Below are 576716 nucleotides of genomic sequence, written 5' to 3'. Positions count from 1 at the left end.
CTGTAGCAGGGCTTTTTCCTTAATGTCCAAAAGAATTCCACGCCTACACAAGTAACTGAAAATTCATAGGTTTTCCAAAAGGGGTTTGTGGGGTACCAATTAAAATTTGTCACTGGACTCCAAGGGTTTACTTAAGATTGGCTTTTAAGTTAGACATTTGTTCTAAAACCCAGAAAGGATATACTAAAAGCATCAAAGGAGAGTCAAGTTTTCTGATGTATTTTTAGTACAGGTGCAACCCTTTCAAGATGGAAGCTCTTGAGAGTTCTCCAAACTTCAGCATAATTTAGCAAACCACTCAACGATAACGCCCTTTCAGGTTTGAGAATTCCTATCACTCAAGGCAACCCGTAATCTTGAGTACCACAGAGCCCCTGTCTTTTCCTTCTCTTCCTAAGTAAATTGCTGGAAGATTCAAATTATAATAGAACTAATGCACATGAAAACTGTGGGTGGTGTGGAAACGTTTGGCCCTGCCTCAAACCCACAAAAACTCCAGAAGGAAGGCAGCACCCAAGGGTGTGCATACGACATCACAGAAAAGGACAGACCTTGAGATCCTGAATGATTTCCTATGTTTCCTGTGTGTTCCATAGCACAGAAATGTTTCTAATAAGATGATTCTCAATAAGAATCAAACACTTCTTCAAGTCTTGCCATGAATGTATTTGAAAACAATAGCCACATGAATAGAAATCAGATCTGGAAAGATCTACCCAGGTTGATTTAAGGGCATCCAAGCTAGGGAGTTTAAGAAAGTTTAGACCTTTCAACATTTTCAAAGCAGTATTAGGCAGCACCCAATTGCTAGTCGAGACCCACAGCAGGGGGATGGAGGTCCTGCATTGAAACTCTCAGACTTAGGGGCCATTTTCAGCCTCTGGGTGAAAATCCAGAGCTGGATCTTTGGGTGGTAACTGCCTCCCAATCCTCTCTGCTGATGTGGGTTGGCAGCCCCACAGAGCAAGCACACATGGAGCCAGCTAGTTAAATTTTGGGCAAATAGTAACCTTAAAGAGGGCACTTTCAGGATCTGGGTATGAACATGTAATTATTTCTTTTAAAGATTTCAAACCTGCAGGATATTGAATAAACAGGTAGTTAAGAAGGTTGGGGAAAAGCCAATCTGAATGCAAACCTCAACTTCAGAGACACTCAGTACATTCATTTGTGAGAATGCTGTGCTCGCTGTGATACAAAACAAGATGGTTATGTACAGAGACTACTAGTCTTTCATTTTAATTCTAATTATTTGCAACTTTTCTTATTGCAACAGGAATACATGAACGTAATATAAAATCTTAGAATATATATATGCAAAAAGGAGAAAATTGGTGTCATCTCTGATCTTAGCCCACAGAGGTAACCAATGTTAGAATTCTGGTGTATGTCACTCATTCCTTTACTCCTTTGTTACTCAGTTCTTTATTTAGCACCAATTAAGGGCCAGGACTACATATATTCTTTCTGTTCTTTATCTATAGATAAATATGCATATATTTAAAACATGGAAATATTTTCTACATAGGACTTTAAGCTGATATATACTAATATATTAAAAACATTTTATATCACCTACTGTATACCATATTAATAGCTATATAATATTCCATTAAATGTATTGATGGACCATTATTTAAACAAACTATGATTGCTAAGCATATGCCTTTTATGTAATTAAAAGTACTATGCTAAATGGAAGCTGTACACACATCGATGACGGTTTCATGATCGTAAGTTCTTATAGGTAAGCTTACTATATCAAAGAACACGTTTTTTAAAGGATTTTCCAAACTTATTACCAAATTATCCAATACTTATATTTTATATTCCCACCAACAGTATGTGATTTCTGTTCCAAAAATTGATCCTTTTTTCAAATTTTACCAATTTGCTAGGTAAAAATGACACATCATTTTGACCTGCAGTGTTTTCAATTATTAGGGAAATTGAGCTTTTTCTCATTTGGCTAGCTTGTTCCTTCAATCAACAATAAAAGGCACTTATTGAGTACCTATTATGTTACAGATCAGTTCTAGGCTCTGGGGAAGATTAGTGCTTTGCAAATCATGTGAAGAATAATGAAATACTAGGAGACATAACACAAAGCAAATAAGACTTAGAAGGGACAGTCATTTCAAGAGCTACAGTATGAAAAGGAAATTGGATCAGATGCATTTTTTTCTTCTTGTAATCTCTTTTTAAACTTTTTGTTTTGTACATATACTACATACAACAAAATACATACAAGTTAACATTTTAAAGAACTATAATTTGAAAATAAATGAACCAAATGCCCACACACCTATCACCCAGCTTAAGCAACAAACACAGCTGACTACCCTGAAGCCCTCCTATGATGCCTCCACCTGCCCCTCCTTCCTTCCAAGAGGTTAGCTGCTGCATCTTATATAAGCCACTCCTTGATTTTCTTTCTAAATTTTCCCAGATGTGAGGGTATCCCTGAATAACATACTGTTGAGTTTCGCCTGGCTTTGAATTGTGTGTAAGTTCTTCCGCAAATTAGTATTTTGTTTGTTTTGTTCTATTTGGCTTTTGCATACACTGTGTTTTTACCTGATCTGTGTTGACTACAGATTCATCATTTCCACTGATCTAAAGTCTTCCATTGCATAACACACCCCAATATGCATATCCATCGTGCTGTCAGTGGACACAGAGATTTAGGGCATTTTCTCTTCAGAGCTGCCACAAGCAATACGGCTGTGAATAATCCTCCACGTGCCTCCCAATCAAACAGTGCGAGAGATCCCCTAGGATATCGCTTAGATCTGCCCACATGAAATGATCATTTTTGAACGTTAAAAGTGGTTGAGTGATTAGCTTGTAGGATATACATGTGTTAGACCTAACTCCTAATAAATTGTTTCCTAAATTGGTTTCATCAACTCACTCAGGAACAGCAGTGTTTGAAAGCTCCTTTTGTTCCAAACAACACTTGCCATTGTGAGACACTTTAATTGGGGCCAGTGGAGGGTGTACAGTGACATCTCATTGCCGACTGTCCTGATAACTAGTGAGGCCAAGCACTTTTCACGTGTTCAATAGTTCCTCATTCCTCTTCTGTGTCTTCCCTCTTCATAGTTTCTGTCTCTGTTTTAAGTGGGGTATTCATCGTTTCCCTATTAATTTGTAAGCATTTGTATGTATCTTCAGAATACTAATCCTTTGCCAGGTATGTGTTGAAATATCCCAGATTGTGATTTGCTTTTTCACTCTCTCACTGGTGCTTTTTGAAGGCCAGAGGGTCTTAACTGTACTGTGGTTTAATTTATCCACTTTTCCTTTATGGTTCCTGCCTTTTGTACTTGATAAGAAATCCTGCTCTAGTCCCAAAGTCGTAAAGATATTCTTCTATGTTTTCTTCTAAGTATGTTAAAGTTTTGCCTTTCACATTTTGGATTTTAATCCACCTTGCCCTCTGGCTTCAGGATTGTCATTTGAATCTGGACTATGAGATAGCTTTTATGATTTTCCCATATACATAACAGACCCCAGCACCACTTGTCCAATAACCCATCATTTCCATGTGGACCTGCAATTGTGAGCTCTGCTATTTATGAGATTTCTGTTTTACAGGCATATTTCTGGGTTCTCTATTCTATTCCTCTGGTCTCATTGTGCTGATTGTGTCTTAACTGCTAAAACTTTATAAAAAGACTTGTTATCTTATAGAGTTATATGTTCTGCCTGGATCTTCTTAAGACTGCCTTGGTTATTTTCATCAATTTACCCTTCTATTTAAATTTTAGAATCTGCTAGTCAAGTCCCACAAAAAATATCCTGTTGGAATTTTTATTAAATGGCTTTCAGCCTCTAATCAGAGATCGAGAATTGACAGAATTTGCGTCAATTGAGAATTTAATAATCAGTGGTAGAGAACTGACATGTTTGTGATAAGTCTTCCTACCATGAATATGGTTCTTTCTCCATTTACTTAGTTTCCTTTATTGTGGTTGAATACAACTGTATGTGTCTACATTAAAGGACCTGCAGGGCATTTGTTAAATGTGTGATGGGCATTCTCCCTTTGCCCTCGAAAGTGCCCTTCACCATTCCCATCATGCCCTGTGCCCAGGAGATGAACTCTGTAGATGCTACATCAGGAAGTCCCTGCATCCTGACTCCCAAGAGGGATGGAAATAAGCAATGGCCAGGAGATCACAGGAAGAGAGTAAGCCTAGGCGTTGTCCTCCTGCCCCCTCTCTTCAGGCAACTGGTCAGAAGGGCTGTGCTCTTCTACTGAAACACTCACCTCCCACTTTCAGTAGTTGCCTAAAGCTGCAGCTCCCCCTCCAGATTCTGTTAGCCACTCCCCACGCTCACCCACCGAAGATCTGAGGGTCCTCTGGTGTTACTTACCCTGGGGGTTTGGCCATCTTTGTTGGTGTCCCTTCACCCAGCCTGCATCTTTCTAGTCATCAAACTCTACCTTGAGAATGCTACCTATTCCCTATGGAGACTGTGACTAGATACAACAGTGTGTGTGTGTGTGTGTGCGTGCGTGTGTGTGTGTGCGTGTGTGTGTGTGTGTGTGTATGCTCTCTAATCCAGCAATTTCACTTCTAGGAATAAATTCTAAGGAAATAATCAAATAAGTATAAAAAATGTATATACGCCCCAAACATTTAACATAGTATTGTTTATACTACATTGGAAACAAATGTACATAAATAGGGGACTGGTTAAATAAATTCCAATACTTTTTGAATTAATGAAAAACTATACAGCTACTAAGAATAACATTTACTGAAAGGAAAGATAGCCATACTATAAATAATATTAACAAGTTAACAATATTAAAGTGACTAAAAATCAGGCTGTTAAACAACTTGTAGAGCAGGATCCCTTTTATGTTAAAATATAGATAGGAAGGTAGATAGACAGACAGGTAGGTATGTAGATAGACGATAGATTACCTAATAAAGAAAAATCCACACTGGTAGATAAAAAGGCAATAATGGTTGTCTGTGGGGGATGAGGTTGTATTCAGTCTTTCACTTCTTGGTAAATGCAAGTAAGGTTTTAACATTTCATAATATAATATGTATAACATAATATAACATTAAGTTATACATTTTATGGTCTGATGGTTTTACAAACATTTTTTCTTCGATACAACAGAAACAGTACAAGCCCTTTAAATTGTACATAAGATCTCCTAGCCCCTCCAAAAAAAGATAATGGCCTATTTAATTCTCTGTGTTTAAATCATTCACTATAAAGGAAGGTTCAAAGGAAAGGTGGCCACACGTGCTGGGTGTCCCATGCTGGTCCTGGGTTGCACACACTGTCCTGCCATAGTTATTAAAACTGTCCACTTCCACTCTCAAAGTTTCCTGGTTGGGGGATAAACTATAAGATCACGCCACTCAAAGATGAAATCTACAAATGTAACACTGCTAAATTTTATCCTAATACACAGTTTGGCCAGTCTCCCAGAAGTTCTGTTTGCATCCTCCAGGCCCCTCAGCCTTTGCTGTCTAATCATTTCATGTATTATTTATAGACAGAGACCAACCTAAAATATCCTGCCCTTTGATTCCCTCTAGCCAACAGCTGAAGGAATTTACCTTTGCCTTCACTGAAGACTAAATTGTCTCATTAAGGCTTCCATCTAAACCTTGTTATTTTGACTTTTTGACTTGCTTTGCACTCTCTGACATATAAAGTAGCAACAATTTCTACAATGAACAAGTGTATTTGTCCACCAGAAATTCTTTCTGTCCCTCAGCTTCCTAATGGTTATGTATCTGATAATCTGAAAAATTGCCTCTCACGGTTTAACGAGAGCATTTAAACAGACTTTCCCTACAAAGCTTATCAGGTAGTTACTTAACCTGTATGAATAGGTTAAATATTTTCCATAGTATTTATACAAATATGATACCTGGTATCATGTTCAACCTAATAAAAAGGAAGTTATTCTTTCCTTAAATTACTCCCGTTTCTTTCATTTTTTTCTTTCCCTTCTTTACAACCACTTGACTAACAGAAATGCACAGGGCAGATGTGGAAATGTCGCTTTATAAATACAAGATGCAGCCAGTATACTGTTGTTGTCCTTGTTTTGGGGAAAGAAAAGATAACTATTCCTCCAGGATGTACGCTTTGGCCATGAAACTGAGGTCTAAAATCAAGTCAAAGGACTATGTCAAGTTAAAAACAACAACAACCTGGAAATGAAACAATCTATGTGCTGCATCCAGAGTGGTGATGCAGAGGCTAGTGTGATACACAGAAAGTATCCCAGCACGTTCTGGGTGCTTAACAAAGCGCTCCTTGTTTCTGTTATTTCCCAAAGGCTCCAAGCACACATACGCTGCAAATTCTCTGCCAGTGGAGAAACGCTCTGCTAACGGCTTCATTCATTCCCACAAGCTATATTTATTCATTCTTCAACCAAAGTGGCATATTGAACATGTATTCCTGGAAATTCCTGAAATCCATTCATTAGGCTTTCAGCTAGCTTCTCATGCACCTCCACATGCCAGGAGCCAACCCTAGCAAACCCAAGTCCCAGATGCTCCATGGTCAAATGCCTTCATATCCAGCGCCAGGCAAGGAAAAGGCCTTTAGGCCAAGACTGCATGATGGTGAGTGATCAGCTAGCCCTGCATGTAGCCTTTTAACTCATAGTAAACCCAACCCCCTATGACACCACCCAAAATATTGCCTTCCGTTGCAGGTCCTATGCCTTCTGCCTTCTGTTTGTTTCCCTAAACTCAGAATAGAAGCAGATTAGACCAGCAGATGGCTGACACGCTCTTGTGATCTGGGACAGCCCTTGAAAGTAGGAAGCTGGGAGGGAACAGCTTCAGACCAGCAGGTCGCCCACTGGCAACCTCACCTCGATCATTCCGTGCAGCCCAAGAGACAGCATGTCATTCAGAGGGTAGACAGCGAAGACCCTGACAGCTACAGCTCGAGGACCATCGTGCCCCCAGCACAATTTACATTTCTCAGTAAACAGGGAAAGAAAGCCCCCTGGAAACACATGTGAAATTGGGCAGTTTCTAACAGAACTAGAACTAAAATGTAAACCTTTTTTAAATTACATTTTCCCATTGTAAAAATTTCTAATTCGGAAAGACTATGGTTCTAGTGCTTCAGTTTACCTATAAAACCAGAAACACCGCTAAATACAGCTAATGACAAGTGACCTCACAAAGCTGTCACAGCTGATGTCTGGAACAGCAATAGGATATAGGGGATAGTCCCCCAAAAAAGTTTAGAGACAAATGAATTATTCCATGAACAAAAAGAGGGGCCAATCTAAACATCAGTATATGAGACAAATACTACATGGTATCACTTACATATGCAATGTAAAAAATACAACTAGTGAATATAACAAAAACACAGACTCACAGATACAAAGAACAAACTAGTGGTAACCGATGGGGAGAGGAAAGGCGGAAGGGAAATACAGGGGTAGGGGACTAAGAGGTACAAACTATTAGATATAAAATAAGCTACAAGGATATATGGTACACCATGGGAATAGAGGCCAATATTTTAAAATAACTATAAATGGCATATAACCTTTAAAAACTGTTAATAACTATAGTGTACACCTATAACTTATATAATACTGTACAGCAACTATGCTTCAATAAAAAAATAATAATTTAAAAAAACCAAAGTATAAACATGCTATATGAATGCCTCCATGAGAAAAACACTAGGTTGGGAGTTAGGAGACCTAGGTTTCAAGTCCTGCTCTGGGGGTCATCCAACATATGACCTCAAACAACTTAATCCCTCTGGGTTTCTATTTCCACATCTATGAAACAGACATTAGATTTGATGATCTCTAAAATCCCCTTTCTGCTTGAAATGCATATCGTCCTGTAAGGGACTGGATTTTCAATTTAAACCCCTGCAGCCCTGCAGAGAGTTCTGAAGCTACAAAGCCCCGGGATACCTTTTCCCTGTCTTATAAGCAGCCCACAGGCTGTGTCTCAGATTCCCACACTGGGTGCCCAGGGGCTCAGCTGTCCTGGGGAACGCCTGAAATTTAGGCAGGGGCCGCTCTGGGGCTGAGGGAGCAAAGGGTGCAAATACTAAGATGAAATGCTGTGATTTTCACTGAAAAGTACCATATCCAAGCAAAGCTAGTGTTCACACTTTCTCCTTAGCTTAGAGGTCTTTCCTGGAAAAGAAAAATCACCAGCAAAACCACAGTCCCTAATCAGTAGGCCCCAAACCCAATCTTTCAGCAGGACGAGAAAGGTTCAGGGAAAGCCAGAGCTGTACTTCCCGGCCCACAGCCCACCATGATCCAGCCCAGCATCAGCTCCAAAGGTTGGGAGGGGAGAGGCAGGCCGCTTGCAGCCTCCTCCTGCCTGACCCAGCTTCACATGGATGGAGAAAGAGAACCCGCTTCTGGATTCTCAGCCTGCACAAGCCACAGCTCCTCTGATTCTATCCCTTAAATCCAGTCTCCATCAGGAAGCAACCAAGAAAATGTGTTCTGTCCCGAGGCTGATTCTGGAACAGGGGAGATAGGTGACCTCCAAAGAATCCAGAACAGGGGAATGTCTTCAGCTACAACAGAGGGCACTTGCGCTAGATCTAACAGCTCTGCTTCATGAGTTTAATAATAATAAAGAAAAGCCCAGAGATCAGAGCCACTGACTAAGGCAGCTGTGCAAAAGGAGAAGACATCCTCTGTGGAAACATTGCTCAGTGATCTATCAGTGAGGGTACTTATGCTCAAAACTAAGTTACATAAACAAGGGCCAGAGTCAATACAATGAGGCCTGCACCCCTACCAAGCACCACTGAAGGGAAGCCGCTTGTAGCTCCAAAGTCAACGGCAAAGTTTTATCAAGTAAAATAGCAGAAAAGGGGAAAGCAAAAACGTAACCTGTTGTCACAGATATTTGAAGTATTTGAAAACAAATCCGACCAGAATGAGCAACTCACCATTCAAAACGTAATTCAAGAAATTGCAAGAAAGTATTTGAGAAGGAAACACAAGTAAAAAGGGCAAGAGTTCTACCCTGGGTACAGCAAGAAAATCTGGAAACAACGTGTTCGTGTCCTGGGGAGAGAAAGCTAACCCTGAAGAGATGAAAGAGGCACTCACAGAGAAAGGAGGACTAGCAGATAAGGGGAGGCGAGATGGGGCCTGGGATAAAAGGGACCCACGTCAGTGAGGAGCTTCAGAAATCTAAGTGACAAAAAACATGCAAAGACCACGTACACAAATTGTCTGCTGGGAGGCAGCCCAGTTCCCACAAGGAGGGCCATTGTCATCGGCACCGAGTGAAAGGGTAAGACGTGATTCCACCCTGCCCGGGGTCCCTCTGCCCTAGTCCTATCTTTTAAACCTGAAACAGGAAACTCTTCTTGGAAGTAAACAGAAGAAGCGGGGTGAAAAGTGTCAGGCTTGAGCTGCCTGGCACTGAGGGCAATTAGAATAAAGTGGAGGTGGCACATACAGTGAGATATTCTGGGGAAATGCTTATTTTCAAGAGAAAAATGAGACTCTGGTCTCAAAGAAGAGGAGACTAGGCATAGCCCAGTGTGAAGCCTGAGGAGGGGCAGGAGGGATGGGAGCTGCCCTCCTACGGCTGCCACCAGCTGGAGGGAGAACCTGGCATGTGGGGTCCACAGGGAAGGGATGGGCTCTGTCTTCCAGGGTGAAGCTGTGCCCCAGGATGAAGCTGTGCCTGGACACAGCAGGACTTAAGCTAAGGTATCCTTCCTCTGCTTGTCACTCACACCCTAGGTGGACAAGAAGATGTCTCCTGGAGTTGGGAAGGAGGAAGACAGAAAGGTAGCACTACGACATGCCCGTTCACTCCTGCATGTGTGATTCAGCCCAGCTATGAAGAAGTCACTGGCATCACTGCCACCACCCTGGTCCTGGCCCTCATTATTTCTCCCTGGACCATCATGATTAGAGTCTTCCACACATCTCTTCTGACCTAACTCTCCCTACACCTCAGCCCCACCAAATCTCTGCCACACTGCTTGCCAGCAGAGTACGCTTTCCAATGCACAAATCTGATAACGTCCTTTCCTGCTTAAATGTCTACAATGCCTCCCACTCTCTACAGCGGTCAGCAAGCTGACCTGTGGACCAAATCTAGCCTGCAAGTGACAAATGGGTTTAATGTGTTTAAAGAGCTGTAATAATAATAATAATAATAATACTGGAATACTACTCAGCCATAAAAAAGAAGGAAATAATGCCATCTGCAGCAACATAGATGGGCCCAGAGATTATCTATACTAAGTGAAGTAAGTCAAAGAAAAATATATGCTATCACTTATATATGGAATCTAAAATATGACAAGTGAACTTATTTATAAAACAGAAACAGGCTCACAGACATAGAAAACAAACTTATGGTTACCAAAGGGGAAAGGGAGAAATAAATTAGCAGTTCGGGATTTGCAGATACAAACTACTATATATAAAATAGATAAGCAGCAAGGTCCACTGCAGAGCAAGGGTACTATATTCAAAATCTTATAATAAACCATAATGGAAAAAAATATATATATCCGAATCACTATGCTGTACACTAGAAATTAACACAACACTGTAAATCAACTCTACTTCAATTAAAGAAAGAACTGTAAAAAAATAAAAAAGGAATATTTGACAGAGATGTATGTTCCCTGCCAGGTCTGAAATATTTACTATCTGGCCCTTTTCAGAAAGTTTGTCACCCCTCATAACTTTGGCAAAGAGCAAAGCAGCCAAGTATACAGCAGATCTTTCATGATCCTGCCCGGCTGCTCCTCAGCCCCCTCCGCCCGGCTCTCCCGGCTCTGAGCCCCCCGGCGACGGAACCATACCTGGCCCTGGTTCTCACGGTGCTCTGTCCCGTCGTCCCTCCGGGAAGGCCAGCTCCTGGCGACGATCGCTGACTCAGGCTTCCTAGGGAACTGCACCTCCGGAAACAGGGCACTTCGGCCGCCCCTCGCAAGTCTTTCCTTTCTTTACACCCATCGGGCCATTAATTCACAGGGGTGGGTTTCCGCGGGGCTTCTGCGAGGCTTCCGCGGGGCTGGCTCCTTCCCCTCGGCTCTCACGCCGCCTGCCTCTGGCCCGGGGCAGGCTGCCGCCTCACTGGAGCCCTCTCCGGCTTCCCTCTTTCTCCGACCACTCCGCCGACACGAGTCAGGAAGCGCTTCCGCTCCGCGCGACGGGAACCGGGCCCTCGTTCGTTCACAGCGATGCCAGCAGCGCGCTGGGTACCGCCGCCGCCGCTTCGTGGTGCCGTTCGCGGGGCCTGCCTTTTCCAACAGTACCTATGCCCTCGAAGGCTCCAAGGCCCCTTTTCTTGTAACTCCGCGTGTATGGGGCCCCAGGAGCCACTCCACGCTTGCTAAAATGCCTGGAGAACACACAGCGCGCACCGCTCCGCTTCCCCTCGGTGTAGGTCCCTTCTGGAAGCCGCTGGAACAAGGCGGGGCGGGGGCGGGGGCGGGGGCGGGGCCCGCCCCGGAAGAGGGCGTGGCCACAGGGCCCGCCCAAAAGAAGGGGGCGTGGCCACGGCGCCCGCTCCAAGGACCCCGGGTCAGGCTGCCCTCCGCGCCGCCTGAGGAAACGCAGCCACCCGGCGCTGAGGGCGTTCCTCTAGAAAAGAAGTTTGAATCCAATGATTTTTAAACCATCATAGCTCTGAAATGATACTCCATGAGAAACAGATTTTATATTTTGGGGTTGTTGTTAACGGAGTTCCTGGGGATTGAACCCAGGACCTCGTGCATGCCAAGCATGCGCTCTGCCACTGAGCTTTACCCTCCCCGAGAAATCGGTTTTAAACTGCAATGTAAACTAGAAAAAAAAGTCTTGCCTGTGTCTCCTCAAAGAATTTTAGAAATAGTGCTAGCTCAGCTCTCAGGAAATAGTTTTCTTTGCTTTCTCTCTCTTGGTCTGTGTGTTCTTTGCAGAGCATTCTTAAAGAACTGGACATATTGCTCCAATAGAGTCTGGTACATCGTACACACTTGATAGTTTTTAAATTTATGAATGAAGATAGGTGCTGAAAAGGCAACAATCTTCACAGTTTTCTACTCTAAAAGGGTCTTGTTTTATATACTGAGCCCTCCCGCCAGATTTTGTAATCACACCCACTTTTAACAAACTTCTCATCAGCTCACTAATCTTCCTTTGCCTTTCAGTTAGAAGCAGACATTGCCCAACTAATCTCTAGGTAAGTAGTAAGATAATTAAACTGAAAAACTAATGCAGTCACATTGTGCTTCATATGGTAGCAATTAATTACTCTCAGGAATAACTCTGGGCTCTATTTTGTGTGATATACTTAAAATAACGTTATTATGTGCTTTTAGGTTTGAAAGTGATGATGTGAATGATCTTTAGTTACATATCTATAACTGAGGACTTATTATTAATGCCTGCACTGAATAACTTGAAAGAAAGATGACTATTCCAAGAAAGTCTGGTTGCCAAAAAATAGTTTAGAAAGCCTGACTATCTAGTACTGAGTCATGGGAAGTGGGAACAAGTAAATTGATTTCACTGGAAAACATTCCACATGTAACACATGGTACATTTCAAATGACTGTCAAGGTCATATATATTTTTATTACATTTTGTTTTCCTACCCATTATTTGACAGGACCTAAAAAGTTAGCCAGCCATACATAATAAACTGTACTCGAAGCATGTGCGGTCTTCGCATAAGAATATATTTTAAGTAGTATATCTGCCAGTTGGTAAGAGCACATGCATTTTTGCATTTAAAATGTGATTCCACAATTTGTTTCCATTTGATGGCTAATTTGGGAAGATCTGCATGTGTGTTGGCCATTTAAAAATATTTTTGGTACAAAGAATATTTTGGCAATTAATTTGTCTTTATTACTAACTTGTACTGCTAAGACTATTAACAGGGTTGCAACTGCCCATCTATCCTCATAGATAAATAGCTCTGAATTCTTTGTGCAGGGGCTGCTGAAGCTGGGCCACTGCCCCTTTGCCCACTCAGTGCCACCAAGAAACCTAGGGAAAGGATACAAAGGATGTGTGCTCTCTGTATTCACATACATAATAAAGAGGTGGTACTGTATAGCAAGTGTTATTCTATCAATCAATCTGCTTCAGCTGTCCTTTTCTTTATATTATGACAAAATAGGGGCAGCCTACCTGACTGTGTAGGGCTAGTTAGTGTGCAGAAAGCTAGAACTTCCATTCAGGAATAAGTTTTTAAAGCCTGATTAAAGCAGGGGATACCATCATTTATCACCCCTCCCACCACACTTCCAGATTTCCCAGGACACCAATCAAGAGGTGTATCATAGAGGTAAGAAAAGCTTCCATCATCACCTGTGTTTTTGGAAGGAGCAATAATAATACTGATGGAAGAATCTGTGGTAGAAAAAAAGCCTTTTAAACTTTACAAAGATTGCTCTTATACATTATCTTATTGAAGAGAAAATTATTCTCATTGTACAGATAAATTACTGTGGCTTAGAGAAGTTAAGTAATATGTTCAAGATTACACATTTAGTAAATGGCAGACCTTTTGGCTATAAATCCTATGCTCTATAAACTAATCACTTTTAGATTAAAGAAGAAAAATAGACCTGTTAATGTATCATTTCAAGTTTCCAGTGATTATTTCTTTAAAGATGATTCTTAGAAAGAAGTCTGAATGCAGAGTACATTTTGATCCTTACAATTAATCCCAGTCATTTATACCCCACAGCTAATATTATACTCAACTGTGAAAAAAGAATTTCTGCTAAGACTAGGAGCAAGCCAAGGATGCTCACTATCCCAATTTATGTATTGGAAGTACTAGCCACAGTGATCAGACAAGAAAAAGAAAAAAATGAATTCAAATTGGAAAGGAAAAAGTAAAACTGTCACTGTTTGCAGATGGCATGATAAATACACACAGAAAATCCTACAGATGCCACCAAAAAAAACCATTAAAACTCATCAATAAATTCAGTAAAGTTGCAGGATACAAAATTAATATATAGAAATCCATTGCATTTCTATACCCTAACAACGAACTACCAGAAAGAGAAGTTAAGAAGACAATCTAATTTACAATCACATCATAAAGAATAAAATACCTGGGAATAAATGTAAATAAGGAGGTGAAAAACCTCTACTTGGAAAACTGTAAGGTACTGATGAAAGAAACTGAAGATGATGGAAACAGATGAAAAGATATACCATATTCATGGACTGGAAATATTAATAGTTTTAAATGACCATAATATGCAAGACAACCTACAGATTTAATGTAATATCTATCAAATTACCAAGGGCATTATTCAGAACAAATAATTCTAAAATTTATATGGAAACAAAGACCCTCAATAGCCAAAACAATCTTGAGAAAGAAGAAGAAAGCTGAGGGTATCATGCACCCTGATTTCAAACTACATCACAAAGGTATAGTTATCAAAACAGTATGGTACTGGCACAAAAACAGATGCAGAGATCAATGGAACAGAACAGAGAGCCCAGAAATAAGCTCACACTTACATGGGCAATAAATCTACAACAAAGGAGGCAAGAATATACAATGGGGAAAAGATAGCCTCTTCAATAAATGGTGCTGGGAACTTTGAGAAAACTGGACAGCTACATGCAAAAGAACCAAATTGGATTCTCTCACTCCATTAAGAAAAATATATTAAAAATGGATAAAAAACTTAAATGTAAGACCTGAAACCATACAACTTCTAGAAAAAATCATAGGCTGTGTGCTCTTTTACTTTGATCTTAGTAATATTTTTGGATATGTTTACTTAGCCAAGGGAAACAAAAGTAAAAATTAAAAAATGGGACTGCACAAGGCTTCTGCACAGCAAAGGAAATGATCAGCCACAATTTCCAGTTCCGGTTTCTTTAAAGTGGATTCTTAGAAAGAACTCTGAATGCAGAAAATATTTTGATACTTACAATCTATCCCAGTTACATAATTTGGTAAATTATTTATCATTGGCAGCTCTTTTGTTTCAGCATTTTGAACATGTTATTTATCTGCCTTTGGTTTCCACCACTGCTGATGGGAAACCGCCTGTTTATCTTATTGAGCATCCCTTATATATGATTAGTCGCTTCTATCTAGTTGCAGTCAAGGCTGTTTCTTGATTATTTCATGCAGAAATCTGAGTTTTGTCTATGTGGAGTTCACTGAACATCTTGGATGAGTAGTCTAATATTTTTTATTACATTTGAGAAGTGTTCAGCCATTAGTTTTTCAAATTATTCTTCTTTCCTTAAAGGCCTGGAATCAGTAAGCACCCACACTCTATTCTCTGGGGCTCTATGTGGCCGTTGAGGCATACCCACAACCCTGCCTTAGCCTTCCTCTCCTGCCTGTGTAGAGTCTTAAGGTCAGCCAGGGGTAAGAGCATAGGCCCTTCTTACATCATTCTCAGCACACGCAGCGCCAGGGATGAATGTACAGACATATGCATGTGCATAGCCCACTAGTTTCCCAGGAATCTGCTGGAGTTTTTCACACAGTCTCTGGACATCTCATTCCGCATCTTTTACTTTGAAGCTTGTTGCTTAGCATAAAGGTTTATATGTTATCCAATGCTTTAAGCACCATTTTAAAAAAAATTCTTTCTGACATACACCCTTGCATAGGTAAAGGGATTTTCACACTGGAAAATTCCTAGTTGATAACTTTTGAAAGAGTAATTGTTATGAAACCTTCATTTTGTTAATAGAAAGATATTCTACCTCATTAACCAAGTAAAAATGTATACTACATTTATTACAATGTCAAGGTGATTATAGGACCAAATATATTCCCCCTTGGGGGATCCCATGGTAAAGCAAGTGGTAGATAAATGTTTTTAATTGATGACTGGAAGAGGGTAGGTATTCAGATAGTTAAAACATAGAATGTGAGGTTTGAGCATAAAATAGTGGATTGATGCATGACTGAAAGATGCAATATATATATATTAAATCATTACATAAATTACGATAATTTATTACATATTATTTAGAAATTAGGATAAATGGATATCTATATATTATAACACAAATTAAGATAAACTTACATCAATATAATCATTAGAATCTAATAGGCTAAAACACCAGCTTTCCTTTTATAAATAAAGAAGACTGTTTCTACTATGATTGTGACTGTACTTAACTGTCCTTTTAAACAGGAAGAACATTTACTACAATGAGTTATTTATCATTATAACAGGAAAAACCATATTCATCATACAGAACATACAGAACAACTGATTTTCAATAGTCAATTTGAAGTAAAATGTAACCTGAAAATGGCATTTGTCAGTTTTTTGTGTCTATTTCAAAGTAAAAATCGATCATTTAGTAATAACATGAAATACAGATATGTATGTAATTTCAAATGTTTTAGCTTATAATACTATTTTTACATGTATTTGCTTTTTAGTTGATTTTGAAGAAAGAAAAGATAAGATTCTATACGTTGTCGAGTAATAGAAAACATACCAAAAAAAAAAAAAAAACCTTAAAATATTGAAACCAGTTGAGAAACTACAAGTATTCAAATGCAGGAAATCATGATTTTATAACATTTTAATGTGATCTACACTTGGGAAACAAAGTTAACCAGACCTTATTTCTGTACAGGAAATATTCCAGCATAGAGTTGTAATACATTGTGGTGAAGGCTTACAGCTTCATATTTTTCACCTGCACTACCCCACTGGTATTGTGGCTTACTGAATTGCATCAAGACTGCCTTCCTTTCTGGAAGACCCTCTAAGAACAAACAAGCCCCTAAGTGTAGATTTTATTTTCCCTTGGTATCAGATTATGATAATTTAAGAGTCCTGAGAAATACTTTTTTAGCCTAAAAAAGGAAATGCGTAACATTCTTATATTAGGATCATGTTTTGGTTGGTTTTTCAAAAATCTTAACATGTGACAAAGTTATCATATCAATTTATCAGACTACCAAGTTTCAGGCAAATGCAGGTGTGTAATATGATGTCTATGTAGATAATATTTCACATAAAGTCAAATAATATAAATATATTAAGAACTTCTGAGTCAAAACAAACTTACAGCAGGGGAAACTGTTCTATTTTATGGTTACTTTTAATGAAAAACAAACCCTAAATTCAATAGTGTGCTCAAGTCTCAGCTCTAACTACTCAAGCATTTTACTCATCTGTATGGAATAGTCAGATTTACACGGTCAACTGTGAAGAACGCTAACTAGGAATCAGGGGAGCTTAACTCCAATCTCAAATTAGTTGCCCACTATTTTTTAAAATTGACTTGAAAACAATGACCCAAATAGAGCCTCACACTTCCTAACTATGAAAAAAGTCAGATGATGGAATAAGACAACTCCAGCTCTTTAAAACTTTAAAGTGATAAAGATAGACATAAATATTATATATATAATATATATACATACACACATATATATATATTACATAGATACACACACACACACACACAAACACACACACTAGCCTCCTCCTACACCTCAATTAAGTAGGTAGAGAGACACACTAATCTCCTCCTCCATTAGATAATAGATAGACAAACTGAATACACTCTTTCTCCTCCTCCATTAGATAGATGGAAAGTGAGATTGACCGATACACACAGTAGCCACTACCTTCTCCTGTTAGAGATACTGAGAGATAGCCAGACACATGGGAATACTTCTTCTTCTCCATTTGATATAGATAGAGACACACTCACAGACACACAGACAAACACACTACTCTTCTCCTGCTCTGACAGACACAGAGGTAGACACTCTAGCCTCCTCCTTCTTCTCAAAAAGATACAGGTGCATAGACAGATATCTCATATATAGACAGACAGAGAGACATACTAGCTTACTCCTCCTCCATTAGATGCACACATAGACTGATAGACAGACAAAGTAGCATCTTCCCGCTTTAGTTACAGATACTTTGATAGACAGACCCGCACGCACACACACACACACATACACACACACTAGCCTCCTCCTCTTCCTCAAATAGGTAGATAGACACACTAACCTCCTCCTCCAACAGACAAATAAAAAGACACACTTGCCTACTGCTATGCCTGCACTAGATAGGTAGATTGTTAGATAGATAGATAGGTAGATAGATAGATAGATAGATAGATAGATAGATAGATAGGCAGGCAAATAGACATAACTGCCGCATCCTCCTCCTTTAGATATACAGACAGACACACACATAGACTAGCCTCTCCCATCCTCCAATAGATAGGCATTCAGCCAGGCAGTCACTCAGACAGACACACCAGAGGCAGGGTGCGGTCTTGGGACGGGGTTCAGCGGAGGCGACAGGGGACAGGAGTGCCACTGGCAAGCCATAGGATTTCATCACAGGTCCCTAGCTGCCTTGTCTGGGGGCGGCCTCCACTCCCCCAAATTCGACGGACTGAAGATTTGAAGTTAGCCTGCACGTGGGAGCAGGCGTGATAAGGAAAGTGGAAGAGGTAAGTGGCAGATATGGAGGTGGCACAGCAGCTAAGGAGGATGCCTCAGCGAATAGGTCGTATTCTTACCATCTCCCCCTCTCCTGGCCTCGGGGCGGCCTTTGCTATGCCAGGTGTGCGGGATTTAGTTGTCCTTGTCAGTCAGGTCCTGGGAGGCTGTCGAGGTGAGTTCAGGGGACAGGGATGTCGCTTCGAGAGGACTGCCTCGGGTGAGCAGATCAGTTTGCTCCCATCTGCACAAGGGCCTGGCCTGGGGGTGGCCTCTCCTGCCCGAGGCTCACAGTATGCATGTTTCCAGGTCAGCCTGTGTCCCAGAGGCAGGCACGGTGTTCTTAGGGGCTGCATTGAGGAGGCGGGGCTGCTCCACCGAGCCCGTGTATTTGCTCAGATCTCCCCCTTGACCCGCCCTAGGGTTGGTCTCTGCTACCCTAGGTACATGAGGTACACATCTCTGTGTTTTACAGCTCCCAGGAGGCGCGTACGGGGTGGTCAGGGTGCTGGGTGGGGGCAGGGTGGTATCACCTACAGAGAGGGCGGAAGAGGGATGCACAGGCTGCCCAGGGAAGCCTGTGGATTTCCAACCAGTGTCCCACTCAGCGTGCAATGAGGGCACCCTCTGCTGCTTCAGGGTGGGAATTCGCATCCCTCCAGGTGGGTCTATTAATGGGAGGCTTCCTCCATTAGAGAGAGAGACAAATATATAGACAGACAGACACTTTAGCCTCTTCTTCCATTTAGAAACACCCATATATCTTAACCTTCTCTTCCTCATCCATCATATAGGTAGACAGATACATACATAGACAGACAGACAGACAGACACACACACACACACACACTTGCCTCCTACCAATCCTCAATTAAGTAGGTAGAGAGACACACTAATCACCTCCTCCATTAGATAATAAATAGACAAACTTTATAGACTTTTTCTACTCCTCCTTTAGATAAATGGAAAGTGAGACTGACGGATTCACACACTAGCCTCTACCTTCTCCTGTTAGAGAGACAGACAGATAGCCAGACACATGGAAATCCTCCTTCTTCCCCATTAGATATAGATAGAGAGAACTCTAAGACACACAGAGAGACAGACACTAGTCTTCTCTTCTGACAGACAGAGGGATAGATAATCTAGCCTCCTCATTCTTTTCCATTAGATATAGGTACATACATAGATATCTGATGATAGACAGACAGACAGACATACTAGCCTACTCCTCCTCCATCAGATACATACATAGACTGATAGACAGATACAGTAGCCTCCTCCCCCTTTAGATACAGATACATAGACAGATCCCCACGCATGCGCGCACACACACACATGTGCACACACACACACACTAGCCTTCTCCTCTTCCTCAAAGGAGAACAGACCTGCAGCCACTCACAATGGTGCACCCTAAGGGGACTCAGAATAAGAAAGGACAGGATGCTGGCCCTAGATATCTAGGCATTTGTCAAAGGAATGAATTCAATGAACCCAAATATTTGCTTCCTCCCATACATAGAAAGGCACTAAATTCTTTAACTTGAGATGCCTGGTTTTCTTTGGATAACAAGTAATCTTATAACGTCCCATCTACCTGGTCTTTGTTGTAAAGCTCATATATATCCTGGCTCCTCCCCTACCTCTTCAGAGCAGTCCCTCATAGCCATCTGAGAGGCTGTCATCCCGGGCTTGAAGTGGTTCAAGTCCTCAGAAATACCCACCAAATAAAACATAACTCTCAACTTTAAGGTTGTGCATATATTTCCACTTTAAATATTAGTGTAGACATTATATAGAACATAGCACTGTCTTCCCCTCTTTTTCTAATAAGTAACTGTTCTTCAAATATTCCTCATAAAAAATATTTTACAGGAATGTTAGGGTATCTCATTTCATGGTTTAAAAAATAAAGTATGCATTGCAGTTTTCTCTTTAATCCAATACACCATGCCTGCAAATCAAAAAGAATTATTTCAAATTTCAGTGTGAAATTGATAAAAATGTAAAATAAGAAACTGAAAAAGAAAAGAGGGAAAAATAGGCAAAAAACAAAATCGAAGGAATCCTATGAGGTTCTTTTTTTAACTCGTGTACCTAGAAATTTTATTCCCTAGCATCGATCTTATAACTGTGGGGTCCTTGCCATGAATTTAGTGCTCCTTTACCCCCTCAAGTTTAAAGAATAGAAAATGAAGTGCTTCCTGTGGATTTCAGGCTGTAGTTTCCATTGAACTTGCTGAAGTCATACATTGCAAGCGGGAACAGAAAGATGAAATTACAACCTTTCTAATACGCCACCAGGTACGCTTTATTTTTGAATAATGGATGTTTCTGCCAGCTCCACCAACACCAAATTTGCACAAAATTTCCATTAAAAATAACTTTTTCTCCTTTTATGTAAAGAAAAAGGCAAGAGCAACCACTGAGTTTAAAACTGTTGCCACTTGCAATAAATTGTTTCAGACACAAGTTATTTTTCAGCAATTAAAATAAAAAAGAAATCAACAAATAAAAGATGACCACTGAAAGAAAGAGCTCTTCATTATCCACACTTGAGATGGTCTAAGTAGATGTTTATTAATGTTTTGCTTCAGGGGAATCCTTTATAAGTGACAGTGTAGAATAAAATAAGCAGATAGCAAATGTAAAGAGTTTCAAAGTATATTTTAAAATAAACTAATTTTAAAAATAAATAAATAACTTCATTATAGAACTGATAATATTATTTACTCCCTAAAGATGATAATACATTTTACATTATGATTGTACAAAATCTTGATACAGCACTAAATCAATATTCTGTCACCCAAAATGTTATGCTTTACTTAATATTGTATTAAATATTTCCCCAAACTGAACTATGTGGGTAGCAAACAAACGAGATTAAAAATGAAGATACTTAAGTCACTCAAGTAAACATTACAGTTAAACTTTGAGAGTGGATAAGCTGATTAAAGCACACATTATATTTTAAAAATGATGAGAAAAGGACATTAGAGAGTGTTCATAGTTAAGGGGCTGTCATAAATAGAAACGGACCCAATATAATCATACCAAAACAGAGTATAATGCATAACACAGGAATGGGATATGCAGAGTTTTGTTGGGGTTCACGGGTATCCACCCAAAAGAAATAAAAGCATGTATCACAAAGTTTTGTATATGAAAGTTCACACCAGTATTCATATTAGCAATAAAAGTGTCATGTCCACCTATCAGGGAATGGATGAACACAATGGTGTGTCCGTACAACGGAATCCTATTCAGTAATAAAAAGAACAGAGCCCTGAGCATGCTCCTACTTGAATAAAACTCCCGCCCAAAATACATAATTGGAAAAACTCAGCTGTAAAAAGACAATTTACTATATAAATCAATTTATATAAAATATTCAGAAAAGGTAAGTGAATATAAAGAGAAAGCAGACTGGTGGTTGCCTATGTCTGGGGTGGGAACAAAGAGTGGGTGTTAATGATTTCCTTTTGGAGCAATAGAAATGCTCTAAATCTGGATTGTGGTGTTGCTTGGCAACACTCTGAACTTCTTAAAAATCACTGAATTGTACACAGAATAAGTTGGTATTGTAATATGCATGTTATAATCAATAAAGTGGAAATACATTTGGTCAGGACTCAGAGCAAGATTAGTTGTAGTTACAGGATGACCTCAAATTTCAGATATATTTTAAAGCTTAGATGTGACTTCATTTTACTTATTTACTTATCATACCTGTCTACTTATAAAAAGAATAAACGTAGCATCAATATACATGATATTTGATATTAATACAATATGAAAGATAAACATCTAATCATAGGGGATGAGGCAAATAAAAAGTACTGGAAAATATCTAAGTTTCAGTTACAAAGCTTTGCCTTGGATAGTAAAACACTCAGCATGACGTGAGACATCACAAAGTTATATTACCCTCATTATTTAAGCCAGGCAGGACTTGGATCTGTGAAGTTCACTTACACAAGTGGACGGAAGTGTGGGATCGGGACATCTGAGTAAGAGCAGAGAAGCTAAAATTTGTCAGCATAGAAGGAACAGCTCATTTTCAGCCACCAGGTTTCACTGAGCTCTTATGCTTTATCCCCCAAGCTAAATGCTTTCTGTGTTGTAACTCATTTAATCCCCATAACAATGCTATTAGTTCTATACTATCATCACATTCATTTTACAAATGAAGAAACTAATGCAACACCCATTAACGTAGCTTCAAAATTTGCAGAAACATGGATGTGTGAGAGCTGAGATTTAAACCCAGGCAGACACTCCAGTACTACACACCTACCTATTCAATAGCAATGCTCCGTGCATTTGATTCATCAGGATGTTCTTTCAAATTTGAGGTTAAGACCATCTCCAACATGATTTCTTCTGCCTTACAGAGGCAGATTTCATTGATCACCTCTATATTGTCTTCATGGGCCTCTCATGATTTTCAACATTTTTCTACATTGACCCCCGTCATCCAGAATCCCCACTCTTTACTGCCAGCCTTTTCTCAACTCAGCTTGTGGTCCAGTCCCAAACCACCTCCTGGCCATAGTCCAATCACTGGCATCTGCTTAACTAGTTTGTGGAAAGTAGTTCATGGTATAAACAGGAGTTTGCCTGTCAGGAACAATCCCCAACATACATAATTGGTTTAGATGCATTCTTTTTACATTTTAACCTGGATTCTATGAAACTTAGAAATGAAATTTGACATTGTGAAGAGTTTAACCAACAGTGGTTCTGCCCTTTATATGCTGCTTTCAAATAGTGCCATTATAGGACTTTAAGCTAGCCATGTTAATAGGGCCATTCATCCCAAACCCCAAATCAGCACATGAATCTGCTCTTTTCTGGTGCAGGAGCATTACAAGAGATGTGGGTGGCATTTCTGTTTTGTTTTGTTTTTTTTTCCCCTAATTTCATGGGGAATGGCATTTTGAAAGAGAAATAAAATAGGACAGATTAAACATAGTTGATACATAGTTGATTATCTTGGCTCCTCTGAGAAACTCCCCTAAATAAAAAAAATATAAAAAAAGGAAAATGTAAATGCACAAACATACAAGCCAAAAGACAATATAAAATGTGACAACAGTAAATAAGAGGCATCAACAATTTTCTGAGGATGGAAATCAAATGCAGGAATAATGTTATTTGACTTAATAAAGAAGAGGAAATTGAAATCAATGTGGGCAGAAACATGTTGACTCACAGAATCAGAGGAAATTTATGGACTTTGAAGACCCAGGACAAGCAACTATGGAAGTGACTCATTGAAAACAAAGGAACAAGTTCAAAGACATGCAGCGATCGATCTATCCCTTGACTCCCACCCAACACTCAAAAACTCCAGAAATTAAATGGATGCTTCTTGCCCACTGTAGAAGGATAACAGAAGTCTTTTTCTGCAGAGAAATCAAACCTAACAGTGTAGGTACTTGGGGTCACCTGACATAACAGACCAGTGAGATCAAACCAGAAAAAAAGAAAGGGGTGAGGGGGTTGAATGAGTCAGCATCCTGAATGGCAAGTTATTTTCCCAATGTCTTCCCTCATTCAGATAACTCCAGGCAGATTACAGAAACATTTCCCTCTGGGGGAAAAAAAAAATGGAAAAGCCTCCAAGAAAAAGCAAAACAAGATGCTAAACTTTTGAGAGATTTGCAAAGTACATAAGAGTTTATATGTGGATCATCTCGCAGTGAAGGAAACATGCTTTCACATAAATATCAATCCAGGAGCTTTTTAGTGATTCCCTCTTAAATACAATGGATAGGTAAACATCATTACTCATTTGAAGGAACCATCCAAGCTGACAGAGATACAAATAAGTAGAAAAGATTCAGGGACACCACAGGAAGCAGAAGAAAGCTTTTAACGATATATCATCGATACTCTCAAAGCAGTACTATTGCAATAACAAAAACAATTCTTATAAATCACAGCATTATAATTTTTTTAAAAAATCCCCTATAAACTAATACCAAAAGCAGAGCCAATAGGAGATAAAGTTTTAATAATTGGAAGAACCATGAAGAAAGTTTAATGTATAAGTAACAGGAATTTTAATAAATCAAACCAGTAATTTCTAAAGCTTGAAGGACAAAAATCTCTAAATGGTAAAGACCCACCAAATGTTTAGCACAATGAATGAAGAAGGTCTCTCACAGAGGTATTATCCTGTGAAATGTAAGAACATTAAAAATTATTTTAAAATGATACCAAAGGCTTCAAGTGTGAGAGATGGATTAGGAATGTCTTGTAAAAAGTACTGCAGTTCAGAATGGCATCCAACTTCTCAAGAACAAGACTGGAAACCACAAAGTAGTAGACTGAATTCCTTTAAAATTCAGAAGGGAGATGATATATCTCGCTAAACCATGACTAAAGCATGAGAACAAAAACATTTCTTTAAATTTTCCCCCAGTGATTTGTCTTTTCTTAGAAAGCTACTCGAGGTTCTGATTCTGAAAAGTGAAATGAACAAGAAGATACATGATCCAGGGAACACAACGCCATACAGGAGATTGCTGCTGAAATAGCCAGTTGAGCTGTTGTGCACTTTAACCAGTAAACACTCAAGTTAGACTGGAGGAGAATCAGTTACTAAGGAGGGAGACCTCCCAGTAAAAGGGACGGAGGGAGGGAGGGAGAGAGGGGATGGGTGTGTGCGTGTGAGAGAGAGAGAGAGAGAGAGAGAGAGAGAGAAAGGAAAACTTGGAGATGGAGATTTTCAGAACTGTCCTTGAATATGTAGAGAAATAATTGTTGGATGACAATAATAATCATTAATAATAACAATAATAGTATAAACACTGACTACCAACTTAACCAAGTATTGTAATAGGAATATAATGTGAGAATATAGAGAGAGGAAGTAGTCCATTTGGTGGAGCAAGTGTCAGAGAGCTGAATTAACAACTACCAAAAAGGAAATCAGTAGAAAATGTCCAAAGTTGACAAATCAAGAATTAGCAATAAAGGCATCTATTTAAAGGTATGGAAGTGAGGAGCAGAAGAGCATATTTAAAGGAGTTGAAAGTCATTTTTGGGGAACTGAATTTGGATAACAGGGAGGACTGAGCATTTGTAAGAGTTATTTTAATATATAAATGATAGCTAATGTTACTTTAACATATGTAATTTTATTTCATGTAAATACAAATTAATTATAAGGAATAAGAAATGCAGTATGAGAAATCTCAACTTTGTCGAGTATACTGCGGGCAAAAGATGCATTGGCAGTATCGATCAGCTGTTTTTCTGACTATTTTGTAGAAAAACTCCCAAGCCAATGCCAACAATGAGAAATTACCAAAGGGGAAATTAGTTTACCGCTACAAGAATTAATGGTGTTTCATTCTAATAAGCGGGAAAATGTAGGGTGAATTAGAATGAATACCACTATGCTTTCATGATGCAGAATATATTCTCAATAATGAAATGATTTTAAAGTGTAAGGCTTAGAGGGGAGAGGCTGGTGGGGTTAGGCAAAATAGGTGAGGCAGATTAAGAGGAACAAATCTTCAGTTATAAAATAAATAAACCACTGGGATTAAATATACAGCAAAGGAGACATGGTCAAAAATATTTAGTAACTTTATATGGGGACAGACAGTTACTAGACTTATTATAGTGATCATTTCATAATATATGCAAATGTCAAGTCACTACATAGCACACCTGAAACTAACATGATGCTGTACATCAACTCTATTTCAATAAAATAAAATTAAATAAGGGTTTTCAGTTAAAAAACAAAGGCAACATGCCATAGATTTATCATGATACCACGAAGGACACAAAGATTCAGTTCAGAGAGGCTGAGGGTCCTATCAAATGTAGCCAAATGGGCAGTACATAAATCAGTAGTTTATCCAGGTTTTGCTACAGATACCAAGTCCACTGACCTTACATCATAAACTCAAATGAAAGAAATGGATTTATTCATGCAATAAATGTTAAAAAAATTTTTTGAAAGAGAAAATGGTTAAACACAAAGGATGTGGTATTACTTGCTCTGAAATTATTAGATTTTCATCTAATGGTGTAATAGAAACCTGGTGCATAGAGAATCTCGGGCTTTTCTTATGCTGATGCTACAAACTTAGATACAAATACAGACGTTTTATATTATCAACTTTACATTACTTATTATTACTAAGAAGCATCCTTTTATATTTTATTTATGTCATATAGTCACATTTAATAAATGTTAAAGATATATAGGAATAAAGTTTTTGTGATGGATATAATTGATTTTATGTTTGTTTTGTTATGGAAAAGTAGTCTTCATACTTTAAAAAACTGTAGGACAGCTCTTTACCCTCTTCCACATCTCTCTTCTGAAAACCTAAACCATTACAATTCTTGACTAATATGTGTTACACACACACATACACATGCACACCCACACGTCTCCCAATATTTCAGTTACAGATTAACGCAAGGAGAAAAGACAAAAACCTCACTGTTTTCCATCCTTTATACTACAACATTCAATGATATGCTCCATATTTTTCTGTGTGCTGGTGTGTCTCAAAAAGCTTAGTTAACATATTTGTTATATAAACCTATTCCTGACAAATTAAACAATTTTTATAAATATTGGGGATGATACATAATAAATTTATTTAAGGGAGAAATAGGTGATGGTTATGCATAACATATAAAACAAAAATTTAACACTGTTATCCTATGGCATATCTGTATCTATAGTATACCTATATATGTTTATATAGAGAGACATTTTGATAAATATATATATATACACACACATATATACTTGATATGTTTGTTCTGTGCATCTTAATTGTGTATATCTTCCTTTTCCTAGGAAAATTTTAATTTTAAGAAACAGTGTCTTAGCATTTGATTCTGAATATTTCAACTGCTTCAGAACAAAATTAAGAATTTAGCTAATAGGCAAACTTAAAAACATTAAGATTATTACCTAGAACTATAATAGTATTAGTAAATAGTGATAGTAACACAAAGGTTTTAATTGAGCATTTATTAAATGTCAAGGATTATCTGAGTTCCTAAGAGGCATCCATGCTTTATCACTTTATGGGATTATTACTATTTTTATCCTCATTTCATAAATAAGGATCACAGTATCACACATAGTAAATTCCAGAGTTGGAATTTGGATCTGATTCACAAAATGCTCCAGTATCTGATCAAAATATGAATATACTAAGATGATTTTTGTTCTAAATAATAAAATTAAACACAGCAAATAAAGTCATATTTCTAAGATGTACATTTCTCACCAAATCTAAACTTTCAAAGACACACATTGCCTTATTGTCAGGATTCATACCGACAATCTTTTCACACTGAAAATTCTGTTTCATACCAGGGACTTAATCATATCAAAATAAACAAAAGAAAATTAATCTTTTATTAAAAGCAGATTCATGCACCTAGCCAATAGATATTTTAATTCAAAGGGGAAATTGTTATTTTATACTATTTGTATTGTCTCTGAAAGCAAACACAAATATTGTTACCATAACAACATCCATGCTTCTGATTTATTTATTATTTACTTTTTAGTAAACACTGTAAAATGAGTGCAGTGGTTGGATTTCTATCTCCAAAGAATAATAAACAGGAGACAATTAACTGGTAATTATTTCCACCTGCTGAACTCTATTTTGAGGTGATTTGATTAATTAACAGCAGAGATCTGTCATCATTAGTTCCAGAGTCTTTTTTTTTTTTCTTTTCCAAAACATCAAAATACTCTTAACATCAGCTTGGAACAGATTCTACTGTCCATTTGCTGGGTCACTGCTCCTGAACTCATTACCCCCGTAAGTGGAAAATATGGCTACTGTTCATCAATGTGAAAATGTGATTTCCCTTTAAAAAGTTAATAGTAATTTTGAAAAATGGAAAACTATATTCAAAATAAAGAGAAAAATTGCATCCTGGATGATTGTACCGAATGTTTAACTTCAAGGATAGGAATACTTTTATTAAAATCAACTCTATTTTTTAAATTTTTTGGAAAGGAACTTAGTAACTAACGGATGGATTGACTTGTGTCCTGCAAGGATTTTAATCTTGTTTCTTTTATTACAAGGCAGGTACAAGGCTGTCTTTTAGGTCAAATGGATCTGGAATTCTTCCTGATGTAAGATTGTCTAGAAATGAGAAGTTCTGTCTCTTGGCCCTCCTTTCTCTCCTCTCAGATTAATGCATTGCAATACTGTGTGAGCATTCTAATCAGCGTGGACCACTGGGGCACTTCCCATTTTTAATCTTCATTATGTATGTTAGGCAATAAAGAAAGGCCAGCATGAGTGTTGAAGCAAAAATGCAAAGGATTATTTTTTCCTTAAAAAATTCAAGAACGTGCTGGCACAGTAGCCCAACTGTGTTAGGAAATTTCATAAATTTCATAAATCCAAGTTGACAAGTTCAATCTCATAAATGCTGTGCGAATCCAGCTAAAGAAATTTGTTGTACTTTCCATCTCATTTGAAGAAAAAGAATATGATGTCCTGAAAAAGCAGAAAGTATAAAATATTGAGCATGTACATTTCTGAAAGCTTAATTTCTGCACTTCTGGATTCGGAGCATAAAATTGGCCTTGGTCATTATGAATGCTGTCTAGAGGAGAGGAGACAGACTTCTCCAATTCTTTTTACCATTTATTTGCTTTGTTTTATCAGAAGTCTTGCTCTGTGTGTCATAAGTAAGCCATTATGACATGTATTTAGGTAGCCTCAGGGAGGTTCAGTTTGGGAGATAGAAAAGTAAAGCATAGTTCAGGCTTGTTTCTAATGCAACCTCAAACAAACATGAGACCATTTTTCAAAGAGATTAAAAATATAAACAAGCCCATTCATACACAGATGACATCCTCCTTAATAATCTCTTTCCTGTGCAAGAGTCTTATTTACCTCACCTCTAGTTTTAGTTTTTATCATGCTAAGCATTTTTAAGTGTACAGTTTAGTGGTGTTAAGTATATTCACATTATTATGAAATGGAGCCCCAGACATTTTCATCGTACACATATAAAGTTACATCCAATAAACCACTCCTCTTCCTCTCCTCCCCTCAGCTTCTAGTAACCACCATTCTACTTTCTGTTTCTGTGAATTTGGCCACTGTAAAAATCTCACATAAATGGAATCAGACACGCTTTATCTTCTTGTGACTAGTTTATTTCACATAAAATAATGTCTCAAGAGCCATCCATATTTGTAGCTTGTGACAAGATTTATCTCCTTTTTAAGTCTGAAAAATATTCCATTGTGTGTATACACCACATTTTGCTTATTAATTCATCCATCAGTGGACATTTGGGTTGTATCCACTTCTTAGCATCTGTGACTAGTTCTGCTATGAACATGGGAGTACAAATGTCACTCTGCCATTTTTAATTAAAACATGACGATTTATGCCATCTCCAGGTAATATCATACCTTTATTTTCATTCTTTCCCAAATGAGGAATGGTCAGAATTGAGTAAATATTTAGATTTAATGTGATTATCCCTCAATAAAGGAGGTTATAGCATTGTTATCCATATTTGTAACATGTATACATAAACATTTAAAGTCACAGCTTAAAGAGAAGGGGACAAGTGATAAGCTTAGATGTTCCTAGATTGCACAGGTCTATGGTTGGAAACCTTACCTGAAGCTCCCAAACAATTCCTGAATCAAAAATAAATACTCATTCATTTATTTCAGTCACTGAATTACTAAGACCGATTTGTGCCTCTCTGAAATTTTAGTTCCTCCTCTCTCCCTTCAATCTCTTGTCTCAGTTACCATCCTAACTCCAAAATAAAGTATTGTTAATTTTTTTCAGTCATGTCATTCAAGATTTAAATGATGTCGTCTTCATCATTTCAATGATGTCATATTTAAGAATATTTTAGAATTTCAATTTATTATATGGGAAGAAATAGAAGGAGATATGAAAGAGGAAAAAGAGATGGAAAGAAGAAAAGGAAGAACATAGGTAATTTATAAGCAATGTGGCTTTTAGTGTTTAAAAATATGGGATTTGCAGTCTGACCACCTGAGTTTGAATCCAGGTGCTGCTAGTTTAGAGATGCCTGAGTTTGGGAAAATTACTTATTTAAGTTTGTGGCTCAGTTTCCCCAAAAAGAAGCAAAAAAAAAAAGCTTTTGAGCTTTTTATGAAAATTATATGGATTATTTCCATGCAATTTTCTTAGCACAGAGTCTGGTATGTAATAAACTCTCAGTACATAGCTCTTAGCTCTTAAATAGTAATAATCTATGGTCCTTATGACTAACCTGGTCAGGTTTAAATCTAAACCAAACCCAATTCAAAACTTCGCTTATTCCATAAGAAAACAAACCATCTAATGTAATACACTTTGTTCCTCTGGAATTTGGACTCAGGATGAAGTTATTTTAATTTAGGGAGTCACATTTTAAACTCATAACTTAGTTTAAATTCAGTTCTCAAGGAGCCTTGATGACACATCTGGAAAAAATGGAATTCTTTGGCAGAGAAACCATTTCACATACAGAAATGTCTGCTTTGTGATACTGTTGGCCTCACCGTTGATCATGTGATAGAAGAATCCAGATGTGCAACAAGCCCTATGTCCAACGTGGTCTTGCTAGTGCGTACAGTGACGGAGCAAGTCCTGGTGATGTTACTGATAACCAGAGCAGAAGAATGATGCAATGATGCTGATGGGTCATATGATATGTTCACAGCGTAAAAATGACCACAGAACATGTGTGCTTCACAATTGTGTTCTATGGACATTTGATAATATTTTAACAAGGTCTGAGTGAAGAATTTGAGCAGCAGTCATCCATATCTACCAGGTGCACCTATATCTGAGATTAAAAATTGAATCTTAACAGGGAAATATTTTCAGTGGGAAAATGCCAGTGGGGCTTTTGGAGCAGGTTAAATGGGAGACATCACTGGATCTGCCTAACTAAGTTCCAAAAGTCCTAATGAAGGACATTTGATGTCCTACCTCAAAGTCCAGCCTTGCCACTTACAGAGTGTGCGAGCTTGGGAAAGTTCCTGAAATTCTCCATGTCTCAGTTTTTGCATTTGTAGAAAGGAGATGATATCAATAATCCTCTTTTAGGGATATTGTGAGAATTTAATGAGTCCATCTATGTAAACTACTTAGAATAATGCCTGGTGCATAATAAACCCTGAGTTGATCACCAGAGCAGATAGGGAAACCTACAAAGTGTATAGACATTAGGAAGGCAGGAAAAATAAGGCCTATCCTCTAGTGTGTACCAACTGCTTGGCATCCTATAAGATAGGATTTTGTCTAACTCCCTGTTTCCGAGTCCCTTCCCACCAAATCAGTGCTATATAATGACTTCCATGGGCCCCTTTCATAAAAAATATTTAAAAGTATACTTTATAATTCTATTGGTATAAAGACAAATATATTAATATATATTAAATATTTTTGACCTGAAAGTTCAAAGTTTTTTTTTTCTCATTTTAAAAGAAATTATAACATGTTCATTGGCCCTAGAAATACCTTGGGCCATAGGCACTGCACCTGATGGAGAAGTCAGTCCTACACCAAAGACCATTATTTCCAGCTAATTGTTGAAAGTCAGAAAGTTTAAGAAACTGAATGCAGATTCACATAGTTAATATACATCAGAGCAGGGATTTAAACTCAAATTTAACACCAAAGTTCATGTTCCTCTTGCTTTCTCCCAGAGCACTTCTCAAGGGGGAATTACACCAGGAATGGTCCAAGTTTTCCTTTGGTTCTGTCCCTCCTCCCTCATCCAGGGCCACCTTATCCCTGTTCATGTTCTTCACTGGCATCCCCCTTCCTCTTCTTTCTTTCTGATTTCTTCCTCTAACAACTCCCAAGAATTTTCTCTTTTTTTTTTTTTGTAGTATCAAAATATTCATTCCCTTCAAGTTATTAATCATATTAGAAACAATCTAAGGGACTAACTTTCACAAAGATATTAATGACTGATGATGGCACATGTTCCCCATGTTCCCCCATTTGAACAAAAGAATCCTGAAGTTGAAGGTCTTTTATGTAAAAGCTTGCCATACTCGTCATTAATCCATACTTCGTCATTTCCATAATCCTCACATTTACACCTCAACCCAGACACCTCAGCTCTCACACCACAGACTCCTTAAGAGTGGCTTTGATTGCTGCTTTTCTTAGTGCTGAGGAATAGAGATGTTTAAAAAATAAATAAATAAAACATAGGGGGGGGCAGGAAAATATTGTTTCTTACAGACTAAAATGCAAAGACTTGAAGTCTTTAAGGAAATGATAATGAAAAAGGATGCCTGCTCTTCCTGTATGTAAGGCCTGTCCTAAAATAGTCATAGAATTGACCCTGGTCCAAGCCCACCCCGGTGAACCCTACACGGTGCTCATTTGCTCTCTATTCTTCTGTGTTCTCATCTTCTTCCAATTCATCTTGGGAGCCTGTGGAACCTGACTCCTGCAGTCTCTCAGTCAGCTTGACGAATGGCTTTCCAAATATTTCCATAACACTCCCTCTACATCAGTTTTCAGGTCAGCAAGCTCTGCAGATGGTTTGTTTTGATCAATCGTATCAACGTAAAAGTGCATTTGATAAAGGAAACTGTGAATTTAAAGTTCCTGAAAATTGTCATACTTTTCATTGGTGGTATTCATTGACAAAATGCAAATGTCAGAAAAATTAATTCTTTCTGTTTGTCTCTACAGGGTTTATCTATCCAAATTTCTGGAAGGAACTTCAGCCCTCAGTCATTTCACTCAACCAGTATTGATTGAGCCATGCTTGCTACGTGTCTTTGATGTGTTGACAAGCAAACCAAAGATATAAGCCATATTTGCATTCAAAGGAGCTTTGAGTCTGACTGAGGAAATAACAATAGCAAATAAAATCGTTTGTATTAAACATGCTACTGATTCAACAACCTGCATATACTCAGAGAAAGCTTCATGAAGGAGGAAGGGTCAGAGAAGAGGCAGATGAAATGACATATTAAAATGGATAGAAAAGACTACGGGGAGAGAATTACAAATCCGAGTTGGGAAGTGGGAATCAGACCAAAGATGCAAAAATGAGACTAGGCATATAAATAATATATGTATAATGATGCAAGTAACAACAATGATGATCGAGACTTTTAGGAATGCCCACCTTGTGCTAAACAGTCTACAAGGCATTTTGCATATGTTATAGATCAGCCAGATAGGTTTTATTGTCCATCTATTTTCCATAATAAAATAGCTATTTTTTTCTTAAATGTAAATAATAAAGTTCATTGTAAAAGAAATTTGCCTATGTAAAAATATATGTGTATGCACATATACAAATATACATTATTATTATAATGTATTATGTTATATTAATAGTCATATAAAATCATCTAAAGTCTCACTCTTGAGATAATTACTTAGCATTTTCACAGTCATTTTTTTTTCATGCATCTCTTATATGTATTTATATACAACATACAAAATATTCTACCAAGTACTCTGGCAGTATCTGTGTGTGTGTGTCTTTTGCGTAAAGCACTTCCTTCGGAGGGAAGCTTTTCCAAAGCTAGTCCATCAGTTTTTGGTTGTTCAGTCATTGCTTTTGTCATTATTTGGGGGACATTAGTGCTGGACCTCCGAGTCTTTCTCTTGCTCATGTCACCTGCAGTCTTCTTTTCAAAGCAAACCTTCTTTCTCTTTAATAGAAGAGTATTCTTATTTATGCCAAATATGATGTGCTTTTATGTTTATCTTAGTTTATATTTGTTCACATTTCTTTTGCCCTAATTTTTACTTATTTTCTTTTGCTCATTATTGTTGATTCAAACAAGTTACTCTTCAATCTAGTTTTTCCCTCCTAAATGTAGACACTCTATTGCCTTTCAAATGACCAGTATTTACATTACCTTTAAAACTCTTGATCATGCCTGAGCAAACATATCATGTACTGTTATATGAAAAACATACTCAGTGTTTTCCCTACCAATTAACTACATTTCCTCACTAATCTTGTATTTAGCTCAAGAGGATGTAACCTTTAGAATTATTTGACCACTGTGTTAACATCGGGACTTTTAGAATATTATACTCATCTATATTCATTAAAATTTGTTCTCATCGCTTAGTGAGCGGGGATCCAGTTATAAATCTTTAAATATCTTATATAAACAAATGAAAAAGGACTCATGAAACCATGAAGGAGGAGATAAAAGAACCAAATAGAAGTGGTTATGATCAAATGTGTAAGTTTATTTTTAAAAATAGAAGAAAATAAAAAAATTCAGGGGACTGTAGCATTAAACAGTAATTCATTCAATGTATTAAGATCTGAATAACACAGATAAAACAAGCAAGTATTATTTGTAACATTAAAAATGTGGCTATAGATATACAAATATGTCTTTATCAAGTTGGACCATTTAACTGTGTTACTTAATTATTTCACCAACTTAAAGTGCAAATAAGTAAAGATAATCTCATAATTCTGGTTAGAATCCTAGTCCTAACCATACAAACTATCCAACAATTCATAATCTCATGTTGTGGCTTTGTTCCACAACCCGGCCTTGAGTTCATCTCATCATCCACATTTTTTTAAGAACTCTAGAAACTTACTCAGGCCTGTCTCCAATTTCCAGGGGCTGTGATAAACGGAAAGTCTGATGAGTTCACTCTTGGTTTCCCCTCTGTTCTTACCTTTCCAGTTTTTCTGTTGAGAAACCATCATGTCTTGCATGAAGGGCATCTTCAGAAGGGGGATTTATTGATTCTAATCCTGAACAGGCTAAGATGAGAATCTCCTCCCATCATGTGCGTGCGTCTTTCACTCCACACTGACGTGCTTGGTCACTGTTTTGAAAAAACACCCACCATTTCAAAGTGGTCAAACTGAAAATAATTCTGCTCTGAACTGGTGCAGACACCAGCACACACATCCTCACTGTCCAAAAGTACCTGTTATTGTAATCCTTCCTCCGACTGCCCCTTCTCAGAGTCCTCCAACCCCAGACTTTCTACAGTCAAACATTTTCAGTTCCTATCACAAATTCAGACAGCATTCTCTGAGCAAACTTTCTCCACTTTTTTTTTTAAATTCTTCCCTATGAAAAAGCCTCATAAAGTATCATTCCAATTCATAAGAAAGATTTGAATACTGAACCTCAAAAGGAAAATGACCAGAGACATCATCTTTTGCCTCCCAAGAGGCTAACTGAACATCATGCAAATCCACCTGTGTCCTCCTCAGGGATCAGCTTTGCTGTCAAAGGTCTTTCTTCATTAGACCATTAAGTGTCTCCAGTAGAATGTCTACCCATCTTACATTTGTGTAATCTTAAAGAGCCACTTAAATGTTCCAGAAAGAGGAAAAAGAATTCTAGCTAGGCACACTCTGAATTCTTTTTTTAAAAACTTTTTTTTATTGAGTTATAGTCATTTTACAATGTTGTGTCAAATTCCAGTGTAGACCACAATTTTTCAGTTATACATGAACATACATATATTCATTGTCACTTTTTTTTCACTGTGAGCTACCACAAGATCTTGTATATATTTCTCTGTGCTGTACAGTATAACCTTGTTTATCTGTTCTACATATCTTGTAAGTATCTACAAATTTTGAACTCCCAGTCTACTCCCAGTCTATCCTTTCCCACCCCCACACTTGGCAACCATAAGTTTGTATTCCATGTCTATGAGTCTGTTTCTGTTTTTTTGTATTTATGTTTTTATGGGTTTTTTTTTGTTGTTTTGTTGTTTTTTTTTTTAGATTCCACATATGAGTGATCTCATATGGTATTTTTCTTTCTCTTGCTGGCTTACTTCACTTAGAATGACATTCTCCAGGAACATCCATGTTGCTGCAGATGGCATTATGTTATCATTTTTATGGCTGAATAGTATTCCGTTGTATAAATATACCACATCTTCTTTATCCAGTCATCTGTTGATGGACATTTAGGCTATTTCCATGTCTTGGCTATTGTAAATTGTGCTGCTATGAGCATTGGGGTGCAGGTGTCTTTTTGAAGTAGGGTTCCTTCTGGGTATATGCCCAGGAGCGGAATTACTGGGTCATATGGTAACATTTGAATTCTTAACTAAAGCATTTGCTGTCTTCTCAAGCTGCCACATTTTAAATTCTACCCCGCCAGGTTAGCTGCTTAGGACGAGCTGTCTTCAGAATTCTTACAAGGATCCACATTTATGAAAGCATGCCATAAACCATTTGTAAGCAGCAGTAGCAGATAGGAACAGTTATTAGACTGATTTTAAGGATGCAGCCCACAAAAACCAGAAATGAATTATAATCCCTAATATGTGGGATTTAGTTATCTAATTTTAATTGGTGATATTTGATAATATAGATTTTTTTATCAAAGAAAAAAATATAAATGTTTCTTTCTCCAAGTCATTTCTGAATAAGTGGCTGAATGAAGTCAAACAACATAATTAATTTTGGGATACATTCCCAGAGTAATTTGGGGTTATATTTTGTTGCTTAGAAGTGAACTTGTTTCTAGAAGCCCTTTAGATAATAGGGTTTGAAAATAACTAAGAAATCAAATATGAGACTTATCTATGCATGTCTTTCATGGCCGTTAGGAAAAATAAGCTCTTGGGATTTTATCTGGGGGCCACTCACCTCCAGTTCTTAGAGGAAGATAATTAGATATTCAGGGAATTAATGAATACTCAAATGGTACCTACAATCAGACAGAACATTCTTTAGAGATATATGAAATAAATACAAAATATTTAGCCCCATGACCTCCAGGTTCATCAGTTCCTGGAAATAAGGTCCATTAGCATGAGTCTGCTTTTCCTATTTTTTCTGAATGTTATAAGGTGCTTTCGAGAAGAGCATGGATTTCTAGGTAGACAATTCTGGATTCAAAAGCTGTGAAAGCCACTTAAAATCTCTAAGCCTCTGTTTTCTCTTTTGAAACATAGGGATTATAATCTTATATGCTGTGTGATTGTGAAGGTTAAATTAAACTGATTGTGTACTAGTATTCAACATACTCCCTGTCACAAAGCTGATGTTTGAAAAATTATTTCCTCAACATTCTTTCTTGCCATTAATTATCTGATTTCAAAAATCCAAGAGCCTAATGAGCTGTCTCATATTTTCACTTTAAATGTAAACAGATTCCCCTGAAAGGATTAAAAAAATTTGGTTTGCTTGGCTATTGTCTTAGCCAAGAATTAGTCATGAGAAGGAAGATAAACCAATTTCAAAATAGTTTAAGACAAAAACAGGAGTTTATTGAAAGTTCACAGAGCTTTTGCAAGGACAGAAAATGTGGTCAAGCCTGAGAAGGGCTGTTCACAGCAGCTGGCCTGTCATTGGCCATGGAAGTATTGTTATTTATTCGCACCATCTTCAGACCAGTGTGCTCAGCTCCCTTATGGCCTGACCTGGCTGCCCCAGTTAGTTTCATTTCCCAATGCCCCAAACCACGTGGACAGGCTGATCCAGAGTCCGCAGCTAACTTAACAGGTTGCTTCTGGTCCAAATTGTCAACCTGTTCAGACTCTGGATTAAAAGTCCATGTCTGTTCCACATTTCCTGGGCAAACTGGGCAGATGGGGAGAAGAGAGGAGAATTAGGTAGGACAGGGTCAAAGACTTCTGTCTCCAAGACTGTGAGTCAGACAAGTTCTCTATGAAGGGGATTTGGGACAAGAAGAAAATGTTGACCATTTCACATACATTAACCTTCTATGAGGGTGAGACGTACATAAAAGGGCTGCTAACACAACCACTGACTTACTGTTCCAGGAGAAATAACACAGTTACCACTTCACATGACAAATCACTAAGCTTGTGATCTCAGGGTGTGGTGCCCACAAGATGATGAGAGATCCTCGGAGGTGGTTGTCAAGGCCGCATCTTAGTCATACGTCATCTTTCTCTCACTGATTCTTTTTATCCAAGTCATGTAAAAGTTCCAAGACAATTTAATTCTTCCTTTCTTCCTTTGATAATTAGTAAATGCAAAACATAAAAGTCATGGTTGGTAAAATTCACCTGAGCCCAGTTATCTATCTGGAGAATAACTAACAAAATAGAAATTCACTCTTATAATACTAAACCACCTTTCTCCCCCTAAAAAATAATTTAAAATATCCTATGTCTATTTATATTTAAATCAGGGTATATTAAAATGCATGTTTTGATGTGGGATAACCAGGACACCCTCAACTGCACACATCAGACATTTCTGATGTCATTCCAAGTATATTAACTCAAAATCTAACAAAATACTTTTTTTTCCTCTTGTACCTCAGTGAAGAGCTGATCTATTAAAAAAAAAAAAAGGTGCAGCATCTGCTAGAGCTATAAAACAAATGAAAAATTAATTAGGTATTTGAAGGTGTCCCTTTGAGACAATGGAGTTTCGTCGAGTCTTAAATCCTCTTACAGCTTAAACTGTGTGTTTAGTCTGGAAAGGATCTTTCCTTGTTTCCTGATCATTGTGTTTTCAGATCATTTTCTTCTTCTCGGCTGGACTGGGAGTTTTGGTTGAAGGAGCTGCAATGTCCTTCATTAAGTTACAAATGCTTCCTCAGCATCCAGAAAGCCAGCTAAGAACATATTCACATCTTCAATAACTTTTTTTTTTTGTTCTTATGTCTTGCAAACCGCTAAAACAGTTTGTGAAAATATTTTTTAAACATATCCAGTAACATTTTGGTCAACATCTCTTTTGTACTTAACTTTACTTTTTAAACTTTCTCTTGCTTTTCTGTTGGTTCTCTTAATTCTAATGCATCACACTTCAAGATACTTCCTAAAGCATGAGCAGTTTTCAAAATACACGTACTAAATATTTTTAAGCACCAGAGAATATGCTAGGTGCCAGAATTACACAAATTAAAAACGAATGCAAACAGCACAATTTCTGCCTTCTAGAAAGTTTGCACTAGAAAATTTAATATGAAAGCGTAGTGTGTTGAACAAGTTTGATAGAAGTTTGTTATGGTGTGTGGAGGATTTTTATCTCCAAGGTCATTGAACTCGTTGGTGGGATTTAGGGATGATTTCTAAAAGGAACAGACTCCTGGTGTGTGTTTGGAAGGTGAGGAGAAGTTAACTTAACCAGACTGGATGAGATATAAAAGAACACGGATAAATAACTGTGTTGTGAATGACAAGATGCATTTGGAACATCAAATTATTTTAAATATTTGGAGCATAAGAGTTGCTGTCATACAGTGATTTCACACACACATACACACACAGACACACACACACACACTAAGCAAGAGCAATGGAGAAAAAAAAGCATCTAAATTTTATAGTGACAGAATTTGTCAAAATATATTTAAAAGCTGGGAGAAGGAGAATTTAGTTTCCCTGACAAACGCCTACTAAGAAAGGACTCTTTCCATTCAGGAATTAGAAGCTGTGGTCCTCAAACACTATGACCCTTTTTTTCTTGCCACAGTTATCCTCACAATGGAACTTATCTCAGGGGCAGCCTCCAAAACATCACTGGACCGTCCAAGGTCTGGAGTGGTCAAACCAAGAACCGCACAAGCCTTCATCCTGGGCAAATAATAAGAGAAATGGCATGCAGTGGAGTAGCTGTCTACAGTTTTCAGGTCATAATTCAAAACAAACAAACAAAAACACTCTCTGATTTAATTGCATTCCTTGAGCCCATATTCTGTGGCTGGGCCTCATGGAAGGGTATCTGGTCAAATCACTCAAAAGCTATCACAGAATTCACTTTTGTTTCCTGCTCTTTGTACACCGAGTAACCCCCAAATGGTAATCTTCAAGTTAGTTCTGAAACCCCTTTGTCCCTATATTTTATCAGAAAGGGAGTAATGAAAAGACGTATGTAAGTTGGCAGCTATTTCTTTTCAACAGGCTGGGCACGTGAGACAGAGATCTTAACGTTTTCAGCACCCATTCCTGAATGAAAGTCCTTAGCCCTCATGTCTCATACTTCTTGCCAGGCCCAGAATGTTTTTAAGATCTAGGTATGTACATTTGATATTTGAAAAACATTCTCTCATAAAATCATATGATCTCATAATAGAAATTGTAGGTATTATAAAAAAGTACATAGAAGCAAACATAAATTAGGCATCTACATACAACCCCACGGTGTTTAACTACTCTGGTCCTTTGCAACTATTTTTGCTGATGTTTTATCTATGTTTTAGTTTGCTCAAACTGTTGTAACAAGGTGCATGCATACCCTGGAGGCACTGTGGGTTCGGTTCCAGAGAGGTAGAGCAAAGCAAATGTCCCAATAAAGTGAGTGACATGAATTCTTTGTTTCCTAATGCAAATAAAAGTTATATTTACACTCTACTGCAGTCTATTAGGTTTGCAATAGTATTATGTCTGAAAAATGTACATACCTTGAATAAAAATATGTATCACTAAAACATGCAAGCCATCATCTGAGCTTTTAGTGAGCTGTTATCCTTTTGCTGGTAGAGGTCTTACCTCGATTGGTACTGATGGCTGCTGACTGATCAGGGTGGTGGCTGTGGAAGGTTGGGGTGGCTGTGGCAATTTTTAAAATAGAGCAGCAATGAAGTTTGCCACATCAATTGACTCCTCCTTTCACTTAGACGCTACCTTAGAGCTGTTAATAGCCAAATGTCTATATGGTTATGTCACAGGGACTAGGGAGGCCCTAGGAGAGGGAGAGAGAGACAGGAAAACAGCCGGTGGGTGGAGGAGTCAGAACACACACAACGTTTGTTGATAAAGTCGAGCATCTTTATGTGGGCACAGTTCATGGCACCTGGAAACAATTAAAATAGTAACATCAAAGATCACTGATCACAGATCACTACAACACATAGAATAATAAAACATTGAAATATTGTGGGAATTACAAAAATGTGACACAGAAACATGAATTGAGAGAGTGCTATTGGGAAAATGGTGTCAACAGACTTGCTCAATGCAGCGTTGACATAAACCTCCAATTTGTACAAAATGCAGTATCTTCAAAGAATAATAAAAAGAAGCACAAAAAATGAAGCGTGTGTGTACTACAAATAGGTGGTTTGAACAACAGAAATGTTGTTCAACAACAGAACAACAGAAATGCCTGAAAAGTCTGAGATCAAAATGTTGGCAGAATTGGTTCCTTCTGATGACTATGAGGAAAAAGCATCTTTTTCTGGCCTCCTTCCTTGGCTGGTAGATGGAGACATCTTCTCCCAGTGTCTTTAAATCATCTTTCTTCTGTGCTATCTCTGTGTCCAAATTTCCCATTTCTATAAGGACACCAGTCATTTTAGATCAGAGCCTGCCCTAATGCTCTCACTTTAGCTTCATTACCTCTATTATAGACAGTATCTTCAAATAAGGCTGCATCCTGAAATAATGAAGGTTAGGACTTCAACATACAAATTTGAAGAGGACACAGTTCAACACATAACAACCTAATTGAGGTCAAAAGGCAGTTTAAAATTTTATTGAGCCTTATAATGAGAGTTTTTTTTTTCATATTATTAACAGATCTCCAAAAGAAGAAATTTTAAAATACGTTCAAGATAGTTTGTGATGAATTAAATGAAAGAAACATTATAAAACAACTTTATAAATATATTTATGTATACACATGCTTTTTAAAGTTGTATGAATGTGTACATGTGGAGAAATATGGTGGAACAGGCAGCTCGGGTAGAACAGGGTATAGGCATTTGTGTGACTCTAGTGCTGGATGATTTAGAGGGCAGGTCCCATCAAGCAGGCAGGAGGAATTGTATTTTTCTGGTTTGTTTATTTCTCACATCCAATAAGAAATCCAAGGGGCATGGAAGGTGACAAAATGAGTTAAAGGATCTTCCTGGTACCTTTTCTGAGATTGTCTATGTTGTTTTGTTTGGGAAAGTTGAAGGATGACCAATGGATTGAGAACAAAATCCATCTTCAATACTCATGAACCGTTTCCTTGACAGAGTGTTTTTAACCAAAGTTTAATTTATAGGCCTTTTATCAGTTTTTTCCCCATTTTAATGAGTATACTGTTCAGCTTTCTTTAGGTAATGCTGAAGTGGCAAAACAACCCCAAATTTTAGTGACTACAGTGTGATGGTTTATACACCACATCTGTTACATATTCTTCATTTTCCTGTGATTTAAATCCATATTTTCTTCATTCAGAGAGCTAGGCTAAAGAAGCAGTCTTATCTGAACATGCCATTCTTGTAGAAGATGGGAGAGAGAGAACACAAGAGAACCTTGTGATCTTAAAGGTCCTATAGTTCTGCTCAATCACTGGTCACTTCCACTTACCAAAATTTATGGCCAAGGCTGATGTCAAATGGTGTAGAAATATAATCATCTTACAGGGAGATACTGAAATCCCCATGATCTTGGGTGAGGATATATCAATTAAACTCTCACAGAAATGGCAGAAAGTAATTAGAAATGATAATTATAATGCCATCTACTGCAGCCCACCTTTTTTTAATCACAAAGATTCCTTTCCTTCTGGACATAAGATATATTAATTTATTCTCAATGTAAAGTATCCCAAAGATCATCATCCAATCATAGCATTAGGTTCAAAGTCTAGAACCTTGTGGCAGTTTCTACATGACATGCTAAGGCTCCTGTTGACACAGAAATTGAACCCTAAAGATAAATTATCTATTCCCGCCCCTAAGACACACTCAGTATAGAGTAGTAAATAAAAGGCAGAATAAACACAGCTAACATTCCTATTTAGAAAGCTGGATAGTGGGAGGCATACTGCATCCCGTGGTCTAAAGCAATTCGGAAAGCCTGTGCAGATATTTGAAAGATTTCCAATCCTAAAAGTGGGGGCTGTTCCTTAGATCAGTTCCATTCACCTCCCTAGAAATGGCAGCTTACATTCTTCAGTTGAAGAGATAAGAGAGAAATGGCAGAACCGCAAAACTGCTGTGTGCGTACATGGTCACCTTGTTCCCATTACATTGGCCAAAGCAAGTCACATGGACAAGCCTGGCATTAATGGGACAAAAAGTGTGCTCCTTCACAGGAATTTCTGCCAGTCACATGGCAGTAGTTTGGATGCAAGATCCTCTGGGAGGGAGTTGGGGAGGGGAGGAAAGAAAATACTTGGAAACAATCATGGAATCTTTGCCAATGGATATTTTATTACAGTGTCAATTACAACTTGGTCTCATTCAATGAGTCAAAAATATGAAATCGTTAATCGTTAAAACATCAGAGTGGAATGATCATCTATGGGGTAGGGAAATAGAGAAAAGTCTCTTATTGCTGAGCAGTTAATGCCAAACTTTGACGTCTTTCCTCGCGTAGATCAAAAATCCTAGTGAAAAGTTTACAGTAGTGGAAGGAATGCCCATTAAAAGGTAAGCTAGGTCTACTTTCACTTTTACTGTTGATGCCAGTTCGCTGTTGCAAGTCTGACAGTGCTGAGTGAGAATTCATGCAACTAGATTTCATACAGCTTAAACAGTAGCTAACAATAAAAGGATTTTAAAGAAAAAGCGAAGAGGTGTTTCCAAACATTGCCAGTCCACCTGTCTTTCGTGAGGGTCACTCCTGTGCTCCTGTAATAAGAAGTCATTTTATTAGTTGTGTCCCCAGAAGATTACAGTTATTTCTTCCTGTTCCAATTTTGTTTTCAAAATCTAAGAAGGAAATCCAGAAGGTTTCTGTTGTCTGTGTCTTCAAAATCTATGGCCTTACACTCCATTTTATTTTATTGTTATTCTGAAAGAGACAGCGGGGTCAATAAAGAACTAGAGAAAACTGAATTTGGTGGAAGACTCTGTACCAAGGACACAAAGCTGTGCTGACTCAGAGGATACTAGTTTTAAAACTATAGAGACTGCTGTTGGTCAGCAATAAAACTCAGAGGAATTTGGGGTCAGAAGGAAAGAAACAGAAAAGAAACTCTTATCTGATAGTATAAAACATAATCCCTCAAACGATAGCATTGGTATAAGCCAATGATAAAATCTGTCATGTTCTGAATGGGAAGAAATAGCCTTTACCTCAGTATCTGCTAACCCTTCCACTGATGTCTGTCTCTGCAGTAAAAGTTATAAAATACAGACCCACCTCCCCACATGTCTGCCTGCTTCTTTAACGTGAATTGTTCCGAAATTTTATGATGGGGACTTTTGAAAAAGCCGTGACAGAGCGAAATGATGCCTCACTTACTAAGGTGAATCTAACAGTTAATTAGAAAAATGGAAAAAATGGATACATCCCTAGATTCATTTAGTGTGAAGCTTAACTGGGAAGAATGGATACAGCCAAAGAAATCTTTGCTGCTACAAATGTCCCAAGTTACGTCTGCACTGTGCTATCCGCATTTAAAAAATTTTAAAAGTTGAGATGTCATTCCCATACCTTAAAATTTACCCACTTACTGTGTACAACTTTTAGTATATTTACAGAGTTGTGCAAACATCATTACAATCTAATTTTTAAATATTTTTATCACTTCTAAAAAGAAACTCTGTACCCATTAGCAGGCAGAGCCCCACCCCCAGCCATAGTCAATAATAAATCTATTTTTGGTGTCTATATATTTACATACTTCGGATATCTCACATACATCGAATAATACAATGTGCATCCTTCTGTGCTGGCATCTTTCACTTAGCATTATGTTTTCAAGGTCCATCTATGTTGTAGCAGGTATCAATACCTTCTCCCTTTTTATTGCCCAATAACCGTCCTTGGAATGAATATGCCACATTTGTTTACCTTTTCCTCAGTTGATAGGCATTTGAATATTGTTTCTACTTTTTGGCTATTGTAAATATTTCTGCCCTCCATTTTTGTGAGGACATGTTTTTATTGCTCCTGTATAAATGTCTAACAGAGGAACTGCTGGGTCATAGAGAAACTCTATACTTTGTCTTCTGAGGAACTAACAAATTGTTTTCCGAGTGGCTGCAGCATTCCTGCTATCCACATTTTGCATCAACGTATTAAACTCTTTGCTTTTATAATTCTAACTTATAGCAGGTGTGCTGGGATAGCAATGAGCTACCTACAGATAAGGGTCAAAATGTGGTCGACGATGTAATAAAGTGAAGGTCAAATTAAATTAGCCCTGAAATCCCATAAGCCTCTTTTGAAAGTGTCAGTAAATAGTCTTCACAATTTCCATCATAACAGTAAGCTGTGTAATTATATGCTGATGTCCAAAGAGATCCTGGCTCTCATTAATACTTACAAACCCCCTGGGATCCAGGGAGGCAGGCTACACAATTTTAATTACAGCCGAACAAAGTAGATGAGTTGGTGTGGTCCAGAATCTATTGCTGGAAAAGAAGAAAAGGGATTCCCAGAGCATCAACAGACCTGTGCAGGGAAGGGAGTTGCTCTGAGTAGCTGAAAGTCCTTTCCTTAACACAATTAAAAGGAAAAACACTTTTCTTTTAAGAATGTGATAGTATAATAAGAAGGGAATCTCTTACCACAGGGTTTACTTACCATAAAACACTAGTTGCTCATTTCACTTTTAAAGATGGATCTAAAGTTTTGGGGTGTTGATTTATCTAGCTGAAAATGTAAAAGGAATACCTCAACCGGAAATTAATTGGCATTATTAAATAAATGCAATAAGCAGTAGAAATACTAGTCTTTTGAATATCACAACTGTCTTCACAAATCAAGTAACGTTAGGAGTTGTCCCAGTTAGTTGCATAAAGTTTTTGCCCAGAAGCTCTTTAGTAGCTGAAATAGTAAGACAAGGCAGGGCTGGAATTCGGAGGGTACGCACTATCCAGTGAATTTTCAATAGCTCGTCCTGAAGCTACAAACTCTTGACCCTCCCACTCTGCCCTGTAAGACTGTATACATTCTATTCATCACATGAAGTTGCTGAAACTGATCCCGATGATTTGTATCAAATTTTATAAAACCTTTTTTTGATCCCCTACCCTTAATTTAATGTTTTTGCTCTTTATTATTTGACTGATCTGTATTTTTATCTTATCCCCCTCCACCATTTATCATCCCATCCCGTTGGATTTCTTCCTCAGACTTACACAAAGTTAATGGGAAATGTACTCACCACAGCTTTCTATGTGGCACCCCTGAAATGAAATGGCTATGCTTAGCACAGCTAACCCGACGGCAGGTGTCTCACCTACGTCTTCACACTGCAAGTCTTTACTAGAGCTCTTTCTACTCTTCTACTTTCCTGCATAGGTCATATTCCTTAAGGTATGAATTTCACCCTGCCCATCCTCAAAACAATGGGTAAACACCAGAATTGTTCTTCATAATTAGCCATTAAAATGTATCCGTTTTAGTCTCCTGGCAGTTAACACTTTCTCTCATATTTTAACAGAAATTGGAGTACATGCTTTCCCTATCGGATGGCTAGAGCTGGTGTTTTATGAAGAAAGTATCCCTTTACATTCATTTTACCCTAGCGGTTATAGTAGAAACTCAAAAGTTTTGTATACATGACTGAATTACAATCCCATTTATTTTATCTATAACCACACCACAATCCAGAGACAACTGGAGGTAATGATTCAGTAATGAATGCTGTTTGAAAATGGAATATAATTACCACTGGCTCCTGCTTTAACCATCTGCAACCTACCTAGTGGACAATGTTCTGTATTCTGTGTCCAAGTCTGCCAATATCGTTTTAGGTGTCTTAACCAAAGAGCTGTGCAGAACTGTAGAACTTGGGTTTGTGGTCAGCAGAGGTCTCTTATACCCCAGTTCTGCCACTAATTTATAAAGAAAACTGAGGCATCTACCATAATAATGATATGCCCCAGTTTTCGGGTTTTCAAATGGACAGGATAATTAATGACTGCCCTGCCAATAGTGCAAGATAATTATGAGCCTTCCATGCACTATCTGGCCCAAGTGTGAGTGTGTGTTCTGGATCGCCAAGGATACCAAAGCATTTCGGTTCTTAGGGTGGGATTCCACACCAGGCTTCTTGGTCTTCTTTGCCTGTGAAATTGATGAGAGGATAAAACCAAATCTCTTTAAGTTGACATTATTTAAAGAATATTTTTGAGAGTTTAACGTGAAATATATGTAGAAGAGAATATATTAATCGTATGTGTATTTTTGAATACATTAAAATGCATAAATTGACCTGCCTAACACCCAGCTTGAAAAATAGATAATTATGAAGGACTCAGAAGCATTCTGTGTGACCTCCTTGGAATTTCTGTTAGTAATTTTCTTATTTTTATTTATAGTGCTACCATTCATGTATGTGTCATTTGCTTTAGTGATTTATTTCATTTGATGAACTATTAACATTTGTATTATTCTGTGACTTGCTTCTTTTGAACAATAGGTACTTTGAGTTTACACATGTTGACATGTACAACTACAGTGCGTTCACAACTGTCACCTTGAATATACCACATGTGTTCATTTTTTCTGTCATTCATGAGCAATTGGATCTTTCCAGGTTTAATTATGCAAACATTTCAGTCTCTTAGTATATGTTATCAAATGCATACATACAAGGGTTTCTTTAGGGTATGTATATCATACTCCATCTAGCCTAAGATGCCATCAGTAGTAGTAAGATATAGACCATTGCTTGGCACAACTAAGAAAGAAAAAGTTTCAATTAAACTGTATTATAATTTTTTATTGACTTTAACGATACATTTTTAGTTTCAGAACTATTAAACTTAAAAAGTATGCTTTAAAATCCATGAAATAGAATACCTTGGAATGGAATTTGCTGGACCGCAGAGAATGTGTACTTTCACATTTACTAGGAAGCAATCCTGTGGTCCGCGGAAGCGGTTGTAGGAATTTACAGATCCGTCCGCAGAGTACCAGGGTCCTAGCCACTTTACATCTTCTAGCTTCCACTTTGTTTTTGTCCATCGCCTCTTTTGCCAGGACAGTAATGCATTTTAATATGTATTTTAAACTTGACCGGTGTTTTCGTGCTTCACTGAGAAGTATCTAATCTTTAATATTGCTAGAAAGAGAAGCCTCAATGGTAATCTTCCTTGGGAATCATATCCTTTTGAGCATCTGATGAAATCCTGTTTAATTTACTTTCACTCCTCAGGTTTTCTCTATTTTTACCACATGGTCAAATCTTTGTAATTTTATGATAAGGCTCAAACTTCATCTCCTCTATGCTTCCATTCCAGGTGCTCCCTGGAAGGGTCAGGCACTAACTCCTCTAGTTTCAGGAAACCTCTTTACCTCATCGAATGGCACTGATTTGTTTACATATTTGTTGTGTCCATAGAATGCAGCTTTTGTCTGTGTGATTACCATTTTAGTATGTACTATCTACCTGTATATTAGCACATATGAGTTTAAAATGCAAAGCTATATTTCCTTCTCCAGGAAGGCTAGTGGTCATGACTGTAACAGCTACCTGACTGTCCTGTTTATTTTCTGGCTCCAAGGCTTGCTTAGATTGTAACTTCTCTTCTCCAGGCACTTCCAGGTTCAAGAAACTGCAGCCGTGGCATTTACCTGCTGCAGGAATGCACAAACCGATAATTATGTTTGTTGGTGATAAAAGAGTAGATATCACTGTATGTGAAAAAGAAACACTCATCTCCATCATGCAATAAATTATAGATTTTGCCTCCTTGAATGTTACTCAAATTTGTACCATCCCTGCCATTGTGTTAGTTTAAAACCCCATGGATTTCTCTTCAGTGACTGCAACAGCTCTAAACCAGAGGTAGATTTTCTTAAAATTTTCACTTCTATGGGTTCTCCTAAGGCCCTGGGAAGGACCATTGTAGATACATTTATGTAAAATCTGCAAAAATAGCTATGTGAACCATAACCTGTGTAAAGTATTGTCTTTTTCTCCTTCAATTCCTCCACCACACTTCTGAATGACTTGGTTGGAGGCACTGATGGACATTTTGGGAAGCTAGCCAGAAGGAGGTTAACGCCAAACACCAGTATCAGTGATGATAACATAAAACACAAAACAGAACACGATGGCAGAGCCATCAAGGACAAATATTGAGTAACAATAATCTAAGTAGTATTTAACTTCATACACTGCACAGGAAAACTTACAACACTAGGAAATCTTAGAACTCACGTATGAAAAAAAAATTGACCAAGATTTCACTAAATTTTAAATCAAACCTAAAATATTTATATGGCATTACCAGTAATGAGTTACTAAGCTTAAAGTAACTTTTCTGGATTATCAATTTAAAAAGAAAACAAGTCAAATTTCTATCATGCTAGAGGAAAGACTAAAGCATCTTTCTCTTTTCTCTATAGAAAAATGTCATGTGAAGAGTCACTCAGAGAATTTAGTCAGATTGAAACAAAAAGGTATTACAGTGGATATCAGTGAATTAATTCATATAAATAGTATGCTATTTTTAATAAATTGTATGATGTTTGCATATAATATGTAAACTTAAAAAATTGTAATATGTTGCAATTGTGATTTCTTTTCATAGTGGAAATAAACGTTTACTTATGGACTTGATTTTGCATTTATTTTCTTAAAAAGTCCCTTCCTGTAAACTGACTATAACTGAAAAAAAAAGTCCCTCCCCATCACTTATAAAAGCTTCAGGCTCCACACAACTTGGAGGTAATCTTGGTAATCTTGGTATCCTTGTGTTTCTGATTTCTCTTCCCATATTTCCAGTGTTTTCACTGCATTCTCCATGTGTTCCGCTGACAAACTGTGTAAGGTCCAATCTCTCCTGTATGTGATGAGATGGTAGGAAAGTTAGGAAATATTTTTGGAATGAAGGAATGGATTACTTAATTAGTCAAACTATACATCATTTTTCAAACATTGACTTTTGACCTTCCCCTATTACATTGGTTGCCTGCTAAGGGTTTTTGCAAAAAAAAGAAAAAAAATGTTAATATACCTTACCTGTAGTAGACGCTTAATAAGTATTGGATGAATTAATAAATCAATTAATGGATTAATAAATCCATAAATCATTGACAAATCTATAGTCATAGCTCCATGTCCTGGTTGCTTCATTTATAATTTCCCCTCTCATATTATAATTTTTCAGTCTAGGATATCTGCAGAAATTTTTTTCCTCACTGTTACTGTTTTTACTCTTAATAAAGTTTAAAATGTTACTTGGCACTGCTAAACAACTTACTCCTGATCAACTAAATAACCAAATAAAACAAAAGGCAAAATTAAGAGGAAGCCCTCTCCACCTTGTATTTTTCCCCTGTAGCAAAAGGACAGTGGAGTCATCTTTCCTTCCCTTTACTAAAGACAATTTCTTTCACTTGCAAGAAGTCATAAAATTATTTAAGAGCCAAACATTATCTATTTTCCTGGGTAAAGAAAGGTAAAAACTCAGTTCAAAACTGTTGCTCAGACTGTTCCTTGATACGAGAGAATAAGATAAAAGATGGCCAGTAATGATGAAACCACGGACCCCTAGTGTATAAAGGTTCTGATGCCAGTAGGTGGATTTAACAGCTATTGTATATTGAGAGGGAGAATGAAAAGAACTTGAATTCTGTTTTTAGAAAATTTTGTTTCTCAGGAAGCTTTTTCTTCAAAGAAGTCACTCAAAGGTACAGTGTGAGACCTAAAGGTAAAGAAGAAAAAGAATAATAGTAATAATAAAAATGAGGAACTCTATCCTCACATCTGTTTCTCTTCCTGAGCAACCTAAGGAAAGATCAAGTCTACAGGTCGAATAAATAGAATAAAACTTCTCTTGAGACAAGCTCATTTCAGAATATTTTCTTGGGTATATTCTTGTGGTTAAACCCAGGCATGTATCTCTCTTACAGACATTTTTATTGTAAAATGTTTTAGCAATTATTGCCCTGAATAAATTGGCTTATAAGATCTCACTCCAGTGAATTATAACTCCAGGACATGTTAATATACAACGTGAATGCATTATAGTGAATGTTGATGTAACAAAAAGAGGGAAAGTGCTGAGAGACTGGGAAAGAACAGCTCAAAGTGGAAACTCCTCTGGCTTCACCTCCTAAACACATCCTGGGGGATTCTGAAGACTAGAGTGGAGTCCACTTCTTCCTCTTGGATATGTGGATTAGAACCTTCCGGGAGTCCTTCCCCTCCCTCTTGTTCCCTGCCCCTTCCTTCTCATACATCAGCCCTTTTCTTGCTTCCAGAAATCCAGAGAGTAATTTTAGAAAGGTCTTTGCCATTTTTATAACTTACAAATATTAAGCTTCAAGATGAGGCTGAATATTTCACTTTTCAAAAGTGCTTTTGATCTTAGACAATGAGCAGCCAGCTTTCATAGAAAGACATGAAATTAGGAACTTCCAAGATTAGTACTCATCTCTAATCAGTCTATTTGGAGGGAAAGGCTTCTTATCTTTAAGGGTTTTGCAACTGATATGATATATGTAAAGACAAGCTAATTAAACTCTAGGGGCATGCAAACAGTTATTATTACCACTAACCTGTTTAATTCTTACAAAAAATGGTATGAGAAACCATGACCATTATTGCCGCTTTACCTATGAAAAAGAAATCAGCAGGTCACTCTTACTAAAGTATTGCATTAAAAAACTAGGATAGAATTCAAAATCTCTTTCTAATAAGTTAACCCATACAAAAACCCTGGTTGAGAACAAATTCAAAGAAAAGAGATATTTCCCTTGATAAAGACATTGATATATTAAAAGAGCACCTCATGTATTTCCTTCTGTTTAAGGGATGATGGTTCCAACTTCACTACCACTGTACTGTTCGTTGTTGCTTTGCTTTGTTTTCTTATGGTAATGCATATATATTTTACTTCACCCCTAGTTGAGACTATTTCTTTAAAGAGCGATGCCGTTGATTTTTTTTTTCCTTTGGGAGTAATGCCCTTTCATTTTGTCATCTTGTCTTCCTTTAATAATCAGTGGGGAGTTGATAAAACAGTGAAACACATTCTCACTTTTTTCCCCCTTATTCAGTGTTTATAATGCACACTTGACAAATGCCTGCCTTTGGATTAGTTTAAAAAAATAGAAGAAAAGGGGAAACTTGAGTGCACTGTTCATCTTTTAGCTTGCCATTTCACCAGGGAGGCTATCATACTGGTGTTGGTTTCCTTGAAAGAGTCTTCCTGCTGCAAGATTGTTGTCCCAGTATGTTTCATACAGTGACCCAAAAGGCCCATGGGAATTTGGGAAGGTACACCAAGGAAAAGTTCAATTGTCTGAAAGACAATTTTGTCTTTCTTAGATTCTATTTTGCCCACAAGATATTCACAAACTACTTTGGCATCAAATATAACTCTGCCCAGCAATAGTATCCCCAAACTCATTTTCAGACAGAGGTAACTCTGATGAACCCAACCATGGAAGAAGAATGGCCCCATAGCACAGTCTTGTAAACTGAAAGGAAGTGTATAGTAAATGGAGAAAACAAAATAAAAACCAAAGTACAGGAAAAGTTTGACTCCCTAATTCTGCACATACTTGTGAGAGTGGTGGTGGTGAAGGCTGACTGAGAAGCTAAATGAATTTGAGTCACTTAAATTTATGGAGACAAGAAAAAAAGAAGTATATTTTGAGAGTAAGACATTCTCAAATCTTTCATCTGTCCTTGTGTACTGACCTAGTATTGGTGATAAAAGTAGTACAACTAATTATTCTCATAAAACAGTTTCTGATTTATGGAGATAGTTCATACTCATTTGTGCATAAGTATTCAAAATAGACACTAACACACATGTGCCTAAGGTTTTCCTATGCTTATACATAGAAAGAAACTTCCCAGGAAGAATTAAATTAATTAATGCACATTATGCTTGATTTATTCTATGTAATACCATAATACAATTCTATATCAAAGAGTGGGCATCATATTTTTTACTCAAATAAAATAGCAAAAGGAAAGAAAATATATCAAATATTTGTTACCAAATAATCAAAACTCTACTGCATTTTTTCTCAAATTTTACTTGCTACAATTCCATGATTCTGGGGAAAAAAGTACAAAATAGTGGATGGTAGTGCAAAGTAGGTTTTCTACTTTTTTTGAGTCATGAGTCAGAATAAGAAATTTCCAAGGAAAGAACATCTCAGTTGTTTTGTTACTCTATCCCATACGTACTCTTTGTCTCAAGTGAGACGGTAGGTCAATCAAAAAAAGAAAAGAAAAATGGTGCTTCTATAGAGGACTTTTATTCACGTGAGGGACTGAAGAAGAAATAAAGATATTGAGAAAGCTAGCTTTTGAAGATTTGTAACCAATTCGATCTTTCAAAATATTTCACTCAATATTATACTATGATTTTAAATATTTCCCAGGCTGTCTCATAAGCAACAACAACAACAACAACAACAACAACAACAACAACAACAACAACAGGGAACTGATCTCAATAGGCAAATGTTCCTTGTCTGAAGCTGAAAGTTGTGAAAAACATGGATGGAATAGTTGAGATCATTTTTCTTTTAAATGAATGCCTACTATATGCCAAGCATTACTACTGAACGAAACATGCAGTGGTATTTACAGTATAAGGTTTCCCTTCTAGTTTTTCATTCTGAGACTATCTTTTTTCTGCTTTATAATTTTCATTCTTTTCCTGATGCTTTAAGAGCATAGGTATCAAGAAAACTTAATTCAGAAAAGCCCTTGAGTTGAGTTAATCAGATCATGAATAGATTATCTAGATTGCTGGGAAAGTAGGCTTTACATTAGAGTAAACAATGTTAGCTGCATCTAAAAAGAAACCCCACAATCTCAATGATATAACACAAAACTGCATTTTTTGCTCACATGGTAATTGAATGTGAGTTGGTGGTTCTCTTCATCTTGTAGCTCTACAGTCTGAACGTGTGGCTTCTAAGATTGTCTCAGAAGGACAAAATAGGACTGTAGGATCACATTTAATGTTTTTAATGGCCAACACTGAAAGTGCCTGGCATTACCTCCATACGTATCCCTTTGGCTAAAATGTGTGACCTGGTGCCCGTCTAACTGTGAAGGAGGCTGGGAAACATACAGATTTTTGATGAGTAGTAAAATTAAATTCTGTCACGGTGTATATATTTTGTTCCTTGCCTCTTCTGCCCAAAGTTCCATCCATCCACTGCCTCCAGCTCAAGGTCATGTCTCTCTGGGTGAAACACGGTCTTCTCCTGATTTGCATGTGGTTCTTTTTGGTGCAATGAATTACTGGCTAAAAAAACTGATAGGTTATCCACACATTTCTTGTACACACACAGACATTGAGTGGTGGAGTAGGAACAGGATAACTACAATGACATCACAAAATTAGATCTAGGAAGAAAAACAGGCACATAATAGTCTTTGCATCATGGTTATGTAAAAAACATATAGGGCAGAAACATACAGAATGGTTTTCATCCAGACCAGTGGGGTAAGCTTTGTTATGGTTTGATTCTTTCAGTGATAACCTCTTTGAACGTGCTCCCAGGTACCTTCCTTCATGTGACATAGTGTTGTTTCTATTGCAGATGCCTTTTTGCTCAAGAAAGATATTTCTCCCTAACCAGTTATATGACATATATTGAATGACCAAGCTTCATAGTTAGTGTAAATAAAGATGGCTTCCAAAAAGTAGGGTGCCTCTTCCATTCTTAAAAGCCCCTTACTTAATAATGGGCAGGGAGAATTATTCTGCTTTCAAGGATTTGAGGAATCACCTGATTGCCTTCTGAATAAAGGATTCCAGAACCATCCCATTCATAACGTATTCACCTCTGAACAAGTTCTCTACCGGACACTCTCCAACACAGGATGCAACTTCATTTTTTTTGAGTTTTATTCCCATGGTCTATCCAACAATGCCTACATCTTTCCTCAGTGTGGTCCAAGGCAATGAAGAACTTGAACAGAAGAGTTGCAACAACTGCCAAGAATGTCACAGAGATTTCGGACGGAGTGAAGTGCAGTCACACTCTACTGGAGATGAGGCATCTGAAGGCAGTGCCAAGACCATCATCGTGTATTGGTGAAATTACTCTTGGAAGGGTGCTTAGAAAATTTTGTTGGAGGCTGACATACTGTCTTTCAATTCAGTAAGACCAATGAAGCAATTTTTTTAAGTTTTGAATTAGACCATTGTTTCATTGGTGTAACAGATGTAGTTGGTTGATTAAAATTAGGGTATGTGAAAAAAAAATACGTATCTTTAAACACTAGAAGCCTATTAAGGCAGTTAAGATTCTATCCCTGTGAATGTGAGAAAACTGAAGTGAATTAAAGGAAGACAAATTGGCACCTTCAACCTAGCCTCACTCAGGGAGAGAGCATGGCTTGCATGATTTAAATTTTTATTTATTTTCTCTCTGTCTCTCTTTGCCAAGCATATATAGTTGACTTCATGTAAGTTAAATGCACATAGAATGGAACTTCATCCAGATTAGGCTTCCCTGGAATGATTGGTTACTTAGAGACAATTTTGAAACATACCATATTCCTGTGGACACAAATACCATCCTATACCTTATGTCATCTTGCAGTTGCCTTCTGCACCACTGCAAAATTTCAGGAAATACGTTATATAAGGAATCAAGAAAAATTTATATAACATTATATATATATATATATATATATATATATATATATATATATATATATATATATATATATATATATTCCTATATATATTTAATGCATGCATGTATACTGCTCACTATGTTTAACCATAAGCACAACTGAATTGGAAAATGAGGATATAATGGCTCCATGGAAGAAAAGTGCTATATAAATCAGAGGCTATAAATGCACTACATATAAAAAGTCCTAGTGCAATTTTAAAATAAATTTGGATGAACCTATGGCAGAAGCAAATGGCAAGTATCATGTGAAAGCATATTTCATACACTCTAACGCGAATATTTTATACCCTTTTATTCGGCGCTTACTGGGCTCTCAGAAAGTAACCCATTATTGGCCCATCTCTTTTCATAAAAGCAATGGTCAGTGTGAAATTTACCTTCGTGCAGCTTTGTAGGGTTGTGTTTTTCCTGCTCTTTGATGATGCCAATCTCTGCCAGTGCCTTCCCCCAGCCTAGTGCTGCTTTTGCTACTCTGGAATATTTGACAATTGTGGGCAATTTTATTTTCAGATCAATTTCCATGTTGATCAGTTTCTTGCCAGCTCATGCACCTGTTCCCATGGAAATGTATCCATCTGAACTTTGGTATAATTTCACTTTGCTCATCAGACTACATACACTATTAGTATATGTTGAGTGTCCACTACTAGAAACCATACTGATAACAAAATTATCCCATTCTGAATTTTCATGACGTTATTCTTTTTCTTGAAATTTACTTATTTACTTGTATTTAATTTTTTTCATTTTTCAGTTTTATTAGACAGAACTGGTACAATTAGACTGCACATATATAATACATTGTATGTAAATACATATATACAATTTATGGCACATATTTTTAAAATTTACATATATGTACTATTCATTATTTCTAAGAAGAGTTTAGAGCTTTAGCGTTTTAAACTTACATAGTTATCAAGGGAATATCAAAGGAATATTTTTCCTGAAATTTAAGCAGAAATGGATATCTTCTTAATCAATACTCATAGCTTTCTGGTAATTCATTAGAACTCTGTTTTGCTTTGTTTTGTGCATTTTAGTTCATTTCACACTAATCAGTCTAATTCCTGTGGCCAGAATGAATGCTGATTGTATACTTTTTTAATCTCATGTATGAAGGGTAAAGATTAAAAATGTATTAGTAACAGAAAAGAAAAGAAAGATTTGTCTTTTGTCTTTCCATATGAACAATAGGAACTTTAATAAAAAGCCTACTTTACAGAGATGTGGATAGCAATAAGAGAGCAAACAAAAGTTGGTGAGGAACCAAGGGATTAGCAACAGAGGGAAGTAATCACTACTCCAAAGCTGAAGAGACAATGGAAGGAAATAGAATTACCAGAATCTGGTGAGAATAGGCCATTTGGAAGATGGAGCTGTAATCATGTGAGAAGGTAGGCTCCTGCCAAAGATGTAACTTTGATGTAAGAAAGGAACAAGGAATAAATACTCTTCCTCTGTCTTTCTTTGCCCTCCTATGTCATACTGATGCTTTTCATTGAAACCAGCCAGCAAGGATATCTGAGGAATGCAATCTACAGGGTTCATCCTCCTATATACTAAACAAGACATAGAACTGGGCAAAAAAGAGGCTTACCTGGCAACAACAGGGACTCCAAGGGTTATCTCTTCATCAGGGGAGTCCTCACATCCACTGTTATTTAGGACCTTTCGCTCCTAGTTGGCCATTATCTGGTGCTCACAAAACCTGAACAACACTACACTTTCTCAGACTGATCCAGGGTTAAAATAAGGCTCATAAAAGTAGACCATTTGTTAGCCCTGTTCAAATAAGAACATTTAATGTGCTTTGCATAAATGAGGCTTAGTCTGGTGATACTCTACTCACCCTATTCCTTTTTGAACATTTACTAATGAAGTGTCCGTTTCAGCCTCTCCCTTGGTAGAGGGTCTACTTCTTCCTGGGTAACATCTCCAAGGCCATCAGTAATAGCCATGGGATGTTCTCATAGGGCCTCTAATCTCTCAAGGATTTTAAGTTCCTCGGATCATTAAAGGTTAGTTCCCACGGCCAGTCAATGATCAGTCATGACACTTCTTGACAATAACTAGCTATGCCACCCCAAGCAAGTATCTCCCTCCCCCAGGGTGAGCCAATGGTCTCTGATCTTTTGACTCACATTCAGAAAGCCACGGTAGGTGCTGCACCAGACCTCATTGTACCAGTGATCAAGCAAACAAAAGTAAATGACCCAACAATGCACACACAAGATCCTCTGCAACAGCTTTTACTGGAGGTGCTACTCAGAGACAAGCAGTCACCGACATTGAGGTTCCCCACTGAAGTTCTGGGAGGCAGCTTACAGGGCTTTAGCAGGGCCAGGCATTAAACTCGAGCTAAGGGTCCTGACGGGTTATTGTACACTTCAGCTCCTTGTTGAGGGGAAGCACCTGCTCTTCCGCTGAAGTGAACAGAACTTGTCAGAGCTTGGGTCTGTACCTCTGTCTTACTCCAATCTTGTCTGATAGAACACTGGCCCTTCTCTGGCATAAACAGAGGTAAATTACAGCTGTACAATATGGCATAATGAGTTGGCACAAGCTACCACCTCATACTTTATCAAAATGAACTAAAGTCAGGTGTAGCCAGTTTCTAAAAAAGCTTTTGAGGAAGTCACTTTCTATACAGTCAATTCTTGGGAAAAGTAACCCTTGACTCTTGTTTCTCTATGCTCTTCTTATTTTTTTGGATGTTTAGATTAACTTTTTTAAAAAGTTTATAATATTTATATTTAAACCAGTCTTATTACTTTATCAATGTTTTATTATAAATGTACAAAGCAATTATATTTATAATGTTATAAAAGATTAAATATTTTGTAATACTACAGTAATTATAAGCTTATAATAATCACATGAGACTACTTATGTACCTTCCACAGATTCATGACTTAAGGATGAATTTTAACTAGTGGCTAAAACTTCTCACAGCAATTAACTGGAAAAATAACTTAGGTCAGCAAAGTTAATATTCTATTGTCATTTACTTCTGGATCATTATTTTCTGTCCGTCAGTAATGGTGTAGCTGAATTGCAACACTGTGTATGTTTTACAGTTGTATTCAATACTTTTATAAATTTACCATCATTCAAAAGGCTAAATATTTCTTAAGAAATTACCCTTTGAAATAGGATTATACATGTAGCTTGAGTGTATGAATGTAATAGTAATTGTTACCCATTTCAGGATACCTCATACATGGCAGTTGGTAGGGATTGTGGAAGTGCCTGTACTTTTTCTTCATATAATTGGATGTGGTTATGTCCATTTATTTCAGGATGACTTTTCCATCCAAAAACTTTAAGTTAAACATTGTATAGTTTTAGGATTTATGCAAAGTGAACACCCATATCTCTGTTTTCATTCTTTCATTCAATAAATATTTATTGAGTTGGTGTGTTTCAATTTGTGTGGACCCCAGAGGTTTTCTGTAACACACAACTTTCAGTCAAACTGGACAAGTTTCAGGCAACCTGGAATGAGCTGGTCACCCTATGCACCTATTATGTGCCAGCTAGAAGAAAAGTCCTATTCTTGAAGGGCCATGTGCTAGTGGAAGGAGACAATAGTATGTTGGATTATGATAGGTGCTAATTAATAATATAATAGTTATGGAAATTTGTTTCCAATTTGAGTTTGGGTGACCAGAAAGATTCATTGAGAAGGAGAAATTAAAGTCAAGTCATTAAGGAAGTGAAATAACATCCTATCTGGGGAAAGAGATAAGATATCAAAGGCACGGTAAGCCTGCATATCTGAGGTGAAGGTATGAATTATGAGTTCTAAGAGCAGCAAAGAAGATAATCTGGCATGACTCAAGTGACTGAGGAGATAAGATCAGAGATGAGGTCACCCAGAGATGAGGTCAGAAAAGTGATGAAGCCAAAAAAGTATTTGAACAAATGGATCACTGTAAGGACTCAGGCTTTGGAAACTTATGAGCAGAGATAATTGTATATTTTCACTTGCATTTAAAAAGTATTGCCCTGTATAATATGGAAAAGGGGCACAAAAATGTTAGGAGACTTCTGCAATAAAGCAAAGAAATAATGACCTGAACCAGAGAGGTAAATGTAGAAGTGATGGAGATTATTAGTCAGATCTTGAACATATCCTAAAAGTAGAGTGGACAGCACCTCCTAATGAACTGCACTTGATCTATGGAGAAAATAGAAGATTGAAACAGGACTCTAATATTTTGACCTAAGCAAATGAAAGAATTGAGTTGCTTGTTTCCAAGTTGGGGAAAACTGATTGGAATTACAGCTACAGGGAGTGAGGGAGATCAGAAGTTCAATTTTGGGCATACTGTATTTGCAATTTCTACTAGACTTCCAAGTGGATATGTTGACTAGGCAGGTGGCTATGCAAGTTTGGAGTTGAGGGTAAAGAGATGAGCTTATTAGTGTTTAAGGCCTTGAGGTCAAGGGAGCACAGACATAAAAGAAAAGAGACACAATGACTGAACCCTGGAGCAATCCAAGTTTTATAGATCTAGGGGAAAAAAAATAGAAAAATAGGAGGAAATCTAGGAGCACATATGGTCCTGGAAGTTAAGGAAGCATTTTAAGGAGGAAAGAGTGGTCAGTTTTATTGCATGCTGCTTATAGGTGGGACAAGGGAAGAACTAAAGATGGCTTCATAATGGGCAGGTCGGCTCAGAGATGAGGAGGTCATTGAGGAATTTGAAAAGAGAAGTTTCAGTGGAAAAGCCTGACTGAAGTGAGTTCAAAAGAGAATAGGGGAGAATATTGAAGAGAGTGAGTATGCATAAAACTCTTAGGGAGTTTTGCTGAAAAAGGAAAGAGACAATGGAGTCAGAAGCTTGATGAAGAAGTATGATGAAGACAGAAGAGTTTTTAAGATGGGAGAAACAATAGCATATATATATATATGTGTGTTTCTTAGAAAGATCAAGAGAAAAGTTGTGGAAGAAGCAAAGAAAAGGGAAAGCCCTAAACAAAATCTTTAAGTAAGACAGAAAGCATAAGAGTCAGGGCAGTATGCTAGTCACTGTTCTTGGAAGCAAATTGCAGAATCTACTCTAGGTTAAGACAAGAGGGATTTACAAGAGATATAAGGACACTCACAGAATCTCTAGGCAGTCTAGTAGAAACAACGCCCAAATTATAACCAAAGACTTCCCTCATTAGATACTCCAATGCCTCTGCTCCAACCACTGTGCTGGGACTTGGATGTGATGTCTGGAAACTTGGCCACTGTCACCTCCAAACTGCCTCTGCCACCACCCTTGTCAGAAGGGAATCTGCAGTGCCTGCTTCACTGTTTGAAGAACAATCTGATTGGGTAAGTTTATGTCACATACAGGTTCAAATAGCTGGAGAAAACGTGAGAGACATGCATTTGTCTTCTGATTTGGAGAGAAGTAAACTACTATGTGGAAAATTCCCCAAATATAGGAAAGATGCTCAAAAATATCAAGTGGTCAAAAAGACATGGCAAATGTCTGTTCTAGTGTGATTCTCATATTTCAAAGCTTAACCATTCCTTGAATTTTTGAATAGGACCAAAAGAGTTTAAAACACATTCATGTAAAACATATACATTCATAAAAATGGATTGGCCAGGATTAGAGATCTTCATTTCACTTTAAGTCGTTAATCTGTCCCTCCTTCCCCTCACTTTACATGTATGTACGTATATATACACGTAGATTTTTTTATATCTATGTCTGTATATGCAAATACAGACATGTATGCACACACATACTTACATATTTCCTTATCTTCATCAGGCATGAAATAGAATCCACACTCATGCATGGATGAATGACAAAGACCTTAGTAAAGTTTGGTGGGATGCCCCATACAAAAGACTGGCATGACCCCCAAGCAGGGCCACTACTCTCCTGCCAGCACCATCGGTTCCCTGGCCCAGCGGCTTTTTCTCACTTTTTGCCTCTGAAACAGCTTACTTCTAGGAAAGTGGAACTTACCCCTAAGATTCTATTGGCTCCCTGAGCTCACTCCTGATTGGTCCATTTTCCTCACTTTTGATTGGTCCATTTCCCTCCCTCCTGATTGGTCCATTTCTACAAAGCTTGTTCCTAATTAGTCAACTTTTGTTATACCTTATTTGCATATGATGTTGCAAAGTGTAAACTGGCAGCCTATAAAAGCCTGTGTAAACCTACAGACGGGGTCCAGAGCTTAAACTGTTAACTCCTCTGGGCCCACTGGCACAATAAACCTGAGTTCTCCAACCCTCCAAGTGCTGCTTGGTCTCTCGCCCAGATCCAGGTTGCTGTCACAACTGAGCTGTAACACTGAGCTGTAACACACTTTTCTACAACAAAGTTATATCTTGTCATTCTACATTAACAGGCTTTTAGGCAATTTTGGTTCAACGTGTACTATGTAAAACATATTTTCAGATTCAATGTTTGTTCTTGTTTGGTTATCTTATCTCTGAATGATGATTCTTATTCCGGAACAATTGGAAGAATCTGTAGTCATGGAAGATGGCTTACAAAACAAAAAAATATATATATTAAAAAGATTTTTTAAGCCTACATTGCAACCTAAGCAATACTAAATAGCTCATTATTTTACTCAGTATTCACTCAACATGAAATTCCTTATTTCAACTTTGTTTCTATTTAAAATCTCCACACCAGCAACTGAATTAATATATTTGCATAACTGAATGTCTCTGTTTGGGATAATAAAACCCTATGTTTTATGTATTCAAACTTTTAAGGAGCCATCTCTTACTTTTTCCCTCCTAACCTAAAATAAAACTAATTAGAATACGAGTGTACTTTTTGGTGGAATATTTAACATGATGTGAGCAGGGGATTTAACAGATTCTCAAATAAAATTTTAAAGAGTCAATACAGTATATCATTCTGGATTCTGACTTCATTGTTAATGACTTTTCTTTTGTGGATAAATTCGCCAAACAGTTTCAATTAATGCAAACATTTCTGCACAGAAGCTTTTGGACATTGCATGATCAAAGGAGTCATGTTAGCTTTGTAAACCCCTTCCATGCACACATTCTGGCATTAAACTCGAGCAAGGTTTAGCTACTCTTATAACCAGTCTCCAGTAAGGTAATCTCTGTGCCCAAAGACAAACCAAAACCCACTGTCCCCCCTCTTCTTGGGGCCCTTACAGTCTACATAGTAGCTATGATTACACCCTGAGCAGGATTAGTGAATTACTCTGGGAAAAAGCCTAGAATAGCAAAGACAACTTGTTACTCCCAAAATTCATTAAGGGAGATAAATCTCCCGAGAACAGTCTCCCAAGTGAGAATTGGTCTAGGATGAATAAATGAATGATAAAATATGGAATTTAGAAAATGAGAAGGTTTCTAGTCTCAGTTGGCAGATAAGGGAAATTAGGAAAGATTAGGAGGGCCAGTAATCACTCAGAACTCTGAAGATTATAGAATCTACAAAATTGTGGAGATACATTTGCCAGATTTTTTTTTCTGTATCAAAGTGATAGAAAGTTTCCTACCATCCCCATTTTTTTTCTAATTCCAGCTTACACACACACACATACACACACACATACAACATACTTCATAGATTTATCCATTGACATATTATCTATAATTATAAATGTGTTCCAAGAGATGTAAAGGACCCAATCATCCAACAGTAAAGGTTGACTACTATTTGGTGTAAGTAGTAAATGATTCTTATCAGATTGCTTTTGTTTGTTCATTTTTACCATATTTATTTCTAATGAAGTTCAGAAAACTGTTAGGGACTTTGTAGGGCCTTAGGAATGCCAAATAAAAAAAAAAAGCTGAGGGCTTTAGGTTCAGAATATTCATGTATGAATTATGAATCCACCAGTTCTTATTTAGGCAAAAACTTAATCTCATGTGTCTGAAATTCCTCATCTGAAAAATTAGGAATAATGATATCTTACCTAAAGAGTGGGCAGAAGATAAAATTAGGTCATGTATGTAAGCAAGGTAACTAGAATGTAATAGAGGCCAAAAAAAGTTAAATAATCTTTCATTCAGTCTGTTCTCCGGATGTGAAAATTGTGGGTATGAGACACATAAAGAAAATATTTAATCACAGTGTGAAAATTTCTAGTATGTTATGGAAGAAGAAAGAATGCACAAAAGTAAGAATGACCATTTTCCCTGGTGAGAACTTTCGACATACAACAAAAGTTCATCTGAAGCTTCTAAATGAAAGATAACCACCTCACTTCTATATTTTTAGTTTCCTTTCAGAGAAAGTTTAGACAGAGTTTGGTGTAGTCAAAGAATAAGACAGGAGAGAGAGTTGTAAGTATAATAGAAATGCTAGGAAATTTAACACACCACTGACATCAATGGACAAATCTTCCAGACAGAAAATCAATAAAGCAATAGAGATCCTAAATGACACAATAGAACAGTAGACTTAATTAATATTTTCAGGATATTACAATCCAAAAAACAAACAAACAAAAAACAGAATACACATTCTTTTCAAGTTCATGTGGAACATTCTCTAGGACTGACCACATACTAGGGCACAAAACAAGCTCAAAAAATTTAAGAGGATAGAAATTATTTCAAGCATCTTTTCTGACCACAACAGCATAAATGCTTAAATCAACCCTAGAAAGATAAACGAGAAAAAAATAATTACATGGAAACTAAACAACATTCTACGAAAAACCAGTGAGTCAACAATGAAATTAGAGAGGAAACTAAAAAGTATCTTGAGACAAATGACAATGAAAACACAATCACACAAGGTCTATAGGATGCAGCAAAAGCAGTGCTGAGAGAAAAGTTCATAGTGATGCAGGCCTTCCTCAGAAAACAAGAGTAATCTCAAATAAACAACCTAATCTACCACTAAAATAATTAGAAAAAGAACAAGCAAAACCTAAAGTCAGTAGAAGGAAGGAAATAATAAAGATCAGAGAGGAAATAAATAAAATAGAGATTAAAAAAAAAAGTAGGAAAAAAAATCACTAACACCAAGAGCTGGTTCTTTGAAAGGGTAAACAAAATCGACAAAGCTCTGGTAAGGTGCACCAAGAGAAAAAAAGGATTCAAATAAAAATAAGAAATGGAAGAGGAGAATTAGCAACCAATACCACAGAAATACAAACAAAAAATGTAATAATAATACTATGAAAAATCATTTGCCAACAAACTGGACAACCAAGAAGAAATTGACATATTTCTAGAAACATACAGCCCACCAAAATTGAATAAAGAAGAAATAGATTATTTGAACAGACTGGTCGCTAGAAGTGAAATAGAATTTTTAATTATAAAAAAACCTCCCTGCAAACAAAACTCCAGAACCAGATGGCTTCAATGAATTCTACCAAACATACAAAAAAGAACTTATATTGATCCTTCTCAAACTCTTACAAAATTGAAGAGGAGGGAATATTCCTAATTTTTTTAATAGACCCAGAGAACACCTGCACACTGTCAGATGAGTCTACCACTTGAAATCCATTAAGCTCAGATCCATTCACCCTTAAACTCTCCTTGATCACTGCCCGTTCAGAAGTGTTCTGCTCTTCTTTTCCATCACTTCCAATCTCCATAGAAACAGAGATCAGGAATGTCTTCCTATGCATGCTCTGAAGAAAAGGTGCTGGGGAAATCACACGAGCCAGCATGCATCAATGCACCACACAGACCCACAGTGAGCTCCTGTTTGATTCATGGAAGGGCATTGTCTATGTAACATAAAGAAAGACCCTGAGTTACTCGGCAATGATGGCAGGTTAACACAGCCCGCTCTTCTGAGAGGCTATAGATAAGCCCTGGGCCAGCAATCACCCAGAAATGAGGATTCTGAAAAGGTGCCTATACCTGGTGAGCGCAGTTCTTTTGAGTAAAATGACCAGTAATTATGCTTGGGGTATGGTTCCAGGAATGGCCACAAATTTCACCACAGTGAACTATTCCTGGAGGACAGAACAGAAGCATCACAGAACATTTAATGGCAACAAAAGGCTGGTTTGCCAATGGAAGCTCTTCTCAGATCCTCTTCAGAACTGTGATACAAATAGTCACTTTTCTCTTTGCAGATGTGCTTCTCCATTTGGAATTCAAAACTGATGCCACCACTTGGGTTCTTGTAAGAGGGATTTGAAGATATTCTCTTGTATTGTAAAAGATCCACCGGAACTGAAGCAATGCCATATAATCCGTCTCTTGGAATTTTGGGAAAGCCTGATGCACTTGCCTAAAAAAGTCAATGAAGTCTGACATTGACAGATAAGGATCACAATAATGAAATTAAAGTCACAAGATGCTAGAAATAACTAGATTTATAAAATTAGATTTCTTGGCATCCACTCTTCAAGTTTCCAGATGAGATAAATAAGGAAAATAAAGTTGGAAAATTAACCTTTTATATAGCATTGTCCATTATATTGCAAGATGATACTGAAACGTGTTAATAGCCCTCTAGAACCAGTTTCAGCCTTCAGGCTTAACCATGTACTAACCCTATGGGGCCCTGGGCATGACTTAATTTATAGAGTTCTGTCAGAAAGAGTCTGCTAACAAGAATATGAACTTCATAGGGTTAATGCAATTATTAAATGAGTGAATGCATACAAATACTTTAAAAATTCCAGGCACATTGAAAAAAAATTCAATAAAACATTTGCTATTAATATTAGAAACATAGCTATAGGAAGTCAAACTGACCCTACTCTGCACTGGATCCAGAGATTAATAAAGATGTGCAGAAAAAAAGCATGGCTTACTGATTCCCTGACCACCTCTAAATGCTTTTCGGCTCCTCATTTAAACATTGCTTATACCTACTTGAATCTTTCCAGAGGATGGCATATTCCTTTTCTCTTAAACTCCCCATCTGATTCTCTGAAGATCTTGAAATTTGTGGAGTTTTCATGAAGTATTAGTCTTTTTGAGGCGATGGAGTCTCGGTTAACAACACAGATTTTGTATTATCCTCTGTACAGCAAACAGCTTTGTGTTAGGATGCTATGAGCTGAATTCATATGATTTTCCTTGTTGAATTTGCTTTTCTCCCCCACTGATTATACAAGAATAGACATATGTTCTCTAAATTGATTTATTAAAGGATATTTTTTGAAAGGAGCTTCTCAACATCAGATGATCACAGGCATGAAAATAGCAAGGTTTTTTTTTTTTTTAATCTTCTTTTCATTGCATTCAGAAAGCAGCAGACTGGGAAAGGGCTGGTGGTGAGGTGGAAGGCAGTCATAGAAGGTAATGAATGCATTGTACAATTTTCAGCTTAGAAAATCTATTTTAAAAGACTTTGTAGAAGGAAACCACACTTGCAGAAAATCAAGAAAATTTCATAGCTTTTCTTCTGTGTTTTGTCATTTGAATACAAATGAGATCAATGAAGTGTTCTTGCCTGAACTAGAAAACTGCAGATCAAACACAGCAATAGCCTGCAGTCCTGGAGTGACAATTTTGAGGAAGGGTTACAGGCTAGGAAACTATCCTGAGAAGCGTAGTGTGGGAAAGAGAGAACAGCCAACATGTTTGTGTGGCTTTAAGATATTAATTAGTTCTCTGACATTACTGAGACCAGGCATTGGTTGACAAATAGAGAAAGTGGAGACAAGAGACATTGATGACTTGCCTGAAGCCTCAATGCTGTTTTATCAATAGAATTAGAACTAAATTCTTTTGATCCATTAACTTAAAATTATCTTTCATGAAATTTGCATTTAATTATTTTCAAAATCATTGCCATTTCTTTATCCCAAGAACTTTTCATTCTTATTTTTTTTTATGTCTACCTCAGCTACCAGGAGACTGTTTTCTAGTGCTATTTTCAAGAACCATAGTGAAATTGTATCATTTCTGAATATTTCTTCCACCTTCTACATGAGAGCCTGTGTATAGATTTATCTTCTGTCTTTCAAAATTCTGTTGACACTACTTCATACATTTGTAGTTTTTAGTTATTCTGAAGATGATTCTTTTGTAGATATGTTTTACTAACTAGATGCTTGAAAAATTAATTTTTTTCTCTACTTTTTTTTTTTCTCCAGACTGAAGATTGAAGGGAATTACTATTGTAGTGATATTTAATGATACTCTATGGCTTTTTAACTTGGAAAGTCAAATTTTTCATCAACTCAGGATTTGAAAAGAGTCTAAATTTTCCTTTACTTCTTTGGAAGCTTTTTTTTCTTTTTTTACTTTTGTCTTTTGTGGTTGTGGGTGAACATAATAAGATGCCACTCTATTTTAATTTCCCTTTCCTTCTTTTCTTAATTCCTTCAAAACAGATTCTCCAGTTTCAACTCTTTGTTTTCTCTTTACAGTTTCTCCAATTGATCATGTTCTACTGCATCATTTTTCAGGATATCAGGCATATATCCTCTCAAATTTTCACCAGCTTCCCTTTAACAAATTACTCTTAATGATAAGGTCTCAGAAAAACATCCTTTAGTGGAAACAGGGACGCTGTTACTCCTTTGTTGCTCACTATCATTTCAAAGACCTAGTGCAGCCTTGTTTTCTGTTTCCTCATCCTCGAATGGCAGGAGGTCTGTTCAGAATTTGGCAGCATATAGGCTGATGGAATGTCTCTAGTTTGTAGTGATTATGTGAAAATTGGCAACTTCATCACCTTCATCTTCTCAGATAAGTCTGCTAAGACTGACAGTCATCTATTCCTGTTAGTTATCTGTTGGATCTTCTCCAATATGAATTTTCCGGTCTTCTGACAATTCCTTGCAGGCACGTGTAGGTTTTCTCTCTCTAATATGAACTTCTATTGTCCCTGTCTCCCTCCTCAAATGTAATGCTTTCATTAGTCCCTAAGCATCATAGAATAGTGTGTTTACATCCATCCCTTTCTAATTCTTAGTCTGTGTTACATATTAAATGCTATAATCCAGGGGAAGAAGGAGGGGGCTAACTTAAGTTTTGCTTCCTTTTGCCCCCCATTGATTTATTCAGTCATTCATATAGTATCGTCTCGATGTTTATTTTATTCTTGGGTTATGTTACAATATTATGTTATTTATTTTGTTGCTCAGAGTGTTCTAGCTTTGTCCATTGGGACTTCTTTCTGATGGTCTCCTGTGTCCCTTTAAAAGTTCCCAACCTTTTGTTTATTTGAGCACTTCTTTACTTTCTGGTGCTACAAGATTCCCAAGGTTCTTTTTTAGGTTTAATCTTTCCTTTAAAAAAAAACATGATCATAAACCGATGCTTACTTTCAGGAATATCTGAAATTCAAGCCAGTTCATACTCATACTTCAATTTGCTTTCATGCTGAGCTAGTCAATATTACGTTCTCATAGAGCAAAAATGATGAAAGATATAGCTTCTAATTCAAGTTTTCCAACAGAATTTGAAATTTCACTATTCCATCTAACTCAGTTTTTAGCATTTCATATCATGAGAATTTTTTTAACAAAATAACAGATTTAAAATGTTAATCCAAACTGAAGTGAAAGGGAGCCTAATTTTTCACTTTAAAAATATAAACCAACGGATGACATAATTTTATTTATGAAATACATGTCTCTAACATATCTTCCTTAGTTTTGAATAAAAAATCAGAAACAGAAGCTTTGAACTGGTAATAGGTTATCATTTGTTTGCTCTTTTTTTTTTTTTTTTCCTTAGTTTTGGCATTGATAGGCTGACAACTATTGCAAAATAAAATAGCACAGCATTTTTGGTATCTCTTACAAAACCAATTAAAAAATAACTAATGGAATTAGACAATATACCATAGACTCTGGAGAAAAGAATTAAAGAAGAATCAATAGAGAAAAAAAAAAACAAGTTTCACATGAACTTTAGAGGAATACACGAAATGAAGTTCTAAGGAAAACCATATTGTGGTTGGAACATGAATATATGGGTTCAATTCTGAATCCAAAGACAGTTGTCTGTAACCTTGGCCCAATTGCTTAATAGATCTGACCTGTACTTTTCTTGTTGAAAACTGAAGAGAATTTCCCAACTCTGCTTCCTTCCCAGCATTCTTGTGAGATCAAATAACATAACACTCATGAGGGCTATTTTTAAATTTAAAATGCTATGCAAATGTAAATTACTTCTATTAGCCTTAATGAATACGCATCATGACATTGTAAATAGGAACTGGCATTCTTGGACTGGAAGGAAAAGTGTAGAGAATAAAGTGATTTTAATGGTATGTCCACGAAACTCACAGCTCATTTGTGTAATCTTAACAGCTAGCCCGGTACAGCATCTACCCCAGTCAATACTTGAATAAAAATGAAGAACATAAAAAAAAAATACTATTTTTCTCTTTCTGTTTCCACTGCCAGTGCCCTCGCTCAGCATGACCTATGCTGGTGACCTTCAAACCAACCAGCTTCTCTTCGTATTCTAACAAAGTAGTCTGAAGAATTCTGCTGGCATTGTCTTTCTAAAGCCCAGTATCACCATGCCATTCCATTGACCCGCAGCAACCAATGTCTCCTCATTGCTATTTTAAAAATTCTAAATTTTTCAACATAATATTAAAATATCCAACTTACCTTTTCTATGTCTATTTGAACTATTCCATCACACAATTTATGCCTCAACTAAAAATGAGTACTACTTTTTTTGATGAATATATCCTACTTTTTCCTTCTTTTACTTAGGACCAATTGGTAATATTTGTCACAAGCAAGTGACAAGTATGTATTTTCCTCTTGCTAAATAGCATTCCATTGATAATCTTACATGAAAGAAAAGAAAAGGCAGTTCAAGTAAATATGTTCAGATAACAAATTCTGTGCTCAGCAGATGAGAACTACTCAGAAGGAACCAAAGACTGTGGGTAATCATTGATAAATTATTGGTCTAGACTGAGAGCATTAATGGGAATTTAAATAAAAAGATTGCTGGGTATTGAGAGGAAGTTTTAGAAAATAAGCAGGATTTGAGATGACTCTTAATTGAAGACAGGATTATATCTGTATGCCATCTTCATTCAAGTGAACATTCTCATCCAGAAGAAAAATTGGAATCTATCTGATGTGCAAAATTATTATGGTGAAAAATATCCCACAATATTAATTGAGCACCTACTATGTGCTAGATACTTTCCTGCCCTCTAGAAATAAAGCAGTAAACAAGTCCCAACTCTCTAAGAACTTCCATTTGAGTGGGGCCAGACTAACCAAAACAAAGGAACGAAAAAGCATAGTATCCCAGGTCGCAGTAAGTGCTATGAAGAAAGATAAAGCTGAGGATGGTTCTGGGGAGCGATGGGGCAGAGTGGTAGCTGTTTTATACAGGGAGATCAGGGAAGAGTGTGTGTCTGAGAGATACCTGTGTCCTGGAGGGAAAGAAGCACGTGCATACCTGGAGGGAAGGCCAGTCTGGAGTTGCCAAAGCCCTGAGGCAGGAGCACACTTGAAGAGTTCAGAGCCAGTCACAGGACTCTGGAGCTGTAGCAAAGGGAGCCAAGGAAAAGAGGGTTAGGAGGTGAGGCTGGAGAGGCAGCGATGAACACAGTCATTGAAGGCGTGAAGGCCAGCAGGTGGACTCGCGATGCTATTCTGGGAAAGACAGGATGTTAGTCATTTGCTATGAGCAGACAAGTAACACGATCTGACCTGAGCTGAAATCAACCCCTCTGGCTGCTGCTGAACATAGACCTTGAGAGGGACAAGGAGGAAGCAGGGAGCAGGGAGGAGAATAGAGTCATATTCAGGTGAGAGAAGCTGGGGTGGCCCGAGGGAGTGGCTGCAGAGACGGTATCCTGCCCATCCCTGGTTTCCTGCTGCCTTTGGGATAGAACAAACCTCCTCCACCTTGCCTAGAGGTGTGATCCCTCTGTGCCACCAGCCACGTCTTCCTGCTCTGTTTCAGTTATTCTTCACACTGCATTTCTTTATCCAAACCACGTGCAGGTTCTTTGTCTAGGTCATTTCCTATGTCATAAATATTCTTCCTCCCTTAGTCACTTGCTTGATTATTCTCATCCTTTAAATTTTAGTTCCTCAGAAAAGTCCTCTTCTGTCTAATGGATTGGGTCAAATTCTCTCAATATAAGCTCTCATCATATGTTGTATTTACACTTCAGAGCAGTGACCAAAATTGTAATTTTACATCTACTTATGTGACTTCTAAATTTTTATCTGTCTGTCTCAGCAGACTGTGAATACAATTAGGGAGGGAACCATATGGTTTCTTTGTTCACCATTAACCAGTTCAATACCTAATGTATTTCATGCTTTTATTTCTTGAGAAAGAGGGAATCAACTTCAAGTAGGTGGTTGAACCAAAGTCTCGTGCGGATAACTGTGTTTAGCATGAGACTACATGGAGTTTTTCATGTTAAAACTGAAGGTTTCTCCATGTATAAAATTCAGAGTTTGGGGATGATTGGGATAATAGTCTTTCTAAGTCTTTCTCAGGCTCTAAGATTTAAGACAAATAAGTAGTATTGCTGACAACATTAATTTCCTCTTTTGATTATAGTATGATAACTCCATAACTCTAAGAAACTGAATAAATAACTGCAATTATTTTGTTTTTAAATTAAGAAGAATTAGTCTAAAAATGTAAGTACACACAACAAAAGCAGAAGAGGTTAATAATTAAACAGGATATAAACTATAAAGAGCAAATTATATAGGAAAGCGTGACAGAAGATGCATTATGCGAAATGTCTGTGGCTCTGCATGCTGGCAGAGGGAACTGGCACCTCTGTGTGCTGACCTGCAGGATGTGCACTCAGGAACCAGGACTCAGTGACCCCAAAACAGCTGTGATTGAACTGAGCCTGAAGAAACTTCATGAGTTAAACGGGTTTCTCAATAGCTGTCCCAAATTAGATATTGGAATACTCTCCTTGTGGCTTATTCGGTCCTCAGACAAGAGATCAGTTTAGGGGCTTAATATCTACCCATTTCTAGAGCAAAAGAGGTGCCCACCTTGTTGTCATTGAACATATAGAAATCATCTCCAAAATATGTGATCAGAGTAAAAACAAGAAGAGGAAAATACACACCACAGATGTTTATCAGATTCATACATGTGAACAGTACACATTGTGTCTGTGTGTGCTTGGGAGTGGGGGTGGTAATACCTAACAGGAGAGCTAGTAAATATGTGCTCTGAACAAAATTTTGATAAGTACCCGGACAATGCAGGAAATAAGAGTAAAAGTACTTGAGATTGCACACAAGCTGATTTTTTTCCTTCTCTCCTATTTAGAAAGTAAAATTTTAATTGTTGCACTAATTAATACTCTAACACAGTTGGATGGAAACAAAGCATTTCTTCTCTTGTGGAGACATGAGAGAATGTCCCATCTTATCAACACCTGTTCCTCCTGAAACTTCCAGAACTCATTGGAAACACCTGGAATATGATACTATGTTCCCTCATTTTCAAACTGTGAGGATGTCTGAGGAAACAAAGACAAGGAAATGGGAACAGAATAGTTAAGATACATGCATATGTATCATGTGTCCCCTTGAGAACTAAGCTGACAATAGGATGTAGAATAAGATACATTTGTGATAGTTTTGTGAGAAGCATCAGAGTTCGCTCTGAGAGTAGGGAAATCTGTGTATGGATGAATGGTGGTAAACAATCTATTTAAATAAAAGCATGTGAAACAAAACTAATAACCACCTATTCTGTTCATCTGCTAGCAGCTTTGAGAAGGCAGATCATGGTCTTACCCTGGGATTTTTGTCATTAGTTGCCCCTGGTTTTAAATAAGCCCCCTCACTCACATGACTTGAATTGCAGTCCTTTTCTCTGTTTGTTTGAACATTCAGCCTTCCTGACAAGGCACTGTTGAAGATTTAATAGCATAAAACTTAGAATCTATCAGTGATGTTATTTAAATCCAGGGAAAAAGAGTTTTCTTTGAATAACACACACACTCTTTGACCTGTTCTCCACTTCCTTTTTTCTTTCTCTTTCAACACATAGAATTTTTTTCAATTCTACCAAATTTCCTGGGAAACAAAAACTCAATGAAGTGCTCCATCTGCAGGATAACACTTTGAACCATCAGGCAATAAACCATCTTTAGTTTCCAGGCATGTGCTCTGTATTCTTGTCATTGATACTTTACTATTGATAATGTAATATTAGCCACATGAAACTTAATATTATCCAGTACAATAAGGCAGAGTAAGAGAAGGAAATGACTTTAGCTAGGGGCCAAAGAGGGCTTCCTGTGTTTCTTTATAACCCAGAATCAAGCACATGGCACACACATTATTGACTCTAACCAAGGAGATATTTGCCTTGATTTTTTACAAAGGTTTTATTTTTATAGAGCAACAGCGCAGTCTTGGATTGTGCAAGTTGAAGGGAAGGTACAGTGATTTTCCATATATCTTTTGCACACCCTCCCACACATAGCACCTCCCAATATCAACATTTCCTTCCGAGTAGTATATTTGTTCATCATTGATGAACCTACATTGTGACGTATCATAATCACCTAAAAGTCTGTAATCTAAATTAAGGTTCAGTCTTGGTATTAAAAATATATTCTATGGGTTTGGACAAATGTATAATGACGTATGTCCATCACTACTGTATACAGAGTATTTTCACTACTTTAAAATCTTCTGTGTTCCACCTATTTATCCCTTCCCCAGCACCAACCCCTGAAAACCACGGATCTTTTTTCTGTCTCTGTGGTTTAGCCTTTTCCAGGACAGTTAAAACTTGGAATCATAAAGTATATTCTTTTCAGAAGTGACTTCTAAGTCAAAAAAGATTTATGTTTTCCCCACGTATTTTTGTATGATCTAAGAACTCATTTCTTTTTAGTGTTGGTATTTTATATTTAAGTCTATGATCCATTTTGAATTGATCTTTGTGAAGTGTGTTCAGTCTCTAACTATATTCTTCTGCATGTAGATGTCCATTCATTTCCAACACCATTTGTTCAAAAGACTCTTTGCTCCATTGTATTTCCTTTGCTCATTTGTCAAAGATCATTGGACTACATTTGTGTGAGTCTATTTCTAGGATGTCTATTTTGTCCCGTGGATATATCTGTTTACTCCTTTGCCAGTACTACATTGTCTTGATTACTTTAGCTTTATAGTAAGTCTTGAAAGCAGTAGTGTCTGTCCTTCAACTTTGTTCTTCTCTTTCAATATTGTGTTGGCCATACAGGATCTTTTGCCTCTCCACATCAACTTTAGAATCAGTTTGCCAATAGCCACAAAGTAACTTGGTACTTTGACTAGAGTTGCATTGAGTCTATAGATCAAGTTGAGAAGAACTGACATTTTGAGAATATTGGGTCTTACTGTATAAGAACTTAGATGATTTCTCCATTCATTTAATTCTTTGATTCTGTTCAGCAGAGTTTTATAGATTTTCTTATATAGCTTTTACACATATTCTCTTAGATTTCAATCTAAGTATTTTATTTTGGGGGCTGCTAATGTAAATATTACAGTGCTTTTAATTTTAAATCCCACTTTCTCATTACTAGTATATATAAGAAGTGACTGTTTTTGCATATTGAACTTGTAGCCTGCAACCTTGCTACAATTGCTTATTTGCCCAAGGTATTTTGTTGTTATTGATTCCTTAGGATTTCTTTGTTTATTTTTAATCTTTAGTTTTGCCTGATTAATGTATTTAAAGCTATTTTCATCTCAGTACTGTTTTACTCATGTGCCTTCTAATTTGCAGTGAAATATCTTTGGTATTGTATTTCTTAATTTACTTTGTAATTTTTTAACTGAACAGTTATTTAGTAATACATAATATTTTTAAATACATGCACCTTTTTTATTATAGTTGTTCTCTAAGTCAGTTACATTTAACAACAGAATATAGTTTATGTGATCTTTTGGGAGTTTTCAAGACTTTCATTATTACTGGATATATAATCTATTTTCGTAAATGGCGGATTGTGGTTAAAAATTAATTCACTTTTTTGTCTGTTGGGTGTAGTTCTCTCAATATATTTAATGGTTCACATTAGTTATTACATTGTTCAGATCCTCAGTATTTCAGCTTTTCTGCTTCAACTATCAGGTTTGAGAATTGTTCAAAAATCAAACTGCAAATAGTTATTTTTTACAACTTCATTCTGCAATTCCATCAGTTGTTTTTTGATATATTTATAGGTTAGGTTTTTAGGTGCCTATATTATGATAACCATATCTTCATGAACTATTGTTTCATTTACCAACATGTAACAACTACCTTTTGTCCTTATATTTTTATTCTTTTAATTCTCTTATGTATGATATAAAATGTTTTTTTTTTTTTGGTTTCTATTTGTCTGAGGTACGTTTTTTCTCTTTCCATTTTTAACCTTTTTTAAAAATTTTCTTTTGTATATACCTCTAGTAGATAATCTGAGAAACTCTCTGTGTTTTAATTGGCCACATTAACACTTTTACATTTATCATAATTAGTTATAATTATTATCATATTAAGACTTATTTTTTCTCCATTTTTTCATATTTTTATGCATTATACTCATTATTTCTTTTATCTTTGTTTTTTTCTTTTGTCCATAGCAAAGGTTAAAATTTAGTATTGGTTTAAAAGTTATGCACTCTTGTGGTTGCCATTATCTTGATACATTTTTTATTAACAATTAATTTCTATTGATTTTTTAAATACTCTCATTAATTAACCCCTATTGATTTCTGCCATGTCTTTAGACCATTTGATCCCCCTTTATTCTGTTTTCTTGCCACCACCTATCATGTGATATGCTAGAACTTTCATTTGGGTTTAAAATTTTCTCCATCTCTATTTCTATTTCCCTCTCTTTTCTCATTCTTTCCATTTTGTCATAACTAGCTTATTTTTTTTTATCCTTGTCATTTATGTTGTCAAAATAAAATTAGTTGCATAAGTTAATTAAGTGCAGTTTATCTCAGAAATTCTAAGGTTTTATGATAGTAAACCGATTTAACCACATTCACATGTTAGAGGGAGAAAGCATGATTATATCAATGAATGCCAAAAATTATATGGTAACATTAAACACTCTTAGAAATCTGAAAATAAAAAAGACATTTAAATCAACAAAATGTTACTTTATTCATTATTTTCTTAAATAATTTGTATAAGATAGAAGCTACTTATTTAAGGAAGAAATAAACTGAATTTTTTCCTTGGATCTTGTGTGTAAATTGCTGACTAGTGATAGAATCTCTTAAATCTTTAAGGTGTATATATTCATGTTTTTAATAATTTTTAGAATTTTATATATGATAATAATATGTATGAAAATAATAAGTATTATGTCTTTGCTTTAGTCTTTCTCTTCCATCATATTTAGATGAATCTTTTATTATTAACAGGGCTAATTTTTAACACTTTTCTAAAATTTGAGGAGTTTGTCTTTGGAATGTCACGGATAATGTATTAGTATTTATTATGCTTAATGAAAAATTTGAATGTTTCCCTCTCTGTTATTTTGTGTTTTATATTTTCCATGTTTTTTTCTTGTATTTGTATTTTTATAATATATTCTTATATTTATACATTACTTAGTTTTGTGCGTATACATATATTTCTTAACAGAATGAATTGATTTACTCAAGATTTATTTGTATCCATGTTAGCTATTTTAGGTATTATAGTTCATGCATTACTGCTCACGTTTAAATGTTTAACAAAGACAAAATTTATTCAGTATCTTTTCTCCTCACCTGAACAAGAATGTGAAGATTGTAGATTGAATTAACCCACTTGAAGTGTCCCATCTTCCTTAATTTTTGATTTGTTTAGAATTTTGTTTACAACATATTTTGACACTTTCCTATATATATATTATTATTAGGGTTATCATCAGTGCTTACTTAGAGTTACCTAAATATTTATCAATATTTTTTTTTTCTCAAAATTGTTGTTTGGACACCAATCCATCCATTCTTTAGTAATTGTTTTAATAAAATTATGAATTGAAAATTCAGGCTTTTTTCTAATTTGTTTTTATTTTGTACTCACAATAATATTTTAAATGGACACAGAACTATTGACAAATAGACATTTTCTCTCAACACTTAAAAATATCATTCAATTATTTCCTGTACTCTGTTATTTTTATGACACCTTTTTCATCCAAATTTTTACAGTATTTATTTGTTTTTAACAGATAAAGTTTTCTCTTTAGATTATTTAATGATTTTTAGTGACTTGGAAGTTCCACATCTCAATAAGATTTGCATAAAAAAGAATGATAATTATTTATCCTGCTTTCTGTTGGTGTGATTCTTTGGTGTGAAAAGTCATGTCTTTCATGATTTCTGGAGTATTTTTTATTGGTTAAAAAATCATTTTTTAAATATTAATGCTTTGCTCTATTGGATCTCTCTGTATTAAATTAGTTTAGGGATATATATTCACTCTTTTAAGTGTATCTTCTACGCCTTGTAATATTTTTTTCTATGTGTCAAAAAAAACTTTGTAACACTGCCCTCCTACATGGGTAATTTCTTCAAATCAATCTTTCAGATTGTCAATTTTGTCAAATGTCTAATTCAGCTATGTCTAATCTTATTTTTAACTCATCTATTGAGTTCACATCTGCTGACTCATCTACATGTACATTATTTACTCATGCTTTTGTTCTTTGATTTTGAGCTCACTTTTTTGTTGTTGTTTTTCTTGAGACATTTTTCTAGGAAGTTCCCATCAACCATGGGTTGTGGAATTATACCTACATAGTAGTTTTGTACATTTTACTTGGATCTAGTGTCATGTTCACATTAGATTTGTGGTTTGGAATTTCCACTCCCTCAGAACAGTATAAACCTAGAACTGACACATTAATATGCAGACCTATATATTTTGTTGTTGCTGTTCTCAATTAGATACTTTTATGTTTCCTTTTTCACCGAGACCTCAAAACAAAATCTTCTAGATTCAATGGCTTAATAGCAAAGTTTTTCTCGCGCTGTTCAATGGAGAGGACAGGAATTCCAAATTTCTAGTTAAGCACAAATATTGTGCAGTTCAGAAGATTCAAACACATAATTCATGTTCCTGATTGAGCTTCAAGATTCAGCTTCAACATTCTCTTAGTTTATCTTATTATCATTTCCTGAGCTTGTTTCTGCGAATTGTGTACCTTCTCTATTACATCTCCTTTGAGTTCTGTTCCTCTGTTTACTGGACGGCTATATATATATATTGTTTAATTTATTGCTCTTTTATCTTATTGAGCTTATCTGTGTTTACAGCAGGAGAAGGTGTCTATGCTTTCTCAGTCCACATGTTGCTAAAATAAGAACTTCAGCTAGAACTGTACCTTGGGGAAGTATTTAACTCCTTTAGTTCTCATTTATCTTATTTATACAGTGAAAGATTTGAATGAGATATGGCTTAAGAGCCTCTCTGCAAAGATATATACATTTATAATTATCTAGTGTATTAATAAACTACTGGAATAAAGAATATATGCCAGAATAGAAACAAAATTATCAGTCATACTCAGTAATTGGGAGCATACTCTAATGTCTCTTGTCCATGGAATATTACATGAGATTTTTGTAGACACATCTACCTATTTTTAATAGGTAGTTCTGACAGAAGAAGTTATCTGAATATATTGAAGCAAAGAAAGAATATGCAGGAAATGCAAATTGATTTATATATTGAAATATACAGCTGACCCTTGAACAATTCAGGTGTTAAGGGCTCAGACCTTCTGTGCAGTCATAAGCCCACACAGACTCTACAGTTGGCCATCCTTATCAGTGGTGCCACATTCATGATTTAATCAGCCATGGATTGTGTGGTACTGTAGTAGATATTTAGTAAAAAATAATGTGTAGAGTTCAAACTTTACGATTCAAGGGTCAACTGTATTTCCATTTATATATGTAACATATGATGTATATTATGGATCTTCTCTCTACCAACCCCCTCTGTGCCAGGTAGTATCTTGCAAGTTTCTGTTCTTTTTAATGTAAGTCGATGAAATTAATACCCGGTGAGGTTGTTCAGTTCTTAAACAAATTACTTGAATGAGACTTTTAAGCAATTTACAGTGATTGCTACCAGGAAGAAGGTTATGTAACCCACATTAGTGACCCATTAAATATTCTTCCAACTTCCTTGTTTTCTGTAGTTCTATAGAAATAAATAAAACCATGGACCTGCACTGTCTAAACTGGTATGAGAATTTTGGCTGAATGTCTACAACTGATTAAAACAATTCAAGGAACAATATATCCATCATCCCTGCCCTTTTGGGGTAGTTGCTATAGACAAAGAGGAAATGGGAGGGTCACAACTCTATGCATTTGAGCCTATCATCAAACAAGTAATGTTTAGATCTCTTGAGCTCCTCAGAGATTTGCATTGTGGGGGCATAGCTGGTGACACCATTGCAATATTGGATATTGCATTTAGTGTACATCATTTGACTGATATCTGTACTTCTTTTGGTAAGTCATTCCTCAATTTGAATATATTACTCAGATATATACTATCCCAGAGAGAGGGAGCAAATCTCAACTTGACAGACATTAAATCAATGATTTAAGATAATTTAAAATATACAAAAAAGAAATAAGCAATAAGGTTGGTAAGGTCTACCATTTGGGGTAGGTTAAAGGTTAGTGGAAAGGAGTGGAAACTTCACTCAACAGACAGTGAAAAGCCTTTGAAGATTTGTTCTACAAATGAACAGTATGACTTCTGCACTGGAAAATTAATCTAATGTCAGTTACAGTCTATGAGAGAGTTCAGTTCCATATTGTCCATAGGGGCATAAAACTAAATATGTCAATTAAAATCATTACTTCAATTAACAGAAACCTTATTAATGAGTATAAAGAACTCAGATGCTTGAGTATATGCTAAATCTAATGCTGTTGAGTATGTAGGTATAACTCAGATTTGATTTTAAATGTAAACTTTTTGTTATTTTTCTTTGTATTCCAAGTGCGGAATTTTAATTTTCCAGCTCCTTTGTTTGTTTTGAAACTTGGTTAGTTTTCTTATCATATATAATTGAAGTGTAAATGTCACAGTATTTCTTTAAAAACAAATGCCAATTAAAGTGAGAGATGTTGGCAACAGGCACAAGCTCACTTCATTTATTATAACATGTTCTGACCTTTTCATTATTTTGGTGGTAATTATTTCATGGTTTTGCAACTAACAAAAAACTCAGATGGATTGTTTGATACAGTTCTCTCATTTGATTCAAAGTTCACACTTTCCTTTTCCTTGTTCTCTGAAGGATGACTGAATTTCTTAGTTATATTTCTAAGGTTTATTTCAGTAATAGTTCATTTATAAGTCTGCTCATTTAACGTTCTGAAAAAAAATTACCAAGTTTAATGGCTTAAGTTCTCTATCTGAATTATGCATTTACTTCTATTAATTCATATTATTACTATTTATATTATTGTACGTTATTGGCGGTTCACTTTTCTTTCTTGTAGCACATGATGAAGAACCCCTTAAGGTTAAGATAGTATCTTATTCATCTTTCTATCTTCAGCATCTGGTACATTCACTAAGACAGATTTTTTTTTTTAATTAATGAACTTGTGCTTATATCTGTAAGCCTCTGTTTAATAGCCTGCATAATGTCACTGGAGGTTTCTTGAATGTAGTCAAGTTTTTCATAGTTTTTGCATTGCCTGCAGCCTTAATGAAGTATTTTGTCTACAGACTTAAGTAAAATAGAATTATTTAAAATACTTTTTGATTTTTCCATTTGTTCTTAGCTGGACAATGGATAGTTATTTTGATGCAGGTTAGTTTGGTTAGAACTAGTCATCATATTATATATTTAAAGCAGCAAGACTCAGCAGAACAAACAAACATAAAACAACTGACCAACAATTTAATTGTTTCTGGGTACAGATAAAAGGTCGCATGGTTTGCTGATTTAAAATTCATTGTCTAACTGTAAGGAACCTTGGAACTAAAATCAGTTCAGATCAAGGATAACAAAAAAAAATTGGTGTAGGTGATTATTACAATTTGCGATTTCTGCATGCACTATTGGGAAAAGACAGCACAGAGATAATCGCCTTTGTGCTAGCTACCCAGAAAATGACAATTTTCTTAAATCAGCTGGGGAGATCAATTTAATTACTATATTCAAAGATGTGTTTAGAAGCACAGATGTGACCTGACAGGACCCAGAGTCCCATTTAACTCTGTGACCACCTGTGGCCAACAGAGTTGGACCTGAGTGAGGCCGGGGCTTCCTCTGGCTCACCTCCACACAGTCCATGGGGAAGCACCTCAGTGTTAGAGGCCTATCACTCTTAGACTAACAGGCATTTTTGTTTCCTTTGTCTTTCATTCTGTCTGGGGCAAATCTCACAGCTCATCAAAGGAAGCCATAGGGATTCAGAGAGGTCCCAGCTGAGCAACAAAACCCAGACACTGAATTTTATTTCTTTGCAGTTTTACATCAGCCGATTCTTAAACTGTGAACAAGTGAACAAAGGAAGTTTCAGTGATTCAGATTTGTCACCATATCTTGGCTCAACTTATAAGAATTTTGACATGGGTCACTTCATGTTCAACACACGATGGTTTCCTTTAAGCCCAAACTTAAAAAGGAGTTAAACATCATGGTGACAATACCAATACCTTATGATAGAGTAGGCAAATGGAATAATGATGCCAATTATTTGCATGATTAAATCATTATCTACATATATTTCTAATTTTCAACCAATAATTTCTAAACAGTTTGACGTGTATAGAACACATATCTCAAAACAGGAGATGGCAAACTCTTTTCTGTAAAGACACAAATAATAAATATTCTGGCTTTGTAGCAATATGATCCCCATGGCAACTACTCAAGCCCACTGTTTTAGTGAAAAAGCAGCTGTAGGCAAAATGTAAATAAATCAGAAGGGTTGTGTTACAGTAAAACTTTATTTACAAAATCAGACGGTGAGCTGTATTTGGCTAAGGGCCATAGTTAGCAAACTCCTGTTTTAAATAATTACTAGAATAAGTCATTTTCACCCACAGTCTTGAAACCTTTTGCATTTCTATGTAAACTGTCACAACACCTCTATGACCTTTTCTGTAAGGCCCTGGCTATTTTTAGGTTAATATCCATTGTCCCAGGGGAAACAAGCATGATCATGGAGGGCTGTCTACTCTAGACCATGTGTGTGTCCACAATTTCCCCATGAGAAGTAGGAGGCAGGGAGGATCCCACTCTAGGTCAAATAAGGAAATAAAAAAGGAGAGGGGACACTGGGATATTAGGGCATGTCCCTATTTCAAATGAAACCTCCTAATTTAAGTGGAAAGGACTGCCTTCACTAGTCATAAATACTAGCACAAATTGCTTTTAAACTTTCCATTTCTCTTTCATTCTTGTAATGTGTTCCGTAACATAGATGTGTCACTCAAATGAATAATGCTTATATAATGTATCATTTTATTAAAAATAAATTAGCCCATCATTAACAAAAGAGATCTAAGGGAAGATGTAGTCTGTATGAATTCTTCTGGTTGATCTATTTGACTGTGTTCATTAACAGAAACATCCTTGAGGAGGATACCCTAATATACATCATTGCATCCAACATGCAGACAGGCACTCTGCTACGTGCTAAGGTCTATATGTCAAACCACATGAAATTGCTGTTTTTAAGTCATAAAGCAACAGATTATCAGCAATTTCATGAGCCTACAAAAAGCAGTGAAGAAGATTGTCATTAGCTCTTTCCCCAGGGAGCATATAGTCTGTCTTTCAACAAGTCATCACAAGTAAAATTAATGTCACCATTAGGGAAATGCAGGATGCACTAGGAGTCTAGAATGATGGGATCTGACCAGTTCAGGCTATGAGGGAAGTCACCCTGGGTAGGGGCCATTTAGGTAGAGACCGACAAGGCCAACAGGATCTGGAAAAACAAAGATGGAGAGGAGGAGACAGGGCAGTTAGGGCTACATCAGATCTCATAAGCCTTGAGAGTCAGTTATCTCCAGGCTCAGAGGCAGGAGAGGGTATGGATATACTTTGGAATGGATAACATGGTTTCAAGGAATTTTGTTTCATATAAACATGTATAATATATATTTTAAAATATATATATATTTACATATATGAAATTAGTTACATATTTTAAATATATATATAATTACAAACATATTTATATACATTACATATACAAATAAGTATACACATATGTATTTGGGGATATATTTTTCCCCCAAATATTCCAGTGTTGATGGAGCCAGGGTTGAAAGGCTGTGCTAAATCTCCAGTGCTATAAGTGTTGGCTAAAAGCAAAAACTCACAGCTCAGTCTGATTAGTCTAGAAATTTCGAACATGAAATGATAGATAAGTCTGCAAGTGAATGCCCCTCCGAGGTACCCTTCAAAATCTCAGTTTCTGGTCAAGAGTTCAATCTCTTCTGCCCTGATCTATTATTGCAATATAATGAGAACTTCCTTCTCTGACATTCCACCAACACCATCTTCACGGCACCACCAATTTACACTGTTCCCCTTCCTGCTTGTGTATAAAGAATATATTTAGATATTCTAGTTTGTAGGTACATCTGAAAATGAAAGTGCATTCAGGACATCCCCTTCCATGGAACACCCATGTCATGAGTCCTTGTTTCCTTCTTTGTGAAGGTCAAACCAACACTGGAGCGTTGAACACAGTGTTAGTTCTCTCCAGGTGTGGGGTCTCCCTCAAGCCTGCAGAGCAGCTCTTATGAACTCATTTCATTGTTCATGATTTCTAATCATTTTCTGAGAGTAAATGCCTGCGTGCATGATGTAGGACTTACATGACTTATAACCTGGTAGTGATTTTGTGGGTGTGGTTAACTAACCCTCTCTCCCACAAAATGTCTGGTAGCTGCCATTTACCAACAGTAATCTAAGGGGTGTGCATAAGCAAATTGAGTTAGGGCCAGCTGAGAACAGTGTTCTGTGTACCAAGAGTTTGGGCGAAGAAGTGTCATACTTCTGTAATCCTCTCAAAAGCAAGCATTACAAAATATTTGAAAAGCATCTTTACTTTGGAGGAATGAATAATAGCAACCTCTCACTTTCAACTTTCCTGTTTACAGCTTCACAAAGCCCTTTCACACACATTCCTCCATTTTATCCTTGCAATGAGGGTTGCCATTATCAAAGACTATGCTGTTTGGTTAAGAAAGAACCATATGTAGAGATGCAGTAATGTGCAGTTAACCCCACAACTCTCCTTGACTTCTACTCCTAGCCACTCCCCCAAAACCTGCATAGGGGTAAGGGCTCGAGGTGACATGCTGCTCTCTTGGCAACAGTACCTAGTGACATTGCATTGCTTTGGGTTAAAGAAGGAAAAAATCCAGAGAGACAAGACAGAATATCTCTCATCACCTTGCTCACTGTTGAAGGAAACTGGTATCTGCTCTAAGGTTAAATCAAGGGCAAAGAATGCCAATTTGTTTTCAAGAAGCTGAGCATTGAGGGAGTTGTTAACATTCTATTCTATTTGAATCAAACACTTTCATTTACTTGCCTTGGATAATGAGGAAAAATGGGGTCTCTTAAATATAGCCCTTTGCTATCAATAGACAATCCGTCTTAAATTTAATTATTGTCATTGTCAAAGTGTCGACTTGGAGAAGCAGAGCCGTGTTGACTGTAGGTAGGCACCTGGTTCCAGCCGCAGCTCTGGTCCTCATTACGTGTGTGGCCCAGGTTGATCTTTTTTTAATTTTTAATTTCGTATCTTCACGCCCCTCTCTTCTCTGGAGCACCCATTGTCTCTCCCTAATGATATTCAGCTCATCTTGTTGTTCCATTCTTACCGAGGCTGCCTCTACTCCAGACCTCATCTTTTCTTATTTGAATTATTATAAGAAGCTTCTATCTGATTGCTATTCTCCCGTCTTCCCTCTTTAAGCATCCGGACCTGTGCTAAATCTATCTTTTGGATCGCTGTCAGCAGCAGCTTATGAAACGTGTATCTCATGCTGTAGCTCTCTCAGTTAAAGTCTCTCAAGGGCCTCCTGTAGTTTTCACATGAAGGTCCAACTCTAGCTTGGCATAAAGGGAACTGCAGGAATGGAGATGCCTATTTATTGCCCATTGTCAGGAATTTTCCTTCAGGCCAATCATTGCAAAACCATTCTATTTTCCTGAATATGCCGGTTCCATTCAGAGCTGGATTTTACACTTTTGTGTGTTACCCTCTGCCCTCCTCCCACTTTTTCTCTTGACTCACTCCTTTATGTCATTTTCCATCAGGCTCAGACATTGACTCCTTCTGGAAGCCTTCCTCACTTCCCCAGATTGGATCTGGATCTGCCTATTTGGAGAGGTCCCACTCTGAGAACTGACCCAGCACAAGGCTACGCAGTGGTCATTGATGGTGACTACTTTCATTTCTGCCTCCAGCCACTCCTAATAAAATGAACTTTCTTTTTTTTTTTTTTTTTTTTTTTTTTTTTTTTTTTAGGAGAAGGTCTGTGCTTTCATCTCTAGTTCTTCTGCAAAGTACTTGATAAATGACTGGTGTGCGATAAATGAAAACAAGATGAATAGATAAGAAAGCTGGATTCTAACAGTCCATCCATTTATGACATTCTGTGAATGTATAATGATTCAAAATCATTTCACATTCTAGAAAGTCACTGGTATGGTGTTTTCTCTTCCCCTCTGATCCCCAAAACAGAAGTGTGAATTAAGTGAATCTTTGCAGAATAGAGAGGAATGCTAAATCCTAAATCTGCCCCTGATACCAAGCAGCAGCCAACACCATTCTCCCCACACTGCCCCTTCAAGCCAGTTAGATTCAACATCCAGAAGAGTCATACTGTACAGGGATGTAGGTTAATAGATGCTGATTGAAGTTCAGTGAAGATAAAAAGTAGAGTAATGAGCTTAAGAGCAAAGGTGAAAATGAGAAACTGATAAATGGAAAATACTTTGGGTTGACTAGAAATTAGATTTATGAAGTACCCATTAAACATTTTTTTTCCAAAGCCAACATCAATTAACAGAAAATTTAAAAAAGAGAGAGAGAGAGACAAAGCATGAAAGATGGTCCTATATTTTAATACAATATTTGGAAAAGGTGGTCCTATATTTTAATACAATATTTGAAAAGCAAAATAAGAGACACTGTAATGTAAATGTGTGATAAGAAATCAAGCACACAGCGGTAAAGAGAAGGGAGTAAGTGATTTGGAAATTAGGCAATATGATTTCTGCTCCTAGATTTACTGGTAACTGCTGTGTGACTCTGTCGATTCCTTGACATCTCTGGGCTTTTGAATTTATTTTTACTTAGCCATGGACTAATGGGGTTAATTTACATAATTCTAATTTTCTGCCAGTTTATCATTCTGTGAACCAGCAAGCACCATGCAGCAGTAAATGATGAATCCAGGCATCTACACAGTGAATGGTTGATTCTCTCTCATGAAAAGAGATGAAAGATTCAGGGAAGGGCTAGTTACCCAAAGGGGTGTTTGGGGAAGAAGAATGAGAATAGAAATTGTAGTTATTTGGAGACACAGACAAACTTCTTATGAAGGAAATCCAGCCAGCTTCCAAATAGAACAGGCTTGGGATTAACAAAGGAAGCCAGGATCAGCAGCAAACCCCATCCTCTTTCTAGCCCCTCAGAAGTCTTGGGACCGTCTAGGAATCATGCCACAAATCCCTATGATTTGTTACCTGGTGGAGACCTTATAGATAATCTGATGCAATTCTCTCGTTTGATTCATCTGAAGCCCAGGAAGGTAAGTGAATGGCACGATCTCAGGAGCAGGCTGGTTTGGTTCTCAGTGGCACCTTTTCTCCCGCCTTCTGCTTGTTCCTACAGGTGGCTATTCTGCCCCACCCCCACCCCATGTCTTCCCACACACCTGTACCTTTCCAATACTCCCTCTGAAAGGGAACGGGATGAGTTCTCTGCCATCTTAGATGATGAATTTAAATCCCATGCCCCTACCTTATCCTATTTAAATTACTTTGATTAACTCTCTGCCCCTTCAAGATAAGAGCCAAATTACACAGTACAGTCTTTATTCAGCATCAACAAGAAATGAATATCTTGCAGAATGAAGCGTCTTATCCTTTTAGTGACCACCATTTTTATATACGGAAACCACTTTTTTTTGCAAGAAAGCAAAGGATAACTTTATTTGAATATGCCAAAAGACTGATTTTCTTATCCCTCAGGATTGGAGAGAAACATTCATTATCATGTGAAGATCTAAATAGAATCCTGGAAACTGCAGTCATAAACTGGATCATATCATTTGAACCTTCACTAAATTACCTGTTTGTGCTCCATTTTCTCTTAAGTACTTTTTTGGTCCACCCTATTGTAAGCTCCTCACTGTCTGTGGTGTGTGCCTCCCTTTGGTGGATGTGCTCTGTCTCCGGTTTCCTGCTTTTAAGTATTTTAATGCTGTAAAAGCAAAAGGATCTGATTTCCCGTCAGTCTATCTTTCTATGAGAAAAGCTATGAACGAGATGCAGGAGCTTTTCTGTGATGTTCCTTTTACTACTAAGAGACATGCTTCCCCATCCCCAATCTTTGACAAAAATTTAAATGAGAATAAATAAATAAATAAATAAATAACATCAAGTTATCAGGCTCTAAGCACATAATTGGAAGAAATGAGTTGGTAACGTGCTCTGTATTGGCCTTACAATAACAAGTAAATGGAAAATGATATCCCAAATTGAAGTCTAACATGAAACAAACAAAATAAAGGTACAAAGGTAATGAAACAAAATAAAGGCATAAAGGTAATGAAACAAGTGCGCAGAAAGTAAAGATGAACATAAATGTGAGTTTAAAAACCTAATTTGATCTTACTGGACAATGTTTGCCCCTTGAATTTGCCTCATTGGATATGTTCCTCCCACACCTACAGCCTGCTTGGGGGGAGCGATGTTTCACATGGGTGAGGAAAGCGAAGTTGCTTTATTGCTATAGCTCCTTATCACAGCTGAGTCCATCTTTAGCTCTGGAGCACTCTCCTGAGTTCAACACTTATGCACCCATGAAGCTAGGACAGATGGTTTGTAATTAAAGACTTAAATATTTTAACAGGCTACCCCCAAATGCTTCCTAACAAGTGTTATTGCAGTGGCATAGTCATGTGTCAGGCTTTTCATTTTTTATTTTTTAAATAAATTAGCATATATTACTTTATGTTATATTGTTAAAGAAGACAGTTTAAGAGTTGAAATTAGATGCTGCAGTCTTGGGATGATTTAAATGTTATTTTAAAACTAACTTTATTGCGTATTTTTACTAGAACTTTGACAGAATTCACTTTTAACTGGTTCTGAGTTATTTTAATAATAAAAATCCTATTTAATTGCAAAGCACAATTTATTTTAAACTTTTCACTGGAGGAAAGAATTCTCAGCTGCCAAATTGATATTGCTATTATGGAGAATTTGCTGAGAAGGACAATGACGTCGAGGTTTGCTCATGGCCTGTGATCACCAAGAAGCTTAATTCTCTGGACGTTACTACTGAAAGCCATCTGACAATTCAGGTTGGGCCCACAGAAAATTCATATTTTTATTCTCTTGGGGTTGCTAAATGAATTGATGACACAATAATGTTGCCAGGGGAACATTAGCACTAAGTTAAAGCAATGATATTGAGGAGTATAATTTACATATAATAGCAGTTCCAAATTCATGTTATCAGCCCACTTTTTAAAGGGACCACCACACATTTGATAGTTTCTGTATGCAATTGGAAGTGAATGGTGAATACACATTATATGCTAGGGATGTTTATGGCAATGTTAGGGAATGAGTCCAGGAACATCTAAATTTAAATCTTGGTTTTTCCAGTTGCAAGTTGTGCTATCTTTGACAAGTTCCTTAACACCTGTAAGTCCCATGTAGCATTTGTAAAATGCGGTCCAGGACAGCTATCTGGCAGAGCTTGTTTGGGAATTAGAGTTAATAAATTTAAGTACATAGAACAGTGCTTGACAGGTAGTAGATATTTAATAAGCCCTGTTTCTTTGACTGTAATTCCTATTGCACTTACTTCAGTGCATCTAAATTAGCTTGATTTACATGCTCATATTTTTGTACTGAATTGTGTCTTTCGGGGGATGGTATATAAAGATGATTTACATTTTTGTATTATTATTCAGCTTACAAAGCGTTTTCACAAACATTTGTGTGAGGAGTATTATATTCGATCACTTCTTACTGCTTATTTTAAAAAACTAAATTTTATATCAGAGGACAGCAAAATGTGAGGGCTTTTTTAATTTTCACAAATTAAAGCAAAGTTACTATAAATGTCATTTACTATATTTATTTTATTGAGAAAAATTACTTCACTTGAATGAAAATATTCACTTATTTATTTTTTTTTTTTAATGTAGGAGAACTTTGACTTGGGCATTGGAGTTTATGCATTTCCTAAGGCAGCCATTCTGTCAGAACTTTTCCTTTAGGATCTAGTGCATAGGTAAGAAACCAGGTCTACCACATAATATAAATTTAATCATTTTAAAAAAGGAATTTTAAAATTAATTCCATATGTGGTGTTGATCATTATTGTATAGACACAAAATTGCTCTAGATTTCTTATTCCAATATTCCCTAAATATTTTCAATTTTTAAATCCTAAAGTCAAGCCCTTTGTACTGATGGGTATAACAGGAAATTTAATTTTATGTTCCTCCTTCACAGGTGGTTTATTTGACTCTCGATATACCCACCAACCATCCCCCATTCCGGATTAATTTTAATCCTAAGCATTCTACACACAAGCATTCACATACACCTCCTCTCTTCACTCAGGAACTACCAACTCCACCATCATTCTCCTTTCAAATCATAATGAAGGAATTGTACACGGCCATACATTTTCAAAAATGGCAACATTGACTTAACATCAACCCGACTTCAAACCAGCCTCTGTCTTCTTTAAACATAGATACTCTCCTCCCTCCAGCCTGGATTTCTAAGCCTTTGTTATTAAGATATTCAGAGCAGAGGCAATTTTGCAGTGGTTTTCAAATTTTGCGGCACTGCTCCTAAGTACCTGGATCAGTGTTATCTGTGATTCACATCTCTTGGTGACACTGCCACAGCCTGCATCAGAATCTCTGATGCAGTTTGAATTTGCACATTTGATAAGCTTCAGTGTATTCATTATGCACACTATCCTTGGGGAACCACTGTGATGAGGGGATGCTTTATAGCCAAGTTCTTATACCAACCACAGAGGAATGCCTTCTCCCATCACAGTCTCCATGAGAAAAATATCAGAAGCCAGGGCTTATGTGAGCATAAATCACAAATGTGTGCAATTCCATACTCCCAGGATAACTGCAAAGTTGATTCTACATGTCATGTTTCATGGTTTTATGTATTAGATTATTATTTCCTCTTCAGGTGGTAAGTTTCTAAAGTCAGGCGTTCTGTTCTCTGTAGCATCGTAGACTCTTCACGTTATCGATACTAACATCACACATACAACCTAGTAGTAACACCATGAAGGCACACATTTACCAACTCTGTTCTGCATGAACTCCTCCTCAAATCCTACTTCGTAGACGTAATCAGATGACAGCTCCAGTCAGCGTAGTTCTGTGTCCATACATTTAGTTTATGTGAATGATGATTGCTAATTTCATCTCTTCCTTGGTATAAATAACCCCGTAATAATAATGACAGTAAAATGAAGGTTGATACACCCAACTCACAAACTGGCAATCCTGGTTAAATGAAATGTCAAGGTAAATGTTGGTAACAAAGTGAACCCTAAGTCAATGGATTCAATATGATTTAATTAGTTGTGTAGTTAATGCTCAAAATCCCACGTGCTTTTTCTCATTTAATTTCTATGTTAATAATATTATATCTAGAGCCATGTTGTTTCAATAGATAATTGATTAAAGTGACTAAGTCATTGGAAATGTATAATTAGGAATAAGATGCAAGCATGAGTGGGTTTAATCCACCTTGATTGTAACTGGTGTACATTTAGGGAAATTTGCCTAAAAGCAGAGCTTTGCTTTATTGATTCAGTTGGAAAGAAACTCTAGAAGTCCAAGGGTGTAGCCTCAGGTCTCCAGACAATCCAAATCACTATCCAAGATAACTGCCAGTCCCAGTGTGAAGACAGTTATTTGATTTGTTCAAGAAAAATAGTTATTAGAAAAAATTTTCAGTACACAATACTTTCTTGTTAAATATAGGTACTATGTTGCACAGATCTGCCCATTGAACAATATATCCCTCCTCCTATCTTCCAAGGTCCATTCTGTTGTTGATGTCTATACCTCTGACTACTTTAGAGGGCTTATTTAAGAGGAATCATGTGATATTTGTCCCTCTGTGACTTAGTTCACTTAGCATAATATCTTCCAGGTCCATTCATGCTATCACAAAACAAAAGATTCTCTTCATTTTTAAGGCTGAATGGCATTCTATCACATGTATATATTACAATTTCTTTATCTGTTCATCCTTTGATTGATATTTGGATTATTTCCATATGTTGGCTATTGAGAAAAATGTTACAGTAAACTTGGGAACTCTTAGAGATTGTGATTTTGATTCTTTTGGATATATATCCAGAAATGGGATTGCTTTATTATGGGGTAGTTCTATTTTTAATTTTTTGAGGAAGCTCCTAGTTGTTTTCCATAGCTACTGCATCAACTTACATTTCTACAAATAGTGCACAAGTTTCTCTACAACCTTGCCAGAACTCGGTATCTTTGGGTTTTTTGGTTATAATCATCCTAACAGGTGTTGAGGTGATATCTTGTGAATTTGATTTGCATTTCTCTGTGATTGATGTTGAGTATCTTTTTGTATACAAGTTGTCCATTTGTACATCCTGGAGAAAGTTCTGTTCAAGTCCTTCACCCATTGTTTAACTGAGTTATTTGTGGGGTGGTTTGTTCTTGTTTTTGTTTTGGCTATTGAGTTACTGCTCTGTTTCCAGAAATAACCCCTTAACTGATGCACAGTTTGCAAATATTTTCTCGCATCCCATAGGTTGTCTTTTCACTTTGTTGATGGTTTTCTTGATTGTGCACAAGCTTTTCAGTGTGATGCAGTTTCCCACGTAAGTATTTACGCTTTTGTTGCCTGTGCTTTGGGTGTGTTATGTTCAAGAAATCATTTATGAAGAGAGTAGATGAGTTAAGTGCTTTTACCACAAAACACACAAAACAACAGTAGTGACAACAAAAACCAAAGTGACAGGAGCAAATGTTGGAGGGATGGATATCTTTAGTACCCAGATTTTGGTGATGGTGACAGGAGCAAATACTTATATCTAAACTCACCAAATTGCATACATTAGTTATGTGCAGTTTTTATATACACTGTAGACCTTAATAGAGAAGCTGGGGAAAAATTAAGAATATAACCATTAGAAAATAGTCACTCTTACATAAAAGTGCTTCTAGTTTTGGCATCCTCCCTTTTTTCTCTACTTAGATAACATCTAACCTGCCAAGTTGCCATTTGAGTCAATTCATTCAACCTGCTCTAGCCAGTCATTATAAGGGAGGAAAAATTTTCTCTTCTTCCATTCTAGGTTCTTTGGCTGGACAAATACATTGACTTAAGACAGAGTAACAGGAAAAAAACAAATTGAATTTCACATATACTTCAAAAATATGAAACAAATGACCAGAGTAGGCAGCTTTTATACTTCTAGACAAAGAAACAATACATATGTGAATTGCCAAGATGAAAGGCTTTGAGCTAGGGGTTAGTAGATTAGCGAGGAAGTAATGAGGTTTGTTTATACAGACTTCTCTGCCCTCAATTCCCTGTCTCTGATGATAAAGTTGCCTTCTACCCTCCCCGATGTGGGGAAGGTAGTTTTCACACAGGAGATCTATTTTCTGTATTCAGTGGGACAAAGAAGAGTGAATGTGTCCATCTTGCACTGGCTGTTTCTTAAGTAACTTTAATTCAAAATAATCAATGTTCCAAAGTGGCAGATTTTCAGGTGGCATATTTTGCTCCCCTTTGTTATATGCACAGCAATAAGAATAAAGGTATGTTGCTGATTGGCATTAAATGACTTAGAAATACCATCAGGATTTAGCCAATAGAATATACATTTAAATTAACCCATCAGATACTTGTCATTGTCAGATACAATGCTTGCATTGATGGCCCCTGTTAATGGCCTAGTTATACTTTTTGTCCTGTCATTTTTGCCCTATAATCCCCTCACTCTGATGCTGACTCAAACATATGATGTGCTTCAGCCAAGGGGATACAAGCAGGCTTGACACAAATAGAGGCTTGAAAAATCTTTTGCACAATTACACTCCTATTTCTTGCTTCTCTGCAGTCACTGTTAGAACAGATTTGAACCAACCTGGGGACAAGTCTGAGCTAGACTGCTGGAGGATGAAAGGGCATATAGAACACAGGCACATCATTTTGGCCTAAGCCTCAGGCACATATGAGAACACAGCCAGGATCAGCAAAACCTCCTATCCAGCCCTCAGCTGATTGTAGACCACAGTTAACATCTTTCGGCCCCAAGGATCATGAGAAATAATCAACTGATCATTTAAGCTGCTGTGTTTTGGGGAGTTAGCAGTAATAACTAACTGATATAAATGGAAGAATATTTTTTGAGGAATATGTGAATTATACCAATTAGACAATCTATCTGTCTTATTTGTGAACATAGATGTGGAGGAGGAAATGCTACAAAACTTGAGATTCCCAGCACCTAAGGGATTGTGAAGGGTTGTAAAGTGTTATAAATCAGAAAAATATCACAGTAACTAAACTGGTAAGACAGATCCCTCCCTGTAGCAGTCATAGACATGTATGGGTTGAATTTACAAGTCAAGTCAGAAAATGATAATTTCATCATCAAATCTGTTCTCAATGAGACAATAATAGCATCAGAATAGATTTTTGTATTACAATTAGCAATAGAAAAATAATTTATGTTCATGCTCTGCATGTAAATGATTTTGCATAATTCTTTCAGCCCCAGTAACAGAAATTATACAAATTTTGAGTGCTCTCTTTTAAAACTTCCTTAGCCCCTGCCCTCTACTGAAAACAGTTATTGGCATTTTTTCATTCTGGTTTTAACCCAAGTTGAAAATAGGTATTTAATTATGCTTCGAGATTTTCTATGTCCTGTGGCCAAATGCAAATATGGCATCGGATTTCTGATGAAGAATTTCAGCCACACCTGGCAGGATTCTCTTTTGCCTCAGTTACGTCTTGATTATAAATTTGTAGAAGAAGACAAGTGTAAAAAGCTGGTTGCAAGCTTTGATAAAGTAAATGATGAGCTGCATGACCTTGGGCAATTAATTTCATTTCTACTTGACTCTGTTCCTCATTAAGAAGATGAGAGAGCAAGAACCAATAATCTTTCATCTCAGTGACTTTAGGAAGCAGATTGTAAATTTAAGAGTATGGGACTTAGAGACAGGCAGACCCTTTTCAAATCCCAGCTTAATCATTTACAATGTGGCACTGATCATTTTAATCATTGAGCTTCTGATTTCTCATTTGTAAGATGAGAATAATTGATGTTTTAAGAACTACTGAATGGATTAAATGGATTAGGACACTCTTGTCTCCAATGTCGTAAACCTGAGCCTTAAAAAGGCCTTCAATGAGTAGCATCTCTCCTCTCTGCTAGGTTCTAAACATTTAGAGAAATAAGAAAAAGAGTAGACATGGAGACCAGAATATCCTTAATGTTGATGGGGAGAAGGTAGCTTTAAGAGAGAGCCAAATTGGTCTCCTAAGTAACGCCCCAAACTGGGTGAAGTTTACTCACCAATTACAGGCAGGATTGGATCAGAGCACAAGTTAACCACAAATGAGAGTTCAGGTAACATTGGTACAAGGTGAAGCAGAAGGAAACTCATGCTTTCTGGGAATAATCTTGCTCTTGCATGAAATAAAGGGCAGACAGAACTGAGCCAAAAATGGATGTTTCACAAATTACTGATGTTACTTTCTCTTCCCTCGGTCAGGATGAGAGAAATAGCAGAAAGGCCAGTGATTGTAATGACTGCATTCTCTCTCCAGAGGAAAGCTGTAGACTGGGTTAGAAGTATGACTAGCCAGTAATAAGCCACCCATATCCAGTAGTTACTGTGAAAACTTTTTGAAATGTTACATTACTTTTTTTTTTTAGATAACTAGAATTTTATTTAGATCGCTTTTATCTAAATTTACTTTCATTTACATATAGACATGATTAGTTGAGATTTGCAGAATTAATTTCTATCATGCTGAAATGTCTTTCTAGACATAGACATAATACTTCTTATAGTTCTGTCCGAGGTACTAACATTTGCCTGATGTACTCCTTCCCTTCCAATTTTAGTTAGAAAAATAGCCATTGTGGGATTATTTTGATAGGCATTATATGTTAGTGCATCTCAAAACATCTACAATGAAAATAGAACCAATGGCAAAGGATTGGGATGGTAATGAAATATGGTCAAGAACAATGAATCCAGACAGGTTAAAAGTTATCAGAATTGAATGTGTTATTCTTGTTTATGAGACCAAGACTTCTGCTTGGATCTCACATTGGATTCCTGTCTTAAATTCTCCTAGTTTCATCTCCCATGAAGTTGAGTAACATCTTCTCTTCCTACTGCAAGAATGAGTCATGAAACAGTGAGAAGTGTTTTAAATAGTACTGGTGCTGACAAATACTTGAAGTTACTTTTGGGTGTGTTTTCAATCTTTTTCTGAATATAAGTCCCAAGTTTCCTGTGTCTTTCACTGACTTTTCCCCTTCATCACTACTTGAGATGATGTGAAGACAGCCTTGCAAATTCACACAAGGTGTGATAGGAAAATTACCTAATATGAATAGTGATGAAGAATTGACATCATACCAGTTAGGAAGGAAAGAACATACAAGGAAGAACTGTTATCTAGTCTGTTGGGCATAGACGTGTGGGGTTGATGGAGCCAGGTGAAGAGATCCTGTACAGTGTCCTAAACACTAACAACACTCAGTGCACTGACGGGTAGAGAACGAATGAGTTAATCACTCTCCAGTGCCCAGGTGAGCTTCTTTCCTGTGAGGATCTGTCAAGATGGAGGAGAATGCAGCCCCACTGTTTCTATATCCAACAAACTTGTCCTCAGATCCTACAAAAACTGCCATAAGAAGAAAGTGAATATTCCAGGTGAAAATAAAATTAAGTTGTCTTAACAAGAACCATTTTAGCAAGAATAGGCCAGGACTTTCCTGTCCCACAGAGCTCCAACAGCCCTTTTACAGCAGAAGAGGGGAGAGGGAAATACAGGTCTCTTCTTCCCTATTCTACCTGAAAGCTACAAAGATGCCTTCTGATAGGACAACACGCTGTAATTTTGTTTTAATGTCTTCAGTAGAATGGTGCCATTTAGTTCAGCTTTTAATGTGGCCTTAAATTGTGGTTTTATTACCCTTGTTGACATTCTGGAAGCATGAAATTAGCAAATCACATTAAAAAAGCAAACAAAAAAAGCAAGAAACCTTAGCCTAGTTAAATAATCCCAGCATAAGCCACATATTTGAATAATGTCCTTACCTTAAAACACTGAGCATATATTTATTTGAGGGTTTCTTTTTCCATAGCCAATGAATTAGTTTTATGAATAATTGCATATTCCATTACATTGCAAAAGCATGCCCTCATGGTGACCTTGAACAATGCTTTCTGCTGTGTAGGAGAAAGAAGAGACTTTGTGATTCTTCTGCTTCCTCCTGAGAAATAAGATTCCTCTTGACTCCACTTGATGAAAGCATCCTGTTCTTAAAACACTTGTCAATACCTCTGCCACTCCACCCAGAAGGAACTTCTTTCTCTTACATTGCAACAGTGATCATTTTATTTCAAACAAAAGCAATTTCACAGTTACAAAGTGAAAACTATTTCAATCAAGATATCTTCATTCTGTTAGAATTCAAAAATATAGGTAATCATGCACTTTTTTTTTTCCTTATCAAACTAAAAGTAATATGAAACACATATTACCTAAAGTGTGTACCTTCTCTGGTCTTATCAAATAAAGCAGACAGTCTCAAATACTTCAGTGGAGTGTGGTGAAGGGCAGGCTTTTTATAGCACACCTTTTAAAAAATGTTTTGGCTCTTTGACATCAATTTCCTCTTTCTAAAAGTGCCTTAATTTCATTATGAGAAATTAGCCCTTCCTCACTGGAAGTAGACTGGTGAGACTGTAATTAAGGTTTCTTCGTTTGCTAACCAAATGGTGGAGAGAAAACTCAAACTAGGCTAATGTGATGACCTTGTCATTCAATCTGAATTTCTAGCAGAAAATCAAAGAGACTGAAAAATCTTGGAATTCTCTTATAACAAGTGGCTTCTGCAGAACATAAAACCCAGCCTTCCTGGGCGTTCATCCTGACTCTGTCACTAAGTGTGTGGTATTGGACAGGTAACTTAACCGCTCTACTTCCGTTTGCTTATTTATTGATGGGGAGAATAACACCAAATTACAGGGCTGTGATGATGATCCAACGAGCTAACAGACAGAAGAAACGCATAGTTGTTTGTGCAAGTTGGCATTAATATCATGTTTGCACATTCCAGTAGTGATTGCCTTGAGTGTTCTGCTTTTCTATGGTACATTGTGTGTGTGTGTGTGTGTGTGTGTGTGTGTGTGTGTGTGTGTGTGTGTGTGTGTCTGTGTGTGTGTGCGCGGCTCCTTCTTCACAGCCTGCACCTCTGCCTTGGTGCTCCTTCCCAAGTTGGTTCTTCATCTTCCTGTTGATTATGAGTCTCTAGTGATAATCTGATAAGTTGCTTCATGTTTAATTTATTCAAAGTAATTTTTTGATCTTCATAACCAGAGACCCTTTCCTGATGCATACTTACATTGAGATGACATAGTTTCTAGAAAAATCCAGAGCAGATTATGAGGTTTTAATGTTAAAAAAAAAAATCAAGCTATGGAACTGGCAGATAAAAAGACTGATACTCAACCCCAAAGAGTAAGAAATATATGAGGTCCAAATGTTAAAAGTTGAAAGGAATCCCTTTGGTTAAATTCTCTGCAAAATGACTCAATTAATTATCAACCACAATCAGCAACATAGTGTGTGTCTTTTCAAAAAGTAAACCTGAGTCCATAAGAGATATAAATATATTACCAGGAACACTCCTGGGAATAGTAATGCAATTAAGGTCATAATTAAAGCATTCTTTCATCTTTTAGGTCTATACTTAAAGCAGAAAATTAAGACTTTAATGAGGGCCCAGTGGAGAATAAACCAAATTATTAAAAATAATGAAGGAATAGATTATATATGAAAAGAGTAGAAGAATTGAAAATTTTCAGAACAGAAAGCCCTGTAAATTGCTAGTTTTAAATGCATGTTGAAGATTACTTTATATGGTGATGCATTTCTCTTTCAGATCTGTATCAAGTAATTTTGCTTGTGACATACAGGCTAGGCAGTAGGAAGATCTTATAGACTCTACATTTTACAAGAAACAGAAACAGTGGATCAAGGACATTTTGGAATATAGTTTTTCTAGAATATCTTGTTGAGATAAAGATCTAACATGATTTGGCCCATATTGACCCAAGACTCATAGCTTTACTACCTCATTCATAAATGAGGCCAATTCCATCAAGGTCCTTCTGCCTCTCCACACCAAACTGTGTTATTTAAGTACCTCTACCAAAAAGTTCAAGGAGTCTTTGAACCAGTGTCACGATCAGCCAGAGAAACTCAAAAGGGCTGTAAGTGTTCATTAACCTCATCCTGGATTTGACCAGAAGGTGGAAAGAAGAACACTCCAGCCGAGGTCCACCTCGCTAGCCACATGGTGATGTTTTGGGCTCAAATACACAGGCCCACAGATTTGGATTCTCATGGACACTCTGAACAGCAAGAGTTTGGGTGTATGAGACAAATTTAGTTTGTTTTAATTTAGAATATTTCTAATTTAGTTTGTTTTATTTATATATTATTGGTATCTTCTCACTGCATAATAAGACTTTCCACTTTTAAGGGAAATACGACAACTTGACAGATTTTTAGTAGAAATTGATAAAAAAAAATAAAGAGAAAGTGGTTATAACTTGTGTTTACTGTTGAAAGATGCTGATGACTTTGGGAATGGTCTGAAGTGTCTATTTCAGCTGCATTCTTTGGGAAATGGAGATAATGATAAAGGCTTTGTCTGCATCACCTTCTTTAAGGAGTTACTGTGAGTAACCAGGGTACTGAGGTGGCCAGATCTTGTAGTCTGTGCAGCACCCAAATATCACAGTAAGATAAACAGGATTCAAAGACTGGTTTTAGAATAGAATTCTCATTTGTGCTCATGAAATATTAAAAAGAAAAATGTGTAGCCTAGAGTGAAGACAATTCTTTTTATAAGTACTTATACAGTATTTCTATTCACCTTAATAATACTTAGCTAATTTAATCATCACAGCAGTCAGTGAGGCAGGCCCTGTTATGATTACCTGCATTTTACAAATAGGGAAATTGAGGCCTAGAACCGTTCAGTAACTTGTCCAGTGATACACAGCTTTAATGAGGTAGAGTCGAGTTTGTACCCAGGAATTCTGTCTACAAAGTCTGTTCTCATAACCACTACATTGTCTGCCTAAGTGCATAGGTAGTGTAACTCCCAAGCAAGGGAAGTTTTAATCCAAAAGGTGTAGTAAATCTTTGACTGAGCGCACATCTTTTCTAGACAACTTCTGAGACATCTTCCAGACTGTAATTTTGTGATGCTCTCCAGTTGACAAAGGAGATGCTTAAAATACTATCAGGGTGACTGATGTGAGCAAATCATGTCCACAAAGCCCTTTGAGGGCTTCTTCCTCCCGACGCTCACAGTGCCACTTGTGATTCTATCTCCTGGAAAATAACAAAGTCAAGACAGTCTGATATTTGCAGATGAGAATTTGAATTGTAAAGTTGCAAGTGACAAAAACAAAAGGTTCTTTCAGGAAGTCTGTTTTACTTTTTGACATTCCAAACCAAAAATCGAGGTTGCTGCCCAAGAATTATTTCAGATGCAAGAACTTGAAATTTTTGAGATCAAATAGGTATGTGTATATTGAAGGTGCAGACATTAACCAAAGAGACGAGAATGGAAACAGGTCTAATGGAAAATACCTATTTCTAGTGCTAGAGTATAGTGATCTTAGGTAAAAATACATGATTAAATAAATTCTAACTGTAGGTGTAGTTAGTTGGGTTAAGTTACAAAGCACTGTTAAGATGTCTTCCCAATTATTAACTGCAAATGCTCTGAAAAAAGTAAATGTATGCCAAGTTCTATCTTATAAAGTTATTTTGTATTACCTTGCTGAGAAGAGTTGAAAAAGGTTAAACTAGGTTATGAATATAGAGTTTTGGAAATCTCCCTATCTCTGAAGAATGAGCACTATTATATGCCAATAAGGTTGGTTCTGCCAACATATTTAGACCACATTATGAACCAGATACTGTTGGGTAATATATCACCCCACCTCCAGTGCCCTTCACTTGGGAATCCCTGAGCAGAGATTATCATCTAAACAGAGGAGATGGTTATTTGAAAGAATGAAAGTTTAAGTGCAAATTTTGAAAACTATTATAAAGGAAAGAATGATATTTTACTGTAAGTTGGAAGCGATGGTGACAGAGGACAGAGAAGGCTTTTTATGAACAAACAACAACTCTCTCTTCTTGAATATTTCCTAGCTCAGGGATGTACCTTTCCAAGAAGTTAGGCAGCACAGTTCCATGGAATACAGGCATTAAAACTGAATAGCCAGAAGTTAAACTCAAACTATATAGGGTTGGGCAAGTTATTTCACCTCTCTGGTTATAAGTTTCCTGGTCATTACTACCTTGAAAGTTTGTTTGGAGAGGTACAATCATTTCAAGCTCCTGATACATAGTAGGGACTCAATAAATTATAGAATTATACCTGCTTTTATTTTTATTACTGTTGATTATAGTGATAAAATATACTTGTTAAGTCTTGGGCTATTTGCTTCTTTAAGAATGTAAACATGTGAATCTTTAAGTTAATATATGGATTTACACTGGAAAATTGTATTTACTGCCAAATTACTGCAGGGGATACACAAATATGGAAGCTGTTATTGGTGTAGTCTGTTCATTGTAAAATATGAAAAAAATCAGGAAGACTGACAGTCTCGTTGGGAAGTCAGAAGACAAAGTAATAAATATGAGTTCAGTGCTTTATTAGTCTCTGTGTTAATTGTCTATGAAAGTGTAGACATGAAAGATAATGTGATTGTCATCACATAAGTCCCCATGTGATTTCATGAAAAATTTCATTGAAATAAAACATTTCAGTCAAGTTTCATGCATTGCTCTGTGCACAGCAGAATTCAATGCAGCTATTCTCTTCCTGAAAATTTCCATCAGAGAAAAAAAATCTGGCAGCTTCTCTGACTAAGCACCATTCAAAGACAAAAATTAAGTTTTTTCTTTAAACCTTCAGTATTTTTAAGGGAGAATCTGTAACTTGCTCTAGTCAAATGTTTACCTTTAGGCTTTAGAAAGTAGCTAAAAGGATTAGAAATTGGAGATCCAAGAGTTTTAAATTAGACTGAAATAGGAACTACCAAATGTCTGATTCCCCTTCCTAGAAGGGACAGAAGATGAAGGATCTGGTTGTAAGTGATCTGGGAACTTGAGCTGGTCATGAAGGTAAGGATCCTGTGGGGCCAATCTTGTTTAAAAAAAAAAAAAAGTCTGGGAACAATTACCAAAGGCTGAATTCTGAGAATTTCCACTTTGCAGGAGGTCTAAGGGGATTTGTCAAAGTCTGGTCCATTATGATCTACTTCAGAATTACTTAGAGTCTCTTAAGAAAAATCCCTGTGCCTCACCAGAAGAACTATGAAATTAGACTCTCAGAGCATAGGTCTCAGAGACTTGCTTTTGTACCACATTCTCCAGGTTATTTGTATGTAAGCAGGACTTCTGGGTTGCACTTAGGTAGATGATCTGGGCCTAGATGACCAAACCATCCTGTGCAATAAAACATGACACACAGGCCATGGAGAGCACATGAGCATCGGTGTTTGGAACAGGTTTTAGGGAAAAGTCTCTCTTTTAGAGAGCCTGGTTAAGATCTTCCTGAACTCAGAACCAAGTAGCTTCCTTCAAAATGTATAATGTTATATGGTCACCATCACACATTGAGTAGTTAAGTTTCAAAGCCTGGAATGACAACAGTAAACTATTTTCTATAGAAGCTGTTCAGCCTTCATCTAAGACATCTTTCCTTGTCCTGCATCTTAAATTCCACTCAAGCAGGATAGCAATGGAGTAAATTGTGCTAGTGATTTTTTTCCTGCTAATGTGTAATTTAAAAATTATCTTGTTTCCTTAAAAAACTAAAGATAGACTTACCATATGATCCAGCAATCCTACTCTGGGGCATATATCCAGAGGGAACTTTAATTCAAAAAGGATACATGCACTCCAATGTCCATAGCAACACTATTTACAATAGCCAAGTTATGGAAGCACCCTAAATGTCCACCGACTGATGACTGAATAAAGAAGTTGTGGTGTATGTATATAATGAGATACTACTCAGCCATAAAAATGAATAAAATAATATCATTTGCTGCAACATGGATGGACCTGAAGATTGTCATTCTAAGTGAGATAAGCCAGAAAGAGAAAGAAAAATATCGTATGATATTACTTACATGTGGAATCTAAAAAAAAACAAGACACAAATAAACTTGTCTATAAAACAGAAACAGGTTCACATACACAGGAAACAAACTTACAGTTACCAGAGTGGGAAGAGGGTGGCAAGGGGTAAACTGGGAATTCGACATTTGCAGATCCTAACTACTATATATAAAATAGATAAACAACAAGTTTATACTGTATAGCACAAGGAACTATATTTAATGTATTGTAGTAACCTCATGAAAAAGAATATGAAAATGAACTCATGTATGTAGATGTATGACTGAAACATTATGCTGCACTCCAGAAATTGACACAACATTGTAAATTGACTATACTTCAATTAAATAAATAAATAAATAAATAAATAAATAAATAAATAAATAAATAAATAAATAAAGTATCTTGTTTAGAAAAATATACATTGTGATTCAATTCTGTGTCTGGCATATCTACGGATCTTAATTTTTTTTTAATTGCAGACATAGGGAAAGGTGCACCTGATATTTGTTTAAAATGGCGAGGAAGACTTCATCCCAATCGACTGCAATGAAGATTGTAAATGCTCGTCTGTGCAAATGAGCAAGTGCTGGATGGCTTTTGAGGAGAGAGTGGCCCAGGTGACTAGGCCATCTGGGTCTGTGGTTGATTGGGATGGAAGTCAGGCTCCTACCCTCCCACGGAGAACAGGAGCCCTGCCTTCCTTGTTGATTACATTTTGGAGGGATGACTTCCACTTCTTTAACCTTGAGGAAGACATTTCTGGATGATCGAAGATTCACATTTCAAACAGGCAGAGAAAGAATTTACAATTTCAAGTTTTCAAATGCCAGTTCTCCCAAAAAAGGGAGGTCAGGGCCCTACAGTCAAGAACCAATGTTTAGTCAGGCTGAAGGGACAAGTTAAGGCTGTCTTGGTCACAGAGTATAGACTAGGAGATGCATTTTTCTTAGAGGCACTTGGAAGTTTTTCTGTTTTTCATATTTTTCTGGAATGATCCTCCTTTCAGATGGTATCCCCCATGTCCCCTCCTGTGTATCTTATACTTATCAGAACAGGCACCCCCCACCTGTGATCACCACAAACTTTCAGAGACATGGGAATACTTACAATTGCTTCTTTGGTCGGTCTGGGCTCAAAATTGTTCAATACAGAGATCAAGCCTGAAATATGAGCCATTTTGATGTTCAAACTAAATGCATATTTAGCTATGTATAGACTAGTGATTAAGGTTGTCCATATTCTTCTGGAAGTTTGGTAGGAAGTGCACACAAGGGATCTTTTCTGTTTGTTTTGATTTGTGGACAATGATATGTCAAAGTAGATTCTTGATATTTGATTATTTTTTGCATCTTAGAGTCTCTAACACTCCATGAGTGTTACTTTTGCCAGAAGAATCCAGCACTGAGTGCAGGTAGGCACGCAACTGATGTTAAGAATTAACGAAAGGGGCACCTTAAACGAAAGTCCATCATACTTCACTAATGTTAAACAAAATATCAGATATTAGTCCCTGCAGGGGTGGGAGTAGCTCAGTGGTAGAACCCATACTTAGCATGCTCAGGGTCCTGGGTTTATCCCCAGTACCTCCAGTAAAACAAACAAACAAACAAACAAATAGCCAACATGAATTTTATATAGATAAGGGTCCCAACAGCATATTTCTCTTTTCCCATGTTTTCTGATCATGTATATTTCACCCATGCCACTGATGAATGTTCTGTCAACGTTTATCTCTTTTTCAAGTGTTTGCATGTTACAACACCCTTGCCACTTAGTGTGAAATGCTGTCAATCCCACCAGGTGCTCTGTGCCTGTTCCAACTTTCCACAACATCCTGCAGAAATCAATACAAAGCCGCCAGTTTGTTAATAAATCTGCAATTAAGACGTAATGAATTTTGAATGAGAAATGATTTCTTTTAAGTGTGACTGGAGACAGTGCATTCATAGTGAAATGAGAGAAGGGCAGTTAAAAATGTGACTTCAAGCTCTAGTTCTTGGCTTTGCCTTGTAGTTTCTGTGATCTTGGAATTTGCAAATATGAATTCTGTACATTTATTTTCCTACCCCTGGTTCAGGTAGGCAAAAAATACTTGGTGGATTAAATGCAACATGCATTTGAGGAAAATTTCTAAAGGTCAAAAAGTGAATTTAAGTATTAAAAAACATCTTGGGATAATTTATAAATCTATTGTATCTCCATCCTAGACAAGCTTCTCTAGTGCTTCCATGATCTGTGTTGACAATTTTAGGTGCTGGGGGTTTATTGTTTTCAGGTGAATCAAGATGTTGCTTGAAAAAGATAATGTCTTTGTCTTTATATGCAGCATGTTTAGTTTCCAAATGTCTTCAAAATTTACTAGGGGCCAAAGAGCTTTTCAATAAAATTTTCTTACATAATACACACTGAGCATGAGGTGCAAATCTATTTCCAAAGGAAGTAAATCCAAAAAACAAATAACTTTCCTCATATTTTCTTCTTAGTGGTTTCTTACTAAATGTTGTTATTTTGTTGGAATTGGACATAAACTTGACCCTGGAAAGCTCACTTCCTGAATTTCTAGAAACGGAAGGCTGCAAGTGCTCATCTTTACTTTGTAATATTCCGACATTTTGATCACTTGATTCAGACACAATTTGATAACAAAAAAGATTCTACTTCTTGTTTAAGTCTTCCTTCTTTCAGCAACAGATCCACAGGCAATGTGTTTGTGGTACAAAACATGGTTAATTTAGAATAAACATTGAGTATCACAAATGTGTTGAAATTATAAGACAGGACACAGAAGATGAGCCATCATCAAAGAGATGATGCCAAGCATCTCATCAGTGACTGTGTTAAGTGCTGCCTGGGCATCAAGGCGCAGGTGGAGCATCGCACACTCGTGTATCAGGTGATCTCTCACTCGACGTCCTGGTGCTCTCAGGCATGGGACACCTTTTCTTAAAGGTAGAGTATCACATAAAAATAAAAGCCATAGCAATGAGTTTGGTAGTCTTAAACTTTTATTTTAAAATAAATTACAAAGGAAAAATTACTGTTAGCATGGATCTTTTTCCCACAACACTTACTAACTTAGACAATATTAATATTCTGCAGAAGACAGTTTGGGAACCATTGGACTAAGAAATAATGAAGAGATTGTAAGTGTATTCTTAAGGAAGGGACTTCAAGGTCCCATGGCAGGGGCTGGCAAACTTTTCCCTAAAGGATCACACAGTAAATATTTTTTACTCTATGGGGCCACACGGTCTGTGTTGCAACCACTCAGTTTTGTAGCTGTGGCAGCAGCCACAGGCAATACGGTAAAGAATGGGCACAGGGGTGTCCCAATGCATCTCTATTTACAAAACCAGGATGGGGCTAAAATTTACCAACTCCTTTCATGGATACAGTATCCTGGAATCTCTTTTAGCTTTCTGCTGCCTGCTGCCATTAGACACACTCGTTGTTGACACCATTATACATCTGAAAGCTGCTTTCAGGGCTAGCGACTATTCTGATGAGCTATGTCAAAAACACACAAACACAGTTCAAGGTTTTGCAAGACACAGAATTCTGCTGTATCCCAAATACTGTGTGTTAACATTGAAAAATAAACTATAAACTGAAAGTTAGTTACTACTTCTCTGGACTTAAAAGTACATAAATATTTACAGAATACAGAATAAGACTCATTAAAAGTACTGTATATATTTTACTGGTTACTCTGCATCCCATTATTTTTTTACTGAAGGCTTAACGAAGACCTAATGAAAACATAATCTCTCATTTTAATAGGCTTATTCCTCATATAATAGCTTTTAAAAAGCATAATTAAATGGAAAGGTAATGCAAGTTTTAGGACCTCTAAAGAATGCTGGCTTTGTAAGTTTAGGCATTCAGATTTAGGGTCTGCCTAAACATAGCTACTTTTGATTTAAGCTTTATGATTTGGCTGCAGAGTGAGCACGGGCTCCTCATGTTAGATCCTGACTCAGAATGGCTTTCCTAGTGACAGCTAGAGAGCAAGGTACCTGGATGAGGAGCCCTTCCTTCTGTAATCACACTCTCTGCCCTAGCAGCTTGAAATGCAGACTCTTTCAAAAAATAAAATTAAGGGATCGGGTGGAAGGGGAGTAACCAAAAGCCTAGAATGAGAAAAAATTAAAATTAGACACTGCAAAAGCAGAACTAACTACAAACCTCTTAGATGACCATTCCTTACAATTTATTTTAGAGCCAGGAAATGCAAATTCTTCTTCACCATAATGTCGATCTTAAGAGTGAAGTAGAAGGTGTCTAGCATAAGAGAAACACTAATATTTTTGTCCTGTTTACTACCCAGGTAATTTCATTGCTTTGAAATGCTCCCCCATCCGCTGACTTCATAGAAAGACATTAAAAACTTTCAGAAATAAATCTAACTTTTTAAAGTACAGCCATACCTTAATGTCTCTAAAATTAAGCATTGAAAGTAATCTAAAATGGAATTATACATAGAAGTGTTACACCATGACTTTTTGCTGTAACGACTCTTGTCTCAATAACCAAGCTCCTAAGGTTACTAATGTTTGAGTGACCATTGTTTACTAAGTGCCAGGAACTGCTAAATCTTTCATAGATTGGCTCATTTAATCCTCAGAACAAACCTGAGAGTCAGAGACTATCATTTATCCACCCCCAACAAGCAGGGATAAAGAAATAGTCACAGAGGTTAAGCCACCTGCTAAGTTAACACATCTGTGAAGAACCAAAAAGCTCACCTACAGAGCCCACGTGCTAGTCAGTGCTGTGTGTCCCTGAACACTCTTAACTTCCCAAGCACTCAGAACACCTGGTACCAGGGGTTGGCTGGTGCAGAGAGAAATGACAAATGATGGGTCACAGATGCCAGGAAGTCAAGGGTCTCAAACTAGAGGAAGCAGCAGCAGCAAGCCCTGCTTCTCCATTGCTGGGAGCAAATGAGACTGTCCTTCCACAGTCCCGAATGGAATTTGGTGACAGAGAACTTTATGGAGCCGTTCGCTGGGTGACCTAAAAGCTTAGGATCCCTCTTCTTTGCTGCCCGAGAAGGACGCAGCAGAGTAGGAAGCTTTGTTATCAGGAAGGGGGGCCTCATCCCCACCTCTTTAGAGGTGCTTCCCCGAATCTCTTGAGGACAGAGATCATCCTCTCTAAAGTTTCTGTTTGACTCCCTAAAAAGGGCAGGGTGGGGGGGGCACTCAACTTTTGTCTCTTCCGGTTAAGCTGACAGGTAGCACAACCCACTCACCCCCACCTCAGGCGGTTCCGGCTTTGAACAACACCCTTGGGGGCAGGAAGGCTGAGGAAGAGCGCAGTCCATTCACAAAGGCAGGATGGGCACGGACACCCCATCCAGCACCTGAATGCTTTTTTCAACAGTCACCTCAACCTGCAGCCTGGGCCAGCTGTCCCTCGGCTTCCCCTTGTCACAGGTGCACGCTGCCCACTGCCCCCGACAGCTTGGAGATGGCTTTCCTTCGGAGTCCACCCTCGCCTGCGGAGCTCCTCTTATGTCCCTGGGCAGTGGTCTCAGCTAACAACCACAGGAAAAGTACACTATCTTTCTCCTTCATCTCCATCAGTGATGGGGAGAACCATGTGGTTGGGCTGTGGAGCCTGCGGCCGCCTTTTCACAGAGCGCAAGGCAGCCTCTCCAGAGGGCACCACTGGGCTGCTGCGGGGCTGCGGTCCCACCCGCATCCACACCCAGGCCTGAGCAGGGTCAACAGCCAGTCCTCGTGGACGGGAGGGGGGAGGAAAGAAGTGGGGAGGGGGAGGCAGGGGAAAAGAGGGAAATGAAAAACAAAACAGAGGAAAGAAAGGAGGATTCGGGACCGGGTGATGCTCTCAGCTCAGAGATATTGCCTGTGCCTTCTCCGCAGACATCCATTCGCGGCTGGTGCAGCCGCTCATCTGAAGACACACTGAGCGCTCTGGGGCACCGAGCTTCCCGTCTTGCACTAGCTTCTTGAACTCGCCAAGTTTCGTGATCCTTGCAGCACTAAGTTCTCACACCTTTAGGGTGAAGTCCTCCTCTTCAGGACTCCTGACAAGGCTGTGACACCAATAATCCCATCCACACTCTCCCCAGAGAAGGGAGAAGAGATGGTTTAAGGACATTTTCCCAAGTGTGCAAACGGTGTTTCCATTTCTATCTCTGGGGGAATTTTTGTCACTTGACCACATACAGAGACCTTCAAAGGAGTCTGGAAATTATGATTTCTTTTTTTAAAACTGAAGTAGAGTTGATTTACAATATTGTGTTAGTTTCAGGCATACAGCATAGTGATTCTGTTTGCTGGGCTTTTTCCTTAGATTATATTTCATTCTGGGTTATTACAAGATATTAGGTATAATTCCCCATGCTGCACAGTAATTTCTCATTGCTTATCCATTTTATGTTTGGTAGTTTGTGTCTGTTAACCCCATATGCCTAATTTGCATCCCCCTTTTTGGTAACCATAAATCTGTTTTCTATGTGAATCTCTTTCTGTTTTGTATATAGTTTCATTTCTATTATTTTTTAGATTCCACATGTAAGTGATATCATATAGTATTTGTCATATAGTGTTTGTCTTTCTCTGTCTTAAACTGGGTGTACTGAGACTTGTATTTGAGATTCAGATTCTAAAGGTGAGGTGAGACTAGTTCAGAAAGCGCAGTCTTAAACACGCCCAGCAAAGAGCATTCCTTACATCATATGTTCTGGTTACCTATGGCTGCGTGCTAAACCATCTCAAAGCAATAATCCTCCCTGTGTTCAGGATCTATGGGTCAGGACTTAGGACTCAACTGAGTGATGCTTCTGCTCCTAGGTTTGACTGGGGTCATGCAGTGGCATTCAGCTGGCAGCAGCCAGTCCCTAGTCTGAGAAGGCTTTTTCCACGTGCCCGAGACTCTGGTGGGCACAATATGAAGGTTGGCTGAGTGGGCGTGCTGTCCCTCCCCACGCATTCTCAGGGCTTCTCCACAGTCTCCCCAGCAGGTAGCTGCTCTCCTACCTTGTGGCTTAGATGCCCAGAGTGGGTGATCCTTGCAAAAGGGGAAACTGTCAGGCTCTTAGCAATCAGACTTTGAAACTGACATGACAAGCCTTCAAATGCAAGAGAGGAGACACGGCATACGGATGCCCTGTCCTGCTGGAGGGATGGCCAGACAACCGTGGCCATCCTAAACCCGCCCTCCAGGTGGGAGGCTTGGCAGGGTCCTTGTGCTCACTCTTATGAAATCTGAATCACAGTGCTCAAACTGTAAAAGTAAATAAATAAAATTTTAAACATCAGGTTTAAGAAATACCCTGGAGAGTTTTCCTAGATACAGATGACTTATAAAAAGCTAAGTTATTGGTTGTATCTACATTGTAGGATTTTTCACAATTTAAATTTTAGGTTCTGGAAGTAATTACCAAAGTTTAAAAATATTTAGTGTCCTTTTGAATACAAATAGGCTGTTATCTTCCTCTTGAGTTAGTCTGAGTGAAAAAAAATCTAGGGTCACACCTTTCAAAATATAGTTTGAATGCCAAGCAACTGGATGTTCGGGGTATATGTTGTGTGTATTTCTAGTTTAGGAAGAGATTAAAAGGACAGGTGAGTTGTCGCATATCAGTGTGCCATTCCTTCTGGGATGAAAATGAAATTTTAGACTTCTAATTTGGTGTTAGATGCAGAAAATAAAATAACCTCAAAATAAACATAGAAGGCTGACCAAGTGTCATCCAAGACCATTACAGCTCCAGAGACACCCCATAAACCATAAAATCTTCTTTAGCTAAATACACACCAAAAGAGTTCGTTCTTTGCTGACTGGACAAGTCTTTTTTTACTTTGTAAGTAATAAAATAAGAAAGAGGCCACTTCTGAAAGTTTTATTTGGAGATCCTGAATTTATTTTAAACTTCCATTCTTAATTAGAGGTCACCTGTACTCTCCATTATTCCACTCCTTAATTTTACTTTGAAATAATTTTAGACTTTCAAGAAGGGTAAAATATTACAAATATTGTCCATATAACCTTTACCCAGCTCCTCCAAAGATGAATGTATTATAAAGTCATAGTGCAGTCATCAAGACCCGGGAAATTAACAGTAACAAGATGTCACTAACTAACCTAGAGGCTTTATTCAAGTTTCACCCTTCATTCTACCAGTGTCCCTTCTCTGGTCCAGGACACACACTGGGTTTAGTCATCAGCTGTCCTCAGTGTCCTCCAATCTGTGGCGGTTCCCAGCCCTCCTGTCCTTCATGAACTTGACACTTTGGAAGAAGAGAGGCCATTTTGTCTATTTTCCCTCATTTGGGTTTGTCTGACTTTTCCTTAGTTTTATGTTTAAATTGCCCCCCCCCCTTTTTTTTTTTTTTTTTTTGCAAAAACACCAGAGAAATGGCTCTGTGCCCTACTCAGTGCCTTATATTGAGGTGTATATGACATTGATATGTCTCATTATTGGTGGTGTTAAATGAAAACTTGACTAAAATTATATCCAGTAGGTTTTTTCACTATAAAATTAGCTTTTCTATTTATAATTATAAAGTATTTTGGGGGGAGACACAAACATGTGCAAATATCCTTTTTCCCATTATACAGAAGTTTTGGCCACAAATTTTGGCATCCATTGATGGTTTTTTTCCTGCAAAAGTTATTACACTGGTATATGCCAAAAAAGATTTTCTACTTCCATTATTTTTATACATGTATTAATTGGAAATATTACTAATTGCTTAAAGGAATTCTGGATTTTATTTCCCACCCTACTGTGGCTTGATGATAACAATGATTAAATATGAAAATAATACTGAGTTTTAGGTTTTGTTTCCCCTCTGTTTTGGGGTAGCTATTATTAGCCTTACTTTGATCTATTTGTTATTAAGGCCATTTTGTAGGGAAGTATTAAGGCTATTCCATCTTCTTTCTACCTGTCTTTTCCTCTTTGTCTCTAAAACTTAATTTTTTAAAACCATACTACCTTTTTATTTTCCACTTTTTTTCTCTATCATCTCTTTCATGTGGGAGATATTAACCATAATGTAGAAGCTTTGGATGTGATATCATTTGAAGAGAAATAAATTAATTAATAGAAGAGAAGAAAACTATTTTATTTTGGTTTCATTTTTTGAGCCAGAAAATTGACACATTAGTGAGATGAGAGAAAGCAGCTTGGCATGACCAGAATGATCAATAACTTCCACAGCCCCTAGGAAACAGGTCGGAGGCAAAATTCAAACAAACCAAGGGGCCAGTAGGAAAGAAATTAAGTACACAAGTTCAAAACAGAATAACTGGCCCCTGGAGGATTTTTAAAACAGTAGAATTTTAACTGAATCTTGAAATGTTTCTGACATTCTTTGAACAAGAGGAGAGGTAGCCCTCAGGACACAGATGGAGTGTTTTGGGGAGACTGGGAGACGTCCATCTGGAATTCCACTGCCAAGAGCAGAGTGAGGCTAGGGTGCTTGTGAAGATGCGGAGCTGGCTTGACTGGGACTCAAAGGATGGTGGTGGAAGAATGGTTTCAATTAAAAGAGGAAAAAGACCTGTAAAGTATGTTTATTTTCATCTGAAGAAGAGTTGAGGACATGTATCTAACTAACTAACTCACTAAATAAATAAATAGAACAACAACAACATCAACAAAAGCTATGAATATATGTATGTTCATGTATAACTGAAAAATTGTGCTCTACCCTGGAAATTGACACAACATTGTAAACTGATTATAACTTAAGAAAAGAAGAAAGAAAGAAAGAAAAGAAGAGATAAAAGACAAGACAGGACGTGTGTCACATGATGGTATCACCAGTCAAGCTCATCTCAAGGGAGAAAACAAACCATTTTGAGGAAGCAGTCCTTCTGTATCATCATTTTTTCATGGGTAGATGGTAGGAATGATTTATTTTATAATCTTTCTGATGAAGGCAAACAGCTCATAAGCTAAGTCATAGCTGAATGTTTGCCCCATTCTTCACCTCGACATACTTCTGGCCATCCATCTGCACAATCTAAAACGCAAATGATTGGCACACAAACTGGCCCCCCTCTGCAAAGAGTTCCAGGCTCCCAGGATAAACTTCAGCCCACACAAGGGTGGTGGGTGCAGGAAGTCTCAGCTCCTGACACCTGCTGCTCCAGTGCCTTCAAACTGTGCAGCTCTCAGTGGACCAGCCCTGCCCCAGCCTTGGGTAGGAGAGACCAGCAAGCTCTGGGAGGAAGAAAGGGGGCTTTGGATCGTGCTCTCAACCATGTGCATTTTATTTTATTTTTGCTAGCATATTCAAAATTAGTGAAACTTCAACTGAGAAGAAATTATATTATATAGTGGTCCATTTTACCATAAATAATGCAAAAATAGACTACAGCACAGAAATGAGATAATTCATGGACAAATTTAAAATGTCTCCTGAGTTCCAACTCAACTTTGTTTGAGTGTGATGCTAAATTTCACATTTATGAAGCAGACATCACTTTCTTCCATAAACTTATCTTCCCTTACCCAATTTCTTATTTTTTATTAATTGTATGGATCTTAAGTTTTAGAGTGTTCTGAGCGTTAGAGTCAACTTCAATTATTCTTTCTCCATGATACTCCACTTTTCATTGGTCACAGAGTTCTGTCAGTTCTTCATTTAAAATATATTTCAGATTATGTTTTATGTAAGATTTCATTGAAAGAAAGTGTTGCTGTTTTTCAATTAGCAATAATCATGCCTTGGATAAACCTCACTGGCTATGATACTGCCACTGTGCAAAGCTTAAGTGTTGCTGTTTTTAAAAGTCTGTAAATGGTGGTATAATAGAAGGGGTGATTGGCTTTGGAGTCAGCCTCCAAGGCACATCATAGCTCTACTACTTTGGACAAATTAATATTTAATGCCTTCATCCTTTAAATGAAGATAACTTCTTTGTAGCATTGTTGTGGATTAAGGTAATTTGCAAATTGAATGGCATTTAGTAGAAGTTCAATATATTTAATTTTTGTTCTGACTTTCCTAAAGAGCACAGACTGGCAAATACTCATTTTTTTCTTCCAGTTTTATTGAGCTATAATTTACACTATATAAGGTTAAGTTGTACAGCATAATGATTTGACTTCAATATATCATGAAGTGATCACCACAGCAAGTTTAGTGAACATGTAATATCTCATATAGATATAAAATTAAAGAAATAGAAAATTTTTTTTTCCTTGTGAGAACTCTTAGGATTTACTCTCTTAACAACTTTTATTATATAACATACAGCAGTGTTAATTATACTTATCATGTTGTACATTACATCCCTAGTACCTATAACTGGACATTTATACCTTTTGAATGCCTTTATCCAATTTCCCCTCTTCCCACTCTCCACCTCTGGTAACCATAAATCTGATCTTTTTTTCTATGAGTTTGTCTTTGAAGTATAATTGACCTACAACACTTTGTGAGTTCCTGTTGCAAAACATAGTGATTCAATATTTCTATATATTTCAAAATGATCACCATGGTAAGTCTGGTTTCAATCTATCACCAAACAAAGGTATCAGCTAATTACTGACCATATTCGCCACACTGTACATTTCATACCCATGACTCATTTATTTTGCAACTGCAAGTTTGTACCTCTTAATCTCCCTCACTTATTTCTCTCCTCCCTTTATCCCCCTCCCTTTTGGTAACCTTCTGTTTGTTCTTTGTATCTATGACTCTGTTACTGTCTTGTTATGTTCATTCATTTGTTTGTTAGATTCCACATGAAAGTAAAATCAAATAGTATTTGTCTTTTTCTCTCTGATGTATTTCACCTAACCTAATACCTTTCAGGTCCGTCCATGTTGTCTCAAATGGCAAGATTTCATTCTTTTTTATAGCTGAGTAGTATTTCATTGCACATATGTGCCACATCTTCTTTATCCATTCATCTATTGATGGCCACTTAGGTTGCTCCCATATCTTGGCTATTATAAATAATGCTGCCATGAATGTTGGGGTGCATGTATCTTTTTGAATTAGTATTTCTGTTTTCTTCAGATAAATACCCAGGAATAGAATTACTGGATCCTATGATAGTTCTTTTTTTAATTTTTGAAGAACCTCCATGTTTTTCTTAGTGACTGCACCAATATACATTCCCACCACTGCTCGAGGGTTCCCTTTCCTCCACATGCTTGCCAACACTTGTTATTTGTTGTCTCTTTGACAACAGCCATTCTGACAGTTGTGAGGTAAATAGCTCATTGTGGTTTTGATTTGCATTTCCCTGATGATTAGTGATATTGGAAGTCTTTTCATGTGATATTGGCCATCTGTATGTTTCCTTGGGAAAAATATCTATTCATATCCTCTGCCCATTTTTAATTGGGTTTTTTTTTGTTTGTTTGTTTTGATGTTAAATTGTGTGAGTTCTTTGTATGTTTTGGATATTAATCTTTAATTGGATATAGCATTTGCAAATGTCTCCTCCCATTTAGTAGGTGTCCTTTTAATTTTGTTGATAGTTTCCTTTGCTGGGCAAAAGCTTTTCAGTTTGATATAATCTCAATTGTTTATTTTTGCTTTTGTTTCCCTTGCCAGGGGAAACATAATCTAGAAAAATATTAATTAGACTAATGTCAAAGAGATACTGCCTATGTTTTCATCTAGAAGTTTTATGATTTCAAGTCTTACATTTAAGTCTTTAAATCATTTTAAATTTATTTTTCTGCATGGCATGAGAAAATAGTCCAGTTTGATTTTTTTTTTTTTTTTTTTTTTTGCACGTAGCTGTCCTGTTTTCCCAGCACCATTTATTGAAGAGGCCGACCATTGCCCAGTGTATATTCTTGCCTCCTTTGTTGTAGACTAATTGCCCATGTAAATGTGGGTTCACTTCTGGGCTTTCTGCTCTGTCCCTTTGATCTGTGTGTCTGTTTGTGGCCAGCACTATGCTGTAGCTTTGTAGTGTGATTTGAAATCAGGGAGCATGATACCTCCAGATTTTTCTTCTTTCTCAACTTTTGGCTACAAAGATCTTTTCTGTTTCCATGCAAATTTTGTAATTTTTGTTCTACTTCTGTGAAAAATGCTATTGGTATTTTGAAAGAGATTGCACTGGATCTGTAGATTACCTTGAGTGGTGTGGGAATATAACAATACTAATTCTTCCAATCCGTGAGTGTGGTACATCTTTCCAACTATTTCTGTTGTCTTCAGGTTCTTTCATATGCGTCTTACACTTTTCTGTGTACAGGTCTTTTACCGCCTTAGTTAGATTTATTCCTGGGTATTCTTTTTGATGCAACTCTAAAGGAGATTGTTTTCTTAATTTCTCTTTCTAATAGTTTGTTGTTAGTGTATAGAAATACAACAGATTTCTATATGTTGATTTTGTATCCTGCAACTTTTCTGAATTCATTGATGAGTTCTGGTAGTTTTCTGTTTGTATTTTTAGGATTTTCTATGTATATATTATGTCATCTGTGAACAGTGACAGTTTTACTTCTTTCTTTCCAATTTGGATTCCTTTTATTCTTTTCCTTGTCTGGTTGCTGTGGCTAGGACTTAAATAGTATGTTAAATAAAAGTAGTGAGATTGGGCATCCTTGTCTTGTTCCTGATCTAAGAGGAAATGCTATTAGCTTTTCACGATTGAGTATGATGCTAGCTGTGGGCTTGTCATAAATGGTCTTTATTATGTTGAGGTGTGTTCCCTCTGTACCCACTTTGTTGAGAGTTTTTATCATAAAAAGGATGTTGAATTTTGTCAAAACCTTTTTCTGCATCTATTGAGATGACTATGTGTTTTTTTCATCAGGTTGTTAATATGGTGTATCACATTGACTGATTTGCAGATATTCAACCATCCTTGCATCCCTGGATAAACCCCACATGATCATGGTGTCTGATCCTTTTACTGTATTTAACATTTTGTTGAGGATTTTTGCATCTGTCTTCATCAGTGATATTGACCTGGGTTTTTTTTTTTTCTGATATTTTCATTGGGTTTTGTGTCAGGGTGATGCTGGCTTCTTAGAATGTGTTCAGAAGTGTTCCTTCCTGTGCAGGTTTTGAAATGGTTTGAAAAGGATAGGTGTTAACCTCTCCAAATATTTGGTAGAATTCACTTGTGAAAGCCTTTTGGTCCTGGACTTTTGTTTGTTAGGAGTTTTTTGCTTTTTAGTTTTTTTTTTAACTAATTCAGTTTCATTAGTTATAATTGATCTGTCCATATTTTTCTCCTGGTTCAGTTTTGGGAGACTGCACATTTCTAGAAATGTTTTCATTTCTTCTAGGTTGTCCATGTTATTGGTATATAGTTGTCGGCAGTAGTTTCTTGTGATCCTTTGTATTTCTGTGGTGTTTGTTGTAATTTCCTTTTCATTTCTTGTTTTATTGATTTGGGCTCCCTCTTTCTTTCTCTCTCTCTCTTTCTTTTTTTGATAAGTCTGGCTAAAGGTTTATCAGTTTTGTTTATCTTCTCAAAGAACCAGCTCTTAGTTTCATTGATTTTTTTCTATTTTTCTAGTCTTTATTTTGTTTCTGCTCTGTAAATACTAATTTTTTTTAATCTCCTCAAGTATATCTTCCCAGCTTTAAGGAGGTGTTAAAATTCAAACTTTGTATTTCTTGCGTACTTATTAATTGACATTCTAATTAAACATTAACAATGCTCTTTGGCTGGTCATTTTTATACTTACCATCAGTTGTATAAGCTGCTTTTATTTCCTAGTTACTACTGAGTCTTCTGCATTTCTCTCCCTGCTCAGAATATCAAAATCACAGGTATCAAAATCTTGGCATATCACTTTCGGAATGTTTTACATTCCTGTTTAGGATATTATTAATACTTTATTTTTAACTTTTTTTATTGAGTTACAGTCATTTTACAATGTTGTGTCAAATTATTAATACTTTAAACAGAAGCTTTTATTGTTTTTATTTTTGTTCTTGGGTCATTTGGTCTCTGTTGCAAAGATTCAGTGTTAGTGGGAAACAGGCATTTCTTCACTATTATAGTCTTCTGTCCCTAGTTTTAATGAACAACCAAAATATTTTATTGGCTAAGATTCAAGAAATGAATATATAACTGAGTTTGCTTGTGAATAAGTCAGTTAAAATATTTGCATTTTTGTTGTTCCACTTCTAAAAATCTGTATAAATATCATTTCCTATTTCAGATGTTTGAAGCAAGACATGGTAGGCAGTTGTTATTTGGAAATTTCAAGAGTAAGCCCTGAAATCATCTCTTTGCAGAAATCTAGAATTGAGAATGTATTTCCCGAATACATGTACTTGTTACTGCCTTGGTTCCTTATTTTGACAACTTTATAGTAGGACTACTGCATTGACCAGAAAAGAATAAGCTGTTTGTTTTGGGGGTTTTCAGGTGAATATACTTCTGCAGTGAATCTGCCTAGAGTAAAAGAATGTATAGGTCTCATTTTATTTACAAAACACTGTTAGGTGTAAATGGGACTTTCCAATTGGTTTGACAGTTGTTCAGAACATAAATATTCAGTGTATATAAATTACTGGTTTAAATATTTGACCTTCAAAGTTGTACTCAAACACCTTGATAAAATATTATTAAATAGCAGTTAAAATCACCTAATTCAGGGATCAACAGACTTCTCCTGTAAAGAATCAGACAGTAAATATTTTAGGTATTGTGGGCCATACGCTCTCTGTTGCAAATACCCAGCTGTGCTATTATAGTGCAAAAGCAGCGAAAGACAGTACATAAACAAATGAGAGTGACACTCAATGGAAGTTTATTTAGAAAAGCAAGCAAGAGACTATAATTTGCCTATGAGTTTCAGTTTTAAAATATACTATATATGGGAACTCTGTACTTTCTGTTCAATTTTTCTGTAAACCTAAAACTACTCAAAAAAAAAAAAGTATTGCTATTTTTAAAAAGTCCCAGAAAATAAAAATAATTGGGAATCAAGATTAAAACTTCCATGGCATTGCTTGGTTTTCACTGAATGATAATCTACTGGATGATTAACTCACAAGTCCTGACTGGCACGTATGCTCTCAGAGGGTCTCATACTATTCTGTTTTACAGGGATCTTTTTTAGGACTTACTTTATTCATTGATTAAAACAAACAAAAAATTGTGACATACTGTTACCTTATGAACCATAGCATCAATGCCCAGAGCACCTTCTTTGATGCGTGGGGGACTTGTTAGAGAAATTGATCATTTAAAATATGTCCTTGGTTGAACAGAAAATCATTCCTGAAGAGTTTTTAATTATACTGCTATTCTCTGGTCATTGATATGTTAATTACTTTGAGTTTCGACCCTACAGTATCTATTTTCTTCTATTCTATGAATATAGCAAGGAGTATGTGTTTCAGTAAGTCAGCTAAAATATTTACAGTCATTGGCTGTAATACCGAGATAACTCATCTGACAATTAATTTGAAAAATTCGTTTAAACTAATGTGTTGTAGCTGAATTAACTTTTGAAACTTAAATGTGACTATAATGTATGTATTTACTTTTAACCTTTCTATTGTGACATACAGCGCATACAGAAATGTGCATGAGACAGAGATGTCCAGTTTAACAAGTTGTCATAAAGCAAACAGTGGAACTAGCAGGCAAGTCAGGATATGGAGCATGGCCACCGTCTCAGAGACCTCTTGTATGCCCCGGTCCAACCATAACTCCTTCCCTAACTCCTAGGGCTAACTACAGTTGTGATTTTTATAGTAGCCCTTTCCTTTTCTTTATATGTGTACAGCTCTAAACAGTGTAGTTTAATTTTGCCTCTTTTTAAATTTTACATTTGGACTCATATAGTATGAATCCTTCAGTTTATGAGTAATCCTTTGTACTGTATTCATTTTAGCTATTCAACAATAAAAATGGCCATGGTAGACTGAAATGATGAAATACTGAGCTATGTTCAAGGCTGTGTTCAGTAGAACTGCTCCCATGAGTGACCTGTCAAATTGTTGGTGTCTCTTCCTGCCCTTTAATTGCATTTTCTACCATGCAGGATGCTGTTGCAGGCACCTAATGGCGACCAGGGTGGGTGGTGAAAGGCACACCTTTCACCTTTTATCACCCTAAGTTTTACGGTGATAGGATTGACTTTGTTGTGTTAAAGACTGGTTATAAAGATCTTAAAAATGTGAATGTTGTATACATATAGTAGATACACATAGCACATGTACAAACTTGTGTTTCTGACTAAAGAAACACTTTAATCACCAAAACATTTGATTTTACATAAAAAATATTTTGTTTTTCAGGTGAAATTTCCACCGATGATGGAAATCATAACTGCTGAGCAACTGATGGAATATTTAGGTTAGTGTTAAAAAGTGAATGATTTTTAGATCTTTTAATATAAAACAAAGTTTTCAAAACTTACAAGTATATTATCAAATTTCACCTTTTGAAGTGCTATTATATGAGCTATTTTTAAATTATAATTTTTAATCTCTTACTTTAAAAAATTTATCAGTATATTACTGTCTTGGATGTTCAAGCCTTCTTTCTGACCAGCATTAAAATTTTGTAATGTAAATATGGAGGCTGGTGACATCTGGAAAGTAACAAGATACGTATTAATTCCAATAAATTGCAGAATGGAAAATGGCACAGAAGCTCTAACACTTCATGCAGAAAGTGTTTAAAAATATTCAGTAGACTTGAATTAAAACCCAGGAAGCACTTTAGAACAGTGCTACCCTGAATATAATTCACTGATCTCTGCCTGTCTATAAAATGCTAGTTACTAGTCTGCAGTGAGACAGAGGCTTGTATTAGAATGTAGAGCATTTAAATTAGTAAGCACACTGTTTAGTCCATCTGAAATTTTTTCAGAGCAAAATTTTCTTGATGAAGGAAACAGTATATTAAATTGCATTCTTACAAAAGCTTCTTATTTCAAAACAGACCAGTAATGCACAGTTTGCAGACCAGCTGCATTGAGTAGAACTTGTTTATGGAGCAGGTAGTTATATATCACACTGAAATATTTTATGATTTAGCAAATAAAAATTTTTATGTTTATACTGTTACCAAATAGGAAATCTTAATCCATATTTACAGCTTTTTTAGTAATTAAATTTTTATTTAAAAAAATCTCTTTAGTTGATTAGTTTGTCTGTGCCATTCCAGACAACTAGCTAACTGATTTTTTGTGAGATGTAGGTCTAGTGAAGTAATTAAGATTGCATCTTTTCGAAGACCTTTTTCTTTATGTAAGTAATATCATTTAATCCCATTCACCAGCCAGGGAAACTCATAGTTAACTGTTGACTACTTTGAATACCTAGATATCTGGAAATAGAATTTCTGTTTATACCCTTTTTAGTCTAGTTTGGTGGTGATTCTTTTTTCTTTCTCCCTTCCTTCCTTCCTTCCTACTTTCCTACCTTCCTTCCTTCTTTCCTTTTTTCTTTTTTCTTTTCTTTTCTTTTTTCCTTTCCTTTCCTTTCCTTTCCTTTCTCTTTCTTTCTTTCTTTCTTTCTTTCTCTCTTTCTTTCTTTCTTTCTTTCTCTCTTTCTTTCTTTCTTTCTTTCTTTCTTTCTTTCTTTCTTTCTTTCTTTCTTTCTTTCTTTCTTTCTTTCTTTCTTTCTTTCTTTCTTTCTTTCTTTTTCTTTCTTCTTTCTTTTTTGCATCTAGCAGAAAACAAATACTTTATTTTTTTGTTTTCAGTTTATAACCTTTAAAGTTTCTTAATTTAACTAGGGCAAACATATTTACATAAAGCCACCAGAACAAGGATCACTTAAAGAGCTGGATGTAAAAAATATGATTGCAGTATACTACAAATATGGAACCTTTTTTATATGAACTACAAAAAGCAGCATTTATGTTTATAGAGTTCAGTGTGATTGTTTACATTAAAAAATCCTATAAATTAAGAAGGCAACAATGTGACAGAAGAAAATACAACCGCTGGACACACAAGCTCCTCTCTGGGGAAGCACGTGGGTGACTCTGTCCTGCAGAGCTTCTATTCATGACACGATCTTCTTTTCTGGGATATGCAGGTGTCTCTTCTGGGGTGACAGACACGAGGACAACAGTGCCAAATGTGTGACTCTTTGTGTGGGAAGTGGATCAAATGACAGCCTGAGTGGCATCTAATTCCAGGTCAGACCCCCTTTCCACCTCACCCTGGATAAATAAGGTCACCAAGGTCAAAGACACTGAGAAGACAGGACAAGACAGACAACCCACCAGCCAGAAAGGAGAAAAATGTTTTAAAATTTATAGCTAGAAGTGCAGAGTATAAAAAGTAGATGGAGGAGGGGAATATTTCAACTTGACAGTTGGGCGGTGTTGCTGCAGAGGGGCGGGTAGCACTTCCTGGTGTGCTGTAGCTTAGGAACACAGGTGAGGGAGGGGCAAACAGAAAAGGGAAAGGGAACAAAATCCCTTTTGGGGATAGCAGTAGATTTTAGAGCAAACCCTTTAGAGTAAACCCAAAGCAAACCTCAAATCTAAAACCACCCCTGCAAGTCATAATTCAATTCTTTGGCTGTCAGACAGCCCATCCCAGCTTTTACTTGCTGGTATTAATGGCTCAACACTCCCAAAGGAAGAGTTATGGGCCACCTTCCCTGGCCCTACCTGGATTTCTATCCCTCAGTTCATGTGCCCTGGCTGGGGTGGTGTTGCAGGTCCTGACCTGAGAAGATGGGGTGAAGCAGTGGGTGAAGGCGGGGGTGGTGGCAGCTGCTGTGGCAGGCCGCGAGGCAAGCAGGGCCGGGTAGAGGGCAGCATGTGGGATGGGGCGGAAGGTGAAAGGCCCAGGATGGACCGCTAAGGCGGGAATGATGTGGATGGGATGGCTAGTGAGAAAGGTGGCAGGGTGGCCAGGGATGATTGCGTGAGTAAGGTGGGACAAGGAAATGAGGATCAGGTGAGGCTGGGGAGTATGATGTACTGGGGCAAGTGCTGGGGTGAGGGTAGGGGTGGATGCCGATGGCGGCGTGATGCTGTAAGACACAGGCTGAGCGGCTGTGCCAGAGGTGGCAGAGGCTGTGGCTGGCTGCTGAGTGTGGACGGGCTGCCGGGCTGGAGCGGCTGGGCCGGGGCAGCAGAGGCTGGGCAGGCCTTTGCTCGCTGGGCCAGCAGCTGCTCTGGGTGTGTGCTGTGTGGCCTGCTAGAGCTTGCTGTGCTTCTCCAGCCCTTGGGGGGGCTGCTAGGGAAGAACCTCGGCCCATCAGCTGAGTCAGTCCTAGGCTTCCCCCCGACCCCGGAGGTGCATAACTGGGGAAGTGCGCCAGGTCTGACGCTGTAGGCAGCAAGCTGGATTCCACAGGGCCTGGTTGGCTGCCACTCTCCCAGGACTTGAGGGTGTCCCCAGCACTGGCGTCAGGGAGCAGTTATGGGTGATGGTTGGGTCCCCAGGATAGCAGAGTGCACTGGGGAGCCTAGCGGAGCCACAGGGTGATTAGCAGTGGCTTCTTCAGACTCTGGCTCTTCTGGGGGCAGGTCTGATAAGGGGCCGGCTGTTTCCTCTGAGGGGAGCTGATGTCCAGATGGGGCATCTCTGCTCCCTGGAGGCCCTTCTCCTGTCTCTGGCTGTTCTTGCTCTCCCCCCTTTCTCAGCCAGACTCTTCACATTTCTTGGTGCTAGGCTTTCGGGAAGCTGGGAGCTTTCCTATCGGTGGAAGAACAGACTTACTGCCAAGAGAAGGTGGGAGCTTGGGCCCAAACTGACCTTGTGGAGGGTCCTTGAGCTTGAGCCAGCTTTACTAGGGGTGGCCAGCATCTCCTCACTCACACTGGGTTTCCTCTCCACTTTCCTCGACTGAATCTTCTCCAGTAGTTTGGCAGTGACAGTTCTTGTCTTCAGGGCTGCAGTCACTTTCTGACCCTCTTCCTGCACCGATGTTGCTGTTCTGGGAAGGTGGGCCTTCCCCTCTGCCATCTTCTTCTTCTCCCCGGGGCCTTCTCCCCACCCCGATAGGAAACAGTGGGGCGACCGGGAGCGGTAGATTTTAGAGCGAATGAAGTCTCGACAATCAGACCGCCTCTCCTCGGGGCTCTCGTGACCCCATGATCCCTTCCTGGAGCCTGGCCTCTGGGAGGGGCTCCAGGTGTGCGGCCGCGGCCCCTGCTGCAGCTCCGGCTCCGCTGCCGGCTGTGGGCTGCGGTGCCGCGGCCCTGGGACCTTGGTCGCCTCCTCGTGTGACTCTGAGCCAGGCGCCGGGACTGGCCGCAGCTGGGGCTGTGGTCATCACCGGAAGATGAGTATTTGTGCGCTTTGGACCGGTGCTTGGAATTGGCGTAGTCTGAGTCATCCGAGTCATGGGAGCTATTGGAGTGCCTTCGTGATCGGTCACTATAGCCACTGTAGCTGTCACCAGAGGAACTGCGCGGCCTACTCTGGCAGCTCTGGTCTGAAGACGCGTCTGAGCTACTTGAGTAAGAAGACCGGGAGGAGCGGCGTGAGGAGTGGCGTCGGCCAGGCCGTGAGCGGCTGCGGGAGTGCTCGCTGCCCGGCTCCTCCACCGCCTCCTTCCCCCTCCTCCCTCCTCCTCACTGTACTGGGGTGGGGACTTCCGGTGCAGCCGGCGTGACGAAGCACCATCACTATCCTCATCTCCTCTGCTGGGTCGACTCCGTTGGCTGGAGCGGCTGCTCCGTTTGGTGCTAGCTCCTCGCTGGCAGGATGAAGCTGGAGGTTCATCTTTGTGTTTCCTCTCACCGTGATCTTGGGAGGTGCCACCGGCCCCACCTTCATCCTTCTTGCCGCTATTTCCTTCTTCAGCTGGAAGGGGTCTCCGCTGGGAACCGTCCTGAGCTCGCGCGTCTTCGTGCTGGTGCAGGGCTACCACTCCCAGCGGTTCTGGTTTGGGCCCCAGCTCAGAAGCTGCTGGGGCTGATGACTTATTTTTCTTTTGTTTTCATTTCTTGCGCTTCTTAGACTGTTCCCCAGACTCTGCCTTAGAGCTTTTCTCTTCTGGGTCAGCTTTGTGTTTCCATTTGTGTTTGCTGGATTTTTTGTGTTGCTTTTTCGTTTTGTGTCTGTGGGACTTACCAGATCATTCTTTCTTGCTAGGAAGGCTTCTCCATGTGTCTTCTGTCTCTGACCCATGGCTGCCTCTGGATTCTTGCTTATTCAGGCTGCTACAGGCAGACCTGAAGCAAGGGCATCCAATCCGCCTCCTGAAGAATGCTCTACATTATCCCCCTCTTCCTTGCTTTTATTTGGCTCACCAGGATCACAGCCTTGGAGACGGTCCTTTGAGGAGCCTCCTATGTCCTTTGGCTTTTCTGTCCCTTTAGCTCTGGCATCGTTGTTCTTTGAAAGCTTAAAGTCAAAGTACAAAGAGTTACAACTGTATGAAATGGAGGGTTCTGCCTTCGTGAAAATTAATAGTTCTGATGGCCAGTGGAGGGCAGTGCTTTCATCTTTGCTCAAAACTGGAAAGAAGGGACCAGTAGGATGTTTAGGCCCCTCCTGGCTTTCTTTCCCTGGTGGAGGGCCCTGAGGGGGTTCTTTAGAAGGTTTAGACTCTCTGAATCCTTCTGACTGACTATCTAAGCTTTGTTCACTTGCATCCGCTCCTGAGGTCGTCTTTGTCTCAGCTTTGCTCCTACACTCTGAGGGCTCAGCCACACTGGTTTCCGTCGGTCTTTTCTAATCCTTGGCTTGCTGCCAGCTTGATGCAGCCCTTAGGCTTGGGAGAACTACTTGTTTTACTCTCTGGGGCATTCTTTGGGTGTGTACTATTATCACCTTCCCTTTGTTCACTGGCTGTCATGAAAGTAGGAAAGGAAGATTAGGTTTTACTTCACACTGTGCTGGGGGGATGTAGTGGTAGTATTCTGGCTTTGCAGCCCCAGCTCCTTCTTCTTACTTCATTCTTTTTAACTTAGATAATGTTGAGACAAGGGACCCTCCATCCTAAGGGTGTTCATCCTCTTTTTTACCATCAAGATTACTGCTACCATCAGAGTCTCCCACCTTCTGAAGTCCTTAGTCAGCAGCCTTCTCATCAGCTTTTGTTCCCTCTTCAGAGGTCCCTTCCTCTGCCTGGTCACTGAAAACTGATGCTATTGATTCAAGTTTGACAGGACCCTTCTTGGCAAAGGAAAATGACAGCCCCAGTTTTTGCAGTGGGGTCCCCAGATTATTCTTAATGCCAAAGCTGATGCCTTGAGAGGCTAGCCAGTGAGCCTGTGCCAGTCCAGTGGTATTAGTGATTTGTATTGCAGTGAAAGGGCCTCCTTTATCTGTGGAGAATTCAGATCCCAGGCTGCAAGTAGTGGGCCACTTCCAGGTGCACATTCAGCTTGTTTTCTTTGCTCTGCCAACTCATGGAGCCACTGTAGGGCTTTCTCCTGTTTCCCCTCATCCTTGCGGGATTTTGAAGATACATTTCAAGCAAACTCTCTCTGCTTAAGATCTTTCCATCTCTGCTTGTGTGCATGACCATAGGAGTTGATATGGTTGTCAAATTCCTGGTGTTTCTGATATTGCTTATCACAGAGTTCACAGTAAAAGCTGGCTCTGAGATCTTCCAATGCTTTGGCAATTGCCTTTTCTTTGTCAACATAATCCCTGTACTTATGTCTCAGTTCTTCTGTGTCTTCTTTTTCCAATTATAAGACACGGCGCCGTACCGTAGCATCTTCAGCATAATCAAGCTCCATTTCCATGCAAACCCATGCCCATGACATCATACTTGACAACAATCAGAATGGGATCAGTTTTCCCCTGAAGAGATTTTCCCCAATGCCTGGCCCAGCTTCCACCCATGTGTCTGGAGTAAGTGATGTCCAATATTCTCCAGTTCTATAGGCTTGTCAAGTGATGCTTGTTCAATTTCCAAATGTCTTTCTTATACTGATCAAGGTGATTACCCTGAAAATCTTGGTCCTTGTTGAAGTGGGAGAAGCAGTCTGCCCTCTTGCCACCTTCACTCCTCTCAGGATGATGCTCTCCGGTTCACTCCTTCCCTCCCATGACACCTGCCCCCTTACTCCCCTCTTGGTGATTCTTAAACTTTGTGATTTCTGAATTACATTTCATGGAGAAGGCTGAAATATGCTTGGTGCTTTTGAGGAACAGCCAGTATGACTGCCAAGGACTATGCCAAGGGAAGGTATTAGGAGATGAGATTAGCGAGGTAATAGTGTAATATCATATAGGGTGCTAGGCTATTGTAGCAACTTTGACTTTTGCTGTGAGTGATCTGGGAAGCCATTCAAGGATTTTGGACAGAGGATTGACATGATCTGACTTTGAGTTTCACTAGAATTCTCTGGCTGTTATGTTGAAAATAGAAGTTGGTAGGGGGTAAAGACAGAAGCAGGGAGATCAGTCAGGAAGCTGTTACACTGGCAAAAAATGGTGGTGTCTTCAAACAGGGTGGTAGAAGTGGAGATTATAAACTGTGCTCAGATTCTGGACACAGGGCTGACGGAATTTGCTGATCAGTTGAATGTGCAGTGTGAGTGAAGTCAAGGGTTAGTTACTCTGTAGTTTTTGGTTTGAACAACCAGAAAGTTGGAGTTAATATCAATTGAAACAGGAAAAAAAAATGGAAGGAACATGTTTAGGGAGGAACCTGAGGAGCTTGGTTTTGAGATGTTTACTGACATCCAAGTGAAGATACCAGGGAGGCAGTGGGGTGTAGAGTTCAGAAAAGAAGTGTAAATCATCACTGTACAATAAGACTTCCTGTGTTGATGGACATGTTCTGTATCTGTGCTCGCCAGTTTTGTAGTGGTAGTTAGACTGAGTGAGATCACGAATAGAATAAATGTAGATAGAGGAGGGAGGAGATGAGTGGACTGAATCTGGGACATGCCAGTGATTAGAAGCTGAAGAAGAGGAAGAATAGGGGTGTTCAGCTCTGTCGAAGACAAACAGGAGACTGATTGCCCAGAATCTAAATGAAGAGTTTCAAAGAAAAGTGAGAGCTTAGCTGAATCAGGCGCTGCTAATAGGTCTTGCAGGATGAAGACTAAAAAAATGACCATTGATCGAGCCGTAGGGAAGTAATCAGTAACCTTGACAAGTACATGGGATGAAAACCTGACTGGAATGGGCACAAGAGAAAATCAGAAGCCCTCGGACATAGCCAGCAGGAATGTAACACTGTGCAGCCACTGTGGGAAATGATTTATCAGTTCCTTAAAAAGATAAATACAGAATTACCATAGGAACCTACAGTTTCACCCAAGAGAAGTAAAAATACATGTCCATACAAAAACCTGTACTGAAATATTCATAGCAACATTATTCATAATAGGCAAAACATAGAAACAGCCCAGCTATCCATGAATTTATGAATGGGTAAGCAAACGTGGTGTAGCCATACACTGAGTCATTATTCAGCCTTAAAAAGGGATGTACTGATACATGCTAAGGTATGGAAAAGCTTTAAAGACATGATAAGTCAAAGAAGCCAAGTCACAGAAGACCACATATTATGTGATTCCATTTATATGAAGTGTCCAGAACGGGCAAATGTATACAGACAGAGAGTAGGTCAGTGGTTGCTTAGAACCGGGGGAGGTAGGAGGGAAGTAGAAACTGACTGCTAATAGGTATAGAATTTCTTTTAGTTGGGGAGACAAAAATTTTTTAAATTAGATCATGTTAACTTCACAATCCTGTTAATATACTTTAAAAACACTGATACTTTAAATGGGTTAATTATATGGTAGTGAATTGTATTTCAATAAAGCTGTTTTTAAAAAGAGAAAGGTAAGGGATTGACAAGAGTACTTGAGACGAATAGAAGAATTAGTCTTAGGTAGTACAGCTAGTTCATCCTTAGCAACAGGAGGGAAGATAAGATGTATTAAAAATAGATGCAGGTAAGTGGGTAGATGGTGGTTGTGGTAGCTTTTTGGAAGGCCTTTTGACTGGTTTTTTTTCTCTCAGTGAAATGGGAAACCAGACCATCAGCTGAGAGTGAGGATGAAGGAGGAGCTGTTGAGGATGGGAAGGAAGGTGTAACACAGACGAGTGAGGAGGGAGGTGCAGGACGATTCCTCAGCATCACCTGTGAGGTTGGTGAGACCAGCCAGCAGGGCTTCTCCAGTCACATTCCGCTGCACAAGGACAGGTCTGAATAGCGGGATTTAACCAGAGCTGGGTTTTTGCCAAGTGAGCATGTTGAAGAGTCTACAAAATTGAAGATATGTGTAGAGAGTGATTATAAACATGAGCCATAGAATTTAAGTTGCATTAAGAGACAATAAGGCTATAAATACGTGGAAGGAAGATGTGATTGGGTTAATGGATGGTAGGCTCTGATAGAGCTGAAGAATTTTTGGAACCTGGTAATAACAAACCCATGTGACCATAAGATCTGAGATAAGGTGAAATAGAAGATTTTTGTTGGAGAAGAGGTCAAGAAACAAAGGCCAGGGTATCAGATGGGTTATCTGTATGAATATTGAAATTACTGAAATTTATGGCAGGGTTTGTGTCAGAAAGAGAGCTGGAAATGAGGAGATTCAGTGAGAACGTCTCAAGACCAGTTAGAAGTTGGTGGAGGACTATAGTCAGGCGGGTGGATAATGGGTAGTATTAGATGATGGCACAGGTATTGCAACTCGGCATTTCAGGGAGAAGAGGGAGAAGGAATGACAATGAGGAGCAATAGATACCTGATCTACCTCCAGGCTCACTGGTAAAAATGTATGAGAGAAAAGAACTTTCACTAGAGAGGGTGGGAGTATCATCAAAGGACAAATTTAATTTAGGCAAGAAGGTAAAGGACAAATTAAGAAAACAAAATGCTTGGAAAATTTTGTTGTTGAGAGACCATGAGTTCCAGGGGACACTGAAATTCAAGATAAGAATTTAGGAGTCATTCGTATAAAAATAGTATTTAAATCTTTGGAAATTGGTGAGATCATGAAGAGAGAAAGTATAGAGAGAGAACAGAAGTGGGTCCAGGATTGTCCCCTGAAGCTTCCCAGCATGCCAAGATTTGGGTAAAGCAGTGTTTCTCACCTTTTTTTTTTTTTTTCCATTGTTCCCCCAAGGAGCCTTTGTAGACATTTGTGTCCCAACCACTCACTCCAGGAAATTTTAACACCACAGATACACTGTTTGTCTCTTCATGTACTGTGACCCTTTGAAGGCCACAAACCATTATAATATCTGAGATAACTTCCCCCCACCTTCCAAGAAGTGTTTTTTGCTCCTTTGGGGGCAAGGTTGCCTCCACTGAACTGCATGGGTCAGAGGATAGAGAAGTGAGGGGAGGAGTAACCACTAAGACAGGAGAAAAGCCAGGAGAAGGTGACATAGTGAAGCCAGGAGAAGGAGCGTGTGAGAAGGGACAAGAAAGGGTCCTGAATACTGGAGAGGACTTTCCACATGATTTGGCAACGTGGAGGTCACTGTGACCGTCACAGAAGCAGCGTCAGTACACTGACAGGCCAGAAATGCAGCGGTGAGCGGAGAGCATCCAAGAGGCGAGCAAATGAAGGCTCAAGTGCAGGCGGCTTCGAGAAGCTTGTCTGCAGAGGAGCATGAGGGGTTGGTGAAGAGCGGGAGGAGGCTTAACGGGGAACACGAGGCTTGCTGTCAGCTGTGTAATATAGTTAGACTCTAAACCCTTACAAAGAAGCAGAAAGAATGTTTTGGTAGGTGGAAATTATTTTAAGCTCAAGCTAGAGGTGAAAACATGTAAGACGTGTTTGGAAGAATGGTGAAGGAGTACAATTTGCCTGTGGTTGGTAACTGTGTGTCACACTGTTTTAGGGATGGAGACTGTATTAGTAGGCTGCAGCTAAGCTCAAGAGTCTTGGGAGCTAAGCAGGACAGTTTGGGTTTACTATGGTAGGCCGCTTAATTTATCTTAGTTTCTTACGTGGAGTAAATAACATGTTAAATGCAATGTTTAGGGTGGTCTGGTTGAGACCAAACAGGAAACAGTAGTTCACATGTAGTCAAATATTAACAGATTTTTGAATGCCTACTATATATAGAAAATGTGTATTTTTGAGCCCAGTTTCCTATTCATCTCTTCCATTATCCAACCACTGTCTGCCCTACTTTTTTTGTTCTCATATCATGACCATAGTCACCTAAACCTGCACTGTCCAGTATAGTAGTCACTAGCCACAGGTGGATATTGAGCACCTGAAATATTGCCAGGGTGAACTGAGATGTTCTCAAAGTGTAAAATATACCCTGGATTTCAAAGATTAAGCCCACACAAAAAAGAATATAAAATATCAATAATTATTTAAAATGATTATGTGTTGAAATTAAATATTTATAATATACTAGGCTAAATAAAATGTTATTTATTAATTTCACCTCTTTCTTTTTACTTTTTTTAATGTGGCTACTAAAAATTTAGTTACACATAGACTCGCATTTGTGGTTTGCATTATATTCCTACTGGACAGTGCTAACCTAAATCGTGCCGCCACGCCACAGCTGCTAACTGCATTCTGGCTCCGCTCTCTGTGCTGTCAGAGGCTGATGCCACCTACCTGCCCTCCTCCCTGCTAGTTAATGCCGTCACTCTACTTGTCTTTGTCTACGCTGCCTGGTGAGAAAATGAGCTCATTTGCTGTTAGTTCCCATAACTAAAGAACACGTAGTGGCAGAGACCCATGAGCAGAGGCAAAGGGCGTCTGAGTGGAGGAACTAATGGTAGAAAAGGGTAGGACTGGAGTGGAAATAAAAGCATTGTCAGTTGTAATGCCTCATCATTTACAGATGAGGTGAGCTCAGAAAGGTGAGATAACGAGCTGTCTCTATCTGGACACCTTCTTGTCAGATTTTTAAAAATCTCAAAAATATATCCCCTTTCCCTCTCCACCCCTCAAAAGTGTTTTTAGTATATTTTAAATTCCTATACTTTTCTTTTTCTTCTCCTCTCCCTTTTTTCTTATCCAGCAAGCACTGACTTATGTACTGCGGACAGCTTATTTGAAGGTGTCAGCAATACAGTCAGTGTGACTACATAAACGTACTTTACAATGAAAACGTTAACATGGTATTTTTCTTGAAAAGAAAGTAACTTGGTATATTAAATTTATCTAGCTAGCAAAGTCCTGAGGAAATAGGACATACGATAGAGAATTTTTTTAATTAGGGAAAAAGAAAAATCGATGAAGACTATCCAGATCCGGGGTACCTAAAGAGGCCTGAACATCCTTAATGAGGGGGCTCAGCTACCAGGGACATCATGAGAGTAGTATGATCCTAATGGGAGGGGGGGAGGAGTGAGCCAGCATGATGTGAGGAAAGAGATTCTGAAAATTCGGCCTCACCAAAAGCGAACTTTATTCAAGGCCAATCCTGCCAGAACAAATGGTTTAATTTTCTAAGCTCTGTGGATTTTCTCCTCTTGAGCTTACTCCAGTTCTCTGGAGAAACCAGAGATACTTTTGCATTAATAAGCAAACAATAGAAGAAAGATTGCAAAAGACTGTAAAATTAATTGCTTCCCTAGCACCTAGCTGAGGAACCACAGGGAATGGGGATTTTGGCTGGCAAAGGTTAGAGGAGGAGTGAATTTTAATTTGGAAATTTCTGTTCCTAGAGTGTTAGAGCAGGGCCAGAGCTGGGCACAGCTTGTTGGAGGCTCTGGCGTGGGGAGAGGAACACTGTGAGCTGGGGTACCTAGGAAGTGCTGGGGGGTCTCAGGAATAAGGTGAGGAGGAGGTGCAGGTGGAAAGCAGAAAACAGGGTAGGAAGACAAAGTAAAAAAGCATAGCACAAACAAGAACATGCAGCATGACTTTAACCGCGCAGGCTAGTCTGTGTGATGGTGAGACTAGCACTGTGTGTCAGTCAGGAAAATAGTTATTGAGATGGTGGTGCTGTCTGACTTTTCAAAAGATAACTTATGTTCATCTTTTAAAAACAAATACAATAAAAGGAGGTCAGTGTGGAAGCATTTTAATTTTGTTCAGAGTTGACTGTGTCTCCTTTTTTCCAAATGCTCACCTGGGGCTTCTGCCAAGCCTTCTCTTCCGTTTTTGGCTTAATGTAGCTAGCTGCAGGTTTTTGTTCCTTGATTTCTCTTTGTCTAGAATATCCCATTAGTAGCAAAGTCTGATGGATCCTTTCTCTGAAATCCTTTCCTCTCTCTGTGTGCTGGTGCTTCACAGCAGGGTTTACTGCAGACTCTTTTGTTTCCTCTCCTCTCCAAATTAGCTTATGTACCATTGTTACCTTCCTAAGCACCAATTTCATCCTTCACTTGTCTGCTTTATTAAAAGCATAAAGATCCCTTATGATTTTTCACAGTCAAACTTATTAATGTATTATTTATGATTTTCTATAATCTGATCAAGTTTGCCCATCAAGCCATATTTCCCACCACTCTACAACATAATCTTATGTATAAACCTTCTTATAATCTGTCCATATGGCACGATGTTTCTTATGTGTGTTTTTTCCATCACTTGTTCTCCCTCAGAGAATGCTGCTTCTCTCACTACCTTGGCAAGTTCTGTCCATTTTTCTGAATCTGGTTTAGATACGATCCTCTCCAAAGGATATTTCTAAGTGCTACAGGCTTTATCAACATCTCTTTTCAAACTCATTTGGTGCTTAAGGCATTTATTACATTTTACACTATATTATATTTTATCATTATCTTAATCTCTGTTTCCTGTATGTTTTTTGCCCAACTGGATTATTAGCTTCTTTAAGGGAACAGGCATTTCCAAACAAGTTATTTGCTTTAACCTGTTACTAAACACAGAATAGATTCTCAATATTTTTGATTGAAATAGTGTTGTTGACCAATTTTGATAGAAAGGTTAGATAAGCGAGATAAAGCAGCATCTGTAAGCAATGATTTACTTAGATATCTGAAGCTGAAAGCTGCTCCCTTAGAAACTCAAACTCAGTCTTGTAAAAAATCTAACTATTATAAGTTTTCCTAAAAATATAGATATCTATTGCTGCATAACATATCAGCTGAAAATTTGGTTGCTTAAAATAATGAACCTTTGTTATCTCATGTAGGTCAGGAAGCTGGGTGCAGGTGAGTGATTCTGGCTTAAGGTCTCTGTCTCTCATGAAGTTGCATTAAATGTGTCAGCTAGGATGCAGTCTCGTCTCCAGCCCAACTCAGGAGGATCTGCTTTCAAGCTTACGTGGTTATTGGCAGGATTCAGCTCCTCACAGGTTGTTGGATTGAGGTCCTCAGTTCCTCACTGTGCCCAGAGGCCTCCTTCAGCTCCTTTCCATGCAGGTCTCTCCAGGACAGCTCAGAATATGGCAGCTGGCATTCCTCAGAGGGAGCAAATGAGGGAGCACTGTGCCCAAAGCCACAATAGTTTGTATTCTTATTTTGGAAGTGGTATCTCATTAATTCTGTCATTTTATTCACTAGAAGGGAGTCCAATCCACACTCAAGGGAAAGGGGTTATAAAAAGGTATGAGTGTCAGGAGATGGGGATGATTGAGGTCTATTGAAGACGCTGCCCCTCTCAACTAGGCTATTCTCTTGTCCATAGAGGTTTTCTGACATCAGAAAAAGAGGAGTTCTTAACTGGATTTTTTTCCAAAATTATTCTATTCTTAGCACTTAAGTTTTTAATCAATGATAGCCTTTCTAGAGTCATTTTAATATTGAATTATATAGTGTTCTGCATCCTGACCCTTCTAAAGTGTTAGGAAAGCATATACTACAGTCTGTTATCAGGATCAATACAGAACTTTAATGAAATACAGGATACAAGTATAGCAAATATGCTCTCAATCATTTGAATAAATAATGTATAAAACTTACTCAAAACATAATTTTCAGTTAAATGAATTAAAACCTCAACATATACATATATAATGTGCCATGTATGATAAGGACACAAACATATTTGTTAAGTGTGTGTGTGTGTGTGTATGTATATCATATATATTTCTATGAATCAATTAGTTTAATGCTTTTAGGGCTATATAATTCTATGAATCAGTTAATTTAATGCTGTTAGGGCTATATATCTCTGTGAATCAATTAATTTAGTGCTTTTAGAGTTCCTGTGCCAATGGTGGAATAAAATTACTACTAGATTTTGCTATCTTAAAGTTCTAATTAAAAGCATAAATAATAATATATTGATGCTCATAGGAATTCTTTCATTATCAGAGTTGGAAAGATTAAGAGAATACTTGATGCAGTCTTTAGAAGTTTATATTAAATTAGAAAATAAAGATTATATTAACAGTTTCATCAACATGTTAGTGACTTGGGAGGCTGGATGAGAAGTTGGTTCCATATGTTACTGTTTATATCAGAATAAATTCCAGGTAAGTTAAAGATTTAAACATTAAAAAAAGCAAACATAAAATTACATGAAGAATGCATTTGGAAATGTTTGTAGACTCTGAAAAGGTGAATATCTTTCTAAACATGACATCCAACCCAGAAGCCATTATAGGAGAACTGACTGTATTAAAACTAATTATTTCTGAATGGTGAAAATAGGCAAAAAATGGGGAAAATAAATATTTACCACACATATAACAGGAAATGTTCTAATTCATCTAGTAGAAAAATAACTTTTATAATTCAATAAGAAAAGAGTAAAACTTGTATAGGTAAGTGATTCAAAGAAAAAAGTATATATAGTTAATACATAATTAAAAAGGCAAAACATAGATTAAAAAGGTACTGCATATATTAAAATAGTGCTACATATGTTTAAAAGGTGCCACATATACTAAAAGTCATATATGTATTAAAAATGTGATCCACAAATGATAAATGCTAGAGAGAATGTGGAGAAAAGGGAACCCTCCTACACTGTTGGTGGGAATGTAGTTTGCTGCTGCCATTATGGAAAACAGTATGGAGATTCCTCAAAAAACTAAACATAGACTTACCCTATGATCCAGCAATCCCACTCAGCATATATCCAGAGGGAACTCTGATTTGAAAAGATATGTGCACCCCAATGTTCATAGCAGCACTATATACAATAGCTAAGACATGGAAACAACTTAAATGTCCATCAACAGATGACTAGAAAAAGAAGCTGTGATGTATTTGTACAATGGAATACTACTCAGCCATAAAAATAATAAAATAATGCAATTTGCAGTATCAGTGGACCTGGAGGTCGTTATTCTAAGTGAAGTAAGCCAGAAAAAGAAAGAAAAATACCATATGATATCACTCATATGTGGAATCTAGAAAAAGAAAAAAGACACAAATGAACTTATTTACAAAACAGAAACAGACTTACAGACATAGATGACAAACTTATGGTTACTGGGGGATAGGAGGTGGGAAGGGATAAATTGGGAGTTTGTGCTTTGGAAGTATTAACTACTATATATAAAATAGATAAACAGGTTTCTTCTGTACAGCACAGGGAACTATATTCAATATCTTGTAGTAATCTATAATGAAAAAAATATGAAAATGAATATATGTATTTATATGTATGACTGGCACATTATGCTATACACCAGAAATTGACACAGTGTAAACTGACTATACTTAAATAAAATTAATTAATTAATTAAAAGGTGATACCAATAAAAGTACATGTATAAAAACTATTAAGCTTTTTGAAGTATAGTTGCTTTACAATATTATATTAGTTTTAGATATACAGTATAGTGATTCAGTATTTTTATAAATTATACTGTTAAAAATTATTACAAGATAATGGTTATAATTCCAAGTGCTATACAGTATATCATTGTTTGTATCTTTCTGTTCCATACTCCTGTGTTGCCCCTCCCCCTTCCCTCTCTCCACAGGTAATCGCTAAGATATCAGTTTTTTTAATGTAAGGAGAAGTTTGTTTATGTCTAAGAATGGCAGACATTTAGAAGAGTGGTAACGCTTGTTCTTGGAAAAGTGTGGAGGTAATAGTTATACTTGTTGATGAAACTTGGTTAAACCTTTTAGAGCTTTATTGTAGTGACATGGCAAGATGCTCAAATATATTGTAAAGGGTAAGAAAAAATTCCAAAGCATTGTAAGATGTACACTGGAAAAATTTATGTGAGACTGTGACTAACAGTTAACATTGATTTTCTCTGAATGGAATTGAGGAGTCACTTTTGTATGTCGCATGTTGCTATAATTTATCATTAAAATATATTACCTTCATAATTAGAAAGAAAACATTTCTAAAAGGCAATTTTACAATTTCTCTTTACAGGAGATTACATGCTTGATACAAAGCCAAAAGAAATGCCAGAAATTCAACATTTAAACTATGACCAGGTAATTGACACAATTTTTGTTATATTAAAATATGTAATTTTAACTTATGGATGTATTCTTTGATCCCTATCAGTGGCTTTTCAGGTATATTCTTTGATTTCTTTATTTTGAACACCCTTTCAAAAATGTAAAAAACATCCTTTTTGTAAATGAGGATAAGGAATTTTTATTATTTTTTAAATGTGATGACGTATGGTGGTTTTATTTTTAAAGCCCTATCATCTAGAGATGTGTACTGAAGTATTTATGGATGATATAAATATGTCTGGGCTTTGCTTCAAAATAATACAGATGAGGGGAAGTGGGTGGGGGTAAGGGTGAGGCGTGCTTAGCCAGGGGTGGGTGGGGCACATGGGATTATTATAATTGTCTACTTTTGTGTCTGCTCAAAATTCCCTACAATAAAAATAATCATAAAAGAAATGCAAATCAGATCAGTCTCTCCCCTCAACAGCTTCCTCAGCTCCACAGTTACTTAGGGTAAAATCCAAATATTTTCCTGTGTGGTTGGGACCCCACCACCTTCTGCAGGCTTCTCTCTGTCCCTCAGAAACCCCAAGCTCCTTCCCACCGCTGGGCATTCGCACCACCTGCCACCTTCCCCCTCTACCTGGAGCCCCCCCCACCACACACACACACCTTATCAACCCTCCCTCACCCCCCAGGTCTCAGCTTAGACATATTTCTTAAGGCACTTTCTCTGATCAACCACCAACCCACAGGGGGCCCCATTAGACTCCCTTGTGGCACGGCATCCTGTGTTCTTCCTTCAGGAGGCTTATCCCAGCTGTGAGGGCAGGAATGTGTTTGGAACTTTCTCCCCACAGGACGGCCAGCTCTGCGAGGGCCTGCCGCCCCCAGGCCTCAGGCAGTGCCTGTCCAGGAATGCCCTCCCCTGCCGGTCATCTACGTCAGGTCCCAGCCTGGCCCTTTGCCCTGGATCTGGAGCCTGACCAAGGAAGGAGAGAAACAGGGAGAAGGTGGGCCAGGGTTGCCCCCAGAACCGAAGGTGGGTTTGCCACCTGCCCAGCCCTCATCCAGACATGAATGTCAAAGCAGCCCAGGAAGTTTCTCCTCTAGAGCATGGGAACGTCATCCCCACAGCCTTCTCCTCCCTCACCCGTGTCTCCCTGAGCCCCCACCTCCTTGCCGATCCCACCCAATCCCAGCTTCCCAGGACCTGAGTGTCTCCCTGGCCCAGACTCAGCCCCACTCCCCCAGCCCTAGCCTGGCTCCAGGCTCCAGGGATGAGGGGACATGATTCTGAACAGGCACTTTAGGGGTGAGGACCACGGCAGAGCCCCCACTGATGCTGAGGATAGGCACAAGGGGCTGGGAGGAGATGACATCCAGGATCTGGGCCACGGCCTCAGTGCCGACGTTGCCCTCAGAGACGATGCCTTGGACGCGGGCAGCGCCCAGCAGCCCGCAGATCTGGGTGAGAAGACTGCTGGGGTTGGTGGTGTTGACCCCCACGGTGAGTGGTTGGATCTCTAGGAGCAGGTCCAGGAAGCTCTGGGGGATGAGGCGGGTATGGGCCTGGGCCTGCAATGGCCCTGAGCTGCCGAACACCATGGCCACCATCACAGCCTGCTCGCCCTGCCCGGGGCCCAGCCCTGCCCAGGCATCGAGGAGTGAGGTGAGCAGCAAGGCCGGCCCCAGAGCCCCCCACCATGTCCACCAGAGGGTCCTGCAGAGAGACCAGGGTAGGCATGGGGAGGGAGGCAGAGGCATGAAGAGAAAAGAGAGACAGAGAGGAGGCGAAGGCCAGCGTCATAGGGGCACACATCCAGAGCATGAAAGAGAAGGGGGGGAGCCTCCTTCCTCAAAGAGAGGCAGAGAGAGAGGGAGACAGACAGACACAGACAAAGAAAAAGAGACAGAGGTTAGCTGAGAATCCAAGCGCAGCCCAGAGGGCGGGGGCTGGGAAGAAGATGCCAGGCTAGGTGCTCATTACTTCCGTTTTATGGTTGAACACCATGCTTGGAAACTCATCCATCTGGGTTCTGCCCCAGGAAGGTACACAGCAAATGCTAATCTGGTGCCAAGTGCATGGATTTGAGTGGAGAGGCTTGAGTTCAAGTCCCAGTTCTGCCACTTACTAATTGTGTGATCCTGGGGAAGTTGCCTAGCCTCTCTGAGCCATGTTTTCTTGCCTGCAACAATCACAGGACCTACTTCACAATGGTGTGAGGGGTGCCCGCTCTTATCAGCATCCTTATCCTACAGGTGACAGCCCCACAGCCAGGGGAAGGCAGGCAGCTCTGTCACTCACTCACACACACACACACACACACACACACACACACACACCATTCTCCATCCTAAACTGGACCTAACATCTCCAAGGAACCTCCTCTGCATAACCCTGCCTGTCTCAGAGCCCCCTCCTCCTGGGCACTGGACATCCCTACCCTCCCCCGTTGCCTCAGTTAGTAGCCACTCTTCCACAGCAGGTGTGTGACCCAGTTGATTTGTTCGGAGCTCAGAGTCACCTGAAACCCTGAGGTATCTCACACATGAGCTGCCTCCCTAGGCCATCACTGACATGAGGGGATTTTTACCATAACCCAAGGGCCTGACGTGTATCCCTGCTAAATGAGCATCATGGCTTTGGACTGGGACCAACAGCCACACTGGTGAGTGGTACCCATGCATGCAGTTCTCCCTCCCAGCCAGCCATCGGCCACAGCTTTACCCCCTCTCCATCTCCATGACATCCCCAAAAAACTTCCGAACAGGGGAGAGTGGAAGGGTGACCAGGCCGGGCCTGGTTGAATTCAGGAGGAGGAGACGGGAGTTTTGGCGGGGGAGGGAATACTGTGCTCACTTTTCTGCCCTTGAAACCCCCTCTGTGTGTGATTTCCTAGTACACTGACTTCCAGTGTCAGCCTAGAGGTGCTTGTGCGTCTTGTGTGCGAGCCTGAGCGTGCTGTGCCCGCAGCTAGCTCCAACCAGAGGTTTCAAATTACACCTGAAAAGGGCACTGCCGTGCTTGTTCCACACTTTGCAAGGCCTCTCTGTGCTCCTCTCTGCCCGTCCCTGTAGGTTCCCCACCCTCTGGGAAGCCCAAAGCTTCCCCCACCTCTGCCGCCCAGCTCTGAGCTCCAGATCTCTGCTGCCCAGCACAGCAGCCTCCAGTCATGTGTGACTATCGGGCACTTAAATGTGTCTCATCGGAATTGCGGCATGTAGTGTGAAATACACACTGGCTATTGAAGACTTAGTGTTCAAAAAGGAAAATATCAATATTTTTATATGGATTACATGACAAAAGAACATTTTAGATACATTGAGTTAAACACAATATAGCCTTAGAATTCATTTCACCTTTCTTTTTACTTTTTCTACTGTGCCTTCGTGAGCTCTCATGTGGTTTCTTTTGGAAAACGTGGCTATAGATGAAGGACCCAGGTCCTCCCTCAGCTCCAAGGGGGCGCTGTCCCCCGAGACTCTCTGATGGGAACGTGTCCTCCAGGACTGGAGTTGAGGAGAGGAAGCTGAGCGAGGTCTTGCCTCTCACAGAAACGGATCTCAGGATGCCTCTGGAGGGAGGGGTCCCAATCAGGCAAGTCTTTGAACTTAAAATAGCAATGGGCAGACTCAAAGAGATGCAGACTCCAGAATCTTAGGACCACATGGCATCCAGCCTCCCGCACAAGGCAGGAGAGGGGGCCCCACTGGCCTGAAACACTCCTCTGGCCACTGCAACCCTCAAACAGCACAGCTGCTCCCTGGTGCCCACAAATTAAGCCCAGACACTGGGTCTCATGGACAGAGCCCCACACACACTGACCCCAACCAACTGTCCACCCCTCCGTGGACCCCACACTCTTGCCACTTAGGGGTGACCCTACTACCCTCGTCTCTTGGCTTTTGCTCCTGTTCCTTCAGGCTAGAATGTCCTCTTCCCACCTCCTCTCTCTTGTCTGCACAACAGATCCCCGAATTTTCAGAGCCCAACCTCAATCCCTCTCCCACAGAGCACCTGCCTTAGTTCATCCAGGCTCTGGAAACATGCGTGAGAAGACAGGGTCTGGGTCTGGCTCTAGGCCGGTTGCCCTTCCCCCCACCCCACACCCCCACTTCTCCTGGGTTGGGGAGCTCCTCTGCCAGGGTTTCCCTTATTTTGCTCCGTGGCAGGTTATTTGCCAGCCCAAGATGCACCCGACCCACACTGGATGATTGTCTTACATACCTCTGCCCACCCACTTGGGGTCCACCCCTTTCACAAATGGGCTGTTAATATTTTATGAACACCCGGGCCCCAAAAAGGGTCCAGGGAGAGGATGGCAATGGTCAGTCTTCCGGGACCCTCAGCATCACCTTGAACCGCCTGAGCATCTCCATGTGCTCGCCCAATCTCAGGCAGGCTCCCACACACGGACATGCACACACACTCACACTCCAGACATCTGATGGCTGCCCCCTCTCCCAGGCCAGGAGCCTCGGTCCCAGGAGTCGGCCAGAATTCCCATTACCTGTTACATGGACACAAATATTTTTAAACGCCTTATTCTGAAAACCAAAGGATCTCATAGCAAACTCATTATGTGCTGAAGAACCCTACCTGTTGACATCCCTGAACAAATGTCTCTTGTTCCTATTTCTTTTTTTTTGATTTGCTTTAATTTTTCCTCAGTGGCAGAAGCCAATGTTTCCTCAAAAGGCAACCTACCTTTGTTTCTTGTTTGACTCTTCAAAGCTACTTCACTAAGAAAATGCAGAAATTATTTTATTTGGGAAAGGAAATGATGAAGTGAGGAAATATAAAAGAAAACACAAGGTGTACAGACCTAGAACTGTCTTGTAATCACACTGGAATTAGTTTAACACCAGCGACAGTTAATTCATTACAGGATGTTTTGTGCTGATGGTTCTGAGGACGGAATTAACTCAGAAATGCTACACAGTGTCATTCTCTGAACTTAGCCCTTCTACAGCAACCTTTCTGAAACTCTGTCTTCCTTGAAGGTCACCACCATGAACTAAGGGATTTATTTTCAAAAAGGACTGCTAACAAGAGAAGGATCAATATGAGCCAATTTAAATTCTGATTTTTCCCCAGGGGCTTGATTTAGGTTCTTCTGTTAGGAGGCACTCTCAGGAACCAATTCACTGGCAGCAAATGCACCAAGTCAAAGAGCCACAGGGACAGAGGGTGACAGTGCATTTAGCAGGGAGTACTAGCTCTTTTCCCATAAATAAAAGGAAAAGTAGGACAATGTGTCTAGTACCTTGGCTCGAAGAATATAATTGTCTTGACTCAGTTGGAATAGTTCCTCCTCCTGCTGTCTCTGTAGTTCCTCCATCTTATCTTCCAGAGCTCTCGCTCTTTTTCTGAGAATGTGACTGTAATCCACTCCCCAAGGGCCTGTGCCCCTCTGCATTTTCCCTCTGCTTCCTGAACTCTTTCAAACATAGTCAGTTTTGCTTCCTTGTTCCCACCACTGTATCCTGAAGAATCCTTTTAAGGAAAAGCATCACTTTGGTGTGGAGTATTATATATTAGATTTGAACACAGTGGTTAGGGAAAAAAAAAAAACACAAATGAAAATGACATGGTTAACAATGTTCTACTACACAAGAAAATCCATAAATGTTCAGTAAGAGTGAGTGAGTGCAGTATCACTCAGTGCAGAAGAAATTTAATTATTTATAATTTAATTTTAACATATAATTATAGACCATACAACCATTATGAATATTACTGTGAAATTCAACATCTAGATTCAGAAACCGAACACAGGCATCAGTTTCTGAGGGGCCCTCAGACTTCTCAGGGAGCCATGCTGCTTTCCCCGTGGGAAGCTGGAGCTGCGGGCTTGGTGACTCCCACTCCAGATATTCCTAAATGTCATAAACAATGGATAAAAGCACCACAAATACAAACTATGCTGAATGTGCATTTGGCAATTATGTAACAAGAAGCACTAACACAACGGGAGCGCTGAGACAAGTGAGGATCTCACAGCAGGCAGCTGCATAACAAGCGCCCTCACACAGCCGTCCCCCGGCACATGGGACCCCTGCCCAGAATCGGCCTCTAATCCATCTGACATGGAGGCCGACTGACCCAAAGCTCATGTCCAATGACACATGGAGCTAAATACATGTGAGGAGAATGTGGATCGGGATAATTTCAGGTTTTGTCACTTTTAAATAAATTACTCTTTTAAATGTTCACAGAAATAACTAAAAATATCTAAAAGAGGAATCAAAGAGCAGCTGATAACTCTATGAAGCATTTTAGTTCAGATTAAGTGGGCTTTAAAGAACATTTTTCTATATAAAGTATATCAAGGTATAATATCACTGGAATAATATAAATTGCATGGAAAGTATAACAACTAGTTTAAGTCTGATTAAAGAAATAAATGATAATCCTGCTCTAATACTGTGATATCATACATCACATTAGAAAAAATGTTATTCATGTATATTTTGGTCAAATTTTTGGCTTTTAAGTTACCTCATAAATCCCCAAACAGCAGAAATAGTTCTAAGGCCAATAATTATTCAGTTAATAATACAAAAATAAAGTTTCAGGGAACTCCCTAGAAGAGATCCGGAGGCCTGTACTCAGACCCTGCAGGTCCTGAACTGACTCCTAGGGAACGTTTCCCTGACTGCCTTCGAGGTAAGTGAAGAATTAAAATTTTATATTTTTAATATAATTTCTTTAGGGTGTTAACTTTTTAAATGCAAAGTTTACTTCTTTCATTAAAAGTGAAATGTGGTTCTTAAAGATTTGGAAACTACAGAAAAGTCAAAAGAAGAAACAAGTCCCCAAAAGTACCTCATCCCAAGATTTCCTTCAAGTCTTTTCCAGGTTTTTTCCTTATAGAGTAGTAATCACATTTAACTGGACAGTTTGATGTAGAAGGTTTTCTGTAGAAACCTCTTAAAGCATTCATAAAGGATTTGTTTGAGTCATTGTAAAATCAGGCCATTAATCCCTCCAAGTCACTGGAGGACCAGTAACATGGCCAGTGAAGGGGTCAGACCCGCCAGCACTGTGATTCTCCCCAGGACGGGGCAGCGGGAGTGTGGCGGGTGGTTCTTGCTCCAGCTGCAGTCAGCCAGTGCTTTTACACCAGAATTCTCCCTTCCTGAGTTCTTCATTTTGATTTCTCGATAAGTTGTTATTTTTCAGTAATAATACATGGACAGTATCTTTTCCTTTTATACAGGAAAGAAAAGTTGCTTAGATAGGAAATTCAAACATGAAAACACTGCAGAATTTGGGACTTCTGAGCCCTTCTTAAAAAAACAATGGATTAAAAAAATTCAGTCAAATTATAAGGCAATCAAAATAATTCCAGAATGGAGGAGCAATGGCTAATGGACTGGTGAAAAGCGTTCTGGCTCTGTAATAACCAGAACCAAGATCCACTTTCAAATGCTTAAGGGAATTACAGCTGCTGGAGAGAATATAATAAATATATTAATTATAAATAATATAATCATATGTAAATATATATAATGATATGACACATACATTATATATAGTATATAAAATAAAGTTATAAATAATATACTTATTAAAAAATAAAACCAACAAAAATGGGTAGGAGTCATGCAAGTTGGGGATGTAAGAGTTTTACTACATATTTAATAGAAGGGAAAATTGATCGTGTATAAAACTGGAAAAAGCAATTAAAAATAACAATACAGCTTTGGCAGTCTTTCACACGTTTTCATAATCTATGTTCGTGAAGGGACCTTTTGGGATGTAACATTTCTCAGGATGAAGTTTCTTTTTCTCTTACAGATTTAAGTAAAATGAAACCTAATGTTTTAATGAAAAGAACTGATAAAGTGTGATCTGTTCTTATAAAATGCTTCTTCCACTTTTCTTTGTCCACGTGCCTGCCTGTCTCCTCCCTTCCAGCTCTCATCCCTGCTTCCTTCCATCTGCAGGACACACACATGAGAGGCATGGAATGAGGCTCACCCACTGTGACACCAGCTGTTTCTGGCTAAATTATTGCTTCCTTTTTACTTTTCTGTATTTTTGAATTTAAATAATGAGCAAATATTCCTTTTGTGACAATAAACATACTAATCTAAAAATAAAAGCACAAGAGTCGACAGTCAAAGAAAATTAATTTAGAATAAAAAGGAAAATCACCACATGGCAGACACTGCTAGCTGCCAACCTCCCCTTCCTCCCCACTAAAATTTTGCCCAGGGTGGCAATGTGCCAGTTAAAAACACCCCTCTCCCTGGACTCCATGCACCTGGGGTTGGGTGGGGGGCAGGGGCACAGGATCAAAGTTCTGACCAGTAAGATGAAAGCAAAAATTCCCAACATGGGGCTTCCAGGACAGCGACTACTTCTCTGATTAAGCTGCTGAGTTAACGGGTGTGCACCTTTTACCCTTCGCCCTCTTCCTCATGACAGGGCTGGAGGTTGTGCAGCCATCTTGTGACAAAGAAGACTGAAGTCACAGACTAGGGATTTTGCAGCAGGAAAGAAGGGGTCTGGTTCCTGGCACAGTTGCACCAGCTCTGAATAAGCTGGCCCAGGCTTCCTGGTTATGTGAAAAAGAGAAGCCTTCGAACTGTGTCAGCCCCAGTAATGAGGGGCTGCTCCCTGGGAACCAGGGCTGATGCCAAGCAGTCTCTAGACTTTTGGTACATGCGCCTCTGGCTCAGAGGCTGCTTCTCTGGCACCCAACCTGTGACAAGTAACAACCACCCCCAAGGAATTCCAGTTCTTTGTAATAAAACTAAAATCACTCTGGCAATTTTCCAACAAAAAGAGAGATTTTTAAAAAAATCATACTTAACAGAGACTCTAATGAGAAAAAGTAGATCAGTACAAAAACAGAAAATCACAGTTTGCCATTGTATTTAAATAAATATGAATTTTAGTGACATGTTTTTATTTATTTTGGCATTAGCAAACACTATGAAATTTTGAAATCAGGGAAAATGTTCATAAAAATATTGTTGCCTTCACCTATCAATCTCTATGCCATCCCCCTCATTTCCATCGACTGTGACCTGACGTCTGGCTTCACTCTTATTAATTTCCAACTGCTCACCAGAGACCCTTCAACTCCTTCCCTGTGCACATCTCTCTGCCCCAGCTGCTCTCTCCCACGGGCTTTCCAGGTCTTTTTCTGTTGCCAGTAACACAACCGTGCCCACATCTCAGTCTTAGGCATTTACCCTCTGGCAGTCCTACCCCCACCAGGCATGCCCCCTGGCACCTGGATGCCCACAGCCCTCGGGCCCCCGGGACTCACTCTGTTGATCCTGCGTGTCTCACACTGTCCACACCCCTGATGTCTCTTCTTCCTTCATGACTCCACTTACATCCCAGACACATGGGCAGCTACTTCCTGCTCCTCTCTCAGTCCGCTGTACTCATTGGGCAAAAACCACTCCTCTTGGTAAATCCAACTACACAACTACCAACACCTGTAGCTGTGTGGGAGAAAGTGGCTGTGCACACATAGATACACACACACCTCTGCCTGCCTGCTCCCAGCTCACATGCACGGTCACCAACCCGGAGCAGACTCCCTGCTGCTGGGAGCCCAGCCCTCCAGGAGAGCCCCCCCACACCTGCTCCCCTCCAGCACCCTGGCCCCATCCTCACTGCTGCCTCATCACAGCACATTTTACTTCTCAGAGGAAGTGGAGGCAACCAGAGGAAATCATCCCCATCTCTCACCACTTCTACCCCTACCAGTACCCACACCCACCCCTCCCCTCCTCCTTTCTGCCTTTCCACAGATGAACTGTCCATGTTCCCACCTGAAGCCAACCCTCCCACTGTGCCCTGGACCCAATTACAGCCCCTCCACTCGAGGACTCTGCTCTACGACTCCTCTCATCATGCACTTCTTCCCAGCTACTGCATCTTTCCAAAAAGCACATTCTATTGTTCATTCATACCACGATTTCTCTCATTAAATTCAAAACAAGGCAAATGAAAAAGCTTCCCAACTCCACCCTCCTGCCAGCTACTGCCCCCCCCACCTTTTACACCCTTTCCTCCAGAGGGTCTACACCTTGAAGTAGCCAATTCCACTTCTCCTGTTCCCACTCAGTTTGCCTTTCACAGCCACAGTTGCCCATGGAAACTGCGTGTCCAATGCAGACAGCCTCCTTCCTGCTAAACTCCAAGGTCAGCTGTCAGTCCTCATTCTCTCTCAGCAGCAGCAGACACAGATCTACTCTCCTCTATATACTCTCTCCACGTGTCTTCAGGAATGCACATGCTCAGGTTGCCTCAACCTTGCTCTGTCCTTGCAGGTTACTCCTCTCCCTCTTTAGGTCAGCATGCCCCAGGCTCAGGCCTTGGGTTTGCTTTTTCTCTCCAGATATGCTCCCTTGATAATCTTTTTTTTTTTTTTTTTTTTTTTTTTTTAGTTTGTTTTGGGAGGGTAGGGAGATAATTAGATATATTTACTTATTTAACTTCTTCTTCTTTTTTTTTTTTTTTAAATGGAGATACTGGGGATTGAACCCAGGATCTCGTGCATGCTAAGCATACACTGTACCATATGAGATATACCCTCCCCACTCCCTTGATAATCTTTGTCAAGTCTCAGAGAATATTACATCTAATGAAGTAAGTCAGATGGAGAAAAACAAATACTATAGATCACTTGCTTGAGGAGTCTCAAAAATAATACAAATGAACATATATGAAAACAGAAAGACTCACAGACAGAAAAGAAACTTGTGGTTAACAAGGGGAGGTGGGGGGAGGACAAATTAAAGGTACAGGATTAATGGACACAAACTACTGTACATAAAATAGTTAAGCGACAAGGACTTACTGTACAGCACAGGGAACTCTACCCAATGTCTTGTAATAACCTGTAACGGAATATAATCTGCAAAAAAACTGATTCATTTTGCTGTACTCCTGAAACTAACCCAATACTGTAAATCCATTACATTGCAATTAAAAAAAATCCCATGGCTTCAAAAATATTCATTTTTAACAACATTTGATACCTACAGTCCACACCTCCCTCTCAACCCTAGACTCCCATCTAACCACCTCCTTGCCATCTCCACTTGCACACAGAATAGGCATCTCAAAGTTAGCATCTCAGCAGCTCAACTCCTGGTCCTCTCTCCACCCCCAAGCCCACTCTGCCTCCCGCTCCATCCCAGCTGGAGAGGAACCGCATTCTTCCAGCTGCTCAAGCCACATACCCTGCCATCACTCATGACGCCTCTCTCACAACGCCAAAGAACTCTTTTAGACTTTTGACTCTATCTTCTAAATACATCCCCATCCAACTGCTTCTCATTACCACCACTGCCACCACCCTGGATCGGGCCCCATCACTCCCAGCCTGGATTCCTCAAATTCCCTTTTAACTGGTCTCTGTGCTTCTTCCTGTGCCCCTATGGTGTGGGTCTATATTTGTGAGCATATGGTCAATGGCATCAGCCTGAGGAATCTGTCTAAAGGATGCATCAGGTGAAGTCACTGCCATGCTCACAACTTCCCAGGCGCTCACCTTTCCACACTGAGTGAAAGCCCAAGGCTGCTTAATGCCCTAGAAAAGCCGACCATGCCTGTCCCTGTGATGCCCGATCTCCCCTCCCCCTCTCCTTTCTGCTCACTCTGCCCCAGCCATGTGGGCTTCTATGTTGACCCCCAAAATGCCAGGCATTCCTCCCTCTTTGGGACTTTTGCACTGACTGTTTCATTTTTCTGGAATATGCTTCCACACACACCCACACAGCCAATCCCAATTCCTCCTACAAGTCTTCATTCAAAGGGCTCTCTCACCGAGGCCAACCCTATCTTATTCCAAGTGGTGACCTGCTGGACTCCACTGACACTCTTGCTCTGCTTTCTATTTCTCCTTAGCATGTAACATCATTTACTGATTTGTATGCTCGTTGTTAAGTGTCTGTCCCTCCTCATCAGATGACAGCTCCATGAGATGGGGGAGGGGAGGTGGCATTGCCTTGTTTACCAACGTACCTGGAGGGCGTCCAACAGTGCTTAGACCCAGGTCGGTGCCCAAAAACACATATGAATCAATTTGGATAAAGTAAACTTCAGAAATGTTGGGAGTTAGTTTATCTAAAATAAATAGAGTAAATAATATTAAAAACAAAATTTCATTCTCTTGCTCTCAAAGGTACAGACAGGACAAATACTCCTAAAACATTAATGAAAAAACCTCCACACTCTTCTTGATGATTCTAAAATTTGGGAAATGGTCTGAGTGTTTTTCTTAACATTAAGCACTAGATCCAGTGGAGGGTTAGTTACTAACATCAGTGACTAGATGACAGCCGCACAAGCAGACGCTCCACAGAAAAGGAAGAGGAAGAGAACACAAGGTGCCTGTTAGGGGAAGGGATCCGAGGTCCCCATGTTAAGAACAGGAGGAAAGGATGCTGCATCAAGCCAGCAGAATCTGATTCCTGTGCACACAGAACAGCCACCACCCCTGCTGCTCTCCTGCACACGGACAGAGAGGAGCCCTACATCTGACACGCACAGGCTGCTGCAGCGGATGCACAGCCACACAGACAGAAGAGGAGAGACTTCACTGCTGAAAGAATTCTAATACAGTCCAAGTGGTCCTGGGATGGATTGCTGCAGGGAAAGGCAGGGGAGGCACTTTAAGTTGGAAGTGAGTTTCCCAGTGAGGCTAGCTCTCCTCCATCACAGCAGGCAGCAGCGATGGGCTTGGCCGCCTATTCAGCTGAACCACAAAGGAAAACACAAAGTGCTTCTGGCTCTACTGCCCTCCCGCCCCACCAGAGTCTAAAGGCAGCAGGAGCACTGGTCTGACTTGAGCATTTCTATTCCTATTAATAGTGCCGTGGGCTTCTACGTAGGAAACCACCCTTTCCTCCCTCCAAAATGGATGACTCCACCAGGAAATAACTGAGAGAGGCACTGGGATGTATAAACGCACACAGGTGATTGATAAAACATCCGGACTCCCCAACACTAGATCAAACTCACATCCAGATATTTCTCTCTGTATCCACCTTCATTTGTATGTTGCCCTTTGCATTCTGAATTTATAGCTCTTTTCTGGTAAACATTTTGGATATTATAAAGCCAACAAGATGAGGAGGGGTTTGACTCTCCAATCTTATATTCACCTCCCATACTTTCTGGGTCTCATTCAGGAAAACCTAGAACTAATGATTAAAAAAAAAAAAAAAAAAAAAAAAAAAAACCTGAACTGAACTGAACTGAATCTATCTTTCAGAGGTGGAATGTAGCACCTTAAGATTAATTTTTTTCTATAAATAAGGAAAGTTCTCAGAAGGAGAGAAGGAAACAGGGAAAATAGAGAATAAGGAAAATGAAATAATACATTATATGTACTAAATTTTATTATGAAAAGTGCATATAATTACCTTTTTTCCCAGCTAGATTTGAGGCAGGGATGGATCTCTAGTTTTTGCTTTTCATAATGTTCTTTGAAGTTCTCTTTTCAAGAGTAGAAAATGTCTTGAATGGTTAACTGGGTTTCACCATAGCCTGAGCTCCTCACTGATGCATAGAATCCACTCTGGGGTGTTCTTTTAAACAAAGGAGGGGCACTTCTGGCCTTCCCATGTGATGGCTGTGTACCAGTCCCAGCCCCTGCTTCTCCAGAACTCAGTCGAGATCTAGAAGTCTGTGCAGAAGTACAAACTCTTCAGTACTTAAACAAACATCAGTGACAGTTGTAAATACGATTTAACAGATGGCAAAACCATAGTGATTACTGAAGAACATGGTTTGTAGAAGGCAAGTAATGACATTCAAGTTCTCCAAGCCTAATTCATCAGAATTTGAGTATTCTGAAGCACATTTTCAAAGTTAGGAGTAAAAAAAAAAAAACAAAATAATAAAACAAAATAGGTTTGCCAGAGAGCAAGACATGTAATTACAAGAATGAACATGGAGGAGAGTGGGGAAGAACACAGTTGAAATGACTTAAAATCTTGTATTTTTTCTTCAGCTTTCTCAAGGTAAAAACTGATTATATATATTAAATATATATTAAATAAACCCTGCCTTATTCCTTAAGGAACTGGAGATAGTTTATGGTTAGTTTATGGTAAACACATAAAACCATAAAATAAAAATGGAATACTGGGGTCACAGAGACTATAAATCAGAATAAATCAAGAATACAGAAACAAGGAACAGTGATGTATAAGTTTCTCAACAGTCGCTAACAGCATTTATACAAAATGCCAACTCACCTTTTGCAGAACACATACTGGTAAGATTGAATAAAAAGCACTAGAATAAACTTAATTTTCTTATGCTACTCAAATTCTGGACTATGTTTATTTAAAAAATAAAAAATGTAAAGAATGGCTTCTAAAAGAAAGTTAATGCTATAGTGGCATTTTTAAACCTGGGGACGACAGGGTGTTGTAACCGCTACTGCTCACAGATACCCAGGATCCATGTAGACGTTACTCTGTCATCAGTCCCACTGGTTCACGAAGTACATACCTGTCAACAGTATTCATGTAACTTCATTTATCACTATGTCAAATCAATATAAACTATAAACACTTACCTTATGTATTTTGTCATCCTGGGGTAATAATCAAGGACCAAGAGATTTTTTTTCTTCAAAATATCAAAGTACATTTAATCTATTTGTTCTTCCACAGTATTTACTCTTGAACAGTTATTTTCTGTGCCTTCATTTGTTGACTATTGTAAAACTGTATGCTCTTCATTTTTGTCCAAAAATTAGTTCACATTTTTTGTTTCTTGAGACATAACATTTGGATTCATCTTAAGGGGTAAAGGGTTAACAAATTCAGTTTCTTTATTCTCAGCCAGTTTCTTATAGCTATAAAACAAAACAGGACACAGAGGATGAACCCTGTATGACTCCTCAAAATTAACATATATGTAGACACATGATATACAAGAAAACACATTAAATTATTAACATATATAATACTATTAAATATATTTAATACCTATAACTGTCAAATTAGGTCATTAATGTTAAATATATTACTTACCGTTCTGGTTAACAGAGTATACTCACATAGTGTCACATAATTTTTTAAATTTCAGATAATAATTTCAATACAGTATAATATTAGGGATTTCATGGTTGACTCAAAGATCTGCTTCAAAGGAAAGATAAACCAAATAAGACTGAGATTGCTTTTGTTTCAGAAAAATAAAAAATGAATCTAAATGGTTCTTTTGTAATATATCTTTTATCCATATTATAAAGTCAACATACATTTGAGGCAGGAAAAACATTTCATACATTTCGAGTAGAAACTAAAGAAGCAACCATAATTTATATCAATGAAGCATAAAATATAAATATTAAAATGCATGAATTTCATCACAGTGTAGGAAAATCTTAAAACAAAATCACTAGGATTTTTAAATGAAATCATTCCTGTGGCCTAAAACACTTAAATGCAATGTAACATTTCAGAACATTACATTTTTAAAATATGAGAAATACCCCTTAAGGAGATGTTATAAATGTGGGTGAACATCAGCATATTATGGGAGCTCCAAAAATACAGATATTGTCATTTTCAAATCACCTTAATCATGGTCATTGAGGTCACTTCATTTTGTAATTTATAAAATAAGATTAAAGAAAAGTTTAAGAGGCTACCGATTCAATGAGGTAGATTGGCTTCTCAACAATTTCTAGAAATAACTGTGAGAAGTAGCTGGGATGCTCAGAAAACCTAAGCATCCTTCCTTCTTCGTGGCGGCAGAACCCGGCCGGCCGCTCACTGCTCCCCATGCATGCTGCACGCCAGCTGAACCGCACTCTGCTCTGCCTCCAGTCTACACGGGACCATCACCAGTTCTGGCCTTTAGAATGTGAGGCGACGGTGACCAGAAGTTAAAATTCGTGTCATGAGCTTAGTGGTTGGGTTCTGGGTGGCAAGGAAACTGATACTAGAGGCTGGAGAGGGGCAAACTCACATTTTATGAAAAGTGACAAAACATTTGCTAAGCTGTCACCTACAGTGGTTTACAAGGCCGACCACTGGCGCCTGGGCCTGGGGTCCTCGGCAGAGTCTGAGAATGGCAGGAGAGGACAGGGAGTGAAGTGCCAGCTACTACTGGCTACTGCTGACAAGATACCACGGGAGAAAGATAAGCTCAAGACAGAATGGGCTGGTCTTTAAAGAAGGAATCCAAGGGAACAGAGTCTAGAAACTCAGGGCCTCTTAGGTTCTCTCTCTGCATCTGGACTCAAATGCTAAGAAAAAGCAAGATTTCATGAGAATTCCTGGTTGAAGAGTGACTCAGTTCCTTGGCAAACATCACATTAGAGGTGTCATCTTCAAACTGAAGATTATTGCTCCTCATAATAACCAGACAGATGCAATTAACCTGAGAAAAAAACCCAACAAAAACTAATGTTCTGTTATTGTAGTTACTGGCACATGGGGCTGAGTGGAACCAAACAGATCAGAAGCCTAAAAACTTTTTGAAGGGGCTGTAATGACAAAGATGACAAAGAAACCACAACTCTACTTAAAAAAAAAAAGCTAGAGACTTGTCTGGCAGCCTTAGAACCACGTACCTGCAGGCAGAAAGCAGGTGGAGAAGAGTGCATTCTCATTGGGCGTCCCCTCCCCCTGAAACCCACATCAGTTGAAGCCAGTGGTGAAGGGACACAAGACCACTGGAACCAGGAGCTCCATGGAACTACATATTTATAAAGCAGTTCCTCCTTAAGAGCAGAATAATGGCCTAATTAAGGAAAATGCCCAACTTGAAGGTAGAGGGTCTTCATAAGGTCTTTCAGTGGCTCTCAAAGCTGTGTTACTGATTGCCATAGCTTCCTCACTCTGCTTTCTGGATAGGAGTGTTCTTACAGATTCACCGTCGTATTGGGTGAGGTGAGGAAGTGACTTGGCTTTCAACTCACTGATTAGTACACAATGAGGAGCTACACTGAAACCTGTCAAAGAGAATCGTGCTTCACCTGGAAACCCTGGCCTGTCAGGTGGATACCATTCTGCATGGGACTCTGGGCTGTTTGCTCTGGGGAGGGGCTGAGTAGGTCTTTGAGGAAGAGTGGATAGGATATTTGGCTGTTAGAAGGGGAGATTCTGGTAGAGACTGGCTAGACACCTACCAAATGCATTTACTTTTCTTTCTGGGCACATAAGCAAATCACACTTCCTAGCCCTCTTGGACCTAGTTTAGCTGGATGTGCTGGTTCTTACCAACACAATGTGGGCTGAAGGGAGGTAACACTCCTGTGATTGGGCAGTTAAAAGGAAGCATGTTAACCATCTATTTCCTTTCCTTATTGACTGATAAGGCCAGGAGGACCTCAAAACCATGTGTTGATGACAGAAAGCCATCTGGGTCCCTAAATGACTATGTGGAGCAGAGTTCCACCCCCAACTCCACTGAGACACGTGGAATTAGGATGTAAGCAAGACAGAAATTGCTGATGATATTAAACTACTGAAATTTCAAGGATTATTTGTTGCAGCAGCTAGGATTACTTATCCTATGGTTTACTAAAGGATTTTTGGATATGTGTACTCAGCTTTCTATTACTGACACTCCTATAATTATTGTTACGCCTTTAATGAAAGTATACTTGTTTTCAGCTTTTAAGCACCAATGTAAACATCTCTATTTAGAACTCACATTACTAAAATGGTGTCAGCTATGCCACCAAAGACATAAGATGTGTAGAAAAGTCCCTTCAGTGACCCAAGTGTAGCCTCAAACAGCAGTGATAAGGGAGCCCAATTAACCCTGTAAAAACACTAACCAGCACCACAGACCAGGGGAGAATGCTAGACTTAGCGGTCAGGTAGACGGGGTTTACGGAAAGCCACAGCACATCACTTTCTCTCAACAAGCACACGCAGTACAAACAAGTCCAGGAAATCACTGCAGGTGGATTTCATGATGAGCATGGAGTCCAAGGAGGGGCTCAAAAACTTGTCTGTTGAAAACACAAATGAACAAATAATACAAGAATGGATGACAGGCTTTTCACAGAAATATTTCATGGAGATCAAAGACCTGACAATCCAAGTGCATTGCTGGGTTATAGCCATGTGATCTTGAACAATTTATTTAACCTCTTTAAGCCTAGGTTTCTTATCTATGAAATGGGGGTGATAATGGAGAATATACCTCATGGGGCTGCTGTAAGAGTAAATGAAATCTAATATGTAAAGAACCTTGCACAATATCAAGCCCACAGTAAGCAGGTGGTAAACATGTTAGCTGTCATCATCTGGTTCTTGTGAGAGCCCTGCCACTAAGTTGGTTCACCTCAGTTTCATGACTTGAATGATGAGGATAAAGATGCCTGACCTACTTATTATAAGGATCTCCTAAGAAAATGGATGTGACACTTGTCTTATGACAAGGTTATTATGTCATGCTACTCTGTGCTGGTGAATGACAGCAAGGCCCCACAAGCTTCCATTAAAAGCTACTGGAGCTGGAACATTTTCACAAAGTCCATTTCTCTTGTGACCAAAGAACTCACCCTAGGAGATGAAAGTATCTATTTTCACCTTTAATAAAAGGTGAAAACACACTTACCCAATAGCTAAGTAACTCCACTTGGAGGTATACAATTAACAGAAAGAAATGTGTGCTATGTGCAGGGAATGCTATGTACAAGATTTACCATAGCAGCACTATTTAAAGAGCCCCAAACTGCACATAACTCAAATGTCCATCAGCAGTAGAACAGAGAAATAAACTGCAGTATATTCTTATGATAGTATCTTAAACTTCAGTGAAAATGAGAAAGCTAATGCCACACACAAAATAGTATACATCTCACAAACACAATGCTGTATGAAAGCACCGGGGGGATGGGAGAGCAGATACATAATCCTGTTTCTATTAAATTCAAAAACAAGACAAACTAACCTCTGATCACAAAGTCAGAACAGTAGTTAACTCTGGGGTGAATAGATTATTTGACTGGGACAGGACACAGGGAAGCTTCAGAGTACTTGATAGGAAGGTTTGGATTTAGGTTATGGTTACATAATTGTGTTCACTTTGTAAAAGTTCATCAATATAGAAAAGTTCATTTCTGGTCAAGATGGTGGAGTAGCAGGACCATGAGCTCACCCCTCCTCACGCCTACAACAAAATCACAACTGACTGCTAAAAAGCCATCGAGAAAAAAGACTGGAGCCTAGCAGAAAAGATCTGCTTCAACTGGAAACAGGGAGCCACAGGAGGACAGCAGGAGGGGTGCGCTTGCAATACAGTCAGGCCCCATACCCGCCTATGTAAGTTTAAAAAGCTAAAGCTCTAAACATTCTTATAAACAATGAACAGTACATATATGTAAATTTTTAAAAATATGTGCAGTATATTGTATATATGGATTTCCATGCAAATTTCTTGTATATGTGCAGTCAAATTATAACATCTACCTAATAAAACTGAAAAACAAAAAAAAAAATAAAGACCTACTGTATAGGACAAGGAACTATATTCAGTTTCTTGTACTAACATATAATGGAAAAGAATCTGAAAAGAAAATGTGTTTATGTATGTATATGTATAACTGAATCACTTTGCTGTACACCCAAAACTAACATTGTAAATCAACTACACTTAAATAAAAAAGTTACAAAAAAAATTTTAAAAAGCAGCAACACAAAAAATTCAACCTTCCAAAACTTGAGGAAACCTGCAACATCCAGGCTGGCTGTTTTCTCTGGCTGGATCCACAGACCGTTGTTCAACTTCAGTGCTAGCACAGACCCTAAAACTCTCACATGTATTTGTTGTTCAAACATAATAATGAGCAATGAATGGGGACTATTCCATGTTCACAAACAAGTCAATGCCAGACATTATGAACTAATAAATTGTGTGAAACCACCAGACTCCAATCCAGTTTTAGAACAAGACTATCCACTCACTGCAGGCAAAGGCATGGTCACTGTTAAACATTATCCAAATTCAAAAAGTACACAAAATATATCAGGAAGTTCTTCCACATAGTCACCCAAAGATATAATAATCCACCAAAACTCAACCTGTCACTAAAGAAGGCAAAGGAACCCAATGACTTTTGCCCCATTTATGCACCAAGAAATGCACTGCTGTCTTTCAGTTCCTCTTTATTTATTACACCCACCATCACTCTAGATTTTCATAAGCAAATCTTTCTTTAAATATCTATATAATAAATCTTATTTATTTAAAATGTAACTTTTTCTCTCCTCCAGTACCTTCTGACCTCCTCAATAAACTAACAATCATGGTGCTGACTTGTTTCCAAACAACCACTCAGATTAGAATCAAACATCATCATTTTAGTCAAAATGGTCTGCATGTCTGATGTTACTGTTTGCATTTAATCAAATGCAAACCATACTCTCTCAGGGCATCTTAGGTCCCCATGTCTAGTCAAGTTCATAGTCAAAGATTCTTTTAGGAGTTCTCGGGCCTGCAGGTATTTCCATGATCATTACAAAAGTACTTCTTTTTTAATTAAAAAGTTGTCTATAACATGCCTTGTAGAGAAATTTTTATTTCAAAACTAAAACTAAACTCTGGGCTTCAATCAAGATGACATATTCCAGGACGTTTCTAATGCCCTGAAGGAAAATAAGGATATTTACTATGTTTGAAAAAGGCTGGACTGGCTGAGTTCAAAGATAATGCTCTACCAAAAATTCCCCTAGGGATCACTCCTCTCTCCCCCACTAAGCAGAGCCCCCTTCCTGCATGCTCAGATTATTTATAATACCTGGAGATAAGAATGACCAATCCCAATGTTCACAGCAGAACTATTCACAATAGTCAAGACACGGAAACAACCTAAATCTCTACTGATAGATGACTGCATAAAGATGTAATGTATTTATACAATGGAATACTACTCAGCCATAAAACAGAATGAAATGACATTTGCAGCAATATGGATGGACCTAGAGATTATCATAATAAGTGAAGGCTGACAGAGAAAAGCAAGTATCATATAATACCACTTATATGGGGAATCTAAAACCATGATACAAATGAACTTATTTACAAAACAGAAACAGACTCACAGGCATAGAAAACAAACATATTTTTCAAAGGGGAAAGTTGGGGAGAGGGATAAAATAGAAATTTGGGATTAACAGATACATACTACTATATATAGAACAGATAAACAACAAGGACCTACTACATAGCACAGGGAACTATATTCAGTATCTCTTAACCTATAATGGAAAAGAATCTGAAAAAGAATATATAACATAATATATATAACCTAATTACTTAACTGTATACATGAAACACTGTAAATCAACTATACTTCAATTTTTAAAATCTACAAGTAAAGAGAGTGAATCGTATAACATCTACCAGGTAGTTACTTGTAAGTCAAATACTGGATTTACATAATAAACATTCTACAGATTAAAAAAAAAAAAAACGACCAACTTGATGTTCAATACTATACTGTCTTTCCTAGGCCAAAATGCATTTCAACTTACTAGGTCTAGATACTTCATGTTAACATCACCAATCCTGTAGGAATAATGATAATTAGAAAAAACGACAAGAAAAGAGATGGCTTTCTTTATCATCTCTGAGAAAGTGAACAATTTCCACAGAAGATGCTTTACATGCTTTACTCATTTTGTTACACTCATTATTAGTCTTCAGCTATGAATTTATAGAAGGTATTTAAATGACTGAGTAAGAATTTCTTATAACTTTAAAAAGAGAAATGCCAGATTCTGCTAACCTCCTTTACCCATTTATGTGTAAGAAGGAGATCTTTGTCACAAGACATTAAAACTTTAGTGAGCACAATCTCTTCTTGAAATCATCCAATCTTCTGGAAGGGTGATTTGCCATTCTAACAGTAAAACAATTTTTACTGGAATCAGCCTGATTCATCTTACATACAGTATCACAGGTAAATAAGAAAAAAATAAGTAACTATAAATCTTGAAACACAAGAAGAAAGAAAAAAGTCTTACTTTGGAAGAAATGTCAGTTTGCCACATTCCAACCAGAAAGTAATTTTCAAACCAAAGATTTCATTTATCTCAGAAAAACACAAATGCATTGCCTAAATTTTAGAAGATATATATTGTTAATCCTATCTTATTCCTTGAAAATTACTGCCTAGTCACACAGAAATATTGCAACACTTTGGCATAAGAAGAAAAGCATCTTACCAGTCTTTATACTTAACAGTTTCATTAGAAGACTATACTTAAATCTCATTTCTAAGAGCTTCAAATGGGCATGGAACACAGACACACACACACACACACACCCCTATATTGTTTATATTAATCAGCTTTTATAAAAAGTGACTCACATCTCAAAGGTTTTTCTTTTTTTAGGGCCTTGTCCAGTTCTTCTGGATGAATATAAGGTACAAATAGGAGACAACGCATAGGAAAAGCCAGACTCAGATTGATTTCCTATAATTTCCTATAATTCTCTGTGCCCACCTCATACCAAATCCTCTGAAGCTTTACAGAACCACTAGAGCAGGGTCACAAACCTCACACAAAATAAGATCTTGCTGGAATCTGTTACTCTGAGAGATCTCTTCTCAGGCAAGTGGGGCTGGACAACCAGCAGTGGGGCTCTGAGTGTGTGCTGCCACCAGGGCTGAGGCAGACATCTACAAAGATGCTCTGTGCTGGTAAGGGCATGAGAAGCAGTCATGGCTGTAGGAGTCCAGCAGGTTTTTATGAAAGAAAAACAGAAAGATAACCGGGGAAAAGGCAAAGCTTTAAACTATGCATATTCTGAAGCTTCAGTTCTACTTCTAGAAACAGAAGGATGTGCCTTAAGACTTGTCTATAAGATTCTCATCACTGATGTTCATAACAGCAGGAAAACGATGTGGGGGGTTACGGGGGAGGTACCAGCTCAACAATCCATCTGTAAATAACCATCTAAGTAAACCACATACTTACTTCATACAATGAAAAACAGTGTCATACAATGAAATATAAGGCCACCATTAAAATGAAGTCATTGGGCATTTATCCCAGAAAAATGAAAACTTATGTTCACACAAAAATATCTACACAATTGTTCATAGCAGCTTTATTCAAAATAGCACAAAACTGGAAATCACCCAAATATCCAATCAACCAATACATCTTTAAATAAAATGTTATAGAGCCATACAATGGAATACTATTAAGCAAGGAAATAGCAACAAACTACTGACAGGTGTATCAACTTGGATGACTCTCCAGGGAACGAGACTGAATGGAAAAAGCCAATCCCAAAAGGTCACATACTATATGATCCTTATGTACAAGGAAATAAGCTTTTAAAGGCTTCTATCTCTGGAGCACCAATTTGTGTTAAGCTGATCCTCCCAGGGAACACACCTAGCTTTTATCAGCAGTCTGTTAAAGTGAACGGCTTAAAAGAACTGCATCCATGACGATGGATATTAATGAAACTTACTGTGGTAATCATTTTGTAAACTATACATATACCAAATCATTATACCTAAAATGAATGAAATATATATATCCATTGTATCTCAATAAGAAAAATAAATAAATAGCTTACCCCTGGAAAGTTCTGAAACAGGAGTATCTAGGGGCAAGCAGTGATCCGCAGCAACTCCATCTCCTGCTTAGAGGGCCGAGAGCGCCAGGTGGGTCTTACAGGGAAGAACCAGCTACCCAACATTTTCTTGCTGGAATGAGGCAGCTGTGTTCCCCGTGCTCAGTGCACCTGCTGCAGTGGCTGGTCCGGGCCTGGGGTCCTGCCCTCCACGAGCCAGCAGCCTGGCCAGGCTGAGTCCTCAAAAAGCAATCCAGAGTCCAGTGCTCCGGCCCTGCCGCAGTGGATCGCCATGGCCCAGCCTTCCCGACCACCGCTGTCCTCCTGGTCCTACTCCTCCCGGATCAGGGGGTCAGTGGCGACATCCCCAAGGTCTTGGCCCGGTTCCCATGGAGATCTGGCCTCACCAGTGACCACCTACAGGAGCACGCTTGGCACTGGGGCTTGAACTCTGGGTCCAGTTCCACTCAGAGCGAAGAGAGCAGGGCCTGGGAGGCCAGCGCCTCTGCCGTCTCCAGCGCTCGCGGGCCCCGTCTTGGGCTCCCGCGCTCTCTCGCGCGCAGGGGCGGGCTGCCGCGGGGGAGGGGTGGGTCTCCGACACCCGCGCTCCTGCCACCGCCTGAGGGAGAAGGGAGGAGAGAGAAGGAGAAATGACCACCCCAGGCTAGATCCCACTCCTCAGTGAGTCCTTGCCCCGCTGCCAACTCTGCCTCCCCGCCCACATACCCGACCACACTGCGCAGGCCTCCCAGAAGCCGGCTGACCTAGGAGTTGCGCCCGCCAACCTGGGGCAGCGGAGGCCGCCCCCAGGCCAGGCCCAGGGGGACATGGGAGAAAATCCACAACTCACCTGGGCAGCCACCCCCACCCCCTGACCTCACTGTGCTTGCCTCCCGGGAGCCGACTGACCTGGAGACGTGCCTCCGGTGAACTTGGGGCAAAAGAGGCTGCCTGGAGGCCAGGTCGTTGTGGATTTGGAAGCAAAATGACCACCTCTCTGGGGCAGCCCCCCTACCCTCAGCGCCGCTGCTGCAGCCACAGCTGCCACCCACCCCCTGAGTGCACCAAGCCCACTCCCCGGAGCAGGCGGACGTAAAGACGTGCGTCTGGCGAAAGTCGGGGGAGCAGAGGCCAGGCCCAAGGAGACATGGGAGAAAATCCGCCGGCTCACCAGGAGCACCTCCCTCCCCACGCCGCCGCCGCCGCCGCCGCCGCCGCCGCCGCCGCCGCCGCCGCCGCCGCCGCCGCCGCCGCCGCCGCCGCCGCCGCCGCCGCCGCCGCCGCCGCCGCCGCGCCCCTCCTCCCACCCCACCGCACGGAGCCCACCTCCCGGGAGCCGACTGCTCTGGAGATGTGGGGTCAGTGAAATTGGGGCAGCAGAGGCCGCCCCCAGGCCAAGCCAAAGGGGGCAAGGGAGAAAATCCTGCGGCTCATACTTTTAAAACTGTTTCTCTTTAATTTTTGTTTTTCGGGTGTAATATAAATTAAAAAATACTATACAAAAAGAAAAACAAAAAGCTCCAAAGTGGACTTGAGAAGTATAAATATCTTGGAGCCTATGTAATAAAACCTATGTTTGATTATAAAGCAAATACTAAATTCATATTAATATAAATTGTCATTGTCCAGCTTGCTATGCTAATGCGTAAGTAAAACTTATAGTATGCAGAAATAAAACATTTAGACTTAAGTAGAAGATGAGTTAAGGAAACTTTTAAGTGTGGAGGGGAAAAAATTGTACATTTTAAACTATCTCATAGGTTGAAAATTCTAAGATGTCCATTTTTGTGTTGATAGTATCAAGATTTAACGATATGTAAGGCCTACAGTATAGTAGGAATACAGCTGTCTGCACATAAATGAATTGGCCTAGTCATTCACTGTGAGTGTTCTCAAAGAAATGTTTGTTTTGTGTTGAAGCAATTCATAGTGTATTCAGAACCGCAAAGCTGCTACTGAAGCTATTAGTTCAGGAAAATACAAAAACAAAATAAAAAATGGGCACATGTGCTCCGGAGCAGTTTTGTCTCCTTTTGAGAGTCCTCAGGCCTTGTGCCTCTTCTCCCAGGAGTAGTGTTTTTCTTCTGTGAAGTGTTTTATCAACTTGGACTGCTGACCTTTGTTTGAAATAATCCATCAAGGCATGAATCCTATTGCATGGTTTTCCACTACAAGAAGATAAAAATCTAAAACATATTTGAATTTCATCTTACTACTACTTTTATTATATAAACGTAGTACTGAAAACTATATTTTATTTGGTTGAGTGCTAAAGCTTTTAAATCAACTAGCTGATTCAGAGAGGAGTAAAATTTATTCTTGCAGAAAAAAATACTAAAAAAATACTAATAAAGGTAATGCTAATGATAATTGTTTGTAATATTGAAAGCTTGTTAAAAATGGAGACCTGAGGCATCTCCCCAAGCCTTCTAAATCAGAGTGTGCATTTTAACAAGATTCACTGTGATTTCTGGGCAAATAAGTGTTAGATAAGCACTTATTCAGTGTCCCTAATTGTCCCCCAGCACTAGGGAAGGAAGAGCCAGACTGAGTCACTGCCAGTCAGCTCTCACAATGATTTGCATAGTAAATACACATAATGGAAGACTTAAATAACTAGTAAACTTTGATTTTCCTTAGCATAGTGAAAAATATTGAATAAAAAAGATAGTGTAAAATTTATTTGTATAAAAACAAACAAGCCTTTTATATAATTGCAAAGCATTTTATTTGGGTAGGCCATCTACTTCTTAGGGCGTCTGGCTGTAGGGCAGGTGGAGACTCAGAGGTTCTGCTGCGTGTATATGAAGATAGTTAGAATCTGGATTCAGTATCAGGCATCAGGACCACTCAGCCAGCGATGTGAGCTGCCCTATGGACGCCTCTCACCCAGGCTCTGTGCTAGTGAAAGATGGTAAGCATCACTCTCCTTCTGCAGACCACCCTTTCACTGAGGGTGGGGCAGAAGGGAGGGGTTGATGTGAGGATTCTAATGAGTATTTTTTCATATCAGTTTTGTAAAAGTGAACTAAACTAAGCATACAATTTTATACGATAAACCTTTGCTCAAATTCTAAAGCATTGTATAGCTTTCAGGATTGAAGTTTAAATTTTTATAAATTAACTATTAATTAGTTTTTTATAGCTAAAATTCATACATATTAAGATTTGAATTTAGTAAAAGACAGTGATTTGAAAAGCATGGGTTTTGTCATTTTCTAAATTTAAAAAAAATTTTGTTTTATTGAGTTATAGTTAGTTTACAATGTTGTGTCAATTTCCAGTCTAAATTTTTAATATAAATTCCTCCTGGCCTTTTCAGTTTTACAAGAGAAAAATCTGAAGAAAATCTTTAAAAAGAAAATTTGTAACCTGTATTAAGAAACAAGTATCCCAGAATTTCCAAGGCATTCGTCAATGCTCTACTACTTCATGATTAATTTACTCTTTTAAGTTTGTTATGTTTCCTAAAGTTATTATATTTTGACATCTGGCAGTACACAGTGATTGATTAATCTACTTTTAGATTCAAATAAACAAGGAAACCATTTTTTGTTACCAAATGTACATTTCTGACCTTAGCAGAGAATTTACATACTGGTTTTAAACAAATTCACAGTGGTTCATAGAGCTTTGCTTTAAGTAGCATAAACTCCTGATTATAAAAGATAGAGTCAAAGTGTTTCCAGGATCAGGGTAATGATTTTGATGCTCCTGAAAATAGGGACAATGTTTTATTTGTCATTAAAGATCAAACGCCAGCACCTAGACATTACCTAAAAAAAAGTTGATATGAATATTACTTTTGGTAGTTTTTTGTTCATTTTATAGAGATTCTGAGTCAATGTGGTCTTTAGAGAAAGTATATTACAACTTATAAAAATGTGATGAATGACTTGCTTTAACAGCATAATAGTCTTTTGTCTTAATTGCACTTCACTTTATAAAATTATAATAGCACATGGTTCAGAGGTTAATTCTACTTCTCTTTCCTGACCTGCTTCTGATCACGGGCATGCACTGTGAATTCAGGCATTCCTATCAGATTTTCATTTATTTGCAAATGAGCCATGATTGCTGAATTCTCTTTCCTTAGGATCCTCTATAAATCAGAGACCATTCCATTCAGAGAAATGACTTTTTCCTTCTCCCCTCAAACATCAAAGTAAACAAAGTGAATCACATCCTTTCACAGGTGGCTCATATTACATTGTAACAGGTTCAGTATGTTCGGTTACCCTTACTTTCTGAAACCCGTCTATAAGGACTACATTTCCTTATTTTTGCAATACTTCTCTTATTAGCTTTGTTTGCACTGATTTTTGTTCTTAAATAATTTACATTTTAATTAAACTTTTCTCTTTTTAGCTGTGTTTTGGGGTGACATTGCCTTACATGATGAAGATTTAAATATCTTTCAAACTGATAGGACAATTGACCTCACACAGGAACCCTTTGGAAAATTTGGACACACCACAGGTGTGGTTGATTATTTGATTCAGTTTGCATTCATCTACAAGTGTTTAAATGCTCTTTGGAGCATTTTTAATGTCTACTCATCAACTCTTGATTCCCTTGATATAGATAAGCCTATATGAAACAGGTTTTGTTCATAGTTTTAATTTTATTAATGTATATAACAAAGCATTTACCTCATACCAGGCCTGATTTAAGTACTTTGCAAGTGTTAACTCTTTGTTTCCTCATAATGACCCCATGAAGGTAGCTGCTAATATTATTGTGATTTTCAAGTGTAGAGAATTACAAGATTATGTAGTTTTCTTATTTTCATGTAGCCAGGAGAAGGCTGAGTGAGGACCAAAACTCAATTCTGAGAAAGACCAAATTTCATCCTCTTGAGCATTATATTCAGTTGCCTCCTATTTGGATGCTGAGTTGCAAAATGTAAATTATTCTTAGAGTAATTATGCACAAGCTTATTTAGAAAAACTTATCTATCTTTATAATTTTTATGAAAACCCAGAAGACAATTTCAATTTAACTGTTCAAACATGTTTGAATTATGCTTATATGAGATTTGTAATATTTAAAAAATTATTTGGGTTCTCATTTTAAAATATTTTAATTAAAATTTTAAAAATTAGGTTATTTTGATATAATTTTTTAATTCTGTATTTTATTTTAGAGGAAAATCGCAAGGTTAAAGATGTAAAACTTCTTTTTGTTGTTATAGCTAAAACATTTATTCAATGTCATGCTTTTTGGTTTTATTGAATCTCTCCTCATGTCCAATGCCAATTTTATTTTCTTCTTGTATTCTATGGAAAATAAGATACATCATCACTTTGTGGTATCTGAGCAGACAAGTACACTTTAGACTTAAGACTTTTTATTGTGAATTAACATCTCTTTGCCTAATTTACTTTTTTTTTTACAACTTTTTGTTATAAGTTTCAAAAGTATGGAAATGTTGATAGGATAATGCAAGCAATACCCATGCACCTCTAAGATTCAACAGTTAAGTTTGCTTTGTTTGCTTTGTGTGTGTGTGTGTGCATGCATACATGCAGAAGGAGGTATAAAATATTTTGAGGTTAATTGTAGACAACATAGCTTTTTTTAACATTTTTTATTGATTTATAATGACAACATAGCTTTTTAATGTTAAATAGGTTAGCATGCAGTTTTTAAGAATAAAGACATTATTGTATATACTTGAAATACAATTATTATGTGTAAGAAATTTAAGATAATAAAACTTGAGAAAATTATTTAAAATAATACATTACTTAAAAATAATATGCTTTAGCCTTAGTTATAGTGAAAAGTATGAGCTGTGAAAGGCTTTTCTAAAACAGAGACCAAATATAGGAGGAAAGCTGCTTTGCAGTGTAATCACAGACAGTGCATTCCTGTAGGATGTGTTTATCGACAGACTCTTCATCTGCTATCTCACACTTAACACTGACACAGAGACAATGGATTTGAGATAACAGAGCAATGATACAACTCAACAAAAGCTTAGACTTACCACGTTCCATTTTCAGTCTTTATTAAAACTTGTCAGAGTCAAGATCTATTCAAGTAATTTCTTTAACTCATTTTCCTCTCTTTGGACTGGGGCATTTATTTTCTGTGATTTAGAATATTTTAGTACTATATAATTTTGTCATTTTGAGATGGGATGGAAGGGGGCAGGGCACAGCCATTCAAGGAATGCTACATCAATTACATCAAAATGGTGAAAGATTCAACCCCCAGTAGGCCTTGATGCTCAGGATGATGGGAGATTTAACTTCTAGCAGATCTTGAGCTTCATTATACACCCATTGTAATAGTAACATGGTGAATAACATGCCCCGAGGCACCATGGCAGTCCCAAGGCTAGCCACAAAAGGTCAAAGTGGGGGGAAATGGCCAACTCCCTGGGAATCCCAGCCCCTTCCCCTTAGGCTGGTCCTTCCACTTAGTAGCATATGAAGCCACCAAGCCCATAAAAACCAGCAACATGCACCTCGAGGCCACCCCTCTCTCTCCCTCCCTCTTTGGAGACTGGCCCACACTCTGTCTATGGAGTGTGTACCTACTTTTAACCTGAGCACCCAACCCCCACACTTCATGGCCTTTCTTTTGCCTTTCAGTGTATCTCTCTGAATAAATCTACCTTCATTCAACTGTGGCTCGCTCTTGAATTCTTTTCTGCATGAAGCCAAGGACCCACAGGGTCTCAACCAAGACCTGGGACATGGCCCTCCTCATGCCCACATCTGTTTACCTGCATCAATTTCACTTATAGTTAAACTCTGAAAGCATATTTGGAAGAAAATACCATTATTTTAGATAAACAGCATAAAATAAGATTACACTATCAATCATTAAAAACATATATTCAAAATATATATGTGAATGTTATGAATTTCAAAGTAATTTGCACTGTTCAGTTGGATTCCAAACATTGTGGAAATAGTCTGTATTTTAGCTTTTCCCTACTCTATCTTTTCCCTTCCTTCTTAGTTTGTGCTGAACTATATTTTTTATTTCAAAATGTGTTGTCTCTCCCATAAATATTCATTTGGTTTGTATATTTTTCATTTTAGAATTTTTAGAATATGTGAGAAATAATCACTTACGAATTTTCTTTTTTTTTCTATTTCAGTGAACTACCTACACAGAATTTTATCTCAATTGCTATAAAAATTATTCAAAATTACAAAAATATTTAAAACATTATTGCCTTTGATAGCCTTAAAATGTTTTCCCCTAGTCTATAATTACTCTTATCCTTATAATCACCTTAATAGTAACTAAGATATTTCTTTTTCCCTCAGGATTAGCCTCATTCTATAGCTATTTATGTGTGTTTTGAGCCTAATTTGCAATATAATTTTTACACAATGGTCATTTCAAATACATTTTTACCATCCTTTAAAAAAGTTTCTTGTAACTGCTTAGGAATGAATACATTTAAGTATTACCTCATCTTTCTAAAATGTTCAATTAAAAAATTTCAGAAATTTTTCTCAAGGGGCACAGCGAAAATGTGACTATGTGATGCACATAATTAAGCAGATTGTTAGTCAGGGAACAAGCACTCTGACTTATTTGCATTCTAAGGATTTAATTGATTTTCCTATGAGGCTTATACAGAACAATTTTTGATATTGTTTTTGTTTTTCATTAGCTTGAATATAGGTAATTAAATTTCAGTCTTAAAGGGGGAAAGGGCATTGGAAGGAAACAGTTCAAAGTGCAGAAGAGTTTGTTGTTTCCATGAATTTCTTGTCCTCTTTCATTGTGTCCACATGCTCATGAACCCCTTGTTCTGATATCATTACTGATCATATTAGTTGTTTGCTCAATGATATGTTTTATTATTTGTCAATCGAAAATTCAAGGAGAAGGCAAAACAGGGGATAAAATTTGAGGTATTTTATTAAAGCCCTGGAATGAGAATTAAAAGAATTGGGTTTTCATCAAATGATCTGCTTTCTAATTATGACTTTGTTCTTAAAATTACAAGAAGACATATTTCCTTATCCCCACTCTTTCCTCTACCTTTTGAGCTATAAAATTCTTTACGTCTTTTAAAATAATTTTTGCAAATTGCATAACATACAGAATGTATTTTGCAGGTGGACATCCTTTTGGAATCTCACCTTGTGACTTTATTCTAATTATATATTATTGGTTTTTATAAATCATAGAAACTAATTTTCAAAATTTATTTGATTATCTTATAAAATATCATATGCTTTTAGAAATCTAAGCTTTGGAGCAAAACTTGCACTATACACTTGCTCTTTTTATTTTCCAGTTTCATTGAAAAATAATTGACATACATCATGCTCTTCTAATGTCTTTATTCCCATTTGCTGACTTGGCATCTGAAAAGTTTTAGTTTGCACTGGGAAAGTAGCTGGAATGCACTCCACAGGGCAGAACAATGTGCTGTCATCCTATACAATACTATGCGATGTCAAGGTCACAGTGAAGAAAAATGTTTCAATTATCAATAGATGACTCAGTTGCCATGATGTCCAAATAAAAGTCAATTGGATTGCTCTCTGGGTCTCTCCTACCCACTTAGTTTTTGTTGCTAAAATTTGTTATTGTAGAATTTTTCCCTCTTCCAATATTTATGGATATTCATAAGACCACATAAAAAGAGATCTCCAGAGAGATCACTGTAGCCTATTCCTATGGCTTATTTAAAAGAAATTTAATTTACAGTGAGTTTAACTTAACCATGTCCTTTATTCTTTTTTTTTGACTGTGTGATTCATGGGTACTTCTATTAGAAAAGAAATTAACCATTCACAGTAGAGACTACAGAAGGAAATTAATCTTGCAATTCTAGGACAGACTTCATAATAAGGGATTCTTAAATTTTAGTAGAATGGGGTGGGGGTGGGAAAGGAGAGAAAGAAAATCATTTAGAACAGTGTTTCCCAAATTTAGCTTGAATATAGGTAATTTGGGAAGGGGGCTTCCATGATAATGTTTAAAATTTTCTGTTTTACTTTTGTTCATAATGTAAACAAATTAATACACACTTGTTCAGGATGCCCTGGACAACCGTCTTACATAACAGTGTTGCCACTTGATCACAGCATCTCCACTTGTACCTCTGATCCTTGTAGCACCAAGTGAGGACCAACATGCTTCACTTCTCATGTGATGTCTCTCAAATTGGGTGCTCAGACCCTTCATGAACTGTTGAATATTTCCTATGACATCTGTGAGTGGTCAAGATTAAAAACGCTAGTTCACAGCAGTGACTCTCAGGGTAGGATGGGGTGGGTGGGGATGGTGACTGGGGAGGCACACGAAGTTCGAGAGAGCACATTCAAAATACCTATTGATTTCATAATACAAACTGTATAAAGTCAAACTCAACAAAATCATTTTCGGGCAGGGACAGAAAACCACCTATAGATTCATCTTAGGTACGGAGTCTAGGATAAACTTGGTTGAGAAACACTGGCAAAGATGCAGATTCCCAGCATATGGAGAATAGTTAGAAAGAAACATGCACCAAAGAGAAGGAACATCTTTTGGATCAGCCAGTAAATCCTAAACCAAAGTTTATGGTCTTTTCAAACCCAAAGGGCCAATGCACAAGAGTCCCAAGACATCCATCAAACTTCTCAGACCTATGGTTTGGGGCAAGCTGGTCCACTTTAAATACTGAGTCAAAAGAAGAATAGGCTGTTTTTGCCCCACCAAAACCCACTCCCTTTTTTTGGTTAACATGTTTCAGAATTTTAATTAAACAGCTGCTGTAGCTGGGTAAAGGCAGCCCCAGATCCATACACCAGCCAAGTGTTGTCATTATCTGCAATGCTGTTCAGCTCTCAAGGGCATATCAGGCTGGGGTCTGCTCTACAATTACTGTAGCGCTCCAATTTGCTTTACCCATGTCAGCAGTTCCCCTCTCTCATGCATATTCATTAATCATTGCATCCACCTATTCACTGTTTACCGATAAAAACCTGAGGTACCATTCTGGCTCCTGTAAGCTGTTGCAAATAGTCTTGAATCTCGTTGGTGTCACCGCTGGCTGTGATATTGACAAATTCCAAAAGCCCTTCTTTGAAGGGCAATTGGCTGAGGAGATCCTGAGTCCTTCTGCAGTAGGGGCAGGTGGGCTTGATGAACATGACCACCTTCCCAGGCTGGCTCTTGCTGTTCACAAATGCTTGGGCCATGCTGACAGGCTGCTGCCTCCCAAGGAGGAAACCTCAATTGTAGGTATTGATCACGTGTCCATTTCCTTTATTCTTTAAGGTGAATTTGGAGATCATGGCATGTCAAAGAAACAAGGGGCCATCTATCAACTTATAAAGAGGATGAGAAGATTTGGCTCCAGTATATCAGTGATTAAAGTTGCAGATACTTGACTTTTTTAAAAAATTGTATTATTTAATTATTTCAATTTGGTGGGGGTGAGGGAGGTAATTAAGTTTATTTATTTTTAGAGGAGGTACTGAGGATTGAACCCAGGACCTCCCATATTCTAAGCACACACTCTACTGCTTGAGCTATACCCTCCCTGCCCTGCAGACACTTGACTTGGTGCATAGTGAATATTACAGCAGTTCAGTTTGCCGTTAAGATGCACAGCATGGAAAGGATATATTCTGAAAGTCCTTTATTCATTTTTATTTTGTTAGTTGCTTTTCAATGTAAGTTTTTTAGAATGTAATTTGGAACATTTGAAATATTTCAACTTATTTTCAGATTCTCCTTTTTAAAAAATTATATTAGGTGTTTACTTTATTGTTGACATTTATTTCCAGTACATTGGTATCACACAGTGATTTTATCAAGCATGGAGCTACATAAATTTTAATCAAATGAAAACATCATGGCTGTTTGTTTTGAAATAAAATCCACTTATTGGCAAACTATTTAATTAGATTAAAAATAGTTGAAAATATTTTTGACCCTTCCAAAGATATATATAAGAAAACATTCAGAGGAATTGCCTTCTGGCTTCATGATTAGTTAATATTTAAAGTATTGAATTTACTAATCACTGTTTGTATATTTTAGAGTTTCTTTTTAAAGTCTTCAGTTCAAAGTTCTAATTCCCTTGCATTGATTATTAATAAAATACTTAAAAATTCCTACTTTCAAGAATTAATTTTCCAAAGCAAAGATGCTTTACTCCAGGATATTAAGAAGATAGAGATGTTAGGGACACATACATAGGGGACATACACTCGATATTTGTTGTCTGAAGTGTATGCAAGTTGTAAGGTATTTGTATCAACAGTCATATATAAATAAGAAAAAATGATCATGCAAATTTAGGAAAAATAAAACAGTAATAATAAAAGTTATGAAATGCAACCAAGAAAAGTTAGTGACTACAGACCTGAACCTGCTCCAGAATGGATTGCATTTTGTGTTGGCCTGTTGACTTTCTGTGCTGAGCTCTAAACAATGCTGTTGGCTGCATGTGAATCCTAAGGAAACTGGTCTCAGAATCTGAGACCATTTCTATCTCATCCTTATTTCATTTACTGTCTCTACAGTGTAATATTCACAATTTTAGGCTGTGCTAGAGAGTATCAATTCTGATTTAAAGAATTAGGGATTTAGCAGGAGTAAGAAGAGTTTTGAACATCAAAGGACTTTAAAAAAATGTCTGTTTTATTCTGGTGGTGAATTTCTTAGTGATCTAATAAGGCAGAATACATAATACAGAATACAAAATACTGGTATTCAGCCAACTGAAAGGAATATAGAATACAATGTTCCCTAAACTTATTTTAAAAAATGAAACACTCATCTCACCCTTTTAATAGTGAAGAATGTATATCAACATCCCAGAACACATTTTGCGAAAGGCTAGCCTGAGAATAAAATCCAGATTCTTTGATATAACATTTAAGGAATGCCATGAGCTTACCACAGCTTCCACCTGCCACTTCTGCTCCCACATGTCTCCACAAATCCCATAATCTAGCCAAGTTACAGTAACAGCAGTTCTCCAAACAATGATGGATACTTTAAAAGATTTTTCATTGTGAAAATTTTCATGCTTTTCTCTCTGTATTTCCAGTTAATTGAAACTCATATTTAAACATTTGAATATTTAAATTTAGCTTCCATTTTTGTTTAGTTTGCTAAGAACATAGGGTGTGCTGTCTACTTTACCCTGCATTACATCAAGGGGTACAAGTGCCTGGACCTACCACTTTAGTGATGCTGTTATGATCAGTGGATTCAGGTGGTGACAGCCAGGTCCCTGCATTGTACAAGTTCTCCTCATTGCAAAGTCATGATTTTCTAATGTTGTTCTTTTCTTTTATTCCTTCTACACTTATTAGCTGAAATTCTTCTATAAAGAGAAATTTTCTCTAATCAGCTATAGATATTTGAATACCTTCTATTACAGTTCATATAGGGAAGTAAAAATAACTGCTTAATTCCTTTGGAGGAAATAGTTCTTGCCCTAGTGACACATATTTTGGTGGTGGGAGAAATATATATTTCACTAGGTGTTGGGAGAATTACAACATCTGGCTTTGTTTCTACCACCTTTTCCCAGAACATTTAACTTAACTTAAAAAGTAATGGCTTTTGTGCTTCCTTCAGAGGCACATATATAAAATTGGAAAGATGCAGATAATTAGCATGGTCCCTGCACAAAGATGACATGCAAATTCCATATTTTTTAATAAATTAGGAGTTTGGGATTTGCAGATACTATTATATATAAAGTAGATAACAGAGTCCTACTGTATAGCACAGGGGACTATATTCAGTACCTTGTAACAGCCTATAATAAAAAGAAAAAGAATATATATGTATAATTGAATCACTATGCGATATACCTGAAACTAACACAACATTGTAAATCAACTAAACTTCAATTTTAAAAGATGGGTTTTAATTTTGGCCCTAAGTGACATTAAGGAAAATTATAGATTATTATTTTTCTATATATTTTTGGATTGTGCCATAATTTTTTAGCTATTACTTATTTAAGCAATGTTTCCTTCTGAATTACTCTAATTTTAGCTTGACAAATTTTGGTTACATTTGAAGTCCCTCCTAGTTCTTTATGTATATTTAGTATTTAAAAGGCCAAATCTAGACTGTCCTTCCTTCCTCTGGTTATCTAGTAGGAGTGGATATAGATCGTCTTACATATTTCTAAATATATAATGTATTCAGATCAATACATCTTTTCTCTTTCCCACCCTTCAATTTTGTAAAACAAATACACCCAAAGTCCCGGCCGCTTATTATTTCATTGCCCAAATTCTGTTTGTAACAAATTCATATGTATACTCATATTCTTTTATTAATTTGGGTCTTTTCAAAGTTTTACATTTCACTTGTTTTATCCTGCTAAACTAGCTTTCTCCATTTACTGTCATATCTTCATGTTTGTTTTTGTGACATTTTCGCTGCTTGAAAGTCTTTCCTTTCTCATCAGTGGAATTCTATCACATATTTTATTCTCATCCATTTCTGAGCTTCCCACAGTGGGACTTTGCTCTGTGACAGCTGTAATAGCTCCATTTCACTGTCAGTTCAAATGTCTGCCTTCGCCATTGATGAGGGCAGGGAGCCTTCCTCTGTGTCCCTTGTGACATTCAGCATACTGCTTTATAAGTAGGTGATCAGGAAGGAATTGACAACTTACACGTCAGCTAATGTATATTGTGTGTAATCCTAAGATAAAATAATGTAAGAATTTAAAGGGGGTTTGAAGAACATGTACTTCACGACTTTAGAGATGTGAAAACTGAAGTTAGAACTTGCCCAAAGATACTGAAATCTGTAGTTGCATTCCTGAAATTAGACTTTTTGAGTATTTGTATGTACATTTGTGACTGTTATAGTAATAATGTTGCATTTTGATTTGTTTTGGTGCTCACTTTTCACGTCAGATTTGCCCTGTGTTATATTTTTCAATGATAAGAAGGATTATGCTTTTTATAGGAATTGACCTTTGGCTCACTAATCATTCCTATCATCTCATGATTTCTAAATTTAATTTGAAATTACCATTATTGGCTACAATTTCATGAAACAATTATTTCATCTTTTTGCTATAATAATGCTGTATTTACACCTCATTAAAATTAATTTAAATTATTAAAGGTTTTGAGTGTTGATATTGCACAAAATACTGAGGGCCATCTAGAATAAGATAGATTTTCTCTTTCCTCAGCTGCCGCCAAGGTGCTCGGTTCTTCCGAGGGAGCTAAGGCCGCGTTGGGGTGAGGCCCTCACTTCATCCGGCGACTAGCACCGCGCCCTGCAGCGCCCGCCTGGAGCTCTCCCGCGCCATGGCCCCGGTCTCCGAGCTCGCCTGCATCTGCTGGCCCTCATCCTGCATGATGAAGAGGCGACCGTCACGGAGGACTAGATCAACGTCCTCATTAAAGCAGCCGAGTGAACTTCGAGCCTTTAAGGCCGGGCTTGTTTGCAAAGGCTCTGGCCAACGTCAGCATCGGGAGCCTCATCTACAACGTGGGGGCCGGTGGGCCCGCCCCCGCCGCCGGGGCTGTCCCGGCAGGAGGAGGAGCCGCCGCCGCCGCCGCCGCCGCCCCAGCTGAGGAGAAAAAAGTGGAAGAAAGAAGAGTCCGAGGAGTCTGATGACGACATGAGCTTTGTTCTTTTTGACTAAACCTCTGTAGGAACACATCCAATAAAAAGCTGAGCTCTTAAAAAAAAAAGAAAGAAAAAAGAATAAGAGATTTTAAGCCACTTAACACTCTATTGGAATTAGTATTCAGTCTTTTTCTTATAAGAGCTGTGGCATATAACGAATCACATTTAACAACACCTAGTGTATCTCTCCACTGAATGTGGAGAAGCGGTAAGATGGTGCCATTGATACGGATGGTGATATTTATCAGTTCTGTTTCTAGCTTTGACCTGGAGGAAAAATGCTTTTACCACTTCCTCTCACTATCGTCAGTTGCATTGAGCTTACCCACTAAGTCAGACAACTTGTAGCTCTTGCCGTTTTTTTTTTTTTTTAAGTAAAAGCTAAAATAATCTCCATACTTATGGGAGGAATTATTAAATATAGAATCATTTCTATTATTCAGAGCATTACATTTCCCACCTTATTTTGCTACAATTTTTATTCAATATATATATTGGGTATTTAATTCCATAGCAGGTTTTTGATAGGTGGGAAAATAATAAAATTTTAAAATGCAAAAAGTAGAATTCAGAACTTTTGGCCATTTAGTTCCACTATATTTCCTGTTTTAAGCCACATTATAACTGTACATTATGTTTGTGTATATGTGTATATATATATTCACATGCATATTTCTAGGTGTGTATATATATATATATATCTTTGATCCATCCATAATGAGACATAGGCTTTAACCCTTTATATTGGCAAAAGGTTTTAACTGAGCTATAACTATTTTTAATGACTATATATTATCTTCAGTGGCATTTATTTATTTTACAAGATTATTAATTATAATTAAACAAGATGTGAGACCATTTTACAATAGGAGTTGTTTGACTTTATTCTTTATAAGTCAGAGAGTTATGTAACTGAATCTTCTACCTTCATCTATTATATGCTCATTTTTAACGATTGCCAAACAAATAAACTTGGAGTTAACTTATTTTCTTGATTTCGTGTGCTTTAATTATATTTAATTTTGGTCAGTTTGATTATTCAGATTATGACAATAGTCACTTATTCATCCCTTCCTATTGAATTTTCATTTTGTGCCACTTAAATGCACTAACTTTAGGGACAATAAAGTTGAATGTGAGTTGTTTTTTCTCTGCAAGGGGGTTATAGTTAGGCAGAGGAAATGTGCTAGCCAGCGTTCTTGTTCTCAAACAACAGGGACAGCTAACTTAAGCAGAAAAAAATAGACTTTTGGAAGGAATTTATAGAATTACACTAATAGAAAAAGTGGAGAGCCAGGCTAAAGGAGGAATCTCAGCAAGAACCTATTGAACCCCTCACCACAAGCATTTCCACCGCTTCTTTGGATGCTTGCCACTTGTTACTGGAGTCTTAGCTGTGTCCTACACTTAGGAACTCCTTTCTTTCTTTCTTTCTTTCTTTCTTTCTTTTTCTTTCTTTCTTTCTTTCTTTCCTTCTATCTTTCCTTCTTTCTTTCTTTCTTTCTCTTTCTCTCTTTCTTTCTCTCTTTCTTTCTTTCTTTCTTTCTTTCTCTCTCTCTTTCTCTCTCTCTTTCTTTCTCTCTCTCTTTCTTTCTTTCCTTTCTCTCCTTTTCTTTCTTTTGGAGGCAAAGCTTACAAGCTGATTTTATTGCTTTAGACACATTGAACAACAGAAGATCCCATCAGCACAGGAATATTAGGATGCCAGAGTGTGTTCCAATCATTTGCAATAGGAAATCACTCTGCAGTGTGAAGATACACCAAACCTTGAGTCAAGGAGTTCTGTTCTTTCAATAAATACTTACTTACTGAATTTTTTGGACTTTTTATTTTTTAAATTCTTTCCCAGTTTTACTTAGATACAATTGACATATAACATTGTACTGTTTTAGGTGTATAACATGATGATTTGAGATTTGTATATATTGTGAAATGATCACCACAATAAGCTTAGTTAGCATCCATCACCATATGTGGTTACACATTTTTATTTTCTTTGATGAGAACTTATAAGATCTGCTCTCTTAGCAACTTTCAAATGTGTGATATGGTATTGTTAACTTACACATTACATCCTCAGAAATTACTTATTGTATAACTAGAAGTCTGTACCTTTTGACCACCTTTGCCCATGTCACCCACCCCTAGCCCTTGCCTCTGGCAACAAGTAATCTGTTCTGTGTATCGAAGGAGCTGTGTTACGTGCCAGGCTATCCTCTAGGAGCTAGAGTTATAGCAGTGAGCAAAACAGGTAATTTTTCTGCATACAAAAAGCCTATATTCTGGGGGGGGGCAACCCCCCCACAGAAATATTGAAATATAAAATGTATTAATAGACAATAAAGTCTAGGGCAAAAAGGAAGATCATGTAAGTGGGATGGAAGGGCATTTGCACAAAACTTGAAAGCAGGAACAAGCCATCTGGATATCTGAGAAACGGAGTTCCTACCAGAGGAAGTAGGCAGTATCTGAGGCAAGAGTATGTCTGCGTGTTCAGAGCACAGCAAGGAAACTTCTTGGCTGGGATGATAATAAGAGATGAGAGCTATATGGTGAGATAAATTTGTATGTGAGGATTGTGTAAGATCTGAATAGTTATTCTATAGATACTTTGGATTTTCCTCTGAGCAAAATAGCCTGTATCAGTCTGCTTTGGTGATTTATGCTGTGGTAACAAACAACTCCCAAATCTTAGTGGCTCGAGCAGCAAACACTCCTTACTCTTACTGCATATCTGTCACTTGTTGGCTGTAGCTCACTCCACAGTCATCACTCTGGTATCCAATCTGATGGAGTAGCCTCTATCTGAAACATTGCAGTTGTAGCAGACAGAAGAGAGACAATATGCCCAACCATATTTGCTCTTACAGATTCCCTCCAGAAATGACACAGTTTGTGCTCACACGGCATTGTCCAGGGCAAGTCACATGACCAAACCTAGTAGGGAAGGGAGATATAATTGTCTCCTAGAGAGTGGTGATGAATATTTTTGAACAAAGACACAGTTTACCACACACTCATCAGAGAATATTGAGCACAGAAGTGGCATCACCTGACTTTACAATTTAGAAATTATCTCTGTGCTGAGAAAAGACTGCTGTGGGGAGGGCAGCTTTATGCTTATAGGCAACTTTCTTTATGTTTACAGGCTTTGATCCACCAATCTGAGGCCAAAGTAGGGAATGACAGGTTATGGATTACTCAGTTACTCTCTGTGGCTTAGGGAGAAGTGAGGCTTCTCTAAAGATGGTGAAAGTTTTTCTTGAGAGGGCAGATTGATCTTATAATGGCCAAGCTTTCAAAGCAACACTCAAATTAGAAACAAAAAATCAAAAGCCATATACACGAAAACAGCATCAAACTGGATGACATTAGAAAGAAACCAAGATAATACCTAGACATGCTTAAGCCATGTTTTTCTAAGTTGTGTGTACTGCCCTGTCACTCCAGATGTAATTGTATGTACGTGTATTTAGTTTTGTAGTCATTTGAGCATCTAGAATTTGTCTGTCCCTAGACCTGAAGTATATCAGAACTCAAACCACCACATTTTTCTTTTTTCACAGGACCATTGTAAAAGTCAGTGTGAGATGTATTTTTGCTTTCCATTATGAAACCCCGTCATTGGAAACTGCTATGGGTAAAATGCTAATGAAAGATGTTTTAGGTTAAATGAACCACCCATATTGCTTGACTATCTCCTGAATTTTACAAAGTACTTTCTTTTTTGCATATAAGCATCAAGAATGACTCAGTGTGGGTCATTCAGTTGCCATATAATCAGGTATTTCAGTTTTATTACTATTGCTTTATGGTAGGAAATATTTCCAATTAAATCTCTCCAAAGTTTGCAAATGTGGGGTTTTGCTGCATCTAATACTTTACTATTTCAGTATGTAATCAGTAACCATGTATGTATACATTAAAATGTGCTATTAAAAAATCTACCTGGGAGCAAAAGTATAATCCCCTATTTTTCCCTACCAGTTACCTCAGTTTTCTTTCTATTATTGATTTATTAAGTTTAATTAACCATTATAATAGATTCATAAATAATAAATCAAATTACTTTTTCAAATTGGCATGGTATAGGTTAAAATGCTTAGGCATTTAAAGCCTAAGGAAATAACTGGAATGACAAATATTTGTATTTGTGAACAATTTGCAGGACTACCCAAATGTGCTTGCTCTGAAAAATGAAATCAGTGAAATTCACTTTAATCATTTGGGCAATTCATTTTGGGCAATTTTCTCTTCCAACTTAGTGCATTAGAAGAGGTGTTTGGTGGCTAATGCCATGATGATTCCCATCTATTCAGGACCAGTTATTTACTGCCCTCTATTGCTGTCTACAGGGGTGGCTTTTAGATAAGCTATTTTAAGGTAAACCCTAATTATTGAAGTTTTAGGCCTAATTTTATTTATAATTGTGATTGTAATTACTATATTATTATACCATTTAAAACTTATTTTAGAGTGAGTGTCCCCATGTGTCCACCCTTGACATGTGTGCACACTCTTGTGCACTGACACATGTGCACACATGCACACAGACACAAAATGAGTAAATGGAACTTCTGTACTGTGCATAGAAAGACATCACTGAGTAAATATAAGTATCAATAAGTGGAGGAAAATTTGCAGGAAGACACTCTGGATGTTTCACATTCTGACAGCCCAAGAGATTCTTGCAGAAGGTGAAATGGACTGTCACACTATCACATTTGCCTGATGATTTGACACAGTCTCATAAGTCTCATAATTCTACCAGTTGTTGATTTTTCTCCACCAACCATTAACCCTAGTTAATTCACCTTTTGAAACTAACTTTCCTTGCTTGACTTCTTTAAAAAGTTTTCTTTAAGGAAATTCTTCCATGAGCAGGAAAAGTAATTCCACTTTTAATTAAGTTAACAACACCTTTTACAAATTTGATTCTGGTTTTCTCAAAGAGGAAAAATAAAGTTTGTGCTTATATTTAATACTGAAATAATGGGTTACTGCCAGGTAACCATACTGACAAATAGTTACCTAAATTATTTACATGGGTTGTGAGAATAAAAACTATATTAGAAATAAATGTTCGTTGATGTCTTGAGTTTAACCATATGTATAGTAGACATTAATTATCGTAAGTATATTATTTTCTGATTTATATTCTGAATACTCCTAAAAATGATTTAAGGCACATCTTCTAATATACAATTAATACAAAAGTACTTCAATTGATCATTCAGAGATTCTTATTGTACATAAATTTACCAGGATTACTAGAAATCAGCTCTATTTATTCATGAAAAACTGTTCTGCCTCTGAATGTGTTGGACTTTATAGTTCATCAGAATTATTTATTAAAGTTTCACCCTATTGTAATTCACTTGGCATCTTCTTGTCCTCCACTATGTGCACTTTCTGCTTTATTCCAGATGCTGCTCCTTTGTAGGTCAGCAGGGAAATGGGCCTCAGGCGATCTCTACTGGTAAGAACTGTGATAAATTAGGAATTGTTGTTCATGAATTGGACCGTGTGATAGGCTTTTTGGCATGAACACACACGGCCAGATCAGGATAACCATGTAACTATCATAAGAGAAAACATCCGGCCAGGTGAGAGACTTCAGAATGTGTTGGGTTTAAGGTTGACTGAATATCTTTTAATAGAATTGCACTATTTATCATTTAACTTCTTCTTTAAAAATATAATCTGATTTTGTTGATATTGCATATTATTTAATTATTTTGTTTTGGCAGAAGCGGGGAGGTAGTTAGGTTTATTTATTTTTAGAGGAGGTACTGGGAATTGAACCCAGAACATCATGCATGCCAGGCATGCACTCTACCACTTAAGCTATACCCTCCCCTTGATTTTGTTGATATTGTAGATCAACATTTTGCTTAGTTAAAAAGTGCCCACTATGGTGTTAACTTTTAATTTTTTCCTGCAGATCAAATAATCTTATACATTTTTTAGACTTCCTTTTTTTCTTAAGATTTAGCTGTTTTATATCTAAGTTTCTGTGCTTTCCAAGAATAGATGTAGGTTATTGAACCATAAATTAATATTATTAAATTTTAAAAAGTATTTTCTATACTTAGTTCTATAATTCATATTGTAGGAATTTAGAAAGGGTCCAGGGTTTGCCACAAAATGTGCTCCCTCCATAGGAATCTATATTATACCAGGAACAATTCTGGAGAAAATTCCATGAGTGAGTGTGTGAGTCATTTCCATGATAATCCAAATATTTTCTCGAGATTTCTCCTTCAACTTTACTACCATAAAAACAAGTTTATAAGAAAAATAAAAAAAGAAAAGTTTGTAAGAATGTTTTCATTTGTTTCAGTAGTTCAGTAAATATATAATTAAAATTTAATTTTCTCTGACAGTTGATGTGTGATAATCACCTCATTTGAAGCTTCTTATTTGCTTTACTTCTCAAAATTTCATAAAGATCAGTACATTTCATTACCAAAAGGAAAATCCTGTAAGGTTGTGCGTATTTCAAGAATACGCAAAGTAGAAATGTGTCCTTATTTCCATATTTATGGCCAGCTTTAAGTTATAAACATTGAATTCCTCAGAATTTTCCTGTGATTAACAGTATCGATCTCTTTATTTGCTCATAACATATTTGTTGCTAATTATTTATTGAGACGTCATTAGATATTGGAGAGACTGTCAATGAAATTACAAAGTTTAGGGCTGGGTTAAGTTCATAGACACAAATGATTGCAAGTGAGTGAGACAGAATGTGCCTTGGTGAGTCAAGGAAGGTGTCACGAAGGAACTGAAATTCAGAATTGAAGGGGTTGCAAGTGCACAGAAGAGTGATGGAATTTCTAAGCTGAAAATAAGGCATGATGGAGGGAGCTGGGAGGGGGCCCCAGAAGGAGTCAGGCGGCTGCTGCTCAAAGGCGGAAAAGCCGCCGGTGCTCCGACGCCTGGTCCCCCAGCAGCTGCGGGGGAGTTTCCCGCAGGCGCGGCAGGAGTCTCTGTCTCAGGGTTGGGTGGCTGGAAGATGCTCCAAAGGGACGAGGCTGCGGTGGAGGAGATGGCGGCGGCCAAATCGGCAGGGCTCTAGGGTGGAGCGAAGGCGACAGCTGCAGCAGGCGGCGACTTGCGGAGCCCAACGGCGTGAACAGCCCTGGAGGCGGCGGAGGCCGCAGCCGGGACCCCGAAGGGGAAGCGGGGCTGAGGCGGGGTCGCGCCTCCGTTGGAAGCCCGGGCTGAGTGCAGCGGGGGGCTCTGTGGCGGGCGCAAGCGGACGCCCCAGACCTCGCCTCCCTCCCTCTCCCGTTTTTCTTTTTCTTTCTTTAATATACAGGGAAGTCCAGATAACGTGAGTATTGTGCTAGTTTACTTTTCAAATGCCCCCAAGGTTTCAGATGAAGCAGTGAGAAAAGGTTCAGAGTTGGATAAATATTTGGAATCACTGCTAGAAGAAGTTATGGAGAAGCCCGATGAGGAAGGAATGCCTGATCTTGCCCTTGTCATGATCATCTTGTCTGCAGAAAATATCCCAAATTTCCTGGGGGAGGTCTTGCTGGCAAGCGGCAGTGTTACTGAAGCTGTTTATAGTAGGCTGAATCCACATAGAGAAAGTGGAAATCTTAGAAGACCCGTGGTAGCTTTATAAACCCTCTAAAATGCTTTTGATTCTGAAAATTGATGGGGGGGCGGACTTTTAATCACAATTTTCTTCAATACAAGGGAAAAATATTCTTGTGGATCCCCAGTGTTTTGTGACATGAGCAGAAAATCACTAGCATTTCCCATCATTTGCTCATATTTGTGTTTTCTGATGATTGCCACTTGTAGCATTGCCTGTACTAGAGTGTTTTTTGCCAGCCTCAGGCATACTGCTTACATCTGTATTGAACTTTTAGCCCTAGAAACCAATGGAATTATTTCACACAAATAACACATGCCTGGGGTGCGTGGGAATATAGTTAGCTGTACTCTGAAGATACATTTTTTTTTTAAAACAAGACACACAACATATAAGCATATAAGGGTAAAGAATTATATGAGATGTTCCTTTTTACAATTTGCCAAGTTGGAAGCCTTTTGTAGCTCTGTGGCTTAAAATTTCATTTGAGCAATTTACTATAGGATTTATATTTATTATTGTTATTTAATTTTTTTCCAATTTTACCTGTATTATCAAACTGGGTTCTCCAATAATGTCCAAATTGTAATGTTGCCTGCTTCAAGGTAAAGTGTATTTGGCAATAATATTCTAAACCTTTACAAATTTTATGCATGTATCTGCTACATCCTTCAACTCTAACTAGAAAAATCTCTTGAAACCAAATGGATTAATTTATAACTATTTATAATTTGTTTTGACCTCTCACTGCTGCAAATTTTTTTAAATGATGAGATTTGCCTTTATAATGTAAATTGTGATTATTTTTTTACAGATGGGTTTCTATAGTTTTAATTTTTCAGCTTTTAAGATAAAATAAGTTTTGTGTAACTCAATATAATTTTAAATTGTTTACATTATTTTAAAAGCTCAGAATATCACACTGAAGTGACTATAAATACATTTAAAATTATATATTTTAGATCTAAGGCAATATTACAGAGATATTTTCATAGGTTCAGTAACCTTTCATTTTATAGCACTGGGCACAGTACAGAGAAGCTGTCACATAAGGTTCTTGAAGACTGTTAGTTTAGTTCTATTTTTACAGTAACATCGAATCTTTGAATTCTTTTGAGTTTTGCATGTATCCAACTATGCTGAGCATGAAGAGTGAAATATTTATCTAAAAGAAGCTATTGGAATAGGAGAAGCAATGAATGCATCCATTTGTACATGGTTTACATGTGGTGGATGCTCTGTAAACACTTTCCTGTCTAAATTGTGTTTCAGCAGGATGTTGCCCTTGTGTGTAGTTAAAATGAGCCATCATCTGATCCTGTGTGAAATAGAATTCATGGTATTTTCTGTACCATTTTCCTGAGGCTGTTTCTGGTGAGCCACACATTTGAATACACCTTTCTTGATCATTTGATTTATTGTGCACCTGATTTTTGGTCTAAAAGAAATTATTGCCACCACATATTTTATTTATTCTTTAGATTTTAGCCCTGTAAGTTAAAAGTGCATTACATGATGATGTTAAAATCTATTTGTCCCTTGACTGGGTTTGGCAGTTTGTTACAGGATAGGGAATGAAGAATGCAAAATGGCTTATTGTTCAAACTGTCCACTCTGATCCAACCCTGTACTGATAGTACCTTTCCAATATGAGATCGTGATGTTTCATACAATGCAATGAACATAGCCAACTTGTTACCTAAATAAAGGATTGATTGAAAAAAAGGCATGATGATCAAATTTACAATTACATTTAATTGGATCATTTTTATTTGCCCATATGGCTGCATGGTAAGTTACAAGTGTGATATTAGTTGGTAGTTACCAAGTGAGATTAGGTCATCGGGATCTTCCATATGAGGCTAGGAATTTAGATTTTATTCTCTAACTACTGGAGAGTAATCAAAGGATTGAAAGCAGAGTGAGTTCAGATTTTAAAAAGCAGAAAAGAATTCAGCTGTAGGGATCATTAACTGAGAATGGGGACATGGGGTGGGGAGGATGAACATGCAGTCAGGGAAACCTCTTAGAAGCTTAAATAAGTAAGTAGCTAATAAGAGGCGACTCATGTTGAACTCTCTAGTGGGCTATAGATTAATAGTTATAAAGTCAGCTCCATACCTTTATGAAAACCTCACCTTAGAATTGCATATGCTAAAATATACTGACCATTTTTTAAGAAGAAGAGTTTTAACAGTTGCTTCTGTCAGAGGTTGAGATAATGTAGGGTATTTTCTGAGAAAAGTTGTGATACAGACAGACAAACCAGAGACTTGTGGAACATAGGTTTCATCATATGGTCTTAGTTCACTGAAAACTGTTTATTGTGTGAATTCATTATAAGGTGGACTAACACACTTAACTCTGGGACTTGGGTTCTGTAACTTCAGGCTGATTGTTTCATCCTTAATGCTCTAAGTGAGTGTATCAGATTTCCTTATCACATGTAGGAAAGATTATACTCTGTGGCATCACTCAGTTTCTTTATTGCCTTTTTGGAAAACTTTTTCCTTGATGTGATATTTTTACATTTGGTAGTAATGTGGCAGTTGGAATAAAATTAAAATAGATAAGTGTTGTAATAGTTCTGTTTTTTCTTAACTCAAATCTTGAATTTGAAATTCTAATAGCTCACCTTTACATTCTGATGTTTCAAAATGAGCTATAAAAGTGGCCATCTTTGGCTGCTGAACTTGTGAAACATGAATCACTGAAACCTAAACTAAACCTCAGGAAACACTCTTGCTTCTGAACCACAGATGTAGATCTATGTACTTAACTATGTTATTTTCAAATTTCAAGAAATAATATTACAATCCAAACACTAATAGGCAGTTGAGAAATCTATTGATACAGTGATATCCAGAAGCTAAAATAACAGTTGTGAAAAGTGAAAAAAAGAAAAATTATTAAGTTCTGAAGCATATTCTTCTTGATCAAAAAAGTCCTCCAGGTAGAGCCTCCTTTTCATCAAAGAGAATCTTGTTTGTTTTGAGTGAACTTGTTGCCGTTATTTTATCTTTTTTTTGCTGTGCTAAGGATGTGTGAATTTTTTTATTTTCTTTTTTAACTTAAAATTTAAAAAAATTTAATATATATTTATTGATGTTATTTTATCTTTAGTGACAAAATCACATAGCAAACGCCTGTAGTGTTGTGTATACATACAAATACTGTTGTTTTGTTTTTCCCAATGTTTCATAGGAAGCATTTTTTTTTCTTTTTTCTTTTTTAGGTCTTGGCAAATGTAGTCAGAAGAGAAAGGTGAGAAACTCATTAGATAAAAATGTAACTTTTTACAGTCATAGTACTGTAAAAAAAAAAACCAACAACATATAAAATTTTAAAGAAACATATTAGGAAAAAGTGAAAGAGTATACAAAGAAAACAAACCCAAAGTATGTCTTTGGCAATCTACCATTTTGCTGAAATTAACTTATTAATGAAATGCAATATTGCTCTTTCAGAATGATACTCATTTGCACACAGTGGCACTGGATGTGCCCTTTTGCATGTGCCTGGATGTTAGTGTGTAAATACAACCACATGAAGGTCAGTGATCAGATACAGATACAGAGCAGATACAGGCCAGGAATGGCTCTTCTGTTCTCTTCTCTGTTAACAGGCTTATGGACAGTTTCCTGCGCCTGATTCTTAGGTCAAGAGTACAATTTTCTGAAGATGGAGCCTGGAGAAGTGAACTCACTTGGAGAACTCACTTTGTCAGTATCATGCCAGGAACACCTTCTCAAGGTTGGATTCTCAGCTTATACCTTTTGAGTTTTAATCCCTATCCTCTGTGTGGCCCCTCACAAAACTAGATTTAACTTTACAACTAGAACCATTTTCAAATATTGCTGCCAGAAAGTACAAAAAATACTGATTGGCATTTATAACCGACACTGGGCTTTTGAGATGTGAAAAACACATTTTCACATTTCATATCAAATAAATAGATTCAAAGTAAAAGTTAAAATGATATGAATTATTTAAATTATTTAATATTCCTAAATCATAAAAAAGTTCAATGAAAATGATTACCAAACCAATCAGAATGTTAAACTGGCAAAGCACTTTTAATGAAATTTAGGCCTTCCAAGTCAAACAGAGAGCTCAGTTGCTGAGTTGGAATGTTATGCTCTTTTTGTGACTTATGTTCTCTACTATGTATTTTCTGTTGCTCAAGTACTAATTATACTCAAAAATTGCTATAGTAGAATAATTCTCAGAGAATGTTATAGGAAGCTATTTTATTTCCTAGAATTTAGAATTTTGCCATTTGTTAACCTTCAACTTATTTCATTAGTGACTGATGTTTATTTTTAAGGGTCTGCAGTGGGGAGGGGGTGTGAAGGGACAGACTGGGAGTTCAAAATTTGTAGATACTGACAGGCATATGTAGAATAGGTAAACAAGATTATACTGTATAGCACAGGAAAATACATCTAATATCTTTCATCGTGGTAGCTCACAGTGAAAAAAAATGTGACAATGAATATAGGCATGTTCATGTATAACTGAAAAATTGTGTTCTACACTGGAAATTGACACAACATTGTAAACTGACTGTAACTCAATAAAATAAAACAAGAGTCTGATAAATTTGGGGTTTCATCTATTTCACTCTAAAGAAGAGATTATCAGGAAGTAGTTCATGGTAAGTAATTTGGAGCTGTTAAAACCATTGAAGTCATCTCTTGTTCCCATTTTATGCCCATTTTATACTTGTATGTCTATTCCACTCACTCTTTTTGATCACTGTGTCCAATTCACAACTCATTAATGTGTGCTTCTAAAGGCAAGATTAGGAAGAAGACTGAAAAAAACAAATTAATTCCCGTCTTTTTTTTTTTTTTTAATTATTGGTAAAAACTAGAGAAGGATATAAACAAACTCTTAATACTTGAATACATTTTAAAATTATGCTTTTTTTAAAGGCCAAACTTTATTATTAAAATAATTGAGTGTAAGTGTATTTGAAAAATCATTTTCTTCTGAAACATATAATATATATTTGTTCAAATATAATAACTATCCAAATATTTACTATCTCTGGAATTGAATTTAAGTTTTAGTAAAAATATATCCATAAATTTGGCCTGAAATTAAAGAGTTGCAAAGCTTTGTTTTTAGGTCAGTGTTTGGAACTGAGTTTTCCTTAGAAACATGTAAAAAATGGGGATTTGGTACCAGTTTAACCAAAGTGCTTTTTAAAAAATACTGTTGAATTATATTAATTAGAAATAAAGTGAGTTTTGATTTTTTGGAACAGAGGAGGTGCTGGAGAGCGGAAGAAGTAATGAGTTCTTTCTTTCCCTGATAGACAGTGAGCCTATAAGAAAGCTTGAAATATATATTGTCCCTTATTCTGTACTCCTTTTATATGTTTAAATTGTTTCTTTTCTATAAACCATGGGGATCTTGCAGTTTATCGCTCCCTATACCTACTTTGGTATTGCTAGTGCCTTTTTTCCTTATTTTTTCAAAATGTTCCTATTCACTTTTCCCAAATAAACTTATATTCCTAGAGTGAAAGTAATTATATCTACCTGTTAAAAGCATTGATCCAATTCACATTATTTTTTGTTCTGCTTTTTAAGGAAAATGTTTACCGGTTCATTCATATGTTTAAATAAATGAATTTTAGGAGAGGAAATATTTGGCACAGTTCTCAGCCCCCACCTCTAAAGTGTTTGAAGTTTTGTTTTGTTTTTTTTTTATTGTGGTAAAGAAACCTCAGTATCACATTTACCAGAGTAACTATTTTTATGTGTACAATTTAGTAGTATTAGGTACATTTGCCTTGTTGTGAAACAGATCCCCAGAAGGCTTTCATCTTGCAAAACTGAAACTCTACCCCCATTACACGGCAACGCTCCACTTTCCCCTCCCCCAGCCTCTGGTAACCACGTTCCACTTTCTGTTTCTATGAATTTGGCTACTTTGGAGACAGTATTTATCTTTTTGTGGCTGGCTTATTTCATCTAGCATAACGTCCTTAAGGCTCATCTATGTCACAGCAGGTAACAGAGTTTCCTTCCTTTCTAACGCTGAATAATATTCCATTGGACATGTGTACGGTATTTTGTTGTTCGTTCATTTATTGATAGACATTTGAGTCACTCTCACCTCTTGGCTACTGTGAATAGTGCTGTCACGAACATGTGTCTGCAAATGTCTCTTCCAGACCCTCTTTTCCTTTTCTTTCTTTTTTTTTTTTTTTTTTTTTTTTGAATATATACACAGCAGTGGGATTGCTGGATTAGGTGGTAGTTCTAGTTTTAATTTTTTGAAGAGCCTCCATAATGTTTTCTTAGGAGCTGCACTATTTTACAGTCCCATCAGCAATACCCAAAGGTTTCAGTTTCTCCATATTTCACGAACATGACTTATTTTCTGTTTTGTTTTTTATTTTTTTGATAGTAGCCTCTCTAATGTGTGTGACATGTTGTCTTGTTTTGGTTTTGATTTTCATTTCTCTGAGATGATTAGTGATCTTTTCCTATATGCTTAGCCATTTGTATATCACCTTTAAAGAAATTCCTATTCAAATCTTCCACCCATTTTTCTGCTGTTGAGTTGTAAGATCTTTATATATTCTGGCCTTTCATCAGATATATATTTTGCAAATATTCTCCCTCTTTTTCACTCTGTTGACTATTTCCTTTGCTCAGCACAAGATTTTTAGTTTGATGTGGTCCCCCTTACCCATTTTTGCTTTTGTTATCTCTGCTTTTGGTGTCATACCCAAGAAATCATTGCCATAGTCAATGTCACAAAGCTTTCCCCTTTGTTTTCTTCTAAGATTTTTATGATTTGGGAATTTTATGTTTAGGTCTTTAATCTATTTTGAGTTATTTTTTGTGAATGGCTTTGATAAAGGTCTAACTTTGTTCTTTTGTACATGGATATCCAGTTTTCCCAACATCATTTGTTGGAAAGATTGTCTTTTCCCCATTGAATAGTCTTGACCCTTTTGTTAAAGGTCTCTTGCTATATACACTAGGATTTATTTCTGGGATTCCTATTCTAGTCCATTGGTCTGTAGATCTGTCTTTATGCCAATACCACACTGTATTAGTAACTTTAGTTTTGTAATATATTTTGAAATCAGGGAGTGTAAGTCCTCCAACTTTGGTTTTTTTAAAAAAAAAAAACTTTTGGCTATTCAAGGTCCTATGAATTTTAGAACTTTTTACATATGAATTTTAGAACTTATTTTCCCCCTATTTTCACAGTAGATGCTGTTGGGGTTTTGGTAGGGATTGTGTTGATCATTTTGTGTGGATATCTTAGCAAATTAAGTCAATCAGTCCATAAATATAGATTGTTTTTCCATTCATTTGTGTCTTTTTAAATTTCTTTCAGTGATGCTTTGTACTTTTCAGTGTATAAGTCTTTGGCCTCCTTGGTTAGGTTTATTCCCAAGTATTTAATTCTTTTTGATTCTATTTTAAATGGAATCGTTGTCTTACTTTCCTTTTCAGATGGTTCACTGTTGCTGTGTAGAAATGTGACTGGTTTTTGAGTGCTGATTTTGTATCCTGCAGTTTTGCTGAATTCCTTTATTAGTTCTGACAGGTTTTTAGTGGACTGTCTAGGATTTTCTACGTATAAGATCATGTCATCTACAGAAATGACTTTCCTTTCCTTTCGATTTGATGCCTTTTGATTCTTTTCTTGCCTAATTGTGCTGACTAGGACTTTCAATACTATACTGAATAGAAACAGTGAGAGCAATTATCCTAACTTAGATGAAAAGCTTTCACTTTTTCACCATTGACTCTGATGTTAACTGTAGGCTTTTCATGCCTGACCTTTTATAATGAGGTAGTTTCCTTCTATTACTAGTTCGTTGAGTGCTTTTATCATGAAAGGATGTTGAATTTTGTCAGATGCTTTTTCTGCATCAATTAGATGAACATGTGGCTTTTGTCCTTCATTCTGTTAATGTATTTGAAGTTTTATAGTTTCTTCTATTCTGAACCAAAATAGTATATAAAACTTTTAGTTGTTTTCATCAGTGTTGACCATGAGCAGATTTAGGTACTTACTGTGAGAAGAACAGGACTGGATACAGGGGGCATTTTATATGTGTAGGTAATTTGTAATGCAGATGCTTGCAAACTGGCACTGCCCATTTCTAATTAATAAAAGAGTTCTAACATTTTTTGAAGTTTCATAAAAAGCATAGTTAATTCATTCTTCTACTGTAGGGAAAACAAATGAAGGTTAGTAAGTGACCCCATCTATGGTCTTTCTCAGAGAATGTTCAGGAAGAGCCTACATTGCTTAATGGCCTGGATGTGGAGGGAGAGACTTCTTAACTTTTTGACCATAAAGAAAGATCAAAAGATTGAGTGATTGACCCCATACAAATGGAAGGCAGTTTATCTCAGTAGACTGAATGAACCAAAATTCATCATTCTATTGTCTGAGTTTGAATATATCTACTTCAAGATGTCCTTGACCCTTTTAAATGGAATCTTTTTTGAAAACTGGAAAAAAAAAACCCAAACTTTTCAAAGATTACAATTATTTTTTTAGAAATAGAAATAGAAAATGGTGAACACTTCATTAATATTGAACTACTGCAGAAGTTGTAACACTCCATTAATGTGAACTTTCCTACTTAATGTACCTGTTGATTTGTGCAGCAGAGGTGAAGGATGGCTTTTCTCAGTGCTCCCCTGTAGCTCACCTTCCCCTTCAGTTGTGTTGGCCTGGCAGGAGCGGCATCTTATTAAGTGTGTGCAAGTTCTCATGTTTGATGGTCAATTCTCATGAATCATTAGTTCCCCCTCCCTCCCTTCATCGCAGTTAGTATACATATGGAGTTGTGTAGAGACTTAGATTTGGTTTTAAAGAATTCCATTCTCTAATTGAGTTATTGGGTTTTGTATAAAGATCACTACCCTTATCTAGAAGCTAGGGTGGTTAGTCATAAATCACTCATAGATCATGTCACACCTCTATTTACCATCCTTCACATATTAAGAGTTTTCCTCAGGAAAGTTAAACTCTCTGTCTGGCACTCAAGCCCTTTACAGGTCCTCCCATCTCAGGCTGTTGTATTTGTTAAAGTCCTTTCTATCCGTGACTCTCTGCTCCCAGTTACCCACATTTCCCTCACCTTCACTTTCTTCATGTTTGGCTAAAATATCAGCTTCCAAGTGAGTTTTTCTTTCATCACTCTATTTACAGGCTGTCCCATCAGTGGATAACCAATATCCATCTTCTCTTTTTTGTGATAGTACCTGTCACTCTCTCAGTTATCAGTCTTTTGTCTAAGGACTTTCTCCCTCTGTTAGAATGTGAAAACCAGAAGGGGGTAATTTTTGTGTCTTTAATTTATTGTTGTAAACCCAGGCCTATAACAATGCTCAGTAAATATTTCTTAAGGGAAGAAGTAAGTAGAACTAAAATGTTGTTCTTTTAATCTGCAGTTTAAGTATAGTTTATTCATTTATAAATTTTTGGAAAAACCTGTCGTCATTCATCTCAATTTAAAAATTAAAAAAAAAAAAGATTTTTAAATAATTGTATCTCTTAATTTAAAACACTTTTATAAAAGGTATTTCTTTTTTGGAAAATTCTGATATACATGCTCCATCCTCACCATTTGGAATAGTCTCCCAGTCCATTTAACTTTAAGCTCAGTATTTTCTTTAGAGTTGTAAATGTAGATATTTATTGCAAAATTAGACTGTATCTTTAGTGGACTAGGTTCAGAATGTTTAGTCATGTATATTAAGAAAATTAGCAAGTTTCTATCACAACCTTGGGTGCAAAACAGTTCAGTATCTGTAGCTTAGAACTGTTAGGGCCTTGTTTAGTTGGTTTTTTTTTTTTTTTTTTTCTTTGCTGATCAATTTTACCATGAAGTTTTTACATTGTATGTATATGTGTGTGTTTGAGTGTGTATATGTGTCACAAAATTATTTTGCTTTAAACTATTCTAAAATTTGACACTTTGTTTTTCCCTGTTCTTTTAACAAATACTATAATAAGTGAACTTCTAAAAATACTTAGGTTAAATTAGTAGTTTAATTTTAAAATATCAATATACATATTTTGTTTGACTTTAACAATTTTAGTAATTTGAAAATATTTATTATAAGCTGTTCTTAAGAAAATAGAACTCGATGAGGAAGAATTGTTTTACAAATTAGTAAGGTAACATTTTTTAGCTCTTGAGAGACCAAAAAACTTGATGGGGGGCTAGCTAGAATTTTAGATTTTTAAAAAACATATAATATACATTTCTAAGAAAGAAGTGAATGCTGTCACTGACTTTATGCTAGGCATACACATTTAACATGCAATATTTTTCTACTTTGATGAAACTGTTTTGAAAGTCTGGCACACTGTTTAAACCTCATCTCTGATATATTTCTCCTTTGATTGACTTGAGTTTGGAAAAAATAACCTATTTGTAAGGAATATATGTGTCAATGTGGTGGCTTATATGTGGCTTGCTTCTGATTTTTTCCAGGGGATGTTTCTGGATGCCATTCTCCACTCTCATGATGATAATGACATATGTCCAGCAATTGGCCAGCAAACGTGTTTAAGCAAAGGAGATACTGCACAGGCAAGGAAGCTGTGCAGATGTCCAGGTATTGCACCATCCAAACTCAGAAACAGAGCTGTGCCTGACTGTGCTCTTCCAGACAAATAAGCCCCAGTTTACTCAGCTGTCTACTTGTCTCCACACTGGTAAGGGACTGACATATTCAGCTCAAAGTAACTAATCATAAAATGAAATAAGAGAGAACTCTGGAACACCTATAGGGATAATTGAAAATAAATTGCTAGAAATCATATTTCAAGCACAAGGAGAGTAAGCTTTACTTATTTTTTTTGCTTTAATGAATAAAAGAGCAAAAAGCATGGTCATTTTATACTTGTTATTAAATAGTTGCATGACTTCATAGTCTAATTGTATTTCTTTGCCAACGCAGAAAAAAATATCCTTTATTTCAACTTCAGAATTGAGTCCTGAATGATTTTTTCTCGCAAGTACTGTCATTAATAGTATATAAATTTAAACTTTATTAGGTGGAATTTATAACTTTGTTGCAAAAAAATTAGTTCTAACCACAGTGTAGTGAACTATTTACTGTATGTTTGCTACCAGATAAAGTTGTGGAAAAAGATTAAAGGAAGGTCTCAATAACAATGTTCTGGGGAACACTAATGCTGTACTAGTCCAAGAAAGAAAAGCATCTGCTTCCAAATTGGAAATCCTGCATACTCTGTGCATCTCCTGTATACTCAAAATACTTTGAAATAGCTTGTATCAAAGATACATGCTTAACTTTGCTTAACACAACTTGTCCTCTATTTTTCTTTTTGTTGACGGAAAACTCTTTTTGCCTGATACTTAACCTGAAGAATTCACTTTTGGAAATGTTGTTCCAGGTACTAAGATCACAAGTGGTAAAATAACTATAAAATTTTAATTGTCTGCAGTTCTAATTCAGAGATATGATGGGTATATTAATCATTGAAGTTTAACATAGTGGGGTTTTTTTTACATCTTTTTTTTTCCACTCTTTTTTTTTTCTTTTTAAAGTTAGCAGTCATGGATAATCATTGCTCATATTCATTAACTCATCAGGGGTTGCAAGTGGTCATCTTTTTTTTTGTTGTTTGTTTGTTTTATGAGGGGGAAGTAATTAGGTTTATTTATTTACATTTGGAGGAGGGACTGGGAATTGAACCCAGGACCTCATGCATGCTGGGCATGTGCTTTACCACATTCTCCCCCCATTTTACATAGATTCTTATGTTTAAAATATATTTCCATACATTTAATTATTGGGAAGTTATATTTAGTTTACTGGGATTATTGGTATCAGTTCAGGAAACTTTCTTTGTAGGGTACAGGAGAGGGCTAGCTAATTGATTAACAAAGACGTAGTATTTGCTCATTGACATATAGTATAAAACACTTTTGTTGAGCAAATTAACACTCAAGTGCAAGCATAAAAAAAGTGAGTTGGTTGAATAAACTCAGAAAATAATTAGGAAGTTGACAGTTCATTATGGGTGATGACATCTGATTCATCGACCTTTGGTCCAGTCATTGATGGATTACCTAGAAAGAGAATCAGAGTTTACAAACCAAGGTCTGGTGTGTTTTGGGTTTAATGCAGAGAGGAGAGGGCTGTGCTGCTGAATACTCCTTTGGAGTCTGGCTTATTTTCTTTTGTTAGAAGTTGCTGGTGAACACAGCCAGCCAGAGGTACTCGGTTACTTTTTACTCCAATATTTTTCTCCATATTGGTTTATGCTTGAAGCTCTATTAAGATCTAATCTGTCCTTTATAAAGCTATTCCTTAGAACTTAATCTTGAAAGGAGTGCTGACCAAGTTCACACTAAGGTATACAATGTTGTGGCTTGTCAAGTGGGACCCTGAGTCCCAAAGGGCAAGTTTCTGAAAGGCAAGTAACAAATAGGAGGCAGACTGCAAATACTGTCACTTCTCTTTTGATGATACAGGAAATGTGTGCTTATCAACTGGAATATGAACAACAATAAAAATGTGTTTGTTTTCAATTCTCTTAAAACAATATAAACAGTTATCTTTGTGGGATTTTGTAGGTGATAAAGAACTTGTAACCCATTATATTTATCTAGTTATATATGCCAAATATATAGATTGGCTTTGTGTGTGAGAACTCAGTTACTTATTGTGCAGTCAGTGTATATGCATCATGAAAACGCCCCACACAGAAATGAAAGTGCTTTTAAGCTCATGGAATGAGGATAAGTTTCTTTCAGTTTAGAATTGTTTGCATTGCCATTTCTCGCTCTTACTTTTAAAAGCAGGCAAGGGAAGTCTCCCTATGCATTGTGATGTGAAGAAAAGATATGATCCTTTACAGCCCTGACACTGTAATGACATAAGACCCAGTCATCCATTGCCAGGACACACACACCCAAAAAGGAACAGGAAGGGAAAGGCAGGAAGGCTGCTTAACCCTGAGATTGACTAGGTGTCTGGACACTGCTATCCAAAGGCCAGTCCCAGGTCCTTCCAAAGGCTTCCAAGGCTTTCTAGCATTAAAGGCATCTGACAGGACACCTGTTAATGCCACTTGTCTTGCATTACAATTCCTTGCACCCACATTCTGTCAGGACATGAAACGTCCACATGGGGCAGAGAATGGTCTTCATCTTTCCTTTATCCCAGTAATCAAGAGTCTGCTGTTGAAAGAGATCCTCTGCAAGGTGTGTGAGCAGTGGTGCACCTTCCTCTCTTCATGAATGATTCATGTGCTCTCTTGTTCTCTCTCTTTTTTGGGGACCTTTTTTTTTTTCCTCATGTTCTAAATGTATGTGCCTCTACTTTGATCTAATTTTAGGAATGCTTTCCCTTTTTATTTCTCAACTGCTTAAATTGAACTCTTCTGATAAAGTCTCTTCTCTTTATTTGCATTTTTTCTTAATATAGTTTTTCTGTAGTCCCATGACATTTTAGCTTATAACAACCTAACACTTATACCAACTTTCAACCAAAATATTCTCTCAGTAAATCTATAATTGAATGTTAAGTAATATAATAAAATTTTAAAAAATGTAAAGTAAATTGGCATCCAAAAATAAAGGGGCTTCTGAGGATTAGAATTTTCCCTATTATATATAAGTGCTTATGTGCTCATAGACGAACACACACACAATCTATGTTCATAAATTTAAAAGCATCATTAAACACACAGTACCTGTAGAGAACACTCATGTACACAGATGCACATCTGTCTGGAGTATGTAGGGATGGAAGGCCAGCTTCAGTGTGCATGGAGTTTGGATACCAGAAACTTTTTAACACTTGTTTCATTAAAGTTACTTTTTAAAAGACTTTTTAGGGTTTTTTTTTTTTGTTTTTTTTTTTGGTTTTTTAAATACTAAATGTGTGTTCCGAGCCTGGAGCACACACTCTGTACTCTCAGCACTTAAAGTTACTTTTTAAATTAATATAAGGTTCTTTTTAGTTACCTAAAATATTAATTGCTTAGTTCCTGCAATAATTCTCTGAGACTCCAACTAGAATATCCTTGCTATATGTGCTTGCATACAATTATTGGCTAAAATATATTGCCAATCTGCACAAAAAAATTTAGCCATTTTCTCCATTTATTCATGGACCTATTTATTCCTCCCATAGAACATCACTTAGTTCAGTTGCTGGTACCACGCACGGGTCATCCGGGAGCCCAAGCAGAACCGTGGAGGGCATTCTCACTTCATCCTCTCTCTGCCTCACTTCCCGCAACCAGTCAGCCTGCTACCTTCTCGGTCTCTCTCGGTGTGTCACATTGTGGAAATGAATCCCCTCGTCCAGGGACCCTGGTCTTTGATGTGGGCTGCTCCAATACCTGCTCATTAGCCTTTCTCTCCAGACTTACATCTCTTTAGTTCTCTGGCCACATTCCTATTCAAGTGACTTTTTAAATATGGAAATCTTACTCTGCTCATTTTGGGATAAAGGTTAATTTCCTTTTCAATGTCTCCTTCAAGATTCCCCACCACCCTCTCCCCATCTCTTCCCTCATCCTCTTCTCTGGGTATCCCTCTGACAGCCAGCTTCTCACCCCTACTTCATTCAGCCCCTGACATCACCGTGTTCTTGCCTTCTGCCTCTTCCTCCAGCCAAAGCACTCACAACTGACTCCTGGCTAAATCCTAACTCCTACTCAGGATTTGACTCTTATGTAACCTCCAACTTAAAAACTCTCTGGACTCCCAGGACTCCCATGGTGGTAAATGCCTTGTTCAGTTCTGGCCTTTGTGTCTGACTCCTATAATCATCACGTCATTTATCAGTTCCCACGTTAGAGTATAAGTTTCTTTAGGACTGGAGTTGGGCTTTTTCCTCATGGTTTTCTGAATTGGATATAAATTAGATGCTTGATAGGTAGTTGCTGTCTGAATGAAGTAGTTACTTTAACGTGTGAAAGGCCCTGCACCAGGTACTGTGGCCACAGAGAAGGAAGCACAGGTCATACACACAAATAGCAATCACCTGCGGGATCACACAGACAGTGTCACTTAGTGAGGAAGTAAGTGTCTTCAGTAAAGGACACTGAAGCAGTTCTGAGCGGGGACCTAACGTGACCTGCACCCGGGATGAGGGAGGCTCCTTGGAGTTGGTGTTCGTGCTTCAGCATAAAGGATGATTCAGACTTGGCCAGGCAGTTACTATTGAAATATATTTTAAAATATTTCAGTAACTAATCTCACCTTTATGGCTTAGACCATTTAGGGTTCCTTTTAGCATCCTTTCCTTTAAAAATCACTTTCAACCTATATTTTATTTATTACATATAAAAGTTTAAGAGAGCCATGGAAGTAAGAAAAAGTTAATTAGGTTGTGCTAAATTGATGATATGTAGTTTTATTTTACCCCTACTTTAGAGTTTATTGAGGTTCTTTGGGAAGAGATTTATTTAGTACAAGTTATTGTATGTTTTCTTTAGAGTTAGCAAAATTATAAGTGTCTTCTTATAGAATATGGATAAAAACCTTTGATATTTGCTGAATGTTGTAGACATTTTCTGGGGAAAATATTTGTAGGTAGAACTACAATCAGCTGTAAATTTAACCATATTATTAAAAACACAGGAATTTGAAATAATTGCTCAGCCATACACAATCCAAGTAGAATTTACATAATTCAAACATGCTTTTCTATCTTGTAAGAAGGAAGATACATGAGAATTATCTGTTGCAAAAGTGAGATGAATCATATGATGAAGTATTTAGAAGTTTAACTCTTTTATTATTAAGTATTTTAAAATTTTGGTGAAACACATAACATATGATCTCTCCTATTAATAAAATTGTAATCACATAGTACAATACTGTTAGCTATATGGACATTTTATACAGAAGATCTTTAAGAAATTTTTCATCTTGCATGACTAACACTGAAACTCTGTCCCCAGTGGACGGTGGTTCCCCACTCCAATCCTCCCAGTCCTTGGCAGCCACCATTTTACTTTCGCTTATAAATTTGACTTTAGAAACCTTATGTAAGTGGAGTCATGTTGTATTTGGCCTTGTGTGTGTGACTGGCTTATTTCACTTAGAATAGTGCCCTCCAGCTTCATTCATGTTGTAGCAGTGACAGATTTCTTTCTGTTTTAAGGCTGAATGATACTCCATTGTATGTATGTACCACATTTTCTTTATTCATTCATCCAATAATGGACACTTAGGTTGTTTCTGTCTCTTGGCTACTCTGAATAATGCTTCAGTGAATATGAGTGTGAATGATTTCTTTAAGATTCTGTTTTCAATTCTTTTGGAACAATAGTCAGAAGTGAAACTGCTGGATCATTTGGTAGTTATATTTATAATTTCTGAGGAAATGCCACACTGTTTTCCACAGTGACTGCACCATTCTACATTCCTACCAACAGTGCCAAATGATTCTAATTTCTCCATATCCTCACCGACACTTGTTCCTTCCAGTGTTTTGGGTTGTTTGTTTGATAATGGCCATCCTAACAGGTATGAAGTGAAATCTCATTGTGGTTTTGATTTACATTTCCCTGATAATTAGTGATGCTGAGCATTTTTTCCATATATTTACTGGCCACTTGTATATTTTCTTTGAAGAAATATCTATTCAAGTCCTTTGCCCATTTTAAAATTTGGTTATTCAGGGTTTTTGTTTGTTTCATTTTTTGCTTTTGTTTCCTATTGAGTTATAGGAGTTCCTTATATATTGCGGATACTAACCCTTTATGAGATGTATGATTTGCAAACGTTTTCTTCTATTCTGAAGATTGCTTTTCACTCTGTTGATGGTTCCCTTTGCTGCACAGAAGCTTTAGAAGTAGGCATCCCACTTGTCTGTTTCTGCTCTTGTTGCCTGTGCTTTTGGTGTCACATCCAAGAACTCACTGCCGAGACTACGGTTGTGAAGCTTTTCACCTGTTTTTTCTTCCAGGGATTTTACAATTTTGGTTCTTTCTTTTAAGCCTTTAATACACTTTGAGTTGGTTTTTGTGTATAGTGAAAGATGAGTCTAATTTTATTCTTTTGTGAGTATATATCTAGTTTCCCCAACACCATTTGTTGAAGAGACTGTCCTTTCCCCACTGTGTCATCTTGGCCCCCTTGTTGAAGATCGCATTTTACCATTTAGGTGTGGGTTTATTCTGGGGCCTTTATTCAGTCCCACTGGTCTATAGGTCTGTCTTATGTCAGTACCATACTCTTGATTACTATAAGTTTGTAATATGAAGAAGTATGAGGCTTCCAGCTTTTTTTCTCAAGATTGTTTTGCCTATTTAGGGTTTGTGGTTCTGTATGTATTGTAAGACTTTTTTCCCCCACTTCTGCAAAAAATGCCATTGGGAATTTGCTAAGGATTGCATTGAATCTGTAGATTGCTTTGGGTAGTACAGATAACATTTTAACAATACTAAGTTTTCCAATCTATGAACATATTAGTTTGTGTCTTTCTTTAAATTCTTTCAGCAACATTTTGTAGTTTTCAGTATACATATCTTCTGCCTCATTAGTTAAGTTTATTCCTAAATATTTTATTCTTTTTTGTGTTCTTGTAAGTGGGATTGTTTTCTTAATTTCCTTTTCATATTGTTTGTTGTTTATAGATATGCAACTGATTTTTGTGTGTTGGTTTTGCATTGTAAAATTTAGTGAATTTTTTATTACTTCTAACAGTATTTTTTTGTGTGTGTGGAATTTTTATGATTTTGTGCATATAAGATCATGCCGTCTGCCTGGAGAGATAGAAGTTTAATGTCAGAGTTGTTTTTTAGAGCAATTTTGATTAGTAGAGTGATGATAATACTTTGCCTTTGTATACAAAATGCCTTTTTTCTCTTAAATATGACTGAGTTTTGTAGCCCAAAGACACATTCCAACAGTTAAGACCACAGCCTTTCTACCTGTGTAAAGAGGTATCTGAGGGTTAAAAAGGGGGCTAAGGACATCACAGTACTTGACCCTCCAAAGCAACTTTATGACATACATGTTAATAAGATAGCCACTTTTCAGAGGAGAAAATTGAAGTTAAACCTTTGAGACTTGCTTGTATGACATAATTAACAAGGAAGTGATGCCGTGATTCAAACTTTGATTTTCACACACACGTCACTTTCTGAGTAAACAGACAGACTATACATTTACCTTGATAGTACCATCTCTTCCTTGCTAATAAAAATTAGCAAGATTCTTTGGTTCTTTTAATAATAAAGTTTAATAATAAAGTTTTCTTTTTATATACAGGCATAAATCAACAAATGGCCAGGAAAAATTGATGAAAATCTTCTGTAATAGGGATCAAGTAGCCTGGAACAGCCACACTTAGTGAGGAAAATGTACAAAGGATTACCACAACTTGAGAACAGGTATTTGCACTTCTTGCATTATAAGTAGGTGCTATATAATAGATTTAATTTTTGAATTATTTTGGGCTTTTTTTCATTTTAAAGAGTCTTTTGTTTCATCTTCTTATCCAAACACTGTTATTTATTTGCATTTGTGGATTAAATATATTTGATTGTTTTAATTCCACTTTTTGGAAATCCAGTACCAGATATTCTGTGTGGCTTAGTGGAGTTTTCAATCACTACCGAATTTATTTTTAAACTGCTGTGAATTTTTTAATTGAAATGCACTCAACTCCCAAATGACTATTTAGCATCTACACTGATCCTAGTTAGAAGCACATTGTTTGCATTAATAAATCTTGACAAACTTTCATTTTTCTAAGGGTTCTTGTAAGGTCACATTTATCAAGTTCCCTTAGATGTTTCATGGAAAGTGCTGGTTGTATATTTTTTACCTTGAGCATTTTTGTTCCATTCTAATGTTGCTTTTATATGCCTATTCATCAGAATAAGCATTGCTTACTTTAAATTTATTTGTTGTGAAAACATATTATCTGTTATTCTATGTAAATATTTTTATCTTATCTGACTATTTTTATAGCTCTACTTTATGTTTTCAAAGTCATTTTTCTATCTTTGTTTCTTCATTTCACTCAAGATAATGGAGAACCATTTATAGTTTACTGATCTGATAAGACAAGAGCTCGCCTGCTGGTAGCTATGGCTCTATCATGCGGTGCTGTATAAGTTTTTATTTCAGTTTCCTTCAGAGGGAAGGAGCTGTGTTTTCAAATTGTTTTATGAAGGTTATAAAGATGGCTGGCTGCAGCAGAGGAATTATCCTTAAATTAAGGACACTAAAACAGTCTAGGTTTATGTGACTCACACCATGTCTTGAAAAAGCAACAAGAAAATCCATTGCAGAATGCTTCTGGCTACAAACCTTAGCTGAAGCTAAGCTAATTACCCTCTGCTTTTGACTTTGTAGAAATGGCCCTAGAGATATCAATTATATGGATCTTGAAGCTGAGCAGCTGATTATTTGCCATTTAAGATGACTGGTAATTATTTTCAAGAAATTAGACAGGCTTAGTAAGAGGAAAAAAATATAATTGTTTTTCCAGCAATTTCTCCTTATGATCAACAAAAAACAGAGGGTAAATAAATGTCTATATCTTGTTGGAAACTTTTAGTCTCCCATGTTTTTATCTTTCAATTTTTTCCAGCTTATCTTGAGAAAAAATTTCATTGTGTATGACATTTTGGCACTAATATAAGTGATTATTAGTTATTATTTAAGATTTCCTTTTTTTCAACTTTGAAATGGTATATTCATTATTAAAATTAGCCTCACTCTACGTCAAATATGTTACTGGAATATAACATGTGGCCTCAGAGACACATCAACTAGGCATCCACTGGCATGAATCTGATAATGGGTGATTTATAAGTAGGCTACTGACTTCTTGGGAATGAATGACATAGGTTTCCAAAAGGAAGAACCTTATAAATGCCAGGTTATTTATCTCATAATCTTGTTTTATAGTTAGTGCTAGTGAGCCCATTAAGTATACTGAAATTTTGGTAAGAAAGACATAGAAAGAAATTACTTAGAAAGGAAAGTCTTTTATAAAATACAAATATATATTCTAACACCTTATCTATCTAATAAAACTCAAGGTTTTATTCATGAAACCAATGTCTTTCATAAAAATTAAAGAATAATCTTTTTCATCTGTTTAAAAAAATCAAAAATGTGTGTTTTTTTCTTTCAGCATGTGGAGAAACCCTACAAGAATCCAATGGCAACATTTTCTCCTCATTTCCAAATGGCTACCCTTCTTATACACACTGCATCTGAAGAGTTTCAGCGACCCCAGGGAGAAGATAGTTTATCCCATCAAGAGTTCTCTTTCAGTTTCATATAAGCAAAGATTCATCATTTTTTCAAATATAATTTACTTTAAAAAATTCTTCTTTGATTTATCAAATAACAGACTAAATAACTCAGAAAGTTTATAATGGAAGTTACTCAAACTCCAGTTTTTTGAAAGATGTAATTTTAAAAGAAATGTTAAATAGCCTAAAAGGGTTGAAATAATACAAATTATGTTTTAAGACACAATGAAATTAAGTTAAAAGTCAGTTTCAGAAAGATAACTAGAAAAATCTCACACATTTTAAAATTTAAAAATATATATCAAACATCCAATTCAGTTAAGAAGAAGTTCTAATGAAAATGAGAAATTATTTTCAGTTATAACAAAAATACTGAGATTACTAAGCCTGTAAGATGCACCTAAAAGCAGTATTTAGAAGGAAATCTATAACCTTAACTGCTCACATTAGGAAATAAGAAATACCCAGAACTAATGAGGTAAACATCCTCATAACAAGGCTATGAAAAGAGCAATAAAATAAATAGAAAAGTACATAGAAGAGGAAGTAATAAATAAAAGATAACATTAAAAACATGAAACATGGCACAAAATATGAAGAAAGTTGCTACTTTGAAACAACTTAGAAAAAAAGAGAAATGGATGAAAAGAGATTAAGAAAGAAGAACAGCACAATTACCTAATATTTAGAATAAAAAGATTATTATAACCATAGATGCTTTAGACACTAAAATAAGAATAAAGAATATTTTGAACATTATGCCATTATAAAAATATAAATGAAATGGCAAATTACTACAAAATATTACTAAATTTTTACTTAAGAAGTAATAAAAAGCCTGAATGCTTCTGTAAGCACTAAAGAAATCAAATTACTATTTGATTGAATTATTAGTCAGTTTTTTCAACAATGAATATTCAGGCTCAGATGGCTTAATCAGTGACTTCTATCCAACAACCAGATAAGAAATAAGTATAATCTTATATAAAGTCTTACAGGAAATTTTTAAAAAAGGATACACTCGCTTATTTACATACATAGCAAAACTTTGATAGTCATCCTGATGACAAGGACAGTATAAGAAAGGAAAATTTTAACCCAGACTCACCATTGAATATATGTGTAAAATCCTTCCCAAATTACCAAACCAAATGCAGGTATATATATGTATGTATGCATCTGTCTATAAATATGTAAATAATACATAAAACATATTATGTATATTTCAAGTACAGCTATAAGTGCATCAAGATGTGTATATATGTATTATATATTATTTATGTGTTTGTGTGTATATGTATGTATGTGTATATATATATATGCACCATTAGATGTATCTCAACTAAATTAAGAAAACAATCTATTAATGATGTAACAACAACAAACCCTGAGCAAACTAGGAATAGAAGAATACTTTCTTAGTTATATAAAAAGAATCAAGAATTAGTACAAATACCATTATTATTATTGGGGAAATTCTTAAATTATTTATTTGACATAGGTAAAAAACCAAGTATAACTACCACTCTCCTTCCTTTTTTTTTTTTTTTATAATGTTTTGGTGGAAATAATAGCACCTTAAGGCAAGAAAATGAGATTATACACATAAGGATTAAAAAGGAAGACATAAAATTCCCTCTATTATATTGTTTGTTTGATTGGTTATAGAATTTAAAATTAAGAAACAAATTTATTAATTTCTGGATTCTGTCGTAAATGCTAACTTTAAAAGTCTCCCCGGACTGAGATTGTCTTGATGTTAATCTTTGGCTTTTAACTAATTGTTAAATGATTTTTTACCTTTGGCAAATTCATCTGGAATGACTCAAATACACTTTGAGTTTTGGTGGGAATGCAAATGCAGCTAAAGAAGGTTTGATCTCTTGATAATTGAGTGTTGTTGTTATTACTGTGGGTATGGAGCTGTCCAGGATGTTGCAATAGTTACAATGAAAGCTAAATGAAACTATTGTGTAGTATCAATAGATTTCACACATAAAAATTGACAACTGGCTTATAATACATTAATGCGTATGTAATTCTTTATATAGTTATTTTTAGTTTAAGAATTATGAGTCTACATTGTAATAGTTACAGGTGCTGATCAATTTCCATTTAGATTCTTTGAACAAACCCCTGAAAATATAACATGAAAATCATAAAAAAAAAGTACTGAAGAGAAAGATATAAAGGATGATAAAGCTTCAGAGAAAGTTTAAAACTATACATAATTTTTGAAAATAAAGCCTTATAGAATATAGAAAGCTTTGGAACATGATTAATCAAGTTAAATCAGCTTGTAAGAGCAAGATGATATATGAAAAAGTTTCTGTTACCTAATTGCAGTACCCGTGCCATTAGCATTCAAAGTTCATCACTTTTCTTGTATGTAGGATTACTAATAAAATGATATTTTCTAAAGTGTTGCAAAAGGGAAGAAATAAACAAATCCCTTAACTTTTCTATCATATTTCTTAACTGTGTACAATGAGGAGCAAATAAATTGTATTACTGTAGGTGGCCAATCAACAATATTAACTGATTTTTCATTCTTATATTTTCATTATTTTCTTTCTTTAATATCTTCTCTTCTTTTTTAGTTCATTGACATATAGTTGATTTACAATTTTATATTAGTTTCAGGTATACAGCATAAGGATTCAGTATTTTTACAGATTATTCTCCATTAAAAACTATTGCAGAATAATAAGTGCTGTACAATCTTATCTTTTTAATTATTTATTTTCTACATAGGAGTTTGTATTTCTTAATCCCATATCCTATTTTGCCCCTTCCCCCTTCTCTTTCTCCTTTGGTAACCACAAGTTTGTTTTCTATATCTCTGAATCTTCTTCAATTTTGTGTATACATTTGTTTGTATTATTTTTTAGATTCCACATGTAACTGATTTTATACAGTATTTGTCTTTCTCTGTCTGATTTCGTTTCAATAAACATAATATTTTCTAGGTCCATCCATGTTGCTGCAAATGATGGAATTTCATTCTTTTTTTATGTCTGAGTAATATCCGTGTGTGTGTGTGTGTGTATGTGTGTATCACATCTTCTTTATCCACTCATCTGTTGATTGGAACTTGGGTTGCTTCCGTATCTTGGCTATTGTAAATAATGCTGCTATGAACATTGGGGTGTATGTATCCTTTAAAATTAGTTTTTTTTTTTCATTTCTTCCCAGATATATACCCAAGAATGAAGTTATTGGATCATATGTTAGTCCTGTTTTTAGTGTTTTAAGGAACTTCCATACTGTCTTCCATAGTGGCTGCGCCAATTTACATTCCCACCAACAGTGTACAAGGGTTCCCTTTTCTCCACATTCTCTCCAACATTTGTTATTTGTAGACTTTTTGATGATAGCCATTCTGACAGGTGTGAGGTGATATCTCATTATGTTTTTTATTTGTATTTCTCTAATAATTAGTGATGTTGAGCATCTTTTCATGTGCCTGTTAGCCATCTATATGTCTTTTTTTTGGAAAAATGTTAAAGTCTTCTGCCCATTTTTCAATTGAATGTTTTTAGTACTGAGTTGTAAGAGCTGTTTACACATTTTAGATATTAACTCCTTGTCATCCATGTCATGTGCAAACATATTCTCCAATTCAGTAGCTTGTCTTTTTGTTTTGTCAGTGGTTTCCTTTCCTGTGCAAAGTCTTTTAAGTTTAATTAGATCCCTTTTGTTTATTTTTGCTTTTATTTCTTTTGCCTTAGGAGACATATCTAAAAAAAGATTGCTACTATTTATGTCAAAGAGTGCTCTGCCTATGTTCTCTTTGAGGAGTTTTATAGTTTCAGGTCTTTCATTTATGTCTTTAATATATTTTGAGTTTATTTTTGTACATGGTGTGAGGAACTGTTGTAATTGCATCCTTTTCCATGCAGCTGTCCAGTTTCCTCAGCACATTTATTGAAAAGGCTATCTTTTCCCCATTGCATATTCTTACCTCCTTTGTTTTAGATTAATTGTCCATAATGTAAGTGTGTGGGTTTATTTCTGGGCCCTCCATTCTGTTCCGTTGTTCTACATGTCTGTTTCTGTGTCAATACCACTATGGATTACTGTAGCTTTGTGGTATAGTCTGAAGTCTGGAAGTGTGGTATCTTCACCTTTCTTCTTTTTTTCTCAGATTTCTTTGGCAATTTGAGGTATTTTATGGTTCTATATAATTTTAGGATTATTTTTTCTAGTTCTGTGAAAAATATCATGGATGTTTTGATAGAGATTGCATTAAATCTGTAGGTTTAATAGGTCTTTTTTACTTCTTCTTTTGCAAGTTTAACTGATTAATTTCAAGTATCTTTTCTTTTCCAATACAAACATTTAAGGCTGTAAGTTTTCTTCTAAGGACTACTCTATCTGAATTTCACCAGCTTGACACGTAGTGTTTTTGTTATTTTTAAATTCTAATTATCTTCTTCATCTTTTATAATTTCTTCTAAGCCTACATATTTTTCAGTGACATAATTTTTATTTCCAAAAATATACTGTTTTCCCAATCTTTCTTTTTTATTAATTTCTCCTTTAGTCACTTTTTTGGACAGAGACTATAGTCTGTATGATGTCAGTCTTTGAAATAACTTGAGGCTGGCACTATGACCTTAGAATTGACCAGTATTCATTAAAAAAAATAATCCTTGCTTTTAAATGTGTCTCGTGCAATGGTTGGGTTCAAAGTTTTCTGTACATGCATTAGTCTTTTTAATTGTGCTGTTTATATATTCTCTATAGTATTGTTTTTGACTGCTTCATCTATCAAATAGTAGAAAGATATGTTATTAACATTAAAATATTATTTGCCACTGTTTGGTAGATTAATTGCTCTTCATAGTTTTAAAATAGTTTTACACTATATTATTATATATTGTATACATATATGTTTATAATATTACATTTTCCCAATAAATTAGACTATTATCATTCTATAGTGTATCTCTATCTCTAGTCATGGTTTACGTTAAAATTTTTTTTCTGATATTAATAGATTATACTTTTTTGATTAATATTTCTGCCTGTATATCTTTATCTTCTTTAGACATTCAGCCATTTGAGATTTTGTGTCTCATGTGTGTCCCTTTTAGATACCAAATACTTTGCTTTTATTTTTTATTGGATTTATGATGGCTAGTGTTGTCTTTAACTAAATTGCTTTTTGGAGTTACATCTGATTACTGATGTATTACTGCATCTTATTTACATTCTATATGTCCCGCTTGGTTTCTTTTGTTCTGTGTTTTGCCTTCTAATGTATTGAATTATGTTTTATTTTCCCTCATTTAATTTTTTTCCCTCTACTGGTTTGAAAATTTTAAGTGTGTATTCTATTTTTTGGTACCTCTTTCTACTAGCTTACTCTCTGCATGGAGTCATATATAATTAATATCTTTACACTCCTACCAAACCATAAAAAGATTCTAAAAAAAGATGATTCACATGCCTTCATCTTATATGATATTGTTTTGTATTGTTTTGTTTTGTTTTCGAGCTTGTTTTCTCTCTGAGACAAATGAGATGTTATTACTGTTTTTTGCACTTAACTGTATGCAGATATTTATGTAACATTTTTATTGTGATAAAAACATACAAAATTGCTATCTTAACCATTTTTAAATACACAATTCAGTCGTGTTAAATAAATGCACACTTTGTGAAACAGATCTCTAGAACTTTTTCATCTTGCAAAACTGAAACTCTCTATTCATTAAACAACTGTCCATTTTCCTCTTCCTCAGTTCCTAGTAAGCACCATTTACCTTCTGTTTTTTTATGAATTGACTACTTTAGTTACCTTATATAAGTGGGGTCACACAGTGTTTGTCTTTATGTAAGTGGCTTACCTTACTTTGTATAATGGCCTAAAGGCTTATCCTTGGTGTAGCATGCATAAATTCTTGGGGATTGTTGGATCATTTGGCAATTTTATTTATAGTTTTTGAGGAACTTTCATACTGTTTTCTGTACTGGCTGCACAATTCTAGAATCTTTCCAGCAATGCACGTGGGGTCCAGTTTCTCCACATCTTTTATAGTCACCATTGTAATGGGTGTGAAGTGATACCTCCTTATGGCTTTAATTTGCATTTCTCTGATGATTAGTGATATTGATCATTTTAAAAATATGTTTGTTGGCTATCTGTACGCCATCTTTGGAGAAATGTTTATTCAAGTTTTTGCTCATTTTTAATTGGATTACTTTATTTTTTTCTTTTTGTGTTATGGGAGATCTTTATATATTCTGGCTATTAACCCCCCATGCGATATAAAGTTGGCAGATATTATCTCCTCTGTAGTTCCCTTTTGACAGCACTGATTGTTTCCCTTGCTTCACAAAAGTTCTTTACTTTGATGTAGTACTAATGATCTAGTGATTTTTTTGCTTTTTTTAATTTTGCTTTTGAGGGACTATCCAAGAAATCATTGCCATATCCAATGAAGCTTCTCCCCTATGTTTTCTCCTAGGCATTTTAGAGTTTTAAGTCTTAAGCTTAGGTCTTTAATTCATTGTCAAGTTAATTTTTGTGTATGGCTTCATTCTCTTGCATGTAGAGATATTTTTCCCAACAACATTTGTTGAAGATATACCAAATATTTTTATTTAGTATTCCTTCTTGTATCTCAGACTTCCATCAAAGCTCATTTTGTCCTGACTATAGTCAATATTTTAGATTAGTTTTTAACTTAGCTTGTTTTGGTGGTATTTTTCCTGTTTGAAATGTGGAATTTTTTTTTATTAAAATATAGTTGATTTTACAATATTGTATTAGTTTCAGGTGTACAACACAGTGATTTAATATTTATATATGTTGTACTTCATTTAAAGTTTTTTTTTTCACCTGAATTCATGATGATATGTTTTCATTGGCTATATATTCAACTTGTTAAAAATCAAAACCTGCAGAAATAGTTTTTCTTAAAGTATTTCTTAATGCAGAATCCTGGAAATTCAAGCTACCAAAACTGATTTAATAAGCATGAGAAGTTCCGTAAGTTAATAACAGTATGAAGTAAGTTGACAAAAAGTTATTTGAAGTCATGCTGCTTGCAGGTGATTTCTCAAGGAATCTTTTTCAAACTAAAAATTCAGATACTTCTCATATAATAAAAATGTATTTCAAGTGCATTTTAGGTTTTATTTATTTTATTTTACTTCTTTTTGAGGGAGAGGTAATTAGGTTTGTTTATATATTTATTTATTTATTTATTTATTTATTTATTTAATTCGGTGGCAGTACCAGGAATTGAACCCAGGATGTTGTGTATGCCAAGCACACATCCTACCACTGAGCTATACCCACCCTCTCAAGTGCATTTTAAAACAATGTGTAGCCTCTTTGTTTATTTTATAAAACTGGTAAAATTCTGATAGGCATACTGCATACAACTCATGTGAAAAAAATACGAAATGCTTTACATACAAATATAAACACGCAGATGTTATGTATATATAATCAAATCAAATCATGTTCTATAATTTATAAATTTGCAAGTGTTTTGATTTGGTAATTTGTGAGTAGTTCAGCATTATAAAATCTGTTAATTTGGAAAATAATAATATCACAATAAAAAAACTTAAAATTTTCTATAAATGCTGTTAATGCTGGAATTCAGTATGTATATTTAATGATAATCTGATGAATTAGGTCTAGAAGATGAATTAGGACTAGATAATCTGATGAATTAGGACTAGATTTAGACAATAAATAGAAGAAACTAATCTTTATTGAGCTTTTTACACTATACCAGATGCTGTACTAAATTTCTCTAATCTATTCACGCACAGCTGAGTTTAATATTACAATTACCTACATTTTACAGATGAAGAAAATTGAACTTAAGAAAGAATTGAGTAATCTGCCTAACATCACACAAATTTCATTTGGCAGAGCTAATCATTACATTTGTTTAGTTATGAAGAATATGTTATTTCCTCCTCAAAAATTCAAAAGAATCAACTAGAAAACAGGACTAGAGGTGATCAAATAAAAACAAATATATTTAAATGTAGTAGATTTTAAAGAACTGAAGACTTTGGAACTAAAACAGATCAATTGACTGCTTTGTAAGACATATAATAAATTGTCAATTTTTCCAAAATTAATGTACAGTTTTAATTAATTCCAAATAAATTTCCAATAGATTTTTGTTCTGTACCCAGACCAAATATTTCTAGAGTTTATTTCTAAAATAAAATGATTGGAAATAACCAAGGCAAGTTTGAAAATAATTAATAAAGGAGAGTGAATTGCATGGTAAGATAGTAGAAAAACAGGAAGTTTCACTAATTCAAATTCTATGATAATGTCACAATAGACTTCTTGATTAGTAGAACAATCTAAAAAGGAGAGAATTATGCCCAAGGGAATGGAAGACTTTAATCATATAAGAAATTATCTACAGAAATGATTTTTCAAATAAATTGTGAAAATAATTTTTCAACAAATAGTAATGAAATCATTTAAAATATTTTTGAAAAAATAAAGCTCTACTTCATACTGCATTATTTTTCTAAAGAAAATATAAGTGATTTGTTTTTTATTCCTAAGATGTCTTGGGTACATAAGCTGAGAATAAAACATGAAATAATTTTTCAGAATTACTTACATAAAATCTCATAAAATGCAAATACACATGTAAAAAATCAAAATGAGTAATATAGCACAAATGAATGAGAAAATTTTGGTATTAATCATATATAAAGAGCTGTTATAAATTAATAAAGATTGACATACAAAAATGACTAAGGAAGCAGAATATTTATTGAAGTATCAGTGCAAATAGATATTTAATCAATATATGAACTTGTTTACTCTCATTCTTTATCAAAGAAATGCTATTTGAACCAACAACAGTGTGTTGTATTTCACCTATCAAATTAGCAAAGAAGGAATAGAATGATAATACCAAATAATTGTGAGGGTGCACAGCTTCTGGAAGTAAACATTGAAATATCTTTTCTGAAGAACTTTGTTGATCTGTGTCACATTTTGCAAAACATGCCTGCACTTTATCCTAGAAACTTATCCTACAGAGATTATCTGGGTATGTGCAAAGATAGTTAGTTATAATAATGAAAAATTGAAATACAATAAATTTTGAAAGCCAAAAGAAAATGTTGATTTTTTTAAGGATTAAATATTCTATTTTACAAAAATATACATAATGGCCAGTGTAAAAGTAAAATGTTTATTTGATAATTTCCTTATCAAATTAGGTTTATCAAGAAGGAATAAAACATGGTGTAAAACAGGATTGTTGCTAAATTTATCTCTCTGAAGATAACCACATGAGTTATTATCGAAACATATCATGGTGCCTTTGTTACAAACATTATTTTTTTTTAAAGGATTATTTCCTGTAACCAAAGTACTATGTTTTCAAACTATTGGTAAACTTAATAAACAGGTTAAAAATCACAGGCATGAAAAGATCTAATTTTTAAATTACATATGTTAGAGGCAAACTTATGAAAGGACATATACCAGCACAACGGTTATTTCTCCCTGGTGGATTTACAAATAGGTTTTTATTTCTTCTTCCTTTTATTTTCTACAATAAACATATACTATGTGATCCAGGAAAAATATTTTTTAAGTAGAAGTGTTGTTGCACAGCAGTGTAAATGTATTTAATGCTACAGAACTGTGTGCTTAAGATGGTTAAAATGTTAAATCGTATGTTCTAACACTACAGTTAAAAAATAAGACTGTCAGTGTACACACATGTCTTCTTATGACTAAGCCTCAAAAGATAAAGACAGAGTCCTGTCCAGTCTCAAACTGTCTTGGATGCTGCACAGCACATGCTGGGAACAGTCTAGAATGTGCCTCTGAGAACATAGTCATGTTCAGCTTATGAAAGCACAAAATATCGATTTTTCCACTCCTTAGAACTGACTGACTTTTAACAAGGGCATATTGCTTATGTTGTGAATAGAGTTAGCTCTATTTTTTTCCAATATAGCCCCAGTGAAAAGCTATCATTTGACCACTTTCATGCTGCAAAAACTTTCTTTTCACATAATCTGATTATTTACACATGTGGGGTCAATTCACAACGGAATATTTATATTGCCAAAGGCCCTGCTTAATTTTAACAGTTACTTTGTAGAAAATCTTTTATTTCGTTAAAATATATGCATCTTTCTGGTGTGTGAAAGAAATCTTTGCCATCAAGAATCTTACAAACATATAGCAAGGGCAAGGCCTAGTAATACAGTAGGCAAACTGAAAACTAACTGAAGAAAACAAGATACATCTTGTCATGGACTTGCAGAGGTAAGAGAGCTCAGATCTTACTGGGTGATCCAAACGTGACTGAAGAAAGGGTAGCATTTAATTCAGAACCTTGAGAGATGTGAAGAGTTTCCAAAACTAGAGAAGGGGAGAGTGGAATCTCAAGTAGAATGATGTGCACCCTGAATACAGGCATCCTGAGACTGGAGCCTTTGTCAGGACACGACAGCAGGCATCCAGGATGAGTGAGACGAAGACTCCGACATAGTGAAAGTGAGGCAGCAAACGGAGGTTCCCATCTAGAATCCGATGCACAGGCTCAGAAATTTATACTGAGTTGGACGTAAATCCACTGACATCATAATGGGACCCCAACTTTAGTGGGATTAAAATGATCATATTGTGGAGGATGAATTGGAGAAGGGCATGACTGAAAACCTAAGCACAGCTTGTGAAGCTGCTGCGTTCATTCAAAGAAGCACGGAGGACTCTGCCAGTGAGAAAGACGCATCTCGGGGGTGCTGCAGAGTACCTGTGGAAACTGGCAACTGGTTAGAGACAGGGGCGGAGTGGGGATTAAAGAAAGGCAGGTAGAAAAAATGTTCCTGTGAATAGTTGGCAATGACAAATCAAAATTTCAAAATCCAAATATTAATATATAAGTTTAAGCAGAAAAATTATTTTCATAACCTAATCCAGTTTCCGGTTTTCACCTGTCAAATCTCTGATGGAATTAAGATCTACCTGAGTCATACAACTAGTCTATTATAAAGCGATGGCTCAACTCGAGGCTCAGGTTTGCCTGTCCATTCTTCTTTAGATTTTAAATTAAGAATACCTTACTTTAACATGTTGATTTTTCTTTGGAACTTTAAAATTAATATTTTTATGTTTCCCAGCATAGTTGGATTAAGTAAATTGGATTAATATTTTTATTCATTTTATAACTGTTCAGGATAATAATATATGAGAATCTTAACAATGTATTTAGGTTACTTTAGTGTTTTTCTACACATTATCCAGTTACATTTTTCTGATTTAACCCTGCCCAGATCAGCCTGAAATAATCATCTCCATTTTATAGCAAGAAAATTCACTCACACTCAGAAACTTTAAGTAAACTAGCAAACTGAGAAGCTAGAACTTGAACCCAGGCTTTCTGACTCCCAGTCACAAACAGCTTCTAGTTGCAGAAGAAAATGTAGGTTTTCCATTTAGTATGATACAATTCAGTGCTGAACAAAACCTTCATTATCAATTATTCCAGAAGTTGTAAATCTTTCTGGAGAGGACATACAGGAAATAGTTTGGCTTTGCCACCTATACAGTTCATTCAGATACTCAATTCTACTGTCGTATCACAAAAGCAGTCACAGACAAAATGTAAAGGAATGTGTCCAACAAAACATTCTTTACAAAAACTGGCTGCAGGCTGGATTTCACCCATGGGGTAGAGTTTACTGATCCCTGACCTAGCCTGTACTCTGATTTCTGAGAAGAAAACTGTTGACTCCCTAGAGACTTTATTAGACTTGTGCAACTACTTCTGGCTGGAGCCCAGAAATCTATTTTATTTTACTGCTTTTGATTCTAATGTCTCTTTCTAAAGAGCTATTTAATAATATCAGCCTAATTGACAAGATTTGTATCTTCCCCATTCTCAGCACTGTAATGTATAAATATTATTCTAATTGGTCTTTTGATGGTGTTCATGGAATTAGTTTAGGTAGTCAGTGATGACTTAATTATGCTAACAAAGTTCACTGACTACATCTTTCTCTGGAGGCTTCCAGACATCTGGTCCCTTGACTGTTGATCTGCCTTTCTTCAAGATTCTTCACTGCAGGATTGTGAAACAAAGTCTTTAATAAGCAGAATCCACAGCAATTGTATCAGTTTAACTTTGCAGAATAGGAACCAAGACTCGTAACAGAGCAGAGGAAATCTTAAAATTCTTTGTCATTCCCTCAATCCCATGTTCCAAGGGAACTATGATTAATTTTCAGTTGATAAATGGTAAATTGACACTTACCATAAGACATAAAACATTTACGTAATTGTGCTAGGTAGTTTTTATTTCATCATTTTTTTTTTGAAAAAAGATGCAACACATTTACATAAAATAGTATAATAGTGCTTTTGATTTGTAATTCAAGTATGGATTCTGCTAGTAACCTTAGTCAAAGGCCAACATTTTTCTTCTCCCTAAGATTTGATTTTAGGAAACCTATCTTTATTACATTTTCTACTTCTAAAGGACTGTTTTATATTAAAGTAGGCCAGTTTTGGTCTCTCACAGTGCTTGGAGTTTAAAATAGAAGATTAAAAACAAGATAGAAAACTGCACTGTTTAGATTTACACCCCTCTCCCAGCTGTGTGTGTGTGTGTTTTGGTGTGTTCCAAGCTTCAAATAATAACTATTTGTTAGCAATGCAGCCACACTGTTTCGATTTTGAATAAATTTTGATGATACACACCCTTCCAGTTTAGCTGGTTTTATCCCCTCATTCAGAAGGAAGTTACTATTATTTAAAAAAAAAAAAAACCTTTAAATCTCAGAGGGAAGTCATAAATGAGCCTTGAGGTCTACTGTTTGTGTCTATATTCTAGTTCTGCCATCTCTGTTATAATAAATGAGTTCCCACATGGTCACTATAGGCAGACTACAAATGCAGACTGAAACTTAATGCCAGACAGTGGTCGTATTCATTATTTGTAGCAGACTTAAAGCAAGTACAAAGTTAAGGGGGAAAGCAGAAAATATTTCCCAGTTACATCCAAAGAATAACTTGATGTTGCATTGGTACTCAGAGATGGAGGAGCAAACATATTGGGAACATCAGGAAAATAGAAGCCATGCGTTTTCATAATCAGTACTGAGGATTATTGGAAAAGATAGAAAAAAAAAGATGAGTCTTTTGTGCTTTGATATTTTGGAAAATTTGTAACACTTTTAGAATATTTAAAATGATAAAATCAGGTGAAGGAAAAGAAAAATGAAGGAACAAGAAAAATGTAAGTAATCTAGATAGATAAATGAAAAGCTTTATTAAACCAAGCCAAATTATGCCATACCTACTGTATTGCATTTTAAAAAGCATGTCTCTATTCTCATATTTTTAATAGACTTAACCCCTTTGTAATCAAGAAAGTACATGTTTAAAGAAACTGATAAATGTTGAATTTAATGGTGAACTGCTAACACCATTATAAAGTACAAGTGAATCTCATTATAGCTAGACAAATTCTTATTTTTATTGGCAATTAAAACCAATGTTGATATACAATTTCATCAATGATAATTGTGGTACTGAGATATAAGATGCCATGATAAATATTGCTATGCTGTATTTTCATTTCAGGAAGAAGTAAGCTAGTTAAGAATTGATTTGCCTTTCTGTTACTACTTACATTTCTATTAAATACTGTGCTGAAGAAATGGGAGAAGTATATGTTTTCTAACACCAAAATGGTAGTACTTTTAGGAAACATGGATTCAAGATTGATTATGTATTTTTTTTGCTTATATTCATTCCTTGAGAATCCTCTAAAATTCAGATTTTTATGTGGCCACAAAGAGATTCTTTAAATAGTGTTACAAACTATAGTTTTATATTAGAAGTATTTCAAATTATCATAATTTGTTGCTTTTGGCCAAAGTCCATTTCTGTTTCTAGAGTAAAGAACAGGTTCACTATATACCTTAAGCATCTTAGATATTTTAAGCAGAATAGAGTTAGAATAATTTTTTGAATACAAAAATATTTTCTGAATGAATTTTACCTCATTAGATACATGCACTTCTTAGTTTGGCTATAGTTTTGGTGTAATTAAGAAAAAAAGTTAATTACTTGAAAAGTTTAGTCTTTTTGTAAAGCAGTAAGAAAATTGCCTTTTCTAATGTTCTTCAATTATTTTAAAAAGTATTATTTCAAAACAAAGTACTGAATAAAGGCTTATGTACAAGATCTTTTAACTTGAAAGGTCTTTAAATATATATTCTTGGATCTACAAAAACATAGTGACATCTGTTTTTGATGACAGTTACAGGGACAAATTTGAATTCTAGATCTGTATTTAAAACATTTCAACATATGCAATGATAACGATCTTCGAAGATGGCACATGGTGGTTATTTTTAGTATGATTAAAGATGTCTGAAATAAATTACTAAAAAGTAGAAAGTCATGGCAAAATCAGAAGTTTTCATGGTTTGATATTTAAGAAAATTCAAAACAAGCTATTGAATAAAGATTTCTGTTTGTTTCATAATTATGCAAATATGCAAATTAACTTTCCAGAAACTTTGGTTTCATTGCTAAAATAATTTAGTTTGCTTATTGACATTGTGCTTCTGTTTTGTTAAACATTCATGTGAATGAGAAAATGGGATTTTTGAGGTGTTTTTTAAGAAGAAATAATAGAGAGATAGTAATACAGGAAGAAAATTAAAAGAATTTGCTGTGAATCTCATTTTCACAGTAGTTCTGGGTTCCTATCCTCTAGGAATAAATCACCCATGTGCAGTTACGGTCATTTTTAATCTGTGTGTGTTTTTTGCTCCATTTTGCAGACAGTTTTAAATTTTACTACAGTGGCCCTATACAAAAGTAGCTTGTGCTGGTGCGACTACACTGAAGTCAGAGATGGGTGCTGGAGAAAACCCCTTCTCCTTGCTAAGAGATGATTTGCCCCTTCTGTGGCTGTGCATATGGTCTGTCCTGTCTGAAGACAGTTCTTTCAAGGGTCATCTCAGAGTTTAAAATGTATGAGACTAACATTCTCATTTGTATTATACCTTTTTCCAACCACAGCAAAAGTACAGATGGATAAATAGATGATTGATTTAAAGTAGCTTTAATTATGAGTTGGTGCTTCTATCTGAACATACTAGTTTAGAATAGTTTTCACATGTATTAAGCTTTTAGTGACTACTCATCACATGTTTCTGTGTTTTTAATTTAAAAATCAGAGTTTTAATGAGAAAACCAGATAAATTGTGTGTGTGTGTGTGTGTGTGTGTGTGTGTGTGTGTGTGTGCTGTTTGCTAAGACAGTAGAGCATGAGCTGTTAGGAACACGTTTGGTCGCTGGCTTCCTAATTCAAGGTGTTGGCTCTTACTGAAGATGCCATGGTGTCGCACGTTTTTTGTGGCTGAGAAACTGTTTGTAGTTTGTGTCATAAGTTATAGCTCAGATTTGGTGCTTACAAAAGTCTGCTGCCAATATGTAACCACAGACCAGACCATTAGCTTGCATGAGGCACTTTACTGTTGCCCTCAGTTTTACTTAAAGGTGAGAGCTGCTATGAGTGTGGGCATGGAAGAAGCTTGGCTCTGGTGCCAGCTTGCTCTCCTCTCTGGCCTCAGTCTACCTATATTTAACATTAAGAGGATTGTTCCATACCAGCATTTTTGAAGCAGCATTCAGTAGAACACCTGGCATGGGAGTTCTTGGAATGCTTTAGAAGAATTCACACACACACACACACACACACACACAGAGAAAATAAGTTGGTGAAATAATTTATTCTGTGTCTTCCTTCTAGAGATTCAGAATAGCATTTGTATACTAAAGGCACTGAGATGTCCTGTACCCAAGGACCCGTTTAACCCATATGACCCAAGAACTCCCTTCAGAATACCCATCATAGTGTTCCATGGAAAATGTCTAGAAATGCTGAATGGAATGAGCTCAGAGGTCTCTTCCAGCTCTGATGCTCTGTGGCTCTAAGTGTCTGTCCATCACGCTGCTGAACTGATCACAGTAAAAACCACTGTAGATAAGGGCCTCAGCCTGCTTCCTGGTGGCCAACGATGCCTGATATCTGCTATTGGATGCTGCAGCTTTAGGGGCCCATGAGAAGGGGAAAGAGAAACAGCCAGGGTGTGACAGGAGGGGGGCTGCACACCCCGCAGGGATCCAGGGCTCCAGGGCTCACCCTCAGTGTTGCCCATCTCCTCCTCCTCCAAGTCAAATCCTGAGGCCCTCTACCCAGGCGATAGAAATAGAAGCAAAAATAAACAAATGGAACCTGATCACATTTATAAGATTTGCAGAACAAAGGAAACCATAAACAAAAAAAAAGACAACCTACAGGATGGGAGAAAATATTTGCAAAAGATGAGACTGACAAGGGCTTAGTTTCCAGAATATATACACACCTCATACAACTTAATAATAAGAAAACAAACAACCCAATCCAAAAATGGGCAGAAGACCTACACAAGCAATTCTCCAATGAAGACACACAAAGGCCAATAGGCTCATGTAAAATGCTCAGTATCGCTAATTATCAGAGAAATGCAAATCAAAACTACAATGAGGTATCACTGCACACCTGGTGTCAGAATGGCCATCATTCAAAAGTCCACAAATGATAAATGCTGGAGAAGGTGTGGAGAGAAAGGAACCTTCCTACACTATTGACGGGAATGTAGTTTGGTGCAGCCACTGTGGAAAACAGTATGGAGATTCCTCAAAGAACTACAAATAGATTTTTCATATGATCCAGCAATCCCCCTCCTGGGCATAGATCTGGAGGGAACTCTAATTCAAAAAGATACATGCACCCCTATGTTCATAGCAGCTCTATTTACAATAGCCAAGACATGGAAGCAGCCTTAATGTCCATTAACAGATGACTGGATGAAGAAGTTGTGGTATATTTATACAATGGAATACTACTCATCCATAAATAATAATACAATAATGCCATTTGAAGCAACATGGTTGGATCTGGAGATTGCCATTCTAAGTGATGTAAGCCAGAAAGAGAAAGAAAAATACCACATGACGTCACGTATATGTGGAATCTAAAAAAAGACAAATGAACTTAATTACAAAATAGAAACAGGCTCACTGAAATAGAAAACAAACTGATGGGTACCAAGAGGGGAAAGGGGTGGGAAGGGATAAATTGGGAGTTCAAGATTTGCAGATACCAACTACTATATATAAAATAGATAAACAACAAGTTTATGCTGTATAGCAGAGGGAACTATATTCAGCATCTTCTAGTAACCTATAATGAAAAAGAATATGAAAACAAATTTGTATATATACGCATGCCTGAACTATTATGTTGTACACTGGAAATTGTACATTTAAACTGACTATATTTCAATTAAAAAGAAAAAGAAAAAGAAAATGGGCTTCAGTCAGTACACACTGGACACTAAATCACCAGGTTTCAATCAAGGTGCCACTGCCACCCAGTGGTAGCCTGTGCAAATGACAGGAAGAGGCACATGGCCGCCTCTTGGAGCTCCTGCCTGGCCAACTTGAATCCAGGAGGTGATGGCAGGAGAAGATACTACTGGGTGACCCCAGTTATCTGCTCTCCTGCTCTTCAAACATTTTTCTGGACACACAGCCGCGTAGCTAAGATGACATCTCCCAGCCTCCTTTGCAGCCAATTGTGACTATGGGTCTTGAGTCCAGCCAACATGAGTGAAAGTGGAATTTGCAGCTTCTCGGTTGGGCATTTAAAGGGAAAGGAGTGTGCCTCCTCTTGTCTTGACAATTCCTGTGCACTGGTGTTGGGATGTGATGGCAAGCCATCTCTAGCCACACAGATGCCAGTAACAAGATGGCAGGGTATTGCTCCCTGACACCATGGAATCACCACACCACCTTCTCCTTGCTTACACCAATCTAACTTACTACAGCAGCTTAGCCTGTGCTCTGACGAACGTGGATGGTAAGCAGTACACCCAACTTGGGACCCAGAAAGGGCCTGTGGGGAGAGTGTGGCTGGATCAGCTCGGCTGAGGAAACGCCACCACAGGCACACGTCCCTCCTGGTCAGCCGGTCAGTCAGGGGGTGCCTTGAGCTCAGTCGGCAGTGTGGAGAAGGGACAAACGAGGACGAGGAGAATTGCTCTTTCTGGAAACCGCCATCTGGCTCAGCAGACAGAACCCACGTGCACACAGTAGGGGAAGAACGTTTCACAGCAACGGTGACCGAGGGGTGTAAAGCAAAGTAGCGTGAGGTGTTAGATAGAAATAGACGTGCAGGTGCTACTGAGAAGTTGTTCCCTTTTGGCCTCTGAGTGCATGTTTCTCTTCTTCCTCAAAGGTCACCTCCTCTGTGAAGCCTTCCCTGACTCCCCCAGGCACTGAATTGCCTTTGTTATCCCACCGCAATGGATCTGCTTACATGTCCATTTTGCATGTCCAGGAAATACCAGGGCAGGTACGGCATCTTATCTTTAGGCTCCCATAGCACCCGGGTTGGTGTCTGATCATATATACTCAAGAGATACTTGTGCGAAAGATGAATGAAGACAAGAGAAAACCAATCCAGGAAAGGGGGACTGGCCCTCCATCCTGGAAAAGGTGAGTCCTGAGCTAGAACTTCAAGGCTGTGAGACAGGCTGCTCCAAGCTCATGTTGACGGAGTAGGGGGCAGGAAAGAAGCTGGACTGGAGGGTCTGATGGGGAGTTGGGGTCACCTCTTCCAGCCTAGTCCCTCCTCGGGCCCCAACCCCGGCCCGAGGCCTCAGCTCTTTCATGGTGTCAATGGCGGCGAAGCACGCGGACTTACAGTCCCACATATTCTCACCCGGCTCCTCCTCCTCCGTCTCTTCTGAGATGCCCTTCTCCTTCTCCTTCTTCTCATCCTCATCAGCCTGAAGGGCTGGCCAGGTCCGGAGTCCTGCATACATCCCCGCACCCTGGCCATTCCCAGAGCCCTGGACCATCTGGGAGTCCCCCATGCATTCTGACCATCTGCTCCCCAGAAGCCCTGGGCTCCAGGAGGCTCTGGGGGGCCCCCAATGTCAAAGGGGCAGGGCCTTGATTTGTGGAAATGGATGCCACGGCCCACAGAGGGTCATGACCTGCCAGCAAGAACCACCAGCCAAGGCAGAACCAGCACCCGGGGGCCCTGCTCCCCAAGCAGCTCTCTCCAGCTGCCTCTCCGGGGCTGCATGCTGGCCGGAGTGCCAGGGGCTGGGGGTGTCTCAGTCCCTGAAGCTGCTCCCCTTGGCCTGATACCTTGCATGGTGTAGGGTCTTCTCTCCCCAGAACCCCCTGTGGTCCCCACACTCACCACGTCCACCGTGGTGGCCGCATCAGAAGTCTGCAGGGGTGAAGCAAGGAGACAGGGACAGGCCTTAGCCACAGGGCTGGATGTGGAGGCAGCGGCCCAGCCAGGGAGGGAGGAGGAGAGGGAGCTGACGCAGGGACGCTCCCTGTGCGCTGCGAGCGCCTGTGCTCACACAGCCAGTTCTGAGGCCGTGAAGGCTCTGCCTCACAGATGTTTCCTCAGACCTTCCAGGGCGGTGGCTGGCAACCCTGGCTGCACATTAGAATCACTGGGGGCTTTCAAAAGTGACCGGTTTCAGGGCTCCACTGAGTCTAAATGGGGGTGCTGGGCCCCGGGATGGCTGCGCATGGCCAGGGGATCCCTGCAGCACGCAGGCCGCGTCAGAAGGGGAGGCTGACAAGGCACGTGGCCGGCGCTCGGTGATGTTGGCTATGGGGGGGTGCAAGGGCCTCAACAGGGAAGTGGACGCTCAGTGACACAGCTGAAGAGGATCCTGGTGACACGGCCCCACAGGAGCCCAGGGCCTGTGGGATGATGGGGAAGTTTGGGCCAGTGCCGTCCTCTGTTCACTGATGGCCTGGACACCCTCAGAGGGAGGTCAGGAGGCTGGGAGCTGAGGGGGGCATGATGTCTCCAGGTGCAGCCCCAGAGCCCTAGCCGTGCCACCCGGGCCTGTGGGCCAGGCCTGGGCCTCAGCTGCTCCCCTTTCCACAGAGCCACACCCGCACTAACTCAGCTGGGACTCTCTGGGGACCAGGATGATGGGGGTAAGGGAAGGTCCTTTCAGACCCAGCTCAGGCTTCAGAAGCTAGGGGACACCCCAGGCTGCATGAAGCACACGATGTGAGGAATGGGGTACAGAGCAAGTGATGGGGTGCTGGGGGAAGGCCCGAATTCTTTCCTCCACACTGTCTGGATTCAGGATGGCCTGTTCCAGACCAGCCTCCATCCTGCCCTCCTCGGCAGAGGCCACCTCCACACCTGAATCCCCAGGTCTCCCTCTGGTAGATAAACAGCCCTAGTCCCAAAGGACGAATAAGGAGCTTCCACCTGGAAATTCGTCCCCAAGCCAGGCATGGGGAGGGTCTTTTGTGAATGGCTGGGAAGGAACCCAGGGACCCTCTGGAAAGAACACTGGTATTCACACAAGGAATCCAGTGCTTATGGTGTTTGTTGGAATAAAAGTAATTGCAGGCTATGACTTCACATGGTCACTGTTCTCCCTGCCTCTCACACATGCGTACCATGCGTTCAGGCATGTGTCCCCAGATGCACGCACACACACACATGCAGAATTGAGTCCTCCCTCCTAGGACAGTCTAGGACAGGTCTCTGTGCACATGCAGTCAGGGGAGGCCCTGTCCCATCACATGCTGAAGGGGAAGTGACTTAATGTACTGTCTCACAGGTGGACTGGCCTGGCTCTGGTAAAGTGTCACATGCAGGTGCATGTCCACAGCCAGCGTGGGACTGACCCCAGGTACCTCACCGCGTCCAGCTTCACCATGGTCTCCAGCTTCTTGATGGGCACCTCTGGCTCCATGTTCACCACGACCTCCCCTGTGGGGTGGGAGGAGGATCCCCCCATTGTACAGCACATGGCAGCCCCGGGGAGTCTGCCTGGACAGAGAGATGGACAGACAGACAGGGAAGAGCAGGAGTAATGGTGAGAGTCAGGGGTGGATGAAATGACCAGAGGTTAAAGCTGATTCTGGAGCTTTCTGAGGGGAGAGGGAGGGAGGCGACAGCTGAGGGAGAAAAGATGGGCACAGGCAGAGGACAAGGTGGCCAGAGAGGAGGGTGGGCTGCGGTGAGTGACACAGTGGAGGCCGGGAGGGGGCCTGGGTCTTCTCCAAGACCTGGCAGAGGAAGCCATCTGCCCTCGGGCATTCTAAGGACACCTGGCCCTGGCCCTTTCTGGCTCGAGAGTGAGGGGCAGCCCGGGGCAGCCTTCCTTGGCCCCTGGGTGGGTCCTCCCTCCTGGCCTCCCTGACTCTGACTAGGGGGTGAGCCCAAGGAAGAAACCCTTGGAGCACCATCCGTGGGCCTTGGGGCATGGCCGTCCCTGCGCTATTCCAGTTGGGGGCCAGTGGTCTGGGGGCCGGGAGAGGAAGCGCAGCAGGGAGCTGACGGCTGGGAGCCCCCCAGGGCGCAGTGGCCAAGGCCCGGCAGCCGTTACGCAGATGTCCGAGGGTGGCTGCAGGGGCTCATTCTCCGGGAGGTCCTGGGGGTGGGGGCTGGCGCGGCCTGGGCCCAGAGAAGGGCCAGAGGCACCCGGCCCTGCCCAGCTGCCCGGCTGCACCCAGCTCTGCCCAGCGACCCCGGGGCCCAGATCTACCACTTCAGATCACTTGAGGGTGCTGAAGTTGGGGTTCTTCCTGTAATTGTGGATCAGGGACGAAGGCACCCCCTTCCCCACACACTCGATGTCCACCGTGGCCGGTCCACCTGGGCCAGGTTCATGTCCTTGAGGTCCCGCAGGCCCCAGAACAGCACTTGCGTGAGTTGGAGGGAGGCGGGGGAAGAGGAGAGCCCCTCAGTCAAGGGCACCAGCTGTGGGTGCCAGGCCACCTGAGGAGGACTTGGCCCCTGGGTGGGCAGTGCGTGGGAGGGGGCCGGGCGCGGACAGCTGACGAGGGGTGGGTGTCCTGAAGGGGCTTCAGGGTGAGGGTGGGTGTTGGAGGCAGATGGAGGGCTGGGATAGGTCCTGGATGGCAGTAGTGTGACAGTGCAGAAGGGGCAGGCACTGGATGGGCAGCAGTCTGGGTCTGCTGCCGGCTCCTTGGTGTGACCTGGGGCCAGTCACTTCCCCTCCTTGGCCTTCATCACCCTTATCTGGAAAATGAGGCATGGCCTGAGGTTGCCGAAGACCACTGGAGTCTGATGCCAACCATATAATATGTGCACAGACCCTTGATAGGGAGAGAGCGAGGAGGCCGGGAAGCCGAGCACATCAGGGCCTGTCGCGGGCAAGGACGGGCAAGGTGTGCAGTCCTCACACACCTCATCTGGTACTTGCTGAGCATGGGCCAGATGCTAACGGGCACAGGCATAATGGGACCTCGGTCCACATCCACTGGACCATTGATGGGCGGCAGGTCAGCCTTCCCTGCTGGTCCAATCTGGGAAATGGGGGACATAGTGTCCTAGCCTGGGGAGAGCTCCCTCTCCTCATGAGTTATTTGCCACGTGACCTGGGGAGACAGGGAAAGCTGAACAGCCTGGGTTCCCAAGAACCACATCCTCAGCTTCCATCACAATGGGCCTCACAGCAGGATGGGGAGGAGGCTGGCCCCGACTCAGTTCCCTCTTCCCTGCAGCCCCACCTGCCAGAGCTCGAAGGTGGCCAGCAGGTCCCCTGCAGTGGTGCTGCCCCGGTAGATCTGGTAGGACTCAAGCGGGGGCGGGAAGCAGGTTGGGCAGTATGCCTCACCGGCCAGCTTTACCACGGGCTTGGCAAAGTTCCGGCCCATGTAGTCAGCTTTGCCCTGACACGACAAACAGCCAGGGTAGCCTCTCAGTGCTTGAATTTACCAAGCATGTTGATATCCTGGATCACATTCAGTCCCCCACAGCATCATGTAGCTGCAGGGGTGATCATCCCATTTTACAGATGGGGAAACCAAGTCTCAGGCTAGCTCAGGCCAGGTAGGTAGTGAACGGCAGATGCAGTACTCAGACTAGAAATGGGTGCGCCTGCCTCTAGTCCAGAGCTCACTCGGGGCACCCCAGTTCTCCACTCCCCCACTCCAGCGCTCCTGTGGAAAGCTGGGCAGCTGACTGTGGTAGGTGTGGGCAGGGGCCAGGGAGTCCCTGGGTTGGGGGAGGCAGGGGACAGCAGGCCTTACTGACACATCTCTTGAAGATTCTGGGCCTGAGTTTGGGCTGTCTGTGCTGGGAGGCAGGATGCCGTGGCCCATCTCCTCCCTGAGGCCAGAGTCCCCGAGCATCAGGAAGGAGTCAGACTGCAGTGACAGGCCAGGGGACACCTGAGGTGTCCTGGAGGGGCTGCCCAACCTTCCAGCTTCCCAGCAAGCACCTGGCTGAGGGGCTCAGGGGAGAACGGGGGAGGGGGCCACCAGTGAGGTTGTAGTGAGGGGACATTGGGGTGGTCCCTGGTGCCGAAGCCCACCTACACCAGTGTCCTGGCCATAGATTTCAATGACAATGATGGGGGGGTCGTCCAGGAACTCGAGCTTCCCCATAGCACTCAAGGGTGTCGAACACCAGCACCTGGTCCCAGGTGGGGCACAGGGTCTCATTCAGCACCTGTAGCTCAGGGCGGGGGGGATGGGTAATCAATGGTGGTGGGTGGGCAGATACCTGAGCAGGAGTCACCCCCAGTCACTGTGGTTTCCAGGGGACTCGGGGGCGGGAGGGACATATTCCCTGACTCTTCTGGGAATCTTAAAATGAAGGTTGATGTGAAGTCTGCTCCTGACCCTGTTCCCTCAGCGCCTGCCAGGTCTTCCCTGTCCTCCATGCAGAATGTAAGTGCATTAAAGCCTCCACCATGTGGCCCGGGTCCCCAGGTATCTGCCAGGCTTCCCTCTGAGGGTCTAGGGTGCTGGCTGATCTGTCTCCCCAGGCCCTAGAAGCTCACAGGCCTCCCCCAGTGCCCACAAAGCCAGTGCCGCTCCCTCCTCCCCCAGCCCTCACTTCCATGCACTGACTCTGGTCGATAAAAAGACTCAGGTGAAGAGTCTGAGAGGCCACTGCAGTCAGCTGCGCAGAGGCTCCGAGCCTGGTACCTGCGGGCAAGGGGCTGGAGGCCTGCTTCTCTGTGGGGAGCACAGGCCGGGAGGCTGGGAACAGGTGGCCCTAGCGCTCTCCCAGGGTGAGGGCTGGAGCCAGGGGCTTCCCTGGGCCTGGCCGCAACCTGCCTCACTCACTGGTTCAGACCAGACTCCTGGGCAGGAGGGAGTGCAGGCCCAAACCCAGGGCCGACTGGACTCCCTCGAAGCCGCAGTGCAGGCCCCACAGGAAGTCCCTGCGCTGCCTGCTGTGGCCCAGCTGCAGGCAGGGCTCCAGCCTGGCTTGAGCTGTCCAGCCCACCGCGCCGAAGCCCCACTTCCCAGGCAGCTGGGGGTGGGCACAGGGTCAGCTGCTGGAGCCTGTGGGGTGAGGAAGGGGCAGGGGGCTGCAGGAGGCCGTGGTCAGAGGGCCTCTGTCCCTTCGCAGCCATTCCACTGGGCTGTGGGTTTGGGAACAGAGTGCCAAGGAGGATGGATGGGATGGGACCCGCTGTCATTTCTGCTCTCTCCACCTCTTCTCTGAGCACCCCATCAGCTCAGGCCAGCTAGACCCGGGGTGGGCATGCTGCTCCCTCCAAGGGGAGACTGACCCCTTGAACGAAGCCCGGACCCCACCACCCTCTAATCTCGCTTCCCTTCTGGCACCTTGAGGAAGAGCGCCTTGATCTGGTGCGGTCCTCACCCAGCTCCTCCCCCACGATGGAGAAGAGCAGGTCCTGGGGGGGCACCAGGCTGAGGCCATGTGCTTGTCGTCGCTCATCATCCATATGAAGACGTCGGGGATGCTGTGTGGGCCTGTGGTGGGCAGGTGAGGGCCCATAAGGGAGAGGTCCTGCCCCTTGGCCAGCCCTGGACCCATGGAGGGAAGGACCCCTGATGCTGGGGTTTCCTTCTCCTCCCACGGATCCAGCAGGAAGAACACCCAACAAGGTGAAAGGCTTGGTCACCCCCGTCCCCTAACGGCTGTCAGAGCAGGAGGGGCCTCCTGGGTGGTCTGGCTCAACGCCTCCTGTGCAGCCCCACTTCTGCCTCGGGTCACTGGGGTTTGGGGCTGGCATCCCCTCTGTGCATGCCTTCAGGGGGCACACCTTGTCTGCCAGGAAGCGCAGCTTCTGCAGGAAGTTCTGGCTTAGCCTCAGCTTGTCCCACACTGTGTGCTGCTTCACCTGTGCCCGCAGGGTCTTTGCCTGTTGCCCCATACTCTCCGGGGTCATGGGGTGTATGTTGGGTTCAGTCCATGACTTGTGATGGAGGCTGGCCCTAGGGGCTGTGACTTCAGAGCAGATGTCCCCCCACTTTGAGTTCCCTTTCCACCTCCAGACCCTGCCCTGTCCCCCATGTGGTCCAGCAGCATCCGCACCAGCTCCCGCACGTGGGACTTGAGGCACTCTCCGTCTAGCCTGGTGTGGGACGAGGAGCCCTGGTGCTTGTCAGCCAGTGAGAGGAAACGGCTGGGACAGAAAGCGGGGAACAGGGCTTAGCAGAGCCCACCTGCCAGCAGGAGGCCTGCAAATGCGTCCTTCTCTGCCAGCCCCCTCTTCTGCGTGCCGCGCCACTCCTGGCCCGTTCAGCAGCCCTGCGGCTCACCAGCAGCCACAGCTCAGCTCCTCCAGGATGCCCCGTTGTCACTCAGGGTAGGACTTGTCCGTTTTGATCATCATCCAGGCCCTCTTCCTGTGAACCAGGAGTGTGAGCCCCAGCCTCCATCAGCTCCCCCAGATGTCTTACCCCGTTCATCACGGGGACAAGGGGCTAGCACCCTAGGACCTCCCATGAGCACTGTCCCTGGAGTGTCCCATCGTCATAGGGAAACCACCAGTTTCTCTGTTTTCAGAGCCTGGAGGCCTTCATGTTCACGGGTCTTCAGTTCCTGAAGGAAGAAGCCACTTCTGGCCTGAGTCTGTGGTCTGGTGGACTCACAGGGGCTGGGCGGGACTCAGGTCTAGATGTGAGCGGTGGAAGGTGTGCAGGCCAGAGACAGAGGGATTGGTCAGCCGCCTCCAGGGATCACAGGGGCTGGGTGGCCCTCAGGCCCTCTTCCACTCTTAGGACTTGGGTGGGGACAGAAACTCCTGCTGGGGCCATTCCTGCAGAACTTCACCCACCCGACAGCAAGCTGCTGGGCAGACAGGCCTCTTGTGTTGCGAGGGAAACTTCCAGGCTGAGGGAGGCCATCCGAAGCAACCCCCTCCCCAGCTTTCCCCTCCCTCCCCGGCCTGGCCACGACCAGCTTGTCTGTGATGTGTCCACGATGCTGGCTCTGCAGAGGCGGTGGCACTGGTCTGGCCATCAGCTTTTGATGCAGATGCAGGGCTTGCACTCCAAGTACGGAGGTGGAAGTAGTTCCTGGGGGGTGGGGAGCAGGTGGGAGGTTGAGGCCTGGGAGCCCAGAGAGGTGGCAAGGGGAGCGGGCCATGAAAAGATTGGGGCAGCGGGCAGGGCCTCCCAGCACCCTCTGTCCCGCTGGCTCGCCTGTCGGTGGTCTGGGTCCGCATGGGTGGGGTGGAGGAGACTGAGGCTAAGTCCCCAGCCTCGTCAGTCTTGTCATCACTGTTGTTCTGGATCAGATCAACCTCCTTCTCGTCCCCTGGATCCTTCTGAGGCCAAGGCCGCTGAGGGCATGACAGGCCATCAGCTTCATTCCCATAGTTGCCTGGAGGCAGAGGAGGGCTTGCGAGTACCTAGGGTCCCCACCCTGCCCTCCAGTCTCAAGCTTTGTGGAAGGGAAGAGGGAAAGTCAGGGAAAGGGGAAGGTGCTGGGGTCAGAGCCAGCACAGACAGGACAGAGCACTAGCCAGAGAAAGAGACCTCCCTGGGGCCCCGATGACCGCTGAACTCAAGGTCCCGCCCGGGAAGTGCCCTGGACTCCCACCCTCTCCTCGCCCACCCGGCAAGGCCTCGCTCCCTTCTGCAGGGGGCTTCTTTCCTGCCCGCGCCCCTCACACAGCCTAGCCCTAGGCGGAGCTAAGGTGCGCCCGGTGGGGCATGTGTGCACTCAGGGACGGATGCTGTGTGCTGTGTGGGCCCCTGAGGACACGTGAGGGAAGTGGTCAAAGTTCCCCTCCCCCCAGGGCTGCAGCGCGGGGCCTGGCGGTGACCACCCAGCACCCCACACCCCAGGCCTGAAGACCCCTCTGTGAGCCCAGCTCTCACCTATGGTGACCTCACAGGTGATGGGCTTGTCTCCATTTTCCCAATCGATCATTGAGGCCTCCAGAAAGGCTCCAAATAGAAAGAATTCTCCCACCTTCCACATGCAGCTCTGTGGAGAAGGTGGTTCAAAGCATCCTGAGAACTTAGCCGGGATGTTGGGCCTGGGGCCAGGCCTCCTCCTACCATCTCACAGACAGGCCCTGGTGGCTAATGGTGGGGGATATGCTACCCAGCTGTGGAGCTGGGAGCCCGGACACTGAAGGTCCAATTCCTTTTGCCTCCCAGCCTGGATGTCCCTGGGGGAAAGGCTGCTCTGTCCAACAAGAGGACATCCACCGCCAGGAACAGGGCAGAGGCAGGGCTCCACCTCAGGACCTCCGGGCAGAGCAATCGCAGGCAGTGGAAGGGGACACTGCTTCCTGGGCAGGGAGGTCTCATCCTGGGGTCCGGCCCCCGAGGCAGGCAGGGTGGCCACAGGCTGAGCCCAGGCCCAGGCTGCTGGGGCAGGAAGGGGACTGAGCAGGGGGCTCTGGAGGACAGCACAGCACCCCCATCCCCCCAAGCAGGGGCCTCACCTCCGAGACAGGCATGGCCTGCTCCCCCTGCATCTCCGAGGGGCCGGTGAGCTCAGGGTTGGAGGTGTCCAGGACTTCCACCCCCGGGCCCCACATGAGGCGGGTAAGAAAGAACACGGCCTCCCCCAGGCCCTCGTTCCGGTCCTGGTGCTCGTCGGGCAGCATGTGGTTGCATATGGAGCTGCACACGCTCACCCAGGAGGGCCCAGCGTGGGCAGCACGCCTGCGGGTGGGGGCAGAGGGTGGAGGGGCTCGCTCGGGGTGGGGGGACCTCTTTGGGGTGCTCCCAGCCTGCACCTCCTGGTTGCTGAGCTGAGGACCTCATGCCTGGCTCAGGGAGTCACCCGAGGCCAGAGAGGGCCTGGGGGGCGGCTTGAGGCTCTCAAGGGGCCGCGGAGAGAGCTCGTGTCTGCTGTGCATGGTGATGGGGTGGCTTTCTCACGCGCATGGGGCACTGTTATGTGTCACCTTATTCCCTGTGGGGCCTGAGCCAGCGATGGCGCCCACGTACACCCACATCCACGTCTGTGCAGCGAAGTCGTGCTGCCCACTGCCTGGTGCCTGCTCCCGGGCCGCCAACAAGCCACTTAAAAGGACGGCTGTGTGCCACCACAGTCTCACCTGCTTCCGCAGACCCCTCCCCTCCTCTCCAAAGGTCCTTCCTCTCTGCCTCTTAAAATTGGCACAGAAAACAAAATGGCTTTGCTCTCCTGGGTGTAGACTCAAGATCCAGCAGCTCTGGGAATCTGCCCCTTTTTTTCCCAAGTTTCTCACAGACAGAAGTCCAGATGTCAAATGATTGTCATTCCTGACTGTCCTCTGTGAACCCTGCCCACCTGGCCTCAGGCCTTTCTGTCCCATGTGGAGAGTCCGTGGACACTGAGGCTGGCTCCTTCCAGGGACAGCTGGGCCGTCTGAGCGTGTGGCTGAGGGACACAGAGGGAGGGCACAGTCTCTGGGCCAGGTCCACCCCGGGCATGCCGGATGATTGTGGCATGGATGCCATCCTCGTCCGTCTCGTTGGCCTCATGGGGCAGCTTGGTGTCGGCCCCCTTGCCCACCACGGCGACGTCACACCTCCCGTGGCCCCTCGGCCCCGCGGGGACATGCACGGGGGCCGGCAGGACGGCCCTCCCGCAGGGCAGCCAGGGCTCTGCGGCGGTGAGCAGGGCCCCGAGCCCGGGCCGCTCCCGCCCTCGGGGCCGCCGCGCAGCCCGGAGTGGAGCACAGTGTTGGTGCATGGAGTCCAGGCTGTCGGGCCCAGTGGCCCTGGGGCCACAGCTCCGCCTGCCTCTGGGCCAGAGGACACATGTTCCCCGAGCCACGGCCCGGTCATGCCCCCGGGGGTGTGGTGTGGCGGAACTGGCGCCTCAGGAGCAGGGGGCTGGGACCTAGGCTGCTCCAGAGCGTCAGGGTCTTGCTGGAACAGATGATTGTGGCACGGATACAGGAACAGGTAGCCAGACGGCTGGGTGGGGAGACGGATACAGGGTGGGTGGGGGGCTGCCAGGCCAGCTGAAAATGTAGACGGATGGATGGGTGGATGGTAGATGGATAAATGGATAGAAGATGGATTAATATGTGGACAGGCGGGTGGGTGGATGAGTGGATACACGGGCAGGTGGACAGGTGTGCACATGGCTGGCTGAACTGGGGGACATTTAGCAAGAAAGGAGAATGAGACTCAGGAAGGACATAAAATCTGCCTTCAAAGGTAAAGGCTATTTGAAGAGGGAATGGGTTTATTCTTTCTGTCCTTTCATAGAGAGATCAGACTAGGTGTTTTTAAGGTCTCTTGAAGTTTCCATGTTCTATGGTTTTGTGATTTTTATGTGTATAATCTTGGGTTTTGAACTTCAGTTTCCTGGCCTGAATGATAGTTATAATGTGCACCAGCCAAGTGTTTGCTAGGGTGAACCTCAAGGAATCGCCAATTTGTTCAACCTAGTAGTTTAGTGGCACCTCCAAGACACAACTTCTCTTGGCCTCATTTACCTCTTCTGTAGAATGGGGAGGAACGCTGATGCCTCCCTCACTGTTTGCTGAGGGTCAGATGTGATAGTCACACATTGTAGTGTCACTGTCAAAGGGCTAACGAGGTCCTTACTGTACCCCCAGTGACAAGTCCACTTGAGGGGCTTGGGTGGAGCCCAATGCCAGCTTGTGTGCCTGTGGTTCCCGGGCTGGCCGTGTGCTTAGCTGTTGTCTGTCAGGCCAAGGGCACTTTCTCTGCCTGGCCCAGCCATCGTCACCAGCCCTCTGGGCCACCCCTCGGAGTTCCTTCACCGACCCCATGGAGGTTTGACCCCAGGTTCCCATAGACACAGCCCCACATGGCTGTTCTCAGGTGGCCTGGGTCCCTTGATGGATGGTCAGTGGAAGTGTTTGAGGGCCCAGCGTCACTGCATCTGGTGCTGAGAACCATGGGGCTTTGTCGGGACTCACAAACCCTAACTTCACCACCGACCAACTGGGTGACTGGGGAAGCCCGGGTGCTGCTCTAAGGTCCAGGCTCCCCAACTGTAAAAGGGGGCAATGCTGCCCACCCCGTGGGTCTCCTGTGAACCCCGCAGACTGGCTGCAGGTAGTCATTGTGTTTGTGTGCAGACAGGGCACCCCATTGCCCTGCACACCCCATGGCTGTGTGTACTTGTGGCCCCACCCGAGTTCACGGTCCTGGCCAGGCTGAGACCAGGGGCTGGCAGGGTGGGAAGGACAGCGTGCCCTGCGCTCCCAGAGCCATGTGCACCCACGCTGACCAGGCCATGCGACTACACACCAGGCTGGCAACACGCGTAACCATCTTGAAGGACCCCACGAGGGTGCCACTGCGCAGCAGGTTCTTGGAGTGAGTCACCTTCCAGGCAGATCCACCAGCCGCCAGTCAGGAGGGATGGGGCTGAGGCTTTCCACGGGGCAAAGAGTTGACTCCCAGTGGTGCCACCTCACTCTTTCTGGGGACCTGAGCTTCACGGAAGCAGGAGGGCATCCGGCAGGGCAGGGGTGGCTCTCTGGGGCTTAGCATCAGGCCGTCCTGCCTTCTGTGTTTTGCGGGCTCCCAGGTACGGGTGAACAGGTTGTACACTCTCCAGAAGCATCTGGCTGATGGAGTGAGTGGGGCCCAAATCCAGCCAGTGCTCGACTTGCTCAGATGTGTGTCTGGGTGCAGGTCTGCTTTTCTGTGGCTGGCCCACCCAGAGGGGGCGCCCTTTGCAAGTCTGCACAAAGGTGCAGTTGGAGCCCTGCCTGCCAGGGAGTGTGCCCCACTCACCAAGGTCTTGATGATCCTATTGAACATGCCATCAGGGGAGATGTGGAAGTCAGAGATGAAGCGCTGGAGGGGGAAGGCCCCAGACCTGGTGTCTCTGGGCCGGCAGAGGCTGAGTGCCGGGCCCCTCCCTCCTGGCAGTGCCTGTCTGCACCCGGGCCATGTCCCGTGAGCCCCAAAATGTGGATGAGCAGGAGGAGGAAGAACCACTGGTCCCCGCTGACCCTGACACAGCTGAGAGCTGTGCGGCCCTGAGCAACACATCCTCTGAACCCCAGCTTCCTGAGCTGTCAAGTGGGGGTAATGACCCACCTTAGAGTCTCGTTACCGGGCTTGATGAGGCACACGAGATGCTGGAAGGTACACTGTGGCTATCAGGGTCCCATGGACATCACCATTAAAGTACAATGCTGCCTGCACGCTGCACCCCAACTTCAGAGGTGTTAACTTTTACAGTAAGCTGAGCCTTAGAACTGAGAACGGATGAACTTACTTGGCTGTCCATGTAAATGCCGTGGCTGTGACCCGTCCTCCCCAGCTGGGAGCTGCCACGCACAGGTGCAGCTCCCCCTGACTTCTCCTGACCTCAGTGTACCAGCGCTGGGAATGAGGGTGTGGGCAGTGAGCAGAGGGCCCACTGCTTTGGTGAACTTGTGGGCAAGAGAAGGAAGAAATGTGGCCCAAGTACTTGGAATAAATGAGGAGAACCTTCTCCCAGCTGCTGGAGGCTCACGCTAGAGCATTGTGGGTAAAAGTGCCAACTTTAGAGCCAAAAAGCCTGAGTTTTGGGGCCAACCACTTCTTTCCTGGGCCTCAGTTTACCCCTCTGTGACATGGGGATTAATGATCCAGAGCCACCCTGGGGAAATGCTCCGGGGCACCATTCACGAGGTTGCTAGGAGGCGTGGTTGTAAATCTAAATGAGATGACCCCAGTAAGCATTCAGCCCAGGTCACGTCAGGGCACAGTGCATGCCAAGTGCTGTGCATAGCAGCTCTCTGCCCAGGTGGTGCTGACCACGGGGGCTGAAGCTCTGGAGAGGCGGGTGGTCCACGCATCTAGAAACACAGACAGTACCTGACCCCTTGGGGAGACACCCCAGGTAGGTAGGTAGGAAATTAGGAAAGAAGGTGGCCCAGGAAAGGGCTCCAAGCAGCAGCAGCACTTGAGCAGTGGGCAGAGGGAGAAAGGCGGTGAGGACAGGAGCTGGTGAGACAGGGGAAAGCAGGAGAGGGCAGGAGAGGTCCCCGGGGTAGGGGGCAGCAAGAGGATGGAAGGACCTGGGCAGTCAAGGGAGAGGGGACGATGGTGGACCCTGAACTTAGGAACAGCCAAGTCCGTGGTGAATTGGCTGTTCCTAGTTTCAGGAAAGCTGGGGGTGGGGTAGACGTGACTGCAGGGAGTAAAGTGAGGGAGGGGTGGTCACTAGGAGGTACGGGGGACTGAGGAAAGGCACAGCTGGACGGATAGACAGACACAGGTGGGCAGGTAGATGGACAGATGACAGGCTTCTAGCTCCTGTCCTCGAGCAGGACAGTTCTCCTCGCTGCGCTTAGACTCTGTGGAGTGAAAGGCCTTGCAGGCCAAGGAGGAGCCAGAAGCAGAGCAAAGGCAGAGCCGGTGACGCAGAGGGGAGGGTGTCGTGCTAGATCCTCTGGGATGTAGAGAGTGATTCTGGACAAAGGGGAGGGGGGGTTCTAGGTAGAAGGAAGATGCCGGTGGGCAGGACTGGATGCACCCACGGAGAAGGGGTCTTGCTCTGGCCTGTGGACGGCCAGGTTGCTCGGAGAGAGTGATGGTTGTGAGCTTCCCTTCTCGAAAGACAGGTCTCCCTTCTCGACAGCCAGGCAGGAGGGTCAAGGCCAGACCGGGTGCCCCAGAGCTGTGCCGGCCCTGGCGGAGGGAGGGGCTCAGCTAGCACTCTGAGCTGTCTGCGCTCATAGTTCTTCTATCTCTGGAGCTGATTTCCCTTTTGTAATTACCTACGTGATGTTGATTATTTTCACCTCCCTCTATCATGTTTAGCGGTGTCAAAGGCAGGTTCCCATCAACTCAGAGAATTAGCAGGAAGCAGTCCACCCCCTGGGACCAGGGGGGATATTATAACAGGAAGAGGAATTTAGCCCAGAAAGAGAAGAAAAGGGAAAGAAAATTCCAGCTTTGGGGCTGGAAGGAATCATGGGAAGATAGTTTAGAGCTCTGGTTCTCAGCTGGGGGCAATTCCAACCCCTAGGGTGCATCTGGAAACCTCTGGACACTTCTTGGTTGCTACCCCTGAGTGGAGGATTGCTACTGGTGTGCAGCGGGTAGAACCAGGGACGCTGCTCAGCATCCTGTGATGCACAGTGCTGAGTGAGAGGAGCTCGGGATGAGAGGAAAGAGAAATTGGACAAATCACTTACTTGGGTTTGTGAAAAGGAACAAAAATGTGATCAGGTATAAATTGAAGATGGTCCAAAGATGAGCAGAATAAATAGTCTTAGTGGATATAAATTCAGAGTTTGGAAAACAGATTCGAGGCTAGAACTAGGAGGTATCCTGTTTGCAGCCCCCGCATAGCCAGGCATGAGCCTGGTCCACAGAAGGTGCCCCGTGGATGTCTGTTTCTTCATTTGGGTAAGTATCCATTTGTCAACGAGTCACCAAAGACCTCCAGGTACATGCCAGTCCCTGGGCTGGGCTACAGCGATGCAGGAGACCAAGAGCCTCCCAGTTTAAGACATGAAGGATCAACTGCAACTCAGCAATGTTACTGTCAGAGAGAGAGGAATGCCCTGATCTCTGACCTAGAGAGTGCACGGAAGGCTGCTCAGTGCAAAGACATTTGAGCTGGGCCCTGCAGGGTGAGTAGGAGTTTGCTGGGGAGCCACAGAGTGGGGAGAACAGCTCTGTGTCCTTGGAAAGGAGGAAGGCATTTGAATGAAACATGAGGTGTGTGGGTCCAGTGCAAGGTGAGTCCTCCAGTCACCCCAACATGCCTCGCCACTATCAGATAACCATGGAAGGCTGTGGGCGCCCGTCTCCATAGCTGTTCGGGAAAATTAGACCTTATCGGGGCTAGAGGCTTTTCCAGTCAGGGATACGTCCTGACATGAGGTCAGAGATGGGAGCCTGAGTTTCCTGGCTCCTGGGAAGGTTGCCACACAGGGCTGAGGGGTGTCCTGAACAGTGAGGTCCCAGTCCTGTGGGAAACCAGATGTAGGAACAGGGCCCATCTGTGGTTGCTTAGGAGACTTCGGCCAGGCCCTGACCGGAGCCCGGGTCCCTGTGAAGGGCAGCTGCATGCTTTCTTCCTGAAGGGGTGCAGCTGGGGGCTCCCACAGCTGCCTAAGAGACGTCCTCTCACACGTGGCAGATGGTGCCTTCTGCCCTCACCGCTCCTCAGGAGACGCTGAGGCACAGGACAAGGATGCCTCACGTGGGCTGGCCTGGCTCCCCTCACTGCCTGGAGCCGCCAGGAGAAGCAGGCGGGAAGCCCCTCCAGAAAAGGGAGGGCCAGGGCCCCCCTGCCAGTGACCTCTGGCTTAGTCCGACGTGCGTCAGGCATCTGCGGGGCTTCCCTCCCCAGTGCTGACTACGATGGGTCCCTCCCTGGAGCCGAGGCACAGTGCTGTCTGGGGTGGCCATCCAGGGTGGCAGGCAGAGAGCTGGGCAGAGGCCAGATGGTCCAGGCCCTCTTCTGTCTATAATGCTCTGCGATCGTGGCACTTCCCAATTGGAGACCTCAGTCTCCGCCCCGCAGAGAGAGGTTCAGGCACCCGTGACGACAGCGGGCAGGGAGCGCATGCACACAGAACCGACTCTGTCACTTAGCACCTGGGCCAGGTCCTTCTCCAGGAGCCTCAATGTCCCTTGTGTAAAATGGGCTTGATGGTGACAACTTCTGACAGTTGCGAGAATCACAAGACATGACGCCCTTAGAAGAGTTTAGGAGATGGCACAGCACATCTCAGGTGCTCGCTATGGTTCCGGGGCCACCACGGGCCGGGGCCCGGGCCTGGGAAGCAGCTGGAAGCAGGGCTCACGGGAGCAGGGCTCCTCACAGGCACTGCTGGGAGCGGCACAGGAGGGCCTGGGGCAGTGTTCCTTTCCCAGGGTGGCTCCTGGTCAGACCAGTGTCAGGCTGGGATCCAGACCAGGGGTTCAGAGGACAGGGCACTGCGCATCAGTGTGCTGGGGGTTGGACCACGGCAGGTCGGGGTCACCCCAGCTGGTAGCCCTTTGTGCCCCATGACTCCCAGCTTCTCCTGTTGGGCACGATGAGCCGGTGCCCAGCCCTGGTCACCCTTTAGAGGCCCCTTCCCCGAGGGCAAGGGCACTGACCTCATTGTAGGAGGGGCAGTTAGCACACTCCTTCATGGATGTGCACTTCTCGTCGTCCCCACCGCCCCGCACTCCACGGGGTCCATGTTCAAGCTCACCAGCTGCCGGGCCTCCATCACGGTGACGCCGACCTGCGCAGGTGAGGGTGAGGGGTGAGAGGGAAAGCCGGTGAGGCTTGGATCTGTTCCCATTGGAGTCAGGGGCTGGGGCAGAGGGCCAGAGGGGGCAGGAAGCTAGCACTGGGCTTGGGTGCCAGTCTGAGCGCTGCCTCGAGCCTGCTGTGATCCTGGGCTCTTTTCCCGCTGAGCTCAGTGTCCTCATTTATAAAGAAGGGGTGTGGGTGGATCACCTCCCAGTCGGGGTGCACTAGAATTACCAAGGGGGAGGGCGTGGTGGTGATTGAAGACCCCGAGGCCCCGACCACACTCCAGACCAACCCGATCCAATCTTGGCCGATGGGGTAGGATGCGTGGGGCCCAGCATCAAAATTTTTAAAGCGCCCAGCGGATTCCAAGTGCTGTGAGTTCTCCCCCGGCATTGACGACCCAGCCTCACAGAGAACTGCAAACTTACGTCCCAGGTTTCACGCGCTCAGGAATGAAGCTTTCTACATTAACATGAATTTCATTTTCTGCTCCAGCATTTCCCATCTGTGTGTGTGTGTGTGTGTGTGACACAACCACTTGAGCTACAGCCTCCCCTCCAGCATTTCTCACCTTAACCCTACCGGCCTCTTTTTCATTCCTGGTATTTATATATATATATATCCAAATGGCCCCCTTTCCACATTCTTAGTTTCCCCTCTTTTGGAGAGTTGGTATTTTATTGTTTAAACTGCTAAATATGATTTTACTACCGAGAATGTCTTTCTCTTTTACATAAAAAAGAATAACCATGAAAATCATCATCTGCTGTGTCCATCAAAGTCTCATAAATATTCTGAAGGCCAAGGAAAATCCACACATCAAAACTAATGATGCTTAAAAAAGAAAAAGAAACATCTACGTCTATAAGAACGTTGTCAAGCAAGTGTATAGAACTGGAAACTGACCATGTACTAATTGAAGTAACCCTTGAGCTGTGAAAGCAAGCGTTTCTGTGTGGAACTTGGCATCCCAAAGGGCATGAAGCTGACCCGGCGCAGTCATCACTGCTCTGTCAGGGAGCTTAGGAGGAGACAGAGCCAGCTCAGAGGAGTTTATTGTGAAGAAAGTAAACAGACACCAGAAGTCCTTCCAGAATATGCTTAGCATAGTACGTGATAGAGTTTTAATCTCTATGAAACTTCTTATACCAAAAGTTTTTAAAAATCTTATTTTTCCCACAATGAACCCATCCACTCCTCTCCCTTAAAAGAAAATCAAAACCAAACAAACAAAAAACTATTTGCAACTTAAGACTGGGAGTCAGACAGACACAGTTGGGCACTATAAGGTGCTAAAAATGTTCCATCAGGAGACTGACCTTCCCAATGTGAGTGGTTGGCTGGTTTTTATGTTTTTCATCCAAAGGCCCAGCAATAATGATAGCCTTTTTGCCCGCAGTCCTTTTCAGGACCCAGCGTTTCCACCTTTCTCCACTGAGCAGAGCCAACAATGGTGGACAACCCAGGCTGGAAGCCCTGAGAGCCAAAGGGTAGGAGGTAGAGAGGGGAGATGGCAGAGGGTTGAAAGGAGAAAAGGGTGGGGTGGGGTGAAGACGCTGCAGTGGGTGATCTTGGCTGGCAGAGAGGTGGCCCTGAGGGGACTCTTGAGGGTGCACACTGGAGGTTGCTGCATGGTATTGGTGGAGGAGGGGAATGCCATTCCTGCCGCCCCTCCCCCACCTGGGGCGCTATGGAGGGGAAACATATAACATGGACTCGAAATTTTTAAAAAATTCTGAGGAAGGGGGTTAACCATCCTTTCCTTCCATTCTTCAGTCATCAGCAGAGGATTTGATCTCTCTAGGATGGAACATGAGGCGGCAAAGAGAGACACAAAAGGACCAAATGACCCACTGACCCAAGAAACTCTTTTGGTAATTGGCTATTCCATCCTCTCCTTCCAAGACATAAGGGACATAAACTCCAGGTGGCTTCATGAATGTCTTCACAGGGAACAATGAGTATAAATCTATACCTCTGTCCTGGGAGAACCCAAGTCGTGGTGCTCTGTGACCAGCCTCTGAAGGAGCTGATCATGCTGCAGGGACATCTCTGGGAGCTGGAGATGAGGGATGGTGGACTAGATAGTACTGCTCTTTTGAAACATCCTTTACCTTCCCCCATCTCCAGGTGACAGGGTTAAGACATGACCAGATTTTCATTTTGAAAAGGCCACTCTAGTGGTGGCATAGAGGATGACACAGAGGCAGCAGCATGAGGGCAGAGAGACCAGATAGGAAGTGGGTGCCATATTGCAGTTGAGTTGGGGTCTAGGGTCAGTGGTGGTGAGATGACATGGAAGTGAAAACTGGAGAGATTTTTGAAGGAAAAAAACAAATATGGTCTTGGTGCCAGGAAGAGAGGGTAGCGACTGGATTCAAGACTCCATGACCCATCAAGAACATCTCGGCCAAACACCAAGCTTTGCCCATCTGATGTTGGAAACTGCATATTCATAGGAGGAAGCTGTGGCTTCTCTTTTTTAAGATGCCAGTAATCAGGAAAGCGTTTCCATATTACATGCATCCTAAACAGATGAAACAAAGGGTACAGGTACACCATGGTCTCTTCACTTCAGGACCTCTTTTCAGTGCCACCCAACCTGTAGGATGGTTCTGAGCTCCGAGGATCCTTCCCGGATCTGGGTGTAGCTAAATTCTCCTCCTTTCATGGGCTGAGGTCTTTCTAACTCAGCAAAGCCAAGTTCTCCAAGACAGTGAATTTCATCTGATAGCTCTTCTTGCTTTATGCATTGTACTCATTGAAAGCAAGAAAGATTCCACATTTGCATCTGCATCACTCTCTCTCCAAGTGTGTTAACACTCGCACTTGAGATATCTACCAACCTGTCTGGGAATATTGTGTTACCAGGTTAAATACAACCGTTTGGTTCAATTCAGAATGTTTACAAAGTCTTTGGAGGGAGACCATTCCAGTTCACTTAATAAAATTGAGGGTGTGGCCCTGCAAAGCTGAGGATCAGGTCCCAAGCTGGGGAGGCTGCACTGGGTCCTGTTGCCCTGGGTGGCCCTCTCCCAGCAGCAACCAGCTGTGCTGGTGCCCGTCCTGCCTGCACAGTGGCCCCACTAACAATCTGACAGTTACAAGTCTCTCCTTTTCTCAGCCATTTGGTCTCCAGTTTTAGAAACATACAAATTAAAAAATTAAGTGTTAATTTTAGAAAATATAGTGAAACAAAAAGAGGAAAAAAAAAGCACCCACATTCTCATCATCTATAACTAGCCAGGACTGACATTATTTCCAACATTAAAGTAATACAAAATGACAATTTGAAAAACACACTAAAAATCTTCTTTTCAGAGGTACTTGTATTCTAACTGCTGGAACGTTTGTGTGCGTGTTCATTGGCCTCTTTATAGATCCCCAGGTCCCTCTCACTGATGCCGCCCATTGCTGGACACAGCACCGTCAGGGGGCCTGTTCTCAGGCTCCTGGCTGGGGTTGTGCTTCTCTACTTACAACACTGCCGTGGGGCCTCCCAGGAGCAAGCTCACCGTGAGAACTTGTATTCAGCGTGTGGTTCTCTGTGATGCCCAGATCCATGCCTCAACATCTAGCCATTACCCCCCACTAGAGCAGAGCTGCAAAGGCACAAGGCATCCAGTTGCCCCACCTAGCTGGTAATCCTTGGGCTGCCCAGCACTTGGCTCCATCTCAATGTCTGGCTTGGATCTATGGAGGAGAATGTCCTGTCAGGCTGGGTGTAAGGGGACTGCTTGCAGGGGAGGAGGAGGGCACTGGCAGTGGTTAGACCCTGGAGAAGGACAGAAGGACAGAATCATGGTCGTCAAATACTCCAGGACTGCCAAACAGAATGGGGATTAGTTGCTCTCAGAGGTTCCAACCAATGGCAGAAGTGACAGGGCGACAGACATTAGGTCAACAGGTTCCAGTGTGGGGCTGGGCAGCTCTGTGATTTCCCTTTGCCTGGAGGTGTTCAATGATCTGGGAACAGGCCCCGGCCTTTGTAGGAAGAGAGATGAGAAAGACTTCCAGGAAAAGAAGAAAGGGGCAGAGTTAGGCAGGAGCTGTCCACGGTGTCTGATTCTACCCCACCCAAACTCCAGAAAGGGCAAGCTGGGTCCTGCCTGACTGGATGAAGGCAACTTCGGCTGGGGGGCTCCTGCCCTCTCGCCGCTGTTGGAAACGTTGTTGGTGAGTGCTGTGATGGCAGCTAGAGACACAGTCAGGATCTGGCCCATCCCCAAGACGCATGGCCAGGCAGTCAAGGTCCTCCCTCTCCAGCACTGCTGGTTCATCTAGGGAAGAAGAAAGGTGGGTTAGGTGGGCTGGATGATGCAATAGTGACAGTCTCTCCCCATTGGCTTTGGCATCCAGAAAGCTGAGAGTCAAATTCCAGGTTTAGTTGGCAGCATCTGCGTAGAATGTTATGATCTTTATATCTGCAGTGTTTCTGACCTAATCTTGATCTTGGATTTTAATTGATATTTGATCTGGTCTTCCTTCTTTATTTTAATTGAATGTATCTCATTCCATATGTAGGCACTGAATATCCTTTGTGGAAGAAGGTAGAGAATAAAGAATTCATACTTACATACCTCTCATATCATTTACTGAGAGGCTACTGTGTGCCAGGCACAATGCCAGGGACTTTCTGCACATATCTCTAGTCCTCACAGTCACATCCTGCCAAAACAGACACTATTCTCATGCCACAGATGAAGAAACTGAGGCTGAGGAAGGAACTCATCCATGTGAAATAGCTGATGGGATTCAGAACCTAACCCTGGACTAATGTATATTAATCCAGTGAGATGAAGAAATGATGATTCTGAGACGGTGGGTTTGGGACTAAGCCAACAGCTCAACCTTCTCCAATGGAGGAAGGAGACCAGCACAGTTGGAATTGGCATGGGGTCAAGAGAGAGGGAGAGAGATTCTGGGACCAGTGGGACACCCAGGGGATGCTGAGGAGGGAAGCCGGGAGCCCTGAGGATGGGCATGTGAGCCACAGACTTGGGTCAGAAAGCTACAGACAGCTCCCCTTTATACTCCTTTTCTTCCCTATCTTCCATCTGTCCTCCTTGGCTTGTCTTAAACTGCTATCTTGCCCCCTCCTGAGCCTCCTGTTCCAGTGGCACCAGTGCCACAGGCCACTGACCCACCCTGCCTCTCTTGCCAGGGCCGTCAGTCAGTCCCTGGAGCTCGATGAGAGGGCACAATGGGGAAGAAGCAGGACCGTGCGTCCCGACAGTGAGCAGGCCGACTCTGGTTTTCCCCCAGAAGGAATCGGCCAAACAACTTTCGTTTTTTGTTTTTCCCTCCTCTGATTGAAAACCTCTAGCTTTCTGTGTGAAGAAGAAAAGTGGGAATAAAGAGGGCAGAAGGAGCCCACCGGGCAGAAGGTTCTGCCCAGTTCTAGACCAGAGGAAATGCGGTTCCCACCTTCAGCCCTCGGAGCTCCCTCTTTCGGAGGACCGCGGTCACAACCTGGCTCCTCAGCCAGCCAATGGGAGGCCAGGCCCCGCCCAGGCGGCCCCGCTGGCAATCGCAGAAGACCCTGTTGGGGCGCTGCCCGCGGAGGGGAGGCCTTTAGTCCCTGTGAAGCGCAGAGAGAGGGCCGGAGGGCCTGGGCTCTGCTGGGGTCAGGGTCGCACCTCGATACCTTGTCTTCGGGGTTCTTCCTTGTGAGGTCGGTTCTTGCCGAGCTTCATGGCAGAGATCACGCTCCTCCCGGCTCTGTGAAGGGGACGCCAGAATGAGGCAGAGGATGGACGACAGGAGGAAGACACACCAACACAGAAGAGCAAAACCCGAGAAAACGCAAAGAGGGAGAGCCCAGCTCGAGCCCCTCACCTACGGGTCCCAAGATATACTGGGGGCCAAACTTCCCACACTGGGAGCCATGAGTGGGACTTAGGGCAGAGGAAACCCCACCACTTCTTCCTTCCCCATGCCTTTCACCAGTGAGGAACAGGTCCGGGCCGGCAACCAGAGAAAGTGGGCTGCAGAAGCGTTTTCACTGGGCTGATCCCAGCCCCTCAGTCCAGTCTTGGAGCTCTGAGCTCTGCCAGTGCCACCAAGCTCATCTTCCCTGTCCGTGCACCCCACCTCAGCTGGGTGGAAGGAAACTCAGACGATCAGACACAAGCCTGAGAACAGAAGGGCAGAAGCAGGACTCAGGGCCAGAGGCTGGTGAGGAGGTGGGATGTGTGTTTGAAACTAGCTGCTTAGTTCTCTGATGGCTCTGGTGCTCAGAGCCTGCCTTGTCTTTCCCAACCTCTCCTTGCGTCTTTCCCAACCTCTCCTTGCCCTGGGATTCTCCTTGGTCCCTAGTGAAGAGGAGGAGATGGGTCCTTTCCCGTCTATCTTTGTTCCTGGCCTTGCTCACTCTGCCTGTCTCTGCAGAACCCCCCTTTCTGCCAACCCCTAGGAACATATGGCAGGTTCCATAGATCCTACCTCTCCTTCTGGTTTGATGTGTCCTTGTGCCCCCAGGGAAAGGGCCTTGCAGTCAGGGGGGTTGAGGTAAGGGGGCAGGGGGTCCTCACTGTCCCTTCAGTGACATCCTCCTGGTAGCCAAGCTTGCAGTCCCTGGTCCAGGAGGGACCAGGAGTAGGATCAGCAGGGGGTGAAGTGCGGTATTCCATTACCGCATCAATATTGCATGAGCTGCACACCAGATTCTCTCCATTTCCCACTCTCTATCCTCCCAGCTCTGGCCTGTCATCCTGCAGGCCAAGGTGGGGTCAGGAGTGGACTCTTAACTGTAAGCTCACCTACAGCAGAACCCACCCATGTCTGGGGTCAGGCATCTCCCATGTGCAGGCTTTGATATGGTTTTCCCAAGGACCCCTGTTCTTTATGCTGGGTCATATGAGATAGGGGAAACTCTTTTTGCCACTGTAGAGATGGCCTAGAAGACTTAGGCCTCTCTACTTAGGGCTAGGGAGCCAGTCTCATCCCCCAAACCTGGCCCCGTCCTAGCTCTAGCCCTTTCCTTTATTCTTTGTATGCCAGATAAGGCACGGAGAGGTGTGTGTCTGTGTCCCGGTGAGAGGTCAACCAAGAACCACCTCTTTCATGCGGCATCAGCTCACAGTTTAGGGAACACTGGCATATTCATGATTTCCAAAACAGTCCCAAGGCAGGTGAAAGAAGGCTGAGGTAGCACTGACCTGTCTGCATTATCTGGCTTCGTATTATCTGGGACAGACCAGTGGGAGGAAGAGGGAAAGAAAGGCACTCTAGCAAGGGGAAATGGATGCCTTTGGAATTATCTTGTTTCTCCCCAAGATGAGACTATATAACCTTTCTCGAGCAACTTATCAGAACCAAAGGCTTTTTCAGATATTTGCACACTTCATCTTCCTAGCAGTTCTGGGAGGGCCATAGGCTTCTCATTCAACCCATGAAACACTTGGGGCTCTGAGATTTGGGATTGAAGCACACAGCTCCCACCTCCCAGGCTGACAACATTCTCACCGTGCCCTCAATGCTGTGGGATCGCACTTCTCTGCGAATGTGATTCCCATCCTGACCACTTGGAACTCTGGCAAAAAGTCTACTCATTCCAGCACTGCTTGCAGACGGGGACGTCATCTGCGAAGAGTCCCATGGACCATGCCTATGTTTACAGAGAGGGACCTCATTTCAAAATAAAGCGTCTATACATTTTGGAAGAAACTTATAAATATTAAATTACTGATGAACTAAAATTGAACAGATCAATGAGCCCATTAGAAACAGCCATGTGGGGGGGGGGCAGGTAGAGCTCAGTTGTGGAGTGTGTGATTAGCATGCACGGGGTACTGGGTTCCATCCCCAGGACCTCCTTCAATCCCCAGGACTTCTGTTTAAAAAAGTAATAAAAAAAAAATGAATAAATAAACCTTATTACCACCACCAACCCCAACAAAAAAGGAAAGAAACAGTCCTGTGGTGATGAGAAAGGAACTATCCCCTGAGATTTCTCCCTCCCTGAAGGGGACAGGTGTCAGCTGTGCTCTGACACTTGCAGCAGGTAGTGGGCCTATTATGGGCCTGCTCTCCACTTCCCATCTCACTAGCAAGACAAATAAAATAATTATAAATTCAGATGGTTACTGTAAGAAAAGAGAGCTCTATGATCATGTAACAGGACTTGGTCTAGATTGGGCCCGGGGAAGATTCCCCAGGGAAGAGATGGTCACACTGAGAATGAAGGATAAGCAGGGAGCAACTAAGCCCAGGAGGAAGCAGCCCACATAGAGCGCGTGCCCGAGGCCTCCCACAGGCGGCTTCCAGCCCAGATGGAGGAACAGGCACTGACGGGCCAGCCTCCCTGAAACAAGCAAAACCAAAACAGACAAAATACATGAAAAAACAATCTTCAAGACAAAGGACTTCAGGCAATGAAGGACAGTGATCCTTAAACACATACAAAGTGAGTCTAACAGACGCCCCAGTGCACGGCCTTGGGAGAATATGCAGGCCGTGACAAAGGGACAGGGAACGGAAGTAGGAGGGTCCACCAGACCCCCTCAGTCGAGGCGACAAAGCAGAGAGTCGGGTGAAACCAACGTGGATAAGAGATCAGAGGAGAGAGGGCTGGAGAGAAGGGAGCAGAACAGAGAAAGGCCCCTGGAGATCCGCAGTGGGGCCCCCTTGAGAATTCAACTGAGTGAAAAACAGGGCATAAAGGGTGAGAAAACACTTGAGATGGGGGGGGTAAATACATTTTAAAATAGGAAACAGTGCATACAGCTCACGCAGTTCAAGGAAGAGAATCCATTCCTATAATTAGGGGTGGCCCGGAATAGACCACGACTGGATCAACTGTTGGTATAAGAAACTGACATATTTCGTATTGCTTACCATACCATTCTTTCTCCTGAAATGTCCCTGCAGCTCTACTTGAAAATATAATAACATTTTAAAGGAAGAAGGGACATGTTTTAAAAGTTAAAGAGATGAATGCAAAAAAAAATAAAAATAAAAAAACAAAAACAAAAGCACTATTCATTTTGATCAAATGTTTTTCTCTAAATCACTGTAAAACTTAACATATCCATTTATACCAAAAACACAACCATGGAAACAGGATGACAAAGAATACATCGGAAATTTGAGAACAAATAGGTTAAGAACCCAAACAGAATCCATAAAAATACAAATCACAGGTTTTTGAGCTATACAGACAGGTTTAATAAATCGAAGGGAAAGAACTAACAAACGGATACAACGCAGTATATAACATTTAACCCCGCCACATGTCATCAAGGATAGGTTTATAAAACACTACAAATATCAAATACACGCTACATAAAAATAAGATAAACATAAAAAATCCTTCATCAAAAGTCATTTTGTCCTGAACAGTTGGTTCCTCGGTAGCACCATCAAGAGCTTCAGTATCATATTCTATTACAGTTTCTGGCTCAGTTGAAACAACTTCCTGTGAAAACAAAACAAAACAAAACAAAAAAACAAACTGCACCTTGAAAAACATCATACTTATTCACCTGGCTATTCACTGCATCAGTCACTGAGACAGAACACATTTGCTGCACCTATCACATCATAGGCACTATCCCGGGAAAAGCTGGCAATGCAAACGAAAGACAGATTCTGCTCTCTATTGTACCAGAAGCCGGGACACGTGAAAACCGATCCGCGCACAAAAGGACCACTCAACAGCTGGACAACTCAACTCAACGGACAGTCAGGGCACAAAGGAGAGAAGATTCTGGTGCATGTCTTGGCTCAGGGAATGTGGGGAAGACCGGACTGTGTCTTCAAAGACAGGCCCAGTGCAGAGGGGGAAGGGAACAGGATTCGAGGAAGGGCAGCTTGAGCAAAAGGACGAGGTGGGAAACAGCGTAAGAAGTCACATGGAAAACTAGAACACACTTAATGGGAACGGAATGGAAAGACCCCATTTGCAAGACTCCATAAGAGACATCATTTGATGGATCAAAAAATGAGGAGTGCAAAAAAAAAAAAAAAAAAAAAAAAAAAAGCCACAACAAAATAGAAGAATCTTCAAAACCTACCAAGCTTGCACAGGGAACTATCTATACATATCCAGTCACTTGTACTAATCTATAACGGAAAAGTATTCCAAGCAAAGAATTTAGATATAGACACTGCTTTCAGTAGGTGAGCATGGAAAATTTAACACAAGTGTACTATGCACTCGCATAACTGAAAGCACAGAAGGACTTTACTAATTGTATATTAAAAAACATAAGTCAAGAACTGAGATGGGAAAATGCAAATGTCAGAACGCAAAGGCAAACGTCCGTCCGCTTATGTTTTAACGACCCTCGATGGTTAGATATTAAAAGAAGAAGAAAAATAACAAAAGAAGACGGTACCTCCTCATCGGGAGACTGTGTGTCTTCCTCTTCTCCCGAGCAGCAGGGTGATGTTTCACCTAGAGAATGGAGTCACATATAGATTAGAGGCAACATCCACCACTGTCCATTGTACACACACACCTAAGTCTATCTCCATTCAAGAATCTTTCCATCAAATAACGGGGCATAAAAGAATTTCACAGGGCTGAAGCATTTTCTTGAAGAAAAACCTGGTCGTGGTTGGGCCATGTAGGAAGACAGTTGGCAAAAGGAAAACAAACAGAACTGGATGCGGTATCTGGATCTACAGCCTTCAGATATTGTGCACTGGAGTTTCATTTCTTCCTTTTAGTGTAGGTCCTGGGGACTGAACCCAGGACCCTGTGCATGGTAAGCATGCACTCTACCACTTGAGCTATACCCTCCCCTCTGTTTTTCTTCTATTTTATAATTTTCCATAATGATTGTGTGTGTCTTATCTCACAGAAATTTAAATTTTACACATAAAGCAAGATTTCATTATCCATATTAAACTGAAAATGCAAATGTAGGTGAAGAAAGCAAAAAACATAGTTTGATTTCAATATAAAAAAGAGAGGTTAACAAGGTGTTAGGCAGAATTTTAAAAAGCAGTCAGTTTAGTTTAGATATAAAGTAGACATTATTTAACATGATTCTGTAATGGATCATAAATTTAGATTCTATAAGAGATTACCATATAGCTTACCTCCTTCAATTGCTTGTTGCCACTAACCACCAACTCAAAAGGTGATCCCACAAAGAAAAAAGCGCTTAATTAATACGCACATGTCAATGGCAAGACAGTCCAATTACACTGTCATTATCAAGTGACTGTAAGCATTACCTTTATATTTTCATCTCTTGTTTTTAGCTGGATGTATGTTTTACTAGGAGCCTTAAACATGCCGTGAACTGCGATGCTATCCACACTATCCAGGAAAGAGGCCTATAACAGAAGACAGGGGAGCCATAAACTTTCATCTTTACAAACCCTTAGAGAAAATGTTACATGCTAAACAATCATGGAAAGGCAAATTCACTTTCACTCTTCTTTCATGCAAGAAAAACACATCCCCCAGACATTGGCTCTTCATCATTTTACAGGTTATACTATAAACAAAGTGAGGGATGTAAACCATGACAGATGGTCTTCATCACCATCAACTAAAAGGCAAAAAACACAGTCCTAACTTATTTCAGAAACAAAGGCTTAGTACCAGGAAGCACACTCTGAGGAGAGAGGACAAAATGAAAAAGGAATCCTTCCTTCTCCCCACAACACGGAGCTCATCTACAAGCAAGAAGTCACACTGGCTCACTCAGTCCTCCACTGGTGAGAGTAAAACTCAAAGCCACAGCTGTGGCAGGTCTGAGTGACCACCAGAAAAGTAGCAGAAATGGTTGGGGAGTCTCAGACCAGCATAGGAGTATAAGCGCCAAAAAAATGTTTTCCCTTTTCATTTCAGCTCCTGCCAAAATACAATTTCAAATGATCAAAAATCACCTAGACTGGGAGTCTGGGGAGCTTCTCCACCCTGTCTTCACATCTCTATTTTACTGGGCTCTTCAAAATGAATTTACAAGGAAGCCTTTGGTCTCACTCTCAGCCACTGTCATTAAATCACTTTTCACCATTTCCCCTGTTCTTTTCAATAAGAGTATGTGTCCACTTCCTGTGCACTTTGACCTCCCAACAGACCGAATGCCTACCACAAGACGACAATTTTAATGCTACTGTTGCAGTAACATAATGATGGGAAACGGATGGCACCTTCAATTGCAGCTCACTGCAATCGTCCAGGATTTGGAACTCAATCTTGAAGATTCCATTTTGTGGGACAATGTGATTTGTGACCTGGACAGTCCCTATTTCCTGATCTGTCCTGTCCCATCTGCTCCAGTATAGTTTCTCAGTATAGTTTCTCTGTGTTGCTGTTATGACTACATGATTGCTTCTTTCTTCAGGAGTCAGTTGATGGCCATCAGAATGGGTTACCTTCACCTAAGGTCAAAAGGAAACATTTTAAAATCATTGGACCCAGTCCCATCTGTGCTGTTCTCATGAAACCGAACTCTCAAAAATCGTTGGTTGCACCCTAACTTCCAGATTAAGTGGTCTCTCTAAGGTAGCATCCAACTCCACTGACCACTCCCTTCTTGATATTATGGCTTCTTTTGCCTTCTATGGCTCCACAATAACCTCCTTCATTTATACCCATCTGTCTACATCCTCATAATGGCTTTCTGGTTCCCCTTTCCTCTCCCTAAATGTGAGAAATTGTCAAGCTTCATTATCAGTTATTCCCAAAGGTCTCAGAACTCCTGACCTGGCTCTGGAGTTGACACTCCACACCTCCAATCCGCTGCAGGAAACTTCTGCTTGTATATCTCTGACATCTCAAATTCAATACATCTGAAACTGAAACCATCTTGCCCTGCCTATCTTCGCTCACACCACAGTTCAGCCAGACTTAACATCTCTGAATTTCCCCTCCCTCTTCCCACTTTTCACATGCAATGAGCACCAAGTCTTGTAGGTCTCTGACATCTTCTCCCCCCACTTCCTCCACCAGGAGGCTCCAGGCTGCCTCATGCCCAGGCTGCTGACATCCTCCCAAACACAGATCCCCCAGTCCCCTCCAGGACACTGCTTCTGTCCCACCCCTCCCACATTCATTAAGGCTCTAGGCTCTTCACTGCCTAGAGCATAAAGCTAAACAACAGGTGAGACCCTGAGGATCCTCTGCAAATTCCCTGAGCTCCACCTCCTGTCTTCCCTCTGACCCCTCCTGGACAGGAAACACCAGCTCTCTCCTGCCACTGTCCTGGCCCAGTCGGTGTCACCTGAATGCACCCTGAACTCGCCAACCAAAGTGCTCACGTCTGTCTCAGCTCATCTTGTTCCCCACCTCCAACTCACACAACCCAACACTGAAAACATGACTGATCTTTTCACAAATAGCCTAAAACTTCCCCTTCCAGAAAGCCTCCCTGAATGACCCCACACCCATCCCAAAGCCAGCCCCCCCTCCCTGAACTCTCATTGTTTCCCTCTCTATTCATTTGGAAATTACCATTTGCAAGCTTGTGTTGTTTTCGTTTTTGTTTTTTTTTAACTTACCTTTCCCAACTGTCTAAATTATAAGAGTATTAAAATCAAGAGCTCTCTAAAACTTTTTTCCCCCTGACTAGATCACTGGTTTATTATAAAAGGATATTGAGCTGAAGGGAAGAGATGCTTAGGGCAAACAAGGTATGAGGAAGGGGAACACAGCTCGCACGCCCTCTCTGAGCACAACCCTGTCCCCAAATCTCCACAGACACACCAACACAGAAACTGTAAACATTCTCTCCATTGATTCAATAAGCAGTGATCCCTCCTTTCTTTAAACTAGGGGTCAGCAAGCTATGCCAGGCAAGGAGGCTGAATCCAGTCTCTTTGTAAAGAAGGTTTGTTGAGAACCAGTCACCCTGACTTGGCTACCAAGCTGCAGGGGCTGCTTCACCCAACAGTGCCAGAGATGCACAGTGGTGACCTAGACCAATGGCCCACAGAGCTAAAAATACTTACATCTTGCCCTTTGCAGGAAAAGTTGGCCAACACCTGTTTTAAATCCCTATAGGAATGTACTCATGATGCGGATCTTTTCCTGCCCTGAGTCACACTTGTGTGTCTATTTTCCCATCACTGTCACAAACACTGTGACTCCAGGGGAGGGACTGGGTCCCTCTTAGGTCTCAGAGCCCCGCCCAGCAGCACGCCCTGCTCACAGTCAGAATTCACTCGGGTAATAAATGGTAATTCAATATTCTCTCAATAAGTGAGAGATGTGCTGATCATTTTTAATGCTACATCTTTGCTAGAAGTAAAATTAGTCATTATAAAAATCAAATTGAAATTTAAAATTTTTGACTAGCATCTAATTCCTTTACAAAACTTCATAGTTGTAATCCAAATCTAACTTTAACTGCTTATTAAATATATTTTGAGGAAAATTTTTTTGGAAACTACTTTTTGGATAAAGTAGATAAGGGTCATTTGGAAACAATTCCACATGCCTCATGTATCTAAAGAGGGAAAGTTATCTACTTTGTGCTTAAACTTTTTGAAAAGCACTGAAAATACCATTTCCCATTCTGTTTCACTAAACTAAACTTACTGCTTTAGACCATTAAGAAATACACCAACTCACAGTGGCTGTGAAGTTGAGATGGCTTCAAGACCGCAGCATAATCAAAAAATTCAATGATGTAATCATGTTGCTTGAAAAATACATTGGAGCTCGCATTTCTTGAGATACCTGTTTGGGAAATTGCATATTTTAGAAACTAAAATGCTTTACAAACAACAACTCCTATCCACCAAATCTCCCCATCTGTGCTACTTCCCAAACTGGTTAGGATATCAAGACACAGGAGCCTCTCTGGCTTGGGCACTAAGAGGACCATCAGGTCTATTCTGTCCTCTGTGGGTCCCTTCTGAGCACCACTACTGACCCCCATCAATGACATGTGCCCCACACATTCAGGCCACTGACACAATCGTCCTTTCGCTCTTTCAGGGATTGGTGAAACCTATTAAAATAGCAACAGAAAGATCCAAGGAATTAGCCTTTATTCTATTACTAAAAGAGAAAATTGGCTAGGAACCAGTGAGATTTCAGAAGATGTTATATAAAAAAGGAAAAGAGGATGGTTAGTCAGCTGAAAATGTACCCTTTCCATGTGGTTTTCAGGTTGGAAAAAAAAAAACTTATAAATACCTATCACACTGAAGTGTGATTCTGTGGCTGAAGTACAGAATTCCAAAGAAAGTAAAGTCTCCCCTTCATTATGAACACATTCTGCAAGTTAGACTAATAGTCATGGCAACATCAGCATTAAACAGCATCCTTAGGCAGCGACGGCCTCACAGGAACGTGCCAGCTACCATGGGGAAGATGATGGAGCAGCAGCACACAATTGTCTCTACCTGCACTTTTCCATGTCTGCAGACCTGTGAATGATTCTGTCACCGTGGCTAAAATTTCTACTGGCCCAGGAGAAGACGGATACACGTGTTCAAGAGGCTCATCCAAAAAATCCATGACCGTTTTCATCTCTTCTTCATTGAAAGAGAAGTTTGCAGATCCATTTATCTGTTTGGTTAAAAAAATTTCAATTGCATTCTTCACTTTAGCAATTCAGATCTGAGAGATAAAACTCAACCTAAGTCACAACAATACAATGGCTCTGTTTCCATTTTCATTATTTTAACAAATGCGTACATTCTCACTTGTCTGATGCTAGAAAGATCTTGAGCTTCTTACACTCAACTTTTCTTAATTCACTACCAAGTCTTTTTTTTCTAGAAAAAGTATACTTCTAGTTTTTCCCCGATTACAAGTTGCAAGACATTCTCGAGTTACCTTAAATGTTTTTGTAATATTTTTTTCACACCCCAAAAGGATAAAGGTTAAAATGTAAGTGTGACATCTCCTTTCACTGGCTTCCTATATGTATACCTGGAAAATGATAAATGGGGCTTAACATGAAATTATATTAAAAACATACTCTTATTACACATTTTTTAAACTGAAAGCAGGGTCAGGAATGTCCTTAATAAATGGCAATCCTTGAAATTAAGTCTCCAAAATGGGAAGATTCTCAATTGCAATATCTCAAAACAGTTCATAACCCACGCTTGACCCAGCCTCTAGAGAGCCCAGAGAAAATCTGATCATAACTAGAAGTGACAGTTTCTTGTTGAAAGATTTTTAAAAGATTATGAAAATCTTTTCTTTCTAGACAACTGGATTGGCCCATTAAGTGCATGCCCAGGAGACTTTGAAGCTTTTGAATGTTTTTTTAATTGAAGTGCAGTTGATTTGCAATGTTGTGCTAATTTCTAGTGTACGGCATAATGATTCACTTACACACATATATATATTTCTTTTCATATTCTTTTTCATTATAGGTTATTACAAGGTATTGAATATATATAGTTCCCTGTGCTATACATTAGGATATTGCTGTTTATCTGTTTTATATACAGTAGTTAATATCTGCAAATCCCAAACTCCCAATTTATCCCTTCCCACCCCCTTTCCCCTCTGGTAACCACAAGTTTGTTTTCTATGTCTGTTAGTCAAAAAGTTGTAAATGTTCTGAAACTGCATTCACCATGGCCACTGCTGCATGTTCCAACATTAACCAGCTGGATTTATTAGACCAAACATGCCAGGGCACCAAACGTGCTAATGGCTATTAAAAATTCACTTTTTGCAGAAAAACTTTAAAAAAGTCATTTTTTTAAGTCTATAGCACCAACATTAACTCCTTGAATCAAATCTCATCTCTGCTGCTTTGCATTCCAGGTATTAGCTTTATCCTTTCTCATGATGGGGCCGTCTTTTTGTGTGAAGGAGAGACAATCTTTGGCAAACTATTTTACTGTCAGAAAGCCTTTTCTCAATGCATTTCCTGGGATCCTTCCATCTCTATTGTGAAATGCTAAGCCAAACGTGGAAGTTGTCTTTACTTTGTGCTCTATAAATCTGACAGTAAACTCCTGCTTCCTGAATCCATTAGTTGAACACAGAAACAGCACCCCCACATCTGGATCAACTCAACTCAAAAACCAATGGTAAAATACAGCATATTCTGAATTAAAAAGAAGAAGACAATCCAGCTTCAAACATACCACCCTTCCAAGTAAAAACAGTAAAGTTAGCAGAAACCCTGGTTAGCAACTTCAGCATCAAATTCATTCATTCAAGAGTCCTCAAAACCTAACTGCCTGTATCTTGTCAAAGGTTAAACAAATGCATAACTAGAACACCAGAACACTATACTTTAACTTATATCACATGATACTGTACTTGAGAGCTTGAAAAACCTATACATAATTTAAAGTATTCTCAGGCAAAAATATTTTTAATTTTCATTAAATGTGAAGCAGATTTTGCTTTCCAAGCCCCAAGCTGGTTATACTAATCAAGAAACAAGGACACTGACCATTATGGTCCAAAATAGAATCTGGAAATTTGGGGGATAAACTAATCATTCAGAAAATAATAGCTCAACAACCTTTAAAAAAGCAAATCAAAGCTATTCTGGGATAGTTTCATTAACACAACAAGGATTTTTTTTATTTTTTCAAAAAACAACCACATCACAATAGGTTTACAAAATAATACCTAAAAAACTTGAACTTATCATTATAATTCATGTTTCTCCTCACCTTTTTTTTGCCATGTCATTTGCAGGATGCAAATGTCTCAGTTCATCAAATAATAAATACATTTAAATAAACCTTAAATTAACTAATTTTTTTAAATTCTGCTGTCCACAGGAGATATGTAAGTAACTAGATGTATGCTACATTATTTTCTTGACAATCCTTTTAACCTACTATGATGAAGGGAAAGAATCCATTATTTAATGAGCTGAGAGTTGTGAGCAGATGTTCACATCAGAGCTAATAAACAAATGTAGGTTTTTATTCATCTCAGCTAAAGATTTCAGAATTAAAAGGACAGTGGTAACCTTTTCTGGGAAATTGCCAGTAACCCTCTGCATATTAACTATGCCTTGATGGGACAGATGGACACCAGCAAAACAGTGACCTAAATTGTTTATCATCCACTCAGAGAGGTGACTGTGACAGCTAATATGAAGTAAATATTTAAAAATTGTATCTATAACTTAATAACAGCCATCCAGGTGGTAAGACAACAGAACTCATCTTTTCAAGTACATCCAGGGAACAACTGGAGTTCAAGTCCTACTCCTCACCCCCTAATTCAGTGACAAGACCAAAACTATTGCCCATACAACTTATTGTGCTTTACTCAAAGTAGCAGGATTTTGACTGGTGATGAAGGCCTTTGTTGTGATACATACAGCTCAAAACTGAACTCAGGCATCATATTGCTTATCCATTCATCTTTTCAATAAGCATTCACTGGAAGCCTACTCCATGCCTGGCACTATACTAGGTACCAACTTGCAGCAGCAACCATGACACACACCCACCCTCAAAGAGGTGGACTAGCTGTGTGTGCTTAGTGCTATGAAAGGCACAGGATAGAAGGGGTTAAGGGCAAGTAGCCAGGCCTTGAAATTGCCTTTGCCAAGGCCCCTTCAGAAAAAGCACTTTGCATTCTTGGAAGCACAGGTAAAATTTGGGAGGAGAGTTTGGGAGGGTAGAGAAGGGGCTGGGAGAGATGTTTCAAAAGACATGAAGTAAGAAAAGAACTCTGAAAGATATACTAAAAGTTCTGAACTTCACTCTCAGAGCAATGGTCTGAAAATGTTCATGCAAAAGAGCCATAAAATTAGATTGGCCTTTTAGTCAAAGAAGAAAAGAAAGAGAGGGGTCGAGGACAAGGACGAGGAGAAAAAAAAAGAAGAAAAAGAGGAAACAAGTCTGGATGCAAAGCAGAGAAAAGATTGAATAGGGTGAAAATGGAGCCAGGAAGAACTTTTAAGAAATCACAACAGCAGTCGAGGAGAGAAAGCTGACATTGGCCTGAATCAAGGAAGTGACAGTGGAGAAAAGAGGATGGAATTGAGAGATATTAAGGAGACAAAGCTGGACGGGATGCTTGCCTGTGCTGGGTGTCGGTTTGCTCTATAGGGGTTGAGGGAGTCGGGTGAGTACAGCTGACTTGGGCAGCTAAAGAGATGGTGGTGCAGGCCGCCAAGAGAGGGATGCAGAGGAAACCAGGTCTGGGGGAAGATGACTGTTTAAAGTCTCTGTGGGAAGTCCAGTGGGTGACGTCCAGTGGGCAGCGAGACATGAGGATCCAATGGGCAAGCTAGAAATGTGGGCTAGTGATATGGAGTCAGGTTTCATCAAATTATATATACAGTAGCAGATTCCCTAGCCACAAAGAAGAAAACTTGGAGACATGTTTAAAAAAAAAAAAAGAAAAGAAAAGGAAAGAAAAAGAGAAGAGAGCTAGAGGTGGAGCTCTAAGGAACAAGAACATTTACAATATGGACAGAAAGGAGTTGCTTGCAAAGATTCTTAAAGGAGTGGCCAAAGCAAAAGAAGGAAAATCAGGAGGAAAGTGGGAGAGGACAGCAATGTCCGATGCTGCAGAGGGGGCAAAAGCTGTAAAAGCCCAAGAAAGGCCCCCACAAGATTAGGCAAGAAGGAGGGCTTTGTGCCCTGGGGACAGCAGTTTTGTTTCAATGGCATGATGAGGGGAAAAGGCAGAACGAGGCAGGGCTAAAGATGGAAGAGATGTGAAGAAGTAGAAAATGCAGCTGCAACTCTGGGAGGAGGGGAGAGACAGGGCAGCGGCTGAAGGAGGCATGAAGATCAAGGAGGGTTGCTTCCTTTAATGATAGAAATGTTGAAACACAGTGAAGCCACACCCAAAGAGCAAAAGGTTAAAAATATCAAATGGAAGCAGCGGAGACACAGGTGAGAGGGAAAGTGGGACTAGGATTCTCCGGACAAGAGACTAAAGCCAAGACCCAAGTGGAAGGATCAGCCTGAAGGGAGGTTAGACACGCTTTCCTTAGACAGACACAAGGCAGTGATGGCCACTGTCATCAGCATCACCTCCATCTTCTCCAGGACGCAGGATTTACAGAATAGGTCTGTGCTGATTCCTAGAGGCTGACAAAAGACCTTGCTAGTGAAAAGATTTCCTGAACCTGTTCTCAAGTTGTAAATTATATCTGCAATCTGAATAAAAGCAAACCCTCCTGAAACTTACTGGTAGGCTCAGAACTCATGAAAGCTGGGGTGGAGGAGGAATGTTTAACCACAGGCCTCTGGGGAAAAGTCCTCGGCTGTGTCGTGTCAGGAGTGACTCACCTAGATACACACACAAGATCTCGCTGCCCTGGGACAGAATCACCTTACTTTGCCACCACTGTGGACGTTATCCCGGTGCAACTGAAGCCTAAAGGAAGGAGCTTTGATAGGAAGGAAGTACTGGGAATGGACTACAGGTCGACCCCGTTGTACTGTGCTTTGCTTTATTGCACTTCACAGACACTTGAGTTTTTTAATCAGTTGAAGATTTGTGGCAACCCTGCAAGGAGGAAGTCTATCAGCATTTGCTTACTTTGCATCTTTGTGATACGTTTTGGTAATTCTCACAATATTTCAAGCTTTTTCATTATTATTATATCTGTTATGGTGATTTGTGATCAGCAAACTTTGGTGTTGCTACTACAAAAAAAATTATGACTCAAACACTCAGAGGATGTTTAGCATTTTTTAGCAATAAAGTGTTTTTTAATCAAGGAAGGGACATTGGGTTTTTTTTTAGACATAATGCTACTGCACACTGAATAGACCACAGTACAGTATACACATAATTTCTACAAGCCCTGGGAAATGAAAAAACTTCATGTGACTCACTTTACTGTGATATTTGCTTTACCGTGGTGGTCTGGAACTCAACCCACGATCTCCAAGGTAGGTTGCATTATCAGAAACTAGCAAGATCTGAGAAATTTAAATGGCAACAAGGAAACTCACTATCTATAGCTGACAAACCAAACACTAAGATGGTCTTCCTGATAAGTCGATTTCACTAAGCTGAAGACCCTAAACACTTAAACACTAATCTAGGTGTTTAGGGGAAGTATTTTATAGATGTGATCAAGCCATACTCAGTAGACTTAAGTCAGGGGGATGATCCTAGATGATCTGACTGACCTGACTGCATCAGTTGAAAGGCCCTAAAAGCGGAGCTGAGACTTCCCTGAACAGGAAGAAACTCTGCTCGTAAACAGTAATATCAGTACCTGATTGTCCCAGCCCGCCTTTCCTGATGACCTGCCCTGCAGATTTTGGACTTGTTAGCCCTCACAATCAAGTCAATTTCTCGCATTAAAGCTCTTAATACATATCTCCTGCTGATTCTACTTCTCTGCTTGAAACTTGACAGATACACATACTAAGGAAAATGATACAAATACAATGTGTTGAGCACTAAAGAAATGCCAGGGGGCCATCACAGTTGGCAAGTCATTCTCAGCCAACAGTATCTCAAAGTATCCCCACAAATGGAAATCAGGATGAAACTACAAGGGTTCCCTGGGCTGGTGGGAGGAAGCTGCCTATGCTGAGGCTGCAGGGGATCCATACCCCCTGAAATTTAGTATATAACAAATTTCCTAGAGAGCTACCAGAATTTAAGGATCACCATTTTAACTGGTTGTATTAAATCCCTGGCCCACTCCAATAACTAAAACAGAAGAAAAGAAGGTATCCACTTTCAGCATTATCCATGCGGACATTGATGGTTTATATGGCTTTGCAGTCACTAAGTTTTATACATGTTAGCCAAAGAACTCAAAATAAAACACAGACAGAATGCTTAACCTTCAGCTAAGATCAAGGGCAGGATAATAATTATGTGGGGGGAAAAAGGCATTTATGTGTTTCTAAACCATAAATCTAGCCACAGTACCCAAATTCACATTGAAAGTAACCTCTTATTTGAATTAACTTGGTATACAAATCGTAGACATGTTTTTGCCTTTGTGTCACAGGGGTTTCACTTTTTTTTTTTTGCTAAATAGAATCTAAAGCAGGCATCTTCAAATGTCCTGGTGTGTGGACTGTTTCTACCAGGAGATGTATTGCCCACCACTGGCCACTGCCACACACCCTCACCAGGAGAGGAATATTGTGATGAGACAGTGGTGGGATGGGGTCCAGTTTTTACCAGCTATTACAAATAAAGTCTGAAACTAAATAAATTTCAGAAACCAAAGCACTGATAATGATACATTAAAAATGTAACACTATATACAATAGTCAAGAAATGGAAGCAGCCTAAATGTCCAATGACAGATGACTGAATAAAGAAGTTGTGGTATATTTATACAATGGAATATTACTCAGTGATAAAAGAAAAGAATAAAATAATGGCAGATGCAGCAACATGGATGGATCTGGGGATTGTCATTCCAAATAAAGTAAGCCAGAAAGAGAAAGAAAAATACCATATGATATCACTCATATATGAAGTCTAAAAAAAGAAAGAAAAGAAAGAGGACACTAATGAGCTCATCTACAAAACAGAAACAGACTTGCAAACATAGTAAACAATCTTATGGTTACCAGGGGAAAGGAGGTGGGAAGGGACAAATTTGGGAGTCTGAGATTTGCAAATGTTAACAACTATATATAAAAATAGATTTTAAAAATTGTTTCTATATAGCACAGGGAACTATAGTCAATATCTTGTAATAACCTTTAATGAAAAAGAATATGAAAATGAATATACATATATATACACACATATGTATATATGCATGACTGGGACATTATGCTGTAAACCAGAAATGACACACTGTTAACTGCCTATACTTCAATTAAAAAATAAAATAAACACCACAAGGCATACCCTTCCTTGGGAGGGAAAAGCAAGCACCTCTCCAAAGGGGCTGCAGAGGGCACCAGGGAGCGTGGTGAGGTCTGCTGGGACCCAGGGCAAGACCTTCTCTGGTCGGGAAGAAGGGGAGGGCCAGATGAGAAGGAAACGTCCCCTCAGAGATGTGGGTCCGCCCCCAGCCTGCAGGCTGCTCTCCTGAGGAGGCTTAGCCACCCAGGCCAACTCCAGCCCACTGACAGGTACACGAGGATGGGCTCGAGTCCTAAGTGTTGACCCAGCCAGGTCCTTCCAAACCCCAAAGGATGGGGAGGGGCAAAAAAATTAATTTTTTATAAATGCTAAAAGAAATCAATCCTGGATTTGAGGACAACCCCACTCTGTTTGGAGAACCACTGATCTGAAACTCTGAGAGTGCTTTTCACCTCAGCAAAACAAAATGCTCTGCTGTTCGAGCCAGTGGATCAAAACCATGAAAGGGACTACACATCGGGGTGGGCTGGAAGTCTCTGTGTAAGGATGCTGAAATGGATGATGAATGTGGATTATTTACTCATCATCTACCTGTAATAAAGCAACAACACTCCTCCCTGAAGATTCAACCTCCATTATTGACAGGGAACAATTAGCATCTAAGAAGTAAATTGCCTTAATCCATGTCAGCTGAATGACGAATAAAGCTACAACTTTCTTTTTAACCTGACACCATCTATACTGTAAATCTTTTGATGACTCTTGGAAAGACACTAGCCTTTTAGGACTGGAGCAGCTTTAGAGCAGAGAAATGAGTGCAAAGATCTACCTAATTATTATAAATATTTGTTTCCCATCCATTGGGGAATTTTAATAAGTGAAACAAGACATTGTGCTAATGTTCTGGAGTAAATAATGAGCTCTTTGTCATTCAGTTTTGTAACAGTTTCTAGTCATAAAAAGAAATAGGATACTTACTTTGCTGTGATGGTACCATTTAAACTCTCAGCATTTAAAGAATAATATAATGGTATCTCCAAAGCAACTTCAAACTTTGGTAACACTAGAAAAGAAAAGCAAGGATATTTTAAACAATCTATTTTCCTATCATTTTCAGCTTAGCAAACTAGAGACTAGAATTGTTCTAAAGCAGTTTATAATTGCGACTGTTTGAACTTAGGCTTTTTAGGCTCCAAATACATGTTAACACATAGACGGAAAGCACTTCATCCCACTCAAAATCAAAAGCCCTACAAGGCTGGTGACTAGACAGTGACAGTAGGGGCCAGTTGCTGTGGACATTTGTGTCAGTGGAAGCTTCCCACTGATAGAACCTAAACTGTGCCCATAACTCTAGATGCAAAACCATCTGAGAGCTGAAAGACAAGGCTTTTTTTTAAAAAAACACCTTTATTATAGATGCACAGTAAACCACATATTTCAGATGTTCAGTTTGATACATTTTGATGGATGTATATACCAATGAAGCCACCACCACAATCAAGATAGCTAACATTTCCATCACTCCCCAAGAGGTCCAAATTTCAAATTCCCAAGTTATCCCTTCCCATCCCTGTTACTCCCTGGTAACTATAAGTTTCAATTGTCACCCATTAGTGTGGACTTACTGCTTGTTAAAATACTTCCACATCACTTGGTAAAGAGCCACTTCTGAGTGGCCCCTTCCCTAACTTTTCTCCAATTTGGTTACTAAAAGCATGTCCTGAGGCCCCCAAACTCTCCTTCTTCTGCATGGGAACAAATTTGCAGTCACAGAGAATCCCTGTCCTCTGAGACTATCAAAGGTCAATCTGGTGACAATCTAACACAATGATAAATGTAGGTTGTTGTTTACAACAATAATAATATGATATTGTTGCTCTGGAACACAGCCCAGTTGCAAACTTAGTAATGTATAATGGGAATCCTACTTTCTTCTCAGCTGGAAAGGAAGCCATCGCAGAGATTCTGATAACCCCGTGCGGCTGGTCCAAAATGCCCAATAAGGTCAGGGAGGGGGCAAACACATGTGACATTTCATACCAAAATCAGGAACAAGAAGGCCCAAGATAGTCCAGATGGTAGCATTAAGGAGGAGGTTGGGTTCAGGCAGTGGCTAAAAAGGTTGACCCCCTGGAGGAATGCCCAGAGATAACCTTGAGAGCATCTGGCAGCTCAGGACCACATCCATGATTTCTAGCCCATCGACAGCCCAAGTTCAACCAGACACTATGGGACACTTAACAAGGGCAGGCAACAGCTCCTCAGTGTCAGCGCATCTTGCAGAAACACCCAGCGTAACACCAAATCATGCAGAGGTAAGAGGACAGACTGATAAGGAAGAAACTGTAAATCCTCTTGATTCGAGAACTTTCTGAAGGGGTTGCTCTCAAACTTGGGTGTGCAGTAGAATGAGCAAGATCCTGAATCTGTGAAGTCAGCAGCCTTAAAGTGGACACCTTTTCTTTATGGCTTAATAAGATCCTCAGATGCTCGGGACACAGACCAAATTTAAGTCACCTCAGCAAGTACTCCCAGAAGGTGGAAGAGCCTAATTTCCCAACATGAGGCCCTTTTAAACTGGAATATTTTCACTGTATCTAAAAAAACTATTCTCTTCATTGAATTTGCATGCTTTTATTAAGGTTAAATATGAACCTGATATAATTATTTAACAGGAAAATTACCAACAGAAAGAAATAACCAACTTTGGAGTATTAAACATGATTTGTGAATTTAAAGCTTTTGTAAACTTGAGTTTTATTAAACTTCTCTATTTAAACTTGTTATAAATACAAGGAAAACCTGTAAATAATCTGGACATGTTGAGAAATAAATGCTTAAATATAATTAGCAGTACTTCTAGTCTGTAATCTGAAATGTAACACATAACTGAAATCTTTCTTAAATGTAACTCCTTATATTGATATAATTAGATAACTATATATATGTAATTAAGTTATAAATAAGAACATATATTTAATCAAATCTTCAAAGCTATTTTTTTAAGGAGAAAGAGGAAGAGGAGGGACTTAGATACCAACCTGGTGCACACATTCAAATCCAAGTGATTGATATCATCTTCATTATCTTTTATAGCAACATCTAAATCAAAGGCTTCTTGATCTTGGATTGATTTTTGGACTCTAGAAGATCCAGACTCTTTCAAATTATAAATAATATTAAGCTGCAATAAATAACAACTTAGTATAAATAATAAACTAGTAGCAATAAACTGCCTTTATCATACATTCTAAATATTAGGTAATGATTCTCTTCGGGACAAACCCAACTAAATTTGTAATCTTCAACCTAGAAAAAATTAGTTTTACTAACTAAGTATCATAATCAACAAATATAATTATGAACGTTTATAAATAATGATTTTTTAAACTGAGAAATTGTTACATAACATTCCAAGTATGCTAGACCATCGTGAATGATATTGATGGTTATTGCTTTTTCAAAGAATGTAAAACATTCCCTTGAGGGTAAAAATGAAACTACTGCCAACTTTCTTGAAAGCATCCACTAATTTCTAAGTTCTCCTGCCCAACTGGAGTCATTTTTCACAAACTGGAACCTTACAAACTATCAGTAAGATAAATCAACATGTCTTCATCCAAGATCCTTGGTTGAACAGAAACTTGTTCAACTGCTAAGGATTCTTTTTGATCATAAACTGCTTTCCAAAGATGATGAAATACATGATGGATTTCAAGTCAACTGGGTCTTTTTCAGCAACACCAATTTGAATGGTGCTGTGGGGACATGTGGGGCAGTGTGAGGGCCAGTGTTTTTCTCAAAGAGATCCTAAGATCAGAAGCTTGGGAGTGTACTCAAAATTCCCTAGGCCTGCCTCATGCCAAGTTGAATCGGAATCTATTTAAATTCTTTACCTCTTCCACTTTCTTTGATACCAAGATTCATAAGCCTTACTATCACTATGTAATACTGTATTTTATTTTACTTATACTTAAATCTGTCTCTTTCTCTCACACATATACCTCAGAACTCAACATTTAGCATCCACTGTGGATTTACATACTTTAAAAACCCCTCTCTCTAAGCCTTCATCTTTCAAACCTAAGAGTTCCAACTTTTGATTGTGCCTCACCTAGATCATACAATCCTTCATTCTCTTCATCATCTGGAATATCTCAGCCTGGACATTCCCCAACTTTTCCTAAACTACAATTAAAATTGTAGGATATTCTTGGAGTATTCTTGGAGTCTCTCATCAAACTGGAAAGACAGCCTCTGTGATTTTCACTGCCCCCTTTCCTGTGATGCGCAATTTTCCTTTAGAGACCAATCTCATCAGGAAATAAACACAACTATGAGGTTTGTCCTCTAGGTCACAATTAATATCCAGCTACAACTAAGTGTTAAGAGTTTATATTTGGCCCATAGTAGAGATCAACTGCTCACACAGAGAACTTCAAGAGATCTTGCAGTTTATTTCCAGTAGATTGCTTTCCATTACCCAAAAGAGGTGAACACTGACTGCAAACCTGAGTTTCTTTGCCCTCCTTTTTCCTAGAGCACTTATAAAAATATCAACTAAAGGAAATGTCAGTACCTATTCCCAGGTGACCAGCATTTTTGCAGTTTTCTTTGCTATTACGAGAAGTGCCTAGTGGTCCCACCCTTTGTCTTCTGCATGTAGGTACAGACATGGGACTGGTGAGTGTGCTGACCAGTAGGTACCATATTTACTGCAATGTCCTTCAAACTTCAAATAAAAATTGTCTGGATTCAGTCATTTATCTACATTTGGCTTATAAGGAATGAATTCCAAGCAATATGGTGGTTTAAGTATATATGATTTTTCAGTTGTATCTAAAAATAACCAATGTGTTTACTTTTGGATTTACTCTTTGCTTTGAAAGACAGCTCAGGAGTGACAGTTTTCACATGGTCTTTGTCAGTAAAGATCAACACAAATTATTCGCTCTTTCTGACCTTTTCATTGAATACTTTGAATACTGTTCCTTTTAACTGGGATTTTTCCTTGATTTTTAAAAGACATTTACTGTGTTTTGAGTATCATACAAAATAATCTTCACATTATTTGGAAGCTTCCAAATTATACCTGACTATGTGCCCTACTTTGCTAAGTGTTTCTGTTCCCCCAACTAGAACAGTTGTACTGGTTTTTGAAAATGTACCTTTTCTCTATAACAGCCTTATTTTTTAAACTTTCTCAGTAAATCTTCCAAGGTTTGTTTGGATTTTTTTCTAACTAAGCAAATGATCTTTTTCAGCACTGTTACATATTATTTTGTGTCCCATGAACATGGTTAAGTCCCTACGATTTTCATGTATTAAGTATAATAACTTCCATTCAGGATTTTACCTACTGCTTCCATTTTATTCCAGCCCAATTACACCATAAAGGGTCAATTTCTTCAGATTTCCTTCCTACACCAGAGCACTGAACACATCATGCTCTACTTGCTTTATTTACTATAATATAAAAATTTACATCAAAGGGGCACATTTCCTATCTTCAAGTCAATTACTTGTAATATGTTAACCTTTATTTTTTTAGATGAACATTAAGAAATTTTAAGTAAAATGCAACTTATCAAGTCACAGTAGAAACTCTACCAAGTGTCACAATTTCTGAGCTGTATTTTAACAAAAAAAAGTGAGATTTCCCAACAATTCACATGAATCATATTGGAAGATTTTAATTCTCACTTCAAAAAGCATATAATACTCAAGAGTAATTTCTTCCAAAGGGTTATCAAACCATATAGTTTCCATCTACTCACTAGCTAGTAATCTCTCTAACTCCTTTTATTAAAGAGAGTGATTTATCTTGCCTAAGTCATAGAAATTAATCATTAAAAATTTTACATTATCTAAGTTAAAGATTGACCAGTGCCCCAAACCAAAGAACTATTACAGCAAGTCATAGTTAACAAACAAACATAAACATAATTACATACCTGACAAATAGCAAATCCAAAACCACTTGCAGAAATATTAACTGCCATTGGCTGCACCACAGCAAGCTGAATGAAGTGGAAAAAAAGTGAGTAAGGCTAACTGTCCATATCGAGGTCCTTCCAACCAGCACAAGAGACCACCGTTACCCCTCCCTGGGAGTCTAAGAAATCGGCACTCTAAAGCTCTAAGAAGTTTACAACGCACCCTCACATGTCAAAACTGATGGGTCAACCAGATAAGGGAAGGGAAGGCCGAGGAAGGACACATTCATGCTGTGGACAGGTCTGCCCTTCTGCAGAGGCCGAAGCAAGAAAGACAAGAAACAGAAGTCATTTCCCTCCTCACGCCTCCCTCAGCATCAAAGTCCCTGGCCTTCCTGAGAATACAGTGGGGCATCATCACTGACTAGTCCAACATTTAGTCCTTCCTTGTCCTTTGCCATCACCCCTCCTCTTTAGTTTCTAGTCCTGAAGTTATCCACTACCTTCAACTTCCTACAAGGTTAACCAAGGGAATAAGTTAGGGTCTAGCATAGTCCTTTATTCCATTTGAAAGAAAGAGTTCCACTACTGGTTTCATCAATTCTCTTAAGAGGACATGTGGTGCAGCCAAAAAGAACGTGGTCTTTGATTTCGTGGGTTAAAATCCTAGTTCTGCTGTGACTAGTAACATGATCTTGAGCAAGTTACTTAAACTCTCTTAACCTTAGTTTTATCAAGTGTACCTTGGGGATAAAAGTACTTACTTCTTAGTCTCAGTTTAAGAAGTAAACGCAATAGTACATGCAAGGAAATCCAGCACAGGGCCTGCCAAGAACAGGAACTCAGCAGGTGTTTGTTCCTTTCCCAATAAGACAAGGCCCATGTTTTCTGCTTTTCCCAATCTTTCCAAAGTTCTCAAACCCTCCTCCCCTCCCCAGCTCAACATATTCAACCAAAGGACATTCCTTCCTCCAGCACAGGGCTGGGAAACAAGCCTTTGTTGTAATCAACAGAATGGAAATAAAGCTCTATTCCAGCAGAAGGAATCATCTACATAGAAATTCAGATAACCAACCACCCCTTGTCCCCACCTCTGCCGTCTGGAGGAGAAAGCGGTTCTGTGTGTCAATCAGAAACTTTACAGGACTTGGTGAGCTGGGCCCCATCACAGTCACTTAGAGGTTTGTCCTTTCTGTGTTCATTAGGGCTACAGGTTCAGACAGGGACTTCAAGGCCACAGTGGTGTCCTGTTGAGAAAAGAAAAAAGCTTGTGCATGTGAGTATCTATCAAGGTCTCCACAGCATGAACTTCAGTTTTGTTTAGGACACCTCTACACACTCATCCACCTTCCTTGGGAGTGAACTCTCCTTGACTCATCTTTGCATCTGCTTGACCTGGAGTACAGGAAAGGCTCAGAAAACATCTGCTGAATGAAACCAAACTCCTTCTGCAACAGGTACCACAAATGAAAAATGGCTAATAAGACAGGCAACCAATTTATCCCAAGTAAATATCAGATATGATGTTTATATCAGTGATGAGAAAAAATTAAAATTAGTAACTTAAACATTTCATTTGTAATATATATATAGTTAGTTAACTAGTTAGCTAATTTTATATATATATATATAGTATATACACATATACATATACATATAGTTAAAGAAATTTAAAGCGATCATCACTCACCTGGGTAGATGTGAAACCTCCCAAGCTATTTCTTTGTGTGCTGAGCCACCTCATAATCGGGATTCCCTTGGCAGCCTGATGCTGCAGGGAAGTGTGACAGCAGAGCATACGCCGCAACTTCAATATCCAGGGAGCTTGGCTGTCAGGATTCAGAAAGTTTGGACAATGATGACACCCAGAATTGCATGCCTCCTGCAAGAGAAAAGTAGTAACAGTCTGACCAATTACAGAAAAATTACATTTTATACCATTAAACACTCCTACACTGGTCCAAGATCTCCTTGACCAGCATAAAAAAATATATACTTCTATATATGTGTATATTTATACCAAGCAAATATATGTATATCCATACACACACCAAAATGTACTTACATGTCCCCTTTTAAACTATTACCAACATACAAATTTTCATCCTTTTCCTATTACTTATATTTGAGGATGTTTTGATGGAAATATTTTCCCAAGAGAAATTCCATATGTTTGGCTAAGACCAAACAACTATAAATTAAAAAAAAAAACAAACTGTATTCCAGACCATCCCAAAATATTTTAGGACATACTGGAAAGAATCCTGTTCTGGGAGTCTGCCGTTAACCAGCTCTAATGTTCTGGGAAAGTCTCTTTTTTTCATTAAATGAAAGTTGGTATTATACATTCAAAATCCAAGACCCCAGGAAAAAAATGAGAACCCTGGACAACTCTATGAGCTTCCTAGACATATTCCCGCTAGCCCCTCGAGGGACATCCCAGTCCGTACACCCTCCTCTCTCTCAAATATTACTACTTAGAAGATGACTACACTTGGGTGGAATGTGAAAAAACTACCACTCGGCCAAGCAGAGAAGCAGAAATGCCAAGGCCTACTTCAGCTTCTGTGCAATCATCTCATCTCCAGCACTGCACTAGGTACTGAGGATTTAATCTAAATTACGACTAATAACAAGGCAATACTTCTTACAGCCTCAGAAGTCTCTAAATATTTTCCAGTTACCCTTTCTTGAATTATAAGAGATGTGAATCGGTCGACATTACCTAAAATTATTTCTGCCCACCCATTCCCCCCTCAACACACACACACACAGACACACACACACACACAACCCGGGATCTCTGACCACAGAGGCCGTTTGGGAAGTAACAACACCTACACTTGTCCTGTTGTAGCCCATAAGCAGTCCCCATCCCAAAACTGTTAAAAAACTATATACCCACCTCACAGCATTTTTTTGGCATTTGCATTTCCATTAATAAAATTAATTAGCATTTGCATTGCATTATTAAAATTAATTAGCATTTTAGTTCACATTTCTGAACACTTGGTATATGGCAGTCCCTGCACATTATCTCATTTCATCCTCACAGCAACCTGAAAATAGGTGTTATTCCCATTTTACAGTTAGGGAAACTGAAGCTCATAAAGCTAAATTACAGAGCCAGAACTTGAGCCCGAGTTTCTCTAAAACCCACAGCCTTAGTGACCGCCGAAGGCCACCAAACCAGAAATGACATCAGACAACTCAGGGTAACTGACATAGGGCAGAAATATCTAAAAGAAAGAAACACCGCAAGACCAAAATTTTCTGGAAAACTCTTGGGGAAAGTAGCAGCAGATGGCTACATCACACCCATTCTGATGTTTCATTTTCAAAAGATGTAAAAAAACCCACTTAGTACGAAATCCGCTTTGTATCTGGTTTACAAAACCTGCTCCCATCACGTACATGTTTCATGACGCGTAACGGGTCACGGCGTTACCTTCTTGTTCCGCTCTCCCTGTCAGCATATTCAAAGCTTCCTTGGCTTTAGGGCTCCTCACAGATGACAGCGCATAAGTTACAAGAGCCAGCATGTAATTGTCTGAAATTCCTCTATCAAATTCAGTTGACAGACTCCTGCACATCAATATTAGGCTGGAAAGAAAAATATATATATATTCTACTATTCAAAATAACCCATTACCACATTTTTAAATAAAAAGCATTTTCAAACATTCATTCAAAAAACAATTTCAATGTCTGTTAAGCACCTGACTTTGTCCTAGGCAATGGGAACCACTGATGATCACAGACATTTAAAGATCTGCCTTGCAATTTGAAAATAACACTGCTTTTCAGGTTTTATAAGCAAATAGGCACTATTCCTTAGAGGGAATAAAAAATATGAAGTATTTGCCAGTATTTCTCCAATTGAGTATCATGAACTAAGACGAGAGCATTCAACACAGCCCGAGAAGGATATTTCTTATATTTGATCTCAGGTGTTGAAGCTCTAAATTCAGCTGGAAGTTTATCTTCTACATGCCCAGTAATAGGCTGGGAAAACAGCAGTAGCTTAATATAGACAACGGCTGTTTTTGATCATTTGCAGTCTGCATGAAACAGTAAAGGCGTCAAAGGACAGCTCTGAGGCAAAATTAAGCTCATTAGCGTAACTTTCCATGCCCACTTGTTTTCACCCAGACATCCATGCCCACTTCAGACACTTTTTAGAGTTTGGGTGTTTTTTTTTTTTTTTTTTTTACTAAATTTGCAGACATTATAACTGCTCCATGATATTTTAGAAATAAAACAATCCTTCACAACCGAAATTTGGAAGAATTTTCTGTCCCCTAAGAAGTTAACTTCCCAATGATAAAATATGTATTGACTTTTCACACTAGTAACATCATTTACATTAGGACATATTTTTAGAATTCTCTCAGTTACTCTGAAAGAGTAGATCAATGTTTTTATTCTTAGATTTTGGAACGTGACCACAAATGCAAAGTGCAAGAGTACTCAAATTCAAGACTTCTAATGTAACGTAAAACCGCAAAACTCTGTTTCTGGATGCATATTTGACCCATCAAGATCTACCTTCCTTGTGATTTTCTACCCATTATTTATTAAATTACAGATTAAATACCTGATACTTTTTATAGCCCAGGAAAGAAGTCACAATATAAGCCGTAAGGGTTACTGGACTATTATTGCCACCTTGAAGTTCACTGTGGATCACTCTTCCAGGTTCGCAAAATTCACCACTCGACTTCTGACGTCCTTTGAGCCAAGTGTATGTTCTGTGTAACACGTTCTGATCAATGTCTATGTAAGGATCAGCTTCAAGGAAACATTGCAAAACAAAAGCTGACAACCTTGGTGAAAAGGGGGGGGGGGATTACATAAAATACGCTTTATAAAGGCCTCCAAATTACACTGAGCAAGAAAACATCAACATAACAAGACATTTTTCCCCATCAGAAGATTGAACAAAGGGCAAATCCCTGAAGAAAGAACAAAGGGAAGACAGACGACAAAGAGACAACAAAGTAAACAACTCAGCTGGGCCAGTGGGTGTGGTTTCCACTTACAATGGCCAGGAAATTCCCCGTCAATTCACAAAATATCAGAGTTGGAAAAGAACGCAGAAACCATCTAAGCCTGCCTCATTATTTTATAGGTTGAGAACTGGATACTCAGAAAGAGTTAAATAAATTGTCCAAGGTTATTTATCTTTGGACTATTCCTGGTATTTACCAAGAAGACCTCATTACATACTTTGTTCAACCCTAAAGCAGTGGATGAAGTATATATAGTTCACAATCAAACTGTTGTACTTTGAAGTAGAGGAAATGGATATTTTTTTCTCCTATAGGACAGGAATCAGCACATTCCAGCCTGTGGGCCAAACACAGCCCACCGTGTGTTTATATGTGACTCCCCCTCCCCAACCCCTAACCCTGCACCCAAGAATGGTTTTCAAAGAGAGAAGGAAAGAGAGAGAGAGTGGAAGGGAGGGGGAAGAATATGCATCAGACTCTATGTGGCCTGCAGTGCCTAACATATTAACTATCTGACATTTACAGAAAAACTGTGCCAATCTCTGCTATGAACACTCAATATTGAACATCACACAATAAAACCCTGAGACCTATTTCTGGATCTATATCCATTCTATTTAAGGATCTATAGCCTGACTCGTGCCAAAAGAAAATGTGAAGCAGATCTGTTTCACACTGTAAAAGACTGAGTGTGGTGAATATTACTAATATGCAACATTATGCAGTTCTCTCCCACTTTGAGTACGCAGAATTTGCTTTCTTGCCCTCTTGAAGTTACACATGGCCATGGGACCAGCTCTGATCATAGTAAAGTGGTAAATATTACATCGAGGCTGAAGCTTCTAATTGTCAGCGCTGGATACACCGGCCTTCTCTGAGATGGTGGCTGAAACAAAGACTGCCATGCCCCCTGCTGACAACACACAATGGAAATGCAGCATGAGCACAAGAGAAACTTGTGGATAATAAACTACTGAGATGTAGAGGGTTGTTGTTATCACCATACACCTTGTCTAACCCTACTGATACAATTAGTCTTTTTCTGAGTGAAAAATGAAACTGAAGATAGTACAAGGAGACTAATCATCCAAAATCAGCCACACAGAGATTTCATGCTGGAGAAAACTCTGGATGTTCATGACTTAATCCCATCACTGTGTTTTTCACAAAAAATAACCTTAAAGAAACTACACTGAATTAACACAAAGTTTGTGTTGACTGTGTCTGATTAAAAAAAGAACTATGTCACAATCACCCTGTATTTCTAACCAATTTTTCTTGCCAGCTGCGCTATCATCATAAAGTATTATATTGCAGCTTTTCCCACCAAAAAAGATTTATGACTTACTTTCTCTAAATAAAAACATCTGATTCATTAGGGTTTTAAAACCATTTTTTAAAAGGAGAATCTCTTTTAAAGCCAGGGTATGGGGAAAAGCAGCTTCCAAGTTGATACACAGACACATCTGTCAATTTCATGGCCATTGTGACCTAGTGAGAGCCCTTTCTGTGAAATGGATCTGTTCCATTAGCAAAAACACTTACCACATGCTCCCAGAAGGGTCACCATCCCCAAAAGCACTGAAAGAGCCATCTTCCCTCTAATAGAGTTCTCTCTGGTAACCTGAAGACATCAAAATAGACAATTAATGTATCAACTTGCAATGAATGGAAGCTTCTAATCATGACTTCATATGGGGAAACATGGGCAGAGAATGGGAAAGAAAAAAGACATCAAATCAACTAATATTGAGTAATTTCTATATTATGTGCTGTGGGAGAGTAAAAACATTAATAAGACTTTTCAAACAGAATGCATAAAGTAAGAACTGCAATATCCCCAAATTAGAATAAATTCAGATGAATACAATATAGACAACTATTCTAGCCATTCCAAAGCAAGTAAATTAAAGGCAGAGTACTTAACTCTGTAAAGCTAACTACAATGGTTTCAAATGCTACCTAAGAAAAATGCTAGCTATAGTATCATAATTAAATTTTAAGGCTAAAACAGGAAGTAAAAATACTTTCTACTCTTAGGAGAGCAATAAAGAGGAGAAAGTTGCTAAATAATCTAAGACAATGGCTCTAGGATTTTTTGGTTATGGCCAACTGAGGTAAACCCAAAAACCAACTCGTCTGCTCAAACATCAACTCTAAGTTCTCACTATAAAAAAAGGAACATGGTGGTGGTAATGAAATCTCACTACAGAACTAAATTGGGGAGGGGGTTAAGGCACTTGTATCTGCTTTAATAAAAGGAGATGCTTCGTATCTGCAAAGATGGTTACAAATAAGCAGATGCTTCATATTTGCAAAGCAATGCATGCAGATCTCAAAGTCCAGTGACTGGGAAGTCACAGGCCAAAGACTGAAAGATTCACCAGACAATCTCAACAAATTAACCTGCTAAAAATGAAATGAAAATAAAATGAAACTAAAATTTAATTTATCATTAAAAAGCAAGCATAAGCAGGAGCAAAAACATTTCCAACTCAAGGCTTTATCAATGATTCTCTGATCACCAAGAATTCTTCCTGCAAACTACAGGATTCCACCACAGGAGGTGAGCGCACACAGAATGCACCCTGCAGCCCAGCCATGGAGCACCTGGCACCATGATTATTTGTAAAATGTTGAATTCAATCCCTAATAAACTCCAGTAACAAAAAAAAATTTACTGTATGAATACCACATTTTAGAGGCATCAATAACTGTAACTAATTATTCATATTTGACTAATAAAACATGAGCATTAATAGTTTAAAATTACAGTCCATCTGCTCTTGCCATGTCCCAAACTTTTCTCCTTCGGCCTTTCCACCAGAAACCGCAGATCTGAATATCTGACTTAAGCTACAATAAGACAAAATGGACAAAAAACAAGACCCTGTTTCATGGTGGATCTTTAAGACTGGTGGTAAAAGAAAATATAAGCAGCATTTAAGTGGTGACAGAATTTTCTTAATTTGAAGAATGGGGTGTTGAGTTACCATCTTTACATTTAAAACTGAAATATCATGGCACAAACTTAAATAGCCAATCTTTATCCAACATTATGTGTCAGGAACTGGTCATAGCCTTTTTCCACTACAAACTCAAGTGACTTTCACAACTCTATGAAGTGGAAGCTATTGTTATTCCCTTTCTAGAGATGAAGAGACTGGAACTCAGAATACACCATGTGCAAGGTCATACGGCTGTTAGGGACTGAAGGTAGGCACCTGCCAAGGCCCACCTGTCTCTTTTAGCAATTAATATGTGAGAAGTCCTTCACTCAGTAACTTTTACACACTCTCAATAAATAATAGGTATCACTCCATAACATGGGTGTAGAAAAAGGGTTTCTAACCATCCAATTTTTAAGAAAAAATATTGACTACATAAATTTTGTTTAAAACTTTTCCATGGCAAAACACTATAAGCAAAGCTGAAAGACAGATGACAGATTAGGAGAAAATATTTGCAACTATGTAAGACAGATAAATGGCTAATCTCCTTAATATTAATATTATGTAGATTTTATGTATATGTTTATATATATATTTTAATACAATGTCTACATATAGATTATATAAAGAATTATTTTTTAATTTAAGGGAAAAGAAAAAATATTATAAAGAGAAACAAATGGACAAAAGACAAGTACAGACATTTCACAAAAAACAAAGACAGAAGACAGACATTAAAGTAGGAGAAAATGTTCAACTTCGTAACAGGTGAAATGCAAATTAAAACTACATATTGAGATACCATTTCTCACCCATCACATTAGCAAAGATTCAAAAGCTTGACCATACACTCTGCTGGGGAGGCTATAAGAAAACCAGTACTTATCCACTGCTAAAGGGAATTCCAAATAGTACAGCTCCTGTGTAGGAAAATGTCTATAACTTTTGACCCAATAATCCCACTTCTAAGGATCTAACCTGAAGATACACCTCCAACATGACAAAAACACATATACATTTGATATACTTCCAACATAACAAAAATGGTGGCAACATTATTCATAACTGCAGAAATAATTTGTAAACTACTTAAATGCCCCTAAATTGGAGACTGGTTGAATAAACTGTGGTACAAGTATACAGTGGAATACTATGCAGCTGTGAAAACAAGAATGAAGATTATCTTTCTGAACTCATACAGAGCCATTTCCTGGATATATCATTAAATGAAAAAGGCAACATCTAAAATAGCACACACAGTATACTATATTTTGTGTACAAAAAAGAGAAAATAAGAAAACACATGTTAATTTCTGCTGAGAGAGGAAGAGAGGGAGAAACTAGAAACTTATGCAGAAAATTACACAAAGGGCACAGAGAAGGGATCTGAGAGGGAGAGATACCCCTTTGCATACACATTTAAGAATAAGCTTGACTTTTGGAAGCATGTTAATGTTCTACAGATTCAAAAAATAAACAAGAGTGGAAAAGAATTAAATGGCAGGCACTATTAACAGGATCTTAGTTCACTCTAACATGTTTTAGTTTTCATATAATCTTAAAAAAACTCAATATATAATCTCTTCCTTTGTCAGAGCTGGTTAAGGATCACAGAAAAGCAGACTAATTTTCTAATGTTCACAAAGGAAATGAGCGAAAGAGTCCAAGATATTTGCCCTTAATTTCCAATTCAGGACTAAATCCACCAAGTAGCAGAGTTTAACCATGAACTCAATCTGATAGAGGCGGGGAGGGGAGGGGAAGGGAATAAAGAGAAGGGAAGTTGTTGAGCTCCAGGGCCCTCCATCCCCAGAGAAGGTGCTTCTGTGGGAAGATGGACCAACCCCGAGGAAATGACCAAGTGCCCCCAAGGCCCTGAATCACATCAACAACTGCAATTCCAAGTGTGAGTTATTGTAAAACCGGTCAGAGAGATGAGATCACAGAGATGAGATCAGTGCTCACAGAAATTACCCCTCAGGTGGCTGACCTCCAACAACCAGCACAGTTCTCCCACCGGGCAGCCAGCCCAGTGGAGGGGGAGGGCTCGCAGACAGTCTCCAGGTATGGAGTGCATTTCTTGAGCTAGTTTAGATAAGACTGAAAATCCCAAGCTCCAGCTCTGCTCTCTGGGCAACACAAGGAGGGACTCAGAACTGAGTGAGGGGCTTATACAACTCTCCCCATGGGTCTCCTGGAAGGCTTCCTTCCTTGTTGTAAGCCAGCCACGCACGTCAGTGACTTGAGAAGGTTTCTAGGAACATGACACACTAGTAAGAGTATCAGGCTGCTTCTGCTACAGTGGAAGGTAGAAGAAGGTTCTCAGAAAAGGTAAAGGACACAAAAGTATTACCACGAATAGAATGAGTATTGCTGTGGGCATCAGGGTTTGGGAAGTAAACACGAACCAAGGTGAGTAAAGGCTCAACCTGACAGAGAGAGAATGGAAAAGCCCGTTGGAAGGCTGTCTAGGAGAGATGATTACACAAGGACAGCTAAATGGGCCACGCGTCTTTTAACACATGCATGACTTCACAAAGTCTTTGGTGTTCTCTTCTTAAATCCGAGGCAGTTAGACTAAACTGTTTCACAGTTAACGTCCAGGTTTTATGTTTCTGATTCAGCGATGCACAAGAGTAAATGAAGAAGATTGGGAGTGGAGACACAGTGTCTGTTTGGACAGAGAGAGGAAAGATGAGGAAGTTTACACCCTATGGCCTTGCTCTAGAGGCCAGCTGCTGCCCGCTGGGGAGGTGGGATTGGAGAATATAAATAATGTATTTATATCTGCCTTTATTTTTAGTAATTCCTTGGCATTCTACCAGGTCTCACTGCTCCAGGCAGTCAAGAGGTCTGGGTTTGAGTTTTAGATGCACAACTGACGTGTTCTCTGTGTGGTTTAGTAAGTTAGTCATATAACCACTTCTGGTCTTCATATTCTAGAAATGAAGGGTAAAACCTCTCAGAGCTGTTGTGAGAAAGAACTTGGTAAAGTGGAACGTACTGTATTAATGTGATCAGTACTCTATCAGAATTTGACCCTCCTGAACTCATAGTAGGAGCAGAAGTGGTGCCAGCGGTGGTACTAGTACTAATTGTAGCTGACATTTACATGGGCCACTGGTGTTCGTGAATTTTAATAGCAGGATTGCCTGAACTGAGAAATAGCAACTCAGTGTTGTGGTACATATGGTCCAGAGTAATAAGCCAACACACTTCTATCTTAAGAGGAGTATCTTGCTTAAATGAAAAATGTTAGTTAAGTTGACAGTTCTCTTTAAATCCAAAGAGAGTGTTTATTTTTTCAGGAACACAAAGAGTGGCAGCTCACATCCTTGCCCTGCGAGGTTTGTAGATCATTTGTGAAAATTATAGCAGAAGTCCTTGGATCTCCTCCAGATTTGGAATTATTGACAATTATCTTCAATTTCCTTTTAGCAGTCCACCCTCCTACTAATACTTACGTTTGTCACAACCCCACAAACTTCTACTTTTCTTTGCACGTAGGTAGGTATAATCATCTTTGCAGATCTTGGCTTTTCCACTTTTTTTTTTCTCTTCCCAATTGATCTCCATTTGTTGGGTATTTATCGAATGGTCTCTGTGCTAGAAATTGCCCTAATTACACAGTGGGATTGGGACAGGGCGGAGAGCTAAAATGAGCCAGACATGAGCTTAAACGCCAAGAGGTGAGGGGAGATGTATACTCAAATAATTATAGGAAGAAATGATATCTGGTAAGTACCTAGTACATGCAAAAGGAGAAGTACTCAGATGTCAGAGGAGTGAGGGCTTCATCAGACAGCTGTGGAGAGAGAAGACTTCATAGATTATGTATCTGACATGGGCACTGAAGACTTTAGGTAAAATTCGATGGGTAGATTGGAGAATTAGCATTCCAGGTGAAGAGAATGACTTAAACGGGAGGAAAAATAGGAAGAAAAAATAAAGAATAATGAACTTTACCTAAGTATAGGGGATTTATAAAGTAGTAGTGAGAAATAATACCATAAATATAGTTTGGGACATTTAATTACTTCCCCCTCAAGGTCATATTAAATGAGTCTTTAACTATAAGGTCAGAGAGTTTGAACTTGTATTCTAGTTAGGGGTAATTGAAGGATTTTGTTTTGTTGTGTTTGTTTTGAGCCAAGGAATATGCTGTAAGTAAATTATTACAGTAACATTCAGTATAGAGAAACGACCTGCATAGAAGTGAGTTGCAGCTCTGGGAACAGACGAGACCACTGAAGAAAAGCGCTGAGACAGAAGGAAAAGGGAAGCTAAGGACAGAACTGCTGGCAGCAATGCTGTGTAGAGGGGGGAACAAGAAAGAGCAACCTCGGTGTGAAGGACAGGTGGGATAACCAGGGTTCTCAGAGGGTGAGGAAGAGTGGGCCGTGGTGAGAAAGCAGGCGAGAGCGTGCCTGAGAGGGAGCAGACCGCAAGCTTAGATGGGAAACTATTGTGAAGCAGCCATTTTAAGGAATGTAATCAGTGAATACAATGATTCAACCGCAGTAAAATTCCAAGTGGGATTATCAGCATGTGAGGTGTGTTAGGTTCAACAAACATTTAGTGAACCAAGATCCTGGTAGCAGGGCGGTTGCAAAGACAAGTAACATGTGGCCCCTCCCTTGAGGAGCTCATGGTCCAGTAGAGGGAGGGAGACATAACAGGTCATTATACCACGTGGAAGGCACGGCGCTGTCAGTATTCTGTCTTCTGGTCCCACAGAGCATGGTGAGGGCATATTTCCTGGACGAGGTGGCGCCTGCTCTGAGCCTTAAAGGTTGAATGGGAGTTGAAGGGAAGGGCCTTCCAGGCAAAGCAAACAGCTTGATGTTGCTGAAGTATGTAAGAAAAAAGGCTGGAAAAGGGGTGTGTAGACAGACTGTGGAGATTCTGGTAGACAAGAAGCTTGGACTTTCCCCAGGGTGGTAAGGAGGCAGCAGAGAGCCACAGGAAGGTTTTTAGCCAGGGCTGACATTTGGTGGAGAGAATTCTGGTAGCTCTGAGGTGAGGTTGACCAGATGTCCATCATGGATACCATTTAGAAGTCTGGTAAGAATCCAGGTGAGAGGTGAAGAGGGCCAGCATTATAGCCCTCCTCTGGGGATGAGAAGAGTTCACAAGTCAGCAATCAGTAGCACCCAGAGACTGACAAGTCATGGATAGAGGAGAGCTGTGGTCAAGGGTGGCTCCTGGTTCCTGCATGGGAGACGGATGCATCCACCAAAGGGACCAGAGAGCAAAACGGGAGTGAATTCAGGGCAGAAGGATGACTCAGGCTTAGATTTAGCACATTTGTGGTGCATTTAAGAAATCAAGCAGTTGAATTTACAAGTATGAATCTCAGAAAGGAAGACTAAGCTAGAGGTATCAATTTTGGAGTTGTATTGGACATCGAAGGGCCTTTGTACAAACATAAGTCACAGCCCTTTCCTCCAGGAGTGAAGAGATGAGCAGGGTCCTCGGAGAGCTCATATTAGCATATACAAGGTGAAGCATCAGGCTGCTAAGGCACAGCAGTGACTGCAGGTACCGAGGGCTTGCAAAGCAGCAGAGGCCGCAGTGGCTAGGCACAGTCAGAGAGCCTAGGGCAGGACTTGCAGGGTGTGCTCGCATACAAGGTGCGCCATGTGTGTCTGCTTTGAACTTCTTTTTATAAACATTTGCATTTGATGATTTGCTTTTAAAGTTACATTTTTGTTTAATACTTTTTAAAAATTCTCTCAAACCGTTTTGATCCTAGATGGCAAGATCTTTCAGGAGAAAGTACAGTCGATTGTGTACCAGAGGCATTCTGGCAGTGGAGGAAGGTCTGTTACCAGCCCTGGACTGATGGTCATAAGCCCATCTGCTTTTACTGCTTCACCACCCAAAGGTAAAAAAAAAAAAAAAAAAAAAAAATTAAAAAATAAAAACCCAATAGTGAAAGTATAACTAATTCTGGATATTAATAGATAAATAAATTGTGCATGTTTTAGCAGCATAGTAAACCTGATATTCAGATTAAGTAAACGGAAGGCTAAACTTAAAAAGTATAGAACATGTTTAAGGAATCCGTTTTGCTACTTTCTGGTACAAGCAACTCACACTCCAAACCACAAGTAAGGCTCAGGAGAACTTAGGAGATGGGTGAGGCTCCTGCTCTCTTGCTCTGGAATTCTGTCTCTTTTTGTCATAGTCATTTGGCTTTCATTAAGCTTCTGATTTATTTTCCCATTTTCTTTAAAAGCTTTGTTTGGCTTACTGTCTCCTTTCTACCTGAAGTCATTCTAGACAATGTCACATGCCATGTGAACAGCCATGCACACTCTGGCCTCATGTCCCTTGACTCTGGGGAACTTTCCCTCTATTTTATCAACCAGTATGTTTGCCTTGACCTTGGACAGCATCTGAACACACTTCTCACCTCTGAATCTCCAGTGTCCCACTCCCTGACAACACCCTCCTGTCTCTCCGGTTTCTTTGTCATCATCCCAATTTCCCCCTTCCCTTTTCCCCTCCAGCGTAGGCCCCATTAGCCAATAATTTTATTTCTTCATTTTCCTTGTCCCCTTGGTCTTTTAGGCACTCCTGACCTGAAAAACCCTAACCTTTCCTCACTCTAACCCTCCTCACACTGCTGAAAGCTGCTCGAGAAAGTCACCACTGAGAACTCCTGCAACTGTAGAAGGGTCTGCAACTGTAGTTGGCCCTTTAATGCTGCCCTGTGATTTTTCTGTATGTTCAGAATCAATTCCCTCTTTTTCCGTAGCAAGTATATTCAAGTCTTTAAGCTAACAGTACGTTCCTCTCTTCTTGATTTATCTTAACAGACTACGTCATTTCTATCTTTATAGAGAAAAAATAGGTGCACATCTCCTGGTTGTGAACTGACTGTGTGTCTTTTCCTCTCCTGACTGCTGTCCCCTTCCATACTGAGACATTCCTTTCATTGTCAGTCCCGTCTAGTCTTGTCTGTAGCTCCGATACAGATGATTAACTAGTGCTGGTAAGATAGAAAGATGGCGAGAAAGACAGGATATCTGGGTGTTTATCTCCAAAGTGTTTCAATTATTCTCTAGCACATTTTATGGCCTTTTGTTTGAATATTTTAAGACTATGTTTAATTAGTTTTATTTGGAATTTTATAGGAAGTGTTATTTTTAAAACAGTCGTGCATCACTCTGAAACATTTTCAAGTACATTCTTGCCCCCATTGTTTCCAGGTCATTTGAACAGAATCTTTTCAGCAGCCTTATTCCTCCAGCCAAAGTCCTGAAATAACTAGGAAAACTTCTGAGCTGTGGAGCTGTTTTATTATCACAAAGCCTGTGCTCTAAGCAGTTCATTCAGTGCTTGTTTACTCTGTCTCAGTGCCTCTAATGTTTTAGCCTGCCGAAAACTCGCCTGGAGGGCTCGTTAGACCAGATCCCTGGGCCCTGCCTCATCCGTCCTGATTCAGTAAATCTGGGTGGAGCCTGAGAATGTGCATTGCTAACAATCACACAGGTGCTGCTGACCCCGGGCTGTGGCCGGCCCGCAGACCACACCATGAGTTGCAGTCACTTATATCCCATGCGCTGAGGAGGAGAGTGACTTTTCTGTCTCCTCCTACTTAGAATGTAAGCAACAGCGAAGTGGAGAGCGGTAGCAAGAAGAGAAAAAACGTTTTCTTATTGCTGACAGAGCAAAAAGTGACTGCAAAATTGGAGGAGCGGGGAGGGGAGGGTACAACTCAGTAGTAGAGTGTCTTTCTAGCATGCACAAGGTCCTCGGTTCAATCCCCGGTACTTCCATTAAATAAAGTAATAAATAAACCTAATTACCCCTCCCACAAAAAATCGAAAAAAAGAAGAAGAAGAAGAAGAAGAAGAAGAAGAACTGGAGGAGTGAGAGAACGGTCTAGGGCCGTTTGGTCCAGTAATAACACCACCAAGCACGACCGTTACTGCCTGAGCACCTGTCCTACTGCAGGCAGTCTGCGCTTTTTATCACAAATGTGACCTCACGTAATCCTTAGAGCAACCTTGCAGAGTAGAAATTCTGAACGCTCTTTTTACGCTTAGAGAGACTAGCACTCACGTAATTAAATGACTCACCTGAGGCCACCTGAGCAGCCAGGGGTGTCTAGTTGCAGAGCGCACACTCTTCCCCCTGCGTCCATCTGAGGCCTGGAGACCGCTCACCAAGGCGAACTACGCTTCATTCAGTTCGTTGAATTTCAATTCGGTAGAACCATTAATCCTACGACTTTCAATCATTGAGGCAGTACTGTATTTTGTTAAGGAGACAGGAGAAGACATGTATTTTTGGAAGATTTTAATAACAAGTAGTTAAAAGAAAAATAGTTTTAACTCTTAATGTTAAGCACTACTTATCGGGAACGCTAACCTGTAGGGATTCTTCCCCGTCACTACGGGGGGGGGTGTTCTTCCTGCGGCGGTGACTGAGTGTGCAGAAGTGGCCCCACAGGGCGGATGTTTAAGTGCCTTTTCCTGTCTGCTCCCGCCAGGAAGCGGCTCCGGCAGGGATCTCCCGCAGCAGGCGGCTGCCCGCATGCCGCATTCCCGAAGCCTGCCGGCCTTCCCGACCTCCTCGCCGCAGCCATGGCCGCGGAAGCCGCCCGGAAGTGTTGGGGGGGGGGGGGGCAGTATCGACGGGTTGCAGAGAGGGTCGTGGACAGTTACGTGGCTTCCCGGCTAGAGAAGCAGAGTCCGCTGGGGTGCTCCGAGACGCTGAGGAGAGGCGGGGAAGATGCTTTCCTCAGCAGCTGCGAGTCTGCGAAAACGGTCTGCGAGGCGGAGGCCGCCCTGCCAGCCCAGGCCCCTGTCCCCGGCGTCCCGGAACGGCGGCGTTTCCCGCGGCCAGGGTCGGTCAGAGGACGCCGGCCCGATCACCTGAGGGGGCTGGCCTCGTTCCAGCGCAGCCACAGAACCGTCGCAAGCCTCGGGCTGGCCTTCCCGTCACAGCACGGAGCTGCCGCCCTGGGCCGCTGGCCCAGCCTGGCCGACAGGAACGCCGAGGACTGCGACAATTTTGCCTTTCCTCTCCGCTGCGAGCCCCTGGGCCGCCAGGGCCGCAGGCGCTCACAGGTGCTCACGTGTTCTTACGCGCAACCCCGCCCCCGCCCGCCCTTTACTGCGCTGGGAAGAACCTCCGTGCTTGTAGAAGCGGCTTTATTGCATAACCTCTTAAATACAGCATGTAGGTTGGTAACAAAGGTCCCTCCCTCCTCATTTTAATACTGAGTGATGCTGAATTCCACATTTAACCAAAGGCTAAACCATAAATAGTTCTTGAAGAAAAAAAAAATGTGGTTCGTTTAATTCCATATGGTTATTAGAGACAGACTCTTCAGTTTAGGAAAGTTATACGATTTTTTATTCCTTCCAAAAGCATCTCCACCAGCATGGTCAGTGAGACTCCGCAGTGATGGGAATGCTCGCCTGTGCCGCCCCCTGAGGTCGGCACATGCGCCTACATGTGCAGCTGGGCAGCTGCATTTTTATTTAGCTTTAGTTAAATAGCACACGTGGCTCGTGGAAATCACAGAGGTAGGACAGACTACTGCTTAGTCACTGTACCTAAAAAGGGCCGGTGATAGAAAGTGGTGGCAGCCTTGTTAATCACAGCTAAGTCAGGCAGCATCTCTTTAAACCTTACGGACTTCTGTTTCACGTGTTAAAATTACTACCACTCGTCATGGCTCTCAGGGGTATCGCGGTGTGCTGCTTTCCTCCCCGGCACTGTGTCAGTCAAGCTTTTGGGGTCTCTATTACAATGCGACTGAAGACTACCTGGTCCCCATATGCTGTGGGCTGTACGAACTCTTGAGCGGGGTCCTTCTTATCCTGCCTGACGCCATGCTGGAAGACGTGATGGACAAGCTCATTCAAGCAGACACGTTCTTAGTCCTCGTTTACCACCCGTCACCTGCCATACAGCGAGGAGTTATTAAAGTAAGGGCAGCTCCTAAATATGTTGTTTTAATTTGGAAAAATAAATACGTGTGTAACTTAAAATTTGGATATACATATTACAATAGACCTAAAGCTTTTTTATTCTTAACCCTAATGAGCTGATACAGTTTGTTACCTTTTACTCATGTTTTTATATGGAATACCATCCAATGTTAAGCTCTCCTCCATATATTGATTCAGATCAACGTGTTATTTTGTTTTTTTTTAATTACCGAACCATATACTTAATTTTTTATTATTATTTATCTAATGGAGGGACTGGGGATTGAACCCAGGACCTCGTGCATGCTAAGCATGTGCTCTACTACTGAGCTATACCTACCCCTCAACTTGTGTCAATGTGTTTTTTGAGTCTACTGATTACAAGGAACACATAGTTCATTAAGAACCTCTCCTGCAGTGTAGTGTCATCAAATCTTAGACGTTTACTTCAGGTTTCAGCCCCGATATCACCTTCTCAAAGAGGCTTTCCCTGACCATCTCTCAGAAGGGCTTCCTTCTGGCCCTGCTCCTCGTTTATTCTGTAGTAGCATCCTAGCCATGTCTTGTAATTATCTTTTAAATTGTATACTTGTTATTTTAATCTCCCACACTGAAATATAAACTCTGAGATAAGAATCTTGTGTCTAATATATAAAAGGTCCTAAGTATATTATTGAATGAATAAATGTTTAATATGAATAGTTTTCATTAGAAAATGACATAATATTGAAATGGCCTTTTAAAGATTCTCATTTTCTAGTTTGTCTTGATGTAGGGTATTGTTTAATCCCTTGCAGTTCAACCCGGTATTTACTTAGCTTCCATGTCATCATGCAAAACACCGGGCTTGTTGCTATGTGGGATATAAAGGGAAATAATATAAGCCCCTGCATTCAAGCGTTTATAGTCTAATGGGGGAGGGAGACATGTACCCAGCTAAGTAAAATGTAAGGGCTTCTGTGACGAGTGCTTCGGTGGCAGTATTAACAGAGAAGCATAGGAGCGTAGGGAAAGCAGTTCATTCTCATGGGGGAACCAGGGACGGATTCATGTACAAGGTGTATTTTTGTTTAATGCTGTGAACTTAGAAAGCTTTTTAAGTAGGGCAGTAAATGGATGTGTGTTTTGGGAACAGGAGTCTGTCACCAGTGTGAGAGGGTGATGGCAGGGAGAGAGACGTGGAAGTTTTCAATCTCGGCTAGCACAGAAGTGATGCCTTCCTGACCCGGGAGGCGGGGAGTCAAAGCACAGGTGGAGTTGAGAGACGTTAACTGGGGTGGAGGAGAGATGCCTTCGTAGTTACATGCGGGAAATCAGGACGAGGAGAGCCAGAAGCCAGGCTGGACTTACAGTCTAGGAGCCCAGCGCTCCTGTGTCTGAGATCAGAGCCACGGAAGCAGTGAGTCTGGAAGGGAAAACGGTTACTTCGGTTGTACCCGTGCTGCATTTCAGATGCTGAGGAAGGGTGGAAATGTAGGCCTAGGCCCGGGATAGACAGTCTGCCAGAAGTCTGAAAACCAGACGTCTAGGATATACATATGTTTTCAGAGAAAGCGTAATACAGTGTTGACTGATTTTTCTTGCTTCAGAATCAAAGTTAGGCACAAATATTCTACTGTACTTGACCAAGACTGCCAGTCTACTAGGTGTCCATGCTCAGCTAAAAAGCTGGTTTTACCTCACAGGTGTGCCAAGAGCTCCAGGACCATTGTCGTCAGCGTTCCGGCGTAGTCAGGGACAAGGTTTATTTCTGTTTTGTTGTGGAGGTGGCATTTCCTTTGAGCTTTCTATGTTCTAAATGAAATTCAACAGTAATTTCCAACTACAAGTGTAATACAGTGTCTATAATTTGTTTACGTCATACAAAATTTTCATACATTATCTAAGTTGTCTTAATTTTTTTCCTTAGCTACTGGATGCATATTTTAATAGAGCATCTAAGGAACAAAAAGATAAATTGCTGAAGAATCGTGGCTTTTCCTTGCTAGCAGACCAGTTGAATCTTCATCAGGGAACTCAGGAATTGTTAGAATGCTTCATCGAAGTGTTCTTTGGCCGACGCATTGGCCTTGATAAAGAGTAAGTGGGTCCTTCCATCCATCATAATTCGGGATCCGTTGTCTTAAATGTAAAATTTATTAAACTGACTTCTAACAAAATTATTTGGTCACTTTAAGAAAAAATCTGCTAAAAGTCATTTTCTAGGTGAATCAATGTATTATTTTCCATTTGATATTCTTTCTAATATAACTTCTTCCTTTGCATTTCATTCACTAGCTAGGAACTAGAAAGAAATAAGTGAAAGAAAGTAATAGTTAAGATTTGGCATATGGGGAGAAAGGGGGTGGGAAGGGGTAAATTGGGAGTTTGGGATTTGCAGATACGAACTACTAGATATAAAATAGATAAACAACAAGGTCCTACTGAACAGCACAGGGAACTATACTCAATACCTTGTAGAAACCTATACTGTAAAAGAATATGGAAGTGTATGTATGTATATGTATGACTGAAACATGATGCTGTACACCAGAAATTGACACAACATTGTAAACTGACTATACTTCAATTAAAAATTTTTGATTTAATTAAAAAAATTTGTCATATACAGCTAATCTGAGAAGGTTAACTGAAAAGAAATGTGACCCCTGTATGCTCAGCAGCAGATTCCATGAGTGGCTCCAGGGAAGCTCCTCACTCTGGTCAGAGCCTCAGGTTACAGGAGAAGAGCCCGTGCCTCCCCTGGGATTCTGGCGCACTGGTGACTGAGCTTTGACCCTGGTGTGATGCTGAAGGATTGGCCAATAAGTACAGAAAATGAAGAATAGTTTTCTCCCAAACCAAAAGTTAGGCAGAAAAGTTAAACTATTATTTCTGTCTATGATGGAGAGAAATGTGTGTCTTTTTATTATTATTAAGTGTCTCCTGCTTATTTGTAAGTGGGCAGCTCCGGCCGTGATCAGTTGACTTGTTACCTGCAGCAGTGACACTTTTCATCCACGTACAGCTGTTGCCTCTTTCAAAGCAGCTCTGTATTATCTCATGCGATTCTCACAACAGCCTCAAGAAGAAGGTAGAGCGCTTATCAGCAAACATACTGACAGATGAGGGAAATGAGGTATCAAACACTTGAATGATTTGTTTTTCTCTGCACCTGTCATGTTGACCCCTAAAGCAGTTCTTTGGACACCTAAGGGGTTCATGGACAAATTAAAGTGAGTCAATTAAAACCACGAAATTATATGCATGTTTCATTTGAATATTGGTGTATTCAACTTGGGACAGTTTTAGCAACACCTTTTATCTTATTATTGGAAGGGTCTGTGAGCTAAAAAAAGGTTAAGAATCCTTCTACCCTAACTTATGTTTCATAGCTTCAAAATCAGGTCAGCCAAGCGGCCCATATCGCAATCAGTTTTCTTTATTTCATGGTTAATTGTTCCTAATGTGGTTTTCACTGTGTGTTATTTATTATAGGTTTGATCTGGAAGATGTGAAAAACATAGAGCTTTTTCAGAAGTGGTCCGTCATCCCTGTGCTGGGGCTGATAGAGACCTCCTTGTGACAACGTGCTCTTACATAACGCTCTCCTGCTGCTTCTGCAAACCCTAAATTCTTGCTCCAAGGTGGCGGATATGCTGCTGGATAACGGGCTCCTATATGTGTTATGTAAGACGGTGGCAGCCCTGAACTTTAAGTTAGAGAAGCAGTAAGTTCTTCGTCATTATTGAAAACTACTTCTGATGAAAACTTTGGAAAGGGGAAAGCTTTAGTAGGTTACATGAAAGCGTCTGACATGTCAGAAAACTCAGAGAATTTCTTTCCTCCAAAACTGATTGAATTAAATTAAATTGAATGAGGGGGGCCTGTTTTCTACCGTTTTCAATTAGGTTTTTTAAAAAGGTGTTTATATGACGTACTTTTAGGTATTTAGGACCTAAAGACAAGCTGAAATGTATTTACCAGGCTCCCACTGTAGTCTTATAAAAATGACCTCCTCCATCAGGAGCAGGAGACTGAGGGTGAAGAGACCCAGTGGCTTGCTGATGATCACGCAGCTGGCAGAGACCTGGAGACTGAGTCTGCCTCACCGCAGAGGCCTGTGCTCTGAAGTCACGGTGCTGCCCACGTTCAGCCCACGTGTCCTGTTGCCATAAATTAATTTCTAGTGAGCAAAGTACATCAGCAAAGGCTGCCCTCCAAATTGATTAACAGCTTTATAAAATATGTTAGGAGATTAATATTTTTATTTGAATATTGTGCCTTTAGTGTCTGCATTTATGATGTACAGCATAGCATTCTTACTGGCATATTGTTAAGACACAAATCTCCAGAAGCATCATCTTACTGCGCATTAAAGCATTAAATGTTTAATACATTTCTGCAGAGAAGACGGATTCTTGGTAATTCTCTGGGCCAAGGAGGCTCTCTGGGTACAAGAGAGGACTCCTTGTACTTATCTCAGTTTAATTTTTATTGGACACCTGTTTTATTTAGGATCCGGGTGCTAGGCATATGAGAAATACAAAGAAGTGCAAAGTGTTGTTTTTCCTCCAAACGTTTAGTCTTGATTACAGCACAGGGCATGAAGCTGGCAGAACTTAGGAGGAGTGCTGCAGGCTGCTCCTAAAAGCAGTTTGTTGCTGTTGCTGTTTTAAATAAATTGTACTTACTCAATGTCCCTGTGTGCTGCTCTGCTAATTGGCACAAAGCAGTTACCATTTCTAACTCTTGCTTGATTTTTTTTAATTGAGTTATAGTCAGTTTACAATGTTGTGTCAAATTCCAGTGTAGAGCACAATTTTTCAGTTATACATGAACACACATATATTCATTGTCACATTCTTTTTCGCTGTGAGCTACCACAAGATCTTGAATGTATTTCCCTGTGCTATACAGTATAATCTTGTTTATCTGTTCTGCGTGTGACTGTCAGTATCTACAAATTTCAAATTCCCACTTCTTGCTTGATTTTGAAAAAGTAAATGGAGAGGCTTAATTTCACACACTGAAGTAGTAAATAAGGTTAAAAGTTGAGGGACAGAAGTAACTAATTCATATTTATTAGGTATTTATAAGTGATTAATATATGTTCAAATCTCACTTAATCCTTAAAATAACTATAATTTGTGTAAGTAAAACTCGGAGAGGTTGAGTCAAAGTCACCATCCCTGAGAAGGCTTCTCAGAACATCCCTGTTGGTGCCCCTAGAATCTTCCTGTTCAGGGTGGCGAGGATGCCTGTGCACTCCCTCAGTGTCTTGTGTTCACCTCTTGTTACACTTACGCCGTTTACCGTTCACAGTCACCTGGTCACCTGTCGGGCCCTCTGCAAGCCGGGCTGTGACAAGAGTCAACTGTGTCGTCTCATGTCTGCTCCTGGCGTGAGGGTCAGGTGACCCGCCATTGAGTACGCAGGATGCACACCGAGGGAGTGCAAGGGGGAGCCAGTGCTGGTGGGCAGGAGTTTAGACCAGTTCTTTTTGCCTTACGTTATCTGTCCTTTTTCTGTAGCATTCCTTCGAATGAACACAGACTGCTGGCTTGTAACATACAGCAGCTCCTCATAGCGGTTACAGTCCACGCTTGCAGTTCCTCGGGCTCACAGTATTTAAGAGTTATTGAAGACCTCATTGTACTGCTTGGATATCTTCAAAATAGCAAAAACAAGAGGACACAAAGTAAGATTTAATTTTGATGGATTTGGCGGGTGGGGTGGGGGGAGTTGTATAACAGCCAAAAATGTTATTATTAGAACTTAATCCTCTTTCTCCGGCTTCTGGGTAGAGAGCGGATTAGAGAGAGAAACTGTTTTACTGAAAGTTCATCCTGAACTTTGTTTACCAGCTTTGAAAAGAAGCCTTAAGTGGCAAAAATAAGAAAGTGATTCCTTGATGTAATTAGTAGCTGGCAACACATTATTCAGAGAAGCTGCTGATTTTTCTTACAAGTAGAATCAAAAGACATATGCTGAATAATAATACCCTTTAGTTTTCTTTAATGGCAAATATTAAAGTGAATATGGGGCAGAAAAATGTGAGGATTTTTGGTTAAATATTTGCCTCATATGTTAAAAAGCCTGTTCTTTGAAACAATTACATAAAATGAAATCAATTTGTGGGCTAGTTTTTTCCATTGAATTTTTTGTAGTGATCATTTGGAAATTTGCTTTAGAATTGTTTTTAAGAACAGTTAAATGTTTATTACCATCAAGGACCCATGTTGATCAAATTTTTTAAAATTTATGTCTAGTAATAAACTATTGACAGTTTAGATATTGCATAAATATAAAAATCAATTCAGTAAAAAAAAATTAACAACCACATAGCTTGAAAACATTCTAGGGTCTTCTGTTCCTAGATATGGCTGTCGCACTGCAGTTTAGAGTTCTCCAGGCAGCCATGGAGTTTATAAAGACCACCGCAAACCATGACCCTGACAGCCTTACAGACTTGTGCCAGTCGCCTTCTCCCCACCATGCAGTGTTGCAGAAGTGAAGGAGCATTGCTTGTGAGCACAAAATCACATTTTAATCATCATAACTTGAAGGCAGCTCGACTCTCCTGTGTTCTGATGCCATTTGCATGTTTAAAACATTTCTTTGTTTAAAAAGTCAATCTATAAAATTTGAGATTTTCCTCCTGGAGGAGACTGTCCTGCTGCTCTCTTTTCAGTGCTCTTCTCAGTCAGCTCTCTCCTGAGCACCTGCCCTGTGCCAAGCACTGTGGTAAATGCTGAAGGTACAATGATGAAAATAAAGACGCGGGTTCTGCCATTGCAGAGACCATGAAATGGCAGAGAAATGTGGAGAGCAGGAACAGAGACCATAACAGGGCAACCTGACCCACACCTGGAGTTAGGAAGGCCTCTGCGGAAGTGAGATTTCAGCACAGGCACGAGGGGGGAGATGGGAGGTAGCCCGAGTCAGAGGAAGAGTGTTTCAGGCGGGATGAACAGCTCGTGTGCAGGCCCAGAGGCAGGAGAATGCTACACTTGCTCAGAGAACAGGAAGAAAGCCATTTAGCCAGAGCGCAGGGCTCCATGAGACAGGGAGGCTGGCTGAGGCTGCACAGGATGGCACGGACCGGTTCACGTGTGGTCAGAGAGGCTGCGTTAGTGAGTGTGGGTTTTATCCCAATGGGAAGGTGCCAAAGGTCTTTAAGTAGGCAGCGTGACATACCCAGATTTTCATTTTATACAGAGCGCTGTGGTTTCTGCATAGAGAGTGGATTGGAGGAGGGTGGGAAGGGTAGTGGGAAGTGCAGGGAGGAGGCTGCTGACACAGTGAAGGCAGAGGTGACAGTGGCTCGGGTCAGGTTAGAATGCACGTGACATTAGGGCTTGCTGTAAATTAGGACGTATCATCAAGTAATAATCACTAATATTGTTAGACTTACTTATTTTTTCCACAAAATCCTCTCTGACCCTTATACACACAATCCAGGAATATAGCATAAATCCTGCCCCCCAAATACACATTGGCTGTATACACACATGTACATGTAAATATAGTGGATATATGTGTACTTGCACACACACGCACACACACACACACACACACATCTCCAAACAGAATACTTGGTAAATTGAAGTTTAATCACCCTTACAGTCTTAAGGCCTTTTGAATCCAAATCTTTTCTCTACCTGTGTTAAACTGCTTCATTGTGTTTGGTGCTGTTCCAAATTTGAAAGCCATGTGAAACACACATCTGGAGAAAAAAGCTATTAAATATACATGGTTTCACAGGAATATGTTTAGATTTATGTGAAAGAAAAGCTTATGTAAATAAAGCTTCTGAAACATCCACATAACCCACTGCCCTGTACCTTCTTCCCTAATTTCTTGCCTGGACATACTCCCTCCTCGTGAGCGCCCCTCCTGGTGGGCCTCCCGTGCCAGGTGGAGTTCTGCCTTTCCCCAGGCCTGGCAGTCGTGCTCAGCTCCCTGTGTGCCAGAAGGCCGCTTCTGGAACACCTCTCCTTTGCAGGGTTTCTTGGATTTGGAAAAATAAGTGGAAAAGAAGTGGAAAGCAGCCTTCAGCCCTCTCTCTGAACCTCCTCCCTCTGCTTCCTGACTCCTCTCGCCCTCACCCTGGGGCTTATGCTTTTACTCTGTCTCAGGACATGCAGTCGCTCCGGGCCATAGGAGGCTTATAGACTCCTACGAGTTCTGAACTTGATAAAAGACCTTGACTCACCCAGTGCAGCTTCCCATTCCTCAGATGTACTGGGGCCTAGAACTAGACACTGCTGCTGCCCACCCCCTTGCAGCAGCTCGCCATGTCTCCAGGACCCTCCGTCTCAGGTCTCCCGAGAATTCTTCCTGCCTTGAGTACTGCCTTATTTAAACTCTGTCTTCGTGACTCCGGTTTATAAAACGGAGTGACTTCGTGACTCCATTTCATGTGTCTTATGCTGTTGCTTGGTAATTCCTCCCATGTTGTTTTACACATGTATTTAGGGAGGACTGTGTTTTAATAGCTCGCTGTTAGTCAAAAGTTATTGTCGAAAGTGCATTGGCTTTGTGCACTTGGTGCAAAGTCCCCAGCGCTGAAGCTCTCTGCTTCTGAGCAGCGTGGTTACAAAACTCATCGGCCCACTTGTTCATGATGCTGCAGTGACTAAGCAGAGTCTGTTTCTCCATCATTTAGATGGTGAACTGTTTTTTGGGGGGGATAGTTAAGCTTATTTATTTATTTATTCATCTGTCAGAGGTGCTGGGGATTGAACCCAGGACCTCATGCATGCTAAGCACATGCTCTACCTCTGAGCTACATCCTCCCCTGAAATTGAACCATTTGTATCACATGCACAGCATTTAACGGGCTAGCGTGTGCGGTGAAACAGGTCTGCACGTCCATCAAATGTAAGTATCACACGATTTTTGCGTTTAATTTGTAGAAGAACCTCATGACTTTGTTTTGCAGTTTAATTCATCCTCATTAGGAAAATCAATCTTTAATTTAGAATTGCATGACTTATGTTAAATGTCTACGTTGCTTTAGGTGAATTCTCTTGCTCTAGTGTATTGTAGTTTCTACATCTAATGCACCTACCACACATTAACAGTGTGATAACTGAATTAGTAGTTACATAGAATATTTTTTACCAGCATCATTACCATTTATGATGACTAGGTACTGGTGATTTGACTGAATTTTTATTTTTTTATTTTAATTTAGAGTTTAATCCAGACATTATCGACATTTTAAGTACTCCAGAAAATGCTGCTCAAAGCCAGACCTCAGTTTCCGAGACTGAAATTTCTGAAGAAAATATTCATCATGAACAGCAGCCTTCTGCTGTCCACCCGTTTCAGAAAGAGATGTTCACCTATCTGGTAGAAGCATTCAAAACATCTATGGTAAGTAAACTAATCACATGGAAGTGCTCATTCACACAGAAGGAGCAGAGGTTCTGTGTGCATCATGTTTTCAAAATCATTTTTCTACTCTTTCACACAGTTTCCTGAAACTCAGACAACTTGAATTTTAATAATGGAGTAAAATATGTTGCTACCTTACCTTTTCCAAAAGGGCTCACTTCATGCAGTGAGTTTTTACGGCTTTACCCAAAAGCCATTTTCTAATGCTGTAATTTAGTAACTCAGATCAGCATCAGAAAGGAGTAGGAATTCGATGGTTAATCTGAGAGTTTAAACTAATAACCTGTTTTTAAAAGACTTTATTTAAAGCTACTTACTCTAGAATTATTATTGTTATTATGAATAATTATAAAGTTTAGATCTTGGCTTAAACTTACCCAGCTTCTTCAGGTTTTCACAGAGAGCACTGACAATTGTCAGGCTCCATTTTCCCTCCACCCCCCTAGGTCTCCGTGGGCCATGCACAGCTGGCCGCAGGGACAGTTTGTCAGCAGGCTCCGTGGAGACCAGAGGCAGCTCTGCTTCCAGCAGAACTCATCGGTCATGACTGGGCCAGGCTCTGACCTAAGCTCGATGTTGTCTGTAGGTTCCACTTAGAACCGAATCACTCACGCAGGGTCCTTAGGACTAGGAGTGACTGGAGAGCCATTTCCAAAACTCAGAATAAGCTCTAAAGTGTACTGATCCGGGTTTTAAACCAGATACAGGATATCTGATCAGGGTTGGATTAGTTTCAGTGGGGCTGTATTTGAAGCAGCTTACTTGGTTATTTGCTGGGGATGTTGATAGTCAGTTTACATGCAGTTCTTAATTTGTGACAGTTATGCTCAATATTTTAGTCCTAATTCGGATCTTTATTATGGCTCCTTTCTCTTTTATATTGCAAAATCGATGTAGGCTTAGCTACTATTATTTTTGATGGTTTTTTTCTTTCTTTCTTTCTTTTTAGTTTAAAATTTCCAAGCCCTAAGTAATTTTGTTAAGTGACTTAGGACTTCAGCTTCTTTATCTATTCTTTTTTTTTCACTTGTGGCAAAATATAGGTAACATAAAATTTACTATTTTAACTGTTTTTAAGTATATAAATCAGCAGTGTTAAGTATATTCACGTTGTTGTGCAACCACAACCAGTATCCATCTCCAGAACTTTTTCCATTATCCCAAACTGACACTCTGTACTCATTTAACCTAAGTCCCCATCAGCCTCTCCCCGAGTCCCTGATAATCACTGTTGTACTTTCTGTCTCTATGAATTTGACTCTCTGGATACCTCTTGTAAGTTATTACACAATATTTAATATATTATTTATCCTTTTTGTGTGTGGCTTATTTCATTGTTCATTTCAGTGTAATGTTTTCAAGTTCATCCATTCTGAAGCATGAACTACCAGAACTTCATTTCTTTTCAAGGCTGAACAATATTCTATTCTATGTATATACCACATTTTGTTTATCCATTCCTCCAGCAGTGGATATTTGGATTGTTTCTATCTTTTGGCTATTTTGAACAATGCTGCTGTAAATAAACATCGATGTATGTCTGCCTCTTTTAAACTCCCATTTGTGTGGATGTATATGTCTTTCAAATTTCAAAAATTCTAGAATAAAACATATTCCTTGATTTTTAGGGCTGTGTTGAGGTTAGTTTATTGTTACTTAAGACGTTTGATCCTAATTCATTCCTGTTTTGATTTAAGGGTTCAAGTAAAACCAGTGGTCCCAGACAGCAGTGGGCTAAACTCCTGGGCTCCTGCAAGGAGACCTTCCGAGTACAGCTTGGGAGGCTGCTGTTGCATATCTTGTCGCCAGCTCACCCCTCGCAAGAGAGAAAACAAATTTTTGGAATAGTTTGTGAACCAAATCATCAGGAAATTCTACGAGACTCTTAGTCCATCCCTGCAAGTAAGTATCAGTGCCTCATAAGGAAAAACTACTGGTCAGACACAAATCTGTGCAAAACGGGGACTGAAATTAAACTGCTTTTTCTTGCCAAATGCCTTACCAGACAAATGTTTTCTGAAGTGTTTCTTTACCAGACTCAGTTTGACCTCTCTGTTTATTTCCCATTCCTTTTCCCAGTAAGAAGTTCTACATCTGAGTTGGTGTAAGATCCTTTGTAATTTGTTCCTAAATCTTGAAGTGTTTTCTTTAAGAGCTGTTGGGAGACTGTTTTAAGCAGTATATTATCCATGAAACATCTATCCTGAGTAGCTTAAACAGCAGTACATGTAACATATTTCAAAAATGTTTACAGTAAGTTAATACAGAAAAATATGTGTTGATCATTGGGAATGATAAAACCAAAATACTTAAAGAATTACAGAGTCTATAAATCCTATCACTTAATGAGTAATAGGTGGCGGATTTAAATGATACAACCAGTTTAGACAGCTGTTTAGCAGTTTCTTATAAAATTAAACATACCCCTAACCTGTGACCCTAAAATTCCATTTTTGGGTATTTACCTAAGAGAAATTAAAACATATGGCCATGAAAAGATTAGTACAAGAATATCCATGATAGACTTTTTACTAACAGCCAAAAACTGGAAATGACCTGAATGACTGTCAGTGGGACAATGTATAACTAAGTTGTGATGTATTTACACAGTGGACTATTACACAGCAATAAAAAGGAACAGACTACTGCTACACCTGCCAGTAAGGGTGAAGCTCAGAATCATGGTGTTGGCAAAAGGGACAGCCAAACAAAGGGTACATGTTGTGTGATTCCAGTCACAGGAAGCCCGAGGACAGGCAAAGTGAAGATGTGGTCAGAGAATTCAGGACAGGAGCTGTCCCTGTGAGGAGTGGGGGCAGTAAGAAGGGGAGCTGACCAGAAAAGGGGGCACAGAGAGACTTCACGGGGTGATAAAAATGTGCTATGTCTTACTCTGGGTGGTGGTTACATGGGTGTATGCAGTTGTCAAAACTCATAGAAATGAACCCTTTAACATCTGTGTGCTGTACTGAATGTAAGTTACACCCCTGTAAATAAAGTACTAAATGATGCAGAAGGAAGGACAGATAGCCCTTTTATATCCCCAGGAAACTCAGATAGATCGTATTAGGAACCAAAAGGTGATAGTTTTAAAGTAGTACTTTTAGGTGCTCTTTCCAATATTAAGATTCTCTCCAGTGGGCTGAGGGCATTGTCTTCCCTTTCCCAGGGCAGGAGCATGTCTCGCCCCATAGCTTCCTTCTGTGGGCAGTTCAAAGAGGTGTTCTTTCATTGCTTTATACTCAGCAAAGCTGCCATCCTTCAAAAACCAACCCCAATGTTTGCAGCCTCTTGCCCTCCCAGCTACCCTCTCCACCTGTCCATCTCCATCTGCTTTCGGCTGGAAGCATCAGAACTGTGGGTGACTCTTGTCTCTGGAGTCCACGTCATCCCTAAGGCCAGTCATTTGTCCGGCCCCGTCGTCTCCTGCAGTCTGCCCACCTGTCCTCATTCAGACTTTCAGCCCTTGTGCTCAGATCACTGCACCTCCTCCACTCCACCTCAAGACCAGATTACTGTGTCCGATTTTCTTAAGTATATTCTGGCAGCAAACTTACCTAAACCTTGGGAGAAATCAGAGAAGAAAACCGCACATGACTATTACCCAGCTTTAATTTTTCTTTGTGGTGTTTTGAAACAAATGTCAAGTAGCAAATCATTCTACCTGTAAATACTTCAGTATGTACCTCTGACTGACAGGACTTTTTTTAAACTTATGATAGTCAGTGATGGTAATATAATTCCTTGTGATCATCTAATCCCCACTGTTTAAATTTTCCCAATTTTCTCATAATTGTTTTCATAGTTCTCTTGATTCTGGATCCAGACAAGGCCCATGCACTGCTGTGTGTGGTGTGTGCTACGTCTTCTTAACCCTGACATCCTCCCCAACCACTTTTTTTTTTAATGTCCTTTATTTGTTGGTGAAACTGGGCCCTTTGTTCTGTAGAACTTCCCACACTCTGGATCTGGCTGATTGCATTCCTGTGGCTCTAGTTCTAGAGGCTGGACTAGGTCCCAGTTTTTGATTTCATGATCAGCTGAGGGGTGCTTTGCACTTTCCGTGACATCATGGCGGGAGGCAGAGCATGTCTGGCTGCTTGCTTTTGTGGCATCAGCCTGATTCAACCATTATAGAGCTCGCCCTCAGTCTCTCACCTAATAGCTGTAGCAGCCAAGATGCACGTTTTCATTAGGAGACGCCAAGTAGTGATTTCTCCATGTTTCTCGTTCCACCAGCGTCTGTCAGCTCCGATTCTCCTGCAGGGAAGGCCGCTCCCTTCTTGGTTATTTGGCTGCCCCGCAGTGTGGTCTGCGCAGGAAAGGCAAGTTGATGCTGTGTCTTCTCCTCTGTTTATTTTTAGAATAATGAGTTAGTGCCCTGGCATCCTCTAATTTTTGTATTTGTTTTCATTTTTGAGGTGTGGGCACAAACTCAGGTATTTTTTTTATAAATGTTGTGAATAGTTTCAAACCGTTGCAGTTGTTTTTCTGACAGATTCAGATTAACACCTCTGTAGATTCAAGTTGTTACCACCTGTTAACATGACCTTTTAAATTTTTAGCAAGTCGATATTATTAACTTCTTTCTTTTCTGGAGCAGAAGAATGTCCCAGGCTCATCTTGGACATTTCCTTCCCCAGAGGGGCCCCAAACCTTGCCCCCAAGAAGTCCCTGTTCCCTTGTATGGAGATGATAGCATGTAGAGACCACAAATCCTGGGTTAGGCATGTCCGTTTCTGTTGGGCTGCCGTTTCTGCTCAGCCTTTTTAGGGGACAAAGCTAGGGATTGTTTTTTAGAAAAATAAACAAACCATGAGTTCATACTGTTACTTTCACTTTTTCTTGGATTTTATGTTTATATTTCTTTTTATTCATGTTGTTCGTCTTAATTCCTGATGACATTAACATAATTAATTACTTGCTTTATCTATCTATAAAACATTTTCAAAATAAGATGACAACATTATCACTTGTAACAAGCCTACTGAATGCAGTTTAAGATTTCTCTGTGGTTCTTTTGCCCTTAGCATGCCATTATGAGTGCACCGTGAAAACACTATTGTAAGAACACTTAAAATAGCTTTCTCTATTTGGTTAGGCCACCAACTGGCTATCAGCTAACTAGTTAGGTTCTTTTTTGTTTTTGTTTTTTTCAGTTATCTTTCTGTTTTTAGAGATTCCATTGGGTTTTTAATTTGGGTTTTTTAATACTGTTTTTGATTATGTAAAATATCTGCCTGCTTCCAAAATCAAAATAATGAAACACAGATGTTCAGAGAAGTCCTGTCTTTACCTCTGTACTCTCCCCTCAGTCTTTCCCTTTCTCTGTAGGTGACCATCTTTACTGGGATTTTATTTCTTTTGGAGATATAAGCAAATCTGTGTACATACACACACACACACACACACACACACACACACAATGTATGTATTATCTCCTTCACATGAATGAAGTGAATACACCCACTCTTGCTCACTTTACTTTCTTCAGGAAACAGCACATCTGGCGATCGTTCTGCAGAGGTGCAGAGGGGTCTTCTCATGCCTTTCACAGCTGCCTGCATGCTGTATCCCACTTGTAACCTGCCAGGTTTTTAAAGCCCCGAGCTTCTCTTCTATAAGTTCAGTCTGAGGACTCCTCCAGCTGTGTCTTTTAGGAACCCATTAGATTTCACATATAACTTAGTTTTAAAGTGCCATGTTTTGATACACATTTAATGTTCCACGTATGCTCAACCCTTGGGCATCCTGTTTAGTCTCTTTCAGCATCTCGATTCAAAATCCAAGGATATATCCAAAATAGCTGCAGATATTACGCAGGCAGTGTCTCTCTCACAAGGAATTGAGAGGAAGAAGGTGATCCGGCACATCAGAGGCATGTACAAAGTGGACCTGAGCGCCAGTGGACACTGGCAGGAGCTCATCCAGCAGCTGATGCATGACCGGGAGGCAGCGAGGGAGGGCAGCTCGGGCTGGAACCTTTATCTGCCGATGTTAATTTCATCCCAGAATAAAGATTCATAACGTTATCTCCTTAGTTTATTTCTTGTTTGATCATTTGTGATTTCTTTTATCTTGAAGAACAATCCTATGGGAATATTTTTTTAAATTCTTGGGGGAGAAAAAGTAATGAGAGGGAGAGACGTTAGTTCTTCCAGGGAGTAAAATCTACATATTAGCTTTAAATGTAAAATATGATCTTTGCAAAAGAATAATCTCTGAAACAGGATAGTTGGGAAATAGACCTTTTTCTAGTTAAGACTTTAATAATGTAGTTAAACAGATGCATCACAAATGAAAAGAGGGAAATTAAAGTATTATTCCCTTAATTTGATTAAGGTAACCGATTAGTGTGACTTTGGGGTACTAAAATACACTATACATTATACACAAAAGCAAATTCCAGATGAATGAATTAAACTCAAAAAGTTTACAAAGTAGAAGAAAACAGGATGTTTATCAACTCTGGTGGACAGATAATTTTCTAAGATCAAACATAATAGAAGAAACTATGAAGAGGAAATGAATGGATCTGAACTGTGATTTTTTCCAGTGTGTTTAACAAGTGTAACAACAAAACGTGAAAATTTATCTTCAGCAAGTATTTCAAAGGGTCAGCATTTTTATTGTTTTAAAAATTCATAAATATTTGAAAGTAAAATACTAAGATCCCAAAATTTAAATGAGCGAAAGACATGAATATACTCTTTACATAAGACAAATAGAATTAATAAACAGGTGGGAAAATAGTGACTATTGCTAGAGGTTAATTTAGTTTTTTAAAACCTTTAGATACCATGTTTTACCTTTTGTGTTACCAAAACAAAGAGAAAGAGAATTAGGTGCTAATCTCCACAGCGGGAAGAAAGGTGTCTCAGCCCTTGGTCAGAGGTTTGGTGGCATTGTACACTTTGACATTTCATGTCAGGAACCCTACAGACATTTTATTTCTAGTTCCAGTTATCCTATTTTAGTGGTTCTATCCTAAGGAAAATATTCAAAATATGGAAAGGTAGTAAACAAAGGTTTTTATCTCTGCATTATTTATGCTAGTGAGTGGATTAGAAACCACTCAAATATATAATAATAGTAATAGAGTTAAATACATTATGATGCATCCACTCAGTGTAATGTTAGCCATTTAAAATGATGACAATAAAGACTGTAAAGTGTTCAGTGAATGAAGGCAGAATATAGAAATGTCTATACGTAATAATTATAACTGCAATTTTAAATGACAGAAAATAATCACTACCAGTATTTTGATATGTTTAGGGTAATTTTTTTTCTCTTATCTATTTCTAAATATGTATTTAATAAATTTTACTGTTTCCTTTCATTTAAAATATTACTTTATTTTAAAATATTATAAGAAATGTGGTTAACTGTAAAAATGAACTAATTTTATTTTTTACATCAGATAGTAGGCAAAATGGGAAATTCATTTTTCCTTTAGTTAACCATACTAAATCCGGTAAATTGCTAAACATGTGGTAATCATGCAATATCTTTTTAAAAATTTAATAGACACCAGAAACTGGTCGCAGAGCCTGCCTCTAGGCAGGGAGCCCAGGATTCCAGAGCAGAAGGATGCTTATTCTTTATGCTATCCCTTTGACCTGTGTGTATGCAGTTCCTAGTCTCTTTGTATAAATAGTCGGGGTGGGGGTTAATTAACTAGATCATTGATGTATTTATTCAGCTTGTAGAATGATTTTTTAAAGCTTCAAGTACTTCAGATTGCCACTAAAAGCATTCTTTTCTTTTCCATCTACTATCCAACTTCATGGCAGTTGGATCCAACAGAAGGGCCAAATTGGGAGATGAGGCACTTACAGAGATGCTACTTACCCATTCCAAATAAGTACCTCCTCAAGGGTAGACAGAAATTGGAAGGTAATTGTGGCTTCTTGACTCCACACGTAAATATGGCAGATAACATTGCTCACTTCACAAAGATAAGAATGTACTTTTTCCTCAACAGATGTGGTCAAACCACCACTCTCTTACCTATTTGAAGACAAAACTCACTCTTATTTCTCTTCTACTGTAAAAGACAAAGCTGCAAGTGAGTCTATCAGGTAAATCTGAATCCGGAAGATGCCATCTCTTTCTCTGGGTGTCAGAGACTTTAAAAGTCTATTGTAGTGCTTATGTGCTGCTGATTTTGGAGCATGCTGTGGGTTTAGGAAAGATCCTAAACACAGCTCAAGAGAGGACAAGGTTGAATGGAGAGAGAGGTTTTTTTTTTTTTTTAATTGTGACACTATGAAGTATGTTTCATAATATAGGTTTTATAATCAGACTAAAATGAGAAGTGGAGGAGCAAACAGGTCCAGTTTCCCAAAGATGCTAGTGATTTAGTGAAATCTTAAAGAAAACAGAATTTTACAAGATTTGGGCCAGGGCAGAAGGAAACCAGCATTGCCAGGACTCAAAAGTGTAAGAAAGCAAGCAGTGGAAGTGGTCAGTGTGTCGGGGATGCACATGAAAGTCAGGGAATGGGGGGAAATTAAACTGAAAAGACAGACCAAGAACTGCTTCTGCCCACCTTGGGGAAACTGGGCTCAGACTCACCCTGCAGTCCTAAACAACTGGAAACTGGAGGTGATGTGCCAAACAACACAGCCTGCATCTGTGAGCCCCGAGGAGGAGGATGCAAACTAAGTGAATCCTGCCACTGCCTCAGCTTTCTGCCTGGGGGTGCTACAAGCCACAGTGCAGAAGGGCACCCTAAGAGTAAGGAAGTCTTGCTGAGATGAGGATCTGTGGTTAGAGCTGAGGAGGCTGAGAAACTGGAATCTGGGGCACAGAGCACCCTAAGTTTGCTGCCCAAACAAAGAGAACCAAGTTCCTGTCTGTGGAGCCCTGGGAGCCTCTGGCTGAACGCTAAGTCATTTGTGCTGAAGATAAAACACCGCAGGTCCAAGCAAAGAATGTCCAGAGCTCCCAGGGGGCTGGGGTACACTTGAGCTCCAGCCAATCCAAGGGGAATACTTCACTGAACACACAGGCATCCAACTGAGACCTCAGAAGAATCATACCATAGTAAGAAGGCTAGGCTCCTCCTAAAGTAAAGGCTACAGTCCTTCAAAATAAGTATCCCAAGTATCAGACTGATTCATAACTAACTGAGCTGCCTGCCAGGACCAAGCCTACTCTTTACATCAACAAAATCTAGGCACACAACAGGCATTTACAATGTCTAGCATCCAATTAAAAATGACTAGACACAGCAAGAAATAAGAAAATGTGACCCAAAACAGTAGAAAACTCATTTGAAGGAAACAGAATAAGAAAAGAAAGAATGGAATTCACAGAGTAGCATAATAAAATACCTATTTATATAAACATGCTCAGTACGCTCAGGAGTAAAGGAAGACAACTCTAATGAGAACAATGGAAGATGATGGAACTTCTAGAGATAAACAATACAACATCTGAAATGAAACAGTTTTTTTAGATTTTATGACTTATTTTTACATTTTTCTAGTTTTATTGAGATATAATTCACAACAAACAACCCAATCAAAAAATGGGCAGAAGACCTACATCTCTCTACAGAAAACATATAGATGGCCAATAGGCACATGGGAAGATGCTTAACATTGCTAATTATTAGAGAAATGCAAATCAAAACCACAATGAGGTATCACCTCACACCAGTCAGATTGGCCATCATCAGAAAGTCTACAAATAATAACTGGCAGAGAGGGTGTGGAGGAAAGGGAACCCTCCTTTGGTGGGAATGTAAACTGGTGCAGCCACTCTGGAGGGCAATATGGAGATTCCTCAAAGAACTAAAAATAGAACCACCATAGAATCTAGCAATCCCATTCCTGGGCACATATCCAAAGAAAATGAAAACACTAATTTGAAAAGATATAAGCACCCCAATGTTCATAGCAGCATTATTTACAGTTCCAAGACATGGAAGAAACCTAAGTGTCTATCAACAGATGACTGCATAAAGATGTAGTGTGTATATTTATACACACACACACAATGGAACACTACTCAGCCATAAACAGTATGAAATTTTGCCATTTACAACAAAAAGAATGGACCTGAAAAGTATTATCCTTAGTGAAATAAAGCACATAGAGAAAGATAAATATGTTATCACTTTTATGTGGAATCTAAAAAATGAATGAATATAAAAAAACAAACAGACCCACAGATACAGAGAACAATCTAGTGGTTACCGGTGGGGAGAGGAAATGAGTGAGGGGTATGGGGTTAAGAGATACACACTACTATATATAAAATAAATACATGACAAGGATATATTGTGCAGTACAGCGAACATAGCCTTATTTATAACTTTAAATGGCATATAATCTATGAAAATTTTGAATCGGTATATTGTACACCTAAAACTTATATTGTAAATCAACTATACCTCAATTTTAAAAGAGACAGGGAAAAAGGAATAAACAATAATAGGACACATAGAAAACAAATAGCAAGACTGTAGTTTTAAACCCAACCATATGATAATTACATAAGAAGTAAATGACCTAAACACTCCAGTGAAAAGGCTCAGTTTGTCAGGCTGAATAAAAAAAGCAAGATCCAACTCTATGGTGTCTACAAGAATAGAGAATCCCACTTTAAGACTAAAGATACAAAAAATTCAACATAAAAGAATGGAAAAAAGATGCATCATGCAAACACCGATCTGCGAAGCCTGCAGTGGCTATATGGGTATCAGACAAGGACATGAGAACCAGGGACAAAGGAAGGGGAATGGATGTCTGGGGTCTGCAGCCAGGTGTCAGGTGACTGCTGCTGCTGAAACAAAATTTACATTTTAGGCAGGACAAGGAAATTTAAACAAAATTTTCTCTCTCTGTCCGTTTGGCCCTCCTCCCATCCTCCCTAATGAACAGTGTGCATCTGCATTACACATTAGCCAGACCTTCTCAAAGATGGGAGGGTCTCCTTAACTGTAAATTTTTTCCCCCTTTCTTCTGACTCTATCAATGTAACTTCTTAAAAGAACAGCGTTGACCCCAGCACTGTAGGGGGTCACGGTGACTTTCTGCATTGTACGGGCTTACCTGGACTATGTATACTTGGTGAACTTTGGGTAAAATATCAGTATGTCATTTTGATGTATGATCTTTTGTGTCAAAAAATGTATACGAGTGTGCCTTTAACTTGTAACAGGTGGAACAGTTCTCAGAGCTTCTGAGTCTGTTTCCTGGGTTACAATCCTCCATTCGCTGGAATAAAATTCCCTTTTTTTTCCTTCTTAGCTTGATTGTTAATTGAATTTTCATCAACACACCAGTCTTGGGTGATGGACAGAAATGGACAGAATAAGAATCACCTGGAGGGCTTAAACCACCCATTGCTGGGTCCCACCCCAAGACTTTCTGTTCAGTAGGGCTGGGATGGGTCCTGAGAATTTGCATATCTAACAAGTTTCCAGGTGATGCTGCCACAACTGGTCTTGGGATTATTCTGGCTTAAATAGACTCTTTTTTCTCTTTAAAATGGACATAATCCTTTCTTGAGGGATATGGTAACAAATTAGAAAAATTAAGTAAGGAAGTGAGGATCCTGGAAGGGTAGATACTGATTTCCCGTACAATTAACTAATTGAGATTGATTGAGTTGGGGGTTGGGATAAAACAGAAACCAGGGTTTTGCCTTAATCAACCAGTTGGGGAGTGGCCCGACTGAGTCAGGAGGTACAGGCGAAATGGTTTTGGGAGTGGAAATAATGAGCCCAGTTTGGATTTGTTGATTTTTAAATGCAGAACTCACAAATCTTTCTCACTGTTTAAAAACAGCCAGTGCAGTGGGTATTTACTGGCTGAATCATTTCACCATAGTTCAACTCCTGCCTTAAACGGGCACTTCTGAGCTGTGAAAAAAAAAACCTGTGTGAGATGTTGGCTGGCCCCAGATGGGCTCTTCTAAACTCTGTATTTGCATTCTATCAGACACTCGTAGTCTTGAAAGGTGTACATTTGTCTGGGGCACATGTCAAGTCAGTGGGGATCAGTGATCTAAGAAACAAGTGATCCTTGTGTCATATGGCTGCTGAGTGTGGGTGAGGACGGCGAACGCAGATTTTCAAGAACTGTTTGTCAGCCACAATTTTCTGTTGTTCTCATAAAGGAATTAATATTGGCCTCCTTTCCTACCAATCTTGGTAACACGGCTTGAAGTCTTACTGTAGCTTTCCTATTCTAAAGGTTTTGTATTGTTTTACCAGGAGCTGGAAAATGGATGGGGCTTAAGCTGTTTTTCCCTAAAGGAAAAATACTACAATAACTGAGAGGGTTTAAATATCTCTATCGCAAAACGCTTACAGTTCTAAAGGAATGAGTCGCCGCCAAGGATTTCCCCGCGGAAACAGTTTCTGCTCTGCACGAACACTGGGACTGTGTTCCCGCGCCCCTCGTGGCAGCTGGGGATGAGAGCTCGCGCCTCGCTCCCGCTCCCAAAGCGCTGGGATGGCTCTGCGGTCCCCTCATTCCCGTTACTTAGCAACGTGTGCGTTAAGCGGCCCCCGGTCTGCGGAGACAATGCCCTGTGTATTTTTTTACGGGTATTCAGCATTTCTCCATTCACTACCCACCTTGGGGATGGGGTGGGGTATATTGCGTATTGTTGGTGATGGAGAACTGGCCGCGCCCATCCTGGCTAGTCCCTGGCGCTACGCTGCAGGCAAGGATGAGGATGCCTGAGGCTCAGGTCCCGAAACCTGGCGAGGACCAGGGCCCCAGGTCCCCACCTCCAGCCCTCATCTCCCCTCCTCCAGTCCCTGGACGACGCCGGCTCCAGGCAGAGAGATGGCCTGGGTTGGGGGCGCGGGGCCGAGCGGGGAGCGCGCAGAGCAGGGCGCGGGGCGGGGAATGGGAGGTGGGGGGCGCGGGGAGTTCGCGGAGCCCCGGTTACGCACCTGTGACGTCGGCGGCGGCGGCGGCGGCGGGCGGGAGTTCCCGGCCCCTCTCGGGCGCCCGGCGAGACCCCGGGGCGGGTGGGCGTGTCCACGTTGGTCGCGAGGAGGCGGGGGTCAGGGGCACGCACTCTCACCCGCCGGAGCTGGACGCGCGCGGGTAACCCGGCACAGGGAGCGGGGGGTACATAGCATTTGGCGTCTGGGGGCCCGCACTCTCCCGCGGGGCACCGGTTCGGCCACCTGCACCCCCGCTCAGCCTCGCGTGGTCTTTCCCCTGCCCCGGCCGGGAGGCGCGGGGCGCGGCGGGGAGCTGCTGACGCGGCCCGGCGGGGCTGCTGACGCGGCCCGGGGACCCCGGGACGGAGGGCGTGGCGGGGCGTGGCGGGGCGGGGCGTGGCGCGCATTTGCAGCGCGAGCCCGTCAGAGTCGAGGCGCGGGAGCTCGGGAGCGGAGCCGGACCCTCAGCCCGCCCCGCCTCCCCACGCGCCCGGATGAGGAGCGACGCTGCTCGGTCTGGCCGCCCCTCGCGTGCACCGCGCGGGAGACAAAGCCCGCGCGCCCCGCTCCGGGTAAGTGTGCGCCCCGCGGGCGGGCGGGCCGGGGCCTGTGGGTGGGGAGTGAATGCACAGCCCCTGCCGGGGAGAGCTGGGGGCGAGCCTGAGACAGAAGGGGAACTCGGGCGGGAAAGTCTCTGGAACTGGAGAGACGGCTTTGGTGCTGGGCCGTCCTACAGCCGTCAGTGACAGCTCGCGAAATGAATGCCTGTGATGCTCTCGGCCGCCCACAGCGGGCCGGGCCTTGGCGGTGCCCGCACAGGTGGGAGGCGGCGGCCCGGCGCTGAGGGGAATGGGGGCTCCCCGAACCCAGGCCCCTCCGCCGAGCCCTGGGGAGAGCCGGGCGCAGGTTTGAACAGACAGCTCCGGACGCTTAAGGGGTCTCCTGAGGGTGGGGGTCGCCCGGCCTCTCCGGCTTGAGGCGGGGGAGGCTCCTGGGGACCCCCTTTCCGTATGTAGGCCACGGCTGTACGCAACCCCTCAACAGGGATGTCCCCCGTTGGAGAGGACCGTAATGGAAGGGATGGAGTGGCTAGCTGGTCGTTTTATTGGGGGAAGTGCTTTTGGCCTGAAGAAGTCCTCTTGATTCCCCAGCACCCCGGGACACCTGCCTCGGGTGCAGTTCCGGTAGCGACAGGGGCGAGGGGGCGAGGGTTTGTTTCCCGCCCTTATGGCGTCTGTCCCCGAGTCGGGTATTGAAATGGGCCGAGCTCGCAGCGCGCGGGTCCCACGACTTTGGGGGAGCTTTGGTTTAATTTTTTAATTCTTAGAAATAATAACAAGGGCGGGGTGGCGGGGGAACAGAGGTGTGACTGGAGAAGACTTATGAATTTAAAAATAAGGAGGACTTGCTAATTTCTGTGGATCTTGGGCTGGAGTATTAGGAAATCCAAAAATGTTAAAGTTTGATCGAGTGATAAAGTGGATCGTGGACACCGGTTCTCCCACTCTCTTCCCAGCCCCTCGCCGCCACCGGTTTGCTTCGCTTTGTGTTGCCGCCTAGACTGTAAAAGGCTGGCACAGGGCCGGCCGTTTCAGTCAGAGCAAAAGCCCTGCTGGGCTGCGCTGTTGTTCCCCATTACGGCGTTGTCAGTCCTGTCCCCTGCGCATGAGTCCTCGCTGTGCTGCCTCCTTCTCCTGGTGCGACAGGAAAATCCAGTGGCAAACGCCTCAAGGAGGCCAGGAGGGGACCCAGACTCTTTGGCTGGTTTCTTGATTCTTTGGGGGAAATCCTTTTCCTGATTTTTGCCTGGTGCCAGGGAAGGGAGCCCCCGCCCTCTGATCTGACCCTACTCCCTGCAAGGGGCTACCGTGGGAAGAACCGGGATGATCAATAGAAAGTCGTTTTTGGCCCTGAGAAACAGGACACTGGACATGTAAACTATGAATTGTTTATTGAAGTGTAGGCTTGGCTCAATTACCAGTCATGATAAAACAGGGTTACAACACTTAATAAACAGCAGGTGTGACTATAAATGCAAGGTTTATTGTGATGCATTGCTAGTTAATGAGTAGCCTCACCAAGGGGTTATTGGGCTGAAATGACTATTTAGGACAATGGACTTCCTGTTTGCTCCTCCACCCACACGTGGCTCTAGTTCTCAGTCTCCTTAAAATAAAATTGCCCAAAGGAAGCCTCTGGAAGATGTTTGGCCAGCTGAGAGACACACAAAGGATCATTCCCAGGAGAGCCGCGATTGGACAGGCAGTTCATTGACTTTGACGTTTCTCAGGCAAGTCGACGGCAGAGAAATGAGGAAAAGGCTTTTCCCGTATTCATTTTACAGTTTTTAAAGGCAAAATGACAGTACCAGAAGCCCCCCCAAATCTCAGTACCTTCTTCGAAATGATGGATCTGGGCGCTGTCCTCTCATCACTCTGGTGCCCGGAGGCAAGTGCCTGGCAGCTGTCCCAGGATTGTGTATAATGTTGACACACACACACACACACAGACCCCCCCCCCCCACACACACCCACTGCTTACTGAGGGAGGCAGCCAAATAGCTGAGAAAAGACTGAAGTCTATTAGGCAAATCATTCTCATTTGTAGCCACATCTCACCATCACATTTTTCTTATCTTGTCTCATTTTTGTTCTATTTGAAGGAGGGAGAATGCCTAACAATGCAACACATGTTAGATTACCCTTTTTTCTTCATAGAAGTTTGAAGCAGCGTCTTTAAGGTATTACCTGACTTATTCTCAGAACACCCTTATGAGCATACACTATGACCTAATCTTGCAGATTTTTCCTGCTTTTATTTGGTATTTTTATTCACTCTAGACATACTCAGGCATAAAGAGGCTCACTATTCAGATAGAGAGATTGTTCAGTTTTCTTAAGCCAGAAAATGAAATTTAACATGCCAAAAATACTACAGAAATATCCTTTCAACAATAGCCAGCAAAGGTTTTACTGAAAATCGGAGAGGCTGAATGATGTCAGAAAACAAAAACAGGAGATCAGTTGTAGTGTAGAAATTAGCATAACACTGCTAAAAGGCTTTAACTAGCCTATGGAGAATAAACCAGGGACCCTTAAAAAATGATCAGAAGTGAAAACAAAGGCAGATGAAATTTCCCTTTAGGGAAGAAAGTAGAGCCAAGAAATACCACTGAAAGAAACAAATTCCGGCAGAGAAGACAATGGGTACTTAGAAAGAGATCCTTGCAACAAGCTAGCTGGAGCATTCCAAATCACTGTAATTGTCAAGGAGCTTTTGTTAGGTCACCTGGTGGCTGGTGTGCAATCAGTTGTCCTGGTGGAACTTTAGCAAACAAAATGGCAGGTCTTGTGCAGATGGGGGAGAAGGGGTGTGTTGAAGATATAGTGCTTGTGGGATGGGTCCTGGGTGTCCATGGAGAAGTGAGGATGCTTATGTAGCTAGCAGAAGCCCTGAGGTTCCCAGGTATCTGAAGCAAGTGAACAATGGCCCAGCCTAGAGGACCAGGCAGCGGAGGGAGCCCAGGTCAGTGGGGTGAAGGCGGGACCAGGCTTCAGCCGGGTGCACCAGGGGGATGAGCTCATGTAATCCTTACGGCGGACCTGCAGGGTTTCTCTTTACCAAAAACACAACGGTGACCACAGTGTTCTTTCTCTCCAGGAGTATTCTGGCCGTGTATTTGTGGATGGTGGTGACTCTTAACTAACCAAGGAAAAGCATATACTAATGGGAAGTGAGCGATGGAGATGTGGGGACACCCCCCCCAGGACTGCACATGCGCTCCCTTCCAAAACAGAAGATTTGTTCCTCTCTCTTCTTAGGCTTCTCAAACCATTTCTCCCTGGGTGGCTGGGTTGGGTCTCTCTTGTGGGACCTGCGCTGTGAGGCTGAGGAAGTAGATAGAAGAGACTGAAGATAGAAGAAATGCTTTCAACATCCCTCTGGGGCCCGAGGCAGCCTCTCGCCCCATCAAACTCATGCGCAGTGCAGAGCACTTGCGCTCCATCCAGAAACTGAGCTTTCTGCTTTCCTCATTGGTCCCTGTGTGTCCTCCTGGCACGCAAGTCCAACTTAAGCTGTGGGATCTTCTCTTCCACCCCCTCTCAGGGTCGCCACCGAGGAAGAGGGGCAGGGTGACAGCAATGGCAGGAAGGAAAACACTTTACGTTGTTTTCAACAGTTTTCATCAGAGCACATTTACAACTACAGCAAAAGGTGTTACCATGATAAGTAAATGCGCCCCCACAGTCCCACCACCCGAATTCAACTGTATTTACTACTTTCGGTGTTTCATCACACAAATATGTAAAATCGAGAGATTTTTGGCAAAGCAATACACAAGTATGAAGGCCCAAGTAGGAGAAATGGAATTAGAAAACAGGACAGAAAGAGCAAGGGTGTTTTTTGGAGGGTAGAAAGCAGAGCAATGTGTGGAGGTTGCTGACGACAGCGTGTTACAAGTAGGTTATTCTCGGTGATGGCCCCTCGGGCTCTGTAGTCCGGGTTCTGGACTCTGTCAAGAGAGGCAAAGACAAGGATGGCAGACAGTAGGTGCTACCAGGACCTCTGCTGCTTAAGGAACCCCCGTTTTATCTGTAGGACCCACTGTCACAGTGGCCTCCTCTGTCCCATCTTTCCTTATCCGTATGAGGGGCCAGGCATATCCAAGAATTGTGTCCTCCTCTGGAGTGTTTTACCAGCCTAATTTGGGGAGGCATCTGTCTTGTCCTGTTGCTTTGGAGTACCTGCTATGCATATACCCTTTATGGAAGCTGTAGGAGGGGGAAAAAATCTTTTCCTCTACCCTCTTAGATTCAGTGTCTGAGGCATGTGAATTAAACTGATGACAGGAGAGATTAACAGGAGAAAAGATTTCCCAGTTAATGGAGAAAGGTTTATTAGGCATGTGCATAGGAGCGTCACAGGAAAGAAGAGGAAATCCAAAGAAGTCTTAATACCATTTTAACAAAGGGAGATGCATTGCGAGAAAGTGACAAGACAAAGAAAAAGGGGTTTGAGCTTCTAGGGGCAGTAAATTGTGGAAAGGTAAAAATGTGAAAATTAATGGCAGATAAAGTTTATTTTAGTAAGGTTTATCTGTGCGAGCCCATTTTGGTGCTGACTTCCTCCAGTGGCACTGGTTACTTTCCTCCTGGTGTGGGTGATGGGAAGAGAAACACCTTCACAAAGGGAAATTTATGTCCCGCTTTTAGGTAGAAAGGGAGAGACCAGAGAGTTCCTCCTGTGTCTGCTGTTTTTTAATTGCCTTCAGCTCAAGATAATCCTTATGCCAAGGTGGCATATTTTGGGGTGGTATATTCTGGTCCCCTTCAGAATTTCCAGCAGAACCTTTCCTCAGCACAGTCTGGAGCCCAAAGCCAGCTACACCAGCATGAGTAATCCCAATTTGCTTTTAGTTTCTGCTCATCAGTCTTGGGAAAATTCTGGGGTTTTTGTTTTCTGTTTTTTGTTTTTTGTTTTTCTGTGCTCCGGTTGACTTCATTTACAACCCAGGGGCACCACTGGTCTGTAGATGGTTATTTACCCCGTGACACCTGCAGGGCCACACGGATGAGGTAGGGTCGCAGCTTGGTTAAGGAGACAGACTACTTAAGTGTGTAAGTGTGTGTTTCATGGTGTATATAGGGGGAAGCAGATGTTACAGGGATGTAAAGACACAGTCTGGCTCTTGAAATTTTAAGGGCTGTGTGTCCAGGAAGGATGATGATGGAGGCTGAGTGGAGATTTCCAAAGAATAGACCCTCGGGGGAAATAACTAAGGGAAGCTGACAGTGAAGTGATGCCAGCTACCTGATTCTTTCTGAAACTAGGGGAGGCGTAGATACATGAATTGCTTTTCGTCTTCTTCTGCTGAATTTTATCCACCAGGGATAGGGTCTCTGGAGTCTTCTGCTTACCTAAACCTTTGGGTACCCAGGTAGACCGTCTCTGCTACCCAGGTGACCCCACCCCCACCCTCACCTCTGAGTGGCTTCACCTCATCATCTTTGGTTGGTGTTTGGTGTTTGAGCACCATTCTCCTCCCCTTGGTTGATCTGGCAGAACTGTGTCCTTCTCTGGCTGTTTCACACTGAACTGTCTGTGCTTGCTGTCTGTCCACGGTGCAGCGAGTGTGCCCACAGCCGCCGCACAGAACTGTTAAGTGGACATTGGACAAAAGCACTGTGTGTCCTGCTTGGGGAGGGGGACCAGCCCCCACGTTCCCAGGCTCACTGTGCCCTCTAATGGGTCCAATTCCTCTTAACTCCCCACTTTCTCTCCAGACCCACTCCTTGTGCTAGGATTTGTTTTAGTAACCAGTATCTGGAGCAATTTGATCACTGGCCTGGACCCAGGCCCATTCTCTTTGTCATGGGATTTGTCATCACTGAAACCTGCCGCCCCTCCCAACCTTCCCGGGGTTGACACCCTTTCCCTGGTTTTCCTGTGCATTCCTGCTGCAAACCATGTTCATCTGAACCACTGGGCTCTCTGGGAGGCCTTTTTCAATGCCTGTATTTTAATGAAAGTAATAGATGTGTTTCTGAAAGACTACATGTCAACCATATGTTTTTAAGACACTCATTTACTGAACGCGGGACAAGCACCGGATACTCCTTGCACCAGGCGTCTTACTAGCAATTTAAAAACAAGATACAGTCACGCCCTTCAGAGAACTCATAATCAAGAGGGAGTGTGTGTGTGAAAACAGCTCACCTCTCGGCTAATGCTCTGAGAGCCACATTTACAGTGATCCTGGGAGCATCCGTTCTCCCAGAGAGCAGTGAGATGCAGACAGGGCCTGCCCACCACACTCCTGTCTTAAGCGGGCCTGTCTTAAGCGGGCCCTGGAAAGCTGGGTTACATTTATCAATCCAGACAAGCAAGAAAGGGCTTTCCAGGCAGAAGGATCAGCCTGTGCAAAGGCTCAGAGTTATAAAGGTGATGCAGGGAGAGTGGAAAAGACAGATGGTAGGCAGGTTATGAATGCATAGTTTGGGGCAAAACCAAAATGATTCTGTAAAGTGTGTACTCTTTCAAATGCAAGTTTTCATGTTTGAAAGTCCCTTAAAAGGGACTCCAACCCCACCGCCTGTCTGTGCGAAGCTGCCACAGACCCGCCACCACCCACCTCCCTGGTGACTCACTCTGTCTGTGTTCAAGCGGTGGCAGCCCCGCTCCTTGTCTGTGATTCCTTCGTCCCCCCAGTGTTTGTATTTGATGCCATGCTGATGTCAGGGATTACAGTTCATCAGTGTTCAGTGGGAGCGGGTCTCCAGCCAAGGGTGAGTTTCTGTTCTGTTTTTCCCCAGCCTCCTGGTCCCCCTCCACCCACCCCCAAGCTCTGGTGGCCGGGGCTGGAAGGCTGGGCCCTGGCCCTGCTTCTCAGTAACCATAGCAACTCACGTAGGCCGCCTACAGTTGGCCCAGCCCGGCCAGCTCAGCCTCCTTCGGGTCCTTCCTGCCCAGCCTTCTCTCCTTGGACCTCTGCTCTTAGCTGTGCGACCCACCCCGGGGTGGGGTTTGCCCCCTTTCCTCCACAGCCCCTCACTCTCTGCTCTGCTAGGCTTTCCTGGCTGTACTTTCTGAGTGCTGGGAATACAGCAGTGGAAAAGGTGGGCCATGGAGGGGAAACCAAACAGTCCAGCCCTCGTAGAATTTATGGTTTAGGAGAGATGTCAGACCCAGAGTACTGTCAGGAAACCAAAAATAATCTGAATAAGCAAAGTAATAGATAAGCATTGAAAATGGAATCAGTGCTTGGGAGAAAAAACAAGGCAGGGGAGCTAGGGAATGCCAGGGAAAGGGTGTTATGGATTTGATTTTATTTTGGGGGGCAGTAATTAGGTTTTATTCATTTATTTACTTATTTAAATTTTCTTTTTAATGGAAGGACTGGGGATTGCACCCAGGACCTCATGCACACTAAGCACGCGCTCTAGCTCTGAGCTGCACCCTTGCCCTGATGTATCATCTTGATGCGTGGCCTGGCCGGTTGGCAGTCAGTTTGGTTAGTGATGAGCTGTTCCTTCCATTTTTACACACCTGTTTTGGGAACTGTTTATTTGTAGCGCAATCTGTTTGTAAAATTCGGGGTCGATCCATGAGTGGTTCCCAAACGTGATTCCGTAACAGAATCGCTTTGGGTAGTTGTCAGAAATAGGGCTTCTTGCCTCAGCCGTGGACAGTCTGATTTGGCAGGTCTGGGCTACAGCTGGGGAATCTGTGTTGTGAGGGTTACAAACCACTGACCCAGATGATGTCCATGGGTCCTTCTTCGCAACTGATAACCCTGAACCTGCCCAGCATCAGGGCCATTTCCCAGGCTGGCCTCCCCCATCCACCTGGAGCTGAGAGACAGGACTCCCAGCCGACACACCTGTGGGAGCCCAGGCCTCCTTTCCAGGATACCCCTGTGCATGTTTCTCCCCTGCGTTTCACGAGAGAGCCTCCTGGATGGGGAAACAAGCTACTTGCCCTGAAGAACCACCTCCTCGCAGAGCACGATGAGCCCAGAACACAGACATCCCTGTCTCTGCTCCCCTCCCGCAGGGAGAAAGCACCCCATGGCCCTGGCCCCCCCGCAGGTCACACTTGTTTGCTGGGGAGTCAGGAAGGACCCTTGGTTGCTGAGACGTGTGAAGGCTGTCGAGTGCCAGGTGCCAGGAGTCAGGACGCAGAGATGAGAAGGCATCCAACACCTGAGGAATCTACTGTCTAGTGAGGGAGACAAATGATTATGACACCACTCGGACACGAGCACAGGTCCCCCCTGAACACAAACCCAGCCTAGATCAGGAAGGCTTCCAGAAGGATCTTAGAATTTGGCCAAGTGAAAGGAATGGGGCAGAGCCAATGATAAGTGGAAGCTTGTCAGGTGGAGAGTTTCTGTTTGAGCAAGAAATAGTAATGCTAATAATAACAGCTGACATTTGTTGACTGCTTGCTACATACTAGACTCTAAGTATTTACTCCTTGATAACTGTCGTGGTAGGAAAAGCAATGCTCCCCCATGGCCACACCCTCAGAGCTGGAGTGTGTGAATCTGTTACCTTAAAGGCAGATGAGACTTTGCAGGTGTGATTGAGAACCTTGAGGTGGGGGGATTCTCGTGGATTATTTGAGGGGCTCCAGGTAATCACTGGTGTCTTTATAAGAGGAGGGCAGGAGGGTCGGACAGACTGAAGGTGGCACCCTGATGGCTTTGCAGGTGGAAGAGGGCCTCGAGGAAGGAGCGGAGGCACGTCTGGAAGCTGGAAGAGGCCAGGAAACGGTCTCCCCAGAGCATCCACCAGCAGCTCTAATGATGCCATGGACTTCCAAACTCCAGCGCTGTCGGGGTGGGGGTGTAGCTCAGAGGAAGAGAATGTTGCTTGGCGTGCACAAGGTCCCGGGTTCAATCCCCAGTGCCTCTGTTGAGGGGGATGGTAATAGGGCATAATTCACAATAGCAACAAACTCCAGCACTATAAAATTATACACTGGCATTGCTTTAAGCCATAGTTGGTGGTAATTCATTGCAGCAGCAACAGGGAAGAAATACAACTATGCTCCTCCCATCCTGCAGCCAAGAGGTCAAGTAACTCACCCAAAATGGTAGAGCAAGTCGTCTGTCCAGGATTCAGAAGGCGACCGTCCGGCCCCAGGCCCTGCCGCGCCTTGCCCACGCGCACTCCTCTCCTCCCGGACGCAGGCTAGGAAGCATCAGGGCTGCAGGAGGCTGTCAGAGAGACAGAGATGGGGAGCATGTGCAACTGAGCTGGCAGGAGCCCGGATCCCAGAGGCCCTCCTGGGCCGACTGGAGAGGGTGGCTCCCCGCCTCCCACTTGCCTGTGCTCCTTTTTGGGGTTCCACTCAAGGCCGTGCCGGACTGCGGGCACCCGCTGAGGGCAGAGGTCAGTTCCTTGGTCCCTGCACCCCCTGCCCTACCTGAGGCCAGGTGCACACTGAGCTGTTTGCTGATACAAAACTCTACCTCGTCTCCACGATCAGATGGATTTTAAACCCTTCCCCAGTCAGATGGTTAAGTAGATACTCTGGTTAAGCACAGCATCCTTACGCATTTTGAAATCTCTGTCTTCAAACATCTGTTCTTATCTTATAAATCCTTTATTCATTCTAACTCTTTCTCTCTAATATAAAGCATCCCCCATCCCTTACTCTTTGACTGAAATAGGTGGTCAGAGGAATTTTGAGGCAGTGTTATGGTTGTTTTTTTTTTTTTAAATATTAAACACAATAAGCATTACCTCAACCCACGCTTCCAGAGATGTCTGCTTAATTGATATTCCAAGTCTTTTACAGGCTGTGCTTAGGTTTTCAGAGCAGCAATAGCTAACATTTGATTAGCATTTTGTAGCTGCCTAAAAGCATCCTCATCCTCCCATCAGCTTGATCTTTTCAGAAATGTCAGGGGCGGGCATGTTCATCCTTGTTCTGAAATGAGGCAACTAAGGCTTGAAGAGGTTGAATGTGGCCAAGACACGCGGCAGAGCCAGGTGGAAATAAATAAATAAGCCTAATTACCTCCCTGCACCAAAATAAAAGAAACAGTCCCCTAGATGGAGGTGGAAGAAAAGGTCCCTGGCTCTTATCTGGGCTGGATAGTGGTGCCAGATTCTCAGCTGTTAATAGGCTGGTTAAAGGAAGTTGAGTTACCTCCCTGCTCCAGCCTTCGACTTCCTCAGGGTGGTACCCAGAATTAACACCAGAGGTCTCCAGATCCAGGTCTGCACCAGGAGCTCTGTGTAGACTGAATCCAGGACGCCCTGCTTTCGTGTACCGCTCACTTGCAAGTGCACGTGGACATCTTTGGGATCAGTAAGATAAAATGAGTTTAAGTGTATTACTGAGTTCTTTAGATCACTTTGTATCTTCTGAGTCAATAGATATTGAAAGTATGGCCCTAAGGGAAGCTGTATTTTTTAAAAATTATTTTATTTTTCTTTTTGGGGAGAGGTAATTAGGTTTATTTATTTATTGTTTATTTTTAATGGAGGTGCTAGGGATTGAACCCAGGACCTCGTGCATTGTAAGCATGCACTCTACCACTGAGCTGCATGCTTCCCCAAGACATTGTCATTATTTTAGAAGGGGCTTTTATGCTTTAAAACCATTGGAACTATGATCTGCAAAATCCCCTCCATTGCTAGTACTCTGTGGTTCATTCACAATGTCAAGTGAGTGAGTTTTCTGTATGTACCGTAAATGTACTTGCTGCTGACTTTCTCCGTGTTGCTATGCAAGGAGACTAAGCAGCCTTATTTCCTCCCACAGGGCATTGAGGGGAGACTTCCCAGGGGAGGGTGAGACTGACTGTTGATCCCTCACCCTCCCCAGCAGAGAGCAGGGGACTGGTTAGCGACCCGTGGGACTAACCATGCCATTGCAAAGCACACACCCTCAGCCGTCTCTGGTTCTGGGCCTTCTCCCACCCCAGGTGAGACTTGGCTTGGACCAGAGCTTCATTTTGTCTGCTTCTTAGATTTGGATATGGTCCTTGCATCCTTGTATGCGAGCTGGACCACGTGGACATTTTTCTTACCCTTTATAGCCTTGTCTTGGTGAGACTCTTCCCCTCTCAGGTGCCTCTTCACAATAGCGAGTCGACTTCTGGTTAAAAGGAGGAGGAGGACTGGCCAGAGCCAGCCTCCCTGGCAGACTGTCCTGCTCAGAGATGGCTCAGAGATTTCCCACCGCGGTCCAGCCATACGGTGCAGTTGGAGTGTTTTTTCCTGGGGGCTTCACAGAGGGGAGCTGGCACAGGGCGGATCAACTAAGAAGCCACGACCACAGATCCTGTGTTCGTGGCTTCTTTGGCTGCCAGGAAGAGGTATAATTTGCTTGCTTCCAGTCCCAGCCCTGCCAATCGCCACTGCCATCTCTACTACATAGGGACAGTTTGCCACCAGCAACTACTGTGCCAGGATCCTCAGCTGGCTGTGGACACGTTGAAGAAAAACTCATGTCAGACGCTGCATCCTCTTTCTTGGAAAATGTCCAGATTATTTTCAGGCTTGTTTAATGTGTCCTTTTTTTTTTTTTTCTCCACTGTTGCTAACATAGTCTCTTCACACATAGTTCACTTGAGCAACACAACTCATTCCATCTGCAAAGTTCAAATAACCACCTCAGAGAGAGCCCGGTACTGCACGTGATGAAGGGTCAGCAGTGCGGTTGGTGGGTCAGCTCTTCCTTCCTCTCTCTCTTTTTTTTTTTTTTCATTTTTCAGTTTTATTAGGTAGAACTGTTACAATTTGACAGCACATATACAATATTTTGCATGTAAATACATATATACAATACGCTGCACATATTTTTAGTTTACATATATCTACCGATCATTGTTTCTAAGAACAGTTTATACCTTTAGCTTTTTAAACTTACATAGTTATCAAATGAATAAAGCCAATCACAAAATAAGAATTAGCAGAATGCGGTAATCCAATCATAAAGGACAGTCAGATGTGCTGGCACATATTCAAGAGATCAGTCGTCTATGTTATAAATGATAGGTAGTTCATTTGTGTCACTTTTTTTTTTATATTCCACATATAAGTGATATCAAATGGCATCTTTCTTCCTCTTTTAAAGACACCTGATTTGCATAGTCATTTGGTCTTATAAATTCTTCTGTAGAATGAAAACTGCATTACTTTTTTTTTTTTAATTTTTGAAGTATAGTTGATTGACAATGCTGTGTTAGTTTCTGGTGTACAGTGTAGTGATTCAGTTATGCGTTTATATATATATTCTTTTTCAGATTCTTTTTCCACTATAGGTTATTACCAGATATTGAATATAGTTCCCTGTGCTGTACAGTAGGACCCAGTTGTTTATCTATTTTATATATAGTAGTGTAGAGCTGCAAATCCCAATTCATTGCTGTGTTTTTCCTCAAGATCAAGCCGTTAAGTTGTTATCTAATCTCAAAACAATCTAATTAGACAATCTCTAATATTCTGTCAGTTTCATTACCACCTGTTCAAGGCATTTACTTGATTCTCATCTCTTGGGGGCAAGAAGATGACAGGCAGTCACAAAGGGTAAGACTGAAACACAGAAACTGGCAACGTGCTCGGAGTCGTACGAAAAATCAAAAACAGAAGGATTAGAGTGGGCAGACCCGTCATCCCCCCTTCCCACCTGAAAAACACTCTTTTTTCTGATTGTTTAAGCTCCCTCTCCAGAACAAGCACCAGGAGCTTCCTAACGACTTCCCATGAAAGAAGATTCTCTAACGAGGTTCTGCAAGCTTGTTTGGCAGCCAGGTGTTCACACAAAGGTGAAAAGCTATCAGCTCAGCCCCACCCCTGCGCCCGGCAACACAGCCCGCTGGCCCACTGCCCCACTGCCCCACTGCCTGCAGCCAGTTTTCTATGCCATCTCAGGGTTTATTTTCAGTTCTTCTGTAACGTATACACAGAATGATGTTTTCTTGTCAGTAGAGCGCTTTCTTTTGGTTAGGCAAGAATTAATCCATACGTCACCATTCTTAGAAGAATTAGGAAAAGTAAATTACATCGGGTGTGTAAACAGCCTTAAGTCAGAAGCCGCTAGGAGCCCAGCAGCGCTGCCTCCTGGGAGTGTGAGCATCTGTACCCCCAGGAGGGCTGGTCAATGGAGGCTTCCGGTGGACAGAGCAGTGGGTACCTGGCTCCGGCCACGTTTCAGAGTTCCTCCCACAGACGATGTGCCCCTTGAGTCCACGGGCCACGCTTCCTAAGTGGCTCTGAGCTCCACCCACCCCCACACAGGGGGGTCAGGGGGCCATCACACAGACCTCACCCTGGTCCTGGGGGCAACTTCACTCTGCTCCAGGTGGGCTAGCTTTCCTCCCTGAGGATGTTAACACATGGAAAGCTTGCAGTGAAAATTTAAGGGGATGCTGGATCCCAGGGTTGTGCAAATGTGGTGTCACATTTGCACAGTCCTGACATGGTAGTGCCTCCTTAATTTCCGAACTCCAGGTGCCTCACCTGTCTCTGCTAGTCCAGGACCTGCCCCCAAGCTTTGAAAAGGGTGGAAAGGTCCAAAAAATGAGAAGACAAGCCACAGACTGGGAGAAAATATTTGCAAAATATATCTAATAAAGGACTGGTATCCAAAATCTATAAAAAAAAAAAAAACAAACCCTTAAAATTCAACAATAAGAAAACAAACCAACCCTATTAAAAATGGGCAAGAGTTCTGCACAGGCACCTCACCAAAAGAAAGACACAGGGTATCTTTTTAAATAAGCATGTGAAAAGGTGCTCCACATTGTGTGTCATCAGGGAAATGCAAATCAAAACAAGGAGCTAATCACTACACACCGATTAAAATGGCCAAAATCGAAAACACTGAAAACACCAAATGCTGGTGAGGATGTGGAGTGACAGGAAGTCTCATCGTTGTTGGTAGGAGCACAAAATGGAGCGGACACGTTGGAAGACAGTGTGGCAGTTTCTAACCAAACTAAACATACTCTTAACACACGATCTAGCAGTTGTGCTCCTTGGTGTTTACCCAGAGAAGCTGAAGACATGTATCCACACAACCTGCACACGGATATTTGGAGCACCTTTACTCATAACCTCTAAAACTTGGAAGCAACCAAGATGTCCTTCAGTAGGTGAAGGGATAAGCTGTGATACATCTGTAAAATGGTATATTATTCAGCACTGAAAAGAAATTAGCTACCAAGCCATGAAAAGACATGGAGGAATCTTCAGTGCACAGTAGTAAGTGAAAGAAGCCGATCTGAAAGGTCATATACTGCAAGATTCCAACTACATGGCATTCTGAAAAAGGCACAGCTAAAAATAGATTAAAAGGTAAGTGGTTGAGTTAGAATGGCCATCCTTAAAAAGTCCACAAATGATAAATGCTAGAGAGGATGTGGAGAAAAGGGAACCCTCCTACAATGCTGGGGGAATGTAATTTGCAGCCACTATGGAGAACAGTATTGAGATTCCTCAAGAAACTAAGAGCTACCATATTATCCATCAGTCCCACTCCAGGGCATATATCTGGAGAAGACTATAATTTGAAAAGATGTATGCACCCCAATGTTCATAGCAGCACTATTTATAACAGCCAAGACAGGAAAGCAACCTAATTGTCCATTGACAGATGTCTGGATAAAGAAGTTGTGGTATATTTATACAATGGAATACTACTCAGCCATAAAAAGAATAAAATAATGCCATTTGCAGCAACATGGAAGGACCTAGAGATTGTCATTCTAGGTGAAGTAAGTCAGACAGAGAAAGAAAAATACCATATGCTATCACTCATATCTGGAATCTAAAAAAAAAAAAAAAAGACACAAATGAACTTATTTACAAAATAGAAACAGACTCACAGACATCGAAAACAAACTTATGGTTACCACAGGGGAAATGGGATAGGAAGGGATAAAATGGGAGTTCAGGATTTGCAGATGCTAACTATGGTATATAAGATAAACAAGTTTATACTATATAGCGCAGGGAACTATATTCAATATCTTGTAGTAACCTATAATGAAAAGGAATATATGTATGTATATGTATGGCTGAAACATGATGCTGTACTCCAGAAATTGATACAACAGTGTAAACTGACTATGCTTCAATTTATAAAAAAAAAAAAAAAAAAAAAAAAAAAAGATAAATGGTTGCCAGGAATTAGGCAAAGAACTGATTTTTTTTTTAACAGACTACTTCTTAGAGCAGTTTTAGGTTCACAGCAAAATTGAGCACAAAGTGGAGAGAGTTCTCATGTACCCCTACCCCCCACGTATGTTCAGAATCCTGAAGAAATGAGACACAGTTGTTACAATCAATGAATGTACATTAACACATCATCACCACCCAAAGTCCACAGTTTACATCTGGGTTTATTCTTGGGGTTGTACATTCTATGGGTTCGGACAAAGCCTCAGAAGATTTTTAGGGCAGTGAAACTATTGTGTATGATGCTGCAATGGTGGATTCGTATCATTACACACCTGTCCAAACCACTCCTGGAAGCTCCTTTCAAGGTCTGTTCTTCCCCAGGCTTAAGAAAGTCATCCGTGTGTTACAGATTTTTCCAAAAGCTTCAGCTCGCAGAAAGCCCTCCTCTTACTGTGTTCAGGAGCCAGTTTCTAAGTAGCACACATGGCCAAGACAAGTAACAGATTGTCAAAGGCAAGAGGAAACAGCGATGGAGCCAAAGACAGCAGAGAAATCTTAGTTGGTATGTCTTACTCTTAAAAATCTCATAGTAAGCAAATAATTTGGGAAATAATTGACACAGATACTCACATGCATGTGCACACAATGTAAAGTAAAACCCGGATACTTTTTTTTTTTAACAAAAATCATCTTATGGAATGTGAAAATTAATGGTTTGCCCTATGAATGCTTATAGAAAAATCCATTCCTCTTGAATGTCGCTGGGAGCTGATGTGTGACGATGTTTATCCTTTTCTCAATGAAGAATTTCGTGGAAAAGTCAAACGTATCATCTTTTTCTATCAGTCGCTTCCCACTTTGTAAAAGTAGCTTTTCTGTTGAAAGAATGCCGTGTCAAAACGGACTCTGGCACCATCTGAGCTACCACACTGCCTCTCAGAGGGCTTTGCCTGAGCCCCGTGACCCCTTTCTTTCTGAGTCTCCCTTTGGCACAGGGATGTCTACCCCGTGCCTGCCTCGCCACTGTTTTTTTGGAAGCAGATGACTTGCCGGGTCTCACAGGTTCGCAGCTGGAGAGGAATTTTTGCCTTAGGATGAATCATGCCTCAAGTCTTACCCACACTTGATTTAGATGGTACTTAGATGAGATTTTGGAGTTGGAATGGATCCTGGGATAGATTAAGACTTTGGGGCTGTTGGGACGGGGTGAATTTATTTTTCACATAAGAAGGACAGGAATTTGGGGGTCCAGAAGATGGAGTGTTACAAACTGAATTGCGTCGCCCACTGAATTCAGAATGTCACAGAATGTGACCATATTTGGAAATAGGGCCTTTAAAGAGGTAATTACTGGACTCGTGTGGGTGGGCCCTAACCCAGCAGGACTGGCGTCCTTATAAAGAGAGGAGGTGAGGACACCGATGCGCAGAGGGGAGACCGTTTGAGGGCAGAGCAAGGAGGCAGCGTCTGCCGGCTGAAGAGAGAACCCTCAGAAGAAACCAGCCCTGCCTGCACTTTGATCTCGGGCTTCTGGTCTTCAGGACTGTGAGGAAGTCAACGTCTGTTGTTTACGCCCCCAGGCTGGGGTCTTCATTGCGGCCCCTTCCCTCTTCTCACGTGTGCCAGCTCAGCAGCATTTGTCTGATGTGCCATCAGGATCAGTCCCCGCCCTTCAGAGACTCTTTCTGGACTAAGTGAGGGATGGACATGGTCTCCCTACAACTGCCTGTGCGGGCAGGCGCTCCTTGTCTGAGAATCTCTGCCCTGTGGGTGACGGCCTTGACTCCTGACCTCCTGCCGGGCTCCTGGACTCTCAGGGAGACACACAGGGGAAGAGGAGAGGAACAGCTGGGCAGGAATTTCAACAGGAGTGTTGTCAGAAGGGGTCAAAGAATGAGGAAGACTCTCAAGGAAGACACAGGAACCAACTTGAAGGGGCCTTGACTGGCGACACCTGGGACAGCTTGTGAATAAAAATAGATCCTGGTAGTAAGGCATGACAGCCTCCTGATAGACAGAAAACCGCGAGTCCCTGCTGATGCCAGTCAGTGCATGAAGCCATGGAGTGTCTGAGGAACAAACTTAGTGCCCAAGTGTCTTCTCACAATTAGAAAAAGTGTAACTATAGAGTGGGAAAACCTGGCAGATGCCACACTGATCAAGAGACAAAAATAAACAGCAGTTGTGGGACAAGCTGGCAGTCTGGTGCCCCCGACAGGAGACATGGGAACAGTGCGGTACGTATTCCCTGACATCCATGCCCAGGAACAACGCCTGACTTCCCGAGGGAGCCTGAAACAAGGCCAGACTGAGGGACATTCTGAGACATGAGAACTACATGTGTTTCTAAAGAACATTATTAGTAACTTGAATGGAGTCTGAAGATTAAATGGTAGTAACGTTCCAGGGTGAACCTCCTGACTTTGATGGTTGAATTGTGGTCCATGTAAGAGAAGGTCCTTGTTTGTAGGAGATACACAGTATTCGGGGGCATCAGGGAATCGGGTTGGCAACTCACACGCAAGTGGCTCAGGAAAAACTTATTTGTCCTGTACTTACAATCTTTCCGTAAACTTGAGGTTGTCACACAACGTACATTTGTCTAATGTTAAGACAGGTTTTTTCAGTGATGCCAACAAGCCCATGAGAAGATGTTCAGTGTCATTAGCCATAAGGCAAATGCAAATGGAAACCACAGTGCGGTCCCACTTCACACCCCCAAGATGACTACTGCCCCCACCTCCCCACCAGAGAAACAGAAAAGGAACAAATGTTGGCGAGGATGTGGAAGAATTGGAACTCTTGGACACGGCTGGTGCGAATGTGAAGCGGTTCAGGACAGGCACTCACATACAGGCGTGCGTGTTCAGAGCAGCACCACTCACAGCGGCCAAAAGGTACGTGCATCCCAGGTGTTCAGCAAAAGACAAATGGATAAAAAAGAAAAAGTAATATGTCCTTATGATGGAATATTATTCAGCCATAGAAACGAATGAAGTGCTGATACATGCTACAGTGTGGCTGAACCCGAAAACCTTGTACTCAGTGAAAGATCTGAACACAAAAGATCACACGGTGTATGATTCCATTTAGATGAAATGTCCAGATGGGCAAACCCAAAGGGACAGAGCAGATGGATGGTTGCCAGACTTCGGGGAAGGGGTAGAGACCTGCTTAGTGGCACACTTTCATTTCAAAGTGATTGAAGTGTATTGGAACAAGATCGAGGTGGTGTTTGCACAACATGAATGGACTGAATGCCGCTGATTGTTCACTTTAAAGTGGTTAATTTATTTATTGAAAATTTATTTACAGTGTGTTTGTTTCAGGTGTACAGCAAAGTGATTGGTCTAGAGATTATCATATTAAGTGAAGCTAAGTCAGACAGAAAAAGACAAATACCATATAATATCATTTTTATGTGGAATCTGGGGGGAAAAATGATACAAGTGAACTTATTTACAAAACAGAAAGAGACTCATAGACATAAAAAACAAACTGGTTACCTAAGGGGTAGAGGGAGGGATAAATTAGGAGTTTGGGATTAACATACATGCTATTATATATAAAATAGATAAAATGGTTAATATGTGAATTTCATCTCAACAGTTTTTTTTTTTTAATTCAAGCATTTTGATGTAAGTGTTGTATATTTTAAAAGAGGAGGAAGTGGTAAGATAAAATGCAGTGGCCAGCAGCTGGAGTCTTTAGAAACGGTATTCCCTATAACCAGTCCCAGAGGGTGGACCCACCTCGTCCTAACTGGACAGCTCGCTCTGTGCGTACACCGCTGTCCCCCAGCAGGGCACAGAGAGCCATGGCATCCAAAGTCCACAGCAGAGGGGATAAACCCTCCGTGAGGGAGGCAGCGCATCTAGACGCGTAGCAGCCACTGGTCTGCTTGACACTGGAGGATGCCCCTAACCCTACGGGATGGTTGAATAACTGTGTGGATGGGGTGAAAAGGGGTCTCGCTGGGAGGGGTGCATGAACTCATTCTCTTCATTCAGCACTAAATTTGTGCTGACGTCTTTGACTGCATACTGTGTGACGTACAGTGTATGTAGTTGAGATAATTTGCAGAATGAGCCAGTCTGTATCATTATCTCTGTAGACAGATGTTTCCCCGAGAGTAGGCTCCACAATTTGCCCAAACGCAATGGCCAACGGCCTCATTTGCCGGGAGGGGTACTGTTCAGTGGTGGAGCGTGTGCTTAGCATGCACGAGGTCTTGGGTTCAATCCCCAGTCCTTCCATTAAATAAGTAAATATATAAACCTGATTACAGTTACCTTCTCCCCGCCAAAGAGACTGTACTCTCCATAGAAACTACATAGTAGTTTGGTGTCTGGGGACTCAAAAGCTTGGCTGTCACTTCTCCACTCTGCCAAGTTTGACTTGATGAAGCCTCAGGCACAGTCTCAGCAGTTTTGTGCCTCTGGCTCCACAAAGAATAATTTACTGGTTCTATTGGCACTGGAGTCTTTTCCTTCAAATCTGAAAAGGCAAACTAATAAGCAAAGGAGAACAGCACAGATGAGTGTGGGGTCTCCGTCCTCTGTCCCCTCACCCCTAGCCTGCCCACCATGCTGGTCTGGGCCCAGGCGCTGCCTGGCCCAGATGCTCCCCCCAGCCCCTCCCCCCAGCCCCTCATCCCTTCCAGGACCAGGACTTCTACTGCCCCTTCAAGTCATGAGTTTACGTCCCCATGCTCTAAGTGAGCCCCCGCTCACTTCAAGGCTCCTTCCCTCCTCCCTTTGGAAGTTGGTGGGGGCGCTGCACGCTCACGATGGAGGACCTGTCCGCCTCCTTGGCATCTCCGGTCAGGACTCCCATGGGCCCCACAACTGGGGCCAACCAGCCATCAAGATCCTGTGCCATTTGGAAAACTAGTGGCTTGAAAACAGAGAACAAGTGGGTTTTGAGAGCAGTGTTCACTAAGTGCAAAGAAACAGGTGAATAGACCCCTAAGGGCTTGCTAATAGCAGAGGGTAAAAACAGGGGAGGAGACGAGGGTAAAACTATGCAAAAGCCTCACAACTCTGGGGGCAAGGGGAGCGTCCAGATGCAACAGATGACCCTGACAGGGAGAAACGCGCCCGCGGGAAAGAGCAGGTGCGCGCAGCGGGGCGAGGAAAGGTGCTGAGCGCGACCTCAACCCAAACCTCACGTGGAGCCGCAGTGTCACCCCATTCCTGTCTGGCCTTTGTCTTTGCTCCAGGTCCCCTGGGATCCTAGGGGTTGGATGCTGTAGGGCAGGATGCTGGGGACCCGGGAGGGAGCCCAATGTCCCTGAGCCGGCCTTTCTGGAGGAGGGAGGTGGCAGGGCTACTTGTCTCTCTGTGAAGAACCCCCTGCTTTAAAGCCATCAATCCGATCATCTCTTCTAAACGTCCTGTGGTCGGAATGGGTTTTTCCTGCTGTGTGTAAGAGTCACGGGCGTCAAAGTGTTAACCGTAGTTCTCTCTACGAAAATGCGTTATAATCCGTCTTCGTTTTCTTTGTTGTAACTTTCTCCAGCTTCATGTTTTTCTGCGATGGACATACCTTTTCATAATAAGGAAAAAATCATCTAAACTGTTTCTGGCTGGCAGAAGTCTGGCTGGAGCTGGGACAGAAAGGGGGAGGAGGGGGAGGGCAGCATGCAGGGTTGGGGTGGCCTGTGGCCTCCAGGTGTTCCCCTCTGCTCTTTCTGCCTTTGGTTCACTGTGTCCCCTGTGGTCGGATGGGCAAGCCGGGCTTGCAGAGACAGCTGCTGAGCACCGGGACAGGGCACCGAGGGAGCCGGGCGGTCTGGAGGACACCTGGCGTCTGCCACACCTGGTGACCCCTCTGGTTGTGCTTCCAGGTGAGCCTCAAAGCAGGAGCCCCGAGTCAGCCTCTCATCTGACAGCTGCCACCTGCCACCCCTGGACTGCCCCCTGCCCGGACCTGTGACCACGCTGCCTCTCTCAGGTGAGGAAGTGAGGTGTGCTATCCAAGGGCGGGTTCTCTCTGGAGAGCAGGTGCTCTGCCCTCGGCACATGGTGGGGCTGGGGAGAGGCTGGGCCATCGGGGTCCCTGATGTGTGGTCAGATCCTCCCTCCAACACTTCTTTCCAGCAGTGGTCACCGTCCCCCATGTAACCTGTTTTACAGGGCACCCCTCCTCTCATTATCCCCCAAGGGGAGTGGATGTGCCCCATCTTGGGGGAGCAGTGGGTGGAGAACCAAGCCACCTCCATGCATTGCTGGCCTTGGCTGGAAAATCAGGTTGTGTGCACCTCCCCCCAGGAAAAGAAGCTTTCCTCAGGCAGGCACCCTGGTTCAGCAGCAGGCTGTGACAGAGTGGGGAAGGGGTCAACCAGTGCGCCTGCCCACCTGCCCCCTGCAGCCTAAGCTGCCTGGTCCCTTCAGGCCCAGCGGGCTGTCTCAGGCATTCCCCAGAGAGACAGGCTGCCTTTCTCCCCCAGCCAGCCCTTACCAGGGGCTTGTGGAGACAAGTCGTGCAGGGAGAGTGGCTGAAAAGTCACAGTGATATCCACACATCCAGAAATTCTAAGCACTGTGTCCCAAGTCGCGGCAGATCAGAGCACTGGAGATTGAACCACCTTGTGCTTCCCTGCCCCTGACTCTGGGCTGACCGAGATATACACCACAGCGTGCAGCCCATCAGAACCCTCAGAACCCCCCCCCCCCCCAGGAAAGCCGTCCATGTGAGAGGACCCTGTGTGCCCAGGAGAAAGACATCTGGCCACAGCAGTGACAGGGCCTGTCCCCTGAGTAGTTGGCATGTTTTCCCTTCTGCCTCATCTTCTAAAAACCAAGGGCCAAGTGAGTGGTCCACCATCTCATTCCATCCCCACTGCCCCCCACTCCCACTTCCCTCTTGGGTTGCGGTGGGTGTCCACGCATACACGCGCACTTGGAGAGAGACATGCGTCAGTCCACGTGGAGGTGTGGTGTCTGGACGGTCTCAAAAGGGCAGAGATGTTATTCAACTGGGATCTAAGAGGTGCCTGGTCAGGTGGGAAAGGGGGACCCTCAGGTACCTTCCCATGGGGTCATATCTTTAAAAGATTTGGTTGCCTTTAGCTCTGTTCAACAAAAGCCGTTTCCTTCTCGAGTACCAGTACCTCCCTGGGTTACCTTGCCAACCGGGCGGGGTGGGGGTGGCCCCTCCCTGCCATCTCACCCCTAAGTTAGGCTGGGTTAGGATCACCCGAGGGGTGAGTCTGTCCCGGGAGAGGGACAGACCGAGGGTGTGGGGGAACCCTCTTCTGGCCCCGAAGGTCCCACTAGGCTGAGGAGGGTGACAGAGATCGGGGAAGTGTTTCCTTCCACTTCCACTAACGAACTCTGTAAAATTAAGTTATTTCACCTCCATGAGAATTTTAAAAAAGAGAAGGTTGGACCTGGACCCCTGAGCTCCTTTCTGATAGTGACTTCCAGTGATTCAGAGCCTTGCTGGTTGGCAGACCAGCAGCAATTGGGAGCTTGTTAGAAACACAGAATCTTGTAAATAAAATTTGATATAGCTAACAATACAGTGGAATATGATTCATCCGTGAGAGGGAATGAAGCACTGATACTTGCTGCTGAATCTTGAAAAGTTTCTGCCGAGTGACAGTAGTCAGACACAAAAGAGAACACAGTGTGTATCACTTTACGTGAAGTGTCCGTAATAGGCAAATCCATAGAGAAGGAAAGCACGTTAGGAGTTTCATCTCTCTGGGAAGAATGAAAAATTCTGCAGTTAATCGTGACAGCTGCACAACCTTATGAATGTACACAAACCACTGAAATGTCCGCTTTAAAATGATGAATGTTATGGTATGATAATTACATTTCAGCAGCAGCAATCCCACCCTTGGGCAGATACCGGAGGAAACTCTAATTTAAAAAGATACAAGCACCCCCGTGTTCACAGCAGCACTATTTACAACAGCCAAGACAGGGAAGCAACCTGAATGTCCATCCACAGATAACCGTATAAAGATGTCGTATATATGCACAATGGAATACTACTCAGCCATAAAAAAGAATAAAATAAAGCCATTTGTAGCAACATGGATGGACCTGCAGATGATCATACTAAGTGAAGCAAGTCAAACAAAGACAAATATCATATGATATCACTTTTGTGTGGAATCTTAAAAAATGACACAAATGAACATATTTGCAAAATAGAAACAACTCACAGACATAGAAAACAAATTTATGGTTACCAAGGGGGCAAGGTGGGGGGAATAAACTGGGCGTTTGAGATTAGCAGATACACACTACTGTATATAAAACAGATAAAAAACAAGGTCCTACTGTATAGCACAGGGAACTATATTCATTCAATTCCTTGTAACAGCCTATAATGAAAAAGAATATGAAAAGGTATATATATATATATATACACACACACACACACACACACACACACATACATACATATATATGTGTAACTGAATCACTATGCTGTATACCAGAAACTAACAACATTGTAAGTCAACTATACTTCGATTAAAAAAATACATATCGGATCCAAATTTTCAATAAATTGCAATTTCTTCCAACACCCTTTTAGGAAAAAAAAGAGAAAGTTTTATTTTTTTCAAACATTGCCTGTGGACAAATGAAGTTGCCATCACTCCTCATCCAGGCCAGAGAGTTAGTGTGTTTGTCAGAAAGCCCAGGGAGTGGCCGGCCCACCGCAGGCCTGGCCAAGCCTCTCACACCTCCCTGTGTGCTGGTGAAAACCACTGTCACCCGTGTGACCCATCCCCAGCTCTAGGGCTGAAATGGTAGGCCCCCTCCAGGCACTTTCTCATTAGATGGGGTAACTGTAGTCTATGGCGTGTGCTTTCTTGTGGGACAGTCAGCATCACAGTGGTCCTCCAGCGTGATCACATGTCGTGGCAGGGAGAATTTCTTCCCCCTTCTAGAAAAACAAATCTGTGCTTGGGATAGGTGTGTACGTGTGTACGTGTGTGTGTGTGTGTGTGTGTGTTCTTGCTTAAAAACAAACTCCCAACATAAAAGTATGTATGTCAACTTTATGGAATGACAGCAAATTCAAATTAATAACCCAGCAAGCTCATTTGGGGGAAACTTGCATTTTGCACTACAGATGACTAGGGGGCACCGTATTTTCCACAGACAGTAGAAAGAACCTCTAACTGGGTTTCGAAGCTTTGAGTTTGGGTTCTGGGTCCACGAAATTTGGCTGCGGGACCTTTGGCCATTGGCTTAGCTTCTCTGCGGTTTGCACTTTCTTTACGTACAAAACAAAACTCAGTGTATTTTGTAAATTTTGCAACTTTAAGGTCTGCTAGAAGAATGAGTAAACAAGGGTGTATGAAAATGATTTATTACGAACAAAGCACGGTACAGATGTCAAGGTCTCATTATGGTCGCGGGGGCAGGAAAGTAACTCTGGGACCCCCTGTCACCTTCTGCTTCCTCTCGCCAGCACTGGGAAGTCTTACAAACAAAAGCCCAACACCCTGCTCCCATCGCTCTGATGAAGCATCCTTTCTTACCCCAGGAGGGTCGGCTCCCGCTACTCCTCGGCCTGGACAGAGATGCTGCAGGAACGGGGGAAGAGGGGAGAGAGCTGAGGAGGGGTCTTCGTCCTACTTTTGGAAAAGCAGCTCTTCCAACCCCTTAACTTGGGTCGTTTCAGGGGCAACGGAATGAAAGAAGGCATGTCCAGTAACAGCACCACGAGCATCTCCCAGGCCAGGAAGGCTGTGGAGCAGCTGAAGATGGAGGCCTGCATGGACAGGGTGAAGGTAAGCACACAGGCAAGCCAGCCTGGCCCCCTGACCAGCACGCAGCTCAGATCATTCCTCCCCTTTGCCCCGTGGTCTTGTGAGAGTCACCCTCTAGAGCACCCGGCCAACCCTGGCAGCTGTAACATTTGCAGACGTCTGTTTGCTCCGGAGTTCTGAGTGTGCCCAAGGATTCGGGTGATGCAAAATACACAGTGTGCATGGATTCCATCAGGAGTCGCCAAAAATAGACTCATATTCATCTCAGGTCTGTTTGGCACCGTTGTCAGGCTGAGGAGCGAGAGAGTTTAACCCTGAGATCCAGCATTGTTTTCCTGCCTAATTCAGTGACTTTGAGGTTGGACCGGTGTCAGATGTTTTGATGGGGGCTGTCGGAGTGAAGTACTGAACCCTGCACTGTGCGTGTTGAATGCACCTTTAGGGAAAGGGAGGAAGGGTGGCAGCCGTGTTCATTTCGTTGGTGAACATACATCTCTTCATGTTGGGAGAGCTGACACGAGATGAAGCCACCTCTCCTCCAGGTGCCACTGAGAAGCGAGTGGGAGGCTGGGTGAAGTGTGTGGCTCTGGGATGCAGCTGAGGCTCATTGACTGTAATAGATCTGCCAGCAGGACACATGAGTCCAGTGTGTCTGCGGTCTTTGGGGACCAGGGTACCCAGGTGTCTGGGATTCAAATAAGACTGACTCCCTGGGGCAGTGGGTAACACCAAAAGCCTTATGTGGGCAGAGGGAGCAGCCCCTCTCTCCCTGAGGCTCCCACTGCCGAGAGCTCTGGCCAGGGAGCGCCAGCTCCTGTCTCCATCAGGAAAGCTATCCCCTTTCCCAGGGCTTCCGGGTCCAAGCTCTCCAAGGAGGCAGTAAACATGCACAAAGTGACACATGTATACAAAGCAAGGAGGAAATGCAGGATGACCCACGTTGGGGGTAAGCGGACCGGCTGCATCGTGCGCATACTGAGACCAACTGCAAATCGGACGTCAGTCCTTGATCACTGGGCCAGAGGAGGGGCCAGAAACGGCTGTCCTGAAAGAGGGAGAGCCCCGAGGGTGGGGAAATGGGTCTGAGGCTGAGCATTGCAGACAGTCAGCACTCTAGTGGTTCAAAGACAGGACAGACATCTGCTGAGAAGACATGGGGAGATTCATTGTTTAGACAAATGAATCCCTGAGCACCTGCTCTGCCCTCAGCGTGGTCCTGGGATGGAAACACAAGTGGGATGTTCCTGCAGTGTTGCTCAGAGAAGTCGCCTAGGGGTCGTGAGCTGGGAGCTGGTGATGAGGTGACACTGAGGAGAAGGGAAGGCTGGTGTGAGCTAGCCTGGCTTATTTTGAGCCTTTGAACTTGACAGAGGAGCTGCAGGTTGTCCCGGGAAGGTGCCGGATATGCAGGTACAGGTCGTGAAAGGGACTGGGGGTGCAGCCGAGGCGATGAGGTGAACTAAGGTGAGAAGGAGATGAATTGTCAGAAGCCAGGAGGCAGCGGGAGCTGCGGGGAAACCCAGCAGAGGCAGCAGGAGCCGCGGGGAAACCCAGCAGAGGCAGCGAGGGGAAGAAAGCGGGTGTGGTGTGGACAGGGCCTGGGCGCCTTGGGGGGCCAGCGCACGCAGCATGGGAGACACCAGGGACAGGGCAGTTAGACCCCAACTGTCCAGCCTGTGGCCAGAGGACTGGAATGACAGTGGGCAGTGGTTCTGGCGGTGGGACGGTTGCCATACTGGGGAGTTCGACTTTGGCAGGAAGATACACTCCACGATAACAGGTGTCCACCTGTGACCATCACCTCCCCAGGGGTCTTTGTGGGGACCATGTGTCCCCACGGGGAAGGGCTCTTCAAGAGTCACTAAAGGAACATGCGCAGTCTCTAAAAGAAGGAGGAGAGATCGGAAGGTAACTCAAAGTCCCGTGTGTTACCCAGATGGTATTCAAGGGATGGGCGTCCTGGTCCTGCAGTGACTGGGTTATGGAAACACGGCTCCCTGATCCCGGGAGAGGCCGCCTGAGGCATCTCAGACTCTGTGCTAATTCCAGTGACAGCATGTCAGATTTGGTTCAGAGATGGCAGAGCTTTGCTGTTGAAGAGGTGACCGGGACTGCCAGGGAGAGAGGTGGCCCTGAGGGACCACATGCTGGCCATAGCCTCATAGTCACGTGATTTTGGGGGGTTTTTTTGCTCACATAACCTTGAACACTTATTTATTTTAAAATTATGGTAAGATGCACATAACATATAATTTACCATCTTAACCACTTTTTATTGAAGTTGAGTTGATTTACAATGTGTATTCATTTCTGGTGCACAGCATAGTGATTCAGCTACACATTTATATACATATTCTTTTTCATTATAGGTTACTGCAGGCCACTGAGTATAGTTCCCCATGCTGTACAGTAGGGCCTTGTTGTTTATCTGCTGTGTACATAGTAGTCTGTATTAACCATTTTTAAGTGTACAAATGTAGTAGCGTTAAGTACACCCACAATATCATGCAACCATCACCACCATCCATTTCCAGAACTTGTTCATTATCCCAAACAGAAACTCTGTGCATTAAAGCCTAACTCCCCATCCCTCCATTCCTCAGCCTCTGGCAACTTCTCTTCTACCTTCTGCCTCTATGTATTTGACTATTCAAGGTATTTCATTCATGTAAGTGGAATCATACAGTTTTTGTCCCAATTTTGTGTGTGGCTTATTTCACTTAGCATATGAAGTTTTGTCTAGTGTGGTGTGTGTCAGAATTTCATTGATTTGTTTGGCTAAATAGTATTTCATTATATGTATGTGTCACAGTTTATTTGTCCATTCATCCTTTGATGAACATTTGGGTTATTTCCACCTTTTGGTTACTGTTAATAATGCTGCTGTTGTGGGGAGGGTATATCTCAGTGGTAGAGCACATGCTTAGCATGCACAGGTCCTGGGTTCAATCCCCAGCACTTCCAAAAAAAATTGTTTAAATACATAAATAAACCTAACTTAGTTAAAAAAAAAACCCATGTAAAATGAGGTTTGCTCATTTGGTGTGTAAAAGAAAAGTTAAGACATGATCAAACTATTTTAGTTAGGAAATGCAAGGACGTAAGTATTGAATTTGCAAGTGTTCAAGATACAGCTTACGAGGGGAGGGCATAGCTCAGTGGTAGAGTGCATGCTTAGCATGCACGAGGTCCTAGGTTCAATCCCCAGTCCCTCCATTAAAAAAAAAAAGATATGGCTTGTGTGTGCACTCCTTACTCCATGTAGAACCTTTTTCCAAACCTTAAATGTATGAGAGTGAATCAGACATATCTCGAGGCATAGAGCATACTTAAGGCTCCTCAAAGAGAAGGGAAGAACTTAAAGGGAGGGTGGGAGAAAGTAGATACCCTTATCTGGGAGTTTTAAATCTTGTTTTGAAAATAATACAATTTTTCTGTTCATAAAAATAGTACTTACTTAGAAAAATTCGGAAAATACAGAAAAGTATAAAGAAGAAAATTTAAATACTCTATAACCACTACATTTTCATGTTTTTCCATCTGTTCACCTATTGTTCTTTTTATAAAACTATGGTTCTAATGTACATATTGTTGACGAAATTTCGACTAACTAGAAGATAAAAGGGAATTTTATTTGAGCCACACTGAGGATTATAACCCGGAAGATAGGCTCTCAGAAACTCTGAGAACTGTTCCACCCATTAGAAGTCGAAGGCACAGTCATATACATTTTTGGGACAAAGGATCATACATCAGAATGGCACATCAACATTTTACAAAAAGTTCACCCAGGATACGTACATAGTCCAGTTAAACAGGTAGAAACAGCAAGTCACCATAACCCCCTACGGCCTTGGGAAAGAACACTGCTCTTTTAAGAAGCAACATTGTTAGCATCTGAAGAAAGGGGAAAAAATTGATCTTCACAGTCGAGCAGGCACTCCCATCTTTGAGGGAATTTGGTTGACAGGTAATGCAGATTAGGGAGGGACGGAAGGAGGTCCAAACAGACAGAGAGAAAGAGAATTTTATGTTTCATTTCTCTTGTCCTGCCTTAAAGTATAAATTTCATTTCATCAGTTTATTACTTTTTGCAACCTGATTTATCACTGAGCAATTTATTGTGATTATATATCCAGGTCAGTAAATACTCTTCTAAAATGTCATTTTTAATATCTCTTCTCTGTCATCTGATGTGCAGTTATTTTACTGGTCTCCTGTTCTGGGGCATTTCCATTCTATCCAGTTCTTCAGTATTATTACTTTCTTAATTGAAGTGGGGGGTTGATTTACAATATTGTGTTTGTTTCAGATGTACAGCAAAGTGATACAGTTATGTATATATTTTTCAGATTATTTTTATTATTATTTATTATTACTTTGAGATATTAAATATAGTTTCCTGTGCTCTGCAGTAAATCCTTGTTACTTATCTATTTTGTGTACAGTAGTTTGTATTGTTAGTCCCATACTCCTAATTTATCCCTCCCCACCTCCCTTTCCCCTTTGGTAACCATAAATTTGTTCTCTATTTCTGTGAGTATTTCTATAGTCATATGTAGTATTTTTTAGATTCCACATACAAGTGATAGCATATAATATTTATCTTTCTCTGTCTGACTTACTTTACTTAATATGATATTCTCTTAAGTCCATCCATGTTCCTGCAAATGGCAATATTTCATTCTCTTTTTTTGGCTGAGTAATATTCCACTGTATATATACCACATTTTCTTAAGCCAGTTGACTATTGATGGACACTTGGGTTGTTTCTGTCTTGGCTCTTGTAAATAGTTCTGCTCTGAACATTGGGGTGCAGGTATCTTTTTAAACTGGAGTTTTCATCTTTTCCAGATATATTCCCAGGAGTAGGATTGCTGGATCATATGGTAGCTGTAATTCTAGTTTTTTGAGAAACATCTGTACTGTTCTCCATAGTGGCTGCACCAATTTACCTTCACACTAGCGGTGTAGGAAGGTTCCTTTTTCTCCATGCCCTCTCTAGCATTTATTATTTGTAGACTTTTCTGTGATAGCTGTTCTGACAGGTGAGGTGATAACAAATTGTGGTTTTGATTTGCATTTCTCTAATAATTAGCCATGTTAAGCCTCTTTTCATGTGCCTGTTGGCCATCTGGATGTGTTTGGAGAAATAACTGTTTGGGTGTTGTGCCTATTTTTTGATTAGTTTGTTTGTTTCTTTGATATTGATTTGTTTAAGCTGTTTGTATATTTTGTACATAAAAGCCTTGTCAGTTGCATCGTTTGCAGATATTTTCTTCCATTCCATAGGCTGTCTTTTCGTTTTGCTTTTAAGTTTGGTTAGGTCCTGTTTATTTTTACTTTTATTTCTTTTGCCTTGGGAGACATCTAAGAAAAAAATTGCTATGATTTATATTTGAGAATGTTTTGTCCATGTTCTCTTTTAGGAGTTTTATGGTGTCATGTCTTCTATTTAGATCTTTGAACCATTTTGAGTTTTTGTGTATGGTGTGAGGGAGCATTCTAATTTAATTGATTTACATGTGGCTGTCCAGTGTTCCCAACACCACTTGCCAAAGAGACTGTCATTTTCTCCATTGTATATTCTTGCCTCCTTTGTCATATATTCATTGACTGTAAGTGTGTGGGTTTATTTCTGGGCTCTCTTTTCTGTGCCACTGATCTATATGTCTGTTTCTGTACTAGTGCCATGCTGTTTTGATTACTGTAGCTTTGTAGTATTGTCTGAAATCTGGAAGGGTTATGCCTCTAGTTTTCTTCTTTTTCCTGAGGATTGCTTTGGCAATTCTGGGTCTTGTGGTTACATATAAATTTTAGGATTATTTGTTCTAGTTCTGTGAGAAATGTCATGGGTATTTTGATGGGGATTGCATTAAATCTGTAGATTGCTTTGGACAGTATGGCCGTTTTAATAGTATTACTTCTCTAATCCAAGAGCATGGGATAGCTTCCCATTTCTTTGAATCATCTTCAGTTTCCTTTATCAAGGTTTTATAGTTTTCAGTGTATAGATCTTTTACCTCCTCAGTTTATTCCCAAGTATTTTTTATGTGATTTTATTTTTTTTTGGAGGGGGAGGTAATTAGGTTTATTTATTCATCTATTTTCAGTGGCAGTACTGAGGATTCAGCCCAGAACCTCGTGCATGCTAAGCATACACTCTACCTCTGAGGTACACCCTCCCTCCTTTGACATGATTTTAAATGGAACTTTTTTTTTACTTTTTGATATTTCATTGTTAGCATAAAGAAATGCAACAGATTTTTGTATATTAATCTTGTATCCTGTTACCTTGCTGAAATCATTTCTGATTCTGATAGTTTTTGTCTCGAGACTTTAGGGTTCTATGAGTTTCATGTCATCTGCTAATAGTGAGTTTTACCTCTTCCCTTTCAATGTGGATATATTTTATTTCTTTTTCTTGTATGATTGCTGTAGCTAGGACTTTCAATACTTTGTTGAATTGAAGTGGTGAGAGTGGGCATTCTTGTCTTGTTCCTTAATTTAGTGAGAAGACTTTCAGCTTTTTACCCTTGACTATTATGTTGCCTGTGGGTTTGTCATAAATGGTTTTTATTATGTTGAGATACACTCCCTCTATGCCCACTTTGGTAAGGGTTTTTATCATGAATGGATGTTGAATTTTTTTCAGCTGCTTTTTCTGGATCTATTGAGATGATCATGTGGTTTTTATGTTTCCTTCTGTTAATATGGTGTATCACATTAATTTTTTTTTGTAAGTTGAATCATCCTTGTGACCTGGAATGAGTCCAACTTGAACATGGTGTATGATCCTTTTTATGTATCATTGGACTCAGTTTGCTAATATTTGTTGAGGTTTTTGGCTTTATACATAAACCTAAACCGTCCCATACTGAAATTAAACATTCACGTATATTTTTTCTAGTTCTTTTATTATTTCTTTTTTCACATTTAACTGTCTAATCCACCAAAATCCATTATGTCATTTAGTTAAGAACCAAGATAAAAATTTTTTCAGTTTATTTTTTCAAAATTTAAACCCATTCATAATTAACAACCTGTAATTCCCCCTCTTGATCTGAAATGATTCTGCTCTCCCACGTTTGAGCAGATACTAACTCTCCAGAGTATTTCTGTTCCTACCTCTGATCACTCATTCTTGTTCCCATTACGAGATCCCTTCCTGCCGTATGAGTGCAAGTGGCCTCCAGTTTTATGCCAAGCCCACTTCTCTTTTAAACCTTTAGCGTCTTGGATAAACTCACTTATTCCTGTGACTTTTTATATATATTGTGTCTCCAGTGCAGACCTTGAGCTTTTGTTCTGTATATCTAGGGGCCTGCTGGTCAACCCCCCAGAGCCTTAAAATCAGCACATCCAAAACTGACCTTTTTAAAAAACTTTTTATTCTGTTCTTTTTGTGTATTCTCTTTCATTTCATTATACCACCTGGTCTCTCAAACCAACAACTCTCTTCCCCCACCACCATAGCTAATCTGTTTCCAAATCCTACCAGTTTAGCTCCATGAACCTTTCTGAGATCTGTCTCCCTTTATTGCCTGGCCAAGTGCAGAAGCTGTAGGTGGTTGATCTGCCTCTAGTCTTCCCTCCTCAGATCTATCCTTCCCCTTTCACAAAATGACTCTACTAGAAATATCTGACTGTGAATTCCTCTACTTAAAACTGCAGTGGAAAAAATTAGTAAAAAAAAAAAAAATGGAGGGGGAAAGGTATAGCTCAGTGATAGATTGCGTGCTTAGCATGCATGAGGTCCCAGGTTCAATCCCCAGTACTTCAATTTAAAAAAAAAAAAATTAGTAAAACTGCAGTGAATAAAACAGGCATTGCTCTGTATGACCTCCAAGACTCTTAATCAGCCCGCTCATTGTATCCAGGGAATTACTAGAACTCCTCCAGCCTCATCTCTGTGTACTTCCTTCCACAAGTCTGCACATGCACTTTCCCTAACATTTCTTCAGTATTCCAGGCTGTAACATGTTGTTTTGCCTTTTTACACAATCATTGCTCCATCTGCAAGGTTTTTCCCTCCTCTGCCTGGGAAATGTCTCTTCATTCATGAAATGCCCGTTGAGAGAGGGAAACCAGACCCGCATCTGTGAGCCTCAGCATTCCACCCACCTGGCTTTTCACAAAGGCCGTCTGCTTGCACCTTTCAGAGTGATGACGGTTTCTCATCAACGGAGTTGCTGGGGTGGCCCACTTCTTGTAGGAGATGCCACGCACCTCTTTTCCTTTTGGGACTTGAAACTGATGTTCTTTCCTGTTGATTCTTCTGTTGGTGTCTGAAATTGCCAAGGCCTGAGTGCGATTGGCGAGAGCTCCCCCTTCCGGCCTTCCCACTCCATTTTAGTGAGGTTTCCTTTTCTTAATTTTCACTGGGGTTATGGCTTCAACATATGAGTTTGGGAAACATATCAGTCCATAACTTCAATCAAGGATTTAGCTGTAACAAATAAAACCATCAAAGTACTAGGAATATAGGAGCAAATGTTTTTATAATATGAGTTTGGGAAGGAAAAAATCCACAGTTCATTGAGTGAAAGTTTTCATTGCATTAAAAAAAATTCTAAAGGTGGAGGGTGTAGCTCAGTAGCAGAGCATGTATTTAGCACTCATGAGGTCCTGGGTTCAATCCCCAGTCCCTCCAGTAAGTAAGTAAGTAAATAAATAAATACCTAATCCTCCCCAGAAAAAAAAGAAAAGTTCATCCCACTTCAAGGGGACATTTTGGGTGGGGGCACAATAGGCATCAGATTGTCCTGATTGTTTCTGAGAAAACTTCCTTGTGTCTAGGGCTCAAACACCCTTTCTCACTTACCAACAGTCATGGATGACACACTGTGTGTGTAACAGCGCCTGCGTAATCACTCAACCAAAAACAAGCAGGTGCCACAATTCCAGTTTGCAGGAGTGGACTGAGTGCCTGCTTGCCGTGGTGTTGCCCAGGCTGAACCAGCTAAGCGGTTTGCTGTTTGTTTGTTTTGATTGAACTATAGATGATTTACAACATGTTCATTCCTGGTGTACAGCACAGTGATTCAGTTATACGTATATATATATTCCTTTTCATTTTTTTTATTATAGGCTGTTAACAGGATACTGAATATGGTTCCCTGTGCTGTACAGTAGTAGGACCTTGTTGTTTATCTGTTTTATATATTAGTAGTGTATCTGCCAAGGGGACATTCTTTTTGACTCACAACCCTGTGCTTCCTCTCTGAGAGATGCCGCTGGCTTTCTAGAAATCCTAGAGCTAGAATCCATTCATTACGTTCATCTTTCACCTCTCAGTCAGTCCCAAAAACCTCCTGAGTGACCCACAAGTTTCCATCACCACATAAATTACTCTTTTGGTGAACTTGCAAAATGACCGCATTCTGGCTACTTCTGTGGGATACTGGGCTGTATCAAAGACGAGAGGTGGTCAGAGTCATGTAGGACACATACCAGTCTGTTTGAAAGGGTTTGGTTAAGTCAGGGTCTAGGGTGAACCTGGGTCAACCGCCCTAAACAAAGTGAGAGCTTTGTAATTTCTGTGGTGAAGGCCGTGTGATAAGAAGCTTTTACTTAGGTTAACTTGGAGATACTAAAACTCTCTTGCAAGCATCTTAGAATTACCTTTTGATGCGGCAAAAAATTTCTTTTTGCTGGTAAAGCTAAACAGCAGCTAATCCATTATTCTGGACATTTGACTTTAGAATTCAGAGAGGGACTCTCTGTTATATTATTCATTTATTCACGCATACCTCCTACCCCCTCTGATTTCCCCCAGGAATAACCTTACTCGCTCCTAGCCAGATGCTATATGTGACCTAGGACCCAGTGACTGAGAATTGCCTATATTGATCTGGGTCAATAAAGAGTAGTTACTGGGCAGGGGGAAGGTGCAGCTCAGTGGTAGAGTGTTTGCTTAGCATGCAGGAGGTCCTGGGTTTAATCCACAGTATCTCCAGTTTAAAAACTGTTTTAATAAATAAATAAACCTAATTACCTCCCTACCCCCCACCCAAAAAAAAAGAAGAAGAAGAGAATAGTTGCTGGGATGCACTGGGAAGCAAAGTCTTAGCTCATGCTGCTGTAACACAGTATTGTAGACTAGAAATTCCTTTTTCACAGCTCTGCAGGCTGGGAAGTCTCAGAGCAGGGGCCAGCGTGGTCAGGTTGTGGTGCGGGCTCTCTTCCTGGCTTACATGTGGCCGCCCTTCTTGCTGGTTCACATGGAGGGGAGAGAGAGGGTACCTCTCCCCTGTCTCTTCTTCTAAAGGCACTAATCCCTTTCATGAAGGTTCAACCCTTACCTACCAAAGGCCCCACCTCCAAACACCATCACATTGGAAATTAGGGCTTCAGCATACGAATTGGAGGTGGTGGGGGAAGACACATATTCAGTCTATAGCATCAAAATATGGAAGTATCTTGAGACTGCCCTTAAGAACGGGTGTGTTGACCTCAAATACTATCCAACATTACAAATAAAAATAAAGTAAAACACTTTTTAAAAATTGGAGGAGGAGGTATAGCTCAAGGGGTAGAGCACATGCTTAGCCTACACAAGGTCCTGGGTTCAATCCCCAGTACCTCCTCTAAAAATAAATAAGTAAACTTAATTACCTCCCCCTACCAGAAAATAAAACATTAGAAGAAAGAAGAAATTCACAAGGATTCGCCATGAAGCATTAGCTCAGAACTTAGAGGGGAAGCAGAGACCTGTAATGTCCTGAGGGTTCTGCTCAGGATAAATGGCATGTGACCTCTTGTGTGTCGGAGTGCATCCCAAGTTTGACCTTGTGAAAGCTACCACTGCGCCCTGGGGCTGCACCCTGACTGTGCTCCTGACTGCAATCCTGCTGTTTTCTTGGGGTGGAGGGAGGAACCGGCAGAGGCATCAAGGATGCTTGCAGTTGATTCCAAGCAGTATTGTTAAATAGACCGGGGTTGCTGAGAAATAGGTGTGGGCCACTTTGCTTTAGATGCAAAGGATAAATGCAGTGGGTGTCACAGCCAGAACAGTAATCATGTCATCGGTCTTGTCGTGGAATGTGTCTTAGTAATTGCAGCGTTTTCTCCCATCATTGAGGCTTGTAATTAAAGCATAGCTAACAGGACTACGTGCTAACTTGGGCAGTTTTAATCACCTCTTTTACTCTGAAATGTAACAGTAAAGTTCCACAGTTGTTCCCAGGCTGCTGATTGTCTTCACCTTCTATTGTCTTGTAACTCTTAGCAGTTCAGTACCAAGAGAGGAGACAGGAATAATGCTCTGGGCATTGGTAACAGAGGACTTCAGGCAGAGCAGACGTCAGGCTTGATGAGAAAGCATCAAGAGTAAGGGAATTTTAAGTTTCCAACCAGAATAAAATTTTCTCTTTGAAAGCCAGTTTTTTACTTTATGTTTCAAAGGTGGCAGGCGTTTATGGGATTTGGCTGTGTCTGCAAGCCATTATTTCACATGCACTGAAGGAAACGTTCAATCATCAAAGTCAGTCTAGGGCTGATTAAGAAAACCCTCCCTTTCCATCTCAGGAGTAGGTTTAGATTAATTTATGCCTGGATACTAAGCTGTGCATTAAGGTGTGGCCTTTCGTGTGGCAGGCTCATTAAGATGTTCATTACGTGTATTTATCTTTTCAGATCCCATTACAACAAACTTCAGGGATTAGCCAGGAACAAGGGGGTTGGGCACTACATGAAATAAGGCTGATGGCTAAGGTGGGAAAGGTGGAAAAACCCCTTCTGTTGCAGGATGACTTACACTCCCGTGTGCTGTGCTTTACAGCATTCGCAATAATCTCAGTGCATCTAGGAAATCAACATGGCGTGGAGCCAACCCGGAGCCACACACTGGGCCTTCTGCCGGGCGCTAATTACTCGGCGCTGTCACCACCTTGGCTGCGATGTCGTTCCTGTGGGACAGGCACACGAATGGAACTCCGACCCAGAGGAGCATCGTTATACCTCAGCAAACAGGCCTGTGGCCCCAAAACAATGGCAGCAAAAACAAAGGGAGGCAATCTAAGAACAGCTTGTTTTCTTGAAAGAAAACTTGTGGAGTCAAGTGCGTCACCTTTGGAGGTGATAGAAAAATGCCTAAATGAGACCGGCTTAGAGCTTAGCCAGGCCAGACATAAGCAGCACAGCTGCCAGGCAGACACGGGGCTGAGAGGGGAGCAGATGCACTGATGGGAGGCAGGAGAGCGACCCAGTCCCATCTCTCCCCTACGAGGCTGTCCCACAAAGCCCCATTTTTTGAGCCCCTCCTCCCATGCCCTGCCCTGATGGTTGGCGGTGCAGCGCCCCCTTGTGGTTGCTCTCTGGAAATGACTTGTCAAATCCACCCTCCTTGGAGGTTGGCGAGCATCTGAACAAGGAAACTGATCAAGGGGAAGGAAGCTGTAATGATAATTTAGCAAGCCATCTTCGGACTGGCTAGGTCGTGTGGTTGAAAGGTCAATGGAAGCACATTAAACATGTTGAAGCGTTTAATCTGGGCACACAGAGTCGCATCAGGAAACACCAAACCAAAGGTAGTTAGCCGCCGTCCACCAGCAGGAGGTAGGCAAGGTGTTTGGGGGAAGATGCTGAAGCCACGCCAAGCCGTTGTTTGATTGGTTTAGCTTAAGAGGTCGCTTTATTTGGGGGCACCTCGTGGGCTCTTTGTGATTGGTTGGTCTTGAGTGTCACTTTCTCAGATTTGGGCACATTGACTCTAGCTGAAGTTTTGGCTGGCTCACGGAGGCTACCAAGAAATCAGAGCCAACTCAGTCTTACAGCCTCCTTGTTCAATAATATAACTGTGAAGGTCACAGCCTCTAGGAGGGAGAGTCTCGGGGGTGACATTGGCAGGAGATGTCCAAGCACATCCCAGGGTGCCAGGGAGGAGGACAAGCTAGTCCCACACTACCCACCCCCAGGAGACTCCCCCGTTAGGGTTTGTTTGGCAATACTGTCTCTGGATCAAGCGAAATGACCTAAGAAACTTTAGAGGCAAGACACTTCTCTGTCTGGTCATGTGAGTTCCCTGATAGCTGGTCTACATGGAGTGTGTGTGGCCCAGCATACGAGAACGTTCCAGGCCACTGTACGGTCTTCATTAACAGTTAATCGTGCGGCCGCTGTAATGCATAGCTTCTGCGCTCAGACTGCTTAACTCCAAATTCCGGCCTTCTCTCTTACTAGACATGAGACCTTGGGTAAGTTTCTTAACTTCCAGACGTTGGTTTCCTCATCTATAAAGTGGCTTTAAGAACAGGACTCAGAATGAATTATATTCGATAACTTGTAATAACCTATAATGAAAAAGAATATTAAAAGGACTATATGTATGACTGAAACTTAATGCCGTACCCCAGACATTGACACAACACTGTAAACTGAAAGAACAAAACAAGAATACGTATATGGAATTAAATCACTGCTATAAGTGAAGGCAAACAGAGAAAGACAAATATATATCACATATGTAAAATCTAAAAAAATGCAAATGAACTTACTTACAAAACAGAAAGAGACTCACAGACACAGAAAACAAATTTACAATTACCAAAGGGGACAGAGAGGGCTGGGGTAAGTTAGGGGCTTGGAATTAGCAGACACACACTACTACGTATAAAACACATAAGCACCAAGGTCCTACTGTGCTGCACAGGGAGCGACATTCAATTTCTGTAGTAACCTATAGTGAAAATGAATATATACGTATAGCTGAATCACGATGTTGTACACCAGAGACTAACACATTATAAATCAACTATACTTCAATTAAAAAAAAAGTCACACAAAAAAAAACAAGGAGACTAGTACCTAGAAGAATTAAATAAGGTAATACATACAATGATGCATTAGCACAGTGCCTGGCAAGTAAGAAGCACTCTGTAAATGTTAGCCATTATTTTAATAATGGTTGTATACAGCCGTCTCTTGAACTGGCTTAATACGGACCTGCCCCAAGAGGGGATCCATTCTTGGCATGCCAGAAAATCATGTTTTTGGACCCAGAAGGCTGGGACTAGCATCAGGATAAAAGGGGGAGGTTTACCGAGGTAACTGCCCCCACGCGGAGCCGGGTGGGGCACTCAGACACCCCTGTCTCCCTGCCCTGGTCCACGGTCCCACGGTGGTGTGCAGCTGTTCTTTTGTGATGTTTTAGCACATGCTGATTATTATAGTAACTTTAAAATTTTTGAGTCGTCTCAGTCAGATCTCCAGAGGGCAAAAATCTTGCCTTACGTTTCCTCTATATCCTCTCAATTCGCTAAAACATTATTTCCCAGATAAGATAATGAGATTTATAGAGAGTTCAGAATCAAGGGAGGCAGGTCCCCCCAAAATAAAGGGGAAAATGGAAACCAGGAAACTAGAGAGGGGGTGATGGTCAGATCAGACATTCTGAAATGAGCCATGTGGAAGAGCTCACTGGTGTCAGGGGCGGAGACCTAGCCGAGCCGAGGGGACAGGTGACTCTGAGTAGAGGAAGGTGGTTGTTCCAACCATGCCACCCTCTTGTGGGTGCTGGTCTGGGCAGCTGCAAAAACCAGTTTGCTGTGGTTGCCAGAAGAACCACTGGATGAATACAGTGGCTGCCCTAACACGGTGGCCAAGGAAGAGACCCCATGCCTCTCTAGGCATGGGAAGAAGCCTGGGGCGGCCAGGAGGCAGGTCATGACCAAGGCAGTCAGGGGAGAGCACTTGGCTTGGGTTCAGAAGCAGGCAGATAGCATGCAGCATGGTGGCGCGGTCCCCCAGGCTCCACACCAGCACATGGCTGCCCTCACTGCATGATTCTGATTCTCCTGTGCTCTAGTCCCCAGTGATGGCTTCACAGGTCCTCTGCAGGCCTCTGTCTGTGCCCTCCACCGCCCCTGGGAAATTCCTGTATGTGCGTCCACATGACTGCAGACTTCACTCTCATTCCACCCAGCATGCATTTACTTGGAATCTAAAATACTGCCATGCTGCTCTTAGAACTAGAATCGTAGCCTGTTGAGAGTAAAGGGGACCTTGGAGAGATCTAACTCTCCCAGTTTGACCAAGGAGGAAAATAAAGCTCAGAGAGTTTGAGTTACTTACCTAAGATCACCCAGCCATCTTGGGGGCAGAGATAGACCTGAAAGCCTGATGCTCATTGGTACCCATTTTCTCCATTCCACACTCCCCAAAATGTAGGCTTTGTCAAGATTTTGTTTGACGCATCTGGTTAACTTTTAGTTGTTTTATTTGAAGGAAAAATGCATTACCTATCTTGACTAGGATTATTTGGAGGATTCTAGCTCCTGCTACCTACACATATTTCAGATGAACAGTTTGATGAGTTTTGATAGATGTATACCCCAGTGAAGCCACCACCACAATCAAGATAGCTAACATTACCATCACTCCCCAAGAGGTGCGAATTTCAAATTCTCAGTTTATCCCTTCCCACCCTGGTAACCATAAGTTTGTTTTCTATGTCTGTGAGTCTGTCTCTGTTTTGTAGATAAGTTCGTTTGTGGCCCTTTTTTCAGATTCCACATATAAGCGATACCATATGGCATTTTTTCTTTCTCTTTCTGACTTACCTCACTTAGAATGACAATCTCCAGGTCCATCCATGTTGCTGTAAATGGCATTATTACATTCTTTTTCATTTTTTATGGCTGAGTGGTATTCTACTGTATAAATATACCACATCTTTTTAAAAAATCATTTTATTTATTTTGGGGTTTTTTTGGGGGGGTAATTAGATTTGTTTGTTTAACAGAGGTACTGGGGATTGAACCCAAGACCTCGTGCCTGCTAAGCACACGCTCTACCACTGAGCTATATCCTCCCCCTGTAATGTGCTTTAAAAAATTTTTTTTAATTGAAATATAGTCAGTTACAATGTGTCAATTTCTGGTGTACAACATATCATTGTTTTCATATTCTTTTTCATTGTGTACTTCTGTACATGTTCTGTTGAGAAGGGTCAGGCGTCTGTGTTGGTAATGATGTGGACTGCAATAAAACAATACCAGCAGCAATAATCATCAAAACCCTCACACTGGTCAGTGTGGGCCAGCACTCAGCTTTATTGGTCTAGAAACAGTTTAGCGGAGCAGTTGTGAGCTTCTGGCCTGGAGCCTGGCTCAGCACGCAGCTCAGAGCAGAATGAGGCTGTCTGGACCCCCCTGCGGGCTCCTGGTTCCTCTTGAGGTGCTGATCTCACCCTACCCTGGGGGCCACCTCTCTCTGCTTCACAGGCAGGTTTGCACACGTGCTCTCCCCAGGCCTTGGAATGGCCCTGTCATTGGCCGTGCACGCAGGGCAACCTGTCCCCGGTCTTGTCCCTCCCTGCGCGGTCACCTCCGCCTGGGACCGCTCTGAACCCGCCTCTAACCCCGCCACTGCTGTGACCCCCCCCCCAGGTCTCCCAGGCGGCGGACCTCCTGGCATACTGTGAGGCCCACGTGTGGGAGGACCCTCTCATCATCCCAATGCCTGCATCAGAAAACCATCCTCTGACTCCGAGTGTTAACAAAAGTATCTTCGTAGTATCTCTGGCAGAGGCCGCGCATGCTCTTTGCTGTAGGGAGGCCGCCCACCTGCCCCTCCAGGACCAGGTCGGCCCTGCCCGCCGCGGCTTCTCATTGGTTTTCGTCATTGCGTTCGATTTCACTTTTTCTTTTCGTTTTCATGTGATTTTCATGATTAGCAAAGAAAATAGACATTTTTGTAGCCAAATAACGAATGTGCCAAGTAAAAATAATTGTGGGTCCAAGGGCTTAATTTTTTTTTTTTAAGCATCTAATTCCCAAGTTTACATACGTTAAGTTTATACACTGCAATGGGTCATTCATGGAGAAGGAAAAAATGTACTCAACAATCCCCCATTCACAAAAATTCAGGGTCAAGTTAGAGCTCGTTGACCATCTGAAGAATATGGGTCAAGCTTCCAGCTCTCTGGAGACAGCCATTCTGGAAGCTTTCTATTTTCCAGTCTTCCGGCTGAAAAACAAACAGTGCGCATCATCGGCTGGTCTTCTAAACATGCGCCTTCCTAGGGCCCAGACCCGTTTCCCACTGACCGTCACCTGTCACTTCGGAGGTGGTCCTTCTACAAATGTAGGTGTTGGGCAGATACTGTAGAGAGCTTAACTGTAAATGTCACACGGTTGCATCTGTTTCTGTGCTCCAGCCACGTGGCCAGGGAGACTGTCTCCCCTCTCCATAGGCCACCTCTCCCTGTTGCATCTTGTCCTGGCTTCTCCCCTGTAGTTCCAACATGGGCTGCATTACTAAGGACCTGCTCTGGGCGCAGTGCTGGGTCCTGTGGGGGTTCACCAGGGCGGCTCCAGCCAGAGGAGTGAGGCAGGGCAGCGGCTCACTAGGCACCATCCGCGGGTCAGAGCAGCCCCACGGATCCACTCCTCTGACAAGAGATAAATACCCTGAGTACAGCTGTATAGAAGAGGGAAACTGAGGCACAGAAGGACTATGCCGTTTCCCTAAGATTGTAGGTGGGAGGCTGGGCCCTGAGTGCAGACAGTTGGGCCGCAGAGCCCAGCCTGAACCCCTGAGTTACCCTGCCTTCCAGGTCTGCCTGTTTGCAGGTAGGTAGGCAGACATGCAGACGACCTGAGCCACATGCCACGAAGCATCAACATGGCGGTCCACCTGGCACCCCGCTTCTCTACGTGGCTGCCCCTGTGAAAGGCTAGAGGGACAAGCTTGCAGACCCCACCGAAAACAAACTCCTACTGCCCCCAAGAAAGGAAGGGAAACACACCACAGGAGCAGAGGGTGCTTTGTCCAAGTTTGCTTCTGTTCCATTTGTTTGGAAACTGGGAGCAGCAGCTTACTGTATGATACAGGGTGGGCCACTGTGTGTCTGGAATGTTCCAACCTGCAAATCAGGGGTGATGGTAGTTACTCCTCCTGCCCTTCTGTCTGGGGCAGAGGGCGGTGCAACGTGGATGACAGCTCTGATGATCATTTAAAACAAATGCACTCAGTGCCCGGTATAGTATAGGGAAGGATGAATGTATGACTTCACAGATCCACAATTTAGTTGGAGGAATCATGTAAAATTGCCTACAAAGAGGTGAATGTAATTTTCCGATCAGTTAATGACTTGCTGCCCTTCTTAGATGGTTTCAGGATGCTTTTATTCTCAGCTGCTTTGGCTAAAACCCATTCTTCGTTTCGTGAAAGCTCCCTGATAATGCCAGTGTCCTTAGGAAGCTGTGTGCTCAGACAGTCTCGGAATTGTATACTGTCCATAATAAAGAGACTTCACAGCCTCCTCTGTTTCGGTTGATGACCAGGCTCTCTTTATTCTGTGCTCTGTGTCAACATCATTAACCTGATAAAGCAAAAGCACAATCCATAAAAGCACATTAGAGAGGCTGACAAAGTGGGACAGCCCAGAAACTGGCTAAAGATCAAGAAAAAAAAATGTGCTTCTGGTCTTAACCAAACTTTCTCCTCTTTGTTTTCACTTTTTGCTGCCTCTCCAGATTCTCCTCTCCCTTTCCCACTTTTCCCTTTTCCTTCTCTCTTCCTTGCACCCCTCCATGAGATGCTTTCTGTCCTTCCGTGACACCATTTCCTTCCACACCTGTGGCGTTTTGTGTGGCTTGCCCCTTCTAATGTGTCCCTTAAAGGCAAGTTCAGGCACACATGCTGTGAGATATGCAAATGTGCGCACCAGCCCCTCCCCTCCAAGTTGCTGGGAGCTGATGAAGTGGGGTGCACCAGTTGTCATTTGGTGTTTGCAGCTTGGCTATCTAGCACCTGACCCCTTTCCTAAATGGGGAATTCACCCCTTATGTATAAATTGGGTGGGATACAGTACCCCCTCCCACTGTGGATGCTGAAGTGGGGGAGAGCTTCCCTGTCTCTCAGGTGCACCCCCCCTTTCCCAGCATGAGTGCCCAGTGACCCAGGGCAAACTCCTAGGACTCCCGTACTTGGGACTGTGAGCTCAGAGCTAGTGACACAAAAATTTAGGGATACTGAGATTCATTTCATGAGAGCTGCAGTGGTTGGGGGGCGGCAGTGGTCAAGCAGGGGAGGTGTCTAGGACTGGTAGGCTGCAGGGATGTTGTGTCCACTGGTAACAACGTTGAGGGATGGCCGAGTCACAAGCAGACCATTTCTGCTCCATTCTTTGGCCCCCTGAGCTGCCTCGGTCCCTACCCAGGTCTCCTTTCCAGCTTTCTGTCAGTTCTCTGAGCCTCCAAGCTTCATCCAAGAAATTCCCTCCTCTTCTACAAAATAGCCTGAGTTGAATGTATGTGTCACATGACCTAAAAACTCCATTCCCAAGTGAACAGAAATGTGTATGTATTTTCACCAAAAGAAGGGTACTAGAATGTTCTAGAAGCATTGCTCATAATAACCCCAGACTGGAAAGCACCCAGTTGAATGAATAAACAAATCATAGTGTGTCCACACCGTGAAGTCCTGGGATGCTTCGGCAGGTGCACACACAACATCTCATGAGAGAAGGCAGGTCCGGGACCGGGTGGTTCTGCATCTATCAAGTGCGAACCCCGGCAGGGCTCACCTCTGCTGTGGCAAGCAGGGAGGTGAGTGACTCTGGGGGCCTGGTCACCAGAAGGGCACAAGGGAGCTTCTCGGATGTTCTGTTTCTTGGTCTGGTTGCTGGTTACCTGGGTGTGTCCAGTTTGTGAAAGTTCTCCACACGTGCGCCCTTTTCTGTATCGATGTTGTACTTCAATAAAACGCTGGCTTTGTGGCTAGTCGTTGAGGCTCCTATGGTTCCCTTTTCCTTTTTGCCATTTGGCTCAACTTTTTACTCCTGCTTGGGTGTAACATCATTCATGGGGCATTTGAGTGTACTTGACAACACGCCGAGATGCGGAATACTTACAATCCAGAGGCTCTCAGCACATTGTAGACGGTGGCCTGTGAATGGAATATGTGGGTGCCTCACATGGAATCTGTGTCTCTGGGGCGGACAGTGGGGAACCCTCCTGGGGCTTCCCACTTGGCTCAGCCTCTCTGTAAATGAGGCGGGTGACATCTTCTCAGCCTCTCCTGCCTTCTGGAATGAATGGAGGGGCTGGCCGGCCACAGTGACACCACCTCTGGGGGAGGGAGCCGCAGCGGAGGCACCAGCTGGCTCTGCGATGTTGCATCTTCTGAACAGAACCCAGTCTCCCAGGCCCCCTGACCCGTAGACACACTGAGGCAAACGTGGCTCCCTGGACCCTGCACCCACTCGTGGGGGTCCTGGGCCCTCTTCCAAACCTCTGATCAATGCTGACGTCTCCGGGGCTGCCTCCTTTGCTGTCGGCTCCCACGTGGCCCCACCAGCTCCTTCCTGCAGCTCTGACACATTGAATCCCAGGGCAATCACAGGATAACTTCACGCTGGGTCTCCTGGGACAGGAGCCAGCTGGTCTCCCTTTGATACTGGGCACTGGGCCCCATGGAACTTAGCAACAGTCTGCATGGTCAGCTGCCACCTTCCCAGGGAGCCGAGGGAGGGGAGCAAACCAAAGGTCGGAAGGAGTTTTGTTCTGGTGACTGTTCAGATTTGAAACGAATATCACACGAGCAACTCATGTTTTGGCCTAAGAAGAGGACGGGCTGTGGGTGATAGAATTTACCTCCTCGTCCATCTCCTTCAGCTCTTCATGGTGGTGAGAAGACACCAGTTTTTATGGAGTTCCAGAAGGACACTCCCTGCCTGCTCTGAGTTTCAGCTCCATCTCCTCGGGTAGGGTGGGGGCACACCCTATGCACACCATGCACCGGGAAGCAGTCCTCACAGCACCTGTCATTGCCACAATTTTACATCAGTGCACGTGGTCGCTCGATGCCCACCTGTGTCCCCCACTACCATGCAAACTCCGTGAGGGCCAGGGTGTCATCCCCAGCACCTGTCACCTGGTCCATGAGAGACACTCGATAAGCATCATCCCAGTGAATCAGTGAAAGTCACGACCAGTCCTTTTGTACCCCTGAGTGCTTCTCCTTAGCCAGGCTGCAGACCAGGGCGAACCAGCCCTCTGAAGATGCTGTGAAACAGTAACCAAGGGAAAGAGGGAGGGAAACCATTAAGTGTTTATACGTGGATAATGTATTGAAAAAAAAGACACGTACTCAATGAAGGAGTTCACTTTTTTGGGTGGGGGGAGATAATTAGATCTGCTTATTTATTTGTTAGTTTTATCGGGTAGAATTGTTACAATTTGACTGCACATGTACAATATAGAGCATATATACACTGTATATATTTAATGGAGGTGTAGGGGATTGAATCCAGAGCCTTGAGCATGGTAAGCACACACTCTACCACTGAGCTATAACCTCTCCACCCCTGGAGTTCACTTTTTAATCCTCACAATTGTGTTGTGAACCTAATTATGCTCATTCTGCGGACACATACTCCTCCTATACAGATGAGGAAGCTAAATTTGAATGAAGGGACTTGCCAGAGATCAGAGAAGGTACTGAGTGACTGGATTTGAATTCCAATCTGTCCTCCCCACTCAGCACCACCATCACAGTGCCTGCCCGTAGGCAAACGAAGGAGTCTGAGATCCAAATGAGTCTCATTCCTCCAGCCCACAATTTTTTTTGAAAGCTGCTAGAGAACCAAGGGGCAGTGTCTTGACTTTATAGGATGGTTGCCCTTTCTGGCCACTTAAAAACCATAAAGCACCTGCATGCTGTAAACGCACCTTCACCCCGTGAGGCTGGCCGCTGGGGTAATTGTAGTGATTCGGGCCGGGGAGGGTGGCTTCTGGGTCAGCCGTGAAAGAACAACTTGGAGAGGGAGGAAACATGGTCCCCTGAAGCCTGAAGGAAACGTTAATCAGTTTAATTCACACCTAACACCTATTGTTTGGCGCAGGTGGAGTGAAGTATTTCCGTGAGAAAAGTGACCTATTATTAGCATGGCCAGGTGTGTGCACAAGGGCTAATTCTCTGACTTGTCCCTTCCCAAGTGCTTGGAAAATTCTTATCATTTACTTGGTGCTTTTACATTTTTGTTATATTCCTATTTTTTTTTTAAGTTAAAGTAAACTTCACTTAACTCAATGTTAAGTATAAACCAACCCCCGGGCAGAATAAGGGAAACCACTGCCCCTGGTGACGTCAGTGCTTTGTAGCTGATGCCACTTTTTTTTCTTCACGTGTTTCTAATTTTTGTTTTTTATTGAAGTGTAGTTGATTTACAATGTTAGTTTCAGGTGTACAGCAAAGCGATTCAGTTATACATACACATACATTTTGTTTTATTCTTTTCCATTACATGTTATTACAAGAAATTGGGTGCAGTTCCTTGTGTTGTACAGTAGGTCCTTGTTGATCACTTTTATATTTAGCAGTGTATATATGTTAATCCCAAACTCCTAATTTATCCTCCCCTGTCCATTCCCCTTTGGTAACCATAGTTTGTTTTCTGTGTCTGTGAGTCTATTTTTGGTTTGTAAATAAGATCTGAAATTGAAATATGGTATCACGTATATGTGGAATCTAAAGAAAAAGGATATAAAGCTATTCTTTTTTTAACAAAATATTTTTTAATCCAAAGTCATCTGAATTCTTTTTTAAGCCCATTTAAAATATTAAAATACAGTTGATTTATGATGCCCATCCTTATGGCACGTATTTCCTGATCAAATAACGCATTGTTTCATCTTAGTCCTTTCTGGTCTCTAACACTCAAACAGTGCACTCAAAGGTAAAAGGCAGATAACATTCCTTTTCTCTACGAGTTTCAGGGCCAAGACTGTCTGCAGTCTGTCATGGTCAAGGCTGTCCCAGCAGGCGTGGGATCAGTGGACCCACAGAGGAGATCAAGATCCCCATTTTAAGGGGTTAGGGAGGTGGGATTGTCTACACTGAGATCCAGAAACAGACTCAGGTTCTGTGATGCCTACCTAAAGCTTATACAACTGGGGATGCCCACTTTCAGAAAAGGAAAATACCAGATTACAAATTAGGTGCAAGGACTTGGCACAGACCTTGAAGATTAAGTGCCGTCAGCTTCGTGGTAAATACTCCATGTCTGCTAAGACTCGAAAAATAAGTAGGACTTAGCCAGACAAAGAGCTGTAAGAAGGCAGAGCAGGCTGAGGACCTGACAAATGCAGAAACAGAAGTCTGGGGCAGGAGGGGGCGTCTGGGGGCTGCAGGCCCCTACAGGGCCCTGGAAAAGGAGCTGGGGACGTGGCCGGGGGCAGCTGAGAGGGTGATGACAAGGGGCCTGCTACACTGAGCCAGTGAGTGTGAACTTTCTGCCAGGGCACCAGAGAGCCACAGAGAGTTTGGGGTGGGGGTGGCATGGTCTGATTTGCAGTTTGGACCCTCCCGGCCACCACAGTGGGGAGGGGGAAACTGGAAATCACGTGAGGACCCCCCCACCTCCATGTTCTCTATCCCCCACTTAAGTTTTAGTTTAATACAGCTGCTCCCATTACAAATACAAATCTTTTCCTCTTACGGCAGCTCGTGCTCATGGCCGTGTGCATTTCAAAAGCAGTATCTGCAACACTGTCCCTGAGCAGCCCTCACTCTGCTCTGTACACAAGAAACAGCCCCCTACCCAGCATCTGAGGAAGTCCATGGCAGAGTCGTGAGCTGTTGCGTTTTGAAACCCACATGAGTACTATTAAGGAGAAAAAAAACATTCGTGACTCTTGGGAGTTTATTCCAGGGCCATGGCACCAGGTGTAGGGACGGCTGCAGTGGGGTCCTGCAGTCTGGGAGAGGTTCAGCTCAGCTCTGAAGAGAGCTTGGCCAAGTGGGAATTTACAGCCAAGGAGCAGGGTAGGGGGCAGTGGGTGGGAAATTACTAAGAGGAGCCATCAGGGGCAAGTAAGGGGCTTCCGGCTAAACTGGCCTAACAGGACTCCTGCTGAAGGCAGGCCAGGGTGACCAGACCTCCCCTGGGGGTGCTGGGGGGGTGAAGATCAGATATGGAGGAGGGGGGAGGATTCTTGCAAAAACTGGACAATGCAGAGACGACAAGAAGGCCAAAGAGCAGGCCTAGGTGAAAGAGAGTTCAGGGGAGCCAGAGTGGAGTTTGGTCAAAGAGAGGCTGTCAGTACAGAAGCTGAGTAACCTTGGGGCCGGGACATGGACCCTCACCAGCCACATGGCCCTCGAGTGTCCTTAAGGAGCTGAGAATCCTCTTACCAGGAGGAAGCAGATGGGTGGAAAATGGAGAGAGAAAGAAGCAAAGGGCCCAGGACCTTCCTCAGGTGTTTCCCACGTTTGGGGTGGAGGCTGCTGCCAGGATGCACAAGAAAGCAGGTGATGCGATAAGGTGGGGTGTGCATGCACAAGTCCTCTGCTTTGGTGTTTGCCACCTGCTTGCCACGTGGGCTTCCCGCGGGCCTGGGAGGCTGAGCTGGCCGCCTGGTGGAGTGGAGTTCCTGAAAATCAAAGACACCACCACCCCAACTCTGCACCCAGCAAGGTGGGCTCAGTGTGTGTGTGTGGAAGGTAAAAAATACGTAACATAAATCCACCCTCTGAACAACTTTTAAGTATGCAGTACAGTATGTTAGTTATGTACACATTGTTGTATAACTGACCTCTAGAACTTCTGCATTTTGCGTGACTAAAATTCTACACTCCTATCTGCCCTACCCCCGCCCCAGCCCCTGGCAACCACCATTTTACTTTGTTTCTATGATTTTGATTGGTTTAGATACATCACAGAAGTGGAATCATATAATATTGTCCTACCGTGACTTGTTCCACTTAGCATAATAACGTGCTCAGAGTTCACCCATGTTGTAGTAGAGGACAGGATTTCCTTCTGTTCCATTGTCCGGACGTACCTCAGTTTGTCTATCCAGTCATCCCTCGATGGACATGAGGTCACTTCTGTCCCTTGGCAATTGTGAAGAGTCCTTTTATAAAGACTCGAGGCATCTGTCATAGTGGAGGGAGCTGTCAAGATTACTATTACAGTCAGCATGTTATACTGTGGTGCTGAGTTTCTCAATATCACTAACTATGAGAGAAATGCAAATCAAGACCATAGTGAGGTATCATGTCACACTAGTCAGAATGGCCATCATTAAAATGCCTACAAATAATAAATGCTGGAGAGGGTGTGGAGAAAAGGGAACCCTCCTACACTGCTGGTGGGAATGTAAATTGGTGCAGCCACTATGTGGGTTTTTTTAATAGATTTATTTATTTTATTTTTTGAATGGGGCAGGCAGTTTGTTTTTTTTATGGAGGGGCTGGGGACTGAATCCAGGACCTCGTGCATGCCAAGCGCACACTCTACCACTGAGCTGTACCCTCCCCCTGATATTTGTTAAATGACTGAGAAGGAGTTACCCCTATAAGAAGTGACCAGACGTGTTAACATGAAGTGTTATAAGTGAGTCCTTGTTCTCTTTCCCTGTTAGAGTTTATCTCCTATGACTTTGTCCTTTCTGGTCTGCATGAGCTGTGCTTCAAAACTCCATATAACATTTCACCTTTTCCTCCTGTGACCTCGAACTAGCACTCAACCTGAGTCCCATCTCCCTGCGAACCCTTCCTTAAGCTTCCCAAGGCTGGTGTCTTCCAGCCGCCCCAGCTCACTTTTACTGCAGTGCTGATCACGTTACATTGTGATTGTTTGTTTATTAGTCCATCTCCCCACTAGGCTTTGCCTCACTAGTCTGTCCGCTCGTGCCGGCTACAGGCGAGATGCTCCAGTCAACATTTGTGCAGGAGCGAACAGAGGCAGGGCTCGGCATCCAGTCTCCTTCCTCTTGAGCTTCACTGTGATCCTGTGTGCCTTTAGAAGCCCAGCCTCTCCTGAGCAGAAGACACTCCAGCCCAGCCCTGTCCCTCTGAACATGTGGGCAGCTGGGGAGAAGCCCAGGTAGGGGACGAGGACAGTGGCCCTGTCCTCCTCCCATCCTTCTCCCCACCTCACCCAAGAGTCTTAGCATGTGTTCTCCAGCAGCTCGCTTCTTCCCTTGAATCATATAAGAGCTCCTCCTGGAGAGTCAAATGAGGGCCAGGGAGAGGCCTTAAAGTCTTCCCTGAGGCCAGATCAAAGAGAAGAGAGCCCGTGTGTGTCCATCAATTCAGAAAGCCGAAATCACCACGGATCTCTTTGTAAACGTCACGGGATAAATACGTGTGACAGCAGAGCAGCTGTTTGCCTCATCCTCATTGGGTTATCTTTAGATCAAGGAGCTCGCCTGCCCTGCAGGGTCCTCTGTGCTGTGTCTGCATCACCATCCCAGTCACTCTGCTCACAGCTTTGCAAATGTGAAATGCCTGACACTTTCATGCCACCCTGTCCCTTTGGACTGCATGAGCCTCCCTCCTGATCCCTCCACTCGTAGGGTGCAGGGGCATGGGATTAGCCCGGCCCTGACTGGCCCAGTCCCCTTCCCTCACTGTCTGAGGGTTGTTCATGCTTCTCTGAGACATGGCCTGGTTTGCCCAGTTCTCACCCTCCCTGCATCCTGCCCTTTGCATGTGACTTCACAGCTCCCCCTGCTGGAGGTGGTGTGTATTTCATCGTGCACTGATGTTGGACGTGGCCTGTGGGTAGAAGTGACATCACACCAGTTCTGAGCCTTGACCTTAAGAGGCCTCACATGTTTGCTCAACCCTCCTGCGTTTCTGACTCTGCCATAAAAGGATGTGCCCCAGGGAATGATGGTCCCTTCAGCATGGGCCCCAGAACAAGATAAGCAAGGCAGAGCCACCCCAACCAACTGACTGTCTACAGTTGTCACCCCAGCTGAGCTGCCAGTACACAAGCAAGAGTGAATGCTGAGCTTGGGTGTGGTTTCTTTTTTTTTTTAATTTTATCTTATTTATTTATTTTTTTATTGAAGTATAGTCTTTTACAATGTGTCAATCTCTGGTGTACAGCACAATGTCCCAGGCATGCATATATATACATATATTGATTTTCATATTCTTTTTCATTAAAGGTTATTGGGTGTGGTTTCTTACGCAGCAGTCACTGACTAATACAGCTCTCTACCCTCTTTGTTCCTCAGCCTCATAGAAGAAAGGAAACTAACATTTTCTTTTTTAAAAAAATTTTTTTAAGTATAGTCAGTTCACAATGTGTTAGTTTCTGGTGTACAGCATAGTGATTTATATATATATATAGATACATATATTCCTTTTCATATTCTTTTCCATTATAGGCTATTACAAGGTATTGAATATAGTTCTCTGTGCTATACAGTAGGACCTTGTTGTTTATCTATTCTGTATGTAGTAGTTAGTATCTGCAAATCCCAAATTATCCCTCCATACCCCCCATTTCTCCCAGTAACCACAAGTTTTGTTTTCTATGTCTGTGAGTCTGTTTCTGTTTTGTAAATAAATTCATTTGTGTCATTTTTTTAGATTCCACATATAAGTGATATCATATGGTATTTGTCTTTGTCTGACTTACTTCACCTAGTATGATCATTTCCAGGTCCATCCATGTTGGTGCAAATGACATTATTTCATTCCTTTTTATGGCTCAGTAGTATTCCATTGTGTGTATATATACCACATCTTCTTTAACCAGTCATCTGTTGATGGAGGTTCAGATTTCTCCCATGTCTTGGCTATTGTAAATAGTGCTGCTTTGAACATTGGGGTGCATGTGTCTTTTCGAATTAGAGTTTCCTCCAGATATGTACCCAGGAGTGGGATTGCTGGATCATAGGGTAAGTCTATTTTTAGTTTTTGAAGGAACCTCCATACTGTTCTCCACAGTGGCTGCTCCAAATTACATTCCCACCAACAGTGTAGGAGGGTTCATAAAGGCACTAATCTTATGAGAGTTACACCTTTATGACCTTACTACCTCCCAAAGGCCCCACCTCCAAATACTGTCATGTTGGGGATTAGATTTTAATAGATGAATCTGGGGGACACGTTCAGTCTTAGGTCTTTACCTTGTTCATTCACTGACGACGCTGTTCACAGTGGCTTCTTCTCCTCCTCGCATCACCCCTGTCTTCAGTGACTCTCTTGTTTTCTGGCTTCTTCTCAGTGTCCTTTGCAATTTCCTCTTCCTCTGCTTGCACATAAATGCTTGTGTCTCTGTTCATCTTTGCTCTGCGCCCTATCCCTATGTAACCACATGCCATGAGTTCTACTACTGTCAGCTTGAAAAGGATTTCTAAATTCATTCGTTTGGTCGTTCATTCAGCAATACTGGTGAAACATCTACAAAGTGCCATGTTCTGGGATATGTCAGTGAACGAAGTGGAGGGGGAAAGTCCCTGCTCTATGCAGGACAATAGGCCATAAGCAGCAGCAACAAAATGAGTAGATTGTACAGTGTGTTAGAAGGTGGTAAGGGAAGTAGGGTAGAGTAATGGAGATCAGTGGTGTGGAGGGGAGGCTGTAATTTTCAGTGAAATGGACAGATTAGGCTTCCTTGAGAAGGTGACAGTTTAGCTTTCTTGAAGGAGAAGAAGGAGCAAGTCATGAAGACATCTGGAGGAAAAGCAGAAGGAACAGACAGTGCAAAGATCTGGGGGCAAGAAGGTCTCTGTCATATTCAAGAGACGGCAGAGACTGGTGTGGCTTGGGAGCCAAGGCAGTGAGGGGGAGGGTGACGGGGAATGAGGTTATAGGGCCTGTAGGCCATCATAAGTACTTTGGTTTTCTTGTGAGTGAACCGGTGGTCATGGCAGGGTTTCAGGTTGAGAAATGGGACAGTCTTCTTTACATTTTAACAGAATCACTGTCTTAGGTTGGGTTGCCCGTGAAGGAGACTCTGAAACTCAGGTAGTGTGCAGGAGGTTTCCGGGGGGCCACTCTTGGAGACACGTGGAAGGGAGCCAACAAAGCAGAACTGGGGAGATGCAGTTGAACTTAATTAGTCATGGATGCAGGTTGCCTCAGTTGAGGAGAGTTATACCCTTGGGCAAACAGCATCCTTCAGCTCAGAGCCATTCCCAAAGGGAGAGTCAACAGAGAGTCATCACAGTCCACTCTCCATCCAGAAGGGGGCACCTGGGTGGTACCTCAGAGCATCCCCTCAATCCATCCCTTGCACCTCTCACCGTTCAGTTCCCATATGGAAGCTGAGTTCCACCCTCCATCTTCTGGTTGGTCCTTGCTGCTGCAGCTCGTCTCATAGTGCACATGCTACCCATCCTCTTCCTCCTCTGCTACCCCTGGTAGACTAACCCCACCCTCAGCCAATCTATTCTCAACATAGCAATGTGAATGGTCCTACTAAAGCATGCCAGATGACATCACTCCTCTGCTCAAAAGCATCAAGCAACTACTCTCCATATCAGTGTTTATAAAAGCTAACATCCTTCTGCTTTGTACCACATTCTTGCTAGAGGCTGCATCCCTAACCTCATCGTCCCTGTTATTCCCCTTCTCATTCATTCAGCTCCCGTTACACCAGCCTCCTCCCTCCCTCTTGCACACATTTTTGTAAGACACTCTGGCAGTATCTGTTTTCCTACTCTTTCTGGAGGAGCCCTGAACAAGCAGGATAATCAAAAAACAAGAGTCAAGATGCTTCAGACTGAGATGTTAAGCATTCCCATCTGGTGGTGTAAAAAGGTTGTCTTCTGCAAAGATGATCTGAGCCACGTCATTTAAGTTCATTCTCAATTTAAAAGAATTCAACTGTTGGCTGAAAAAGAGAAGAAATCACTTAAATAGTACACGTTACTCGGGCAGCAATGTGCCCTAGGGAAAGGATGCCAGTAGTCCTGAAACCCTTGAAAAGAAAGCTTGATTGGCTTTAAAGGCTTCCCAAAAAAGTGAACTTTATTGTTTAGGTGTCTAAGCAAGATGGTTTCCTTGGGTAAGAACGTGAGCAACTGAAGAACTGTAGAGAAACACTGGCCCTAGCCCCCTGTTCGCCTTCTCACCAGCGCCCGGTCTCACCTTGCTAAGGTCATACCACAATGCTTGCCTTTCCCTGATGGCCATGATAAAGAATTAGAAGGAAAAAATCCACAGATTTTTGCACACACAAAAACCATATTATGCACAATTGGTTTTGTGTGTGCAAAAAACTGTATAATACACATAATATAATTTTTGGCTACTTAAGAGATTTTCACGGGTAGTTTTTACTTCATTGGTTGGCAAATGAGGATTGGACCCTGTTAAAAAATGGGCAGAGGATCTGAATAGACATTTTTCCAGAAAAGACATACAGATGGTCAGCAGGTACATGGAAAGATGATCAAGGTCACTCACCATCAGGGAAATGCAAATGAAGACCACCATGAGATGTCACCTCATGCCTGTTAGAATGGCTGGCATCAAAAAGACCAGAAGTAACAAGCGTCGGCGAGGAGTGGAGAAAAGGGAACCCTTGTGTTCTCTTGGTGGGAATGTAAATTGGTGCAGCCACTATGAAGAACAGAATGGAGGTTTCTCCAAAAATTAAAGATAGAACTAGCATATGATCCAGCAATTCCACTGCTGGGTATTATTCAAACCCTGAGTTGTCAGATGATGGTTAGCATTTTTTAGCAACAGAGTATTTTTTAATTAAGATACGCACTTTTTTTTCTTTTTAGAGATAATGCTACTGCACACTTAATAGACTACAATATAGTGTAAACATAACTTTATGTGCACTGGAAAACTAAAGAACTCATGAGTCACTTCACTGCAATATTCACTTTATTGCAGTAGCTTGGAACAGACCCCACATCTCTGAGATATGCCTATGTTGATCAGATCTCATGATCAGAAATGGCCTAAAATTTCAGAAGAAAGAGAATATTGATGATTTGAACTCATCAAAATTTAAAGTGTTTTTCTTTGTTTTTTTATCAAAGTCCATTTACAATGTTATGTTAATTTCTAGTGTACAACGTAGTGATTCATTTATATGTACCTATATTGCTCTTTATTAAATAGGAATATTTGCAAACATTACAAAGTTGTTAAAGCTGCAAAAAAATTAAAAGACAAAGAAACTGAGAGAACTACTTTCAACAAACACAAATATAAAGGATTAATATCCTTAATATATAAAGAACTCTTAGAAATAAGTAAAAGGCAAAATACACAGATAATTTACCATATAAGAAATAGATTCACCTAATAAACATAAAAATATTTCATCTCATTAATGAAAAAATGTTTGCCCTTTGAATTAGAAAAGAATTTTTTTTAATGCTAGGGTAAGTAGGATGAGATAGAAATATACTTGTTAAAGGCAGGCACATACATTGATACCATGTCAATATGAACAAAGAGTCTTAAAATAATATATAAAAAGGAAATCATCTGAAATATGGGTAAAATATTATACACAGAAGTGCCATTGTTATTTATTATAGAAAAATGGAAATAACCCATATGTCCATTAGGGGACCAGGTCAGAAATTATAGTGTGGACAAGTGATTACACAATTAAGCTATATTTTCTACTACTAATTAAATGTGAAACTGCTTAGATGTTAGGTGAAAAGAGATGGATATAAAGTTGTATTTTCAGGATGATTGCAAAGGTTTTTAAATGGAAAAAAAGCAATATATGATTTGTATTTGGTGTGATGTCATTTCCTCTTTATAAACTATTTTCTAAGTTCCTTTTTATAATTATGTATTCCTTTTGTAGTTGGAAAAAAAAATTCTTCCCCAGAGCCTTCCCGATAAAATCCAAATTCCTTAGAGAAGCATGTGACCAGTATCTGGCCCTAGCCCCCTGTTCGCCTTCTCACCAGCGCCCGGTCTCACCTTGCTAAGGTCATACCACAATGCTTGCCTTTCCCTGATGGCCATGTCATCACTGTCTCGGGTTTGTTTTCATTATTTATTTTTGCCTAGGATGCTCTTGAATGCCCTTCTCACTCTCTGGACTTGCTAACTCTTTGGCCTCTTTGATTTCAAGTCCCAGCGCTGTGTTTTCAAGAGATAGCCTCCTCGGGGGTGCCTTGGGGTGGGTCAGATACCTCCTCCTTTTCCCTGCAGTCACTCTTGGTGATGCCATCACACTGACTTGCAGTCAGGGTGGCCAACTGTCCTGGTTTGCTTCTCCCTGAATCTAATTCTCTGTTAACTTGTTCACATCTTAGTCTGTGAGCACTTTGACTCCACAGACCTTTTACAGTATCTCCGGGTTTAAACATTTTATCCTTTCCACTATCGACCTTGTCTGTCTTGTGATCTTTACCCACGTGAATCTGAAGTTTATCAGGAGATAACAGGTAACAAGTAGGCGGAGGGCTGACTGGATCTATCAGTAGGTGGTATGGGCAGCTCCCGCCACAGTGGTGAGATCTGATGATGCTAAAGGGTTACTCACGACTCTCTGTCCTAGGCCTGGCAGACAGCAATGAGCTTTCCTCTGTAGCTGAAAGCATCTTGGTAACTGGAAGGCACATCTTGATCAGTTAATGTGTTAGGATGGCTTTGTGTATCCCTCCCTTTAGTGCTCACTGTAATTCTGAACAGTTGTTTAATTCTGCTATTTAATAATGCAGTCTGTCCCATTTCAGTCCCACGTTCCCAATTCCCATACCTCGCTCTACTTTTCTTATTTTCTGTAGCACTTTATTTTGGTTGGGGGGAGGTAATTAAGTTCTTTATTTATTTTAATGGAGGCACTGGGGATTGAACCCAGGACCTCATGGCGGCTAAGCATGTGCTTTACCACTGAGCTGTACCCTCCCCCCTTTCTGTAGCACTTATCTTCTACTTGCTGGTAAAATGTATTTCTTTATTATATCTACAGTTTATAGTCTGCCCCTGCCTGCATCACCACAGGACACGCATCTTTGTTTTGTTCATCAGTGTATCCCAAGTACCTACAAAAATGCCTGGCACATAAGAGGTGTGCAATAAGTATTTGATAAATTAATAGATCTGCCTAAATCAGGGGTTATTCCTCTTTGGGGATTAAGTTATAATTCTTCAATCACAAGATGAAAATTTTTAGACATCAAGAGAGGCATGTGAATGCCTTTCTCGACAATAAAAAACAGGACACCCTTAGAGACAACCAATTACTACTTTCTTGACAATCTCTTTAATTGAAATGGAGAAAGCAGTTCAGCAGACTTTCTAAACAAAGAAGAATGTCTAACAAGACATTTTGTAGCCACTATATATTCTCCTTCCTTATTGCAATGTGTACACAGCTGCCCCTGGGAAAAGGGCACTCAGGTCTTGGTGACATTTGCTCCTAAGTCACAAGGATCTCAGGCTACTAATTCCACCTTTCCCGCAAGAATGACAAATTGCTCTTTCTTGTCTTCAGGGTTTTCAGGGGTCATGGTGAGCATGTAGGGGTCCTAAAGACTCCCCTGCTGTTTAGAAACAGTAGTGTTTCTCAAATTTGCATTATAGCCTGGGGTAACCAGCCCCTAAGATGTCCCCCAATCATCTCTGCCTCCTGGTATTCACACCCTGTGGGGTCCCTCCCACAGTGAATCTGAGCCGGCCTGTGTGACCAATAGAATCTGCAGAAGTGACAGTGTGTGTCTTCCAGGGATTCATCATAAGGGGCAGCGACCACCTGCAGTGGTCTCTTGGGTCTCCAGCTCTTGGGGAAGCAGGTCGCCAGGGGAGGGGACTCTAAGGCAGCTTGTTGGAGAGGCCCAGTTAGGCCAAAGAGAACACCAGCTCGGCAGCTCTGGAAGTGAGCCGCCTAGGAAACGGCCCAGCCTGCAACTTTGTGGGAGACCCTGAGCCAGAACTCGGCTCCCACATTCCAGACTCACAGAAACCGTGAGACATAGTAAGTGATTATTGTTTTTTTAAAAAAAGAGTTTTGGAGTAATTTGTTAGCTAGCAATCGATAACTAACGAATATGCAAATCTCTTTGAAGGGACAAATGACTTCTGCCCTCGTATTAATTATTTTTCATTTTTTCCTTAAGTAGTACAAACGTAAGGAATTTATATTCTTAGGCTCATCGCTTTTATTCAAAAGAAATTTTAAAATCCAATCTAGTACAGACCCTACGACAAAACAATCCAATAAAAAGCCAGTCATTTTAATAGAGGATCGTTTTGCTGGAATTAAGCTGGTACTAACGTTCCTAAGACATCTCTCCCGCCCGGTTCCCACTGCAGGTACGCGCACCTGTGCTGCTTGCAGCCTCCCCAGCCCCTTCGAAACCAGGGCACGTGGGGCTTTACCCTCCATTGGACCGTAGCTGCCCGTCTCCACAGCCTGATCCCCTGGGCGCGGCCTTACTCCTCCCGAGTTCCTAGCGGACGGAACTGGGCAGAGAGCCGGATCCACCTACACCAGAATTGATACTTGATGAGTCCTTCCTGAAGACACAGGTAACTGGGCTGCCTCGCCCTGCACTTCGGGCCAAGGAGACGTCAGCAAGCTCCCATCCCCCACACGAGACTGGCATTCGGCAGAAGGAAGCTCGGCGTGGGTGAAAACGAGCGTTTTCCCTCAGATCTCCTTTAAATCTTAGGCAACCGGCACCCTTCACGTCCGCTGTGTTCCGGTCCCGGGGTTGGGGGTGCCCCTGAGCTCGACGGCGTCCGGCGCTACCTTACCTCCGCCAGCAGGGGGCAGTAGGCGCCGAGAAGGAATGCGCGTGCTCGGTGTGGGGTCTCGCGCTTCGCAAGCGCAACCGCTGAGCGTGACGGAAGAGTGCGCAGCGTTATGGGAAGAGTGTTTCCTAGCGTCCGGGTCGCGGCGGCGCTCCCCGCTTGAGCCCAGAGCGGGACTTCAGCTCCCGGCTGGCCCGCGGGAGCGGGAGGGGACGCGAGAGAAGGGGGTGGGGCCAATGAGAGAAAAGGTAGGCGGGCCTGAGGGGGAGGCTCAGCCGAGGGGGCGGGGCTCCGGCCGCCGCCCGCGGTCTGGGGAACCTGAGGAGCAGAGCCGCGAGTGGAGAGGCGCCTGGCCGGTGGCGGGCCCGAGAAGGGCGTTCCCGGAGCGGTTGCGGGGGAGTCAGCCGCCGCCCCTCGACCTGTTTCCGGCGTCTCCCTTCGTCTCTGCCGTGACGTGGGAGAGCCCGGCGCGCGGCGGGGGCGTGAGGTGGAGACGGCGGGGTCGGCCAATGCGAAACTGGCTTGTGCTGATGTGCCCGCGTGTGCTCGGGGCCGCGCTGCACCTCTGGCTGCGGCTGCGCTCCCCGCCGCCCGCCCGCGCCTCGGGGGCCGGCCCGGCAGGTGAGGCCCGGGGGCCGCGCGGGCGGGGAGTCCCGGGCGGCGGGCGGGCGGGCCCGGCGAAACAAACGGCCCTTTTCATCCCCGGGACGTGAAAGTCAGGCGAACTTGGGGCCGATCCTCACCTCCCCGCCCTTCCTGTGGGCCCTTCCTCCGGCCGTCCCCAGGCCTGGCCGGAGTGGCCGGAGCCCCGGCTGCCCTCCAGCCCTATGAGCTGCAGCCGCGCGCGCCGGGCGGCGGGCCGCCGGGTTGCCTGCTCCCTCCGCGAGCTGTCGGTTCGGTTCGCTCAGGGCTCGGAAGTCTGAGCGCCGCGTCTAACGTTGGTGCGTGTCTTCAGAGGTGGCCGGGTTTTGCTTTTAAGGAGTAACTTTGCTGGAAGGGTACACAGTATTCGGTATCCTTTGCAAACTCTGCGATGGGAGTCGGTTCAGCAAATCTAGGTATGAAATAGGGCGTGAGTGGAGTTGTTCCTGGGAATTTGGTTTGCAAAGCCTCCTGATGAAATGTGCACGAGATTATCAAGTTTTTTTTAACGATCCTGTCCCTCTGCTCTAAAAGTTACCCTCTCATGGGAAAGAAGGCTTTGTGCATGTTCGCTTCCTAACTTAAGAAATGCTTTGCCCACCGCCCAGTGGATTTTTTTTGTTGTTGTTTTTGTTAATGAACTTCACCGCTCTGAACACTTCTTAAGGTTCCCCCCTCCTTTTTTTCCTTTTCTTTTTTAAGGGCTTGCCCTAAGACACAGAAAGCAGCTTAGAAGGCAGTTTTAAAGATGAGGTAATAGTTGTTTTGTTTTTTTTAACTACATTGGGGATTTTTTTTTCTTGCCACTACTCCCCCAAACAGTTGTTCTGTTATCTAATATTTCTGAGAGTTAGAATTGAAATTTTGCAATTCTGAGATGGCTCTATGCCTTAACTTATAAGTAGAAAGTATTGAAACTCATTGTTGTAATTGGAGTTCTTTATTTCAGTAGCAATCGCTGAAAATCCTTTTCTATTAGACAAACCACAAGCTCTTTGAAAAAGTTACTTGTGTCACCTGAGTCGAATTAAGATACCATATAAGTGATTTAATTGAAAACGCAATGTTACAGGGCATTTAACCTGTTAACAGATTAGGCTTTTATGTTTTGTTTCTTTAGGGTTTTGTAAGGTGAGCTGAGGAAAGAGTGCCATATGTAAAAAATGTTTTGTAATGTCTGTTTGTACTTTACAAGTTTGTTTTGTTTTGGTTTTTAGGTTTTTGTTTTTTTTTTTTTGGTTTGGGGGGATTTTTGGATAATGAATGAGCTCTACTGGAAGCTACTTGTAGAGCTTTCTTGGGATATTTATGACCTGTGTACCTTTTAGGGTCCATAAACAAGCAAAAACCCTATAATCAAGCTTAAAACTCAGTAGGTTAGCCTGGAAATTTCTTAGTTTCTTGCAATAAGTTTTTCCCTGTCTCTTAGGTCATCATCTAGACACTATCTGCCATCCAATGAGACCAGGCTAGATTAAGGAAATTAGGAAGTAGACCTTGGAAAGGGACAGGGCTATCGGTGCGGAGATCAGTACTGGTAACATAAATTAACTTTGACCTTAGTTGGATATCGTGCATCTAGTCAAGTAACAAAGTATTTTCATTCTAAGTGAAACCTTGCAGACTCCTTTCCTTTTTCACTTGATACTTTGAAAACTAAAAGCAGTAGAAACATCTTTTTTTTTCTTTTAATTTTTTTTTTGAAGGGGAGGTAATTAGGTTTATTTGTTTATTTTAATGGTGGTACTGGGGCTTGAACCCAGGACCTCCTGCATGCTAAGTATACGCTCTACCACTGAGCTATCCCCTCCCCCCAGAGGCATCTTGATTGTTAAAATTTCCCACAGCAGCTTTTCTCATTGTGTTGTCACCACTTCAAACTAAAACATCTGAGCATTTTTACACTCTGCTTATCTCTTAAGCCTGAAGCAAGAGAGAAAACCCAAGATTTTGTTAAGTATTCTTCCTTTGAATTAACATTTTAAGATTTGGTTTTGTTCTCTTTACTCTTCTGCCTTCTTTTGTTTTCAGTCTCATTAAGTCATGGCAGTCTTTTCTGAAAGGGAGATTTACCTTCCCTGAATATTGAAAAAGGCCCTCTGACTTGCAGTTGATTCGACAAATATTTGGGCGCCTCCTCTGTGCCAACTCCTGTTGTAGGTGTGGAATTACAGCTCAACCAAGATAAAGTCCCTGCCCTTGTGCAGTTTACGATTTAGAAGGGGAGACAACATAAGAAAACAATGATTAAATGTCATAGGGGAGAAAGACAAGTGTGGTGACAAAAGTAAAGCAGTGGAAGAGGATAGAGAAGGATGTGCTCTTGTTTTAAATAGGGCAATTGGAGGAGGCCACTGTGTAGAAGGGAGGATTGGGCAGGAATCTGAATGCAGTGAGCCGGTCACCTTCACCCCCCACCCCCCGTGCTTGTCTGATGTGGTGGCTCACCTTAAGCAGGTGAAGCACAGACGGGAGAACCACTGGTGAGGAGGAAACGGGGCTCCTGCCGGGAAATGCAGTGCCCCTGGGGTGAGGAAAGCGGAGACGGAGACAAGCATTGGGCCAGAGAGTAGAGATACAGGAGATCTTGGTTAGAACACATTAGTTTTAGGTAATGACTTCACAGGAATTATTTAACAGTTAATTTAGAAAAACGGTGTGACACAAGAAGCCTTCTGTTTCTAGGATATTTGGAAAGAAGGGAACCAAAGAGAAACGAAAGAAGCCTATCTGCTCAACAAATGCTTAGAGCTCCAGGTATGGTGCTAGGTATCTAGTTCTTGCTCTCAAGGAGCTCACAGTTTGTTGAAGTCAAAGGTCAAAGACAAATTGAGCTGGCTTTGCAGTTTGGTCTGGGGCTGGTTTGTCCAAAATGATCCTTACATGCTAATCTTGTCTCTCTGTTTTGGTTTTCTTATTTATAAAATGATGACCTGATAGGGTTATTGTGAAGATTCGGTTAACACCCAGGACAGCGCAGGATTCATAGTGAACACCCTGTGAATTTTAGGGAGGAGCGATAATGTGACAGTGGCGGATGCTAGGGAAGTGTTTTGGGTGGGACCTGAAATTGGCAAGAGCACACTGGCAGTGTGTGTAATTGTCCTTCTCCGTAGATCTGTGAGGAACTTGCATATTTTCTTCATTTTCAAGATTTCTGCCCATCTGTGATTGATGCCATCTGAGAGCATGTACACAAGAGTGGAACTTTTGGTCTGATTAAGAATCTTTGCGCTTATTTTGTTGGGTTTTTTTATTGAAATGTAGTTGATTTACAATGTTAGTTTCAGATGTACAGCATAGTGATTCAGTTATACATACACATACACATATTTTTTTCTTTTCAAATTCTTTTCTATCATGTTATTACAAGAAACTGAATATAGTTCCCTGTGCTGTACAGTAGGTCCTTGTTGTTTACCTATTTTAGGTATAGTAAATTTATAGTATATATATATATTTTTTTTTTACATATAGTAAATATATAGCATATATGTAATTTTATATATACTATATTTAGTGTACCTGTTAATCCCAAACTCCTAATTTCTCCCTCCCCCGCCATCTCCTCACTACATGTGAAGTTAACGCCATGCAGATGCTTGCTAGCACAGTGTTTGCCACCTGGATATTTTGGGCTGATTGTGAACCATCGGTTTTGAAGTCAGCCTCCACTGGCCTTTAATAAACTTTTGGATGTCCACTTCCAGTGCAGAGTCTCGCGGTTGCCAGACTCTCAGGATATATTACATATTAAAGAAGAGAAATGGTCGTTGCCTTCAGGAAGCCTGGGTGGGGTTTTAATTATTCTTAACATTATGAAGATTTGTTTATTGCTATGTATTTGCCATCTAGAACAGTGATCATAGGAGGTGCTCAGTAATTTGAAAGAATGAATTAAAAGAATAAAATTGGCAAAGTATGAATCTTGTCACGTTTCATGATCTTATGATGGAATTTTTTTATTAAAGTAAAACAAGTGCTTTATAGAAAAATTTGAAATTACTTTTTAAAAAGAAAAATGATCTGTACTGAGCAGTTTTTGAATGCACATAAATATAAAACATGTTTGGGGGAATTATTTAGTATTTAAAAAGAGTTGTTTTTGGACTTATAATGTACATTCAGAAAAAGTCCATGTAGACGTGAGCTTGATGCGGTTTCACAGATCGAATACACCCAACTAATCAGCACCCAAGTGAAAAACAAGAAAACTACCAACATGTCAGAAGCTTCCTTTTTTTTCTTTTTGTTTCTTTTTGGTTTTTTGGGGGGAGAGTGGGTGGATTTTTGATTACAGATTCAATCTTCTGACAGTTATAGGTCTATTCAGATTTTCTATTTCTTTGTGATTCAGTCTTGGTAGTTTTTTAAATTTTTCTAAGAATTTGTGCATCTTATCTAGGTTATCCAATTTGTTGGCAGACAATTGTTCATAGTACTGTCTTCTAATAATTTATTTCTGCAGACTTGGTAATAATGTCTCCATTTTCTTTTTTCTTGTTGGAGGGGGAGGTAATTGGGTTTACTTGATGGAGGTACTGGGGATTGAACCCAGGATCTTGTGCATGCTAAGCACACGCTCTACCACTTGAGCTATATCCTCCCTGCTAGAAGCTGCCTTTATGGTCCCATCTGTCACTGCTGGCAGTGGGAACCGCTACCTGGTCTGTGATGGCAGAGATTTGCCTTCTTTTGTATTTTATATAAATGGAACCATGTGCCTAGTTCTTATAGCATGCTTATCTTAATATGATGTACAACTGCATTTGGTATGTTTAAAACAATTTTAATGGCTGCATAGTATTCTAGCATACAGATACACCATAATTTATTTAACTAATGCCTTTTTTGTGCATGAATGTAGTTTTCAGTTTTTCACTATTAATAAATGACACTGATGGATAGAGATCTTCCAGTGTATCACTGATTATTTCTTTACAATGTGCTCTTTAGCTGTGGAATTGCTGGACAAAAGTTATGCTGTTCTGAGGTATTTGGGTTTTTTTGTTTCTGTGTTTTTTTTTTAAATTTGAGGGGGGGTAATTAGATTTGTTTGTTTATTTACTGATGGTACTGAGGATTGAACCCAGGACCTCACGTTTGCTGAGCACCCGCTCTTCCACTGAGCTATGCCGTTGCCCCAGTTCTGAGCTATTTGATATAAGTTGGCAAATTTTCCTGCAGAATACTGTACCAAATTACTTTGCTACCAGCAGCAGAGGAAAGTAGCCATTTCCTTGAAATAACTATCAAAATTCCAGTCATTTGGGTATTAAAGTTTAAGAAGATAATTTGTCCATTTGAATCTAGGAGAAAAGTGGTATCTCATTGCTCTAATTCAAACTTGATTCCTAGTGAAATTAAAACTTTTTCCATAGGTTTGTTGGCTATTTGTGTTTCTTATTCTGTAAATTATCTTTGTTTCTTTTTGCCTCGTGTTTATTTCTTAGTTTTTTTTGTTTTTGTTTTTTGTTTTTCTGTTTCCAAACACCAGAATCAAACTAGGTGCCCTATACTTGCGACATTGAGTAGAGGGTGACGGAAGTGTACAGCCCAGTCCTGGTGAGGGGACTGGGAAGCTGGGCAGCATTCTTACACAGGCAGTTACTGAAAATTCACTTTGGGCTTCATACTGTGTAACACAGTACTCCCAGGTGTTGGACTGATTTACATTGATGGTACATGGTAGAAGAAACCAGGTTTTTTTTGAGATATAATTGACAAATTACATTAGTTTCAGGTGTACAGCATGATGATTCAAAATACATACGTATTCTAGAACAGCCACCACTGTACGTATAGTTAACATCCATCCCTGCATATAGTTACAGACTTTTTTTCCTGTGATGAGAACTTTTAAGATCTGCTCTCGTTAGCAACATTTAAATATACAATACAGTATTCTTGACTCTAGTCACTGTGTTGTACTTACTTGTTTTATAACTGGAAGTTTGTACCTTTTGACCCCTTTCATCTGTCAGGCCCACTCTCTACCTCTCACCTCTGGCAAACACCAGTCTGTTCCCTGTATTTGTGAATATGATGTTTTGTTTTAGTTTCTGCATATGAATGAGATCATATGGTATTTGTTTTCATCTGACTTAATTTCATTTAGCATAATACCCTCAAGGTTCATCCATGTTGTTGCAGATGGCAGGATTTCCTTCTTTTTTATGGCAGAATGATATTCCATTGTGTATAGAAAACACAACTTTCTTTCTTCATTCATCCGTCAGTAGACACCTGGTCTGCTCCTGTGTCTTGGCTTTTGAAAATAATGCTGCAGTGAACAAGCCTGTGTTTGTTATCACACATAGGATCCCCACTCATGTATCTTTGCTAGTGAGTGTTTTCATTTCCTTCAGCAAAATACCCAGAAGTGGACTTGCTGGATCAATTCTGCTTTTAGTATTTTGAGGAACCTCCATACTGTTTTCCACGGTGGCTGAACCAGTTTACATTCAGACCAGCAGTGCACAAGGGTTCCCTTTTCTGCAAGTCCTCGCCCAACACTTGTTGTTTCTGGTCTTTTTGACGATAGCCATTCTAACAGATGTGAGGTGAAATCTCACTGTGGTTTTGATTTGCATTTCCTGATGATTAGTGGTGTTGAGCACCTTCACACTTACCTGATGGCCGTCTGGATGTCTTTGGAAAGATATCTATTCAGATCCTATGCCCAATTTTAAATCGAATTCTTTGGTTTTTTGCTCTTGAGTTATATGAGTTCTTTATATGTTTTAGGTATTAATCAGATACATGATTTCCAAATGTTTTCTCCTATTCAGTAGGCTGCCTTTTCATTTCGTTGATGGTTTTCTTTGCTCTGCAGAAGCTTTTTAGTTTGATGTCGTCTCATTTGTTTATTTCTTGCTTTTGTTGCCTTTGCTTTTAGTGTCAAGTCCAAACAATCATCGCCAAGACTGATGTCAGGGAGCTTACTGCCTGTGTTTTCTTATAGGAGTTTTATGGTGTCAGGTCTTACATTCAAGGTTTTAATCCATTTTGAGCTGATTTTTGGGTGTGGCGTAAGTTAGTGGTCCACTTTCTTTCATGTTTAGCATCTCCTTGCCCAGTTTTCCCAACACCACTTGAGACTGTCCTTTCCCCCATTGAGTGTTCTTGGCTCGTTTGTTGTAAGTGAATTGACCATACATGCATGGGTTTATTTCTTGGCTCTCTATCCTGTTCCATTTATCTGTGTATCTGTTTTAATGTCAAAACTGTACTACTGCAGCTTCGTATTATAGTTTGAAACCAGGAAGCATGGTGCCTCCAGCTTTGTGCTGCTTTGTCTAGTTTGCTTTGGCTGTTTGAGGTTTTTGTGGTTCCATACAAATCTTAGGATTGTCTGTTCTATTTCTGTGAAAAATGCCGTTGGAATTTTGATTAGAATTGCACTGAATCTGTAGGTTGCTTTGGGTAGTTTGGACATTTCAACAATATTAATTCTTCTAACCCATGACCATAGAATACCTTTCCATTTACTTTCATCTTCTTCATTTTCTTTCATCGGTGTGTTATAGTTTTCAGTGTACAGACCTTTTACCTCCTTGGTTAAATTTATCCCAAGGTATTTTATTCTTTTTGATGCAATTGAAATTGGAATTGTTTCTTAATTTCTCTTCCTGATCATTTGTTATTGTATAGAATTTTGTATCCTGTAACTTTACCGAAAGTGTTTATTCGTTCTAGCAGTTTTTTGGTTGAGTCTTTTAGAAACCCTTTTTTCCATATATCTGGAAGTAGAAGTTCTCTAAAAGGCCAAAATCTGCCGTGTACCTCTCTTCTGCAAGAGAAAGAAACACATGTAAAGTAAAGCAGTTCAACAGAAGCAGCTTAGCCATGGATTAGAAGCAGAGAGGGTTGGCAGTGACAGAGAAGAGGAATAAGATCAAAAAGTACTTTACAGCTGTAACCCGTGAGGTTTTCACATACCACATGGGTATCTTCATAGCCACTCATTTATTTATTTATAGAAGAATCTTCTTTGGCAGTGATATGGAGAAGTCTGGGAGAAACCATTAGGGTACCCTTGTAGGTCCTGGTCCTGGTGAGACACTCTGAGCAGAAGCTGTGGCTGGAATTAAGGATGAGAGAGAGAGATTGGAGACATGTTTAAGATGATTTTGTCATCAGGAGGTGGTTAAAATATGTCTCATGTAACCCATCCCTAAAAGACTTATCTTGATTACCCATCACAAATAAGGTAGTGATGTTTGGCATTTAAAGGGATGTTTCAGTTATTTTGAAATTTTACTTTTGTGCAACAACCTTGTTTTCTTGCAGTGTCAGATAAATGAGGCATTTAGGATACATACAATGTTTGCTCTTCTAATCTTTGAGAACTTCTTATTCTTACAGATGAAATAAAGACTTTTTCTTGGTATCAGTTTTCTCTGATTAGGAAACTGAGGCACAAGGATTTAAATAACTTCTTACTGATATAATGCAGCGTGTTAGCTTTAGAATCCATGTCAGGTGTGTCTGGGTACTGCATTTGCCTCGCTTCTGTCAATGAAACGTGCTTCCTACTAATATGTCTCTCAAAAACTTGGGGAGCAGTGGAATGAGTTATCACTGCCAGTTTTACATAAGCATTGAAATTATTCTCCCTTGAAGAAATAATCAACTTGCTTTTGATGTCTTTTGCTTGAGTACCTAGATCCTGTGGTGTATGAAAACATCGCATTGAGTATAGTAAAGACCTCTGGCCTTCAGTAAGTTATTTTTGGAAACATTTTGGAGGAGTTTCCACCCCTGGAGGGAGAGACGAAATGGGGTCTGTAATCAGAGCTATATTATAAGCTTGTAGCTCTCTAGCTTTGACACTAGTGATGAAAAACAGGAACAGAGTATCTTTCCCTCTGTCTTTTTCTAAGGGCAAATTTTAAAAATGTAATCCCGCCCATTAAATATGACAGTAAAGAAAATGAGTTATAAAAATGACAGCAAAAAATGACTTGTCACTTGATTTTTTTTTTTAAACTAGAAATGTTTTTCCCCTCCTTCATTCTTTAGAATATTTAAGTGATAAATGTTTACTGGCTGTAGAATTTATTGACATAAATAGCATTCTGATTCTTTCCAGTAGTCCTTCAGTTTCATTTCCTGAACTTAATAACTAATATTAATGTGGGACTTCACTGTTGAAAGCACATTGATTGTTGCAGTTAGTGGTTGTTGAATGCCTCCTATTTGCCTGGTACCAAACCAGTACCTTTATACACATCATCTCATTTAGTTCTTACAATTATGAGAAGTATTATTGTACCCATTTCTACTTAAGGAAACTGAGGCTCAAGAAGTTAAATAAAGAGCCAGGATTCTGACCATAGTCTAATTGACTCTTACTACCTACTGTTTTATGGTTTATGCCACATTGACTTTCCAAACTGATCCTTCTCAGACACACCTTATTTTCTTTGAAGAATTTACATACTTACATGAGCATGGATGCATAGCTAGGTGTGGAAGCAAGAAGACTCTACACCAAAATGTAGAAAATGAAAAAAAATTTTTTGTATTTGGTTGCATTTTCTGCAGACATGAACATAGGTTCATATTATAATAAACATTTTTATGTTACATATTGAACTTAACAGTCATTGAGACATGACTCTTCTGATTTATTGTTGCTCATTTCTAGATCAACTGACCTTACTTCCTCAATGGAAATCCAGTCACTATGATGTGGTGGTTGGCGTGCTGTCTGCTCACAATAACCATGAACTTCGCAACATTATAAGAAGCACGTGGCTGAAGCACTCACTACAGCATCCAGCACTGAGCCAGCAGTAGGTTTCCTGATTTCACACCCTGCCTGATGTGCTGAATTAGTGTCCCGAAAAACCTCCTCTTGCTTAGTCCAAGATGTTAATTCAGATACGTGGCCTCCTTTCCTGGGAGAAGTGGCTATTTTGTTTTGTTTTTCCTCCATACAGAGGGGCCCAAAAAGTCAATTTAACCAAGGTTTGAAGCCGAAAGTTGGAGAAGAATATATTCATTGGTTAACATACCTCATTTGAAAAATAATTTTCAGGAGGGGAGCCGTGGTAATTAGGTTTATTTACTTATTTTTGTGGAGGTACTGGCGATTGAACCCAGGATGCTAAGCACACACTCTACCAATTGAGCTATATCCTCCCCCAACATATCTTGTTTTTATAGATACCTAGTTTGGTTTGTTTTTGTTTTTTGGCTTTTTGGTTTTTTTCCTTTGATTTAGACTAACAGTTCTTTAAAAGTTCTGTCCTGGGTAGTTCTCTGTTAGACACGTGTGTGTCTATACATGCTTTTGACTAACTTTACAGAGATACACCTGACTTCCTTCAGTCCTGTAGTGCCGGGTAGTTGTGTGGTCTGTGGTTTGTGTAGTCTGCCCTGCTCTTCCTGAGTGCCCTTCCAGGCCCGAGCCTTGGTTGCACGTCACACATTGATGTTAGGTGACTCCGTGATTGGTTAGAAGCCCAAGGCCTTAGTCTTCTCAGGGAAACCAGCCTCTGAAGATGACGTAGTGAAGGCTGGTGGAAAAGTGTGGAAGTTTGGGCTTCTAGTTATGTGATGATACCTCTCTGCTCGTGTGAAGTCACTGATACGCAGAGAAGGCCCTGAGGGTGGCATTAAACCTGCACATTTGTGACTGAGTACCACTACAAGGGAATTGCAGTTGTGAATTTTCTTGTCACCAGTAGTGAACATTTATAGATTTCCTGCCTAACTCAGAGCAGCTTCCATTCCTCTTCAAGACGGGTTTCTCTAGTTCATGATCGCAGTGAGAACAGAAGCCACTGCCCAGCACATGAAAGGACTGAGAATCATCACTCCTGCCAGAACCACCTGGAAAACCTGCACTTCTTGCAGTCTCTCCCGGTGCAAAAAATATGACCCCTGTCTCCCAGGTTCTCAGACCAGAAACCTCGGTGTTTTGTTGTGAATGGTGTAGGAAGTCCCCCTTGTGGGGTCTTCATGGATCATTCCACCAGGGCAATGAAGACTACCCTGGGAGAGGGTCCTGAGAGGGCAGCATAGCGCCACATGGGAGGAGCGTCCAGAGAGCAGGCTCAACAGGCAGGTGGGGCGCCGAGAGAGTGAGGACCGCGGGCAGGTGCCTTTATTTGAGGTCAGGGTGAAAAAAGTACAAGCAGAAAACGTGAGGGCATTTCTTTGTTGGGCTTGGCTGTCACTGGGTCACTCCCAGGGCGGGGCAAGGAGGCAGGGCCCAGCCTTGTCCCCAGTGCACCCAGTCATCTGGAGAGGATGCTCACTGGTCATGGTGTTGAGGCATCAGGAAAATACAAGGTTTTAAAATTTTACAAACTGTTACCTCATTCTTCTTTGTCTCACATGCCACATCCAGTCCATTGGCGTATTTTCTTGTTGTTGCCTGTAGATCATATCCAGAGTCCAACTTCTCACCACCGTTACCACTACTGTCAGAACCGCTGTCCTGGTCTGGGTCACCGTTACCTCTCACCTAGATCATTGCAGAAGCCTCCCGGTCTGAATTTCCTGCTTCCACCCTTGATCCCTTATGTTTTATTTTCTGTACAGTAGCCAGAGTGGTCCTTTTAAAGTGAGTCTAATTGTGTCAGTTTTCTGCTTACATCCCTCTGCTGACTTCTCTTCTTGCTCAGAGTGAAATTCCAAGTCTTCACTGTGGTCTTTGACCTCATCTATATCTACATCCCTTGCACTGGCCACCCTGCGGTGCCTCAGTATACTAAATGTGCTCCTGCCTCAGGGCCTTTGCGCTTGCTGTTCCTCCTGCCTGTCCCACTCTTCCATTGCTTGTCTGTGTGGCTCACTTCCTCACTTTCCTCAGGTCTCTGCTCGGATACCACCTTAGCAAGCAGCACCATATTAAATAGTACCATTCCAACCTTGTCCTCCCTTACTTGGCTTTATTTTTCTCTATAAGTACTTATCACTGACTAGCATGTTTATTATATTTAGTTGTATGTTTATAAATTGTTTGTCTTTCCCTAGTGGAATATGTGTTGTGAGCCTAGGGGCTTCAATTTTTTTCATTGGTGTATTTCCAGAACCTAAAACCCAACTTGGCACAGAGTAAGGTACTGAACAACTATTAAGGGAATGACTAGGAGCTAAATATAATGAGTAATATGGACATTTCAGGCAATCACCAGTAATTTATGTATTATCATAGTATATTTTCTTTAAATTTAGTAAGCTTGGTGATTTGTTTTATAAAAATGGTGGGATATTTGTATAGAGACAGATATTAGCTAAAAACTTCTTCCTGGGGCAGAGTAATTTTGTGGATCTAGTAAGACTATGGTAACTAAAAAAACAAATTTGGTAAATATCTGCAATAATTTAATTAACAGATTTATTCAAGGCTGTTTATACTTTTATTCTAAATGCTGGTTGTTTATAAAAGGTGTTCTGCCTTAACTGGTCATTAGTAAAAAGAAAGTGTTTACATTTCTGTGCTTCTGGCTTACTTTCAAATCTTGCATTTCACTGAAGGAGCCAGATTCTACATATATTTCAAAGACATTATTTAATTAGAAGCCTTTGTACTGAAGCTGTAATTTCACAAGGAGTTATTAAGTGCTGTGTATACAGGTAGTGTGCTGTGTGTAGTGGATACACAGGTACGGGATAGGCTGAGTCTGCATGGGGGGTCGGAGTTGAGAAGAAGGAAATGGGTGTAGCAGTGTAATAAGATGTTCTCTGTGCCTGTGGTAGAAACAGGTGTGAAATAGCCTGGAGTGTTTGGGAGACTCCTTACAGTCCTGTGTGGCTGGAGTGCAGAGCTCAGGGCGAGGGTGGAGAGCCTGAGGGAAGGGGAGAGGGGCAGAGAGGGAGGCTGTCACCGAGGGAAGGCGGGAGGGCTGATACCCGGGAGCGGCGCCGGTGCCCAGGCCGGGCAGGGGGTGAGCATGTGCAGATTGGGGCTGCTGAGGGGCTGGGCTAAAGCCTTGACCTTTTAAGAAGTAACATAATTGAATGTAAAAGGAGGCGGACTCGAGGGTGGTTGCCAGCTTCAGACATGAGAAAGAATGAAATCGTCAGTCAAGACAAAAATCAGGCTTCACGGGGAGGGAGCTGTATGCAGTCCGAGGTGCCTGCCGGTGGCAGTGCACTGGGGATGTTTGGCAGCCGGCTCTCTAAAGAGAAGGCATGCTTACCCGTTCTTGCGTGTTTCCTGCGTGTCTTATCGCTGTGAAGGCGGCGAACCACGTGATGGAGCCATAATCACACGTCATACTCGCCCTTATGAAGTCCCATGTAGCCGACCGATTCTTAGGCTGCTTCCACTGCACTGGAGCCTCCTCACAGCTGCAGCTGATGCCTGTAGCTCTGACATGACTGTTCCCTGTAAGGTAAAGGGTAAGACTGAAGTGACAGCTTAGCTGTGTGACAGGACTTTACCCTCAGTGAGGAAGTGAGTGACGTCTTTGCTGAATCAGATAATAGGTTTTGAACCATGGAAGAGTATTTCCTCAATTTTTCATACTCTTCACAATGGAATGGCCACAAACAGGTCGCATTTTTTTAAAGTTACCATTTTAATCATTTTCCAGTGTACAGTAAGTACATTCGCAATATTGTACAGTCATCACCACCATCCATTTCCAGAAATTTTTCATCATCCCAAACTGAAAATCTTTGCCCATTAAACAATAACTCCCACTGCCCCCTTCTGTCACCCCTGGTAATTTCAGTTCTACTTTCTGTCTATGAATCTGCGTATTCTGGGTACCTCCTCTAAGCGGTTCATATTTGTTCTTTTTTTTTTTTTAACTTTTTTTTATTGAATTATAGTCATTTTACAATGTTGTGTCAAATTCCATTGTAGAGCACAATTTTTCAGTTATACATGAACATACATATATTGTCACAGTTCTTTTGCTGTGAGCTACCACCAGATCTTGTATATATTTCCCTGTGCTATACAGTATAATCTTGATTATCTATTCTACATTTTGAAATCCCAGTCTGTCCCTTCCCACCCCTGCCCCCTTGGCAACCACTAGTTTGTATTCTATGTCTGTGAGTCTGTTTCTGTTTTGTATTTATGTTTTTTTGTTTTTTTGTTTTTTTTTTTTAGATTCCACATATGAGCAATCTCATATGGTATTTTCCTTTCTCTTTCTGGCTGACTTCACTTAGAATGACATTCTCCAGGAACATCCATGTTGCTGCAAATGGCATTGTGTTGTCGGTTTTTATGGCTGAATAGTATTACATTGTATAAACATACCATATCTTCTTTATCCAGTCATCTGTTGATGGACATTTAGGCTGTTTCCATGTCTTGGCTATTGTAAATAGTGCTGCTATGAACATTGGGGTGCAGGTGTCTTTTTGAAGTAGGGTTCCTTCTGGATATATGCCCAGCACCGGGATTCCTGGGTCATACGGTAAGTCTATTCCTAGTGTTTTGAGGAATCTCCGTACTGTTTTCCACAGTGGCTGCACCAAACTGCATTCCCACCAGCAGTGTAGGAGGGTTCCCTTTTCTCCACAGCCTCTCCAGCATTTGTTATTTGTGGACTTTTGAATGATGGCCATTCTGACTGGTGTGAGGTGATACCTCATTGTAGTTTTGATTTGCATTTCTCTGATAATTAGTGATATTGAGCATTTTTTCATGTGTCTATTGATCATTTGTGTTTCTTCCTTGGAGAATTGCTTATTTAGGTCTTCTGCCCATTTTTGGATTGGGCTGTTTGTTTTTTTCTTATTAAGTCATATGAGCTGCTTATATATTCTGGAGATCAAGCCTTTGTTGGTTTCATTTGCAAAAATGTTCTCCCATTCCATAGGTTGTCGTTTTGTTTTGCTTCGCATTTTTAAGTTTAACCTGCATTACTAACGTTTTCTCCGTCACTAAATCTAGACAGTCAGCAAAACAATAAACCAAACCCTTATTTGTAGTGTTTGCCAGTTTCCATGTTGTCATGTTCCCACCACAGCCAGTTTCAAGCTACTAATGTGATATCTCTGACTACAGGGCCGGGGAGGACAGGTGGGAGCATTGCGTTGTGGGGTTTCCACCACGTGGGTGCTGTCGGTGCAAACCAGCTCAGGAGCACAGGCAGGAGTGAGGTAACTAAGAAGTCGTGAATCCAGTTATTTCCTCTGTTTTTAATGTACTTAACTGTAAGTTTATATAAGTTAATTTTTAATAAAGGCTGTGCTTCATAACCAGCTCACAGATTTCTTGAGAACTTTGCAGTTGGCCCCCGTGACCCAGTCAGAGCCACTGTCTGGGCCATCTGGGTGAAGATGTACCATGAATTGGTGGGTCTTTTACTTAGAAGTTGAGGCCAAACTAGAGATGCCAATTCAGGAATCATTCTCAGTCTAGTTGAAGCCTTGGGAATAAAAATTGTCCAGCGAGAGCAAGTGAAAAGAGTGAGTAAAGTGAGAAGAGGTCCCAGGGCAAAGCCCCGGGGTTATATCCACTTGTACTGGACCAGCTGGGCGAGGAGAGTTGCGGAGCCTGCTGAGCTGCCGCGTGGAGAAGGGAGAGAGCTCTTCCAAGAGCCACAGGAAGCCGCATAGGTGAGGGCTGGAGAGCGTCTGCTGATTTAGCAGCAGATCACTGGCTATACTGGTGGTAGACGTCTCAGTGGGAATGGTGGGTATTGAAGCCAAAATCTGTTTTGTGAAATGAGCAACTAGAGCTGCAATTTTAGTTATTCCTTTGTAGGACTTCACTGTAAAAGAAAGGATGGGGGCCAGGAGGGATGGTAGGTAAACAGAAATTAATGTCCAGGCTTCATCATACTTATAACGTATAGGGAAGGAGCCATGGGCGCAGGTAGCTAGTGATGCAAGGTCAAGGAGAGGAGAGGACTTCCTCTTGGATAGAAAGACTAATCTTGAGGGGGAGGGTGTAGCTCAGTGGTAGAGTGTGTGCTTAGCATGCACAAGGTCCTGGGTTCAATCCTCAGTACCTCCACTAAAAATAAATAAACCTAATTACCCCCCCAAAACAACAAAGAAAGACTAATCTTGAGCAAAAGGAACATTTTCTGAAATAGAAGAAAGCCAGTAAAGAAGATTGCAGATACAGATGTGTTTGTGGGTATGGGCAGGAGAAGCTGACTTTGCTGTAGCTTGCCTTGAAAAGACATGAGCCTTTGCTGGTGGCCAGGCCAGACAGCTTCATGCTCGCTTCAATATAGTACCGCAGTAGAGGGCTTACGCGTAAGTCATTTGGTAGTTAGCAACTTTTGGTTTGCTGGTTCCCCTTTTTGCTAGAATAGAAGCAGTTAGATTTCATCCTAATAAATACTTGTGTCTGAAAGTAAAATGAAATGGGCCTGAGGAAATGTGTGTGTGCAAGGGGAACCGCTATTAACGCCAACACTTCTCTCAGTGTGCTTGTGAAGTTTGTAATGGGTGCTCGTGGCTGCCAAGTGCCTGTGGAAGACAGGGAGGATCCTTACCCCTGCAGACTCCTGAACATCACCAACCCAGGTGAGTCTTCCTTGTCCTCAGCCCTGCGACTCCATATACACTAGTGCCCCCTTATCCACTGGGGACCCGGTCCAAGACCCCACTTTGGATGCCTCAAACCCTGCATAGGACTAAACCCTGCAGGGACTATGTTTTTTCCTATACAGACAGACTGGGATAAAGTTTAAGAGACTGACAACAATAAATAATAAAATAAAACAGTTATAAAGACAAACTGAATAAAAATTATGTGATATGGTCTCTCAAAATAGCTTATTGTACAGATGTAATGCCGTTTCCATTTACCTAAGCACTTATTATGCACGTGGCCGTCGTTTTGGCAATTTGAAGTGTGACAGCAAAATTAGCACAGATGTCTTTTTCCTTCTTGGCAATGTCGCAGATAGAATATTTGTTTTTACTGTAGATCTTAGCACCCTCAGCATGTTTTGTTTTTTTTTTCTGTCCTTACTAAGTGGAGAACTTTCACCTTTTTACTTAAAGGAAACATGTTATGGCTTCTCTTTGGTATATTCGAACTGCCACCGTCATTGCTCTTGTGCTTTGGGGCCTCACTGAAGTAAAATAAGGCTTACTGGAATATAGGCACCCGGATGCTCTGATAGTTGATCTGCTAACCCGAACAGCTGCTGAGTGTCTGTGGGTGGGATACGTTGGACAGAGGGATGGTTCATATGACAGGTGGGACAGAGCTGGATGGCCAGGCATTTTGTCATGCTGCACAGAACAGCCTGCAGTTTAAAACTTAGGAATTATTTCTGGAATTTTCCACTTAATGCTTTCGGACCACAGTTGACTGTGGGTGACTAAAACCTTGGAAAGTGAAACCACCGACCAGAGGGGAGGAGTACTGTACATGTTTGATATCAAGAAGAAGCTGAGCTGGAGAGTACAGTGGTCTATTTTTAGCAGACTAAAATAGAACTTTCATTAAAATTTATCTTTCATCCTTTTTGACAGACAGACTAAACACTCTGGGCATCTGTGAAGATTCTTTATAGATTTGTGTAATTTTAGGATCCAGGAGAGTTTATTTTTTAGTATGATTCAGATGCATCTGGAAATCCTTGTGCATAACTAAATCCTGAATTACTGAATTTTAAACTTATGGAAAACTGCTGATTTCACCAGCCTGTTGATTTATAATACCCTTGATACAAATATTGTGAATTAACTTTCTCTAAGAATTATTGCCTAAGCTTTTGCAAAAGAAATATAGTAAAACACATAGTAAAAAGAAACATAGAAGACACAGGTAATATTTTTTTATTCCTTGCAATTACAATGTTGTGTCAATTTCCACAAATTTTTTAACTAACTGTATTTCAGTTAAAAAAAAAAAAAAACTTGTGGGAGTTCTGATGAGGATGAAGAATGATCCCAGTTAGGTTCTCTGTTACCAGGGAACCAGTTTTAGGAAGCTGATAACTGTATCTGTCTGTTTTATTAGTATTTCCCATTATGTTCAACTGTGGTTCTAAGGGAGCTTAAGCTTTTCCAAATCTTACATGTGCTGATTATGACTTGAGGTGTTTTAAGATTTGCCACACCTATGTAATTATCCGCACCTTGCTTTTGCAGGCAGTGATAGTATAGTGGTTAACAACTTGGGCTCTGGAGTCAGGCTTCCTGGCTTAAGTCTAGGCTATGCCATTTTCCGGCTGTATGACCTTCAAAGAGTTATTTACCCCTGTGCCTCAGTTTCATCTTCCATAAACTGGGGATAAAAGTACTTAACCTGTAAGGGATTGACATGATGATGAAATTAGTTGATACATATAAAATATTTAGAATAGTTCTTGGGACATGATAAGTGTTTATTGTTATTTTAAGGAACCTGCCTTTTTATAAATTGTGTTTCAATCAGCTTTTTTTTTTTTTTAATAAATTGGGGACTATATATTCAGGTCTATTGTACAGCAGAGGTTTCTTACTTAGGAGGTCTGTGAATTTAGCTCACATCATTAAATGTTAAAATTTTGTGTATAATCGTGTTTTTTAGGGGAGAGAGTCCTTTAGCTTTTCACTGGGGGCGCAAAGGGATCAGGAACCTAACAAAATGCTGTATTACTAATGATGTAAAAATAGCTTAGAACAAATTATGTTTGAAATCCAAAACCAAACCAAACCAAATTTAAAGAAAACTTACCTTCAAATTAACCAGACTTTTATTTTAAATGTTACTATTCATTAATAGTAAAGGAGTGAAGCTTTTCTTTAATAGAAAATTTACATATATGTAATACCTAGGTTACCAGTTTTTTAAAATAGGTATAACTAAATTAAGATTAAACCTAGTTTTATCTTTTTGATGATTTAAATAGCATTTAGATTTACTTCAGTACCTTAAGGTCATCATGATACTCAGGGTGTATCGAGGTTCTGATTAATAGCATTGTCAAAGCAGCAGGATCCCTTGTGTCCAGGGAGCTTGAAGTTCAAGGTACATTTGTTTTAGATAGAAAACAGGTTGCATGTCATAATGTGCTTAACCTACTGCCTCTAGTAGACATGCTTCAGCTTGGGTATCCTATTTACCAAGTATATTAAAGAGAAAAGCTTTTGTTGTTGTCCAGTATATTTGGAGTCTAGAGTCTCTGGCCAGTGCTTGCCCAGCCCGTGATGAAATCTGTATCCTCCTTTTTTTCCTCCTGCTTATGTATGTGATTGGTTACGAGCCATCAATTCCATTTAGTCACATTTTATTGAGCATCCACTAAGTGTAAAATAGCATTCTAGGGATCTAAATGATCCACTGGGGTGTGGGAAGAAAATGGTTTCTGTTTATCTGAAAATAAAATTATCTGAAAATAAAATTAATCTTTATTAATATTGAATATATTAACTGATAATAACATGTATATTCTGTAAATAAATGAGTATGTGTACAAATGTTTTTAACTGATGAGGTTGTGTGATCTGCAAAGTTGGAAAACCACAGATTTAAGAAATACAAAGAACTTTGATATAATAATCTTTTAAAATAAATTTTTATATTATTTCTCAAGGTGGCACTGATATTCTCAGCCATATTAAGTGCCTCATGTAATATCTCCTGATCTGTTTATGGTAGTTGAGAAAATTATTTGAAAAGGACTGTTTTGGGCTTTGATTAGACAACTGAGGGGGAATAGAAAGAGTTTCAAATTTGAAGGCAGTAAATCTGGTTTGAATCCAGGCTCTGCCACTTTCTATGACCTTGATCGAATTACTTAACGTCTCTGGGCTTCATTGTCTTAATCTGTGACCTGGAGCTAAGGTCATGACCACACAGGGTAGTTGTGCAAATTAAATGTGTTGGGACATAACACCAAGTAGGGGTCAGAAATGCTCACCACGTTTGATGTGCTTATCTCTTACTGATAGTGTATAGCAAGAGGTTTTCAGTGTTGAAGTGATTTCAGTTATTTTTGTACTGTGATAATTGCCCGACACCACAAAAACTGCTCAGCAAGAAGTAGGATCTTGGGAATTTGCAGAGCAAGACGGAATTTACTCATTATTTATGACTGCAGTCAGTACTCCCATTTAGCCTTTCCTAATAGATGCCTTTAAATTTAATATTCCCTGTAGCGTTTGTATATACACATGCGTACATGTTTGTACAAAAATCTGTTACAGTAGTTCTGATAAATATTTTACATAGATGTGGCTGAAAATTTCATTCTTAAATTTTAAAATAAATTTTACCCCCCGCCCCAGAAGCAGCCATTTTTCTGAAATATTTTAAAAATGTATTGCCATTTGTGAAAGAACTATATAACAAATAATTATCTAGATTTTGCTATCAAGCCCACTTCATTACTGCATAGTAGTAAAATAAAATAGTATATTTCTTTATGTAAGACTCCTTTTCTCATTGCTTCCGTAGTTTTGAATCAGGAAATTGAAGCATTCAGTCTTTCCGAAGACACTTCATCAGGGCTCTCTGAGGATCGAGTTGTCAGCGTGAGCTTCCACGTTCTCTATCCAATCGTCATTACCAGTCTCGGGGTGTTTTATGATGCCAGTGATGGGGGTTTCCAGAGGAACATCACCGTCAAGCTTTACCAGGCAGATCAGGAGGTACGTACTGCTTTGTATACGCTTTTCCCCATTTTTCTTTTTCAAAACCGTCAGCTTTTCCTCATGGCAATTATTAGGTTGGGAGACTTGCACTTTTCTGCCTTGTCGATTAGACACATGATGGTGTAATGTGTTACAGCACTGGTTTGGGGAGAGGGTACCAATGAGTAAATGTTGTTATATCTAGGGAAGGAGGAGTTGGACAATCCCTTAAAGTCTAAAGAGTTTCACAAGTTGATAATAAATATTAAAAGTTTTGTACTTGTAGGTATAATCAAGTATTACTGCCTCTTTCTTCCAACCTGAAAAGTCTGTCACCGTAACACAGACTAACAGCTGCTTCAAACCTTTTTTGTGATAAGGGTGTAGAGGGAATAAAAATTTAAAACAACTGGGGTTACTGTTGCTGATATTTGGGGAAGCGTGATTGTTCCCAGAGTGTATCGGAAGGTGTGTAACAAGGAATTGTACTTGAAAAGATCTGTTCCTGGGTTTTAAACTACATGAATCTTGAAAGAATTATACAGTGAACATCCATATATCCACCAGCTAGTTTATACAATAGTTATATTTTGCTGTATTTCCTTTGTGATATCTGTGGTTGTTCATCGATCTTTTATAAGAAATGTATTTTAGAGTAAGTTGCAGGCCTCAGTACAATTCAGCCCTAAACACTTTAGTGTGCATATCATTAACTAGACTTTAATATTTGTTTATGGTTTTAAAATTTTACATGCAGTGTAATGTGCATTCAGTTTTTTGAACAGCATAAGCCTGTGTAATCTAAACTCCTATCACCTCATCTTATTCCCTAGAGGCAACCAGTTTTTTTTTTTTCCCCAACCATTGACTAGTTTTGCCTGTTGTAGGATCCTACTTCATATATAAATAGAATCATATACTAAGCACTCTCTTGTGTAAGGCTTCTTTCAGTCAACATATTTTTGAAATTCATCCATGTCATTGTATGTATCAGTAAATTTTTCCTTCTCCTTCTTTGAATTGCTAAGTTGTATTCCAACAATGTACAATGTTTATCTAGTCTTGATGGACATCTGGAATGTTTCCAGGGTTTTTCTCCTTTATTCTGTTACTGTGATGAATTACGTTTATTAACTTTTGGAGTATTCAGCCAACTTCGTATTCCTGTTGAGTGTGATGTATTATTCTTTTTATATATTGCTGGAAATTGTGTTTCTTGTGGACAACATATAGTTAGGTCTTCCTTTTTATCCAGTCTGAGAATCTCTGCTTTTTACATGGAGTGTTTATTCCATTTACACTTAATGCAATTAGTAAAGTGTTTGGATTTCCAGTTTTTCATTTTGCTATGTTTTCTGCATGTTCTACTTTTTGTTTGTTTTTCTTTTCCTCCTTTCCTGCCTTCTTTTGGGTTAATTGGGTATTTTTTTAGAATTCCACTTTAATCTCTCTCTTGTCCTTTTAGCTACAGCTCTTTGTACTATAATTCTTTGTGTCTGATTGACATAAGAATTACAACACATCCTGAACTTTTCAATCTTCTTTAAGTTAACATTGTACCCCTTCATATAAAATGTAAGAGCCTTGTATAACCCAATTTACTGTCCCCAATCTTCTTTGCTCTGGTTGTCATATGCCTTATATCTCTGTGTGCTATAAACCCCACGATACAGTGCTATGGTTTTTGCTTTAAAAAGCTAAATGTGTATTAAAGTAATTTAGAGAGAATAATCTTTTATATTTGCCCACTTACTTACCATTTCTGTTGTTCTTCATTCCTCCTGAATATCCATCTGATACCTTCTCCTTCAGCCCAAATCATAATCGTTACTAATTCTTACAGTGCAAGTTTGCTGGTGATGAATTTGCTTAGTTTTCATTTTTCTGAACATGTTTTTATTTTGCCTTTATTATTCCCCTCCTTTATTTTTGTGGGTATTTTCTAGATATTGAAATTCTGGGTTGCCTTCTTTACTTTCCAGTATTTTAAAGATAGCACTCCAGTGTTTTCTGGCTTCTGTGTTTCCTGGAGAGAAGTCAGTCTGCCTTCGGATGGTTGTTCTGGTGTATGATGTATGTAGTGTGGGTTTGGTTTTGTTTTCTCCTGGCTACTCTTGAGTTTTTCTCTTTATACGTATTGGTTTTAAGCAGTTTGATTGTGTTGTACCTTAGTGTGGTTTTTGCTGGGTTTTTCTTCACCTCATTTCTCTCCACTCATTCTGGGATTCCACTTACATGTACGTTAGACTTTTCCATATTGTCCCACAGGTCATAAGACTGTGTTCATTTTTTTCAGTTTTTTTCCTGTTTTTCAAATTTGATTTGAAATTTGATTTCTGTTCATCTATATTCACGTTTACTGACTCTTATGTCACCTCAAATCTTTTAAGCCTAGCCAATGATTTTTTTTAAGATATTGTACATTTAGTTCTAAAATTTCCATTTAATTCTCGAAGTTTCTATTTTTCTAAAATTTCCTGTTTTTCTAAATTTTGTATTTTTCTGAGTTCAATTTGAACATGTGTTCTCTATGGCCTTGACCTTAAGTGTGATTAATGGCTGTAAGATCCTGTCTGCTGCTCTGAGTCATCTTGGCCTGTCTTTATTGATTATCTTTCCTCTCGAGTATGGTAACACTTTCCTGTTTTATATCGAGTAACTTGGGGTTGTGTCCTGGGTATTGTGAATGGTTCACTGTAGGATCTGGGCATCCTCTTATTCTTTGAGGAGTGTTGACTTTTTTGTTTCTTGTAGCAGTCAGTTAAGTTAGCTGGGCTCAGGCTCTCAGTCCTGTATCCTTGTAGTGGGCAGTGGCTGAAATCTCTGTTCTGTTCATTTGGGTCTAGACGGGCACTTGGATTCTTCTTTGTGCATTTCCGAGTCAGCCACGGGTTAGGATAGAATTTATATGAAGAGTTCAGAGCTTTCTCTGTGACTGCTTCCTTTCTGGGGTTTTCTTCCGCATTGTTAGCTCATCTGTTTGCCACTGCTCTGTCTTCTGATTTGCAGCCAGAAAGGCCACAGCTTTGTTTTTTGTTTGTTTGTTTTTTCGGATTTTTAGTTAGCCCCCTGAGGTGTGCCTCAGACAAAAAGCCATTAAAGAAAAAAAGTGGGGACACACGCACCCAGTGTCTTTCTCATCTTCTTGGTATTGATTTTCCTCCAGTTTCTGCCTGCTTTGTGTGCATTCCAGTGCCTTCAGATCATTTTTTAAAATGTTTCATCTACTGTTCATAATTGTTATCTTTAGGAGAATTTTATATCCCTGGAAGCAGAACTCTGTTCAGTTTTTTCAAGGCATCTTTAAAAATGTTTCTGTATTACTAAAATTGATTGTTACTGATGGATAACAGTATTAGAGTCAGCAATAAACGCAGATCAGTTTACGATTAAATTTGTTTGCAGTTTGTCCTGTTCCTTCGTCCTCTAAAGAACCTGTGTCTTTTGTAAGCGTGCTTAATGACATAAATATAAATGTAGAGAGGGAGCAGCGCTCAGTGATGGTTCCTGCCAGAAGAGCTGTATCATGTTACTCAAGTGCCGGCGTTCGTGTATTCTTGTGGTTGAGGGTTTCGTGGACACCGCAGCTCAGACAGGTGACTGGGACAGCAGCACTCTGAATTCCACCGTCAGCCTTATCTAGAAAGTAGCATCAGTGTTGAATTTAACAGTTAATTGTAGTATATGTAGGCTTTTCAGAACCATTCACAGTGCTTATCAGTCAAGTGGTTTGATTCAGATGTAGTTCTTGATCATGTTGATTTAACTTTGAGCTGCCTTATTTTTAACCAAGGAGAGGTTAATCCTTGTCCTCAAGAAAGGCGTAATCTAAGGTAGACCCTTCTGGGTTCACAGGTTGTCACCATGTAAAAAGTCTTACCACAGCATTGCCAAGAATTGATGTTAATGAAAGAAACATGTATAATTTATTAAAACCCCCTTCATTCTGACTTTCTGCATGGCCTTGATAGCTTTAACAGAAGCTTCCCCTGTGGTAAATTGGTGTCTAAGAGTAGGCTTGAGAATAAGGAGATATTCTTGCCTAAAACAGGGAGAAAGAACCCAACGAAAACAATAGACAAAGACAGTTAGCCCTCTCTTGTGTTCCCTTTTTCGATTTTGTTTTTTTCTTCTAAAGCGTCCTTTTGAAGGGAGATTCCTGGGTACCTCTGTTTTATGTAGAAATCTCTAATCTTTCAGTTTATTCCTGACTCTCTGGGGTCAAGCCTGGTAGTCGGCTTAATTCAACACAACTTATACCGCTCCTAATGCCCCTCATTGTAAGGTAGCTTTTTTGAGGTTATGTGGGTTATATATTTAGTGTCTTAGAACTTCTTGACAACTTTCGTATCTTAAATATCTTTGTTTAATAACCATGATTGCACTAGAAAACCCAAGTGGTTCCGAAACCAAAGTGGAGCCATGTTCGTAACCATGGTTGGGGCCACTGAGAGTTTAGCTGACCGAGCCATAAGCTGTTTGGAAACCCGTTGCATCTGCCGTGACTGACGTGAGGTATTTCTTCTTGTCTTCCTTCCCCCCCGCAATTGCAGGAGGCCCTCTTTGTCGCTCGCTTCAGCCCTCCGAGCTGTGGGGTGCAGGTGAACAAGCTGGTACAAGCCTGTGGAGCAGTTCATCTTACCAGAGGTACAGGCCAGAGCGAGAAGGCTCCAGTACCATGTGGGCTTTCCCAGTCCTGGGCGTGTGCTTTCAAAGCGGGCGCTTACCTTTTCCTGTCCCGGGGCCGCTCCCCAGAGCGGGAGGTGGGGCCACCAGCTGGGAGGCAGCTCTATGTGGCACTCTACCCTTACGCCCCCGGAGAGCTTCACGAAGCCCCATGGGTTCCACACCACGGCTTTTGAGAAGTGTTTCACATTGCTGTGGTTTATTTAGTGGGCCGGGGACTATGTGCCTGCCTTAATGACAAAGGACAGTAGAAGGTGTGCTGATGGACCAGACATAGCTGCCACTGGAGTAAAGCGGATAGTTAGGGATCTAAGGCGTCAGGGTGGAGGGAAGTGCAGGCAGATAACAGCAGAGCGATCAGCCACATCTCCAGGGTTAATAAAACTACTCCGAGGTGTGGAAGATACTTGAAACAAGGCTGTAGCTCTTGGTCCAGTCTTAAGGAGATGTGTGCTGGAGACCATCTCAGCTGCCAGGTTCCCTCATCAGGCCTGGAGTTAACTGGAATGTGGCTGCGTCTCAGTGTGTTACAGATCATTCATCTGTCAATCTCGGGCTTTCCAGGCTGCTCCTGTCTAGTCTGAGGGCAGTTCTGAGCCCAGGGCTTTGGAACCGCAGTGGGGTCAGTTTCCCGGTCATCTCTGTTGGTCACTGTAGCTCAGCACTGGGGCTCATCTGGCAGTATCGGAGCTGATTTAAGATGCGAGAGCTCGATGGTGGACAGGTCCTGCACTAACCAGGAAAGAGTTTCCTGCCGCCCTTCATGGGGAGGGAGGGGGTGCTGTCCACGTTTATGCAACAGCAAAATCACACGTTTTATAACATGCTGTGGCCCTCCGGAGTTGAGTGCTAGTAGTTAAACTATATGTGTTAATTCCATAAATGTCAAAGGGAGCTCCTTCGTCTCACCTATATGTGAACTTCTGTTTAAAAACATGAAATAGTGGGGGGTGGGTATATCTCAGTGGTAGGGTGCATGCTTAGATTAGCATGCACAAGGTCCTGGGCTCAATCCCCAGTCCCTCCATTTAAATAAATGAATAAATGAACCTAATTACTCTCAAAAAAAAGAAAAATTATTTTTTTGAAATGTGAAATAAAAGCAAAACTTAAACATACTGTAAAAAATTTTCCAGTTTCTCAGTGTTACAAAAAAGACTATGGTGAGCATCCTGACACGCTTGTGTACATAGCTGGTTATCAGGATGAATTGTTGGCTCAAATTTATACACAGTTTTGAGGCATATGATTTGTTTCTCGAGGACACTTAGCAGTTTTTAATCAATCTGAGTAATTGTCAGCATTATATGAGAATGCCATTTGTGTTATATCCTTTCTAAATTTCATGTATGAATTTTTTCTTTGTTAAATGAAGTATGTACTATCAAAGGTATCTCTTTGTTTTTCTTTATTGGAGTTATTGGGGATTGAACCCAGGCCCTCGTGCATGCTAAGCACGTGCTCTGCCACTGACCTGTACCCTCCCTCTGGTAGCTCTTAGTTAAGGATAGTGGCTCAACTAAGTAGCACTGGCCAAGTGTTGGATCTGTTTTTGAAGGAAGCCGTCTGGTTTGTTGACTTGTTTATTGAGAGCTGACTCTGTATAGAGCACCGGGGCTGTACAATGACATAGTTCAAAGATCCCTGCCCTTAAAGCAGCTCATGATAGTCGGGGAGGAAAAGCTGACATGGCCCTGCCGTAACTTACTGCGTCCCAGGCACAGCTGTAAGCAGATGTCTACACTGTGACTGGTCAGCAGGCTTCTTTGGGATTGAAGCAAGTCACGGGTGAGAGTCCAGCTCTTCCACTGACAGCCAATGAGGGCAGGACCCAGGGGAGAGTCCTGGGACTCCAAGGACCGGGGGCACTAACCTAGTGTCGAGCACAATCGGAAAGGTCTGAAGCTGCCGTCGGACTGGTCTTCACGGACAGCGTCCGAGGACTGGCCCAAGCAGGATGGGAAGCTCCGCAGCGCCTGGGAGTTAAGTGCATGAGGGCGGACACCTGTGAGCGCAGCGTGGCTGCGTGTGGGTCCCTGCTCTGCCCCTCAATGGCCCTGTGACCTTGTGCAGGCTGCTTAACCCCACTGTGTCTCTCTCTTCCTCTGTGCAGCGACCCAGTTCAGAGGGTTGTTCAGGGAGTAAACGATTGAATGGATGTAGAATGTTGAGAACGTGCTGCCTTGTGGCAGGCAGTCAGTGAACAGGTATATGCTGTCCTTGTTACTGCTGGTACCGAGGATGGGGAGTTCCTCTTCCTGAAGAGCCGTGTTTCCCCGCCTAGGGCAGGTTGCCCCCAGGGAACTCTCAGCAGTGTCTGGAGATATGTTTAGCTGTTGCAGCTGGGGGTGGAAGAGGACCAGCATCTTGTGGGGAGAGGCCGGGATGTTGCTGAGCAGCCTCCCCTGAACGGGACAGTCCCCACAGCAGAGTGACGGCCCAAGAGGTCAGGGGTGCCTCGGATGTGAAACTCGAAGAGGAAGGAGTCACAGTGTGGGGCAGCAAGGGAGAAGATAAGCTTTAACCTTAACTTTAGGCTAATCACAATTTTATGGGGTCTACTCCGTTATCTCAGTCAGCCTCACAGAAAGAATTACAGTTTTTGATTTTGTTCACAACAAAATACTACCCTTCTGTCAGAATGTCCTTGTCCTTAGGAAATACATGCTGAAGTAAAGGTGAAATGCATTTTACTTTCAAATGATTCAACAACGAACAGAAAAGTCTGTGCATACAGACAGAAATAAAGCACACGTGGCCAATGTCTGCCATCAGTGTTTGGGTGTTAATCTTCAACTTTTTTGTAGGGTTGAAGTTTATCAAAATAAAAATTAGGTTGGGGCAAGGGCTTGCCTTCCCTGCCAGTGTTGAGGATGGTATATGTGGCCGTGGGCACTGCTGAGGGGACACTCGGCCACATCAGTGGGCGGCCTTTTACGTTTTTAAGACTTGCACTGGCTAAAGTCTTGTGTTTTTTTTTTTATACAAAAGAAACTTTTTAAAATCTATTTTTATATATAGTGGCTAATATTTGTAAATCTCAAACTCCCAGATTTATCCCTTTCCACCCCCTTTCCCCAGTAACCATAAGATTGTTTAGGCCTGTGAGTCTGTTTCTGTTTTGTAGATGAGCTCATAGTGTCTTTTTTTTTTTTTTTAATTCCACATATGAGCGATATCACATGGTATTTTTCTTTCTCTTTCTGGCTTACTTCACTTAGAATGTTGCTGCAAATGGTGTTATGTTGTCAGTTTTTACGGCTGAATAGTATTCCATTGTATAAATATACCACATCTTCTTTATCTAGTCATCTGTTGATGGGCATTTAGGTTGCTTCCATGTCTTGGCTTCTGTATGCAGTGCTGCTTTGAACACTGGGTTGCATATGTCTTTTCACATAGCCTTTTGATCTTCATTTCCCTTTGAGCTTTAAGCTACATTGGCTTTTGATTTCTCATTACATCTGAGTAATGCTTTTTTCTTTTATAAACATGCAGTTATTTAATAGTGTCTCCATTTGAGGGAGTAAGATTACAGATCTTCATTTCCTTCTTTTTGGGTATCTATTTCCTAAATGTTCTGAAATAAATAGGTATTAGCTTTATTAAAAGAAAAAATAAACTTTTTAACATAAAATATTGTTTCCTTTTACACAAAATCCTATTTTTGCTGAAACCGTGTTTAATTTCACATGGACAGTCACTTTTGCTGCATCAAGCCTAAGTGGGCTGATTTGCACAGAGAGAAATGAAAGTGAAGAAGGGGTGGGTTTGCCTGCCTGTTGCCTGTTGTCAGTGAAGGACGGCAGGAGAGACACAGATCGTTCACCCCATCCGAGGGGGAGAGGCAGATGGCACGTCCGTCATCTCCTGCCCCCCACACCTCACAGGCCGCTGGAGGAACATATGTCTGCTGAGCAGGTCTCTTGTGGTGTTTTCTCTGTGACTCACTAGAGCGTAAATCTCAGCAGGGGTCACAGGCTTAAGTGGAGACTGCTGTGTGTTTCACTTAAAATATTTACTTCTCTAATTTCATATTTTCCTTAGTGTAGTGCACCTGAGACTGATTTCAGGAAAAAGACTATTTTCATTCAACCCGAGTCACTAGAGACATTCTTGTTAGCGTTAGGGGTACTTACATGCTTATTTGGAATAAGACACAGAAGAATGAACAGCGTGAGCTGCTTCTGTTACAGGGGACAGGACTTGGCGGCACTCATTTTCCCAACCTGTACCATGCTGTGTTTTCCTCCCTTTTACTGTGGTTCTGTGATCTTAGCAGGGAACTGCCACAGACAGGTTGTTTCACATCTGCAGAGATTATTGGCTTTGTGATGACTTTGTACCAGCGAGGAAAAAGCAGGCATGTAAAAAAGGAAGTGGGAAGGAGAAATTTAACTGTGACACAGAGCAGGTGCAGGAGAGGTGGGGAGGACAGAGCATCTCCCTTTCCTAATAACAGAACAGCTGGTGGGTGATGTAAGTGGAGTGAGTAAACCAGGATCACTTTCTTGGCCAATGTTTTTCCAGTAATTACTCAATCTAGTCAACACTGTTGATGTTAATCATGACCCCATCAAACAAAATGGAGTTGGGTGCTGGGCAGGAGAAATGGCAGTCAGGTGCCAGGTGTCACCTGAGTGGACTGGACAGAGAGTTACTTGTCCTTCATCATACTTGCTAGATTTCTAGTTTCCAGGTGAAGCTTTGATTTCGTTCCTATGGCTCTTACTCTGGCACGGTTCATTTGGCACTACAGTCACTAAGACTCCTGGGACCTACTTCCAACTCCCAGGGACACTTTAGTCCTTGAGCTGGGGGCCTGCAGTTTTCTCTCAGCTCGTACGATGTCCTTTCTTCTGGTTCAGCTTCATCTGGCCTGGTCTTCTTCCCTGTACTTTGTTTCCTCTTTTGTTTTCCTCTTAAATATAAATCATTAGGATTTGATTTCATTCTTTTTTATGGCTGAGTACTACTCCACTGTAGACAGATACGCCATTTTCTTCACCCATTTGTCCATTGATGGACACTTAAGACCTAGGTTGCTGACCTGCCTTGGCTGTTGTAAATAGGGCTGCAGTGAACACGGGGATTCAGGTATCTTTTTGAGATCGTGTTTTCATTTCTGTTGTGTAAACACCTAGAAGTGAAATTGCTGGATCAGATGTTTTATTTTTAATGTTTTGAAGACCCTCCAAACTTTTTTCTATAGTGGCTGCACCAAATTACATTTCCATCAACAGTGCACAAAAGTTCCCTTTCTACAATCCTCACCAGCACTTGTTATTTCTTGTCTTTTTGATGATAGCTGTTCTAACAGGTGTGAGGTGACATCTCATTGTGGTTTTGATTTGCAGCTCCCTTATGATTAGTGATGCTGAGCACCATTTCATGTACCTGATGACCATCTGTATGTCTTTGGAAAATTTCTATTCAGATACTCTGTCCATTTTTCAAAATTGGATTCTTTGGCTTTTGCTATTGAGTTGTATGAATTCTTTATATACTTTGAATATCAGCTCCTTATCAGATACATGATTTCACAAATATTTTCTCCTATATGGTAGGTTGCCTTTTCAAGTTGATGGTTTCCTTTGCTGTGCAGAAGATTTTTAGTTTGATGTAGCCCTACCTGTTTATTTTTACTTTTGTTGCTTTTGCTTTTAGTGTCAAATTCAAAAAGTCATACCCAAGACTGATGTCAAGTAGCTTACTGCTTATGCTTTCTTATAGGAGTTCCATGGTGTCAGATCTTACATTCAAGTTTTTAATCCATTTTGAGTTGATTTTTGTGTATGGCATAAGTTAGTGGTCCACTTTCATTCATATTCAACGTGTGGCTGTCCAGTTTTCCCAGCACTGTTTATTGAAGAGACTATCCTTTCCCCATTGTGTATTCTTGGCTTCTTTGCTGTGAATTAATGGACTATATATGCCTGGGTTTATCTCTGGGCTCGTCCTGTTCCATTGATCTATGTGTCTGTTTTAGGCCAGCACCGTACTGTTTTGATGACTGTAGCTTTGTAGTGCAGTTTGAAATCGGGGCACATGATGCCTCCAGCTTTGTGCTTCTTTCTCTAGATAGCTTTGGCCATCGGGGTCTTTCATGATTCCACACAAAGTTTAGGATTGTTTGTAATATGTCTGTGAGAAATGCCTTTGGAATTTTGATAGGGATTAAACTTAATCTGCAGGTTGCTTTGTGTTTTATGGATATTTTAAGTTCTTTCAATGCCTCAAAAGCTATTTTTTTGTATATATGTATTTTGTTTTTATTCACGTCTAGTCCACTTACAATGTGTCAGTTTCTGGTGTGCAGCACAATGCTTCAATCATACATGAACATACATATATTTGTTTTCATATTTTCACCAAAAGTTACCACAAGATGTTGAATTGAATATAGTTCCTTGTGCTATACCATATGAACTTGTTTATTGGATTTTGTAAGGAATCCTGTATTTGGAAGCGAGAGACACTCTGCCGGAGTTCAGCAGGTGTTCTGTGCGATTTGATGGGTTTGTAGATGTAATTCTCAGTGTGTTTGTGGGAGAGGGCGAGCAGAGTCTCTCCACTCCACCATCTTGGCTCAACCCCCCATTTTAACAGTTTTTAATTCTTCCAGTCCATGGTCATGGAATATCTTCCCGTTTATTTGTGTCTTCATTACTTTTTCAGAGGGCAGTCTTAATTCCTAAGACAGGTGTTGACTTCTCACCTGGGCTCTGAAATAGCCTCGTTACTGCTCTCCCTGCGGCCTCCGCGTGCTGCCTCTCTGGTGTTGGAGGGTGGCTCTAAAGCCGCAGGCGGGATGCTGTCGCCCTCCTGCTCTGTGCTTCCCACTGCCTTCCGGGAGGGGGCAGGCTGCTCCAGCAGGGCCAGCCCCACCTCCCCTTCCCTCCCTTCCTCAGCCTGGCGCCTTGGTGGTGCCACACTACCTGACAGTTTTCTGAACACGCAGTGCTGTTTCAGGTCTGCCTGTTCGTGTAGTTTTTTTTTAAATAGCTTTTATTATGTTGAGATATGTTCCCTCTATATGCACTTTGGTAAGAGTTTTTATCATACATAGGTGCTGAATTTTATCAAATGCTTTTTCTGCATCTGTTGTAAAGATTATGTGGTTTTTGTCCTTTCTCTTGTTAGTGTGGTCTGTCATGTTGGTCGATTTGCCTATGCTGAACCAGCCTTGTTTCCCTGGGGTGGATCCAGCTGGATCATGGTGTATGATCTTTTCTATGTGTTGTTGGGTTCTGTTTGCTAATATTTTGTTGAAGATTTTTGCATCTATGTTCATCAATGGTATTGGCCTGTAATTTTTTTTGGTGGTGTCTTTGTCTGGTTTTGGTATCACGGTGATGGTGGCCTCATGGAATGAGTTTGGGAATGTTCCCTCCTTTTCAGTCTTTTGGAAGAGTTTGAGAAGGATCAGTATGAGCTCTTCTTTTGTTTGGTAGAATTTCCCAGTGATGCCGTCTGGCCCTGGACTTTTGTTTGTAGGGAGGTTTTTTTTATTGCTGATTCTATTTCATTTCTTGTGATTGGTCTGTTCAAGTGGTCTGTTTCTTCTTGATTCAGTCTTGGTGGACTGTATGTTTCCAGAAACTTGTCCATTTCTTCTAGGTTGTCCAATTTGTTTCCATATAGTTGTTCATATGTTATTTTCTCTACCGCCTGTTTTTCTGACTCAGACTCCTTTAAGACGTAGCTCAGCTCTCAGCTTTAGACATGCTGTCTGACCTCCCCCAGCAGAATGACTTCCCTTCCTTGCTGAGCCTCTTCTGGCATGTTAAACTTACTTAAAGATATGGCTGATTCTTTTTTTCTCTCAATCTTCAGATATAGAGCCCACTGCCTGGTACAGTAGACACTCAAAAGTTGAAATAATGGCTCATGTCTGAAAGTAGATTGACCCTCAGGTTTAGTCATGTACATATGTTTAGTTTCAAAAATGTTTTTCCTGATTGTAAAAATAGGAAAACGTATGAAAGTAATACATATTCACTGTTGAAAACTTCACTAAAATAGGGAAAAGTTAAAAGGATATGAAGTCACCCGTCTGTTGTCCAGCATACTTGGTGTATTCCTTCCTTCCTGGTCTTTTTTTGGTTCTTCTGTGTATATATCTATTGGCGAGAATGCTTTTTGGTTTTTACAAAAAGAATTGAGGTTCATGAACATCAAGTTCAGTAAAGAGCTGAGGCCAGCCAGGGAAGTACAGAAATAAGCAGCAGCTGTTCCAGATGAGGACGTGGAATCTTGTCAAGGGCTGCTTGACTGTGTCTGTCTGTGGCACAAAAGCTGTACTTGCCAAGCAGACACCTCCCTGTACGCATCATCACTCACTCAGTCGTCCTCCAACAGCCCCTCAGGTGAGTGTGACGTTCTCTGTTTCAAAGGCTGGGGAATGAGGACACCAGGCACATCTGCAGGATCTGCTCTGAGGAGCCCGAGGCCACCAGGAGTGTCCCAAATGATGAAGTTCAAAGATACATTAGGTCAGCATTGAACAGCACACTGCCTGAGGAGTCCAGAGTCTCTGTGTTTGTATCTTCTTTGGTAGAGAAGTTTTATTTAAAAAAACAAAACAAACAAACAAAAAAAACCTTGCAAACCGTTGACCTGGGTAATTGGACAAATTCAATTTTGCATAGTTTCCTTATAATGCTGGCTAAATGAGACATTACTGGAAATTACTTTATCTTTTAATTTTAATATGTGAAGTGCTTTTAGAATACTAAAGCTGAATCTTTAATCTCCGGCTGTATACCAGAATTATTTTATTTTTTATTGAAGTGTAGTTGATGTACAATGTTGTGTTAGTTTCAGGTGCACAGCAGTGATTCAGCTACACATATGCATACATATCCTTTTTCAGATTCATTTCCAGTACACATTATTACAAGATACTGAGTATAGTTCCCTGTGCTGTACAGTGGGTCCTTGTTGTTTACCTGTTTTATATGTAGTAGTGCGTATCTGTTAATCCCAAAGTCCTAATTTATCCCTCACCTCACCACCCCATTTCCCCTTTGGTAACTGTGATTTGCCTTCTGTGTCTATGAATCTATTTCTGGTTTGTAAATGAGTTCATTTATTATCTTTTTTTTTCAGATTCCACATATAAGTGATATCATATGATATTTATCTTTGTCTGACTTGCTTCACTTAGTATGATCATGTCTAGGTACATCCATGTTCCTGCAAATGGCATTGTTTTCTTTTTATGGCTGAGTAGTACTCCATTGCATAAATATGCCACAACTTCTTTATCCAGTTATCTGTCAGTGGCCATTTAGGTTGCTTCCATGTCTTGGCTATTGTAAATAGTGCTGCTGTGAACATTGGGGTGCATGTATCTTTTTGAGTTAGAGTTTTCTCCAGACATATGCCCAGAATTAATTCTAATTGATTTTGAGTTCCATTTTACTAACTTATTTATTTGAGTGCCTATTATACACCAGGCATCGTAGGTGCTAGGGTATAGAGGTTGGTAGGACAGTCAAGATCATGGCTCTTGTGGTGTTTTGTTTGCAGTCTAGTGGGAGGAGCCCATTTGACAATAGAAAAATAAATATCAAGAGTGGTAAGTGGTTTTAAGAGAATAAGACGGGCTGATGTGAGAGAGAGAAATCGGGAGTTGACTGTCTTCTGTTGGGTCTGTGGAGAAAGCCTCCCCAGGAGGTGACGGTGAGTTGAGACGTGGCGGCACTGAGGAGCCAGCTGAGCGCAGATGCTCCAAATGGGACTGTGGAGAAGTTAGGAGACACTGGAATTCAGATGTGGCATGGAGTGTAACTTTCTAAGCTCCAAATTTAATAGTAATAATCACAAAGGAAAAAGCTTGTCAGATTGGACAAGATAAAATTTATGGATTTTTGAATTTCAAAAAAACTCATATTAAGCAGCAAACAATTCTTAAAAAAGTATTCTTATTAAGCTAATTTATTAAAATAAATTTAATGGATTAATAAGAAACATAAAACTCACTAGGTAAGTGGCAAAGAAGTATGACAAGGCAATTCCCAGAAGAGACTGTATAATTCATAAACATCATTACAAATCAGAAGACGCACCAATTAAACGAGGAGCCATTTCTTAAATCTACTAAATTGGGCTGACCTTCTTTTCTTTGACTAATACCCCACACTGGGAAGAGTACAGGCAGCGGGCATTCTCACAAATTGCTAATGACCCTCCAAGTATAATTTGCTTTTGAAAAGCAGGTTGGCAATGTGTATTAAAATCCATATCCAACATATCTGTTCTTTCCTCATCATTTCACCTCTGGGAATTTATTTTAAATAAAAAAACAAAGCGTTGGGGGAAAAATAAACATTTACATCAGAACATGCCTCAGATTATTTTAGTAGGTATCTGGTAGCTTGAAAATGCTGGACAGCAGGGACCTATGAGTGGATCAGGATGCCTCCACTCAGTGGCATTGTTACAAGCGACTTGAAAAAGAGTGGTTAGCTGCAGGCATGTGAGGAAATGCCTTTGAGACAATGGACAAAGACAGACAGCAGCATGTGAAACTGGTCTTTGGTATTTTAGATGAGCACAAAAAAAAAATGCCTCTAAGATACACACCACAGTGTTAGCACTGGTACGTTACAGCGTGCACTAAGAATCTGTGTCTTAGAAAAAACTTCTCTCCAAAAATGTACTTAAAACCTAAATGACAGCAATAAAGAAACTGACTCACTGTTCATCTTGTTCCACAAAAGAGCTTCGAAGGTACGACGTGTGGGACAGCCAAGACCTCCAAGGCCTGGTGTCCAGGAACCTCCACAGGGTGGCAGTAAATGACGGAGGAGGGGTTCTCAGAGTCCTTACGGTGAGTCAGTCCTTTGTGTGAGGGGGTGGCGGACCTTCGTGTTTTTTAACTTGTGAAAGGGTCTTTAAGTTTACTTTTATACCAACTCATATGGAACAATGACTCTTATGTGTTCTAGAACATACGTACTAGAAAATGTTGAGTCACCGTAGTAAAGATGAAAAACTCCAATGTTCTATGATTTTATAACTTCAACCTGAGTAAATATATAGTTTTGCCTTAAGATTAGTGCTTTTTAGAAAGTGCAGTATTTTATTTCTCAATTGTTTTTGAGTTAACATGCTTTATATACAGTATTGAGAATATTCATGGTCTCACCTTGATGGTATGATGTCAGTTAAAATACTGTAGACAAAACCATCAGAAAGTAAGCCTGAGTACTCACTGTCACTTACGTTGCTTATGTTGTTGGGGTTTCTGAGTTACATTTTTCAGTTACCACATTTTCTTAAAATTTAAAACAGTTTGACAGGTAAGTTTCTCACAGTAAATGCAGGATGACAAAGAAAGTGTAGGCAAACTGAAATAAGTGGTGTGTGTGCTGACGTCACAGTATCATTGGAAGCGCTTGGCATTTAAACTCACAAGCTCAGTATATTTTCATTAGATATTAGCTTTATTCACTTGAATTAATCCCTGAATTTGAAATGAAAATCACATGGTTTGTTATTACACATTCAGAAAACATTTATGCACACGTGTGGTCAGCCAGGCACAGCTGCGGACAGAACAGGCCCAGGACTGGCCCACAGTGGAATTTACAGTCTAGTGAGGAAAAAAGACAGACCCACAGATTCATGGATAATTACAACCTTAGCCTTGAAGGCCAGGTTTAGGATTTCATCCTTGACTTTATGAAAATTTTTATTTAAGATAGAATATTTTATGTAATTAGGTGTTTTTTTCTTTCCTTATTTTCAAAGACTTTAATATCTTGCTTCCTTTTCTGTGTATGAAAGTTTAAAAAGTCCAAAATGTGCCAGAATTCTGTAATATTTAGTTGTCTGCACAAAAGGAAATCAGTTCACTTCTGAATTGAGGGCTCAGTTTAAATATAAAGATTCACAGGACCTGCTCTGGGTGAATATGGTTGTGGAGGACGAAAGACAGCTTAAACACTCAGCTAACCCCCAGAAAGGCAGATGACTTAGTAGCCTGTTCTAAGAAACCCATGTGCAAATAAGTAAAAGTTTTCATCATAAATGTATAAAGCCCAAAGTTTTCCAAAGTCTTGCCCCTTGCCAGCAAGTAGCGATGTCACAAAAACTTTAAAGACAAAAGTCAGGCTGTGACCTTTTAGGTAGAAGTTAAAAACCAAAAAGTACTGTTAAGTTCTAAACAAGCCAAAACAATACAGAGTGTACAATTTTTAAAATGCACATGCAGTCTTTTATGGGACTGCAAAGTTGGAATCTGTAGCGTTCACCGTCGGAGATTCCCTCCGCACTCAGCTGCTGGGTGTTCGGAATTAGATGGCCTCCGAGCACTACTGTCTCTCTCCCAGCCTTGAAGTAACTGCTTTGTGCAGCACAGCTCTGCTAGAAGGATCTGTTCAAAGGAGGAACAGCCAAGCCGTAAGCCCTCTTAGGTGAGTGTGCGGAGGAAGTGCCGCGGCCAAGCTGAAGCAGACCCAGACCCAGGGCAGGGCCGGTGGGGTGAGGGGTGTGCAGCGTGGAGGTGGAGGCGGGGCATCGGGTGCCTGGTGAGGGGAGGAGAAGTCAGTCTCTGGTCACAAAGGGTCTCCCAGCCCCAGGAGGTAGGAGGGACTGTTGCTGGCAGTGGGCACAGGCACCTCCAGGCTCCTGCAGCAACATGAGTAATCGATCGGGCTCATCTGAACTGTGTGCTTGGAGGGGCTCTTCTCTGCCGGGTAATAGTGATGTTTAAACATGTGCCTCGAGGAATCTGATGAATTTGAACTCATGGACATTATCAATGTCCAAGAAATCAAAGGTGGCAATAATTTTTTCACATGGTGGGGCCAGGATGTAAAATAAAATCAGTCTTTGTGATATTGTCAGTGGCAAGTTCAAGAATACATGACTATGTGAGTTGGAATTCAGAGCACCGTCTGGACTGCTGGACCAGATCGTGGGCACTGTTGTCGACAGTGCGAGTGGGAGAACGCTGCTGTCACCCCGCAGCAGAGCTGCCTGGTAGACCAGCACCTTGGGCAGCTTTGTGTGCTGTGGACCAGTCACATGATGAGTTTTGCCAACTCAGTTTTCAAAAATAAGAAGTGTACCTTCAGTAATGAAACATTGAGCACTTCTGTTCTCTTACCTTTCAGGCTGGGGAGGGGGCGTTGCCCCATGAATTAATTCATGGAAGGTGTGGAGGGAGTCGCAGGCGGTTTTATTTATACTATTCAGGGTAAGTCAGCTGGCTGAAAGTCAGCATACGTACTCTCACCTACCTAATCTTCATACTCTGAACATGAAAGGTAATCTTTTTTTTGTCATTAAAAGTAATAGTTTTGATATATAATTCACATACCCTATAATTTACCTCTTTTAAGTGTTTGAGTCAGTGGTTTTTAGTATATTCAGAGTTCTGCAACCCTCTCCACTAATTCCAGACCATTCCCATCACCCCCAAAAAGAAGTGGCTGTTTGTCTTCCTGAGTGACGCTCCTTTTACTCACCACATCTGTGAATCCTGAGTTCTGCACTTGTCATCTTTCAGAAGGAAAAACTCTTGTCCACACACTTGCTGTTGGCCGTGTGTCCTGGTCATCACTTGGGGAAGAGAGGCTCTGCTTAGTGCTTCTTTCTGGCTCGCAAAGCCCTGCAGATCCTGGATTCCTGTAAAAGGATCAGGACAGCTCCCCCAAAGGCTCACAGTGCCTGGGAAGGCAGAGGCCGGATTCTGCGAGGCAAGTCTCCAGGGGACTCCCTCAGCAGCGCAGAGCTGCGGGTGGGCAGACCCTCTGTTCAAGGCCTCTGCCGGCAGCCTGAGGATGTGAATGGGCCGTGGCTTTTTTATTTCTAACATTTTTATCTTCCAGTGTTTCTGCATTAGAAGTATTTCTGTTCTTAGATCAGCCGTAAGACTAGGTTGGAACAGGTACATAGGTTTTGCCCACAAGCTTGCCACTAAAAGAGAGAGATTTAAAAATTTAGGGATCCTTAATTTTAGTCCAGAGATTTTTCATGAAACCGTGAAACCACTCTGTCAAGGAAGGTATCAGTGTAGCTCAACAGAGGCCAGCTGATGGCCAGGCCCTGGGGAACTCAGACAAGGGGGTCAGGCCACTCTTGGGGGCCAGGTACAAGTGTATCACACCATCTTAATGTCTAGCAGCTTCCTTTCTCTTGCCAGTTAATTCAAGTGTGTACCGTCAGGAGTTCTGAAAACCTTGAGGGGCCCTCGAGACTTCTGGCACCAAACTGGTCTACAGGGAGCAGCTCCTGTGCCCGAAACAGCTGTTCAGCATAAATTTTCTCTCACTGAAGCTAATGGATTAAGCCTTGTCTGAGGACAGTCCCTTTCAAACAAGAGAGAAATAACTCAAGTTTTAGGGTAAAGGGAATTTAAATGAATAGGTTTTCTTCTAATGTACTTGGATATATCTGAAAATCTGTATATAATTTTTTAAAAAGCTGAGGATCTATGTGGTATTTAAAAGAACCACATGGTACAGAAATTTTCCAATTTTCTTGGGCATTAGTGTCTCTCCTGGGCCCTACCTCAACCTACAGAGTTAAAAATCTTCAGGATTGGAGCTCAGATACCTGTATTTTAACAAGTTCCCTAAATGGATTTGATGCCTTTGAAGTTTGAGAGGCTGTAACCATGTAATTCTTTTAAATAGCACCTGGACAGATGATCAGACTTAAAACACACGCAGACATATTACTGTATACTCATACATTTCAGATACGTGCATTAGTACAAAACAAAACGTACAATTTGTGAATGAAAAATTCTGTATTTAGTTTCTGATCTGATCTTGTTATCAACCTTTCCCTATTACTGCAGTTTTGTAACATTCTCACTTTCCTTCTGGTGTTAAATTGTGTATATCTATCCTTATTTTTAATTGTTTTTTTTAGCTTTTTGGGGGGAAAGGGGTAATTAGATTTACTTATTTTTAGAGGAGGCACTGGGGATTGAACCCAGGACTTCGTGCATGCTAGGCACGTGCTCTACCGCTGAGCTGTGAAGATGCCACAGTCGAGTGTAAGAGTTGGAAGGGACCCAAGGTCATTTAGGCCTGTGTTTCTCAAGGGTAGTTGCGGTCCAACTGCAGCAAAGTTACAGGAAGGTCCCGGGTTAGAAATACAGCTCCCTGGGCCCCACCCCGGACCTGCTACATCTTTAGGCCTGGGGCCTAGGAATCTCTATCTCAATGAGCATTCTGAGAGAACCACTGATGGAGCCCTGCTCCTCCTTTCACAGGTGAGAATACTGAGGCCCAGAAACGTGTCATGTGTCCCGTACCTCGCAGACCATGGCGGGGGTAGAAATCAAATACAGTCCTCCACCCCCAGCCCCAGCCCATCTGCATGTACGAGGCATAGAGAGCAGCACGCTAAGTTCCCTCCCAGTTTCCTTTCCCCAGCCCTCGGCCACTTTTTATTCAGAAATTTCCTAATTTGATTGAGACAGTTGAGAAAGCCCTGCCCTAGAGAAAGAGCTGCCTCATGAGGACAGTCATCCACAAACATGACAAGTGACTGGTCAGCTCAGGAGGCGGTAGTTAAACTGTGATGCACACAGTAGCCATGTGTGTTTTGATACTGTAAATAAACCAAAGACGGGCTGCTGCAAGGAACGCCCATGGGCTGTTGCAGAATTCACACATTTACATTTTGTCATATTTGCTTCCTTTCCTTTTTTCAGGGAAAAAGCATTCTAGAAATAGTCGAAGCCCCCCTAGTCCTCCCCTGCCCTGTCCCTCTCCCTTCCCCTTGAGAGGACCCCGCTGTCCTGAAATTCCCATGTGCCCTCCTGTTCTTAGTTTTCTGCCTTCCACCACCCGTGTACGTAGCTGTTCATCACATGGAGTTTCTGGTACTTTGTCATTTATAATTTGTGGTATCATATGTATGTTTCAGTTGACAAGATTCTTTTTCTCACTCAGCATTGGTTTTCGGTGCCATCGCTGTTCACATGCGAGATGGGGTTAGGTTTTTTACCTGCTGTGTTTCCATCACGTAAACATACCACAGTGTAGCCCTTGTCTCTGGGCATTTAGGCTGGTTCCATTTTCTTGCTGTCAGTAACACTGCTGCAGTAAGTGTCCTTGTGAGCGTGGCACATACAGTGTCTAGGGCCACATCTGCATGTGGACTTAACACGTCGCCCAGCATGCCTTCAGCCTGGCCTAGCGAGGTGCTGCGGAGTCACTCTCCAGAGGGAGCGTGCCCGTTTGTCCTCGCACTAGCCATGTGCCAAGTTCCCGTGTCCCTGCCTCCCAGTGCCGAACAGCTGTATTTCTGCTGGGGTACTTTGGACAGGGTATTAGTGCACATTATGTTGTAAGTTCTGAGTCTTAAGTTTGCTATAGCATCTTTCTCCAACTCTCTTTTCCTTTTTAGAAGGTGAAGTTCTCTTAAAAAACCTTCATTCTCGCCCCCGAAGACTCCTTGACCACATAAGTAATCTCTAGGAAGAGGACGCCTCCATGGTGACATTGTCTTCGTGGACATTATCGACACTTACCGGAACGTCCCTGCAAAGTTACTGAACTTCTATCAGTGGTAGGTGCTGCTTTATTGTCTTCTGATGTAGAAAGAACTCATCGACATCAAGCCACTGAGTTTTTTTAAAAAACAGCTAAGAGCCCTGACCACCTGGGCTGTGATCTGTCAGATCCTGGTTCTTCATGTGGACTGATCTAAAATGCTGCTGTTTTCTTGCTCAGGTTGGCGGGTCCACAGTGTGAATGACACTAATCTATCAAAAACAAATGAGGCAGAAATTGATTCACTTTGAGTCATTCCCGCTGGCCGTAGCTGTCTCAGCCCCACATGGGATTAAATCAGCGAATGTGAAAACAGCCCACTGTCAGCCAGTCACCCCACCACCACGTCCCCCATTTAGTCACTGGCTCTCAGGCTCCTGGCCCGAGTCTGTTCATCTGAGCATCCATAGCAGACTTCTCCTCCACACACTGCCCGCTCTAACCCAGAACGCTTATGCGAGATGAAATTCCTCAGCCCCTAGAGCTGTCACACTGTCACTTCCCGACCCTCCCAGGTGTCTCGGGTCACAGGTGTTAACTCCTACCTTTGTAATAATACCAACAACAACATAAGTAATAGTAACTGTTACTCACTGGATACTTAGTTGTTAATATTACTGAGCTCCTCTAGGGCCCTACAATTTGCTGTCCACCCTGACAGCAGAATGAAAATCTGCTTCTCTGTCCAGACCAAACCTATAAAGTATGTTTACATCTCTGCCTTTGGCTTTTTTTTTTTAATTATCAGTGAGCTTGTTTCCTGGGACCTGATTCCCAGCAGCCCACCCCTATCTTCCCTCCACACCATAAAGAAGACCTTCATTATTCACTCATCTTGAGTCAGTCGATTCATCAGTGGCCTCACTGCCTTTATCACAAAAGTTTATCTCTTACTAGCAAATATTATGCATGGCTTATGCTGTTAATTGAAATAAACTTTAGAAACATAGGGTTATGCTTTTTGTTGTGGACTTGTAAATTCACCATTTTGTGACTTAATGAAACTTTCTCCAGGTTTCTTTAATTCATATTTCTGTCATCCAGCTGGTTCCCTAGCAAGAGTCTGGGTTTTTTAAACAAAGAGGACTGGCAATGGGAAATGAAAGAGTCAGTTTTGTCTCTGGTTGCCACTATATTTTTTTTTTTTTGTCTAGATAAATGGAATCACTCTCTCGTGCCCTCCAGAAGGTCATTTTTAGTAGCTGAATTGCTAGAAACCGTTTCCAAGGGAAAATGCATTTCAGTGTGTTAACTCAACTTTGTAAAAACCATGAACTGAGTGTCACACGAACAGCAGCACAGATCTTGCTGTTCCTCAGCGTTCTGTGCCAGCTGGGGGACTCCTGTCCCCTCATCCTGAGAACACTGGGCCCAGTTTACATGTCTCTCAGACGTGCCTAAGCTTTTATGTTCCACTAAGCCAGATCTTCAGTCTTTTTTCCCTTTATACCTTCTAAAACCGGTGTGGCTGCTCAGTGGAGACAAAGTGAGGCCTGCAGCTGGGCGCAGCAGTGTCCTGTTATCGCAGGCGTTCCCGACCCTGGAGGAACAGAAGCTGGTGATGTCAGTGTGCCTTTGTCTCCTTGCAGGGACGCACTGACTCTCATCCCCCTATTCACCAACAGGACCGTGGAAACAACCAACTTTGATTTGTTGCTGAAGACAGATGATGACTGTTACATAGACTTAGAAGCCGTTTTTAACAGAATTGCCCTCAAGAATCTGGACGGGCCTAATTTTTGGTGGGGAAAGTAAGTTGAACCTTGTGAGGCCACTGGTGTTCATCTCCTGTCCCTGACCAAATGTCATTTACTTAGAATGAAATATAGACACCATTTTCCGTAAGAAAATGTTGTTGGGCTAGGAAGTGTCCCTATCTGGCTCACTGTGTTTTACTCATCTGCAGTTAGAGGAGGGAAAACACTTAAATGGAAAACCTCCAGCTAACGTGTGTGGAGGAAACTGTGGCTTTTGTCCTCCTGCCCGACAAGTAAGTGCTGCTCAGATTAGAAGCGGCTGGGCTGAAGTTTTGCATGAGAATAAACTTGTGACCCATTTCTGAAGCCGTTTTCTCTGTCTCTGTAGGAATGCAGTATGGACTGGTGATTCATTTTTAAATTTTTTTTAGTGTCTACACAAGATGATTCAGAAACTCGACAGCTGGGCCTTTGAATTTAACATACTGGTCTTGCGTGTAAACCACCACTAGATAGAGAGTTCCCTAGAACATAACCTCTCCCTCTCCCCTCCTCCTGCAGGGCATTCGTCTGTAGTGATGACTCAGGAGTTGGTGTCTAATGGTAGATGCTTACTCTGAATCTGTTTCAGGCTGAATTGGGCGGTTGACTGAACTGGGAAATGGCAGGAGCTGGAGTACCCCAGCCCCGTGTACCCTGCCTTCGTGTGCAGGTCGGGGTATGTGATCTCCAAGGACATCGTCCACTGGCTGGCCAGCAACTCGGGGCACTTGAAGACCTACTAGGTAAGGGCGGGGTACTGACCCACGAATGTAATCCTCCAGGAAGTCCTGTCTGGCCCGTATCCCGCCCCTGGACCCAGAGCTGCCTGCCCTGGGGAGAAGCCTGTTATTCTTTCTGCAGGAACCAGCCTCAAAGGCCCAGGATATACTCCTGTCCCTCAAATCCTAGCTCTAAATTCTATTCCTGAACCCTCTTCGAGCCCGCTTATTTTGTCTTCAGCTACATGGAAAGATCTGGTCCCTGGAGGGGTGTGAGGCTGGAGGTGAAGCTTCCTTCTCTGCCGATTCTGCTGACAGTGTCAGCAACGGCTGCCTGTCCTCCGACCCGAGCCTCTCCCGCTGCTTGAGGTGGACTCGGGTCCACCGGAGGGGCTGGTGACACACGCAGTCTGAGCTCACTGTGGTGTGCGCACTGCGTGGAACGCCCAGTAGCTTTTACTCTGTGTCAGTGCTGACGCACACTTTGCATTTCATTTTAGGGTAATCACCAGCCAGAAGAGAAAGGTTACTTATGGGATGGGTGTGGCACTGCCCTTCCAGATGAAACCACATTGACATTCTTGCATCTTAAACCTGACAGGCACGTGTAGGGTGAAGACGTGAGCATGGGCATCTGGATGGCGGCCATCGGACCTAAACGGTACCAGGTGAGCACGTCTGCGTGGGGCTGGGCTCGGGTTCCAGGGAGTTCAGGCAGCCAGGTTTCCGTCAGAGCCTGGGCGGGAACCGGGCAGGAAAGAGCTGCTGGCATCAGAACTGGGCTCTCGGTTGGCTTCACAGTGAGCCTCCTCGGTCTCATGTAGCATTTTTCTGAGTTTAAAACTAAAGGAAATGCTTTGAATGGAAAGTTTCCTACCCACAAAGGAGAATTCGGTTTTTTAGATTTCATCAGAAATTCTTTGCAGCTTTAAAATGTAAAGAATCAGCTTACTTTAGATTCCAGCAGTGAGAGGGTCCAGGAGCCCTTCAGCTCTTCTGACTGATGCAGAGCTTGGATAACATACTGTGAGTTGTCTTAAAATACACTGGTAACTGAGCCAGGGAAAAGAGGAACGTGCAGAGACCAGAGGTGGACCCTTGGGAAGGTGGCAAGCACAGGGCTGGCCTCCGCCTGAGAAGTTTCTGCTGATTCTCGAGCTCCAACTGCAGCTTCGGGCAGGGAGCAGCAGCGAACCTGGGTGAGCGCTCCTGCTCCAGGCCCCTCCCTGGCCCTTCCCGATGAGCGCCATCACTCCAGGTCTGATGGCTCTGACGGCTGCGGTCGGTGCAAAGCCGTCCCTGCAGACCGCTGCTCACCGAGCTCATTTCCTGGTGTGTTGAGACTTTATACTGTCACCTCCTGTTCCTGGAAGCTGAGCTCTGTACTCGGGGTGCAGGCCTTAGAGGACTGCCACTTTGGGTGCTGCGCTCCTAAGGGTGTCACAGTCTGCATTTCTGCTTGGGACTCCTGGGGCTACAGGATGCGCCTCCCGCTGCAGGCCCACGTGTGTGCGGGCCGTGGTTCCAGGGGCCCAGACACCCACCCAGCCGGGGTCAGGGCTGAGAGACAGACCAGCCTCCTCTGCACAGCTTTGTTTTTAGTCCTTGTGGAGTGGCTCGGCTGCGGGAGCACAGTTCCCAGGAGGCAGCGGTGGTCAGGTCCCTGGCGTGGCCTTCTCAGCACCGCGGCATCTTCAGGGCACAGCCAACCCCAAGGCCGCACCCTCTCCAGTCCCTCTCCTCCCTCCCCGGTCAGTCACACTTTAGAAGGGCCTGTTTTACGACAGCCTCCATTTTTGTGTTCCCGATGGATCTGTGCGCTGCCGTCCTGTAGGCCGTGGAGTGGGAGGTCGGCTGGCTGGGAGGATGCAGGCCCAGGTGTCCAGCAAGCCTGGTATGGTCCTTCCTTGGCTCAGTTTACCAGCTTAACGTCACTGTGACCCTGAGCAAGTGTCGTCTTAGTTCAGTTTCTCATTTGTACAAAGGAAACTCCCCAGCTCACGGGACTCCTGGGGCAGCACCGTGAGCACTCCCTCCGAACAGCTGCTCTCACACCACGGCTTGGCCGCCTTCAACAGCAAATGTGAGACTCCATTTGTGGTTTCCAAGCGTCCTCTTCACTGGACTCCTTGGGCGAGCTCCTACCACACCCCAGGCCGTCTCTGCAGTGACCCCATCTCCCTTGGGCCATGGGGCGGCTGGGATGCGCTATTCTGTCTACAGCGGGGCCCTGCAGCACCCAGGTCAGCCTGCTGTTTCTCACCAGGACAGCCTGTGGCTGTGCGAGAAGACATGCGAGCCGGGGATGCTGTCGTCCCCGCAGTACTCTCTGTGGGAGCTGGCCGCGCTGTGGGAGCTGAAGGAGTCGGGCAGGGACCCCTGCCAGTGCGCAGCCAGGTGAGGGCGCCCGCGCTCTCCAGCTGAGGTTTGGTCTTTCAGGACGGTTCTGCTGGCACTTTGCTGAACCCAGCGTGGTACTTCCTAACATTTGCACAAAAGTTCCTTTTTAAAAATAAACGAATACTGTAGCATAAGAAAAATGTTACTTACATATTGGAACACACTTTGAAAAAATGCCAGTTTATAAAAAGATAATATTTCTAAACCCCAGTGTATCATTTCTAGTTAGTAATTTATTGCCTGTCATTTTTGGTTAAAACTCAGCTTGATTCAGAAATCTTTAGTAACTTGAAGTTTGACTTTCCACCTGGATTGCAGACTAGCTCTGTAGAGCATACTTAGAATAATTAAGAGCCAAAAAGAACTCACAGAAATGCTCTATGATCTGTGTCACTTACACCAAAGTTTGGGGTTTCTGGAAGTCATGACAGATTTTGTGGCTCTGAATGAAGTGGGCAGCTTGAGAAGGAGCCAGTGTAACTCTCAGTTCTGGGCCTGGTGAAGTTTTAAAGTTCATTTAGGAAGTGGATGAATAGCACCCAAGTTTCCCCAAGATCAGTTTACTGCTCCCAGCAAAGAAAATGCTCACATGTCGTAAGTAAAATCCAGTACTTCGCGGGGTTTTAGTGCCGCAGGAAAGGCTGTTTCTCAGCTGAAAGAATTAGTTTTGCTTCCTTCCAGCGTTGCCTACTGTTTACCTGTTCTCAGTGATGGTCCGTCAGGGCTGGGCACATTCTGTAGAACCAGCTTAGGTGTAACTGGGGAAAAGCAGGACGTGCAGCCTGTCGGCGCTGGGAACAGCGGCGCTGAGGGAGGTCCAGCGCTCCTGCAGCACGGGGGCTGCGCCTCCTGGCGCTGAAGGGATGTTGCCCAGACCACCACCCAGTCACTGCGCGACTTTTACACCTGTCACGTCAATAGAGGATTCCATTAAAACTGCTCTTAGACATTAGACTAGAGAGGTTCTATTTAGTATTTAAATCTTCACATCATGAAACAGTCATGAACTATAAAATAAATACGAAATAAAATCAGAAAATCATAGTGGGGCAGAGTCTTTATTACTGCTGTTACGTACAAGCCTAGAAATGGTCTCTTCCCTCTAAAGACAAGAGCTGTTCTCTACTCAGGGCAAGCCATAAAGCCTCTGACAGCACGGCTCATAAGCCGTTCATTTCCCAGGAACCCAGCCACCATGAACGGCCTAACCTCTGAGGTTTATCAGCTGGCTGTTACCATCGCACTAACAGACAGTCTCCGTTTTCCACAGAATAAAACTGTAATGACTGTTGGTCATTTTCTAGTTCAATCTCCCTGCCCGGCATCTAAAATTAGAACAGACAGGTGGTGATTAAGACAGATGTGACCCAGCCTGTTCCGTGCCCTCCCCTCTGAGCACAGACGTGTGGTTCCACTTAAAGCACCTGGGCAGAGGTGGCGTTCAACAGCACAGCACGCCGGGGACTCACTGACTTCATGTTCTGCTGGGCAACTTTGGGACTTTCATAGGACAGGAGCAGCTGTGCCACGGGGACCTTGAGAAGACATAACAGGAAGCCTTTCACCTTCTGGATGGTCATGGATTCTGTCAAGGAAAAGAAACCCATCAGTTCTCTCAAGTGACAGCTCCCTGTCAATCTGGCTCACGTGACAAGGCTGCAGTTGTCACCACAGCTGTCAGTTCGTTTCACAGATCTTGGTTTCACACCACTCGGTGGGAGGTAGAGCCGACATTTGACCTAAGTGCCCTTGGACACTGCATTTTCACACCCTTTCAGTGGTGGTTACTAGCTCCTCAATCTGGATAAACCAGAAATCCCCTTCGCAGCACAGAGGGGTAAATGTGAGTGAAGTCATTAAGTCTCTGTGACTTCTGACTTGTGAGTTACTGAGAGGACGTCTCAGTCTCTGGCCCTCGTCTCCGCGTGAAGGGTGGACTGATGACCCACATCCCCCTCCAGTGCCACCGTCTGTCACCATCATAGTGAGTGCGCTCCGCACATGGCAGGTGACCCCAGGCACAAGAGCGGCACCTAACGAGTGGCGCTTTGGTTTGTTCAGAGAATGCTATGAACTTCTTTCCAAAGATGGTTGTAAATACTGGATACTTCAAGAGAAATGTAGTGTCTTTGAAGCTTTAGCTGGAGGTACAGCAGTAGTGTGGTGTTCCTACAAATGTCACATGTATTCACGTATTTTTCTATCAAAAATGATTTTTCTAAAACCTCTGTGTTTTTATGCAACTTGTGATAATAAATGTTACCTTTATTTTAGAATAAAACTGGCCTGTTTCTGTGTGTGTATTAAGTGACGACAGAGACACAAGTCATGGCAGTTAACCTCACTTGCTCTGCTGTGTGACACGTGACAGGCAGTCCTGCCCTTTCAGAAGCTGTCAGGGACCAGCTCTCCTCATCCTGGGACGAGGATTGGCTCTCCCAGAACTGACGCAGCCATCCTACCACAGGTAAATATTTAGATTGTGTTTATTTTTTTACTACAAGTGCTGCGAGGCATTTTGGTCACAGTGTGTATGTATTTCAAACTGTTTATACCAGTTCCCATGTGACTTTACAGAAAGGGGATAGTGGATTTCATGCCAGCCTCACATGACTGTCTTGTTTTTGCTAATCTGACGAGCAAAAAAATGATGTTGCAGGATTTTACATTTATCACTTTGTAAAGGTTTGTTATGTTCGTGGTTCGGTATGTTACAGCACATGCCCTCAGAATGACAATAAGAACATCTGCAGTACACAGGACTCGGGCTCTGAAGGTGAAGCGTAGCTGTTACATGGAAGTTCTGTGGGAACGCTAACCTGCCAGTTCAACCTGGAGGTGACAAGCTCAGGCGCGCCCACGGGTGACTGACTCTCAGAAGCACCTGCTGCGGTCAGATGCACAGGGCAGGCGGGGAGGGATGCCCACTGTCACTGTCAGCCAGGGCCGTGTCCCCTCACCACTGGCCACAGTCCCTGCCCGGGGGCTCAGGGCCTTCCCAGAGTGGCCCCAGAAAGGAAAGCCTGACAGATCTAATGAGAACCTTCCCCAGCAGTGTCTGGAGGGGAGGACAGGTGCAGAGATGTCCACAGCCAGCCACCCACACAGGAGGCTCGGGTCCCTCTTACCTGCCCGGCCCCAGGGCTGCCTTTCCTGACAGTCAAGTTTGAAACAAAGTAACGAAAGGGGAACTGCTAATTTTGATTTGTCATTATGCAACAGCAGCAGATTCCACATCAGAGGAATAGCAACTGGATTGCTAGTAAGTAAAACGGAGTAATGCTGGTAACTGGTACTGAACGATGCTGTCAATCATGGGCACAACCCAAACCTTCCACAAGCAGGACTGTGATAAGCTTGTGTTACATGATAAAATGAATTTAAAAATCAATGTGCATTCACGGCACAGACAGGCAAACAGAAAGGTATTTCACCTGAGTCGTTTACGGTGTGATAGGCATCTTATTTCTTCTTCAAATCCTTGCTATGCTAAACTTCAGCTGTTTATATTTTTGTATTTAACTGTGAATCAATTTTAATCTTGAGATTCATGGTGTACTAAAGATTCAGACTGTAATTTTTCTTTTCAGTCCACATTTAGGGTAAATTATATTGAACTAATTTGTTGACATAAAAGTATTTATTTTCCAAATAAAATGAATTCAGTTCAAGTAGCATCAAGATGTAAAGTTCTGAAGTTGTTTTTTTCCTGGAAAACCAGCTCAGTGCTTCCATAAGAAGACAGCGCCCAGGAGCTGTCTGTGCAGGGCCCTTGACTGGCGAGGAGCAGGCATCATGCCGAGCCACATACGCCCACCCCCTCACAATGCAGCGCCCTGGGGCTGCCTCCTGTTTCATGAAGGGAGAGCCAGACAGACCTCGAGCCCAGGGCGCCCATCTCCCTGGCTGAGAAACCCCCAGAGCAACAACGTGGGAACTAGACAGCCAGGGGCACACAGAGGCCTGGAACCCAGGGCCGGGCGCACGCAGGGGGCCACCCGGGGCTTCCGATCCTAACACAGCTGTTTCCCAGACAAGCTGAAAATTTATGGGGGACCTGAGCTTTCAGGGGGAGTGACGGTAGCACAATCGACTGTATTTTAGGACGTGAGAGACTAGCGAAAAGCCGTAAGCTGCCTAAGTCCACGTTTACACACGACGCAGTTTCCCTCCTGCCAACGTGCACGCAGTTCTGAAGCACACAGAGGGGCAGCAGACTCCTCGTTACCTGGCAGGGGCTTCTCTATGACTTCCTGATCAAGTTCATTAGGACATTTTATCTTCAGGGCTCGAAAGAAAAAAAGAAGAGACTGAATGAGCCCTGTGCTGTAAGGATTAAGTTACACACAGGGACTAGGGGCAGCCAGGCTCGGCGCCCAGGACAGGTGGGAGGCCTGGCGCTGAATGTGCCTTCTCTTCGGGCTTCGCTGAGTCACCGCCACCAGCACCACCGCGGCCGGGCCGACATTCTGCCGCTTCCCCCTCTCCCTTTACTACTGCCTTCCGGACAATTCATCCAGGTTTTCAAGCGCAAGTACACTCACATTTCCAAATCACAGCTCAGTTCCCTGCTTGGCTAGTTCCCGCATTTATCACACTAGTCAGTGAGCTGCAAGCATGGAAACTTGCTAAAATGTTGAACCTAAGAACGTAGACATATTTGAGAATCCATCATTTGTGTAAAAACTGAAGTACTCATTTCAGGGCGTCCTGAAGAGAAACAAGCCACCCCCAGGTCATCCGTGTGGCTCAGCCCCTCGGGACTTGGTGCTAATAGGCTGTGAATGTGAGGTTCTTATTTCGTAGCTGGTTTTTGAGCTGAAATGGCTGTTGCATTTTGAGTTCCGCATCCTCAGGTGCACCATATTCTGTGGAAGAGACAAAAGGATGAAATAAACCCAAAGCCCACTGCGAGGAGAGAAGCACGCAGGTAGGTGTCAGCACAGCCTTCTCCTTTCCTGGATGGACCAGCGGCAGCGGGGACGCTAACCTGGGACCTGCTTGCTCCCTTTCACTCAGTTACTTCGTTTATTTTTGGAGGGATGGACAGCAGCCGCCTCCGAGCATGGAGTCCTCCTCAGCACCTGTGTCCCCCGTCCGAGGGATAGCGCCCACCAGCTGCACCTCCAAATACTTCAAACTGCGATTCTCAGTTTCACCTTTGGTAACGGCTCCCTCTCTCCCCGGGTCATGGGACACCTTCCCCGGGTGCAGCCATCCGCACAGGAAAGCCGTGCCTTCTGCTCCAGCCGGGGCTGGGCCCTGGGTGACTTGGGTGTAATTGCACCTGCATCTGCTCTGTCCTGAGCAGGGAGACCCTGGGCCCTACCTGCTGAGCTGCTTTATTTAGGAGCTCCCTTCCCCACCAGCAGTGACAGAAGTCACCTGCAGTGACTGAGACCAGGAGCCTCAGGGCCCCACTGGAAAGCGCTTCCCACAGGCAGCTTTTCTTTCTCAAAGATAACGCTCCAGCCAGACGTGTTTACATGGGAGCCTCTCACATTAGGAGATAAATAAAAAAGAAAATCACATACAAGGGAAATTCGGAATATAATGAAGTCAAAACAAAATGGCGAGTCCACCAGGGACAGAGAGGAGGCGCGGGCACTGGGCACACGGGCGCCAGGACAGCACTTGACTTTCAGGAACAGTAAAATTACCTGGGGGGCACAAAGAAACATCAGAGCCTCGGTTACACCTTCAGTGCTCTTCATGTCCAAACCCCCCAGGGTGGGGGTCGCGGGAGAACCCCTGCCCCTCCTGACCAGTGGTCCCCACTTCCTGGGACGCGGCAGGCCTGCTCAGAGCCGCTTCCCCCCACCTCTGGGTGCCAGGCTCTCCCTGTCAGGCGCCCCGGGGCTCCCAGCTCCCCCGCCGGGGAGGCTGCTGATCATCTTTCCTCAAGGCCACTGCCTCATTAAGTCCCCGCTCCCAACGGGCTGCGGAGCCCAGGAAGGGGTCTCTCGCCCACTGAGACGAGCGAGAAACACCCCCCACCCCCCAGAGAAGCGACAACGCGGGGACCCGCTGGGGTGCCTGAGGAAGCCGCGCGGCCAGGGCCCTGGCGACGGTGACGAGGACTCACTGTGGCAGAGGAGCTGGTATCTGGGGTGAGGGGCCAGGAAGTCCGCGCTCGGCAGGTGCCAGTCTGGGTCCTGGTGGCCGCCAGCCGCCTTCCACTCAGTCCCGAATGCTTTCCAGTAGTGGAGCTCTGCCCCGTGCCTCTCCTCTGGCTCAACCTGCGCGCAGGAAGCGGGGCTGTGACACTGTCCCCACCCCGGCCCCGCCACGCGGAGGGGAGCCACACCAGAGGGACAGGGCGACATCCTTTCTAACTAACAGAATACAGGAGTTTATTCAAAAGAGAAGATGGGTTTAGGGGTGCACCCGCCTTCACACAGGTCCCTGCCCCGGGCGCAGGTCTCGGCCAAGGCCGGCCACCGAGGAGGAACCAGTACCCTGCCCCGCCTCACACAGCAGTCCAGAGGGACGGTGCGCCCTGCAGTCCGAGGGAGCGGGGCAGCCGTTCGAGGAGCCACAAAGAACTATGGCGACAAGGACAGGCCAGCTCTACGACTCCCTGGGCCCCACGCAGCCCGCCTCCCCCTCCTGCGGGCCCGCCCGTCCCACTCACCGCGCACTTGTTGAGGGTTCGGAGCTGACCGACCCTGGCGATGATGAGCTGGCGGGTGGTCTGCGGGTCTCTGCCGCCCTCGGTCAGGGGGTTCCTGGTGCATGACAGGGCGTGCAGGCTCGACAACTTGTCCAGCTCCCTGATAACTGACCACTGCCACCCGGCCAGAGAGGACACACGGAAAGAAACACGTTTCAGGCTGTTTTTCCAGATTATCTGGACCAGTGACAGCAACGCCCAGGCCCATGCTGCCCGGGAGCCCAGGACGTCTCCTGCAGCCAGCGCCCCGGGGAGCCGTGAAAGCGACCGACGGGCTGCATACATGCGAGCTAATATTCTGGGGTTTGTATGAGGAGTTTCACCCTGAGGAAGCATCTCTCTTTCAATTTAAAATACTCTTGAATAGAAGGAGCTTACAAACCCCCATGAGAGTGGACAACCAGGTCTGGTCATTCTGAAGGAGCCCTTACGTGTGACATCTGATTGTCATTTAGAACGAGGTACTGCAAGGACGGGAACATGGACGTCTTGCACCCTAGAAAAAGGAGGACTCAGTCACACAGTGGACGGGGAAGCAAGCTCAAGCACGGGGCAGGTCGGGGTTACTTAATCATCTCATGTACCAATTCCAGCATCCGGAAAATGTATGGAAGAAATCCCAATGTCAGAAAGGATGAGCTGCTCTAATCTGAAATTTAAAAGGTCAAATCTGATTACACAGAACAAGGTAAAACACTATGGGCTATCTATCATTCAGACTGGCTTGGCAAGTTTCTTCCTACACCCCAGGCTTTCGTCCCATGTGAAATGCTTAGAAACCAGGAAGTCCCGCATGGGGCATGGACTCTGCCACTTCCTGATGATTCCGTGATCATCAAACAGTTCCTGTGTCTCCTGCTGCGCCAGGTGCTAAATGGGTCTCAGGGAGGAAAGAGACACAGTCTCGCTTCCCAAAGCTTAACGAAGGCAGACTTAATTTTAGCCCCAGGGCCAAATTTTTCAGTTATCCAGTACAGAGACACAGTTCACAAGTCAATTATCCAAATGAATTCAACTAAAAACCTCCCCAATGGAATGACTCAGGTTGGGAATTCCACCACCATCATATTTCCACTCAGGAAGTACATACAGCATATGATCCACTCACTAAAATGTTACTAAACACTACGGGAACAGGCATCTTAGATTACCTGGGCAGATGTGCTATTAGAAACAGCTGGTTTTCATCAATTAATTGATTAGAGGAAAGGTCTAGTAACTTGACGGTCTGCAGAACATCCACGGGCCTGTATGGAAAACAACATTTTTCAACATAAATTTAATCTCTTTACTGTGGTCAAAGATATAGCCTTAAAATACCTGCCACTTCGTGTTAAGGAGGGGCTGGGGGTGGGAGGCAGGTGTGTGATTCGCCTCTAAAAGGGCAGCGGACAGGGTGCTGGTGGTGAAGGGCGTGTTCCGTACTCGAATGGACCAGTCTCAGGTCCGGGCCGTGACACTGGACCACACCTCTGCAGGATGTTACCAGCGGGGCACATGGTAACAGGTACACGTGATCTCTGGGTATCACTTCTCATAACTGCATGAGAATCTAAAATTACCTCAAAATTAAAATTTTTAAAAACCTGCATTTGCCTGTATAGTACATAAAATCACTCTGAACAGTAAAATTTAATTATTTTGAATCCTTTGAGAACATGTAAATTTGTCCACATTTATTTTACTTAGTAATTTAATGATACCAATCAAAGAGGAAGATGAGGCAACAACATATTTAATTTACCAAACAGGCTTTTTATATATAAAGTCGTCCCTCAGTATCCATGGGGGATTGGTTCCTGGACCCTTGCGGACACCAAATTCTGAGGACACTCCAGTCCCTTAACATAAAATGACACGGTATTTGCATTCAACCTCCACACATCCCCTGTGTGTGGATGACTTTAGGTCATCTCCAGAGCACTGACAATACCCGATGCAACGTAAATGCTCCGTGAGTGGTGCCAGTGCACCACAAATTCAAGTTTTACTTTTGGAACTTTCTGGAATTTTCCCCCAAAATATTTTTCCATCTGCGGCTGGCTATGTGGTTAACTGCGGATACGGAGACAACGCTAATTTAAACTCCATCATTTAATCCTTGTAGCATTTCCTACAGAACTTCCATTTAGAAATAGAAGTTAAACATATTTACGTAAAACTGATAAGATTCATGTCCTCAAAAACATTTAATTCAAGGCTTTCGCTCTGATGGGGTTTCCTTAATTAGTACCTCTTAGTGAAGTTTGAGTTGACGTTCTGATTTGCGAAGGAAAAACGTAATGAGTATTTTTCTAATTCTTATTTGCAAATCCTTCTAAAATTTACTGAGGTATGATGAGACCATTTATTTATTCAGAAGGACTGAAGGGTGACAGATGCATCGACATAAACCCTGGTTACCTTTCTGAAATGACAATACTGTTGGACTCAAGGTACAGTTTCTCCAGGACTGGCCACCCAGAGGCACAGCGGAGCACCTGGGGGGAAAACAAGTCAGGGTGAAGCGGCCTCACTGCTCTTTTCTCTGTGTGTGTATTTCTAGACTCTCCATGCGAGCTCAGTTCAGTCTCTGTTTTAGAAATGAAGTCCCTCTGGCCGTTTTGTTGCAGAACCTCGGGGCCAGTGGTGCTGGTGGACAGGTGACAGAATGAACAACTTCCAGGGCTGGGCTTTAGTGACACGGGAGCATGTACCCTGTGCACTCAGAACGCCCCGAGGCAGGAATCAGCCCACGCTCAGGTGAATCCCGACTTGGACAAAGTGGCACTGGAGGTGGTGGCGTAGCAGCTTCTTATTATTGGATGTAGTCTGTTGAACCAAAGGAAGGAAATTGATGCTAAACCCCCTCCTCAATCCTCAGTGCCAGTCTGGTTTTATGGAGAATATTACTAACAGGACAAGATTTCTCAACGAGTCCAATGTTCTCACTTGACCATAACTGGCATCTCCACTGCCCGAGTTTCCAGGGGCTCCTCCTGTCCGGGGAGGGAGGAGCTCTTGAGGAAGGAGCCGTAAGGAAATCAGGCAGCCGCAGCAGCAAGTCCCAGATGGATGACTGCTGGGACAGACCTGTCTGCACTTGGCTGGAAACTGGGATGTCCTGGGGTGTGAGGTCAGTTACCCCGACAGAACACGGCAATTCCGGCTCCGAGGCCTGGAGGCTGCCAGGCAGGGGCACTCACATCCACTTGGGACCGGGCTGAACACCAACCACAAGTGGTGCCTTCCCGGGTGGACTGCGAGCGAGAGCAGGCGGCAGGGCCCAGCCTGGGCTCGGCCTCACCCTAGGGACCCTGGCGGGGAGCGGGGCGGCCAGAAGCTTCTGGCACACGTCTGCTGTAGACATGGTGGAACGAGAGGCTTGGAAGACATAGAACTGCCCGAGGAGCCCCAGGCTCCACCCATAACCACCAGGACTTGCTGCCTCCTTCCTGGAAAGCAGACTGCAGAGCCCTGTTATCTGGATAATGAGGTGGTTAAAACAAAGTCACCACTGTGCTTCAATCCCCTGGTAAACCAAGAACCTGAAACCGCCCATTACTGGCTAATAAAGCAAAGAAATACGGTTACCTGAGCCCAGGTTATCCCTGTCCGGTTCAGGACCAACTCCTTCAGTGCAGAGAACGTTCTGGATGGAGTTGGTGAGCCAGAGGGAAATGTCAGTTTATTTTCACTGTGTGGAAGAAGAGACACAAAGTGCTCATTGCCGTAGGGGGGCCCAACTCACACAGTCACCGAGAGTCTGCAGTTTACTATGCAGAGCTTGGTTTGTCTCAACTTTCAAATGCAATTAAATCAAAAACAAAGTTAGTCAGGACTATCTAACTTCTTGTTTGTTTTGGGGGCCGAGGTCATTAGACTGACTGACTCATCAACTGATTGAATGGAGGGCCTGGGGACTGAACCCAGGCCCTCATGCATGCTGAGCACGTGCTCTGCCCCTGAGCTGACCCTCCCCTGAAGACTACTTAATTTTTGACATTAACAATATACAACTTTCTGACGCCTGGCGTGAGTGCACGGGGTTGGGGCAGCTCCAGCATCCCCTGCCAGGTCACCAGGCCTGATGAGCCACGGGCGGGACGCTGTGATGGGAAGCCCTGCCCTCAGCAGTCTGACTGCTGTGCTGGACCGGGGGCTGGAATTTGGCTTCTGAGCAGGGTCCGCCCTTCTGCCATCAGGACAGACGAGATAAACCACTGCCCTGGAGGTGCTCTCCCAAGTCCTAACCTCAGAAGGCGCTCGCAGCTTGACAGTCATTTTGAAAGAAGACGCCACTGAAGCACCCGAGCCCTTAGCCCCGCAGGAGGCGGCACCACGGGCCCAAGCACACTTGGCTGTTTGGACGCGGGGCTCCTTCAGGCCCGCCCACCTGCTCCCTGGATGTGCCTGAGCTGTTGCCAACTCCCCGGTACGTGTCAGAGGTGGCTCAGGTGCAGAAGGGGAAACCTGGCGCAGCCCCTGCAAAGTGAGGGTCTGAGATCAAAGCTAACCAGATGTTCGAGAAGGCTGGGAACACTATGACCTCAGTGAAACCCAGAGCTCCATGAAAAATCCTCACCAGAGCCAAATTCAGCAGCCGCTGGTGAGACTCTCACCCCTAAACCAGGTACCTGCCAGAAGCTGCAGGATGGAGCAGCTCTCCTCCCCAGGTCCCCGCGTGGTCCATCTTTTAAGGTCAGGCTTATAAGAACCAGGAAGACCTTCCAGTTCAATATGTCAACCTCCCCACCTCCCTGATCAAAAGTAAAGCACACTCCCTATTAATCACCTTGTGGGACCACTTGAAAAACCGTAACAAAGAATAAGTTAAACTTACCTTCAACTAAGCCGCTCCCCTCCTCCCGCCCCCACGCCCCACCTCATCCCTACAGAGATGCCATGAGGGAGCAGGAGAGACCAGGATTTTTATCTGAGGTGACAATCAGGCCACTGCGAGCTCATACCTGAAATTAAGAACTTCCAGGCATCTGAGCTGGTCAGCGATTGCTACGGCTTCATCCCATGATGACAGATTTTTTGACAAATCTATGCTTCTAATATCTAAATGCACATGTTAAGAAACAGTGACACACAGAGATTCATAAAAGACGTAATACTGGTTACCTCTTAGTTCTAGAACATGGAATTTTTAACTTTTCATTTTCTACCCTCTACTCTGCTTGAAATTCTTCCCCGAGCACATATGTTAAGTCATCCATCCCCTTTAAATCATCCAACTGTTCACCCAGAAACTATAAAGTTCATTGTCACGTGCTGCAAACTTGGGACAGACATCGACAATCCAATGAGTAAGAACCAAACATCCTAACACTAAACCAGAGAGAGGGCAGAGACAGTGCTGGGGGCGCTGACGTACTCAGCACAGAAGGTGCCGCGCAGGCCGTGGTCCCACATGGACACACACTGTTCTCCCTCTGGGCACTGGGGGGCTCTGCCCCGCACGGATCCCCACATGCTGAGTGCGCCTCCGGAGGACAACGGGGTGACCTGGACAAACGTTGGAACGTGCTCAGGATGGCTTGGAATCAGGGTCTCCCATGGCCTGAGTGAGCTTAGTGACATCAGTGTCCCTGGCACAGGACTGCAGAGAAGGAGACCAGCAGGACAGAGAAAGGCGCCTGAGCTGATGTGATGGGGAAGACATGGCAGTGGCATCAAGGAGGGGCTGAGCCTGGCAGAACTCCAGGCAGAGAGAAGCCTGGGGCAGGACGGGGCTGAGAGAGAGTCTCCACCCTCCTCTGATGTGTGTGGGAACTGCTCCACTCATGCACCGATTCCGCAAATAACTACATGAACACATGCACCCCAAGTGCGCCAGACACAGACCTGTTCTCGGAGCAAGAAGGCAGGGCCTGCAGCCTAGGGGGCACAGAGAACCACCTTTTCCATGAGGTGACATCAGAGCAAAGAACTAGAGGGCATGAGGGGCTGCCACCATGGAGAAGAGCATCCGGGCAGAGGGAAGGACAGCACAAAGGCCCTGAGGTCATGACGGCTTGGCTGCAGCAGGGATGGCAGACTCAGGGTGCCTGGGGTGCTGAAGATGAGGCCCCAGAGGCTGGGCCAGGCCACAGATGGCCTTGGAGGACCCACACTGCCCGTGTTAGTCCCTGCCTGAGACAGGACCTAGGGTGGGCGCTGACCGAGGCCCTCAGAAGGAGGCTCTGTGGCTTGTCGGGGAGCAGGCTGCAGGGTCAGAGAGAGAGCAGAAAGGGGCCGGGAGGGGCTGGGGCCAGACCGCGGTGCTAGCGGGCAGGAGAAGTGCTGGGCTGCGTCTCTCGATAAGGAAGCGGGGCTGGGGGTGCTTGCAGATGGATTTAGATGGGAGATGTGGGGAAAACAGAAGGGTTAAGTTACCTGAACAGTCCCTGGCCTGGGCCACGGGAGGTGCCCTTTACTGAGACAGGTAAGACCACAGACGAGCAGGGCTACGGGGACTTAACGTTCTGGTGTGTTAAATTCGAGATGACACCCAAACAGAGGTCTCAGGTACACGGCAGGGAGAAAAGCCTGGGAGGGGACGGGTCTGGGCCAGAGGCCAGAGCGCAGGAGCCCAGCATCTGCAGGCAGCATGTGTCTCCCTGGGAGTGAGTGTGAACAGAGGAGACAGGGTCGGAGGTCTGGGCTGGGCGCTCCCACCTCTGCAAGACAGACTGAGGGGAAGTGGCCAGGGAGGGAGTGAGTGAACTGCGACCCAATGATGTCAGCAAGAACCCCGTCCCAGGCCCTCTGTGCAGATCAACAAGTGTGAACTTAAACCCAAATCAGCTTCAGTTCCAAACTCATTTTCTTACACCCCATAATGCAGCAGGGGGTCTTTGCACATAAAACACGGAAAAAGTAGCTTTTGATAAAAACGGCATCACTGGACAGAACTGGTTGGAAAGGAGAGGACGCTAGGCGGTAGATTAGAACGCTCTACACGTGGGCAGGAAGGAGGGAGGGAAGGTGGCAGAACCCGCAGGAACGGATGGGTCTCAGCCGTCCAGAACCAGAGCTGGGCGGCTCCAGGCGGTGGGGTACGGGGCCTGAAAGCTACCGCCGGTTTCTGCGTTTTTAACCGGTTCTGAGGCTCTCAAAGACACGGGGCGCAGGAGGGTCGGGAGATAAGCCCAGAGCCCGGGGACAGAACTCTGATGCAGAGTGACGTTCAGGGGCGGGGACGGCAGAGAACAGCTGGGTTTCGGGCTACAATCCCTGAGCTTCCACCACGAGTGGACCGGCTCCCACTAGAGGTCCGGTCCGGGGAGGGTCAACGAGCTGCGAGCGCCGGCCGGTCCACTCCTGTTCCAGCAACCTGGGCACACGCCCGCTCTTGGGGTCCCCGACGGCCGGAGCAGCGGGCCCGGAGTCCCTGGGGCGCAGCGCCTCATGCACCCCTCCCCAGCCCCGCGCGCTCGCCGCATCCCAGGCGTCCACCGACCCCACATGCCCACTAGCCCTGCTCACCCGGGGCCATCCGGTCTCAAAGTGGTTTAAGTCCACTCACTCACACCCTCCACTGTGGAGGCTGGAATTAGACACATTTCTACTGGTCTGCACGGATCACAGGGACCACCGCCGCCTGACATCCACGCGGAACCACCCAGCAGCTGCGAATGCAGTTTCCGCCCCCCCCCCCCCAACACACACACACATGCACACAGTCCAGGGAGTTCTTGTGCCAGTGGGCACGTGCTCTTCCTGAAGTTCAGAGCCAACTGATGAAGCAGCTGCTTCTGATCTGAGCCCTCAGACCCGACCTGACCGGCTGAGGTTGGTTGCACGCGCACTGACTTCAGTCCCTGCGAAACCAATGATGTCCAAGAGAGATGAGCCCAAAAATGGTGACCAGATTAAATACACAGGCAGCACTTCAACTTCGGGCAAGAATTCAATCAGGAAGCATGAGACATTCGTCACTGGGTCTGCAAATATCCACTGCTACTTGATTATCTCCTGAAACCCCATTTCTTCAAGTCTTGGGGGACGCTCTTCCCCTGCAAGAACAGGCTGAACCAGCACACTGCTGACAACTCCACCAGCCACACGGCCGAGTTCCCAAAGCCCTCTGCTGACCAGATCGCTCCTGATGTGTGGGAAATCAGCTTTGAACCAGCCCAATTCCCAATCTTCTGACATCACTGAGGAGGCAGCCAGAAAGGCTGTGGGGCACTCTGCTCCCGACCAGGCTCGATTCCACACCCACGTCAACACCCTCGACTTGGCCGCCTCTCCTGCAGAGGAAACATGTACATCTGGGGCCAAGGTGGGGAGGGGGCTGCTCACAGACAGGTCCCAACAGACGCCCCCCCCCCAAGGCCCAAGGGACCGGCATCTCTCCTCTAGTCCCTGTCACCACAAAGGAGCGACTGTCGAGGTAGTTAGAAATATTCTCTTCACTCGAGAAACCTGATTATAAGCTATCTTTTGCATAATTACGTAGAGTCTAGGTCAAGTTAAGGAACTGGAAGACGATCTTTTAAAGTCAGAGAAAGTTTGCCCCAGTCACTGAGCCACCGCTGAGGGCTCTCCCGCAAGGCCCCTCCCGCCCTGACACCCCATCCCCCCGTCCACCTTCCGCAGGCCGTTTCCACCAAGGAAAAGGAATTGTACTGCATGTCCGCCATCCAGAACTCCACTCTTTTGATCCCTTCGCTGATGTAAGTATGGGTGAGGATCTGCTTCCTGCTGGCACTGAAGATTATATCCATATGAGAATTCAACAGAGAAACAGCAGGAGGACCCTTAACACTGCCCAAGGGATCGCTGATGATTACGATAAAAGCAAACCAGTGAAGACGTTTAAGAAGAAACTTGCCTGCAGTGGTACTGTAATTGAACATCCAGAATATGGAGAAGGGTGACCAGCACAAGAACATATGGCAGTTCCTTGCAGAGGCTGGACTGGCTAAGGACGACCAGCTGAAGGTTCATGGGTTTTAAGTGCCTTTGGCTCACTGAAGCTTAAGTGAAGATTTCCTTGCAATGAGTAGATTTTTCTTTCTGTCTCTTGTCACAAGTTTAAAAACTTCACAGCCTGTATAATATAACCATTTGGGGTCTGCTTTTAACTTGCACTAGTGTAACTCCTTCATGCAATAAACTGAAAAGAGCCCTAAATAAATAAATAATAAAATTAGAAAAAGTTTATCTGATTTGCCACTAGGTTGGTTTTTGTTTTTTTTTTTTTTTTTGAGGCCAAAAAAAAAGTGTTTATTTGGGCTTTCTTAGGACTGCAGCCCAGGGGACACAGAGCCAAGAGGCACTTGAATGAATCGTGTTCCACCAGACTACAAAATGGGGCAAGTGTATTGGGAATTTTTTCTTTTAAACTTACCACCTCCATTTTTAGCTGTGGGCATACGACTACATAGAGAGCAAAAACCAAAAACACGCGCTGATGAGAGAGAAAGTGCAGGTAAGGCCTGCTTTGAGGGACCATAATAAACCGCTTTCAGCTGCATGGACAGGAGCCCAGGGACCATCGAGGATGCCAGCCTCTCCATCCCTGCGCCCCCATCCCTCCCCGGGCAACTTGCTTCCCACAGGTCGTCTGCTGAGCCCTGGACACGCCGTCTGCGCTCCAGGCAGGGGGTGGAAAGTCAGTGGACAGGGCACACGCCCGCCATGTCTGTCCCTCTCGAAGCGCCCACTTGACATCTCACTGGCCAGGGCGAGTCACATGGCCTCACCTGAAAGCAGGGGGTCCGGGAAGGCAGTCATTTAGCTGGGCAGTGACTACCCGGGGGAGAGTGAGTCCCCGTGAGGAAGAAGTTGGAAGAGTGGGCACTGTGGAGGCGACCAGGGACGCCTGGCCCAAGTGTCACACCCAGTCAGGCCCCAGTGACAAGCTCTCATTGGAAAGGACACTAGGGCAGGCGGCGGCAATTCCTCCTCGGACCCCAGCACCGTTTACTGCGCAGTTCCTCAGAGACACTTCTTGCAACTTGCTCAGCTGACTGCGTGAAAAACACATAGTTCACATGTATGCAGAAACACGCAGGCTCTCCAGCGGCCCTTCAAAAAATTAAAGTTTCAGACATTAGGAGAAGCCGCCAAAAATAAGAAATCCAGTACCCACCACTCAACTTCAGAAATAAAGCATTACTAAGAAAAGAGAAAAAAGAAAAAGAGAAAGCCAGCCAGCAAGCATCTCGAACACACAAACACAAGCGGTGTCCTCGGCACCCCCTCCAACCACCCCGACCCACCCGCCCTCCGACCCCGCAGGAAGCACCACCACGGCTGGCTGGCGTCTACTTCGTCTGCAGCATTTCTTAGTAGTTTTACTACCCTATGTCCATGGCCCTCAACAATCACGGTATTTTCGTACACTCTGAAACCTGCCATGCACGGGGGCCTGCCGCACCTGCAGCTGACGTCCCCCCTCAGCGGTACCCCGTCCGCGGTGGACACGCGTGCTCCAGCCCCAGACCTCACACCATGGAATAAAGGCGGTTCCTTTCTTGACCCCTCTAGTGACCCAGGGGTGACTCCCAGCGGTGCTGTCTGGACTCACGTGGGAAAGTCTCTCCAGGGATGCATCTGGAGAGCATGCGTGTCTTCAGCTTTTTTAGATCCTCCCAGAAGCCACCTCTGAAGTGGAGAGAATCTGTGTCTCCTACTCATTAAAAAAGCCCACGCATTACAGCGCTGCAGAGTGTCTAGAACACAGCATCTGGAGCCAGGCTGCCTGGGTTCCAATCCCGACTCCAGCCCTCCTTCCCCTCTGGCTGAGCTGATCTCCCTGAGCCTCAGATTCCACATGTGTGCACCTGGGTTCCCAGCAGCACCGTTCACAACAGTCACATGTAAGCAAACCAAGTGTCCACCAACCAATGAACAGACATAAAGCGTGGTAAATCCACACAACAGAGTCTTACTCGGCCCTAAGAAGGGAGGAAAGTCTGACACGCTCCAACACCTGTGAACCTTGAGGACACTATGCTAAGGGATATAAGCCAGTCACAAAAGCACAAACGACTGCACTTATAGGAGGTACTGAGGTGGGCGTCAACCCCACAGGTCAGAAGTAGCACCGTGATCGCCAGGTTGGGGGAGGAGAGATGCGGAGGTGATGGTTTAAGTTGACAGCGGTTCAGTTTGGGAAGATGAGAAGGTTCTGGAGAGGGACGGTGGGGATGGCTGCACCACACTGGGGACGTACCCAACGCTACTGACCTGCACACTTGAAAATGCTTAAAAGGTACGTCTGGTGTTACGTATATTCCACAAGTTTTCAACGCTATGATAACAGTGAGCTTGTATCTGCGAAACCATCAATACTGCCTGACATGTAGTAAATCATTTTATAAATATTTATAAAAATAAACATAAAACTGACAACCTTTGGGGGAAGACTGAGATCGCCAGGCAGGACAGGAGCTGTGATGGTCATCAGAACCAAGCAGAGGCTCCCGAACTTTCTCAGTTCACGGGGCCCTTGATGGGTCAGTAATTTTTTCATAGTGCCAAGGCCAAAAGGAACACCTCACGGTTCCATTTAGTACGCAGTCAGGGCCAAACAACCTAGCGATGATTTCTGTCCTGACAACTTCTTGTCTGTTGAGCACTGCACAACTTCCCAAACCCTAGAATCAGACTGGCCCCACCACCTCCATTTCCTGCACCATGGTGATTTTCAGGAGAAACTTCTTTCAGCACAGGAATTGCCAAAAAGCCCTGCTGTGCAGGGACATCACACCCTGAAAGGAACAGTAGTAGGAAGATCATGAAACTATGAACTACCTCCAACTAGCAATTTGCACCACGTCCAACAAGCGTCAGTTTCCATCCAAAATTAAAAACACCCCGCTGCACCCCTTCAGTGCCCTGCTGCACCCCTGCAATAGCCCGCTGCACCCCTGCAATAGCCCGCTGCACCCCTGCAGTGCCCTGCTGCACCCCTGCAACAGCCCGCTGCACCCCTGCAGTGCCCGGAGACCTTGGTGCAAAGCTTAGGGATCGGGGGTCAGTACAGCCACCACTCCAGAGCCACAGCCACCTCCAAAGAGAAACGGATTTCAGCATTCCCCACCGCTCTCTCAGCTTAGGCACGACTTTGTAAGCGAGGAAACCGAGGCTCAGAAACAATAAGGAACTAGCTCTAACTGCTGTCGGAGCTAGAAGGTGGCTTAGCTGACGTCTGGACCCAGCCTGACTGACTCCAGTATTTCTTTTCAAGAAGGACACTAGCTCATTATTGACCGTGATGATGTTCAAGCAGGAAGTCCTTCAGCAGAAAACTCCACGAGCTACCGGTTGTTCATAAACTAGGGGAGGAAAATCTGTTGCAATTTGTTAATATTCACAGAGCCCATGGTGTTCTCAGAGACATTAACCAGCTAGAGAGAAAAAAAAAAAAAAAGTGACTCTTTTGGGGAAAAAGATACTTAAATATTTGCATTTCAAGTGGAAAAAAACAAAGAACTCTAACCCCATGAAGCACACAGTTCTAGAAATCAGCAGCAAAAACCATTCACCTTAGTTATCTCTCGAGGGTGCAACAGTCATGACTCTCTCTGGTTCAATTTATATTTTCTAAATCCTCAACAACGAATGTATATTGTTTGTAAGTAACAGTCAAGTTATTGCTTTTAAAAAAAATCTTGATGTATTCTGAGTTTTTAAAAATAATATTAGGTTTTATTTTAATTATATTAAATACTGTGAAAAGTACTTTTTAAAATTTGCATTCTTTCTCACTGAAGTAGAGTCAGTTTACAATGTGTCGATTTCTGGCATACAGCATAATGTTTCAGTCATACACATACATACATATATTCCTTTTCATATTCTTTTTGAGTTGTTTTATGTTTAAATGCTGGTCATCTATACTAAAAAGCAGAGGTATCAAGAAATGAGCTAACCCAGAAAGAGAAAGAAAAATACTATGTATCTACTCATATGTGGAATCTAAAAAAAAAAGACACTATGAACTCACCTACAAAACAGAAAACAGACTCGCGGACATAATAAACATTCTTATGGTTACCAGGGAAAGGGGGTGGGAAGGGATAAATAAATATGGGAGTTTGAGATTTATAAATGTTAGCCACTATATATAAAAATAGATTTTAAAAAAGTTTCTTCTATACAGCACAGGGAGCTATATTCAGTACCTTGTAATAACCTTTAATGAAAAAGAATATGAAAACGAATATATGTATGCATATGCATGACTAGGACACTGTGCTGTACACCAGAAATTGACACACTAATTGTACTTCAATTAAAAAAAATGAACTTACTCTTCAACACTGTCCTAATATGCACTTAAACTCTGTTTTATGTTAAATCTTAATAATAATTACAACAAGAGCAACAAAAAGATAGCAAGGAAATTTACTGTGAACTGAACCACAGGTCAAGTGGAACTTTAGAGACTGAAACACGCCAAGTAGCGGCAAATCAACTGCTCTCCACAGCGGCCACCAGGGGTCGCTACCAGGCCGCCTCGTCCAGGTCGGGGGCCCACAGCACAGCGCTGAGCATCGCTAAACCCGAGTAACCCGGGAGGTTCTCACAAAGCCGTGAGTGTCTGGTGGACATACCAGCTTCCACTCTCTCTGGGTTACACAACGCATGGAACGGGCAGTGAGGTGCTTGACAAGAATCAGAGAATGTTCCAACTCAGCAGTTTCAAAATGCATTATTTACTGGCCTGCAGTAGGCTACAGTCATCTGGGGCACCTCCTAAAAGCAAGAGCCCATGGTTCTCTGATTCAGGAGGCCTGGGGTGGGACCCAGGACTGCGTGTTTCAGAAGCCCCCCGGTGGTGAGGGTGTGTGGCCAGAGATGGGGCCTCCTCCAGACGAGGTGGTGTCAGCATGCTGCCGGGCACAGGGCAACAGAGACATCCATTCCATTCCTGCCTCACCATCCAGATGCCAACCTTGGCTACTTAATAATCAGTCAACACAATGCAGCACGGTGTAAATACTGACGATCGGCAAATCAATGTTCTCTTTCCAGTCTGGAAAAGTCCAACCACTCTGTGCTAAAATAAGGATTTTAATTTCCCTAAGTCCTCGGATTCCTCTGTTCTGCAGAACAGACACAGCAGTCTGGGAGCAAAGTTCTGGGCACTGACGTACAGTCAGATAACTTCTATCCCGAACCCTGATGAAGGTGTAAGTCACCTCTACCACCGTCTGTTCCACTTACCTTTGCTGTTTTACAACAGAGTCAAAACCAAGTTTCTACAGGTTTATTGCCAATTGTCACAATTTCCTCTTCTTCCTCTTCCTCTGGTTCTCCTTCTAACACATAGCGGTTCTTAATTGCAGTGAGAAAGTCCACTCCAAAATTTACTTTATTTGGACGAATGAAGGATCCCCCTGTTGGGTGCCTGGAAGAGGAGAGAAATGGAAATACATATAAAGAATTGCTTTATAAGCTGTCAGACTGTCACAAATGTAAAAGGTCTGTGTTTACAAATATATTAGCAAATAAAAGCAACTGAAACAATTTAAAACAAGAAGTTATCATCCAACAAGAATGGCCATAAAGCAACGTTCTGAAGGTTTTCAATACTGTCTGTATGCTGAACAAGCAAAATCAGCACAAAAGGGAAAGTAATACACTAAAAAAAAGTGTATAAGCAACAGGATTGACCATAAAGTGTTGTGAACTTACTATGCAAGCATGTAAAATCTCAACAGACAAACAGACAAGAAATAAAGAACAGATAATCCACAAGAGGAAACAGCAGTATTAAAAGCATTTCTATGGGGGAAAAGTCTTATCTTGTTAATGATTAAAAAAATGCAAATTCATTACAAATGTTAGCCACTATGTATAAAAACAGATTGGAAAAAAATTTCTGCTGTACAGCACAGGGAACTATGTTGTATCTTGTAAATAACCTTAAATGAAAAAATATATGAAAACAAATATATATATGTATATGCATGACTGGGACATTGTGTGCTGTACACCAGAAATGATACACTGTAACTGATGATCCTTCAATTAAAAAAAAAGAAAAGAAATGCAAATTCAAATAATTAGAGTATTTTCAACAAAACTGGCAAAAAATAAAAAGACAACACCACAAAGACTACAAAACTGGCCTAGTTTTTGACTGTATAATCATACTCCTGGGAATTTGTCAACAGGCAACAATTTAAAAATAAAAACTAAACTGTATTTACAGAGATTCTATGTAATAGCATTTTTTTCGTAATTGAGGGACTCTGGAACCATAAAAATGCCCAGCTGGACAGGAACTATTAAGTAAACCAGATAGATGTACTCATTAAAATATTTTAGCTGTAATACTTAATAAAATTACTTACAGAATAATGTCAAGATTTCTAAAAATTGAACCAAATTGCACATGACACAAGTAAAGAGGAATCATATTAACAGACAGATCGAATAAGGACACAGAGAAATGAAAACATTTGTGGATAACAGGATTATGCACAAAATCTTTGAAATGATAACAAAATTGAATGAAATAACAGTTTAAATATGGGGCTAAAATAGAGCATGTAGGAAGAATTCTAAAGAAATACAGGATATTTTAGCACCATTTATGTTCAAGTTTTATAGTAATTTTTCATAATAATCTGTAGCAGAATTCAATGAAAATATTAATCATATTGCTGTATGTAAGGACTGTTGTCAGGCTTTCCAAGAGATTCCAAACAGGCCTTTAGACACGTTAAATTTCAGCATTATATCATGGCAATGATGATCTTACTTTAGGGAAATCTAAGTATGCCTATAAAACAGTTGTAAATGTTAATATTATCATTTGATCACTTTAGAGAATAAATGATGAAATACATGAATTGTCAAAACCTGTACTATAAACACCATTTTGGCTTACAGCCTTTAACTCTGAAAGAAATCAAACTTTCCTAGAAGTCACCATAATTAAAGAGAATGAAAGTAACACTGATGATCAATTTTATCAATATGAACATTGATACATTTTCTTCCGCGAAGTGAGTCTAGAGAGATGACCAGATTGTGGAAAGAACTTGTCATCTCAAAAAGTTAGATGTGATGCCACAGGTAAGAAGTGGCTTGGAGGTCCTCAGAACCATATTTTCTCTTAGCAAACTTGCACAGAGCTCCTATCTGCAATTATGTCATCGTTCGTGGCGTACCTACTTACTACAGGAGCCCACCTGAACACGTGTGGGGGCCAATGCTCAAGTTTAGAGAATATGGCCTCTGGGCCCAGTATTTCAAAATGTGTGGATTTATTTTTTAAAGTGTATTAGATACACTAACTGTAGGTAAAGGACACACAGCCTATGCCAGGTGACACAGTGGTGGCTTGCACAGCACGGCGTATTTAACCCTATAAATAACATCTTTGAGAGGGCTTTACAGATGAGGAAACAGGCTGAGGACGGCACCTGGCACCTCCGCTGCCTGAGGTCACACAGCTAAGTGACGGAGTCAGGTCTGCTGAGCTGCAGAGCACGTGCTGCGCCCACCCTTATCCTGCCCCCTCCTCCCGTCTTGGGAATGTACGGGGTAGCTAAGGTTTTTATTTAAGGGCTGTGTTTAATTTACAGAGACACAGTGATTCGGGTCTGGAGGCCAAGACAGAAACGCGGGAAATGATGGTGCACTAGCAGCCAGGAATCCAAGACTCCTGGTCTTGGTTGTGCAAACTGTCCAGTGACCCCAGGACCCCCGGCCGAAACCGGGTCACGTGGTCAGAGTTTCCTAAGGTGGGACACGAGGCCCCTGCATCAGAACCTCTGGCACATTGCTTCCAACAGCAGATTCGTGGGCCCCAGCCCAGTCCCACCCAGGGAACAGACATCTGGGGTTGGTTCCAGTAAGCTTGCCAGGCGCCTGGCTGCCTTTCAGGTTAAGCTTCAGAAGTCCGTCCTGGACTAGAGCATTGCTTAGGTAGATCCTCTTGAACTCCTGAAAAATGAGGATAGCTATATTTAATCTCCTTAGCTGAGTGACACAATTGTGTTTATTAAAACAGAGCCTTTCCTAGAGGTAAAACGAAGTACTTTCTAGGCAGCTTCCAGCAGCCAGTGAGCCTCTGACAGCACAAGGCACTACCCAGACTCAGAACCTGCTTCAGCTGCAGCACAGAACTGAATTTCCTGCATCACGGGGCTCCTTTCAGCAGCACACAAGTTTGGTACTTCCTCCCATCTGAAAACACCTCCTCTTCCCACCCTTCCTCTCCCTTCAGTGACTGTCCCTGTTCGCCTGTCCCCTGCCCAGTGAAACTCCTCCAGACAAGAGCATGCTGAGCTCAGTGCCCCCTCTCTCTCCGGACCTTGCCCCGCAGGCACCTGGAGGGCAGTTACCTTGTACTTCCCAGAGCTCTGGGTCCAGGCGCAGCATCTGAACCAGGAGAACTGGACCCAGGAGCCTCTGGAACTAATTCAGACAGTGATGCCCTGGACCTCGAGCCACTGTCAAAAGGGGAAAAGCCTGGGGCAGACAGGTCAGCGAACTTTGCAAGGGGAGGAAGCTGAGTTACTGTGAGCAGCAGGTGAGCGGTGGTGGGCTGTCTCCACGACCACTCCCAGCCCACACGCCCTTGGGCATTTTGCTGCTTGTCTGTTTCCCTCCTCTTGAGTCTGAACTCGCCCAGCGACCTGCTCTTACTGGCCTTGGCAGGCCTTGAAGTCTCCATTTTCACCCTCCGGGAAACCAGGCACTGTGTAAAGCTCTAGGCTACGGTGAAAGGCCACGGGAGAGAGAGAGGCTGACCCCATGCAGAGGAGACCCAAGGTCTCCCACCCCCACCAACCAACACTAAGCCCCATCGTGCAAGGCCATCTGGGATCCTCTGGTCAGCACCGCTGGAACAGAGACTACTGTCTCCACTAAGATCTGCCCAAATCCCTGAGACACGGAGTCAGAGCAGTAAAACAGCTGTCTGCAGCCTCGGGTTTGAGGATGGTCTGTCATGCGTCAACAGCTAACTGGTGTACAGCACGGGGAACTCTAGTCAATATCCTGTAGTAACCTATAATGAAAAAGGATATGAAAAGGAATGTATGTATATGTATGTATGACTGAAACATGATGCTGTGCACCAGAAACTGACACTGCCTGTAAACTGACTAGACTTCAATAAAAATTAAATTAAATTAAAAAATAGCTAACTGAAATAGGTGGGGAAATGTGTTATTTTCAACAACCTCTAGTTAAAATTCAGGACCCCCTGTAATTGTAAATCCAGGCAACACACCACAGCAGTATCTGCCGTACTTTGTCACCGACAGAAATCAGACACTTCTGTATCGCTTTACAGTCCTTGCAGAGATCTTAAAAAATATATTTATTTTCATCACTACCTCAAATTCTAGTAGCTATTAGATCTGTTGGTAGATCTTATTATCTAATGTTACTTAATACAAAAATATATATATAACCATATCATAATTTTAAAATATTTTTATTACTTCAACATGACCAAATATTCCTCGGTAACACAATGTATTTTTTCCCACTTTTAAAAATATTATTTTGTGCCTCCCAAAAGGACACGTAGCACAAAAAAAGTCCTGATCTAGTGCATATTCCACAGAGAAGAAGAATCTGACGTGGACCCTGAAACACACAAGCAGGGGTCTGAAGACAATGTGGTGGTACTTCTGCCCTCCCATGAGCACAGAACGAGATCCTACATGTCAATACACGAAAAAAGGAAGCACAGCCATGGCAGCACTGTGACCACAAACACTTACACAGCTGTGACGTGGGACATAACACGTCACAGTTTAAACAAAGGTGCTTTTAATGAAGTAAATTACAAAGGTCACTGTCAGGTCACCTCATTTAACTCTCCATTCTGACAGCACACAATCAGATCTTGTGTTTACTGACAACTGACTATTACAAATGTGAAGACTACACCTGTACATGGTGGAACTAAATCCCAAAGTATGCTGTTAGGTGTTGGAAAAATAATTCCAGACAATTTAGAACATTAATTCATGTACCTCCATCTATCTAAATGTATACCAACAAATGAGTTTTGCATCTGACTATTCCTAGAGTCTCCCGTTTATGAAATAGGTTTTGGTTAATGGAACAGTGAAATTTGAAATTGTAGTGAAATGAAATTATGAAGTCTATGACATAGTATTAGCTTTCCTTAAAGGAGTAACATGGAGAGGGGATGGAAATAGAAACAGGAAAATCTACCTTTCAAATATTATGTGATTTAAATTAAAAAAAATAGACACAAATTTTAAAACCAGCACATTTATAATAAATGAGAAAACAACAATTTAAAACAAATACCATGGTTTTCACTTCTGTACTAAACCCACACTCTTAACAGTGACAATGAACAATGCCAGGAGAGACCTTTATTCCCATTTAGCTTGGCTGCAGGCAGATGAAAGGAGTGAGCAGTGGTGCTCAGAGGCTGCAAAGCAGGCGCTGCGCCCTTTACAGATCAAAGGAAAACATCGAAGATCTGTCTCCTCTGGAACACTGCTGGCAGGTTGCTCAGAAAACAAAAGAGCCCAGCAAATAAGAAAACTGGCTGAGGGCGTGCCCGTCAACAACAACACATCTCCAGAGGTAAACTAGTAATTCACAGGGACACCACAGATCCTAGGTTTCTATCAACACGTTGCAGCCAAACCTGAAATCCTGAATCCTGTCTGAAGAGAAAAAAAACTGGAGGTGGGAGGAAGAGAGCCCAAGACTTCTTCTCTTGTAAGCGTTAAACTTGTTCAAGTTCCCGCCTCCTTCCGCCCCCCAGTTACTGAGGCAGCCCACAAAAGTAACGTCCTGACCACGGCCCTGGCAGAAATGGAAGACTCTCAGCAGGTCCTGTAATCAAGATTCAATCCGCCCAACAAAGCTGTCAAATAAAGTTTAGGATGCCCAAGTAAATCTGGATCCCACATAAACCACCATTTTTCAGTACAGATATGTACCACGCATTCCCCACACTTACAGTAAAAGATGACTTACTGCTTATCCGAAGTCCAAATTTCACTGTGCATCTTGTATTTCTATTTGCTGAATCTGACAACACTTACTCAAAGAGAAAGGGTCCTCAACAGATTCCAAACTCCCCTAGTGAGCATCCTGCTGATTGGGGCTCATGTGTAGGTACTGGAGGCTGGGAAAGACTGGCCCACCGGGGAGTTTCTGGCACACCCTGGTCCTAGCTGCACTGTTTGCTACAGGCACTGGCAGTCTTTTCTGGAAGCTTGCATAACGACTGTCCACCACGGGAGGAGAGAGACTCACTCTCATCGAACGTACGTCGCTGTCATGTCTAAAGAACTAACCTGGGGAACTTGTTTTCCAAACAAAAAAGCAGCCCAGCAGAGGAGCAGCTTTTTGGACACTGCTTCTGAATGACACGATTTCTCCTCTGCCCTGATTCACGGGCAGCGTCCCAAAACGGAGTCTCTCTCTTCATTTTGATGGAGCTACGCCCTGTCTGTATCCTCTCAGCACACGTATGATACTGATTTTTTTTTCAATTCTTCTAACACTTTATGCCATCCCAGGGGATATTTTATACTGACCCATTAATGCTCATTCAAGAACCTCCAAACACTTTGCAACAGTCCCATGACACACACAGGTAAGTAACTGGGGCTTCCCTTTTTCAAGCCCTCCCGTATGGTGGCTATGGTCTGGAACAGTGTGTCCCCTCTGATGCCAGGGACTCAAGTTAAATTCCACTCACTGGTGTCAAAGAAAAGATTTTAAGATTTCTTGCTCACCAGAAAAGAGAAATCATGTAATTATTTCAAAAGAGGACATTTTAAATAAAAGCTGAGGGTGAAAAACTGACCACACAACTCTATTTACAGTATACGCTTTAGTTTAGGTTGAAAGGAAAACACTGGAACTCTAGGAACAAGGCAGAGAGAACTTAAAGGTTCATCGCCTTCACCGAACCTCTCAACTCGCCAAAAAGACATGAGACGGAAATAGAAGCGCCTGCGAGAAACACTGATGATGGGTTCACAGCCATCAATTTTGGATAAACCTGAACATTACTACTGTAAATTAGGAGTGTCACAAATATTGATTATAGGTAATATTAGCTCAGGAGATGGCCACAGTTACCTTAGGTTATATGAGTTCAGATTAAAACCAAAGAGTGATGTGAAATTATCAACACCCATGTTTAGGGGGGCCTTCCGAGGTGTGTGGTCCACTCCCTGATCCTCTTCTCACCATGTTACACCAACTAAGAAAAAGATTCACCCCATTTTTAGAGACCTGCACTGAAGCGGAGTCCATTCCCAGACAGGAGTTGAGCTCAACTCCAGTTTTTCAAGCTATACTCATAACCTGCTTGGTCATCTGTACCTGTCATTGTCATCTCAAAGGGTCAGAATAAGGAACGACTGTGGCAAAATACAGAAACGCTGAAAGTAAAAATGTTTATTCTCTGGGTGAAAGCCTTAACAATTCTTTAAGGTCACTGTTAAAACCTAGGTTACACTCTTGCAAATGTTATGCTATCTAAACTGGAGTCTCATGTGATCAAGCTGAGCTGGACTGGTTGGGGAAAAATACAGAGAAGAATGTATGCCATGAGCCAGGCCCAGAAGACCACCGTCTGCCCCACAGTTCTGTCCTGGAGCAGCAGGGAGTCACCCCAGCCCCCTGAGATGCTGGGGAGTTGCGAGAGGGAGCTCAAACATTCCCCTCAGTCTACCCTGATGTCCTGCTTAGAATGCACAGGACAGCAAGCCAAGATTCATGAGATGTATGTGCCACACCGTGTAACCACCTCGTTAGACCACGTGTAAGGCGCTGCCAGCCGCGGGGTGTTAACACGTGCTTCTGAAGACACGCGGGTCCTAGCTCCACTGTAAACACGCCTGCTTCTGACTTTTCCCCTCATTTACAGTGGGAATATCACCATCTTGCCTTTACCTATTTCACACGTATCAGAGGTGAAAATTTATGACCTGACAACTTGTTGTTGCTTTTCCTTCATGAAAACAGCGTCTAAACACTGAAAAATGTTTACTGCGGTAAAACATCTTGCCATTATGACTTTCCAAGGAAAATTTGAAAAATACAAAAGAAGACTCCAATGAATTTCTTAAAAGGGAAGACGTGTCTATGACGCATTAGGAGGAGATCTGAGCTAGTTTGACAACAAGTGCGCATGGTATGATCTGTTCTTTCTGATTTAGAGACCCTGAGATACTGGCGTAGTCTTTACTAGTTGAGGCCTTGCTCTAATTAATACCAACACAAGCACTGACAACCACAAAGCACAGGGTGAGTCCTTCAGTCCAGACGAGGGTTCTCCATGTCAGAGCCAATGCCCCCTTTATAACCTGCGATGGAATTACCCACCCATATAGGATTCCAAAGTCAACAAAGTGCCCATTTCACTGAGATAAAAGAAATCTATAATAAGAGAATATTTATTCCCACATGTGAATGCTCAGGCATGACTACACTAGAAGAGGAAATGTTTACTCCAAGGGGAAGAACCCAGACGCTAAGTCTGTGCCCATCAGCACTTCAGGGCAAACCCTGGGTCTGTCAGGACTGACCCAAGTCTGGATTTTCCGACTCAGAGTAACCAAGACGGAAAACATCATCACATCCAGAGACCACTAAGGACAGTGTGACCACAGGCCACGTGGCAGGTGCTGGGGCATGCTCCGCAGGGGACGCTCCTGCACTGGAAGATCTGGGAGGTTGCGGTCCAGGCAGATAAGGGACCACCAGGCCAAGCTAAGAAATTTCTACTTCCACCATCTCTCTCTACACAGGGACTGCTCCCTCCACCCTTCATGAACTCATGGCAGATTCGGAGCTGGCCCCGGGCCACTGTCATTACAGCTGGCCTCTAGGAATGTGCCAATCCTAAAGTCACAGGAGAGTGGACCAGAACACATACTTTGTTACTAATTCTGACCGTCATCTTAGAGGTTAGTAAATTTCATCTTGTTTAGGGTCGTAAAAACTGTTAAAAGCAACGTTAGAGGCCTCGATTTCTAGGCCAGAACTGTGTTCACTGTAATATATATACAGAATAATAAGCTTACTACTAAAAAATTCTTACGAGAAACTGAAACCTGAAAAAAACAAACAGCAAAAATCTAAAAGATAGACTCTGCCTGAAATTCTCCACCACGCTTTTCAGAGCTTCGTGCAGTTTCTCTGAAAACAAGCAGTTAGAAATACCAGTAGCTGTGCAGTACGAGTATGATTCTTTCCATGACAAGGGCTTTTTCCCGTTGCCGCCTGCCACTCTACTACGGATGTTCTGTATTTTGCTTAATCAACCGCTTCTTATTGGTTACCTAGGCCATTTCTCTTCTCTAGTACTCACTTAAAGGATAAATTGTTAATGAATCAATGAGAAATGTTTACATCCAACAGAAAAAACTGTCACAAAACAAAAACACAAAGAAGGACAAAGAAAGCAATGCCACCTGTAAGGTTACGACTCAAGAGTTTTAAAAACAAGGAAGAAATTCCACTAATAGAAGCGTCTTTTTAAAGAACACACCAAATTCTACATTGTGACTATCCCAAGAGCCAAACATTGCTTCTCCCCCCTCCTCATTTATTCAACTATTAAATATTATCCTAAGTAACCATACAATTCATAAGGTAAAATTACCTGCATTTAAAATACACAGTCCCTTCGTGGCTTCCATCATGCTTTCCTCTCAGGATTGTCCCATTCCACTCCTAATCAGTGTCCTGGCAGAACAAGAAAAACCAAATGAGCAATAAATTATGGCACAGGAGACGCTCCACTTTCCTACAAGCAAATCCAGTTGGCATGGAAACTATATCACACCAACACCAGTGGGGGCGGGGAAGAAATGTCTCTGAAAAACAAGTTAACTTGAGACCCAGGACTTCAGTCAGCAAATGCAACAGCATGTCTGGTTCCAAAAGCCAACCAATAACACAACTGCAGGGAACAGCAGCAGCTAAAATGTACTGAGCACTTCCTGAATGCCAGGAACTTTTCTTTGCAGAATTTCATGTTATCCTTAAAACAGACGTTAATTTCATCTCTATGAGGGAGGCATTCTTGTTATCCTCTTTTTAACAGCTCCTGGACACACACACACTTTTTTGAGTCCTAGTCTAGCAATTTGCTATTCATAAGATAAAGTTCTGTATGCAATTAGTATTCTTATTCAATACAGATAAAAGAACAGCCAGAGTCACACATCTTCAAAGCCAGGTCATTCTAACTCCAGAAGCCAGGACTCACACATCATACCACGCCATCTGTAACTCGTGTCTTACATCTGCAAACCACCTTCCAGTCCTCAGAGCATTTTCTTTACCTTCTCTCCTCTCTTCCGCCCACATTTACTAAGTACCCACTGTGTATCTAGCACTGTGCTGGGTACAAGAGTAAGACAAAGACATTCACTTGTGATCTACCCTCCTGCTGAGAACTAGAAAATCTAGATAAACTATTTTAAAAACTCATTTTACACCAATTAGGATGACTGATGTCAAAAAACAAAACAACACAAAAGAATAAGTAGCATTGGCAAGTATGTGGCGAAACTAGAGCTCTCGGGCACTGCTGGTGGGAATGTTAGATGGTGCAGCCGCTATGCAAAACAGTACGGTGGGGCCTCAAAAAGCTAAACATAGAGTTACCATATGATTTACAAATTTTATTTCTGAGCATATACACCAAAGAACTGACAGCAAGGACTCAAACAGATGTTAGTATACTCCGGTTTGTAGCAGCATTATTATTCATTATAGCCAAAAAGATGAATGGATGAACAAAGTGCCCACTGATGGATCAATGGATAAACAAAATGTGGTATATCTCCATACAATGGACTATTATTCAGTCTTAAAAAGGAATGAAATTCTGACACCTGCTACAACATGGATGAACCTTGAAGATATTACCCTAAGGGAAATAAGCCAGACACACGGGAACAAACAATACATGAGTCCACTCACAGGAAATACTTACAGTACTCAAATCCATAGAGACAGAAAGTGGAAGGGTGTTGCCAGGAGCTGAAGGAAGGGGAGGCTGGGGAATGATCATTTAATGAGTATCGAGTTTCAGTTTTGCAAAAAGAAGAGAGTTCTAGAGATGGATGGTGGTGACAGCTGCATAACAATGTTACTGTACTTAATATCACTGAATTACACACTTAAAAGTGATTAAATCGCAAGTTATGTATAACTTAACACAATTTAAAAATATGTATACATACAATATATTTCTCTGAAAGAACCAGAGCGCTACCAAGGCAATGAAGAATTACATGGCCAATATCTGAGTGCAGACATGGAGCTCAGAGTTGGGAACAAAGCATTTAGAGCAACTTTTTCTCCATGAGGCATCTGCTGATTCTGGTAGAAAAGGTTAAGAAATTTAAAAGCTTAATAGAGCTTTGGACAAATCTGAGGGGCTACAGGATCAATATTAAACAGCACAGCCTCCCCAGGAAGGGGAAGGTTGCAGGCAACTCGGTTTTGTACAGGGGCTTGACACATCTTCATCCTATGAGTAATAAGGAACCAACTCTAAACAGACTAGACCTTGCAGGGACCAAAGGCCTACTTCAAATAATCTCATTCCCAGATTTGTTTACAGTGATCTGGAATTCCCCCTGCCAGAGTTACCGCTGTCCTCTCGGGAGGAAGATATGACCATTGCAAAGCTCAGCTATAATTCTTCATAATCAATACCTGGCACTCAAGCACACACAACCAAGCATAGAAAAAGACAAGACTGTGTGACTGAAAACCAAGAACAACAGCCAACAAAAACAGATTCACCAGACATCTGCATGACGGAGTTTTAACTATGTTTAATATTTTTAGGAAACTAAAAGATGACTGTGAGAATTGCAGCAGGAAATTTTTAAACTTTTTTAAAAATCCTAAATGGGAATTCTGAACTGAAAAATTCAGTAATTCAGATTATAATTCAATGGATAGAGTTTTATCATAGATTATACACAATTTAAAAGTTAGACCAGAAAAAAATATGTACAGAACAAAGCACAGTAACAAGTGATGAAAAACAGACTAGCACATAAGAGACATAAGTATATATAACTGCAGCCCCCCAAAAAAGAGCAGGAGAGACTGTGGAAGGAGAAATCTTTGAAGTAATAGTGACGGAGATTATTACAAAACTAACGAATGCCATTGAACCACAAATTTAAGAAGCTCTAAGAACAAACAGTACAAATGCAAAAAAAAGAAAAAAAAAAGAAAGAAAAAGACAAAAGAAAAGCAACAACCAAAAACCCACAGCAGTTGCCACATAACAAAGGGAAAAAGCCCTGGGGATGAGGGAGAGGGAACAGATTACCCTCAAAGGAGAATCTGATATAGCAGACTTCTCCACAGAAATAGCAAAAGCCAGAAGATAAATAAATGATATATTCAAATATTGAAGAAAAAAAAAAAAACACACTGGTAATCTGGAACACTATAATTGGTGAAGATATCCTTCAAAAAAGTGAAGGCAAGCAAAGGGCCCTGAGTAGCCAAACCAGTCTTGAAAAAGAACATGGTCAGAGGGCTCACACTTTCTAATTTCAAAACTTGCTACAAGGCTACTGTAATAAAAAAAAAGTGTGGTGCTGGCCGAAGGATTAGACCAAAGGAACAGAGCTGAGAGTCCAGAAATAAATCCACACATAGTCAGCTGATTTTTGACAAGAGTGCCAAGTCCACTCAAAGGGGAAGTGACAGTCTCTTCAACTAATGGTGCAGACACGACTAGATATCTACATACAAAAGAATGAATTTGGACATCTACCTCACATCACAGATAAAAAAATAACATAAGTCTACAACCTAAATACGAGAGCTAAAACCTTAAAACTCTTAGAAGACAACTTAGAGGTCAATTCTCATGACCATGGGTTTGGCAATGGATTCTCAGATATGGCACCAAAAGCACAAGTAACAAAAGGAGAAACAGATATATTGGACTTCATAAAATTTAGACACTTTTGTACATGAAAATGAGAAAAGACAACTTATGGAACGGGACAAAATATCTGCAAATCACAAATCTCATAAGGACTTACAAACTCTTAAAACTCAACACAAAAAGATGAGAGGTGTTGAGCCAAGATGGCAGAGTGGAGAGACTCACAGCTCGCCCTCTCCCACAAATACACCAAAGATGACATCTACATACCCACTAAATCAGAACTCCTACTGAACTCTGGCAGAGTGTCTCTTGCTTCAAAATACAGGATTCTCACAAAATCCAGTAAGAAAAAAAGAAAAAAGAAAAAATTGGTGCAGGACTGGTCCTGCAGTGAGGGAGCAGCATAGGAAGAAAGGCATCCTCACGCTGGGCCACCCCATCTCTAGCTGGGAGGTCAGCGGGGACAGAAGTGGAGCTTCCATGTCTTGAACGAGAAAGTGGCAGCTGCTTGACAAAACTAAAGGAAACTGACACAGAGGGTCCATGGATCCCTGGTCCTAGATGTGAGCCGAGAAGGGCTGCGGGAGATCAGTGAGGAGCCTGGGGCCAATGGCATGGAGGCAGCCTCGGGACTGGAGGGCAATGTGAGCTCTGGCTGGGGGTGTGTGCAGAACAGAACAGCATGGGACCCCCATAAAAAAGCACCACTGCTGGTATGAATGGTGGGGAGGGCCACAACACAGCCGAGCCGTAGCCTGTCTCCACTCGGCTCCACTGCCGGTGTGTTCTCACGAGAAGAGAGGTGGGGCTCGGTCATAGCCATCCCTGCTGCATGGAGGTGGGGCTGAAAGCTGAATCCCACCCAGCAGCCCTGCAACTTCACAGGATCTGTTTACAGCCCCAGGCAGAGGGGGCAGATATGCTGTCTCTGGGCCCTTTGTGGACCTGAGCCTCTGGGAGGGACGGGCAGTGAGCAGAGTTCTGACTCGGGGCGAGTACAGGTATTTACAATAGGCCAGCCTTCTATACCACATGTGGAGGCGGGGCTTGGGTCTGTGCTGACCCTGCGGTTCACCACGGATTCTGGTGTGTGACTGGACGCTCACTACAGTGGGTCTTAGCTCTTGATGTTGGTGGATCTGCACTGGTGGTTCCGGGGCTCAGAACCTGGGGGACATCACAGCAGGTGGCTGACAGCCCCACAGCTACGGCAGGGACAAGGGCAGCATCAACAAAGAGTGCTTTATAAGCCCACTAAGTGACAGCACCACAGGGGGCACTTCCCTGTAGACACCTCCTGCCTGCTCTTCCCAGCTGAAGCACTCCAGACCTGCCTATCCCACACCACAGCTCAGAAATGGGTCTAGAAGCCTCTATTCCTGCAACAAGGGAGCAGACCAGGCCCTGGCAAGGCTGTGACAACTACAGAACAAAAAAGGAGGCCATGCTCAACAGCACTCAGGGCAGCCTCTGATCACAACACCAACCACACCCCCAATCAAAGGGTAACAGTCAACACTCAAGGAAGAAAGATGTGGCAACTGTCCACACTAAGAACAGCCATTGCAACAAAACTATTAGATGTACACTGTCCACACAGGAACACTCCCACCTTAAATAAAAACAAACAAAAAATAAAACAGCCCTTCAAGACCACAGTAAATAACTGACACTCCTAAATCCACAGAGCCAGAGAAATATAAGCAAAATGAAGCAAAGAAACCACTCCCAATTAAAAGAAAAAGAGAAATCCCCTGAAAGAATAAACAATGATAGAGCTCAACAGTCTACTAGATCATGACTTCAAAAAGGGAATGATCAATGCACTGAAGGAAATAAGAGAATATGAATAGAGACAGAGAATACTTTAAAAAGGAAATTGAAACTATAAATAGTCAATTAAAAACAGAAAACTCAATTGCTGAATTGAGAGCCAAGCTAAACGCAGACAAAAGCAGACTAGATAATGCAGAGGAACATATAAGTGACTTAGAAGACAGGATAACAGAAGTCACCCAATCAGAATAGCAGACAGAAAAGCAAGTAAAAACCAATGAAAACAATATAAGGGACCTATGGGATAATACAAAGTGTGCCAACATAAGTATAATAGGGATACCAGACAGAGAAGAAAGAGAAAAGGGTATTGAAAAGGTTTTTGAAGAAATCATGACTGAAAATTTTCCAAGCCTAAGAAGGAAACTGATATCCAAGTACAGGAGGCACAGAGGGTCCCAAACAAGAAGAACCCAAACAGACCTATACCAAGACATATTATAATTAAGATGGTCAAAGTTAGAGAAAGGATTCTAAAGGCAGCAAGAGAAAAACAAAGACTTAGTTACAAAGGAACCCCCATTAGACTTTCAGCTGATTTCTCTACACAAACACGGCTGGCCAGAAGGGCGTGGCAAGATATATTCAAAGTCCTGAATGAGAAAAAGCTGCAACCTAGGATACTCTATCCAGCAAGACTATTCTTTAGAGTATAAGGAGAGATACTTTCATAGACAAGCAAAAACAAAGAATTCAGCAATACTAAACCTATCCTAAAAGGAATATTGAAAGGTCTAAACAGAAAAGAAGCAGGAAGCAATAGAAATGAGAAAACCATAACTGGAAATGCAATGACTACTATGAGTTGCAAGAGAATAAACATGAAGATGTAAATAAAGAAAGAAACAAAAATAAAGAATATCAAAATCATAGAAGGTGGGAGAGGGGAGCAAGAAAATATACTTTTTCTTTTCTTTTTTTTCCCTCTTCATTCTTTTTAGGATGTGTTTCAGCCTACATAACAGTCTAAACTAAATAGATATAGTAAGGGGTTAATATATTTGAAAAACAGGGTAACCACAAATCAAAAGCATACAATAGTCACAAAATACAAAAAGAAACCAAGCTAATACAAAAGAAAATGATCAAACCACGAAAAGAAAAACAAAAAGGAAAAGAAAGGAACAAATAAGTAATACCAAATCAACTGGAAAACTAGGTTCAAAATGGCAATAAACACATCAATAATTACTATAAATGTAAATGGACTAAATGCTCCAACCAAAAGACACAGAGTGGCAGATTGGATAATAAAACAAAAGCCTACAATATGCTGCCTACCAGAGACTGACTTTAGAGTGAAGGACACATAGACTGAAAGTGAGAGGATGGAGAAAGATGTTTCAGGCAAATGGAAATGACAAGAAAGTGGGAGTAGCAATACTCATATCAGACAAAATAGACTTTAAAATGAGGCCATAAAGAAAGATAAAGAAGGACATTATATATGATCAAAGGAGCAATACAAGATGAAGATATTATACTCATTAACATATGTACCCAATATAGGAGCACCTGAGTATTTAAAGCAAATACTAACAGACATAAAGGGAGAGATTGATGGGAATACAATAATAGTAGGAGACTTTTTAGCACACCATTAACATCATTGGACAGGTCTTCCAGACAGAAAATCAGTAAGGCAACAGAGATACTAAATGACACAATAGAACAGTTGGACTTCGCTGATATTTTTAGGACTTTACATCCCCCCAAAACAGAATATACATTCTCTTCAAGTTCTCATGAAACATTCTCTAGGACAGACCACATACTCAGGCACAAAAGAAGCTTCAAAAAATTTAAGAGGAATGAAATTATTTCAAGCATCTTCTCTGACCACAATGGCATGAAATTATACATCAGCCACAGTAAAACAAATTAGAAAAAAATGGCAGCATGGAGACTAAACAACATGCTCCTAAAAAACCAATGGGTCATCAATGAAATCAAAGAAATTTAAAAATACCTTGAGACAAACGACAATGAAAATACAACCACACAAAATCTATGGGATGCAGCAAAAGCAGTCCTGAGAGGGAAGTTCATAGTGATACAGGCCTTCCTCAAAAAAGAGCAATCTCAAATATAAACAACCACCTAAAAGAATTTTGAAAAGAATAACAAGCAAAACCTAAAGTCAGCAGAAAGAAAGAAATAATAAAGATCAGGGAGGCAACAAATAAAATAGAGATTAAAAAAAAATAGAAAAAAATCAATCAAACCAAGAGCTGGTTTTCTGAAAGAGTAAACAAAATTGACAAACCTCTAGCCAGGCTCACCAAGAAAATAGAGGACACAAATAAACAAAGTAAGAAACGAAAATGGAGAGATTACAACCAACATCACAGAAATACAAAAATATCATAAGAGAATACTATAAACAATTACACGGCAATAAACTGGATGACTTAGAAGAAATTGGCATGTTTCTAGAAACATACAGTCCACCAAAACTGAATCAAGAAAAAATAGATCACTTGAACAGACCACTCACTGGAAGCGAAACAGAATCAGCAATAGAAAGCTTCCCTGAAAACAAAAGTCCAGGACCAGATGGCTTCACTGGGGAGTTCTATCAAACAGACAAAGAAGAGCTCATGCCAATTCTTCTCAAACTGCTTCAAAAGACGGAAGAGGATGGAATATTCCCAAACTCATTCTATGAAGCCACCATCACCCTGACACCAAAGCCAAAGACGCTACCAAAAAAGAAAGCTATAGGCCAATATCGCTGATGAACATAGATGCAAAAATCCTCAAACAAAATATTAGCAAACAGAATCCAGCAACACAGAAAAAAGATCATACACCATGATCAAGTTGGGTTCATCCCAGGGACACAAGGATGGTTCAACATATGCAAATCAATTAATGTAATACACCACATCAACAAAAGGAAAAAAATCACATGACCACCTCAATAGATGCAGAAAAATCATTTGATAAAATTCAACACCCATTTATGACAAAAACTCTAATCAAAGTGGGTATACAGGGAACATATCAACAAAATAAAAGCTATTTATGACAAACCTACAGCCACATAATACTCAACAGTGAAAAGCTGAAAACTTTCCCACTAAAATCTGGAACAAGACAAGGATGCCCACTCTCATCACTTCTATTTCAATAGACTATTGGAAGTCTTAACCATAACAATTAGACAAGACAAAGAAATAAAAGGGGTCCAGACTGGAAAAGAAGAGGTAAAATTATCATTATATGCAGATGACATGATACTATATACAGAAAACCCTGAAGGCTCCACACAAAAACTACTAGAGCTAATAAAAGAATTCAGCAAGGTAGCAGGATACAAGATTAACATATAGAAATCAATAGCATTTCTTTACACTAACAATGAAATATTAGAAAAGGAAAGTAAAGAAACAATCCCCAAACTTCAAGTTATAAGATGAATCAATTCTGGGAATGTAATGTATAGCATGATGATTATAGTTAACAACACTGTATTATATACTTGAAATTTGCTAAGGGAGTAAATCTCAAAAGTTCTCACCACACACCAAATTGTACCTATGTGTGGCAATGAATCTGTTAACTAACTTTATTGTGGTAATAATTTCATAATATATACATATGTCAAATCATCATGTTGTACACCACGTTATATGTCAATTATATCTCAATAAAGCTGAAAAAACACTTTAAAAAAAGAAACAATCCCTTTTAAAATTGCATCCAAAAAAATAAAATACTTAGGAATAAATCTGATCAAGGAAGTGAAAGACTTGTATGTGGAGAACTACAAAATATTGATTAAGGAAATTAAAGATGACTTAAAGAAATTGAAAGATATCCCATATTCTTGGATTGGAAGAATTAATACTGTTACAATGGCCATACTACTAAAAGCAATCTACAGATTTCATGTGATCCCTACCAAATTACCCAGGACATTTTTTGCAAAACTAGAATAATCTCAAATTTTATATGAAATCACAAAAGACCAAGAATTGCCAAAGCATTACTGAAGAAAAAGAATGAAGCTGGAGGAATAACCCTCCCTGACTTCAGACAACACTACAAAGCTACAGTAATCAAAACAGCATGGCATTGGTACAAAAACAAACATATGGATCAATGGAACAAAACAGAGAGCCCAGAAATAAACCCACAAACTTTTGGTCAATTAATCTTTGACAAAGAAGGCAAGAACATACAATGGAGTAGAGAGTCTCTTCAGCAAATGGTGTTGGGAAAACTGGACAGCTGCATGTAAATCAATGAAGTTGGAATACTCCCTCACACCATTCACAAAAATAAATTCAAAATGGCTTAAAAACATATGTAACACAAGATAGTATAAACCGCTTAAAGAAAACATAGGCAAAACATTATCTGACATAAATCTTAGCAATGTTCTTCTAGGGCAGTCTACCCAGGAAACAGAAATAAAAGCAAAAATAAACAAAGGGGACCCAATTAAACTTATAAGCTTTTGCACAGCAAAAAGAAACCATAAGCACAACAAAAAGACAACCTACTGAATGGGAGAAAATATTTGCAAAAGATCAGACTGACAAGGGCTTAATTTCCAGAATATGTAAACAGCTCATACAATTTAATAAGAAAAAAACCACAAATAACCCAACCCCAAAATGGGCAGAATACCTAAAGAAACAATTTTACAGTGAAGACATACAAATGGCCAATAGGCACATGAAAAAATGCTCAATATCATTATTATCATAGAAATGCAAATCAAAACTACCATGAGACATCACCTCACACCAGTCAGAACGGCCATCATTCAAAAATCCACAAACAATAAATGCTGGAGAGGGTGTGGAGAAAAGGGAACCCTCCTACAATGCTGGTGGGAATGTAAACTGGTGCAGCCATTATGCAAAACAGTATGTAGAGTCCTCAAAACACTAAAAATAGACTTACCATATGATCCAGCAATCCCACTTCTGGGTATATATCCAAAGGGAACTCTAATGTGAAAAGATACATGTACCTCAATGTTCATAGTAGCACTATATACAATAGCTGAGATAGAAGCAACCTAAATGTCCATCGATAGATGCCTGGACAAAGAAGCTGTGGTATATTTACACAATGGAATACTACTATGCCATTAAAAAGAACAAAATAATGCCACTTGCAGCAACATGGATGGACCTGGAGAATGTCATTCTAAGTGAAGTAAGCCAGAAAGAGAAAGAAAAATACCCACATGTGGAATCTAAAAAAAAGGCAAATGAACTTACAAAACAGAAACAGACTCACAGACATAGAAAACAAACTTATGGTTACCAAGGCAGGAAGAGGAAGGGAAGGGATAAATTGGGAGTTTGAGATTTGCAGATATTAACTACCATATATAAACAACAAGTTTATACTGTACAGCACAGGGAACTATATTCAATATCTAATAGTAACTTGTGAAAAATATGAAAATGAATATATATATATGTTCATGTATGACTGAAGCATTATGGTGTACATGAGAAATTGACACAACATTGTAAACTGACCATACTTCAATAAAAATATCAACACAAAAAGACGACCCAACTGAAAAATGAACACAGGATTAACACAGACATTTCTCCAAAGATGTACAAATGGCGTAGTAAGCACTTGCAAAGATACTCAATATCACTAATCATCAGGGAAATACAAATCAAAACCACCATGAGGGGGAGGATATGGCTCAGTGGTAGAGCACGTGCTAAGCATGCACAAGGTCCAGGGATCAATCCCCAGTATCTCCATTAAAAAAAAAAAGATAAGAAGAAACCACAATGAGATACAACAACTTCACACTTAATAGGATGGCTATGATCAAAACAATGGACAGCAACAAGTGTTGGTGAGAGTGTGGAGAAAATGGAACCCTCATACATCACTGGTGGGAATGTAACATGGTGTTGCCCCTGTGGAAAACAGTTTGGCAGTCCCAAAACTCAAACAAAAAGCTAAACATAGAATTACGATATGATATGACTCAACAATTCTACATGTAGGTATACAAACAAAAGCACTGAAAAAGGGACCCAAACACATACTTGTATGCCAATGTTCAGTGAAGCATTATTCACAATAGCCAAAGGTAGAAATAACGCAAATGTCCATCAACTGATGAATAAACAAAGTGCAATATACATAGGATGGAACAGCATTCAGCTATAAAAAGGAATGGACCTCTGACCCAGGCCACATGGATGAACCTTGAAGACATGATGCTAAATGAAATACGGCATCCCAAAAGTACAAACGCTACTGGATTCTACCTATTTGAGGTATGTAGTCACTATTTAACCATACAATTAAAAATGGTTAAGGTGGTACACTTTACATTATGTATATTCTACCACAATTAAATATTTTTAAACGTTAAAATGGTTGGAGGGGAAGGAGAGATGAATAGGTGGGACACAGAGCTTTTTTAGGGCAGTGAACTTACTCTGTATGATACATGTCATTATAAATTTGCCCAAATCTGTAGGACACACAACACCAAGCGTGAACTCTAATGGATCCACTCATTCCTCAGTGGACACCAAGGTTGCTTCCACGTCTTGGCTACTGTAAATAATGCTACAATGAACATGGGGGTACTTTTTTTTTTATTTAGTGTTTTGTTTTCTCTGGATAAATACCCAGCAGTGGAACTGCTGGATCATCTGGTAGTTCTAGTTTTAATTTTTTGATTTACATACTTGTTCCCATGGTGGTTGCACCAATTTACACTCCCATCAACAGTGCACAGGGTTCCCTTTTCTCCACAACCTCACCAGCATTTGTTATCTCCTGTCTTTTTGATACTAGCCACTCTTAACGGGTATGAGGTGACATCTATCTCTTTGTGGTTTTAATTTGCATTTCCCTGATGATTAGTGATGTTGAGCATCTTTTCATGTACCTGTTGGCCATCTGTATGTCTTCTTTGAAAAAAATATCTGTTAAGCTCCTCTGCCCAATTTTTAATTGTTTGTTTTCTGCTGTTGAGTTGTATGAGTTCTTCATATATTGCAAAATATATGATTTGCAAATATTTCCTCCCACTCAGTAGGCTGCCTTTTCATTTTGTTGATGGTTTCCTTTCCTGTGCAGAAGCTTTTAGTTAAATGTAGTCTCGTTTGTTTATTTTTGTTTTTGTTGCTTTTGCTTTTGGTGTCATCTAATGTAAACTATGGACTTTGAGTGGTAATGATGTTATCAGTTGAGGTTCATCAGCTGCAACAAACGTACCACTCTGGTGGGGGACGCTGTAATGGGGGAGGTTATGCACGTGTGGGGGCAGGAGGTACATGGGAAACCTCTGCACCTTCCATTCAATTGTGCTATGAACCTAAAACTATTCTAAAAAGTAAAGTCTATTTCAAAAAGGTTAAAATGATGTGTAATCTATAAAAATATTGAATCACTATAAAGTTGTACATTTGAAACTAATATGTGGTAAGTCAACTATACTTCAATAAAGAAAAAAAGAAAGGTTAAAATGGTAAATTTTTTGTTACATGTATTCTACAATTTTTAAATTTTAATGGAAAATTGGTTAAAATGGCAAATTTTATGTTTTATACATAACAATTTTATAGCTGGAAAAGAAAAAAAGAAGGCAGCACCTACTGTGTGTGCTTCTGTGCTAAACACTGGGTCTGCAACACAGCACACCTCTCAGGATGGAGCTCACTGCCTGCAGTGAGCACAGACGTTAAACACAATTCCACACACCCAAAAGAAGGCAACATAAAAGCAATTTCAACAAATAAATAATTGACAGGGGTGATCTTCAAGAAAGAAAATTATCCCAGATGGAAGCCTAAGGATACAGAGGAGAGTAAAGGGCAACAAAATGGTAAATATATAGTAAATCTAAGTTAATACTGGGGGGAGGTATATAGCTCAGTGGTGGAGTGCATGCTTAGCATGCATGCGGTCCTGGGTGCAATCCCCAGTACCTCCTCTGAGAATGAATAAATAAACCTAATCATCCCCGCTACCAAATAAAAAAAGAAAAGAAATTAATATTGACAATATAAAGTAATAGTATCAGCTTTTCAGGTTTAAAATACATAGATTAAAATATCTAGCATATGAATTAGGAAGCAGGTAAGTGGAATTAATGTTCAAGTGTTCTAAGATCTTTGCATGAGTACAGGAAGAGTTACTAATTTTTTATTGGACTTTTATAAGTCAAAGATGCATGTTTTAATCTCTAGGGTAACCACTAAGTAATAAAAAATGTATTAACTACCAAATTAATAGAGAAGAAAAATTTTAAACCAGTCAATCCAATGAAGAGAAAGAAAAGCATAAAGATAAATAAAAAGTATAAGATGGTAGACATAAACCCAAATTTTCAACAATTAAATAAAACAAAAATAGACTAAATGTCCTAATTAAAAGACAGTCTGTAAAAAAAAAAAAAAGACTTACTATATGATCCAGCAGTCCCACTCCTGGGCATATATCCAGAGGGAACTTAAATTTGAAAAGACACATACACCCCAGTGTTCACAGCAGCACTATTTACAATAGCCAAGACATGGAAGCAACCTAAATGTCCATCCACAGATGAGTGGATAAAGAAACTGTGGTATATTTATACAATGGAATACTACCCAGCCATAAAAAATAAAATAATGCCATTTGCAGCAACATGGATGGACCTGGAGATTGTCATTCTAAGTTAAGCAAGTCACAAATATTAAGAAAAATACCATAGACATCATTTATATGTGGAATCTAAACAAACAAAAAAACACAAACTTACTTACGAAACAGAAGCAGACTCAAAGACATACAAAACAGACTCATGGTTACTGAGGGGAAATGGGGTGGGAAGGGATAAATTGAGAGTTCGAGATTGGCAAATACTAACTACTGTATATAAAATAAACAAGTTCATACTGTGTAGGACAGGGATCTATATTCAGTATCTTGTAGTAACATACGGTGAAAAAGAACATGAAAATGAATATATGTATGTTCATGTATGACTGAAGCACTGTGCTGTATGCTAGAAATTGACACATTGTCAAGTGAATATACTTCAATAAAAATACATTGTATATACACAAAAAAGTGGAAAAACTGTGATTGGGATTTTGATGGGGATTGCCACTGAATCTGTAGATTGCTTTGGGCAGTACTGGCATTTTAACAATATTAACTTTCAAATCCATGAACATAGGATATCTATTTGTGTCTGATTTCTTTCAGCAGTGTTTTATAGTTTTCACTGTACAAGTCTTTTACCTCCTTGGTTAATTCCTAAGTATTTTGGTGTGGTATAAACATACAACAGAATATTATTCAGCCTTAAAAAGGAAGGAAATGCTGACGTGCTACAGCACAAATGAACCTTGAGGATATGATGCTAAGTGAGATAATCCAGTCCCAAAAAGACAAGTCCTGTGTGAGTCCACCAACATGAGGTCCTTAGAGGAGTCAGATTCACGGAGACAGTAGAACGGTGGCTGCCCGGGGCTGGGGGAGGGAAGAGTGGGACACTGCTGTTTAACGACTATGAAGTTTCAGTTTGGGCAGCTAAAAAGGGTTGTGGAGATGATGATGATGATGATGATGGCTGCACAACAATATGATTGTACCTAATGCCAATGAGCTGTACACTTAAAAATGTAAATTTTATGCTATGTGTATTTTACCACAATCAGAAATAAATAAAAATTTAAAAAGTGAAGTTACAGAGCAGGTTCTCACACAGTGGATCTCAGCTGGAAGTCAGTAACAAAACGTTCATTAGAAAATCCTATGTTTAGAAATTAAGCAACACCGCATCAAAACAGAAAGCACAGTGTAAATAAGAAAATATTTTGAACAGAATGATAATGAAAACACTACACATCAAAAGTTGACGAATGCAGCTAAAAGCTCCATTCTGAGAGAAATTCATAGACTTAAAAGTGTTATGATCGATGGAAGCAGCTCAGACAGGACGGCTAGGCAAGGCTGCGGGGAGCGGCGCAGGGAGAGACACGGGAGCAGGGCCAGGGAGGAGGGGGTCGGGGGAGCGGGGTGGGGGCGGGGAAACGCCGGCCGGCGAGGGCGCGTGCCCGCCGCCGTGAGACCGCGCCACCCGACCCCGGACCCTCACAGCGCCCCGCGCAGCTGCAGCGGAGCGCGCTTCCCGGAGGCCGGCAGGCGGGCGCGCGGGCGGGGGGGTCCGCAGAGGTCCGCCCGCGTGCAGAAAGCGACTGAACATCACCCGCTTCCCCAGAGAACCTGCGGAGCAAGCACGGAGAAGCAGGGTCGACATTTTAAAGCCGAAAACTGAAGCCCAGAGAACACGGGTGACTTAACTGCAGGGAGAACTGCTTCCCCCTCCAGTCCCACAACACTCCCGACACCAGGCTAAGTGACGTGCAGTTTAACCCGATTCGGACACCCACTGCCGGGGGTCAGCGCAGACCCACGGGTGAAGGGCTCGGCCCCGCAGGGCGGCCCCACCGCCAGTCCCAGCGTGTTACCTCTGCTGCTCAGCGCCGGCCTGCAAACCCGGGACCCCCGTTCCGTCCTCAGGCTGGAGAACTCGCCGGGACGGCTCCCAGAACTCGGGGAAACCCGCTGACTGGTCTGTCATGAAGGGTGTAATAAAGGACGCAGAGGAACAGCGACATCACGAGCTATGGAAGGCAAGAGTCTGTCTGCGGCGTCAGGGGCGTACCTCTCTCTGGGCGTGTGGGTGCGCTCACCAGTCTGGAGGGTCTCCAAACCCCACAGGTTAGGCTTTTCCACGGAGACGTCATCATGGAGGCACGACTGATTATTAACTCCACCTCCAACCCTCTGCCCGCCCCAGAGGACCGGAGTGGGGCTGCAAGTTCCAACCTCTTCACAAGGTGTGGTCTTTCTCGTGACCAGCCCCAGCCTGAGGCTCTCCGGGGTCCCCAGCCCCCCCAGGCACTATCAGCATTCAAAAAGACTTACCAGTCTGGCGATGCCAAGGGCCTTAGAAGCTCTTGGGTCGAAATGGGGTCAAAGATCTAATATTAGAACAAAAGAGGTGCCTAGCATGGCTACACTCTGGAAATTAAATGGGTTTTAGGAGCTCCGTGTCAGGACCCTAAGACAGAGCCCAATACATATTTGTTACCTTCATACTTGCCAAGACAACAGACAAAAAGAACCAGACGCGTGCTAGCACACACAAATGTATGTCCTAATATACTTTTTATCAAAGGCCTTTACATAAGAAATACAGATAATATTATTAATCATAAAAGCTACCGGAATGAGTTGAGGTGATGGACATTACCAAGAACCCACAAACAAGGCCACTCCTGCTCATTACAGAGAAGAAGTCACATCTCCAGCTGCCAGGTGGGAAGGGCACTGCCAGCACCCCGTGGTGATTAGCGGAGACCCTCGTGAGGACCACCTGCTTTCTGGCGAGCTGCTACCCAGGAGCCAGCCCATTAAAGACGGGCGAGTGTAGCAAGTACAGCAGTGCTCCAAGCACATCTTGGGGAGCAGACAGGAGTGGGGGCTGGGCAGGCCTCCCTCACCAGTCACCCCAGCAGTGTAAGGTCCAGGCTTCTGCTTTCTACCTGCCAGGGCGATAAGACCCTGGGTGGCCTCAGCCTAGCAAATTCTAAGGCATGCTTCTGAAGTAGATACTAGACTACAGGTTTACTAATTTACAATGATAAAACTGTCACACAAACCTAAATATTCTGGCCAACGAGTACCCCATTCCCTTCCTGGACATCAATACACATGAAAAACCAACTGTAAACAGACCCAACTTCACTGAAATCACAAGAACTAAAAATAGTGAATCCAACAATCCAGCAGTTACACTCCTTGGTATTTATCCACATGAATTGAAGACTTCTGTCTATGCAGAAGCCTGCACACGGATGTTTACAGAAGCTTTATTCATAATGGACAAAACTTAGATGCATGGACAAATATTTCATCTGGACAATGGAATATTTAGCATTTAAAAGAAATGAACTATCAAAACATGAAAAGACATGGAGGAAACGTAAATGCATATTACTAAGTGAAAAAGGGCAATGTGAAAAGGCTACCTAGAGTAGCATTCCAACTATATGACTTTCTGGAAAAGACAAAATTGTACAGACAGTAAAAGGATCAATGGTTACCAGGGCTTAGAGGGGAGAGAGGAACAAACAGGCAGAGCACAGGAGATTTGTAGGTCAGTGAAACTATTCTGTGTGGTACTATAATAGTGGATACATGTCATTGCACATCTGCCAAAACCTACTGAACGTACAACCTCAGGAGTGAACTCTAATGGAAATGATGGACTTTGGATGATGATGTATCAATGTAGGTCCATCAGTTGTAAAACATGTACCACTTTGGTCCTGGGTGTCCACAGCGGGGGAGGCTGCACAACTGGGGGGACAGGGGAGAATCTAGGAATCTCTGTACCTTCTGCTTAATTTTGCTGTGAACCTAAAATTGCTCTAAGAAATAGTCTATTTGAAAAAAAAAATGATGATTCCATATACATGATCAATATATTCTACTCCTATACACAGACTAACACAAGAAGCCACACCATAATCAGAAGACTGCTTGGTGAGCATAAAGTACAAACTAGAGGAATTCCGTAAGTGGAATAATTAACGGTATTTGGCAAAAATATGTAAACCTGTCTATCTCAAAAGGTCAGTAATCTTAACAATGGGATAGGAGTCGTTTCAAGTCCCCTGGCTTCACTCCTGGGTCTATCTCCTCACCAGGACTGCACCCAGGATACAGTTCCTCCACCTTTCCACTCAGGCATCTAAAATGGGTGCTGCCAACATCTGCCTCGGTGGTTCTTTTGCTCCTTGACTTCCTGGGCTGACCAACTCCTGAGATAAAAAAAAAACAAAAACCCAAAGTGTTAGTTAAGACTTTAAAAACTACACTCAAGTCATCCAAGTCTGAGAAATTCAGAAAGAATCTTCTGTCTCCATTAAGCGATGCTGCTAATTTGATTAACTCTGTGAATTTACAAAATGACTCTCAGCACTAGCTTGGAGCCTCCAAATACTGTCCATGGCTCAGAACTGAAACACAGTCAAAGTGTCAATACTCCAGTAGCTGGAATCATTTTACTATGAGGTTAGTCTGAAAAACCTTGGAGTCTTTGAAATTATGAAGTAGGCTGTTTTTAGCACTACCCTAGGCAGTCCTGACTTCGGAATATTCCAATGCCTCCTGGAGGCAGTCTCTTACTTCTGGAATCTGTAACTTGAGAATGTCCTTTAAAGATCTACAATAACTTACAATTAAAAAAAAAAAAATTCTGGGTAAAGAAAACCAGGCACTGAAAGATCAAAAGCCATTAACAGAAAAAAAAAAAAGGGGGGGGGATGGATAAGAAACATTAAGAGAACAGAAGAGAGTAATTGAAAAACTAGCAGTGAAGTATAAAACAGAGCTTTGAGCTTCCCTGCAGCAAGGAAAAAAGATCAATTCTCTTGACCGTTGTAGAACCATCTCAGTTTTCCCCTGTCTCTCAGCTAACAGTAATTTGTCACAAGAGTGATTAAGGGGCATCAAACAAGGTAGTGAAGAACACATCCCACTTACAGTGTCTTTATAATACATTCACCGGGGTTTCAGAAGTGGCTGTGTCTTAACTCGAGCCTCAGCCGAAGCTCAGGATAGAAACCCTAGTTTTGTAAAGACAGTTATACAAAGGGCTCAGGTGATTTTTATTTCACTTTCTGTTGATTTCTTATCCACTGGTACATTGGTGCCACCTAAGGAGTAAAAACTTAACCATTCTCAAAATGGGGCATCAGAATTACCTAGGGAGCATGTGAAAAATGATGAGTTCAGAGCATAACTCCGACCTACTGCATTTAGAATCTCTGGGTATACAACCTGAGAATTCATATGTTTAAAATCACTCAGTCTATTTATTGGAGGCACTGGGGATTGAACCCAGGACCTTGCGCATGCTAAGCACACACTCTACCACTGAGCTACACCCCCACCCCCTGAGAATTCATACATTTAACAAGCACCACATCACTTTCCTTCCTCGACATGTTACCTCAGCTTCCTTGCATAGTCAGATGTCAGCAATTCCAAGCTGAAGTACCTTACAATAAACTGAAGAACATTGATTCTATTTGGCTATTCCTAGTTACAAGGCACATGGTTGATAAGGATAATAGTTTAATCTGACAATTAAAGACCACATTTTCTAGCCTTGAGGGCCATAAATTATAGCTTTCTGTATTTATTACACTGATTTTCTGGCCAATGACAATGAAGAATCAGGCTCTAACAAAAATCGATATATTATGATGATTTCCCTATAGGTGGAAATTAAGTGTCCTAAGAAAGGAGTACTTTTTTTTTTTTTCTAATTCACAGTAATAACACCATAACAGCAAAAACAATTATCTCTAACATTTGAAAGGTCTCCCTGTCTGTCAGGCACAGTTCTAAGCACTTTATATATATATTTATTTATTTATATACACACACACACAAACCCATCAGATCCTCCTAACAACCCTTGAGGTAGAATATTTCAGCGTGATTATGAGCTGCACAAATCACCACTAACTTACAGGAGCAAGAATTCTCTTTCAGGAAGCAACCCCACATCTGTTCAAAGCCTCAAACAAGTACACACCTGAGTACCAAATTTCCTGCATCCATAAAATATGGAAGAGATGATATGGGGCCTAAAACACACTTGAAGTTAGAAATTACCAAAAGCTTGTTTCTTTGATAATAAAATCTGCTACAAAATTTAAGTAGGGTTACATCCCAGGGGTAAGTAAGTTATGAAATGCATCCTGAAATAATTAAATTCATTATTCAATTCATTACATTATTTACAGGTTTTCATCAGAATACTATCATGTGTCTGTCAAAGACAAGGACTTTGATTTTGACATGATGCTTAAATCTTCTTTTAGACAACAATAAGTTCAGCTGTTTCTTCCATCTACTCCCAGAACATGAAAACTTTTTATGTTATGACATTTAAGCACACATACTCCTTTCTATCTGCTTTGGCAGTAGGACAAAAGCATGATTTAGCTGAAAACTGTACCAAAATGCTCAAAAAAGAACACTTTATACATACTCAATGCAGAGTTTTACTATACAGATAATTTGTGCAGACTCTGATTCTCAATGGTATTATTTCAACAAAGGCTATGAAAAAAGGAACATTAAAAATTTTGGAATAACAACAACAAAACAACACTAATAAAATACAATCAGTAAATGTTATTTTTTAAAATACCTTGGGCAATAGAAGTCAGCTTATCAATGAAGTCAATGGCCTACAGTGGTGTCAAAATCCCATAAAAGTCTTAAAATGTTAAACAACCTTCCTCTTTGGGGAAAAAAGAGTATAACAGTGGTAAAGCTTAGATATACATTTTCTTTACATGAGATACCAAGAAACTCATATCTAACATTAATCAAGAAAAAAGCTAGTGTAGAATTCTAACGACATTAACAGCAGATTAAAAGACATGTAATTTTGAAGGACCATATCATTACCCATATCAAAGAAGGGACCTATTCCACATTGGGACTAATCTTTAAGAACAATAAACCAAGAGGTTAATAAACACAGTTTTTCAAAAATCTGGTATCTTTATTGGTTTAAAAGAACTCTATTCACCAATTCGACAGTATGAATCAAAATTTAAGTTTAAAATATATATAGTATTTTGTAAGAAAATGTATTTAATTTTTTACAGAAGCATAGTGAGGTATTCAGGGATGAAATGCCAATATATATATATATATCATTTAATTTAAAATAATTAAGCAAAGAATAAAAAAATGAAGCAAATATGGCAAAACACTAACAACAGAACATGTATACAGAAGTGCTCTTTGTATTAGTCTATTTTTCTGTACATCTGAAACTTTTTATAGTAAGGACCAAAAAAAAAAATACACACACCCTCCTTAAATCTATTCTGCTTCTAGGAATTAACCCTACAAATATAGCTCTGGCCACTTAACGGCCTAGAAACAATGACCAACCCAGCAGCAATGAGCACCTTAGAGCTCAGACTGAGGCCTCAAATACTCTCTGCCGCTTTAAAAGGAAAAAATAAATCAGGCTCTTGCAGAAATGGCTGATCGTGGTATGGGGCAAAAAATGTATCAGATGAACCTGCACATTTGATGGTTTCCTTAACCTATAAGGAATAAGGTATCAAAAAAACTACTGCGAGTGGGGCATAGCATGTGCTCAGCACACACAAGGCCCTGGGTTCAATCCTCAGTACCTCCATTTAAAAAATAAATGAATAAACTTAATTACCTCCAACTACCCCCTACAAAAAAAGAAAAAACTAAAGAAAAAAAAAAGAGTCAAAAATAAAAGAAAACCTACTGGGTCACACCAAAACTACCATGAGGCCAACGTGGAAGGGCTCCTGCACGCCAGAGACGGGCCAACTTGAGCATCGGTAAGAAGAGCAGCAATGGACGGAAACACATCAAATTTGTTTAAACCCACGACTTAATAAAGATTCTTTTTAAGGTCACTAGTCTCCTAGTGAGTCAACTCATGATGATGAAGACTGATAAAAGGAAAGAATCAAACACTTACCCTGCCTTTCAGTCACCCAATTATTTTGAAAAGCAAGTAATTAACACGGGGAAGTTTTCCATGATATAATCTGCGCAGCTACACATCTCCTCCACCAGAAGTTTGATGATACAAGAAAGTTATCAGAATGTCACCACTTTACGAGCCCGAATGAGAGAATGGATGTAAGCCATCCACACCAGCAGCTGCTACCACAGCAGAAAGAGACGCAACCAGACAGCATGTGCTTCCTGAGAAATTTCACCAGACCAGCAACACAAATTTTTCAACAAATAAGTTGTAAGGAAAGAAACAACAACAACAACAACAACAACAACAAATACACGTATGTAAATGAATGGCTGAGTCACTTTGCTGTACACCTGAAACTAAAACTGAAATCAACTACACTTTAATAAAAACATTAAAAAACAAAAACAAAAAATAGCTTGAGCAGGATTAATCAAGAGAACACCAAAGCAATGAGTGAAGAAACAGCCATACCTGGACCAGCCGCTTTCATCATGAGCCCTTCCGGGCTACATTTTCACATGTTCATGCATTATTTTAATAAACACTAAAAAAATAAAAAGACAACACCACAGCAAGGCTTCAGGAACGTCCCAGAAGTTCCCCTCCCCACCCCCGCCCCACTGCGCAGCACCCCCAGGCCCGCGCGGCCAGGGCTTGGTGGGCTTCGGGGTGTCGAGGGGACGCTTTCTTGGGCTGCAGTGGATTGGCAGAGTTTCGTGGTTTAACAGGTGGCCTGCTCGGTGGCCCCCGCCCCCAGCATCAGGACCACCTGGGGCTGTGCAGAGGGCCGAGTCCTGGCCCTGAGGGGCGGTCAGGGAGCTCTCTGCTCACCTAAGGGAGGGGGCACGGTCGGGTGTTCACACCCGGGTGAAGGGAGGGGTCGAGGGGCCGACTGGAGGTCAGGTGGCAGTGAGGGGCTAGAGGAACAAGGGCCCCCAGGCCCCCATCCGGGGCTACCTGCCACCACCCTGAGCCGAGCAGTGCAGCCCAAAGGCTCCGAGGGGTCTTCCCGGTCTTCCTTACTCAGCCCGGTTCCCCCTGCGCAGCCCGGTCCACCCGGCCTCCTCCTCCCCACCTGCCCACACTGAAGCTGGGCTCTCCACGGAAGAGAAGGCCAAGCCGTCTTCATCTCCCAGCTGCGGACAACTCACAGATTTCCCTCTGAGCCTGTTTCACCGGGCAGCAGAACAAAACCAGTTCCCTCCAGGAAAGGGGCCTGGCTGGGCAGGCGGGGAGCCCTCAGTCGGGTGGTCACTCTCACGCCAAGGGCCCGGGTGCCTCCTGCTTCTTCCTCTAAACTACGGAGCCACCATTTGTCAAATGTTGGGGTTCTGTGACTTTAGCAGGTGATGGACCAGAGCAAAGGAGTGGGGCTCTTTTATGCAAAGTTCCTGTTCCCCCAAACTACAGCAAGGGCAGGGCCGCCCAGAGATCTGACCTGGAGTCTTCGTATGCTGGTGGGAGCCACAGCCTTGGACTTCCAGGGACTCGATGCTAACAGGGTGCACGCAGGCCTGCTAGCAGGCGCCCCAGGGCAGGGAGAGTTCTGGGGAGGAACCCGGGCATATCCCGCAGAGGGGCTTCAGCAAACAGCCCCGCCTACACTCGAGATTTAGCCCAGAAACTTCACGAGAGTTCCCAGCCCTGTGACCACCTGTTGAGTGTTGGGAATCTGTGCTGGTAGGTCTGCCCTGTGCAGTCCTAAAGCAGATAAAATGCAGGGCCCAGAAATCACCACCACAACAGCACACAATCCCTGCTGCCCAGGTCACTCAACCTCTGAACTGACATCTCCCTGAGCACTGTTAGCCCCTCGCAGCTCAGAATATGCCCTTACTTTGTGGTTCTTCTGCATTTTACTCCGCACAGGGGTTAAGGGTCAGAGCACCTGGTGTTAAAGCCTGCCTTATCAACTCCTAACTAGGTGATATCAGGTCTACTTAAACTTTCTGTGCCTCAGTTCCCTCATCCAGAAAACAGGGATTATGCTGTCTACTCCACTGGATGTGAGATCATTCAGTCATTCAACAAACATACTGAGCACCTACTAGGCACTTGTAGAGCTAGGCGCCACCATTCCCGCTGCTCAGGGTACACCAGGAACTGGTCTAAGTGTTTTTAATCCTTTAACTCATTTAGTTGTCACAACAGCCCTATAACAACATGCAGTGAAGTAACCACAGGAGTAATTACTAAATATGTTCAATTTCTCTGCATCTTCATACCAATCCCATCAGATGATCTCTAAAAGAAATCCAAAAGTAGCACCAATTGAGGTCGAGTAATGGAGAGAATGCCCCAGAGATATAAGCAATAAAGACACACAGTAGTTTTCTCTTTGCAGAATTATAATTTTCAGGGAAAAAAACATTGCCTGATAACACATATATAAAGAAAGCATACAACTCCCAGGCAATTTAATTAATGAAAATAATATATACCACTTCATATCTGCTGAACTACCATTAAATAGCTTCCATTTAAATTACTGTATTTGTGATCTGCCACTGCAATCTGCTTTTAGGAATTGGGATGTATTCCCCTCACCTGCTGGGAGTCCTGGCTTTGGCAGATAGCATTCAGCTGTGGGCCTTCTTTTAGAATTGCCTCCACTGAAAAAGGCACCCTGGCCAAGGGCACGCCTCCCTCCTAGGGTAACCAGAACCCAATGACAGATCATCACAGAGGTACCAATGCCCAGCTCCCCACCTCAACGAGGAAAGACTGAAGGCCATCCCAGCTTCAGAGTCCCCCCGTGGCATCGCTGAAACCTTTGTGGAGACAACTTCACAGCCCAGCTTGTACCCCCCACCCAGCCCAATCCAGCCCCCTCCCCTTCCATGAGCATCAATCCTAAGAGTAGTTCCTAATAAACTTTTTGAACCCTCCAATTCCTAAATGTGAATCTCCGTCTCTCTCAGCTTCCCCAAGAACTAGAGTATTAGAAATTTTCCAAGAATTGGACATTGAACCAATACTTTGAGACGGCTACTTGGCAATATATACTAGGAATCTTAAAATATTCATTTTCTTAAGAAGCAATAGAGAAGAGAAGGCATGGCCTCTAAAGCACTCATTCAAACCCCAGTTCTGCCAGGGAATCTTTGAGATCTGAGTCTTGATCTCTTCATCAATAAAAATGGGACTAACAGTATCTGTATTTTGGAGTTGCTATTATATTTTGTGAGTTGTAACAATGTTCTTGTTCCAAATGGAGTGCATATGTAGAAGCACCTGGTACTCAATGATTGCTTAATTAGCAAGTAAGTTTGGATCATCAGCTGACTTTAGGATTAAATGTTACTGGTGGGGGAGGGTATAGCTCAAACAATAGAGCTCATGCTTAGCACGCATGAGGTCTTGGGTTCAATCCCCAGTACCTCCTCTAAAAATAAGTAAACCTAATTACCTCCTCCATCCACCAAAAAAAAAAAAAATTAAATGTTACTTTCTTGAGTACTAAGAACTGGTCCTTTGAATCTGTTTTTCTCACTCTGCCTTGTACATATAGGTTCTCAATACCATTTAACATTTTTTTGCTGAATTTTTTTAAATTGTGGTAAACAAAAGTAACATAAAATTGACCATTAGAAAAAAAAGTTACATGTTACTTTCTCTTCCAATTTACCAATAATCCAAGTCAAACAAGGGAAGAAACCCTCTCCACACTAAGCAACCGGGTGAAGCGTAGGTCCGTGAAGGCAGAGTCCGTATCTGTCCAGTTCAGTGATTCTCAACCCTTAGTGAACTTAGCAAAATACCCTGCACAGCTTCTTAAAACACAGCCTGCTGGGCCCCATGGACCCAGAACACGTCCAGAGTTTCTGACTCAGTAGTTCTGGGGCGAGGCCCTAGAATGTGCACTGCTAACAGGTAACCAAGTGAGGCTGATTCTGGTCAGGGAGCACACTTTGAAATTCCCTCTGGTGTAAGTTTATCACAGAACCTACCTGTACTAATTCAGGCCAGTTCCTAATACAGAGAAGATACTTAAATATTTCTTAATTGATGAAGATATATAAATAAGTCTACAATACTGTTATTTACAAAAGTAAAAAAAAAATGAAATTAATGTTTAAAAAGGGGGAATGATTAAACAAACTATGTACTGCACTAAATGTGACCATTAAGAACCACAAGTAAAATCATCAAGAAAATGAAAAAGCAACCTACTGGATGGGAGAAGATATTTGCAAATCCCTCATCTGATGAGGAGTTAATATCCAAAATATATTAAAAAATTCATACAACTCAGCAGCAAAGAAACAATCTGATTTAAAATTGGGCAGAGTCTCTGAATAGACATTTTTCCAAAGACAGACAGATGGCCAATGGGTGCATGAAAAGACGCCCCATATCAATAATCACCAGGTAAATGCAAATCAAAAGCACAGTGAGCTATCACCTCACACCTGACAGAAATGCTATTATCAAAAAAGACAAAGAGATAACAGGTGATGGCAAGGCTATGGAGAAAAGGGAAACCCCAGGCACTGTTGGTGGGAATGTAAACTGGTGCAGCCACTATGGAAAACAGTATAGGGGTTCCTCAAAAAATTAAAAGTAGAAGTACCATAGGGCCCAGAATTACACTTCTGAGTACTTATCCAAAGGAAACAAAAACACTAACTCAAAAAGGTATCTACACCCCCATGTTTATTGCAGCATTATTCACAGTAGCCAAGACATGGAAGCAACCTAGTGTCCACTGATGGATGAAGAGATGAACAAGATGTAGTGTGTGTGTGTGTGTAGTGTGTGTATATATAGTGTGTGTATACACACACAACACACACACACACACACACACACATAATGGAATATCATTCAGCCAAAAAGGAAGGAAATCTTGCCACTTGAGACAACATGGATGGACCTTGAGAGCATTATGCTGAATGAAATAAGTCAGACAGAGAAGGACAAATACCTATGATCTCACTTCCATGTGGAATGTAAAAAAAAAAAAGGAAGGAAGGAAGGAAAGAAAGAACACATAGATATAGAGAACAGATCAGATGGGTGGTGCCAGAGGTGGAGGATGCAGGGAGGCTAAAACGAGTGAAAGGGATAAAAAGACAACAAGCCTCCAGTTATGAAATGACTAAGTCCTGGGGATGCAGCATACAGCATGGTGACTGCAGTCAGTAACAGTGTATTGTATATTTGAAAATGACTGAGACAGCAGATCTTAAAATTCTCATCATGAGAAAAAATGTAACTGTGTGGTGATGGATGTTAAGTAGACTTATTGTTGTGATCATTTTGCAAAATATGTAAATACTGAATCATTACGCATATCCAAAACTAATATATGTAAATTGTATGTCAATAAAGAAGAAATACATGTAAAATAATGTTATAGCAACACAGATAAATATATAACAAATCATAAGTGAAAAAAGGTAACACAAAATTGTATGTATAGCAATTTAAACTACATTAAATACATATACACATGGATTAATGACAAGGGAAATTTCCAAACAATTACTCCATTCTTGAGCTTAGGTTTATGGGAATTCAGTATTTTTGGTTATTGTTCAAAGTTTTTTCAGAAGATATTTTAAGGTTGACCTAATACAAAATAGCAATACTAAATAATTAGATAAGTATATAATCAAATAAATGTATATATACCACAGGATACTGTCACCAAAAGAAAACTGTATATCAGAGGCATATATGACTTGGCTGTTAGTTTCCCCAAAACTGGTGTTATAAAGCACTACTGAGGAGCCGACCCAGAAACAACCAGAAAGTAAATACATACACACACACACACACACACACACGCACACACACGGCATCTTAAATTACCTGCCACCGGAGGGACAATGCCAGAGAAATGCACTGTTGCAGGCTCTCCATTAACTTCAACTCTCTGACCAATGACATCTGATGTCAAAGTGTCAGTCATTGTCATACAGCCAGAATCCAAAGTGTGAGGAGACCTAGGAAGAAAATATAACATTGACAAGAACTTAGTAAAATTCTCTTAAAATGATGTATTTTAACTTCGAGTACATATTCATGAGGTCAACGCTTCTGCCCAACTTAGTCTTCGTATTTGGTGCAGACAAGAATCTAAAGGTTTATGCGCCGCACACTCATACTTTGATTTTACTTCACTGTCTAACTACATTTTGATAATCTAATGCAGTTTTTAAAATCTTGCTTAACTCCAGTGAGCTCACATCACACGGCTGTGTAGTCTATCATTTACTGAAGGGGGTGGGAAGGAGAGGAAAATAGATGATGGGGATAAAGGAGCCAGAGAAAAGGGAAAGGAAACAGGTGACATGGGCACTGTTCTCCCCCCAGGAAGGAGAAACACACAGACCCACAGACATAGGAAGGAGCACGGATAATGAAAAACTCAGACCCCTAAAAATAAGGAGAAATTCTTAAAAGGAGCCCAGGAGAAAAGTACCATCTCTCTAGGAATTAAAAATAGACAGAATTCCTGCTGCAACAAGTGGGATCCTTCAACAAATGAAAAAAAAGAGATGGGGAAACACAGGAGATTAAGAGAAATTTAAGAGAAGTGGGGTGGGTATAGCTCAGTGTAGAGCACATGTGCTTAGCATGCACAAGGACCTGGGTTCAATTCCCAGTCCCTCCATGAAAAAATAAATAGATAAAGCTAATTACCTCCCCCCTAAAAATAATTTAAAATTTTTTTGAAGTTAAAAAAAAGAAATTTAAGAGAGATAGCAATCAACTTCAATGTATAGACTTCATTTGGAACCTAAAAATTTTTTTAAACTGTAAATACTTTTTCAAAATAAATGATGAGAAAGTTGAACATTTGAACACTGACTAGATAGCTGGTGATATTTAAAGAATAACCTTTCAAAAAGGCTAACAAATAATCTGTTTTGGAAAAAAGGGAAGAATAATAGTTAACTTCTGAGCTGTGACAATGGTATAGTGCTTATGACTCTTTAAAAGCCTTTATCTTTTAGAGATACACATATTTATTTACAGAGTTTTTAAAGCTGTATTTTAGATGTATCCCAACACTGGTAGTGTAAACAACACACTGAAAGAAAGTAAAAGGCAGAGTAGCCAGCGAGGGAAACTTTGCTGGAATGCAGGTGGAAACAATGAGAGCCTAGGCCAAGGCGTTGGCCTCCATCCATTCATCCAACACATGCTAAGTGCTGATGACACGTGAGCTACTGTGCTGGACGTGACATCACAGCTGACCATGCATGTGTGACTCCTGTCTTAGAAGCTTACAGTCCAGTGGCCATCAGAGCTGAGAGAAGGGTATGCATTTCAGGGAAAGTTAAGAGCTGGAACAGGGTCTGGTGATTAAATGGATAGAAATGGTAAAATCAAGGACTGGGAAGACTCAATGTTTTGTCTAGGGTAGATGGTGGTGCCATACACCAAAATGGGTAATACAACAGGAGGTTCAAGTTTGGGAGGAAAGAGTTCATTGGAGGTGTCCATAGAACGTCACGATGGACGGGGTCTCCAGTTCAGAAGACATGTTTTCACTAGAAATGTATATTTGGGAGTCATCAGCACAATTTATAACTGATGCCAATGACAGTGGATGAGATGGAAGGTGTATTAGATGGAAAGAAAGAGAATCAGTGACAGAACCATGGGGAAATATAGTACTTAAAAGGGAGAAGGAAGAAATCCCTAAAGGGTCAGAGGAGGGAAAGCCAGAAAGGGTAAGAGGAAACCAGATTCCTGGTGTCAGCATCTGACTGCAGTAGGAAAAATGGAGCAACTGTATCGGGCCGTGTGAGCCTAGAGCTTAAAAACTTTGTGTTCCTTCTGCTGACACAAATATGGTTTTCAACTAGACCCTCATCTTCATCTAAATGAAACTTAGTTCCTAAAAAGTTAGCAATGTTGCAATGCAAAGATTCTGAAAAGACCACGTTTCAGGGCTACTGAAAATATACTTTGCTATTTTAATAATATTATCATATAATAGGTGCACAATATAAGAAAAACATACACCGCTAATTACATCTTTTGGGATTCAAAACACATTTTTCATTACTCAGAAACCCTAACTGGATAGCTGAGGTCTCTAACTTATTACTTCTCTGCCTTTATGTTATCTTTTTTAAAGAAATTGTAGACATTTCCTCTGTTACTGGAGTTGTCTATGTCACATCTGACCTGCTCTTCCCATAAAACAGAATAATCTGAGCATTGCCATCTCTTATCAAGTTTCAGTATTGGTTTCTCTCAGTCAGTTTCTCTAGTTTCTCATAAAAATTTTTTTACAAAAAAAATGTTCCCCAATTCTTATGAGAAGACCCCTATTTCAAAATGGGGCTGAATTTTGACGGTTTAAATATGGGAGGATAGGGCAGTCAGGAAGGGGCCAAAATCTAGATCTAAACTTGCCTGGTAGGGTAGAAAAGCAAAAGGGAAAGCATCCCAGAACCTCAGCTTGGTGGGAAAAGTCAAGACAGTTCTGGTAACTGGAGGACAGAATGAACAAGAAGGTAGGATGGGTGTGGGGAAGCCATGTTCCCATGGAGGAAGCTCAGACACACATGGTCAGCAGCTGAGACATCTGGTCTACAGGTAGGGCCCTAATCACAAGCCTGTGTTCAGATGCAAAGTTCTAGGCCCCAAGGAGAGAACTAGTAAGATTACTGCAGAACTCTGCTCCCATGAGACGTTAGAGCAGGAGGCCAAGGCTTGGTTCCATGAACTGGAGTTCAGGGGGGTTTCCAAACCCAGAAACTCACAACCAGCCCCACAGTCAGGCTGCAGCTCTGGCTGGGGCTCAGCCTAAGGGCCCCACCTTGCAGAGAGGCTAAGAGTGACAACGGCCTGGTGAGGAGGACGGGGCAGTGGTCAACTGGTGAGAAACCAAGTGACATAATAGCAAAAGTGTGGAGAGAGGACATCAGGGAGCCATCCTCACTCTCCTTGAACGTATACAAGCAGTTCATAGATTATCAAATTCCTTCACTTGCTTGGTCCCCTTCCATCTCTCGTAACAGCTCCCACGCCCACCTGTAAGTCGTGCCCACAGGATCTGAGACCATTAGGTATAAGGGGTCTAAGGTCAGTAATTATTGGCTGTGTGTCATGTCACTGTTTCTGACGACCCTGTCTAGTCTCTTGATTCTTCTAATAATTGTTTTTTGATACTGTGATCTGGGAGGTTCTGGAGACTGAGGCTTTTGTTCCCTCTCCCTCTGGCCGGTCACCTAGTGACTCCCCATTGTTAGACCCACTTGACGTCCATGATGGGTGCACCCTGGACCTCCACGGTCTGTTGCTAACACCCCCGCCTTGATCACCCCAACCCAAGCCCTCCCCCATGTCAGTGTCCAGTCAGACTGTCTGAAGCCAGCGCACCCAGCTAGTTAGACTTTTCCTAGTTGCCTGCACTGGGCCTTCTCCCAGTCACTGCACTGGGCCTCAGTTAGGTTCTTCTGGGGGCCAGCCAAGCCTTTTACTTTAAGTATACAGGCTCACTAACGAAGATGGCCCACTTAATTTTCAGGTGACCCCACTAGTAAGAATAGTTCTTTAAAGAGATGAAACATGCCACCCGATCATTTCTACCCACTGACTTTAGCTCTGCCCTCTTCAGCTACAGAGAATCAAACTACTCCCCTTCCCAGCTGACACTGACATATATGAAGGCTGCCATTATGTTACTGTTTCTCCTCTCTCCGCTTCCTGTCCCCACCTCCTAAAACTCTTTCCCTGGATAAACCATTCTCATTGGAATTCCAAGTTCTCCTTCACAATTCATTTACCGATTCTTTTCTTAAAATACAACACCTAAAACTTAAAACCACATTCCAAATGTGACTTGACCTGTGTGTGGGTTCAATGGTCTGAAAATCACTCATCTAATAAGGCAGCCTAATATTACATTCACTTTCCCCCTTTTCATGGAAACGACGGTTTCTTGCTATTAAGACTGCAATGAAATAAACTCTATAGCCATTTTTGAGTTACCATCACTTTCTGACCATAAAACTAAAATGTTAAAATTTCACTATAATTACATTACCCTAAAAAACAGTTTACAATAGTTTTAAATGCCCTCTCAATTTTCATTAACATGTAAATATAATTTTTACTATAATACAAAGACAGATAATTTCTGTTCTACTTATTTTAACATTTTGTGAACATTTTTCTATGGAGCCACAAGGTAATCATATTAACCACTTTAATCTTGACATGTAGATACCACAGTTTACTTAATCACTTCTCTACTGTTATATATTTTCATTGTTTACTATCCCAGAGAAAACAGCTAAAAAGATCTTTCATTTTTAAATTATTGATATCCTTTGAAGTATTTCCTTGGGAAAAATTCTTGAGACAATTATTCAAAATAAATAACTATGTTTAAGATTCTCGAAAGCCATGGCCAAATTGTCCATCAAAAAAAAAAAGTTAATTATTGGCACTGGCACCAAGAGAAAACCTACTTGTTTACTTATTTCTACAAAGTCTTAGGAGTTCCCAGCCAGAGCTTTCAATCAGGTCTTCTCTATCCTGTACTTGAATAACTACTTTTTGAGGTGGAAGTTAATAAATTATAATATTATTATAAATATAGGACTTTACATTTATCTATATTAAACATACAATAATCCAACACATTAACCATCTCTCCCAGCATTGCGCTGGGCAATTTTTATAAAAACAAAGACAAAAAGAGAATATAAGGGGGGAAAGTATAGCTCAAGCGGTACAGTGCATGCTTAGCATGCACTAGGTCCTGGGTTCAATCCCCAGTACCTGCTCTAAGGGTAAAGAAACCTAATTACCTCCCCCATCAAAACAAACAAACAAACAAAAAACAGAATGTAAGACACTGACCAAAGACAGAAACCCACGGGTAAAACTTTACAGTTACAAGCCTTTCTATTATCCAACTCACATTCAAGTGTCATGAATTTTATCAAATGTCTCACTGAAATCAAAATACACTGTCGGCCTGGGGATGATACACTCTTAATCAGGCAGAGGAGGGAAGGGGTAAGGGACAGAATACTTTCATTTATTAACTTAGACTCCTCTGAGTTGTTGAGTTTTTAGAACAAGTAATTGTTATTTTTTTCTATTAATAACAATGAGGAGGAAAAGGAGAATGATTTTGAAAAGCAAGAGGAATAACGCACTGTTCTCATCAAATTTCCAGCTTGCCTGCCAGTCACTCAGTAGCTGTCTGGGTTATCAGATCAACTGTCCAGGTGTCACAGACCTTGTGTTCCAGTAACCCCACATTTCACTTCAGTAGGGCCCCAAAGCATGAGTGCAACGACGCTGGCAGTTTGGATGCCAGAAAGTAGCCACAATGTGCTTCCTTTAAATGAAAAGGTGACAGTGCTCCATGTAATAAGGGAAAAAAAAATCACATGCTGAAGTCGCTAAGATCTACATTAAGAACAAACCTATCCATGAACTTGTGAAGAAGGAAAAAGAAATTTACTCTGTCATACCTCGAACTGCAAAAGTTATGGCCATGTGCATGATAAGGGCTTAAGCGGAAAAGGCATTAAATTTGTACAATAAAATATTTTGAGAGAAACCACATTCACATAATTTTTATTATTTTTATATGATAATTGCTCTATTTTATTATTATTGCTATTAATCTCTTACTGTATCTAATCTATAAATTAAATTTTATGAATTATATATTATAATTTATAAATTTATGTTTTAATTTATATTTATATTTAATTTTTATAATTTATAAATTTAATTTATACATTTTAGGAAAAACAGAGTATAATTAGGGCTTGGTACTATCTGCAGTTTTAGGGATCCCTTGGGGATCTTGGAACATATCCCCCACAGATAAGGAGGGCTCCTGTGTTTTTCTTTTTTTATGTTTAAAAATGTTCAGGATTTAAAGTTAAAAGAAATATATTACTCTACCCAATGTATTCTTATACTACTTTTTAGTCTAAATCAATCCTAAAAGCTTTTTTCTTGTCTTCACATATTTTCATAAGTTGATTTTGAGGTTCAACATTACTGATATTTGGGGGGGGGGTAATTTATTCATTTTATTTATTTTTAGAGGAGGTACCAGGGATTCAACCCAGGAGCCTGTGCATGCGACGCACGTGCTCTACATCTTGAGGTATACCCTCCCCCGACTGATATTTTTCTTAAAAGGTCTTTTCAAGGGTCTAAAAGTCACTGGTTTAAAACTCTTTTTCCATTTTAGTAATCCCTTTGCATTTTTCTATGCATATCTTTTTCACCTAATTTTGGAATAGATGACACTTAAAAGTACAAAAAGGAATACACTGAAATTTCCCCTTCCACTCCTGCCGGTCATCATCCCCTCCCGCTGGCAACAGCCTCACTAGTATCTTAAGTGTATTTCCATACATACTTCATGCAGATATAAGCAAGTACGTGCTTCTTTTCTTTCTTTACACAAATGATTGCATAATGTATATGTGCTTCTATTCTTTACATTTTCATTCAATAGTATGTCCTAGAGATTTATCCATAGCCATATCAGGAGCTTTCAGATTTTTTATGGCTGCACAGTATTTGTATAGATATAACAATTTATTTAACTAGTCCTCAAACTGATGGACATTTAGGTTACTCCCAAGTTTCTGTTACTGCAAATAATACTGCAAGGATTAACCCTGCATATTTATCTTTCACACTTGTGCAAAAATATCTGTAAGAAACATTCTCAAAGTGGGCATTGCTAACTCAAAGGGTATGTGCATTTTTATTTTGAGAAGTAATGACAATGACAATGACAGCCACCTTTTTGATGGCTGTACCAGTTTACAATCCCATCAGCAGTGTCTAAGCCCCCATTTCATCACAACCTCACCTTTCACAGAATATTAACAAACTTTAGGTTACCTATCAGTCTGATACATTAAATACATATTTTATTTGCCTTTCCTTTCACGAGGGAAGCTGAGCATCTATTGATCCATTCATTTGGATCTCCTTTTCTGTGATCCACCAGCTCACAATCTTTTGTCCATTTCCCATGGGTTTATTGGTTTATTTCTTAGTTTTTAAATCTAAACTGTTTCCTATATGGTCTTAATGATGAGATAACTACATAATTCCCCAAATAAAACATTCTGAAAAGAATTAAAAGGAGGGACTCAAGCAGGTATTTGCACTCATGCTCACAGCAGTATTATTCACCACAGCCAAGGGGCAGAAAACAACTCCAATGTCCATTGATGGATGAACGGATAAACAAAATGTGGTCTATCCATACAATGGATTATTCAGCCTTAAAAATGAAGGAAATTCTGCCACATCATACAGGAATGAATCTCAAAAACATTATGCTAAGTGAAATAAGCCAGTCACAAAAGACCAAATATTGTATGATTCTACTTAAAAGAGGTCCCTGGAGGAGTCAACTTCGTAGACAAAGCAGGATGGTGGTCTGCCTGGGGGAAGGGGAGTGAGGATTTATTTAACGGCAACATTTTCAGTTTTGCAAAATGAAGGGAGTTCTGGGGACAGATGATACCGATGGTTGAGCAGTAATACGGATATACTTAACACTACTAAACTGCACATTTAAAAATGGCTAAGATGGTAAGTTTTATATTATCTGTATTTTACTATGGTTAAAAAAAAATCTAGAATGTAATTCCCCAAAGTTTAGGTTTTATAGAACTTTGATTTGATTCAGTTGTAACTGGGACACTGAATCTTAAGAGTATGGTTATTCTCCATTTTTCAAAGTACACCTTCTTAATACCCAAGGGAGCAGTTTGATTACACTCAACATTTTGTTTGTTTGGGAAGACTCTCAAAAATTCCAGTTTCTTCTCCCACAATATTTCAGGGTCTTCTCCTTTACCTGTTTCCTCCTTCCTGTTAATGAGATTTCAAACTGAAGGAATCTTTCCTCTCCTTTTGTTTCTTCCAAGGAACTTAAATGGTTAAACACACACACACACACACACACACACACACACACACACACACACACACACACACACAAAACCAGAATCAGGTCTTTTCCCTAGAAAGGAATGGGCCTCTAGCAGAATTTAAGATAGCTGACATCTTCCATCACAAAGCTAACCTACTTTTGTGCCACTTTTATAATCTGTGTAAGGCGAGAAACCACCTTATTCTCCTCCTTCCCAAATGATCTGTAGCATCACTGAGGATCCTCCCACTTCTTGTTCCTTGTCCTTTATGCTTTCCACTCTAATGCCAATACTCTTGGCCCCAAACAAGTACACAGATCTTCCTGATACACACTATTCATCTCCCAAGTTCTACACTGGATTGTTTGGAACAAAGATAAGTATTTTAATTCAGATAATGAGTCCATTCTATCCCAGCAAGTTTCAGTGATATTCACAGTATTGCATATATCTTCCTAGAAAGGACACTTGAGACCACAAGTTCAGTTACTGTGCTTTTGCTATAATATCTCTTCCTAAATCAAAATTGCTGGCTATTTCCTCCACTGCTCTGGTTATATGTCACACTCTTTCTTCCCAACAGCATGCAATTCAATGGTTCACAAACAATTTTTCCCTCTTCATAAAATTTTAGCATCCATTCTCCTCAATCATGTTTTCTTTTTTTTTCTAATTGTAGTCAGCTTACAATGTTGTGTCAATTTCTGGTGCATGGCATAATGTTTCATTCATTCATATACATACGTATGTCCCTTTTCATATTCTTTTTCATTCAGGTTACTATACGATACTGAACATAGTTCCCTGTGCTCTACAGTGTAAACCTGTTTACCTAATTTGTATACTGTAGTTAGTATCTGCAAATCTCATACTCCTAATTTATCCCTTCCCACCTCCCTTCCCCTCTGGTAACCATAAATTTGCTTTCTACGTCTGTGAGTCTGTTTCTGTTTTGTAAATAAGTTCATTTGTGTCTTTTTTTTTTTCAGATTCTACTATTTTCCCCAATTCCTGAGAGGCACAATACTTTAGAATGAAGCTGACCATTATCTGGGTAGACAAGAAAGGAGGAGCAAGGCCAAGATCTGAGTTACTACATATGTTTATTAGGAATGAAATCTGGGAGGGAATGTGTCTCAGCAGTTAAGCCATGAACACCAGAAACTCAGGCTGGAGGAAGGTCAAGGTTAACAACTGGCATCAGTGCATTCAACAAGACATAGATGACTCTCCCCGAAAGTGGGGAGAGCTCTGTAATGGACAGTCCAAGCGTACAGTTCTCAGAAACCCAAAGGCTGCACCAAGGAACACTGGTCGAAGAAACATAACAGAAGTCATCAGACAGGGAACCAGGGACAACTAGCAAGAGGAAAGTGGGACGTCAGTCTCACCAGGAAGTTGGAGGGCTAGTCTGATCACCCACGCAGAGCCTAAGCAAGGTGTTCTTCACCCGCGGTCAGTGGACTGTTAACGTATCTTCTACCTGAAGATTTTCACTAAGTTCTAACTGAAATTTAGCACTTCCCTAAATTATAAAAATAGGGGAAAAAATCAGATGGATTAGCAGCACCTGTGATCACAAGTATTTTATAGCATATTATAGCTGTTACAGACATCTTGAAATGAACTTTACATCCATCACCACTTCAAAATTACAATAGTTATTAGACCTGCCCCTGGATTTTGTTATTTAATATATTGATACTGAAACACATATACTATTATATTACAATGTTTAAAGTAATTTGATAACTTTATTTCACATAAAGGATTTCATGTGAAATCCCATGTTTTTCTGTATTTAAAAACACTGTAAGGAGGAGTTCACCGGCCTCATCAGACTGCTAAAAGGGTCTTTATCCTAGATAAAGAATCAATTAAGAAGACAGGAGGACACGAGAGGAACTCAGTGGTGAGACTCCAGCGTCAACAACAAAACATATTGTTGACAGTAAATGACAGCACTTGACAAAACTGCTTTCATTTTCCTTATCCTAATTGTACAATATTCAAAATTTTAACATGTTCTCTAAAAACAACTAATTTTTTGCAGTGGAAGAATCTTAACTAGGGAAAGGCACGCGAACCAAGAGCAGGAGCCCCACCTACCCTGCCAAAATGGTCCTCACCTATTTGCTGCCCCTTTCAGCCCCACATCCTCTCCCCTTTTGGGAAGTGCACTTTCTTTGTCCAGTGGGCTGTCCCTCCCCCACTAGAGCAGAGGACATGTGTCCAGGGCAGCCGATGTGATGACTCTTCACCTCCATTTCCTTGTGGAGATCCTAACCCAAGCAGAGCCAATCTTTTAGGAAATAACATCATAAAAATTAATAAACACAAACATCAATTAAACCGAGTCAAAGGACCAGAAGAGGGGACTCTCATACCCTGTGACGACAGTGGAGCCCAGCAGGAAGAAGAAAGACTCCTTCCTTGCATGGCTGCAGCCAACGGAAAACCATGGACACTGTTCATCTAGGCTCCCAACTTCCCTTTCTCTCTGTTAGAGCACTCTCCTTCCCCACGGCCCACCAGCACCGCAGACTCCAAAGCACAGTTCTCTGCTGATCCCAAATTAACCCATCCTGACTGGAGAAACAGCTGGCAGTACTTGTTCTCGGTCAACAAGAAGGACCCCGAATGGAGGATTCATCTTTCTCTTTCCCAAAACCTGAAGACAAAAGGACCACTTAAACCTGGAGCAGCTGAGGGTCACGCCTGCCAGCACATGGAAGAAACTTGTCTGAAACTAAGGCCAAAGAGGAAAGCAGAGCTGATCCAGCTGTGCGCAAAGCCTTTCACCAGCCCAGTTAAATGAACCACCAAATTCCTTCCTTTGTTTACATCAGTTTGAGCTGGCTTTCTTTCTCCTGCAACTGAAAAAATCCTGAAAAATAAATAAGAATTTATGTCATATTTGCTCCAATTTAATGTTCTAGGGACGTTCCATGCAGCCAGTCTGCTGGAGAGAAATTCCACCTCTCCTAGCACATGCTAACCACAGAGCCCTGGATAATTTAACCCACATCTGAGTTTCCCCATCTGTAAAACATGCATGAGATTAGGGCTGCCCCACAGAGCTGTCGTAAGCACTAAATGAGTTACAGTGTGCAGCAGTGTTCAACATCTAGTAAATATGATAGCCATTAAGATCATGTATCAGATTCTATATTTAGATAAAGGAAAAGAAATACCACACATCAAAAAAAAAGTATCACAAGTTCAGAATAACAGTAGCTGATAAGGGGAAGTTTAATCATGGTGAGTCTAGTGCCACCGCAGGTACAGATTCAGTTATCACAACTCCTACCTTGTTCAGCCACCAAGAGATCCAAAGAGATGTTGGATGCGCAACAGAAAAGGTGAGAACACTAGCACTTCGTGAATTCGTATCAGAAAAAAGTTCTTCAAAATGTATTCTTTTCCCCAAGTGTATTTTCCTTAATCTTTCCTGATATTTGTTCAAGATTGTACCAAAACAACTGGCAGGAGGTCTGAAGACCACTCACGCTGACACCTCTCCAGTAGGAAATGCTACATCAGTAGGAAATGCTACATCAGTGGGAAATGCCTGGAACGGAGATGAGGAGCCCCAGGCAGGACACTGACAGGCTGAGCCCTGACCCCCGCTGACCTTTCCATCATGAGGCACATATGGAAGGAGAAGACATGCTCTTATAAGGAACTTACATCTTAGTTAGCAGAGGTAACTAACAGCAAAAAATGAAGACCTATAATTAGTAACGCAAGAAATCACATTCGGTACTGACAACAACCTGGTGGGTTAAGAGTGAGGAAGGCTCCATGCGGAAAACCTGCCCTAGTTAAGCTGACAATCGAAGTGGGCAGTGGAAATGAAGTGAACAAGATTTCCAGGCAGGGAAATTGAAGAAGGTTTCACTGATGGGTGGTTCATGTTGGGAGACTAAGAATCTGGGAACATGTAAAGGCAAAAATGTCATTTGCTCCTAAATTACCACTTAAAACATAACAACTCCAAAGTACAAGAGCCTAACTGGAAACAAATCCATCTGCTGTCCTTTTTCGAAAAGAGATTTAATTGTGGTAAAATACACATGCCATAAAATTTATCATCTTAACCATTTTTATGTGCACAGTTCAGTGGCATTAGATACATTCACATTGGTGTGCAATCCATCACAGAAACTTTATCGTCTTACAAAACTGCAAAGTCTACACTCATTAAATAACTCCTCGTAAGCACCTCTCCCCAGCCTCTGCCTTCAATCTCTATTAACTCGACTACTCTAAATATCTCATGGAAGTGGTATCACACGGTATTTGTCTTTTAGTGATCGGCTTGCATCATGTCCCACTGTCCTTTCCTCCACTTCGCACCTAACATCAAAGCCTGTGTCCAAACTGTCCTACACCCTCCCAGTGTTTCCCCGCCTCAGAGTGAACTGTCTCACGTCACCCTAAGTAGCTCCTCCAAAAAGCTTTAGGCATATCTGAAGAGGCTGTGGATGAGTCTTCTGTCTAAAACACCAATGACTTAAACCCACAATTTTTATGATAAAACTATATGAAAGAGGGGGGGAGGGTATAGCTCAAGTGGTAGAGTGCATGCTTAGTGTGCATGAGGTCCTGCGTTCAGTCCCCAGTGCCTCCTCTAAGAATAAGTAAATAAGTAAACCTAACTACCTCCCCCACCAAGAGAAAAAAAAACTATATTAAAGAGGACTAATAAAATTAGTGAATCAATAAACTTGTGACTTTTCTCTACGTACTTTCAAATCCCACCAAATCTTCCCGAATCACTGCTCCACAAATTCATCCCAGCCTCCTAATAACCAGCAAACTGTTAAGCTCCCCCTTTCCGGTGGCCTCTAGCTACGTTCTGGGTGGTACTCATTTCACACTTAATAATGTCCATCATGTTGTTTTCTAATGGTCTCGTCTGCACATTTCCCAGCAAAATGCTAAGGTATGGAAAATATATTTTTTTAAACAAACTTTAAAGTACTAAGTATACAATAAACATTCTATAAGATGTATGATAAATTTACTTTAATAAACCAAAAAGAAAAAAAAATCAAAACCACCAGAAATAGTAACTACTAGTTTTACTGTTGAACATTTACATCTTATAAAAATAAGTACTGAGAAGATGCACATGCATCAATTTGTTTATAGGCTTTAGACTCAGGCTCTTTAAGAGTATCCCGGGTGTATTCAAAAGAACCTACATTCTCCAGATAATATACACAGTATTTTTTAATATCTACATTTTCGGTTCTCTGGCACAAGATATTCTGCACCTGGGTGCTTTCAGGACTCGACCAAATAGAATGAATCATAGGGGATGAGAATTTCCCTCTGTTAGATCTTCACAAAAGCTTTTGTTTTCACTATATTCTTTGGAGTGCAGATTAGCATAATCATTCCTAATTTGGAAAAAGAGCCCAAGTGTGTTAAGTAGTGGCTTTAAATCTTCTTTGTAATCAGAGAACAACTGCATGTGACCTACTGCTAAGCCAAACAGTCCACCTGTCTTCTGCAGCACCATCGCTCTATACTCCTCTTCTGTGGGACAGGTGTAATTATCCCTCCAGTAGATGTCAAGGCCTTGGCCCTGATGGAGGTCTAAAAGCTGGCGGGTAAAGAGCTTCACTGCATCCGGGTGATCAAGGGTTAAGACCTTCTCTAGGCCAAGAAAATACATATAATTTGCAGAATTGATGTCGGATGGAATTCCGTAGATGCTGTGTGCCACTGGAAAGCCATGTCAGAGTTTTGAGTTGTCTTCAATGTCATTGATGAGTGAACTGGCATTATGCAACATTTCCGTCACTTCAATGATAATCTAACAAGAAATACAATTGAAAAATTTAATTTTATTTGAACTGTTCAAAAGCACTTATAAATACTTATTGTATAGTAACAGACTATCAAAGTGTCAGATGTCTTAGTATTTAAAACTAATAATTATCTAGCAACCTCAATATAAAACATTGCATGAGCATTAAACTGAATTAATGGCAAGGGATATTTTTACATAACATCTATTAATTTCTTGGGGATTAAGAATAAGGTAAGAATTGCCTAAATACCTGTAGCTTGTCTTCTGGAACTTTTAGCCAATGATTAAGCACCTGTGAGTTTGGTTGTCACTTGTTTACCTGCATTTAAAGAATAAAATTTGGCAATAAATTAATATTTTAATGATCAGAAACACATTCAGAAACTTCCTCTAAAACTGATCAGACTTGATAAATCCAGCCCCATCAATCTGCCTACTGCAGAGCTGGTGTTCCACTGCTGGGCCCCCAATGCCCTCTCAGCCAAAAATCCTAAAATGCACAACCTTTTAAAATTAGGGCAGGCAAAAGAGTTGCTAAAGTACACCAGTGCCCATTAGTAAGCCTACTCCTTTCATCTTAACTTATATTAAGTTTTGGAATGGAATGAACTTTTAAGGAAATATAATCTAATTCACTCCTTTTTTGGAAAGGGAGGCCCATCAGTGGCCATCAGCACTGCCCAGAAACCAGAGGTATTTTTAAGTAAATGTACTTTGCTACTGAATTACCCCATAAAATTACCTCCTAAAATTATCTGCCATTACTTTGAATTAAGATTTGAGAGACTGGACAGCTCTACTTCTTTCCTGTGAAAAAGTAAGATTACCACTCCATGAAGTACTCCCTTTTAACATCCTGAATTTAGTCAAGGTTAGTATCTTCATTTTTGGCTAGGGTGATTAGTTCTTTAATATTTTTTTTCTTACACAGAAAACTCAAGAGAGGTCTTTGGGTACTAGTCACCACTAGAAGTCATTTTAGCCCAAAAATAAAGGAATAATAGATAAAAACCACAACCAGTTCATTTAATAAAAATGTTCATTCTATGAGCTTCTTGCTTAAGTAAATGCACAGTAACATCCTAATTTCAGATTAGGCTTCAGGAAAATAGTTACATAAAAAGTTTCAGCAAACAAACCCAGTCTTAGATTCTAAGTCCCATCTGTATTTTCTCTGCACCAATCATCCAAACAAATGAATACACAAACCCTCATAGCATACCCAAATGGAACAAAGTTTCACTTTCTGGGAGAAGTCAAAAAGGGAAGGAGCTGTCAGGATTTTGGAAGCAGCATCTCCTGTCTATTAACCCTTAAGGTGAACATGGTCTGAGTAGCAATTATATCATTTAGACTTTTAATCTACTTTCCAGTTTAACAAGGGCAATCTGGTCTATACAAAGAATGCACAACTGTGCAAAGTAACACTATCACTTTAAAAAACAAATTTAGAAGATGAAGAACAGAGAATCAATGTGCAGTCACACTTTCCTTCACTTCAGAATGTATACCGGAAACAGTACAATAAATGGCTTAACTTACAGGCACCGCAGTTTTGTTTTAATACTTTTCCCCTGTCATCTAAGGTCTAGCTTATATGTGAATTTTTATTATAAGAACCCATTATCATATGCTTGAGTTTTTATTTGGTACTATCATTTTCCAGACAAAGTTTAAAAAACAGCAAAATAAAACAAGTACACATATATGATTAGGCAGGTGTTTCTTTAGGACGCCATGTCCAAGAGGATCATCTTTTTACAGGAAAGTGGGGGCTATGCTTGCAAGCAATGTGCTTTATTTAGGTGCATTACTATTTGTCTCTTGAACCAGCAGTGTAAGAAATGCAGTGTGTGTGACAGTGGAAAACGTCAACACGGAAGATAAAGCTTTTTGTTGTTATACAAATTGCATGACATCCCTTAATATCTAAACAGTAGGGCACCCATAAAGGATAAAACCTCTAATGAGATACTTAAATGTATTTTTTTTTAGGTATGTTAAGTATTTTTTTAAGTATTACTTTTTAATGTATGTTAAACAATGGGATATTTTTAAATGGGTGCCTCAAAAATGTCCCTTTTATGAAAAAATTATAAAAACCATTGTCATTTTCCTCATATGTACCACGTTGAATAGAAAATTTCAAGAGCTGGCATGTCTAACCTTTTCTGTATGCTAACACGTATTACCTGTACGTAATGGTGTGATATGAGAGTCTAAGGGGTTCTACATTACAGTGGCATATATTGTGACTTGCCTCTTTTCTTTTTTACCCAGAAGTCCAATTTGTCACACCTAGCAATTTCAGCTATCACATACTAGAGAGGCACTAGAGTGTTACATGAACTCTACTAATTTACTTTCTGACCAAGTAACAACCACTGAATGTCTCTATGAGAGTCTGAAACTACTCACTTTCAAAACTGGGAAACTGCCTTAAATTTGTTCATACCATGGATGATGAATATTAATGAATACAAAACCAGATTCTTTCCTATGTGTGGGCTACTTAAGCAAACACTTCCTGTCTGGGGTCCCTGCTGTCGCTCCTCTAACCCAATTCTGCTGATCTATCTTCTACTCTAAAGCTAGTGATCCTTTCCAAATTCAAATCTGGTCCTATATCCCTTCCGAGTGGGATCCCTCTAAAGATACCCCATTGCTCTTAAATAAGGACAGAATGTGAAGGAGAGGCTGGACTGGGCTAACAAGATAACTCACAAATCTAAGTATTGGAATACTGATCTGAGTTCTGCTGGACTAACTTGTAAATCTAAGTTAATTAGTGTTGGTTTGCTGTTCATGTTTTTTGCTAGCCAGCTGGGTTTTCAAAGTTACATATCTGGCTTTGGAATGTTGGTTTGCTGCCTCCCTGCCTCCACTTTTGTGATGATAATGCTGCTAAAGGTGTTCCCTGCTTATTGGCCAAATACCCCAAGCTTGTACTTTACCCTATAAAACCTCATGTGCACGTCTTGGAGGTGCTCAGAGCTTCGGAGCAGCAGCCCCTCTGAGCCCTCTGGCATAATACATCTGAGTACTCCAACCCTCCGAGTGGTGCTTGTTTCTTGACTGGCCTGTCGTTTCCGTAACAGTAGTCTCACCTCCAGAAAAGGAACCCTGGGGCTTAGGGAATTCAGGAAGTAGTGTCTGATCACTGTCACGCATGGGGCCCCCGAGTTCCATGGGGCCCCCGAGTTCCGCGGAGAGAGGTGTGTGCGGGGGCTGGGGCCCAAGCTCTTCCCGGGGCCGGGGGTCAGCTGGCATGGGAGTTGGTGGGCTTCACTGCCAAGTTGGATCCGGTTACAGGGTATCTCACCGAGGATGGTTTTCCCATAGAGAACGTCTCTTTTTACAGGGGGGTGTTAGGAATAACTGCACGAATTCAAGTGTTTGAAAAGCAGGTCAAGTAATCTGAATTGAGAAACTGAACTGTATTGTGGTTCTATCTGTTACGCCAATGAAAGAAAATCTAACTTGTCGTGCGACGCGTACAGTACCATGAATTTTTCGCAGAACTGATGAGCAAAATCCAGCATAATCTTAATCAGAAGGTTTTTAAAGAGAAATTTTGGTGGTCTTTGCACAACTCGGAGGTTGCAGTTGTGTCTTGTATTTCCAGGGATTTAGGATTCTGTGGTTTATTCTTTACTGATCCATTTGGTCTGTGAATTATCAGATGCTGTATCGCATTGTGATAAAACCCATGTGAAAAGCCAATGGCCAGGTTCCTCTTAAATGTAAGCATGTGAACCGAATGGAGGACATTGTCTAAAAAGTACAATTTGCTTAAATGGTGGAAGAAATTATGGTCATAAAAGTACAGGTTGCTTTTTCACTTTAGAGAATGTGTAATTAAATGCTGTCATATTTTTTAAATGCACTCTAGGATGAAAAGCCTTAGCTATTGGAAATGTCTGATTCGACTGGTGGAACTTAGAGACTAGCAGATATTTTTCATCCATTACAAATTCAGAAATGTTTGAAAGGGTGTATGTAATCACAGGTATAGAATTGCAACAGCTAGAATGTAAAAATGCAAATGTCATCTACTTTTGACAGTTTATTTGAACTATTTTTAAAAAATTTACTTTGTTTCTCTTCAGAATCAGGACTGCTTTTATAGTACTGCATCTAAATTAAGTTAATAATGTTTGTGTTTATGGTAGCAAGTGAACACCATGGCTACTTAAATATTTGTCAGCTATACACAGTAATTAGATTTAGTCCAGTTTTTTTTTTCTTTTTGAGTTTGGGGTGCTATAAACTCTGAAGTAGTTTATATCTGCTGAATGATTATTTAACTTTCATGTAAATGAAAAAATAATCAGTGATATTTCAGAAATGAATTCCTTTTGTTAGTCATAGATGCTAGCTGCAACTTCTGTGACCCGTGTGAAATGGTGACAAATTTATTAGGAAAATATGTCTTCTCTGGTGTTGGATGAGACTTTCTTAAGAAAAATGTTGGATTGAATAATATATAAAACATTAAGAAAGTGAATAGTACAAGTTTTAGTTTTGAATAAATGTTGCAATCTGTCACAGTTCCCAGTGTAGTACCTGGCACATCTTGGGTACTCTGTTAGTATTTGGTGAAAAGAAATGTAAGTTGAAGGTCTTCTAGATTTTAAACTTTCTTTCCTTTTCTCTCTTCCTTTCATGTCTTTTTTATTTTTCAACTTATCTGTTTAAAAAAATGAAAGTACGTTGGAAATTTTAGCCTTGAAAGTTTCATAGTACTAGGCAAATGCAAATTTTTTGGTATCACTTTAGAACTACTAATTTTAAGGCCTCAGCATTTCCATTATTGCTGCCTTTAAAAATAGTTACTAGTAATATTAAAGGGAAAGAATTATTAAAATAATCTTCTAATTTTATACAAGAAGAACTTCACGTTATTATGAGTATAGTTAAGTCCTCTCTTTGGGAAGCTAAAATCTTAGCTTATTTCTTACAGCTTAATTTTTTATGTGGTAAAAGTTGAGAGGCTGCCCATGATTGGTATTTTGTTAAAATAAATTACCATTCAAAAAGTATGTAGTATTGATTATATTGGGCTTAAGTTTCTTTTTTTGTGTGTTCCCAATTTCTGTATTGTGACAACTGAGCTATAGAAGGGTTCACACCAATCATCGTATCTTACCAGATTTGTACTTTGAAGCAAGCTTTTGAGTTTGTATTATTTAGTCCTATTAGTCACAAATTTAAATTTTGTTAAGTGGCAGTGTATTGATTTTTTGGTTGTTGCTTTGAAGTCCCAAAACAAAGAAAAATGTGTATATCATTTTAAGTGCTGTATGTTTTAGAAGCAATTTTCCTGTGGCACTACCTTCAGGAGTGTATTTAAGTAAACAAAGCCCCTTTCCTGACTAGTATACTCTATCATGTGATATTTTTACCTAGTGTTTTTGAGAAATATGACTGTAACATAAAAGCAGTTTTGTGTTTTAACCTAGATCATGACGTTGGTGTTATGTTGGATTTTTTTCATACTTTTGATAAACCTTTCGAAGTCAGTGATAGCACACTATCAGGAAATGATGGGTTATTAAAGTTTATAAATAATACTAAGACTTAATTATGTCAAATTCACTTCCTACTTTTTTTCTAACTGAATTTTGTTTTTGCTTTTATATCGTGCATGTTATTAACATCTCATTACACTACAGTAAATTTTCAAGTGGAAATGGGCTTGATAGACTGGACTTTGCAGAATCTTAAGAGATGAAGTGATTTAGATGGTGGTACTTAGATCTGGGGAGATGGGCTTTGTCCGATGTACCATTCTCTCTTCAGTAATCGCTGGTTGAGGCCACATGAAAATAATGGATTGATTTCAGATGGCTTTTTTAATGTCCTTTGCTTGTGTGCCTGTTCTCAGTCTCTCTCCCCTTCCTTCCCCCTCTTCCTTCACCTTTCCTTTCTCTGGCTCCCTCTCCCTCCCTCTCCCCATCTCCCTTCCTTCCTCCCTCCTTTTGTAAATCAGTCATATAACAACTACCGCTTCCATGTGTCAGGCAGTGTGGATTGAAGGTAAATATGTGAGCAGAACTGCTCTCAGGGAGCTCACAATTTAGTAGAAGACAGAGAAAAATAAAGCGAACAGCACATATTGAATTATAAGAGTATTCTTTTTTTGCAACATGCAGTGTTTGTGGTAAGTGCAGTGAGAGGACAGAAGAGGACGTCTAAATCAGAGAGCCATGGAAAGTGCTCCGGTGGAACTGGCATCTCAGCTGAGAGCTTAAGCTCTGGCTAGGCAAGGAGGAGTAGAAAAGAGTGTTTCAGAGAGGGAGCAACATATTGGAAAATAAAGGGAAAAAACCAAGATGATGTGTCTGGAAACTGTAAGTAGTTCAGTGTGGCTCGATTAATTTAAAGCATGACGTATTTAGGGTGGGAATAGGAGGGCAGTGATGAGAGGTGAAGTTAAGTTAGGGAGTTGAGAATCTTTTGGAAGGCTTTATGGAACCACCAAAGGCAGAGATGCTGGGTTTGTACTGCAGACAGATCACTTTGGTAGTTATAGTGAGTACATCAGAAGGGGGATCTGAATGGAAAGTGGAGATTCCACGTGGTAAGCCAAAGTGAGAAGTGAATAGGGCTTGAAGTAATGTGATGGGAGTGGAACCTAGGGACTAGATCTGTGATACCTAGGAAGCAGAGTTCAGGACTAGTAAATCGCCCTGGGGTAGGAGGAAGACCGAGGTTTCACAGGAGAGATGCTACTGTCACTTGAATCCTGTTGTCATTGGAGTAAACCTGAATGAGGTTTTGCTTGTTTAAGGCACCTGTAGGAGGTCCACATCCAAGTGGACCTACTAATTAAGATGTGAGACTAAGAGAGCAGGTAGGATGAGGAGGAGTCAGAGGCATGGTTAATCCAATGTGAATGTTAACCTAATAGATGATATTCTAAGACATTGAGATCCATACATGGCAAACGTATTCTGTGCTATAAATTTGTGGTCTTTTTGATGAACAGGTACTTTTGTAACATACTGATTTGTTTTCTGTCCAAATTTCTGATTCTTCGCTTATTGTAATTTTAAAGAGTGTGCTGTATGAGTACATATTTCACTGAAGAACATGTTTTTGTTAACTCAGCTTGTAAATTCAGTCCTTAAAGAGATGTTGCATGCTTTCCTTGTGCCAGATGTGGTTCTTGGTACTGAGGCCACAGTAGTGAACACGCGTTCTCACACTTGCGGACCTTACTGTCTACAGTTGACCTTTGAACCACATGGATTTGAGCTGCACAGGTCCACTTAGACATGGACTTTTTTTCAGTAAATACATGTAAGTTCTGTAAATGTATTTTCTCTTATGACTTTAATAATATTTTCTTTTCTCTAGCTTACTTTATTGTAAGAATACAGAATATAATACATATATGAAATCTGTTAGTCGACTGTTAGGATTGACCTGTGTTTGTGTTACCGATAAGGCTTTGGGTCAACATTGAGCTATGAGTCGTTAAGTTTTGGGAGAGTCCAAAGTTGTACACAGATTTTCCACTGCACGGGGTAGGGGTCAGTGCCCCTAACCTTAACCCTACGTTGTTCGAGGGTAAACTGTATTAGGGTGGATGGGCACTAAACCAAAAAAATGTGATACATGTTATAAAGAGAAATAAAACAGAATCCAGATGAGGAGTTAGGGTTAAGGAACATTGTTATTTTAGATTTGATTGGCCTGTTGGACCTCGGCATATTTAAGAAACAGGAAGGCAGACTTTGGGGCTGGAGTGGTAGGAGATGAGGCTGAAGAGGTCACAAGGCCAGTACAGTGTAGGGCCTTGTGGGCCGTGGTAAGGGATTTAAGTAAAATCTAAGTGTGCCAGGAAGTCACTGAAGGGTCTTGAGCAAGAGTTAAGTGGCTGTAGAGCGCAGGCTGGGGGAGCAGGCGTGGTGGTGGGGGTCAATGCAGGTTGCTGCTGGGGAGAGGTGCTGGTGGCCCAGCTGGGAGAGGCGGTTGTGTTCAAGGTGAGGGTGTAGGATTTGAATGGATTGGATGTGAGGGGAAGATCTGCCTGCCACTTCTGCCCCCGCCCCCACCCCAGCCCCTTTTAAATAAAATCTTTCTGCTATAATTAGTTGGTGGATGGAATACTTGGAATTGAGTACAGCCAAGAAGTTCCCCACTCTTAGCCCTCCCTATAGTGAGAAGTGAACACTCAGCTGAGCAATCCTTTTCATGTTTGTTTTTTTTTTAGTTTTAGGAAATGAGATAAAATTCACACTTTTCAGTGTGCAATTCAGTACTTCTTATTAGTTTCACAAGATATGTATCCATCATTACTAACTCCAGAACATTTCCGTCTTCCCCCAAAGAAGCCCTGTTACCCATAATCACCCCTGTTCTCCCTCCTCCCCCACACCCCCACAGTCACTGATCTACTTGCTAAGGAGCTGCCAGTTCTGGGCATTTCCTGGCCACAGAATCTACCATATGTGGCCTTTTGTGTTTGACTTCTTTCACTTAGCATAATATTTTCAAGATTCATTCATTTTGTAGCATGTCAGTACTTCATTCCTTTTATTGCTGAATAATACTCCACTTTATGGATATACCACATTTGTTAATCCATTTATTAGCTGTTGGACATGTGGGTTATTTCTACTTTTTGCTTTTTATGAATAATGCTTCTATGAACATTTGTTTACAAGCTTCTGTGTGAACAGATATTTCCACTTTTGAGGGGGTCTTAGGAGCAAACCTTTCAGTTTTGGGGGTACCACTACCTGTGGGTGGGAGCCGAGTGTTTAACTTCAAGTGTTATGTGTTGTTGTGGCAAGTGACCACAAGGAGTGGGACATTTTCAAAATTCATTCAGCATTTATTTGACATGTGCTAGGTGGGGGACAGACCAATAAGAATAAACATAATAAGTAGATGCCTAAGTTGTTAGGTGATCAGTGGTGGGGAAGGAAGAGGGGAGATGGGGCAGGCGGGTGGGCAGGTTGCAGCACTGCTGTGTGGTCCAGCAGGCACTGCAGGGAAGGATGTGAAGGACTTAGACACGTGGTCTCAGAGGACTGCACAGAGGTGGGGTGGCAGGGTAGAGGAAGGAAGGAAGAGAATGGGAGTGGGTGGGCGGGGTCAGCCAGTTAAAGGGGATGCAGGTGGAGGGTGCAGAAGATGAGATCAGATCACTTAGGAACTTGAGGGCCCTTGTAAGGATTTTGGCTTTCATCCTGATAAAAATCGAGAGCAACTGTGGGGTCTGAATAGCAGAGTAATGCGGTCTCATTACAGAGTGGGAAATTTTCATTGTATTTTTATTTTTATTTCATTGTATTTTTAAAGGAGCACTGACTGCTGTGTTAAAGACAGGCTACAGGCATGTCTGCCAGATAGAAGCTGGCTGGTGCAGAAGCTGTGTTAATAAAGGATGGCGGCTGCCACAGTGGGGGTGTGGGGTGGTCAGATTCTGCATGTCCTCTGAAGGTAGAGCCAGTTCCTGTCAGACTGAATGTAGACAAAAGTCAAGGAGGACACCAAGATTGTTTTGGCTGAATAACTGGAAAACTGGGATTTATGATGAAGTTAGGGCTACATACATTTTGGAAATAAATATTCATACTTTAATATATTAAATATATTTATAAAATATATTTTACATTAATGAAAAATGCTAACTGGTATATTGCTCTGTGGAACGTGGGTTGTAAACAAAATACAGATACTCTGTATAGTGGACACTTGAACAACACAGGTTGGAATTGCTTAGCTTCAAGGATTATTTTTCAGTAAATACTACAGTCGTACAGAATCCGTGGTTGGCCAAATCCGAGAACATGGAACTGCAGATACGGAAAGCCAGCTGTAAAGTTGTAAGGGGATTTTCAGCTTCGCCCCCAACCCCAGGGTTGTTCAGGAGTCAACTATTAATTTTTAAGTAATGGAAATTTAAAAGAGTTGCAAACCTTCATTCTTGATGAATTGTTTAAAAGCAGGACAGCCGCTGCCCTCATTCTGGTGTCACAGAACGAAGGTGTTTGTACATTCATGGGAAGCATGCACTAGTCTTCTGTGTTAGATGTCACCACAGTCATCTGTGGGTCAAAAAGGATCAAAATCTTTTTGCTGTTTATATGTTGTGGATTCTAGAAGGTGTGGATTTTGGTAAGGCATATACTACAAATAGAATTATTTCAAATTTGTATTGATTACCTAAGTGCAAAGGATCATTTTTAGCTTGTGACTTAATTTGAAAATAAAAGATAAAAGAAAATAGTAAAGAAAATGGCCATTATTTATTTCTTTTCAGTTGGGCCTCCTTTAAACCTAATGGACAATGAATGAAACATAAGCTGTAAATAACTAGCTTTTGTTCCCAAGATGATTGAAATATTTTCAATTAATTATTTTACATCAAAATAAGAAAGTATATTTGTTACCTCTTAAACTACTAATCAGTGTGTTTAACAACTTTAAGGGAGAACTTTTGTTATAAAAAGTATTACTTTTCTGCTCTTTAAGGAGTGCAGGAAATCTTGACATTCAGGTTTTCAATGAAAGATATATGTTTCTAGAAATCTGGTCATTTTCATACCAAGATTGGAGACAGCATGTAAGTTTGGGAAGGAAAAATGAATTTTAAAAAGCATGTAAACAGTTTACCAGAAAGTAAAAGACAGATCGTTAGGGTCAGTTTACAGAGACAAAGAAACCAATCTTCATGTTTACCTTGTGTACTAAGGGTCATGTTTTAGGCTGGTTAATAGGAGTAAGGGACAAAATAAAAGAGGCAAAAAAGAAAGATTTAAAACAATGCTTGTCTTACTCTGAGGGTAATATCTATCTGTGAATAACTAGATGTACTGAACTTTAGGTTGGAGGTAAGTGTACAATTCTGCATTACCCTGTCTGCTGGGTCTTTCCAGCTTAGTATTGGTGTTGGCAGTCAGGTGGTAGAGTCAAAGTCTCTGGGCCATTACTATGACTTAAAGGAAGAAAATCTTACCGAAAGTAGTGTATCATCACTTCTTCTTCTTTTTTTTCTGTATATGTGTATATATATACATGTTTATTGAAGTATAGTCAGTTTACCATGTTGTGAATCTATCACTTTTAAATTATAAATTTAGCTGTCAATTAATACATTGATCGCCACATCACCCAAATCTGGGTGACAGCTGTGTTTCCTTGGGGGCATCTGATCCACAGTGGCCGATCAGCATGTTAAGAGAATAATAATTCTGTATGTAGTTTTTTTTACTATTAAAATGTGTCAGAGTGCAGTATATATGGGACAGTGAGGTGGGTACCTAATGTAAATGTTTCTTATTTAAGCCATTTTCTTCCAATTGATAGTTACATTTTTGGCAGTGTGACTTAACTCGAGGCTATCTGAAGTCCTGGGTCAAGGTTTGACAAGTACCAGGTTGCCGTTTCTAATCTGATGGGGCTGCTGCCCACAGTCATGTATGTGAGCATGGTCACAGAAAGCTGTTTAATAAGTCTCATCAACAATCACACTAATTTTTTTATTATTTTCTTTAATAGCAGAAGTGAAGACTATAAGTTGTCAAACCTTTGAGCAAATGGCATTTATAGATTCACTTTATACTGATAGTAAGATTTATACTTGAAAATGACTATAACAACTGTCTTGTTTAGTTAAAGTGCTCAAACAGAGTAGCTTGGTGACTCCGAGCATATGGCTTGGAGAAAGAGAGAGCTTGTCCCCCGTTCTGTCTCTCTGAGTTCTTTACTTAGCTGTCAAAGTTGGGGTAAAGTTATTTATTTTAGAAATGAAAGTAAACATCAGTTTTAGTTTTTTGCAAAATGGGGATAGTAACAGGTAACCATACAAGGTTGTGTAGGTACTATGCGAGATAACATTTAAAGTGCCTTACACCGTGCTTGGTGTGGTTCTGAGCAGTTGGTACGTGATAGCTGTGTTCTGGGAAAAGCCTGGCACTTTTATAAATGGGTGGAGTGAGGATTCTTTCATCAGTACTGCTTGGGATTGAATTGGGACTCTCCAGCTTACCAAGTTGTGGATAATTTTTTTCAGCTTTCTAAGAAGGCTGGTGTCCTTGTCTGAAGTGAGGAATGGTAGGTAGCGCCGACCCCATGGGGTTGCTGGGGTGACTAAAGGTAACAACAGGATGTACTGCATAGTAAGTGCTCACTAAAATGAGCTCTAATTAGTGCTGTGGAAGGAATGTGCAAACTCTGGGAAATGTAAATAGGCTTTTGAGGTAATATAGTGACTCCAGTCTCTTAACTTAAAGGTTGATTTGGAAGTTGAGGGAAGAAGTTGCAGTTTTGTGATTTAGATTAAAGCCTGGTACTGTTTATGAAGGCTTCAGTGGAAGGTGAAAACCAGATTTCTTTATTCTAAGAACCCTTTGCTCTCATTTCAAACCTTTATTTATTCTAGCCCTTCCTGATGCAGAAGCTTCTCTTAAATACGATACCTTTCCTCTCACTTTGCTGCTGGCTTGCCCAGATGGGATACTTTCAAGTGAAAAGTAAATTTTACTTCCAAGCCTAGATAGAGGGTTGTTATTGGATTAGGTGAAGCACCGGAGAGCCTTGTTTTCTAGGCATCCACTTCCAGCCTTGCTTATGTGGGGAAAGGATTTTTCTTCTTATGCCCAGATTGCTGTCCTGATGTGGTGGTCAGTCACCCGAAGCTCACCTGGCCTGGCAGCCGGCAGGTGGGGCTGAGTGCTGGGTCCTGCCAGCCTGAGGGTCTCTGCTGTAGAGGAGGCAGAGGAAATGGAACAGACTTGAGTGACTCTTGCTGTCAAAGGTTACATGAGGCACAATGGCTTATACCTATTTGGGAGTTTTAAAAAAGTTTAGCTTTTCATATTTTCAGTTTTATCTTGGTAAGTATGCCTCATCAAAGGACCATTTCAATTTTTTGTCCGAATATCCTTGTTGAAAGTTGTTCAGTCTCAGGGCAAGTGGGTACAGCTCAGTGTTCAAGTGCGTGCTTAGCCAGAGGTTGAACCCAGGACCTGTATTAAATAAAAAAAATTTTAAAAAAAAGAAAGAAAAAAGAAAATTGTTCAGTATCAGAGGGCTTTTGACACTTGGTAAGTCACCTAATTTTGCTTTGCCTCAACTTGGAAAAATGTTTCTAAACTAGTCCTATTCCATACAAAATTAAAGTGTTTTAAGTTATAAAAGCAATACAGATTGCTGTAAATGTAAAAAAAATTCAGAAGTATAATGTGTATGGTGAATAGTAAGTCATTGCCTTCCCCAGTGTCCCTTCCTCTTGGCAACTTGGTGTAACTGGTTAGGGTGAGTTCTTTTATACCTTTTTCCTTGCACACGTCACTTGCATGTGAGTATTTTTGTTATATTTGGTTTTGCAAAAATGGGCTTATACTATACATGTTATTCTGTAATTGTTTTTATATCTTCCTATATGAGTATATAACAGATCTATGTCATTCTGTGATGCCTTTAGCAAGATTTTATTAGCATTCAGTATGCTGTTGTCTCTACCACTAAATGATTTATGTTGGGCACCACTGATGTTTCTTTAGCTTTAAGTTATGGCAGATTTGTAGAGACCTCGCTTAGCAGTGTTTAGCATTCAGCAGGTATTCAGTAAGTGTTAATTTATTTAAATATCTAGCACTGCCAGGTGGTGAGTAGTCCCAGTCATCTGTAACATTTACAGTAGTTTCTCATAAACCCTATAGATTATTATTACCACTACTGTGAATGAAATCTGGTTGCATGGAATTGCTATTAAAAGGTAAGCTGTGAGAGGTGAGGAAGGAATATCCCGGGCTATGGCTGCTTCTGAAGAAGTGAATGTTATTCTTGGGATCCCTGGTAGCATTTATTAGAAAGGTTAATTTGGGACAGACTTTTGAAGGCAATGACCCCAGCAGATGCTTAGGGTCAGAATATGTGGTTTATAAAGGATTTTTAAACACCATATTTAGGTATTTAAATGGCACATTATGTTTTTAAAGTTTCATAATCATTAGTTATTTCTTATAACATCCCTTTGCGGCGGGTCAGGAGCATTTTTCCTTTTTTATGGTTGAAAAAGCAGGTGCAGAGATGTTGAGTGATTTGCCCACAGGCACACATTAAACCGATGGCAGAATCTGCTCTCTTGTTCGTAAACTGAACCACGCGCCTCTCTGGGAGTTATAAGTGAGTAATAAAGTTGTCGCCATTTAGGGACCTTTTGATGGCTTCCTGGGATAGTGAGTGTAGTTAAGAAACTGTTTACCTAATTTCTTTTTTGAAAGGAGCAGTTTTAAAGCTAGAATTTATTTGCATCATGATATTAAATATTTTAGAGAAATTTATCTTCTTCTCTTAAAAAATGAAGAAATTATATGAAAATGTATTAAAACAAAATACAGTGGATGTAGTTTTTCTGGGAGAAGCTTTACTAGCTTGTAAATCAGTATTGTAAATTACAGGAAGACAGTACAAGGCTTTGAAGATACTTTAAAGTAGGAGAAAAATGAATCATTAGGTTATATTTTCACAAGTAATTTTGAATTGAAAAACTATAGCTCATAGAGCCAGAAGAGATTTTCAAAGATCATTTGTGAATTTAATTTTTTCTGGTGGGGCGAGGTAATTAGATTTACTTACTTATCTGTTGTTAGAGGAGGTACTGGGGATTGAACCCAGGACCTCATACATGCTAAACATGTGCTCTACCACTTGAGCTATACCCTTCCCTCCCTTGCACTTGTGAATTTAGCCACCAAGTATACTGCCAGGTGACAACATGGAAGGTTATCTAGTCTGAAAAAGTATCTACTTTTTTAATACAATCTGGGTGGCATTCCTTTAGTTATAAGTTTATTTGTTTGAAACATTCTCTACTTACTTGTTGGGACTTGATTCTATTATTATTCTGTAGATTGCTGTCATATTTTTAAAGGATATTTTAAAATTCAGGATCAATTGCTATGTAATTTTTTTTAGGAGTCACGAATCTATTATGTAAGCGTATGCAAGTTGAATTTTGAGGCATTAAATAGGACACTGGTTTTACATCAGCAAGTCATTGCTAGAGTTTACTACTCATTCCTTATGTTCTTCACAAAACTAGTTAGCAAATTCTTGCAGAACGGTGGCAGATTTAGGCTGTGTATTTGTTTCATACTGCTGCTGTAACAAGTTGCCACAAATTTAGTGGCTTAAAACAACACAAACTTATTATTTCACAGTTGTAGTTGTCAGAAGTCTGCAGTGGGTCTCTCTGAACTGAATTCCTTGTGCAGGCCTCAGAGGAGGACGTTGCCTTGCCTGCTCCAGCCTCTAGAGGCTGTCCACACGCTGCTCGTGGTCTCTCCTCCATCTGCAAAGCCAGCAGCTTAGTGTGTGCAGATGTCTCTGGCTTTGACACTACCTCTCCTGCCTCCCTCTTTCACTTATATTAGGACTCTGATCTCACTGGGCCCATCCAAACAATCCGGTATAATCTTCCCATTTCAGGGTCAGTTGATTAATAACCTTAATTCCATCTGCAACCTTAATTCCCTTTTGCTATGTAACAACAATTTCACAGATTCTGGGGACTAGGATACAGTCATCTTCGGGGAGGCCATTATTCTGCCTGCCACAGCCTCTAGTTTAGCAAAATCATTTAGCCTTTTAGACTTTTCGGTAAAATGAGATTAATATTTACTCTTTACCACAAAGGAGTTTTATGAAAATATAAATCACATGCCAATGCAGACAGACCATGCATAGAACACACTCAGAGATATTAACTGATGCCTTCTGATTGATCTTATCTGTTAGTTTGATGCTTGGGGATAGGCGTCTTCAGGGTAACATGTGAGTGGGTTTGGTAAACTCCAGTCCAAATATCTGGGCTTAAATTTGGCCTCTGGAAGGAGAAAAAGATATCAGTGACTCAGGCGCTTTCCAGAGAGTGAGGCTTCTTTGCTGTTGTTTACTTTTTATTTGACTCTTATAAAGGTTTTTGCCTTAGAATTCAGCCTTTCCAGACCTTTGCTTGTTGAGGAGAGTGATAATTTATAGCACAGTGTTGAATAAAATAGATGAGTTCTTAACTTTGGTTTGTTTTATGGTTTGAATCTGTTTTAGTCTCAAAGATACGACACATTTTAGGCAGTAGGCTTTTCTACTTTTGTGATTTTTCTAAAAACTATTATAACAATAATTAAGGAAGGGCCTTGAGTAATTGCAGTTTTAAACCTCAGTGGCTTATGATTGATTCCTTTATATGTGCCTAGATGGTATCTTTTTTGAAGTTAACTTGGAGAATTGCTGTTTTTAGTGTTGTCATTGCCTAATTTTTCTTTGAATCTTTAAATTCTCAAAATTATGCTGGGAGGCAAGTCATAGAGTGAAGCAGTAGATAGTGGAAATGGCTGTGAGAAAACCCTTCCAAAGGGAATCTTAGGGGGAGATGTATGTCTTCTTTAGTATTCATGTCTGCAGGTTAAAGTGTGAGCTATGTAAAACATTTCTCTGTGAACATCTTGTAGCTGTTATTGATGGAAAGAGAGGTCTGCTAATTCTGTCTTATTACAAACCTGTTTCAAGTAAGTAAGTGATTGAAAGTTTTTCACTATTGTGCTTGGAAAAAAATTGTTTCTTTCTAGATTGCATTATCACATATTTCTTTGCACACATAACTGCTGACTGAATATGACTGAAGTTAGGATGCGCCTAAAGATTGAGTTGTCACCACTGGTTTGATTCCTGTAGCAGGAAGGATTCTCTGACTCTAGGATGTCTTTCCCAATTCCAGCCCTTCTCTCTTTGTTCGGTCACTGTTCTCTACCTGTTTCTAGTGCCCCCATAACACTCTGATGACAGGCGGTAAATACTGGACAGCAGTGTATTTTCATACATGCATCAGTACAAAGTCTGTTTCACAAGGTTCTGTCTACCCTGAGTTGTAAATTTATGCTCTCAAAGTTTGTTCTATGTATATCAGATATTTTGTCTGTTTCTTAGAATGTAGATACCTTAATGATTGGGTTTGATAGTTCATATGGTACTGTATTTAAATTATCTAACTTTAAAAAAATTAAATATTGGTACCTCATTTTAAAGGAGGTGATAAGTTCAAGTACCATGCTTCATTGTCACACTTCATCAGAGGTCTATTAGAGGCAAAAGAGCGCATATTTCAGGATGTGTGTTACGTGCCTCCCCCATCACCCTGATGGTATGGAAACTGGGATGAATTTGGTTAGGTTTAAATCATGCTCTGCCTCTTAACCAGTTGCATGACCTTAGGCAGTTTATTTCTTTGAGCCTTATTTCATTGTTTTGTTATAAATTAAATAAGGTGACATAAAATACTTATACTATGTTTAGTTTATAAGAGCCAAAAAATAATAACCGTAACATATTGTAGAGTAGGGAGAAGGCCACTTTTACTACATGTCTTCAAATTACTGATTGCTAGTGGTTTAGAACAAGTACTTAATACATTCAGTGTGCGTTGCATTATGATAAAATAAACTGAGTGCTTATTACCTGTGCGCCTAATTATTGGAAGTCAAATTCATATAGTTTTGATTACTCTTTGTTCTTGGAGCCCTAATTTTTTTTTCTTTCCTTGTTCATTTTATCCCCTATAGTGTTTAATAAAAAAAAAAATAAAAAGGTAACTGGGAATTTCCTGCTGGGAAATCTCTGTTTGGGGGGCAATGTCATTAATAATTTAGGAATATAAATTTAGGATGAGATATAGTAGAACCACGGTGGTTAAGAATACTTGCAAACCAGACGCATTCTAACCCTGGAACCTGGCACTTACCGGTTTGGGCAAATAACTTAAGCCTCTCTGATACTTAATTTAAAATTTCCAAAATGAGGATAATGGTAAAACTTACCTCCTACTTTGGAGGTATTGAATGAGATAATCCACGTGAAGCAATTAGGATGGTGTCTAATGTTGGTGAACGATGGTTGTTAACTGTTGTTACTGATAATGAGAAATGGGAGAAGGGATGAGTAGTAGGCAGACCGCCATGTGGGTGTGTTGTTAAGAGCAGCTTTGTCAGTAGGAGTACGGTGTGAGCCGTGTAAACTTTAAGTTTCCTAGTAGCTGCATTAAAAAAGTAAAATTCACTTTGATAATATTCTGTTTAACCTTGTGTGTCCACAGTGCTGTGATTTTAACATGTAGTCAATGTAAAATTATTAATGAGATAGTTTAGATTCCTTTTTCACACTGTCTGAAATCTGATGTGTATTTTACACCTATAGTAATCTTAATTTGGACTAAATTTTCCTTGGAGATAACTTGATCTGTATTTAGAGTTCATAAAATTTACAGGTGAAAAAGTAGATTTTCATGTCTAGGTTGTTCTAAACACACATAAAAGTTTTCTAATAACCAAATTGAATATTAGTTTTTAAGTTAAAATTAATTAAAGTTAAATAAAATAAAAAATTCAGCCCTTCTGTAGTAGCTACACTTCAGGCAGTCAGGTTTGGAGGCTCCCCACCCCCCTCTGCCCCGTGTGCCTGTGCCCACCCACCCTGGGTTCTTTCATTTACTTCTGGTGCTTGGGATTTTGTACTTTGTGTATGTTCATTCTTCTTGTTTAAATAAGATCTTGCTGTCTTTATTTAAGTAACTCCATACTGTTATTGAATTCTCAAGTTTCTTGATGTGTACATATGGAGAATAAAATTTTTTAAAATTTAGCTTCCTGTGTATTATTAGGTGTTTTTCTTTGATGGTGTTGTATTTTAAAAGTTAATTTTTCCAACAGTTAAAAAGTTTTTGTTTAAAAATACTCTTGTTAAAATCCATCTGAATATTCCATAGATATTATGTTATGCTAGGTACCTTTTTTGTTGTCATTAATATTACAGTAAGATAACTAAACTTCACATATATAACCTATTTATCTCTTATCTCATTTGACTTAGGTAATGAATTTTTTTTAGGTGGGGAGGTAATTAGGTTTGTTTGTTTATTTATTTATTTAATGGAAGTACTGGGGACTGAACCCAGGACCCTGTGCATGCTAAGCATGCGCTCTACCACTTGAGCTGTAACTTCCCCCTAGGTAATCAATTTTTTGACTTGACTGTTGATATCTAGTTTATTTTTACACTTGGATCTTTTTTGAGGGTACTTTTAAAAGGAAAATTCAACATTTTAGTGATTTAATATGATAAAACTTCTGGTTTTGTTTTAAATTTTAGGGTCTATTTTCTTAATTGTATAATATTTATATTTAAATTGAAACAAAAACTTGGAGACCAAAGTATACTCCAGGTAGTCTGTACACATGTAAGAAAATATAAGTGAAATTTCTGCATAAACAATTTAAACCAAAGCCCTGTAGGTTAGTTTTGCTTTAGAAATGTTTAAAACAAGGGTATGAATGGAGGGAGGAAGGACACCATCACTGAAGAATAACACTTATTTAAAATGTATTGTGGCTATCCTTCCTTTCTCCTGCAAGGCATCTTTAACGTAGAACAAACTATAGTAAGAATAATAGTAAAAAAAAAAAATGACAGCCAATGTTTACTGAGTTATTTATATATATATATATTATATATTATATATATATAAAAATGTCTTCTAAGCACACGTATCTCATTTAATCTTCATGACAGCACTATGAGAGATACTATTAGCCCTGTTTATAGATAAGGAATATGAGGCTTAGAGAAAGTAGTGGAGTGTAGGTTCCTTCTAGAGTAGTTAAAAGATACCTAATAAAGCCATTTTCTTTTCTGCTCCCAGAAACTTTGTATCATACATTTAAAAAGTCAGGGACCCTGAAGACCCTTCCTGCTGGTCCTAAAAGAAGCCTCAGAATTCTTTGCAAAATAGTGCTTTAGGCAGCAACCACCCATGGATAAGAATTGTGAATTCAAACTGGTGTAGACCAGCCCCTTCTCTTGGATCTCTTGACTCATAATCCAGTATCCCAGAGAACTGCTCTATTTCTAAACCAGCACCAGGATTCAGATTTCCTCAGATGGCAAAGTTAAATAGTGATATAAGCAAGAAGCGGTTTTTCCTATGAGTAAAGAACTCCTTGTTGTATTATTATCCTGTGTTCGTTTTTGACGAGGCTGAACTCTCAGCATTTGTTATTGTTATTAGGATGCTAGACCTTGGAGGATTTTAAAAACATACAGTTTATCCCCTGGTTTTTCACATTAAATCTCCTTAATTGTATATGAACTTAAAATCGGTTCAGACTTTAAGACGACTCTGGAAAGTACAATGAGAGGCTTAATAAGACTGCAGTTTTTAATGAATGAAATGCCTGTGTACAGATCGAAGCTAGCTTTTTTTTAAGTGGCCTCTCAGCCACAATCTTTTTTTTTTTTTTGGTGGGAGAGGTAATTAGGTTTATTTGTTTGTTCTTAGAAGAGGTACTGGGGCTTGAACCCAGGACCTCATACATGCTAAGCATGCACTCTACCACTTGAGCTATACCCCCCACTTGAAGCCAGCTTTTTATGGCAAACATTAACAGTGTGGTTTAGTTCCCCCACTCCATGTCCCTCCAGTTATAACTTAAATTGCCATGATGGCTTATTAGCTGTGATTAAGTGTTGGTGAAACAAACATAGGGCCCTAATTATGTACAATGAAGATCTCAAATGAAAAGAAGCTGTATATTATCTAAGCACCAATCTGCTAAACAGATGTTTAGCCAGCCTAGTTAGGCACAGTGACTATTTATAATGCAGGTATTATATATATATATATTTAATACGATATAGTAACTCACTTTTAGGAACATTATAAAGTTTTTTTAAGTTTTGGAAAATTCATTGATATTCAAATATGGGGACTCAGAAATAGATTAGAGATGAATACACTTGAGGGTAACAAACATGCTGGTGATAACAGCTTTAAAACTTTATTATGGAAATTTAAAGCGTGCAAAAATGAAGTTCAGTGAATATTCTTATACTTAGCAGTTAGCTTCAACGCTTGTCCACATTTTGCCATTCGTGTATGTTTCACCCTGCAGCTCCTTCTCTCCCCTCCTGCTCCCTATGTCACATTTTAAAGCAAATTCCAGATATCATTTCACACATAAGCACCATGCTGTTGTTACAACTAATAATACTGGCAGTAATTCCTTAATGCCATCCTATAGTTAGATAGTTAGAAATGCTCACATTTCTCTGTCTCAAAAATGTTTTTTACAATTGAATTGAATTGTTAGGATCCATTAGGATCATGTTGCAATCAAAAGATATGTCTCTTAAGCTGAGTTTCTTCTGTAAAATCTTCTCCCTTTTCATGCCATTTATTTGGTGAAGGAATCATGTCATTTAACCTGTATAATTTCCCACATTCTGTATTGGACTCATTAAACCTTTTTGGTTTTGATTAACCTTTGTATTTCCTATAAACTGGTGATTAGTTCTAGAGGCTTTTTTAGTGAGCGTACTTCATAAGGAGGTGCTATATTGTTCCCCCACGTATCATCAGGAGGCAGGTTATGTGAGGCTGATTCATTTTTAGTATTGCTATGATTGGTCAGTGGTTTTAGGTGTTGTCAGCCTTCTGTCAGTTATAAACTTCCTATCTACTTTCACCCAGTGGTTTTCAGAACTAATGATTGTTGCCTGATCCATTATATAAGGATTTCAGAATGGTTTTCTAATTATAGCACTCCTACTACTTTTATTAGTTGAAATTCTTTTATGTATTTGGTGACTCTAAAATACAGAAATGCAGGATAAATGATTATTTACTCTCTCACCTTGCTGGTTTTTAGAATAATGAGTTGGTCCTCTACGAACTTCCTAAAATGACCAATGAATTTTTTTTTTGTTTTTTAAGCATCGAAAATTTTTATGTGTTCTATGTGTTTTAATCTATTGTGGTTGCTGTTTTTGATATTTTAATTATCTGATCTTTGGCCATTTGGAGTCCCTTCAGACGGATTCCTGTGTTCCTTTGCATATGATCCCATTAGTTCCTGATAATTTCCTTACTTTCTGGCACAAGAATTCTCAGGTTCATGTTGTACATTTCCTGCCCCAGACCTGGCATCAGCTACTTCTTCATGGAGCCCTGGTGTTCTCAAGTGGGAGGTGGTTTTTAGAGATCACATCTAGGATATAAGGGATGTTAACTGCTCCTGGTTTTGTTACTGTTTCTAGGCTTTTTTAGTGTTTAGGCCCAGGAAATAAGGTCATTTTTGTTTGTTTTTAAAGAGAAAAATGAATGATGACTTTATACTAATATTTTCAATTCCCATGAAAAATTAAGAGTTTTGATTTAACTTATTTTATATTTGTACCTTTTAAACTTCATGCTAAAAATCTTTTATGCTAAGAATATTCCTGACAATGTTAACATACGTTATATATGACATATCTGTTTTGAAATAACAATACCAGTCTTATTAGTCACAATAAGACTAATTAATGCAATTCAAGATTTGTGTTTCTTTTTGTCCTTAGGCTGCATTCCACTATAGATAGAAGAACAGAATACTTATTTAAAATTGACTTGAAATAATTGTTCCTGTGTGCTTATCCTAACAACTTGATAAACAAGTCATTTAGTTCAGTTTGTTCTTGATTTTTAGGGATTACTCTTTTTTCCTTTTTAATTTTTTGGTGTGAAGTATTTACATTGTTTCAAAATGTTGAGAGTATTTTTTTTAAAAAGTCACTGGTTGGCATATCATCATTCTCCCCATTTTCTATCACTAAAGAAATGAAGTATTATTTTACCATGTGTTTTAATTTAAAATTTAATTTATGCTTGTATGAGTTTTTAAGGTTCAAGTTTAAAAGTCCAGTATAAATTTTCCAAGTCACCAGATGGTTGCTAGATGGCAGTAAATAGTTCTTGTTTATATATTGCTTTTTAGAATTTCACATATTTTACTGGATTTTGAAAATAATGCATGTCATAAAAGGCAGATGGAAATGTAATTGCTTAAAAGTTGTGACTGTGATATCTGCAGATAGTAAATAATTCTGTCCCCCCATCAGTTACCTCTTTAAAGATGTTGTTCAGGCTGATACATTGAAATTATGACATAGGGTCAAACTTCCAGATTATGTGGCTCAAATTTGCCAGACTAGGCACTTTCCTAGTGGAGGAGAAAGATGGAATCTTTCCCTAACAGTTTTTTGTATGTATCATTTGCTTGATGCCTAGCTACCATGGAAATAGATGTTAAAATCAACTCTTGAGTAGGTAGGTGGTGACAAACTGGTGGTACTGCTGTATTGGGTTGCTAGACTTTATTTGCCCTATTTTCCTCTCATTGTCTCCCCTACCCCCCCCCCCCCCAGCCGCAGTATCTCTGCTTTTTAGAATATTCTGTGTGGTGCCTTACCTAGATTTGGGTACTGGTTTGCCTTTGCTTATATTTGTACTATTTAGAGAAGCAAGATGATTTACTTCACAGGTTATTGGATTAACTTGTTTTTTATTTTTTAAGTCAAATCTTACTGGTTTAATATAGTTAAGGGGTATAGACTTGTATATTAAGGTCTTGTTTTCTCTGTTTTTAAAGTAGCTTTATTGAGGTAGGCACAGTAGTTGTTGATGCTTCCTGGAGAAGGTCTGGAGAACCTGTAGCAAGTGACTGTCTCTGGGGGGAAGTACAGAGAATGTTTAGTGTCTGCTTTGTGCCACTGTCATGCTTCCTAGTTTTGCTGGCATGTACTGCTTTATTAAGTGTGAAAGTTCTCTACTTCTGAAAAGTTGTTAGTGATCAGTAATTCAGATGTAAGAAAATCTAAGGGGGGAAACATGGAAATCTCTCTTATAGTGTATGTATTTTGATTCTGACATTTAATTGGGAGATGTTGCTTCTTAGTTCCTGTACTTAGATACTCAGGATAACACTAGCATGCCTCAGTGTCATGAGATTAACTGGGCTGATGTTACTGAATGGTGCCTGGCATGTGGCGGGTGAGGAGTGGAGTAGGAGCTGGTCTTTGTAGAGCCTGGCTTTTTGCTACCCTGCAGGTTTCAGGAGGGTCAGCATAGCCACACAGGTATGAGGAGTGTAATGTGGAGTCTCAGAAGAGCTGTCTTCATTTGAGCCCACAGCCTTCCCTTGGACAGGTCTTCCTGACTGCTTAGTTTTACTTCAGCTTTTCTTCCCTAAAGTATATTTTCAGAGGACTCTTTTCTGGTTTTTCTGCCCAGCAGAGACTTTGGGGGCCACTTTTACCTGTTCTCTTACCTACAAATAGATACATAAATTTATCTTGCTCAGTAAAAATAGAGCAGTTGAAATTTAAAGTTTTACAAATATCCTTGATGAATCTGCTTCCTCAGCCTCAAACTGGGTCATGTGATTTTAAAACAGGACTTTTTCTATGCGTCTTCTAGATGTCACTGCAGATATAACCTGGAAAATTGGGAATTTTCAAGAGCCTTTGTTGGTATATAAATCAGCAGCATTAGAATTGAATATTTGAAACTGGAACTGTTCCCAGAATATTCAGGATGCAAGATTTCCGTAGGCATATGCAACACTTCACAAAGGCAGGCTCTTGGGGACAATCAGGATGATTGCAAGAATTTATCACATATAATATGTAATGAAATGCAGAAGCATACAATTTACATTAGAGGATATATCTGTATTGTTGAAGTCCAGATATCTATATTTTACATGGCTGAAAAGTTAAAAATTGTAATAAAAAACCCTTTCATCCCACCTTTTCCCTCCATTTTTTGAGTTTCCTTCTTTCTGCACAGGTAACCACTACTGTTTCTTGTGCATCATTTCAATGTTACTTATGCATAGAAAAGCAAAGCACAGATCTGCCTTCTTATTCCTCTCTTTTTTACCTTCAGTTTTTAAAGCATACATACTGTTCCATAATTTTCAATTTTGCCCCTTAGCACACCTGGGAGATGTTTTACTGCACTGTACACCAGTGCGATGAGATGCCCTCATTCTCTTAACAGCTTTATTGAAGTATAATTTTGACATCAAAAGTTAAACCATTGTAAGTATAAAACCACTGGTTTTAAATAAATGTGTAGGGTTGTGCAGTCATCACCACAATCCAGTTTTGTAACATTTCTATCACCCCAAGAAGTTGCCTCTTGCCCATCTGCAGTCAACACTCATCCCATCTGTAGCCCCAGGCAACCCCAGATCTCCCCAGTTGTTTCTGCAGCTCTGTGCTGTGATGTAGTTTACTTAACCACTCCCCTATTTTAGAATGTTTGGGTTCTTGTTGACTTTTTGCTTTTACAAACAGCTCTGAGATGAGGTAACTTTGTACATATGTTATTTCATACGTGAGCAAGGGTATCTGTGTGTGTGATAAGTTTCTGAGGATAGGCTTACTGGTTTAAAGGGTATATATATATTTTTTTATTTTGATAATCCTTGCTGATTTTTCCCCATATAGACAGATGTACATTCTCCCCAGCAGTATGATTTCTTGTTTTCCCAAAACTTACCAGCCAAGTATGTGACCAGACTTCTGAACTTTTGCCAGTCTGCTAGTGGAAAGTGGTATCTTGGAGTAGTTTTTCTCTTAATGAGTGAGTTTTAAACTTCTCTTTATGTTTGAGAGCCACTTGTGTTTCTTTTTATGTCAACTATCTCATAATATGTTTATTTTTCTGTTGAGTGGTTAGTCTTTTTATGAACTATTGATTTCTAGGTGGTGTTTATATATGGGAGACTAGCTCATTGTAGCGATATGGATTACACATAGTTCTTTTAGGATTTGTCATTTGTATTTTGATTTGCTCTGTGTAGTTTCTGTTGTTTTGTTTGCCATGCAGAATTTTTTTGTTGCTAAATTTTTCAATATTTCCTTTTGTAAGTTCTGAACTTTGAATTAACTTACTATTTAAAGTAAGGCATATATTGAATATCCTCCCAAGGTCATTAACTCATCATCACTTTGAATTGTTAGAGATTTAGCTAGATACACTAACTTCCATCTGTGACAAATGATGCATCTATGACCTTTGAAGATATGTTATCTCACACACGGACAAGTATATCTGTTAGATAAATCTTGGTGTATATTCCTGGGGCTGTGGATATATGTGTTTTTTAAATTTGGACTGTTATCATATTGAATACATATTTTTTCCAAAACTATTAGATATTGCATTGCTAATAACTGGTGAAGAAATTAATGGTAATTTGTATTCAATATGCCATATTGTTAAGCTCCTCCAGTGCTAGAAAAGCTTTGGTTGAAAGTAGAATACTTAGCTGTACATAAGAATCTCCTTTTTTCATTATGTATTGGTCTTCAAGGCAGCAGAATTATATTTTAGAAATTCCTGAAAAATTTTCATTATCTCTTAAAAAAAAAATGTTCTCCTTGACATCTGCCCAAGAGCAACACTTGTCCACGTGCACAAGGAAGCATGTGTGCATATGTTTACTGCAGCCTGTTGTGGTGGGGACAGCTGGACACCATTTAGTGTCATTAACAGAGGAGAAGCCAAACAAACCATGGTAAATTCCTACAGTAATTGTACCACAAAAATAATGTGATAGTCGGTGTTTACTGATTGGAAAGATTTCAAAAACATTTTTTCAGTGAAAAATCAAAGTGGAAAGACATTGCATTAAATACAGTACCAATTAAGTAAAAATATAGTCACAGAAATACTATATATGGATGTATATACATGTTTATAAATGGGAAAGTCTGGGAAAAAATCTGGAAGGATGTATGCCAAAATGATAAAAGTGCGGATCAGTGGGAAGAGGATGGAGTTGGGTCTGGTAACTTAGGACTTACTTTAATGTTTCATTATTTATAACTAACGCTACATAAAAGGTGATTTTACACATACTTTGGCAATAGAAGTATGTTGTTTCACCCGTAGATCCCTGCGAATGCAGAGAAGGGGGGCTGGCAGGGTACTCCTCACAGGGGCTGGTAGTCCTGCTGAAGAGGGTGTGCGAAGAGGGGGGTGGTGGGAGGCAGCACTCACTGCTGTGTGCAGCTGTGTTTCTGTATTTTTGTAAAGCAAGTGAATTCATGTATTAAGGTGTATGATAAAAAAAAAAGACTAAATTCTTTGGGACCAAGAATCCTTATGAGAATGTGTTCTTATTTTGCCAGGCTTGTTTAACAGTTCTTAATGAAAGTAGTAGCTGTCAGTTGAATCACTGGGTGGGGAATAAAGATGTATTTCACTGATTTGCTGATAATTAGGCATTAATTTACTTGATGTGATGCATGTTCACCACTTTAGGGCAAATACAAGAATACAAATGAGTCCTTTTCCCATACACCATCATGAATACTAGTGGTTCTAATATGTACAAGATAGAAAACATAGTCAGAACTGTTCTTTGCTTTCCCTATGCCCTCATCTGGAATTTTCTCTCGTCCTCCCCTTCGCTTCTCCAACTTCTCCTGCGGCCTGGATATCACTCTAGTTCAGTTTTCTTAGTTTTTACTGGTCCAGGATCAGATCTGTTCTTGTGAAGAAGGAATCAGCAGTGAGAGGAAAAAAATATAAAATTCTTCTTCATCCCATTATTTCATTAGTCACTGAAATATAAAGATGTTTCCAGTCAGTCCTTCTGTCTCCGTCCCTACCTTATATCTTGTGGATTCTGACAAGAGGTTCCTACCTGTCTCTCTGATTCTGTCTTGTGTTCCTGGAGCCCGTTTTCCACAGAGCAGCCATGGTGATCTGAGACGCGTGTCAGACTGTGTCGCTTCTCTGCATGGAAGTTTGCCGCGGTTCTCCTGTTGCTGTCACGCCGTGCTCCACCCTTGGCTCTCAGAATTCTCGATATGCTCATTCATAATCGCCACCCCCTGCGTTGCCACCTTTCCCCTTGCCCTCCAGTTCTCCGGACACAGTACTTCTCATTTTGGGTCATTACACTCCTTGATTCTTTCTCCTAGGCCACCTTCCCTGACACCCTAAGGCTGACTTATGTCCCTCTGCATGCCCTGCTGCTTCAGAACCTGATCACAGTAGTTATTTCTGTGTTGTAATTGCTCACTCGTTTAACTGACCCCTCCACTAGACTCCTTTGAAACGAATACTAGATCCTAGATTGCATCCCCAGTTCCTGACTAGTGCCTGCTGCATATTAGGCTTTTGGTGGAATATGTGACTCAGTGGATGATATTTTACGTGCAGCCTCTCAGCCATTTTCTTCTCTTACCTTCTTTCTCTTGTTCTTTCCCCACTCAGTGATGAGGGAGTAGGAGAAATAGGGAAAAGGGGAGAAGGAAAAGGAAACTGAAGAAGAATGGGAGGAACATTTGCTACTAGGTTCTTAGTAATAATAGTAATAATTCTGTGCCTAATTCTCCCTCTCCCCACTCCAGGGATAAAATAACTTATTTTTGTTACAAAGAATGGACATTTGCTATTCCAGTTTCAAGTTTCGGGGTAAGGGATATGATTTTTAGTTTAAAAACTAAATAAGCACTATGTATGCTGAAGTATTTAGGGGAAAGTGCACTGATGTCTGCCATTTACTTCGCTTTTTTTGTTTATTTATTTATTTAAAAAATTGAAGTACAGTTTATGTGCAGTATTATGTAAGTTACAGGTGTACAATATAGTGACTCACAGTTTTTAAAGGTTACATACTCCGTTTATAGCTATTATAAAATATTGGCTATATTCCCCAAGTTGTACAGTATATCCTTGTGGCTTGTTTTATACATAATAGTTTGTAACTCTTAACTTCTGACCTCTATATGCCCCTCCCCCTTCCTATCCCCCTGGTAACCTCTAGTTTGTTCTTCAGATCTGTGTGTCTGTTTCTGTTTTGTTATAGTCACTAGTTTGTTGTACTTTTTAGATTCCACATATAAGTGATGTCATGCACTATTTGTCTTTCTCTGACTCATCTCACTTAGCCTTGCCATTTACTTTACAGTCCCTGTCTGAGAATCCCATTGTCTGCCATAGCTGAGTCTCGTTCTGATACACGCTCTCTTTCTTCAAACCGTATTATGCCTTGTAATTTTTTACTGAAGGCTGGACATGATGTACTGGGTAAAAGGAACTGAAGCCTTTAATATGAGGTTTTATATTTATCGCCTAGGAGTTAGGCTATGCTTACTGTTTGCTGTAGTTGTAGGTATTAGAGGCTAAAATTTCCTTTCGTGTACTCGTTTTTGTCTTTTGAGTTTTCCTAGAGATGTCTTAAATAAGGTCTGATACGTGCAGGTTTTCATTTGTAATCAAATTTCATTTGTTATTATGCAGGAGTTACGTAGATATAATGTAAAGGTGTGGGGGAAGTAGTCCTGTGATCAGGTGTCATTCTTTTAGTGAGCTGGTGTCCTTGGGCTGTGACCTTCACAGGTGCTTCTCCTCCTTAGATGAGACAGGAAGGCTTGAGGGCTGGAGTTGAGTAGTTTACTCCCCCACCACTGGTCAGTTAGGCTCTGGTAAAGCCCCAGTAGGTTAGACTCTCATAAAACAGTTTCTCTTGAGGGCAGGGCTCTGTTTTTACAGAATGTTCTGGGTGTATTTCAAAATGGTGAAAAAGTTTCCTTTTACGCTGCCAGAGCATTAGGGAGATTTTTCTTTGATGTTCTCTGTGAGAGCCTGTGCTCTCATTTCATGAGTGCATGAAAGTGTGGGGGCTTTCTTAACCCTGAGCCACTTGGAGTTTTTCCGCTCTCAGGCTGTCCAGGTGGGGCCTCCAGCAGAGGGCTCTACTCCTGCGCTGCCTCTCTGGTAAATTACAGTAGTCTGTGCTGGCCTGTTCTCTCCCCAGTCTGGGCAGTGTTTTCTTCTGTGACCTTAGTTCTCTATTGGATGTAAGAAAAGGTACTGATTTTTCAGTTTGCTTTTTTTTTTTTCTGATTTTGGTTTTGGTTTTGGTTTTGGGTGGAAGTGATGACTTCCAATTTCCTCACAGTCCAGACCAGTAACTGGAAATCGCCTGTCATTTACTCTATTTTTTTAAAATTTTATTTATTGAAGTGTAGTTGATTTTCAATGTTAGTTTCAGGTGTACAGCAAAGTGATTCAGTTACACGTACACATACATTTTCTTTTCAGATTCTTTTCCATTACATGTTATTGTAAGAAATTGAATATAGTTCCCTGTGCTATATAGTAGGTACTTGTTTATCTGTTCTATATGTAGTAATGGGTATCTGCTAATCCCAAACTCCTAATTTATCCCTCCCCTGTCTTTTCGCCTTTGGTAACCATAGTTTGTTTTCTGTGTCCGAAGGCTGTTTTGGTTTGTAAATACAATTTGTATCTTTTTTTTCCCCCAAGATTCCACATGTAAATGATATTATATGCTATTTGTTGTTCTCTCTCTGACTTACTTTGCTTAATAGGACAATCTCCAGATCCATCCATGTTGCTGCACATGGCATCATTTCATTTTTTTATGGCTGAGTAGTATTCCATTATATAGACATACCACAGCTTCTTTATCCAGTCATCTTTCGATGGACATTTAGGTTATTTCCATGTCTTGGCTTTTGTAAATAGTGCTACTGTGAACATTGGGGTGCATGTGTCTTTTCAGGTTGGAACTTTATCCAGATATATGTCAGGAGTGACATTGCTGCATCATATAATAACTCTATTTTTAGTTTTTAAAGAAATCTCCATACTGTTTTTGTAGTGACTGTGCAATTTACATTCCTACCAGCCGTGTAGGAGGATTCCCTTTTCTCCACATCCTCTCCAGCATTTATCATTTGTAGACTTCTTAATGATAGCCATTCTGACTGGTGTGAGGTGATACCTCATTATTGCTAATTGAAATGCAAATCATTTACTTTAAATATAAATGGGTCACAGATAGATAAAGGAGTGGTGGAAAGATAGCTCATAAAGTAGGTAGAGTAAGACACTGATGGTAGATTCTGTGTGTTCTGACCTGGGGCCACACAAAAAGTTGAAGAAATGCAGAACTTTGACAAATGAATAGGAGTTTTCCAGATGGGAACTAGGAGGAGGGATTCTCCCGGGACAGACAGCGCTGTGGCCGAAGGCCCAGGGGGCTGGGAGAATTGAAAGTTGTGAAAGCGTGGCATGTCTGGAGCACAGAGCCTACTCCTGCCTGGTTCTGACCTATCAGAAGTACACTCTCTGGTCCCCGTACCTCTCTGGTTCCTTGCTTTAGTGCCAGTACTTTGAGTTGGAGCTTCTCATCCTTTGCTTTGGCCCTAATCCTCAGCCAAGCATCTTGGTGGGTTTTTCCTCAAGAAAAAAAAATAACAGCCCATTAATGTAAACACACAAACACTGGAAACACAAATTTCACAAAATAATAACTCTACCATCTTCATTTCACTCAGATATTTTCTCTTCTTTTCAACTTCATTTTTTGGAATGCTGGACAGGATCCACCAAATTATATTCACAATCTATTAATAGGTTGTGACTCACAGTTTGAAAACTACTTGTGTAAGGGAATCTTGATATATTAGTATTCTCAGAATGAGAACTATCATCTTTTGCCAGAATTATCCCCAAATATTTAGTAATTTTGTATTCTATTGTAAATGATATTCTAAAATTTTAATTTCTGATCACTTTGCATATAGTACAGTTGATGTATCTATATTGATTATGTGTCCTGTGATCTTCCTAAAGCCGCTTACTAGTTCCAGAATTTTTTTTGTAAATTATTACTTCTGCTTTAAATGTTTCATCACATTCACCAGTGAAAATTTTTGGGCCTTAAGTTTTCTTTGTAGGAAAGTTTATAACTACTGGGTAAATTTTTAAAATAAAGATCTGTTTCAGTTACCATTTCTTGTTGTGTGTGCTGTTGTAGTTTGCGTCTTCCAAGGGATCTGTTCATTTTATCTAAGTTGTTGAATTATTGGCATGGAGTTGTTCATAATATTCCCTTTTTATGCTTTTATTATTTGTAGACTCTTACGGTGATGTCACCTCTCTCATTCTTGATAATGGTAGCTTTCATCTTTTTTCTTTTTGTCATGATCCATCTGCCTAGATTAGCAATTTTATTGTTTTCAACAAATCACATTTTATTTTTATTGATTTTCTCTTTTTCCATTTTCTGTTGCATTGATATTCATGTTGATTTTCATTATTTCCTATCTCCTACTTACTTCAGGTTTAATTTGCTCTTTTCCTAGTGTCTCAAGGTGAAACTTGAAGTCATTGATTTAAGAACTTCTTTTTTTTTTTTTGATGTAGGCATTAAGTGCTATAAATATATCCCTAAGTACTGCTTTAGCAACATCCTACACATCCCAATATGTTATATTTTTGTTTTCATTCTGCTCAGAATATTTATTCATTTTCCTTTTGATTTCTTCTTTCACCCATGGGTTATTTTGACATGTGTTACTTAGTTTCCAAATATTTGTAGACTTTTCAGAAATAATTTGGTTATTGATTTCTAAATTAATTCCATTGGGGCCATATTTTGTGTTACTTAAATGCTTTCAAATTTATTGATACTTGATTTGTGACCCAGAATGTGTTCTTGGTTAATGTTTTGTGTGGAGTTGAGAAAAATGTATTTTCTCTTCTTGTTGGGGGAAGGGCTAGAGATGTGAATCAGGTCGAGTTGGTTGACAGCATTATGTACTTTTGCTTGGGATTTGTTGAACTTCATGGATCTGTAGGTTTATAGTTTTCATCTAGTTTGGGAACAATTTGGCCATCATTTCCTTGAAAATTTTTTTAAATTTTCTTTGGGGATCTCAGTGACAGGTATGTTAGGCTGTTGAAAATGTGCCACAATTCCCTCATGTTCTTCAGTTTTTGCAAGTGTGAGGGGGTTCTTTTTTCTTTTTGTTTTATTTTGGACAGTTTCTATTACTGTGTCTTCAAGTTCACTAAACTTTTCCTCATCTAGTATATTTTTCATCTCAGACATCATAGTTTTCATATGTAAAAGTTTCTTTTGAGTCTTTTAAAAATATTTTCCATGTCTTTATTTGACTTTTTGAACGTATGGAATATACTTATTAATTGATGTCCATAGATGTTAATTCTGGACAGTTCAGGATCAGTTTTGAGTGACTGGTTATTACCATTATGGTTCATGTGTTTCTACCTCTTTGCATGCCTTTTAGTCTTATTGGGATGCCAGATACTGTGAATTTGGCCTGTTGAGTGCTGGATATTTTGGTAGTCCTGTAAATCTTCTTGAGCTTTTTCTTAGGATATAGTCACATGACTTGGAAACAGTTTGATCTTTTTGGGTCTTGCTTTTAAGAATTGTTAGGCAGGTTGGGAGCACTACTCAGATAAGGGCTAGTTACTCTCCACTGCTAAGACAAGACCTTTCTGAGAGTGCTGCTCAATGTCCCATAAATTATGCGTCTTTCTAATCTGGCTGGCAGGAACAAGAACTTCTTTTGACCCCTTGTAAACAGCAGGCACTGCTCTCTCTAACCCTTTGTCATGGTTCTTTCCATGGCCTTGGGTAGTTCCCTCACATGCATGTGCTGATGAGACCTCTGCTGAATTTTTGAGGTTGATCTTTTGCAGATCTCCAGGGTTCTCCTGTACAGCCTTCTCCCTGGTTCCCTGTTGTGTGAACTCTAGCTACTTTTGCCTCCTCAGACTCTGCTTCTTCAAAGAAGGAGTTTTATGGCTTTTGCCAAGGCTCTCTCGTATTGTGCCAAAGCCTGATAACTTTCAAGGCAGTGGTTTTAGGGCTCACCTCATTTGTTTTCTGTCTTTTGGAGAATCTCTGTCCTTTTTTGCCTGATGTTCAGTGACTTGAAAATCATTGTTTAAAGTATTTTGATTGTTCTTTTGTTTCAGGCTAGATAGCGACTTGTGTTGCTTGTTACTCCGTCTTGGCTGAAAGAAGAGACTAGTAATTTCTTTAAAAGAAAATATCTTACACATTAAAAAAAATAAGTCAAGATTCTAGAAACAAAAATGGTGCATCAGAATTTATGCCTAGTGCCTGTTGAAGAAATGATCAGTTTAGCTCACTATATTCATTAGATTGGGGCTGAATAATATTTGATTGTGATTTAGATAAAAGATCAGATTGTCATAAAGAGTTTCATTCCTTTATCAATCTGCTTCTTCCTCTGTTTACCTGTATCTTCTTTTACACTATCTTGTTGAGACTGTGGAAATAATTTTGGTTAGTGTTATAGATGTTACTTTAGGATTTCATGCTGGTTATAGTTAATAGAAGGTTTGCATTTTTGGTAATATTTGAATAATTATATTACTTAAGGATGTATAAAACTTAGGTTTTTGGGAACCTTTGGGAAAAGTAGGTCACTTGTAGATACTGACTACAATTTTTAACTTTTTCTAACATAAAGCCTGAAAATTTTTGAATGAAATTCTTAACAAAATGTCTTGATATTTTATGTTGTCTGAAAGATTGTTTTAAACTTAATTTAACTCTTTCCTTCATGATGGTGACTGTATTATTGATAAAACTTAGTGCCCACTTAAATATGAGGTGTAAGATAGGGGAAGTACAGTGGAAGGATGGTATGTTGTATTCTCTGGTTAACCACGTCTAGTATTTTAATCTTTGTGGAAGAAGCACAATTACTTCTGATAACTGTGGAAATGGCAGTAGGCCCAGTTATGCAGGAAATAGGGAAATCTTGGCAGAGTTAAAATAAAAACCAAGTTGAGGTGAAAATGTATATCATTTAGAATTGAATCATTTAATATTTTGTTGAAACAATAGGCCATAGTCATATTTTTAAAGATATGCTTGTCATTTAAGTATAAACAGATGAAAGCTGGTGAAATAAATATATTTCTCTATCTGATCAGTTTATCACATTGCATCTTAAGATGATTTTGCAGGATAATTGGAAAGCAGGCAATGTTAGGCCTTTATAGAATTAACGGAGATTTATTTAAAATAGAGAATGGATTTCATTTCCTTTAGAGAGAGTTGAAGTTAACTTTTCTTGGCAAGAGATCTCATAATTGATAGCATTTAAGTAATATGAAATACAAATATTTAATATGAATAACTTTATATTAAAAACCAACATTTTATTTGGTTTCTGGTTATTATAAAAAACTCATTATAGGAAATATGGAAAATCCAGAAAAGCAGACAGGAAAAATACCCATAATTCATACATTGCAGAGATAACTGCTATTAATATTTAGTATATCCTTTCAAGTCTTTACCTGTATATGTATTTTATATATAATTTTTATTTTTAACAATTTTAAACAGTGACTCCTAAATGGGTAGGTAAGTTTAACTTATGTATTAGTTATGGATAGATAGAGTTTAATCTCTTCCTGCCTCTAAGCAGTTGTGCCCTCATAACCACTTGAAGTCTGCCTCTGTTCGTTCTTTTATACCAATAGGTAATAGTACTTTTCCTATTTACCTCCAGGGGCTTTGGTTTTTTGAGTTTTTTTGATAGAAATGAATGTGCTTTGAAAGATGTGATATCAAATGTATTATTTTGTTATAATATTAAATAATGTCTGTGGTAGTAAATATTTTCATATCTGGCTAAGTCTGATTAGCTTGCTTCAAAGTTTTCTTGTTCTCCCCCTTTCTCCCATTCTAATTAGGTAACCTTTATGAAAAGCCATGCTGGAATAGAAATTCTTAAACTTTTTTGGGTCAGAAAGCACAAGCTTTATTGCCATTATGTACATAATCTCTAAAAATTCTGTCTTTAATTGCAGGGTCTTCAGAGACCTACAGAAAAGAAACACTTTTACTGCTTTCAGGATAACTCTGCTTGTATATATAGTAGTCTTCATCTGTTGTTCACACAACCTTGGTTTATCTACTTGTGCTTCCAAAATCTGACCCACAGAACTCATTTCTGCATTGACTAATTTACATCCCAGGGGATACCCAGTGTGCAGGTTGCCTTCACCTGCTTGTATTCTCTGAAGTAATCTAGAGCACAGTATTGCTTTCAGTGAGTAGAGGTAGTAGTGAGGGACCACATCAGTGCCGCGCTGAAGTCAGATCTTGGGTTTACCTGGGCTGTATAAAACCTTCATCTTTTGAGGATATAAGTAAGCAAAGTCTGGGCTGTGGACAGTTTTGATAGTGTATCCCAGTGTTAACGGCAGACCATTGTTGGGCACCATTATGCTTTATGTAGTGATTGTGTTTTTGATGACTTTGACTCCTCCAAATATGCCACTTAATTCTAGTGTTTCAGTGTTTGTCTTTGTTTCACATTAGATCCCTCTTCTCCTGAAACATGGTGTATATCCCTAGGCTGATATTTTACCTCAAGTAGGAAAGTCTTAAGGGCCATTTTTGTGCCTGAAAATTATTACATTAATATTTCTATCATTTCTCTTTGGTCTTTTTAATGGTATAAAGAATAGATTTTTATGAGATATTACCCATCCTCCTTAGAGTTGCCGACCACTGAGCACATAGTAGATTCTGCTCACCGTGACACTTGCTGTATAGAGTTGCCCTGGTGAGAAGCAGCCTGATGGCATGTCATCCCTCCTATCTACAGAGCCTGTGACTTTTTATTTTGGTTTTACACGTGAAACCACTTCAGTTTTTCTATTTTCATGTCTTAACATATTAACTAACAATTAGGTGTCACTCAGAACTCCATAAACTTAGTTTCAACTGTGGAAGGTCATGACTGTCTTCTTTGAAGTGCTCCCCCAACATCCCTGAAGTAAATTTTGTGTTTACCGAAGAGCCTGGTTTTAGCAGTCGTCTCCTGTGTGGGCGTGCCTGGTGTGTATTCTGCCCTCATTTGGTGGCAACATACCAAGTTCCCTGATGCACTGTCAGCATAGGTGCCCTGCCCTTCACTGGCCAAGGGCTGAGCATGTAATTCAAGTCACACTTACTGGATATGGTAAAAAGAATAAGAAAATGGAAATAAAGTAATATTAAAATCTTTTATTAATGGGTCAAGTAAGAAAAATAGAGACCTGTCAGATTTGGTGGTATGGTCAGTGTTTTTAGCCCTGTTATGTGACTGTCAAAGAACTCATAACTGAAGTCAGAGTGTGTTGGGAGTTCTCAAGTCCACCTCAGGTTTGGTACTTGGCTGAGAAGACTCACAGGACTTGGTGTGTGGTTGTACTTAGGCTGTGGTTTGTTACAACAAAAGAACACCAAGCATAATCAGTGAAAGGAAAAGATGTTTGGGGTGAAGTCTTGGGGAAACCAGGTGCAAGCTTCCAGAGTCTTCTCTCAGTAGTCACATAGGCACACTTAAGTCCTCTAGCAATGAATTGTGACAACATAGAAGAACTGTAGCCAACAGGAAAGCTCATTAGTGGTACAGCATCCAGGGCTTTTATAGGGGGGCCAGTCACAGAGAGACCCCATATCTGATGCACACCCCAGGTCCGAACTCTGAGAATGAAAGCTGGTGTTGAGCATAAGCTGTATCATATGTGCATACAGTGTAGGCACAGTGAGCCACTTTTATCTATTAATTGTGGAAACTCTCCTGAAATCCCCATAAATTCCCAGTTGTGATCCAAGGGCCAACCCTGCAAGCAGGCCAAAAACAGAAGTCAGGCCTGCTGCAGTAACTCTTTTCTGTAGAGAAGTTTTACCTTTTACTTTTCTTAGTTTTACTTTTTTCATTGATAGTTTAATCTCAATTTTTTATTTCTTTGCTATAATCTTCTTAAACCACTTTTCTGTATTATACTATTTTAAATGAGCCTGCTTTCATTGCCTTATTTCATTCTGTGTGTATATTAAATTTTTTTTCATTATCACCTTCCTGTCATCTCTCAGGTTGGTAAATGGTAGCCAAAATCCCCCAGATGGCTTTCACTTTTGCCATTCTTTCCATGGTACCTCATATTATATTGGTCTGGAAACCAAACAGTTGCTGAATTTATCTATTACAAGTTCCCAGTGAGGACCTAGAGAAATAACCTCTAGGGGACTGGTTTTCAAACTCTGGGGTGCATCAGAGCTCTCTGGAAGGCTTGCTAAAACACAGATTGCTGATTTCCTCCCCCAAGTTTCTGATACAGGATGCCTGGAGTAGGGCCTGAGAATTTGCATTTGTAACAAGTTCCCAGGTGATATTGGTACTATTGGTCCTCAGGACACATTTTAAAAACTTCTTTTTCTAGTTTACAGTATAATCCACAGTCTTACATATGCAAGAATGATGTGATCTGCAGAATTTACATAGAAGGGCATGCCTACCACAGGGCATTGAAAGTGAGCGAACAGTTGACCGCACCGTTGCCTACTCCAGTGTGTTGTGCACCTGCTACTTTTCTCTCAGAATGTTCATAGGACACATGGCTCATAAAGATGAACATAAGAAATATTTATTAGAAAAGCTTACTTATCTATTTTTAATATAAATGAAAGATTCTTTATTTTTGTGTGCTCAGTGAATCTTCCCCATATCACTTGGAATTTAATCATGTCTCTTAGGTAATCACAGACTGGTAGATTCTCTCTTCATTATTTTCTTGGGGAACATGGGTTAGCAAGGGAATGCTAGAATTTAAGGGGTTTATTGGCTTTTCTTCCCAACTGGGAATGCTTATGGAAGGGAGTGCCGCTGAAATATCTTTCATGACTTTAGTGGAGTCAGAGAATCCTAAGGTAGCAGAGTTTAGCTGGTGGCAAGGGGGCCATGGTCATCACAGTAGGCTGGAAGGCAGGTTTCATAATGAAATTCTGAGAGTGTTCTGATCCACCTGGGATCCCTACGTTGGTAAGCAACCTAGTAACTCATTTGGTATAATTTTTTAAAAGTCCATGTCTAATAATGAACAATCTAATGTAAGCTATTATATTAGAATGCCTTGAGATTGAGTCTGTTTAGTTGTCAGAACCCATTGAAAGAAGGCAAAAATTGAGTACCCTGGAGGGTCTGTCATATAACGCTGCATAGAATGTGACCCTCCTCCCTGGGTTCACTAACGATACCTTGTGTTCACTTACTTAACTGACTGTGCAGTGGGGAAAGGGGAAATACTCAGTTCTTAAAGTGCAGGAGGAACTGTTGTTTATCGGCTCTAGTGTAACAGTAGTTTCTGGTGACCCAGAAGACTACCAGTATGATCTAGCAGTAAGACTGGGTGCATGTGGAGAGTCAGGAGATAGAATTTTGACCTAAGTGTATTTCTGTATACCTGTCCTGAAATTATTTCTCTTGGTCCTAAGTGAATAAATATCTTCAGCAAAACAGAATCTCCATTTAGTGTGATGGTAGGAGTGGCCAACCAAGTAAAGCCATTTGGTGCCACCAATAAAAACTTGAAAATTGCTGGGATGATGATCAGGAGAAAAACAAATGAAAAAAAAACAAAATGAAACACACCCACTCACAAAATGCCCTCAAATGTGCACACTCAAAAATAAGGCTTTAAAAAAGCCTCACATATTACTGCATTTAATGTCACTGTTTATCTTGTGTTGTAGACTAATAACCTATAATATAAAAAGAGGATTCTTTTGATGAGATGTATCAGAAAGGTCTTTCCAGTTTTAGTGATAGTTTCAATACAAATTGAGACTCCATAGGAGGCGAGCACAATGTATTATTGTGATTCCATTCTTTGAAATGACTGTTTTCCTAGAGCAATTCCAAGTAGCTAACTTTGTATTATAATGAAATATATATACTCTGGTTAACCAGTATTTAGGTTAATTATTCATTAAGTATTCAGTTCAGTGAGAAAAGAGTAGCAGGTTAATAGACTAGTAGTTAATTTTTTTATATAAGATTAAAATCTTACTTTTAGTGCAATCTTTCAAAATTGTATATCAAATTACTTTTGAGGTTTCTGAGATTTTAATTTAAAGGCTTTGACAACTTCCCACCCACAATCCAAATTATAGCTGGAACATACGATGTTAAATGTGGCCAACTAGTCTTCACAGTGTCACAGACCTTGAAGACTTAGTTTTTAAAAAGTTCACTCTGACAACATGGCTGAACCCAGAGGGCATTACGCTAAGAGAAACAAATCAGACAGAAAAAGACAAATGCTGCATGCTGTCAGTAATATGTGAACTAAAAAAAAAATAAGTGCATGAATAAACAGATTAATTTGAACTCATAGAGGGAAAATTCTCTTATCTTTAAATATTTGATGTGTTCTTTTGCTTGTTTTCTCTGACTGAATCATGAATTTTGAAGACAGGAAAAATATTTTGTTTTTTGTATGTTCTGGGCACCTAGCCAGGACCTGCCTGCTGACAGTCCAGTTTTGACTTGGTTTGACTGATTGATTCGCTTGTTCCTTTTAGCATTTTACTGAACAGTTACTCTTCCTGCTTTATTCTTGGTTAGTGCTCTGTTTTTTCTTCTGATTTGGTAAGATATATCTAAGTTCTGAAAAATCTGAAGGGAAAAGTAGAAGAGCCTGTTGAAAATAGAGATTTTTTTCTTTCAGTATAAATATATTTTTAGTAATTTGATATTGTAGGGCCAGACCTATGTAGTAAAGGCTGATTTTTGAGAATTGGGAGCCAGAGGTGGTATTTTACTACTGTTTTCTAATGCTACTACTGCTATAGTGGTGACCTGATGACCTATTAAAAAACCTGTGGTTTTTGCTTTGTATGTCCATATTTCATTGTTCCTTACTGCTCTTCTAGGACTTTGTATATTGTGAAAATTTAGCTTAAAATTTTAACCTGGAATTGGCTTAATATTTGTATAGATAGGATCTAAGTCCTAAATAGCCCAGGGCATTATGCATGCTCAGTAAATAAATATTTATAAGATGGTGATTACATCTTGTCTCCTTTGATAAGTTTCTTGGTTTTTTTTTTTTTTTTTTGAGGGGAGTAACTAGGTTTATTTATGTATTATTTAATGGAGATAGTGAGGATTGAATCCATGACCTCGTGCATGGAAGCATGCACTCTACCACTGAGCTGTATCCTCCCCCACCTTCGATAAGTTTCTGATGGGTTTTAATCAAGACTATTTTGGTTATCGATAATAGAAACCATTTCAGATTATCAAAAGCAGAAAAGAGAATTTATATTATAGATACCAAGTACCCGAGGGCAGAAAGCCTGGTCAAATTTGAGGAGAGATTGAACTTCGGAGTTGGGCAGCTAGCAGAAACTGAGGCTGGCTGTTCTCTCAGTCATGCAGAGGACACACAGTCTCGTATGTGTTCCTTTTTTTCTCTGCATATCTGTTTATTCCTTTGTTTTTCTTTATTTCTCTTTCTTTTTGCAAACCAGTTTTCTCTGCTTCTCCCTACATGTGTCAGAAAATGGCTAGCACAGGCTGTATCACCTTGCTCTGCTGACAAATTGACAAGCATTTCAGCTTTAAATCCTGGGACAGGGAGCCTGTTTGGCACAGTTTGGATCAGGTGGATGGCTGTCAGTATAATCAGCTTCTTGTTGGGAAAGCATATTGCCAGAATGTATCTCTTTTGTTAAGAGAAAATATCTGGTAATTGATCCTTGTCACATTAGCAGCATATTCTTCATAAAACTATGTGGACTTTTTTAATTGTAAGAATTTGGTCATCTGATAAGTTATAAACAGTGTTTTAAATTTATTAGCATATGGCGTAATTTTGTATGTAACAGGTCATGACTTTATTATATATTTTATCTATATTACATAAGCGATATATAAATACATATTATACATTCACATTACTATTATAACCACACTTCACAGACGTGAATTTAGGCTCAGAGGAATTAAGTAACATGTCCTAAAAGTCACGTAGCTAGTAAGCTACAGCCCTGGAGTTTGAACCCAGATACTTTTGATACCAGAGCTTATGCTTTTGATCTCTCAATATATAGAATGCCTCCCAGTATAAGATGTTTTTGAAATATACATAATTTTTACCTTAAGAGAAATCTCATTTAGCAGGGATTAACTAATGTGTATGTAACTTTGGTTCAATAAATGGTTTGTGGATTCCTCCTATATGTAAGTGTAACTTTAGGAACAGGACATCTAAAGATATATAAGATGCTTTTTCTGCCTTAAAGTTGCTTAGTCTACAAGAGAAGACAGATACAAATCATTAAAATATAGTGTAAAACATTCACCTTTACAGAGTGTTTATATCCATTTGGGACAAGCAAAGCCAGTCTATAGAATAGCAATGAGTATTGTAGCATTGGTTACAAAAGGGGTTAATATATTAGTCCTCTGAAATTAAAGTGAATTCTGTGACTTAAAGTATTTATTACATACCATGTGGGTCAATTTCTTTTGGCCACTAGATTTGGCCAAAGATTATTGTTTCCTTTCAAAGGCTTCTTTCAAGGTCATGTTCTTGAGAATATAAAACAAGATAAAAGGTTGGTTGGTGAGCAGACAGCCAGCAGGTAGGGAAAACTATCCATGGCTCCTCTAGTGGTACAATGGGGCCAGTGTTGTTGGCCAGGACCCAGAGCTCAGTTTGTGGCCCAGTCATCTGGCAACAGGGAGAAATACGGGTGGAGCTCCAGAGAGATCAGTAGTGCAAAGCTGGGTCTTGCTCACAGGCAGTAAAGCAGGAGCAGGGGCTGAGCAGATCATGGAACAGGACTGTTCTATGTCTTGGGTGTTGGTCTTTGGCTTCCCAGCTGCTTAAAAGAAATGGAGAAGATCAGAAGTCAGTATCAGGTTGAACCATATAAAATTGCCAATATTTGGCCTTTTTCTGATTTACTAAAAAATAGCGATTTCATATGATTTAATCTAATATTTGCTGAGTATTTACCCAGGACCTGTCAGTCTTCTAAAAAGACTACTTAATTTAATTGAAAACTTGCAGTCACCCTACAAGATCCATCTACAGAAAGGAAACCAAAGATCAAAGTGGTGGGGTGACATACTTCAAGGCAGAAAGTTGCTAAGTAAATTAATAGCATTTTTTCTGGTTCCAAAGCCAGAGAATTTTCAAATTTGCCAGGGTCTTAAACTGTACATTGGGAAGTTCGTGTAGACAGCAGCCTCTCTGAAATTGTATGACAGATAGGAGGTGGCTTGCATCCAGAAAGCTGGTGACCAGGGCCCAAACCCAAGCCCGAGGGATTTGCTGCTTCATTGTTCTCTCTGCTTTTGCTCCCTACCACCCACCTGTCTTTACCCTCATCTCCTCATCATTCTCTGTCCCATCCACCCCTCTTCTCTCACTCCTTCCTGCCTGCATTGCTCTTTCTGCAGTCATGAAGGTATAGGTACGTAAAGGCTGGTGCAGCACAAGTCAGACTATATAGTAGTTAGTGACCACTGTATACAATAACATTTAAGATTTGGAGGAATACTCAGGCTTTATTAAGTGAAAAATAAAAATTTACAATGAAGTAAGAGTAGTTGATCAAACTATCTGCATCTATCTGGTAGTATTTTGCCAGGGGAAAATGTCTGGAATGGTATGCTAATAGTCATCTCTCAGAAGAATGATGCTTTTGCTAATCTGATTTTTTTCCTTTAGTCTTCTGCTATTATTTTTATTAGTTGTAGAACAAAAGTGTAATAGATTTTTAAAAAAATTTCTAAAAAACCTAGTTGATGGGGAGTTTTAAGGATTATTATTGATCTTGATAAGTAAGCAGACTCATAGAAAATGTTTTCTAGATGTATGCTAAGGACTCATCTTGTGACATTTCAAAATGTCCTGCTTATCACTGCTCCTGATTCATGCCAGTGGCTATCACTAACATGCCGAGATAGAGACAAACTGTAACAATGCCAGTTTATGGTTTTCCTTTGTAATTCTGATTTTTGAATTGGCTGTACACTAGGCTCCTCTAATTTCCAAATTATTAAAGTTTAAATACTATAAATGAGCTTAGTATGTTATGCCAGTGATGTTACATTAAAACAGATTCATTTGAATAAGGTTTGGACCTCACTAACAAGATAACAAATAAGATTAACCTCTTCTGAGGGCAGAATGAATTGGCTACCTTTGTGTTACATGAGGAAAATGCCTTTGCTGCTTTGGCGCATGGAATAATGTCTTAAATACAGTAGGCACTTAAATGTCCCTCCAAATATATTTCTCTTTTAACTTCTTTGCTGATGATGAACATTTTAGTTAGAATGTCTTTTCTCAGTTATTTAAATATCCAGGAATATGCAGACACCCCTCTGTTAATATCTGTCAATATGTAGGTATCTCTCTGGTTAATAGATGTGGGTCAAAAATTTACTTATGTATAATTTGTGATTCTATCCCTTAAAGTAATTTAAATTTTAGAAAGACTATTAGGAAATATTGGTAGCATCTAGAGAAGATTTTTATATTTGGAGGGGAGGGTTGATTTTTTTTTAATTTTTATTGAAGTATAGCTGATTTACAAAGTTGTGTTAGTTTCAGGTGTACAGCAAGTGATTCAGGTACAATATGCATATATATATGTTCTTTTTCAGATTCTTTCCCGTTATAGGCTATTAAAAGATATTAAATATAATTTTGTGTGCTGTACAATAGGACCTTGTGATTTTTTTAATATGCAAGAACTTTTACAATCTTGTTACAAAAAATGAGTAACTGAGAAAGACAGATAATGAACATACGTGAACAATTCATAGAAAAAGATATGCAAATGCCCAATAAGTATATACTACTTTAAAAAAGAATGTATTTTCATATAATTTCAAATTTACAGTATTTATTTTCATATAATTTCAAATTTACAGTACAAATAATTCATATAATATATATATGTGTGTACATGTAGATGGGCCTATTCTCATTATCTTCGCACTTTTTGAGAGCAAGCTGCAGACATGATGTCCTGTCACCCTAAATACTCCAGAGTGTAATTCCCAACAAAAAGGGCACACTTCTACCTGTCCTGCATTCAACCCTCTGAATCAGGAAGTCAGCATTTTTGTCAGACCCCTTTCAAATTTTACCAACTCTCCTAATAATGTGTCTCCTTTTCTTTTTTTTTCCTGGTCCATGTTTAATCTATGAATACAAATTGCATTTGATTATGACGTCTCCTCAGACTGCTTCAATCTGAAACTCTTTTTCAGGTTTCCATATTTTTCAAATCCTTTAAAGTCTTAAGGAATGCACATCTTACATTCTATAAATCTGTCTAATTTTTCTCATTGTCAGAGTCGCCATTGGCAGGTGTACTACAGAAAGGATGCTCTTTTGTTCTCAGTACATCACATCATTCCACCTCTGATAACTGAGTAGTGTTCCAGGAATATGCCAGTATCCTGTTCTTCAACCTTCAGTCATCCATTTAGCATCTATTGATAACTCTGTGAAATTGGTTGCCGAAAGATGACTGTTTCCATCACTCCTGCTGCATCTATTGACATTTTACTGTAAGGGAGAGCTTTCCTCTTTCCATATTTCCATTTTCTGCCTTTACTTTTTTATTCATCATTCTTTCATTCATTTGTCAATATGGACTCATGGATGCCAGTTTTATTGAATAGATTGTAATTTGTTATTATCATTAATTTTAGAGCTGAAGTATAATTTGCTTACCATGGAATGCACACATCTTAAGTCATTCAGTGTTGACATATACATACATGCCTAATGGGATAACAGGACAGCCAATACTGATTATGATACACAAACTTTCCCCTATTTGGCTGGTAGGAGCCCCTTCAGTGTGGCTCCTGTGTCCCTTTGAAATGTCCCCATCATTTACTGAGCATTTCCTTACTTTCTGGTACAAGATTTTTTTTAGATTCTTCTTGTACTTTCCCTGCTCAACTTTGAAATTAGTTATTTCTCTAAGGATCTCTGGTTCCTTTTAATATAATATGAGTTTTAGAAATAAAGATATAGGCCATTGGTGCACTTTTTGTCACTGGGCTGTCAGTTGTTCTTAGGCCTTCTTGGTGGACATAGTTAGGAAACTATATGATGTATATGTATACACATACAAATACATATGCATGTACATGTATGAACCTGTAACTGCTTGTTCATTTTGCTGTGTTTGTATGTGTGCGTGTAATACAACCACGAATTTATATTTCTAATTCCAGTCCAGTACCCTAAACTTCATTTTAATCTTTATCCTTCCTTCCTTTTAAGTTTCTCAGTGAGAAACACTGCCCCAGCTATCCTTAGGACATTGATTTATTTGATCATTCAGTTTACTTATTTAATCACTGTAATGTCTCTTCCAGCTGTGTACCTCATTTCCTCCACCCCTTCTTAGCTCCATCCCAGGCTCAGCCACAAGGCTCACTGTGCTTCCACCTGCCCCCCTCATAGCCTTGTATACCCAGCATGTGTCTCTTACCTCCTGCCCCCAGTTCTGACCCCTCACTACCCTGTGTCCTTAGAGCCACATGAAGAGGAGGAGAGGAAATGGCTCCAGAGAAGATTTTAAAGTTAGATTGCACAGTTTTATTTCCTCAGTCTACTCATTTTTTAGTATGTCTCAAGGACTCATGCATTTTAATTTTAAACTTCATTTTAAAATGATACATCCTTTTATATATGGGTGTGAGTGTTTTTCATTCATTCATTTGTTAGAATTATTTTCATTATTGTTTTAATGCCTCTTTGAGATTGTTATGTACAAAAAGGTTGTTTTCTTAGATTTATTGTCACACCGTGTGTTTAAATATATTTATTTATTGAGGATTTTAGTATCAAATTGATACTCTTGTTTTCTGGTTCTCCTGGCTGCATTGGCACTGCCTTAGTAACCAATTCGAATGCTTACTCTTTTTAAAAACCTACCTTGTAAAATGTCATCTAGCATGTTTTGCTTTTTTAAAAATAGATTTTGAATAACTGAATATTTCCTAGGCAGTGTCGACATTAGCCATTTGGAGAACTGATTCAACTACTGTCTTTCTAAAACTTATTTTACATACTTGGTGTAGCCCAAGTCACATTAGATATTACTGTTGATTCATTTGGGTGCTTATGCCACGTATTTCCATGCCATTTTGGCTTCTTGAAGGATTATTATCCACCAATAGCTAATTTAAAAATTGCTTATGCTTTTTAGTGTCCCCATGGAATTCAGTGGTTTTCAGGTGCCAGTTCAGGCATTTGGTAGGTTGACTAGAAAAATAATTGTTTAAGCAGTGCCAGGATAACTGTGAGGTGGCTGTTGCCTTGACAACTGGAATACTGTTCTGTTTGCTAAACAAAGGAAGATAATTTAGTAGTTTAATTCCCCTTTTGGCCTGGAGGTGCTATTTAAAAGCATTTTGTTTTAGCCTCTGAAATGGTCTATATTTTTGACCACAATCAGAGAAGCAGAACAAAAAGAGAAAGTAGGAGTTTTTTTTCTGGTGATATACAACTAACAGGGCTGGTGTTGACCGGGATGGAATCTTGGTTAACCTGCTAACACGGTTCTTTGGGTGAACCTCTGTGTTGGGTCAGAGCACAGTAGCCTCAGAATAGGTGTGTTGTCTGGTTGTCTTTATGTGACACGAAAGGGCTGTGGTGGACTTGATGGAGAGCCCCCACGGACGGTTAACCTTTCTCACTGCTAGAATTCAACACGATTACTTTTTTTCTGATAAGGGGGATATTTTAAACACTACCCCTTATACATATAATTATACTTTCAACTGTTCTAGTTATATGGAGTCTCTCTTGTGTAGGATTACAAATGTTTTAAACTCACAACCGTACCCCAGATAATTAAGTAATAATAATAGCCTTTATTTGGTATTGTATGCTGGGTCCTGTTCTAAACATTTTTCACATAGCATTTCATTCTTCATCGCTGTGATATAGTCACTATTTGTTACATCCAGAGGTAAGGTCTTTTGGCTACTGAGTGGTAGATTTGAACCTAAGCATCTAATTCAAGAGCCTGTGTTCTTAATTACTGTGTTACACTGACCCTTATTAATAAAATCATTCCATACGCATGGAAGAATGTAGAAAAGTGTTAATAAGAAAATTCAGGATAGCCCATAATCCCAGTCACAATAGATTGTAGTACTTTTTGTTGTTCTGGTGAAGTAATACAATATCTAGGGTTTCCTTGAAAATAATCCGAGTTTGGGAGGAATGGGTAGGTGTATAGATGAGGCAAAATTGTCTGAGGTGGTAATTGTGGGAGCCAGGTTATGAGTCTGTGAGGCATTTATTATACATTCTATCATTTTTGTATGTTTGAAACGTTCCTTAGTATACGTTTTAAAAAGCAAAGAATACATGCCAATTGTAAAACAAACAAACAAGCAAAAAACAAACAAACAAAAGGAACCTTTTAAAGAGAATCAGGAAGATTTACTTTGAATAAAATATTTTCATGTACGTACTCTATTCCAGTGCCTTTCTCATCAGTTAATCCCTCTTTAACAGCTGTTCTTATTTTTAATATGTGTGTATGTATAACATAATATAGATATCTTTGATAAAAGTGAGAAAAATGGTTTATTTTCACCTTGTATGTACTTATGATGAGCAGTCATTTAAAATGAGTTTTTTGGGGGAGGGTATAGCTCAAGTGATGCTTAGTATGCACAAGGTCCTGGGTTCAATCCCTAGTACCTCCTCTAAAAAAAAAAACAAAACCCTAATCCCCCCCACCAAAAATACAATGAGATTTTGCCTCTCCCATTTTAAGAAGAAAAAAAGGAAGTGTGTGAAATCTGAATTTGCATTGGCTTAATCTCTTGTTTGCCCACACTGAGTGTTTCATCATATTAATAGTAACTGTGAATGGCTGCACACTCTGGGCTTCATGACGGAGTACTTTCTAAGGTGACAATATTTTCCTGATGTGGAAACTGAAGGTTCAGCAGCTTCCGATGGCTCACTGGTTAGCACATGGAGGAGGGCTGGGATGAGGACCCTGTCATTCTGCTCTGAAAGCCTGTGCTTTTGGTCCCACGTTGTGCTAGTGACAGAGTGATTGTCGTGGTCTGCCAGAAATTACATGCAAGTCTGACTGTGTAGGTTGTGAGTTTCATTTGTTTCTCTCTAGAAATTCGCATACTTTGGGGTATAGTTTCAGTTCCAGATGATTGTGTCTCATTCTGACCAGCTTTGTAACACCAATCCTTTGACATAGGCTTGTTAAACAGATGTATACAGAATTCATTATTATATTCTTCTAGTGATGAGACTTTAGGAACACAAAAGTAACTATTCTTTGTTCAAAATTCTCTGTAATAAAAATAAAGAGCTTATCGCTTCTGAAATATTTGTTTGTTACATGCAACTTTTAAATGATCTCTTATTCTCTTCTACATTTCACAATTTTGGGTTCCTCATTAGTTTTATTTAACTGTACTATTTGTCTATGAAAATAAATTTTTAGTGGCTAATAAAGCAGGAAGTGTTCATGGGAGAGCTTGCAAGTTGTGGAGAGTAATGAGCCTTGCGGCCATGAAGGGTGCCACACCCTTTGGGCTTTTCTAGCAATAACATACAATATCAATTGAACCACAAAGTGAATTGATGTTTTATTGAAAATTTCCTAAACTTTCTGAGTGAAGTATTGTGAATCCCTTTCATATTCTTGCTAAAATAAAGCTACTAGCTTGTCTGAAATTTAATCAAAATTTTGACCAAGGGAAAATGGTACTTTAAGAAGGCTAGGCATGACGTTGAAATGCATTTATGAACTTAAAGTGCGTGCAGGAACAGTACAGAGCTATCAAATTGTAGTTAGTGATACCAACAAATTTGAAAGGTAGCATTGCAGAAATGATTATCATTCTATGAGAATACACCTCTATTATGGCATAAATAAATTGAAATACAGGCACTTTCCTAAGTAGATTTTAAAAAGTATATACTTGATGCATTTTGAGTTCTTTTTTTTAAATACTTTTCATGAAGTGCATAGAACAAGAAGCCAGGGGCCACTAAGAGGCTGGCCTGATGCTGGTGGCTGCAGCGCCCCTGTGGTTTGTGGTGCCTCCCCACCTTTAAAAGGGTTATTAAAGTTATTTGATAGACATATGGTTGCTTTTGTTAGAGCATTAGAGTATCTTTTTTTGAGGGAGGGTCTTTCTCTTCTGTCTGTATTAGCCGGAACTATTAAGGGTGAATTTATTTTCAGATCGAAATGAAATGAATGTTTTCATTATTTATTGCTGAATAGCAGCATTTTTCAGCCTATGCTGTACAGAATTTCTGCAGGATGTTGATAGAAAAAAAAAAAGGGTTCTTTGGACAAACAGATTGGGAAATGATGAGGCAGAGTGGGAATTCATTCAATAAACTGATTTTCCCAAACTTCCAACTCCTTTTCTTTCTGATGGAACATCTTGGGATGTTAGTATTTCTTGTAAAACACTTTGGGAAAAGTTACTTACATAATCTTTCTTTGACTATGAAATTGTTTAATATACATAGACCTCCATAGAAATACAGATCCTGTGCAGAAAATCACCTGATTATAAAAAGAGCAACTAGACTAGGACTGTTAAGAATTAAATCACAAGTGAGGAAACAATATTTATTATAGATAGGAAATACACAGTGAACCCATGCCAAAGCATTGGAGACATTGTGGCTCATTTTTACTTGAGACTTTTTAGATTGAATTTCTTCATCTAGTTTTCCCAGTAGTTTGAGTACACAGAGTCCCCTCTCAGCCCCTTGCATGCTCGTCTGCCATAGAATTGCCTAGATAGGGATATAACAGAGCCATTCTGAATTTGGGTGGCTGGCAAGAGACAGCCTGAATATTGGAGCTTTCTCAGACTGAGCTTTAAGGATCTGCCTTCTCTTTCAGTGGTCGTTTAGGACAAAAATATTTGAATGAATGGGTAGATGGAGGGGTGGATGGAATGATATACTTGTGTTTGAGCTAATTCTCATCATGGACCATATGTATTTTAAGAGAGAAAAAGGATGCCTTTATGTTTTATGTGATGTACATTTTAGTACACTTACACAGGCTTTAGGATACATACTTACTTATTTTTAAGTTAAAGTATTTGATAGATTGTTCCTGTTAACAAATACATCCATCTATTACAACTTTTATAACTACAGTAGGATTGGGTTCTCCATTCTAAGGTCTGATTGTGGGGAAGAATTGGAGAGTTAAAATCTAATTATATTTGTTTGCATTTTTAGGCCTTTGATGAGCCTCCCTATTTGACAATGGGCACTGATGTGAGTGTGAAATACAGAGGAGCCTTTTGTGAAGCCAAGATCAAGACAGCAAAAAGACTTGTCAAAGTCACGGTACAGTATATGTAGATTTTATAAATTATATGTTTAGTATTTGATAATTAAACTTTTATTTGGTGAGTGTATTTAAGAATTTTTTTCCTGCAAGATGAATTTAGTTTCTAGGAGTGATGATTGTAAAAATACCCAAAAACAAAGCATTCTTTGTGATTTTAAAGTATTGCAGTTAGAATGAAATTAGATGATCCCAGCTGTTATTTTCAATGCTGTTTCACCACAGACTTGTTATTGTTTGTATCGTTAGCCTTTTAGAGATGGAAAGGAACTTAGAAGTCATATGGTTTAATTTCTTAATTTTATTGTAAGAAAAATGAGGTTCATAAAGGGTTAGTGATTTCTCCAGGGCCATTATTAGAATTTAGTGGCAGAATGGGAATGACCATAGCACTTCAGTTCTAAGACACCCCCGCCCCCACAGGTTTAACCATGAGATTGGGATGTGATTTATAACTGATGATCATGGATCTAGTTGTGGATTCCTTACCCTTTACTTTTCTTGAAAAATCTTTCTAAAAATCTGTGCTTTGTCTCAGATAATGCACAAAAAGAAATGTAGTTGTTTACATTTTAGTGAACTTTTCAGTGTTGAAAAATATGAGATAAGAGAAAGATTTCAAGGTAGATCTTTATTCTTTTGTTAATCATTTATTGACTGGCAAACTGTGCAGGTTACTCTCTTAGATGGGAAGGAGGATGGGGATATGAGAATAACCCGGTCTCTGTTTCCAAGGGATTTATATTCCAGATTAGCAGATACCCTTTAAAACATTGGTTTGAACACCAGGAGTTAAACAGGCCTTGGAGGTGATGTACTTCCAGGGGAGAGTATCAGAGCCTCCTCGGAGCCTTTTCCATGTGTTGTACACCTAGGTTCCTTCCTTACACATGGATATGTTGAAGAAAACTGCCTGGGTGATTCTCCCTTACACAGAGCCATTGTGATCAGGCTTTTAAATTAACTGTAAGCCTGTGGGATGCCTGTCCCGGTGCCCCACCCTGCCGTCAGTTTGCACGTGCTTGGTGCTTGTGAGCGTGTTTGTGGTTTGACCATCTTCCAGTGCTCTTGTAGTGGCCTTTCCTGTTCTGACTTCACACACTGCTGTTCTCTGAGCACTTGTTTTTTGCCATTACTATCTTAGAGATGAAGAGAAAGCTTTTTTTTCATCAGTTTTCTCACTCTTTTAGACAGAGCTACTGCTCACACATGTAACATCTTCATGTGAATTAGACAAAACCCCTCCCTTCCGGTAGAGACCTTCCTCAGCAGAGCTCGGCCTGTAGGTGAGCACTTCTGTGCGGGTGAGGAAAGGTGCTCTACGTGGGCTGGAGCTGCGCTGCGCCAGGCCTCATGCTGCGTTAGATCTGGGCCCTGACTGGTAATCGCAGCTCGAGGGCTCTGGGTAAGAGTGAACCAGCTAAATGGCAGGTAGCAACTCTGCTGTTTCTTGGTGTCAGTAAAAGGACAAGAACTGTTAGTTTCTACTGCTTCTGCTGATAGTGCCAACCAGGACCTTGTGCCTTATAAATATTGACTGTCTGAAATTTGTTGTTAGTATTTGTTGCTGCCCTGAAAATCTGCTTGTAATTCAAAGCTAATGATTTTCTCAACAAGTATCATAATATATTTCTGTGCCAGTTTAATTTATTTATGATTCAAAGGTAGTAAATTTTTCAGCAATGTGTTGATACACTTCTTCCCCATCAGTTTTCCCTTATTGAGCATTTACTGCATGCTAAGCACTATGTCAGGTGTTGAAACTCTAGGATTTACATCTTGTCTTCATCCTTAAGTGGCTTAAGTCTAAGTGAAAGATGCAGACATCTAAATGCATAATTTAAATAAAGTGTTACAGTGCCGTTGTATGAAACAGAAATGCCCCTGATGCTGTGAGTATAGGATCTGTCCTTTCTTCCGTGGTTTGTGAGTCTGTTACCTAAATTAACGACCACGCACATCAAATAAGACCATGTTAATGGTTCAGTCCCTGTAAGAACTCCTGCTTTGTATAGAGAAAACAACCTTTTCTGTACTGAACACAGGAAGCTGTTTTGTTTTTTAACCAACTAATTAAATATTTAAACTTATCCCTTTATTTTTACTTCATGTCTGGTATTCCGTTCTCTGAGTTCTGTAGTAACACAGAGTTCTGGATCTAGATGGCCTGAGTTTCAGTCTCAGCTCCACCATGTCCTAGTTCTGTGATCTTGGGCCAGTCACTTAACCTTTCCATCCCTCAGTTTTCTTATCAACATTATGGGAATAATTACACCTACCTAATAAGGGTGTTGTGAAGATTATATACTTATGCCTGAGCCTGATGCTAGGCTCTCTGAGTGAGGGTTACTGTTGCTTGTTGTTGAGCTGGGCCTTCACAAAATGGTGGAGTACCTCATATAACAGCCTAAGATTGCCACCTCTTTTTCCCTCATTTTTTTAGGAAAAGAAATTATACAGTTAAACTAATAACTAATAGTATTGCATAAAATATGATATGTGAAACATCAAGTAAGTTAGTCTGGGAATTTTTCTGTTTAAATAATAAAATTTTCAGTTAATCTACTTAGGGATTGAGATTTTGTATAAACTAGGCAGCTGTTTGTTTAGATTACTTGTAATAAAAATGGATTCATGCATTGATGAGCTTGTGTTGCTTGATATTTTTTTTCTTTTTTGTTGGCTAATAAGCTTTATAATCTCTAGGTTACATTTAGGCATGATTCTTCAACAGTGGCTTGATTTTTTTTTTTTTTTTTGCTTTTTTGTTGGCTAATAAACTTTATAATCTCTAGGTAACATTTAGGCATGATTCTTCAACAGTGGAAGTTCAGGATGACCACATAAATGGCCCACTAAAGGTAATTCATTTATTTATTCACTGTTAATTCTAATGCTTCAATGGGAAACAATAATTGTACATGGTATTTTAAAAATTAATTGATTACTTTGTTACTGAGTTGATAAATACACAATTCTCTCTAAATAGACTAATAGAAAAAAGTAGACATGGTGTTCAGTAAAACCTGATATCCTAACTGTGCTCAGAAATGAAATGAACATCAAGGAAGCATTGATTGCTGTCTATTTACTCACCTGTCTTGGTCTCAACATGTTTCACACACTAAAATGATGGAATTTCCAGAATTATAGGTGATGAATTGGAGATCAAGTGACGTAAGTTCCATGATAATATGAAAAGTGAGAAAACAAAAAAATATAAAAAATCTCAGACCTTTTAGTTCTTTAAAGCAGCTACTGGCATATGAAATTGTTTCAGGGTTGTCAGCAAGTTGTACATGATGAACAAGGTCATACATACAGAGTTTTATTTCTTTGCATCCGTTTCTATTCATTGGCCAGTGAAGTTCACGCTGCTTTACTTCCCACTAGGGAGCAGGCTAAAGGGAATGTGTGGGAAGCTGCTGTGTGCTCTTTGGCCATTTTTTTGTTTTAATTTTTAAAATTTATTTTTTTAAATTGAAGTACAGTCAGTTTCTGGTGTACAGCATGGTGTCTCTGTCATGCATATACATACATGTATTTGTTTTCATATTCCCTTTGGCCTTTTTGAGTGTCTGAAATGGACGTTGACCTAGCTGAGTGAATTTTAAGAAATGCTAACAAAACTGAAGAAGCATTTGCAGATGCACGAAATATCTTGTCCTAATGAAGCTGTACTTTGTAAAGAATAGATAGATGTGTGTATCTGCTGGTTTGTGGTCGACTTAAAAACTTAATTGGATCCCCAGGGCATTAGTACCTTGCATATGTAGTAGGTACTGTGGGGGCCTAAAATTTGTAAGTTTTTGAAATTACTCCATGTAAAAATATTTTCTGCCCTTCTGTTTTGTAGGTGCCATTTTACACGCACATGTACGTCACTTGTGGGGACAAAAAGACAAAAACACGCATGTGTATGATTGGACATTAGCCGCCATTCATTTTGCACTTAGTATGTGCTAGGACTGTACTGAGTCCTCTGCACATACTGTCATGTGTAATCTTCATAACATCTCCTTATGGAAGAGGAAACTGAAGGGAGGTGGGAGATAAAGTTATCTGGCCAAGGTTTTAGAGCCAGTAATGACAACCAAAATTCTGGTAGATTCACAGCCTGTAATTGAACATAGTGCCCTCTGGATGATCAGAACACATACCTCTTCATGCCTTTTTTGTGTGTTTGCCTGATAATAACACCATCACAGCTTTTCAGTGCCTGACTACCCTGTTCACCTGGCACAGGCCAGCTGGTACCAACTACAAAAAATGTTCAGTGTTGCAAGCGACAGGAAAGACAGTTACTTTGTATCATCAAGCCATCTTCCTCTCCTGTTGCTCCAGCCTCTTTGTGGCATAGTTGATTTATTTTGCTTGTTTGGTTTTTCTTATTTTATTAAAATTTTTTTGTGATTAAGGCTTAAGACCATTTGGATTTTGACATAGGCAAGTATATTAAATTTTGGTCTCAACATTGTTAACATATTTCTCTTGTCTGTAGATTTTTTTGGTATGTAGATTTTTCAATTAACTTTTTTTTATTGACTGTATGTAGATTTTTGATTGTTCCCTAGTACATTCTGTAGCCTTCTGTCAACTGATAGAAAGTATCAGCATTTGGATAAAATATTTCTGTTAGAGGAAATAAGCCTCCAAGAGTGATCTAATCTCAATATGTTTTCAGTGAGGTCACAGAAAAATACTACTAGACCACATGAGTATTAAATAAAAAAATTAAACCATGTATTTATTGACTGTAGTCATTTAGTGAAAGTTCTAGAATTTCATATCCTCTTGTGGGCATTGTGCTGACAGTCTCTTTGAACAATTTTGTTTTTGTTATCATTATAAAGACCATATACATTTTCTTTTATTTTTATTGATGTATAATTGGCATATAGCATTATTATTAGTTTCAGGTGCACAACATGATTCAGTATTTGTGTACATTGCAGAAGGCTCACCCCATTAAGTCTAGTTAACATCCATCACCGTGCATGGTTGCAAAATTTTTTTTCTAATGATAAGGACTTTTTAAGATTTACCGTCTTAGCAACTCTTTAAATATGCAATATAATATTACTGACTGTAGTCACCATGCTGTACATTATATCCCCGTGACTTTTAATTTTATAACTGGAAGTTTGTACCTTTTGACCCCCTTCATCCATTTTGTCCACCTCCACTTTCTTTCCCCTCTGGCAACCACCAGTCTGTTCTCTGTATCTGTAACCTTGATATTTTTTGTTTTGTTTTGTTTTTTCCTCATTTTTCAGACTCCACATGTAAGTGATATCATATAGTACTTGTCTTTCTCTGTCTGACTTATTTCACTCAGCACAATGCACTCAGGGTCTATGTTGTTGCAAATGGCAAGGTTTCATTCTTTTCTGTGGCTGAATTATACACACACAGGCATCTTTGTCTGTTCATCTGTCATTAGATGCTTAGATTGTTTTCATATCTTGGCTATTGTACCTAACGCTGCAGCAAACATGGGGGTGCACAGATCTTTACAAATTAGTGTTTACAGTTCCTTTGCATAACTACCCAGCAGTGGAAATGCTGGATCATATACTAGTTCTATTTTTAATTTTTCAGGGCCCTCCATTCTGTTTTCCATAGTGGCTACACCAATTTAAACTTACACCAGCAGTGCATAAGGTTTTCCTTTTTTCCACATTCCAGCCAACACTTTCTTGTCTTTTTGATAGACCATTTTAATACGTGTTAGGAGATATCTCATTGTGGGTTTGATGTACATTTCCCTGATGATTAGTGATGTTGAGCATCCTTTCAGGTACCAGTCTGCCATCTATATGTCTTTTCTTCTTTGGAAAAATGTCTATTCAGGTCTTCTGCCCATTTTTTAATCAGGTTGTTTATTTTATTCATATTGAGTTGAGTGAGCTGTTTATATATTCTGGATAGTAGCTCCCATCAGTTATATCATTTGCAAATATTTTCTCATTCGGTAAGTTGTCTTTTCATTTTATTGATACTTTTCTTTGTTGTGCAAAAGCTTTTAAGTTTAATTAGGTCCCATTTGTTTATTTTTGCTTTGTTTCCTTTGCCTTAGGAGACAGAGCCAAAGAATATTGCTAAGAGTGATGTCAAAGAGTGTACATTTTCTTCTAGGAGCTTTATGGTTTCCAGTCTTATATTTAGTCCATTTGGAGGTTATTTTTGTAAATAATGTGAGAACATCTGTCCATTTTTCACTTGGACTTTTTTTTTTTTTAACACTGTTGCATTGCATGAGTTCTTTTTATATTTTGGTTTTTGACCCCTTGTCAGATACATGGTTTGCTGATAAATTTTCTCCCATTTAGTAGGTGCCTTTTCAAATTGTTGATGATTTTCTTTGCCGTGCAGGAGTGTTAAGAGTTTGATGTAGTTATAAAGACCATATGAATTTAATCACCAGCATTTTCTTGATCAGATGAAATTATTTTAAATGATTGTCATTAATGGTACAGTTTAACTCTTTTTTTAACATTTTTTTTATTGAGTTATAGTCATTTTACAACGTTGTGTCAAATTCCAGAGCAGAGCACAATTTTTCAGTTATACATGAACATAGATATATTCATTGTCACATTCTTTTTCACTGTGAGCTATCACAAGATCTTGTATATATTTCCCTGTGCTATACAGTATAATCTTGTTTATCTATTCTGCATATGCCTGACAGTATCTACAAATTTCAAACTCCCAATCTGTCCCTTCCCACCCTCCTCCCCTTTGGCAACCACAAGTTTGTATTCTATGTCTGAGTCTGTTTCTGTTTTGTATGTATGTTCTTTTTTTTTTTTTTTCCGGATTCCACATATGAGTGATCTCATATAGTATTTTTCTTTCTATTTCTGGCTCAGTTCATTTAGGATGATGTTCTCGAGGAGCATCCACATTGCTGCAAATGGTGTTATGTTGTTGTGTTTTATGGCTGAATAGTATTCCATTGTAGAAATACACCGTATCTTATTTATCCAGTTATCTGTTGATGGACATTTAGGCTGTTTCCATGTCTTGTCTGTTGTAAATAGTGCTGCTATGAACACTGGGGTGCAGGTGTCTTTTTGAAGTAGGGTTCCTTCTGGATATATGCCCAGGAGTGGGATTATTAGGTCATATGGTAAGTCTATTCCTAGTCTTTTGAGGAATCTCCAAACTGTTTTGCACAGTGGCTGCACCAAAGTGCATTCCCACCAGCAGTTTAGGAGGGTTCCCCTTTCTCCACAGCCTCTCCAGCATTTGTCATTTGTGGATTTTTGAATGATGGCCATTCTGACTGGTGTGAAGTGATACCTCATTGTAGTTTTGATTTGCACTTCTCTGATAATTAGTGATATTGAGCATTTTTTCATACTTTCACCATATTCTGTTCATTAGGAGCAAGTCACTTAAGATTGGCCCATATTCTAGCTTTCTATGGAATTAGTTTTAACTTATGGATACATCAAAAAACTAGCATAATCTGCTTACTAGCCACACTTTTTTATATTGCTTCCACATGAAAAATACACTTCTCCCTAGCCAATTCCTCCACAAGTCTCCATTGCTGTCATGTTAGGTTCAGGCTTGAGTCCAAGATCTTACCATCTTTATCAGATAAAGATGAGGATGAGGGTCCTGTGTGTGATTTCTAGAGTACAGCCCCTTGAGGACACTCCTCTCAGTACTGAGACTTAAGGACTAAGGAGACAGGTTATTTACCACCACACACCCAACATTCTGCTAAACTGCCAAAGACTTTCCCATTCACAGATGGAATATGGGAGGCACACTGATCCATAGCATTTCTGAAATACAGCCTGATGCTGGTTGCCAGCTGTTTGATTAAGACTTCGTCCTAACCATGGGTGGGAGTCTCTTTCGCTGTCCTCTCTGAGCTCTTTGTTCTGTCCTTTTCATAAGAAATGATACTGTATTTACAGCTGACTAAAATTTTTCTCAAGCCAGCTTCCTCCTTATATAACTTCTAAGAAAAACCCAAAGGCCCCTTCGCATTTTGTACTGTCTTGGTCTCTTTCAGTCCAAGCTAGCAAGAAGTGTTTCTGCTACTACAGCTCTCTTTAAAACTTTGAGTTTCCTGTGAATTTTATTGGAGTTTTTGCTATTGGAAAAGCTATGCTCACAAGCCTTTTTGAGATAAGCTCTTCACCTTGGGCTTGCTGTGAAGCTGTGGTGGGATGATGTCTTTAAAATTCTTATGCTTTTAAGATCCTTAAAGGAATTTGAGGCAGCACCTTAAATCTTTTCAAGGTCTTAACAAAACCTTGGCTTCATCTTTAGACCATGTTTTCCTGGCAGTACCCTAAGTTTGGTCTTAGCCCAGAAGCCATTTCTCTATTTTACCATTATTTGACAGTTGGACATGTGGAGATGCTGTACATGTAATACAGATGTTTGAACCCAGTGAGTCCTGGTTCCTTTATATTTAATAATCTTTCTATTTTTTTGCTTATCTCATTAATTTTATTTTCAACTGTTTGGTAGAAAGAGTCCCATTTCCTCTGCTTTCAGTGTCATTTTCTTCCCTGGCCTGGAGGCCTTCACTCTCAGCCCCTTCAAGGACTCTCAGGCTTCCACTAACAGTCTCATAGAGCCCTTTGAGTTTTCATTCTTACTCTTCTCTATATCTGTTCAGGTTCCACATACCTCTGGGTTCAAAGGCATCCCCACATGTTTGAGCTCTTTTTTAATGGCTGCACCACATTTTTAATATCAATATCTGTGCCAGTTATTTATTGCTAATAAATTATATAATAAACCTCCTCAAAATCTGGTGGCTCAAAACAGCATTTGCTTGGTTCACAAATCTGCATCTAATAAGCAAGGCTCAGTGGAGCCAGCTCATTTCTTCTCCATTTGGCATCAGCCAGGATGACTTGAAGGTGGACACTAGAATCATCTAAAGGCTAGTTTGTGCACATGTCTGACAGTTGGAGCTGGCTTTGGTTGGGATGCTAGCTGTAGCAGTCACCTGGGACACCTCCATGTACGAAGACTCACTATGTGGCCTGGACTTCTTCACAACATGGCAACCAGGTTCTAAGGGTGAGTGTCCCTACAGAGTGAAAGTCAGAAGCTATTTAGAAACCACACAACAGTTTCCCTATATTCTGTCCCCAAAGAACCAGTTACTGAGGTTAGCATATATTTAAGGGGGGGAAATTTCATGGGAGAAATGTCAAAGACTCTGTAGATATGTTTTAAAACCACCACATCCACTAACGTTGTCTTACCAAATAATCCTTGTATCTGAAGAAGAGTAGTTCTTCCCAAGCCACCGTCACTGAAATTCCAGAAGGTCTGTTGGTTTGTTTTTGTTGAGTATATATTCTCTTATTTTATCGAGAGTCATAATACCTCTTTGGTCAGGTTTATTCCTAAATATTTTATTTTTTGGATGCAATTTTTAAAATGATTGTTTTTTAACTTTCTTTTTCTGATATTTTAGTATTAGTGTAAAGAAATGTAACTGATTTCTTTATGTTAATCTTGTATCCTGCTACATTGTTGAATTCTTTTATCAGTTCTAGTAGTTTTTGTGTGAAGCCTTTAGGGTTTTCTGTACATAGTATCATGTCATTCACATATAGTGACAATTTTATCTTTTCACTTCCAATTTGGAAACTTTTTATTCATTTTTCTTCTCTGATTGCTATGGCTAGGGCTGAAAATACTATGTTGAATAGAAGTGGTGAGAGTGGGAGTCCTTTTTCCAGATTCTAGCAGGAAGGCTTTCAACTCATCATCATTGGGTATTATTTTGGCTGTGGGTTTGTCATAAATTTGTGTTCTTCTATATCACTTTGTTGTTCATTCCTTCTAGTGTTTTTTTTTTTAATTTCATTTATTGAATTCTTCATTTCTGATTGGGTATTTTTTATATTGTTAAAATTTTACTGTATTCATTTATTCTTTCACTTAATTCAGTTAACTTTCCTATTACCAATGCTTTGAATTCTTTATCTGGTAAATTGTTTATTTCTGTTTTATTATTTACTTTTTAAAGAATTTTCTTTTGCTTTTTCAATTCAGAACAGTTTTCCTGCTTTTTCAGTTGGCTTAATTTTCTCTGTTTCTATGAATTTAGGTGAAACAGTTGCTTTTTTTAGTCTTGAAGTCATGCTGTTATGTAGGGGCATTCCTATACAGACTGAATGTACCCAATGACTTCGGTGAAGAGCTTGTTTGACATGAACATAAGTCACATCTTTCCTCAGGATGTACTGTCAGTTTTCACCCTGGTTGGTGGAGTGGGGCTTGAGATGGGGTAGCTTGAACTGGAGCTGAGTGTGAGGTGGGACTTCTCTGCTCAGGGGCTGTCACCACCCTATTTGGGTGAGCTCTGATCCCAAGTTGTTGGAGCACAAGCCCTGAAGTTTGGGCTCAGGATGGTTCTGTTTCCTTTAACTGTGCATTTTCCCTACTCCCAGCACCTGAACCCTTGCCCCATAGCAGGGTAGTGTTTAAGCAAGGGTGGCCCATGCAGGCTCTTGGCTCATGTTGGCTACAGATAGAGGTCCCAGCTGTCTCCATTGCATTCCCTGTACAGTCACCCACAGTGGTTTCCCCTGCTCTGCTCAGATGCAGCTTCAGCTGAAGGTTTCCTTTGTCTCTCACAGCTGACCAGTGTCCCTAATTTCCACCACCCCAACTGTTATGGAGCCACATTGCAGAGCAGATGGATCCTGCATAGATTCTTGGCATATATCAGTGTATGAGCTGTGATGGAGCAGTTGCTGGCAGAGTTCTGTGCTGCTTCTGAGGTGCTTACTGATTAAGTGCCAACAACCATCACCATTGCTTTATCTAGGCTCTTTTCTGGGACCATGTCACCTCTGCATTGCATAGGCAACTTTTCTGCTCAGTTTTAGTAGCCCTAGATCCCATACTGTGAAGTGGAGTGGGCAGGTTTGGAGCAATTGCTTGGATCAGGCTGGGGTTCATGCTGAGGGAGCCCTGGGAAACTAGAACAGTCCTCTAACTGCCCTTTCTGCCCTGCATGGGGGGCAAGCCTGCACATACCCACTTCTCATGAGTAGAATCCAGGCTTCACTCAGCCCTTTGGTTAGCCCCAGTGGTCCTCTAACCAGGCAAAAGTGCTCATCTCCACTGTGTAGGACACCAGGATTAGGATGCCCAACCTGTGGTCTGGCCACCCACTCCCCAAGGCAGGTCTCTGCCTGTGTAATCTTTCTTTTCCTCCAAGTCTTCTCTCAGGGGCATGGGATTGACTGGATCACTTTTATTCCCTTCCTATCCTTTCTATCAATTACATATGTATCTTTCTTCAGCCTTTGTTGTATGGGAATATTTCTGCCAGTTTCCAGTTACTTTTCAGTGAGGCTTGTTCCACATGTAGATGTGTTTTTTATGTGTTCATGAGAAGAGAGGGGATTTCCACATCCTCCTGCTCTGCCATCATTATTTATTCTTGTTCCTAACTGCATGTACTTTGGGATACTTGTAAAAAATTCCAAAGACGATACAGCTGTAGTACTGTAAATAACCTCAGGATGGCAGAATGTTCACACTTTTGAGTTAGAGTTACAATAACCTTGCTTTATCTTCTTTGGAAGATATATTTACAGTGTTTATTGAATGGGGTAGAAGATTGTTAAAAGACTAGTTTTTCTCTCTATATATATATTATATATATGTATGCATATATAATTTATAATATATGATTATATAATTATATGTATATAAATTATATAATTTATAATTTTATAATATATTGTTACATACAATTTTCCTCCAAATATGTATGATTAGTGGATAAGAATAATATCAATCAAGTGTTTAATTTGCAGGAACACATTCTATAAGTTAACACAAATAATAATTTTATTTACCATTATTATTTTATACTACTACTAATAATCATGCATTTCTGGACTAAGGAAACTCAGAAACTCACATCCTAAAACCCCAGAGACTGGCTTATTGAAACATTTTTGTCAATTGATTACTGGAGAACATAGCTCCATTTCTCAGGTAAATTAGAAGAAACAACTAACTTTATATTGAATCTAAATTTTGGTGCTTTGTAGAGAGTGAGAAGTTGTACTACTTTCATTTCCAAAAGCTTTTTACTTGGAAAGAGGGGAGAAAGAATGCTGATGCATTTGCCGATCTTGGCTAGAAGAAACTCAGGTGAAATCTTCTGTTGCAAATGTATTTAAAGCCCAATTTGCAAAGTTTTTTTAAAGAAATGTTTTGTATGGACATTTTATTTTTTCTTCAAAGATCTTGCTGTTCATTGTATATTACATCTTAAGTCTCAGCAAAGTCAATACAATGTGCTTAATTTTCCCCTCTGAGTTGGCACGCTCAGAAGATGTTGAAATTCCTCATGGGTACTAAGATAGGGCTTTGTGTATAGAATTAAGATAATGAATGCATTTTTCTTTCAACATATAAAGGAAATTCTGCTATTTGGTGGTCATTGCCATGAATATATCTTCCAGAAGCTGTGATGCACCAATGGAGCAGTGTAGGTCAGAACCTTCAGCACCAGCAGCACATGTGCAGATCTTTATTGTTCCGCCAAATCTCAGCTCTGAAGATCCCCACATTGAGCTTTTTGGAAGTTTTTATTCAATGCACCACTCTCCCTTCAGTTTTTTTCCTTTTCATTTCTTCCACACTTCAGACTTCAAAAGCCAGGGTCTTCATGGGTACTGCAAGTTACCTAAATATACAGCTTTTCCTTGCATCCATCACCACACTCTACTGTCTCAACCTGCCTTGTCTGATCTCCTCCCATTCTTGTCAGTGCCCTCTCTTAACTATCCCCCCAATAGTGTATAAACATATGATTCCAAGACATTAGTAAGTGAAAACAACTAAAACTGATACTCTTCCATTCTAAAAGGTAAACCAATAATTAGTGTCCTACCCATATGTCAAGTAATGGAATGAGGGCTACTTGACTGAGGGCATGCTGGCATGGGCTCTGTTAGAGCAGAAGCCCAGCCCTGTCAGCAGTACATGGACTGAGAGTTAAGAATCAGAAGTTCTTACAGCATAACACTGATGAGCAAAAAGATTTTTTTTTTCTTTAAACTATGTGTCAACATTAGCTGGAAACAGAAACAAAATCTCTTTAATGTTTTCTATTTTCCTTTTGTTTCTTTCCATTTCAGAACAGTAAGATGCTTCTGTGAACTATTGTAATACCAGTTTTGAAAGTTTGTCTCATGTCTTGGTTCTCTCATAACAGAAAAATGTTCAAAACTTTCAATTAATGGTAAGCGTCTGTGAAGAAAGAAGTTTTAAAACTAAGTAACAATAAAGAAGAAACCATGTTTGAAAAATGAGAAGACTATCAGTGAAAAAATGTGAAGACTCTGATAACACTGTGGCCTTTGGCCAGTTTTCTTAATCTCACCTGCCTGATTTAATTCCAAACACTAGATTTAACTTGAAAGGCAAAAGTCAATGTAAACAACTAGAAAAATGAGTAAAAAGAAGTTCAACTTTTTAGAGCTGAAATAAAGTGCAAATTTTGATATTTTAAAAAGAAGTGAATGGAAAAAAAATTTTAAAAAGTCTCTGGGGTAGCAGATTTCAAATAATATTAAGTGATAAATATTCCAAATTCTAAGTTTATCTGAAATTTATTTTTTTTAATGTATAATATCATGCTTAAAATTTAACTGGACTTATTTTATTGCATCATTTAAAATTCCTGTTGAGAACTTGAACCAGTACCTGAATAAAAACTCTATGACAAGAAAGCAGCCCTAGGAGAAGAGATGACTAGAAATCAGAGGCAATAAAAAAGGAGAAAAAATCACAATGTCACAATTACAAAGATTCATTTGCAACATTTGGGCAGAAACACCAGGTAGTGTCTAAGATTTTTGTAGTTAGATCTAGGTTTAATTTGACTCCAGAGTTTGATAACACTGTGGTCTTTGGCCAATTTTCTTAATCTCACCTGTCTGATTTAATTCCAAACACTAGAACAATGATTAGAACAGTGCCTGGCATACAGAAGAATGCAGTTAGTATTTTTTGAATGAATGAAAGACTAATGCCATGAATCATAACTTTTATCTGTTGTGGTAATAATCAAATTAGACAATATATGGTAACTTATCACCATTAGACTATATCCTGAATTGAAAGTGGACTTTATTCTGGGTAAGGTGCAATTACAATGGTAAGGGCCAGCATTTCACAAACTTTTGACTCATAATCAAGATTCATAAGAACCAAGGTTGTACTTAGGCATAGGTGGCCCCAGAGCTTTTACTGTGTCATCACCTCATGGATGGGTTATCTACAACCCACAACCTCTAACATCATTGTGCTATATGTTATTATAATACCTCACCCCATAGCACAGTGTGTAGGCCAATAATACATAGTTTCATACACTGTGCACATATTAGATGCTTAGTAAATGATTAATAAATGAGTAAATGGGAAGATGCTAGTAGAGAGAATGAGAGAGTTGTCAGGTGCCATGGCCAAGAACCCTCTTGCAACTCATACTTCTCTCACTGCTGTATCATTCTCTTGGTAGACCAGGACAGTGGAGGTGTCTCAGGTTGCCAGTCACTGTATTCCTAAGTATGTTCCCACATACACACACGCTTAGATGATACTTCAGTCAACATACAGAACCCCAATCGCTTTGTATTCAGTTACTATCTCTTGAGGTAAAACCAAAGATTGGAAGAATATGAAGTATGGATAAGTAAAAATATATGAATTCAAGGAAGCTTGTGATTAAAGAAATAGAAACTAATACAGTACAAGAGAATTCAGAAAAGAGATAAACTCTTTATAGTTGGGATGTGCATGGAGTTAGCACTGCAACTACACATCCTTTCAAGTGTTAAGACTTTACTTGATAAATATGGGACAGCATGGTGAACTGAGCAGTTGTGGATATCACCACCCCACTACTCTGCCTTTCTCAGCTTTATACTTAAAGTGATACTGGATAAAATATGTATAAAAAGATATCTTAGATAAGTTAAAAAGAAAGAACGGGAACTAATTAGGAATCTGATACAAAGAGAAAACTTATAACCATTATGATGAATAGACTGCTGAAGCTATGTGGTCTTCATTGCCACATTCATTGCTTCATTGCTGTTCTCCCAACACCCACAAGGTGGTAGGAAATTGGAACTCAACTCCCTGAATGGTGGCACCAGAAGGAATTGCTCCAGTCCATGAATTATGAATAGATTAACTCTGTTCATCAGCAGCAATACTTGGGCATAGATGGATGCAAGGTCACAGTACTGAGCTAAAATAAACATCCAGAAGGACTGTGAACACCAAGTCTATAGGTGGGATGTGAAAACAAACTACCTTCACATGGTAGAAACATGGATAAGAAACTAATGTTGAAACCCACGTGCTACCAAGAGGGGCTTCAAGATGGCAGAAGAGAAAGATATGGTGCTCACCTCCTCCCATAAATACAATGAAAATACACCTATATATGGAATTATTTTTGGAAAATACCTACTTACCTCTGGCAGAAGATCTTATACTAGCAAGGCTACAAGAGGAATCTCCACATAAAGAATAGGAATGAGAGACATGTGCCCCAGGGAAGGAGCAGAAAAAGAGAAAATGCTCCCTTAACCTAGGAAGCCCTTTCACCAACAGGGAGACCAGACAAGACAGAAAGTGAGCCACAGAGGTTCAGAGGAGAACACAGTAGCTGTTCTGAGAAAGAACAGGGAGAAACCAGTGCAGAGGATCTGGGGCACCTGGCTGTGCTCCCCAGCCTGAGATATGAGCCTGCTGGTGTGTACAGGCTGGATGCTGAGGCTTGGGCTTCAGAGGACAGACCCAGGGAGAAGACGGGTTGGTGGAGTGGAGATGGCCTGGAGTGGGTTATGGTCTGAGGTTGGGAATGTGTGAAGGAGGCCCAGGTCTGGATAGAGGCCACTATCATTGATGAGTGTGAGGGGAGGGGTGGGACCGCACCATAACAGCCTCCTTCTCAGCTTGTGCACAGGGTGTGGTCATACCATAAAAGCCTCATTGTTAACCCATGCTTGCCAGGGGAGGGGTGAGACTCTGTCAAACCAAACTTGTCTTGACTTACTCTTGTTCGGGCATCTCTGCCTCTGGGAACTCTGGGAGGGCATAGTTGTTGGCAGGTTGCCCCCAGGCTGAGGTGAGGCTGAGGTCTGAGCCATGTCCTGGGTAGCTTGGGCAGATTTGCATCCCCAGTGTTTTGTGGGCTTGGTACCAGTGGGAAGTCAGTGCAGAGAGTTGCTGAATGGCTGGGGCAGGCCCAGCATTAATAGTGGGTGCACACACTTGGAGATGTGGCTGGGGTCTTGGCTGGCCCTGTAGCACACAGTAGATCCAAGTGCACAACTATGAAGACCTTGATCCCTGACTTTAATGGATCTGCCCTGGTGACTTTGTGAGCACAGTGTCCAAGGAGCACCAGGGCAGACTTCCCATATTCCTACATCCAAGGGCAGTGCTAACTTTGTTAAGTTTGCACATGTGACAGGTGACTTCACACCACAGAGGGCACTTCACAATGGACATCTGTGGAGGAATACTCAGTAGGCCCCTTCCAGTGGAAGTGCACTAGTCCCTCCTACCTCACCCAGCAGCTCAGAAATAGATCTGTAGGCTTCTACCCCAACAACTGTGGAGCAGACCTGGACCCTGTAAGGACTATCAAAAGCATACAATAGAGACATGAAACCAAAAAGAAAAGAACTCAAGCATAATACAAAAGGAAATCATTAAAATACAAATGGAAAAACCAAAAGAAAAAGAAAGGAACAAAAAAGAAATACAAAATCAACTGGAAAACAAAGTTTATGATAGTAATAAACATACATCTATCAATTTCCATAAATGTCAAACTAAATGCTCCAATCAAAAGAGATAGACTGACAGATTGAATAATAAAACAAGAGCCCAACTTTAGGATGAAGGGCACATGTAGATTGAAAATGAGAGAATGGAAAAAAGATATTTCATGCAAATGGAAATGACAAGAAAGTTGGGGGAGCAATATATCAGTCAAAACGGATTTTACAACAAAGGCCATAAAGAAAGATAAATGACACTATATAATAATGAAGGATCAATACAAGAAGAGGATATTACACTCGTTAACATATATGCACCCAATATAGGAGCACCTAAATTCATAAAGTATATGCTAGCAGCCATAAAGGAAGAAATTGATATGAATACAATAATAGTAGGAAATTTTAACAGCCCAATAACATTGGACAGATCTTCCAGACAGAAAATCAATAAAACAACAGAGGTCCTAAGAGACACAACAGAATAGTTAGTTTCAATTAATATTTTCAGTGTATTACATCCCAAAAATCAAAATATGCACTCTTTTCAACTGCACATGGTACATTCTCTCAGACAGACCACATACTCAGACACAAAAGAAGCCTCAACAAATTTAAGAGAGTAGAAATGATTTCAGGCATCTTTCTTGACCACGGTGGCATGAAACTAGAAATCAACTGTAGAAAGAAAAATAAGAAAAAAAAAAAAAAGACATGGAGACTAAATGACATGCTACTAAAAAACCAATAGGTCAACAATAAAATAAAAGGAAATTGAAAAATACCTTGAGACAAATGACAAGGAAAACAACCACACAAAATCTATAGGATACATTAAAAGCAGTCCTAAGAGGGAAGTTCATAACAATACAGGCCTCCCTCAAAAAACAAGAACAATGTCAAATAAACAACCTAACCTACCACCTAAAAAAATTAGGAAAAGAAGAACCAATAAAACCTGAAGTCAGCAGAGGGAAGGAATAATAAAGATCAGGGAGAAAATAAACAAAATAGAGATTTAAAAAATAGAAGATACTTATCAAACCAAGAGCTGAGTTTTTGAAAGAGTTTAAAAAAAAGGACATATCTCTGGCCAGGCACACCAAGAAGAGAGAGGACACATATAAACAAAATAAAAAATCAGAGAGGAAAAATTACAACCAACACCATAGAAATACTGAAAAAAAAAAGTAAGAGAATATTGTGAATAATTATATGGGAACAAACCAGAAAATCTAGAAGAAATGGACATGTTTGTAGAAATAAATTCACTCTACAAAAACTGAATCAAGAGGAAACAATTTGAAAATACTGATCACTAGGAGTGAAACAGAATCAGCAATAAAAAAACAAAATCCTCCCTACAAACAAAAGTCCAGGACCAGATGGTTTTCCTGGGGAATTCTACCAAACATACAAAGAAAAACTTTTACCAATCCTTTTCAAACTCTTCCAAAAGAATGAAATAAAGGGAACACTCCTAAACTCACTCAATGAAGCCACCATTATCCTGATATCAAAACCAGATAAAGACACTAATTAAAAAGAAAATTACAGGCCAATATTGTTAATAGATGCAAAAACTCAACAAAATATTAGCAGACAGAATCCAACAACTCAAAGAAGATCATACACTATGATTGAGTTGGATTCATCTCATGGATACAAGGGTAGTTCAACATATGCAAGTCAATCAATGTGATGCTCCACATTAACAAAAGAAAGGACAGAAATCACATGATTATCTCAACAGATACAGAAGAAGCATTTGATAAAATTCAACATTGATTTGTGATAAAAGCACTCTTAACAAAGTTGTTATAGAGGGAACATATCTCAACATAATAAAGGCTATTTATGACAAACCCACAGCCAACATAATACTCAATGGTTAAGAGTTGAAAATCTTTCCACTAAAATCAGGAAAAAGAAAAGTATGCTCACTCACACCATTTCCATTCAACATAGTATTGAGAGTCCTAATAATAGCAATCAGACCTAAAAAACCAAAAACCAAAAAAAACCAAAATGAATAAAAGTGTTCCAAATTAGAAGCAAAAAGGTAAAATTGTGTATGTGTGGATGACATGATTCTATACATAGAAAACCCTGAAGGCTTCATACAAAAGCTATTAGAGCTGATAAAAGAATTCAACAATGTAGCAGGACACAAAATTAACATAAAGAAATTATTGCATTTCTTTATACTAATGATGAAACATTAAAAAAGGAAAGTAAAAAAATCCATTTAAAAATGGCATCCAAAAGGATAAAATACTTAGGAATACACCTCATCTCACCAAGGAGGTGAAAGACATACATGAAGAACTATAAAACACTGATTAAAGATATGAAAGATGATTTAAAGAAATGGATATTCCATGTTCTTGGGTTGAAAGAATTAATATTGTCAAAGTGTTCATACTGCCCAAAGCAATCTATAGATTTAATGTGATCTCTATCAAATTACTCAGCACAGTTTTTACAGAACAATAACAAAGAATCCTAAAATTTATGTAGAATCACAAAAGGTCCAGAATTGCCAAAACAATACTGAAGAAAAAGAACAAAGTTGGAGGTATAACCCTCCTGGATTTCAGAAAATAGTACAAAGCTACAGTAATAAAAAATAGCATGGTCCTGGTACAAAAACAGATATATGGATCAATGGAACAGAATAGAGAGTCCAGAAATAAACCCACATAATAACCAAAAACTTCCCCAACTTGGGAAAGGAAACAGACACAAGTCCAGAATGTGCAGAGAGTTCCACACAGGATCAACCCAAAGAGGAACACGCCAAGGCACATAGAAATCAAATTGACAAATAATGGAGAAAATATTAAAATTAGCAAGAGAAAAGCAACAAATGACATACAAGGGAACTCCCATAAGGTTATCAGCTGATTTTTCAGCAGAAACTACAAGCCAGAAGGGAGTGGCACAATATATTTAATATGATCAAACGGAAAACTTACAACCAAGAATACTCTATGCAACAAGGCTCTCATTCTGATTTGATGGAGAAATCAAGAGCTTCACAATAAACAAAAGCTAAAAGAATTCACCACCACCAAATCAGCTTTACAACAAATGTTAAAGGACCTTCTTTAGTCATCAAACTACGAATAAAGAACAAAAAAAAAGAAAGAGAAAAAAAAAAAAAAAAGACCTACAAAAGATTACTTTGGCAGTTCGGGGTCATTTATGGTCCCATATGAATTTTGGAATTGTTTGTTCTGGTTCTGTGAAAAACGTCATGAGTATTTTGACAGGAGTTGCATTGGATCTGTAGATTGCTTTGGGTAGTATGGCCATTTTGATAATGTTAATTTTTTCCAATCCAAGAGCACAAGATATCTTTCCATTTTTTGGTAACACCTTCAATTTTTCCCCATCAGTGTTTTACATTTTTCAGAGTATAGGTAACCAACCTCCTTGGTTAGTTTATTTGTAGGTACTTTGTTGGTTTTGATGCAATGGAAATGTTTATGCCAATTAAAAAATTCTGGTTTTTGAAGTGAAGAGAAAAAAAGTGAATGAGGGGCTGCAAATGGCAAAATATCCTTCTTTCTTATGTGTGAGTTGTATTCCATTACATATACATGCTGCATCTTCTTTATCCATTCATCAGTTTATGTGCATTTAGGATGCTTCCATATCTTGGCAATTATAAAGAATATTGCTGTTAATAGGATGTATGTATCTTTTTGAATTGTTACTTTGTGGTTGGCTTTATCCCTTTCATAACTGTGTAAGTTTAAAAAGCTAAAGCTCTAAATGTTTTTTAGAAACAATGAACAGTATATATATACAAATTTTTAAAATGTGTAGTACATTATGTATATTTATTTACATGCAATATATTGTATATGTGCTGTCAAATTGTAACAGTTCTACCTAGTAAAACTGAAAAATTAAAAAAATTAGATAAAATTTATAAAAAATTGTTATATGTAAATAGGCTTCATATAAACCTCTTTTGCTTAATTATATTGTGGGATAGATATTGTCAATTGAAATAAATGCACTACCTAAAAGTTGAGAGCTATGTTTTATTCAGTAGACATTTCTGAGGACTCAAACTCCCACAAGGCTGGCATGACAGCCTCTCAGATCACTCTGAAGGACTGCTCTGAAGAGGTAGGGGAGGAACTAGTATATATAGGAGTTTTACAACAAAGGCTAGGTAGTCAGAACATTAAAAGATTACTATTAGCTAAAGAAAACCAGACATCTCAAGTTAAAGAATTTAGTGCTTTTCTATGTATGGGATGAAGCAAGTGTCTGGGCACATTGAAATAATTGAAATCATTTCTTTGACAAACACCTAGCCACCTAGGGCCAGTAACCTGTCCTTTTCCATTCTGAGTCCCCTCAGTCTGCAGAGGCTGGGTTGCCTGCTTGTCTGCATCCTGAGTTGGCTGATGACTTGATGATCACAGCATTCTTTGTTTATTGATATGGCTTGCAGTAGGTTTTGTTCACAATATGTTTCAATGGGGAATGCTTCCTCTGCTTGGTACAATAAGACTGGACACATAAATCTGCCCCTCAGGAAATAGTAATTAAACATACTAAGTGACACCAATAGGGTTACATCAGCCATACAATATAAAGTAAAACTAAAAACTAATATTCATGGGCTAATAAAAATAATAATAGAGATTTGCTCTGGGTTTAGTTTGTAAACACGAGAAAGACGGCTTTTTATTAAATGTCTTATGCAAGCCTTTGAAGACATAATAAATTAAACCCTAAAGTTTTAAAACAAATTCTTTATTTAGAAATCTCACTGATATAAAAAATCAAATCACAAAAGATGAAGTTGGACCTAGGTGACAGACCAATTCTTTGGGAAACTAAAAGCAACTGTCTTTGCCAGTTTAACCCTACTCAAATGAGGTTATTCATGAGAAAAAAATACATATATATATTGAAATCAAGCAAGATTCCAAAAGCTGCCAAATTTATGCAGCTGAAATCATGCTATAATCCCTCACAGTATCTCTATTTTATGTATTTCATAAATGTTATATAGTGTTGAATCCACATTTTTAGCCTGGGATTCAAGGCTGACTCTGACCTTGCACCTGCCTATTCATTTAGCTTTGTTCTCAACAACTCTCCCTTCTCTCTCCCCTTGTGCTTACAGACTAGCCATATGCACACACAGAACTTGTATTTTCTCTAAAGTATCATGTACTTTCTGATTGGGATGCCTAGGTATTTGTCCTTCTGCCAGAAATAATATTTTTTTTCTTTTTCTATAACCTCAGTAAGTCTGATACATCTTACAATTTCATCTCAAGTGTAATCTCTGGGTAGGCTTTACTCACTTCTTTCTGTCAACTAAAAATTGGCACTTGCCATCTTCCTCTACAAGGATTGGATCACATTGGCACTTGCCATCTAGCTCTGCTTGGATTAAATCATGAGCTACTGCAGCCAATGACCACCAACACTCCCTGAAAGGAGTTCAGGGTGGAGGTCAGGAATAGAATGCTCTTTGCTCTGGGAAAACTTGTGGAATAGGCCTTTAGATAGATAGATATCTTCAGAAGATGTTACAAGCCCAAATTCTTGCTTCTCATATCTAGAAAAGTATTGATATAATTCATGATGACATCTGCTCCTTATTACTAGGGGCAAGCTTCTGCCTGAACACGTGCTTGACTGCATGTACCCCTCTTTGCTAAAATAACATACAATACTGAGATCCCCCCTTCCTCTTCTGAGCAGTTCCGCAGAGGTATCTGAGATGCTATCTCCCGGGCTATAGTCCTCATTTTGCCCCAAATAAAATTTAACCCACAACTTTAACATTGAGTAATTTTATTTCAGTCAACATTTTCTTTTTCCTGTCAAGGTTATCTGTGATTCTGAACATCTGTGGCAGATGTCCATATGCATTCGCAACTTATCATAATACTGCCCATCAGACCAACTTACAAACACCAGGATCTAACCCCCTTTGCCAGAAGGCTCTCTCACAGGTTCCCTCTCTGCTTATTCATAGAGCAGGTGGACAATCCTGGGAAATTAATGGCCTGGCCCTATTCCTTTGAGGTGAGTGTTCCACATTGCTTCCTTGATTTCCCCAGCAGGTGTTAACCCAGTGGCTCACAGTGATAACTTGCTTTTTATTGTATCCTTTATGTCAGCTGACTTCCCTTGCTTGTTCATTTCTCCACTTCCCTTCCAGTTTCTTCAAGCTTCCTTTACCTGCCAAAGAAGTTATTTTCACCAAATCCTTGTGTTAGGTCTGTTTCTTGGGGAAACAAAACCAGGACAGCATCTCATAGCAACCATCACAGTGTATTATAATTATTTGTTGGGTTTTGACCTCAATTAGAATGCCCCAAGAGCTGGAATTGAAATCTGTATTCTCCACTTTTAGCAGAAAGTATGCATCTGGTAAGTGTGCAGTAAAAATTCACCAAATCAGTAAACAGTGCTGAATAGATACCTGCTGAGCTGAAGTAGAAAACAAGATTTCTTAATTCAGGAAGGAAAAAGACAAATATATCTCACATGGCTTGGTTTGGGGGATAATTTTCAGTTTCTTGTAGAGTTTCTGTAATGTAATTCTTTTAGTAGAGATTTGTAGAATTTTTTTTCCAATCCTGACTTTGTTTATTCCTTTGCTCTGATGATTCATAACTTACAATTTAACAGCTCTCAGTGTTTGGGACTTCTCTTCACAATGAACAAATATGATTAATGTCAAAAAGTTCTTTTTCTGTAACTTACAGCATAGCCATTACTTCAGGGTTGTGAATTCTACACTTTCTTTTAATTCTGGGAAATCATACATCTTTTCTTCATTTTAATTTTGGTTATAGACACCTAAATCTATTTAGAAAAAAATTCATAGAGGGGAAAATTTTTTTTTTTTTGCTTATGGTAAAATTTTTGACATTTATTCTTTCTAGATGTTACTAGTCAGTGAACACTGCAATTAAATTCATTGCCAGAGCTTCTTTAAAAAAAAAGGAAAAATTAAACTAAAATTTAAAAAAATGAAAATACTATCCTCAGTTGTTGACCACTGGAGCAGAAATGTTTTTAAAATACTTGCTTTTCTCTGGTGATAAGCTTCAAATTGCATCCTGTAGGCACTAAAACTACCTATATTGGAACAGGTAAGACTGTCTGATTCTTTCCGTGTATAAACACTCAGCTTCCTTTTCTTTGATACCCTGTTTTTTCTTTTTTTTATTTTCCCAAAAGTTTGTAAATACACACACACAGTGTGTATATATATGTGTGTATGTGTATATATATAACGTATATGTGTATATGTATTTTTGAAACTTCCAAAGAAAAAATACCTCTTTCATATTCCTAAGTCTACTTTAGATTTTGCAAATGCTTGGAAGTATTCAATTCAATTCTTTCCCCACTCCTTCAGCAAAAGAATAAACATTGTGGTTCCATTGATACAGGACATGACCATGTGCCTTGTATTGGGATGTCAGTGAATGTGATCTACCCCACACTCAATCAGAGGCTTTTTTGGGCTCCATGATTTGGCTTGCACAGCCCCTTTCACTGCTTCCTCTGTTGTGAGAAGTGAGAAATGGTATGTTTTTGAGGGCTACTATCACTTTGACCTGTGCTCCAGAATAGGAAACAAAGGAAGCCAACCTAAAAATGACCTTCCACTTGACCCACACACAGCCCATGACCTTCCACAGCCCATCCTGTAAATGAGGCATTAATTATGTTTAGCCACTGAACTATTTGGGGGGGTTTATTATGCAGCATTATGTCAACTGAACAAAAACTACACAACCTACAAGTTGAGAGATATGTTTTATTTGGGGAGCTTTCTGAGGACCTTGAAAAAGGAAGGAAATAACAATAAAAACTCAGTGTCTCTCAGACAGCCCAAGAGGTAGGGGAGGAGCCAGGATATATGAGTTTTTTGTAATAAAGACCAGGTAGTTTGGAACATCAAAAGATTACTATTAATTAAAGAAAACCAGATAGTTCAAGTTAAGGAACTTACCACTTTCTCATATATGGGAAGATGCAAAAGTCTGGGCTCATTGAAATCATTCCTTTGACACCCATCTAGCTATCTAGGGCCAGTATCTTTTTCTTTTCCACTCTTGAGTCCTATTGAGGGGTAGCTGTAGAGCCTGAGGACTTGGCAGGAACAGTCTGCTTTCCTCCATGCTGAGCTCCCCTTGACTCACTATTGGGGAAGGTGTGGGCTATAGTGGCTGATGGCCCAGCATTCTTTGTTTATTGATATGGCAGGCAGTGTTTTACATTCACAACTATCACCTCAAAGCTGACAAATGCAGCCAGTTCTATCCAAATAAGTAAGATAGTTAACATTTTGATACGCAAAAGATGGTTTAATATTTAGCAACTTCATTATCTATATTCACTATGAATATTAGAATTCAAATCTTGATCTCATAAAACATTAACAAAAAAGAATTAAGTGCTTTGAAAAATGCCTGATTATCACTGTTTTCATTTTGTTTTTTCTTCCTTTTTCAAGGCTGAGCTAATCTATTTGTCCATTTATACATTCTAACACCTCCAAGTGGAGCCAGATAATTCTCAACAAATTATCAAAGTTTAAAAAACCATTACCTCTGTGTTCTCACCAGAATGCTTATGATGCACTCATATTATATAGGCTATACATTGTAGAAGGGAGCAGAAATGGTCACCTTTCCTTTCTTTTTTTTCCTTTTTAAACAGAATTCTTCCTTGGTCTCTCCATCTTGGAGGCAAAGTTTGGGAAGTCTCCTGGGGCACCAAGTTTGTGTTTGGCTCTGGAGTGCTCAGAATGATGGTATGTTCACTGGTTCCTAGGACATGCTCCCCACTAGATGGAACCTGGTGGCCTTTCTCTCCTGGCCTGTCAGGCTGGTGTGCAAGAACTACAGAGTTAGGCAGCCTTGCACCCCGGTGGATGGGTGGGTGGGAGTCCCCTGTCCTTTTATTCACAGTATTTGCAATGTGACTGACATGTTGTAGATTATTTGTAAGGATTTGATTAAATTTAACTGCAACGTATTCTACTCTGGTTAGCCACTAGGGATTGGGAAAACACCCTAGCAGAACAGCTTGACTATGGGACTTCAGATGTGCTTTCTTTTTCAACCTTTGAAAAATTTTATTCAGGCTTTTATTCATACATAAACAAATACATATTATCAACCTGGCTGGGTATCTGTGTTTCAATCTCCCCAGAAGTTTATAGTCCAGGTAAAGAGAAAATGTAAATATGAACCAGAGAGAAAGCTAAAGGATAATCTGTTACCTGTCATTGAAGAAGATGTGTTTTGTTTCCTTTCGATGCTAAGAGTAGGAATTAATATCATGACAATCATGCTCATTATTGAGGAAGAGGAAATTTCAAAGCTTAGTTTGATTCTGCTGAAGTTAATTGTATTGATAATTTTTCTTGATCATTTATCACCATTTTAACTTCTAGCAATGGTTAAAACTAAAAACAACATCTTGAAAAAAAAAGGATATGAAAATGTTCTATTGGATACATAGCACATTTTGCAAAGAAATTGGATTTTTTAATAAATGCCTGCAGTGCTTATTTCTCATGTAAGGACTTAACACTTTCCTTGTTTCAGGCCTTATTTACAGCTGGCTTGATCAGGGAAGGAATCTTTGTATAGCTTATTAATCAAGATCAAAATTCACATTTTTTTTGCTAGTAAATGGCCTTCAACTTGAATTCTAACATTCCTGAGGCTGTTAATTTTTAAGAGAAAAGTCCTTGTGAAATTTATTCCATTACAAAGATCTGCTGGCTAAAGCTACCCACTGTTTTATTATCATTGTTGTTGTTGTTGTTATTGCAGTATAATTGACATATAACATTATATTAGTTTCAAGTGTATAATTTAATGATTTGATATTTGTATATATTACAAAATGATCACCACAAGAAATCTAGTTACTGTGAATGAAAAATACTGCAAGGCATATCAGTAAACAAAGAATACTGAAGCCATTAAGTCATCAGCCACCTCCCACAGTGAGCTCAGGGTGCAGATTAGCTTTGAGCCTGGCCTCTGCAGCCACCCACAATGGTGCACTCTGAGGGGACTCAGAATAAGAAAGGACAGGACACTGGACCTAGATAGCTAGGTGCTTGTCAAAGGAATGATTTCAATAAGCCCAAATATCTCCTCTTTCCCATATATAGAAAAGTGCTAAATTCTTTAACTTGAAATGTTCAGTTTCCTTTAACAGTAATCTTTAATGTTTTTAATTCCTGGTCTTTGATGTAAAACTCATGTCCTGGCTCCTCCCCTACCTCTTTGGAAGTCCCTCAGAGCAATCTGAGAGGCTGTCATCCTGGGCTCGAGTCCTCAGAAATGTCCACCAAATAAGACATAACTCTCAACTTTTGGCTGTGCATTTATTTCAGTTGACATTACATCTGCTAACTGTCTGTTTTTATAAATATGGCTTTATTGTAACATGGCTGTGCTCATTTATGTATTGCCTATAACAAAAGCAATAACAAACCTAAATTTATTTCCATATGGCCCTTTGTAGAAAAATGTATGTACTCCTGCTCTATTAGCTATATCATGATCAATGACAGACTATGATATTGTTTTGCATTATTATCTGCAAGACTTTTTTTCATTACTACTTGAAATTGAGTTAAGCATTACTCAATTCTTGCTAGGCAGTGGAGGTGAAATAATGTATTACATTTGAAAGCTCCTTTTGTCAGGAGATTTAAAGGACTTTTGTCATGTTGTTTATTCATTCCTTCAGCAAGCCTGAAAATATGAGGTCTTTTTATTTCCACTTTTTGGAGATCTTAATGGGGAATGTGTGGTTATGTATTAAAAAAAAGTTAGGTATGTTGGGTAGCAGAAGAATCAGAGAAATGTTCAAATGATACAGAGTCTTTTATATTATCTTTTAAAGATTTTACATGTCCCCTTTAAAGGCTCTGTAAATGTGGATAAACATGGAGAAAACAGAAAGTAAGAAAACAGATTTTTTTTGAAATATCCTACAAGTCATCCTTTTACTCTTCCAAAATAGTCTTTACATACATGGTCTGAATTTAGTGAGTTTCTGGAATATCTATTGATACCTACTATCTTTGCATTAAAGCATGTGTTATCTCTACAGGGAAAATTAGTAACATTTGCCTAGATCATTTATGTTACTCAGCCTGAAAAGAGAGTAAGAAAGGCGGATGGTCAAGGTGGTGAGGTAAGAGGACACTGAGCTCATCTTCTGCCACAAGCACATCAAAAATACTTCTACATGTGGAGCAACTCTTGTTGAGAATAAACTGGAGGTTGGCAGGAAAGCTTTTCTCAACCAAGGTTAAAGAAAGACACAGAGTTAGATGGGAAGGGAGGAGAAATGTCCACCAGCAGATAAGTGAATAAATCTCTCTCTCTCTCTATCTATCTATCTGTCTAGATATACACACTATGGAATATTACTAAGCCATATTAAAGAGTGGAATTTTGCTATTTGCAGCAACATGGAGGGACCTGGAGGTTATTGTGCTTACTGAACAAATCAGATAGAGTAAGACAATACTCTATTTTATCACTTAAATGTAGAATCTAGAAAATAAACCAAATGAGTAAACATAACAATACAGAAAAAAAAAAAAAACCCTCTGACATAGGGAATAAGCTAGTGGTTACCAGTGGCAAGAGTGATGAAGTGAGGGGCAAGATGGGGGTAGGGAATTAAGAGGTACAAACTAAAACAACAACAACAACAATAACAACAAAATAATACAAATGAAACTATATATAAAACAGAAGCAGACTCACAGACATAGAATACAGACTTGTGGTTGCCAGGGGGGAGAGGGGTTGGAAGGGATAAACTGGGAGTTTGAGATTTGCAGATACTGACTGGTATATTAAAAATAGATAAACAAGTTCATACTGCACAGCACAGGGAACAATATTCAATATCTTGTGGTAGCTCAGAGTGAAAAAGAATTTGAAAATGAATATATATATATTCATGTATGACTGAAGAACTGTGCTGTACACTAGAAATTGACACGATGTTGTAAACTGACTATAACTCAGTGTAAAAAAAAGAGGTACAAACTATTCTGTATAAAATACTTAAGATACTAAGATATATTTTACAGCACAAGGAATATAGCCAACATTTTATAATAACTTTAAATGGAGTATAATCTATATACATATTGAATCACTATGTTGTACACCTGAAATGAATATGATATTTTAAATCAACTGTAATTTTTTTTAAAAAAGAGAGTAAGAGAGAGTTTTGACTTGCTCTTTGCTCATGTTCTTGTACTTATGAGACACTGTCGTGATTACTTGACAAATATGCAGTGAAACCCATCTGTTGTTTTTGAGCTGTCACAGCTGGAATTCCTTAGCTTCTGTACCAAACTTTCTATATGGATATGATTTTTAATTTCCTATTCTGTCTGTATTTATGCAAATTACAGTGTTATTTATAAACAAGTAAGTAACCATTTCTAAGACCACATCTGCACTACTGTCTAATTATTAGACACCTGCAAAGTCAGCTCGCTCTGAATGGAAGGCCATAGAGTGCTTGAATCAGACCATAGTTGGAGATAAATTTCAATCACTTGTGTGCTATTGATCTCAGTCTTAGTTTGAGACATTTACTTATGATTGATCTTAGACATGTCCTCTATTTCAAAACATTTTTAGATCTACCAAATATAGTGATCTGATGGGATAAGAGCTTAACAAAAATACAAATTTTAATTCTGGATCCCCAAGTCATTACCAACTATATGACCTTGTGACTATGTGATGTAACTTCTCAGTTCTTTTTCTTTCATCTGTGAAGTAGAGATTGTAGCACCTATCTTGCAGGAATTTTCTGAACTTTAAATGAGAAAATGTATGTAAGCACCGTGTACACTGCCTGACATAAATGCAATAATTATTTGTTCTCTTTCTCTGTATTTTATTTGTCTTACCCTTCTAAAGCATAAACACCCTTTCCTCCAGCACACCAAAACTACCAGGGAATGAGCTGAGGCATTTGGAGACAGAAGGAAGTTGCCTGACAAAGTTCTGAAAAGCTATGCCTAGGACCACTAAAATTTATTATTCAAACTCATAATTGCTTTTTACTGGGAGGAGGGGAACAATGTAGATCAAAAGGAAAAGAAACAAACTGGAGGTAGCAATTATATTATTTCAATATTTGAATTCCTTGCAGGTAAGAGAGAGGAGTGTAAATAAATTATTTTTTAATTTAATTTTTTTTTTTACTTTTACGGGGGCAATTACATTTATTTATTTATTTTTAGAGGAGGTACTGGGGATTGAACCCAGGACCTTGTGCATGCTAAGCATGCACTCTACCACCTGAGCTGTACACTCCCCCCTAAATAAATAATTTTTGAAATCATTTGTGCAACAACTATAAAGCCGTATGGTAGTCTACCACATCTCTAAAGATTTTCTCAGACATTTAAGCACAACCTTGTATATTGATTTTAGTCATCTCTAGCATTAATATTTCTGCCAACCAAACAAGTTCATGGACATACTGATAATGGGAAATTGGATTAAAGTAAGTTTATGATACATTAAAGGTTATCACAGTTCAGTGCACATAGTTTTTAATGAGATTGATTTTATTTTATTCATCTTCTGTATTTACTCCTTGAGCTAGTCAATTATGGTAAAATCATTACTGCTTCTTTTTCTAACCCCCCTATTGATCATTCCTTTGTCAGTTTTACCTTCTACATTTATTATTTGTTTTAATATCAATACTGTCAATACTGACCTCTATTTATTAGAAGCAACATTTATGGACTTGAAGGCAAAAAAGCTGGGTTTTTCATATTTTCTTTGTCATCAGTTAGTCATAATGCTGGAAAGATCCCTCATATTCTCCAAGCCTTCAAGTCCTTCCTTTGCTGGGTTCACAGGATTGTGGATTAGTTGGAAAAATACTGGACCAAAAATCAGGAGACTTGAAATCTAGCTTTGCGTTGAACTTAAACAATTGAATTAACCCTATTAGGCTTCATTTAGTTCCCTCATTTTTAAACTTTCATGCAAGTTATTTTCTGCAGCTACTGGTGCCACAAGCATTCTTAACAACTGAGCATTTGATGTTTGAGTGATTCATGGGAAACAGGCAGAATGTCCTGAGAGGTAAAGTCAGTTTCCTTTGTATAAAGGGTTGAATTCATTTGCTCTGACAATTCTGGGCATTTCAGCAACAAAATAATTCATTGTAATGACAAAATAAGAAAGCAAGAATAATCAAGCCACACTCTGAAATGAGAATTATGTGCAGGGAACAATAATTGAATGTCTAAGGAGTTACAAATAAATTTAATAAAATTCTGAGATATAATTGATCTGCACCATTGTACAAACTTATGATGTATGGCATAATGATTTGATTCATACACATCATGAAATGATTACCACAGTAAGTTTAGTAAACTTTCATCATCTGGTATAGATACAAAATTAAAGAATTAATGTTTTTTCTTTATGATGAGAACTCTTAGGGTTTAGCCTCTCACAACATTTATATATAACATACAGCTTAATTATATTTATCATGTTGTACATTATATCCCTAACACTTATGTATCTTGTAATAATTGGGAGTTTTACCTTTTGACTACCTTTATCCAGTTTCTTCCCCCTGCCCCTCACCTCTGGTAACCATAAATGCAATCTCTTTTTCTATGAGTTTGTTGAGTTTTGAAATGTAAGTGACCCACAACACTATATTAGTTCCTGGTACACAATATAGTGATTTAATATTTCTATACATTTCAAATAATCTAGTTACCCTCTGTCACCATACAAAAATGTGACATAATTATTGTCTATATTTCCCACAGTATACATCTCATACCCATGACTCATTTCTTTTGTAACTGGAAGATTATACCTTTTAATCTCTCCCATCTATTTCTCTCCTTCACCCTCTCCCCTCTGGCTATCACCTGTTTCTTTTCTGCAACTAGGACTCTTTTTCTATTTTATTATGTTTGTTTATTTGTTTTGGTTTTTAGATTCCACATATATGAAATCTTTATCTGACTTATTTCACTTAGCATAATACCTTTTAGATCTATCCGTGTTGTTACAAATGGCAAGATTTCATCCATTTTATGACTGAATAATATCCCATTGTAGATATATACCACATCTTCTTTATTCATTTATCTATTGATTGGCACTTAGGTTGCTTCCATATCCTGGCTATTGAAATAATGCTGCAATGAACATAGGGGTTTGTATATCTTTTTGATAGTGTTTTGGTTTTCTTTGGATAAATACCCAGGAGCTGGATCATACGATAGTTCTATTTTTAATTTTTTGAGGGCTCTCTACTGTTTTCCATAGTGGCTGCACCAACTTGCATTCCCATTGCATGGAGTTCATGAACATTCTCTTTTCTCCATATTCTTGCCAACATTTGTTATTTGTTGCCTTTTTTATAGTAACCATTCTCGCAGTTGTGAGGTGATATCCTCATGTGGTTTTGATTTGCATTTCCCTGATTAATAACATTGAGCATGTTTCCATGTGCCTGTTGGCCACCTGTATGCCTTCTTGGAAAAATGTCTATACAGGTCTTCTGCCCATTTTTTATTGGGTTGTTTGCTTTTTGTTGTTTTTTGTTTTTGTTTGTTTGCTTTTTGACTGATGTCAAAGATTATACTGCCTATGTTTTCTTCTAGCAGCTTTATGGTTTCAGGGTTTACATTCAAGTAATTAATCCATTTTTAGTTTATTTTTGTATGTGGTATGTTGGAAAGTAGTCCATTTTCCATGTAGCTGTCCAGTCTTCCCAACATCACTTCTTGAAGAGTCTGTCTTTTCCTCATTGTATATTCTTGCCTAATTTATCAGAGGTTAATTGCCCCATGTAAGTGTGAGTTAGCCAGGCCCTGAGGTCTTTGTCTGCAGAGCCTAAGGTTCTTGGAACTTGTGTCAGCCTGCTGGTAGTCAGGGCTGAGTCCTGAATACTGGCTGTGGGACCCAGGGCAGGTCCTAGGTCTAGTGCTGGCTCACTGGTGGGTGAGGCCAGGTCTTGGGCCCTCAGGTGGTTGGGACCATGTCATGATGTGGGGCTCAGGTGTCCTAAGGCAGCCCATCTGATCCTGGGTAAGGCTGTGTCCCTGCACAGTTAGCTGCTTGGCTTGGGGTGTCAAAGACTAGTGCTGACTAGCTGGAGAATGGGCCAGGTCTCTGTGCTAATAAGCTAGAAGGAAGATTCCAAAATGGTGCTCACCAGTACCAGCATCAGTGTCCCTAGGGTGAGTCCTGGCCTCTCCTGGAAACTCTTTAAGACCAGCAAGCAGATCTGACCCAGGCTCCTTTCAAATTGCTGCTCCTGTCCTAGGTCTCAGAGCATGTGAGATTTTGTGTGTGCCCTTTAAGAGTGGAGTCCATTTCCTACAGCCCTCTGACTCTCCTGAAAGTAAGCCTCACTGGCCTTCAAGCCAAATGTTCTGGGAGCTAGTCTTCCTGGTATGAGATCCCTGGGATAGGGAGACTGATGTGGGTCTTGGATCACTTGCTCCTTGGGGAGAACCTCTGCATTTATAATTATCCTCCTATTTGTGGGTTACTCACCCAGGCATATAGGTCTTGACTATACCTAGCCTCCATCCCTCCTACCCATTTCAATATGGTTCCTTCTTTATATATTTAGTTGTAGATCTTTTCTGCTAGTTTTCTGGTCATCCTCATTGATAACTGGCACATAAGTAATTGTAATTTTGGTATGCCAGTGGGAGAAGGTGAGCTCAGGGCCTTTCTACTTTATCATCTTGGCCACTCCCCTCTTATATCCTTTCATAAAGTTCTTGTCCTCCTTCCTAAGAGAGTAGTAAACCCCTCAGCTGGTGAGGCTATGGGATTGTGTTTGCATTGAGTTTTGGGCTTTCTTCTCCTGCCATATTTTTTCATTGATCCATTTTCCTCCTTCAGCCACAATGACCATTTGCCATGCCAGTCTATGCTACAAGGCTTGTTCTCACATACTGAATTTCTAAATATCCATTGTAGAGGAATTTTTGCTTTCTCTCCCTGCAATTGCTCAGTGGTTAGAATTTTTTCTAGATTGGTATATTTTGCTCAGATTAGCTTTTCTGAATTTAATATAGTCAGTTTATAATGTTGTATCAATTTTTGCCACACAGCATAATGTTTCAGTTATACATGTACATACATATATTCCTTTTCATATTCTTTCTTATTATAGGTTACTACAAGATATTGAATATAGTTCCCTGTGCTATACAATAGAAACCTGTTGTTTATCTATTTTATGTATAGTAGTTACTGTCTTCAAATCTTGAGTTCCCAATTTATCCCTTCCCATCCTCTTTACCCACTGGTATTCATAAGTTTGTTTTCTATGTCTGTGAGTCTATTTCTGTTTTGTAAATAAGTTCATCTCTCTCTCTCTCTCTCTTTTAGATTTCACATATAAGTGATATCATATGGGATTTTTCTTTCACTTTCTGGCTTACTTCTCTTAGAATGGCAATCTCCAGATCCATCCATGTTGCAGCAAATAACATTATTTTATTCTTTTTTGTGGCTGAGTAGTATTCCATTATATAAATACACCACAACTTCTTTATCCAGTTGTTTGTTGATGGACATTTAGATTGTTTCAATGTCTTGGCTATTGTAAATAATGCTACTATGAATATTAGGGTACATGTATCTTTTGGAATTAGAGTTTCCTCGGATATATGCCCAGGAGTGGGATTGCTGGTTCATATGGTAAGTCTATTTTTAGCCTTTTGAGGACTTCCATCCTGTTTTCCATAATGGCTGCACCAAAATACATTCTGAAAAACAGTGTAGAAGGGCCCCCTTTTCCCCACACAGATTTTAATTAAAAATTGATTTCAAAATGACTCACTAGGTGTGTTTTTTGGTATAGAATTACATTTCTGATCATTCTAGCTGACATTCTCTGTCTACCTTGGGTATCTGTACCAATTCACAGCAGGGTTCAGAGTGAACATCATCATACCCTCAATTTGGTCGCAAGATAAATTGTAGGTCAAAATTTACCTGCATTTACTCCTCCACTGGTAGAGTAAAGACCCCATGCTCATTCATAGGAGATTTCCCATTACTGTATCTGCCTAAGGCTTTTAAATTTACTCCTATATTTGCTATTATATAGGTAAAATTTAGCTTTTATAAATGCTGGACAGTCAGTTTTACTTTGTGAACAGTTGATTAAGTCTACATCCTCAACCACCTCCCATACTGATCTTCATATTCTGCATCCCTATACACCTGCCAACTTATGCCTGTAACAATGCACCTAATCATCCAAGGGCCAGACAACCAGAGACATCCTCTGTGCCCCGGAGTCCACTGAAATGATCCAAACTAGCCTGCTTACCCTGTCTTGCTCATTCCTTCCCACAGAAACCACAATAAAGTCTCTTGCACACAGTTCCTCTCTGTCCTTCTGCTTCTTGACCAACCCCCTAGTGGCTCTGGATGGCATACTGTGTTCTTCTCCAGAGAACTGTGAGTATAACAAAGCTGCAAAACATTTTCCAATTTCTCTGTCTTGATCAGCATCTGGCCTCATCATACCTCATCCAAGGGAATATGCTTAAAACAGTATGTTATTTTTGTTTCAAGTTTTCCTCAAAGGTTATACTTCTTATCAGTAGCTCCAGTAAATATTGAGAAAGAGAAGAAAAAGGAAATGCTATAGTAGCAAGCTAATTTGCCATTTTTTTAAACAGGTCTTCAGATCTTCTAAGGTAAACATCTGAAATAACTGAATATAAATACAATACATACACGAGATTACTTTTGAGTTCACTGAACATTTTTCAAGTGGTTTGTTGTTACTGGATTATTTCTACCACTTGAAGATTCATTCTTTTTGACATTATTCAAATTCCCTAAATTTATTCACTACCAACTACTCTTTTGAAAAACCACATCAAGGTACAAAATATCTAAATCTTTCATAAATTTCAGAGAGACATTTTTAGTTTCAGTTACTTTGAAGTCATCCAAAGTTCCCAACTTGGGAGACTGTGGGTGTATCTTGTAACTCATTTCAGTTGGATGGTAAGTTCATTCCATCCCTGGTGTTTGTTTTGTTTAGTCTTTCTGGGGACCCAATTATTTTCTCTAGTGTGTTATAATCTGAAGTAGAATTGAGCATATTTTTCTATAAATATACTCATATGCACTATCCTCTATCCTCTAAACCCACGAGTGAAACAAAATTGGGTAAACTAAAAAGAAGAAAAAAAAAAGGAGGTACTAGAATTTTGGAAGAAAATATTTCTAATTGTTGCAGAATATTTTTAATTGTGATAATGCCACCTGACTTTACACTTCCAAATACATAAAAATAGCAATTAGTCTTGAGCTGTCACTACACAAATATTCAAAATAAAATTAAAAATGGAAGGATATTCCCTAATTAATTTACCTCAATCTTTATCCTCTCCTCTTAGTCTCCCCTCAAGTGATTTGACTCTATTCTCCATCTTTCTGCACTTACGAGTCTAGCAACTGCTATATAATTTTTAAAAACAAGTTTATGAGGATCAAATTGTATCACTAAATTTACTACTAATGAAGATTTCTGGGTACAATTTAAAAAAAACTTCCCTCAGAGAAAACACCCTACTCTGAAATCCTATCTGTAATAAAATCCATATTTTAGAGCTACTGTAAATAACTCACTTTTAAAGGTATTTCAGACAAATCTTGTCACTAGCTTTATGAGCACCTAATGGGCCATTCATCAATAATTAATCTTAAAAAAGCTTCCTAGGTGATGAATTCAAATGGAAAGTTTCTCCCTAATTAGTGCACTGTAGAAACAGTTATTTCCATCTGTTATTGTATATTCTTGAAGATGTATGAAAGGATACTGATGAAAGTCTGTTAGATGGCTAAACAATACCAAATGGTGGTAATTGGACTACATTTTATAAGCTTAGATTCATTCAATAAATTCTTTCCTGTGCATACAAAATGAGATTCATTTCCAAAGCTCATGTAGATACTACACAGCTCATCCTCAACAATTTTGTTTTTAATAGTGGGCCATGCCCACAAGTGCAAAAAAGACCATTTATTAATCAACACATTTAATGATTGGCTTTTAAACTTTCTTTTCATGTTACAGGCCAACCAGTGGACAAATGAATCTTGTGATGCACCTGTTGGGTCCATGGTTGGGGATGCAATCTGGGACAAGTTTCCCAAGAGGTCGCTTGCTCATCATCTCTGTACATCATCTCTGACTCTCCATCACTTCATCATCTCTGTACATCATCTCTGACTCCCCATCACTGTTTCCATCTCCTGCCTTCCTGAAGGCCGGTCTTCTTTGTTTCACATTTCAAACTCCTGTGTTTGCATGTCCAAGGTCCAGTCACACACGTAGGTCAACTCCTATGAGTTTGGATCTGACTGATCCAGTTTTATTAGGTGTTCACCCTTTGACCAAACCATCATTTATAAGGAGATGCAGTCACAGAGTGCCAATGTAACTGCTGAGCTGGTAACCCTGGTGATTAGGGGATAATTCCCAGAGAAGGAGGTGCAAAGTAAACTGAGTAGACCCACAATGAAGTATCCATTTCTCATTTTCCAGTGCTTTGCCTATAGTGATAACTTTCAGGTGAAGAACCAGGTCATAGCTCTAAAGTAGATATTGCATATGATGTATTATTATTCATAATAATCAGTTCTTTTTTTGCAGAGCTGGTCTCTATTGTCAGGAAGCAGCCTATCCACTTCCTGGTTGTACAAAGTACCAATTAGTATGCACCATCTGATATTGGCCAACTCTTTCCAAAACCAGTTCCTATGGAATGGATAATGTTGAACTCTCTCTAGCTTGCTCCTGGGACAAGTATTTGCCTTAAAACTTGAAAACTGCAGGGAAGAAAGTAGCTAGGTTTTACCTGTCTGGATTGTATCTTTTGATATATTTAAATATTGGGAGGAAAATCATGTGTTTCCATGCTTGAGGAAAAATTCTGCTGCACTAATTCTCTTTATCTAGATATCTTTATATGCTGTATAGCCAAATAGATATAGTGGTTATGTTATAAAATTTTTATGTACAGAGGAGGAATTTATTTTTATTTTTCAGAGAATTTTGGAGTGGGTCAACAAGCATAGATCAAGGTGTCATTTTTTTTTTTCCAGAATAGATTGACAAAAGGTGCCTCACATTACTCTGTGAACCCCATCTCAAGGCTTTGGGAAGACTGTAATGGACCCAGTAGCAGAGTCATTTTAATTCTTATTTAAAATACAAAGGGCCTCACAGTTTATTTTTTACATTTTCAGTACCGCACATCCTGTTGCAGGTGACCATAGCTGCTCAAGAGCTTGGCCTTTCATCAAGAAGACATGGGCTGGAGTCTTGGCGCCATCTCTTTCCATATGTGCGGTGTTGACCAATAGGGTTTTTTGAACCTCAGTTTCCACATCTATAAAAATGTAAAATGCCAACTATGTGAATTGTATTAATATTTATAAATGTTTTACTACCAGATCTGGGATCAAATTAACATTCAACAGGAATAGCTGGCATTTGCTGAGTGCCTATGAGAGGCCAGACCCCATTCTATGTACTTCACACACTTACATAATCCTCAAAACAATTCTGTGAAGAAGCTACTACTTTTACCCTGGTTCATCAGTTTAAGATATTGAGGCACAGAGAAGTTCAGAATCTTATCCAAGGTCACCGGGCTAGTAGTGACAAACTTGAACCCAGGGAGACTGGCTAATATCTGTGCCCTTAACACCATGTTGTCCTGAATTCTCAATGAGTGTTATTATTATTATTTTTTAACCTTCTCACATCTTTATTTGAAAGGCACAGCTAAGCCCACCCTCAATACAGCATTTATACTTCTCTCCGTAGAGATCAAACGACTAAACACAACAAAAGCTGACAGTCTAAAAGGCTATATACAGACACAGGTGTGGGTGTTGCTTTTTTTTTTTTTTTTAAACATTTTTTTATTTTTCTTTTTCATTTTCTTTTTTTTAATATCCCTTTTCTTTTTTTTTAACATTTTTTATTGATTTATAATCATTTTACAATGTTGTGTCAAATTCCAGTGTTCAGCACAATTTT

General features: G+C 40.6%; 5 protein-coding genes, 3 long non-coding RNA genes, 1 other non-coding gene and 6 pseudogenes across 11 annotated transcripts; 6 read left to right on the top strand and 9 right to left on the bottom strand.

Annotated features, from left to right (window-relative positions):
- Positions 1 to 114222: 114222 nt before the first annotated feature.
- LOC135319697 (U4 spliceosomal RNA) lies at positions 114223 to 114351 on the bottom strand (annotated as a pseudogene).
- An 8402-nt stretch (positions 114352 to 122753) lies between these two features.
- On the bottom strand, positions 122754 to 128769 carry LOC135319685 (G patch domain-containing protein 8-like; annotated as a pseudogene).
- A 5608-nt stretch (positions 128770 to 134377) lies between these two features.
- On the bottom strand, positions 134378 to 162429 carry LOC116154300 (glutamate receptor ionotropic, NMDA 2C-like). Of its 2 annotated transcripts, XR_010378503.1 has the most exons (6): positions 162160 to 162429; positions 161254 to 161869; positions 152264 to 152545; positions 151101 to 151363; positions 149698 to 149799; positions 134378 to 136675 (listed from the first exon to the last, which is right to left on the bottom strand). XR_010378503.1 is itself a non-coding variant. In XM_064480930.1 (5 exons), the coding sequence occupies exon 5, from the start codon at positions 139458 to 139460 to the stop codon at positions 138930 to 138932; it is 531 nt and encodes a 176-aa protein (XP_064337000.1). In that variant the 5' UTR covers positions 139461 to 149799; positions 151101 to 151363; positions 152264 to 152545; positions 161254 to 161869; positions 162160 to 162429; the 3' UTR covers positions 137080 to 138929. The 2 variants fall into 2 exon arrangements, 1 of the variants encoding a protein (XP_064337000.1); XM_064480930.1 differs by lacking the exon at positions 134378 to 136675 and having other exon boundaries at positions 137080 to 149799.
- An 8555-nt stretch (positions 162430 to 170984) lies between these two features.
- Positions 170985 to 171419, bottom strand: LOC105101584 (glutaredoxin-1-like). The gene is given in 2 exon segments (XM_064480929.1): positions 170985 to 171164; positions 171167 to 171419. Coding segments are annotated over 2 exon segments (318 nt in total). The 3' UTR covers positions 170985 to 171099.
- Positions 171420 to 173805: 2386 nt separating this feature from the next.
- LOC116154532 (U6 spliceosomal RNA) lies at positions 173806 to 173908 on the top strand. The gene has a single exon (XR_004138507.1). It is a non-coding gene; the product is annotated as a U6 spliceosomal RNA (small nuclear RNA).
- Positions 173909 to 175380: 1472 nt separating this feature from the next.
- LOC116154295 (large ribosomal subunit protein P1-like) lies at positions 175381 to 176302 on the top strand (annotated as a pseudogene).
- A 6454-nt stretch (positions 176303 to 182756) lies between these two features.
- Positions 182757 to 284915, bottom strand: LOC105103875 (otoferlin-like; annotated as a pseudogene).
- A 5324-nt stretch (positions 284916 to 290239) lies between these two features.
- LOC135319683 (uncharacterized) lies at positions 290240 to 303191 on the bottom strand. The gene is made up of 3 exons (XR_010378501.1): positions 303010 to 303191; positions 300636 to 301269; positions 290240 to 291420 (listed from the first exon to the last, which is right to left on the bottom strand). It is a non-coding gene; the product is annotated as an uncharacterized LOC135319683 (long non-coding RNA).
- LOC135319684 (uncharacterized) lies at positions 294959 to 299462 on the top strand. Its single transcript, XR_010378502.1, has 3 exons — positions 294959 to 295134; positions 296853 to 297057; positions 299395 to 299462. It is a non-coding gene; the product is annotated as an uncharacterized LOC135319684 (long non-coding RNA).
- Positions 303192 to 308518: 5327 nt separating the features above from the next.
- Positions 308519 to 367949, top strand: LOC116156024 (uncharacterized). Of its 2 annotated transcripts, XR_010378500.1 has the most exons (4): positions 308519 to 308646; positions 329564 to 329670; positions 333370 to 333478; positions 367457 to 367949. It is a non-coding gene; the product is annotated as an uncharacterized LOC116156024 (long non-coding RNA). The 2 variants fall into 2 exon arrangements; XR_010378499.1 differs by lacking the exon at positions 367457 to 367949 and having other exon boundaries at positions 333370 to 333995.
- A 224-nt stretch (positions 367950 to 368173) lies between these two features.
- Positions 368174 to 415121, top strand: LOC105088828 (UDP-GalNAc:beta-1,3-N-acetylgalactosaminyltransferase 2). The gene is given in 16 exon segments (XM_064480928.1): positions 368174 to 368518; positions 378192 to 378339; positions 384903 to 385003; positions 388875 to 389068; positions 393604 to 393659; positions 393661 to 393697; positions 404464 to 404476; positions 404479 to 404573; positions 406864 to 406893; positions 406895 to 406946; positions 410117 to 410197; positions 410200 to 410278; positions 411888 to 412013; positions 412585 to 412744; positions 413332 to 413388; positions 414987 to 415121. Coding segments are annotated over 16 exon segments (1476 nt in total). The 5' UTR covers positions 368174 to 368406.
- Positions 415122 to 418741: 3620 nt separating this feature from the next.
- LOC105105191 (uncharacterized) lies at positions 418742 to 429920 on the bottom strand. Its single transcript, XM_064480933.1, has 11 exons — positions 429727 to 429920; positions 429030 to 429240; positions 425801 to 426257; positions 425367 to 425518; positions 424197 to 424273; positions 422945 to 423040; positions 422378 to 422442; positions 422225 to 422289; positions 421755 to 421907; positions 421206 to 421359; positions 418742 to 419988 (listed from the first exon to the last, which is right to left on the bottom strand). Exons 1-11 carry the CDS (start codon positions 429918 to 429920, stop codon positions 419891 to 419893), a joined length of 1722 nt encoding a protein of 573 aa, XP_064337003.1. The 3' UTR covers positions 418742 to 419890.
- A 477-nt stretch (positions 429921 to 430397) lies between these two features.
- Positions 430398 to 433640, top strand: LOC135319682 (eukaryotic translation initiation factor 1-like; annotated as a pseudogene).
- A 26765-nt stretch (positions 433641 to 460405) lies between these two features.
- On the bottom strand, positions 460406 to 461225 carry LOC135319686 (WW domain-binding protein 11-like). Its single transcript, XM_064480932.1, has 3 exons — positions 461172 to 461225; positions 460869 to 461052; positions 460406 to 460701 (listed from the first exon to the last, which is right to left on the bottom strand). Exons 1-3 carry the CDS (start codon positions 461223 to 461225, stop codon positions 460406 to 460408), a joined length of 534 nt encoding a protein of 177 aa, XP_064337002.1.
- A 24846-nt stretch (positions 461226 to 486071) lies between these two features.
- On the bottom strand, positions 486072 to 486784 carry LOC105096310 (geranylgeranyl pyrophosphate synthase-like; annotated as a pseudogene).
- Between the last annotated feature and the right edge of the window lie 89932 nt (positions 486785 to 576716).

Source organism: Camelus dromedarius, chromosome 30 (assembly GCF_036321535.1).
Source record: "Camelus dromedarius isolate mCamDro1 chromosome 30, mCamDro1.pat, whole genome shotgun sequence".
NCBI lineage: Eukaryota > Metazoa > Chordata > Mammalia > Artiodactyla > Camelidae > Camelus > Camelus dromedarius.
This window is presented reverse-complemented; position numbering and strand designations above follow the sequence as displayed.

What these genes read in the sequence shown, in the direction of transcription:
- LOC116154300 (XM_064480930.1), bottom strand. Translation starts at nt 139,460, where the DNA reads ATGCCTCTGCCTCCCTCCCCATGCCTACCCTGGTCTCTCTGCAGGACC.
- LOC105105191 (XM_064480933.1), bottom strand. Translation starts at nt 429,920, where the DNA reads ATGTCAGAAGATTGGGAATTGGGCTGGTTCAAAGCTGATTTCCCACAC. An exon ending in CTCCCCGGACCGGACCTCTA is followed by an intron (nt 426,258 to 429,029) that starts GTGGGAGCCGGT and finishes CTCACTTTGCAG; the next exon opens with GGGCTGCGCCAGGTTTCCCC. An exon ending in ATACCAGCTCCTCTGCCACA is followed by an intron (nt 419,989 to 421,205) that starts GTGAGTCCTCGT and finishes TCTCTTCCACAG; the next exon opens with AATATGGTGCACCTGAGGAT.
- LOC135319686 (XM_064480932.1), bottom strand. Translation starts at nt 461,225, where the DNA reads ATGACGTCTCCGTGGAAAAGCCTAACCTGTGGGGTTTGGAGACCCTCC. An exon ending in TTTGGAGACCCTCCAGACTG is followed by an intron (nt 461,053 to 461,171) that starts GTGAGCGCACCC and finishes CCTTCATGACAG; the next exon opens with ACCAGTCAGCGGGTTTCCCC. An exon ending in GTCTGCGCTGACCCCCGGCA is followed by an intron (nt 460,702 to 460,868) that starts GTGGGTGTCCGA and finishes CTTGCTCCGCAG; the next exon opens with GTTCTCTGGGGAAGCGGGTG.